This window comes from Trachurus trachurus, assembly GCF_905171665.1.
Source record: "Trachurus trachurus genome assembly, chromosome: 23".
In the NCBI taxonomy this organism is placed as follows: Eukaryota; Metazoa; Chordata; class Actinopteri; order Carangiformes; family Carangidae; genus Trachurus; species Trachurus trachurus.
This window is the reverse complement of record NC_139912.1, coordinates 8,905,834-9,445,670: the sequence shown is the minus strand read 5'-3', so window position 1 is coordinate 9,445,670 and position 539,837 is coordinate 8,905,834. Positions and strand designations below refer to the sequence as shown.

Here is a 539,837-nt window from a genome sequence, read left to right as displayed (position 1 = left end):
ATATTAATGCCTGGTCAAAGTGCACAGCATTACTTCTGACAAACACAATTCAATTCCCAAAACCCCAATCAATCTAACATAAAGAACAACGTAGACCATGATGCATTCACCTGCAAGTACAAGTAGCCGACACCAGTTAGTACATTATTTATACAGCCTCACAACAGCTGGCTGAATGGCTGATGAAACTCAAGAGATGATTTAATTCCAGTGATCCCTTTTATCATTTTTATAACTTACTTTTTAAAAAAAAGCAATTCTTTAAATATAATTCATTTCTGCAACATAAAATTAGTAGGATTTAAAAAAAAATCTTCAACAAATACCGACTGCAAACAGCTGGAGTTCCCACAGCCTTCAGTCTACTCCCATTTAGACACTTGATATCTCCGATGAACTGATAAGTCATTGTTCATAAACTAGTGCAAAACCAGTCTCATGTAAAGCCCATTTCCTTCAGCAAATAGACAAATATCTCAAAACGCTTCATCAGTCAGATAACCGACCCAGTGCTATGGCAGATAAAACAACTTTCAGCATAACTACAAATAAAAAAAACTACTGTAGCCCCCTGGTTATTTTAAAAAAATTTGGAGAGGGCACAGCTGTACAATAATGCTGCAGCAACGTTATCTATATTTAGGAACAGCCACACGTCATTATAAATCTATACGTACAACAGAGAAAAGTAGATTATAAGTGAGTCTCTGTGCCAGTTTTTAAAGCATGCTCAATTATAAGGCCAGCATGTATCATCAGAGCTCCGATGTGCATTAAATCTCATTCTTTAGTGTAAGCGCTGTACCATCGCAGACTGGCTGTGTGAAGTGCACCTTGGAAGTCGATTAAAAACCCAGTCTGTGAATTTGTGTGTTTCAGAAGGTGCTGGAAAAATGCTGGAGGAAAACCACAGGGTGGTGTTTTTCAAACTCTTTGAGCAACCTCCTCTTCTCCTTGACAGACATGCTCTTGCTGGAGGAAATGTCATGAAGAAGCTGTTTGAGACTCTCCAGGGTGGTGGCCTCGCGCTGGTCCTCGTACTCCTGTGGTGTCACCTGCTGGCAGAAGGTGAACGCTGCAAAACACAGTGGAGAGGGTGACTGACTGGAGCAGAATAAACATGGAGATTAGGTTTTTAGCATAGAGCAACACTGCCTCCATGTGGACAAAACACTTAAATATCATTACTTCATGTCTAGTATCTAGTTATAAATACACAGGACTGTGGGTGAATCCCAATTCCCATCTTAACCCTCAATCTTAACCCTCAGTCTCAAAATGCGCACTCCCACGAAGTGCTAGTGCTGCCCCGATTCTCAGGATGTTAAGTTGAAGGCGAAGTATAAGGGCTGTATAGTCCTCAATATTGAGATTCTCCGACACAACCCTAGGGAGCAAGGGCTACCCAGAATGCAGTATTTTCTTTGTTAATAGAGATATAAATATTACAAAAAACATTGTATTATCTTAGTTTAGGCCCATTTTATGGATTATTTACCTCATTGTTGCATTACGTTTATTTCTTATTTCACGACCTTTTGTCAATAGCTGGCGTGGACAAGCTATGTTGCTATCGTTTTGTTACAAAATGCTAATTTTTCTCGGTGGTAATGTAGTTGTTAAGTTGTTTTATCAAGATTACATCCAGCCTACGTAAAATGTTTGCGCCGATAATGTTGACCAGGCTAATGTCATCTCTCGTAGCCGAAGAGTTATCTAACGATACTTACAGCTGGTGTTTACCTTTCAATAAGCCGTGGTATGTGGTGACTTTCAGCTGAATATGCCCGTGGTTGTGGTATTTATACAGATTATTTGTTTGAATATCAATTTATAACTAACTCAACTAACTTATAGGCTACAAAAAAATAATAATAACCGTAGTAATAACTGACAGATAGTCCACAGCAATTTCGAAAACATGGACCTGATGGACCTGTCGATGATAGCTGCGTTTGTGGTTTATGATTAAACTGGCAGTGTTAACAGTGCAATTGTAAAAAAAAATTAAATAAAAATAAACTAATGCCAAACCCCCCACAGTCTGAAGACATATCTGCATTTAAGGGGTGTCCCATTTCTATGTCACAAAATAGCCCTTAACACTTGGTTTTGAGAGTATAGATGTATAACTCCTGAGTTGTTAGGTCATGTGACAGTGCAACATGTAATGTCAGTCAAGAGTGTGTACTATTCAGTTGTGGCTGTATTTGACTTACTGGCAATTGAATCTGGGTCTTTTCCCTGCTGCATCGTCCTCAGGGTTTTCCTTACGGCTTCAATAAGAGAGGTAGGCGTCTGTGTTCATTACAGGAAGTGAGAGAAAGAGAGGAATTTTTAAAAAGCTGAACCCAAACTTATGAAGAATGAAACTGATCTAGCCCCACCACAACTGAAAGAGCTTGAGATAACATATATTGTAATGCATGATAGAATGACAAATACAAGTTCCCCATTGTGTTTATCAATGCATGTTTGTGACAACAAAAGTTTCCAACAATATACATGTATAAAAAAAGCAGAAGTGTACCTTGAAGAGCTCAGTGTGATTGTCCATGAGAAACAGTACCAGGGTTTCACTCTGAGGCCGAGTCAGCTCGTGATTCTGAACAACCGCTCTCTGAAAAGTACGGCCGACCACGGCCCTGTTATCAGTCTGAAAGGAGAAAAAAACATACCAGGAAATCAACAATAGATCCCAAAACATTAACTGCTTATTCACATCCTACAAAATAGAGATACACTCTAATAATTCAGTAAATTTTAAACTTGTTATTATGTTAAAGCTGTATGCTGACTTGTTTCTGCAGACGACAGGCATCTGGGTGGGCTGCCGTGGCCATGAGGGCCAGCAGTCTCCGCAGCTCATCTCTCACACTCGTCTCCAGTAACCGCAAGCACAACTGAGATGCTCTGGTGGCGTCCTGCACCTTCCCTTCATCTGAGAAGAAACAAGACAAACGGGTAAGATTCTCACAGGGAGAGGGGAAACAATGACATTGGTGGTGAGTTACTAAAAACAAAACTGCCAGAAACATGAACTCTCACCCAGTAGTTTCAGGATTGCCACATGTATATCTAGGTAGCGTCCTGAGAGAAGTGGGGCCTTTTCCTGACCGCTGTAGTACTTGGAAATAGTGTCAAAGAGCAGTCTCTTGTGGTTTGCCATCTGCTCGGCGTTGCCCTCCTCAACCGGAGCGTGTTGTTGTCTGAGCTGTTCCCCTGCAACCACAATCAGCTGGTCGGGGAACAGCTCCAGGCAGTCTGCTGCGGCGGACAACCAGCCATCCAACCTGAGATGAAACCACGATGAAAGAGAGCAAAGGCAGCGGGCGTAGGGCGTACATAATATACCGGTATACACATTTATTATCTGAACTGTGGAGCAAACTCTAATTTAATATTCTCTTTGAATGCATGCCATCAGGATCAGATCATGTCCAAATTGCAAAAAGCCTTTTAAGTATTTATCAGAGCACTAACTGGGGCAAGTTGAGCGTGTCAGGCAGCTCTCTCTCCAGACACGTGTTGGAGATAACCAGGTCCTGGGCGGTCAGAGAAGCTCTGCAGGCCAGAGGCTGAACCCTGGCAGGAGAAGTCAGGATGCAGTCCAGCATGGGCAGCTCCACGATCTGCAGCAGCTGCAGGAGAGTCTGCTGCTTCCAAACCTCATCCACCACTGTCAAAGAAACAACAGAGTTCAAATCAACCATGTGGATTTATATCCTTATTAGGAAACCAACTCTTTTTAGCTCCGTCTTACCAGCCTTGGACAGAAAGGCAGAAGAAGTCTGGGTTGTGTTTAAAGCCGGGGACATGGAGGGTCGCAGGTTGATGGTCTTCAGTAGTCTCTCAACCCTCCGATCTGACGGTCCAACAGCAAGAGGATTGGAAATTGTCCTCAGTTCGTTCAACCTGCAGAGAGAATCATTAATAAAGACTTTAAAATTATAATATATTAAATATTAAAATATTAAATTAAATATAATTCTTTTATGCTTCCATGACACTGTAAATCTGTATATTTCCCTGGTCTGCTTCATTTAGTTTTTTTTGTAAAAGGTTACAAAGGGTGTCTGAAACATCATTTAATTTCTGCTCTGTAAATTTAACTGCTCTGGCATAAATCAAGGAAGAAATGACAAGACACACACTTTCTTTGTGTAATCTTCTTAAAACTCTTTCTTTGTTTGTCTTTGTCTTTTATTATTATCATTTATATATTTCTGATTGTTAATTTGTATGTTCTGTTTTCTTCTTTGTATGACATTATATTTCATTGTTAACTAAAGGTGGAGGCATCTAATAAGCTCTTTGAGTTTTCGCCTCTTCCAGCACTGTGAATTACCAAATTGTTCCTTTTACTTGTGTATTTTTAACTGTGCAAAATAAATAAATAAATAAGGTGAAACATTAAAAACCAACCTGGAGCTCTTCTTCCTCTTCAATCCAGACTCTCTTGGTGGCGTGTTTTCTGTGTCGCTCCCGCACTCCTTCATGGAGACGCCGGGTAACACTTTGTATTCCAGAAAACGATAAAGGCTGCAGCTGCTGTCTTCGAAGGCCACGTCCTTGTCTCTGCGAAACAGCTTCGTCCCCACCGATTCAAACACCTTCGCCTCCATCAGAGCCTGGCAGAGTCGAGCGGCCTTGAGGCGAGACACTTCGCTTGTGCAGAACACCACATTCTGCATCAGATAACTGAGGACGGCGTCCACGGCGTCTGAGCCCGTGAAGCAATCTGCATGGATGCGTAGATGCCTCCTGCAGCGGCGCACCTCCACCTGGGTCTGCAGGGCCTGGATGATGTTGTGCCACAGCTGAGTGGCACCAAAGGGCCCAGAGAAACCTATTAGAAGATACAAGGTAAGATGACTTAACTCAGGGCATCAGACTGACCCTCAATGTGGCATTTCTGCAAGTGAATTGTTCATTACTTATACTTTGCACATGTGCAACCAGAAAATTCACTTTGTTTGGTTATTTTTAACACTGTTGAAGGGGGCCGACTCAAAGAATCTGGTATCTGTTATTACAGGTGGCAGGCAAAAGTGTGTAAAGATCAAGATTGAAAAGTAAATGTGAATATTGCTTTGCAACTAGTCGATTTAAAGTGTGTGTCCCTAAATTTTCCGCCTATTAGGAGCCACTGTGCTCCTCGTAAAAGAAAAGTTATTCTAAAGATTAGTCATAAACGTGTCTAGTCCTGAATTAATGATGATCTTGAATGACAAATTAGACCTCCAACAACAACTTTTAAGATCAAATAAAGACAAAAAGTATTTCAGACTTACGGTAATCTGTTTTATTACATTTATCTGACTGTTATTATTATTATTTTTCAATTATGAAATCAGTAGTAAAATGCTGCTTACACATTAGTGATAATAATTCAATAATGTTGTATATGTAGTGGTGTAAAACTCACAGGGGGTATGTCTCTATTACTTTTACTTTTAATAGTAATAACATGCCCCTGGATCACTTTTACTTGTATCCACATGTTATTTTTTTTGCGCTCCATCATTCAATACTTCCTCCATAACTTTTGGAGATTATATTCTGGCTCATAAAACAAAGTCTTTAGATGTTAGTGTCCAGAAAAAACACTTAATACACGAAAAAATATACGAAAAAACCAAAAACAACGACGTTTCTCCCAAGATCAACAGTGTCAACACGACGACGTGGCTCACGTACGAGAGGTCGTTTAAATATTCACAGTGCAACTTGTGTTCGTCTCGTAATGTCAAGATAAAGGGCATTAATACTGCGTGATACTTGTTTAGCGATAACTTACCGGGTTGTATATTTTCTCTAAAACTTCTTGTTTGACTGTTCAGTCTCCGAAACCGAGGAGTCAAATCAACCGCCATCACGACTTCTCCTTCTGACGTCAACGCGTCGCCTTCTTCTTCCGTAGCACGTAGTACGTCGGCTGACAAGTCACGTGTGTTACCGCCACCTACAGGCAGAATATTATATATCATAAAAAACACTACAAACTCAATCACTTTACGTCAGCTCTACTGTTTTACAATAGATACATTATTTTATTGATCATAAATTGATGTTCATGCTGTAGTTTATTTTGAACCCTCTTCAATTTTCATTTGTTAGGCATGAATTTTGTTCACTCAGTACAAATAGTGAACGACCCATCTCAGAGCAGCTTTGCAGAATGTAGAGTTTATGAAAGAAGAAGACAGTAAATGACAGGATTTGCAGTCAACACTTTACTGTATTACAGTATTTGTAAGTAAAAATCACTTAGAGATAAGAGAAAAAAATCAGCATTTACAGAAGCTGTCATTCACTATTGTCAAATATACTACAAAAAGAAAAAGGAGCAGAAGAAGTTATTGTTACTGACAATCACTTCTTTTTGTTTTGTTTTTTTCAAAAGCAATTAAACAAAATACAGGTCATAAATGTGTTTGAGTCTACAATGGCCTTTAGGTTTGGCTTTGAACATGAGGTTTTCTGTTTTGACAAACAGTGTGAAAGCAATTGAAAATTTACCAGTTACTGTAACTGTTTTGGTCTTAGTTCAGCTTGTGTGTAGAAGTTTTTTTTTGTTTTTTTTTCAATTTTAAATGTGTTAATTGTATGTATTTGTGTCAAAAGAACCATACATTTGTTACAGTAATTAGCCCACACAGGCTGATGTTGTGGTAACTGTATGAAGAGTTTTGGAAAAAGTGTTACCTGTATTGAAAATGGGTCATAGCGATCGTAAAAAACAAAAACTGTAGAGGATGTGGTTTAGCTGCCTGATAGAAGCAAATCTGTGAGAACTGTTGTTTGGAAACATCTGCCTTTTTTGAGTTTTCCAGTAAATTCTCCAGATTTTTAACCAGAGATTTTTTTATGTGTCATCCTGAGGTCTGGTACTATCAGTCTTAAGTGGAATGGTTGAGTAATAACGGGTAGTTTATAAAAAAAAAAAAAAAAGAATCCTACTGTACATAGAGGCCAGTCAAATTTAAAGCTTCAATGGGCTTTTATTCTGAAATTCCACATCAGATTGACCTGGTTTTTTCTGAGTGTCATCCTGGGGTCTAGTACTATCAGTCTGAAGTGGAACGGTGGAGTAATAACGAGTAGTTTTTAAGAAATATGAATCTTAATGTAGACAGAATACAGTCAAATATGAAAGTTCATAGGGCTTTTATTCTGAAATTCCACATCAGATTGACCTGGTTTTTTTCTGAGTGTCATCCTGAGGTCAAGTACTATCAGTCTGAAGTGGAATGGTCAAGTAATAACGGGTCGTTTTTAAGAAATATACTAGTATGGTGGACCAAAAGGGCTCAACTTATCCAGCTAGGTTGCTCAGTGGGTAAGTACACTGATTTTGGATTGAGAGCTTGAAGTTTGAATCCCACACTCAGACCTAATATTTTGCTGTTTGATCAATGAGATATGTGGGAAAGGAGCTTATTGTGTAATGAATACATGTTAAAAGTATTTGCTGCAATCACTATGTATTGCATATTGTGTCACTATCACTACCAGGAAGTGTAATAAGATTATATAATAGTATGGTGAAGCTGAGGATACAACACATCCAGCTGGATATCTCAGTGGGTAATGCCTACCTAGATGCTTTAGGGTCTCAGGGACCCCACAGTATGAAATTAATGAGCGACCTTTGGACAAACACGGTGCCAACAGACAAACCTTTTTCGTGACCCCAGTCAGGGGTCATATAACCTCAAATCTGGCACATTTCACATGTGCTATATTTCGTGTAATTGCTCATAGGCTATTGCAAGAATTGCTCTCTCTTCCCAGCACTTCCTCCCCCCACCACTTTTATTCTGTAGAAAACAACTGCATCATAGGCTATATGGCAGTTCAAGTGTTTTGTTTCCTGACAATGTATTGTGTTTAAATTGGCCTATGTGCTGTCACGTGAAGACTTCCTCTGTTGTTCCTGGTACTGACAGCCACTGGGGTTCTGTTTTTTTTTTTTTATAAGGACAAAAAGAGAGAGGAAGGACTGGAGAAGGGCAGCTGGATAAACGGGTAGTAGTATAATTTGCGTAAGACGGTCCAGCCCACAGGGAGTCGTTTTCGGGAAGAGGTTACTGTAAACTGTATCAGTCTGATGTCAAGAGGCCAAGTTCAGTCTTGTTCACTCCCCACCATGTGACTGTCGGTGTTAGACTTCACAGACCACAGACTATTTAGTACCCGTCGCATTGTTACCGTGCAGTCTCTTGTTGTATGGATCTGTGCGCTCAGTTTGATCGGTGCGACGGCGATTTCTGCTGCAAGTTCCGCGTCCAACCTCTGCTGAGATGTGGTGGTTCACGCAGGGACTGTGCTTTCTGCCGGCTTTCCTGGTCGTCTGGTCGGCCAGCACCTTCATCACCTCCTACCTGATCGCGATCTTCAGAAAAGATGTCGATTTGATCTTTCCATACATAAGGTAAGATTTGCGCACACAAGTCTAAAATAAGAAACTAATGAAAGTCTCACTTTTATCTCAAATAGGCTACAGGTCCGATTTTTATTAACAAACGCTAGATTCTTGTTTTGTTTTTGCTGTTTTTTGGTTGTGAAGTGATTTTTAGAGTTGGGTCGAAGTACCAAAGTTTAGTTTCGTTTTCCTCCTCCGCGGAAACGGAGCTGGTACCTAATCTGCAGCTGCACTAACACAGCTGCTGACACAGGAGACCTCAAGCTGCTTTTCACTTCTGCCTTTCAAAATACTTTCATATTTATAACTGTGAGAAGTTTTTACACATAGGCCTATTTACCGTGGTGGCCAAAATGATTATTATATTATAACACTTTGCCTATTTAAAAAGTTAGTTGTTTTTGTTGAGCTGGCCATAAATCATAATTATGCTGCATAATAGAGCAATCGTGAGAAGATTCAGGTCATTTTCCTTACAAAACACAAGCTAGGCCTTTTTTACTGTAAATGTCACACGATCATATTCCTTGGGGCGAGTTTGAAATATAACCTGGACAGATCTATTATACAGTCAAAGGAAAACCTTTGGCATGAATAGAAGAAGGCAAGAGGGGATAACATTATTGAAGCTCTCCAGAGAAATGTGCTGCTGTAACTGCTGCAAAAGATGGACTCATGGGCTACCAAATATTAAACTTAGAAGTGGATAAAAACAGGAGGACTCACTTCATCTGACTGTGCTCAGAGCAACCATCTGCATATTTCATGCACATTATGAAACAAAATCATGTTTTGGAGGCAAAAAAGTCAGCTCGGTCAGCTGTTCTATATTGTAGTGGCCACTTGTCCTCAATGTCAATTATCAAAAAACTCAAAAATATCAAAACCTACAGTATAATCATATATCGTATATCATTGATAAATATTCAAATTAACTCAAACAAATCTAAATATTATAAGCAAAGTAAAGGTGTATTCCTCAAACTAAACAACAAAAAATAACAAAATAAATATGACAAAGATAACAAATAGCTCCAACATATATAATAGCCTATAATAATAATAATGTTTCTTCTTTCTTCTCAGTGATACAGGTGCAAACCCCCCAGAGAGCTGCATATTTGGTCTGATGACATTCGTCTCTGCATGTGCAGGTATTTCCCTCCACCACAAACACCAACACCACCACCACCGCCCCTCCCCTTCCCTTTACAGTTTCAACTTTATCCACTTCTTGAGCAATGCTTGGGTTTTTTCTCCTGGGAGGAACCAAAGGCACCAGAGATGTTTGTCACACTTCCGCTTTTCAAGAAAATGAAAGCGGAATTTATGGCTCGGGATGCAATGAGGGATCTTTTATTTAAAAAAACATATACTGTATATAATTATATATAATTTTGACCTCTGCACAGGAATCTACACCATATATGCCCGGTACAAGTTTGTGGACAAGCTGAGCCCCGAGAGAAGCGTGTGTCTGAATAAGGTCGCTCTGGTTCTGGGGCTGCTCTCCTGTTTCAGCATGTGCATTGTTGCAACTTTCCAGGTTCGTCTTGAATATAGGCTACATCTTCTATCTTATGATGAATATGACATGATTGCAGTGTTTTAACAGCAAATGTTTCTGCTCTGCTCTGTGTTTACAGGAGACCACCGTCGTGCAAGTTCATGATCTAGGAGCTCTGCTGTTCTTCATATCCGGCGTCTTGTACATAATCCTCCAGTCTGTGCTATCCTATCACACCTATCCCTTCGCATCCTCCTTGTGCCTGTGTCGAGTACGAACAGCCATCTCCGTCCTCGCTGCGTTGGCGTTATTCCCCTGTATCCTTTCACCCCGGACATTTTTTTTACACAGCTGTGGAAATTCAAAAACAAAAAGTCAATACGCCCTTTGTTTCCATGTGTGCATAATGCTTTTACAACCAGGAACTTGTAATTCATGCTTTATGATTGCAACATGATCATTAGTTTCATTTCATAAAAAAGACATGTGATACATCACCTCTAACATGTTTTAAAGTGTTGAAACAACATTTTCCTTAGTGGATAATTCAGCTGTCATCTGTGCGGGTTTTGTGAAACAAACTGAACTGCACAGAGACAGTGGAGACCAGGTAAGAGCACTGTCTATTTAGTTTCGTTCCCTTTGCTGTGAGAGTTAAAGGATGAAACTGAATGTTTTATGGTTCTTGACTGATATGTTAGTTAGACGTCATCTTTGGCTGTAGGATAATTATGATGGAGATTGCTTTTAATATATAATTTTGTGTGTTTTATACTGTTTTATTGCTGTTTTTAATTGTATTTCACTCTCATTTTATGATTTTCTAAGTGTAAAGTGTCTTTGAGCATTTGTAAAAGCGCTTACAAATAAAATTTATCATCATTATTATTATTATTAATCTAGAAAATACTGTTAAATCATGATGATATTGATACTGACTCTCCCTATAATTATCTCTTACAGGACTATCCCTTCCATCTAGCCAGCGCTGTCTGTGAGTGGGTTGTTGCCTTCAGCTTCGTCTTATTCTTCCTCACTTACATCGATGATTTCAAAGTGAGTATCATCATATCAGACCATTAAACTGAGGATTTGCTCTTTTTGTTTGTATTGTTGCCGGTAGATGTTTCTTATCTCTCTTCTTTTTTTATGTCCTGCAGATGTTCACCATACAAGTGACCACAGAGCTTGAGGTCTCGCCTTTGATCGCCCACTAGTAGGACTTTGAGTGAACCAGTATTGTTGGAGTTAGATTTGTTTCTGTGAGGCGTTTCAACTCCTTTTTTTATTGCCGTCCTGTATTATGTGTCACCTGACTGAATGTCTTTTGTGGGTACTTTTTATATTGCTATTTATACATTTTATACAACAGGCTGTTATAGACGTAGTGTTATGAAAAAAAAAAAGGAAACTGACCACTCCCTGTATCTTTTATACTTTTTAAACATTCACAAATCATTATACAAGTGTCCTTATCGCCACCTGTGTGTCGTCAAACTTCACTTTGCACTTTGCACCCACACCACCAGCGTGACACATCCTGTCAGACCTGTGACTGCTAATAAGAGAAGTTCATCACACAGTGACCACATGATTTCTAAAGCATGTGCCTCCAACTGAAAATCAGTCAAACTAAAGACTAGTTTCCTTCCCTGCTGTGGAGGGAATGTGGTCAGTACTGTATCAAAGTGCTTATTTTATCCATATTGCTTCACATGGGATTATTATTTAAATGCTGCCGGTTGATTAACAGAAGATGTTTTGTATTATTTTAAAGCTTTTTCCTGCATCTCTGTAGCTATACTCTTTCCACGGATGCTCCATGTCAGAGGTTTGGTTGTGGTAGTTTATTAACCGTGCACCCCTCATGTTAAATGGAATCAGGTGGTACTGCTATAAGGTACTACACTGCATCTATGGACGTCTTTGTCTCAGCTCGGTCCGTGGGAAGCAGGCTACTCAGTTGTAGGGAATTAGTTTACTTAGATAATTAGTTTTCTCAGTACAGTTACAGTAGTTGACGAGGTTATAGCTTCCTGTGCTTGGCCTTAGCTTTGCTGCTTTTCTTTCCTCTTTTTTTTTTACCACCAAATGTACTGTATCTCTTCCTCTCTGCACACATTAATGGAGACGAGTCTTAGGCAGCTCAATCATAAACTGAATTTTTTTTAATCTTACCCTGCTTCGTTTGGCAATTATCCATTGTTTGTACGTCTAAAATGCACTAATCTGAGATAAATGCAGCTATTTCTATGTATTATGAAGCATTACTTTAGTAACCACTGTCAGCACTGTTGCAAATTTGCACTGACATTTTGTATGACTAGGAGCTTTAAAAAAAAAAAAATTAAAAATTAAAAAGGTACAAGGACTGAAGCCAAAACTGTGATTATGGGATTAATAATTGAAATTGATATGAAATGACTGGAAGTAAAGAAAGTCAAGCTAGTGTGATCAGAAGCGTTGGCTCTTGTATTGACTGGGATATTAAACTGAGTATTGGCTGCTGGATCCTTGTTTAGATGCTTTCTAGACTGTAAGTGCTGCAAAGAAAGACGCTGTGCTCTAAAGTATAAGTGGACTGACTGGAGGTCACATGAAAACCGGCGAATTTTGTCACTACAGATGCTGTATTTACAAGGGAAATGTGTGTTTTTTGTTTTGATTTGTTTTTATTACTCAATCACTTTGCATTTTTGCTTGTGATATAATGAGCTGCACAGATTATAACTGCTGAGCTGAATAATAAAGATGCACTTTAAAAAAAAAAAAGTAAATCATATGAATGTTTATTACAGGCAAACTCACACATCCAACAAGTCTTGCTGTCGCCAACAAAGTGCTTTTCCAGACTTCTCCACTCTCACTTCTTCACAATCACTATGGTGTAATGTTCATTCATAGAAATCTTTCCGAAGACGATAAATCTAGTTTGTGCTCAAGCGTTCGTAGCACCATTTCTCTACTTGACTACTTGACATTTTCAGGAATGTTCCCACAAACTTTTTTTTTTCTTTTTAACAAATTGGTGTTTATCACTCTCACAGAGATTATTGTGCAATGAACTGATTCTCTTGGCATTAAAACTACACGATTAAGATGCATGACAATGAAAAAAATGTTCAGTATGGGAGTACCCAAAGAAGAGCTCAGCTAGAGATTAGTATTGATTAATTATTGACTAAAACAAAACACACTTAAAGCTGCTTCAGAAAGTATTCAGATTTCATTTGGGGATTTTCTTCTTCTTTTTTTACATTTCTACTTGTGGTTGTGTGTAGATTAATGAGTAAAAGATACAAGTAATCCATTTAACTTTAAATTAATGGTACAATAAAGTGCAAATACTGGTCTGAATCTGAATCTGAATACTTTCCAAAGTTGCCAACTGTGTCACATGAACAGTAGATCTACTGTAGTCGTCTCTCCTCCAACAGGTCACTTGAATAAGACAAAGAAAAACAGGAAAACACATTTTATCCTGTAATATGTGGCTGTTTAAAACAGAGAAACTGATCATTCAAGCATCCAGATTGGCAGCTAAAAATGCTAATGAGATTTCCTGTTACTTTTCAGCCTGTTTTGATTGATGCCAACCAGGCTGTTAGAGTCACTAAGCAGGTTTGTGATAAATAGAACAAGATCATTGTCGTGTTTTTCTCCCACTTTATCTGGAAATACAACTTCCAAATGATGATGTAATGTAGTGTCGACTACAGAACACCTTTGTAGAGAAACAACCTGCTCTGACATAACAGGGGAAATTATTCCCTGCTTTTTGTAAAAGAATAATCAATAATGTCCATCATCTAAACTCAAAGAGGTCTGACTGACCAACAAGAGAAGCATTTCAGCTCATTCAGACTGAAACTACAATCGCTCTTAGGTACAGTAGGTTTTCTGTGTCAGGCACCAACACGTGCACCTTCTTGCACTGGCACGTCTTCACAGGCACACTGCCAACGTGTCCCCCTCCCAGAAAAAAGGCCAAAAGGAGCTCCGATAACTTCTGCTACTGATGGAGGGCCTCTGCAGGAAGCTTTGTGTTGAGGAGGAGGACGTCAGTCACTGAAAGACGATTCGCTGTCGGAGCTGGTGGCCGCAACATCTGGATCATCTGCGCTTCCCGTCACTCCGTCGGGAACTGGGGCGTCCGGTGTGCTGTGATCAGCGATGAGGGGAAGAAGTTAATAAATTAGTTTTGTTGCTTTGTTTCAAATCAAACGCAGAAACATTCATTTATGTTACTTTAACTCACTCAAGCAGATTGGGGTCCAGACCCTCCAGGACCATTTTATTCCTTATGGCCATAACTGGAACTCCCTGTTACAGAATAATGGTTATTAAAGGGATAGTTCAACATTTTTGGCAAATTGGCCCATTGCCATAATCCCTATAGTTTCAGGAGTAGGTTCGTTACCTTTAATTGTCAGTGCGAGTAATTTTTAAACGGCTGAGCTGCTCAGAGCTACAGTACGCTACGGAGGCATGGGATTTCTTGGAATTTCTTGTTAATAACGTTCCAGGCAAATGCATGCATGTTGAGTTTGATGAGGGAAACCAAGAAATTAGCCCATTAGCCTCCGTAGCGTAGCTCTGAGCAGCTCACGGCTCTGCTCCACCATTCTAAAAATAGCTTGCACCGACAATTAAAGGTAACAAACCTACTCCTAAAACTATAGGGATTATGGCAATGGGCCAATTTGCCAAAATGTTGAACTATCCCTTTAAGATAAACACATTGCTTTGCATACTCACAATACCTATGCAGGTGTTATTGTAAACTCACCACTTGAACCATCTTCAGATATCTGGCGTATCGCGGGTCCTTGGCCACTGTCATGACGTTCTCTGCAGCTTCTTCTGCTTTCTGCATCGGTGCAGCTTCCGGTGTCGCCCGAGTCGTCTGCAGGATGAAACGTTCAAATTATTGACGCGGTGGGAAGTAACACGTGGTTTACATGGTATTAGATGTCAGATGTGGTGCTGTGCTCAGCATTTCACAGTGTTTTTACTTTGATGTTGCAGTGAACAGTATCACTATCAATGTATCTACCGTTCACTGTAATTGTGTTTTTTTCCTATTTTCATAAAACTATTTTAAGTCTGACTTTTTTGTGCCAATTATGAGACTACACATACGAGCTGATTAGCCTCACTTATATAGCATATAAGTTGGATAAGGGCAGTCTAGTTCATTTAAAATGCTCAAAAATGCATCTATAGAGTCCCTAGTAATAACAGACTATCTTGTTGTATCTTGTTTATTTTTTCTGCAAACATTAGGAAAAAAAAACCACAAGTTGTGGTTTTGTCTAGAGTTATGTTTTGAAAGCATTTCCCACGGGTGCAGTGACTTACTGTACCATGGGGATATAAATGTGTTAGTCTGTGAGCTTCTGGCTAATTGAGCTGTTTCCAGTCTTATATGCAAAGCTAAAATAATCACCTACTGGCTCAAGCTTCAGACATTAGAGTGGCAATTATTTTATTTCCTACAAGACTTTTGAACTAAAAAATGTCTAATTTTTAAAAACCCATTGTGGCTTTTGGCAGTTCCACAGTTGAGCAACATTATATGTTTGTATAGATACGTACTGTTTATATTTTTATATTTCAATGAATCATGTTAATTGCAACTGTACAGATTATATATATATTTTTTTACAATTCAAAGAATCATGTCCAACCCTCCTGTAACTATGTAAATGTACTTATTCTGTTATCTACTGGTCCTCTGTCTTTATGGACTTTTTATGTTAATTGTTGTATTGTTTTGGGGACTACGGATGTAATTTAGCACATGTGCTAAATCCGGTGTATTTACAGTGGGTACTCTTGCACTCACTGTCTATTAATATGCATTTTCCCGACTAAATAAACAAAAATTAGTTTTCCATGAATGTTGGTGCATTTACCTCTGGTGGAGGCAGAGTCGCTGCTGCTGCTGCTGCTGCTGGTGGTGGTGCTGGTCCACCTGTTTGGCTCTCAGCGGCTGCAGTGGGTCCATTCGCCTGCGCAGGTTGCTGCTGATTAATTCCATCTATTGTGACGTCTTCCAGCCCAGGGATGGACGACAGCTGCTCAGAGCACAACAATATTAAAGATAAGGAGGAGAGTGAGGACATAACATGCAGATTAAGCCATACACTCATGTGTTTATAGGCTCAACAACTCACCTTGGCTTCCAAAATGCACAGAGTGGTTTCAATCTGCTGTATGCGCAAAGATATGTTGGCAAGTTTCTGTGGGAAAGAAGTGTGACAAAAAATCGTTGGTGGTGTGACTGACATGTGAAGGAGGAATTAAGGAAGTAAAGGTGGACAGCACAAACCTCTTCGCAGACTGTGGAGAAGCGGTTGAGAAACCGAACTGTGTGCACAACGAATTGATTGAGATAGGCAACTATTCTTCTCTGCTGAATGGCAGGAACCTGCAGGAGACACAACGAGAGTTATTCTAGTCACAGGAAGAGCAGGAAATGAAGCAATTCACACCATCTCAATCATGCAATGACTCTCACCACTCCCACTACACCTACTACGATATCCTGACTTATCAAATACTATGAAGACATAACATGCACTGAATTGTTAACATTAAACTATGGTTGGAATAATATGTTAAACTCGATTGAGAGGGATAAGTAACAATATTTTCAGTCACTTTTCAGACAATGTTCAAGAAAATGAGGATCTGCTTTTCATGGTCAGATAAACATCTTGTCATTTAGGTTATTTGAAGAAGTCGCTTTATTTATCTATAGCTCTAGAGTAAAATAGACATGTGATCTTTCATGAAAGTGTCCACTGTGTTCACAGACAGCTATAATAAGGAAATGAATTTGCAAGTGACACATTTATTAGGAAAATTCAAGAGAAACATCTCTGTCGTGCTGTCAGCTGATCAAAGTTTCTCCAGGGTTGAAATGTGCGAGTGTTAATCAACCGACCGACTGCTGCTTTCATTACAGCCATGTGGTTTTTGCAGACACATTATAATCATGACAATTGTCTGTCTTGCAGCTTTGCTATAACCCGTTTTTATTCTTATTTCCTCAACAGGTAAAGTATCGTTGCTGTGAGCTAACAGCTAAAACACAAACCTTGGTCAGGTCAACTCCAGAGCCCACGATTGGCAGCCCGTCCTCGTCCATGTTGAGTTTTTTTTTTTAACGTTAAACTCACAGTTTCACTTCCACAAGCGAGAGTTTTCAACAACAAAAACGACAAAAACCGGTAGCCTACAATAAAAGAATAACATTTGCTATGTGAGACGATTCATGTGACTCTGGGCTGTGGGGGGTTACGTCATGACGTCACCTCCGCTTCCGCAAGCAGTCGAAACTTTTATTTTGAAGTCTGGAAAACAACAACATCCGGTATAAAGTTTTGGACGGGTTTGTGTTGACTGCTTTATTTTTGTAATTTTGTAATTTATTTATCTAGAAGTCAGGACAATGCACATTAATAAAACATGTACCGTAGTACCTGTAAATGTGCCAGATTGTAGCCCGTGGGCTAATTTCCATCTGGAGTCCTCCAGGCAGGTTGGTGTTACAATACAGTACAAAAGGTTAGAATACATTTTAAGTAGGAAATAGCATAAACACATACAATATTACAACACATTACTAGTACTAATATATGTTAAGACAGATCAGTACATTAGAAGCATGCAGTTAGGACATTAAAGGTGATTACACGTTTGGTTGGCTCTTTAGATTTTAATGAACAAACTCCCATAAGTTCTGCAAACACGTTTGGTTGGCTCTTTAGATTTTAATTATTGCATTTAATGAAGAAAGATAAAGGTCACGTAAACAAAACAAAAAAAAACAGACAGCTAGACACATGCAACAGTAAAGTGGAACTAAATGTTCTTTATATCGTGTTTAATGGGCTAACTTTGCTGTTTTCTGTGTCCGTAGTACGCTATTATAAAGGGTGATGTGAAAGTTCATACTTTCTAGATTATATATATTTATACAATTTTAAATGTCGTGTATGGGAACCAAACATAAATTTTACGTTTTCATCATAGCACAGTGCAGTTCCCAGACTTTTATTTTGAAAAGAGGAAACGCAGTCGCAGACTTGAGGAAGCGGGTGTTTGCGTGCTAACAGCGCATGCTAGCCGCTAAATCCAACATTTGTCATTTAATGTTTCTTCTGCAAGACTAAGGGAGTCGTATTTCACCAATGGAGGTCCCTGGGTCAACAGAGAAGTTGAACGGTTTGTATTTTTATGTTTTGGTTTAGCTTCAAGTTGAATAAGACTAAGTTTATGGTGGTGGGACAGTTAGCGGGGCCCGTCTATTTAAAGGAAACGTGAAACATGTCAGCTGTCAGACTAGGGCCAGTGCTTTAGAAATCAACTTGAAACCATCGGACCTCTTTTTTGTCATAGTCAGGTATGATATCCCTTTGTTAGTTGATTAAATGCATAGTTTCAGATGCTGTGTCAAGTTGAAAAATTAAAACTCAAAATAATTATATTCCAGTAATTAGACGGGTTCTTAGGTATGAGATTTGTACTTTACACATAGGGAACAGAATATAGATTTGTCAGGTGGCCGACATTTGTTTGTTTTCATAAAATATTGCATCTGCTATAAATTTAATGTGAAAAATCTAATTTAAATACAGTTTTTAAATGGTTCAAATTAAATATCTGTTGCTGTGTTTATTTCTGAAGTTTGCTCTCTGTCTGAATTAAAAGCTCACTGCTTCCCTCTGTTGTCCATCTCTGAAATCACACATGTTACTGTACTGTATGTTTCAGACCCAGGCCTGCCTCTGTCGTCTCTTCGCCTCCTGGTGCCTCCGCTGCAGCTGCTGTCTGCTGCTGTGTGGCAGCTGGCGAAGCAGAAAGATGTGATGAACTATGAGAAGATCCAGGAGTTTGTGCTCATGGTCACAGAGGCCGTCCCGGGACTGATCAACCACAGACAGAGAGCACAGCTTATTCTGGGTCTAAGAGGAAGGGTGAGAAGGACCCCTGCTATCTATCACAATAAAATATGTTACTTTTGCAGTTATTAACTAACTAATTAATTATGTTCATATTGCAGTTGATCCTGGAGCTGTGTAAAGGCTCGGCCCGAGGTTCTGTTGATACTCAAGTGATCCAGAGCTATTTGGACAAACTCCCTATAAGTTCTGCAAACACAGATGTAAGTACATTGAAAATACACCATTCCTCCAAACTAAATCATGATGCAATCTGGCCTCTTTTAATGATATAAAACGAATCTGTGTCAGTACAGGGATGCAGAGGTGAAAGCGACAGAATCCACATTCATTGCACTTGTTCAGAGCCTGCTGAAAGATCCGATTGAGAGAGCGTACTTCTTCCAGGTCAGACACATTTTAATTATTAATTTCTTAGCTCTACTATATGCTAAAATAAACTGATTTAATTTTCTATTATAGGAAGTATTCCCAATGGAATATGGGCAACAATATGATGCTGCTCTGAATGTGTTATTGTGGGAGTTGCTCTCAAAACTGGAGAAGCTGCTGCCAGTTCCAGATCTTAAACAGGTATTCAGTCAGTACTACATACAAATATTTCAGGTTATTTTACCTTCTAGAAAAACATGTGAACAGCTGTGCTTTGATTACAGACATCAGCCTGGCTCAGCACAGCCCCATCTGTTCTGGAGGAATGTGTCCAGCCTGAAGAGCTGAACTTGATCTTTGAGCACTACAAGAGTTCAGGACTCCTGAAAACGCCTTGTAAGTAGAGCTGAACCGTTGAACAACCGAAAATAAACTTGGGTTCATAACATTCAATTTATGTCAGTTAACTAGTGATTAATTACAGCCCTGTGCTCAAAGATTTTGACAAATTGGCCAATTGCCATAATCCCTATAGTTTTAGGAGTCGGTTCGTTACCTCTAATTGTCGGTGCAAGCTATTTTTAGAACAAACCAAAATGCTCTGGTGGACAAGTTGTGACCTGCACATTCACCACGCTATGAGATAATAACGTTCCTGGCAAATGCAGAGACTGCTTGCCGAAAAACTGCCCCGACAGGAAAGCGCATCAGTGGTTTTGCATGAATTTACCTTGAAAACAACTCAGTCTCGTAACGTTATGTTATTATCTCATAGCGTGATGAATGTGCAGGTCACAACTTGTCCATGAGAGCTTTTTGCAGTTGTTGGATTGATGAGTTTGATGAGGGAAACCAAGAAATCCCATTAGCCTCCATAGCGTAGCTCTGAGCAGCTCACGGCTCTGCTCCGCTGTTAGTTAAAGTAGCTTGCACCGACAATTAAAGGTAACGAACCTACTGCTAAAACTATAGGGATTATGACAATGGGCCAATTTGCCAAAATGTTGAACTATCCCATTAACGGTCTGAAGGTGTTGAGTCATCCTTCCTTAGGTCTTGCCAGCTTCAGTGACTCCTTGTGTTTTTACAGGTGGACCCTCATCCACGATTGGCAGCTGCATCATGTCTGCGTTATCCATTCCTCCCTCGCAAAAGACAAACATCTCCGTTGGACTGGAAGCGATCCACAACTATGCCAACGTCTTAAACCCTGTGACTTTTGTCGGCGCGGACCAGTACAGTGTCGTGGCTGTTTACACTGAGGTGGAGGTCGGAGTATCTGAAGTGAACGAGGAGGTGATCGAGTCGGCCGAAGTTCAGGTTCACACGGATTTCTACGAGGAGGAGATTGTGGCTGTGAGTGCAGAAAGTGTCGACGGCGAGGAGACCGGCAGCTTGAGAGCAGAGGAAACGAGTGAAACTGTGGATGTGGCTAAAGCTCTGGAGACCCTGACGAAAACCTTTGCGCTGAGGAAGGAGAGCCTCGGTCAGGACGTGGTGACGGGAAAGAGCCCCGATTCTTCCCTAAACGATGAGTGTGCATCAGGACATGGCGATGATGATGGAAAAACAAATGAAACGCACGAAACAAGCGACCAAACTGATGACAGAGGAGAAACCACTGAAGAGGTGACGGACAAAGCTGCAGGCACAGAAAACAGTAACAGCTCCTCGTGTACAGAACAGAGGGACGACCACGAATCCCTCTCTGGCCACGAAGAGATGACGGATGTCTCCAGTGAAGCTCCCGTTCCTGAAACACAACAGCCCGCCTGCACGGCGAACACCCGCAGATCCTCTCGTCTACAGATGAAGACTCCACATAACTGGCAGGAAATCCATAAATTCAAGAGATCATTAAAGGAAACGACAGAGGAACCAAAAACGTACGAAAAACCATTTACACTATAGCTACTCATCCAGTCCAATCCAATCCGATCCACTTTATTTATATAGCACATTTTCAAAACACAAAAGGTTACCAAGGTCCTGCACAGTGATTTACATAAAAGACATAGAGCCCAAAATGGTAAGAAAACATAATGAGGATTAAAAAATCAAGATAAAAAGATAATAATTTAAAAAGAATAAAAAGGAATGAATAAATGTAAAAATAAGAATAAAAAGGAATAAAATAAGCAAAACAGATTAAAAATACAATAAAATGATAATAAAAAGACAAACAAGAACTCTCATGCTGAGTTAAAAGCCAAGGAATAAAAGTAAGTTTTAAGACATGATTTAAAAGTAGGTAGGGTCAGGGGACGTCTTTATTTCTAATGGTAGCTCATTCAACAGTTTAGGAGCCGCCACAAAAAATGTCTACTCTTTGGGACGAGGAGGGAAGCTTTAGGAAGTCAGAAATGTATTGTGGAGCTGATCCGTTTAAAGCTTTAAAAACAAACAATAACATAAACATTTAAAATTAATTCTAAAATTAAGAATAAAAAGAATATTTGCTGCTTCTTCTGTTGATGTCCTCTTGTTAATCAATATAATTTCCAACTGTGTTTTTATTTCCCCAGGAGCAAAGCTGAAGAGTCAGTTGCCTCCTCTGTGATCGCAGTCAAAGGTAATATGTTGACATAAAGAGGAGACACATTTCTTTTAGTGACATCCACATGTTTTACTCACACCCCTGTCTTTTTTTGTTTGTTTGCAGGTGGTCCTAATGACACAACCTCCATCATCTTCACCTGCTCACAGTGTCCCTTCCACATCTCCGATGAAAACAGCCCTTCTCACTTCCACATGCAGAGCATTCAAACTGAAGTGTACAGGACTCTCTCAAAAGACAAGTTTACGCCTTCTCCCTGCAGCACCGATGAAATATTTACATCCATTAAGCTCCTCCCTCAGGGGAACGCAGAGCAGAGCAAAGAAGAATCACCCGACGACGATCAAAGCAAAGTCGGTGCTCAGTCTCAGTCGCACGGCAAACAGAAGGTCCCCACGTGTGAAACGTGCGGTAAGACCTTCACGCGGACGTCGGACGTCAGGAGGCACCAGCTCACGCACACCGGGGAGAGACCGTTTCACTGCTCGCAGTGCGACCGAACCTTCCAGCACTCGTGGGATCTGGCCAAGCACGAGAGCAAGCACCGCGGCGTGGCCATCGCCTTCCCCTGCCAGCTGTGCAAATGCTCCTTCACCAACCTCCGCTCGTTGACCGTCCACCACAAGAGGTCTCACTCGAAGGAGTCGGGGCCGCCGCAGCTCTGCTCCATCTGCACCCGGAGCTTCGCCACTTCCTCCGAGCTGCTCGAGCACAAGAAGTCCCACGTCTCCGCCAAACGCTACATCTGCCAGAAGTGCGGCGAAGGCTTCGACTCCCTGCTCGCGCGCTCCCAGCACCGGCAGATCCACCGAGGGAAGCCTCAGTTCAAGTGCCCGCAGTGCGAGAAGACGTTCACGCGAAGGTCTGACGTGAAGAGGCACCTGTCCACTCACACGGGGGAGCGTCCGCATCAGTGCAACCAGTGCAACAGGAAGTTCTCGCTCCACTTCATGCTCATGAAACACCTCCGCGTGCACACGGGCGAGCGGCCGTTCCAGTGCTCCCACTGCCCAAAGAGGTTCACGCTGGTGCCGGTACTGGCCAGGCATGAACGGATGCACACCGGGGAGAAACCGTTCCTCTGCTCCCAGTGCGGGAAGGGTTTCCTGTCTCAGGGAGAGCTGTCGAAACACCACACGTCACACGTGGACGACAGGCCCTACTCCTGCCCGCAGTGCGACAAGCGTTTCAAGAGCAAGAAAACCCAGCAGGAGCACATCGTCACCCACATGGGCGCGCGGCCGTACCCCTGCACCTACTGCGGGAAGGGCTTCGCCAAACCGCACGCGCTGACCAGACACAACCTCATCCACACAGGAGAGAGGCCGTTCCCCTGCGGACACTGCGAGAAGTCGTTCCTCACGCTCACCGAGGCCCAGCAGCACCGGAGGATCCACACGGGGGAGAGGCCGTACGTCTGCAACGTCTGCCAACTCAAGTTTAGGAGCTCGTCGGAGCTGGCGCGACACAAACGCAGCCACTCGGGGCAGAAGTTGCGCAGGCCGTGCTGCGAGCAGTGCATGAAGACGTTCACATCCAAGGCCAAGCTGCAGGAACACATGGAGACGCACAGGGAGGAGGGAGGAGCTGCACAGTCGGAGGACTCCACACAGCCTATTGAAACAAATACCTGAACATCAACAGAGACAAATTCTGTGGCTAAATTAGAAGAATTATAAAAAAATAACAGACATTATTTCTGAATCTTTTAAGTTTTGATGTTTACCTTTATCAGATTTAACAAGTTCTGATTAGAAGATAATATATTTTATTAAGATGAGGAGAGAAACGTTGATCCACAGTGAGTGGACAAGGGGAGTTTGTTGCTGTTGAATCCTTCAACCTTCAAGATAATGTTCAACACTAATGACTTTTGACATATCAAAGTTTATATGTCAGCTCTACTGTCTCAGTTCCACTTTGCTTTAAAGTTGCAACTCAGAAATTAAATTATGTTTACGATAGTTTGCTTTAACTGGAAACCACTAGTGAAAAAAGAATTCATTAAATAGATTTTCACTTTACATACTGACTGTTTCTTTCTATATGTTGTCACTGTGATGTGTCAACGTACACAGACAATTTCAATTGAATCACTTATGAGATTTGAGACGCACCACTTTAAAATACAAAGATAAAACAAATTTTTTATCATGGCTGAAGTCTTTGCTGAGGCCAGTGTTTCCATAGGAATTTCTCTAAGGCAGCGTTTCCCAATATGACAGTCACATGAGCGTTCATAAGGCGATAAACAAGCACTTGAAACCAGAAAAAAAAACGCTTTTAAATGTTGCTTTTATCCGAGTCGACCACTGTTTCTGTACAAAAACAGAAAAGTGGTTTCCACACACCTCCACTGCTTTACACTTCTGTTTCTACTGGAGCTGTGTCTCAGGTGTCTTTGAATTATGTATTCCCTTCATTTCTGTCCAGAGAGCACATAAAAACCAAACGACTCTGAGCCGACAGTTACAGAGCAAAAGATTAACTATAAACATCATAAACATAAACTCATTTCCTCCGCAGACCTCCTGGCGACTGTGGTCGTCATCATCCTGCTCGCTGTTGTTGTCAATCAGATACATTTTCTGCACTTCAAACAAATAGAAACAGATTTTAAGCTGCAGGATGAGACAGCAGTGGCAGCTCTGCACAGTCTTTCTTCCTCTTCCCACACCATCAACATGTTTCTGGGTATTCCCCTCGCTGTTATTATGTCACTGTTATAGCTGTCCATATAAAAGAAGCGCCATTTGTGTGTGGTTAATTAACCAAGAGGCCTTTAATTAGCTCCGATTGGGCAGAGGGGTTGATGGGAGGGAAGCCGGCAGCGAGCAGGAATCACCAGGATAAAACTGGCTGCATTGTTCCACACAGGGGACACACACACAGAGTGCCGTCTAATGGGGCTTTTCACGGGTTTCAAATTGGTTTTCTATTTTTGGCATCGCTTATGTTTCTCAATATTTTCAACTGTTAGTTAAAAAAAAAGTGCAGTTCTAGAGGCAACCTAAAATATGGTGAATAAAATGTGGCCAAATCCATGTTAAATGAGTAAACATTATAGAAATACTAACAAACACTGACTGTAAATGTGAGTCCTTATGAAGAATTTGTAATAACTAACTTTATTTATGGTTAATACGCCAGCCAGACAATTTTGTGTTGCCAGGTTGTGCTTGACAAATTGTATTTCCTTTGTCTGCTGTAAATTCTTTGTGTCGTGTATTTATAAATGTTAATAATTCATCAAGAAAAGTTCATAATTTATTATGTCTGAAGATTTTAATACATAGTTTATACATCTTATGTATGAAAATAAATAAAAGGGCTGTGAATTTATCAATTGATTCTAGTCCAAATTCTCCACAGATCCTTTTCAGAAGTGCTCAAATAATCCATATCAGAACAATTTCCGGGTTATCTATCAATAAGAAACATAATGTCCTGCAGTTGGACGTATAAAGATGACGCAAAAGTACTTTTATAGCCTGGCAACCCAAAAGTAATCATTGTAACTGACAGCTACAAAAAAAAATGCAGTCTTTCTTTTTTTAATTTGTATTAATATCATAAATTGTAAAGGCAGAAAAATGTTTTTTGGGCCAAAGTTGAACACAGACGGAAGTCCCCTCCACGCCGAGAGAGGGTGTGCATGGAGTGACTCACACTCCATCCCACCGTCTTCACCTCTCGCCTTGACCAGAGCGAGGGGCGGCAGCAAGCGAGCGAGCAAGCAGATGTCGGGATGTGACTATCAGCGAAGGGATTCTGAGAGCCGGTGACCATGCAGGTGGAAAGAACCCCCAAAATAAACAGAGAAATAGGGTGGAAACAAGGGGGCTGTGGATGCAGATAACGGCACGGAGCAATACCCATCAGCAAGATTTACAGTCCAGTCGCCGTTGGTCGTGTTGGTGGTGGATTAATAACCAGTCATAAAGAGGTGGGAGGGAGACTGTGTGTTGCAGGAGGAAGAGAGTGAAGGCAGTTATAGAGGAAAGAAAAGAGAGGGGGAGTGGGTAAAAGAGAGAGAGAGTGGGGGGAGTAGATAAAGCAGAAGCCGGGACGATGAGCTCCCCACTGCCCTACGACTCGTTGTCAGCTCGACCGAGTCCCAGCAGACGAGCGTTGGACTGGGAGCGAGAGCAGCTAGCCGTGCGAAGACTGTCCTCTCCGCGGGGTCTGGACCTGCTCTCTCCCCCGCCTCTTCCTCGACGACCCTCCGCCATCCCCGGCTACCTGCTGTCGCCGTACCAGGAGCAGGAGGAGCAGCTCCACCTCCAGCACCAGCGACTGTCCCTGTCCGTCGGCTCAGAGGCCTCCCTGGCGCCCCCTGCCCCTCCACCTGTGGGTGTCATTGCCCCACCTTGCTGCCGCCCGGTGGGAGTCATGCACCTCCTGCGCCTGGGGCTCCTGGCTTTCAGCTGCCTCTTCTGGGCAGCCGGCTTGGCCCTCTTCACCCTGGGCGTGTGGGCTCAGATCTCGCTGGCGGACTACATGCTGTTGTCCGCCAATCGTTACCCCAATGCCCCACTCATCCTGCTGTCCACGGGCGCCGCCGTCACTGCCTGGGGCTTCCTGGGTTGTCTCGGGGTGGCTGCAAACCTGCCATGCGTGCTAAGAGCTTATGGGTTCTTTCAACTTGCCGCACTCATAGCCGGTTTGGCAGCGGGACTCTCCGGCCTCTTCTATCGTGAAGATATCGCCGGAGGGTTTCGCAGTGGTTTACAGCGAGCGGTGGCAGGCTACACAGAAGACGAAGGCCGTGCCGATGCCCTAGACAGCTTGCAGAGGGCCCTGGAGTGTTGTGGAGCTGAGGGCTGGCGTGACTGGCTCTCTTCAGATTGGGCAATCCAACACATGACCTTCTTTCCCTCCGAGAACGGTACTTCGGTGTCCCTGCCCGACAGCTGCTGCGTCAGGCGCAAGGGTTGCAAGAATCGGCCTCTTCTGTCCGACGATAACGAAGGGGTAACTGCCGCGGGGATCCATCCACACGGCTGCTTCCGCAAAGTCTTCAGTTTGGTCAACGACAACGTCTTCCACATCGCTGCCACCGTGTTGGGATTAGCCTTCACCCAGATCGGAGGCATTGCCTTGGCTTGTCTGTTGGCCAACAAACTAGCGCCAAGACAACGTCGCCGCGTAGTGGCACATTAATGGTCAACTCCGAACCAATGGGTTGACCAGTTTGTAGATGGTTAAGATTGGTGATGAACAATGCCCTGAATTAGCAAATCGATAAGAGTTGCAGAGTTTGGGAAGGTTTTGGTGCTACAAGTTGAAGTCCCATTTATTGTCCAACAGTTAAGTCATCTGTTAGTGCACTCCCAAATATTGGATGGTACATAAAAACTAGTTAAATTATCAACACAACAACCACTTCAAAAAACCATCAACTGTTTGTTGATGGTAACTCAAAGGTAAATAGCCAATGAACATACAAAATTGAGGATGGATTGAGGATTCCTGTCTGCAAAAGGCACAGAATTGGCTTTATTTCTGATTTACACCTTAACTGCCTATCCACAGCAATGGCAGCTCCTTTGTTTCTATACTGAGGAACTTCAAGGATATCATTGATATAAAAGGGAATTCAACCAGAAACTCCTCACACTTTGCAATTCTTTGACACTCACTGTTTGCCTGACTCTTTTCTACCCAATTTAAATGTATATATACCTATATGTATACTATGTTTGGGTAGAAGAGGTGCAATTTAGTTTTCTGTCTGTTTCGATTCCAAACAAGAGAACGTGTTAGATCATATGTGGGGTTAGATTGGATAGACTGTCTAATATGGTAGCAGAGAATGATCGATGCTTTCCTTTATTTTCTTTTTTGCTGTATAATTTCCAGAAATATATAAACAATGGCATGATTTGATGAACTTCACTGTGTAGAATGTGATTAATTATTTACAGTCTATCAGCTTTTGTATTGGATTTTTCCGCGAGTTACCTCATGTCATAAATTTCACCACTGAATGCACAGGAATGTTCACCAGCAGGTTTCCACTTTTGTTTTAGTCTGGCTGTGTTCAACAGATGTTCATATCAACGTTATTTTTCCATGACAAAGACTACACTGTGTTAGAATGGTGCTTTAGGAAATGGCTCAATACTGTCACCCAACAAGCTGCAACTCTGTTGCTAGAGTTTGTATGTTCTGAAGCACAAATTTATCTTACAGCACTAAATTTTATGATTAGCACTACAACTAAGCTATGCTTCTACAATGCTTGGTTGCATTGGCTTGACCGCAGCAGACATTGTGCAACCAGCAGCATGAAACAGTTGGTAGAAGCCTCGACCAGATATTAGCAATTTCTTTTTAGTATCTTAGCATTCGACAAGTCTATGCATATTCTCATTCATCCAGGCCATGTTTATCTCTGGGCAACAAATTGAATGGAAGGCAATTGGACTTGTATTTTTTTCTAAGAAGACATTTAGCCTCTAATCCAAGGGGCTTCATCAGTTCGCAACGCATCGGTCATACTAGTTCAGTGAGGACTAGTAAGGCTGATGCCTTCAATTCAATTTGTTGCCCAAATCGAGCATTCAACATCAAACTTAAACTTAATCAAAAAAAAAAAAAGGGTTCAACATTTCTAGAATATGTTTGGTATTAAGTTGGAGCAAGGAGGAGCTAGCAATCAGTTAGTTTAGGTTAGGTTGGCAAATATGCAGGAAGTGGAGGGTTCTTTCTTTCTTTCTTTCTTTCTTTCTTTCTTTCTTTCTTTCTTTCTTTCTTTTAATCCTTGTCATGCTTAGCTGTTTTTATTTGTTTCCAGTGTTATGCTTTAAGCTAACAGTCTAGTGGCTGTAGTTTTAAATTTTACTTCGAAACAAGAGATCTGTTCATCTACCTCTTGTGGGGGGAAAAAAGAAAATAAGTGTACATACCAAATGGTCACTGTTACAAACTGTTACTTTGATAAATGTGAAATGTGTTGTTTTGTTTTGTTTTGTGTGTGTGAGCTTGTTATCTGTGTTTTGAGATTACTAGCCTAGCATTGACCTCCCTTCTAGCTTCAGCATCTCACCTTTCCTATTCTGGATAGGCATTTTTATTGCTCCTGTAATTACAATGTATGACATATTGCACATTCAATAATGTATAATCCATTCTAATAATAACCAACAGCGGACACAAGCATGACTGAACCTGTAAGCTATATCTGTCAACAATAAACTAAAAATCGTTGCCTGATCACAGGATATGATATTGATTCCACACTGGGAATGGCCATGTGAAGGTCGCTGGCCTTGAATATATTAAATATGTAGCTATAAATGGCAACATCATCCTTATGTAATGGTAATCTAATGGTGATGTAGTGTAATTGGTTCAAACAACATGCAGCACAGCGAGGTGAAGGCATATCTATAATAAATGTGTGACTCAGAGATCTTGTGAAGAGAATTTTTTTGATGCAAGGTTTTTTTTTCTCTCTTTTCTGTAGAAATAATGTGACAGATGCCAGGCGTATGAAGCCGCCACTTGCATTTTAAACACCATAGAAGTGTGTCAGGGGTTTTAATTTTATGAGAAAGGCCGTGGACGTGTGCCAGAGTGGTAAATTCTCAGCGCTGGGAGTGGTCGATCCTCGTATAAGACCTCTGGCCTGGCAGGTCTGAATTACAGCTATCTGAATGACATCTCATTTCTGCCACCACCTGAGACAACGGTGATTACATCTGCCCTTGAAGGGGCGACAACAGATACAGCCACACTGCTGTGCATGATGAACCACAACAGCATGACACAGCATTGATTAGTTTATGGAGCAGAAAATCATGAACTATATCCTTTGCTTGAACCGGATAGCTAACATGAAGTGTTTGTTTTTTTTAAACATTTATCACAACGTTTGCCTTAAAACCTACATACATCGATGCTGTGATGATCAGTGCTTTGGGCTGTGGCCTCTAAACAATTTTCATGACCTAATTATGGTATTGATTAGCCTACATTATACTCCGACAAGGCTTGCGGATGCTGTCTGATTACATGTCCTTGTTTAACCCATTTTGCTTCACGTTTCCACATCCACAGTGCTTTCACTTCTTTCGCCGACAGAAGCTGACTGTGATCTGAGAAACATGCAAGCAACACCTTAAACACAAGGAAACCACAACGAGCATTTATCTCACAATTGTACTGAAAAACATCTTTGGTGTTGCTGATTAGCTGTGTGATAAGGGGAGAGAAAAAATATCACCAGAAATAACAGATCTTTGGCACTTGGATATCAGTAGGTTACACATGTAGGCTATATAAAGACCAAAAAGTGAGAAGACTGTGCATCAACTTGATTAGACATGTTGCAACTTTAATTTTCAGTACATCACCCAGTCAAATATTTGTTGCCACACTACAAAGACACTTTATCCATAAAATATATAATTCAGTGTGTAAAATAACTTAAAATTCTTACAATAATGAGTTTAAAGACAACATAACTTCACTGTTATGTTTCCACTGAACAGAATAAACAGAATAAATCCAGAGTTGGTTGAGAATAGGTATTTAAAAAAAATGCTGTAGGCCTATATCATGTAGCCACTGCCCCTCCACGTTTCTGATTTTGAAGCTGCTGATTAAAAATGGCTTTAAGCTTTGAACCCACTAATGGGTGTGTCCCTGAACCCTCAGCGAGCCTCCTGAATCTGATAACAGCACGGATACCATTCATTTGCCTTTTGGTTTTTTGGCTTTGAGCACTTTGAGGAATTCAGAAATCCAGCCCCTAGGCGACTGTCTGAATAAATGTCTCAAATGTTAGAAATGGAGCTTGGATAAATGGAGATTACGCCTGAATGCTACGTTTTTGTTGTATTCAAAGTGACTTATTCGTGTTATTGGAGGATTAAAGATAAAGAAAAAGGTTTAAAATATGAGTAAAGTCGGACTGTTCATTGTTGAGGACCGTGTGGGACTCCAGGCTTTATCTCTACTCTCCGCCTCTTTAAGTCTGCCCTACATCTGACTCATTTAGGTCCTTTGCCGTTTGCACAGCAGTCTGCGCTCTGCCCCATATTTTATTTGGCAATTCTCGCCGCCACCGCCGCCGCTGCTCCTGCTGCTGCTGCTGCGTAAAAAAGTCCTCGCTCTGCGCTTTGGAAATGTAGTTCTTTTTGCGCACGACGAGGTCTCCGAAATGGACCTGAAATCCGAACTGCTCAAGTCCATCTGGTACGCGTTCACATCGCTGGACGTGGAGAAGTGTGGGAAAGTCTCCAAATCGCAGTTAAAGGTAAGATGGGGAGTGACTGGGAGTTGTTTTGAGTTCAGGAAACCGAGCCGAGGGGTCGACTCCTGGGCAGCACAGACACACACTTTACACACAGTTTTCTGCGACTTTTTGCTTGGAATATACCAGAGCTCAACTCGTTCTGTATTTCTCTGTATGACATGCTATATTATATATGAGTTAAAGATGCAACGTGGGTAACACAGAGGCTCTACAAGCTCTCAGAGAAGACCAAATATTTGCTGAAGCTTCCAGTTTTCTCCTAACAAACATGCTCAGATTGGAGGTATAAGGTGTGAACCTGTGTTCTGGCTTCACAGCTCAAAGTCCAGCTTTTCCCAGTGGGCCATGCTCTTTATGAGAAACACAAAACCACCGCTATCAGGGCCTTTAAAAAAAAAAATCAAACTATAACACAAGACACAACAAAGAAGCTGTATTTTGACCTTATTTTTTGCTATCTGTGACACCACGGTGAGTGTTATTTGTGTCTGTCATGTTGCTTTTCTGTCCAGTTCCTACTTGCCTGCCTGAGCCCCCACAGCTGAGAAGAATCCAGGGAACTGGCAGAAAGCTGTCCTGACATGCATTAGTCCCCGAGGACCAGCTGTCTGTACTTGTGTGTGTGTGTGTGTTTGTAGTAGATATATGAAGAAATATGGAGGAGCACACAGAAGACTCACAGACTTATATGTGCTGCTGACTTTTGTGCATTTTGAGTGAGGTCATATAGAGCTTCTATATTCAATTCAATTCTCCTTCAGGTGCTTTCCCACAACCTGTACACCGTGCTGCACATCCCACACGACCCCGTGGCTCTGGAGGAGCACTTTCAGGACGACGATGACGGGCCGGTGTCCAATCATGGCTACATGCCTTACCTCAACAAATATATACTGGATAAGGTACGGTATGCACTTTTATTTCTAACAGCAGACATCTTGATGGCACTGTTTTAACAGCTTTATACGAGTTGTGAATTATTGGCAGGAAATGGCACTTTAACAACTATGTGACAAATTTAAAACTACATAGCTGCTCGAAGAGAGTTGCTCAAAATTCACAAAACCTACAGACTTACTGAGAATAAATAGATTGTTGAATTAGCCAAAAGGCGGCGGAAAAAGGCCATAAAAACACAACTGAATCAACAAAGGGAAGAAGGACAGAAGAAGCCAACAACTACAAACTGTGTGTTTGAAAGTTTATCTGGGATTAACCAAACCGTACATAGCTCCACATGCTTACTCAGGCTGGATGGTGAATTTTTTAAAATTTATTTCAGGCAGCAGTGAAGTTTGGTCAACACAGCCAACAATTAAAACAACATGAATCATTCTTTATTTCTAAAAAAAAAAAAATTACAAACCTCGAGTTGAAATAAGGCCACGGAGGCTCTGGTGACGAATCTTCAGCCTCATGTTTTTCCAACGTCGCCATTGTTAAAGTACTGCTAAGTTGAAACAGACAGTGTATGGCCTATTATAGTTCACAAAATAAAAGAAAATTGAGTCAAAAGCACAATATTTGTCTTTCTAAGTGTCTTCAGTGACTCAAAGTCGATTCGTATTTGCAGATAGTGGGAAAATATCCTTCAGTGCAGCTCTCAAATAAATGAACTGTTCCCCTCTGCTGACAGTTCATCTTTATCTTTGTCCTTGTTGCTCTCACCAGGTATGAGGAAATTTAGTTCAGAAGCCGAGCGACATATAGAGGTGGAGATAAAGTCAAGGGTTAAAGTGGGCGGAGCAACTTCCCATTAACCTGGATTGTGTTTTTGTTTGTTGATATAATATTTTCCACGGTTATTAAAGGCACTGAAGTCGTCGCCGTGTTTTTTTTTTGTCTTCTCAGGTTAAAGAGGGGATGTTCGATAAGGAGAAGTTCGACGACCTGTGCTGGATGATGACGATGAAGAAGAACTTCAAGGGGCCGCCACAGGGGGCGCTGCTATCGGAGAGGGACTGTTTCAAGCTCTTCTGTTTATTCAACCTCCTGTCTGAGGATCGCTACCCGCTGGTGATGATAGCAGAGGAGGTAAACGATGACGGAGGAGATAATTAGCGTATCAAAAACAGGAAATTGGGGTCAATAGTGAACATTTAGTGTTGTAACTGAAGGATTTGATTGAGACTTGATTGATTAGGGGTTGGCTGAGAATCATGACAATCGAGATAAAACTAGGGTCACAAATATATATACACATAACATTCGATAAGTGCAAACATGTCTTCAATAACGAATGAAGATTTAATCAGCGATAAGTCTCACCACCACAGCTTTTAACGCAGCTGCGAGCTGAGCCACTTTCACTGTGACCGGTTTATTGCTAGAAAGAAATATTAGGCTCCATAAAACCCCAGCTTGTGTCCCCAACAAAGTCCGACCATTTTACATTTTTTCACAGCAGTGCAAGTTAGTAAGTTAATGAGGCTCTTCCTTCCTGCACTTCCTCCATAATGCGTTTGGTTTCCTGTCGACAGAGACCAAAATAAACTGCCTTTGTACCGGCAGCACAGCTAGCCTTCCTCTGTAAACGTATATCACTGAATCATACTGATACAAGATGTCAATGCCTGTATCGGCTGATCCTGTATAAATGCGGTAACACTTTACTTGAATAGGTAGTCATAAGATTGACATAACACGGTCATAACCATGACATAACAGCTGTCATAAACATCAGTGAATACTTATGACAGCTGTCGTTAAGTGCCATTCGGTAAGTTATGTCACTTTTAATGCAAAGTTGACATTGTTTGAGATGTTTTTGTTCTGACAACTTGACATAAAGACAATTTAAACTGTCATAGCAGACCAGAATTGCCAAACTTTAAAAATGATGTCAAGTTCTCATAACAAGGACATCTCAAATAATGTCAACTTTGCATCAAAAGTGCTGTTATGTCATGGTTATGACAGTTTTATGTCAATCTTATGAATACCTATTCAAGTAAAGTGTTACCATAAATGCTAATATGTAAAAGTATCTGGCTGTTGTTTTTTTATTTTTTTTTAAGGTGGAGTATCTGCTCAAGAAAATCTCCACAGCTGTGAATGAGGAGTGGGATGGGAAGCTCTTGGAGGACTTGATATCCCAGGATGCCACGTTCCAGGAGGAAGGGATGTCCGTGTGGTCGTTCCTGGAGCACATGGGTGCGGGTCAGCTGCTGAGGGTCACCAGCGGCGAGGCCTTCAGCCTGGCGCTGGACGAGGTCTTCCTGGAGATGTACCACAACGTCCTGAAGAGGGTGAGCATTTCTATCAACCTTTTATTCTTTTATTTTATTAATTTATTAGTCAAATCATCTGCTTCTTCTGTCGTCTTCATCCTGAACGCTGTTTTCCAGGGTTACATGTGGAAAAAGGGCCACGTGCGTAGGAACTGGACCGAGCGCTGGTTCGTGCTGAAGCCGCTCTCCGTGTCCTACTACGTCAGCGAGGACCTGAAAGACAAGAAAGGAGAAATCCAGCTGGATAAAAGCTGCGTGATAGAGGTTGGTGTGGAAACATTAGTCCAAACGAGTTCACCACCCCCTCACCTTCTTCAACCAACTATTAAACTAACTCGCTGACTGTTTCTTCCCCGCGCCGCAGCCTCTTCCAGACAGGGACGGGAAGCGCTGCCTGTTCTGTGTGAAAACTCACAATAAAACCTACGAGATGAGTGCGTCTGACCAGAAGCAGAAGGTGGAGTGGACTCAAGGTGTGTTGGTGTGTACAAGTGGAAACACAAGGAAACAATCACAAATTAACACCACCGATTTATAAATAACATCTTTGGACTTCTGCTCATCTGCTAAACACCAAAACTCCTGAACTTTTTTTTATTTAATTTGAACCCATTTGGTGATGAGTTCAACAGGTTCACACAGAGATGTCAAATATTTGTTGCTTCCTGCTCCGCAAATATGAGAATCTGGAGCTTTGTTTGAATTATGCATGATGGTAAATCTTTTTTTTTCTTTTTCTTTTGGGGTGTTACTTGGATAAAACAAGCGATTCAAGGTCATGAGTTTTGGAAATTGTGAATGTTTCCTGCTGCTTTCTGTTGTTCACAAACTAAACAAGTGGGCAATTTATTAATCATCAGATAAACTGGTGATGAAAATTATCATTATGTGCAGCTCTAACCATCTTATGTGTATATGTTTATTAAAGGGATAGTTCATAATAGTATGGCAAATTGGCCCATTGCCATAATAATTGTCGGTGCAAGCTATTTTTAGAACGGCGGAGCAGAGCCGCAAGCTGCTCAGAGCTACGCTACTGAGGCTAATGGGATTTCTTGGTCCAACAACTCCAAAACGCTCTCATGGACAAGACCTGCACATTCACCACGCTATGAGATAATAACCAAAAACTCTGAGACGGAGTTGTTTTTGAGGTAAATTCATGCAAAACCACTTATGCGTGTTCCGGTCAGGGGCAGTTTTTCAATAAGCAGTCTCTGCATTTGCCTCTAAAACAACTCAGTCTGGTAACTTTCCGTTATTATCTCATAGCGTGGTGAATGTGCAGGTCACAACTTGTCCACCAGAGCGTTTTGGAGTTGTTGGATTGTGTATTTGATGAGTTTGATGAGGGAAACCAAGAAATCCCATTAGCCTCCATAGCGTAGCTCTGAGCAGCTCGTGGCTCTGCTTCGCCATTCTAAAAATAGCTTGCACTGACAATTAAAGGTAACAAACCTACTCCTCAAACTAAAGGGATTATGGCAATGGGCCAATTTGCCAAAATGTTGAACTATCCCTTTAACGTTAGAGCAGGGAGAAGATGTCACAAGACACACAACAAGCAGAGGAGAGAGAAAGGAGCAGTAGGAATCTGGAGGAGTCGTGTTTTTGTTTTGTTGAATGTGACATTGACATTCCAGCTCATTTTCAACAACGTTGTCATGTGACACTGAGAAATTTCAAAGTTGCATAATTTTTCTTATCGTGTTTATTTTAAAGGCCGTGAATTATTTCATTATTTCATTATGCACATCCCAGCTAAATCAACCACAACCACAGCGACAACTGTTAACACTGTTCATTTACAGTAGGATATCCATGTTTGTGTGTGTGTGTGTGTGTGTGTGTGTCACCTCTCCAGCCCTGCAGACAGCCCTCCGTCTCCAGAGCGAAGGCAAGTCTTCCTTTCACCAAGAACTCAAACTGAAGAGGCGGGTCCAGCGGGAACACAGCCAACGGGAGCGCAGCCGGAGCGCCCGCAGCAGCTGCAGCAGCCAATCGGACGACTCGAACATCCAGGAGACGGAGAAGATGGAGAAAGAGAAAGACAGACAGGACCTGGAGATCGAAAGCATCATCCAGGTAAAAGAGGGAGGAGGACGGGGGATCAGAGGAGGGATGAATCTGTGTCTGTATGACGAGCTTATATGTGTGTGTTGGTGTTTTGCAGCACGCACGGGAGTTGGAAACTAGACGAAGGGAAGCGGAGGAGAGAGAAAGGAGGAAACAGAGGGAGGTGCAGATGGAGCTGGAGAGGCAGTTGAAAGAAGCTGAGATGGTGAGGAAAAAAGTTGATGAGAAGCCAGATGAGAAGATTTATTTACAGTTCCTCTGAAACGGGAGTTGACGTCCGTCCCGTTGGGTCTGATGATCTGTGGAAACAGCACCAACACATTGGCATTATAAAAGTCAGATTTAACCTTTAGTGATGATGTGGAGAAACGGTTACGACATTCGTGGAAAAGGTGATTCAGGAATAGGTCAGTTTTTTCCACTTAACTGGTGCTGTTTGTGTGTGTGTGCGTGTGTATGCATGTGTGTGTGTGTGTGTGTGTGTAGTTGAGAGACAGCATGCAGGCAGAGATGCAGGAGAAGGCGAAGGAGGCCGAGCAGCAGAAGAAGAGGATCCAGGAGCTGGAGCTGACGCAGCGGAAACTGGAGTCGGCGCTCAACATGGAGATCCAGGCTCGACTGGAGGAGGAGCGGGCCGGGCAGGAACTGCAGAGGTGACACACACACACACACACACACACACATACACATACACACATCCCTCTGGGCTCTAAACCAGGGATAACACAATGTCGGACACTGTGAGCTTCCTCTCGGGCAAAACTGAGAGAAGTGAGCTCAAGAATATTAAAGCAGACCCTGTTATCATTTGGATAACTCCTATTGGGGCCTATTAGGTTGTGGGGTCGCCTGAAATGTCCAGTAATTGATAAAAAATATTTTTTAAACTAATTATTATTCTTTAAAAAAAAATATGATTAAAACACCACACACAATCCTAAACAACTGTATTCTACACTTTCACTTTTTCGAATTTAAAGCTAGTTAAAATAAAATGCAGCATATAAAAATGTCTGAGCTGGCACATCTTGATTGTGATGTCAAAATGGGGTCATGAGCCAGAAAAGGTTGGGAACCACTGAATTAGGGGCTAATAATGCTCTGAGATATAGAGCTATAAATTCCCACAATGCTCAGGGGGATATAAATCAGATATTTAATGCTGTTTTATAATCCTATATTAGTTTACAGGCGACTGTCAGCGTTTTAGCCCGACACTGAACAGAGCAGTGTCTTCTCAGAGGATCTGTGGATGTTTATTTACAATGAGAAACTAGTTCAAGATAAGGACTTCCACGGAAATCCGAGTTGCACTGAAATATGTGTGTCATGTCGATGTGTTTGAAGTAGATTGCGTCAATCGCGTGCTGATGGTTTCATAATTGCTTCCATTAACTCTGTGTGTCAAAGCTGCTGTTGGTAATTGGGTCAAACCAAACCAAACCAAACCAAACCAGCTCCTCAACTTCTTCTGCTCTTTCTTCTTTTTTTTTCTCTCCAGGTTGCTGCAGGCTGAGGAGGAGAAGAAGAAGCAGTTCCAGCTCCTGCAGGAGCAGCAGAGGGCCCTGGAGAACCTCTGCACCATGATGCAGGACGAAGACGGCAGCGCCGAGGTGGACACGCCCTCGGCCCTCCACTCGGCCTCGCAGGAGCTGCAGGACCTGAGGGCGTCGCGCCAGAGGAGCCACCAGCGCCTGGAGGTGAGGAGAGGGAGAGAGGAGGAGGAGTGCTGCGATTAGCTCTGTGTGTGTTTAAAATCAATAAAACAAAAACACTGACGAGCAGATGTGACTTTCCTGCTCTGGCCTCAGGAGGTGCAGGAGAAGCTGAGGAACGCCAGTCAACATGTGCGTCACTGGAACGTCCAGCTGAACCGCCTGATGACGCCCATCACTCCTGGAGGTGCAGCGTCTCTACCTACTACATGTCATCATGATATTAATTATATTATTACCTTCATTTAAAGGGATAGTTCAACATTTTGGCAAATTGGCCCATTGCCATAATCCCTATAGTCATAGCAGTAGGTTTGTTACCTTTAATTGTCGGCGCATGTTGTTTTAACAACAGCGGAGCAGAGCCGCGAGCTGCTCAGAGCTACGCTACAGAGGCTAATGGGATTTCTTTGTTTCCCTCATCAAACTCATCAAATACACAATCCAACAACTCCAAAACACTCTCGTGGACAAGTTGTGACCTGCACATTCACCACGCTATGAGATAATAACAGAACGTTACGAGACAAAGTTGTTTTCGAGGTAAATTCATGTAAAACCGCTGATGCGCGTTCCTGTCGAGGGCAGTGTTTCAGCAAACAGCCTCTGCATTTGCCTCTGAGCAGCTTGCAGCTCTGCTCCACCGTTCCTAAAAAATAGCTTACACCAACATATAAAGGTAACGAACCTACTCCTAAAACTATAGGGATTATGGCAATGGGCCAATTTGCCAAAATGTTGAACTATCCCTTTAAATTAATTATTATTATTATTTAATTAATTATTAAAAATTATTAAAAAACCCAACACAGATTAGAACATTGAAACTATGAGGAGGTTCTGTTATCACAACTTTTCATTTGAAAGTATCAAAGTATCTTTTCTCATGGAGAAAAAATCCAATCAGATGTAATTTAACCTTTATGTAGCGGCTACTCATCCTCAAACAAACAAAAAAAAACATAGGCCCACACAGGTGCATGCTGGTCATAAACTGGTTGACCTACATGAATGACCTAATGTACTTATAGCATTATCCGTAAAATAAACACAATTGTTAGATAAGCAAACAATATAAAGAAACTAATAGAAGAAAAATAAAACAAATTAATTGAAGTAATCCATCTCAAAACAAATATAAATAATAGAAAAATCATCACTAGTTCAGCATTTTGCACAGTGGGACGATGCAGTTGAGTTTGCACTTTGTCCTTGAAGGGGAGAGAGATGATGAGACATTATCTGGGTTCTTGAATAAATTCTACAGCAGCACATGGGAACAAAGCAAAATAAGAATAATAAAAAGGATATCTGTAAAAATTCCTGGGTTTGGACCTGCTCCAGAAACTAATAACTTCTGTCTTGAACTCTGACCTAACTCCTTAAAATAGGACGTTAACATAAACTCATTGGGGGACATAGTTAAGTGGCGGTTTTGAGGCCTTACTTGGAGTCAACTGGATGTTTTTTTCTTTCTTCTCTTCAGAGCGTTTGGAACATAGCCTATCATCCCAAAAAAAGTGTCCCAAAAAGGAAGGCGCCCTGGCGAGTAACGAGTTCATCTCCAAATTCAAGATCCGAGCCGAGCAGAACAGCAGGAGGAATCCGGAGGACGAGCAGAGGCTGGAGGAGCAGCTGGAGGCCGCCCACCTCTCAGACAAATCGGACCAATCGCAGGGAAAACCCAACGGGCAGATGTGATGAACCACAAGGGAACAAGTTCTCTAATGTACGAGTTTAAAAGTGATGAGAGAAAGTCTTCGTCGTGTGTGTCGAGAGAGTGAGAGTGGAAGGAGGAAGGAGAGACGTTATTTAGAGCGATGCAGAGAAAACATGCTAAAAAGCTTTGTATTATATTTATACTCAGAGTTGCACACACTAACATGGAGAATGATTCAGGAATAAATGAAAACACATTTGTCTAAGATCAACAGAAATTTACAGTTTTTGTACAAATAAAGTTTCTCGGTGAATAATAAAATTCACTAAAACCTCTCTGAACAACGGCCTCAGTTCATCTCAGACTCGGCTGCTCCTCTCTCGCTCGTATCTGATGATGACGGTGGAAACCACAGGAAGTCGAGTGCAGACAAGAAAAGGGTTGAAAAAAAGTGCAGGTGAATACATCATTGCACAGGAGCCAGAGGTTTCAACACTCTTACCTTTAGCGGTTTGCAAAACAAAACAAAATACTGAGCAGCTGCTGAACCCAACACGTGAACGAGCTGGTAAATATACCGCCCGAGGCTCTCATTACAGATATATTATCAGCATATGGAGCAGATAAGTGATCAGAAATTGCACAACAGGAATATTTAAGTGACAATGACTCGTCATATTTACTTTATTTTTCAGATGCTCAGTTCATGTCCTGCTCATAAATCCTTCACTGTGAAATGTAAAGAATCCCGAGGAAAGTTGTTTGTTTGTGGTTCATATTTATACTACAATAAAGATAAAACTGATACCATGAGGGGAAATTCACAAAATATAATATTAGCTGATATATTATTTCTATCACCATGATGATTATATTTAAAAAATCTCAATTATTTATATCAGTACCAGCCTTAAAAAGCATTACATCATCATAACAATTTAAAGGTTGGGACTAGGAAACAAAATTATCATAAAGTAAATTAAAAAGTCAAGGCTTTTCTATTCGTTTTCTCCACAAACCTTACTCATTTGAAATCATTTGCAATAGTATAAATAAATGCATTTATAAGTGAAGTGGGAGTGGTGCCATTTCATTTGCAACAATAGTTTATAGCCAAAATAATAACAAGGTTAATAATATCTTAAGCCTTTTTTCCAAGTTGTCCATTTACATTATTTTACACAGCGTAAAATGACATTTCTCTTCTTTCTTTTTTTGAATACTTTATTTTAAAGTTTACAATTATGCAAGAAGAGTAGCCTACAACTCATTCCCACTTAAGGACTGAGGTAAAAGAATAACAACAGTAACTAATCAGACAAAGTATAAATAATAAAAAAAAAATCATGATAAATACATAAAGATGAGAATAAAAAAAATCAATTATTACGATACATGTGTACCTAGACGTTAACAGCTGTTAATGGTAATGTTTCTATATATTCAATAGAAGGTTTCAAGAATAAACAACTTCATCAAAGAAAGAAAGAAAGAAAGAAAGAAAGAAAGAAAGAAAGAAAGAAAGAAATACCTCAAGGTGGCGCTGCAGCAGAGAAGAGCATGACCCGGAAGGAAAACAGAGTCAGTCAACCAGCTTTACAGTCTGCTTCAAACATCATGGCAGCGCCCTGCACCGTGTCATGCAGGTTGTAGAGAGTCTGTTTTTTATTTAACCGCAGTTTATCCGGACAGATGATGAGTTTGTTTTGACCCGGTCGGTGAGACATCGTTAGGTTTCGGACTCACTGCACCATGTTGTCGGTGGTTGTTGTCAGAGGGAAGTTCCGGGGGGCTCTGGTGTCTCTGGGCCGCCGGACCCTCTCCTCCAGCGGTCCCACTCCCCCTCCTCCTCCGCCGCCGCAGACCTCCGCTCCTCTCCCGGTCCCGGGCAGCGAGGGGCCGGAGGAGGAGGAGGAGGCGCGGAGCTGGAGGCGCTGGAAGGACCCGGGCGACCGCTCCGTGTTCCTGTTCCCCGGGCAGGGCAGCCAGTTCGTGGGCATGTGCAGGGGGCTGTTGAAGTACCCCAACGTGAAGGAGATGTTCACCGTGGCCCGGAGGATCCTCGGCTACGACCTGCTGGCGCTGTGCCTGGACGGGCCCGAGGAGGAGCTGCTGAAGACGGTGCACTGCCAGCCCGCCGTGTTCATCACCTCGCTGGCCGCGGTGGAGAGGCTCAACCGGGAGAACCCCAAGGTGAGCCACCGACCCACAACCTGTCGGATGGATGGATGGATGCTTTATTAATCCCGAAGGAAATTCACAAGATATGATGATTAATCGATTAATCTGTAATCTATGGACAGGATATGATCCAGCAACTACAGTGTTAATGTGTTTTTAACTCAATGTCTTGTCTGATGAGATCATCTAATAATCAAACGATTTGTTTCATTATCACTTGATTATTTTTCAGTTTTGTCTATAACGTGTTAGAAAAAAAATAAAATATTCCTGTCGTGGCATCTCCAAGTATATTTTTTACTTTTTAAATGTCTTAAATAATTACTCAATAATTACCAATTCTGCCCACCAATGAATTGACTAATAATAGGCTAGCTAAGGAGTAGGCTACACTATAATATTGTTCAGTTGGTCAATATTTTCACTTTTTGCTGAAGTTGAACATTGTCTATTAAAATGAAAACAGGATATTGATTTGTAACTTAAAAAGTAATATGATACTCAGTGCTGAAATATAAAAAGATACTTGCAATTAAAAACCTTGCATTATATAAAAGTGCATAAGGATCAGGACAGGAGCAAAATGTATAAGTACCAAAAGTTGAAAGAAGATGAATGTAGAAGAATGACATGATTCAACTTTTTTTTGCAATTAAAATGTCCAATCTATGAAGTTAGAAAATATTTTATCTTGTTATGTCTGATAAACCGATTAAACATTCAATTTATACTGATACAAAACAAAGAAGAATGCTGGAATCTGATAAAATTATATATTTTCTGTCATTAAGATATTAATTGTGTCTGCATTAACCCATTATATTATTATTATTACTGAGGTGTTATATTCTTTATCTCTTCACATCTGTCCTCAGGCCGTTGAGTCGTGTGTTGCTGCTGCAGGTTTCAGTGTCGGAGAATTTGCTGCTCTGGTCTTTTCTGGTGCCATGAACTTCGCAGAAGGTAAATAAACATGCAGGACATACTGATGGAGCTCAGTGAAAAACTCAGTGCCCCATTAACCCCAGATGTGTCGTCTACCTATCCAGCTCTGTACGTGGTGAAAGTGCGAGCCGAGGCCATGCAGAAGGCGTCGGAGCTGGTTCCCAGTGGGATGCTGTCGGTCGTCGGCCGACCTCAGGCTCAGTATAAATACGCCTGTTTGCAAGCGAAGGAGCACTGTAGGAGTCTGAAGGTCGAAGATCCTGTGTGCTCTGTGGCCAACTACCTGTTCCCTGACGGCAGAGTCATCGCAGGACACCAACAGGTGGGACACATCTGTTTCATCAGAGCTGTGTTGTATATTCACCCAATATAGTTTTTTTTTCTTTTTTCTCAGCTGTTTAGGTCATATCCTGCTCCAGAGCCAGATGTTTGTTCATGGTTCATAGTTTATATCAAAACAGATCAAACTTTACTGATACCCAAAGGAAAAATCCACAACAAAATAAAAATAGCTGATATATCATGATGATCACCATTATTATGTTTGAAAATGTCCATTAATCTCAATTATAAATACCAGTAACTGTAATGAAAAGCTCTGAAAGCATAAAATTCTCTTTTGAAATTGGAACCAGGAAATGTTTGGCAATTTGTTTTTATGCAAACTATGTTGATATATCAAAATAGTTGCCAGTTAAATGTTTCTGTTAATCATAGTGGTGTCGTCCTCGCAGGCTCTGGATTTCCTCCAGCAGAACTCCAGGCGTCTGGGCTTCATGAGGACCAAACGTCTCCCGGTCAGCGGAGCTTTTCACACGGAGCTGATGGCGTCGGCCACCGAACCTCTGAGGGAGGTGCTCAGGAAGGTGGAGGTCAGTCGTGGTGTTTTCTACTGTAGCCAACAGCCATCACCCATCATGTTAATTATTATGTAGCACCTCTCCCATTTTGCATGAAAGGGATAGTTCAACATTTTGGCGAATTCGCCTATTGCCATATTCCCTATAGTCATAGAAGGTTCATTACCTTTAACTATCGGTCCATGTTGTTTTGAGATCCACAGGGCAGAGAAGTAGTTCAGAGTATTTGCTTCATGTGTCGTAATGTTACATAATTATACATGTTTATCTCATAGCATGGTGAATATGCAGGTCACAACTTGTCCACCAGAGCATTTTGGAGTTGTTGGATTGTGTATTTGATGAGTTTTTGAGGGACAGGGGACCGGTACCGTTCACCTCCATTGTGTTCGCTGAGCAGCTCACGTCTCTGCCCCGCTGATCTCAAAACAACATGCACCGATAATTAAAGATAATGAACCTACTCCTGCTATGACTATAGGGATTATGGCCAAAAATGTCGAACTATCCCTTTAATCACACGACGACTCCTCCTGCAGGTGCGGCGTCCCGAGATCAACGTGTACTCCAACGTGGACGGCAAGCGCTACATGAACGAGAGCCACGTGCGCAGGCAGCTGGTGAAGCAGCTGGTGTCGCCCGTGAAGTGGGAGCAAACGCTGCACGAGATCTACGAGCGGACGCAGGGCGAGCGCTTCCCTCACACCTACGAGGTCGGCCCGGGGAAGCAGCTGGGCGCCACGCTGCAGATGTGCAACAGGAAGGCCTACAAAACATACACGCAGGTGCCCGTCACCACTTACGAAGACTGATAATGCAGAGGTGTGGACTCTTAGACCTTGCAAGCTCCTGTGGTTGCTTCCTTGGGTCTTGTTTGTGTGTGTGTAATTAAATAAATTTGTCTTTTTTTTATTATTATTATTATTAACGAGACAGAAACAGTTTGTCATTATGAATTTTATTTGCATCACGTGAAAAGCAGTTTCAAGTCTGCAACAGAAAGTCCAGCTCCCTTCATTTTCCATTAAACCAGGCTATATATCATCTGTTTAAAAAAAAAAATTCTGTGTTGGCCTCTTAAACCAGTAAGAAACAAATCAGGATACAAAAGACTGCAGGCCAGCAACAGTCCAGTCAGTCATGGTGACATGCTTTTTGACAACTGTGAACCAACACGTCACTGCTACAATACGCTGGCCAACTCCTTACAACTCATTTAAACTACATATCCACACGGCCCTGATCGGTTTAAGTTTTACTTAATATTATTTTTTTGTCGCTTGCCCAATAAGTTGTTCACAGTCTTTTAAGTGTCAGCCTCAATACCGCTCATTAAAATAGTATAAAAAAAGAGAAGTCAAAGTAAACAGCAGGAACAAATCAGTTAGCAGTAATTGATAATTGTCACTCGTTTGCAAATGTTTTTTTTGTTTTTTTTTTCCTTTTTTTCTTTTTTCTGTCAAACGTATAATGGCCCTAAAGGACCTGCTGCTCATGGCGCCTCAGGCTTTCCACTCCATCCACAGCGCTCCGAACACGGCCACTGCAGCCACCAGTGCCACAGTCACCGCGGCTCCTCTGGTCCAGCCAGCGCAGGTCATCGGTTTGTAACTGGACACCTGGAAAATGATTGAACTGAATTGGTTTTCATGTTCATGTAAGCAAAAATAAGGTACAGGTTTGTTTTTAAAAGACATAAGTAAGTTATAGAACAAAAATTGAATACAAAAACATAGAAAACAAAAGCATAATCATTACATTCTTTATACATATTCAAAAAGGAGTGAGAATCAGCTATGTTTATTTTATCCCACTCCTTAATAAATAATAAGTAAGTCATTTACCCAGCTTCCTTAATTTTCTAGTGTTTCATTGTTTACAATAGAAGAAAACGAAAAACAGAAAAATTAAGTGTAGTGGGGTCAAACTTGATGTGCATTTGTGTCTCAGTGCTGAGCAATAGGACATTTTTTCATCCTGTCTGGTTGTAGATGAGCGTTTTGGATCCCTTCACAAGCAGGAACAGGGTGCATTTCTTAATTTTAAACCAATTTGGAGCGACAGAATTTCATCTTATACCTTGACTTAATTTGGTTTAAAAGTTAAACCTCATTGGTGCAGCCTTAGCTAAAGAAATGACTAAAGAGTGTTTATCTGCTCTACTATAACCCACTAATAATAGAAGGAAGAGAATGGGCATTTTTATAGGAGATGCTAATAAGAATCAGAATAACTTCATACAGTATGGTCAGAAAGAAAGAAAAGGGAAAAGAAAACAGTACAAATCATATTAAAAAACAAACAAACAGGGTCAATTGAAACATGTGTAGTGCCAAGTGTTACCCAGGCTGTCCAGGCCTCGGCTCTGAAGACCCCCTGCCCCGGCCCAGTGTTCACCATCCAGGCCTTCACAGCAGCACAGAGACCCTGGAAGCTCCACATCTGGCTGTGGATATCACTGCAACGGGACGAGAGCATGTCACAGCCGGTCAGATGAGTGAAACAACATGAAAAAAAAAAGGCTCAGTCGGACTTCTCACCGATAGATGGTCCTGGTCAGCGCCTGAGTCGGCCTCAGCATGTGCAGAGGAGTCGGAAGCCAGTTTGGCCCTCGGCCGGTCCACTCCCGGTCCAGCTGGTCTCCGATCGCGGCCAGTTGGCGAGCAACAGCACGTGCACTCCTGTCACTGACCCTGCAGCAGGAGATTTTTTTACTCAGTGTTTGTTTTATTTAGTTAAACTGATCCCACACAGTCTGTTGCGTGAGGGTCATTCTGTCTGAACTGTGTGGTGTTGTTGTTGTTATTACGTAACAGTCAAGGGCCTTTGTTTGTTGTACCTGAGGTTCACGTCGAACATGATGGCCCCTGCTGCGTCCACCTCGCCAGGTCCAGCCTGGAGGGAGACGACACGACTCGGCTGTCTTGTTTGCTCCACCATCTTTGTTTTCTGGGACACCAACAACCAGCAAATATGCAAATGAGTCATCGTGGTACATGCACTATATAAAACCAGGGGCTTCATTAGCCATGCAGAGTAGATAATGGCACAGTGGTTTGACAGTGTCTATCTGTGTGTGTGTGTGTGTGTGTGTGTGTGTGTTATCCCTGCTTGACTCCCAACGGTCATAAACAGGCTGTGTAAATAGAGGGTCAGGTTACCAGGATAGGTGGTGGCCTTGTTACTGGGGAGAGACGCCAGGTAGATAAAACAGGCTCTCCTTGGTTTGATGAGATGACATCACCTGTTGGATTTAGTCCAACGGTTGTAGGCCGCGTAGCTACTACTTACTCTTACTAAGTACTAGGCTAACAAATGTGGGTGAGGTTAAGGATGACTTTATTACACTACTGCACATCTGATCTACTTTTCTCTTAATACACGTATGACTTTTTATTCTCTGTTTACACTCAGGCCTTCATGTGTTTGTTGTAGCCTCCTACGTGCACCTGTCCGGGAGCCAGTTTCTGTTGTGCTGCTGCAATCATGTGCCTGAATGCAAATGCCTCAATTTCCATAACTCAAATCAACCAAACTGCCTTTTTTACCCTTGCCAAGAAGGAAAAAAAACCATAATTTGTTCCACAGAATGTCTCTATATGTGTTTAATGTTTGTATATTTATACATCCTGAAGCATAATAATGGAAAACTTTTCTTTTTAAACCAATTAAAAGACAAATACATGAAAATATGGACATAAATGTGTGAATTTTAATAATATGATCACACACAAGGCAGCAAAAATAATCCTCAGGACAGTTCTTGAGTGTAATTCGTGTAATAGTCTGTAGTAGTTTGGCCTATTGTCATAACAAAGAGATGAAATCATCCCTTTCACCCAAAGCAAACAAAGGTCGTTTTGAAGATCACACATACTTGGTAACACTTTAAATCCACATAGGTTGATTAATTTGAAAATAACAAACTATGTTTATTAATAACTCAATCAATCATATTGTATTATGTTATAATAATATCGTGTTATATAGCCTACTAATAGGATATGAACGTCCTACCGCCCTGACAGTCAACAGGTGCATAGACAATAAAAAGAGAGTAAAACCTACCTTTTGTGTAGATTAAAATGGACGCCGCCCTGTAATAAATACATAGATACATTATAATCATAGTATTTTGAAAATTATATAAATGAAGTAAAGAAATCATCGTAAGGTGTTTTCCTGTACTTACAGCAGCGTCCTTTAATCTTGTTGCTCTCAGGTAACTGCCACAAATATGATTGGCCACGCCTTTTACCTGCTGCTGCCGACAGTGGCCACTAGGAGGCGACAGTGGTTCTGCTTTAGAAAATTGATTTAGGCCTATCGTTTCTGGATAAAATAAAGTTTTCCTTGTTTCTTTGTCTTCTGGGGGGCATAAAACCTTACATCACTTCTGATGTAAGGTTTTATGCATTTCAAACCAACAATGTGCACACTTTCTGAGTGTCAAAACGAGTCTCAAATCTAAAGTGCCAACAAATTGCAAGAAATTATGTGTTATTAAGTGATTTGAGTGTTTTGCCAAATATGCATGCACGTTTTGTTTCTGTTTGCTTGTTTTATGATACAAAGTTGATGTAAAAAAGTCTTTTGGTTTATAGTTTGCTCATACATTTACATAATTGAGAATAAGGTCCCCAAAAAATCATATAATGAATGCACTTTATTTTTATATTTGACTTTATACTTTTTCATATGGCTGCTAATTGTGACTGATTGATTTATTATGTAAACTTTGTATGTAAATGATTAAATGGGTTACAGCCATAGGGTTACTGCAGATGTTATGAAATGTTTTCTTTCTTTCTTTCTTTCTTTCTTTCTTTCTTTCTTTCTTTCTTTCTTTCTTTCTTTCTTTCTTTCTTTCTTTCTTTATATAAATGTTTTTATGCAAGCCAAAGACAAATTTCTGCCTTTGCATCATAGCTTTGCATGCACTTGTGCAAATGTCAGTGACTGTCCAACACCGACCCCTGCTGGTCCACTGTGGTAATTAACCCCTGCGATGACGTCACCGCGTCCTCCGTTGCTAGGTAATTTCCCCCGGAAAAGCCAACCTCACAGCGGTACCGTTTAATGTTTTTGATACATTTTAATGTATTTTCCACTTAAATTCTAACTGTATTCACATTATGTGGTTATTATATATCTAGATACATGTAATTAATAACAAAGACTTTTATTGTGAAGAGCAGTTTTGGCCGCGGTGGGCTTGTCGTCACTGTCCAGCTTCACGACGCCTCCTGAAGATCAATAAATGTAGCTTGTTAGCAATAAGGTAAGGGATGCTAACATGGGAGAAACGGTGTGATAAGTTGACGGTGATGCTAACAAACCTAGCCCCGCCGCTGCTGCGCTCGGCTCGGCTCGGCTCGGCTGTGTGAGCTCAGCTAAACGACAAGTCTGGTGAGATTGCATCAGTGACTGGGTGATGTCCGCCGCCCAGCCTCTGCAGCAGCAGCAGCAGCAGCCCGGGGAGGATCCAGCAGCAGCCTGCTAACAACTCAGCCCAGCCCGGCTAGCTGATGCTGATGACTGGCTGTTTTCCTGACATTGATTTGCAGGTGGGTGACTTGGTATAATATACCCCAAAAATGCTCCTTTGCACAGAAACCACCATGCATTGTATTGCCATTGTTATTATTATTCCCCTCCCCTGCAGTTTTCTATCCGTAGTGCTGTCAAGCTTGTTTTATCTGCTTGTACCTGTTGTATTTGTGCTCCACCCTAGTGGGAGGCACCATGGCCGGTAAGGTGAAGTGGGTGACAGATATTGAAAAATCAGTGCTCATCAACAACTTTGAGAAAAGGGAATGGATCCAAGTCACAGAAAACGAGGACTGGAATTTCTACTGGTAGGTTTTTCAATGCACATGCACATTACACCTTGGACACTAGTTCATGCAAGCATCATGTACATGTGCATCTTATATCAATATGTTGTAGGCAGTGGTGACTGAAATATTCAGTTTTATCATTAAAGTTCTGCATAAAGGTGCTGGATGCATTCAAAATCATTTTAAAAATCACAAAAATTAAGCATCAAAATGAAAAGACCTTGTTCTTTAGCAAAGTTGCACTTATTATACATTATTAACATCTTATACTGCACTAGTTGATGCTAGATGAGAGAATACCAGTTAATCCTACTACTACTACTACTAACTATAGTATGTTATTAGGCCATTTAATCTGATAGTTCCCAAACAAGAATTCAGGCCACTCCCAAAGGGTTACAAGTTAAATCTGACAGAAAAAGAGAAGCGATAGGGAGGGGGAGGAGAAGAAATAACATTTGGTTTGCTCCACATGTGCTTTCATTTTTCTACCCTTTCCTGTATCTTATCTTTTTTTGGTCTCACAGCTCATAACACATCTGAAATGTGACAAGGGGCTTTGGCACATTGCTGCTTTTTCTGTATGAAGGCAGCGGTCAGAAAGGTCACAGGCCATTGGTTTAATCTTCTTAACCTTTTCTGTCAAATATGAATTAGAAAAGTGCCTTGCAACAACTGCAGTAAAACTGAAATGCAGCGAAGGAGAAGTATAAAGTAACTATTTTAGTGAATAGAGTACTTAAGTCAGAGTATTGATCTAACTTTCCACCACTGTTAAAATAGTGCACAATGATCCTGTCCATTTAATGCAGGATGAGCATCCAGACCATCAGGAACGTGTTCAGTGTGGACACTGGCTACCGCCTGTCCGATGAACAGATGGTTAACCACTTCCCCAACCACTACGAGCTGACCAGGAAGGACCTGATGATCAAGAACATCAAACGCTACCGCAAGGAGCTGGAGAAGGAAAGCAGCCCGCTGGCAGAGAAGGATGAGAACGGCAAATACATTTTTCTAGGTATCTGTTTGGGAGGGATGAGTGTAGAAATGCTTCTTCATCTTCATCTGCCTCTCTTTGCGTTTTCATCACAGGCACATGTGACTAACTTTGTTGCTTTACTTTTAGATTTTGTCCCTGTGACGTTCATGCTTCCGGCCGATTATAATTTATTTGTGGAGGAGTTTCGTAAGAATCCGTCCAGCACCTGGATCATGAAACCCTGTGGTAAGGCCCAGGGTAAAGGCATCTTCCTCATCAACAAACTGTCCCAGATCAAAAAGTGGTCCAGAGACAGCCGCACCTCCACGTGAGTTCACCGCAGCCTCTGACACCTGACTGCGTGGTTGCACTGTCGGTCTATTTTATTTATTTCCTCTTTTTCATTTCTGTTTCTTAAAACAAGCCGAAAGACACCTGTTGTTGCTCTGTTCTCTTCTTCTGTAGTCCCATCTTGATAGTCCCACTTCTCAATACATGGACTGATGAGCAGAAAGCTAAATATTAAAAAGTTATATGCACACAAAACCTGTATAATCTTCTCTTAAAGTATCTACTCTCCATCTCAAACTGATGTTTGGTTTGTTGCCTCTCCTCCCCCCAGGTTTGTAGCAGCCTCTAGTGGTAAGGAAGCATATGTCATCTCCCTGTACATTGACAATCCTCTGCTGATAGGAGGGAAGAAGTTTGACCTGCGTCTTTACGTCTTGGTGACGACCTATCGACCTCTGAAATGCTACATGTAAGCCCTGATTCAATTCATGTCTGCACGTATCTCAGCTATTACCAAAAACTTTTATTCACAAGGGGAAGATTTTGCTAATGAATTAGTGACAGTAGTGTTATAGGGTTAGGTTTAGTTAGGGTTGATGGTAATGAAGTTGTTCATTGATCTCTCTCTGGTGTTCGACTCTCAGGTACAAGCTGGGCTTCTGCCGGTTCTGCACAGTCAAGTACACACCTAGTACCAGTGAACTGGACAACATGTTTGTTCATCTCACTAATGTGGCCATCCAAAAACATGGGGTAAGTCCGTATTGTTGTATTTTAATATAATGTTGTGAATCAGTGTTTAGTGGCAGTAAATGGGTTGTATTTGATGTTAAAGGGCCATTCCACCAGTTGAATATTGTAGTTTCATATGGTTTTCCAAGCAGATGCATCATTATGTGGAATTGGTCGTCAAAATGTGAGGCTAAATATTCAGTTTCACTAAATACACTGTACATATGGTAATGTAATTTGTGCTGATCCAAAGACTCACTGATGCATTTCAGGTAACTTTTAATGTTTCTCTTAAAGGGATCGTTCAACATTTTGGCAAATTGGCCCATTGCCATAATCCCTATAGTTTTAGGAGTAGGTTCGTTACCTTTAATTGTCGGTGCAAGCTTTTTTTAGAACGGCGGAGCCGAGCCGTGAGCTGCTCAGAGCTACGTTACAGAGGCTCATGGGATTTCTTGGTTTCCCTCATCAAACTCATCAAATACACAATCCAACAACTCCAAAACGCTCTGGTGGACAAGTGGTGACCTGCACATTCACCACGCTATGAGATAATAACAGAACGTTACGAGACAGAGTTGTTTTTGAGGCAAATGCAGAGAAAAACGCTGAAAAACCGCCTCCGACAGGAACGTGCATCATCTGTTTTGCATGAATTTACCTTGAAACAACTCCGTCTCGTAACGTTTCGTTATTATCTCATAGCGTGGTGAATGTGCAGGTCACAGCTTGTCCACCAGAGAGTTTTGGAGTTGTTGGATTGTGTATTGAATGAGTTTGATGAGGGAAACCAAGAAATCCCATGAGCCTCCGTATTCTGAAAATAGCTTGCACTGATAATTAAAGGTAATGAACCTACTGCTATGACTATAGGGATTATGGCAATGGACCAATTTGCCAAAATGTTGAACTATCCCTTTAAAAGTTAATACAAAAAACAAACAACTCCAATACCTAGTTAGAGTGTGTGCCTTTAACGCAGGATGACTACAACCACGTTCATGGAGGCAAGTGGACGGTCAGTAACCTCCGTTTGTACCTAGAGAGCACCAGAGGAAAGGAGGTGACCAGTCGACTGTTTGACCAGATCCACTGGATCGTGGTGCAGTCCCTGAAAGCTGTGGCTGTGAGTAGACATGAAGTCACTGTTGCACCTGTCACCAACATTAATTTGTCTCTTTATGTCTCCCATCCTGTCACGAACAACAACACGTATATTATGGATATGTTCAATGTTAGTTAGTCATGTGTAAAACATCAGCTTGAAACAGTGTCATTCATTTGAAATTTTAATTTTTTTTTCTGCATAATTTATTCTTGTGTATTTTTACCTTGCTCATTCATACAAGCCTACTTTTACTTGTTTTTCATGACCACCCACACTGTGCAATATCTCTGACCAAACAACATAGTATATAGTTTTTTTCTCTATTTAATTTAATATATTTTTATACATGGTAAATTCTTTATATTTCTATTCCTTTCTTCTTTGCGTATCCTGTTCTCTTTGCTACTGTTACAAGTGAATTTCCCATATGTGGGATCAATAAAAAGTCTTATGTCTATACATTAAACACAGTGTTTTTCCAGGTACAATACTGTTGTGGTGTGGGGCGTTTAAAGACTACACAGCTGTAAAACAACCTCAGTGTGTTGTGGTTGTTGATGCTCTTTTGTTTTTAGAACAACACTCCACTCAACTTAAATGTGCACTTCCCTTTTCCACTTAGCGATCTGCTCCACTTCCCCTCTTGAGGCCTCGACGCACCGGCTGCTGGGTGCTAATAGTTATGTCCACTGGAATATTTTTTTTTATTTCTTAACTGTGCTATTTGCGAACATCCTTCCCACCTCAATCACTCTGTGATACATTAAAAAGTTCCCAGTGTTATCACGATGAACTAATCAGTTGACTCCTCTTCCTTATGTCTCCCAGCCCGTGATGAACAACGACAAGCATTGTTTTGAGTGTTACGGGTATGACATCATTATTGATGACAAGCTGAAGCCGTGGCTTATTGAGGTGAGTGATGTGATTTAACGGGAAAATAGTGTTTTACTGACGGAAATTAAAACCAAGATGTGTTAATAAACATGTTTTTCTTCGGCCTACTCCCTGAGGACAGCTGTGAGGTGTTCAACCAAGCCGTGACACACGTTACATGCCTGTGCAGTGACTCCACGCACTTTTCCTTTGATTGTTGAGCAACTTTTAAATGCCCCTGAGGTCGATCTTTTACGTGTGCATATTTGGACTTGAGCCTTTCTGTGTTCAAATGTGTGCTAAAGGCGTTTTGTTAACTCATTCACTGAAACTGAGTCACACAGGCTGAAACATGCTTTTTTTCTTTACCTTAAAATAGGACGCCTGCCTTTGTTACTGTTGTATCTGCAATCTGAATATTGTTCTTTTGATGCAGCTGTCATCCTTTGCTGTGCTCCTTTTTGACAGCCCAACAGTGAATTGCTGGGTTTCCAGGCTAGGTCTCAACTATTTCTGTTCCCAGACACCAATCTGATCTATTTTGGTTGGTCGGTTGTAGGACATCAATGCTCCTCGGTGACAGAGCAATAAAACCTGTGCCACAAACCTTTTTATTCATTATTCATCGGTACCTACTTTTGTTTCGTTTTGCTCTGACTTCACATCATCAGTTATGAAAGTATGTATGAGCGTATCCATAAAAGGTAATGCCTGACAATAGAAGTCTTTGTTTAATTATTTAAGGGTGTGTTTGTGATATCGCAGTAATTGCTTCATCTCTCTTTGAGCACCCATGTACGTTTTCCGGTGTGTATCTGCTGTTGTTCTTTGAACGTGTGTTTATGGGCACAGCTGTTAAAGCGCATTAGCAACTACATTTCCTGTTGAGTGAGAGCTTCTGTGGGGGGCAGGGGGGGGAGGAAATTAAACAATGTACTCAAGCCTATTCGAATCCCACAGTACTTAAAAAAAAAAAAGTCTGTCCAGTTTCTGTGAAGCTAATCACTCATTGTTCTAAATACCTTCTTTTTCTTATGTAAATGTTAAGTTCTGTATCTCTGTGCTCCTCAGGTCAATGCCTCCCCCTCTCTGACATCCAGCACGGCCAACGACCGCATCCTGAAGTACAACCTTATCAACGACACGCTCAACATCGTCACACCCAATGGGGACATCCCAGACTGCCGCTGGAATCGCAGCCCGCCCCGAGAGGCCCTGGGCAACTACCAAGTTCTGTGAGTTGATCCACCGGACGTCTCACACACACACACACACACACACACACACACACACACACACACACACTTTTCTTGGTGCCAAGAAAGCTCGGAGCTAAAAATAACTCTGAAAAGTGAAAGTTTTGCCAGTCACGGTGACTAAGCTCTGGGTGTCACATATCCATGGTGATCCTTGCTTCCTTCGATAGCTCAGTTGGTAGAGCGGAGGACTGTAGAGGAAATGACAGACATCCTTAGGTCGCTTGTTCAAATCCGGCTCGAAGGAGTGACTTTTGAAGTGTGTCTGCTGCAGACGGCCTGCGGCTGTACAGGTGTGTGCTGAACTGTAACTCATTAACCAGGACAGGGAGTGGGTGACTGACATGGGTCACTGGGTTTCCTTTAAAGGGAAACTATGCAAGTCTGGTCGCTTTTCCTCTGTTTTGCCAAACCTCCGCCTGGCCATGTGCATTTGTTTACTATGAAGCCGGTGAAAAATCAATCCATGTAGCGATGGATAATGTTATATAACATACTACATGTGTATATTTGTGTAGTCTTAACAAAAGGTTGCCACGTGGAAGAGCCCCTCTCGTAACTAGTTACAAGTCATGTAGTTGACTATCACAATTACTCTGGAGCTTTTTAATTAAGGTAAAGATAACCATGCATAACCATGGGAATAATCAGTGCTCACACTACGCCAACAACAACTGTCCAGATGTTGCGGGATAGTGTGAGTTGTATGAGTGGCAGACATGTGAACCTTCGATAGCTCAGTTGGTAGAGCGGAGGACTGTAGTGGACACATCAGGGATCCTCAGAAAGGACGTTTCAGATCTGATCACTTTTTGCAGATATGTTGGCGGCATTTGAAGAAGCTACAACTTTTTCCCGTCAGGTTTTCCCCTTTTGAACCAAAAATATTTCACGACTTCAAATGGATAAAACTTTATTTCATTGTAAGACCTGGCATTTTAAAGCCAGAGGTGAGCTGACCACCAATGGGATCAGACAAAAATAGATTGTAATACATTAATCACATATAAATTTTGCAGCGTGTCCAAATCTGACATGAAGGAGAGTTGGCTTACCCACCTGTAACCAGGTAATTACAGTGTTGTTGTGACCTTCGATAGCTCAGTTGGTAGAGCGGAGGACTGTAGTGGACACACCAGGCATCCTTAGGTCGCTGGTTCAAATCCGGCTCGAAGGAGGGACTTTTAAGTGTAGAAGCCCCCCAAAAAAACTAGACTCTCAGGATTTGTGACGTTTATGAGCTGATCATATGTGGACAGCTCTAAGTCCAGATGTAAACACAGTAAGGACACATACAGGCTGCATTGGTCACTTGTTGCAGATATGTTGTGGCAGCATTTGAAGGAGCCTCTACTCACTACCCCGACTTTTTCCCGTCAGGTTTTCCCCTTATGAACCAAAAATATTTTACAATCAATGGGATCACTGAAGACGCGTGTTTATGCCAGATTATAACATGACAACAGATGCTGATTGAAATCAGGTAAATACAATATGAGTTTATTTTTCAAAACAAAGATAGATGTAAGTGTGACCCATGTGTAACCATGTAATTACAGTGATATAGCAACCTTCGATAGCTCAGTTGGTAGAGCGGAGGACTGTAGTGGACAAACCAGGCATCCTTAGGTCGCTGGTTCAAATCCGGCTCGAAGGAGTGACTTTTAAATGTGTAAACCCCCCCAAAAAAACTAGTTTGTGAAGCCTCTAAACTAGGACCAGTGTGTGGGCTGCTCATATGTGGACAGCTGTAAGTCCAAGTGTAAACACAGCAAGTTTCAGAGTTTCAGATCTGATCCCTTGTTGCAGATATGTTGTGGCGGCATTTGAAGAAGCTACAACTTCTTCCCGTCACATTTTCCTTATTTACTTGGCCGCTTGTCCAAATCTGACATGAAGGAGAGTTGGCTTAGCTGCTTGGCTCCAGAGAGAGCACTGTGCATCCACTATTGTGGTCAAACGTGGGTGTGAGTGTGACCCACGTGTAACCAGGTAATTACAGTGTTATTACAACCTTCGATAGCTCAGTTGGTAGAGCGGAGGACTGTAGTGGGAGTACCAGGCATCCTTAGGTCGCTGGTTTAAATCCGGCTCGAAGGAGTGACTTTTAAATGTGTAAACCCCCCCCCCAAAAAAAGTAGTTTGTGAAGCCTCTTAACTAGGACCAGTGTGTGGGCTGCTCATATGTGGACAGCTCTAAGTCCAGGTGTAAACACAGTAAGGACATATACAGGTTGCGTTTCACATCTGATCACTTGTTGCAGATATGTTTTGGCAGCATTTGAAGAAGCTACAACTTTTTCCCGACAGGTTTTTCCCTTTTGAACGACTTCAAATGGATAAAACTTTATTTCATTGTAAGGGGTGAACTGACCACCAATGGGATCAGACACAAATAGATTGTAATACATTAATCACATATAAATTTGGCAGCTTGTCCAAATCTGACATGAAGGAGAGTTGGCTTACCCACCTGTAACCAGGTAATTACAGTGTTATTGCAACCTTCGATAGCTCAGTTGGTAGAGCGGAGGACTGTAGTGGACAAACCAGGCATCCTTAGGTCGCTGGTTCAAATCCGGCTCGAAGGAGTGACTTTTAAATGTAGAAGCCCCCCAAAAAACTATACTCTCAGGGTTTGTGAAGCCTCTTAACTAGGATCAGTGTGTGAGCTGATTATGTGGACAGCTCTAAGTCCAGGTGTAAACACAGAAAGGACATATACCGGCTGATTTTCAGATCTCATCACTTGTTGCAGATATGTTGGCGGCATTTGAAGAAGCTACAACTCACTACCCTGACTTTTTCCCGTCAGGTTTTCCCCTTTTGAACCAAAAATATTTTACAACTTCAAATGGATAAAACTTTATTTAAGTAAGACCTGGCATTTTACAGCCAGCTGACCACCAATGGGATCAGATTTCTACAATATGAGTTTATTTTGCTAAACAGAAATAGATTGTTATACATTAATCACATGTGAATTAGGCCGCTTGTCCAAATCTGACATGAAGGAGAGTTGTAACTGGGTTATTGTGTTCCAGAGAGAGCACTGTACCTCCACTATTGTGGTCAATATGGGTGTGAGTGTGACCCACCTGTAACCAGGTAATTACAGTGTTATTACAACCTTCGATAGCTCAGTTGGTAGAGCGGAGGACTGTAGTGGACACACCAGGCATCCTTAGGTCGCTGGTTCAAATCCGGCTCGAAGGAGTGACTTTTAAGTGTAGAAGCCCCCCAAAAAAACTAGACTCTCAGGATTTGTGACGTTTATGAGCTGATCATATGTGGACAGCTCTAAGTCCAGATGTAAACACAGTAAGGACACATACAGGCTGCATTGGTCACTTGTTGCAGATATGTTGTGGCAGCATTTGAAGGAGCCTCTACTCACTACCCCGACTTTTTCCCGTCAGGTTTTCCCCTTATGAACCAAAAATATTTTACAATCAATGGGATCACTGAAGACGCGTGTTTATGCCAGATTATAACATGACAACAGATGCTGATTGAAATCAGGTAAATACAATATGAGTTTATTTTTCAAAACAAAGATAGATGTAAGTGTGACCCATGTGTAACCATGTAATTACAGTGATATAGCAACCTTCGATAGCTCAGTTGGTAGAGCGGAGGACTGTAGTGGACAAACCAGGCATCCTTAGGTCGCTGGTTCAAATCCGGCTCGAAGGAGTGACTTTTAAATGTGTAAACCCCCCCAAAAAAACTAGTTTGTGAAGCCTCTAAACTAGGACCAGTGTGTGGGCTGCTCATATGTGGACAGCTGTAAGTCCAAGTGTAAACACAGCAAGTTTCAGAGTTTCAGATCTGATCCCTTGTTGCAGATATGTTGTGGCGGCATTTGAAGAAGCTACAACTTCTTCCCGTCACATTTTCCTTATTTACTTGGCCGCTTGTCCAAATCTGACATGAAGGAGAGTTGGCTTAGCTGCTTGGCTCCAGAGAGAGCACTGTGCATCCACTATTGTGGTCAAACGTGGGTGTGAGTGTGACCCACGTGTAACCAGGTAATTACAGTGTTATTACAACCTTCGATAGCTCAGTTGGTAGAGCGGAGGACTGTAGTGGGAGTACCAGGCATCCTTAGGTCGCTGGTTTAAATCCGGCTCGAAGGAGTGACTTTTAAATGTGTAAACCCCCCCCCCAAAAAAAGTAGTTTGTGAAGCCTCTTAACTAGGACCAGTGTGTGGGCTGCTCATATGTGGACAGCTCTAAGTCCAGGTGTAAACACAGTAAGGACATATACAGGTTGCGTTTCACATCTGATCACTTGTTGCAGATATGTTTTGGCAGCATTTGAAGAAGCTACAACTTTTTCCCGACAGGTTTTTCCCTTTTGAACGACTTCAAATGGATAAAACTTTATTTCATTGTAAGGGGTGAACTGACCACCAATGGGATCAGACACAAATAGATTGTAATACATTAATCACATATAAATTTGGCAGCTTGTCCAAATCTGACATGAAGGAGAGTTGGCTTACCCACCTGTAACCAGGTAATTACAGTGTTATTGCAACCTTCGATAGCTCAGTTGGTAGAGCGGAGGACTGTAGTGGACAAACCAGGCATCCTTAGGTCGCTGGTTCAAATCCGGCTCGAAGGAGTGACTTTTAAATGTAGAAGCCCCCCAAAAAACTATACTCTCAGGGTTTGTGAAGCCTCTTAACTAGGATCAGTGTGTGAGCTGATTATGTGGACAGCTCTAAGTCCAGGTGTAAACACAGAAAGGACATATACCGGCTGATTTTCAGATCTCATCACTTGTTGCAGATATGTTGGCGGCATTTGAAGAAGCTACAACTCACTACCCTGACTTTTTCCCGTCAGGTTTTCCCCTTTTGAACCAAAAATATTTTACAACTTCAAATGGATAAAACTTTATTTAAGTAAGACCTGGCATTTTACAGCCAGCTGACCACCAATGGGATCAGATTTCTACAATATGAGTTTATTTTGCTAAACAGAAATAGATTGTTATACATTAATCACATGTGAATTAGGCCGCTTGTCCAAATCTGACATGAAGGAGAGTTGTAACTGGGTTATTGTGTTCCAGAGAGAGCACTGTACCTCCACTATTGTGGTCAATATGGGTGTGAGTGTGACCCACCTGTAACCAGGTAATTACAGTGTTATTACAACCTTCGATAGCTCAGTTGGTAGAGCGGAGGACTGTAGTGGACACACCAGGCATCCTTAGGTCGCTGGTTCAAATCCGGCTCGAAGGAGTGACTTTTAAATGTGTAAACCCCCCAAAAAAACTAGTTTGTGAAGCCTCTTAACTAGGACCAGTGTGTGGGCTGCTCATATGTGGACAGCTCTAAGTCCAAGTGTAAACACAGCAAGTTTCAGAGTTTCAGGTCTGATTCCTTGTTCCAGATATGTTGTGGCAGCATTTGAAGAAGCTACTACTTTTTACAGTCACATTTCCCTTATTTCCTTGGCCGCTTGTCCAAATCTGACATCCACTATTGTGGTCAATATGGGTGTGAGTGTGACCCACCTGTAACCAGGTAATTACAGTGTTGTTGCAACCTTCGATAGCTCAGTTGGTAGAGCGGAGGACTGTAGTGGACACACCAGGTATCCTTAGGTCGCTGGTTCAAATCCGGCTCGAAGGAGTGACTTTTAAGTGTAGAAACCCTCCAAAAAAACTAGACTCTCAGGATTTGTGACGTTTATGAGCTGATCATATGTGGACAGCTCTAAGTCCAGATGTAAACACACTGGGTCTCATTCATGAAACGTGAGTAAATCTGTGTGTAGATTTGCACATAAAAGCTCACTCTACTAAAACTCTACTCCGGATTCATGAACGGTGCGGGAAACTCAGATTTGATCGTAAACACGTGTGTAACTTCATGAATGCCAACCCATCGTAAACTAACAACACGCCCCCGGTGATCAGCAATTAGCATAGATCTCCATACATGAATAGCCATATAAGGAGATCCTGCCACCATATTAGGAGGTAGGTGCATCCTGCTCACCTGCGGCCATGACGCAAACGAGGAAAGAGGGAGAGAGAGAAAAAAGAGAGATCAAGGATCGAAGTCATTTTGGGTGAAGTGGAGTCCAGAAAAAATATTTAATTATCTTCTGTTGGTAGTGGTGTGACTGGGACAGGTCAAAGGCGTGGAGGGAAGAAACAGATTTAGTGAATTAAGTAGGCCTATCCTTGGTTGATTAAAGAACTGTTTAAGAAGTAAAGCCAGAATAGTTTGATATGAAACATGAAAAAAAATAAAAATAAAAATAAAAATACACACAACTACAGAAGTGACGGGAGGAGGAGGCTCTTCACAGCCTCAGCTGTAGAGGAGCATGGTTGTATCAACACATGAAGTTATATAGGCAGGTTATATTGTTACAGAAGCACCAGCCGTCTGTCACAGCTCCATCCAAACCGGTGCCGACTGCACTACTGCGCAGGGTGAAGTGTGCGTCCACCAAGCGTGTAGCAACACAAAAAAGTTTTTTCCGGTTTTATATCACATTATTATCATCATTAGATGGAGCCTTGACGTGTTTTTGCGTGTCCGATCCCTAAAACGTCTCTCTCTCCAAATATTTCTAATTGTTTGTCATGTTTAAATTACGTGTTTCAAAGGCGTCGGCGTATTTTGAACATGAGACAGAGTAATACGGATTAAAATTGTAATTTTCAACAGTGACAAGCAGTATTTATGTGCATTTCTACATTTACACAAGCGCTACACACAGTCCGGAGCAGGTGTAGATTTTGTGAGTAGCTACGAAAAAATCAGCGCTACTAAAAGATTGATGAATGCGGAAATCCACGTAAATTTGCGCTGCTCAGGGTTTACACACAAATCCGTGCTGCTCACGTTTCATGAATGAGACCCAGTAAGAACACATACAGGCTGCATTGGTCACTTGTTGCAGATATGTTGTGGCAGCATTTGAAGAAGCCTCTACTCACTACCCCGACTTTTTCCCGTCAGGTTTTCCCCTTATGAACCAAAAATATTTTACAATCAATGGGATCACTGAAGACGCATGTTTATGCCAGATTATAACATGACAACAGATGCTGATTGAAATCAGGTAAATACAATATGAGTTTATTTTTCAAAACAAAGATAGATGTAAGTGTGACCCATGTGTAACCAGGTAATTACAGTGTTGTTGCAACCTTCGATAGCTCAGTTGGTAGAGCGGAGGACTGTAGTGGACAAACCAGGCATCCTTAGGTCGCTGGTTCAAATCCGGCTCGAAGGAGTGACTTTTAAATGTGTAAACCCCCCCAAAAAAACTAGTTTGTGAAGCCTCTAAACTAGGACCAGTGTGTGGGCTGCTCATATGTGGACAGCTGTAAGTCCAAGTGTAAACACAGCAAGTTTCAGAGTTTCAGATCTGATCCCTTGTTGCAGATATGTTGTGGCGGCATTTGAAGAAGCTACAACTTCTTCCCGTCACATTTTCCTTATTTACTTGGCCGCTTGTCCAAATCTGACATGAAGGAGAGTTGGCTTAGCTGCGTGGCTCCAGAGAGAGCACTGTGCATCCACTATTGTGGTCAAACGTGGGTGTGAGTGTGACCCACGTGTAACCAGGTAATTACAGTGTTATTACAACCTTCGATAGCTCAGTTGGTAGAGCGGAGGACTGTAGTGGGAGTACCAGGCATCCTTAGGTCGCTGGTTTAAATCCGGCTCGAAGGAGTGACTTTTAAATGTGTAAACCCCCCCCCCAAAAAAAGTAGTTTGTGAAGCCTCTTAACTAGGACCAGTGTGTGGGCTGCTCATATGTGGACAGCTCTAAGTCCAGGTGTAAACACAGTAAGGACATATACAGGTTGCGTTTCACATCTGATCACTTGTTGCAGATATGTTTTGGCAGCATTTGAAGAAGCTACAACTTTTTCCCGACAGGTTTTTCCCTTTTGAACGACTTCAAATGGATAAAACTTTATTTCATTGTAAGGGGTGAACTGACCACCAATGGGATCAGACACAAATAGATTGTAATACATTAATCACATATAAATTTGGCAGCTTGTCCAAATCTGACATGAAGGAGAGTTGGCTTACCCACCTGTAACCAGGTAATTACAGTGTTATTGCAACCTTCGATAGCTCAGTTGGTAGAGCGGAGGACTGTAGTGGACAAACCAGGCATCCTTAGGTCGCTGGTTCAAATCCGGCTCGAAGGAGTGACTTTTAAATGTAGAAGCCCCCCCAAAAAACTATACTCTCAGGGTTTGTGAAGCCTCTTAACTAGGATCAGTGTGTGAGCTGATTATGTGGACAGCTCTAAGTCCAGGTGTAAACACAGAAAGGACATATACCGGCTGATTTTCAGATCTCATCACTTGTTGCAGATATGTTGGCGGCATTTGAAGAAGCTACAACTCACTACCCTGACTTTTTCCCGTCAGGTTTTCCCCTTTTGAACCAAAAATATTTTACAACTTCAAATGGATAAAACTTTATTTAAGTAAGACCTGGCATTTTACAGCCAGCTGACCACCAATGGGATCAGATTTCTACAATATGAGTTTATTTTGCTAAACAGAAATAGATTGTTATACATTAATCACATGTGAATTAGGCCGCTTGTCCAAATCTGACATGAAGGAGAGTTGTAACTGGGTTATTGTGTTCCAGAGAGAGCACTGTACATCCACTATTGTGGTCAATATGGGTGTGAGTGTGACCCACCTGTAACCAAATAATTACAGTGTTATTACAACCTTCGATAGCTCAGTTGGTAGAGCGGAGGACTGTAGTGGACAAACCAGGCATCCTTAGGTCGCTGGTTCAAATCCGGCTCGAAGGAGTGACTTTTAAATGTGTAAACCCCCCAAAAAAACTAGTTTGTGAAGCCTCTTAACTAGGACCAGTGTGTGAGCTGCTCATATGTGGACAGCTGTAAGTCCAAGTGTAAACACAGCAAGTTTCAGAGTTTCAGATCTGATCCCTTGTTGCAGATATGTTGTGGCGGCATTTGAAGAAGCTACAACTTCTTCCCGTCACATTTTCCTTATTTACTTGGCCGCTTGTCCAAATCTGACATGAAGGAGAGTTGGCTTAGCTGTGTGGCTCCAGAGAGAGCACTGTGCATCCACTATTGTGGTCAAACGTGGGTGTGAGTGTGACCCACGTGTAACCAGGTAATTACAAAGTTATTACAACCTTCGATAGCTCAGTTGGTAGAGCGGAGGACTGTAGTGGACACACCAGGCATCCTTAGGTCGCTGGTTCAAATCCGGCTCGAAGGAGTGACTTTTAAATGTGGAAACCCCCCAAAAAAACTAGTTTGTGAAGCCTCTTAACTAGGACCAGTGTGTGGGTTGCTCATATGTGGACAACTGTAAGTCCAAGTGTAAACACAGCAAGTTTCAGAGTTTCAGAGCTGATTCCTTGTTCCAGATATGTTGTGGCAGCATTTGAAGAAGCTACTACTTTTTACAGTCACATTTCCCTCATTTCCTTGGCCGCTTGTCCAAATCTGACATCCACTATTGTGGTCAATATGGGTGTGAGTGTGACCCACCTGTAACCAGGTAATTACGGTGTTGTTGCAACCTTCGATAGCTCAGTTGGTAGAGCGGAGGACTGTAGTGGACACACCAGGTATCCTTAGGTCGCTGGTTCAAATCCGGCTCGAAGGAGTGACTTTTAAGTGTAGAAGCCCCCCAAAAACTAGACTCTCAGGGTTTGTGACGTTTGTGAGCTGATCATATGTGGACAGCTCTAAGTCCAGCTGTAAACACAGTAAGGACACATACAGGCTGCATTGGTCACTTGTTGCAGATATGTTCTGGCAGCATTTAAGGAAGCCTCTACTCACTACCCCGACTTTTTCCTGTCAGGTTTTCCCCTTATGAACCAAAAATATTTTACAATCAATGGGATCACTGAAGACGCATGTTTATGCCAGATCATAACATGACAACAGATGCTGATTGAAATCAGGTAAATACAATATGAGTTTATTTTTCAAAACAAAGATAGATGTAAGTGTGACCCATGTGTAACCATGTAATTTCAGTATAGCAACCTTCGATAGCTCAGTTGGTAGAGCGGAGGACTGTAGTGGACAAACCAGGCATCCTTAGGTCGCTGGTTCAAATCCGGCTCGAAGGAGTGACTTTTAAATGTGTAAACCCCCCCAAAAAACTAGTTTGTGAAGCCTCTTAACTAGGACCAGTGTGTGAGCTGCTCATATGTGGACAGCTCTAAGTCCAAGTGTAAACACAGCAAGTTTCAGAGTTTCAGATCTGATTCCTTGTTCCAGATATGTTGTGGCAGCATTTGAAGAAGCTACTACTTTTTACAGTCACATTTCCCTTATTTACTTGGCCGCTTGTCCAAATCTGACATGAAGGAGAGTTGGCTTAGCTGTGTGGTTCCAGAGAGAGCACTGTGCATCCACTATTGTGGTCAAACGTGGGTGTGAGTGTGACCCACGTGTAACCAGGTAATTACAGTGTTGTTGCAACCTTCGATAGCTCAGTTGGTAGAGCGGAGGACTGTAGTGGGAGTACCAGGCATCCTTAGGTCGCTGGTTCAAATCCGGCTCGAAGGAGGGACTTTTAAATGTAGAAACTCCCCAAAAAAACTATACTCTCAGGGTTTGTGAAGCCTCTTAACTAGGACCAGTGTGTAAGCTGATTATGTGGACAGCTCTAAGTCCAGGTGTAAACACAGAAAGGACATATACAGGCTGATTTTCAGATCTCATCACTTGTTGCAGATATGTTGGCGGCATTTGAAGAAGCTACAACTCATTACCCCAACTTTTTCCCGTCAGGTTTTCCCCTTTTGAACCAAAAATATTTTACAACTTCAAATGGATAAAACTTTATTTCAGGAAGACCTGGTATTTTAAAGCCAGGGGTGAGCTGACCACCAATGGGATCAGATTTCTACAATATGAGTTTATTTTGCTAAACAGAAATAGATTGTTATTAATCACATGTGAATTAGGCCGCTTGTCCAAATCTGACATGAAGGAGAGTTGTAACTGGGTTATTGTGTTCCAGATAGAGCACTGTACCTCCACTATTGTGGTCAATATGGGTGTGAGTGTGACCCACCTGTAACCAGGTAACGTTGTTGCAACCTTCGATAGCTCAGTTGGTAGAGCGGAGGACTGTAGTGGACACACCAGGCATCCTTAGGTCGCTGGTTCAAATCCGGCTCGAAGGAGTGACTTTTAAATGTAGAAGCTCCCCAAAAAACTATACTCTCAGGGTTTGTGAAGCCTCTTAACTAGGATCAGTGTGTGAGCTGATCATATGTGGACAGCTCTAAGTCCAGGTGTAAACACAGTAAGGACGTTTCAGATCTGATCACTTTTTGTAGATATGTTGGCGGCATTTGAAGAAGCTACAACTTTTTTTTGAACCAAAAATATTTCACGACTTCAAATGGATAAAACTTTATTTCATTGTAAGACCTGGCATTTTAAAGCCAGAGGTGAGCTGACCACCAATGGGATCAGACAAAAATAGATTGTAATACATTAATCACATATAAATTTTGCAGCTTGTCCAAATCTGACATGAAGGAGAGTTGGCTTACCCACCTGTAACCAGGTAATTACAGTGATGTTGCAACCTTCGATAGCTCAGTTGGTAGAGCGGAGGACTGTAGTGGACACACCAGGCATCCTTAGGTCGCTGGTTCAAATCCGGCTCGAAGGAGTGACTTTTAAATGTGGAAACCCCCCAAAAAAACTAGTTTGTGAAGCCTCTTAACTAGGACCAGTGTGTGGGTTGCTCATATGTGGACAACTGTAAGTCCAAGTGTAAACACAGCAAGTTTCAGAGTTTCAGAGCTGATTCCTTGTTCCAGATATGTTGTGGCAGCATTTGAAGAAGCTACTACTTTTTACAGTCACATTTCCCTCATTTCCTTGGCCGCTTGTCCAAATCTGACATCCACTATTGTGGTCAATATGGGTGTGAGTGTGACCCACCTGTAACCAGGTAATTACGGTGTTGTTGCAACCTTCGATAGCTCAGTTGGTAGAGCGGAGGACTGTAGTGGACACACCAGGTATCCTTAGGTCGCTGGTTCAAATCCGGCTCGAAGGAGTGACTTTTAAGTGTAGAAGCCCCCCAAAAACTAGACTCTCAGGGTTTGTGACGTTTGTGAGCTGATCATATGTGGACAGCTCTAAGTCCAGCTGTAAACACAGTAAGGACACATACAGGCTGCATTGGTCACTTGTTGCAGATATGTTCTGGCAGCATTTAAGGAAGCCTCTACTCACTACCCCGACTTTTTCCTGTCAGGTTTTCCCCTTATGAACCAAAAATATTTTACAATCAATGGGATCACTGAAGACGCATGTTTATGCCAGATCATAACATGACAACAGATGCTGATTGAAATCAGGTAAATACAATATGAGTTTATTTTTCAAAACAAAGATAGATGTAAGTGTGACCCATGTGTAACCATGTAATTTCAGTATAGCAACCTTCGATAGCTCAGTTGGTAGAGCGGAGGACTGTAGTGGACAAACCAGGCATCCTTAGGTCGCTGGTTCAAATCCGGCTCGAAGGAGTGACTTTTAAATGTGTAAACCCCCCAAAAAACTAGTTTGTGAAGCCTCTTAACTAGGACCAGTGTGTGAGCTGATCATATGTGGACAGCTCTAAGTCCAGGTGTAAACACAGTAAGGACGTTTCAGATCTGATCACTTTTTGTAGATATGTTGGCGGCATTTGAAGAAGCTACAACTTTTTTTTGAACCAAAAATATTTCACGACTTCAAATGGATAAAACTTTATTTCATTGTAAGACCTGGCATTTTAAAGCCAGAGGTGAGCTGACCACCAATGGGATCAGACAAAAATAGATTGTAATACATTAATCACATATAAATTTTGCAGCTTGTCCAAATCTGACATGAAGGAGAGTTGGCTTACCCACCTGTAACCAGGTAATTACAGTGATGTTGCAACCTTCGATAGCTCAGTTGGTAGAGCGGAGGACTGTAGTGGACACACCAGGCATCCTTAGGTCGCTGGTTCAAATCCGGCTCGAAGGAGGGACTTTTAAATGTAGAAACTCACCAAAAAAACTTTCAGGGTTTGTGAAGCCTCTTAACTAGGACCAGTGTGTGAGCTGATCATATGTGGACAGCTCTAAGTCCAGGTGTAAACACAATAAGGACATTTACACGCTGAGTTTCACATCTGATCACTTTTTCCCGTCAGGTTTTCCCCTTTTGAACCAAAAATATTTTACAACTTCAAATGGATAAAAATTTATTTCATTGTAAGTCCTAGCATTTTAAAGCCAGAGGTGAGCTGACCACCAATGGGATCAGATTTCTACAATATGAGTTTATTTTGCTGAAAAAATAGATCGTAATACATTAATCACATACAAATTGGGCAACTTGTCTAAATCTGACATGAAGGAGAGTTGTAACTGGGTTATTGAGTTCCAGAGAGAGCACTGTACCTCCACTATGGTGGTCAACATGGGTGTGAGTGTGACCCACCTGTAACCAGGTAATTACAGTGATATAGCAACCTTCGATAGCTCAGTTGGTAGAGCGGAGGACTGTAGTGGACAAACCAGGCATCCTTAGGTGGCTGGTTCAAATCCGGCTCGAAGGAGTGACTTTTAAATGTGTAAAACCCCCCAAAAAACTAGTTTGTGAAGCCTCTTAACTAGGACCAGTGTGTGAGCTGCTCATATGTGGACAGCTCTAAGTCCAGGTGTAAACACAGTAAGGACATAGGCTGCGTTTCACATCTGATCACTTGTTGCAGATATGTTGTGGCGGCATTTGAAGAAGCTACTACTTTTTACAGTCACATTTTCCTTATTTCCTTGGCCACTTGTCCAAATCTGACATGAAGGAGAGTTGGCTTAGCTGTGTGGCTCCAGAGAGAGCACTGTACCTCCACTATTGTGGTCAACATGGGTGTGAGTGTGACCCACCTGTAACCAGGTAATTACAGTGTTGTTGCGACCTTCGATAGCTCAGTTGGTAGAGCGGAGGACTGTAGTGGACACACCAGGCATCCTTAGGTCGCTGGTTCAAATCCGGCTCGAAGGAGTGACTTTTAAATGTAGAAACCCCCCCAAAAAAACTAGACTCTCCGGGTTTGTGAAGCCTCTTAACTAGGATCAGTGTGTGAGCTGATCATATGTGGACAGCTCTAAGTCCAGGTGTAAACACGGTAAGGACATTTACTGGCTGCGTTTCAGACCTGATCACTTGTTGCAGATATCTTGGCAGCATTTGAAGGAGCCTCTACTCACTACCCCGACTTTTTCCCGTCAGGTTTTCCCCTTTTGAACCAAAAATATTTTATGACTTCAAATGGATAAAACTTTATTTCATTGTAAGACCTGGCATTTTAAAGCCAGGGATGAGCTGACCGCCAATGTGATCAGATTTCTACAATATGAGTTTATTTTGCTAAACAAAAATAGATTGTAATACATTAATCACATATAAATTGGGCAGCTTGTCCAAATCTGACATGAAGGAGAGTTGTAACTGGGTTATTGTGTTCCAGAGAGAGCACTGTACCTCCACTATTGTGGTCAACATGGGTGTGAGTGTGACCCACCTGTAACCAGGTAATTACAGTGTTGTTGTGACCTTCGATAGCTCAGTTGGTAGAGCGGAGGACTGTAGTGGACACACCAGGTATCCTTAGGTCGCTGGTTCAAATCCGGCTCGAAGGAGGGACTTTTAAATGTAGAAACTCCCCCCAAAAAACTATACTCTCAGGGTTTGTGAAGCCTCTTAACTAGGATCAGTGTGTGAGCTGATCATATGTGGACAGCTCTAAGTCCAGGTGTAAACACAGAAAGGACGTATCAGATCTGATCACTTTTTGCAGATGTGTTGGCGGCATTTGAAGAAGCTACAACTTTTTCCCGTCAAGTTTTTCCCTTTTGAACGACTTCAAATGGATAAAACTTTATTTCATTGTAAGGGGTGAGCTGACCACCAATGGGATCAGACACAAATAGATTGTAATACATTAATCACATATATATTTGGCAGCTTGTCCAAATCTGACATGAAGGAGAGTTGGCTTACCCACCTGTAACCAGGTAATTACAGTGTTATTGCAACCTTCGATAGCTCAGTTGGTAGAGCGGAGGACTGTAGTGGACAAGTCAGGCATCCTTGGTTCAAATCCGGCTCGAAGGAGTGACTTTTAAATGTGGAAACCCCCCCAAAAAAACTAGACTCTCCAGGTTTGTGAAGCCTCTTAACTAGGACCAGTGTGTGAGCTGCTCATATGTGGACAGCTCTAAGTCCAGGTATAAACACAGTAAGGACATATACAGGCTGCGTTTCACATCTGATCACTTGTTGCAGATATGTTGTGGCAGCATTTGAAGAAGCTACTACTTTTTACAGTCACATTTTCCTTATTTCCTTGGCTGCTTGTCCAAATTTGACATGAAGGAGAGTTGGCTTAGCTGTGTGGCTCCAGAGAGAGCACTGAGCATCCGCTATTGTGGTCAAACGTGGGTGTGAATGTGACCCACCTGTAACCAGGTAATTACAGTGTTGTTGTGACCTTCGATAGCTCAGTTGGTAGAGCGGAGGACTGTAGTGGACACACCAGGCATCCTTAGGTCGCTGGTTCAAATCCGGCTCGAAGGAGTGACTTTTAAATGTAGAAACCCTCCAAAAAAACTAGACTCTCCGGGTTTGTGAAGCCTCTTAACTAGGACCAGTGTGTGAGCTGATCATATGTGGACAGCTCTAAGTCCAGGTGTAAACACAGAAAGGACATTTACTGGCTGCGTTTCAGACCTGATCACTTGTTGCAGATATGTTGGCAGCATTTGAAGGAGCCTCTACTCACTACCCCGACTTTTTCCCATCAGGTTTTCCCCTTTTTAACCAAAAATATTTTATGACTTCAAATGGATAAAACGTTATGTCATTGTAAGACCTGGCATTTTAAAGCCAGGGATGAGCTGACCGCCAATGTGATCAGACAAAAATAGATTGTAATACATTAATCACATATAAATTGTGCAGCTTGTCCAAATCTGACATGAAGGAGAGTTGGCCTAGCAGTGTGGCTCCAGAGAGAGCACTGTACCTCCACTATTGTGGTCAACATGGGTGTGAGTGTGACCCACCTGTAACCAGGTAATTACAGTGTTGTTGCAACCTTCGATAGCTCAGTTGGTAGAGCGGAGGACTGTAGTGGACACACCAGGTATCCTTAGGTCGCTGGTTCAAATCCGGCTCGAAGGAGTGACTTTTAAATGTAGAAACCCCCCCAAAAAAACTAGACTTTCATCATTTGTGACGTTTGTGAGCTGCTCATAAGTGGACAGCTCTAAGTCCAGGTGTAAACACAGTAAGGACACAAACAGGCTGCCTTTTAGATCTTTCATTGTAAGACCTGGCAGGGGTGAGCTGACAATCAATGGGATCACTGAAGACGCATGTTTTTGCCAGATTACATAAATTACATGACAGCAGATGCTGATGGAAATTATTTATTTTTCTAAACAAAAATAGATTGTTATACATTAATCACATGTAAATTAGGTTGCTTGTCCAATAATAATAATTAAAATACGAGTACATCCACTATTGTGGTCAACATGGGTGTGACCCACCTGTAACCAGGTAATTACAGTGTTGTTGCAACCTTCGATAGCTCAGTTGGTAGAGCGGAGGACTGTAGTGGACACACCAGGTATCCTTAGGTCGCTGGTTCAAATCCGGCTCGAAGGAGTGACTTTTAAATGTAGAAACCCCCCCCCCACACAAACGAGACTTTCAGGGTTTATGAAACTTCTCTCACTGAGAGTCATGAACATTATGAGTCATTGTGATAAACTCACAGTTGTCGGTATGTACTTTGATTTTGCAACACTTAGTTTTCAGTTTAGCCTAGTAATTGTCTTGGTATGTTACCTGTCTTATTGCACTACAGCAGATGCTCATGGAAATCAGGCAGATACAATATGTTACATGTGTGTCAGCAGTGGGAGTCCAGGGAGGGAGACATCAGACAGACCAACACTTTTGTGGATTAGCCTAATTCAGAAAAGGTTAGGGTCAGTTAGCCACCTGAATCCAGGTTGTTATCACAGTATTAATGCAACCTTCGATAGCTCAGTTGGTAGAGTGGAGGACTGTAGTGGACACACCAGGTATCCTTAGGTCGCTGGTTCAAATCCGGCGCGAAGGAGAGACTTTTAACTGTGTCTCTTCACAGTTATAACACTTGTAATAACACTGTAATTACCAGGTTACAGAGTTTCTAAAAAAAAAAAAACCTTTGTAACTTTGTCTTGTCATAATTGTTCAACCATTCTTCATTGTGTTATACTTTACCATAGTGGCTTTTCTAAGCCTGTTAGTTATAACTTGTTGCATTCCCCTGAGTTTGAGTGTGAGTGTGACCCTCTTGTGGCTCAGTTATCCCTGTGTCATCACCCCCTTCGATAGCTCAGTTGGTAGAGCGGAGGACTGTAGTGGACATACCAGAGATCCTTAGGTCGCTGGTTCAAATCCGGCTCGAAGGAGTGACTTTTAACTGACCGGATATATACTGGGGTTTGCCGTACGTTTGTTGGTATACTATCTGCTGTAGATGATGAAAAGTGAATACATAAAGCCGGTGACCTAGTAACAGATACATAGAGTGAATGTGTTCTGACTGAGTGTGAGCTATTAGCTGCTGAGGATTGAAAACATGTTGGTTATGTTTGGCTCAGCTGAGGCAAAGATGAGGTCTGTTGTGGCAGTGGCTCAGATCCATGACTGGCCGGCACATAAATCCAGTTTGGAAAAGCAGCATCTGTTAAAACAAACTGTTCAACATCTGTTCAGCACAAGGGGGATCAGCCCTTCTCTCTCTTCTCTAAGCAACCGGTGCCTGTTTGGTCAGCAAACCTCTGTGAATTCATGTTGAAGAAGTCGGTTTTCTCATAAAATATTTAAAAGGAAAAGATTTTATACAGTTTTACTAATGAAAAAGTTTCATTTAACACATTCTCCTCTGCATCTGTGTTGAGATGTTAGTCAAGTCTACTCATGCTGTCGCTATTTCACCACGTAAAATATTTGCATGTCTGTGGAGGAAGCTGCCTCTTCTTGTTTGTAGACGCTGTAACATGAGTGTAGATTAAAAAAAAGAAAAAAAAGTCACTCCTTCGAGCCGGATTTGAACCAGCGACCTAAGGATATCTGGTATTTCCACTACAGTCCTCCGCTCTACCAACTGAGCTATCGAAGGGAGGTGGGTGCTTGCAACACCACTCTGCTGCCGGTGCCTCACTCACACTTTAACCCCTCGGTGAACACAATGGTGTGGAGGCGGGGTTGTAGCGTCACTGAAGCACTGAACAAAGCACGCTGGGGCCGTCTGACAACATGTGCTCAGCGCTCAGCAGGGGGGTTATTGAGGAGTTAATCCCCCTTTGTTGCTCCATGTGAAGGCAGCAGGAACTTTCCTCATAGGGTTGTCACCATTACTGATTTTCTTGGTGAATTTTGTTAGAGAAATAAAACTTTATTGTAATAAATTGTTTCAGTTTATTTTATTTTTCTTACATGATTTGGTTGAAAGTGTCATGTACATTGTTTTATGGCCAGCCCACATGGGCTTATAAAACACTAAGCATTAAGTACATACATTCAGGAATGTCTACTGTGTCATCTAAAAGAAAAGAAAGGAGAAAGAAACAAAACAAAACAAAAAACAGACAAGCTTCCATGATATACAAAATAATAAACAGTAATTTATGGTTTTATGTGGGATATAATGTTTTCTTTCCCTCTGTCCAGGCTTTATCAATGAATCTAGCCACGACATAGATCTCTTCCTTACAACATATCATGCTCAGACATCCAAAATAAGTCTAGATTCTTCGTCTGGGTTTTCTCAAACAAATGACCTGCAAACTTTATAATTTCTACCAGTTCAGCGTTACGTTAAATGGTAAATTGACATTAATGTTATTTAACTCAGTTACTGTGCGTTTTTTATTGCTACTTTTTTGCAGCAGTGTTTTTACAGGCTTTGTTTGGAGGGAATAAGTCTTCCTCTGCCAAACTTTACCACTCGGGCACGTCTCTGTTCTGCAACTCACATTGAACGAAAACGTTACACAAGCGGTAACACACAGTTGTTGTGTAACTTTGCCGATATGGTTCCAGCATATTCTTTTTTTGGAAAGTGACGGTATTTAGAATTTTTACCATTAATTAATTAATTGTGGCGTTTAATACCGCGATTTATTGTGAAAACAAGTAATCGTGACCTCCCTACTCCCTCATATGTTTTTTTTTCTTTCCTCCACTGACTCTTAACTTCCTGTCTGTGTCACCAGCTACGACGAGGAGCAGGCGCTGAGCGAGAACGCCGAGCGCGACCTGCGAAGCCGCTCAGGTCAGTCGCTGGGGTCAAAGGGCTCCAAGGGGAGCGCAGGCGTTCGCCCCGTCGCTGCCACCTGGAAGTGAGGTGATATTACTAACTCTTTAATGACTTCCTGTATAATATTACAGGGTCCAACCAGTGGGGCACATGGGACATGGGGGGATAAAAAAAGGACCACCAAGACTTTTTTTTAGCCCAACTCTCCAACGTGGGGACTGCTCTCTCTCTTTCTCTCTATATCTGTCTTTCTCTCTCTACACATTTCACTGACTGGAGCACAGGGGGCAATGACCCTGCTGCCGAAGGGGAGAGACCTCAACAGTACCGGGGTCATATGTATTTGGAGAGTTTAAAGGCCGGAGTTTTGTGGCTGTTTGTATGAATGTGTAACCTGAAGTGTGGAAATTATGTTGGTATGAGGGCGAAGTCAAGTCAAATCAAGTTTCCTCAGTGTCACTTTACAGTCTCTCAACTGGAACACAGCCCAAAACCTACACAAGGGGAAATGATCCAAATAAGAAAAAACAAAACAAGGGGGAGCACAAATAAGGAAAAAGGTAGTTATACAAAAACAAAAAAAATATTGCAAATATTTAATATAAAATTGAAGAAAAAAAAATCAAAGGTTAGAAAGATGGATGATCGTCCTGAACTATGCATGATTACTGAGTACTGATATTTTAACTTGACCCACCACACAGGAGCGCTGTGTGATGAACTGTATGGAGACAAAGATAAAAAAGCGAACACCAGATATTAAACAAACACAAAAGGTATAAAGATGTGATGTATTCATAGGTAATCAATAGATGGATTGGATTTAATAGGACTACATGTATAAAGGCCCTTCAATTGAATTTAATAATGTTTTTTTTTTATACGTTCATTATCAGTATGTTTATGTGTGGGGGGGTTTCATTAAGATTGATTGTATTCAGTACTGAACCCTGTTGCACTTTATCTCTTTATTGACTTGACTGTTTTTTTTCCCATGTTGCATTTTGAGTTGGACTGCTGATGTCACATAATCCTGCAACTCGCAACCTGCACCTGCTGAAATACGTAATAACCACTGATGACGGATTAACATCCACCTTTTTAAACTCACTAATGTGGGGGCTGAACAGTATTGGGGTAAAAAAATCATTGTGGTGTTTTACTTTGGTCCGTGTGAAATGCAGTATTTTGAGTTGCATACTCATAAATAATATTTAACTTTTGTATAATCTATATCTATAACAGTGATTAGAGGAGGATTAAGGGTTAAGACAGTTGTTCAAATGTCAGTTTTTGCTTTCATTTGACGCTGTTTTATCCAGTATTAAGTTTTTGCTCATTTTGATTCATAAGTCCTAAGTTTGCTCTGATAGAAGAAGAAGAAGCTGATTCTGTGAACTCATAAGAAGAAAACAAAATACTTTAAACAAATTATTAATGATATGGGCTATACTATTTTTCTTTAATATTAGTATCAAAAATTAGAAATGGGTACATTTTTATTTCTTGTCCAGCGGTAAAATGATTTATATCATGTTTTTTTTCTTATTTGAATATTACAAATACATACAGCATATTCTGATATGTAAACTCATTTGTCGAATTAAATTATACCTTTGTATGACTATATTTGTTGATTTTGCTTTGGAATAACACAGAGAAGGAACATTTTCCACTGATTTATGTAACAGGCCTCTTCATTTGCTCTATAGTGGAGTTTGGGTTTTTCATTTCTTGTCACCTCGCTGCAGTCAGAGGCCCTACAGCCTTTGATGAATGTAATCTGTCTGGAGTCTAGATTAATCAGAGGTCAATCCTTCACAAGCTAAACGACCTCTGCTCCTATGTTCCTCGCTGTTGCTACGGCGGTGAAGTCGGTCTCTGCATGGCACCGCTCCTTGACCTTGAAAGTTTTGACACAGTCTCACCACCTCCTCCTCCTCCTCCTCCTCCACCTCCTCCACCTCCATCTTGTTCCTGCAGCTGGTTTACTACACGTGGAACAAGCAGCTGAACGAGGCAGCAAACACAAGTCCTACACATGTTTTGTGTCCTGTGATCTCCGACCTAATTACACCCCCCAACTGTCTCATCTGTGTGAGTCTTTGTTGGACAGTGAGACGCACACATCCTCCTCCGCTGCTCGCGAGCTAAAGTGTGAGGCAGCGTATCTAACACGGACTTGGGTTGACACGAGGCTGGTGGTTTTCTATTTGTTGTGGTGGTTATAAACTGTGCCGCTTACATTGTATACATGACATGAAGCTTCCCTGGGGTAATAACATTTCAATTTCTCGTTTAAATTGATTTTTATTTTCGATCCTCCATATTGGTGCTGCTTTGACAAATGTTTATATTTCAAAATCAGAGAAAACCTGTGTGAACGGGTTCTTTAAAATACTTGCAGATGTTAATTTATTTACATTTTTGAAGTATTTAAGTCTCATTTACAGGAAAGAACCTTTTTCTAAGTTGTGGACAAGTTCTCACGTCCTCTCAGACTGCAAGTGATTAAAAATAAAGCGATTTAAATATACTCCTGCACACCTATGAGTAAGCGTTGCACAACTCTGCATCAAATATATCTGTTCTGATTACAGAATTAGTTCATGGCTTCTGCATGAGTGAAGAAAGTGTCTATATTTGCAGTAGCGAGAGAAACAAGACAGTTGAGGCATTTCTTTTTTTCTTTGTTTGTTGTTGATCTTTATTAATCTCTCAGATATTACATTTATTTGCAGGCTGTCATCATACATTTGTGCATGGGGGAACACGCTATCTTACATCAGTTTAGTTTGCTCCTAAACCTGTGCCACAATTGTTATGTTTTATATGACCTGTGACATAAATAAACTCTGAACTTGATTGATTTTAAATATATTTTGTTCCAACATGGTGCATATTCTTATTTAGATCTCAATAAAAAAAATACATGTGGCAAACACTCGGATGTGGGTTTTTGATTTTCATGAAACTTTTAAAGAGTTAGAGAGAAATTAAACTAAACCTTGTTTTACTGATGGCCCCCTAGAAGTCTCTTTAGGGCCCCTCGGAGTCCTCAGAACCCCTGTTGGGCACCATGCACCACTGAATACAGTGACCAAAAAAAGTTTTGATAAGGGATGTGACGTCAGACAGGCGCGCCTCCTCATAGTTTGCATAAAGCTCATCGGTCTTAAATAGCTCAAGGTCGTAAATGTGGTAATGTCAAAATAAAAGCATTGCAACTTCAGAGTGGAGGCTATACTACATTTTAATGTGTGTAGCACTAATTCTGCTCATCCAATGTGAGTACCTAACTGTATGCTAATCAATAATTGAGTCATTCACCCTGTAGAGATTTAATCTGCACATAAGGCAGAACATTTATAAAATAATCTCATAATTTGAATGAAATGTTTTAAGAAAAACATGATTAAACCTCTCATGTGTAGTGGAGCATTAGTGGTGCTTATATTACGATGTTGGTTGTTGGTATGACAACAAAATGATAGTTCTCTTGACATATAATAATACTAATAATAATATCATATTTTAAGTGCGCGTGTGTGTACTAATTCTGATTAGATTTTTTTATTATTATTATTTCATTTCCACACTTACGTTTAAAATAAAACCGTCAGTTTGAATAGCTTGTCTGCATGATTACCATGCAGTTGACAGACATTGTTGATATTGGCATTGGTATCAGTTAACAAGGTCTGATTATGAATGTCAGTGGGACGGCTGCCCTACTCACTGTACCTTAGCTGCCACCTTGGTGACCAGTAATCTTCCTGGGGCCCATAAAGTACATAAAATATAACATAAATGATAACATCCAGGACATAAAATAAATACATACACTCATACATTCCTAGCATTACTGCACTTATAATAATAACACATACATGTACACCATAGACTGTAAAAAATACACACACACACATCAATTATGTATGCATAATATCACAATATATTAATAACACTATAATTATACTTTTCAGTCACTACTATCACTACTTCTTCTCTGGAGGAGGGTCTGGCGAGCGAGACTACTACTATCATAATAATAATTCTACTAATTTAAATATCAATAATAAATTCCCAGTCATTCCCAGTGAACCTATTTGAAAATCTTACTGTTGAATAACAAGGTACGTTTATACAAGGCACTAGGCCCAGTTTGATATAAACACAATTTAATACAATATATGAAGAGTTTGTTTGCAAAAGCAGATAAGTGCCATTTTGGAAAAAAATGAGCTGATGCTTTTGCTTTTTTTGAGTTAGCCTACATCTGTTTTTGTACATCTCATCTCCTTGGTCAAAGCCACTCAACTTTGATTTAACTGATATCACCTGGTGTAAATAATAATTAAAAATGTTCAACTTTTTTTTTTTAACGGAGTTATCTGCTTTTGCAAATGAACTCTTCATATATTAGTAGGGGGTCCCTGCTCCATCTCTCCATCAGTTTGGGGGTCCTTTGCCGAAAAAAAGAAAGAAAAAAACAAAACATTGAAGAACCCTGTGACACTAGTTTTGTCTTATTTTGAAAATCCCAACCGGATGCGTGGTGGCTGCTAACTGCCGCTAACTGACGTGACGTTACGTCGGTGTCAGTCAGTGGAGTCGATCGATCGATGGTGCCGCTGCTGAGCAGAAAAGGGGACGAAAAGATTTGTAAATAGGCACCGAGAGGAAGGATTAATTCTCCACAGTTACACAGAAACTCTCAGGAGGAATAAAAAGAAAAGAAAAGAAAAAAAACAGTTTCAGGTAAGTTCACACGGAAACGTTTGGCTTTTATACATTTAAACTTTTTCTTTCTTTCTTTCTTTTTTTGAAACTTGTGGCTAATTGGCTAACATTAGAGCTAGTGAGCTAACGTTAAAGTTTAGTTACTTCCCGGTGGGAGGAGGTTGATACTGTGGCTGTTTATCAAAACTTAAAACGGTTTAACTACGTGTAAGATACGTTAATGATGATGTATGGTTTATTTCACAGGCGTAAAAGTTGAATTAGTTCACTATTAACTTCACTATCTGCAACACGGTAGGTAGTAACTTGGGTATTTCAGGGTATTAGTTCAGTCCTCAAGACTTTAAGCTGGCACAGTTAAGGTCGTAGTTTTACTGAATACCGCTGTAATTAATGTCGGACTTTAGATTGTTATTGCTACGAGCCTGTACCTGAGGTAGCTTAATGTTAAATTCCTTAAGACATTTTAACCCAGCTGTTTAGCTTTTTCGCCGGGGAGTCTTTCTTTCATTTGCCTGTGTGGAGAGTGATGAAGGGCGGGGCAGGTTTCGCAAGTAAAAGATAAACCCTCCCTAGTAGTCCCCATGTCATATCATCATAATCATATCATCCTGCATGCAGAGGCTCACAGTGTTTATTATACAGCTTTTTCATTTTCCTCACATAGGAAGAAAGGGCAGAGCAGAGAAGAGTAGATCCAGTTTCTGCTGCAATGTCGCAGCTGTCTCGGCTCGGCTCGGTCCAGTTTGCGCAGTGCCAGCAGGCTGCCAAGTTCACCCCTAACTCCTGTGCTGTCATTTAACCCACCTTACATCTGTAGAACAAAAAAAACAAACATCAAGCTGCTGTGTTGGAAGATGTCATGATATTTCCTTATCTTACACCCAGATAGCCATGTGATTAATCACAGAAAACAGGACCTGCCCTGTTCCCCTGCACATGACTGAAGAGCCAATACTCATGATGATGATTATGATGATGATGAATGAACAAAGTGGAAGTTATCAGTCATCACAGTGATGCTTCCTGTCCTGACGCGGACGGACATCTACATATGTGGGGTTTTGTTGTGTGTGTGTTTGTAGGAGGAGGAGGAGGAGTGTTGTGTTGTCACTAGGATAAAAGCAGTAGTGAAAGCTCTGTGAAAAAGCTGCTGGTTCCTCTTTGCAGGGAGAAAAGATCAGGCATGTGAAATGAAATGATTGCTTCAGCAGCAGCAGCACACAGATCAGGGTTAAACTTAGAGTGGGGTAGGTCCAATTTAAGACCAAAGTGAAGGCACTGCCCTCCAGCTGCTGGTGGGATCTTTATTTGTGTATTCTCCAAGAGCACCGGCGGAGGAGTTAAAATGGTCAGGAGCTATTTCCAGCAGAATTAATCATGTAGTTCCTGTAGCCTTGGTGAGTGCTGTTGGTATAAAATGAAGATTAATTGTTCCCAGCAAAGGCAGATATCTGGCTCCTCAAAGTAGCTAAAAGTACAGTCAGTGCTGGAACATGTAGTTGATTTATTGAGCAGTTTGTCAATGAAAAAATATAACAGGAAATGTTTGAATTGTACAAAAAAAAAAGCAAATAGAGAGTGTTTTCCATATCTGCAGTGTGATTATTTGCATTTTTCAGTCTCCAATGACGATAAACTGAACATCTTTGCTATGGAAATAAGTTTTTGTTGCTTCCCTCGTTCATAGGTCTCTTCTTGGTTATTGTAAATACTGTAAAAAAGAAGAGTTTTAAATGCTTAAATCACAGTTGACATTCCTCTTTGATTTCTGCCGTCTGTGAGAGATTTACCAGTTTGAATGGAGCCAAGGTTTAAAGGTCAAAGGTTGAGCTGATGCGCTGCATTCACGGCACTTTCCTGAAAAGTCTGCAGCTCGGCCACATCACATGAGACTCACTCCGCTCTGTGTGTGCTGTGCTGTGCTGTGAACACTGTGCAGGACTGCGGCTTCCACAGGAAAACACTGCAGAATTGCCCTGACGGTGACATAAGGATCTCCCCCTTCCCCGTCATGTAATACTGAATTTCCCTCCATTATGTTCCTCTCTATGCTGCTGGCGTGTCCAGTGGAAAATGCCTGAAAGTGTGGAACAAACGCTATTGTTTTTCCCTGGCCGAGGGTTTTCTGAGCAGGCGGACTGGTCAGTTGTGCCGTGGCTACAGTCGACCCGGCGTTGATGGACCCACGGTCTCATTGTCTTGTGTTTTTGGAGCCTTGTTGTAACTTTAGTATGAGGCTCTGACGCCACTTTTTTTACAAAAAGGGCCCAGTTCCTGTGAGATCTTGTGCAGCTGTTGAGCTCACATGAGGAAGGAGGGCAGAGGTGATTGACTGACAGGGAAATAAAATTAAGCTCATGGCCATGGAAACTTCTGACCTTCAAGCTTGTGTACAGCAAGAGGAGAAAGAGGCAAAGGCATGATTGTATTTTTTGCTCTGGTAGCCCAGTCGGGATTTAGCGATGTCCTGCTGTGAAACTGCAATATTGAAGGGATAGATCAGCTCAGCTGCAACTCCCCGCCTGGGAGATATTGCAGGCGTTTATGCAACAAGAGAAGGAAATGGAAACAAAAAAAAAAGAAAAGAAAATCACCTGTTGTCACATAAGAAGTTTTCATGTGGTCAAGACTTTTGCAAAGTAGATTGCTAACGTAGAACAGCTTGCTTCACACTGTCTTCCTGTAATCTCCAATAGTAAGCATTTATACTGATGACTGAATTTCAAGAAACAACAATTATTTATTCTAACTATGGATTATGGATTGACTCAATTTGATAATGTCAGAAAGAACTGAAAAACACCCTTTTAACTTGCTTATTTTGTCCATCCCACACTCTAAAAGCAGAAAAACATTCCTGTTAAAGCTGCAAAAATGACTGTATTTGCTGATAAATGGAATTACAAAGATCAGTCAGCTCAGCAGCTATTTTAATAATTGGTTAATTGTCTAATCTTGTTTGCATGAAATTGTGAGGTTTCAGCTCCTCCAACATGAAGAAAAATTAATATATTTGGGTTTTAGACAAATGGTCGGACAGAAGAAAACATCTGATGACTCTGACAACAACTGTTACTGGTATTATCCACTACTTTCTGACATTTATCGCTCATTAAATTAATAAACAGATTAAATGATGATGAATAAGACAACATAACACAACAACTCCTCATATTTTAGAAACAGAAGCACGTAAATGTGTTTGCCATATAATTTGCAGATTTATCTTCTGGTCTTTGGACTAATGGGATTAAATGGCCTAAAGAGCTCTTTCTGGTCAGGAGACAGTAGCTCATCCATTACGACCTATAGTTTCTTTCCTGAACCATTTAAACAGCCAGAAAGAAAGACAGTGACGTGTATTTAAAAAAACCTTGCAAAGGAAGTCATGTTTTCATTTTAAGCTGTGGGTTTTTGCTCATAACACTGACGCTCGGTCAGGTGGACGAGACTGGGAGGTTTCAGTATTGGCGAGGAAACACAATGTGACAAACAGCGGTCTGTGTGTGCACTCAGGTTGGTCTCCTTGCTCTCTGCTTATGTTTTTCACCCAACAACCAACGTAAACACACAGATACACACACACACACACACTCACACAGCTTACGGGCAGACATGCATGTGCCTGTCAGCTGTGTTATGTGCTCATCTCTCTGCTCTGTGTTTCCTGTTGTTTCCTGCCTCCTCTCGGCTCCATTCATGACAGTTTCTGTGTGACAACCCCCAGAGCACTTTGAGAAACATAAACACAGGGAGGAGGGGAGAACAGACAGACAGTTTGCTGCAGAATAACACCGTACGCTCTCGAACGCACCATCATCTGTCCAGCGTTTTGCAGAGCCCCCGACCCCGTCGTGTGTGTCTTTCTTTAGTCTCGTCTACACTTCTTCTATCTGGACTCTTAAAGGTCACTTGGATCTCATGTCTGCTGCTGCTTAGACATGACTCAGGTTCAGCCTCCATGTGCTTTTAATAACACAACACACACACACACACACACACACACATACATCATCGTCATCTTACTTCTTTTGCTGTCTCACCCTCTGCGTGCCCGCCCTTCTCCATTTTAGCTGCTCCCAACTATTAACCCTCCCCTCTAACTAACTTCTAGGATACACTGTGTGTGTGTGTTTGTGTTAAAAAAAAGTGGGTTAGATGAGAAATGTCAGTGTGGGAACTTGCTCAACTTGCCAAGCTTCAGTTTAGGCATGGTAGCGCCGAGGAATGCATTTGTTCACTTCTATCTTGAGTTGTTGTCAGCAGCCAAATTCCAGCATGCTCAGTACATTTCGTTATCAGCCGTTGAGTGGTATCATTGTTACGTTACGTCCTCTCTTTCTCTCTCTGAGCTTGTGATCTAAGAATCATTGTCCAAACCAAGGCTCTTGATGAAATCATGCATTCATAATATAGCTAGTACTGCATCTTTGCGTCACTTCATATTTAGATAACAATAACACACTCCAAAATAGTAGTAGTATCACTTTCACATTGTCGACTCATCACGTGTTTGTTGCTCGTGCATCGTCGCCTTGAATTGTCCGGCGTTCTCCTCCTCCTGCAGAGTGACGGATTGAGCGGACTTCAGACCTCGGGCTTAGTCAACAGCATTGTTTACAGTTCTGGGTCAAGCCGCGTTCAATTGTTCAACGCGATGTCCCACGGAGCCAAGGGTGTGCAGACATTTGTTCCTGTTTGCCGCTGATTACATAAGACCTGCGAAAGAGCTTTTATGATGAAGGAATTCCCAACACATTGTCGTGCCCGTACAAGGTCATTTTCCATTCATGACATGTGTGTACTTGTTTTTGATTTAATTTCCAGTCATTAGATTAGAAAACCTACCTTGAAGCAGACTAGGCCCGTTCCTGTATCAACATATCACTCTGGTATCAGTGTATGAGGCAAGAAACCATTTGTAATTTCACATTTTAATTGGCCGTGTAAGTAAGTTCCCAGCATCACATGATGGTAAATATCTGTGTATGTGTGTAATGTTCTCTGAAATCACCAATAACCATCAATACAGCATGACTAGTGTGTCAAGGTATTTGGACCCATGTGTTGTGTTTTTTCAGAAGAGGAACATGACATTACTTAAAGGATAATTCCGGTCATTTTCTAAGTAACGCTCTACAGCTCTAGGTCCCCGAGTGCAACCGTAGGCCAATGGGGGCAGTTCTTCTAACCGTGACTTTGGCCTCTATATAATGCTCAAAATATCACTACAAATGCTTTGCAACATCCACCAGTTCCTTACCACACAACACTGAGTGTGAATAACTCTGTTAATATGAGAGAGCAGTGTTAACTGTGTGTTTTTATCACGTACCTCTGTTTACTCTAGATTCCTGGGTAGACCTTACTAGTCGACTGTCGAGCTCGGAACTGTTTCCATATCAAGACAAAAACGCGAGGAAAACATGGATTTAAGAGGGGGGAAAAAAGATTTTGGATGGGGAAAAAAGCAGTTACGTTCATATTGATGCTTTTTTTCCTCCTAAATCCATTTTTTCCTCGCATTTTTGTCTTTGTTGATATGGAAACAGTCCCGAGCTCGACAGTCTACTAGTAAGGTCTACCCAGGAATCTAGAGTAAACAGAGGTACGTGATAAAAACACACAGTTAACACTGCTCTCTCATATTAACAGAATCATTCACACTCAGTGTTGTGTGGTAAGGAACTGGTGGATGTTGCAAAGCATTTGTAGTGATATTTTGAGCATCATATAGAGGCCAAAGTCGCGGTTAACTGCCCCCATTACTTTGCTGTTTAACTGCAGTGTAGTGCAGCTAGCAGGAGGAGAGCTAAGTCCGGGCTGCACATATTTGGCTCAGATTTTTTTGTCATATGGTCGCACTCGGGGACCTAGAGCTGTGGAGCGTTACTTTGAAAATTACCGGAATTCTCCTTTAAGTTTTCAATGGCGCACAGACACACGCACGGTTTTGTGCTGCTGTGGTCAGTTTCCCAGCAGCAGCAGCAGCAGCAGCAGTGTTTTGTCGCCATGTTTAGAGCAGATATTTGTGGCCTGGTCCATGTGTTGTTGCAGCAGCGGCTGGTGATTGAAGAATATCAACAGCTGTTAGGGGGAAAAAGCAGTAGAGGCCAAGATGAAAACACCTGTCTTCATTCTCAGATATGAACTGTGTTTTTTATTTTATTTTATCGTGGACACGCCACTTTTTCTCTGGTAAAATCAAACCCAGTGTTATGAGTGATCTCTGTCGCTGCTTGTCTCTTAAAGCGTTAGGTAATAATCCATCCACACCTGATTCAAATGAATGTTTTTGTGAGGGCTTGAGGCAACAATAAATCAAGGTCTGGGCTCTTAACCCTGGGCACATTAACAACACAGGTCTTGACTAGAACTTGAAGATAGTAGAAAATTATACATTATTACAGTAATTGAAATGGTAAAATTATATATATTTATATAATTATTATTGTAACATTTTATTGCATCTTGGATTTTGGTAACAAAACAATGACAGGACCTAAACTAAACAATAACCTTTTTCATCATATAGTTTTTAAATCAATATAATATAATGTATAATACTTTTAGTCTGTAAAATTAGTGATCAAATTACAATGAAGTGATAAAATATCATAATTATTTTTCTCAGATATCATCTCATTCATCTCTGGTGTCAATTTGATATTTGATTTATAGCACCAGTTGTCATCGAAGCAGCCGTATTTGATGAACACATGATGCTCTACTGTACACACACATTTGTGTCTCTTGTATAAAGGCTGCGATTCAATGGGGAAGCTGGGTAAAAATTAAACATGAGGTTTTCTTGTGAAATGGTGACAGACAGACCACATCTGTTTGTGCAGCTCTTGTTGTGCGAGTTGCGTGTGTTTGATTGTTGCGACTGACCTGATTGTAAACTCCAAATACACAATTAAAGAGAGGATTGTTCATTTGCCTCCTCAGCTTGTGGTGGCCACAATACTTCCCTCTGTGCAAGTCCTGGCCTGCAGGGCACGGGCCACTGACCATTGACCAACACACACATACTCAGAAACACACTCACACACACACACACCAACACACACACACACACACACACACACACACACACACACACACACACACACACACACACACACACACACACACACACACACACACACACACACACACACACACACACACACAGTAACAACCCTCATCCTCTTGCTGTCTCAGTAAACTGAAAGAGGCCCTGTTCACATTTGGCACTAAAATGTATCTTGTGTGATCTGATCACAAGAACAGCTCCGACATAGAAACAGGAATTTTATCAGACCACAAGTAGCAACGACTCTATCAGACCCACAATAGAACAGAGATGAAAGAGACATGGAGACATTTTGTAGCTTCATTTTGTCCTGATTTCACTGAGATCATTAGTAAAAAAAAAATCCCCTGAAAATCTAGGCAAGGCATCTTTATAGCGCATTTCATAAACAATAACAAAGAATAATAGCAAAGAAGAATAAAAAAAATAGAATAGATAAAGAAATAGAAGAAAATAGATGAAGTTTAAAGTTCTTTAAAAGAGCTCAGCCATAAGCACATGAAAAGAGAAATGTGTTTAACCTCATTTAGACTCTAATCTAAATCCTCTCCATTCAAATTCAAGTTTATTTGTCACATAATTACAAGTAATTACAGTGAAATTCTTATGCACCATTTGGTCATTGTATAAAAGTACAAAAATAGTTATATAAATAAAATATTTAAAAGAATGGAGGTAATAAAATATATATTTATTATTGATGTGATGATCATGTGCAATGGCAGCGAGTTAAAATATACATCACCATAATGTATCAGTCATTTTTCAAGCTGAGTAATATTGATAAATGTGCATCACTGTGCAGTAGTTGCTGTCACTGATTCATTTTCTCCTTACTGACTAATTAATTGTTTTACTTTCATTGAACTCTAATGTTTTTCGATCGTCTTGTAGCGACTGCACTTTTTCAGAGGGACGCGATCGAATGTGAGCTGGGAAGTAAAATCCGATCTGGAGCGATTGGTGGTCACTTGAGATTGAAGCATTTAGCTTCAGCTCCGATGCGAGGTGTCAGCTGCAGTCCGCAACCGCAATCTGAATATATTTGGTTCGAGAGAGGAGAGGAGAGGAGAGAGAGGAGAGGAGAGGAAGCTCCAGGCTGAAGGGGAAGGGAGGAGAGGAATAAAGGGTTGAATAAAGAGAGGCTGTTCTGGGGTCTGTTGAGTTTGAAATGATGGATGTGGGGACAGAAGAGGGGGAGAGGAGACGAACAGAGGACTGTCTGTCGGAGCAGTCGGAGGGAAACGGAAGCTGCCCAGTGTGCGCTTCGACACAAGTTTCTTTTTCTTCCTTGATTTCAAAATGACACACACACTGACACACACAGTTCAGCTGAGTGAGACCCCCATGTGCTGTGCCAGAAACCACAGTGGTTTGAGAGATTGCGGTGATGTTGCGGGTGGCGAGGTTTGAAGAAATGAATGAAAACACCCACCTGCTGCCGAGATTATCAAACCAGATCACACACACAAACCGTCGTCACTCCCTCTTCCATTTGTATCGCTCCCCTGAACTGTTTCTTTTTTTAGCGTTCAGCCTCTTCTCAGCGATCTGCAGCTGTAGTCTCTGAGGAATGCTGTTGTGACAGCGAGGGTCCTCGAGGTTGTTGTTTTTAGATTTGAGTTTCACTGTACAGCGTGTGGTGTTGGACAGCGTGTGTGTGTAGTGGATCGATGAAAAGACGTTTCCCTTCCTCTTTGCTGTACGTGTGGAGTTCCTCAACTTTCTTGAAAGTCGACTTTTTTCTCACTGTGAACTTGAGCAGATAAAGTGAAATTCAATACAATCATTACAGTATCAATGTTTATTATGCACACAGGGTTTGTAACATAAGTCAATTTTGATCCATTTTTTAGTTCATTTCTTGTCATTTCTTTAACATTTGCAATAGAAAGTGACTTTTTTTTCCATTTTCAAGCAACTTAAATATTATACAGATTTACAACCATGTTAATGTTCCAACTACAACTGATTTTTAATAGAAGTTTTCTTCTTTTTTAATTAATTAATGATTCCTTTAAGTATTACCGGTACATAGGACTTTCCTTTTTCAATGTTTTTCAACAATTTGAAATGGAGAAAAAACATTATGCAGCATTTTGTAGAGCATTTTGCAGTGCAGCTAATTTTACTGGACACAAAAAATGTAGAAATAGATAATCAACATTATTAATATTGATTGTACGTATACGTTTTCTCTGCAGGTGTTGCATTTCCCAACCGCTTCTTCTGCACATTTTTCTCAATAAATGATTGGCTGTCGTTGCAGATATTTTATTTTATTATGTGTTTTTGTTTGAGGAACAGCTTGTGTTTTCAGATTCAGTTATTTTGTGTGTTGACAATTTTCCTTTTTATGTGTTTTATTCCAGGCCCTGCACACTGAGTGTAACTTAGGGCAGCAGCGATGTCGGGCTCCTACGATGACTCCATGATCGATGTCTCCAGTGACAGTTTCTGGGAGGTGAGACTCATAAAGACTCTTTGCTTTGCACTTCCCCGTCTTTTTTTTTTTTAACGTGCTTTTCTCACCCGACCGTCTCTTTCGCCTGTTCTCAGGTTGGTAACTACAAGCGCACAGTGAAGCGGGTTGACGATGGCAATCGGCTCTGTAACGACCTGATGAACTGTCTCCATGAGCGGGCACGGATTGAAAAGGCGTACGCACAGCAGCTCACAGAATGGGGAAAGCGCTGGCGGCAACTCATAGAAAAAGGTACAAAAACACTCTCTCTATAGCAGAATCACTACTTTTATAATAGTAAAAAGTTCCAGAAATTGTGCCCTTTGCTCTCTTAGAAAAAACAGCGCTGGTGTAAAGTATTAAGAATATTATTAATGCATTAACTCTGGCCTCAGGTCCTCAGTATGGTACACTGGAGCGGGCGTGGTCTGCCCTGTGCACGGAGGCGGAGAAGGTGAGCGAGCTGCACATGGAGGTGAAGTCGGCGCTGATGGGAGAAGACTACGAGAAGCTAAAGAACTGGCAGAGAGACGCCTACCACAAACAGATGATCGGCGGCTTCAAAGAGACTAAGGAGGCCGAGGACGGTTTCCGCAAAGCTCAGAAACCATGGGGCAAGAAACTCAAAGAGGTGTGTGAATCTGCAGTCTAGTAACACGGAGGAAGTTCGTTTTACATCAGCTGTGTCCCCAACTGTAAAGCACATGTTTATTTTTAGAAGTAGTTAACACAAGCAAATCCATCTTCAGCTCAGTGACGACCATGAACATCAATTTTATCCTTCATATCACATCACTGACTCACCACTGTTGCTCTTCGCTCCATGACTACCTGCTCACTTGACAACTAAAGGGCACAGGGACAACTGTAAACTATTTACTGCTCATTTAAATGAGCAGCTATTGCCAAACATCAGTCACAGGTGGCAACCAGTTATCCCAGACTTGATTTGATTTGTCAGTAGAAGGGAAGGAAACAGCGAGGGCCACGCAGAGGGAACTGGCACCACGTAGTTCAAAGTAAGGTCAGTGTATTTCCTACAGCAGCCTGTTTACTTGGCAGCGCTCCCGTTCCTGCTCTTAGATGCATGTACATGCAAATATTTGTGTGTTCAAAGCAACTGAGTGTTTTTTTTTTTTTGCAACCTTCAGGCTGCTTTCCCCTATTTCCTGTGTGTGTGATGTCACCAGAGGGTGGAGTAGTGGTGGTGGTGGTGGTGACATCCTGGCCTTGTCACCGCACAGGGACAGAACAATACAGTTTTGTAGCCATAGTGATTTATTGATTGACTAGACGGACGAGGGCGAGCCGCGGAGGGCAGAGAGGAAATGAGGCTAATTAACTGGTCTAGAAAATGAGTAGCTGACATTGGCGATGTCGGCAAACGTCAATAATAAACTCACAGGCTGCAACAGGACGAGGCGTTTGATGTCCGCGGGGCCTGAGCGCACTGACGTTTTGTCTGACGCTCACTTGAATAGAGACTTTGGTAACTGCCTGTTATAGCAAATTAACATGAAGGACGGGCTGTGCTGTTGTGTTGTCCTCCTATTCTAAGTGTCCTCTTTATGTCACATTGTTTGTTCAATGAGAACATGGCTGCTCTGGCCTTGGCCCAAGTTACACTGGGCACTGCCCAAGACTCGCTCCACACAAATAGATCCAGGTTGCAGCGGTCCGCTTCCGCAGTTCTTATCTGTCGCAGTTTAAATATAAACAAAGTGGAACAGGAGTGGCTCATTCCTCTTCATAAATGACATCAAGTGTTCAGGTTGTTCATTTATTCCAACATCCATGTGTCTGCAGCCTCAAATTAGGAAATGTGTCACAGTAGGAAATTCATTGTAATGATCCTAGAAATAAAAAATAAAAAAAATGACATAAAAGTCACGCTTCCGGGCACATGAGTCAACGTGTGCTGTCAGCTGTCTTAACAAAGAGAAAATAACACTCACACACGTCCTGCAGAGTTCAAAAGATAAAGCACAGATACAGCTGCCAAGTTTTTGTAGTCATATTTAGATGCAAATTAGTACAAATGTTTTACCGATGAAGAGCTGGTGGTGCTGTTTCCTGCTGCTTTTTTCAACAAGTGTGTTTATTAAAATTAGAAAATTAGCACTACAACAAATAACACCGGGGCAAAACAGAACTATCACAGTAAGGCTCATCTTCAATAAGCAAAATATGACAGAGCAACAGAATGGGATATTGTGAAGTGAAGTGTCACTGGTGGTCCAGTAGTTATCTCAGTTATCCAGAAGACAAAAAACTCTTGTTTCCTGCATCAACTGATGATGATGATGATAATTTGAATCCGCAGATGGAGACGATGAAGAAATCGTATCACTCTGCCTGCAAAGAGGAGAAGCTGGCGGCCAGCAGGGAGACCAACAGCAAATTAGAGAGCAACAACAACCCCGAAGCCCAGAAGAAGCTCCAGGAGAAGGTGGAGAAGTGTCAGCAGGAGGTGCAGAAGGTAACGAAGGGGCGGTTTCTATCACAATAAGTCATCAAAATGTTCTATTTCTATTTTATTTAAATGTCATCTTCCTCTCCTTCCAGACTAAGGAACGCTATGAGAAGTCCCTTGAAGAGCTCGACAAGTTGACCCCTCAGTACATGGAGAACATGGAGCAGGTGTTTGAGCAGTGGCAGCTGTTTGAAGACAAACGCATCACCTTTTTCAGAGAGCTGCTTCTGGAGGTTAAACAGCACCTGGACCTCTCGACCAATCACAAGTCAGATAATATGACTCTCTCCTTATAAATAAAGAAAAGCAAAAGATTTTAATCAGTTACTTATATGTTTAACCGTATCATCTGGTCTCGTTCCCTTCAGGTTCCAGACGGTCTATCACACGCTGGAGGACACGGTCTCTGCTACTGACGCTGAAGAGGACCTGAAGTGGTTCCGGTCCAATCACGGCCCAGGAATGCCAATGAACTGGCCTCAGTTTGAGGTAGCGAATCCTAAGATTTATACGAAAGAAAGAGTCTAGCGAAGGCTTAAGATGTGAAGGGGAAGAATGAGGGAGGATCATCCAGACGGGCTCTCAGTAGCTCCAAAAATAAACCCATAAATAACAAACATTAGGTCATGATCCCTCAGTAGCCTTTACTGCAGGAACTCCTAAGGGAGGGTTGTTGCTGCCGAATTTATAGGATGAATACCAGTCATGATAGTCCTATATATTATTTTGGAAGATACTTATGAGTAAATTCAAGTATTTGTTTATGTAAAGATGCCGTGGTATGTCTTCATCAGGACCAACGGCGCCCTGAGGGGCCCGGTTAGGAGGACAAGATTAATGGAGACATATGTAATACTGAAAAAAATACACGAGGGGGAAAAAGTTGAAGGGCAGCACTGATGTAGCTTTTTTTTTTTTTTTTTGCCACGTACATTAAGTTGAAGCAGGAGTTATAGTCTGGTGATAATATTTGTCGTTGAAGTGTGCTGTTTGGCAGCAGGGGTGGAGGTAAATCTGTCCTCGGCCGTCAGTCCGACAGGGAGAGGAGTGTAGTTTATGTTCATCTTCTGAGCAGGAGGTAAAATAAGAGAAAGGGAAGGAAAGAGCAAAGAGACGCTGCATGTGCTCGCTGTGCTGCAATTTATAGCGCTATTGAATGCTTTAGCAGGCCGTTCCAGTGGGGGATCTTCTTCCACTTGAAGTCATTTTCGGCCGTTTTTCTTCCTCAGAGCTGCCTGGTTTTTGGAAGACTTTTTTTATAGAGAGGATTAAAGTTACTCTGTGACAAGAGACACACAGACTCAACTTGTCAGAAGGTGTTAATAGTCGAGATGACTTCAGCAAACTAACAGCCTGGATCTCAAAAAAACAACATTGCATGCCCACGTCTTCATTACTTCTGCTCAAGCTCCTGGCTCTTTTGTGCAGGTAGCTATTTTAAAGAAGCTGAAGTAATCCACCCTGAGATCATTTCTGCTGGTTTATGTCATTGCCTCAGCCACAAACTAACCCTTACAGTGTGCATGCTGCAGTTTTCAGGATTAGATTTTTTTCTTTTATTCCCATTAACCCTGCTTCCCTTTCCCCATGTCTGACAGAATTTGGACTGGTCCCGTCCTCGCACCTTTAAGAGAAGGTCCTTTGTAGTGAGTTATGCATGCGAAGGCTGTTCTCTCACAGCAGCCGTTGGGGGGAGATCCTTTTTTATTTTATTTTTTTAAACTGATAACACTCCTTACTTGCTTCCATTTGTGTGTGTTTGAGGTGGTTATGTTTGGATCTTATCTACGAACTATAATATATCGAAGAAACACTCCCCCTGCTCTGTCCTCGGGGATGTTCACGTAGCTTTTTCCTTGTAGATATCAGAAATCCTCTCTACACCACCGCAGCTCTGACCCTCTGTTCTTTCACTCCTCTTTGACCTCTGACCCCTCTGTGGCCCCTCCTCAGTCAGCGGTGCTCTCCGTGTGAACCCTGCGCTACGTCACGTGATGCTACCACCACCAGCACCACCACAGCTCAGCAATGTCACAGTTTCACAGAGGTCATCAGCCAGAGTGGAGCACCTTTAATCTTTAAATGTTTGAGAGGCCTGATAGATCAGAGGGGTCAGATAAACACTCAGGAAAGCTTAGTATTGTGTGTGTAATTTAAGAGGGAGATAACAACCGCCTGTCCGACCGGTCCGACAATCTAAAGATAGACCTAAGTGACTAATTCTGATTAATCATTGTGGACGTAGGGTTAGTCGACCAATTTAAGAATACAGTATTATGTGACTATGACCATATGCATGAACAATAAAAATGGCTTACTTGCTGTCACACACACATACAGTGGCATGCAAAAGTTTGGGCACCCCTGGTCAAAATTTCTGATAATGTGTTAAGAGTTCAGCAAGTGGAAGATGAAATGATCTGCAAAAAGATGACACATAGTATACATCTCTTTACATTTTAAACAATATATTTTTTTCCATCTTAAAAGGAGACATACTATGCCCCCTTTTCCACAAATTAAAATAGTTCCCAGGTATCCTAAAGACATGTCTGTGACATGCTTTGGTCAAAATACCCCAAGGGTCAAACATCACAGCTCTTTTCATACTCTCAGAACAGCCCTGTTCAGAACGGCTGGTTTCAGTGCCTGTCCCTTTAAATGCAATTGAACCACTGCTTGCCCCGCCCCACCCCTTCTACTACAAGACAAACACCCAAATATATGTTAAAGAGCCTTCAAAAAGTGATATTTTCATAATATGTTTTCATAAAACCTTTTTAAAATGACAGAAAAGGACTTGCAGCAACGGTTTGGCCACCCTGCATAGTTAGTACCTAGTAGCCCCCACTTTGAAAACCATCACAGCGTGTGAATTGTAAATAACTTGTCTGATACCTTTGTCAAAGTTATCTGAGAGCTCAAGTCTCCTGGGTTTCACGTTCTTTTGCAGGCTGCTGCTTTGTTTCCCTTTTTTACTCTAAAAGTGTAGAAAACAAAAATAATTCACTGATGATGATGCTTAAAATGTTGCAAAAGAATGTTTCATGTTTGACGTTACGCCTCCTGGAGATCATTTCATCTTCCACTTGCTTAACTGTTCACATTAACGGAAATTTTGACCAGGGATGTCCAAACTTTTGCATGCCACTGTACACACACACACACGTCTGGTGGAGGGGAGCTCCTTCTTTCAGCAGGTGATGGATGCTGTTCTTGGTCGTATCTCTCATTTTTCCAGGCGTACGCTGTACTGTATGTTATGTAACTCTGCACATACATACGTGTGTGTACAGTTTCAAAAATCCAGTCAGTGTCGACTCGCAGCCTGAGAAATGATTCACTTGGTTGTTGGACTGTGTTGAAGTGTGTGTGTGTGTATTTTGCAGTGCACATCCCCCCGTCTGTCAAACACTCTTCCACTGTTCTCTGCGAAGGCATGTTTGGACCTCAAACCACAAACCACACAGTCACAGGTGAAACATCTGGTAACGTGTATCTCTATGTGTGTGTGTCTGTGTGTGTGTGTGTTGATCAGGATTGGTCCATAGACCTGAACCGAACACTCAGCAGACGAGAGAAGAAGAAGCCGTCGGAGGGCGTCACACTGACCGGCATCAGTCAGACCAGCTCGGACCAGCCCGTCCAGCCCCCCAAGACCAGCAGCAGGTAGATATCTGACCACTCGCTGCCTCACTTCTCTTAACACACACACACACACACACACAGGAAACTGGGCCTCTGTTGTCAAGACACACACTCACACAAACTTCCTTCATCTCTACGCCGCATCTTCCTCTTAAGGAATCCTTGTAAAACATTGCGTAAGGAAAAGCTCCGGGAGTGACGTGTATTTGTGCGGCCGTTCCCGCGGCAACGGTAAACATTTTACAGTGTGTTGGTTGAGAGAGCAGACAGTCATCCCAGAGAAAAAGACTGGACAGAGTAGACAGACTGCTGGTACGTAACGGAGAGGGTGCCAGGAAGAGCAATGTGGAAATATTACTCACACACACTGAGATGTTCAGTGTGTTAATGTTCGTACTGGAAAGTTCAAAGGAAACTGGATTAGTTGCTACTGAAGTCGAAAACACAAGCGCTTGGTTTCATCTAGTCCTGAGTTACAGAAAAACATATTTTTTAATAATTAGAAAAGAAGTACCGTAATTATCTGTACTTCACCACCTCCTCTGAGATTAAAGCTAAACATTATCAACAAAAGCTCGCTTGTATTCACGTGTTATCTCGAAGGCGGGATTTATGATGATTGATTTAACCCTCTAATTGATCTAATTATATACAGTATAATGCCGTCGAATGTTTACACAAGGTTTTAGAGCCGCTTGATGGTCGATGGGCTGTTTTTTAATAACTTGATGTAATCTATATAAGCTGAGATAAGATAAGAAGTTGTTTGCCCCTGAAGGGAAATCCCTCTTTGGTGTTGTGGCAACAGCACCAAGGACACAACAGTGGACTGGGTTCATTGGAAACGGAAACAAACAGCTGATTAACATAAAAATACCTTTTCATAAAGCTTTCATGGTTGTAAAAAAAGAGAAGACTTTGGAGCGAGCCCCTGTGTGTTTTATTTATTGTGTTACACTCCTCAGGAATTAAGCACACTTGGCTGTGAGTTCCCGAGTGAACAAACACTTGGCCTCTTTTAAACTCCTTCACATTCCTTTGTGGCTCGGTAATAAGGTTTTCCTTAATTTAACGTCCAAACACCTGCTGGCGGTCGGTCTGCTCTTATCCATGCATCAGCAGGAAGTGGCGCGTATGCGATGAAATCATGAGAGAGGAGTCAACGCAGGGAATGTCAGGCATGGAAAGCATCTGACCTCTGAACTTGGAAAAAGTTGAATGTTGTGCTGCTTCCCCCCCCCCTCTCCCGTCTTAACCAGCGTTTACACAGAGTGTTGCTTTCCTGTCATTTCCTACATCAGCGTGTGTGTAAGTGCAGGGTGTGTGAAGGGTAAATATGACGCAATTCAGATTCCCATGCCTGTTTGTCGACAGCCACAGAGCTCTGAGTTAAGGTCAGATATAATGACAGTATAATGGCTTCTTATTCTAGTTTCAGCTGTTTGTTGTTCAGCTTTTCTATTTTTTTTTTTATATCAACCTTTCAACACCTCTTCGGATTTTCCCTCATTTGAGGTGTGAAGCTTGAACGAACACGGTTGAAACACCCACAGGATCAAATATTAATAGAACTGTTTTGATCATTTGTTTCTTAGTTTATAAGGTCAAGTTTTGTTTGTTGACTAGAAACCATCCACGGTTACATTGTGCCCGGCCGCCTAGCGGAGCGGTGTTTGGTGTAATAACTCCCCAGGCTCAGGCTCACAGAGCATGGCATGACTGTTCAAACAAAGGTGTTCACATTTCTCTGCTTCGCGCTCTCGAGGGCCGACTGATAACTACCGCTGCTCGCGCTCCAGTAACTCTGTAAACAGGGAGTTGAAACCCTCTGTTTCCTTTTGATACAGCTCTAGCGCAAATGTTGCTCCTTGATGTGGAAAGTCGAACTGGTAGGAGGCGAAACGGCCCTAATGACTTTTTCAGAAACAGTTTGTCAGAGCGAATACGTGTCAGTCAGACTCAGGAAGTGTCTTCTCAGTGTTTTTTTTCTTACTTTGTATTAATTATGAGGTTTGTGTGAGAGCTGCAAGTTTTCGCACATTCAAGTTGAGAGTGTCATCTTTTCTGTCTGTGTGTTTAGGCTGAAACTGTTGTTTTGTTCACTGATGGTAATACCATGTTGGTGCCACTCATTGTAATCATCACAGAGGAGAACAATAATTACCGGCTCATCCATCACCACATTTAACCTCACCAAGTCCCGCCCCATTTTATTTACTGTTGCCGCACCTGTCAGACTTTTTTTTTGTTGTTGTTCTTGTATAGCTCATATCCGTGTTTTCCACTGACAGTGTTGGGACAAACCAGGGCTGTCATTTCTAATAAGGGAGACCATTTATGCAAACTTTTTGCTTTATTTATAGCCTTTTTTCAGGTTACAGAACAAAAAACACTAATTTAGTAAATAAAAAAGAAAAGAACAATAGAATAGAAGAGCAATATATATCTATCTACATATAGATGTACACTCACATATAGTATAATATATGTACTTACAACCTAAAGGAGAAAACATATTTCTACACCTGCAGACTCTATGTGCTAACTATGTGGATGCACTCATACCCACGCCCATACATGTGCACACACGCACACATCACATATCCATACTTATACACATACATTTACATTCCTTTATGCATACCGGCAAGCACACATGCATCCACCCAACAGGAAAAAAACAAACACCTAGCACATGCAGGCTCGATTTATGCAGCTTTAAACAGCCAACTCCTGTTTTATCAACTATGGTAGGAAACAAATTAAACTTAAATTAGCTTCATTATTAACTTGAAAACCTTTTTTCATGTTGAACTCTGTAACAGGGTTTTTAATATGTACTTACTATTGTACCATAACACTGCTGCTAATACTAAAGTCCCAGGTAAAAAACCAACATCCAATCTGTGTTGAAGACACTGGTTACTGGATATACATACTATATACTGTATGTACTGTATACATGCAAGACATAAAGTCAAAACTGCCACCTTAGGATACAAACAGTAACGACTTTGCATGGCCTGCTGTTTGCAGCTATATTTAAACAATTGCAAGTACAGTTGCGCAACTGCTTTGTGTTTTTGAGATGTTAATGGTCAATGCCAGCTCACATGGTGCGTCAACATCTGTATGCATCTGTTGCATCATTGTGTATGTCTGTTAAATAACAGTCAGGTGGGAAACGGAGCTTCACTTTGTCCTCAGGTCATGTTTGTCAACAGTGTGTCTGTACATGTGTTCATGTCAACAACCCATCTTTCAATGTGTCCCATGTCGTCAGCCTGACTGTGCCCACTAAAACTGCACCAGCGGGTTCGAACCCCTTCGACGACGACGAGGATGAGGATGAGGAAGAGGAAACGGCCGAAACGGAGCAGCAGACCACAGTCAACCACATCAGTGTGGAGAAAGAGGAAATAAAAACGTTGGTGAACAAGGAGAAAACTTCACTCCACCCAGCCGCAAAAACCTTCTCGCCTCTTCCTCTTCTGTCTTTTTGCTACGTCGTCGTGGATGTTCGTTCATTCATTCATTCATTCATTCATTCCCCCCCGTCTCCCGTTGTTACTTTGTCTCAGTCTCTTTGCTCTCTCTTCCTCCTCACATCCCTCTCTCCTCCTTCAGGTGGCAGGTTGTTGTGTTGCTCTGCATGGTCTCTGGAACGGCATTGCGCGCAAAAGCCATTGTGTGTCTGATCTTGAAGCCTAACAGTGCCAGGACTTGCAGAACATCACACGTGATGCGCATGGGGGCGCATGTTGTGTGAACTCCAACATGTTTCTGTCTTTTACAGTCAGATCTGAATATTGAAACGCTCACACGTCTGTTGATATACAAGTTTCATCCAGTATAACACTACAAAAGAAACACATCCACAAATACCAATTCATAACACAATTATTTAAGCTTTAAAACAGTGAGCAGATCTGACTGTAAATCATTTACAGCGGGGAAAATAAGTATTGAACGCGTCAACATTTTTCTCAGAAAATATATTTCTAATAGAGCTATTGACATGAAATTTTCACCAGATGTTGGCATCAACCCAAGTAATGCACACATACAAAGAAATCCGAACATTAATGTCCATAAATTAAGTTATGTGTAATAAAGTGAAATGACACAGGGAATAAGTATTGAACACATGAAGAAAAGGAGGGGCAAAAAGGTATGGAAAGCCAAGAAAGCAGCTGGAGTTTGTCAGTATTTAGAATGTAATCCTGTCTCCTATCAGTGCAAAGTAATATCTGCTGGTTTAGTCCTGATTGATGCCTTTTAAAAAGGTTTCTCACCACCAAGGTGTCAGACAATAAGTATTGCATGGTGGGCAATGGCAAAGGGCTGTCTAAGAGCTGTCTAAAGACCTACACAACCTTACTATTGCAAAACAGGAGTCAAAACAATAATCAGAAGGGTTCCCTAACAGTCCAGGACACTGGTGGAGAGCTTCAGACAGACCTGGGATCAGCAGGTACAGTTGTTTCATAGAAAACAATAAGTAATGCACTCAACCATCATGGCCTCCAGGCACACACACCATGCAAGCCATGGCAGTTGAGATTCCAGATCTTTCTGAAGCTCTCCACCAGTGTCCTGGACTGTTAGGGAACCCTTCTGATTATTGTTTTGACTCTTCTGTCTGAAATCTTTGGTTGCGTAGGTCTTTAGACAGCTCTTAGACAGCTCTTTGCCATTGCCCACCATGCAATTCTTATTGTCTGACACCTTGGTGGTGAGAAACCTTTTTAAAAGGCATCAATCAGGACTAAACCAGCAGATATTACTTTGTACTGATAGGAGACAGGATTACATTCTAAATACTGACAAACTCCAGCTGTTTTCTTGGCTTTCCATACCTTTTTGCCCCTCCTTTTCTTCATGTGTTCAATACTTATTCCCTGTGTCATTTCACTTTATTACACATAACTTAATTTATGGACATTAATGTTCGGATTTCTTTGTATGTGTGCATTACTTGGGTTGATGCCGACATCTGGTGAAAATTTCATGTCATTAGCTCTATTAGAAATATATTTTCTGAGAAAAATGTTGACGTGTTCAATACTTATTTTCCCCGCTGTATGTGTGTGCTGATGTGCATTTAGCGTTTCTCAATGTGTGCATCTGTCAAAGCCGAGTTCTCTCTGGTGTTCAAGTGGCTCCCCCTGCTGGATACTCAGGCTAAACCTCAATCATGCATTTTACAAAATATGATTTTGTCTTTGCTTGTTATTCATGTTTCTTTTTGATATGTCGTCTTGTGGTTTTGTTTTTTGTTTTGCATCGCACGACCTCGGCATCGTGCCACTTCCAGCTCTTGATCTTAAAGTGGCATCGAAAGCAACTTTTAAATCATCTTTGTCATGTTGCCTGAAAACAGCTGCCTGCCTTGTAGCATTGATGTCATACACACGCATGTCCTCCACTTATTTAGTAAGTTGTTTTTCAGGATAGAAATCACAAAGCTGTCTGTGGATCTGAGGAAGCATTTTTTTTTTTGGCTTTGTTTTCTTTGTACTGTTTTATACTTCACTTGGTGTTGTGTTTATTTTTCTCTCTCGCTTTTCTAACATTGAACTTTTGTTCCTGCTTCTGCCTGGCATGCTGGATTGTCCTTGTCGGTTTATGACGTCCTGAGATACACATGAAAATGCAACTTCTAAGTGGCTGTTTTTTTGTTTTTTTTACCTGACTATAAAGCGTGAGCAGTACAGAGAAGACTCCCGACTGGTCGGATGAAGACACGAGTGGGAACCCGTTCTCCGCCAACGGCGATGGGAATCCATTCGAGGAGGAGCCGGCTTCTCCGGTCGTCTCTGTCGCGGTCAGAGCGCTGTACGACTACGAAGGCCAGGAACAGGATGAGCTGAGCTTCAAAGCAGGTAAATTTAGACGAAAAACAACTAAAACGGCAAAATTTCTTTCAATCCTGTAAAAGTATTTAGTGTTTTTTTTTTTTTTTAAACAATATATTTATTAACATTTTCTTACAGACACACATACACTTGTATTTATATACATGTAGTTATATCAGAGACAGGGCTTTGGTTATATCAAATATGACCTGTATATGACCTGTTCCTCATTAACAAAGGTACCTGCTACGGTACAACTGTTGTAAACAGGAACAAAACTTAATTTACTTGTAACTAAATTACAAACAAACAATACACATATAGATCATTTGTCAGCTATAAAACATTTTGTGCATAATTTAATGAATTAATATAATTGCGGGTATTTGAACTCATTAATCCTGTTATAAGGTTTACGTAACTGACTATTTATTCCTCTTCATTGTCATTTGCTAGGTCAGTACCATTAACAAACACATGAAACAGTTCCCATATATTTTCAAACATATCCTGCCTTCCTTTTCGCATGTACGTCACTCTCTCCAAAGGAAAAGTTGTCAGCATTTGCCTCACCCAATACGCAACATTCGGGCCAAAAGCACTTAGTGTTTATCTGTTTCTTTCTACTTCTTGCAGGGGATGAATTTACCAAAATCGGCGAGGAAGATGATCAGGGTTGGTGCAGAGGCCGGCTCAAGGAAGGAGAGACCGGCCTTTATCCCGCTAACTATGTGGAACCCATCCAGTAATTAATTATCACAGATTAAACAAATGTGAAAGAAAGAAAGAAGAAAGTGGTTTATTGAGAAATGACAGTGTGGCTGGGAAAAAAGAGGAGGCTCAGCCTTGTTTTCAACCCTTTTTCTCCCTGTTGGGACCTGGAGCGGGAGATTGGCCAGAGAGGAGAGGTGACAGATCATTAATGGACCACCCGAGATATTGTTGCTTTGACCCTCGTAGTAACGAAGGTGGGAAATAACCACAAGTTCCCAGATGATTCCAGGCAAGGAAGATCACAGAAAAAAAAAATGCTGTCAGTGTAAAATATGTTACTTAGAATCCCATTTATGCTGTTACAAAAAATAATAGGTATTCAAATATATATATTAGATAAGACTCAATGAACGTTATGTGTGAATTTATATGTTGTTCAAACAAAACACTGGGATGACAGTCATGACAAATCGTCTTGCAATGTTAGCCATGCAGCCTTAATGTAATATGCAAGCCACTTTGAATTCATTTTTATAACCACAATTAATCATTTCTACCTGTTAGAGTCCAGTCCATAAATGTTTAATAAACGTTTGATCATGTGGACAAGAGAAAAAGAAGAAAAAAAAGCCCTTATATCGAGATTATTGTGTCAGGTTCAACTTGACATGTCGGGTGTAAACTAGTGCTCTGTCGTTCCTTTCAGGGTTTTTCGTTTTTCCATTCAGTTCATAAGCTGTTCTGAGTGTTTTTACAAGGAATGATAAAGACCATTAGAGCCTTATCCTGACATGGTCGCCATTTAGCTCACAGTGGGTATAGGTTTCCTCTAGTCACTGCAATTGAATGTATAATTCACTGATTTTATTTCGTCACCTGTTATATTGTTCACTTTTGCTGATGCTGGGTTTTCACAACCATCGACCCATTCACGCCTTGAACAACTGTCCTGAAGCCTCGCTCCCTTCTGCTGCAGATTATACTCTGTTTTCACTTTTCCATGCGACACTGAAAGATAATTCTCACAAACGTTTATCTCACTTGAACCTCCCATGTTTTAGTTCTCTCGCTTCTTCTTGTCAAATTCAAAGTAATGGGAGAAAATTTTAGTGTTTTTTTGAAATTATATATTACAAATTATAGCAATAAAACCACAGCCAAGTATGGTATTGCGTAAATGCATGTAAATAGCTTGGATTAAACATATTAGAACAAATTAAGCATCAAGATCAGATGATATGTAGTTGGAAATTGATTGTTAATTTATGATGCCACAAGTGCTTTTGTTCTTCTCTTTTCAGAATGCTGTGACTGAAAATCACTTTGTACATTAATTGAATGTCAAATGCAAAAATATCCCTTGAATCTCTTATTTTGTTATATTTGTAAATATGATTCATTTTCCCCTTCATAAAGGGCCACACTTCATTGAGTTAATCGACAAATACTGTGTGAATAATTGTTGATTATCTCGTAGGAGCTATGACGTGAATAAATACACCTGATTTCATAACCTTAACACTTGTTTTGATCATTGAGTATTTTATCGGGCTGCATTTTTTTGCAGAGCTGGACTGCAGGCTCTCCGCTTGTGCAAGCTCTAAATTTATTACCTAGTGAATGTATTGATGAAATCACTGAAACAAATGCTATTTGATGCCTTCAACTGCAGCAGAAGAGGAAGATAATTGTTGTTGTTTTTTAACAATGATGAAAAAAGAGATGTTCTGCCATGTTTTCAGGGCATGCTGTCATCAACTTGCACAGTAAGGTTTGTAAATGTTGTCCCACAACATAATAAATGAATTTATTGGGAAAACAAGGATATTGTATTTTCTTGATTACCAATACACCCTGTGTCTCATTTTCACTTTTGTTGATGAAGATAATTATGCACATTTGTGCGTGTGTGAAGCTGCAATGTGGCATTTACAGCACATGTTAAAGTTGTGATGCAATGGATATATTTTTAAATCAAATTTTAAAGAGGAATGATAATATTTTCCTGAGCAACTTGTTGTTTTTACGCACTAATATTATGAGTGATGTGATATAATTTAGATGTAATACAACATACTTGAAAAAAAAAAAAAGTATTATACTTTATTAATATGTGTGGGGGAAATAAGTTTGTCCCAGCAGCACACAAAGAAAAAAGCAAACAATCCAGCAACCAGTCGCTGCTTGGACTCATACTCTCATACTCATGCATATTTCTAGAGAATTTGGACTGCCATTAAGTTTGTAAATATATTGTATAAAAAATGCGCCTCACAAAAAATACTTGTGTTAAAAAAATCTACAAACTTTACATTATATTATAGTTTTTATTCTATTTATTCTCTTATATCTCTGACTTGTGTATGTGACAAATAAAGTATCCATAGGAGTAAACTACATTACCCACAATCCCTTGCTACAATAACATAACCATGGGGCATTTTCATCCAATCAGAGGCCGACCATGATGTTCCCCCTCCTCTTCCACGAACTGACGTGTCGCATTCAGTTATTATTGAGGAAAAACACAGAGCTAACGCTTCTCTCCTCCTCCTGTCACCACCAGACTTCACCCACAGGCATCACGGAACCATGTCCGAGCCCGGCAAACAGGACATTTCTGCCATTTTCAAGCGGCTGCGCTCGGTTGCCACCAACAAGGTGAGTGAGGGTTTTTTTTGTTGTCATGAAGACGGTTTGTGCTCTTTAACGAGGAAGTCGTGTAGAAACTAGAAACCTGACACGTCGCACTTTGGGAAACGTCGAGGCAGGGCTAGCTTAAAACTTACCAGCAGCTCATTTATACATAAATAAACGTCAAGTTAAAAGAAAAAGGGTGTTTTTTTGTGTTAATAATGTCTCCAGTTGTATCCTAGTAACGTGTTAAAGGCCCCATGCTGTGCACTTTTCTCTGGGTTTATTTCCCTGCTGATATCCCTAACAAGATGTATCATTGGTTTTGAGTACCTGTGATCTGCTTAATATCGTTTCTACTGCCCCTTTCTGTTGCCTCTTTCTGGAGCTCTAGCAGGCACAGGTCATTTGGCCAATCAGAAGAGAGAATGAGAACCTCTCCTCTGATTGGCTCACTGTTTTTGAGTGGCATGTGGTCGGGCCAATCACAGGCAAGTAACTGAAACCTAAGCTGCATTCATATAAATTGAAAAAAAACAACTTGTCGCAGTGGGCGGAGTTACCTTGTGTGTGACATCACAGAAAGGAGGAAGTGCTATCTGCTCGTCTTAAAGAGACAGTTCCTAAAAATGGGCGGTGTGTGTTTCTCCGTTTATGACCAGTTTGATGCATGGGGCAGTAGATACGTGGCCCAGAGACCTCCCCAAGCACGAAAAAATAACCAAAATCACATTTTTCATGCCATGGGGCCTTTAAAGAATAAAACTGTGAGAAAACTTGACTGCTGTAACCAGACGTAGCATAACGTAGCATAACGTAACTGAACGTAACGCTGAACGTCTTGACAGTTGACGTTAGCTCGTTTTTGTTCAGTGGGATCAACTTTCCTTTGGTCCACGTGTAAAAACCAAACAAACACATAAAAAAATGCAAGACAGCAGTGCAGAAATGTCCAGTGTCATCCTCAAAGATACTCTGCTAGTTGTTGCATCAGTAACAGTTGTATTTATTGCGCAATTGACCCTGTTTCATGAACAGCTGTTAGGATCAGTGGCTGACTTATGGTAACCTGCACCCACCTGTCACAGGGGAACTAAGCAAAATGTTATTTTAGGTCCCTCTATTCCTGCCAATTATACAGATTACTGATTATGTACACACACCTACTATGAATTTATTTCATTTTTCTAATCTGTCATTATTCACCATTAAGCCTCGCTTGTTTTTTTGTTACGATGGTTTTTAATCTGAAATGGTACCAAATTCTGCTAAATGTGCAGCCTGGGGTTGATCTACACTTAAAGCAGATATCAGTGGAATGTTTTTGTTAATATAAGTCCTAAATAGTCCTATTTTCCGTCAGCAATCACTTACATGAAGTATTTCAGCCTAAACACGAGTCTCTCCGTCACTCTGCTCTGCTGTAACCCGAGGAGAAAATTTTCCTTGTGGGATACAAGTGTTATCCAATGAGGAGAGAGAACGGCATGAAGGGCTGTGTGTGCAGCCAAGGGATGCGCGTGAATGTGGTGACGTAGCACGAGGACCAATTGATGCCTGACAAGGGCGGGGGCTGCTAACTCATGGTGCGTTCAAAGAAACTCGTACTTTGTGTTTTTCCTTCCTGTGAAGTCATACCAGTTCGATCTGGTACGAGTTCACGGGTCGGAAGTTACGAGTGGCCGTTATAGGGAACTTTCACAGACAACAGGATGGTAAAAACACGAGCTACGGGTTACCTGGAACGCTACCAAGTCGTAGTTGTGACTTGAAGCTGTAACTTACGGTTTCAAAAGCCTGCCTTGAACGCAGCATTAGCCGAAACGGCCGTGAAGCTGATATCTGCTTTAATAGTCAAAGTGGTATAGTACTGAATGGGAATAGGATACTAAATGTCACCTAGGCCTAGTTAAAAGTCACACAATACACCATCTGCTTTTTTTTTTATTTTTGGTTTTAAATAAACTGCAACAACAATGGGAAGTCCAACAGCAACAATTAAAGACTTTTTGCAACTACGTTAAAGTTAATTGCACGTCTGTGGTCTTGACTGGCCCTGAGAAAATATCCAGAGTCCAGCTTGACCGAGACAAGTCCAAGACCTTGAAAATGTGGTCTCAAAAAGCTGGTTTGGGAGTTCTTGCAGCTTGTTCTTGACACATCACCTGGACAGAACTTTTTTCTTGTATGGTGTCCATCAACTACTGTGTGATTGGTCAGAAATTTGAAGTTCTGCACTTGAGTTTCCTGTGAAGTATGAAATGTCCAGGGTCAGAAGACTTTGTTCTTTTTCTTGCCACCTCGAGAAAACGAACAAACTTCTCTGTTTGAGTATGAACAGGCCTAAAGTTTGCTTCCACGTCTCGTTTATCGATTTTTAAACTGAGGATAATGGATTGACCTAGAACACACAACATTGAAATGTCAATTTCCTGGTTCTAAAAAATGAGACAAATTATAACCTTCAATCTTTCTCCTAGGTTTGCTTTGACTGTTCAGCCAAAAACCCCAGTTGGGCCAGCATCACCTATGGTGTGTTCCTATGTATAGACTGCTCAGGGACTCACAGGTCTCTGGGGGTACATCTGAGTTTCATCAGGTAAGGCAGGACTTATTAATTGATCAATTTCAAAACAAAACTTCACATTTAAAGTATCAACCATGCAGAATATGAATGAACACACAAGCATAGAGACAGAATTAGAAGAGAAAGGCAACACATCTGTTAAGAAAAGCAACACAATAGGAGTCTTGAGTTGGATTAATCCATATTGAAAACTTTAAAAAACTATTACACTATTCTAAAGTTGAGATTTAAACACAACAATTGCATGAGTTACTTTATTGCCGTCCAAACTCTTACTGAACCCAAGAAACCTTTAGTCACAATCTGGCAGTATTTTGAACCACCTCCACCAACGGCATGCATGGATATAAATCTAGCTGTAAAGACATAAAAGCAAGATTACTATATCAGCAAATTTGCTAATTGTCAATAATTCACAGGAAGTCACAATCAGATTCTTTAAACTCTAACGTTGCTGTGTTGCACAGGTCTACTGAGCTGGATTTTAATTGGTCTTGGTTCCAGCTAAGATGTATGCAAGTGGGAGGCAATGCCAGTGCTGTGAGTACTTGAGCATAAAACATCAGCACGTTAGAGACAGGTTGTACTTCCAGCTTTGTGTTTGTGTTTGACGCGTGTTTGCTTTTTGTATCTCACTTGACCTTCCTATGGCAGATTGCCTTTTTCAATCAGCACGGCTGCACATCCAGTGCTGCCAACACCAAGTACAACAGCCGAGCTGCTCAGCTCTACAGGGAGAAGATAAAAAGTTTAGCCACGCAAGCGACCAGGCGCCACGGCACAGAGGTGAAAGATAAATTGTCTTCCTGTGTATAACATCGTTGCTCAACACACTTCCTTAGAAGAGTGTGTTGGAGTGCACAGATCAGTTAAATCAGTTTAACTCTTCCTCTACATAGTTGTGGCTTGACAGCCAGGCTCCTCTTTCACCGACGTCACCAGAGGACAAGCAGGTGGATTTCTTCAGTCTCCATTCGCAGGTAAAACAGTGTGCTCATCCTTAAAGGGATAGTTCAACATTTTGGCGAATTGGCCCATTGCCATAAAGTTTTAAGAGTAGGTTTGTTACCTTTAATTGTCGGTGCAAGCTATTTTTAGAATGGCAGAGCAGAGCCGCGAGCTGCTCAGAGCTACGCTACAGAGGCCCATGGGGTTTCTTGGTTTCCCTCATCAAACTCATCAAATACACAATCCAACAACTCCAAAATGCTCTGGTGGACAAGTTGTGACCTGCACATTCACCACGCTATGAGATATTAACGGCACGTTACGAGACAGAGTTGTTTTAGAGGTAAATTCATGCAAAATCGCTGATGCGCGTTCCCGTCAGGGGGCAGTTTTTCAGCAAGCAGTCTCTGCATTCGCCTTGATAACAACTCCGCCGTTCTAAAAATAGCTTGCACCGACAATTAAAGGTAACGAACCTACTCCAAAAATTATAGGGATTCTGGCAATGGGCCAATTTGCCAAAATGTTGAACTATCCCTTTAAATCTACATATCTGCTTTTGGGATGCACAGCTACTTTAATATCTGTGTCTGCTTCGTGCTCAGGTTGTTCCTGAAAATTTGAACATGGCCAAAATGAGTCTCAGTGCCTCCACATCAGAGAAGAGTTCAACCCTAGAAAAAGACGAAGACAAAAATGGTATTCACCGTTTCTCCTGAATAATGCAATACACAGAACAAACACAAAACTGCATCTAGTTGTGTTTATCCCAACAACCTGTCTGTGGTTCCTCATATCCATTCAACCTCAGGTAATCAAGAGGAGGGTCCAAGTGTTGACATGCTGAGTGTTTCTCCAAAAGCAAACCTGGGTTGGTTTTATATTCTTCATATTTGTGTTTTTCCTTTTTCCTTTCCTAGTTACTGTGAAATTTTAAAGATATAATGTAACTTTACTCTCCTCCGATCTTTCCAGAGCCGTCCTCTCTTCTCAAGAAGAAGCCAGCCGCCACCAAGAAAACAGTATGTACAAAGTATATAATCTTGTGAGAGCGGACTTTGTTGTATCGCTGCATATTTGTGATCTGTTTAAAATGTGCCTTCTTGCTCGCAGTTGGCCTCTAAAAAGGGCGGCCTCGGTGCTCAGAAGGTGAGCAGCCAGAGCTTCTCAGAGCTGGAGAAGAAGGCGCAAGCTGCCGACAAAATGAGAGAGAAAGACGAGACCACTGCGAACACCAAGAAGAATACACAACCTGAGGAGTCTATGTACGTGCGTCTTTACTTTTATGTGTTTTTAGTCTCACTTTTCATCTGCTTATCCAAAAGGAGTGTTTTTTTTTCACCCTCCTTGGAGAGATCAGAGGTTTCAGTTTACCTCCCTCAAAACTGTTCACCTCTGCAGAAACTACAGTCCTTAAATGACCCAGCTGCTACTTTTGGATGGACCTGTTTCTTTTTGTTCCTTTGCTCCCCTTCTGTTTCTTTTATTTATTTATTATTTTTCTTTTTTAACTCATCTGTGTCCCTCCTCCTCCTCCCCGCTCTCAGCGCTCCATCCCTGCGACTGTCCTACAAAGATCTTGAGCAGCAGAGGAAAAAAGAGGAGCAGAAGTTTAAGGGATTAGAGGGGAAGAAGAAGGAGCAAGCTGAGAGACTGGGCATGGGTATGGGTATGAGGAGGTACGATGACGACGACAATGATGATGATGCAAATATTATAATAGATCCTGTATCTGATCCTGTGTGTGTTGACTCCCGCTCTGCTCTTCTTCTCTGTAGTGGAGTTTCTCACTCCGTGACGTCGGACATGCACATCATCCAGCAGGAGACTCCGCTGGTGGCAAAGGCCAAAAAAGGGCGGCGGTACACCGAGGACGATGAGGATGAAGGATCCTTCACCTCTAGGTCAGGCGAAGATTTGAAAACTGAATGTTTACCCGTTTTCTCCAGCAGCTGATGGTTTTCCAGCTGTGACATTAATCAGAACTCGTTCTCCCTTTAGGGTCCTGTCCCGGTTTGACGAACAAACAGAAGTGTCTGATAGTTTCTCCTCGCATTGGGGCAGTGTAAGCGATGGAGACGGCTGGATGAGGGAGAGCAAGAAGCCAGAGCCAGACTTCTACCTGTCCTCCACTATGTCTTCACTTGATGACAGGTGGGACAGTGTCTCATGGTTCATATAAATCCAGCTCTTGTTACTTACAGTATATTGTGTTTATCATACAATGTTGTTACATTCACCACAAAGGAATTTAAATTTGTAATTGATCCGTTGTGTAATCACACAATCATTTTGTTTTTCTAAATTCTATAATGATTTCATAACTGCAGTGCTGTGAAAAAGTGTTTGTCCCCTTCTGGATTTCTTACTCTTTTGCATATTTGTTTAAAGGGACAACGAGGAGTTTCTATTTGGTTATAAAAAAGTCTCACGTTAATATGGATGAATCTACGCTACCCACACTTGTTAATGGGTCCTTTTTCGATAAATATATTGTTTTGTCTCTATCGTTAATTTGTTATTATTAGTGGTGGTGGAAATGCTGGGCGAGCCGACCAGCGTTTCCTTACTTTTGGTTTCGTGGCGAGTCATGGCAATAACGCAGCCGATCGCCGTTTATGGTCGGAACTACGACGGTATGTGATCGTCTTCGAACCTCTGACTTTAATTCTTGATGAATGAAAACATGAGTCTGTCTTGCGCCGGTCAAAGAACTTTACGGTGCGCGGCGGAGGCTCATAAATGTAGTGTGAAAACGCTTCGCCTTTCCAAAACTCCTCGTTGTCCCTTTAAGATCATCAAACAAATTTAAATATTAGACAAAGATAACCCAAGTAAACATAAAATGCAGTTTTTAAATGATGATTTCTTTTTTTTAAGGGGAAAAAGCTATCCAAACTAACCCGGCCCTATGTGAAAAAAGTAATTGTTAAATCATGAACTAACTGTGATAAGCAGAGCTGTACATTTTGATTTCAGTGTCATATTGAGACATGAGACATGAAAAAAACTCTCACCATGTTAAGGCTTGTGTTTGAATCTCAGCTGAAACACAGAATAGAGGTAATGAAATATTTAGATCTCTCATACTCTGTGTTACTGTAGCCTACTGCGCTGTTGAGTAATGTTTTGAAATGTCATTCAGTTTATAATGTGTTTATATTGATTCCATCACTTAGGCCCACAGCCAGGAGGAAACCAGAACCACTCCCAGTAACCGACTCTGGAGACGCTCGGAAAAAGTTTGGAGATGTCAAAGCCATCTCCTCTGACATGTACTTTGGAAAACAAGACAACTCAGAGGTACAGAACAACACAGTCCCATATTATATGTATTGTAAAGTACATTATTAATATTGTAGATTTGCATCATGCATGTTTAACTATAAACCGATAATCCAGGTGTGTCTGACCATTGTTGAGGTCAGACACACCTGGATTAGTCAGTTTATCCAATAATGTAAGACAGGAAATAAAGGAGCTGGCTAAAGTTCAGGAAGTAGTGGAGCTGTGCATAAAGCCAATTTTTCATCATAGAATTTCACATTTAATTTTTCAGATACCTCACTGATATCTAAAATTGTTTTCTATGAAGTATACACTCATTTACTTATATTAGACTGAGAATAACTTTACGGCACGGCTCCCTTTAGTTGGTGTTATGTGTATGAGCCAAGCGCAAAAATGTATAACATCCTCTGTGTTTCTGTTCCTTAGTACGAGGCCAAAACACGACTGGAACGACTGTCCGGGAATGCCTCTATAAGTTCAGCAGACCTTTTTGATGATCCAAAGAAACAGACGGGTAAGAGGCCGCTGCTGCACCAAAACTTCCTTTTTTACTCACTGTTTACTGTACTTTTTTTTTTTTTTTTGCAATTTTTGAATTCAACATCGACAAATCTGTGGATGTCTTTCGTTATCTTGTGCGCGCAGGGAGTTCGTACCGCCTGACCGACGTGCTGCCCAACGCCCCCGACATGTCGCAGCTCAAGATGGGAGTGCGCTCGGTGGCAGGAAAACTCTCCGTCATGGCCAGTGGAGTAGTCAACTCAATTCAGGTCGGCTCTTGAATCACGATCATACCAACATCTTAAAGGGATAGTTCACCCAAAATTCAAATTGCACTCATTATCTACTCACCCTCATGTCGACTAAGGGCTGGGAGAAGTTTCAGAGTCCTCCGTGGCTTCTCTGAGTTACAGGGGGTCTCGGCGTAGCAGTGCATGTCCATATAAGGGTTGCAAATGGATACCAACTGTCTTCGTAACAAAAAGACACACCAAAAAACATCCAAATACCTCCATGCTGCTCATATGTAATGTCTGTCTTGTATTGAAGCCCCAAAATGCAAAATTGTTCCGAAAAAAATTAAATAAGTCTATATTTCAAGCTTGTTTGTAGCGGAAGCTCCTCTTCCTGGTTCGTCAAATTTGGACGAAGTTAGTTTTTTGGTGTGTCTTTTTGTTAACTTCTCCCAGCCCTTTGTCGACATGAGGGTGAGTAGATAATGAGTGCAATTTGAATTTTGGATGAACTATCCCTTTAATGGACATAAACATATAACATATAACATAAAGTCAGCTTCTAATTATGTATACTTTTGTGTTTTTTTTTCAGGATCATTACAGTTCCTGAGCGATGCTGCGGCTCCTCTTAGAGTCTCGTCGTCCTCTGATCACCAGGGTTTGATGATCATTCGCCCAGTGAGTGGTGGTTCCTTATCTGGGAGAGAGAAGAAGAAAGATCAATCAATCAGTGCTCTGTGACACATCAGGATTTATCCTGTATACATCTACATCTAGTTTTTTATTAGACAATGTGTATATATATATATATATATACCACAGTGGTTAGAAGATGACAAGATAACTGAAGCACATTTGTTTCACTGCGGGCATCTCGAAGGGAGTTTCTGTGTATACCACAGTTATGAAGGATATTCAGTTTGCAGTTCATTTAGTTTGCTTTGCGGTCTTGGGATTTAAATATTTAGAAAAGCTGTATGTAGCAGTCTGAGGAGATTTCTATTGTTGTAAAGATTTTTCTTTCTAATTCTTTGGTTAATGAGGTCAGAACCTAAGCAGCAGTGGTGACAAGTTAATTGCAAGCACTTAATTGGTTAACTCACACTTGCTCATCACACGCAGTTTGTCGTGTCGTCCTGTTTTGTTTTGTTTTTTAAAGTCTTGCACATTGCCACAGATTTAAAAGTGTCCTTTCCGTCCCCAAAGTGCACTTAGATTTGCTCTTCCACAGACAGGACCAAAAGCTGACAATGAGGCCTTAGGGGACCAGATATATTTCTTCACTAAATACAATATCCGTTATGTAAATTGATATCGGCCTCATTCACGCATAAGCTCAATTATCTTGTTTTTTGTAGGTCATCATGCATCTGTAGTCCAAAAGGAGGAGATGACATAGAGCCTTAAGCAGCTATAAAAGTTGAAAGATATTTTTTTGATGTTTGCACTCATTTGATTTCTCAGCGAAAAAAGTACACAAGAAGATTCATACCACTCTTGTATTTGTGCATTTTAAATAATGAGCTGGAGAGGTTTTGTTGTTAGATTGAGTTTATTACCTGTGGACTGAGCCAGGTTAGCTGTGTCCACACTATTTACAGTCTTTATTGCTAAGCTAAGCTAACTGGCTGCAGCTTGTAGCTTCATATTAAATGAACAGATATGAGCGTGATATCAATCTTCACATTTAACTCTCGTCAGGAAACTGTTCCTTTATGTAAATGTATTGAATTTAGAGGGTTGATGGGTCGATAATGAAGGTTGTAATGTCCCGATGGAGTGGGATGTTTTTGTACAGCAGCACAAGTCCACTTAGGAAAAAAAAAACAAGTTCATGTTAAGTTGCTGTATCATACTGCCAAGGTCCAAGAGATGTATTTAATTATGTTAAACATAAGACAGGCAGTGATCACAGATAGCGCCACAGGTGGTGTTATCGTGTGGTTTAGGATTTGATTTGTAAAAGCAATAGAAAAGAAGCTTATCCATGATTTTGATATTGGAAAAAAAAACTACAGCTTGCGCTTTAGCATTTACTTAAGTTTACGTACGAGTTGAGTCACTAGTACTTTTGAATCCCAGATTGGGAACAGAATGATTATTTTACTGAGCAATTTCTGTACTGTTCATGCGTCTCAGGAGTTTGTTTTGTCATGTTAAATATTAAAACACTATGAAGGAGTTATACATCTCTCAATGACCAAATATTTTTAACTCCATCTCCATACGCCTTAGTCCAAAGATCTCATAACCATGCATCATGAAACATTGTGGAGTCATCTGGTTACCTGTTTTTTTTTTTGCACATAATTTGTTAGAAATTGCACGTGGCAGCTTTTGCTTGAATGTACTGTATTGCTGTTGAACTTTTGCCTCTAAGTTGACAATGCGTCCGTATAACGCTTCAGTTTTGTTTATCTTTGTAATATTGTTTGTGTCTTATGCTGTTGTTGAATATTGTTAAGTGTTAACATAAAAGAACAGCAGCTTGTGTAATGTGCATGGCCCTTGAAGTTATTAGAAAACCCAGACAAACAGCCTGTATACAACATAGCAGATGGTTTCTACGACCCATTCATGTAAACAATAAATGGAATAACAGAATCACTCAATAATAACTGTATAGTAGGCTTGGGACTGCTACATACAATCTTGTATAGGGCTTTGAATTGCCATTTATAGGAAGCTATTGATAATCAGATTTTGACAATTTTTGACACTCAAGATGTAAGTAAGCTTTTTTGAAAACATGCCAAATAAATGGCTTGTGCCTAAAATCCTCTGTCTTTGTCTAAATATCAAGGCTGCATGTGCTATGTAACATCCCAGAAATGTGTTTTTGGATTAATTGGTTAATTAAACAAACAAGAAAAACGTACAGTAAGTGTATGATTTGTTTACAAAAACCCCAAAGATCACAATTACAATTGTACAAAACAGAGAGAAGCAATACATCTTATTATTTGATTAAAGAAAATGTCTGCAGGTTAATTTTCTATTCATCGTTTAATTGATAAATCGATTAATTGTTTAGCTACTGTCAAACGTCATAAAATAAGGGCCCATTCAGGACAAATGCTGGCAGTCGCTTACGTGGCTAGCTGAGGCGTTTAAGGTGCTTCCTGTTATGTCGGAAAATCCAAAACATCACAGATGCTCATCTGAACCAGCAAGTTGTATATAGACTTTCTTTGGTTGAAAATTTGTAATAGTGTTTCAAACATGATTGTCGCTTAAAATGCCTGTCCACTAGACATACATGTTACAATTATCGGTTTCTAAATAATTTGTTTTTGCCGGCTAGTTTGAGTGTGTACGAGTTTTCAGACAGCCCGTGAACGCACCATTTTTTTTCCATGGAGCAGGGTAAGCTAGATGGCCGTTAATCGCGTTTAAACATATAAACAAAGCTGTTATTTGTACATTTCCCCACTTTAATGTCTTAAATTATGAACCTTTCTGTTAAACAGCTGTCGTATTTTACTTTACAACGCCACGAATAACCGTGAGACGTGTTTTTTGGGGGCTCGGCTCGTTGAATTCCTTCATAGTAAAAGTCGCTAACAGTGGTTAAAAATGCCCAGTGAACTAAAACAGAGGAAAAAGACTCAAAAACAAAGCGATGAAGTTGCTGAAACATCGACTTCAAATGGTAAAGATGAGGCGCGAAAAGTTAAAACAGAGTCTGGAGCAAATAAAACGTCTTCGTGCCTGGATATTAGAAGTATATTGTGCTTATTGTCGCTGGCAGCCTGTGGAGCGATGAGCTGGTAAGTTAACAATTTAATTGTTTAGAAATTGTCTTTTACAAATGTGCATCATCATGTCACTGATAAAGTGTTTTCTGTCCGGGTTTTCAGGGTTGTGCTGCAACAGAATGAGAGGTTTTCCCAAATCGAGGAAAAGTACAAATCTCTACACGGGAAGACTTCAAGTCTGTTCGACATGGAGGAAGAAGTCCTCAAAGTCTCCAAAAAGGTGCGTTTGAGTTATTCACAACAGGAAACTACTGCAGGGATGGAGGCTTAAAGGGTCAGTTCATCCAAAATTACAAAAACACACATTGTTTTTATTTTATTTTCTTGTGAAATTCTGAATATTTTTACCTTTTAAGTCCCACTAAACGTTTTCCAATTGAACAATATGGGTTGCAGAAAACATATACTATATATTTTATGTGCAAACCCTCTGCATGCCTAAAGAAATAATTATTGAGCACAAATTATCTTTGCTTGCATCCTTGCGTCTTTTGGTACATAAACGTGTCTTTCACAGGACCCTGTCTAAGACATAAGATACAAGACTGTTTATTAATCCCATTCCCACATATAGGAAATTTGGTTGTTACAGTAGCATTTGTAACATACAAGGTAAAAAAGTAAAAGAATATGCAAATATTATAACGATGTAAGACAAACATATGTTTCAGGAAGGAATATATACAGTTATTTTCAAGAATAGCATAAAATTATACACAGTGTTAGTTCTAAGGCACAATAAAGTATTGCACAGATGAAGGGTGTATGGACGTGCAAGGTGCGCAGTTTGTGCACAAATATGGACATAAATAATTAATAAATAAATGAATTACAACTGTAAACTGTGTAAATACAGCCTAAATAGTGGAATATATGCTATATATATGCATGAGCTTTATTTCCTGCTGTACAAATTGTACATTTATATAAATACTGAGGACCATAGAGCTCCCACAGAAACAGCCCTCCTGTTTTGTGTTGCGGCTGCAGCTGGCCGCCTCCGAGGATGACCTACAGGAGGCTCTCTCCACCGTCTCCTTGGCGACAAGGCTGCAACGGGACATCGCCACCCTCCACGCAGCCGTCACGGCGATGCAGGCCGAGGAGAACTCCGCCTCCCGCGACCTGCAGACGGTCAACGCCCGCTTCCTCAACGTGACCGAGACGTGGCAGGAGCGCCTGGCGGCCGTCACCTCCGACCTCGCCGCCCTCAAGGCCGAGTCGAGGGAGGCGCACGCCGGGGCCACGGAGCGGGTGAACGAGGCCGAGCGGAGGGCCCGGGCGCTGGCGGAGAGGCTGGAGGAGCTGGAGGACAGCACCAAGAGGAACGCCCGAGCCATGGAGCGCACGGAGGGGGACGACACCAAGCGGGCGCAGGATCAGCTGGACTGGAACACGAAGCAGATCCACAAGCTGGAGGAGCAGATCGGCGGCCTGAGCAGGAGCGAGGCCGAGCTCGGCTCCCAGCTGCAGGAGCACATCCCCAGGGCGCGGGAGTGCGAGGAGCGGCTGCCGCAGGTGGAGGAGGCCGTGCGCTCCATCCTGAAGCTGGGCGGCGACCTGAGCGGGGCGGAGAAGAGGCTGGAGGAGGTGACCCTGCAGGTGTTCGGGACCGAGGACAGCATGCTGAAGGCGCTGAACGAAATCCTGCAGATCAGACAGGAGCTGGACACGCTGCACGCCCAGAACAGCATCATGAAGATGAAGAACGAGCTGTCCGTGGTCAAAGAGGCGGTCCGTGAACTCACCATGGTGCTGAGGGAAAACACGGTGGACAACCAGAATATCTTAGACGCCCTGGGAGAGGAACAAGAAGAGGAAGTAGAAGAAGATGAAGAATGGAAAGAAGACGAGGAGTGGGAGGAATTTGAACAGGATGAGACAGAGCAGCCGCTTCATGATGACCTCAATGAATGATATCATTGTTTTCATTTGGGCTGCGTTATATGTTTATAAAAGTAATGTTTTCTAAAAATGCGCACCTCAGTTTAATGTGTGTGAAGGCACAGATGCACTGTAATACACAGAGGTACAAACCAGGGATGTATTTTAGTGGTTCGTTTATATGGAGTGACACTTTTAGGCTTCCGTAGTCGCTTAAAATATGTCTCTTTATTTCTAAATCACACATTTGCACTGATACGATACATTACAACACCTGTGCCAGTCTTTTTGGATGTAACTATACTGAACCTGAATCAGTTGATCATCAAAAAAATAACTTATGACAATCAGTGAATACTTTTGTAAGAACAATTGTGAATTAAAATTATTTTTTTTTACCTTTATCTTAAAATAAACTGAATATTTTTAGGATTTAAGAAAAACAAGAATCACCATCATGACATGTATGTGTATGTTTGGAAATGTTGATGGACATTAATGAACTATATTATTCATTAATAAGCCAAGAAAATAATACATATGAATCACAATGAATTTGTTCTCTGTAAGTTTCAGAAATATATTTTATACATAAACCTTCATATTTATATTGAATGTTACATTTTAGTTTCACCGTTGGAAAGCTGTTTGTCACTTGACTTATTTAATAAAATGTTGTTAACCTCTTTGTGTAAATTTGTGCAAAGTTTCAGTACTTCTCAATGTCGATAATGAATGATAATGTACAGTTATGTGTGACTCCTCCACTTGTCCTTGAATCTACACCGGTCACTCCATCATGTGCTGTCCTGTGCTGTTTCAGTGTGAGAGCGTCCAGCTGATGCTGGAGGGTCTCGGGGGTCAGCGCGGGGCTCTGAGGCCTCAGCTGGAGAGTCTGGAGCAGGACGTCGGCCGACTGAAGGAGTGGGCGTCCGGGCTGACGGAGACACGAGCTCAGCTGCAGACCAGCCTGAGCACGCTGAGAGACGCTGTGGGACAGATCGAAGAGCGCACCTCGGCCATCAGCACGGACTTTGCCAACAAGGTAGATCACATTTAAAGCAGATATCAGCTTCGCGGCCGTTTCGGCTAATGCTGCGTTTAAGGCAGGCTTTTGAAACCGTAAGTTACAGCTTCAAGTCACAACTACGACTTGGTAGCGTTCCAGGTAACCCGTAGCTCGTGTTTTTACCATCCTGTTGTCTGTGAAAGTTCCCTATAACGGCCACTCGTAACTTCCGACCCGTGAACTCGTACCAGATCGAACTGGTATGACTTCACAGGAAGGAAAAACACAAAGTACGAGTTTCTTTGAACGCACCATGAGTTAGCAGCCCCCGCCCTTGTCAGGCATCAATTGGTCCTCGTGCTACGTCACCACATTCACGCGCATCCCTTGGCTGCACACACAGCCCTTCATGCCGTTCTCTCTCCTCATTGGATGACACTTGTATCCCACAAGGAAAATTTTCTCCTCGGGTTACAGCAGAGCAGAGTGACGGAGAGACTCGTGTTCCGGTCGAAACACTCTATGTAAGTGATTGCTGACGGAAAATATGACTAATTAGGACTTATATTAACAAAAACATTTCACTGATATCTCCTTTAAGTCTTTTCAGCTTCATCGTGTATAGTTTATTATGTTTAGAGATCACAGAAGAGATCCTACTTAACGCCAGGGCCCAGTTGTTCAAAAGGTGTAGGATTTTGAAATCCCTTTTTTTTTGCCATCCAGGATCACGTAATCCGTCTTAATTTTATCCCAGGTGTTCAAAGCAAAGTTGGATTGGATCAGTCTGATCCTGACAAAACTTTTCAAGATTACCAAATCCAGATAATTAGTTCTCTAAATGTTCCCACATATCACACTGAAAGCTACTAGGTATGCAAACAAGCAAACAAAACAAAACAAAAAAACAGGCAGAATAGCCAGCATGAGGTCACTCAAGTGTTTTTATTTGAGAATGGGGTGTATGTATTGTTTTCTGTGCTGTTTCATTTCAGCCAGACCAGTTGAAATAATAAATCAAACATACAGTACATTACAGTCAAATACATGGTGAATATTTTTCCAAGTGTTTCAAATTCAAAATTCAGATTTCAAAATTCAAACTTCAGACTTCATTTTATTATCCAGTGGTTGGGGAAAAGTTCGTGGAATAATCAAAAGTTAATTTTTTTACTTTATCACTGTAATGGTTTAAAAATCATCAAGTGCAAAATATAAATGTATATATGTACTACATTATAAATGTTGTTTATTTGAATTTAAATCACATTTTGCTCCTGAAATCCACCCTGAATCAACCCGACCACTGGGATCAGAATAATCCAGATATTTTGATTCTGAGTTATTTCGATCCCACAAAAAAGTTTTGAACACAAATTGAGGATTTAATCCAGATTAAAACCAAGATGGATGATCTAATCCGATCTAAAAATCAATTTTTAGTTTTGAACAACCCATTTTCAAAATATGATCCAATCTGTCATTCAAAATCCAGTCAGATAACCTTTGAACAACTGGGAGGAAACAACTTTTCAAATGGATTTCCTGCATCCTCCCTCTAGGTGGCGTCGGTGAGGACAGATGTGCGCAGGATGGACGGCCTGAAGTCTGAGCTGCAGTCCCTGCTCGCTCAGGTGGAAGAACTGGAGGACAAGACCAACCAGGTGGAGCGCAGCATGGTCAAGCGCATCGGGGACGTCCTGGCCAACAGCGTCGACCGAGTCACCAATCTCCGAGCCGCGTCCCAACGCAACACTCAGTCCATAGAGCAGCTCCGCAAACGCATCCCCGAGCTGGCCACCGCCGACCATCAGATCTCCGAGCGTTTGAGGGAGCTGGAGAGCGGCCGAGCTCGCATGATAAGAACACTGACCTTCGCCAGCGACCTCAAACCGAAGGTGGCGACCATCAGGAGGGACTTTGGGGCGTTTGAGCCTCAGCTGTCAGATCTGATTGTGCGGATAGGAAGACTGGCAGAGGATCTCACCAAGAGAGAGCAGGAGATTGCTGAGCTTAGACAGACATTATCTAATCTCACTGCAGTGGAGGGAGATTTAAGTGACACACAGAAACAGGTTAGTGACATAGCTGATATCAGAGAGATGCCCCGCCCAGCGTGAGCGCCACACGCTCTCAACCGCACACATGTGGACACTGATTGGCTGCTTTTTTGTTCTTTCTTTCTTTCTTTTTTTTGGCTTTGCCTCAGCTTCACATTTGTCACTACTGCTGTCTAAATGTTTACTGAAATAAACATGAAACTGTTGTTTACCAGACTGACACAATCTGAGCTGCCCTCAAGCATGAAACTGTAAACAGGAAAGTCCAAACCCATGAAGAGGTTATGAATGTGAACAAGTCTGTCAGCATTGGCTCGCAGTTTTGAAACGTCTTGAGTTCATGACAAAGATTGTTTGTTGTCTTTGTTCAGCTGCATTGCTCTTCACGGGCGTAGTGTAAACTGATCCTAATGTGACATACAGCAGCAAATATTTTATTTTCATGGGCTCTGCTTGTGATTCAGAGGCTTTAAAATGTGAAGGGAATGCAGAGAAATAAAATATTTTGGTCAGTTTTAAAGGTTTCGGGTTCAGAATGAGCATGAAATTATGGTTTATGGGAATAGTTTGGCATTCTGGGATGTAGGCTTATGCTGGAAGTTATAGATATCACCTTAAAGGGATAAAGGGTTCAACATTTTGGTAAATTGACCCATTGCCATAATCCCTATAGTCTTAGCAGTAGGTTCGTCACCTTTAATTGTCGGTGCAAGCTATGTTTAGAACGGCGGAGCAGAGCTGCGAGCTGCTCAGAGCTACGCTACAGAGGCTAATGGGATTTCTTGGTTTGCCTCATCAAACTCATCAAATACACAATCCAACAACTCCAAAACACTGTGGTGGACAAGTTGTGACCTGCACATTCACCACGCTATGAGATAATAACAGTTTAATTGTCAGCTTGCACCGACAATTAAAGGTAACAAAACTACTGCTATGACTATAGGGATTATGGCAATGGGCCAATTTGCCAAAATATTGAACTATCCCTTTAATGTTCAAGATGAAACTACAGTAGGGAGTGGGAAACAGATACAGTACCATACCTGTTATTAGGTTATAGCAACAATGACTGGTCCTAGTCCAGCCAGGATTACTCTTTATGCTTTATACTAAGTCTGTCTTATCTGATGGAGAGCACAAGCCAAATGCATTTGTTTTACGACCACACAAGTGTTATTCAAGCTTTTGACTTTAAGAATATCTCAGTGCATTTGAAAGTAGAGGAGAAAATATCAGTCACCCAGGTCTCAAAATAGTCAGATCAGCTGAAAATGTCATTAAGGCTTCACAAAGTCATTCCAGTTTTTCCACCCTGGACAAAACCTCCTCATCTTGACCAGAAATTCCAGTTTGTTACCTGAACTATACTGTACTTCGACTAATTCTACATCACTGTAAGGGTTTATTATCGTCCTCACGCCCCCTAGTAAAGCACAGCATGACTTTGAAGTGGTCAAACGGCAGCAGCCTTTGCTCTTAACACAAGCTGAGTCACATTTCTGCAGAACACCTGGAAGAAAGTCAAAACTCAACACCCACAGAGAAAATGACCCGTTACTGGTCGCTGTTTTTCGGATGAAAGAGTGGACCGTGTGGCACTCAGTCATTACGAAGAGGAGGATCATCTGCTTGACTCCACACGAGGAATATCAAATAATGTGGTGCTGGTTTATTAATTTCTGATTGATTTGCTTTCATAAAAATGTAATTGAGATTCTTTTTTTTTTTCTCTTTTAATGTGATTTTAGGAGGCCTATCAATAAGTATAACTGTCCTTCCCACCCACATCACCCATGATGCAACAGTAAGAAATAATTTCTCAGATTTGGTTTGACAAGAGGTTTTATTCTTGTAAAAAAAAAAAAAAAAGACAAAGAAAAAGAAACAACACGTTGTGAGTAAACAAAGAGCTCAACAGGAGCTTATTATTGCATTTGAAGGTTAAAAAAAACAGTCTTGTCATGAAAAAGTTGAATTCTATCAAAACAATTGAAAACACTAGAAAATAAAACTACAGTGCAGAAGGGGTGTGGATTTGAATTCACAGATCAGCAGTCCAGTTCAGCTCCTCCAACCTGATTTTCCTCACTTCGTCTCTAAAGTTTGCACCATCAAGTTTTGAATGATAATTCTTCATGAAAGTGAGTCGTGGTCACCTGTGTGGATTGAGTATTGTCCCTGCTGTTGGAAGCTGTGGTTTCCTGATAGGAGCGGTGGAGCTCTACTTTTTCTTGCTTGTTGCTTTGGATAAACTGGTGAGAGTCTTTGTGGTCTCCTGCAGAGCTTCCTGAAGAGCAGCGATGGCCTGGTCGTGGCCTTCTAGCTTGGCTGCTTTGTCCTCCAGTCCGGCCACCACGCTGCGTAAGCTCTCCAGCTGCTCTGGCATCACGTTGCTCTTACTGCTGCTGCTACTACTGCTGCTGTCTTCCTCCAGAGCAGCCATCCTCTTCTCCAGATCCTCCACCTGCTGCTGATCCTTGGACGCCGCCTCAGTTTGGGCGTCACCCAGAGCTGCCAGGTTGGACTGCAGCTCCTCCACGCTGCTTTTAAACGCCTCCAGCTCCTGCTCCAGGCCGGATTTGACCTTCTCCGCCTCCTCCCCCTGAGCAGCCAGAGCGCTCTCATGTGAGTCGGACTTGGCGAACAGTGATTCCACCTTGGAGGTCATTTCTGACACCGATGCCGACAGCGAATCTCCACTCTCCTCTGATGCTCTCACCCTGGCTTCAAGATCTTCTGACCTTTTCTGGGCCTGAGCGACCGCAGCGTCCACCTGCTTCTCCACGCCGCGCACGGCCTCGACCGCCTGCTCCAACCCGCTCTCCACCGTCCCCGTTTTGTCGCTCAGAGCCTGAACTCCTGCCTCTGCCTCGGACAGCGCCTGCCTCAGACCGCCCACGGCGTCCTGCACCACCGACCTCACCGTCTCCACCTCCTGAGACAGCGAAGCCACCTCCTGGTTGCGCGTCTGGAGCTCTCCCCTCACGGCGCCGATCTGCTGGCTGAGCGAACTGGCCGAAGAGTCGGCCTCCTCCTTGGAGGTTTTGATTTCGGCCACGGCTTCGACGATGGCGGAGAGCTCCTGTTTGATGAGCGCCGGGTCCTCCATGTCGCCCAGACGGGCTTTGAGATCAGCCAGCTGGGTCTGCGCCTCGCCCTGCGCCTCGGTGAACTCAGCCATGTTGGCCTTGATGGACTGACTCACCTCGGCCAGACGTTCCTCCACAGTCTTCTCCAGGGAGGAGAAATCCCTCTCGCGGGCCTCCTTCACCTCCTTGATGCCCTCCGAGAGGTCCCTGAGTAGATCGTTCTGGAGGTTTTGAAGCGCCTCCTCCACCCTCCTCGTCTCCACTTCGCCCCTCTTCATCCGGCTGATGGCGCCCTCCATCTCCACCCGTGTGATGCCCAGCGACGACTCCAGCCCGTCCACAACGCTCCTCAGGGACTCCACCTGTGCAACGAAGCATCCACTAATATTAGAGTTCATTTTACAGAAGTGCATCCAAACTTTTGTTTTGCACATTGACTTAAGGGGATAGTTCACCCAAAATTCTAATTTCACTCATTATCTACTCACCCTCATGTCGACTAAGAGCTGTGGGGGGGGGGGTCCGCGCAGCAGTATTTGTCCATATAATGGTTGTCAATGGATACCAACTTTCTTCGTCCAAAAAGACACACCAAAAAACATCCAAATACCTCCATACTGCTTGTTTGTATGTCCCTCTTGTATTGAAGCCCCAACATGAGAAATTGTTCCGCCGGTGATTTGCACTGACACAAGAAGAGCGACACTGGGAGCTTCCGCTACCAACAAGCTTAAAATATAGACTTATTTAATTTTTTTCAGGACAATTTCTCACGTCGGGGCTTCAATACAAGAGGGACATTACAGACGAGCAGTATGGAGGTATTTGGATGTTTTTGGTGTGTCTTTTTGGACGAAGAAAGTTGGTATCCATTGACAACAATTATATGGACAAATACAGCTCTTAGTTGACATGAGGGTGAGTAGGCTAATAAGTGAAATTTGAATTTTGGGTGAACTATCCCTTTAATATTTTTCAACTCAAATTCCACTTACTCGCCCTTTCCTGGGCTTTTATTGACATCTTGGCCTTCACAAGACAAAAGAAGGTCAACCTGTAAATTGAGTTCTCCTCAGTTGTGATGGAGTTTGCTCAGTGTAGCTACTAAGAAACACCTATTTACTGGTGAAGGCCACACTAACTGGATAAAAGCTCTGGAAAATGTTAGAAAGTGAAGCTTGAGTTTATGTTTTAATTCATGAAACTTCTGTTCACGAATCTGCTTGATTAGGCACACAATGCCATTAAATTCCTACAGAAAAGGATGGTGCAGGAAATGGGTAATAATGTGATTTTTTATGACTTTGGTTTGAGTTTATGTTTTAATTCATGAAGCTTCTCCTCCTGAATCTGCTTCATTAGGCAGCCATTAAGTTCTTACAGAAAAAGTTGGTGCAGGAAATGGGTAATAATGTGATTTTTTATGACTTTTGGTTAATGTTCACTTTTGTGGTTTAATTATAAAAGAAAGGAGTTCCTACCTTAAGTAAACACAGGAGAGATGTTAAACCAGACATTTGCATGAATAGAGTTGAGTCATGGCAGAAAATGCTGTTATGCTACTGTACATCCTGAATGTCGACCCTTGACAGTGTCAGCTAGCTCTTATCTACCCCTCCCAGCTTGACAGTCACTCACCTAAATCTGTTATACATCTTCAAACAAAAAAGAAAATATTGGAGAATGTATATATTTTAATCAAAACTTCAGCTTTTAATTTGACTTATTGGAGTTTTTCACAGTGAAAACAAGTCAACTGTATCCAACACTGCAGTAGAACCTATACCTGCTGCATGTAGGCTACACCCCCACCCCCAGCTGTACATGAAGTCCAAGTTTATGAACAGTTATGTAATCTCACACAAACTAAGGTGTAAAAACAGTAGCACCCACTTTATATCTGTTTGTATTGAGTTAAAAACCCCTGAAAAATGATTTGTGTTCATGAGAATTGATTTTTAGTGTCAGGGCCCATTGATTGAGTCCCATCTTTCTCCACCAACCTGTTGGACGACACTCTCCATTTTGGTGACCAGTCCTGCGCTCTGCTGTGCGCTTTCCTCCTGCCTGGCGTTGCTCTGTTTCATTTCTTCCACAACTTGCTGTAGGTAAAAGGCAGCAAACCCCGCAGCTCCTATCAACCCAACGTAAAACACTGTGGAGACAATGAGTCCGAGGCAGCTCCGTGACCGTGGCCCCTGCTGGGCTCCGGAGCCACTCACTCCGTTGGAAGAAGGAGAAGAGGATAAAGATGATGAAGTAGTAGTAGTAGTCGTGATCTTCTGGCTTTTCTTCGATGCATCCTCCTGGCTGGGTGCAGCAGCGCTCTTCTCGCCGGAGCTGCCTTTGTTTCTGTTTTTAGCTGTCATGGTCAATAGGGGATCGCAGAGATGTGTATGAGTGTGAGTGTGTGATGTGTTGTGAGCGCTGCCTCTTTTTGCAGTCGTGGATGGAGAGTGTTTTCAGTCCAGGCCCACTAACAAGAGCAGCAGCGTATCAGTGAGCGCGTCGTGTCTTTCCATGGGGCTTTATGAGTTGAGGTATGCGGATGGGGGCTGTCCCATGTTAGACTCCCAGCCTCTGCATAGGTCTAGTCTAATGACACATAACACCAGGAAACAATGAATGGTCTCTAATTCTCTTACAATTTGGTAATTATGTCGTATTTTACTCCAGGAACTACATCATCTTTAATCATTTAATCAGACATCTAAAGACGAGTTTGTACAGATGCCTCTCTCTGGTGCATCGACAGGGGGTTGTTTCCACTGAAAGTTCTGGCTTCTTCAGTGAGTTTTTTTCACAGGTTCATATCAAATGTAAATATCTATTTTACCGGTAACTTAAAGGTAGAACAGATAAGTAAAATATTGTGAAGGAAAAAAGATAAGCCATTTTGGTGCAAAACATATGGTGACAAGTCTGTAAACTCTATCAATCTCCGTGTAATAGATTTCAAAATAATCTAATATACATGTTATAAGTGCTGCAAAGGTTCATAAATATGACTAAAACACTGCAGACTGATGCAAACTTTGTGCAAGCGCTCCTCTGTGCAGCAGGGCAGAGCAGGGAGGGGTTCAGTCAGTACTTCTTCCCCCAACAAGTTTCGCTCCTCCTTTCAAAGCCTACGTGGCAGCTGCAGTCTCTGCTGCAGGCTGCTGTTACCTCCTATGAACACAACTCCATGCCATGCAAGTCTCTACAGAGGACTACATCAGATAAAATTACGATTTATTAGTCCACAGACATAGAAGTAAAAAGTAAAAAGTCTCTCCTGTGCCAAATAAGTTAAATGGGTCATATATTATGATCCTCGGTGCAAATTAATTAGTTTTCCCGAGCTGGCAAGTATTTCAATGAAAAGACACTTCTGGAAGAATATGCCAGTGAAGTTCACTTTGTTGTTCTCTTTATCAGGCCTACAGAGCATCTCCCTTACCTATGCCACTATATGCTTTCGCCAAATTCTAATGTCCAGCCTAGCTATATGCAAGATTCTCACTTATTATATTTCTAGGGGGGAAACTTCACAATTAAGTCTTTATACAGTGCTGTTTATATAGTGTGTGACAGAAAAGGCGAGATAAACATGGAAACGACCAGTGCACCAGTTTAAACACTAGATGTCACTAAATGATCGTTTTATTGTGAGCGCATTGCCACAGTTTGTGCAAGGTAGTACATGCACACTAATAAAATACAATTAAACAATAATCAATATAAAATAAATTAAAACAGAAATTAGTCACAGAAGATCGTTTTTCACAGCTTTGAAGTTCATGCATTATTTCAATGTGCCCAAGTAGAAGTTTAGGTTTTTATTTTTGCTAATTCTTTGGATTATTTGGAGAAAGATTACTGAAATATCTTCTTGGTAGACATTTAATTCCTTTGGGGATTAACAAAGTAATTCGTATTCATATTTAGATAGCAGATGCTGCAATTTCACTTTCACTTTGGGTGCTTAAATATTTCTATCTAAAAAGTCAAATGACGTCAGTGTGTTTAAGGCCCTATCGAAATGTAGGTTATGACTAAACGTAGGTAGTGATAGTGAACAATAAATGTTTTAAACAATATCTCAACTTATACTCATTTGATCAAACTCTCATCGGGGTTGATAGTCATGTTTTTACAGGTACACAAATGATTCAAGCGAGTTCTCTGTAAAATATAGGCTCAACATCTTTTAGTGTAGGATTTTCCCCAGCAGACAGTGAACGCAGCATGACGCTCCTCCCTCGCGGACGGACGCCGTGACAACGCAACAGACGCGTCGCCGTGGTGACGTCGTCCCGTCCAGGTGTTCGCTCGGTCGGTGAGCGATATCTCGGAGCTCCGGAGCGTTTCTACCACAGTTTATCTGCATGAAACGGCCTAACGCGGCGGTGATATGCTTTGTCCCGTATAGCCCACCGGGGGTTGTCTGTCAGTCACCACTCGGACGTCTGAAATGGGCGTCTTCCCGCCCCCTACCACCACCACAACCACCAGCAGCAGCACTGCCTCCTCATTCACCTCCCGTTGAGTGAAGTCGGAGCTGCCGTTAACATGAAGACAGGCGCCGCACGCGGGGATCAGAATTCGAGCTGACTGTTTATACCTCGCGAGGGAGCAGCTAACGGTTAGGCTAGCCGGCTAACCGGCTAACCTGACGGCTCAGACACCCGGAGGAGGCGGCGGCGGCTCGGATATCGGATTTGCGCGGCCATGGCTGGGCTCATCAAGAAGCAGATCCTGAAGCATCTGTCCAGGTCAGTGATTAATGGTTAATGGTAACGGGCGGGGAGTGGGGAGAAAAGGACGACGGTGACGGTTGGTTGTTGTTAGTGGTGGTGGAGGGGGCTCAGCTCGTTAGCCACCTAGCTACCTACAAAACCTTTAGTTTAACCTTAAAACAAGTGGAAAAACAAGTGTATATCCAACAGGGCGTGGTGGAAGTGTATTTTCCCTTTAGGTTTAGTAAGTTAGTCAACACTCCCGTCTGTCTGTGAGACTGTCAGTTGCCCTGTCAGTGGATGTTGAATGTTTAACCCCCACCGATATGAGACGTGGCTACTCCGCTAACCCCGCTAGCATCCTCTGGGTTAGCTGAGCGTCATGATCAGTTTAATCCACCACGAAGCTTGTGGTGTGTTTGCCTCGGCAGGTTGAACCAGTCGTCGTGTGGTTCGGTCAGATTGTTTTCAAAAAGCAGAAAAAAATCTCAGGCTTCTCCCCCCCAAAGGCAAAAGTATCCATCAGACTTCGACAGCTCATAAACACACACACCATCTGCAGCAGTATAAATCATGATAGCTGGCTGCACTTAATGTGACATCGGATGATAGTGATAACGACAAGTTGGGAAATCAGGAGAGGGGGTTTGCGCAAGGGCGTGCGGGTTTGTTTACATGGGTTTTGAACCCTGCATATCTGGCCTTGGCCTCAGCATTAGAGACCATGGACACTTCACACACAAACCATGAGCAGTCTCACAGGGAAATCTCTAAATCTGTCTCCTAAATAAAACTAATTTGTCATCATTTTATGTCACTGTCTGACAAGCACCCATGAGCTGTGTAATGGCACTGCCACTTGCTGTGTAAGGCTCCATTTATTCTTTTAAATGTCCTGCTGTATGTGCAGCATTCAGCTGTGTCTGCCTCACATGCATTATTTATTCTTTTCCACTGTCCCTCAAGGGACTTTCAATGGACTACTTTCTTGTTTTTAATCCAAGGGGAGAGCTTGAGGCACACCGCACCTATTCCCATCCACATATTAAATAGTTAATAACCAATTACAGAGCACATAATTACACCTGTGATCAAACACAAGAGTGTATTGAGGAGTAATGATAGTGCTATGTCATGAAACTCACTGCTGATGATGTAAGAAAAGAGTGTCACATCTAAATAGCAGGTCACAGATGACTTGGTCTTTAAAAAGCTCATCAGTATGCAGGTGGACTGGTTTGTGTTCTTGAAAGGAGAAAGCGCAGATGTGATTGGTGAGAACAGTCTTTGTGGTTGTGACTAATGTGACACTCTCTGGTCAGTACATTAATTACCGTGTTGTCGATTGCTTTGTTCCTCATACTCTCACACAGCGTCACTGGCGAGATTTGCTCTGCCTGCCACACACAGCCTATGGGTCGTATGTCCTTCATTGTCCTAGTACTCAAGGTTGTGTCTTGTCTCTGTGTGTGTGTGTCGAGGCAATGCATAAGTGTTTCTGCACATGACTCTGCACGGCTTTAGTAGCATTAGCATCAACGCTGACAGGAAATGACCGGAGGAGTAGTGATGTCATCTGTCTTTGGGCTTTGCCATCTGATCTGCTTTGTTCTGGCCTGTTTGGTCTGGCACCGAGGAGTGGAAGCTGACCCGTCTGACGATCGGCCAATCCTGTGCCAGTTTGGTGTAGTGATGTCACCGTAAAAAAAACAAAAAAGTGCCAGTGTCGACAGCAGCAGCACTGTCCCCTGACCACAACCTTTTACCCTAGTCTCAACTATGATTATTAAGCACGTTTGAAACATATTGGCCAGAGATTTTTTTTGGCTGCTCAGCTGCTGCTTCATCAGAATCAGCCCAGGAATAACTTTGTACCTCCAGCGAGCTTATTCATCCACACTGTAGGTGTGCGCACTGCTTACACAGCCACAGGTTATGTTGTGGGTGTCAACATTGCAGCTCGGCCGGCCTCCGCATGCTTTTTCCCCCCGCTGCAGAGGACACACGTCCGTCTGATACTGTCTGTGACCGGGACGAGCTCGTCCCAGTGAAGCGGCACCACATCTTCACAGTTCATTGACTCAGAAGTCTGCGCCATGGCTGTTCCTCCTCCAGCCAAGACGAGCGCACTGAGGCATGCATGACATATTAAACTAGTTGAGAGGGCCTTTTTTTTGTGCAAGGTGAACTCGTAGAAACCTTGTGTGTGTGTGTGTGTGTGTGTGACCTTTCATGTGCGAGGGCGAGTTTATGAATATTAAGGGACATGGCTGAGTTGTTGGCATACACACGTTGTTTCTTTTTTCCGATGTCGGAGGAGTTTATTGGCGAACAGTTAACTGAGGGTCGAAGTCAGGGAGCCCCTTGGGGAGAGTTGATAACAGTGTGTGTGTTTGTCTGCGCTATACACAGGTTACGGTTATCGACAAGACCTCGGCCCGGTGCCAGGCAAAGCAATATCCTATTACGCATGCTGACACACTCCAAATACAGATGGATGGAGAAACGGCTAAACACAGTTAGACATGCCCAGTCAGACTCTGTTCACGTCGCTCTGCTCTTCCCACAGGGGAAATTTTCTTATGTTTCTACAGGGAGGGAAAGGTCGGGCTCCACTACAGAGCTGGTAGATATTCTGACACAGGAGCTTAAAGGTGTACAGAAAAGAAAATTGAATTTGAGCCCACTTTGGGTCATAAAATTAATGTGATAACTCATCTTTCAGACGTTGTAGGCCAAACTTTGTGCAAAATTCTATTTTTGAGTAAATCCGGGATGAAAGTGTGTATTTTTTTTTTCGCATTGGATAATGCAGGCGCACGGATTATACGTCAGCCTGTACACGATTCACCAGCCACTGATATTGGATCCGTCATCCGTCATTCAAACGTCTGAGACACGCACACACACACGGAGCTCGGGCTCGCCCCAAGCTTTGAATATCCCGCCCGCTCGATAACGACCAATCAAATTCGTTTTCCTCACTCGGGTAAACTCGTGTTGCAGCTCGTGACAACTCGGCGCGACAAACAGGACAAACGGCCATTTCTGTACACCTTTAAGGACAAGTGATTTATACTTGAATGATCCCTCGCTTTTTTCATTCTTGTTTCTATCTCGGCTTTTGTTGATTTACTTACTTATCATCACCTTATCGTGATTCATTTTGATCCTTTCCTTCCCTTTCCTCTCTTGTCATCATTCTTTATTTAAAATTATGCACATGAAAACAACACAATGCAATACACTTAAGACAAAACACAACAACCAAGGAACAATTAGTGTCTCAGCAAACACACAAACCCAATTCAAGATCTACTTCACAAATGGACATCCCACAAATCAAAGCTCCAAACAGGGGGGAGAAAATACACCTGACAGGCGTCAGCAAAAACAGACACAACTTCTCATGACAAGCTGTTACAACTTTATCTGTCTGGCCATTCAAAGTGGGGACCCACAAAACCAAAAAAAAAGTCAATTTTTTTACAAGTTTTACAGTTATATTTTGCATTAAATAAACTTTCTTTAGTCTCTCTTGCTGTTGTTAAAGGGTGGGAGGTACAGTAGGGTTATGAGCCAGGACAGGGATATCATTTTCCTCGCCACAAGTAGGAGAATCTGTAATAGCTAGACTTTAGACTTTCCTCTTCTCTATATCTTCCCCCGGAGTCAAACCCAGTATATAATGTGTTCAAGTGGTAATTTAATTTTCAAAATGTTGGCATCATGATTACAGAGAAAGTTGCTTGTTAATGTCACAAGACCGCAACTAATGGCAGGCAGCGTAATTCTCATCCGGAGTCACAGGGGAATGTGGAAGAAAGTTTGAACAGAGGAGGGAGATTTTACTTTATGTGTGTTAGAACAAAGCTGAAAGAAAGAAAAAAGATTATCACTTCACTTCACCCTCTAATGGAAGGAGTTCATGACCTGGAGGATTAGGCTCATACTGCAGCTGCTATGCGAGGAGCATTTTGGGGTTAAGTCAGGACGTTATCGGAGACTTGACACGACGGCTCCAAGTGTGAGGCGTAGTCCCCGTTAACTCCTCCGCTTAATTCAATTCTCAGTTTTCATCCCTGTCAGTGTTGCTTTAAGCATTTTCTATGATTTAATTAAGATGACGCGTTGGTTATTGGAAACCGTCCGACCGCCAGCTGAGGCTGATCCCACAAGAATTTTTTTTTTTACCCCTTAAATTTTCCTTCGGTGTCAGCTAACGCGCCATGATGCAGCATGTGCACGTATATAAGTCTAATGAATGGGCCTCTTGTTTTCTTTTCCTTCGGTAGAGATTCAGAGATTCGTTGCAGTGTGAGAGTCGGTGAGAGATGCGTTCATTTCTGCTGTTGTGTTTGTCATCACGACGACGAGCCTGACTCCCTCCATCCTGCAGTGGCGGCATGATGATGCACTACGGTGATGAACTCCACTATTCTCAGTGTTACTGCTCGCTGGCTAGCTGGCTGCTGGTGGGAAGGCAATTACGCCATGAGTCATGACTGAGTGCCTTGCTGTGGGTGTCTCATCGGTGTGCAGTTGTGTGAAATACTTGTGTGTGTGTGTGTGTGTTGGGTGAGCGCAACATTTAGATAGAGTCCCTCCAGGATTTAGCATCATCTGCTGCTGCTGCTGTGGAAGTGGGATTGGTCTAGGGTTGTTTTCTCCTTCACACTAACCTTCTCGCCGTCTCCGCAGGGTCGGAGTTATTCTCAGGCCTCCGCTGCCAATACCAACTCACCTCACTTTGACAGGATGCCGGCGTGTCTTTGAATTGTTTTCCCCCGTTGACGTGTGTGTGTGTGTGTGTGTGTGTGTGTGTGTGTGTGTGGAGGTGTTCCTGTTCCTGGAGTTTGTGTAATGTAGGGTAGAAAGTAAGTCAAGCGATCCCTCCTGATGATAACATAGAGGTGGAGCAGTCTTTTAATAACTGCGCTGTATTTTTGTCCTCATCTCAACATATATTTTCACAACAAACACTTTCTATCTGCTGTTGCTATTGCCAGAAATGTTTTTAATTCGAAACGAAAGACTCTTTTCGTAAATATGTAACGGAGTGCTATAGCTACTATGATCACAGTTGCTTAATTTTAGGGCTAAAAACTTAACAAGAGCTAAAAAGGCTGTCCATATTTTCCCTAAACTCAAGGTCATGTGCTCAGATTGCTTCACAAACAGTAGAAAAGCCAATAATATTCAATTTGCTACCAACAGACCAAGAAATATAAAACTAAGAAGCCGGAAACATTGTATTTTTGTAATTTTCGCTGTAAAGAAATTGTTGCAAATTCATTTTCTGTCAGTCAAACTTCAGTATCACATGTTCACAGTTGCAGGGGCCATCTAACAATGAAAAGAGGAAGATGTAGTACTCATACTGACACCTCTATTGTGTTTATTCACCATATTAACATACAAAACCGGTCGTTAGAGACACTTAAATGCATCAGAACAAAACTTCTCCTTCTCTAATATTGTAAAAGCATCATGTGAGCCATCTAAAACCAACCTTGGTTTAACAGAGCAGGCTTTTTAATGACTGCTGGATTCCTTCAGATGATATTACCATATAAATATTAAAAGATAATTGAACTGATCATTTAGAAAAGGTTGGTGGACGTCGTGGGCACGTGTTTGGCTATTTTTATGTTCGGTTTTGTTTCCATGTTTCCATTTGATTTGCCAACACGTCGCCCACACTGCAGGCAGCACAGCCTCCAAACACCGCAGTGCTACTGTCCTCTACTAGGAGTGCAGTGGATAGATAACATATCATCTCTGACCGGCCAATAAAAATATAGTGGAGTCAGCAGTGTTCGATCACATTTGATGAACTTGCGTCATATAAAACACAAGAAGCTTTTCCAGCACAGTGATAAAAAAGCAAGTTGAGTTTTTTATTTTACAACTTTTATAAACACTTGAACAGTTGTGTTTGTTGCTGCTGGTATCCTGTGAGCTTCAGCGGCTGTTTCTTTTGGATTTGCCTGCTGGTTTCTAACTGAATTAAGGATCCCTCACGTCACGTCCATTCAGGAATACTAACTTTATTGGTAGCAGTTGTCCAACTCATTACAGTGTGTTGTTCACACTGAATGGGCTACTGAAGGATTTAGAGGCCCATTTTAAATGTCACATTCTCCGTTTTCTGTTGTCGAGCCAAGTGCTGCCTGGACAAATGAGCACTGGCAGGAAAGAATGTGGTAACATCCCAGATCTGTGGGATTTTCCGGGAATTTTCCTGGAAAACCACATTCCTAATTCCCAGGAGAGCCCCTCAGGGATGATTACTCTCTGTCTTCTTCTGTTCTTTTTGGTTTTCCTCCTTTCCTCTGTCTATTTCCTCTGTATTTCTTTCCGCCTTTATGTTGTCAGTAATCAGGAATCGCAGTTGCTAAAAACAAGCCGGTCTGTCTGAGTCACTCTGGCCATCTTCCCTCACAGGCTCCTCTCTTTCTGGCACTGATGTCATCAGGCTGCGCCACGAACGCACTGTCAGAGGAGCAGGAAAAAGAGCTGGGAGAGCTTTAACTTTCCATTTACAGACATCAGCGTAAAGCACGGCGGCAGATCTCAAGTCTGCTCTTACAGGACTGTGGTGAAGGGGGAAAAAGCTGCAAGATCAGCCTTACTGTGGCTGGCAGACACACACACACACGCATCATCTTGTGTTTTTTTTAAAAACAGCTTGAGCAGCTTTAAAGGGATACTTCGCCCAAATTCGATAATACTAAATTAACCCCTCATGCCCACATTCCTCTCTGTAAAAAGTGAGTTTGAGCCTGTTTGAATGCACTGTCTTTGTATGAGGAGAAGTTAAATGGATTACTATTGATTATCCGGCAGATAACAGCGCAGGCTTTTAAAGGGATACTTCCCCCAAAATCGATAATTCACCAATTTTCTACTCACCATCATGCCAAGGACGGGTTTGTAGAACTTTCGGAGTCATCAAAATGCCTCTGGAGTTCCAGGGGGGGTCTGTCTGGCAATGGATTTTCATATAATGGCGGCGGATAGAGTTCACTTTTGAATCGTCCAAAACACACTCTATGAAACATCCAGATACCTCCATACTGCTCGTCTGTTCTGACCCAAGTGTCCTGAAGCCGCCACATGAAAAAGTTGATCGGAAAAAATTAATTTGATCTCTGTTTTTAGCCTTGTTGTAGTAGTAGCAGCTCCCAGTGGCTGCGCAAGATTTGCTCCGAGATGTTCATTCGTTGTTGTAAACCATTGCATATGATGTATGAACACGGAAGAAGGCGAGCAGTATGGAGGTATTTGGGTGTTTCATAGTGTGTGTTTTGGATGATTCAAAAAGCCGAACCCCCCCTGGAACTCCAAAAGTGTTTTGAGGACTAAGAAAGTTCTCTGAACCCTTCCTTGGCATGATGGTGAGTAGAAAATTGGTGAATTATCGATTTTGGGTGAAGTATCCCTTTAAAAGCCTGCGCTGTTATCTGCTGGATAATCAATAGTAATCCGTTAACTCCTCCTCACACAAAGACAGTGTATTCAAACAGGTTCAAACTCACTTTTTACAGAGGAATGTGGAGGTTAATTTAGTGTTTGACAGGCAGGCAGGCAGACCACCCTCCTCTCCAGACAGTAGCTATTCCTAATCTCTTTATGGGCCTGGATTTGGTCCGGTGAGCTCGGCCTTGCTGACTGGAATAACGGCCGAAGTCTAGAGAGGAGAGATGAAAGGGAAAGATGACAGCGTGTGAACTTAATACCCTCTGCCTCCTGCTAGTTGTTCTCAGTAATGAGCAGGTTTCCTCTCTCTTTCTATCTGTAGCTTAGCGTTAGCAGCCTCGATCGAGAAATGATTTGATCACAGTATTGGTTTATTTATGACTTTGGAAGAGGAGGAGAGGAAGCGAGAGGTGGGCCGGCCCGAGAAGCCGAGATAAGGAGCGAGAGAGTGAGTGAAGTTAGCTGGCTGGCTGGTTGATACTTGATCAGCAGCAGGGATGAATATTTCACTGGTCACAAGGCTCAGACTCTTCAGCAACAACAGCCGTCTCTGAGAAGAAGCCAACGGGGGTGGCTGTCTCCGATTGTACGCCCATGGGACCACATGTGCACATAATGTTGTTAGTGTTTTGTTTTTTATGTGTCAGTGTGAGTGTGCGTCCTGTCCTGTGTCCCCCGCTCCATGTCCCACTGTGCTGTGTTGCGCTGCTGGGCCTCTTGTGTTTGTAGTGAGCTGCTGCTGCTGCTGCCGCTGAATAATTCACAGGGATGGTGAATTAGAGAAGAATCAAACGCTGCCAGGAGGAGGAGAAGGTGTTGGGTGGAAAGACGCAGGAATTTGACAGGGTGAATAATTTAAAATGTGGGCAGCTGAAGAATCACCAAGCTTTTCCTCAATTGACGAAGTTTCTCGTACCCGATGACGTGCAACTTACAATGTCTCTCCAGTGATGCCCTCGCCTCAAGTGAAGAGCGTGGAAAGTCTCCATAAGGACTTCCAGTTGTTGAGAGGCGCTATAATAATAATAAACCACCACTTTTTGCATAGATATTAATGCAAATGGTCTTTTTGTTGCACCTGTGACTGAGTGGTTCTGGTGCCAGTGCTCACCTTCTTTGACCTATCAGATATCAACCGTAATGAAGTCACGGTGTGCCAGCTCAGGTTTTATGGCCACAGCAATACCTGGGTTTATGAAGCTGTTTAATTTATATCGATAAGTAAGAAAGGGGTAGGGATCATATAAGTTTTACTTCTACCTGTAGTACATGTAGTTAATTCCACACACTAATGTTTTAAATGTGGAGAAATAAGATGCATCTATAATTGATACCCCACAAAATGTCAGATATCAAGTCTTACATTGGTGGTAGGAGGGCTCTGTTTTCACTGTATCCTATTTTGTTTTTCTTATTTAGGCTTAGCAGCTGGTAGGTAATGAAATTCACCCAATATAAACATGCAAATCTGTCGGATATTTAAAGATGGCATCATCACCTGCTTTGTCAGATTCTCCGTCTCTCGGCTCCCAGCTGGCAGCTTTTTGTGTAAACCTCAAAAAGGGAACCGGTGAGTTTCCTGTCCCAGAAACAGAGACAGAGATCAGATCACTCAGACTCTGTCAGGTTGTGTGTGTGGTTACTTACTCCGTGCAGTCGAACCTGCTCGCTGGCAGGTTTTCTTCAACAAGGAGACCGAGTTTCTCTCCATTTCCTACAGATGCTGAACAAGCTGTTGACACGCTGTCGCTGCATGTCCTCATTCACACCAGTCCATACCAACATGTAGATATCTGAGCGCATTTACTGAATTTTACACTGGGAGAAGATCATACATATTTTATTTGTTGTATTTATTTTGTGTTTTATTTTGCATTACATATTTCTTTCTAGTTTTCTCTTATTCTTTCCCCTATATTACTTACTCTTTTTTTTTTACTTCTACACTTGAGCTGCTGTTGTAAATTTCCTCATTGAGGGAAAAATAAAGTCCTATCTTATCCTATCTTTTCAAAATCCGGTTGAATAAAGGTTAATGCCGTGCCTGCTTTCACTGATTTTACTATGTCCTCATATTTAAATATTACATATTATGGGTTTGTCCTGTCTGTCCGGTTGTTCACTTCCCCTGCACTGATGTGTTCACTACACATATTTAGATTGTTTCTGTGATTGGTGGTTGGTTGGTTGGTTGGTTGGTTACACTAATGCTGATGGTATCGTCTCCTATTATCTTGTATTTCTGAGAGCGGATGAAAAGACTGATTGAGCCAAATATAGTGTATCACTATATGAAAACCTGCTATTGTTCTGTCATGAGCACAGTTACAACCATTCATCACAGTGAGTCTCTACACAGATCTGAGTTAGTAGGTCAGTAAAAAAAAAGGAAAAGAAAAGACTCCATCCTGTCGTCGATGTTACAGCCGTGATAATCAGGTCAGGAATGTGTGTTAGTTGTGAAACTGAGCTTTGATCTGGATCCATTTGGTGTTGGAGAGATTAGCCAGGTAACAAGATTAGGCCTACAGTACGTGTGGTGTGTGTGTGTTACTGTGTTTGTGTGTGTTTTTACACAGCGAGTCTGAGTTTTAGATTAAAAAATCAACTCCAAAACTTGCACGATCATCAGATATAATGACTTAACTGCATTGTTGGATAAAAACCAAATCACTGAAAGCTCTGGGTGTGTTAGTGGAGTTCAAACACAGTCGGTGCTCTTGACCTCTGTACGTCACATGGTTGGGGCTGTGCGGTTCTTGACGGGCGGAGAATGTGAGATCGATACCGTCCATGTTTTAAGAGATTTCACTATGCTGCTCTGTGGAGACGCACAGGTCAATAAACCGTTTAGTATGTGGCCACTCTGCTAAAGATTAACCAATAATCAAACGGTGAATGGGTGCAGAAAACACTTTGGTCATGGACACTCGGTCTATGTGTTCAAGTTGATTAACTTTAAGCTAAATAGCAAATAGACTTAACACACAGAATCACCGCATTGTATTCACAGCACACAGCCTGTCCACATACAGGACGTTTCTTCAAGATATTAAAATGACAAATAGCAGTAAGTGCTTTTATATTTAATTAAAGACAAGTTTCACGACTTTAGTTTCAGTTTCTCTTTGGCGTATACGCTTCGTCATACTTAAACAATACTCTGTCCAGCCTGAATCTCACAAACGCTAATTATCCAGACGTGTCATTGTGTAGTGGTATATAGTGTCAGATCAAGGCCTTAACCTAATCTCCTACTGTACAACCCTGTCTGTTCTTTCTTTGTGCCTTTTAAATCCTCCATAGTGCAGCATGGGAGGTGTTTTTTCTTTATTAAATTCAAACACTCTGTACCTTGATCCTCTCTCCTCCATCTGTCATTATCAGATTAAGTGGTGAAGCAAACAAGTCGAGTTAATGAAGCCTGAGCGAACAGAAAAACACATTTTTCTGAGTTCTGCTTTCAGTTTAATGGATTATTTGTTCCAGTTATTGGGCCTGTAATACGACTTCAGCAGCAATATGCAACCCCAAATTAAGGTCTTATTTTTGAAGGTATCATTAAAAAGAAGTAGTTTGTCCTCAACTATATTTTACTTAGTAGAGAAAACTATTTTTAAAAGCATGTCTTTGAAAACATGGTATGTTTTTCCTCTTTCCTCCTCTTCCAATGCACCAAAAGCCAAACAGTTGGGGTTTTGTTTGGTCGCCCTGCTGCTTTGCCAAGAACCTGCTTCTATAAATATATTCTCTGTGTGCTCAAAGCTGCGCTTCTCGTCGTCCGTGTCTTGTAGGTTTGCTAAGAACCTGTCGCCGGACAAGATCAACCTCAGCACGCTGAAGGGGGAGGGCCAGCTCACCAACCTGGAGCTGGATGAGGAGGTTCTCCAGAGCCTGCTGGACCTGCCCACCTGGCTGGCCATCAACCGTGTGGAGTGCAACAAGGCCGCCATCCGGGTGAGGAACACAGTCTCTTTCTTTTTTCTTCCCAATTCTCTTTTTATTATGATTTTCAATGGTTCACATGTTTAGTCACATAATAATTCACCATTCTCATCCATTCATATGTAAATTACAACTGAATCACACAGCGATCCTACCAGTACAGATAGAGATGATTGTTTTCCCTCAACAATACAAAATATTAAATTTATAAAATACAAAATTAAGAACTAAACTCCCTAGAACAGGAATGCTGGGGTGCACATTTCTGATACTAAAAAAAAAAAAAACACAGATTCAAAAGAAAAAAGGGGGAAATGGATATAAGACATGGCATTAGACAAGCGATGGTCAAACCAGTGTGACATACCTAAGTGATCTTTCCCATTTTTTCAAAAACAGACCCCGCTGTAGTCTAATGGCAAAAGTAATTCTTTCCATCTTAAAAATATCCTAAATGATGTCAATCGACTCGTCCACTGTAGGGTTTTCTAGTTTTAGCCACTTCCTTGTTATGGCTTTTCTACAAGCAGCACTTAAAATCTGGATGAACACAGTCTTATATTAATCAGTGCGTTTAAAAGGAGTAGTTTAACCACTAGGGAAAAAGACTTAAGACGGATAATTGATGAAACTCTTTTCTGTTAATATAAAGCTTTGGATACCTTGGTCTAAAACCCTGAAACAAGGTTAAATAACAAGGTATATCTTGTTTGTTCAATCCAAACAAAAACTAAAGCCCAGTTGAGCCACTTCCTGGAGTTTCTCCTGGTTTCCTCTCGACTGCTCAGAGCCAAAAAAACATTGCATACTGTAACCCCTTGTGATAAGTGTTGTTTTTACACAGATTAGCGATCGCATATTGATTAGTGAATTAAAGACGCACTAATCGGTGGATGTTGTTACCTTCACACAGAGCAAACAAAAAGTTAACAGACATTTTTTGCTGTGACTTTTTTATTTAACAGTCACACCGGTATCAGAGTGGTATTAATCTACTCGTTTAACTCATCTGACTTCGCCAGAAAACAAATAAGCGGTGAACTTTTGTTTACAGCTTTATTGCTTGAAGGTGCAAAGTCACCAGATCCTCCTCCTTATTGCCTTTAAAACCCGAATACAGGGGATAACAAGTATATTGTGGGTGACTCACATTTTAAAATTGCACACAGGCCCAAAGCAAATGAAACTTGGAATATAATTATATATAATTGTCCTCTGCTTAGTCGCAGACAGGAACATTAATCACAGGACGTAGCGCAGGAGCAAGTAAACACACTTGAACAATCATGTTGTACCCTACCACCAACACCCACTGAGTCTCTGCACCACACACACACACACACACACACACACACACACACACACACACACACACACACACACACACACACACACACACACACACACACACACACACACACACACACACACACACACACACACACTCTGCTGGAGCTGGCCGATGCCCTAATGTGGACATGGTCGTCAGCCAAGTGCCATGTGTAAGAGCAGACTCTGACACACCCTGGAAACAGTGAATGGAGCTGCGACATTTTCATCATGACTGGACTTTCTGTTCAGACCAAGGTCCACTCTTCCACCTCTTTGTTTCCTCCCTCAAGTCATTACTCTCTCTCTCTCTGCAGCTCATTCCTCAGCTATAAAACTAATTCGTCAACCCATCTGCCTTCACACACCCCATATAATAATAAAAATAACCACTACCGCCTTTTTTTTTTTTTTACCAGACTGTTATTCGTTTCGTTGGCTTATTTGCTGCGTCATTGCCAGTGTGTGTAATACTAATGCAGTATTTCAGCTATAATACTGACATCAATTGAAGTGAGTGTGTGTGTGCATGGAGCATCAGATTTCTCAGTGAATAGTGGAGCTGGTGAATTGAAACCTGTGGTGCCGCCTCTCTCCAGCTTTGTGTTGTTTTTTCAGTTCACTCGTTAAAAAAAACAAAAAAAAAAAGAGAACAGAGATGTGTATCTCACTTCCTCACTTGTTCGAACCCTGTATCATCCTGTGTCTTCCTGTTGCAGAGGAGTTAAACCAGACAGCCTCACCTTTTCCATTTCAAACGACTGGCACAAACAAGTTAAACAGTAAATTAAAGCTGCTTAATTGACCAGCTTCGGTGAATAAACTTGACAAAATCAACTCTAATTGCAGCAGGTGATGCTTCCCCAGTCATAGACACAGTCATGAATGATTACAGTGATGTGAACTGTTTCTGCTGTGAAGTGACGATGTGATGTGAGCTAACGCCCCCTGCTGGCACCTGGTAGTATTTTCATGACAAGAGGCAAATAAATGAAACATGTTTAATGTAATTAGAGGCGCAAATTCAAAGCACTTCCTCACTTTTTTGATTTGTGACATCTCAAAGAGTCGCTCCATGGAGGGGGAGAAAAAAAAAACTGCAAGTGAACACGAGCATTTAATCTCATTTTCTATATAATTTGACACCGTCACTTGAATCACGAGCTTGTGGAGGATTAATGGGGCTCTGGAGCTGAATGGAAGAAACTGCCTGCCAGTCTAGACCCATTGATTTCTCTTTTTCTCTCTCCCTCTCTAAGTAACCTTTCCTGCTGTTTTGACTTGATTTAATTTTGTGCAGTTCAGTTGCGTTTGATTTGATTTGCGTCTCCCATTGCCCTGTGATTTAGTTTTAACATTTTTGGGAGGACCCAATGGCCAAAACCTCACTGTAGGAATCAGATCATTGTACAAAGCTGAAAAACTGAGCCCCTGCTGTCTTTTCATTCACAGATACCATGGACGAAGCTGAAGACTCACCCAATCTCCCTGGTAAGAATCACAAACCACACCTGTTAAATTGCCAAATTTATTGTAATATAAGTCATTGAATCTCTGAGAACTAATTAATCTAATAATCATATTGATTTGTGTATAACAGTGTAACCACCTTACTCCTGTATAATCATCTATTACATGTTACATGTAGTTGATCACAAAGTGAAGAGCAGAAAACCACTAAAGGTGTTGTAGCGGCCGTCGTCATCGTACAGCGCCCGGTTCGCGTTCAGCTTCACAAACACACTGTCTCCGGCCTCCAGCTGCACCACGGCTGCGTTGGTGGCGCTGTCGTTGTTGTCGCCACTCGCCGTGTCCCAGGTCGACACTATCATCTGACTGTTCCTCATCAGCGCCACCACTGAGTTGGCCACTCCAGCGTTGTTGTGCATGGTGTATCTGAAGTAGTACAGCCCCTGGGTCCTGGCGGTGAAGATGCCGGTGGCCGGATTGTAGCTGTTGCCGATGTTGGAGATGATTTGTTGGTATTTCACCGGTGTGTCTTGTTGAAACGGACCCACTGATTTTCCCAAAAAGGCGGTGAAAGCCACTTTTGTGGAGCTGTTTGCGGATAAGATGGCATTCAGCTGCTTGTCCTGAGCCTGGTTTGCCTTCCAGAGCTCCTCAGCCTGGCTTTTGTAGGATTGCATGTTGGCTTCGAGGGCAGCCATTTTCTGCATCGTTGCAATGAGGTGTTGCTCTAGAACGCTTTGTGCCTTCGTCAAGACTTCCAGCTTCTCCCTCGTGGCTGCCACCTCGCTGAGCAGGGTGCAGGTGTCAGGTTGACAGGCGGCCAGGCTGGTCTCGGTCCCGGTCCCCAGGTTACTGTTGTCATCCCCAGCACACAAACTGCTGGAAACCAACAGCAGCAGAAGGAACACGCGCTGCATCTTCACACAAATGTCTCCGCAAAAGAATCTGTTTGTGATCCTCAACCCCAGTCCTTATATATGCTTCCAGTTCCTGGTGTTATATAACACTTTGGCATGCTGTTTTGATTGATATATTATATAAGTCATCACAACCAAATATCACACAAACTAAATTATCAATCCACTAGTTACTTATTAAACACCTTTTTTGATTATCACGATCATATTACATATATTATCAAACCACTACCTACTTATCAAACACTTTTTGTGATTATCCGTATCACATTTCACTGGAGCATCGCCTTAGGAGATAGCAAATTAGCACAATCTGTTAAAGCTTGGCATGGCATCACACTTTCATCAATAGCAAGGTTTTGAAAATACTATACAACAAAAAAGGAAAGGGAGAGGGCACATGATAAAACAGCACGTAATCGCAAGGAGAGGCCCTTCCATGAAGGTGGGACAATTGTGATAAAAGATTAATTTCGTCAAGACTTTAATTATTAACGGTATGATTGTGCAATAGGGAACAGTACTGAATAGGCAGCGTCCACATCCGTCTAACTTACCGTTTCTCGCTGTTTCAGTGGCAAAGTGAGTGACGCACGAGCTGCAAGAACCTTCCTCCATTTGCGTCGACCGCTGCAAATGTCAAGCTCACAAAATTGCTCTATTTGCAGTCAGTCATTGTAATTGACTGTCAGACACTTAAATTGCAGAGAAAAACACAAGAATAAAGTGCCAAGCAGTGGGACATCAGTCAGTTGTTGGAAATTACCTCAGCAGCCTGACTGCATTATATAAACCGTAAATATGTCGGCTGCCAACAGAAGAGAATATTTTCTTTTTCTTCATTGTTTCAGACCCTGGATAAAGTGGTGATGGAGATGAGTACGTGTGATGAGCCCCGTCCTCCTAATGGCCCGTCTCCCATAGCAACAGCATCAGGACAAAGGTGATTGTCAACTGTTTTGTTTTTGTATTTCCTGTAACTTAATTTTTTTTTTTTTTTTTTTGCCTGGGTAGAAATATTTTTTATACAAACTTGACTTTGATGCAGTAAAAATGACAGAAACTCAAAAAGTGCTTTTAATGTAATTGAAGTTTAGCAAATGTAACGTTATTTGCGACTACTCTCGCTAAGCCGGTGCATATTCTCATTTGTCCAGGTCATAGTATTTCAAAGGAGGTTAAATCGAAAGCAACTGGACTTAGTTATTTGTCTAGGAAATAACTAAGTCCAGTTGCTTTCGATTTAACCTCCTTTGAAATACTCTCGCTAAGCATTTGACTTTTAATAACAGAAACAAAGAGAAGAAAATGGAAAACATAGATTAATCGAAAAGCAAAAAGATGACAACAATTATTGAATTACGGATAGAGATATTGATAAACAATCATAGAAGTAATAGAGCAACACTTAAACATAGATACATCCATGTCCGTATGTAAACAAATAAAGGTACAACATCTAAACAAGTTTTTAAGTTCTTCAGATCCACGAGGCAGGGTGGAGTATTTGGGAGAAGAAATTAAAAAAAAAGAAAAATAAATATAAGATCAAAAAGTATGACTATACCAAGGATCTGAAAAATAAACAAGACAAAAAAAATCTCTATAGACACATAAAAATAGACGAAAGGAAACAACAGCAACCTCCGAGCTACAGCAACCCAATCCAAGCTCACTGCACAGATTAGCAATCATGTATCACACCCACCTGTTGCTAAGCAATTCTTATCGCTGTGTTTACATTACTCTCTCTCTCTCCACCTGTGTCCACCTGTCTGTCCTCTCATACAGCGAATATGGCTTTGCTGAAAAGGTGGTGGAGGGGATGTCCCTGTCCATCAACTCCATAGTGATCAGGATCAGTGCCAAGGCCTTCAACGCCTCCTTTGAGCTCTCCCAGCTGCAGGTCTACAGTGTCAACACCAGCTGGAGCATCGGTGACCTGCGTTTCACCCGCATCCAGGACCCTCAGCGGGGAGAGGTCAGTCTGTTTGTCTGTCTCTGGATCTGTGTTGTCATGCTTGGTGTCAGGGTTCCCATGCGTCCTGGAAAACCTGGAAAACCTGGAAACTGGTTGACCAATTTTCTTGTCATGGAAAACACATGGAAAATGAGAAAAAAAAAGTCAAATGTCCGGGAATCAGCAACCAGAGCTCTATTTGACTTTTTCAGACCCCACCTAGGATTTCTTTTCTAAAGAAATGCCTAGCAACAAAAGTATTTTTTCCAATATTGGACTGCAAGCATGAGGGTTTTCTTTCTCGCAGCAGCAGTCTCCTCTGCTGAGTGGCAGATAGAGGAGCAGCAGAGAGCTGTTGTAGGTGTGGTTTAGAAACAAAAACATGTTTGTGTTGTTTTATGATAAATTTGTCATAATTTCTAAGCATGCAAGAGATTATTTCATGGATAAATTAATCTTTAAATCAGACTTCTGGGGTTGACAGAAGAATAAACATAGAAACAAACTGGTTAAATGTACAAAATAAGGTACAACTGTGGAAAAAGAGCACTTCTCCAAAGCATGAATGGGACGGTGGATGTATTAGTGTACGGCGTAGTAACATGTCTGTCAGACTGTAGCAGCTGAAAAAGTCCTGTAAAATGATTTCAAGAAAAGAGTGAGGACCCTGTGTTGTGTTGTGTTTTCTCCTTCTCCACCTCACTCTCCTTCCCATTTGGTCCAGATCCTGACGTTTAAGGAGATAAGCTGGCAGATGATCCGCATCGAGGCCGACGCCATCCAGAGCGCCGAGCACGAGATGCTGAGCGCCCCCATCCGCCTCATCACCAACCAGTCCAAGATACGAGTCACTCTCAAGAGACGGGTCAGAAACAAACACTAACACACACAAACACACACACACACACACAGATCCTCTGAACACATTCACACATCTGAAATCTGATAGATCAGAGTTGGAAACGCAAACTGCTCTGAGCAACATCCCCCTTCGTCTGCTGTGAACAATAATCCCTCTGTTTGGCCTCACAGCAGCAGCCATTCATCATACAGCTGCTGTTTATTCAACCAAAAATGACGACTAATGTCTGGATTAAATATTTAATATAATGCAGTATCAGGTGCACAGAAGGATTTTTGTGTGTGGTCTGTGAAATTAATTGCCCTGGTTTATTTCTTTAAGGTTTTTTTTTTTTTTTTAAAGATGCTGCTGAATAAAGTATTTTATTATTTATTGGACAAAAATGCTGTTGGTGCAGTGGCGTTTTACCAAAGAGAACTTTTAAGTGTTGGTTTATTCCTATTCAGTACCAGTTCCAGTAAATATACTTCACACCTACTGCTTATAAAAAAAGACTTAAAAGAGATTCCCCCACAAGTTTTATCTGATATTGACGGAAGCTGCTGAGATGCCTCCACTTGCATAATGCAACCACCTATACCAACGGTTCTGCCCGACACAGATTAAGGACTGTAACGTGGTGGCCTCCAAGCTGATTCTGATCCTGGATGATCTGCTGTGGGTGCTGACCGACTCCCAGCTCAAAGCCATGGTGCAGTATGCCAAGTCCCTCAGCGAAGCCATGGAGAAGTCGGCCCAGCAGAGGAAGAGCATGGCCACAGAGGACCAGGTACACACACACACACAGATGGGACAAAAAGAAGGATTCACACAGATATCCAATCCAATCAGATCTAATCCACTTTATTTATATAGCACATTTTCAAAAAATATAAGTTTACAAAATACAAAAGTTTACCAAATCAAATCAAATAGCCTTTATTGTCTTTTCAACAAACATGCAACGAGATTTGCGATGACACGTCTATACCAGGGCTAAGAGGACATCATCAGAGACACACATACATGCATACTCACAAAGAAAATAAATTACTACAATCATACAAATAGTAAAAAGTAGAAGCCTATAATATAAAAGCCCATATGCTGCACAGTGATTAACATACAGGACATAGAGCACAAAATGGTTAAGAAAACACATAATGTGAATAAAAAAAAAAGAAAAGAAATAAGTAAGAGCCATAAACAGACAGATTAAAAATACAATAAAATGAGAATAAAAAAGACACACAAGAACAGAGGTCACGCAACTCTCATGCTGGGTTAAAAGCCAAATAATAAAAATATGTTTTAAAGATATTTTAAGATCTACAAAAATACTGGCTGCTTTCACACATTTCACATTTTTAAAACTTTTTTCTTACTCTCTCTCTTCTATCGCCCCCCCCACCCAAATTTTACCTTTACCGTCTCCCTCCCTCTGTTCATGTCCTAACTCGACCCTCTGTGGTTGAGCAACGTCATGGTCTGACAGTCTGCCCCAGTGTCCATGAAAATCATGTCTGCCCCTCTCTGTATCACTCCCCTGATGCCATATGGCGTCTATCTGCCCACACCTTCTTCGTCTCTCGCTGCTCCCGTCACCGCCTTCCAGTCTGTGTCCTATTTTCTTGCCATACGAACACATACATACATTCATCGCCTACACAAATTCACACATTCATGTCCCAGCTGAGTTCACCATTCAGCACTCAGTGGGTTTTCTGTAGTTTGGCCTGGCGCACCACCTGCTGGACTGATTGTGTACTGCACGAGTCGTCTGTTTATTCTTACCTGACATCTTCTCTGATGGGCTGTGAGCTCTGTAAAATAAAAATCAGCAGCAATTTACAAAACCAAATATAGCAACATGAAAATCACAAAACCAATATTAAAACTAATAAACTAATAACAGTCTCTGCACTTTCCTTGTGTCTGTGAATCTGTGGTCACCAGGTGTTGTCGGCGCCGCCCTCGACTCAACAGGTGCGCACACAGCAAGCGTCCACAGCCGCTGACCAGAGTGCATCGATGGCCAAGCTGTTCAGCGCCTACGATGTATGTGAGACGTCACACCACCTGCAGATCACACATCTGGACCTGCACATCTGTGACGACATCCATGCTAAGGACAAAGGTAACATGTGCCCAGATTTACATGTGCATATACATAATAGGACAAATCCACACACTGCTGAAGCTCAGTAAAAAAGCTTTTCCTTGACTTGTTTTGGTCTTTCCTTCCTCTGTGCAGTGATCAACAAGAGAATAACAGGAGGAGCTATGCAGCTTTCCTTCAGCTCCATCACTCTGGACTACTACCCTTTACACAGAGCAGGTATGAATCTGTCAATTAGGGCCAGTGCCACCTCTGCATGAAGTCACAGCACCCTGTCTCCAGTCATTTCTGTTGTGTCACATTTTTAAAAGAGCAGCTGAATTGGATTTGCATATTTTCCACTCTTCCAACTTCAAGGGAATTAAAGAGGAACTATGCAGCATTTGTAGCTTAACTATGCTGCATTTTTACCTTGATTATGCAGCTTTGGAGTAATTGTGATGGTTTAATAAATGACTTAACTTGTTACGAGGCAGAATGGAGGCTCTCTGCCTTCCACATGCGTGTCACTTATTGCATCTCTTGGCTGAAATCCAATTTTGCAAGATCGAGGCCGCAACCCCGGTGTCCCAGCTCTCGACTCTGCAACACCGTGACACAAAAGCTCCCTGTAACCCATCATTTCTTGTATATGACAGATCAAACTACACAAATATACATGTCGTAACATCGTATATGATGTATATCTTTATCTACCTCTCTTTTGATTAATTTCTCGCCGGCTTAGTTGTAAACAAATGCACATGGCCAGGACGAGGGTTAGCACAACAGTGGAAAAGCGACCAGATTTACATAGTTCCTCTTTTAAATGACACAGTGAGGTGTTGACTTCTCCCTCTCATCAATCCCATTGATGCCAAACTGCCTGTTCCCTTGTTCCTCAGGTGAAAGTTGTGACCACTGGATGCACTACAGCGAAGCCACCAAGACCAGGGAGGGCTGGGCACGCAACCTCCTCGATGAGTTCAAGTCCAACGTGGAGATGTTAAGAGGCGCAATCCGGGACCAGCAGGGCCCGGCCCCTGCTCACGGCTCCCCGCAGCATGGTAAACAAACACACAAAACTCATTGTGGCCGTATGTGTGGTGTGTGTGTGTGTTTTTGTTACATCTCCTGACGCAAATGCAGCACCACACCAGCATTTACGTCATTCCCTGTGGGTTTTCTGTCCTCCAGCGTCCCTTAGGGACGAAGTGTATGGGCCTCTAGGAAGTCAGGAGAGAGCAGCAGGTGGAGTAGGGCTTAGGGAGGCAGATGGAGGACTCGTAGAGTGGAGCCCACACACACATCCCCCAGCCCAGTGCTGCTGGTGCCTAGAGCCAGGTACCGCGCTGTGTGTGCGTGCGCACGGCTGGGTGCGGTGATACACACCTTTTTTAACGGCACAGAGGTTTGACACTTTGACAACTGAGTGGTCACTTGTGTTTGTGTCCTTCTTTGTTGTTCTTTCATTTTTATACCTCTCTCTTTCTTCCCTTCCATTGCTTTCTTTCTTTCTTTCTTTTTACCCTTCCATTGCTTGCTTTCTTTCTTTCTTTCTTTCTTTCTTTCTTTCTTTCTTTCTTTCTTTCTTTCTTTCTACTCGTCCATTGATTTCTTTCTTTCCATTGCTTTCTTTCTTTCTTTCTTTCTTTCTTCCCTTCCATTTCTTTCTTTCTTTCTTTCTTTCTTTCTTTCTTTCTTTCTTTCTTTCTTTCTTTCTTTCTTTCTACCCTTCCATTGCTTTCTTTCTCTCTAGGTAAGATCAGCACCTCCTCCAGCAGTTCCTTCAGTCCTCCTCCCCCTGAGACCCCAAAGACGCAGCTCATGTCCAGCTCCTTTGTTCTCAGGATGGCCGACTTCAGCATCTACCAGGTCAATGACACAGCTGACAAAGCCTCACATTAACAATAACACACACTTTAATATCCATCTAAGTTACTAAATGTGAGAGCTGTTTTTTGTTTTCCTTGCAGGTGTCGACAGCAGACCAGCGTCGCTCCAGCCCCAAAACCATGATCTCCTGTAATAAGAAGTCCTTGTACCTTCCCCCAGAGATGCCAGCCATCCACATGGAGTTCACAGAGTACTACTTCCCTGACGGAAAAGACTACCCCAGTATGACTTTCTTTGGTGCTTTAACACTTCAACAGCTACTGTAAAATTAACGAGGCAATATCTCATTTTAGAAATATCGATCCTTATCAGCAGAGCATGAGCTGCACAAGTAGCTGCTTTTCTAAACTGCCCACTGTTTTGGCAGTGACTCTTTCCCTCACACCCCTTTTGGATCCATTGAGCCCATTCATTCAGCTGTGGGGAAGTAAATGGGTGCTGTGTGGCTGAGAGACCATTGATTTCCTGAATTACACCCAGTGCTCTGAATGAGGGATCACCCAATTAATTCATATTATGGATTTCCCAGAAATTCAGTCCATTAGGAAACATTATTCGAACATTTAGAGGCTTTGTGCTCTAACTGATGAATCTGTCAAGAACAGAATTTTTCACTAATTTAAAACAACAACACTGGCAGGGAAGCAGTAAAAATGTTAATCTTCTCTGTGGTTTCTTCGGTATCTTTTCCCCCTCTGTAGCTAAAAAAGAATCAGTAATACCATATCTCTTCCATCTTCCTCCTGCTCCTCCAGTCCCGTGTCCCAACCTCTACGTCCAGCTGAACGCCCTGCAGCTGGTCCTGGATCCTCGCAGCCTGGTCTGGATCAACCTTTTCGCCCTCGACCTCAGGCAGAGTCTGGAGCAGTTCATGGAGATCTACAAGCTCAACGACTCCCAGAAACCAGACGAGCACGTCGACATCAAGGTGGACGGCCTCATGCTCAAGGTAAAGTCGATCGATACGTTACAAGAAACGATACCGGACCTCGATCCGCTCCAATTGCTAGGTATTGAGCTCATGTAAACTAATGTGCCACGCGTCTTTCTCCGGTCGGTTTTCATGGAAACATGATGCTCTGCTAGTAGTGCGGCATTTGGACCATAGTACGTCCATGATGGTTTGGCTCAGAGAAAAACAAACGTACTGTATAGAAATGCGAAACATATGAGCTGAAAAATGAAACAATGAATGCAGCCTAAAAGTGAACTACTTGAAGGATAAGAGTAATGTAAGTAACATTACTTTCTGTTTCTGTTGAGCCATATTTACCATGTTAACTCTGTTCTTACTTCATATTTCTGCTGCTCTTTAAATTCTGTGCAGTGTGAGAAGTTTTTGAAACAAAGTGGAGAAAGTTTGATCCCAAACAGTTTTTTTTAATAAGTAGCCTAATGAATATAGAAATAGATGGGTTCTGTTTTTTTATTTTTTATTGTGGTATCGAATAAGTATCCAGAATCGTGGAAATTAACAGGTATTGGTATCAAATACTGAAATTCTGGTATTGTGACAATCCTATTGTAAAGTGTGGAATCTATTTAATCGTATTTACATCTATTTCTTTGTTTCTTCTTTCCATCAGCTGGTGATTCCCACTGACCGAGAGGCCTCCTGTCCTCCCGATCTGCCTCGCTCCATCTCAGTACAGACCTCGGAGATGGTGGCCACCAACACCCGGCACCCGGCCAACTGCACACGCTCGCACCTGGAGGCCCTGCTGCAGGCCTTCGAAGAGGAGCCTTTCTTCTCTTCCACTTTCTCCTCGTTCCCTCGCTCCTCCTCCTCCTTACCGCTCCTCCATCCCGTCTTCCAGCGCCACGCTCACGAACAAGACACCAGGCTCCACGACATCTACCGGGGCCTGGTCGTGCCCACGATGGGCACCAACGCCCTCAAGATGCCGGCCGCCACCGACTTCTGGGCGCTGCACTTCGCCCAGTTCTGGGTGGACTACGAAGGCACCCGCGGAGGCAAAGGGCGGCCGCAGCCCTTCGTGGACTCCTTCCCTCTCACCGTGTGGGCGTGTCAGCCTGCAAAGGTCATCCAGCACCAGGAGAGGCTGAAAGACGCTGCTGGGTCGGGGATGTCCAGAAGCACGTCAGGAGAGGCCGTCGCACGGCTGCAGAGGAAACGCTTGCTAAAGGAGTATTACAGCACCGACGGCGCATCATCTCAAGGCAGCGACGCCGCACCGCCTCCTAGTAACGGACTGCATAAACCCCTCTCATTGGACAGTCTGCCTTCCGCCGCCTCTCTGTCATCATCAAGTCAAAATGCAGATGCGCATGTGTTGGTGCATGTGCAGAAGCATTTAAGTGCTCAGGTATGTTTGCCATTCTGTCATTGTGGGAATCCCATTCGAACACATGGTCATTAGGGATGGCACGATTATAGATTTTCCTGGTCAGATAAATAATCATGGTATTATGATTATCTCGATTTCTATTCACTATGAATGTATAAAATCAAATATAGTCATAATGGCCCTCATTTATGAAACTTGCGTACACCAAAAAAATGGGTGTACACCAAATTCACCGCAAGGATCGGCATTTATTAATCTGAGCGTGAGCGTACGGTACGCACAAATCTCACGCCAGCTCTGACCAGGTGTACGCACATTTGGAACCAGCGTAGAACATGCAGGAAGGAGTGCTGCTGTGTCAAAATGATTATTAAACCATAGTCTAATAACGCAGCGATGTGGACCACATGTTGTTGTTGTTTATATTGATAAAAAGATTTTAAAAAAGTAGCCCAAAAAAATGATACCACCGGTCCGTGTTGAAAATTTAACTCGACTTTTATTTTGAGCAACTGAGATGAATTAAAAACCATGATGTGACAGATGCTCGTTAATCAGCTGTGTGAACAGAAACAGTCAATGACAGACAGACCTGTTATTGTAGATCACACACACAAACTTCCAACATCTCCTGCACCAGAGCATGACCGGACGGCTCAGTCTCTCTCTCTGCCGGACACCGGAGCCGGCGGGGGGGGGGGGGGGCTCCGCTACCTGTCCAGGTGCAGCTGATCTCCGCGGCGGAGTGTTTTTTTTTTTCCCCCGTCACCGGGACCTGTCAGCGGGACATCGGGCCGGTGTTTCACATCCCTCCATCAGCCGAACCATATCATCGGTGCTGATGGTCATAAAGTCGCGTTCGCAGCAGTAATATGATATGATTCCTCCTCAATCACTTGTGTTTAGTAAACTGCAGGAGCGTTTCATGAGATCGCTGGGTTTCCTGACGTGGTCGGTGACACGTGCGTCTGCAGCCTCTATCCACCGGGATGTCGCTTATCAATCACAAAATCTATCAATCTATCAATGTCCAGATATTTAATGTTGCCGCCCTCTCCCTGTTCAACGCGGTAATGTCAGTAAAGTCTCTTCTTGGCCGTCTTCCGTGTCTCCATGTCGTAAAAGGGGCAGGGCGACGCCTCTAAAGCAGGAATATATCGGGGCGTGACATTTAAATTACGCTCGTTTTCAGCCGCCGGATTTATCACCACCACGCCGGTTCTACGCCGAAATCAGCAGCGTACACACTTTTAGTGAATCACACGTGACACTTGGCGTACACTGATATTTACACCAGAATCTACACCAGATCCTGCGCAAGTTTGATAAATGAGGGCCACTATAATTAGGTTACTAATTATATACACAAAATATTTGAAGGATCTATTAATATAGGACCAATAATTAAACCTCAAGGGGAAATGTTTGAAATGTTCAAGTCATTAATTGTCATCTACAACAAATGTTTAAGTTTATTTTAATGTTTTTTTGTTTGTTTTTTTAATTACAAATGACACACTTACATTTAAATTCCTGCCAATTCAGTGTTACATTAGGTAAATTGACATTAACTTAATTTAACCCAGTATCTGTGCATTTACCTTGACTTTGGCGCACAAAGAAGGGTGGGTATCCTCCTGCAGGTGGTGATACATTGTTAAGCGTATTTCCTCCTTGAGCTGCAACTTTTTTGCGCAATCTTTTTTGGGAAGTGACGGTATTTAGGAACCTTTACCATGAATTAATTAATTGTGACGTTTAATACCGCGATTCATTAAAACAAGTCATCGTGACATGCTTAATGGTGATTAGTCTAAAACAGGGCTCATACAGTTTGTTCTTGCCTTATTTTAAGAAATAAGAAGCTTGATTCGCCACAGATTACTCATTATGGCATTGTGTGTGCGTGTGTGTGTGTGTGTGTGTGTGCAGGTGAGCCACAGGCAGTATGTGTTTCTGATGCAGCTTCAGCGCAGCATCAAAGCTCTGCAGCAGACACTGCAGCAGGACTTGGAGGAGATGGGCTCCAAAAGGGAACGTAAGGACTTTTCCCAGTGTCCCAGAGACCACCAGGCCTTCACCGTCTGCCTGGGGCTGCTGCTGAAAAGTGCTGAAGTGTCTCTGCTCCTGAAGCCCGTAGCCCAGCCCGGCTCAAGATCTCCTCTAGACTCTGAGCTCTCGCCATCAGAGAGCCGAGCCACTCTGGAGCCCGGGAACGACGCAGGAGAAGGATCAGAGAAAGGGGAGAAAGGGAACGAAGTGTCAGAAGGAGGAGCAGCGGCTAAAGGGTCATGCACTGTCGACCAGCTGTTGTGTGGCGACGTCTCGGAGAGCGGGGCCCTGCAGGCTCCGGTCCAACTCGTCCCCACCTCCACCTTAAATCACAAAGCCTCGCTGGAAGAGAGCACTTCGGCTAAAAACGCCGGGAGGTGGAGCTCTGATGACGGCGGAGACGCGGTGCTGGACGGGGTGGCTGTGGGTGAGGGGATGGGAGGAGGAGGAGGACCGGACTCTAAAACCCAGACAAACGACGCTCTGTCTGACCCACTCAGCGACAAAGACAAAGCTGCAGCTGCTAAGATGCCTCAGTCGATGTCCAGGTATTCAGCTCGTCACACAAACACATCATCAGTTTACAACAGTGTCCTCACCACGGAGTAACGTGTTACTGTTGCACTGAATCACCAAAGAAATCTTCAACAAATTTTACATTGGTTACATTATTAAAATAGTTAAATCTTTACCTTGTCGTATTGATTCAGAAACGGCTTTGTATAATGAATGAATTAGGTGCTACACAGAAAATAAATGTACAATATAGAGCATAGATAAAGTATTTTTTAAGGCTAAATGCTAAATATTTGCTATATTCAGCTGCTTAAAGCAGAAGTAAGCGATCCGGTCGTTTTCGCTAATGCTGCATTCCAGGCAGGATTTTGAAATCGTAAATTACAGCTTCAAGTCACAACTTACGACTTTGTAGCGTTCCAGGCAACCCACTCGTGTTTTTCCGACCTGTTTTACCTGTGAAAGTCACTATAACGGCCACTCGTAACTTCCGACCCGTGAACTCGTACCAGATCGAACTGGTACGACTTCACAGGTCGGAAAAACAGGAGTAACGAGTATCCTTGAACGCACCATAACAGTCCTCGTCCCGACGTCACCACATTCACGGCGTCCCTTGGCTGCACACACAGCCCTGCATGCCGTTCTCTCTCCTCATTGGATAAAAACTGTAGGATACGATAAATGTTTTCTCCTCGGCTCAGAGCAGAGCAGAGTGACTGACAGACCCGTGTTTCAGTCCAAACACTCTATGTAAGTGATTGCTGTCGGAAGATATAACTATTTAAGACTTATATTAACACAAATATATCACTTACTTCTGCTTTAAATGAAAAAGAATATTAGAACCATCACAAGTTTTAAGCGCCTCATTTACAAATAATAAAGAAATTAAAAGAAAAATATAATAGAAAACAAATAAAAGCATCAAATCCTCCTGTTTAGAAAGGGGGATGTGCAAATATATACTGTTTTTGCTCTAGTAAGGGCTGAAACTATTAAATATTGTTGCTGTTTACCTTTTCTTTTGATTAAAAATCAGTTAATCGACTGGTTATCTAACCCCATCTGGTATTTTTTCATTGAGACATGTTATAGTCTCAACAATTAATCAGTTTCTTCAACAAAACAACAGAGAACAATAGATCACATTTCATCCATTTAATCGTGTGTTACAGTTTTTTATATATATCTTTAAGTGTTCCTCATCAGACTCACTGTGGTTATTCTCCAGAGTCTCTACTTAATGAACGAGTCTCTCGTCTTGATCCGTTCCTGAACACAAGAGCTGTGTGTCGACCCCCCTCATGTCCGTACGAGTGTTCAGCCTCAGCCCTCTCACATCACTTACGTCTGCCATGTCTTCCTGTTTGTCTTCTCATCTTGTCTGCCTGTCAGCACTTTTACATATTTTGTCATTTCCTAACTCACTCGCCTCCTTTTCTGCCTCTTGACCCTTTGCTTCGATCCATGAGCGGGTTGTGTGTATGTGTGTGTGTTGTTTTCTCTCTACCAAGGAAAGGAAGTTTGTCTTTGGTATCTGATCTCCTCAGCTCCTCAAACTCCAGCAGATCCACCTCCCTTTATTCCATGTCCAACATGTAAGGCACTGGATCTGTGACTAATGACTGTGTGTACGAGTGCAACATGTTCCCTCTGTGTATGTGTATGTGTGTCCTTGTTCTCGTGATCCCCTGGTTGAATACAAATCAGTGCAAACGTGTCAGTGTGAATTCCCTTCGGGCATGCGTTTGCATGTGAGCATGACACGCTGGTATATGTCTGTGTGTTCTGTCTGTATCTATTAAATGAGTCCTTTATTTCTGTTTGGTGTCTGTCTACCTGATGAGTCGTGGTGCAGGAAGAGACGAGACCTGAAGCTCTTTGTGTGTCAGTTTTTCTTTCTTTTTTTTCGGCCTTGTGTTCTCAGTCTTTCGGGAGCCACTTTGATTTTGTCCGTTGTGATTTTTTTTTTTTTAACTTGAGATCGTGTCTGTCGCTTTGGGAGGGATAGCACACTTTAATTCTTACATGACCTTTAACAACACCACACAAAGGAGAGAAGTGATATTTAATTCATGACTTGTTGAGTCAGCGCAGTCGTACGGCGGCCCTGAGTTTGAGAGCCCAACAACCCACTGTGGCTTCTGAAGAAACACGCAAATACACGAAGGTGCTATAAAATCAGAAAACATCTTCATTGATTTGACAACACATGAGCGCGCAAATCGACAAATTTGGTGAGTGTAATGGTACCATGAAGGCAAAATCCTAAAGGAAAGAGTGATCCCAGCCAGGTTCACCACTTGGTTTGGTGAATTTTAAGGGCCTGTGTTGTCAAATTGATGAAGACGTTTTCTGAATTTGCACTTGTGTCTTATGTGGCATTGTGTTGAGCCCTCAGGGCCACCGTACAGTCAACTCTGTGAGGAGCCGTGGTCTTGGCTCATGGTGGTGACATAAAAGTAGCAGATCTATTGTCTTTTAGTCAATCTGCTCTGTGTCAGTCATTTTAAAATCAGTGTCATGCATGGACAGTTTCTCAAACAGATGTGGAAGTAAAGTAAAATTCAGAAAATATTTTTTACTTAGGTTACTCCTTCTAGCACACACACATTTCCTCCTGTGACTCCATGCTTGTGTGTGTGTGTGTGTGTGTTGTAGTGGTCGTCTGATGCGGGATCGCTCCCAGTCCAGTTTCTCAGTGTCCTATAAGAACATGAAGAAGAGCCCGTCCCTTCAGTCCCTGGACAACATCTCCATCGACAGCTACCTGATGGAGGACGGAGACACGTACAGCCTGTTGGAAAGAGGTGAGGAAAACAAACGCACACATTCTCACACACAAAGACATATTTATTTATTTACCCAGGGTTCACTGAGTGAGTCTGTATCAGACTTGCAGACAGCAGCTCTCACCAGCAGGTGGCAGCATTGAGCTACTAGTACTCTCAAAGCCTGTATTGATAAATCAAGGGAACAGAAGACACTTGTGTGAGATGTGTATTTCTTATGCTTTACAACTACCAACATGTTATTTTATTCTTGTTAATACCTGTATATATTCCTGAAACATTTTGGTCCATAACTATATGTTTGTCTTGTCTCTGTATTTGCATATTCTTCTACTGTTTTGCCTTGTATGTTACAAATGTTACTGTAACAACCAAATTTCCCATGTGTGGGGGATTAACAAACAGTCTTATGTCTCTTATGTCTTAGATGATGTGTCCATCTCGGGCTTCAAGGACGCCATCAGTGAACAGAGCGCCACAGAAAGCGCCACGGAGGCTCCGACTGGTCCGGAGCAGGAGGGAGGCGTGTCCCCCGACACCGTCAGCGCCACGTCCCAGAGCATCGACGAGCCCACTAAAGATATAGTACGACCTGTGACGCAGCGTTAAAATAACCTGAGAGATCCACTGCAGAGATTTTTATCATATATCAAATATCTGATGATGTGACTTTAATTTTGTGTGTCTCCTCCAGGTGTCGGTGCTGGTGTTGAAGGTGCAGTCGGTGTGCGTGGGCATGGAGGCGGTGGGCGAGAGCGCGGCCGTGGCTCTGGAGGTCGGCCAGGTCACGCCCAGCCAGCTGGGCAACGTCAGCCTCAGACAGTACCTCAGCAACCGCAGCCTGGGTAAGAAAGACGTCTCCTCCTAACACTCACTGTGACTCTGGGAGCATGACACATAGAGCTTTTTAATTTATTTATTTATATTTTGTTTTTACTTTGGCTCTGATTTGCAGCACAGTTATGAAATCTTCACTTTTTTTGGCACGGCTGCTGGAACTCACATTTTTAATGAGTGTTTTTATACCGTGTGCTGTATGTGTAGCGTTGGAGCATCAAACAGTCATTACCACTGATTTGAGAAGGTGCTGTAATTATTGTAAACACACAAAAGGTAAAAAATGAAAGAAAAGAAAAAAAAAGCCAGAGAGTTTCTTGTAACAATAGATGATGAATGAGAAAGAAGCGAAAGCTAAAGCAGCGACACCTCCACCACCATGAAGACCGACTCCTCTGTGGCACATGTGTGAAACGTCACACATGTGCACTTACTTACTAAACTGCTGATATATTCAAATATTTTTTTGGTATTTTTTTCTAATCATAAACAGACAAAATATTGGAGTCAGGAACAAGCTGGTATTGTTTTAAATTGTTCTCCTGCTGCTGACTGCGTAAAATAAAGCAGCTAAAAGCAGACGTGTGTGGAAACCGACTGTAGGTTCAGAATAATGGCAAAGATGAAAGTGGAGGGGTGAAGATATAGAGTCGGCCTCGATCAGCAGGGGTGTGTGGACTTAGCATAAATCCAGCGACATTGTTGAAGTTTATTTTTAGTTGATGTGTTTTTTGACAGTAGAGGAAGAGAGGAAGGACATGTGGTAGAGGACGAGAGGAGGCACGTTGAACAGACAACCCCCCCACCCCCTCTCCTGTCGCTGTGTCTTGCATGTTCACGTTTTTAACACAAGACAGACAAACCGGTCAGCAACACGAGAACGTCCCACGAAAACAGCAACACCAACAGAAAACATGTCGCACACCGAGAAGACAAAGAAGAAAACATTTGGTCTGAATCACAAATGAATTGAGTCTCGTGCAAAAAAGCAAGAAAGGTTTTTAAAATTAAAGAGGTTTAGGACATATTTCATATTTTATAGACCAAATCATTAGCAATTAATTGACATAATTAAAATAATTTGGTTTCATCCGCAGTCTGAATCCCTTAATGTCCTAGAGACCAGGCTCTCCATTACTCCCTGTGCACCCCAACACACACACACATGCGTATTTTTACACACTAACGCAGCCACCCCCTCCTCCTTTTTATTTACCCTGCCATGACTCCCCACAGGTATGGTGTGTTCAGTACCAATACCTGCTCAAAGCAGCCAAGGTAACTGCTGTGTGTTAATTCACCATCTGTAACTTCACATGCATGCTTGGCTCAGCAGCGTGTCTGTTTCCACTTTGTATGTGCGTGTGTTTGAGTCTGAGTGTGTATGAGTGAGTGTATGAGTGTATGACTGTGTGTGTGTGTGTGTGTGTTTACTTCCACTTCGTCTCCTGTCAGATCTCATTTCCAGACTCGGGACCTTTGCTCGTCAGCATGCCGCCCCGCAGTAGCACATAGATCCAGTGTGTTGCAATGCAAGTGACTGCATGAAGTGTGTGTTTGTCTCATCTTCAGCAGCAGCAGCAGCAGGTGTTAATGTGACATTGAGATCTTCCCCCCTCTCCCCCCCCTCTCTATCTCTCTCTTTCTCTGTGTGTGTGGGAGGGGGGTAAATTTTACAGTAATGGAGTAAGTGCTCCCATTATTTGCAACATTAAGCCCACAACCTTTAAGTGTGTGTGAGAGAGAGAGAGAGAGTGTGTATGAGCCAGATTCAAATTAACTCCACCTATTTGCACCGACTATTTTAACCCTTAATCTTTCTAGTTTGCCCCCCCCCCCCCCCACTCCTGTACTGCCCCCCCCTCCCCACCTCCCTCATCTATCCACTGCAGCAGACTTTGCAGTTTCAGTCCAGTGATTCAGGCAATGAGAGAAACGCCAGCTTTTACTCCCCTACCCTCCCCTTCCTTTCCTCCTCCTCCTCCTCCTCCTCCAATCTCACAAGAGCACCCCCCCCTCTCCTCCTCCTCCTCATCTCCCTTTTCTTCTTTCTCTTTTCCTCCACCTTTCCACCTCACTCTTCCCTCCAGCTCCTACTCCATCTTCCCTACTAATCCTCTGTCATTTAACTCCCTCCCTCCGTCCCTCCCTCCCTCTCCACCTTTCCTCCTCCTCCCTTCATCTCTCTCCCTCTCTAGGCCATCTTCACTCCCTCTCTCTCTCTCCCTCCTGTCTTATCACAGTCACTCAGTCCTCGGCTGCTGGCTCCCTTCCTCTCCCTCTCCTCTCCTCCTCTCACCTCACCCACTCTCATCTCTTGTTTTTCCTTCCCCCCCCTCCTCTCTCTTTCTCTCTCTCTCTTTCTCTCCATTTGCCTCACCCCCAGCTGCCCAGGACTGAGTGAGAATATGTCATATTATCTGAGAACAGCTGACAGGATTGTGTGTGTGTGTGTGTGAATGTTTTTCCTCTATGGTATTAACCCTCTCCTGACTTCTCCCTCAGAGAGTGCACTATAGCAACACGTGATGCACTTCTCTGTCATATTGAAAAGAGCCGTCGTTTATTTCTTTTTTTTATTTTGAAGTGGCCATTTTCATGCCTCGCTGTGTGTTTTTTATCGCAGCTCAGCTCGCGTCGTCGTCTCTCATCTGTTTTAAAACCTGTGTCCGTGTCTGTGCCTGCCAGCTGAATAACCATATGTGTGTACAATATATGAACTGGTGAATATGTTATTATTAATCACCTTCCTCTCAGGCTAACATCCCTCTTCCTCGACTCTCAGCTCTTCATCACTTTCCACACTTTTCCACCATGTCTTCCTCTTTTCATTATAAACAGGAATCCCATCATCACATTCACACTCTCAAGTCAAATTCGGGGCATTCAGGGGTGAAACACTTCTCCCATTGTCATGCCTTTCACTATTTCTAGCGCCTCAGAGCTTATTTTTGCGGAGTGTCTTAATTCATAAAAGGAAGGAAGAAAAAGAAAAAAAAAAACAAATTCAGTGGTTAAATCTTCACATTGAATCCTCGATTCTTAGGTGGGGGTTTCCACCAAACCCTCTAATCCCTAGTTCTCGGAAATAATTAAACATCACTGCAGAGAAAAACCCGTGGGATTGTGCAAAAAATCTCTGCCTCCTTCCCTCTAGCTCACTTTGCTTTCCCTCGGTTTCTAACTTTGTGTCTCCCACTCTGCTCTCTGATCTCCTGCCTCCTGTCGTCTCTTCCTCTTCATCCCACCTCTTACTTCAGCCTTGTTTAAAACCTGGCCTTAACATGCACCCTTTTTTATAACGGTGAGGGAATTTGCATAAAGCCAAGCTGTAAATTCACTCAGTATGTGCTGATGATGAGCTATACCACATTTGTCTTTTTGATACCTTTTTAATGCTTCTCTCTGTTTGGTTAGAAATTCGTGTTAAAGTCACAGTGACGAGGCAACTTCCTCTGTAATGTGACGTACATCAGGTGAAACCGGGTCAAATAGTTAGAATTTGATTTGAATGCTTTCAAATCTTTGATCTTTGTTTGTGGCTTCACAAGTGTGGAGCTGTAGATGACTCATACATCCCATACTGTTAAAACATAATGCTACTGTTCTGTCAGGTGGTTTTTATATGATCAGCACCAAAAAACACATACAGGTGCATCTCAATGAATTAAAATATCATGGAAAGGTTTATTTATGTCACTAATTTAATTCAAAAAGTGAAACTAACACATTATATAGATCCATCACACACATAATTAAACATTTCAAGTCTTTAATTGTAATGATTATAGCTTACATTTAATGAAAAGGCAAGGCAAGGCAATTTTATTTGTATAGCCCGTTTTTACAAACAGTTTGTCTCAAAGGGCTTTACATGGCAATGGAAAAGACCAATTAAAAAAAAAGAAAAGAAGCATTTTTAATATGGAAATGTTCTGTTGGCCCTCTGAAAAGTATACATCTATATGCATTTGTTTGACTTGAACTACTGGAAATTGACTTTTCCATGATATTCTAATTTATTGAGATGCACCTGTACATGTTCACGTTATCAATTTAAATACGTCACCGTGGAGCTAGTTACCCTGTAAAGAGCCCGGAGATAATATGTGTTGTGATTTGGCATCAAAGAATTCATGAACTTTTTTCACATAAATATTTTCTAACAACAAATACACAGATGGTTTATCAGCAGCAATGTTGGCTGATGTACAGTGTATCTGCCTGGCACGGCGCTATACCACCGATAGTAAACACAGATTAACTTGGAAAATAGATTTTAATTTCTTTTTATACATTTCCAATCAACAAGCAGATTCGAAAAGATCACACTGTAGATACATTGTAAATATGGGGTGTATTTTAACGCCAGCTGACTCATCTCTACATGAACTCCACAGACGCCACGCTGCAGATAAAACCACCGCTAACTCTAACGCCGGCCTCTGTCTGTCTATCTCCCCTTCGCAGCCGGTGGCGACTTGAGCTCCGCGTCCTTCAAGGGTTCGCACGGCCCGGAGGTGCGGGCGCGGCTGGAGAGCGGGCCCTGCGCCGCCGCTCACTCGCCGCTGGCCGAGCGCAACGGCTTCCTGCAGCTGCGTCTCCACGGATACCAGGCGAGCTTCCTGATGTCCACGCTGCGGAACCTGGCTCACTTCCTGGAGGACGACTCGGCGCCGCAGGTGCTGCCCATGGAGATCAGCATCAAGAAGACACATGTAAACCTGAAGGTGAGGATCCACGACGCCGATCCGTGTTCTCACAGTTTAGGAGTTGTTCCTCCGTCGAGGGATGTCACGATTATTGATTTTCTCTGAGCGATTACACAATGACACAATGACTCTGTAAAATCTTATATAGTCAAAATCTAATTACATTACTTATTATATACACAAAATATTTGAATGGGACTACGAGGACTTTTGGAAAGCAAAGTGTTTTCACACTACATTTCCCATGAGCCTCCGCGCACGGTGAAATTCTTGGACCGGCACAAGACGGACGAAAGTGAAAACATTTGCGAACAATGTTTTCATTGATCAAAAACGAAAGTCGGAGGTTTGAAGACGAAAACCGAAACTAGTGTCCATGAAACCGAAACTAGGAAATGCTGGGCGAGTGGACCACTAAATAATATCAAAATAACTATAAAGACAAAACAATATATTTATCGAAAATGTACCCATTAACAAGTGTGGGTAACATAGATTCAGTCACATTAATATGAGACTCTTTTATAACCAAAAGCAAACTCCTCCAGGTCTCTTTAAGTATTTATTAATATATATGACCAATTATTAATCCTCCAGGGGAAATGTTTGAAATATTCAAGTCATTAATTGTCATCTACCAAATATTGAAGTTTATTTTAATCATTTTATTTTATTGCTAATTACACACTAACATTTAAATTCCTACCAATCTAGTTAGGTAATTTGACATTAACGTCATTTAACCCAGTTACTGTGCATTTACCTTTATTTTGGCATACAAAGCCGGGTGGGTATCCTGCACATGGTGATACGTATTAGACATATTTCCTCCTTTGATCGCTACTTTTTTTGTGGCATGTTTCACTGGCTGGCGAGCCGTCATCGACTTAATACATTCGTTTGGAGAGAGCAAGTCTTAACACATTTTGTAAAAAGTTGCAATATGTTACAACTTATTACAAAATGTGGCAAAGTTTATTACATATTGCATTCAAGAATTTTATTACAAAATGTGTCATATTTTACAAAATGCGGCGTTATTACATCATGTGATGAAAATGTATTACATTATTACATAATGTGGCGCTGCAGGATAATAATTGTGCCAATTAATACCACGATTAATTGTGAAAACAAGTAATTGTGACATTCTGACTCCCGTCTGAAGGTTGTCGATGCCGAACGCCACCTGCAACATTTCAGGAGGATATTTGTCCTAATTCTTTTCAGTCACGTTTCAGTAATAGAAGCTGTAACTCGCCGCCTTACAGCGCAGCAGCTTCTATAACCGAGTCAAACGGTTTGAACCGTGGCCTAATTGTAATTTGGATTTGAACTGAATGTTTAATGACAGAGAAAGGCCTCCGTGGCCTCTCCCTTGGGTTCCTTCATGGGTGAGTAGATCTGCTGTGGAGCTGATGTGGAAACCTGGATGTGGCTCGTTTCTTTCTCTCCCTCTCTCTCGCGTTTCTCTCTCTTTCTCTTCACACACGGCGAGACTTCAACATTTTCTTCATACCTTTCAGGATGACGGCCCACGAGACAATCCCTCCGACCCCGAGCCCTCGCCCATCACCTTACATGTGGACAGTCTCATCATACACAGAAGAGACGACGGCTCTTTCTCTATAGGAGGTGACGAACACGCTCACACATTCTTACTGTATCTAGAGATATTTCCACCTCCACTTCAGCGCTGATTCACAGTTATATAATTCGTCCTTTTTAACGTGCGCTTTCAAGTCCACGCTCGGTACATCCACACCTCCAAATTCTCCCTCTGTTGTCTCTTCCTCCTCTCAGTGGACGGAGCAGCAGAGGCCAAACCCAGGAATGAGGGCGCGTTGATCGACAGCTCCCTGAGCACCGTCGCCGAGGTCGTCGCCGTACCGAAGGCCACGCAGACGCAAGCCCCGCCCACCAGCCCTCCTCCATCCGCCAGAGAAAAGGTGAGACGCAGAACGATGGTACATGGGAGTGGAAAGCACAAAATGTCACCCACTAGGTTTTAGTCAAACACGCTCCTGCTTTTATTTTCTTCTCTTCTTTTTCTTCTCCTCCTACAAAAAATGACAAGAAAGAGTTTTTTTTTGTGTGTGTGTGTGAGCGATCGTTCTGGAGGCTGATATATAAAAACACTGCGGTGCCAAATGTTAGTTTTGCCAGGCTATTCCAGTTTGTTGTTTGGCTTTCAGTTCATTTACAGTGGGAGTGATATTCATCAATTTATGCAAAATACATTCTACATTTTTCAGATGAAACACTAAACAATGTTACTTTAAACAAAATGTTAAAACTTCCAATGGGAAATTGGGAAATGTTCAGTGTTACTAATTGACACCAATGCTACTGTAAAAACAATTGGTTAATTACTTGACAGAAATTAACACTATTGTCTTGGCTACATTACAGTTTCAATGTATCTGTTGTTTCAGATCATTAGTTAAGAAAATTGGTCTAATATTCTCTTGTTTTAACCACAGAAAAGTGATGATTTCCTGTTTTTTTTTTGTCATGGCAATCTTATATACATACATCTGATAATTTGATATGTTAAGGTTTGGGACTGTTGAGTAAAACCCAAACAAAACAAACTACATAACATCACTCCTGCTTTTCCCCCCATTTTACTTTTCATAATTTCAAAGATGGTTGATCAAAAATAATAACGACAGTACAGTAGATGTTCATATCAGCCCCAATATGCAAACCATACAATGTACATATCATTCATAACGCATACAAATATCTATCCAGCATTTATTAGTTATTTTCATAGCACTACCTCATTGTCTATTTGCACTACATGCGACTGTACAACACAACCTAGCCACTTTGCTTTATTTATCTTGTTTTATGTAACTATTTTCTGTACTATTCTTATTCATCTTTAACTTATTGTTCAGTTGTTGTTGTTGTACGTCTTTTATGAGCAAGTCAGAGAGCTAAACAAACCGGCGTCAAGGTCCTTGTATGTTTGCAACGTACTTGGCCAATAAATCTGATTCTGGTTCTGATAAACACAAACTCAGCTGCCGTCTCATGAGCTTAAAGCTTCACTCTTAACCTTCAGCTTGAGCTCTCAGCTGTGTGTACTTCAGGGAGTGTCCGTACATCTCAACATCAGAGCAGCAGGTCCAGCCGGGCAGACGATCTTTTATTTATGTTGAATTCAAACGCAAACAGAAACAGAAACACACCCCGATACGACCCCCTCCTCACTGTGTCTCCTCCTCTCCTCCTCTCCCATCGCTTCCAGATGCTGACGGAGGAGAACGAATGTCTGAAGGTGGAGCTGTCCCGAGCCAAGATGGCGCTGGCCGAGGCTCAGATGGAGAAGGACTCGCTGCTTCACCGCATGAAGAACCTCAAAGTGAACACCAGCTAGGCTCCGGCGCCGTCGCAACACACACCAGCCAGTCGATCAGGGCTAATAGGACCGACTCCGACGGGCGGCGGCGAGACCCAGGGTCGGCAAACATCAACAAAAAAAAAGAGGGATTTATACATAAGTGGCTCCTTTTCCGCGCTTACTTGTCGACCGAGCCGCCACGTGACTTTTAGACTTCTAAATAATTCCTTCATCAAGCAAATGCAGAGTCTGTGCAAAGACTCAAATACACGATTTTACACGCTTGTCGTCTGTTTTATGTTCTCCACTTTAGACTGTGGAGGCTCGATGCATTTAGAGGGAGTTGAAAAGGGTAGAATCACATTTAGCGGGACTGTGTGTGTGTGTGTGTGTCTGTGTTTGTGTGTGTGTTTGTGTGAGTGAAAGAAAGAGGATGATGATGCATATCCGTGGTCGTGCCTACAGAAAATCCCTCCCACACTTGACACTCTTGTGTAAGTTAAAACACTCACACACACACACACACAGTTAATCTTAGATGAGCTCCATTCAAACCTGTAGGTATGAAGGAACACTGAATGTCGTCTCTTCATGAGGAATGTCTCAACAAAACAAAACTAAAACAAAAACAACAAAAAAAAAGGACTTTATTTTGCACTGCGTTTGAAATTAAACTTGTAATTATCGCTTTCATATTCAGCGGGGAACGAGGGAGAATCACGCTCTCGCTCGTCCTCGGAGCGTGTACAGTGTATATTGTATAAGAATGTGAACACATAACTATTTTTTACAAAACTTTGAATGGTTATGCAGTGTTTCAGTTGAATGTGCGTGTGTTTATGTGTGTCAGTGTGCGTGTGCGTGTGTGTGTCTCAGCCAGAACAAGCATTTCATTACAAGTAGGGGAGATGAGTTTCTATCTTGTCAGTTTCACGGCTTTGTCAGCAGAAAGCCCCCCCCACACTAGTCTATAATACAACCATGCCGACCCAACCAACCCCCCCTCCCTCCTATTTTTCTATATGTAAATAGCTACTTAACATGTGCAGCACTTTTAAAACAGGAGGCACTGTAAATACAACACAACTGTGAGAGAACAAGAGTCGAACGACGAGTGGAGAGAGCGACTCGTGCGTCCTGGGGAAAACAAAAAAGAAAAATACAAAGGAGGAGGAGGAGGAAGCGGCAATAAAGGCACATTGAAGCTGCCTCACTACATGTGTGCGCGTGCGTGTGTGCGTGTTAGTCGTCATGTAAACTTTCTAATGTTTCATGTGTAGTTTTTTCACAGACAAGCGTCATTATGACCATATCTGCTGCTGTTTTCATGCTTCAGGCCTACAGTACGTGACGACGACTTCAGGGTCAAACCCCCCCCCCTCTGAGTAGTATACGTGTTCAAAAAGTGACGTTTTTTTTTCTAACAGCACACGCTTTGGCGCAGCACAACAGACTGACATGAACGAGAGGGACGGACGCTCTCATCATCCTCCCATCGCTCCTGGTTTTTGTTCCATTTTGACTTTTTTTTTTGGTTTTCAAAAGTTGCTCTGGTTCCTTATATAAAAAAAAGACGATGAAACACGACTAGTTCTCTGCACAAACGTGGTATTAAGACTTGAAAATGTCTGGAGGGAGGATTTTAACACGATTGTATGTGAAGACTTTTTTTTGTTTGATGGAGAGAGGGGAAAATGTGTTTTTTGTTTGAGGTTTTTTTTTGGATAACCTTTTTGTTTTTCCTCCGCTCATCACAGCCTCCACTCCCCCTCCCCTCTCTCCCTCTCCCCTCTGAAAACCTGTGGAGGAAGAAAAAGACACAAGAAGTAATAAGTTGTATTTTGTCTGTCAAAAGCTGCTGAAATACTGAAAATAAAAGAGTATCCAATTCAAACAATTCAGTTTCAGATGAAATGTTGGTTGGATTTTTTTTCCACTTTTATCAAATACAAACACTTCCTGTGTATTAAGACAAATTGACCAATCAGAACGTTGCTACAAATCCATTAATCCACACAATATGTAGCTGCATACCGACCAATTGCAACAAGGCTACAAATCAATCAAGGCCACAAAACGACCAATTGGGATGTAGCTGCAAATCAACCAATCAGCAGCTGGCTACAAATTGACCAATGAGAATGTGGTTAATTGGTTTGTCATCCTAATTGGTTGGTTTATATTGCGCACACACACAATGGTAAAATGGTTAATTTCATATTATTGTAGGTTAATTGATGGTTAAACAGTTGTAGATAAACAGGATGTAACTTGAAACTGTTCCAGAGTTATACAACAACTTCTATTTAAAAAGATGCATATATGTATTTATCTCTAATACACAATTTTGAAATTTTATTTTGGAAAAGCTTTTGATTGTGACACTTTTGGATGTTTAAATCACTGCTTACTCACATGACAACAGGCTTTGTAAGAAAAAATGTCTGCAGTCTCAGTGTGATATCAATAAAACGTATAATATTAATGTAAATATTAGTAATAATAGCATGGAAACATTAATTGGGGAACTCAGTCCTACTGCATCAGATCTATGTAACTATGACAAAAACCTTTGAGGATGATCCAGATGTGTCAAACCGCCCCTGGTTTGACACATCTGGATCATCCTCAAAGGATAGATTTTGATTTGACAAGTCAGAGTTGGTCCAAAGCAGCAAAATAAAACTACAACAATAAAATATATAATGTAGATAACGACATGTGGTAAAGTTGGAGACTCACTCGAGAATAAACAGACGCTTGTTTTGATGTTTTTTTTTATTTTATACCCAGACAGGAAATCCCCCCGGGGGGAGAAGAGTTTGGGTAAACACTGACATTTTCATGTGCAGTTTAAGAGAGTGACATCTTTTCCCTCTAACCACACGGATGGAAACGGTGCCTGAGAAAAATCCACCTTTAGAAAACAAACTGTTAAAGATATAAAAGTCGTGATTTTCATGAATTTTCCATTGCGTTTATATTTGTTTGCTGCTATTAAAAAAAAAAAGTGCAGAGTTTCAGTTCTCACAGGGAAATTAAAGTAAAAACTTCCTTATACTTTGTTTAAAAACCGTATCATTTAACACAGCTTTTCTTAATGAATAAGAAACAATGTTTTAAGTTTCTCTCCTGCGTTTTAAAGTGGAGATCAGAGACTCTTTGAATGTGAGCGCAGCCTCTTTGTGGCTCTAATGGGCTCCGCTGAACCACTGCAGGACAGGGTTTGGACTTTGTGCACATAAATGGTCATGACATTTTACGGCTGGAGTAGTGCAGTGAGTCATAGAAGGGCATTAAGTGTTCAAGTGTGTGTGTGTGTGTGTGTGTGTGTGTGTGAGGGAGAGAGAAGTAGTGCTGTGCTGCTGTTAATATGAAAGTGTTTACATACTGAAGCTTAATGTTTCTGCGATGACGGCTGTGTCACAGTGCAGGAGCGTTTATGTAAGCAAAGCATGTACACATTCATTTATATACTGTGCTGTGAGTGGTTACTGTGTGTGTGTGTGTGTGTGTGTGTGTGTGTGTGTGTGTGTGTGTGTGTGTGTGTGTGTGTGTGTGTGTGTGTGTGTGCGCGTAGGGCAGGGTAGTCGAGGGAATATGGGAGGGTATTTTATTCCAGCAGCATGCACAGTTGGATTGTGGGAAATGTGATGAGAGGTTGTGGTGTTGGCCCAGTACAGAGAACAGAGTCAACATCCAGAAGAGCTGACAACATTATCATTATTTGATTTTTTTAGTTAGAAGATAATAATAATAATAAGCTGTTTTTACTTTTGTTTGACTTAGTTTTTCTTGTCATGGAGGACTCTGTAGCCTCAAACACTGTCTGCTATAAATTAAAGGTACTTTATTTGTTACATATACAGCTAGTACAGTGAAGACAAAGAGATAGATAGATAGATAGATAGATAGATAGATAGATAGATAGATAGATAGATAGATAGAAAGATAGAAAGATAGATAGATAGATAGATAGATAGATAGATAGATAGATAGAAAACCACTTTGCCACCAGTAAAAACACATAGCCTACATCCACTTAACAAACAATACAAACATACCATTTCACAAAAACAGCTGTATCGACATGATTAGGACAGAGTAGCCTACTCAAAAACAATGAAAGATAAATAAGTATATAAGTATACAATTGAATGTATTATCATCATCAATAATCGCATCCCTGCATCATTAAATAGTGATTAATGAAATGGTGACTATATCATGTAGTCCACATGTTTTTAAAATAACATATCTTCTGGTTTCGTCTTTTCAAATCCCCTGCTTTGAATCGACATATATGGAAAATCATCACACAACCCCATCATTTGCTTAAGTTTTATTGACTAAATAATGGATTAATTGAAGATAAATAAAAAAAATGTTTTCTTTTTCTTTTTTTTCTGTCCTGAAATCGCTTGAATCAGCTACAGGTCCTCAGCAGAATCAGACACAGCAGCTGCAGGTGGTGCACTTGAAGGCATCACTCCTTCACGTGCCCCATGGGGCCATCAGGCAGGTCCCAGCATGCACCTGTATCAACAGGGTGGGGGCGCAGTGGAGGAGGAGGAGGAGGGGGGGGGGGGGGAGGTGGTGGGGATGGGGGCTGGTTGTCAGTCAGTGCAGTGGACAGACCGGAGCAAACATTTCTCCATTCACACAAACCCGCTCTGACATGACAGGAGGAGGGAGTGGTGTTTTTATTTTGGGATCTCACCTGTTTCCAGATTCATTCAGCTGCATCAGTGGGGGACACGCCCCCCCCCAGGACCGAGGAGCACGCGCCTGCCTGATGGAGCAAGTTTGCGGTGTGACGGTGGGAAACAGCTGGAACAGCTGCCGAGCTACCGGCGTGACTTTTCTTTCTTTCTTTTTTTAAAGATCCCTAACAAAGGCATCGCCTCCTGTTTAGTGTCGTAGCATCGTCCTCCCTCTCCACGCCCATAGTGTAGCTACAGTAACTCTGTACGTCAAGTCAGACATAAGCACACAGGAAGTCGAGCGGCTGTGCTTTCAAAATAAAAGCATCCAAGAAGAGGCCTCACTGGATATCAGACTTCTCAGATATCATACTATGTCTCAACTACATATCTGTGTCTACTTTCACTATCACAACAGCATTATGTGTTGTTAGTTGTTATCTTGGTCAGCTTATATCTACATTTCATAGTCAAGTTTAGTGGCATAAGAGGACCAGAAATCAAGGTTCAAGGTTCATGGTTTCTTTATTAGTACCAAACGGTAAATTTGTTGTGCAAACAATATAACATAACAGCCATGCAACAGACATCAGACAAATCACACATAGATACAATTAGGCCTATCCCAAAATATATATGATCATAGAAAAATCAGTGCTGATGGACCCCCATCTTCTCCAGCTGCAGATTACAAACTCAGTGTGTGACCTGATAACAATGTGTTTTGGCTTGTTTCATTATTAATAGGTATTCGTTTATCAGTAGGCCTAAGTGTAATGTAAGAATAGTATGGTGGCCCTGAGGGCTCAACACTGGATAGATCAGTGCATGGGTAAATGCTGCTGACTTCGAATTTCGAGGCTGTGGTTTGAATCACAGTCATATCTTTGTAGCTATTTAGCTGGTATGTTGCCTACAGGTCAACAGAAGGAGAGTTTATTCTATTGTTTTTAGGTTTGGATGGCTGGATCTTTGGGTTTGAAGATTTTATGAAAACATCTATCTATCTATCTATCTATCTATCTATCTATCTATCTATCTATCTATCTATCTATCTATCTATCTATCTATCTATCTATCTATCTATCTATCTATCTATCTATCTATCTATCTATCTATCTATCTATCTATCTATCTATCATGTCTTTGTCTTCAGCATCAATTTGTAACATATCCGGAAAGAGGTGCTTTTATTTTAAAAGCTGTGACCGGAAGTCCTCTGTGTAATCTGTGCTAACTGGACACTTGAGTCTCAGGCGACACAGATAAGGCACCGGGCAGTGCGGTAGGTTCGGCGGAGAGAGGCGGAGAGTGCAGCCGAACTGGAGAGCTTCTGGTCGGGGTAGACAGGCTTCCACCTCCCGCTAGTTTTATCCAGCCGGAGCTCCGGACCTGAGACTTCACTCGGACAAAGAAGGAGTTTGTGTTTTTGTTTAGGCTATGTTTTTCTTTCTTTTCTTTTTTTTTAAGCCGGGTTTTATTTGTTTGTTTGTTTCTTAATCTTCACTTCACACTTGGCGTCCAGCAGCAGGGAGTCCGTCGCTCCGGTTCAACCCCCCCGTTGCGCCTGTTTGCACTGAGGTTACACCGGGGAGCAGCGCGCGTCAGCGGGGCGAGTAGTAGCCTAGAGGAGATTACGGAGCCGTTGCGTGTGAATGGACTGAGGTTACAAAGCACCAGGGGAGCCGTGCACGTCAGCCCTGCTTTGCAGCATCAATAACACCTATATCACCGTGCAGCAGCAGCTCAGCTCAGCAGCAGCAGCAGCGGCAGCAGCATGCAGAGAGAGCAGGGATCCTTCCTGATGCCTCCCCACGCCAGACAGTGAGGGGAAGGGGTCGGAGGGGAGGAAGAGGAGAGCAGCAGGGAGGATTTATGGGAGATCTGCTGGATTCACATCATCATCACCCCGTCGTTGCAAACTTGTGGTGTCCGGGATGGGGAAGGAGCAGGAGCTGCTGGAAGCCGCCCGGACTGGGAATGTCGCCCTGGTGGAGAAACTGTTGAGTGGGAAGAAGGGGATACTGGGGTCAGGCTCGGGCTCCATCCCTCTGCCCAACCTGCTGAGGTAAGAAATACATAAGAAACCTGCTTTGACTATTATAGGCTGTATATGCTTCCCTGCTATGACCGCTACAGTGTCCAGGGGAGGGGAGGGGAGGGGGGCTGCCTGGTGCTGGAGGGGGATCCCTGATGGGAGGGAGAGGGAGAGGGGTTCCCATGCTGCAAAATGAGGCATAATTTAGCTTCATCATAGATCAATGCACCAGAAATGAGCCTCAGCTCCAATCACTGCTTCACTCTCCTCAACCTGCAGGAGCCTATAGATTCTATACAGCAGAGTGTGTGTTGAGTGTCTGCACATATGTGATAGGCTTCTTCAATGTGTGTGTGTGTGTGTGTGTGTGAAGAGCTCAATGCTTCGGTTGCAACATGCTGCATGACACAGGAGAGGAAGAGAAGGGAAAGGAAGTGTGTTATGCAAAGTCAGTCAACACGAGAGAGTGTGTTTGTGTGTGTGTGTGTGTGTGTGTGTGTGTGTGTGTGTGTGTGTGTGTGTGTGTGTGTGTGTTCAGGTCGACAGACAGAAACGCTGCAGGCTACAGGCCAAAATATCTCAGACAGACTCTGTGTCCTAATGGGACGGTGGAAAGGTCAGTCCTCCTCCCCTGTCCCGTCCCGTTCTGTCCCGTCCTGTCCTGTCGAGATGCCAGGTTCGGTTTGAGGCGTCGCAGCAGACGTCACAATGTTGATGTTTTTTGGACGTGAGCATGAAAACATTGTGATGCTGAGATGATGGAAGCTCCTGAAACAAGTCCAAATCTGTCTTTTTCACTTATGCATTATTCTATTTTATCCCAAAAAATCCATGTTTTTCTTTTCTTTAGCTCTATAATGTGAACTTGTGGCTCCTCTCTGTCCTTTATTGTAACCACAGCATCAGTTTGACCCTATAGGGACATAACTGTGGTGTTTGTAAAGCTCACTCTGCTCTCATGATGCTCTGAAGGCCGGGATGCCCAAGTTTGGAGTTGAGCAGCTCTGCATGCATGAATGAGCTTTTTTTTTAGTCATAAAGGTAAACAAACAGGTGATGCTGCTCCGGCTCAGGCTGGAAACGTGAACTTGTATCATTGTTTCTGGTTTATTTCCGGTGTAGTTAGTTAGTTGGTTTCTCTTGTGGTCAGGTCAACAGGTGGCAGAGCGCTCATGCAGTGACCTCATCACCTTGAACCCTCGTCCATGAAACCAGATATCCTCCTTTTCTTTCTTTGAAGAGCAGCAAACATCAGAAGTAGTTACATGTTCATGGTGGAGTTGACTCCTTTTTATTTTCCCCGAGAGCCTCAGAGCCTCTGCTGAAGGTGTTATTGTCCCGGCTCCTCCCGGCCCTGCAGCCTCTCCCTCCCTCTCTCCCTCTCTCTCTGACCGAGGCCGAGCCGGGTCATTAGGAGATCAAAGGCGAGAGATGAGGAGGAGGAGGAGGAGGAGGAGGAGAAGCCGCCTCGGGCCCTCGAGCAAAAACGTCTCATGACCGGACCGAGGTCGCACCCTGGCAACGTGAACGATGCCAACCACTCGCACAAGCACAGCTCTTAGCCTGGGGTGGGGTCTCCTGCAGGGGCCGTTAAAAGGGGCAAGAGAGAGCTGAACTTGTTTAAGTTGTCCTTCTGGGTCAAATTCAACCAATCTGTTCCCTTCCTCCATCCTTCCTTCTTTCTACAATCCTTCCTTCCCTTAGTCTTTACTTCTTCCTTCCTCTTTTGATCCAGTTGACCTGATCTGTTCCCTATCCCTCCATCTTTCTTTCCCTCCCTTTCCCCTCTCTTTCTTCCTTCTTCTTCCTTCAACCAATCTGTTCCCTCCCTCCATCTTTCTTTCCTTTTCCCTTCCTTCTTTCCACAATCCTTTTCCCCTCCCTTCCTTCTTCCTTCTTTCCTTCCCTTCGTCCTTACTTCTTCCTTCCTCTTTTGATCCAATTGACCCAATCTGTCCCCTCCCTCCTTCTATCTTTCCTTGCTTTTTCCCTTCCTTCTTTCCTCCCATCTTTCCCTTTGTCCTTCCTTCCTTCTTTCCCTTCGTCCTTCCTCCCTTCCTTTCTTCCTTGACCCAGGAGGACAATAGGAGGGTTAAACAAAGATGCTTTGATTTGAACTCTGAGAGGAAATTTCCAGTTTCTGATCAGGAGCTTATTTCTAGGCGACGGGACGGGAGCGACTGCAGCGTCTCCACTTCACCTGCAGCAGCGACGGTGACAAATCCAGCGTGTTGTCTTGTCTTGTCTTGTCTGGCTACAGGAGCTGCTGATGCAAATTGTTCTACTTCTTCCTCGGTTAAGGCAGTGCAGGGCAGATACTTCTTGTCCCACGAGCCGCTGGCTTGTTGTTGTTCCCTCTGTTTTCTACACGTTGTTGATGATTTCCTCTCTGTGTCTCTTGTTGGTTCCCACATAGCGAAGCTGTTAACTGAAGCAGAAGTTGGCTCATCTGCATAATGGATGTTTCCCAATTTCAAACCATAGACCTGTATGTGCTCACATTTTGCTATGTGAAATTATCTCAGCCGCCGCTGCTGCAGACGGTCGTGGTTCACAGAGGTCATGAGATGTTTTTAAGTGAAATGCTTCAGCAACTATTGGATGAATTGCTTTGAGATTTGGCACCGAAGTTCATTCTTGCCTCAGGATGAATTATTATCATTTTGATGATGCTCTGAATTTTCTTCTTGTGCAGGATCTCCCAAACTTTTCCATTCTCAGGCCTCCGAATAGCATTAACCTCGGGCCGGGGATCCCTTTTGTAAACCTCCTTAACAAAGCTACAACAAGTATAAGAATAAAAACAACTTCTTTTTATGTTTTTTAATTTTAATTGATACAATAATAATCACTTTTGCAACAGTTCAGTCTTTCCCTTGTGTCCCTTTTTGTAGCTCTAGCAAACAAGCTAATTCAGTAACAGAACAGCTCAGTGGCACAAGGCGAACGTTATTTTGTGGCATGACATTGTATATAATATTAAATATATTTTATAATTTGCTTCGGACCCATTAAGGGCCCCGGCCCCCCCTTTTCTGGAAACAACTGCTCTAGCTACATCACTGGGTCAATTTTTTTTTTATTTGCCATGTGAAACTATAATGACGCAGCTGCTTTAAATAGCTGTGAAACTTTCTCGAGCTTTCAGCCACATCTCACAGGAGGAGGTGTCGGGACTCGTGTCTGTGGCTCAGTTACTTTAACAGTAGCTACCAGGAAGTATAGGGACGACTGTTGTTGTGAGCCCCTCGTTTTGTCACTTTCCAGTGTGAACACATGACTTAACATAACTTAGCACCTGATTAAAACGAGTGTGTGTGTGTGTGTGGTACAGACCAGATGTGGGTGTTTGTTTGTCCTTCACGCTGCAAATTTGTGTCGATTAAAAAAAAAAAAAGGACTTAACCAAAAATAACACACCCGGCTTGTTATAGTACTGTACGTACGGTATCTCATCTCCCACGTCCTGCAAATGTAAACACAGTCGCATGTCGTGTTTTGCTTTAGGATTAAGGATTTAAATTTAATTTATAGGAGGACAGTGATTATTTACAGAACATTGGATTAATGTGGGAGGTATAAGTGCAGCGTCGGGGTCGATAGTCTGAAGTTCAACAGACAAACGACAGCGGCTGAGAAACAAAAACACAACAACCAGACAGACACACAGAGAGTGAAGCTGAGGTTAAAGCAGATGCATTATGGGTGGAAATATCCCTGTTGGTTTTTGGCACCGAGTTGTTGTCGGTGAGTTATGTCTACTGTGTTACACACACAGACACACACAGACACACACACTTGGGTCAAAGCAGCACTGGCCTGAGGAGATGTCTGTAAAACACTGGGTGGGCTGAACACGCAAATCTGTCCATCTGTGTGTGTGTGTGAGTGTGTGAGTGTGAATGACCACTTGTGTGACACACCTCCTAATACAGAGCTGTTTGACCTCTCTAGTGTTGACTCACTCATCTGCTAAAAGGACAGAGTGTGTGTTTGTGTGTGTGTGTGCAGCCTAATGTTATGGGAATGATCTCCGGGAATCAATGCATAGTTTCCCATCTTAAGGCCTCTGAGCCATTCATAGCATTCCTAAGTCATGAGGTTCCTCTTTTCTCTGAAAGAATCACACTAAACCGCCAAGTGGGACACGAGCGTGGAGCCGTGGACACACACACACACACATACACATATGCGTAAGTGCAGCATGTAGAGAGGACGATCCTCCTGGCTGTAGCAGCAGCGGCAGCCCCTGTGGTTATGGAGCATTTTGCACATGAACACACGTGCACAGTGGAAAATCAATACTGGATGATCTCATTGCTGTTTAATGGGTCATCTTGTTTCCTGTAGACGACGACCTGCGTGTCTCTGTGTGTGTGTATGTTAGTACTGTACATGGTTGGTGACTGGATGTTTGTCGGTATCGGGAAGGCGATCACACACCCTCGACGTCCAGCTGTTAGTCTGACGATGCCACATCATCATCATCGCAGGGATTTTATCTCGTAGCTTTAATCTCGTTGTAAACAAACAGACATTTTTCCTGTAACATCCATATGACGTCACCGTAAATGTGAAATGTTTGCATCAATCTGCCCATTAGTGTTCGTCATCCAAACATCATCCGATAAGATGCGAGTGGCTTCACAAACAGCAGCTTTAATGGACCAGAATGCATTGCAACCCAAATGCAAGCTTCAATTTGACTAATTAGCTGCAGTTTATTCCTACTGCTTCACCTTTAGCCTCCATTCCTATATAAGTTGAGTTGAGTGAGTTTATTCCGGTCTAATGTAGAGTCAAGCACACACATCAATAAACAACATTATATACACATATGATTTCTTCTTTTAGTATAAATCTAAAACAAAACAAAACAAATGAAAGTCTTTTATTTTGGAGGATTTCTGCCAGCTCCACTATCCTCATGTTATCTGCTGATACAGAGAACTTGTAATCCAGCACCAGCGCTTTCTCCTTTTCTCACATTTAAAACCTCACTGTGGTTATTTTAACACTCGCTGCTGTGCTGTGACTCTCTGTAACTTTTTTTAAAAAGAAATAAAATGTTCTAAAACCCCAATCAGGAAGCAACTCTATTTAATAGGGATCGGACACATCTGGCTGGTAACCGATCTGCTTAATCAGATCAGTGCGCTGCTGACACCCAACACGATGAGTCAGCATTCACCACATCCTCTCTTTGTTCATTTGCCCACCTCATCTGCACTAGAGACGACTCATGTTTTTAATATTTCATCGTTCAAGACTCATCTCTGTTGTTTAAATCAGGTTTTCTTTTTCTTTTTTTGCATATTAAAATAAAACTGCACCTATAAAGTCAGGCTGATGTGTACGTTTATTCTGTGAAGATGCAGAGGCGCTTTATTTTGAAGGCATTAGATTAAAATGACCAGAAAGATGAAGAGTCGGTCGTATTCATGCAGCTGGTTTCTGTGTTGGAGAGGATAACAACGTTTTTTTTAAGCAGCTTTACACTCCAACTGATATTAACAGTGAAGATGAGTTTGTGATGACGACAGGTTGTTGTCGTCTCGTCTCACAGAGGAAACAAAGATGTATGGTTGTTGTGTTGCAACCGGTCTTCGTCTTTTTCTTCTTGTTCAATAATGTGCAGGAGAAAGTCTCTCTTGTCTTTGTTTCTGTGTGTGTGTGTGTGTGTGTGTGTGTGTGTGTGTGCAGCTAGGTGTGTTTACCTCCCTCCTCCTCAACAAACACACAACCATCAGTGGAAGGAAGTGACTCCCAGAGGAGGCGCACACTCGAGCTGCAACACACACTCCTGTTTGGACTCGGTGTTTTAATTGGCATCCTCACAGGCGGTCTATCTCTCCTTCTCTCTCTCTCTCCTTCTATTTTCTGAAGTCTTCCCCTGCTTGTGTTGGAGGACTCAAGTGGCGCTGGATCTTTGTAGCTCTCAGCATGGGGGCTGTGTCTGTGTGCCTATCTGTGTATCTGTGTGTGTGTGTGACTGGTTTCCGTGGCGTCCAATGAGGATGAGCTCTGATGAGAGAGGAACCCGCAGAACTGTTTATTTTTCTCGTGTTGTTTCTAGAGCTGCAACAATTAACCGATTAATTGCACAATAATCGATTATTGAATTAATTGTCAACTATTTTGATAATCGAATAATCGGTTTGGGTAGTTTTTCAAAGAAAAAAAGTCAAAATTCTCAGATTTCAGCTTCTTAAATGTGAATATTTCTGGTTTATTTGTTCCTTTATGACAATAAACTGAGTCTCTCTTTTGGTTTGTGGACAAAACAAGACATTTGACGACGTCATGTTGTGGTTTGGGAAACACTGACTGACATATTTCAACATTTTTTAGCATTTTATTGACCAAACAACTAATCAATTAATCGTTTAAATAATCAACAGATTAATCGATAATGAAAATAATCGATAGTTGCAGCACCTAGTTGTTTCACGACGGCAAACTGAAGCTGGCGAGCATGTGTGTGTGTGACATAATCCACTGTCCTTGCATAACCACTTCTACCATTCCTGGTTGTGTGTGTGTGTGTGTGTGTGATGATGGGCGGCAGTTTGGGAGGAACGAGAGGCCGCTGGTGCCACATGTAGGACAGGACGGCTAAAGTGGGTCAAAAGTCAACGGTGGAGATTGTCAGTCACACTATGGTCTGGATTAAGAGGAACACACACACATGCACACACATGCACACACACACAACGGTATCAGTGTGTCACCTATTTCTGTGCGTGTGGGATTTACTGTGACCTGCAGCGCTCACTGTGCTGCGACAGAGTTTGGGCTTAATTTTAAACCTGGATTCACTCTTTTTAACCCACATTTATAATAAAACACTCAACACACAACTCTCTTCCATCTTTAACACCTGTTGTGTCCTCATGTCGTCATGGGTGTGTGCTCTGTTGTAACCATAACAACACCCAAAAGTGATGTCTTGAGGTCATTACACCGAGGTGAGAGGTTAAACTATAAAACTTTAGATGTTATTTATGTTATATCAATGAATTAAGAAGAGAGAGAAAAAAAAGACTTGCGACACTGTAACTGCTCCCAATAAAAGAAATACTATCTAATACTATCATAATATAAAGCGGACAGCGTTTTGATGAAACCCATGGGTGTGGTCAACACCTCAATGATATTAAAGCAGTACTAAAGAACTTTCAGTTTTGGTTGAGTTTGGCGGTGCCTGTGGACCAAAGCGGTAGTGTTTTGCCTGAAGGAAGACTCCATTTCCCATGAACACTAGCGTGAAGCCCTGTAAATATCCTGCATTAAAATTAACAGAAGACATCAAAACTAAGTTTCTGTTTCCAGTGGATCATTTCAAAGTGAAAACACAAACATAATCCATTGCTAAAGTGCTGTTTTGCCTGTTCCCTCCTTGTTGTGACTCCCAAAAGTGAAAGTGAAAGTAAAGTGAGAGCAGGGTTCCTACCATGCTCCTCAAAGCTGCTTAGTGCCAGAGAAAGAGATACAGACCCCCTCAGACCACGACAGAGGTGTCATTCAACTTGTTGTAAGTCGATGTATCATCACAAAAGTTATGAAAATATTTTATGAAGGTTGAAAAGTTCCTTAGTGTTGGTTTAAATAAATAAATTATTGAGGTGTTAACCACACCTATGGGTGACTGAAACGTTGTCCGCTTTTATATTATGATAGAATAAAGTCTTTTTTTTTATTGGGATCAGTAACAGCAGTGGTTCCCAACCTTTTTAGCTTGTGACCCCATTTTAACATCACAAATGGCGAGACCTGGCGACCCCGTGATCATGTGCAGTCACGTGATCGCGGCCGTCAATCAAGATGCGCCAGCTCAGGTATTTTTATATGTTGCATTTTATCTGAACTCAATTTAGATTCGAGAAAGTCAAAGTAAAAGAACACAGTTGTCTAAGATTATGTGTGGTGTTTTTCCTTCATAATTTTCAAAAGAATAATAATTAGTTTGAAAAAATATTTTTATCAGTAATTTCTTATTTCAATTAGACATTCCAGGCGACCCCATGTGGGGTCCCGACCCCAAGGTTGAAAAACACTAAGTTACAGTGTGTTGCAATTATTTTTCTCTCTTCTTTCTCACATTCTTTGGACTCAGCACCTGGTAACTTGGATGTGTGTGTGTGTGTGTCTACCTTCCTATATCAATGAATTACCCAGCTCCTCGGTCTGCTTTTATTTCTATTCAATATCTTTTTTTTTTAGAGGAGGAGAACATTGTTGTTTTCTTTTGCACAAATTTTAATGTCACAACTGTGTTTATTCTAGAAAGTATATTTTTACATCTTCTGTTGTATTTTTTCTACTTGAGATCAGATTTTGTTGAAAGGTGTTTTTGTGGAGGTGTATGTGTGTGTGTGTGATGTGCAGCTCATGATTCATTCAGTGAAACTTCTCCCTGCTTTAGTTTGGGTTTAACGGCGGCGTCAGAGCATTGAGTTTGTCTGGAGCCAGGCTGATCAGGACGGGATGAGAAGTGTGAAAGTGTGTGTGTGTGTTTCGGTGTGTGTGTCAAATCAAACTCAGAGACTTCTTACATCTCCATTAGGGTCCGGGCCAAGCTCTGCTTCACCTTCTTGCCAAGATACTGAGACCTCCATACTCGCCAACACACACACACACACACACACACACACACACACACACACTGCTCCCTCTCTCTCCCTCTCTAAGCCTCTGTCTCTCTTTGTTCCTCCCTCAATCTAAATCTTTGTTTTTTTTTGTCTGAGTCTCAAATCTCTTTTTCTTTTCCTCTCAGTCTCCGTCCATCTGGTGCCCTGGATTCTCCGTCAATTCCTCCCTCTCTGTCTCCTTCTCCATCACTCACTCCTCCTCCTCTCTTCCTCCTCTTCCTCCTCCTCCTCCACTTTAAGAGACGAACGATCCAGGCTCCCTACTGTCGCCCCTTTTATCGTTTTCTCCTCCCTCCCTCTCTCTATCTCTCTTCGTCAGTCTCTCTGTCTCACATCTCATGGCGCACTACGTGTCTGTTATCGCCGTGTGGGAGCATCTTTTACCCATCATGCCTCTCGGCGCGACACCGGTGTTAGTCGACAGTGGCAAATGGGGAATTCGGGGAATCCGCAGCTTCTTCTCTTCTGAGAACCTCAACCTGAGATTTATTAGCGATGCTCAGGTCGTATATTCTGCTTGAGGAGGAGGGAGGAGGAATATAACGCTGACGATGTCCCAGCAAAGGAGAGGAAGTGATGCATTGGTAACAAGAAAAAGTGGCAAAGCGAAGACCTGCAGGTTGTGACTGTTAAATGCACAAAAAAAAAGGAAAAAAAGTTCTAGAAAGTTCTTTGTAATGTGGAGTTAAGGCTAAAATAAAAACGTTCAGAGCAAACTAACTGGCACCAGCTTCGGTTGCCAGGTTTGTGTTTGGCAGCTCAGACTTTGGACTGGTACCGGCAGAGATTATAAGAGCCGGAGCCAACTCTGAGTGCCGGTATCACTGCCTGTGAAGTTTTGGTATGTTATTAATCTGGCGTGAGTGTTTGTGCTTTGGTGACAGGGTGTTCTTGATTTAGGTTGTTTTGGTGCTGTGCTTCTGGCTGCCTGGGAGATGTGTTGTTTGCCACATGCAGTTATTTATAGACGGTGCATTTAATCAAGATTTAAGCGGGTGGACAAAGAGGATTTAAGAGGCCTCATCATCTTTCCCTGTATAACCAAACTTGACCCTACAGTCTTTTGTCTCTCATGCAAAGTCATCACAACACTCAGGATAATCCATAAAAGTTTAAAATCACATGGGCCACACTGTTATAGCACTGCACATGTTATTGATCAACCTGGCATGAGCTTGAACACTTTTATGTGTATATGACAGTTTTGCTGGCTTTTATTTTGAAGTGTTGATCCATAAGAAGATATATCTGTGGGTTTAAGAACCAAAAAACCTCTTAGTGGTACTTTTACTCTTGGTTTTTCTCTGGCGCTCTAGCAACAACTAGTCAGTGTCAGCCAATCAGAAGAGAGGAGGCTCTGAACTTCACTTCTGATTGGCTGACTTTTAAAAATATAGCAGCAGATTACAGAAAAACACTCAGAGATACCAAATTCTGCAAGATTTGGATGGTGGATGGTCCAGGTGGGCCATGTTGGAGTTATGGCTGAGGTCAGTGACTATATAGTTGTGACATCACAAAGTTCAGGAAGTCCCGACTGCCTGTTTTTAAGGCTCAGTTTCTGAACACAGTCTGTGTGAGTTTCTCTGTGGACTGAGGGTTTGATACGTTCACAAAAACCTAGACCTGCTTTATAATAAGAAAAGACATAGAAATCTCGCTTTCTCACCAATATGGCGCTTTAAATAAAAAAGATTGCTGCTGATTGTAAATGTGTAAATATAGAGACACTTGAAATTGATTCATGTAACAGTTTTAGAGCAACTCAGAAAGTTATAGTTGTGATTGTTGATCACACATGTCTCGGTGGCTCGTTCATAAAAACCATAATGAAAGACGTAACTCATGCACTAACTAAACCCATTACCAGGAGAGTGCATGGCATGCTGCTTAGAACAACGTGTTAATTCAATTGTCTCGTGCCACCATAAGTAGATTTCACATTTTAACTTCCTGTTCTGCTGCTGTCACGTCTGGTGTTGAGGAAGGCAAAACATGTTGATACTGAGTGGAGGAGGCACGGAGGCAACGTGCAGCCGGCCACAGGATGGAGGAGAGGTGTGACGTCCAGTCTGTCACACTAATCTGAAAGTCTGTGACCCCACATAACACTGCGAGTGTTGTCGACACATACACACACACACACACATGCACATTCCAGCGGGCTCCCTGCTCTCTGATAGATGGCTGTAGTTAATGAAGCGCTGCTTTTGAAGTAGATAAGATGTGGAGAGAAGAGGGCTAGAAATGCTAATGTCATTATGTGGTTGGGGCAAGAGCTACGCTGGAAGCCAGTGGAGGGAAGTTATGCATGCAAGTGTGAGTGTATGTGAGTGTGTGTGTGTGTGTGTGTGTTTTGGCGGTTTGGACGCTTTTGAAGTCCAATCCATGATAGTTTTTTGGAAAGAAACTGACAGGACTGTGTTTTAGTGCCTGTAGTCAGTCACTCCCAGTTACGCAAATTCTTTCTTCCTGTTATTTCGGCCATAAATTCATTGACTACACCGCTGCTTCGCTGCAAAACAAATTCACACAGAGTTTATTTCTTCGTTTTATTTCCTGTAGGTATCTTAAATGGTTTAACTGTGGAGACACATCGGCTGCACTATATTCGATAAGACATCTCATGCACTCTGGCTTTACAGAGCAATAAAATGTAAAACATAATAAAGAGTAAAGATTTGCAATAAAAGAGTAAAGACAAAAGATATAACATCTCAAATGTATTACTAAATGATTTAAATTCCCACCACTAGAAGCAGCATTAGTCTGAGCAGCTCAAGCGAATCAGATAGGAACAGTAAAATAAAATCACAGGTCCATTGTAAACAATTACATTTGGCAGCGCTGCTTCTTGGTTTATTATCCTTTCATGACTCAATAGATTCAATATTCAAAGGTTTGGGTATAAACCTCCTGTGGCATCTGATGAACTGTAAACAACAGGCAAATTCGACCGATAAAGGGGGGAAACGGTTTGTCTCATGAAGGTAGAAACATGGCTCGATTTGTAACTTTAGATCTTCTCTCTCCTCCCTGTCCTGGGAAAAAGATGTGCAAAGTATTTTGTCAATACTAATAAACGGTGTGAAAGCTTTCTTTTGGATTTGACACAACAACACAAAGTCATCATATTGTTGTTTATAATACACCTTCAGAAAGTGTGTGATTGAACTGAATGGATGTTTGAAAGGAGGCATTTAGAGGCGAAAATAAAAATGAGAAAGGCAGAAAGGGCTGATGCGCGTCTATAAAATAGAGATGATCTGTGGCGCATTTTCTGTCTGGTTTACTTTTAAGATGCTTTTTTCTTTAGATATCAATATTACAAGAAACTGACCTTCCTAAGTTTTTTTTTTTTAAAGAATGAAATTGATGTTTTTCTTCAGTCTTTTCTTTTCAGTCCCAGGAGCCGTTACTGAAAGCAAGAAGATGTACAATCCCACATCTGTCGCATATACATATAAGACACGAGGACTTCCTCCTCTTGTGTTTGGGCTTGACTTGAGTTAAGTGACAATGTTTCGGTGTCCAAGCACTTACGTCAAGTCAGGTCATCATCTTCCCCTCTCAGTATCTCCTCTTGACTTGCCACGCTGCCGTGACGAATGCGTGTAGAAAGCTTAAAGAGACATTGCACGCACAAACACACGCTGAACCACACACATAAAATATACATGGGAAGTAACAGAGAAAAGCAGAGAGAAAGGGAGACACACACATTATGGTCTGTGAGCAGGGAGGGAGCAGTTTCAACCATATTGCACTGCAGTTTAACACGTTCATTGATGAAAAAGATCCAGAAACTCTTTCATCTTTTACTCTGTGCAAATAGGGAGTTTTCCCAATTATGCAGCACGCCCTCAGTCCCTGGGTGAGACACACACACACACACACAAATACGCACACATACACACAAACTAATCACCTCAGATTAGTGTGTGACTCCGCAACTCGTCACAAAGAGACTCCATATGAATATTAAACAGAAATTCAGAACCAATGTGTGGCCTCTCCTGACATATGGCAGCTTACATGTGTCTTATGTAATTTTTCACCAGGTGTGTGGATAACAACGGCCTTTACACTGCAAAAACAAGAATATTTGTCTTATTTCTTGTCAAAATGTCTCATTCCTAGTCAAAACTAAACTCTTTTCACTTAAAATAAGAATCATCACCTAAAAATGAACTTGTTTTTAGATAATTTTCATTAATTTCAAACAAATTTTCACTTGAAATAAGTAGAAAAATCTGCCAGTGAAAGCAGGTTTTTTTGTGATTGTAATAAGAAAGAAAAACTTGATCCACTATCAGATTTTTCAACTTATTTCAAGTAAAAATATGCTTGAAAGAAGTAAAAAAGTGTCTAAAAACAAGCTACCTTTTATGTGATGAGTCTTATTTTAAGTATAATGTGACTATAAATTACATTTTTGACTAGAAATAGGACAAATATTCTTGGTAAGATTTAGATTTATTTTGCAGTGTACCTGTATGACTGACGGCACTGAGGGCTGAGTTTACTCTGTGTGTGTGTGATGGCCTCTGTAATTCCCTTCATGATTGATTCCCCACTTGTCTCCTCCTCCTCCTCCTCCTTCTCCTCCTCCTCCTCCTCCTCGCCGCTGACAGCGAGGGAGCGCGTGCAGAGCCACCAGGAAGTGAATTACCTTGAGCTGACAGCCTCCCACGGGATACACATTTCCCAGCAGGCTTTGCCGATCGCCAGCCGAGCCGATTGCCTCTTGTCTCTCTCTTTCACCATCTCCTCCGTCTCGTGCTCGTGCGATACACTCTGTGTCTATGATACTGTGTGCTGCTGCAGGCCTCTCGATGCAGCATCATGATGTATGGATATAATGTATTCAGAGAGTTGTATACTCTGCATGTCCGCCCACACTGAGCTCGCACAACTCATACATACATATATGATTTAAGAGAGCCGGCAGCTACTCAGGCGTCGCTATTTACACTTCAGTCATGTTGTCTCTCCTCTGCAGAGCCTCATTGGTGCAGATCAATACAATAAAACAATGATTATGTAGCCAAATCACTCTGCTTTCACCTAAAATCTACAGGAGGCAGATACACAGATGTTTAAATAATGATGACAATCTACCAACCTGCTCTTTTTAAGTAGCTCATAATTGATTTTATCTGAATATAACAAGCGGTTGTCGGGGCGGCTGGGGGGTCTCACGGTTGCTATAGAGACCATATTTGCACAGCAGCCATATCCTGCTGATGTCATGTCCAGGGTATAAGCTCAAAAAGACAATGTCATACTGTTGTCATTTAACCCCGTCGTGATCGGCACAGAGGCATAAAAAACCTTCAAATATCAACACTGTGGTGAAACTAAAGGGAAACTCTCCAACTCAGTACAGTTCAACATCTAGAGACTGTGAATATCTGGACTGAATTTCATTTCTTTCTTTCTTTTAAAGTCTGAAACAAAGTGATGGTTCGACAGAGAAGAGATGCTGACGTTAGTTGCTCACGTTCAGGTTCAACTTCCTTTATTTGCATCCTTGGGTAGATTTGATTTGCAGCTGAAGGTAGAAAAAAAGTAGTACAGCACAAACACCATGTGAAGCTTACAGGATTAGATATGATAAGAAATAGATAAAAGAATAAAAATGCTTCAGTGCTAATCAAAATGTTAGATAAGAGCTAAATAACAATAAAAGCATTAAAGGGGACATATTATGGAAATATCGCCTTTTGGAGGCTCTTTGGATGTTTGTCTTGGCTTCCAGCCCCCAAAACATGAGAATTGACAAAAAACATCTGTAATGTGCAGGTTGAAATCTACACAGTTTAATGAGCTATTCCCTCAGTTGTCTTCCAGGGATGTAACTAGTTTTCTAATTTGCATAATACCACCCCTACCTGGTGCCAGTGGAAGGGGCGGGGCGAGCAGTGGTTCATTTGCATTTAAAGGGACAGGCACTGAAACCAGCTGTTCTGAACAGGGCTGTTTTGAGAGGACGAAAAGAGCTGTGATGTTTGATCCTTGGGGTATTTTGACCGAAGCATGTCACAGACATGTCTTTAAGACACCTGGGAACTATTTTAATTTGTGGGAAAAGGGGCACAATATGTCTCCTTTAAAATTACATAACCAACCCCTGAAATAAAACTATGTGAGAAATGTGAATCATAGATATTAATTAATACAGGCTCCAAAGAGCTTGTTTACCAGCATGATGGCAGCTGGAGTAAAAGCCTGTTGTGTTACTCCAAATGTTTTTGTGGTGCTTTGTTTTGTTAAAGACATTAATTGTAGATGAGGACGGAGCCAGGAAACGCTTTTTTTTTTTTTTCTGGATGTAGAAATTGTTGTGAAAGTTTTTGGAGTTGTAAACGTAAACACAGCCTGTTTCAGACTCGAGGAAGATGTTATTTGTGTAACACGGTATTGCATTGCATTCATCCTCCTCTTCAGTCTATTGAAGATGCCGATGTGCAAATTCAAAAAGTTGTATTAGTTTCTGGATTGGAGGAAATAAAAAACAAAAAACTTTAAAGTTCAGTGACTCAGGCTACTCTGAATGCAGATGGAGCCTCATCCAGCGCTGCAATCCTCCTCCGCCCGTACGTTTCTAACTCCATCACCAGCGTGCTCCGTCTTCCTGATAATCAGCCTCAATAACTGGACGCCCTCCATGAGTCTGTCTCGCCGTGACCTCACCCTTCGCCCCCCCCCCCCCAGTTAATGTGAACTATACGTGATGAATGAGTCTTTTTTCTTTCTTTTTTTTTAAAAGAAAAGATATCAAATATTCATCTGCCCCCAAACTCCTGAATGAAAAATTGAGAATATATCATTCGCAGAGTGCTCGTTTTTACGTTCCCCCCTCCTCCCCAATTCAGAAGTCACTTATCTTCAACAAGCAGCGAGGCTCAGCGGCGAGCAGCCGGCTCTGAGCCATCCTACAGATTGTTTTATGCACCATGGTTAAGAGAGAGATTCCTGTGACTGATGAGAAGGAGAATCGGTATCCAAAAAGGCCTTTTTGTCGTGATTAGACTTGCCTGTGGTGCATTACTTTGGGCTTATATTAAGATTGCAGAGAGAGAAAGTAGAGGGCGTGGTTTTTTATTTATTTATTTTCGCTTTATTCCCTTTTCCCCCACAGTCCTTTGAACTCTTTGTTCCAGACTGTTTTCCAAAGAGGGAGTGGTAGGTACTGGTAGTTTTCCCTTCTGTGGAAGAAAGAAAGAATAAATAAAAGAATAGGGTGGAAGCTGAAGGGAAAAAAAAAGACGATCAGGGGAAAACACTTAAGGAGGAATAAAGAGTGTGTTTATGTGTGTGTTGGGGGAGTAGGAGGAGTGATGGAAAGGTCTGAAGGTGAGTACGAGGGTGTTGTGTGTCTGTGGCTTTGGGCTGTGATGTTGATGCTCGTTCTCACACCTGACAACCCTGAGGGACAGGTCCGCAAATTAGAAATCTAACCTCCACACAACCTCCTCCCTCCGTTTCCTCTTCCTCCTTTCCCTTTTTCTTTCCTTCATCAACACATTTTTGAAAAACACTTTATACAGTTGCCTCATATCAGCCCATGATTTTAGTTCTCCATCCATTGCACAGACCTGAAAATCAGGATTCAGCTGCACTAAGACTTTTTAGACAAATTAAAAACTCAAAAATTATGAATTAAAATATAATATGAATGATACATTTTAAAAAGGGATGAAAGGAAGCAGGACTTTCTGTTGGATATTTTCCAAAAACACAATTAAAAATCTCATCTGTGTTACGTTGCCAGGATTCCTGTGTAAATCAATGATAATAAATGATAGGAATTACTCAGAATAAATTAATAAATTGAACATATTACTGTTCGCATCAAGTGTTCATAATAAAACCCTCTGTTTTCTCCTCCCTATCTCCTTCTGGTTCATCAGGCCGATTAGATCCAAAGCTCTGAAACTACTCTGTATCATCTAAAATATAGTTTATAGTTTGCTTGAAATGTATTAAGGCAGCATTGTTTATACCTGTTTATACCTCTTCTGTCTCTCACCAACAAATCTCTGTCCTTGCTGGTTTTGCTTGTTGAGTGAATAACAGCCCACTCTTTTCATCTGTTTGCAATGAACGAGGTGGAAAGTAGGAGCTGCATGAAAAATAAGAATAATAAGAACGAATTACTAGTTCCTCTGATCCTGCCTCTCACTTCTTTTGCCGACTCGGCGTTGCTGCATGAAGTGGGTGTGGTGCCTTTTTGTCGGAAAAGTTTAAAAAATTTGGGTCTAACCCTGTTGAAAAAAAAAAGGTGTGGGAGGAGGAGCTTTACGATGCTGCGAGACGACGAACTAACTAACAAGCTCTTTCTTTGAAGCACGCTGAGGCCCCAGAGCCTCATGGGAAAGAAAGGCTTCACATCAGAAAACACAAGAAGCTTTAGATTCCCCCCAAAGCAGCAGGTACTGTACTTAGCAAAACAGGTTAGTTACAGTATATACTCTTAACAACATGTGGTGGAGGAGGTGGAGCTGATGCATCAAAGTCCAGCTGCTGTCACCTCTGGATAAAGTGAACTCTGGTTTGTTTTTCTTTTTTCTTTTTTTTTTATATATATGTTTTTATTTCCAATAAATTAACAAAAAGGATACAACAACAAAAATATCCATCCTGAAACAATATCGATGATGGGGTGACTCGTACAGTTTCTTTCTTTCTTCTTTTTTTTGTTTAACCCATGTATATATAGCTACAAGAAAACAAAATACAAACAGAACAAACAAACAAAAACAAACCAAAAAATAAACAAATATCTAAATCTGGTTTGTTTTTCTAATTATTTTATCTCTTTATTAATCCGACGGTCAGTCACACACGCTCTCGTCTCTCCTCTGTCTGTGACTCACTCTCAGTATAACGGTCGGGGGAGACACTGGAGCTCTGCTGAGTAAGCATCATCGAGTCTGGATCTAGTGAACGCAGCAGCAGACCCCCTGCAGACTTCGACCTACGCACCAACCCTTTGTCCGTACGATTATCTCTGTGTCTCTCGAAGCCTGCCCGTCTTTCCTCATGCAGTGTGACCCCTTCTTTCTTTCATTCTTCTTCTTCTTCTTCTTTTTCTTTTGTTTCCCCCTCCTCATCTGTCTGCTTCCTTCGCTTGTATTCCTTTATTCTTGCTTCCTCTTTGTCTGAATCTGGCAGCCTGTGCATGTGTGTGTGTCTGTCTGCTCCCTGCCTGTCTGTCTGTCTCTCTGGCATCCCCACACAGCCAAAATGATTTTTTATAGCTTCTCCCCTCCTGCATCTCCACCCCCACACCCCCTTGTTTTTCTGTCTCTCTCTCTCTCCCCTTTTTTTTTTTTTTTTGAAGTGCATGAGTAAATGAATCTCTTTGTCTTGCACTGTAGTGTGTAACCCGATAATCAGGCCATTCACTGATTATGCGCTTCACGCTAATCATGCATCATGAGTGTGTGCGTGCATGTATGCGTGTGTCTGGCTGTGTATGCACGTGTGGTGTCTTTGTGATGTACATGTTCGTGCACGTGTCATTGTGTCATAACAGTGAGGGGCAAGAACATGTTCTTAATTGATTTCGCCTGGTTAAATAAAGGTTAAATAAAAAAATAAAAAAAATAAATTTGATGACACCGAGCGTTCAAATTTGGAAAATGATATAGTTCCTACTGCACTTTTTGTTACCTGTCTTTGTCTGGGGATGTAAGTGTGTATGTGTATGTGTGTGTGTGTGTGCAGGGAGAAAGGGAGATAGTGGTAGTAGGCGTGATAGGAGGGATGAGGAGGAGGAGGAAGAGGAGGATGGATGCTAGAGGGGTGGAGGGCATGTGGGGGAAACCAATTATCGTCCAGATAACAGGCAGGCTATGGATTTTTCTACCAGGCCACTTCTGCAGCTTTTTCATTCTGTTTCTTTCCCTCTCTGTCTATTTCTGTCTCTCCGTCCCTGTACCAAATTTAAATTCCAATTCAGGGGTGTTTTATTGACACGATAGAAAGCCCCATGGTATAGATTCTGTAGTAATATGTTGTGTCGTTTCTCGGTTCAGTGTGTGTGTGTGTTTGTGTGTGCATGCGTGCGTGTGTGTGTGTGTGGTCTGATTAACTACAGAAAATGGCCTGTTGAAACGTGTCAGACAACAGAGACTGACATTTTGTCAATATGACCCCTGCCTCTCTCTCTATGTGTGTGTGTGTGTTTGTGTGTGAGTCACTGTGACCGGCAGGCAGTCACATTATCTAATCTGCGTTGTCATGTTGCCCTTCTGCATTAAGGGGTTTTGTGTCCTTGACAGCATGAATTGCAGTTTACAGCCTTTCCACTTCAGAGCAGTAGGCCTATTGAAGAAGATTGTCAGACTCGATCAATTTCTGTCAAATTATATCAATCAGAAATGTTGCCGTCTGTTTTTATACTGTAAGTCAGTAGCCGACAAAACTGTTGATGTGTCCTAGCACTTTCCACAAGTTATCGACTAGGCTAATGCTAAGTAGGCTAATCCCTGTTGTATTGGCTACTAAATGTGGTTAGTCTGCAAAGAAAGTCAAATATTATCAATCATAAATGTCAAATATGTTTCTATAACCCAAGTGCTTGGAAAACAAGTCTCAGCACTGTTACAAGTAGCACTGTTTACAAGTAGGCTATACTCCCTGTATCAGCTACTGTGCACCTTGGGCTACAGATTAATATCTGTGTATTCTGTAGTAGCCTACTCTTTTATATTTATATATATATGATAAAATCTAAGTTTGACATTGGAAAACAGACTTCCTGTGTTCAAAGTGCTTTAAATTGCTCCTTTAATTGTTCCAGGAAAGGGCTAAATTTGAGCTCAGAGTTCAAAATAGTCTTTTCAAGCTGCATATTTAATAAAGTAGATGAATGAGTAGCACAAATGTGTCTTAACCAGTCTGAAGCAGTTTAATTTATTAGTTGGACATAATTATCTCGGTGGACTCAAAAGTAATTTTCCAGCAGCCAGTGAAATAGTGAATATGTAGTCGTTAATTGAGCCTATTTATGAAAACAATTGAAGTATAATTTTTGATTAGCATGGACGTGCTGTCACTGATGTGACATTTGCTTTCGAATGAGGCTAGCGATGTGTTACGCTAATTTTATTTGAAAGCATCTCGGCAGTCACACAACATCTGGAGCAAGCAGGACGGCACAGTGTTTGACATTTATGAATGCAAAACCTGTCAGACGAGCAGAGAGGAGATAGTACCCGAACTGAATACTGGCACTTTAATGAGCATGTACAAGAAATCAAATTGTTATTCCGTGTTTCCCACAGCAAGACGTGCTCATTTAAAACTATATCAGTGAAATTAAAGCGGTGTCGATGTATGTAGGCTAAGTAGTTTTGGTTTAGCTATATGCTAAGTAGAGCTAACATAATAGCTACAACTGACTAAAATTAATTTATTATCTTTGCTACACATTTTAGAAAAGAAAAGAAAGAAAATTCTCTTTATATGAACACTGTTGACTTGCTTTTTTTATATATCATTTTAATTTCTGTGAACAATACAAACAAAATTGGAGCGGGCATCATAAATATCAAAGGCCCCTTTCTATGCAATTAAAATACAGCACCACAAATTAAGACCTGTGTAAGGACAGTGACTATTTCAAAACTGTTTCAACAAAAACTGAACTTTATAGGCCTAGATGAAGGTTTTGAATTTATTTTATTTCACCCTATCTAAAGGAATTTATCACAAGACTTCTTTATTCGACTGCAGACACAATGTAATTGTTGGAACCAACTTCTTAGGGGAATCATTTATCCTCCTGTATAGTGCTGCTACATTATAATTTATAGATAAATCACGGATCCTCTTCAGTGGTTGCACAGTATGCAGAGTAAGGTAAAGTGGCAGAACTGAAATAATAATAATAAAGTGTGTTTTGATGTTTTTGCAGTTGTGGCATTATAGTTTAAGGGTGGATATACTGTATTTGAATGTGTGTTGAAGGGTTTTACCTCAGATTTATGACAGGCTGAACAGTGACTCATCATCCTCACTAGTGCTTGTCTCATTAGTGTTAATCTTTTCTCCTCCATTATACTTATTCTCCACCTCCTCCTGTCTTTCTTGGCTCAACTCTACTCATCCCTCTATCGGTCCATCTTTGCAGCTGAGTCACTGTCCTCTTTCTATCTTTCTCTCTCTTATCCTGCATGTCTCTCACTCCATCTGTCCCTTGGGTCGTCTGTTTTTAGACTTTCATAAACTCTTCTCAAATGTTCACTTAACCTCAATGTTCCCTGAAAGTCTATCCCTGGTTTCGATGCACACATCTTTTTGGGCACACACACTCACACACACTCACACACACACATACACACACATTTGACTCAGCTGTGTTTACACACTTCATTTGAAGCGGCCAATAATGCGGAAGCGATAGTTAAATGTATCAGGGTGAATGTCAGTGAGATTTCAGACTCTTGAGCGCACAAAGAAGCTGAGAGAGAGTGAGAAAGATCTGTCGCCCCCCTCTCATCTGTTGGAAAATGTTATCGCACTGCTCTTCGTACCTTCATCTAACCGTCTGTCTGTCATCTCACTCCGTATAATAAACAAATACCAAGTCATGTGGCAGTGGAGTTTTCCATCTTGCAGTGAAACAGATTCAATATTTTAGGTTGTAGACAGGTAACATGCAATGTTTTTGTTTGTCATGTGCAGACAGACAAGGAAATAAACGATAATCATATAATTACAGGCCGCTAATTACGTGATAATGTCAAAAGAAATAGCCAAGAAATACAAAATTGTGTCATAATGTCTAGAAATAGCCTAGAAAAAACAGTCAGTGTCATAGTAATGTTGAGAAATATAGCAAAGAAATAACAATGGTGTAGAAAAACCCTGTCAATTGCAGTGTTGGGTTACTTTGTAACGCGTTACCCACAACACTGGTCAATTGCAAGGACTTGGTGTAGAAAAATTCTGGCCTTTCCTAAAGAATTCAAAGCATGAAAAGCATGTGTAATCTTTTGCCTTTATGAAAAACATGACATTACTATGAAATTCATCGTTATTTCCAGGCTATTTCCTGACATTACTATGCAATTACCTGTTATTTGTTGGCTATTTCTGGACATTATCACGTAATTATCAAGTAATTAGCAGCCTGTAAATTAAAGGGTTACCAAATAAACCTTCTTTTATTATGGTTTACAACTTTTACCTATAAAAGTACGAGAAAAAAGTTATTTCTTTTGGGGGGGGGTAAGGTGGGGGGAGTTTATGGGATATAACCTCCTACTATACTGTACAGAAGCCGCTCGTCCGTCGGCCTGCTCGATTCATCCCCACCCCCAGAAATTCAGTTTCCGGTCGTTCTTCATCGCCTCATATACTGTTACACACACTTGAACTGTCCATGTCACATGTGATTGTGGCACACACACTCGTCACCACCACAGCGTGTCCCACTGTTGACAACTTGCCTTTGCTCTGTAATTATAGTTGTACACTAACAGGGAATGACAGAGGCCCCTGACACATGCCAATCAAACTGCACCTTGGGAGCACAACTGCCAGTTTCATGAATCATCAGTGGAAGTGGTTTCCACATTAAGAGTTTAAACTATTTTTAGGAGAGGGGGTGGCATGACTTGGCGAAGCTTCATTTTGATTGCCTCTGCACTGTGAACACTATAAAAACTATAAAACAGTACTAGTTTTGATAATTGTATGCAATTGGGACACATTTGGCTTTTTCTATCTTTGGGGGTTGGGATACCCACAATACATGGCATCATGATTTTGCAATTCATGCCATTTGAAACACACACCAATGCCTTAAAGTAGAAGAAAGTCTTCTCTTACTGTGCATGTATTTCACTGAAAGAAGGATACTCCTGTTGAAGCACTGGTGTGTGTGTTTTCTTTAGGGTCAAGGAGAGAGGTGTTTTTTTCTGATATTAATGTTTTTATTTCTGTACAGTTTCGATGCTCGAGGAGATGTTTTTGAGCTTGTGTGTTACTCCAGACAGTCCCCAGTGTTTGACTGGGCTGTAAATAGCCATGGGAAAGCCAGAGAGGAAAATACACACACACACATACAAGCATACACACACACACACACACTCTTTTTGGATGTTTTCTTTTCAGCATCCAGAGATTTGGCTTCAGAGTAAAGTTCTCTTTCTCCTCATCCCTTTATCCTCTGCCATACCAGGTCTTTTCTCCTCTCTCTACAATCCTCCTCTTCATTCTCTCCCTCTTTCTCTCTGTTGCTCCCTCGTCCTCTCCCTGGTCGTGGACTAGCTCGGCTTTCACTGTGTCTGATGAGGTTTTGATGCAAATCCAAAAATCACACAGTGATTTGGTCCCTAACAGGGGTGGTGGGGTAATAGATTGAGCTTTTTTAATGGAAAACTGCACATTGTGTGTTCTTCTGGATTGCTTTTCTTGTGAGTGTGTTTCTGCTGACTTTGTGATACTATGAATTTTCACTGTTATGAAATATTTTTATTGATCGCGTGTACATGGGCACTCGTGCTTCGGCTGCCAACGTGGGGCTGCAGCATTTTGGTGCACCTCCATTATTTACTGTGCATTTCAACAATGTTTGAAATATTAATGGACATTGCAAATGCAAATGCAAAAAAAAATAATCAAAAAACAAGATGTGCCATTTAAATAAACCTTTTTAAACATGTATTTTTCCCCCAACATATCAAAAATGCAATATAAAACTAAGAGCATTCAAATCAGTGTTTTAAAAGTCCTGCAGTACAGACACCCTGCTGCTAAAGCTGCTAACACGACAGCCATAGAAATTAGCTTAGAGACACAAAAAGGCTCAGTCAGCTGCAGAGCTAATGATGCTGGAGAGTTGGCAGCAAGAAGGAGGAGAGTTAAAAGCTCCCTAATAATATCAAACGCTTGTGGATCAATTTCTTCTTCTTGTACCTCTTCGACTCGACTCGACCCACCTGCCAGCCTTTTGCATTAAGAACAACTGTCAAACGTTGCCTTTACAGAGTCATGTATTAGCTGCAGCCTCAAACAAGTAAAGTCTGGTTCTTACATGGTGAGTCTGACCCGCTTGTGTCCACTTTAACTTCACTTAATCCTAAAATGTTCGAGAATCATAGTGAGCGTCTCGAGATTCAGCCGAGTAAGCTCTCTGCATATCACAAAAAGAAAAACACTTCTCACTGGCAAATTCTTTCAATAAGTTGATGTGAAATGGAAACAGTTGAACTTATCTCAGCCCCACTGGGAGTTTAAGACTCAATAAGAGATGAAATGAGTTGTTAGGATGATTTTTTTTGTGTGTGTGTGTGTGTGCTGCTGCAGAAACAACTGATACTCACAGATGAGGGCGAGGAGGAACAGTGTGTATGTAGAGGAGATGTGTGGTTACTGATAGATTGAGGGAGCAATGACAGAATCATTATGGTAATGCTCTCTCAGTTGCTCTTTCTTTCCCTCATTCTTGAACTATACAATCTGAGCTGCAGATTGCCGTTTCCCAGGCTGCTCAGAGTCAGACAGCCGTCGCAGACACGCTGATAGTGACTGGCATCCCGGCCATTTTCACAAATGAATGGAGCTTTCACAAATGATCTGTCACTCCTTCTCCTTCTCCTCTCCCACTCTCTCTCTCTGCTGTGCTCGTCTTGGTACGATAACATGTCTCTCTCTTTCTTTCTCTCTCTCTGCACCAGAACTTGTACACAAACGCACAGTAACAGTAACTACACACGTTCCAACTGTCATCTGCCACCTCCCAGCAGTCGACTCAGATCTCCGTGCTCTGCTTCCTGAGGTGTGTTACAGTAGCTGGATAGGGTGGGGTGGGGTTAGAGATGCACCGATCCGATACCCGGACTGGATATCGGCTCCGATATTGACTAATTAGCTGGATCGGATATCAGATGAATGAGGCCGATCCAGCATTCCCATCCAGTCATTTCTTTTTTATTAATATCATACACAGCGATAGATACAGTTACAGCGATCTAGTGTTATTTATTTCTTTTGTACACTTTGTTATTTGTGAAAGGGACAACGAGAAGTTTCTCCATCGGCAGAACAAAAAATCCTGCGACAATAAAAAAGTCTCATATTAATGTGGATGAATCTACGCTACCCACACTTGTTAATGGGCCCATTTACGATAAATATATCGTTTTGTCTGTTATTTTGTTGTTATTATTATTAGTGGTGGTGGAAATGCTGGGCGACGCTGCCCGGCGAGTCATGAGAATAACGCCGCAGAATTTCCATTTATGGTCGGGACTACGACGGTATCTGATCGTCTTCCAACCTCTGACTTTAATTCTTGATGAATGAAAACATGAGTCCGTCTTGCGCTGGTCAAAGAATTTCACGTCGCACGCGGAGGCTCATAAATGTAGTGTGAAAACACTTTGCTTTTCCAAAACTCCTCGTTGTCCCTTTAATAAATAATATTAAGTACATTTACATCTGTGTTAATTTGTTACCTTTTTTTTTTAAACAAGGCTAATTGTTTATGTCAAACCTGATGTTTTCACTCACATGGCATGGTATACGGTTCATTCATTCAACAGTAGTATCGGATCGGTATCAGGCATCGGTCGATATGTCAGCCCAGGTATCGGTATCAGATGGGATCGGAATTAAAGCAGAAGTAAGCGATCCGGTCGTTTTGGCTAACTTCCTGTCAGCCAATGGAGTTAGCAGTCCCCGCCCTCGTCCCTACGTCACCACATTCACGCGCATCCCTTGGCTGCACACACAGAGAGAGGACCGTCCCTTTATGCCGCTCTCTCTCCTCATTGGATAAAACTTGTAGGATACAAGGAAAGTTTTCTCCTCGGCTTACAGCAGAGCAGAGTGACTGACAGACCCGTGCTTCAGACCAAACACTCTATATAAGTGATTGCTGTCGGAAAATATAACTATTTAAGACTTATATTAACACAAATATTCCGCTTACTTCTGCTTTAACTGGATCGGTGCATCTCTAACAGTAACACACGTTCCAACTGTCATCTGCCACCTCCTCTCGGCGGGAGCAGTCGACTCAGATCTGCTCTGCTTCCTGAGGTGTGTTACTGTAGCTGGATAGGGTGAGGTGGGGTGTGTAGGGGAGGGGTTGGGGCATTTGACCGTCTGTTGCTGGCATGCAGGGCGCCGGCCGGTCCCTGCGGGCGTCGCCCTGCCTGCCCCTGAGCAGAGACTCACCGCGGGGTTGCTCACGTGCCGCATACAGGCCAGTGTGGCGGTTACAGTTGACCACATGCCCACAGTGCTGCATGTCCTTTTTTTTACATAATGTAGGGCGGCCAACGCTACTGGTAGCCTGATGATGCCAGCGACACAGACAGGCAGATTTTTATGGTTGTGCTTGTTTTCCTTAATGAGTTTTTGCACATTCTGTTTGTTGGTGATGTCTCTTTTTCATCCACTCCTGTTAATATTAATTAACTGCAGATATACAACCAATATACAATGTTTCATGACTTTTAATGTCATTTTTGTAGCATATAAGCTACAAAAGAACGTCCTCTGAAAACCTTTGAGGTGATTTTATATCTAATTTGGCATCATTAATATTTTTTATAGACATGGGAACAACTTATTAGAGCCAGTTGGGGTCACTAATGCAGTGCCAGATCTTAAAAGGCTTGCCCCAGCTTGGTTTTATTGACTTTTCTGTAACAATCTTTATGAATTGGCTTTGACCTCCCTCTATTAAAGGTTTTGTTTCACACCGCTTTTCATCTCATCACTCTTCTAAATTTCTTTTTGTCCTACTTAATGCACCGTGGGTACAGGAGAAGCGAAATTAAAGCCCCTATACAAATAACTTTTAACTGGCTTTGCAAAAGTCTCTTGTTTCTGCTGATGTCTTGTTTGACCTACAACCACAGACTGTATATTACAAAGCCTGCAACAGCAAATGAGGCCGTCAGTGTGAAGTTAAGCTATTTCTAAATGGTGTAACTCTAAGCAACAGGAGGACGGATCCCTCGCCCAGGACGGGCAGACGTGCGATAACCCAGATGTTGTATTCAAACAAGAAAACAGTTTACAACACGGAGTATGAGAAACATTGTAAATAAACAGGGGCTTTAACAACTGTTTATTTACCAGTTTTGTCAACAGCTAAAGCCGTTGTTGTGTTTCAATGACATGATGGGATGGTTAGCCTGAAGAAGCTGATGTTGGTGGTTGCAGGCTCAGTCTTAAAGCCCCAGTATTATGTAACTTATTTGGCTTTTTATTAGCAAAAATCAAATATTGCTTTCATAAATACGTATTTCACTGAAGTCGAAATCACACCTGCATACAAATGAAAGCTTTCTTGTACCTTAGAATGAGTTGTTACAAATATACTCGTGCTGGCGGACCACTTGTTTACATAGACGCTTGTTTATCCTGTTACATGCAGCGTCTGTTGTCTGTCTGATGTCTGCCCAATTTCACGTGAATGCAACATCAAGAATACAGTACGTTCAGATATGCAACCGCACCGCTAGATTGGAGTAATTCCTACTAGGGATGTCACAATTACTTAATTAATCGCGGTATTTAACGCCACAATTAATCGATCGTAGGGGTGGGCGATATGGCGATATTAGATCGTGAAGGATTAGAGTGTGTAGACGATCTGCCAAAGTGCAGAGATCGTAGGATCGTCTGGGGCTCATTCTATAAATTGCAGTTCTATGCTGCAAAGCGCAAACAAAGGACATTTGCAAAGTTTGCTAAAAGAGATAACAACAGTTACTTTATTTGACCCTTTTCAATCAGCTATTTAGTGTTTTGATACACTTAAAATCCTGTTAAAATGACTGTGTTGAATAAAACAAACAGTAATGTCTTCATTGATATTTTACTTTCATGTTTATTGAAAGCTACCTTTTATGTTCAAGAGTGCACTTTATCAGAGTGTTGTTGTTTACCTTTTAGTATGTTTACGTTGTTTGCACATGTTGGCAAAACTGCAACTATTTAGATTAAAATCTGTTCAGAAAGGTTCTTTGGCCTAAATTGTCTATTTTTCCTTTTTTCGATTTAAGATCGTGATGAAATCGAAATCGTGACTTCAGTTTTAAAAAATCGTGATATGATATTTTTGCCATATCGCCCACCCCTAATCGATCGCAAAGATTCCTAAATACCGTCACTTTCCAAAAAAAGATTATGTATGAACCATGTCAGCAGATGTGCGCCAAAGTAAAGTTAAATGCACAGATACTGGTCCATTTATCTAACATAACATTGAATTAGTAGGAATTTAAATGCTAGAGTGTCATTTGTAATAAAAAAAAGATTAAAATTAACTTAAACATTTGGTATCGATGACAATTAATGACTTTAATTAAACACTTCCCCTGGTTGATTAATAATTGGTCATATTTTAATAGATATTCAAAATATTTTATAATTAGTAATGTATATTTGAACTATATTTGATTTTACACATTAATAGCATTGTGAAATTAATTAATGCATAATAATCGTGATAATCATAACACCGTGATTATTTCTCTGACAATAATCGTACCAAAAAAATCTATTATCGTGACATCCCTAATTCCTACATATTATACCTTTAAGGCTACTTTCTTATCCTGGTGGTGGGGATGTACAGTATGTGTGTGTGTTGGGGTGAGGTGGGGAGTGGGCGCAGGGATGTCATCATAACCTACGCCATCACAATATGTTACATAATATTTGACATCACCAGCGAGGGCCACTGAGTGACAACCAACGAGAAGCGCCTCAATGGTTTGGACAAGGAGGCCGAGCCCAGGCTCATCATCACTGACACCCAAGCTCTCATTGGCCGTCACATGTGGCCCTCACTGGTGATGTCAAAGATTGTGATGGGTTATTATGGGCAGAGACATTTGTTATGGGTGACAGGTTATGATGACATCACCCCCCACCATCTGCCCGACCAAAGTCAGCATGCTAAAAACCACAAGCCAGTAATTGTGCAGAGAGACACATGGGGAGACTTTCAGCATCAGATTTTTGAAGCCTTGCTCGAAGGGAAAATTGGCTCGGAGAACACTGAGCAAGAAAAATGTTGTTATATGGAATCTGTCTGACTGCGTTCGCTGAATCCAAGATTTTTATGTTTAACACTGCGAAACGCTGTGATACAGCAAATCTGAATGCCAACAATCCTTCACAGTTCTTCTCCCACAATCCAAAGGGCTCTCCCTCTCCTCCCTCTCCTCCTCCTCCTCTTCCTCCTGTGGCGAAGGCCATGTGGGAGCTAAGTCACTGTGCAGCCCAGGATTTTATTGATCCATTATGGAGGAGTCCTCTGGCTGCTTCCCTCGTTGCCTATGAATCATCTAGGTAACTGTGTGGTGGTGCATCGCCCTGCATCACACCGTCATACGTGAAGAAATTTGATATCCAGGAAAGAGCGTTAACGTTATGTGGACTTAACCTCCTGCAGCTTCTCTGCTTCTTTCCTATTTTTAAGGCCTCGCTGTAATACTGAGCGTGAATAATCGCTGTGCTGACTGGCATGATAGCAACTTAACACTCTCATTAATTTGAGTGACAAAAGCATTGATTACAACTCTAATTTCCCCTTTCACGCCTGCAATATTTTACTATGTGGAACAGTTGAACAGGCAATTCAGACAGAACGACTAAAGCCTTGAATGAATTAGTATTTGACTTATTACACAAAAAGGAAGAACAAGTGTGAAACAAAGGGAGATTTCAGAGAGGAGACAGTAAGGAAGAGAGTTTTGTAAAGGGATTTGTTTTTACATTAGTGATGGTGGAGTGAAGAGAGCGCTAAAAAAACTTGCTTTGTTCCTCTCATTCCCCCACGCGCTCTATTAGTGGTTGCCGTTAGCAGATTTTCACTCCTTACATGAGATCATCTGGAGCCGTGCTCATCAAAGTCCAATTTTATGCTGTGGAGCAGAAAATGTGGCATCATCTGGAAGCCTATGTGCAGCTTGGTCGGTTGCATACTGTCTAATATGGAAAAGTCTGCCAATATTTGCAGCTAATGCAGCTCTAATAAATACATATATCAGCTGATATATATAATTCCATACTTATATACATATACTGTATATATACAGGTATATAGCTGATCTATGTGGTAGAATATTTGCATTTGTAATGAATATTGATCCACTTTATCTAATGAAAATGGTGGACACGATGTGATAAAGTGTGATCTATGAATGCATGTTAAAAATTGTATCTCTTTAACCTATAAAACGTATTCAAAACTATGATATGAGTGGGTTTAAATGACTGTTTTTAGTCATTTTAACCCACTTATGATGGCTTATCAAATAAAATAATCTTTGACATTTGATCTTTTTATATGTCTCATAGAAGGGTGACGGGTCAAAGGTCTCTCAAGTAATTAGAGGAAATGAGCCAGTGATACAGTTTAACAGTGTCTCATCTCCTTTGTTTGTACCTGTTCTGTTTTTTAATGAGTGGCTAATGAACAGGAACCTACTGCTAATTATTTTATGGATTCGTTTCGTATAAGTCAATAAAAATATCAGCAAATAGTGAATATATAGACCCAAACAGGTTCCCTTCGGCCTCATTTAAAATCAAGTAAACTAGAGAGAAGCAGCAAGTCTTCACATGTGAGAAGCTGGAGCCAGTTTGCTTCTTGAATTATTTAAACGATCCATCAATTATCAAAATTGATGTTGAGTTTTTTTTTTTTTTCACATTTTACAACTAATTCAAGTCACGTCAAGAATTAAAAATACATTTGTGTTTGAAAAATGCTCAGATACTAAACATGCCTTTGCAATAAGACAAATCTACAGGTACACAGGTGAGCATCAGACCTGCATGCAGCCCATCGGTCCAGGCAGAAGGAATTCAAATCTGTTTCCTCTCTCTCTCTCTCTCTCTCTCTCTGTCTCTCGGCTCGTTGCTCTGTGCTGCATTACACTCCATCTCTCCCGCCTTCTCGCTGCCTGTCACTTTGTCATCCGTGGCCCTCACACATCTGCCTGGTTGTGATAATAGCTACCCCTGTCAACAAGAAGCAGGGGAGGGCAGCAGAACGCCAAAGGGCCTACACTGCTCACAAACACACACACCGACACACACACACACCGACACACACACACAAACACAGCACAAGCCACACAGCCTCAATTAAATTACAAAACGTGTTCCACCGGCCCGATGATTGCAGGATCGGTAAATGTTTGCCTGCTCAATGAACGCTTGGTTGCTGCCCGAAGCCGGCGAGTTAGTTAGCATGCAGGGTGTTCATGGAAGGCTGAACAGGCAAGTGGGGAAAAAGAAAAGGATGAGGAGGACGAGAGGAGAACAGACAGAGTATAGAGAGAAAGAAAGAGAGAGAGAGAGAGAGATGTTGTAGAGTGAGCCACCAGTCTGTGGATTCACAGCCAACCTTCACCGACTGTCCTCAATGTTTTTTTTTTCCCTCTTCTCTTTTATTTCCAGCACAGAGAGGGTTTGTTTAAAACAAAAGCACTGATGAGTCTCCAAACAAACCTACTGATGGCAGGAGCTGCTGGAGCCACAGGACTATTTTTTTTTCTTTTTTAGGTACTTAAACTGCAGACCACTTCAACTTTAATCAGAGTAAAAGCCAATTCATGAATTCTGTGTTTGTGCCGAGTTAAACTAAAAACCGAACTTCCCATGTTGCACCACTTTAATGTCAGAATTTCAATAACTCCAGTGTTTTGGTTTTTTGTCCAAATCCTTGAAAAACAAACGATATCCCCGTATATCTGGTGCTAATTAGCAAATATTAGCATTTTAAAGGGATAGTTCAACATTTTGGCAAATTGGACCATTGCCATAATCCCTATAGTTATAGGAGTGAGATAATAACGGGACGTTACGAGACGGGGTTGTTTTCGAGGCAAATGCAGAGACTGCTTTCCGAAAAACTACTCCCGATGGGAACGCGCATCCGCAGTTTTGCATGAATTTGCCTTGAAAACAACTCTGTCTCCTAACGTTCTGTTATTATCTCATAGCGTGGTGAATGTGCAGGTCACAGCTTGTCCACAAGAGCGTTTTGGAGTTGTTGGATTGTGTATTTGATGAGTTTGATGAGGGAAACCAAGAAATCCCATTAGCCTCCGTAGCGTAGCTCTGAGCAGCTCATGGCTCTGCTCCGCTGTTCCAAAATAGCTTGCACCGACAATTAAAGGTAACGAACCTACTCCTAAAACTATAGGGATTATGGCAATGGGCCAATCTGCCAAAATGTTGAACTATACCTTTAACACTCTAAACAAAAATGGAAAATGATAGACCTGTGTTGTCAATGCAAGTCCATGCACTGTTATGCCGAAGTAGCAACCAGGAATTTTCTAGAAAGTTCAACACTAAATGGTCCCAGAAACATGACATTGTAGATAAGTTGATTTTAAACTGTAATGGATCTAATCTCATCTGCAGATCAGGTCTCATGGTCATATTTACGTAGGGAGCGAGGAAACAGAGTCTCAGGAAACATAGATGTTGATTTATCACTAAAGAGATTTGACCTTTTGAAGAGACAGATTTAATTTGCTTATCTAAGACCAAAGCTAAAGGCTTCACATTAGCTTCAGCTGAACTGGAGAAAGTTGTTTTTGCACAGGCAGCAGGACACATGAGGACTGTGGGTTTTGATCTCCACTTGTTACAGTAGTGTAGTTACAAAGACATTGCTTCGTCTTCTTCTAGATAGAAGAGTGTCCCCGGTAACATCTGAGTTTTGTTTAAAAAAAAATCCACATCTGTCCTTTCAGAAAAAATTCAAGAGTCTGTGTCAAATCGAACCCTTCAGGACAGATCGCTTTCGCAGTGTGCAAAATGTGTAAGTGATACCATCCATCTCCAGCGCGCTCTGCCCCTGTGGGTCCTGCTGAGTCACATATTCCAGGGCATCAGAGAGTGTGTGTGTGTGTGCATGAGTCTCTGTGTGTGTGTGTGTTTTTGTGTGAGAAAGAGAGAGAGAGAGTTTGAGTGCATGTGAATGAGCAGGCATTCCTACCTTTGTGGTTGTGTGTGTGCATCTGTTAGTGTGTATCTCATTCTTCTTAGTTGAAAGGTCTTTGGCATCAGCTGCCACTTCCTGGCCTGTTTCTAAACCGGGCGAACTAGACAGGCTGTTCTGTCTCTTCTGCGTCTCCCAGACAACCGCTGGGGGGTGAAACTGGGGAGTCAAAGGGACAGAGAGAGAGTGTATGTGTGTGTGTGTGTGTGTGTACTAGCCGTCCCGGGGATGTTTTGCTGCTGATTCAGAGGCTTGATATAGAACAGAACACCCAATGCTTTTTGAATGCGTTTGCTGCATGTGTGGTGCGTTTGTGCTCAGTTTTTTTTCGAGTCGAATGCAAAAAACTTGAAGACGTTCGCGGTCCCCAGAGGATGAATCCTTAATGACTTCGGAGACCCCCTTTATGTTTCTATCTAGTGCTATAAAGTGCATATATAAAGCTGCACAATAAACTTAAGTCTTCCTCATATAGTGATGCGGGGTTATTAGCAAAGTTGTGCCTCCCATTTTTCACCCGTCCCACAATTTAGTTTCCTGCCATGTAATCAACTTTACAGGCACACAGACCTCCCTGTGCTGCTGTAGAGGTTTAGCTTTGTTCTGTGCCGACAAACCAAGGGGAGATTAAGTTTGGAGATCCCACACTCACCGCTGAAAAATGTCTATAAAACAAATGAGCCAAAGGTACCGAGAGAGACAGATGGTGGTTTTAGGAGAAAATTACAAACTGCCTAAACTCGGTTACTGAGAAATTTGATAAAATGAGGTGAAATAAGATAACTGAGAAATGTGATGAGTGTTTTCCTCTGTGCGTTTGAGCTCATGGGTGTGCATGGTTTTTACTGCAGCCAGGTGTTGAATTATATGAGATGGTGACACAGCATTTTTCCTCTATGTGTGTATGTATGTGTGTGTCCTCTGGTCACAGTATGTCGCCGAAAGCTGTAAAGCTGAGCCGTGCAAAAACCTTTTCTCTTTCACTAACACGCAGTGACGTTTTTCCTCAGTCATCCCTGCACCCACTCTCACTCTTAGTGCAGCACATTCCTCCTTTCTGTCCCGTCTCACACTTCATACTTGAAGCTCAGAAGGAGCTCAGAAGGAGGAGGAGGAAAGCATATCGTATGATATCAAGAATGCTTTCCTACCACGCAGACCTTCCCCTCTGCATGACACACTGATGTGGGTTTGTCTAGGTCAGAGCCAAAACTGTACCGAGCCTTTAATGCACTCACTCAGGTCGAAGCTGTTTACACAGTGTCTGCAAATTTTGACTCAGCATGTGTCTCAGGTCCCAGAACGGCCGTGTTCATGTCGTCAGGAGTGGATGTACTGTTATAGCTGCTGCACCGCTTGTTCTCCAATCCTCTAAAAACAATTACACGCTGACTCAACGTTTGATCTTGCAGGCCCGCCGTCCAAATGCTTAAGAAACACTCGCTCTATTTACTATAATTGAGATTTAAGATGCTATAAAATTAGATTATTATGTGCTGATGAGTCTGCTCCTGGCTGTGTCTGTCAAACACACTCAGCCAGTGGGGAAACAGCTGGAAATCGGATGATAAGAATAAATAATGCAAAAAAATTCAGGTGCAAATAAGATTATATAAACCACCTCCTGCGGCTCAAAATATACTGTGGTTCCAATTTTTAATTATTAATGACTTTAAAGAAAGTCATCAGTCATTGTTTTCTCTACATTTTTTTGTCTATTTCTGGAAGCTGTCAGCTGCCGTTTCTATGAGAGAAGCCTGTTTACTGTAACCGGCTGTGATATGTGTGTCCTCCTGCGGCAACACCACGACATTGTGATACATGAAAGAAATTCATACTACTGCAACTTTATATTGATAGGAGTGTTTGAAATTCCTGCAGACTGAGGATATAGGGGAAGATTGTGATCACGGCAAATAAACTAAATCCCATTAGGTCGGTGGTTCCCAACCTTTTTTGACCCCATTGTGACATCACAAATTTCTGGCGACCCCACCGTCATCAAGAAACACCAGCTCAGATATTTTTATATGCTGCATTTTACAATACAATACAATACAATACAATACAACAAATATTTATTGTCCACCATGTTGGAAAACTGCCTTTGTCATTTGCCATTGCCATTTTATTTGAACTCGATTTATATTTGAGAAAGTGAAAGTATAAAAATGCAGTTGTTTATAAGATTGTGTGTGGTGTTTTTAATCATAATTTTAAAAAGAATAATAATTAGTTTAAAAGAATATTTTCACCAGTAATGTTTTTTTTTATTATCAATTACCAGACATTTCAGGCGACCCCATTTAACCCCATTTGTCTAGACATAGTTGCAAGAAGAGTACAAAGTGTTTATGTAACACGCTAACCATTTCTTGCTTGTGGTTTAGCATTTAAAGAAGAGACATACTGTAAGATAACCGTCTTCCTCTCATCTTCGCAGAATTTTGAACTTTTCCTTTAAGTTTTGGCAACAGAGAGATTGTGAAGGCCATGAAAGCCTGACACTCTTCACACCCACCCACCCCATTGACCTGTTCATCTTGCTGCATACATTTTTTACATTAGTAACCATAATGTGCTGCTTGGTCTAATATGATCTTTAAAAACTGTGAAAACCACTACTCTGTTCTGGGATACTGAGGTTGTCATAAATAAAAAGGTGTGATCTTGAAGTGTGTTTAGTTCCTGTTTTTAGCTCATTCTCGTAGCTTTCCAGCTCCTCACACACACAGTGTTGCTGCATCACGCTGCAGAAACAGAGACGTGGGCTGCAGGTTGCCTTTCAGTTATTCTATCATCTAATAATTTAAAGCTCTGCTGTGGAAAGTCTGACCCTCGCTGTTAACCCGAGAGTGACCTCAGACGCCGGAGAGCAAACTGAGACAGTAAAACCCAGAATAACCACTCAGCAGACCTTGTATTAAACAAGGGTGTCGGAGCGAGGATGTGTGAGAGTGAGATGATCTGCAGCCGAGACTGTGATTGATTATGTTTGTTGCTAAGGTGTGTTTGGCTTAACGTACCCACATCAATCACTAATATGGATCCTTATGGACTTCAGATATGCAAGCAGCTCCTCTGAAGTCGCACATCTCCACTTGCAACCCACAGTTTACGCATTTCTCTTCACTATGAAGCTCAGTCCACTGCAGAAGTTCAATCTTTTCCACCCCGGTTTGCTCCTATGCTGCATATATGAAGTAGGTCATGCTGTATGTACGCTGGAAAATATAGTACGGAGATTTCCATGTGTGCATGTATTTTTCATGAGCCTCACCGTGTGTGTGTGTGTGTGTGTGTGTTGGGAGGTTTGTGTGTCTCTGTCTTTGAGCTGAGCAAGGACGTCTTCCCTGGAAATCTCTCTCCGAGTTTCTGTTCCTGTGTCGTTAATTAGAAAAGGCCGATGCCGGCGAGGGGAAGAGAGTGAATGGTGGAGGAGCGGTGGAGAAGCCTGTAGGGCGGTACAGTACAGTAAACCCAGAGAAGGAGGATGATGATGATGATGATGGTGGGAGTTAAAAGAGAAGGGGAAGTGAGACGAGAGGTGGGTGATGAGCTGGAGGTGGAGAGAGAGGGAGGATCAGAGGGAGAGAGAGAGAGAGAGAAAGAAAGGGAGGGAGGGAAATCCCCATGCCAAGAGGATACACACAGAAACACACACACACACCGCTTGATGAAGAGGAGAATCACAATGAGACGACCTGTGTGGCCTCGAGTCTTTAAGACGAACGGAAGACGTGTATTTTAATCCACAGCTCTGCGCTCGCTGCTGCTCAACATCCACACCTGTCACAAGAAGATAAAACAAACAATACTTACTAACTGAATCGTACCCTGTCGGGAATTGAGATTCTCAACGTGAAAAGATTTTCAAAAAAAAGCTAAGTCTGACAAATTAGCATGAGATGAAACTTTAATGATTCCTGTGGGCAAACTCATATCTCTGTGTCATTCAAAGCCGGAGCAGAGCAGAAGATGACAAAGAGATATGAGCAGAATTTATAACTATTGTTGGGGGGGGGGGGGGGTTGGGGGGTGATAAATAATGAAAGCGCAAATTGTGAGTGTTTCAGCCGAGAGTGAACTAATGAGCATGATATAGATTAGAGTAATGCATTATAGATGTGTAAATACAGAGATCAATCATGCACCATAACAAGCTTCTATCCGCAGGTGCACAGCTGTTTGGATGTGTAGCTAAAAACCTTCCAGTGCAGAGTGAAGACAGCAGTTTGCTTGAAATTAATTACGATGATGAGATCCCTTCAACAACAGTTCAATAAAGCCGAAGGTTTCTAAAACGATCAATAATGAGAATAGAGTGATAGTGGAAAAACATACAAATAGTTGCACAACATATTTGACAAACTGTGTCAGTAGTGGTTTGTAGTATTTAAATCACATGACGTTCATCATTCTCGATCTTTTTGGAGCATTCAGTCGTGTACCACATGATTTGCCTCAAAAAGCAGAACGAAAGACTCCTTGACCGGGTCACAACAGCTATTTGTAGCCCCATCACTGTAAGTGAATGTGTGGTTTCCTGTGTTAACTTCTAGGAACCAACCAGAATGTTTCATTTACAGTTGACAACATTATAGATATTAAAGGAATCGTTCACCCAAAAAAATGAAATTCAGTCATTATTGACTCACCCTCATGCTGATGAACACTCTGGAGTAGTTTTTTATTCCTCAAAGTGCATCTGGAGACTCGAGAGGGGGGTTCGTAGTCCAACAAAATCATTATATGAGAAAAATAGCGCCCGACCCAAAAAGGTTGATAAAATTACACAAAAATCTTGTAATCTTCCTCCATACTGCTCGTCCGCTGCAATCCAAGTGTCCTGAAGGGATGTAGTCAAGAGTTTACTCGAAACGACGTAATTTAGGACATTTTTCCAGCCTAAACAGTTCTGTATTGCGCTCTAACGTTCATGCGCCCCAGGCAGATTCAATACAGGACTGTTTAGGCTGTAAAAATGTCCTAAATTACGTCGTTTAGAGTAAACTCTGGACTATATCCCTTCAGGACACTTGGATTGCAGTGGACGAGCAGTGTGGAGGAATATTTAAAGGTTTTTGTGTAGTTTTCTGGACCTTTTTGTGTTGGGTGCTATTGACTCTCATATAAAGATGTCGTTGGACTACGAAACCCCCATCTTGGGTCTCTAGATGCACTTTGAGGAATAAAAAACTACTCCAGAGTATTCATCAACATGAGGGTGAGAGTCAATAATGACTGAATTTCATTTTTTGGTGAACTATTCCTTTAAACAACATTTCATGTGTCTTTTTCTCTTCTCTTGTCGAATGTGTCTTGTATTATCACGTCAGCAGCGTGAGGTCATGCAGGTGGTGGTGGCGGAGTTACACCTGGCAGCATGAGCAGGTGTAAATGCTGAGTGACGGCTAATCCCCACATAAAGAAAAGTGTGGTGCTTCCTGTGATCTAATTTAGTGATTCGCAAATCTCTACTTAGTAATCACATTTGCTGTAAGTATAGGACCGAGTCTGAGTGTGAACAGCTGGTGCAGTCGGCTCCAGTGAACAGCTACAGTACAGCTACTACACTCTAAAAAAAAAAAAAAAAAAAGACCTTGTGTGGTTTTGAATATTTTCTCAACTGCTGTTTGCAAGGTCAAGAGGGAAACCGTGAGAGGAGGTAAAGCGGTAGAGCTACAGCTGCAGAAATGCGTGATGTGAAATGTAGTGTCAGTGTTTACAGTTAAAGTTAGTTGTCAAAACAGATTCTGTAACTTACAGTCATGAAACTTTAGACCACGTGTTTTACCCCAGGGTGGAGAGAGGGGTCAGAGGAAGAGAGAAGGAGGGAGGAGAGTGGGGAAAGAGGGGAGTGGGGTTAACTCAAATGGATCTTTTGTCTGTGGGCATATTTAGGCTAATTTTAGCTTGTTTATGTGATTTGTAGCATTCCTACAGGCATAAACACAACCGCATGACGGGGCCGAGGGTCTCAGTGCAGCGATGTGAGGCGAGACTAATCAGAGCAACTGCGAGAAAACCTTCTGCAGATTTCATGATGCATTGTGAGCTTCGTTCAGTATCAGATCTGAGGCGACTCTGTGTGAAGCAGAACAAACTGATGGCTGTAAATGTTCACATTATCCTCCTGTGGTAGATTACAATACATAACTGTGACAGGAAACGAGACAGATATTAAGACGTTCAATACTGAGAGCAACTATTTCCATCTGATACCAGTGAGTAAAGCTTGTGTCACACTGTCGTCAGTGATATTCTGGTATTTTACGTCACTAAATCATAATCTAGGGGCCCATTTCACCAGATTTGTGGCATGAGATCATTTCCTCTTGCTCACTTTGACATGTTTCAGTTGTGATGACAAAGAGCTGTAGTTGAATTTTTTCGTTTTTACTCAGCATGGACTCATGAGAACCAGCATGACCTTTCTACACGAGCCTCAGTGCTCATTTGAAATAACAAGGTAACGTTATAATACCATAACATTTTGTATTTACATTATTTATTTTATGTTCACGTAATTTCTCAAATGATCCTTTATCTTACTTGAGTCTTTATATTCATTTTGCATACACACTAATCCAATGGACACTTTTATTAGGTGCTTAACTCTTTGTGTCACAGATTGAACAACAAGGTCCATATTAACATGGTGGCGTCACACAGCTGCTGCAGATCTCAGGCGCTCTACTAGATTGAGATCTGGTGACAGTAGAGGCTTTTTGAAATCCAGTGAACTCACTGTCATGTTCAAGATGATCTGAGCGTTGTGATTTGGAAGGAGCCATCAGAAGATGGTTCGCTGTGGTCATGAAGGTGTGGACATGCAACAACACTCAGGTCTGCTGTGGTCTTTACACGACGCTCAGTTGGTAGGATGCTACTAAGGCTACCAAAGTGATTCCAAAAATAACCCTTACACTATTACATATAGTGGCATGCAAAAGTTTTGGCACCCCTGGTCAAAATTTTTGTTACTGTGATGATCTCCAAAAGGCATAAAGCGACAGATTTATTTATACATTTTAAACAATCAACTTTTTTTTCTTTATTGATCTTTTACATGTTCACAATGACAGAAAAGGAAACGGGCCCACAGCAAAGGTTTGGGCATCCTGCATAGTTAGTACCTAGTACGTAGTCCCCCCCCCCTTGGAAAATATCACAACATGTACATGTAGTAAATATATTGTCCGATACCTTGGTCAAAGTTATCTGAGAGCTCAAGTCTCCTGGGTTTCCCGTTCTTTTGCAGGATGCTGCTTTGTTTCCCTTTTCACTCTAAAATTGTAGAAAACAAAAACAATACACTGATATTGCAAGAGTGTTTCATCTTTAACTTTATGTCTTTTGGAGATCATTTCATTCTTCACTTGCTTAACTGTTCACACATTTTTAACCAAGTGCCAAGGGCCACTGACTTTTGCACTAACTTTTGCATGCCACTGTAATCATCAACTTAAATCTTTTAGACAGGGCATGGACCAGGCAACATTTTTCTCATCTTCTCTTTTGTCCGATTTTGGTGAAAAAGTGCAAATCGTAGCCTTTATTTTATATTCAAACTCACTGAAATCACATTTCACCCCCGTCACGATGCTTGGTTTGACCTCAGTAGATCATCGTGACCATGTCTACAGTTGCTGCCCTGTGATTGGTCTATTAGATATTTGCACTAACAAGTTGTTCAACAGAAAAAAAAGTGGCTGGTGAGTGTATCACTGCTAATTTATATACCATGGATTGCAGAGAGGCTGAACATACTTGGTTTTGCACTCATTGACACATGCATGTTAAGGTGTCAGGGGGCTCAGTCATCTGGGTTTCATCATATATTGTCAGGAAATTGAAAAGATAAAGAAGAGGAAGTTCCCACACATCAGACAGATGGCAGGGGAGTTGTTTAGTGGTAAACATGTGAAGTGTCAGGAAGCTTGATTGTGGGGGATAAAGACTTTTTTCAAGAATGGAAACATGAGAAGAGGAAGTGACACAGTCAGTGATATCTGTTCTTGTACGTGTACGTGTACAACTGCTCAGTGTAGAGATCAGTGTCTTACAACTTGTTGTCATCGCTGTAAAAGTAAAAGTACATTATTTCAGATGAGTATCAATGTGGGAGTTTCCCACGCTGCCCTACGTCTTCCTACCCTCCTCTAACCCGAGCCAAGTGGGCATTTCCCACAACGTGGTCGCGTCTGAGTTTGTGCATGAGAGATATTTAAAATTAAAAAAAAGAGAAGAGAGAGAGAGAGTAGAAAGCAATGCATGCAAATTGGCAAAACAAAAAGTGTGTTTAATTCCCAAAAGTGAGTTAAAAGTTTCTTTGGGGTTTTCTCTCCACACATGGTTGAGTTTCACTGTTTGAGCCTGTGTTTGGCTTCCACACAGTCTCCTTAGGAGAGTTTAGAAGTCTCTTAACCACAAGAGCACATTAAACACAGCAACAGCCCCGCTCTCTTTGATTCAGAGTGCTTCGTAAATACCTTTTAGGCCTGTACACCTCTCCTCTTACCAGGATTTACTGAAGCATGGGAACTGATAATGGTTTAATTCATCGAGTAATATGACCCTCCTCCTTGCTTTCTCTTCTTTGTCTCCACTTCTTTCTTATGTAACTGGCGTCTGCTGCCTCCACGCAGTCTCTATAGAGTCCTGTGTTGTGCTTGAGTTATTCAGTCAACCGGTGCTTTGGTTTTTATGCACACTGCTGTAAACACTCAATCTCGCTGTGCCCTTAATAACCGGAGAAATGGCCCAGTTATACTGCAGGTGGTGGAATCTGTTGTTTACGAGCTCTGGGGTGATCAGTGTTTTCACAGGTTACGTCTCCATGCCTCTACAGTTGCCTTTATACGGCCCGGCCCCAAACTGTGTATTTATAGTATGTGTAAAAGCTGCATTGCTGTTTGCATATATAATAACACAGCGTGCTCAACACTGTCTCCACTCTGCCTCGATGTGGCTGCCCATAGATTTATATGCTGCCTCTGTAATTGGCCCTTGTTTGTCTGTTTTTTTTTTTTCGGAGGCGTCTTTCTCACTGCAAGTGAGGGGATTTGTAATGATGGATCAGTCAGGCTGTGCGTTGTGTGTGTGTGTATACGTGTGTGTGTGTGTGTTAATGGTAGTGTGTGTGTGCGAGGCTGCAGAAGTGATCATTATGACTGGGCTGTGTCCTTGTTTTTCTCTTTAAACGACCCTGCGCTCTCTAAATTACACCGCGCTCTGCTCCACCATTGTGCCTGTGAGAGCAGGCTGTGGGGATTACAAGTAGCACTGTGTGAATCGGGCCATAGCCATTTGTTTCCACTGTGCACACCGTGTCATACGTTTTTTTTTGTGTGTTTTTTTCCCGCAGGTGTGTCGGAGCTATGCAATGCGCAGCTCTATGAAACAGGCAGAAAACCACTTATTAAAGTCATTCAGTCACAAAATACATGTCCCACAGCACACCTGTGGCTCCTCCTCATTCACTGCATCTCACCTATTCTTCTTCTTCTTCCACCTGGCACGACTCACACGATTCACCTGAGCTTCATAGAGCAATAAACTGTAATCACTTGTGCTGCACTGTTAATAATAATAATAATAATAATAATTTGACTCATATACTGTAGCACCAAAACAAACGGTAGGACAGCGGAGGTGATGAGGGACACAATGGAGCCGTGTCAGTGCAGCAAAGTCTTGATCCACTTCTGCCTTGTTATATATCTCTCTCCTACGGTGGCCCTAAGGGCTCAATTCATAGCAGCTAAAGAAAAACACATACAAAATCAAAAATGTGCAACAAGTTCAGAAAATAACTTCATCAATTTGACAATACATGTGCTGTTAGAACTCACAAAACAACAGAGGCTCAAAAAATATGCAGCACATATGTGTAATAATATCTGGCTGTGATATTTGTGTGTGATATTGCTGCATTTCCTGTAGTCTAGTTGCAAACACTTATGTTCTTTGTGTATTTCCAGTGTTGTAAGTTTGCATTTGTGTCTTTGCAAACATGTTTTCTTAAGTTGCAGTGCACTGATCCCTCAGGGCCACCGTACTCTCTTCATGTTTACTGCATGTATGTCAATATTAACACACGTCAAGTTAAAGGGTACATTCAAACTTTACCTGTTTGGTTCAGGTTTATTGAACTTGCTTTATAGTCTATTTATATGGCTGATATGGGTATTTATTTACAGCTTTGTGATTATTTGTGTATAAAGAGGCATTTGGTGTGGGCAGGAGTGTAGCTTGAACACTTTGCCTCTGTCTATTACAGAGCAGGCAAACAACCTCACACACTCACATTCACCGTGACCTATGGGCAAATTACGGTTGTGAGTGAACTTAATGTGTGCGTCTTTCAACTGTGGGAGGAAGCCAGAGAGCCACTGCTTAATAGTTTATAATATGATAAACTGGGATGTAACAATCATGAGGTCATAAATCTTGTTTATTTCTTGTTTCATGATGAACTTGGGGTTTTTTTGCCCGGAAAAATGTTTGTTTATATAATATTTTAGTGAGAATAATGATGAGTATCAGAATAATCTGTGTGTGAATCCATAAATAACTGGTTATTGTTTTTAATTTCAGCCTTAAAAGACACAATCGCTGTTATACTGCGGTGGTCAGCTTGTTGTGTGTGAGGACTGATTGTCCTCTCAGCTCTGCTTATCACCTGGGAAATGTCCTGAGGTGCTGTGGACATTCAAAGATGAATCTCCCTTTGTCTGTGTATGTTTTCAAGGACAAAGTGGAGCGAGCAGCACTTTCGATCAAATAGGTGCAAAAGGAAAAAAAAGAAAAAGTAAATCTCAGTAAACTTCCATCATGTTCCTGTATATGTTAAATGATGCAGCAGTAAAGAGTTGCTTTACAGATGATTTGTTTGAGCAGCTAACTACAAACAGCCTCTGAGCTGCAGAGGATGAAAGCTGGAGTCCTGAAAGGCGCTGGATGTTTGTTTCTGTAGGCATAATTGGGGTAAATTAATTGCCTCTCTCATGCAATAACCTTCTAGATTGAATGAGCTTCTTGCTTTCCAATACTGCTGGGAACTCTGATTTAGAAAGCAGCTTTTAATGCAACCAGTGCAGATGATTAAAGGATTTGAAGGGTTTTATATTCCCCCCTTATTTTAGGGACATGTTACTTCAAAAAAAGATCTAAACTGATCATAAAATAGTCATTACGTTTGATCTGATTTGACCTTTTGCAATTTTTAAGTACTCTTAAGAGGTGCATTTACGTGCCAGACTTGAATTTCTGTGTACATTAAAGTGAAATGCACTGGAAAAAGTGTGTATATTTCAGCCTTAGTGTGTGTGTATGTGTGTTTATATGACTTGAATGATATAAAACAAGTGCAGCCTGCACGTTTGCAGCTGGAGGTGCGACTTAGACGCCAACATTTTAGAAAATCCAGGACAGACAGAGGCGATGAGAAGAGGAAGATTTATGTAGATGACACAGGAAACAAGTTTTTTCCCTCTTTTTTCCGTTTTTGAGGGAGCGTTCAACCCTCTGGTGCAGCGGGATGCCACTTGCTGCATGTATGTACACTACACACACACACACACACACACACATACACACACTTGGCAGGTTCATAGACATTCATGGACGAGCTATTTTGATTGAGCTGATAAATAGCACGGGCCAGAGAGTCTCATGGTCTAAATACCTTCTTGTGGCGGGTAATTGCATGCAGCTGTGTGTGAATACAACTTGGCAGCGCATGTATGTAAGTGTGTACTCTTTTTTGGGGTGTGTGTGTGTGTGTGTCTGTGTGTGTGAAATTGGCAAGAGGGAGAAGAATAGCAACTGAGCTGGAAAAAAAAAGAAGAAAACTTGTGAAAGAGAATGTATAATTTTGTTTAAAGTTAGAGAGCAACAGATGGAGAGAGTGAGAAAGTGAGTGAGATGGAAGTGGACAGATAATGAAAGATGCATTAAACAGCACAGGTACAGACACACACACATAGGTATTTACGTGGAAACGAGGTTCAAGTAATGAAATGTCGCAATCGGTGAAGTTGCCCGAGTGATGGATGTGGGCTCAACTATAACCTGAATATGTCGCTACCTCCTCTGTCGGACGTTATAAATGGCATGAGCACAAACCGATGAGTCATCATACAGTATTTTCAGACTGCAAGAATATGAATCTCTGTATTGTGTCCCAAGACAAATAAAGCAAGTCCACATGTAGCGAGTTTTAGTGTGTAGTAGTGCAATGCAGTGTTTATTTCTCCAGCCTGAGGGGTTGTTATGGTTTGTTGAAGCATTTAACTTTAGCATTTAGCCACTGCTTCTTGATCATATTCCCCAAAGCAAGAGAGAAAAATAGTTCAACTGTTTTTTTTTTTTGTTGTTGTTAAAGGGATAGTTCAACATTTTGGCAAATTGGCCCATTGCCATAATCCCTATAGTTTAAGAGTAGGTCCGTTACCTTTAATTGTCGTTGCAAGCTATTTTTAGAATGGCGGAGCAGAGCCGCGAGCTGCTCAGAGCTACGCTACGGAGGGATTTCTTGGTTTCCCTCATCAAACTCATCAAATACACAATCCAACAACTCCAAAACGCTGTGTGACCTGCACATTCACCACGCTATGAGATACAGTAATAACAGGAAGTTACAAGACGGAGTTGTTTTTGAGGCAAATACAGAGACTGCTTGCCCCCGACAGGATCAGCGGTTTTGCATGAATTTACCTTGAAGACAAGTCTGTCTTATAACATTATTATCTCATAGCGTGGTGAATGTGCAGGTCACAACTTGTCCACCAGAGCGTTTTGGAGTTGTTGGATTGTGTATTTGATGAGTTTAATGAGGGAAACCAAGAAATCCCATTAGCCTCCATAGCGTATAGTTCTGAGCATCTCGCTGCTCTGCTCCGCCGTTCTAAAAATAGCTTGCACCGACAATTAAAGGTAACAAACCTACTGCTAAGACTATAGGGATTATGGCAATGGGCCAATTTGCCAAAAATGTTGAACTATCCCTTTAAGATTTATTTGAAAATATTTACTGTAGTTATCTTATCATAGCATGAAGAGTGGAAACAAGGGGGAATAGCCACATTAGCTCTGTCAAAACTTGGCAAACATCAAAAACTCACTATGCTTGTGTCATGTGAAGGCCTACACCAAAAGAGTTTTTTAATGCAATGTTTTATGGATTTCCCACCATGACATAGAGCCAGGCTAACTGAGCTTTATAGAACAGTCATTTCCTTAAAAGTTACTCTATAGTTTTATTGAAAAACACTGGCATCTTGTGTGTGTGATGTGTGTAGAAGGCATATTGATGACCCACTGACCTATAGATAGCCATGCAATGACACTCTGCTATTGATCCTCCGGTTTCCCCTTGGGCATCATCTGAGTTTCATTTCACCTCATTACAGGGCATCAGTGGCAAAGAACATTTTTAATGCTAAAATTCAATAGCTCTGTTTTTGTGCCCTTTCACATTTAAAAAAAAAAGAAAAAACACTACTTCAAAAACAAAGACAGCAATGGCCGATGCCAAGCGGTTTCTTGTTAAGCTGCATACGGTTTTTATTCTCCAGTGGCAAAGAGAAAACACATTCTGCCCTGTATTTAGAGGGTGTAAATGGGTTTGTTGATCAATAACAATGAGTCAGCAATGAATCAATAGTAATGTCGCCATGTAATGAGTTTTTTCCTTTTTAAAGTTCAGTTTCTGGCTCTGAATCTGCTCCCTTGTGCACATTTTCTTTACTATTTCAAAGAATAGCATGACATTTACTGTAGGAGCATTTATTGTTTTATTTTTTTTATTTTTATATTTTTTGATACCACTCTTATATCTGTGACTGAACAGGGAGCTGTAGCCAAGATAAACAGCCCACCTGGACCCGTTTAAATTACCCCTTGTAAAACCACATTGTGTTCTTTAGATTGTGAGCTGTGAGCACAAACTTTTTATTTATTTATTTATTTTTTTACTGCTGCTGCAATTTCTCTGTTGTTGATAGACGTTGATAAAGAGCCACAAGTTCAGGTTGATGCCCCTTCAAAGCTCTTTGCTCTGGAGCATTTCTAACAAAGGAGGGATTATTTTTCATGTTTCTTGGGAGAAAGTCAAAACAATATCCATCCTGGCAAATGGGGCCCAACACTTCAAACAGTTTTCTATAAACTCACATCACAATAGTGGGATCAGCGCCCGGTGTTATCTGAGGAGCTGCCCAGTTACCGTGCCAGAGACTTTCTCTCTGTCCATACACTCGCGCCTGTTAAGAAACACATTTTTATTTTTAGATTATTTGTATGTTTTTAGCACCAACAGCAACACAAACGCTCATTAAGAATGTGTCAGGAAGTGCTAGTTTAAAATTTACAAAAATACAATACAGACAGTTAAATATAAATTGTCTTATAAATTGTTCTACACTGAAAATATGTGCCAGAAGTAGATTAACCTGAAAATAGCCAAGGAAATCTATTCATTTATATTGACGATATTCATTTTCCAAATATAAAGGATGCATATTTGCCTATATTGTGCTTTTGTCAACATTTGATGGTGTGATTTCTGGGAATACTTGCTTATTTACACCCTCTGAAATTAATGTTGAATGTATTTTTAACATGTCATTGGTGTGAAAGTTTTCTGAGCCAGTGAAAGCATCTTTTAATCCTGCAGTTTATCCAAAGAGCAACACATGGGCTGTGATGATATAGGTATCATGCAATAAAGCCGCCCGCCCTGAGGGTGGGAACAAATGCCCAGGATATTCTGACAAATCTGCTGTGACCTCGGCATGGCTGGTGTGCAATTCGGTGTCTGCTTGAATTGTGTTTACCTGCGTTCTCCTGCAGCAGCGGCAGCAGATGTGCGATTCTGCGGTCTGAGCAGTTAAATGGGATGCGGCAGTCCTGCTGACAGGCCCATTACACTCTCAGAGGGGGGAAGAGTACTGGCATGCCATGAGGAGACACAGCTGTCCGGCGCTCAATTTGTCAGACGTAAAAAAAATCTCGTAAAAATACTAAAAAACTTTGTAAAAAAAGAAGAAAAAAAAACCTAAACAGGTCAGCTGTTTAAGTACCGAACATGCACGGCTCTCTGTAGCAGCTGTCATGAATTCATCCCAGGACAGTTGTATGGCAGATGCCAGTTGCCATGGTGAAACACACTGTGGACAGATGTGTAGATGCGGTGGTCGTGTGAATCCATTCAGGTATATGGATGTTTTATTTATATATATATATATATTACATAAAGGCATGAAGAGCAGAGGAAGTGCTAGTGTTTCCCATCTTTTCTGTAATTTACTCCAGTGCTGAAGTCTGAGTCTAGATAAATCTTACTCATCCTCAGTGAGTTCGACTGGAGGTTTCCCCCAACGTGATGTAACTGATTTCTGTGTCTCGTGCGTGTGAGCTCGACGAAGGCGGTCGCTGCTGATTGTTTAGAAATTTGGAGAAGCGAGCGAGAGACAGAAACATAGTCGGAGAGGTCTCTGAATAAACCAAAGCCTTCTGTCAGACCGTATATGGCCATAGCTCCCTGCTACTGCCATGATGCTGTACACACACACACACACACATAGGCAAACACACCAGCTTCACAGGATAGATGCTTTGTCACACAGCAGAGCTCTAATCAGCACAGACACAGTTTAGAAATGTTTGTAAGTTTAACGCGGACGCTGAGCAGTAACGTAAATGTTTAGTTTGCGAACCAAGCGGAGCCGTTTCTGTGCTTGCACCTCTGAGAGCTGAGCAGAATTAAACACTTTACTTTCAGTTGCCTTTCCCTACTTTTCATCATAATGACTCTCACACACTGATATCGTTTTATCATGATCTCAATTGTGCCTGCATGGCTAATTTCCTCGTGGCAGAGTGGATAATGAAGATGGACTCGGTGTGGCTGGAACCAACCTGATGAGTTGCCAGATGATATTTAGCCTGAACTGACTCCAATCACAATCACTGCACTCCCATGTTGTTGTGGTTTTGAAAGAAAAACCCAGCTTGGCGTAAAATGCACATTTGCCAAAGTTGGACTGACCTCAGAGCTTCATCTGAGTTTTATCGTGAGCGGAGGAGGAGAGAATATCTCACACAGTGAACAGATGCAGACACCTGGCCTCACAGATTTCAGATTAATTGTTGTTACTTAACTTTCAAAGCAAGTGTCTGGACGAGGAAATGAAGATGAAGCAGCTGTGATGAAGGTTGCTGGTTCAAACCCTCGGGCTGCTCTGGGACAAGGGACATATCTGATAATAAGAACAAGCAACGATGATGCTCTATTGATGCCGTTCAGCAGCCGTCACATGAGACACGGCTGCCCTTTGTAAAACAACTGAGGCGATTTAGTTGATTGCAAGAAAGGTATTTTAAATATTGATTAATCATTTCAGTAATAAATGCCAGTCATTATCTGTTCTGGCTTCTTAGCTGTAAAGACACGCTGCTTTTCTTCGCTATCAAGCTGAATGTACTTGTTTTTGGACGAGGTCGGATAAACCAAATGATTTTCAAAAAACATATTGGATTCTTCATTTCCATAGTTGACTGAATAACTGAGCAATGTTGGTGAGTAATTTCACAACAGGTTTTTCAGCTATTTCTTAGACTACAAGGTGACAAATTGTTCATTTTGTGTTCTGTATTCAGCATTACCTCATGACAGATAGGAAAACAGCAACGTATTCGCATTTGCGAGGCTGCAAACAGCAAATATATGGCCTCATACTCGACTCGAATAGTTTATTTGTAGTTTATTTATCTTGTATTTCATGCAGCGTGGCTCTCGAAAGTGGCTTCTTCAGTTTGCCAATGTATCAGCCTCACTCCTATGAAAGAAAATATGAAGTTTTATTTCCCTGTCACAAGGGTCAAGACAGTGCATGGATCTGAAGACCTTCACTGGAGTTCCTCTCACTCGATCTACAGTATAAATGCATCGACTCCCACGGTCCACTCTATAGATTAGTTATCCCATTTAGATAGAGACCTGGAGCTGACATTTCCCATCCCCGGTGCTACAGATCTGGGCTGAATCGATGCCGGGCCAGATGGATTTGTGGCTGGGCTGTTGTTAAGTGGAGATCTAAAGCTTTCTGTCACTTACTTACTGTGAGGAGAATTGCCTTAGGAAGACACACATGCAGCTTATACACACACTTAAACGGATTGTTTGCAGCTCCACAGATTGGGACTGATTGGAAAGGCTGCAGTGGAAATCAATAGCAGCAGCGGTGAAGCAGACCACGGCCATTTCTCCACCTCCGCGTCGCAATGTTTGATTAAAGAGAGGCAGGAGGAAATGTCGTCCAACTCCTTCACTATCTTCCCGTCTCTCTTGTTGTGTCCACCGCAGTTTGCCCTGCCCTGTGTTTTGAAGTGAGCATGTTCTGTTTGCTGACCTTCATGCTTGTCTCTCTCGCTGTCTTTATCTTTATTAATAAAAAATGGTAGGGATAAACGATTCGGCCAATCTTCCAATCATGATTTTAAATTGCAATTATTTTCTGCAGATTAAACCTCGGGCCTGTACTGCTCGTCTACATTGCATCATGATAAGTTTGTACCAAGCATAATTAGGCTACAAATTCCTATCTTACATCTCTTTGCATGAAAACAGTCAGATAAATTACTCATGAATTACTTATGGTGTCTTTCCTCCAAGGATTCAGCTGTAACTAGCATTTAATAGACTGATTTACATCAGCAGTACTTGACTTAGCTTAGTTAGTTAAAAAATAATGATGATATTTAACAGTGGCAATTTTCTTAATTTGTCTATTTATGCTAATAATTGACGAGATTATTTAACTCATCTTTAAAAGCTGTGACACTTGAACTAGCTCCGGCTGTGCACATTAGCTGCTAATGTTACTGTAGCGAACCAGCTGCTTCACAGTCCCAAATCCTGTAAGCCCTGAGTCATAGCTTTTTAGAACCTGTTAAAGGGATATTTCAACATTTTTGGCAAATTGGCCCATTGCCATAATCTCTATAGTTTTAGGAGTAGGTTTGTTACCTTTAATTGTCGGTGCAAGCTGTTTTTAGAACGGCGGAGCAGAGCCGTGAGCTGCTCAGAGCTACACTACGGAGGCTCATGGGATTTCTTGGTTTCCCTCATCAAACTCACATACAACTCACAACTCAATACACAATCCAACAACTCCGCATTTTGCCAAAATGTTGAACTATCCCTTTAAGCCCAAAACAATGATATGATTAGTTGAAAGGAAGATTTGAAAACGGTGAAATATACATCAGTTGTCAGACATCTAGTAGATGCAGTGAGCTAGCTAACCTCCTGACGTGACATGGTGCTATCAGCAAGTCTGTTTTATCTTCAGGCTGACTCGCTCTCATACACAATATCTTTAGACATTGAAGGAAACCACATTTAACTAAGTGTTCATTTCTCAGACCAAGGAAAGTACAGAGAATATTAACCATGCACAAGGTCAAAAGGTTTTATTCTGAGTCACAGAATCGGTTGCACCGATGCAACCTTTATTTCCTATAAACCCCTCAAAGAAACTTATATATTTTTTGGAGATCCCTTAAAGTTTTTTGTTTTTTTTAATATCTGTCAGCCCAAAGTAGCTACGGTATATGTTTTTCGTTGTAAGACTATTAGGCTACTTTCATCCACTGCATGTGTCAAGGGAAAGGTTGTCATTTGTGATAAAGTGACTCAGCAGACATTTAGCAAAGGTAACCAACTTTGACAATAAAAGCAACCAGTTCCCATGGTGATTTGCAGAGATGGCAGTTTTTATTCGAGTGGAAGAAAAAGAAATTTCAGCTTTAGCAGTTATTCACATGAGAGCGCTCATATCTGGAGTCCCTTTTACAGTGTTTCATCATAAGTTGACTTTGGTAAAAGGTTGAAAATTAAGTAGGACTCTCGGGTCTCAGCACGTTTTTTTTTTTTTTTAATATAGTCGTCGAACCATGCTCCTGTTTGAAAGAAATCTAATTCTAGAGAGGTCACCGGGGTGTTTTTCATACGAAATCCCTGCGAAACTTTGTGCTGCTTGAGAGAGAAACCTGCCAGTTTGATGTGGAGTCTCTATCCGACAGGCTTGTGCTGAGTATGAGGAGTCAGTTCAGGACACAGCAGGGATGTTTCCATCTCTATTTAAGGAGGTGTGCTGGGAGACAAACTGCCAGATTGTTTAAGACTTGGAAATAGACAAACTGTTCTGATGAAGCTTTGTGTGCCTAAGTGGAAACTGTATTCAGCTGCTTTCACAATGTTGGTGTCATCCGGTTGTCTGTCTATACCCTGTAACTTTATCTTTTCTTTTCTTTTTTTTAGCATTTTGTTTTTTCCTCTTTCTTTGATGTGCTGCGTGATAAGAATTTTGTGGCTTTTGATTTATTTTCTCTTGCTGCCTCTCGTCTTTCCCTCCCCTCCGCCCAACGCCCTTTCATCCTGATCGAGTGACATGTCAGCTCATGAGTGAGGGCAAAGGTCAGGGGCGTTTGGGTCTTTGCATACAGTGTTTCCCACAGCGATAGTGGACACTTGAGTTCTGTAATATGGCAGTCTTTTGCTCTTAGAGAGTGATTTATTATTTGAGACACTCCAGCCTGATCATCCTGACCTTGATACAGCCCCAACATTTTCACAACCCCGCCCTTTGTACATCCTCTCCTGTATCTGACTCAGTTTGTTTTATACTTCCCGAGGGTCTCTCTCTCTCTCTCTAATGTGGAGTAACTAGCCCCCGGGACAACCAAATGATCAATGATCAAACTTCATCAATAGACTCCCTAAATCCCGGCGGGGGAGTTCTGCAGCTATCGATTACATGTGTCTTGTTTTAATTATTGGCGAGTATGTCTGGAAGAGAGTGGGGTCAGCCTCACTTCCAAACGCTATACATGTGTGCGTGTTTAACCCGCTGCCCCCCCACAGACAGACCCCCATGTACTGTCGTGCACCAGAGGTCAGTTTGACCCGAAGATTAATTACTTCCTGTGATGAGAGTAGTGGCCTCTTCACCTATTGAACGTGTCAGCTGATGTTTGTTCCTTTGAGGGCATTTGTCACCGACTGACCGGCCTTCCTGCATATTCATTCATTTACACGCTGCATATTTACCTTCATGCTTTTATACAGTCAGGATCCTCTCTGCATTTTGAAACTTTTTTTTTGATACTATGACTTTCAACTTGGTCTTATAAAGTGGTGTTTCCTAAATTTCGTAAGACTCTTGTCATGTCACAACTCTTCCAACAAAAAATGACACTGCAGTTATGTGTGAAAAAAAACAACAACTATTTTTAACATTTCAACATTGTCATCATAGTGTAGTTTAAGTAAAAAATATTATGGCAGCAGGGGGATAACAAAAAACTGAAGTGAAAAATGCTTAATTGCTCTATGATGGCGAATTAATGAGCAGGCTAAACGACTTTCTCAACAGTCAATAGCTCGTTAGCTTAGCTCACCACAAAGACCTTTAAGTTAAATCAACAGTAGCTGCATGTGCTGCATCTATTCTCTACAGATCATGTATTTTTGCATATTTAACAGATTTTAACAAGAGCGAGTTTGATTTTTTTTTGTGTGTGTAATGACTGTAAAGCAGTGTAGATAATAATATAAATTAACAAATCTTGTAGCACCCTTAGTTTGTCCTTTTTCATTTTTTGTCCTTTTAAAAACCATTGTTTCAGAGTAACACCTGTTTTTGGTTTGTTCAGACTTGTGCCACTGACATGTCTCCATGAAGGCCTCTGCAGTTCCCTTCAATCCAGTGCAGCCTTTTCCAGATTTTCCACTTTAAAAGTCCAACACCGTTTGCCAACAGGATCTTTCACTGGGAGCAGAAACTGTATTTTGAGGATTGTTAGCTGGAATGAACACTGACCTAATGGAGTCATCCAGAAAGGAAAACTCTGCTTATTCAATGTGTTAGTTATGCTTTTCAGCAGCAATAGACCTGATTTGCATGTTGGACCGAGTCCCATGCTGGAGGATACCACCACGGCACGGCGTATTCAAATGAACAAAACTGCTAACGAGGGGTTTTGTCGAAGACGAGCTGCTATTTTGCCAAAGATGTAAAAACATATGAAGCAATTTTACAAGGATGGTTTCAGCAAATTAGAGACGAGGAAGCTGATGAGAAGGGCGAGATCACAGAAAAGCTGTGATTCAATCCTGTCTAAGGCTGAATTGATTTCATATGTGTTGTAAAATTTAAGAAAAAACAATCTGTAGTTCGACATTATAGTGAAAGATTTACGTCTTGTAAATTCAAGTGTGGTAATGTTATATGTATATAACAGCTGTTTAATGGTTGCAAACTCAATAATAGACAATTTATTCTGACAAACTGAGACTTGAGTTGATATTTTCTTCCTGAATCAAACATACTGTGGATTTACTCGTCACTATAATTGGTGCAGAAATGGAGCAGTAGAGAGTGACAGATCTGCGAGGGAAGTGAGAGGGGGAGTGAGGGAAACACCTCGCTCTGTGAATGCAGCACAAGATTGCTTGTTGAACTGTGTGGGTGTGAATGGGATTTTCTTCATGATGTCATGGGAATAAGAAGTGAAAATGAGATTGCTGTCTACGTGCTTGTTAAATAGACTGAGTAATGCATTGATAAAGTTGATGCAATCAGATGATATTGGCTTATTACAGGTGCACAGTATAAATATATGCATGTTTGACCTCATCATTTCTTAATTCGACTCAATATATTTGCATTTTTAAATATATTAATATTTTATTGTATGTATATTTTATTAATTCTTATGTATCTTTTATTTATTTATTTTTCCTTATGCATTGAACATTTTTACAGCTGATTTTGAATTTGAAACCTATGTTGTTTACGTTCGTATTTGCCAACTTCTTCTGTGTTTTTTTTGTGGATTCCTTCATTTATTGGCTCATTACTGCCACCAACTGTTAGTTACTGGAATGGCACGACACAACCAATAGGAAATAGTGAAAACATTTGTCCGTGGCGCTACTAATGGGCCACCTTCACGTAACTACATCTAAGTTGTCTTCTCCAAAATAGTTAGATCATGTTGCTGCGCTTATGTAAAAACAAACACATCAAATGCAATTTTTCAAACAAATTATGGTATCGACAAATCCACTAATTTCCAGCCTCTGCTTGGACCACACTGGTGTGTATATGCAGGGAAAAGTCAAGTGTGTATGTGTTTGCGTGTACGCCAAAGGCACATTTATAGTTGGAGCATCGCTTTGAAGTTCCTGTTTTGTCATTCATGAACACACAAACTCAGTTGTTCCCCTCCACCTCCCTGCCCCTCTGTGTATGCAAATATAATTGTTATATTCCGTCCTTATTGTGATTATTGTAGAAGCTGAGAGAGAGAGAGAGAAAAAAGACGGAGAAAGCAAATAACTGAAAGAAAGAGAGCCGTAGAGGAAGAGAAGGAAAGATGATTCACATCTCTCTGTGCAGAAATTTAATTGGTCTTTTGAGAGTTTCCACACACCTTGCTCTGTAATTGTCTCTGTGGTTGAGCCTGATCTCACCTATGACACCAAACACACACACACACACACACACACACACACACACACACACACACACACACACACACACACACACACACACACACACACACACACACACACACACACACACACACACACACACACACACAAATGCATAAACCTTATCCATACCTGTGCACCTGCTCAAGACATTAGAATGCAGAGCCGAGTATTCGTGCCCTAAAGCATCATAGGGGATGGACTGTCTCCATGTGAGTCGGCTTTAAACATCAAAGGCCGGCTCTGTGTGTGCATGTGCGTGTGTGTGTATGTGTTCTCGTCATCCTATAGTATAGGTCATATCAGTGTGTGCTCTTGCAGCGCTACTCTTCATCAGGAGGAATCTTCTTTTCTGGTTCTTGCTCAGAACAGTTATGAAGCAAGTGCACTTCCTGTCTGATATTATCTGCTCTGATAGTGAATACACCTCAACTCACATTGGGTCTCTTTTTGATTTCCTGTTGTGTTTTTTTGTCTGTCGTTGTGAGCCCTCCGTTTTTGATGAAAAAAACAAAAAACAGCCTTTGATTTTTGTGATTAGATATTAGGAATTTCAACAGGATGTTGAACCCAGTTGACTTCACTTCCCTTGCTTTAAAAAAGAAAAACGTTCCCCTTTAAAAAAAAAAAAAAAAAGAGTCCAGGACTACAAAGGTTTTTCCCTGTTCCTTTCGTTCCTGTTCCTTTGAAGACAATACTCTGCTTTGATGTGGCCCGAACTTTGCTGCAACTTAACGCCAGCCTTAATATCCATGGTGAGAACAAGCAAATGAAGGCTTTCATTCTGAAATGCTGAATGAAGAGTCTGCATCCAAAATGAGATTCCTTTTATTTCCTGACTACCTGAAAGACATTTTAGCTCCTCTTCTGAAATTATGAGAAAAAAAGGTGACAGCACTGAAGAGTTAGGGACTAATTTTAGCTCTTGTTTAATGCACAACAACATTTTTTAAATTGCTTGAGGTGATGTTTTTGCAAATGGGATACGTAGAACATTGGTTTCAAGCTTTCATCGCCTGCTTTTTTTGTCAAACATAAATCTTATCTTCAGCTCGTTAATTGTCAGTGAAAACATAAATTAGCTGTTTGTAGATTCAGAGAGTTTTTGCCTTGTTAAGAAATGATCCATTATCTTTTACATACACTTCAATTCATTATTTCTTAGCAAGTGATAAAAGGCTGCAACAGACCCCTTGCTGTTAGATACAACCACCACATTATGTTGTTCCTTTTTGGTACTTCACTTGATCATGTCAGTGTGTACTCTTCCGTGTGCTGTGATAGTAAAGTGAGGTAAAGGCAAGGAGAAACGGCCAGACTGTAACTGTAGAGGAGTTCAAACAGAGGGCAGCGCTGCTCTGCCTGCTGGGAGGCCTTTCATGACGTTTGACCCCTTTACTTTTCAGTGCTTAAATAATAAAAAAAAGAGTGTTTTGACCTCAACAAGGGGAAAGCAGAGTCGGACACAGAGAGGGAGAGAAAGATACGAGCCTTTCAAGATTGAGTCAGACATCTCTAATGCAAAATAAGACTCGATTGTTGTTGTTTGGCGCCCAGAAAAAAAGGCAAAGTCAACGAACGACCCAGAAAAACACACATTACATTTTGATGTATATGTGAGGAATAGTGGCAGTAGTTGCACTCACACACATAAAGTACAAGACAGCTTTTCTAACCATAGCTTTCCTTCACGTTGCTGCAGCTCCTGAGGTTAATTAGGTAGGACGTTGTCTGCATATTTGACTAATCCAGCAAGAGTCTGCATTCCTGCAGCAGCACCTCTTCTCCATTATCTAATCTCAAGTCGCCTACTAATTCTATTTAAACTCTGCTGGCTGGCTTCATGCTCTAAGCGAGAGCACAGAAAACAATAGAGATGCGATACGGCATCAAGCTGAGTCTGAGAATTTATAGGTGGAACATTTGTAGAGCAGGACAGGACACTGTGATAGGAAAACAGGTCCTGGTAGGAGATCCACCGAGTTCAAGCTGTTACTATCTGTGAGTGGCATGTCCTGTTTTTTGTTTTTTTGTTTGGTTTGTTTCAGCAGGTTCAGTCTCAAAACATAAAAAAACAGTTGAAAAAGGGAATTGGACACAAACTGTCAATGGACACAATTAATTTTACTTGTCACAGTGACTAAGCAGCATCCGTCTCTAGGGTGATATTAAAGGACAACATTGGGAATATCTCCAAAATAATAGAAAGGAAAATACCTGCCATGATTAAACCATATACCACAGAGAAATTGTTAGTGAGCTAAGACGAATATGATGAAGTCTTCTCTTGCTCCTGTGGTCTTCACTGGCTGAATGCTAACTGCTAACTTTGTCTAGCATTCACGACTTAGGGCTACTTTTGCAGGCTATACAGCAAATATATAAAGTACAGTGACAATAAAAACGGATTCTGATAAAGGAAAGTAAAAGAAATCATGTTAATTAAACAGTCGGGTCTTTTTTTCTTTCTTTTCAATAGTGTGCATATTTTTGTAGCCACATGCTAGAAAACAAGCTATTTCAGAAGCAACGCTAGTTTATGACCTGAATAATGATGTTTTGAGGGCAGGCAATAGAAAGATGAGATGGCAAATAAGTTATGATATGATATATTAATTCACCTAAAGCAATAATTATTTTATTCTTTTAATTGCATTTTTCCTCATCTTGCTGAGTAGCCTATACAATGGAAGCTCAAACTTTGCAAACCACTGAGCTTCAGGACTATAAAAAGCAGCTACGTAGATGTAGGTCTGTGATTCTCTGTCTCACCCACTAATGCTGTTGCTACAAACACATATGTAAGCGTGTAGCTACTCTATGACATGGAGGGGTGATGTAAACACAACACCTTGTTAAACTCTGGCCTTGGAGGCTCACGCACACTGAGAACAGCGTTTACACAGTCCCTCACACACAAAGTCACCACATGGATTTGTTTGTGCAGGCTGCTCTGAAGGTTACGTGACTGAAGGGTCTGACTGCTGCGGCTGTGCGTTAACACGGCGCGTTTGTGGATGTGTGGGAGAGGCGGATTGTGTTTGTGGCTGTACGGCGCTCTGCTGACATGAAAGACGCTTTGTACGGCAGGTTTTTATTGAATTGGTGTGCAGATGTTTGAAGGTAACAGCACTGGTGCATATAGTAGGTGTGTGCGTGTAAATGTGTGTTCAAGCGTGGGTTTGTTCAGTAAACAGCTATTAGATAACAGCTTAGGGGAGCGTATGGAACAAGCTGTGTAGTTTTATGAGATTAATTAGGTATTTAATTAGAAACACTCCAAAGAAATGGAACATTTTGATAAATCTCACTTAAATTATTACAACGGTAGGTTTATTGCTTGTTTCAAGGTGGGGATGTTTACTGTGTGTATTAAAAAGAAATGTGAGAAAATGAGATAACAAATTGCAACTGGATGTGGCTGATTGATAACATGGTATGTAAAAGCTACACCAAGTATGGGAGAACAAAAACAATATTACATTTCTTAGTTTTGGTATATAGCACTATATTCTTTCCATAATGAATGTTTGTGAATTAAACCCATCCACATTTGCTGGAGTAGAAACTCCATCATGTTATCCTGCAGTTTGCTTTCTCTCCCTCTGCCCTCATCCTCTGTGAGTCGGCTCTTCCTAACAACACATCCCACTGGCTGGTATAGGTCAGCGCTGAAAGGGGTCAGCGGGCCAGTGCAATCGATACAGACACACATACACAAATTCTGAGTGTGCGGAGATCATGTGACTCAATAGAAACAAGCTTGTGCTGGGTCTGTCTGTCTGTCTGTGGTCTCCTGACCTCTGACTTCAGTCTGCTGCAGACTGTATGTGTGTGTGTTTTTTTCAGCCTCGTTGCTCATTCGATGTTGATGTGAGTGAGCTGTAGATTTGAGATGGTTGCTTATCCCATAATGCTTGTGCTTGTTAATGTGGACACTCTTTTCAATCTTGAATTGATTTAGGAGTTGTTGTTTTTTCGGCAGTCATCATTTATTTCAACAAAATAAAATGTTTTTCATTTGTTGCCTTGGTAGATGTGTGTGTGTCTATTGATTAGTGTACACTAAATTCAGGCTTCCACAACACTAAGCCATTTGCCGCAGCGGCTGCATCACCAGTTTTTCCAAGGCAAAAGATCACCTTAAGACACTGAATTAATTCTGTTGAAGGGGAAAATAGAATTTAAATTGAAATGCATTAATAATTAAGTAAAAATAATTCTCAAAAATGGATTTTGTTTGAGGAAACACTTATTACTGATGTTTAAGTATTCATTTCCCAGATGCTTCCATTCCAAAATCAATATAAGGGAGCGCCTGGGTGAGGGTTGTGACTAGACACATATTTTTTGGCAATTAAATTGATTCTGGTGCAATTTTAAAGCTTCATCGCATAAAATGTAAAAATGCAATAACCAATGTGAAATGAAAAACTCTTGCTTCATATCAGCAAATATAGTGTATATAGCATATGTGTTTCAGTAACGGAAAGAGTAAGTGAGTTTTTGTCAAAAGCTACTGTATTTTGCCGTCTCTAAGCAAAAAGGTAACTCGTGGCTCGTAGAAGTTATGTGATTCAGCTTTTCAGCCTAGAGCTGCTCAGACTGGAATTCAGCTAATTAGTACTTCTCTCTGACGCGCTCGGAGGATTTCATGTGAAAAAGAGAGGTCATATAATTATAGCCCTGGAAAAACCCTGGGCTGTATGTGTGTGCAATATGTATGAGTGTGTATACATGAGTGTGTTTTAATGTGTCTTGTTACGCCCACAGGTTGTGCCTATCTGGCGATCCTTATGAGATTCTGTTTTGTGTGGTTTTATTTGCATGCTCAGCCTTTTGTGAGTACAAGGGGCTGACCTCACTCACTTTCTCTATTTGCCAATGTGATGAAATAAGACTTAAACTCTTGTGGGCGAAAGCTTCAAATGAGAAATTATACTTCTTGCCTCAGGACCCAATTACAACGCAGTAACATTTTCTGTGTGAAGAAACCACTTAATTGGCTAAATGTAGTTTGTCATTTTTCCTGGTTTTAAAACCGAGCAGGTGTAGAAAACAGGAGAAGTACTGTAACAATTCAAAGAAACTGATAAAGTAAAATGTAGAATATATTTGTAAAGGAGGCATGGTGTGTGACGCTGTATCAAAAACACCTCACAAACACTTAAACATTACCATACAGTAAACCTGGAAACAAGCACCAGAGTATCAATCAACACATTACCAAACACCAGGCACATGTGATGTACTGTATAAGTTTCAGTGTGTGTATCTGACTCTGACTTCTGGTGTATGTGTTTCTTCACAGCATGTGGAAAGGCCTGAATGTCAACTGCACAGACAGCTCAGGATACACGCCTTTACATCATGCTTCACTCAATGGACACAGGTAAGACTACACCCCACTGACGTGATATATATGATTAAAGATGTATTATTATCTTCAGTGTTGATACATACAACGATTTCGATTGAGAAACAACTTATTAAGACACAAATAGGTGGGTTACTGGTATCTCTTGTAAATAAACCTCTTGGAGTAATGATACCATTGACCACTAGGGGGCAGTATACGGTAACTGAACACAATTTGGCGACGACGAAAAAAAAAAGGTTGGTTAACCACATTTTAAGCAGATATTGAACATTTTAAATTCTTTTGAGTCTTGTTTCCGTCCGTTTGATGAATGTAAGCTCAATATCCACTCCTCTTTAAGTTATAAACCGGTGTTGAAGACTAACTGGCGGTCATTTATCTTTACTTACCACTTCCTATGGTCCAAATGTCGTCATCGTGGGTCTACATGTGAACACCTAGCCAAAGTAAACTTAATCATCATAACATAGAGATATCAACTGCACTGTTCAGTACTGCATTATTTGTTGCTCTAAATAAGCTAGACAGATTTGCAGGAATAAAACCCGGCTTGTTTTAAACCAAGGTAGTAGTGAGCTAACGTTAGCTATCCTGACCCCAAGCTAGCAGACAAGCTAGTTACAACCTTCTGCCATGGCAACGCAGCAGCTATCAAGTTTCCATGGTAGCGCTCAACCTGTGGGACTTTCCGAGGAACAGCGGGAGGAAAACGTGACGTCGTATGTAATTTGTGGTTTTCTAACACTGTTAAGAGATAAAATAGGTTTTAGAAAGTGAAAAGAACGGTGTAAAATGTATAATTTGTGAACGTCTGGTGAGCTAGCTGTCCTGTAGCCTTATCTTTTTTGCTTTATAGCACCAGCAGCGACATTGTGTTTCTAACACACTTGTTGAATCGTTGCCGAGCAGCAGTGGTGGCACCAAACAACTAAGGAAAACCTTGTGTAACGTAACGTTATAATTTGCGGGTTTTCTAATGATGTCAAGAAAGTAAATAGTTTTTTTTTCTCTTCGTAGAGGTACTAAACCCTGCTACTAGGAGGTCACAGCAGCTCTGCTACAGGACTGTATTTTATGCCAATGCTACTTTTGTGTTGCTAACGTTAACGTTACCTTCTTGCTAATTTTCCCAGAAAAATGTCCTAGAAGCTAAATATTATCTGTTGGCATGAAGGGCAACAGTTTATAAGTCTTATGTAAATGTGCCAAAGAAATCCTGCTCAAGATTGTCAAGCAATTTATGACCATGACATACGGTATTTAGTCTGACAATTAATTTGATGCATTTCCCAAGATGAAAGGTTCATCACTATGAGCAGCATCATTTACATTGCCATATGTAGTAAACCTTCTTTAAATTAAGATTTGAAAAGAAAGAAAGGGCTCAAAGATGTCTGCTCTCCTGGCGGGAATATACTTTTCTTGAGTCAGGCAGCACAGATTTTTGCATTAATCTAATGAGCTGTGACCACATTTGATTAGATGGAGACTCATAGAATTAAGAAATAATGTGATCTTCAAATTAAGTTAAATTGATTTTCATATAACCACTTTAAAAATAGCTGGCACTGTTTCTGAGTCATGACAGTTTTTTGTACATCTTGGTATCAAAACTAAGTGTCATCATGGATCCTCAAAAATGCAAAAAAAACTAAGTGTTTTTGCAATTGATTGAATATCTCTTAAGTGTCTGCATCTGTATGGGACTGCAGTGCAGCTTGCTTCCTTCACATGGACCTGCTGAGAAATCCGTTACACAGTGTGGATTAGCTGCAAGCCTGACTGCTATCACAGTTTGACGGAACTGAAGGATTAGTACTGTGTTTTGGGGGCAATTATGTGGATTTCCTCCTTCAGATCAACTGGAGAGAAGAGGAGGGAGGGAGAGAAAAATGCAACCTCAGAGTGAAAATTAGGCCGCCAACAAAAAAAAAAAAAAACTGCAGAGGAGTAATTTAATATTTAGGTGGAAAAGTAAAAAAGAAATGGCAATTAAGATGAAGACAGAAAAACCTTGGCAACAGGCAGTTCTGTGTTCAGAGATTTGTTACTGGGGAATTGCTTTTGAGATCATTTCAATACTTTTTTTGCCACATTAAAATCATTGTGGCAATGCATGCATGCTGAATCCAATCACCAAGAAGTTGATTATTCTCATGTTTGACCCTGAGATTGCCCCAGTGTGATTCTGCTGCTGAACTGACACTAATACCTGAGTGAATTCGATGAAAAATATAATAGATTATTGAAATTAACAAAGCAGTTCATTAATGATCCTCAGTGGTGCTCTCACCCCTTGCTCCTGGGAGAGGTTTTGCCCTTCTCTCTCCTCTGTTTCTCCCACTGACATTTTGAATGCAAATGAAGCACTTCACCTTTTCTCTTCAGACAGAGGTGACAACTTCAGCTGAAGGCTTTGCTAATATGAAACAGTATCACTGACACTGACATTACTAACTGAGCAGCAGCTAAATGGCACAAACCCACAGCTCTGTGATTTGTCACTTTATCTATTTGAGTAATGTGGATTACTTTATTAGAGGGAAGGTATTCTACATTTTCCCTTCGGGATTAATTAAGCACTGTGTTCGTCTATCTGTCTACCTGCCTGCCTGTCTGCCTATCTATAAATAACATTGAGCCAGTTGCATTCTGCCAATCCTTGATTATTTCCAATTGAACTCATTATTTCCTCTTGGCCTGAGGGGTTTTCTGATCACTTACTCACAGGCTACTGTGATTCCCTCAATAACCAATTAATACCTATTTTAACCAGTATCTCAGAGGAGGAGGCAACCTGTTGCTTCAATAAGGTCATATGACACCAAAAGAAAAAGCCAGACAATCATCGCAACAGTCACCTATCAAGCTCAAGGGAACATTAACTATGTATGACAGCAAAAACAAGCAGACACTAGTGCACTGATAATGAAAGAAAGACAAGCAATTTAATTTTACAAGATATCAACACGTTAGCAAGGTATGAGGCTGTCAGAACAAAGGTGTGTGCATTATGTATTTTGATTTCAGTTCCCTCCGTGTGAATCAAACAATTATTAAATAAAGTTATTACCTTTGGGGATAGTTGGGTTGTCATCAGGGTTAGACATTTTTAATTTTTTATATACCCAATGAAAGTGTGACTGTATTCTGCAATATCAGAGTTCAGATCTTGTGTGAGCTCATCTCTGCTTCCCTCTTCATCCCTCCAGTCCTCACTCAATCCATTGATCTATTGATGTGTATATGTCTGCATTTACCTCCCTCCTTATCTCTCTCTCTCTCTCTCTCTCTCTCTCTCAGGGATGTGGTGCTGAAGCTGCTTCAGTTTGAGGCGTCCACAAACGTGGCAGACAGCAAAGGTTGCTTCCCGCTGCACCTGGCTGCCTGGAGGGGAGATGTGGACATTGTCCGTATCCTCATCCATCACGGACCCTCGCACTGCCGGGTCAACCAACAGGTAAACATCCCAGTGTCATCATCATCATCATCCTCCCTAATAGCCTTCAACATCTCTAACACCACCTTAAAGAGCACACTATCTCTCCTACTTAATTCCCGTTCTGAAATCTTCTTTGCTACGAAATACTGTAGACATGCGAGGATGCCGGGAGGCTGGGGAAGTGGTTAAGGAGGCTTTCAGTCGGCTGCTTAACCTGAGTTCATGCCAAATATTGTTGAAATCCACAGAGACTTCCCCCGTGTTTTATAACTGTACCAGGACAAGAAAGGTCTTATCCACTAAATTAAAGTTGAATTCCTCCTTGTCTTTCTCGGGGCATGTAAACCAGCGCTGCCACAGGTCATCCTTTTCTGGCTTTTATCCAACACAGCCGATCCTTTATAGTTTCCACTGATCTCTCTCTGTGATAGACGTGTGATAGGCGTCTCAGCTCTGGGAACATCGAGCCTGCCAATGCTGTCGTTCCTCATTAGCAAAAATGACCCTTTTCTCCTCCCTCGCTCTTTCTCCGTCCATCTCTGCTTGCAGCATATTGATGATGTCACGGCTCACTGACGCGCTGCTTTTTAAGACGAACATGAGGTGTTTAATCAGAAGTGTTGGCTAAAATGTTAATGACTTAAGATGTCTTTTTTAATAATCCTCCTCCTGATGGCGGTGAAGTAATGGACCCCCCAGGTTATTGGAGCGTTATTTACTCTGCCTAATAAGCGCATTTTCCTCTGTCACCATTAGCCAAATCATTTCCCTCGGAGAGTTGTTAGGACCTAATTGTTTGCCATGATAAACGGTGTCCCTTGCCCTTGAAATGAAGAGGTTTGTCAGCAAGTGAACACGAGTAATTTCCGTTTTTTTTTTTTTTACCCTTTCAATGATTTGTAGAGCTGATCGGGCTGCTGTGCAGGCTTAGTGAACACACACGCAGTGGAAGCTGCTGATTGAGAAGATGTTGTACATAGATGCTGACTTCAGAGAAGTCGCTGTGTGTGTGTAGTGTGCGTGTGTCATTGAAGCCCATTTGAAAATCCCCTGTCGCAGGCTTTTAGACTTTATCAGTTTATCACTTTGTGCAAAACATTCAGTCGGCGTTTTCTGGATATTTTATTTAATGATTTGTTACATGTCCTGGAATTGCTTCAGCGAACCCAGGAGAAACAGCTTCTCCCTGCTGCCTGTGTGTAGGAGGTGAGACTTGTTAAATATAGGGAATAATTTCCCAATCAAAGAAAGTCTAGTGCTGTTTTCTCAGTATTTTTTGGTGTTTTGTACAAATAAGAACCCATCAGAGACAATGTTGTTTTTTTGTTGTTGTTTTTTTTACATTTCTACCAACATCTACAAAGCTGCAGCCTGTGGTGCCATCACAGTTTGGTCTTTTGTGAAAAATACTTTCTTGATCAGTGGATTTTCTGATACTGTGGAGTTCAACATGAAAAAAGAGTGGTTTTACAAAGATGTTGTTGTTGTTTTCCAGGAAGATGATGTTGTAATGTCAGGCTGGCAGATGTTTTGTTTGGGCTAATGTGTTTTACTGGTAAACAGAAGGTTAGGGTTCGTAGTTTGTGTTTGCACTGTCCTTATCACAGCTCAATCTTCTTTTTTCTTTTAAAACTAGGGACAAGAATTTTGTTTAAATTTTAAAATAGAGTGAACAAAAGACAGAACTTTATATCAATTTTATCTTACTAATAATGTTCTACATTGTGCTCCTTTGCCTTTGCAACTAAAGTTTCTGTAAAGAAAAAAAAACTGTGGATCTGTAACAGAGGTCCATATTTACTTATTTACTGTATTCATTAATTACAGTGAAATCTGCATCCAATAATTAACCCCTTGGAAGCAGTAAATGCCTTTTAGAGATTAATTGATTCTTCTAACTTGTAAATTGAATGAATATGGATGTAAAGATAAAAGGATTTAAGGTCTGGTAACACTTGAAAGACTTCATATTCATGTAAATCTGTGAAATGAAAGTGAACAACGACTTATGTAAAACACAATTTTTGAACAGTGTAATTATACTGATCACCTTTCTTGTATCTCTCTTTGTGTCCTCTGTCTCTCTTTGAGCCTTGTTTATCATCAAGCTGCAGATTACAGGTTTTATCTCATGTGTCATCAACGGTTTCCATTTTCCCTACTGCACAATTAACACTGGGGAAAATGGTACAGTATGCTACAGGGCTCACATTAGGAAGCCTTGGTTGTCTGTCACAGACGCGGCTCCAGCCAGCTTGCTGTGACATCCTTAAAGGTGCAGTGTTTGTTTTCCTTTAAGCACTGACATTTGCAAAACATTGGCTAAGCATAATTTTTGAAATTATGGTACCTACTTATTTTTCTGTTGCTGAATATTTGTACAGTCGTCTTTGTGAGTATGTTACAGTACGTGTTGTCAGTGTGAGGGCTCAGTTGCTCTCAGGTTGCGGGCATAAAATCGGAGAGGAAGATTTATGGCGTGTTTGTGTGTTTATGATGCCTAAGCTCCATATTTTTCCACTGTCTTGTCTGCAGTAGAAAGCAGCGCCTGCATACATTAGTCAGCGTGATATACTGAGTCTCACATATGCTCACACCCATCATCAAGACTTACAGCAGCAAGCTATTGGCTGCACATTACCCCCTTCTCAATGATATTACTCTACCCACGCACACCATTACTCGTGTCAGAGGTTGAGTATGTGTGTGCACATCTGTGAATGTGTGTATGAGTGTGCAGCTCTGTTTTATTGGGTGACTACAGTGGAGCACAGTCTTTGTCTTTATAACTGCTCCTTTACACACTTATTTAATTATTACATACAAGTATGCTCCGTTATTTATTTATTTTGAATTGTGTATTGTTTCTTTTTTCACCCGATTATGTCCTTGAGGGCTAAAAAAGTAAGAAAACATCAGAGTTGGTAGACGGTAGATGTTTGTATTTTAATTCTGATACAGATGTGATGTGATTTGACATTGGTTTCTGGTCTAATGTGCCTTACAGTACCTACTAATAAAAATATATATATAACAATAAATAAATAACTGCTCCTTTCCCAGACGAAAACAAAGAGCAAAGCACAACATTTGTCCTCTTGTTTTGTGCACGAGGTGCTGAAAAGTGACACGACGACGAGAGCACGGAAAGGACGCAGGAGCGGGCAGTAATGAGTGTGAAAGGTCGTGAGAGTGTTGAAAAGAAAAAAGCGGAGGCAATCGACAGAGAGAGGTAGTGAAAGTGTGTAGGTGGGCCAGTTTCACGCTGCAGCCAATAGAGTATTACTGGATGTTATTAGTTGGCGGTAAACCAGTTCCAGCCCACTGTTTACTGCCTAATTGGTCCCAGTAGTTTGCATTCACAGCTGTTTTTGTTTATTGTGGGAGCATGCGAGTGAGGCGGAGGCTGTCTGAGCAGAGAGGATGATTATAGATACTGCGTGCGCAAGTGTTTATGTGAGTGTTTGTATGTGTGAGAGACAGCGAGACAGTGATTGATAGAAAGAGATTGCTTGTTTACTCAAGGCTCGCACTCTGCTTTGCAAGGCCAAATGCATGTTTTGACGACCGACTGAGGCGCTGTTTGTTGTGATCGCTCTTTCTCCCACTCAGACTGACTGATAAACTGATGGTTCACTTTTAAACCTAAAGATAGCAGATTTAGAAAAAATGTAAAGAGCTTTTAAAATAAATGAAATCAATTTAAAGTCCACAGTATCTTCAACTGTAACACTTTCAGCCTTCAAAACAGAGGAGATGGAAATAGACTTAAGTCATCTCTCAGATACAAAGGACAAGTTTTTCCCTTGACCTATTTTTGTAGACAGCTGGGATCATCACATCACGCGTTAAAGGATGATGGAGTCCCTCGCTGTTTGTTACCTGCGCGCAGCTGAAATGAGCTGGAAATGATAAAGAGCGATTTGAGTGACTAAGCCTTCCTCCAGGTTGGGTTGTAAAAGCCCAGACAGTTTTCCATCCTTAAAACAATAAATCAAAATTGAGTAAACTGTCTAGGGGACAGTGAGAGCAACAACAGGTGCTACGCTGTTGAAAGTCATTATTCCTACCATGGCGCAGAGCAAAAGTTACTGGCAGGTCCCACTTACCTTTTGAATGAGTTTTCCTCTCCCCACGGTGGTACATTCAAGGATGCTCTAATTTTTTGAAAGCACTTTGGTTGAAGCAGCCTGTTAAACATATAAAAAAAACACCTGCAGAGTCTTTTTTATTCATTTTATTTTATTTTTAAGAAAGAACAGAGCTGGATTTAATAAGTTGTCTGACTGCAGCAGCCTAGTGAGGGACAGTTGCATCATATGCAGCCTGTTGGTCCTGCTGACGTAGAGCAGATGTGGTATGTGTGTGGGAACCAACATATAACCTCTGGGTTTCATCTGCATGGGGCCTCTGGACTTTTTTAAGGGTTATTCAGTGTGTACTGTCTGTGTGTGTGTGTGGGTGACTGACGAGGTCACGTATGTCCCCCTGTGCTGCAGATACATCCCAGGAATGTTTTCTTTTCCACCAACAGAAGGACGGAGGGTTACACTAGTCCTTTCTCTAGCTCCCCCTCTTGTCCTCCTCCCTCTTTAACTCCCCCTTTGTTCTCCCAAAGGAGATGAAAGAGGATCAGCAGCACAAAATCAACAGAGGTAGAAAAGATAATGCACAGTATCTCTGCTTTAACAGTGTCATATTTATATTTGCAGACACATGCACGTGTTAAATACCTCCTACAGGCCTCGGCCCAGGTGCAACAATGTTCTGGGAACCTGTAAAACTGTGTGAATGAAGGCAAAGGCCAAAGGTCAGGAGTTTTGCTCTTGCCCGTCTGGTTTGTGTGTTTCACAAATGTTCTGCAAGTGTGCATTTATCATCTCACATTGGTGGTTCCATGTGTACATGTCGCTACCACCACTTGAAAATGAAACCACATGTTTTCCTGATGATCAACATGTGAACACGGCCTCTCTCTCTGAGAAAGTCCTCGCTCAAACATCGCCCACCCGGCCGCTGTGCCTGCTGCGGCCAAAACACACACGGTCACGCTGAGCTGTAAGATATAAGTTGCTAACGTACATGGAGGTCAGACTGTAAATTTCCTGCGTACAGTGGCAGCCCTGGAGCTGTGAGGAGACTTGCCTGTCTTGCGTAAGGACACTGCAGCAATAGGAATACTTCTCAAGATTATAGGACTATGTCATCCAGATCGTCTCTTTTTACCCACAAAATCAAACTCTTCCCCCTTCAAAGTGCATTAGATTACCGGTAGGTAAAATGAGAAGTTTGATCCTCATACCTGTGTTTTAGATATTAAGCTAGCAGCTGCTTATCTTACCCCGCCTCTGATCAAAGTTAAAGGACAATTCCAGGCAAATTCAACCTGGGGCTATACTGTAGTTTCCTAATATTTTAGGTCTAAAAGAACGAATCTGAAGTTTTTCTTTTTAACTTTTTAAGACTTTGTATCACAGCTACGTTTACAAACATGTCTGCTTTCTTCAAGTAAACAAACCCCTCGGTGTATGTTTGAATAGTCATCTGACGTTGTCTGTGAAAAGAAATTGTGGTTTTGTGGGATGTAAACAGCCTAACATCCGTCTGCTCCCATTATACGCTGCTGTGGCTATGCAGGAACAGACAGAACAACTGCATAACCGGAGCAATCAAAAAGAAACCTTCAGATTCACTCTTTTAGACCTGAAATATTAGGAAACCTGAATTTGCCTGGAATTGTCCTTTAGTCAAAATCAAAGTACAGTATCTTTATTGTCCCAAAACAGGGAAAATGGGTTTGCAGCCAGGAAGATGCACACAGAGACATTCAAACACAATACACAGATGTACAACAACAGATAACATGTAACATATCATGAGCAGATCAAAATAACCTATCGTTAGGATAAAATATGATTAAAAAGTACCAATAATATATAAATAAATGTGCAGCATGGAAGCATAAAGTGCAAATGCAAGGTGTCAAGAAGGTTTCAACAGCCTGTACAATCTGTACAACACTGTAACACTAACCAACCAACACCTCCAAAGCTCAATGAATAACATGTAATATCTGGTTTTATGCTGATCCTCTCCTCTTACTCACATTAAAAAACAGACAAGCATAATTATTTCTAAAAATGTGAAACAATTGAAATTCTGATTCCTTTATGTATCACACTCTATATCCTACTTTACATATGAAAATGGTGAGTTAAATTCACATGTATAATAGCGCACAAGAGCAAGAAGCAGGGGGAAAACAAGCTTTCACCTTGTGCGTCTTCTCTTTTCATTCTCTATTTATTTACGCAGCTCTCCCCAGGCGGCCAGCTGAGCTGCTGGGATTATGAGATGCTGTAACATAGACGGAGCTCATCCTGCATATCAGTCCATCAGCATTAACACAGTGTATGTTCAAATAAATGCCTCTGTGCTTCAGCCGCTCCGGTTTCATTTCAGCCCCGGCCCCCTGTCTGATAAGACCGGCTTATTTGCATTGGGTCTAGTTGTTTGTTTGGTCTCATGCAGATAAACTGAGGCAGCACTGATAGCATTTACCATGGGAAATGAGTGTGTGCAGGTGCATGTATTGCAGGTACTACAATCTTGAGTAGATGGTTGGTGTGTGTGTGTGTGTATTTCACTTAAAAAACATAATGAAGGAGATGCTCCTCTTATAACAAAGATATATCATGAAGAGTGATAGTGGATTCCTCCTGAACAATAATCAACCCGTGCAGGTGTCTTGATAAAAAGAGCAAGGACAAGCCGATACTTTTCATTACTCAGCCTCTTTATATTTGTGACCATTAACTCCACATCACCGTCATATGCTGCTGAAAGAAAGCACTGACATCCATTTGTATGGGCATGTCAATAATGTGCTGCCATGCCTGTTGATGTGGCATTAGTAGATGGGCTCTTGCTCAGAGCGCAATCAGCAACAATACATTGAGTGCTAGATGATATCGGAAAGCTGTCAGAGCAAGCGTAATGGAAATATATAGCCCACTCCGAGAACATGGACGGAGGATTTTCTCTCCTTCTTCCGCTCTGCCTCTCCTTGTCCTGTCTGTCACTCTGTGTCTCTCCGCTCACCTCTTTGTCACTCGTCTCTCTCTCTGTCAGGGAATTGCGTTTTCCCTATCTCAAGCAGCGCGTGTGAGGTGCTGCGGATTGAACTGACAAAGCTTTATTGTTCATTTAAGGCTGCGGAGACTGACTGGATCAGCAGCTGCCTCCAACAATAGCAGCAATCTTTGTCCCGCTGGTTATCATATCCATGTGGATTTATGTCTGTGTGCGCGCCTGCGTGCTATTTGTTTGCTTTGTGACTTTGCGTGCTTGCTTTGTGTCGAATCTGAAAATGTAGTCGTTATCATTCTGTTGTTTTAATGTCTGTTGCATAATCAGTGATGAATGTAAATGATCAAATGTCGACAAAACAGACTCATCATGACCTTCTTGACTAAATGGAGTCGCACAGTTTCTTGGACTTTTAGATTTCCAAATTTTCCGTCACTTGCTTTTGACCTTGGTAACAGCAGTTTACAGCTTTTCTGGATTTGTTTCATTTGGATCCCCATTAGCTGATGCAGTATACATGATTATTTTGCCTGGAGTCCACTTAATAGGAATTGGACGACTTCATGAAGAGCCAACTCGAGAAAACACATAAAAATAATGAGATGGGGAAAAGGTGGCTCGCTCGATTCATTTCCAGTAAACACGAAGTAACACTGATGTCAGATGCTGGCCGGCCTAACAATGCAGCGTAACCAAAACAAAATGAGCCGCAGAAGTACATAGGGAGATGTTGGTCCAGTAGATTTGTCTTGTAAAGTCCGTTATTCCATTTGCAGTGTGAAACCAAAACCAACAGGACCAAACAATGTAACAGAACATGGACCTTGGGATGGGAAAAAAACATGTTCTTCCATGTACTAAACAACCCAAACCAGTCAGTGCCAGAGGGTTTGATGCATTTAGGTTCAAAGTAAAGTTTAGTTGAAAATTGGCTGCAAACCCTCACACACTACCCTGTTAGATCAGGGCAGTGTGAGCGCCGTGGCTTTCACATCTTTCTGGAAGCATGCACTATCCACATATTATTGAACATTTGTGCTTTGCATGAAAGCCCTGAAGGAGAGAAAACATTTCTAATATGGGAGTGCAAATGGGCGCTATAAGTATCTATTATTCATCTGTAGCTCTGACTCCTAAATAACCACAATCAATGTAATCATTTGTGATTGGCTGGTGGGCGTTAGGTTTGGGAATTGTACAAATAGTTTGGGTCAAAGGTCTAACCGCTGTCTCAAATGAGTGGATTATTTATGACATACAATATCTGATGGAAACTATGGCAACCAGACTTCGTATAAAAAGATCACATTTTAACCTCCTATATTATATATTTATTTCTGTTCATGTATATGGTAGTAGATGTGTGCTAATAATCTAAAATCCCTTCAAATATAATAGGCGCTGTGGTGTAAAAAGCCACTGTTTCTTGTCACACTGTTTACAGAAATAATTGAAATTGATGTGGGTGAAATATGTTACAGGGTGGGTCTTTAACTTATCTTTTCCCAGGCTCTGTTGCATTTAACCTTGATAACCTTGATGATAGCTGAATGAACGGCCTATTCCCCAGACTCTGCTTTGCTATTCCACACTAAATACTGTCAGAAGCAAATGAAGACTGATTGCTCTGCATCTCTAGTGGCTCGGGAACCAGGCATGAGTGTATTACTCTGATGAAGACAGTATATATGTACATTAGATTGGAGGAGATGAAACTTAAACGATCTCACGGGGAAACTGAACCAGTGCAGTGGAAAATAGAAATATAGTAGAGTATCCACACAGGAACAGAGCAAATGGGAGTTTATTAAATATAATGCGACCAACAATTACACCAGTAAACTGTGAATTATAGTGTGTGTGTGAGTGTGTGATTATTGTGCTTACAGTACGTTGGACTTGCAATCAGACCTGCTGTGGACGGTTCCACTACGCTGTGAATGAAAGGGGTGTGAAGTCCACGGGGGGAAAACAGATGGATCTCATTGGTCGAGACGGAGGAGAGAGCTCTCGAGCACGTTGTGAAGCTTTTGCAACTCGGTCACGTGTGTTTGTGTGTGTGTGCGTGTGTTTGTGCATGCGTACGTCTGTGTGTGTGTGTGTGTGTGTGTGTCTTCATATAGGGGCTCCTTCTGTTATTCGCGCATAAAGTATCTCTTCATCTCTCTGGCTCGCTGCTTTAAGGGGTAAATGAAAGTAAGGACAGGAGTGAGATGTGGAAAGAAGGAGGGAGTGGAGTGGAGGGGAGAGGAGGGGGGTTTGTGGCTCTGGGGAAGAGGAGAGTAAGAAAAGGCACAAGATGAGATATGAGCAGTGGAGTGTGGTCATGGCGTATTAGAGTTTTATCATGGAAGTTTGAGAGGTGCATTGAAGGCAGGAAATGTGAGGGAATTCGATAAAGGGGCGGAGGGAGAAGAAGAAATATCAAATTCTACAAATAGGTCACTCTATGATAATATATCTGTAGTCTGAAGCGTAAAAAAATATATTTTCAAATATTGATGACATGAAAAGACGAGCAGCTCTTTTACTGTTAAGACGCAGTATAGGGAATTATTGTGTTTACTGCAACAATAAATTGAACAATAATCGATTATTAAATAAATCGGCTAAAAAAAGTCCAAATTCTCAGATTTCTGCTTCTTAAATGTAAATATTTCTGGTTTCTTTGTTCCTTTATGACAATAAACTGAATATCTCTTTGGTTTGTGTACAAAACAAGAGATTTGAGGACGTCATCTTGTGGTTTGGGAAACACTGATTGACATCTTTCAACATTTTATTGACCAAACAACTAATCGATTAATCTTTGAAATAAACGGCAGATTAATCAATAATGAAAATAATCGTTAGTTGCAGCCCTATTAAGTGTTTACCCTCATCAGACATGGGCCTGTCTCTGCTCTCCTACTGTCTATACTCCTGCTTTTCTTCATCCTCTCCCACCAGTATTCCTCTCACTGTTATATAACCTACTGTTAAATTACATCCCCTGATTTAAAAATGTAGGTTTTGCTGTTGCACAACTGCCAGCAACAGCACAGACACACACGCACACACACACATTCATAGCGTCCTCCCCTTTGATTATATTCACACAAGCCTACAATATATAGTTGTGAGATTATCCTTTTATCAAGTGAGGACATACACAGATTTAATCCCTGTAGCTCCTCTCTCTATCCTCTCTCTCTTCTTCCCTGTATATGGATATTCATCACATCTCTCTCTCTCTTCGTGTGTTTCCCTCTGCCCAGTTTTCTTGCCATTACCGGGATGTTTTCACCCAGAGCTGCTGCAGGTCCTCAGGGACAATCTTGTCCTGACAGGGGCCCCCGGAGGAGAGACAGAAAATGGCCACAGTTGCTTTGTACTGTACACGGGAGCCTCCTAGGTTTCAAAATAACCTTTAAAAACGCACAGACATGTCAGGCCAAAAGTGTGGCGGGGATATTATATAGTGTAGATTGAACTGCACCTTGTATTGTTGTCGAGGTCTGGCTGACTTTGATAAAATATGTTGTAGGGTTGCACGGTATACCGGTACTAGAGTGGTACCGGGGTACTAACGCATTTAAAACGGTACCATACTGCGCTTAGATGGGACCGGTACTTTCATTCTGCGCCGCCAGCAGCGGTGACGTCGCCGCGTGAAGTCGCCGCATTGTAATTTGAGCCGCGAGGAGCGAGAGAGCGAGTCACAAACGAAGCAAGGTGCTTTTTATCATTACCGTTACAGCGCCACCTGTCCATGTGCCTGTGTTTGTGTGTGTGTCTGTGTGTGTGCGCCGCGCGCGCGAGAGAGACGGCCGCCACAGCCTCGTTAATAAGTTTTGTTTTTACCGCGGATCACCACTGGCTGCATGCTCTCTCTGTCTCTCTCTCTCTCTCTGTCTCTCTCTCTCTCTGTGTCTCTCTCTCTCTGTGAGTGAGTGAGCACGGCGAAGCAGCGCTACGCAGAGAGGAATTAACGGAACGATATTGCGTTGATGGGGGTGGGGGGAACAGAATCAATTTGGTCTACATATGGGAAACAATAGGTGTATGTTTGAGTAACATGAACATTTGTGTTTCATTCTATAAACTACTGATAACAATTTCTCCCAAAAATTACAACTGGTCAAAATAACAAAAAAAGATGCAGTGTTTTCAGACCTCAAATAATGCAAAGAAAACAAGTTGATGTTCATTTTTAAACAGACATTTTTTAATTTAGGAAGAGTTCAGATTAATATAGATGGAATGTTAATCCTGCAGCAGCAGTAACTGTTTACTGATTTCCTGTTTTATGGTCCAAAATTTTTCTATTAAAATAAAGCCATTAATGACATTTTTTGTGTTCTCTTTTTATGTGGAAAAGTACCGAAAAGTATCGAAAAGTATCGAAAAACATGTTGGTACCGATACCGGTACCAAAATGTTGGTATCGTGACAACACTAATATGTTGTGGTTGTGAACGTTATTTCAAAGCGCCACTCAAATCTAGAAAAGTCTAAATGGAAAATATGTCCAAAGAAAACCTGTACCTTTTTTAATATCTTATTAGTCAATATTAGTAACCCCTTCCATCTATTTATTGATCCTTGATTCCACTATATTTCTTGGCTTTTTATTCTACTTGTATTCTACTTTATCTTTTGTATTGTGTGCACTCGTGCCTCTGTATGTTAGTATGCAAGCTGTTCAAACCAATTGCCCCTGGTGGGATTAATAAAGCTGTCTGTCTGTCTGAACCATGAGCTCATATTTCAAATATTATATAGTTACAGCTGCGTTTCTGAAAATGCCAATTGTGCCGTTGACTTGGATCTGACGTGCGCAGTCGGTTAGTGTGTTGGACCAAAAGGCCCCGGAGAGTTTGAGAAACACATTCTGGTTTCAGACAGTGCTTCTGCAACACAGACGATGAGTCCAGTCTACTGTATAGCTTTCAGCTGACAGCTGTCACAAACCTGACGCTTTTGGAATATATACTGGTACAATCAGATGCTGAGCGCGAAGAAGTGCACTTCATACAGTACAGTATGTGCAGCACAAAGGTTTGAACAGTAGCTTTCCACCTTCTGTCAGTGCTCTAATAAATAAACTAACAGCTTTTTCTTCCTCCTTCTTCTTATTTTTCCCATATATTTTCTCTGCTTTTGAATCACCACATTCTTACGTCTCATTTCCATCCTTCTTCCTCCATCACCTATTTTTCAATCCTTCCCCTCCTGCCCCTCTAATCCCACCACCTGTCTTTCCTTACTTACTTCTGACCTGCTTCGCTGCCTCCATACGTCCCTCCATCCTTCTTCTGTCATTTTTTCCCCCTCTTACGCTCTTCACTTCATGTCTTCCTGCCCACACTTCATCATTCCTATCATACGTACATCCACTCCTACCACCTCACTCATCCCTCTTTCTTTCTCCTCCTTTCTCCATTCCACTGTCAATCCTTTTTTTTTCTCTCCTTTCACTCTTCCACAGAACCATGAGAGGGAAACGGCGCTCCACTGTGCTGCTCAGTACGGACACTCTGAGGTGGCTTCAGTGCTGCTACAGGAGCTGACGGACCCCACGATGAGAAACAGCCGACAGGAGACGCCCCTGGACCTGGCGGCGCTTTATGGACGCCTGCAGGTCAGTAGCCGGGTTTCCATTACAGGTTTTCACAAAATAAAAGCCATATTTCTAAAATGTCAAAAAAGTACAAGGTGAAAGGTATTTTGCGAATGAGCTGTAATTCTCGTAAAGCCTATAGTCTCGCAACTGTAACAGAAGGAACTGTTGTTTTGACATGTTATTGTGCGACACCGCCTGAGTTACTGTATCAGTTGAATGATTGTACCTCACACGCCTTAGTTTTATTAAATTAACCCGGTTGGGTGGAAACGGTACAAAGTGTTTACTCTTCTTGTGAATGAAGAACAGACTTTTAACAGCGACATCCCAAATTTCTCATGAAATCACGACCCGTGAGACTCAATTTTAAGGAAGACGAACGTTCAAAACATTTTGCATTTAGTGATTTAGCAACTATGGTGATGTGACGGGAGGACTCAACACAGACGATATAGAGGGAGAACGAAAGGAAACGGAAGAAAACACCAACGGGATTCGATCTTATCAGACCTGGAGTGACGTGTAAATGCGAAAAAAGTGTTTCAATTACACTTTTGCGATACACTTTGATATCGACACGTCTGAAAAACCACCTCATGAGAGCGTAAAAATGTTTTGGAGATATTTGAGAGGTTTTTCAAAATGTTTCCATGACCGGTATTTCATTGCGATATTAAGGTTTGCATTTCTAGCGGTAATGGAAACACCACCAGTGACACTGTGGACATATATTAGTTTTGAGAAAAGAATAATGAACTGAAGGTGTATATTTTAAACCCGGAACGACTAAGGTTTGAGGGCTGTTGTGAGTTGAATATCCCCATGTGGCTCATGAACATGTAACAGTTTGATAACAAGAGAGATAAAGGAACGTGTGACCCTGTTAAACTTGACCTTTTGCTATGTTCAGAGGCAAGGAGCTTAAATCTCCATATAGTGGATGGAAAACGACGTTAACTGAATGATTCAAAGCCTTTGAAATTAATGAGAATGCCATGGTCAGTGCAAGGGCAGTGCACCCCGATAATGTTTCATTTGCAATGAAAATTAAATTGTGGCAAAATTAATGAAAAAGTCACAGCTAGACATAAAAAAAACTTGTTACAAGTCACTCACTCAGCTCCATCAAAACAAACTGGCTGTGTTTAGAGATGGGGAGCCAGGAGCGGGGTCATTTTTTTTGTTGTTGCAGCAGTTACTTATACTGGGGAGGGCAGGATCGAGGAGGAGGGGGTGAGAGGACGTCTGCATAGTACATGCAATATCCCGGTGAAGCTCCTTGCTGGCAGGCGAAAAGAAGCAGCTGGTGACTCCATCTGCATTTTCCCCAGGACAACAGTGGGTGTTTGCAGTGACAAGGACCACAGTGCATGGCAATCAGTTGTTTTTTCCTTTTTTTTTTTTTTGTGAATGTTTTATTATGAATGTGGTGAAAATATGATGAAATGAAAAACTTCCTCAAATACTAACTGTGCAAAGACGTGCAGACATGGTTAGCCTGCACATTTTTAGAATTGCAACTTCACTTCTTTTTTTGTCAAAAAATGTGTCAAAAGCAACACACTCGCAGATACACACTCGCACTGAGAGGGATATGCGTCTAATGCCTGCTGATGTTCAGAAGCAATCACACATTTTCTCTGCTCAGGTAGTGAGTAATTGCAGTCAAGCCATACAGGTTTGTCTGAGTGTGAATGAATAATTTATAAAGGCAGCACAGTATTTCTCCCTCTCTCACTCTGCATAGTAATGAAGGGAAATCCCTATGGTGGAGAACACTGCTGCATGGAGATGTAACTAACACAGGGCAAAAGTTTAGTATACACACACGCATCCAACACACACACACACAGAGACACACATTAAAGGAGGAAGCTTTCGAGAAAACTGCTTCTTGTTGAGACGAGTTATTAAAAGCATCATCCATGATCAAACAAAAGTGGTTGTTCCAGCACCACCACTACTCAGAAAAACCCTCCACTGACACTCGGTTTGATTGACAGGTCTTTCAATACAAAGCAAGTAATTTACCCGTCCCCCCCACCCCACTTTATTTTCGTTTATGATAGAACGTGGAAAAAAAACGCTGATTTTCTTTTAATTTTCAACTGACCTTTAGCTGTGTGCCGCCAGCCACCATAGTAACTGTTGCTATGCTTTTCAAGCTATTCGTACTCGACCTTCACATTTGTTTACAATAATAATAGAGGCTGATTTGCTATGAAAACAATAGTTTACAGTTTTCACACCAAAGTAAATAAAAGCAGCTTCTCCTGCCTAATAATCAATCAATTTTGTTTGTTGAAAAGGAAACTGTCATTAAGAGATTTATCAGCTGTTGACTTTTATATGTTTTTAGTGGACTGTTTTTTTTTTTACACTAACAACAGTGTAAGTCTGGCGAGAATATGCACATGCAGGATTACAGTTATTTCAATAGAAGTATAATTAAGATGTTGTTTGTACAGAGCCTTATTATGTTATATGAAAATGGAAATTGACTGAGGTCTTTGATGAATGTAATATTAGGAAAGCTTAGCTGGACCTTGATTGCAGTGTAATTTTCTAAAAACCCAATAAAAAGCAGGTTTATCCACTTCTTCTACTTCTACTTCTGTGTTTTGGGATTTTTGAAACAGCAAAACCCCAAAATAAAACACCAGCCTGAACCCAAATCCATCCATTTCCAGGACTAGCCTCCTCTGATATGATTGCTAAACTGTGATTTGACAAGATAGTCCATCAAACAGTCAATTATCTGCCACAGTGCATTTGGTCAAACTTTCATGTGTCCTTGACAATGACATGAGCACAAAAACAATGGTACATATTTTCTGCTGCAAAACCTCCATAAATGAGTTCTCTGAATGGGATTATATAACATTGCTGCAAAATTAAAGAAGCCTTTTCTCTTTGTTTCTGATAATCTGACAACAGCATTGTCTCTTTTCTGTGGAATAGAAGATCAAACCTGAAGTTTACACTCATTTAACTTTCATGGGTACAAAAAAAAAAGTGACCAAGGTCCCAGTTTCCTCTAAGTTTGCTGTCTTTGTCATTGACATGTCGCCGTGCTTTTCTCATGCGCAGGTGGTGTGCATGCTGGTGAGCGCTCACCCCAACCTCATGACCAGCCACACTCGCCGACACACTCCGCTTCACCTGGCTGCGCGTAATGGACACCACAGCACCGTCCAGACCCTGCTCGAGGCCGGCATGGACGTCAACTGTGTGGTAAGAAAAAGATCATTAGCTGTTTTTAGCCGTTTGTGTCCTCTACCGTTCATCCAAGGACAGATTTCTGGCACAAATTATAGTGGCCTGTTATGGACAAAGATGGTAATAGAATAATAAGAATTTCGCTTTTTGTTTACTTTTGGCAAAATTGCATTTGAGCCAGACTAACACCCGAACTGACACGGTTACTCAAGCTGATCCAAACCCCCTCTAATTTCTTTTTATGGAGATAGACAGCTAGAGCTTTGTGGTTTTTGGATTGTCACCAATAACCTTGTCAATTTAGAGCAGAAAGAAATTAGCTTTTGTTGCTTTGACAACCATAAATCAATTATTAATGTTTGTGCTGTGGAAAGCAAATATTTCCAACCTGAATGACACAACGATTTCACTCCACTCAGAGAGGAGAATTACTGTACAATGTTGTGTTTGTGTGGGGGTTTTGTCGCATTTTGTACACATTTACTGTACAGATACATAGGGCTAGTGGGTGCCAGGTCTGAGGCAGGATTGAGAAATAAAGAGGGACTTGACTTTGACACTTTCTGTGAATTATCTGATGTAGCTGCGAGTGGAGAAGGTGACTAGAAAGATATCTCTTTGTTCTTTTTGTCTGACTAAATCTTTCAACATCGCTGTGACTTTGAATCTCCTTCCCTCTTCCTTCTCGTCCCTGCTCCGTGTGAATATTTTCATGGCTTCTGCCTTGTGTTTTAAATGAAAGAGGGCTGCCAGCTTTGTGTTTTGTGTATATAATCCACCACAGGCATAAATGTTTGGCAGATTCCCCTTTTTGAAAGTGTGCGTGTGTGTGTCTATGTGTATCAGAGAGCATGTATATGTGGTGTATGCCTCCCATGGTGTGGTGGTGGAGAGGGATGAATAATTGATTTGGAGAAAAGACTGAGAGTGCAGGAGGAGGAGGATGAAGAAGAAGAAGAAGAAGAAGAAGAGGAGGAGGAGGAGGAGGAAGAGGACAGGGTGTTCCTGAGAGGTCCTGAGAGTTCACCGTGTCTTTTATGCCTTTACATATGCTACATCATCAGTCAGGAGAACAGAAATGCAGAGTCACGTACACTATGTGGTGTCTATTACCGCTCAGTTTCTGTCTCGCTGTTTCGACTGCTCTTCTCTTCATCCATTTACATTTTATCTTATTGTGTATTCTGAGTTGTCTGGACGATTTAAACACAGCTTTGTCCTGACCCTTTCTGGGCCATTTGTTTTTCTGAAGCCCTGTCAAAACACAGCCACGCTTCGCTGTGTTCTTTCTCTTGAGACGATTGCCTTTGACAAACTAAAATATTTGACTCCTTCACTTGTCTTAAATGTGTAGAAAACCAACCATTTGCTGTGCTAATCAGTCTCTTGAGACTATTTCAATTGAATCTTTTTCTGATTGTGTGATCAGAATAACTGCTGTTCACACCACAAGACTTTTAAAAAATCTTTTAAAGACTTGTAAGGATGCACAAGCAAGAAGCAAGAGAACTTAAACAAGGCGGCGTACTGATTTAGAGACCTTATTCCCACTCTCTCATCCTTTGTACTTTCATTTCATACATAGTCTGATTAACTTAAAGGGATAGTTCAACATTTTGGCAAATTGGCCCATTGCCATAATCCCTCTGTCTCGTAACGTTATGTTATTATCTCATAGCGTGGTGAATGTGCAGGTCACAACTTGTCCACCAGAGCGTTTTGGAGTTGTTGGATTGTGTATTTGATGAGTTTGATGAGGAAGAAATCCCATGAGCCTCCGTAGCGTAGCTCTGAGCAGCTCGCGGCTCTGCTCCGCCGTTCTAAAAATAGTTTGCACCGACAATTAAAGGTAACAAACCAACTCCTGAAACTATAGGGGTTATGGCAATGGGCCATTTTGCCAAAATGTTGAACTATCCCTTTAAACCTTGCACTTGTTTCCACCTTGATGTTTGCACTGAGGCCTTGCGTCATGCTTGGATTCATGTTTTTTGTAGATTTTTTCTTTGTGGAGCATTTTGTCGCTGTTGACAGTGACAATAGAGAGAGAGACACGCAGGAAAAGCAGGGGAGACAGAGTTGACGATGTGCAGGAAAGGACCTGGACTGGATTCGAACTCGAATTTGAGATTATAAAGGATCGAAGGTAAAAACCAGCTTCAAGGGTTTTCAGAGCTCAGTTAGTCTCAAAGCCTTGGAAAAGCTGCTCGGTCTGAATCAAGAAACAAGACAGTTGAGATGCTGAGGAGCCACAGAGTCAGGGGATAATCAATATCAGGGTTTGCCCAACAAACACGAGAATAAACAAATCCCACAAAGCCTTTATTACCTCCCCTAGCACTGAGAGGTTGATGCTGACAGTTTTATTACTGCACAGTCTGAGATAAATTAAACGAATCCAAGACTATAGATTCAATTCAACTGTTGCCAAATTATGAGCTGACCTGATTTTAATTTGCTACAGTAACATATGGCATTACAGATGCTATATCTAAACACGTAAATCAAATCAAATTGTTTTTTTTTTTAGTACAGTTCAATTCCGAGGAGGGTCTTTGGCTGCAAGAAAACAAATCTGTTGAGGAAAAGACTTTGTCACATGCTGCCCCCGCCCTCCACAATACAGTATGCTCAAATCTGTCACAAACATATTGCAACTGCATTTCTGGCGGATACGGACGTCATGTGTGTGGATTTAATCTCTGGAAAAGACAGAAACAACTTGACCTGTTGGATACGGGACTCGATCTGGTGCTCGCACACCGAGGAGATGCATGACTCAGCGGCATTTTGCCCATCCTCTCTGCCTTCTGTGCTGGTTGCAGTGTGTGTGTGTGTGTATATGTGTGTGTGTTCATGTGCATTTGTGCTCTGATCTGAAGAGGAGGACTGTGTTTCTCTGCAGGGATTTGGCCCCGGGCTCCATGTGTCTAGTGAAGATGAACACTACATGCCTTTGATTTGCCTCATCTTCTGCACCATACACGCTGCTGCAAATCTCTCTCTATCTCTTTCTCTTTCCATCTCTCTGTCTCTCCCTCTCTCTACCAAGTGTTGATGAGCATTGCAAGCCTTTCCTACCTCAAATTATCTCTGCAATTTCCACCTTCATTCTTTTTTTTTTTTTTTGCCCTGTCTCTTTGTGGCTAAGAGATACCAGACCATCTTTCTCTTTTCCTGTGTTATCTCTAATACTGACACGGTAACAAAGACACAGTAACATGATGATTTGACAGAAACACCTGGTGAAGGAGCTGCACTCTTGGTGGGATAAACTGTCTGGTCAATTTGAGTTTAGTGAGCAGCCGTTTGTGTTAGAATACAGTAGTATCGTCATTTAATCCATTCATTCATTTAATTCAAGTAATTAAATTAGCACACACTACTAACTCAGTAATGATCCACTTTCAGTCATGTGTAATACATGCGCTGATCATATTCTGGTTTCAGGTAACAAGATAAAACCTCTAAAGTTCCAGTGTGTAATATTTGGCAAGGTTTATTGGCAAAATCTGATGAATATATTTGTACTAGTAAATAATCACTATAAGACAGAATTTGTTTGGTTTTCGTAGCCTTATAATTATTCTACATATAGCAGGGGTCTTGCTTTAGAGAGTGTTGCCATCTTGTGCCGCCATTTTTGTTTGTACGGCAGCCCAAACAGAAAATCCAGCCAGGTTGAGAGCACGTTTTGCAAGTTTCGCGTTCATAAGTAAACCAACGAAGAAGAAGGCGGAAGGAAAGAAGGAGGAGGGAAACAGCAGACATATCGTAAAATGGTTTAGATCTTCATCTCATCGCTCCATGCTCCTGAAATACTCCTAGTCGTGGAATACAAGTTTTTTTGTCCTCGGAGGCCACTGTCACTTTGCCAACGGGCGCAGCGAGCACGAGCGAGCGCTGCATACTAGAATCTGAATGCTAGATGTCACGGTTTCCCCCCGATTTTACACAATGGACCTTTAAATGACAACTTCAAACACCCCCATGTGCACAGTGAACAAACAGCTGTATAACATCAGCTGCAATATACTGTAGGTAAAATATAGATAAGGATTTCCCTGAAGAAAAAAGGCTTGGTCCAAAACTACAATAGTCTCATAAGTCCATGTGTGCCAGGTTGTTGTCTGTGATAAATTACAATGCTACTCGACTTGACAGGATGATTCTGATAAAAAGTGGAATAGTGTGACTTTATTCAGGTGCAGCTATTTTCGGTCTGTCCCGAAATATATGATGCGAGGTCATTTATCATGTTCTACATCCTGAAACAACATTGTCCTGACAGTCAAGAGGACGAGTTGATCCACTGCTCTTTGGTTAATGATCTAGCAGTGTTACGACTACATCACTAACTTGTTACAGCATATAATGTGTCATATAAAAAGACTTAACTCTCTCTTGTCATATTTCAGTTGATCAACACACCTGGGGCACCTGCTTTCTGTCTTGTTCTTAGATTTGTCCTTGTTTTCCCACCTCCCTCTCTCTGTCCTCTCCTCTTGTATTTTCCCTCCTTCGCTTCCTCTTTGTATAATATTTTCTGCAAGGCCACGGCATCAGAGTTGTACAGCTGAACGTACAGAGTGGATGGTGTGGGCGGCTCGCAGATGGCCACCTTGTAAATTGTCACTAGTTGAAAGCAGTTGTGTGTATGTACGTGTGTGTGTATGTGTGTGTGAGAGAGAGTGAGAACGATAGTACAGGTCAGTAATTGGAGTCAAGCCATATAGGTCTGTCTGAGTGTGAATGAATAATTTATAGAAACGGTACAGTCACTCTCTCTCTATGAATCTCTCTTTTTCCTTTCCTCACTGAGGGGAAATCCCTATGGAGGACGCTGTTGGTAGATGGGCAGGTAGCCAGCCAGCACAAGTCAAAAAAGTATAAACACACACGTAAACACACCAGAAAGGGCCTTTTAGATGTGGACTTGATGATGAATTACATCCCATCCCATCATCAAGAACGTTTCAGCCAGCAGCTCTGAAACAGAAAGTCATCTGCCTTTCAATTCCCGGAAACTCTTAGAGAGTGAGAATCGCCTTCCTCGTTTCCTTGTGACATCACCCCATAACCGCCATGGGAAAAAGGACGGGAAGTGGTATAGAGAGGGAAGGTGAAGAGGGCAACAGTGTGTGTATGTGTGTGTGTCTAAGTGTGTGTGTGTGTGTGTGTGTGAGGAAAAGGGGGTGGCTCATTTCCTGCGCTCCCACCTCCTCTGACTTGTGTGCATGTGGGTAAAGATTGGCTCCACAGGCTGCACATCCACGGCTCTATACGGTCATTTATGCTGCAAATGCGACCACTCGCAGTCGCTTTATTTTTTTAAACCTTGGATTTACACCTGAAATAAACTCTTCAACTAACCGGACCATTGACCTTTGACCGTTCAAGGGCGTAGCTGCATGCGGCGTATCGCCATCAGCCCCCTTCGCTGTGGCGATGACACTTTTGTTGTAGAGGAAACAGGACGACCAAAGTAAGTTCCCCTGCAGTAGGTGTTGATCTGGTGCAGTCAGTGTGTTGTGTTGACTTGATTTTCCCAGCCATGTGTGTAACGGCAGATCTGGCTGTCGTCCAAATAATTTGTCTTCATTAAAGCCTGGGAGTTTTGGGGTCAGTACAGATTTTCATCTGTGAAGGATACAACTGTTTCAGCATATTATTTATGTTGCTGCATGTGTGTGTTTTTCTTTTTCTTTTTTCTTTCTTTTTTACCATGGCTGCGTGAATGCAGCTTCAGGTTCTAGTTAGTAGTTAAAATAAAAAGACATGCAGAGGCAAATCACACTGCTGCATTGACATCTGTTCTTTTTACAACCAAAAACTTATGATGCCATTAAATGTATGTAGAAGATGCTGCAGAGATATAAAACAATCTCCACCCTGAGGACACAAAAAGATATAAAATCACCGCCTCCACCTGTGGCTCCTGAGTGTGGCTCTGTTAAAAGTGGGGCCTTGTCACAGTAATTGTCTCTTTCATCACTGCTGATCCAAGATGAGCCACTTAGCAGAGCCCCCTACCCCCTTTTGTAGTTTCAATGCGTTGCATCATATCTGTATTATCCCCAATGATTGGTAACGCTGGAGGCTGACAACTGGCCAGTGAGGAGAAACTGGGATGTGTAATGGTTTGAATCGTTGTGACCTTGTGCTTCCTGCTTTCTGAAACTCTTGAGTTTAAATAGAAATGTTGTCTTCTTCTCCCCTTTAATTCCCATCCCTGCTCCCGGTCCGTGTGGGTTTCTGTCTGATGTCTATTTTTGTACGTTTTCTGTTGTTGAAATGATTGAATATTAACACGCACTCTCTCTCTCTCTCAGACAGAGAATGGCAGTGCCCTCCACGAGGCGGCTTTATTTGGAAAGATGGATGTAGTTCGCCTCCTGCTCGACTCAGGTAGGTCTATAAATGTATCCCAGCAAAACAAAAACTCTCAAAAACTTGTGTGTGTGTGTGTGTGTGTGTTGTCTTGTTTCCCCTTCCTATTTTAACCTGCGGCTAGAAGCTCAACATGCTTTTTTTTTTAAGGGGTTGTGGGTTGAAAATGCCCTCAGGTGAACTACATCTGTCTGCTACAGTACATTCTTTGACACTGTTAGAAAATCCTGGACTTTTAGTTTTATTATTGTTTTTGGCCATTTTTTCCCCCCCTTTAGTCCAATCAGCTTGATATTTATCTGGTGTCAACACATGAAATCGTGCAGGTGCAGGTGCAAGTACAGGTCAAGAGCCTCAGTTAATGTTGACACCACACATCAGATTTCCTCCTGCAAATTTTCACTCTGTTTCTAGAGTTTATTCAGAATGGAGATGGAGCCAAAAACAATAAAACGTCCACTCGCTGGCGGCTCTGTGGACAGAAAGGCCTTGTTGACTAGAGGGGTCAGAGGAGAACGGTCAGACTGGTTGGTACCAGCAGAGCAGCTACAGGAACTCAGATAATCACTCTTTACAACGGAGTTAAGGAGAAAAGCATGGCAGACCACGTGGAAGCTTGAGCTGGATGGACCATGTCAGGCTCCACTCCTCTCTGTGGAAATAATGAGTCCACAGTGGGCACTGCCGCACAAAAACTAGACAATTTAAGACTGGGAAAAACAAAGTCTGGTCTTATGGATCTGGATTTCTGCTGAGGCGGCAGATGGTAGTGGCAGAATTGGACTTTAACAGCATGAATCCATGATCATTCCCAACCTGCCTTGTGCCAACAGTCCAGGCTGCTGATGGTGGTGTAATGGTACGAGGAATGTTTACTTGGCACACTTTGGGCCCCTTAATACGAATCAATCACGGTTTGAATGCCACAGCTTATCTTGAGTATTGTTGCTGACCATTGAATCCCTTTATGGGAACAATTGACCCATCTACTAATGCAGCAGCGGTACTCAATCAATACTCAAAGAGTTCCTGATCGGCAGAAATGTCTTTTAGCAAATGACGACAAAAAAGAAAGTAGGGATAATATACATTTTATTAATGTAAACTCCCTCCACTCAAATCTGGCGCTGTTGTCCTTTGATGCTGCCACGACCCTCCACCCACTTTCCTTCAGCACTTCCTGTTTCCTGCAGGACTTCCTCTGGGTGGCCATGTTCTTTTGGCCTTGATTTTATTAACTTCCTGGAGCAACACAGTCTTGTGTTGGCCTGAACTTTAACCCACGAGACTGTGTGTATCTGTGCATAATGAGGAGGGGGAGGAGGGGGGTTATTGTAGGCATGCAGAAGGGCAAGCCTGCCTTTTATTGTAGATCATGGACTGGACCGCAGAGGGAAGTGGTCAAAGAGGATGCTGAAATAAACATTCAGTGCGCCAAAAATATCTCCATGTCATGTTTTAAATTTAGTCATGAGAACCTGTATCTTTTTTTTTCTTTAGTTATTTTAATTAATGCATTAAGTAAGCATAAATCTTGACTTTGGAAACTGTACTGTTGTAACCCAAATCTCTAAAAATGAAACTTGAACCAGCAGAGAGTTAGTTTAACTCAGCATTAAGATTAAAAACAGAACCCAGCTGCAACATAAAAGGTGAAAAAACTGAACACTCAACACTTTCTAAATGCACTGCAGTGCAGGAAAACCTCTGAATAGTAAACACTGACTTCAAAAATTCTCATTGTATCTATTCAGCTTGTTTGTGAGTTTGTGATTCTCCATGAGTCAAAGTGTGTATCTGTGTCAGAGTGCGGTTTCTGAGTTTGTGTGTGTGTGAGTCTCATCTTTGTCTGTCTCCATGTTTCGTGCATTCTTGAATGTGTCACTGTCTGGGATTGTAAATTAACATCAAGTATGAGAGCGAGTGTGTTAATCCTCTGTCCCCCTCAAACTAAATGAAAAGCATGTAAGCTGTCACTTATTCATAAAATCATGCTCATCCTCTGGGAACTGGCAGCTCGTTCTGCAACTGAACAGGTGTGTCAACAGCTCTTGTCTCGTGTTGAAATGTGTGTGTGTGTGTGTTTCCATGTGTGTAGTTCATGTGTTTGTGGTGGTGTTGTGATGATACCTTTACCCTGTGTAAATGTGTGTATGTGTGTGTATGTTTCAGGGATTGAGACCAATCTGAGAGATAGTCAGGGGAGAACAGCTCTGGAGATTTTGAGGGAACATCCTGCGCCGAAATCCCAGCAGATCACTGCTCTTATCCAAGGTAAGATGCACACACTCACACACACATTCATACACACACACAAACACGTGCACATAGTTACTTTTAGATTTAGCTGAATTTCACTGGAGAAATTGGGCCATTGCAGAACTTAGGAGCAGAGTAAATGTAGTTCGACCCAATGTACAGATATTCTATATTATTACATAGACTCAGTTGTTGACGATTGGGTGTTGCAAACCTTTCAGAGTGACCTTGAGAATGAATCTCGCAGCCATGTTGATGCACAGTTTACAGGCTGTACAGTACTCGTGTGCGTTGCTGGCTGGCCGTCTTCATTTTCGGATGTTGTTGCGTTGAGCGGATGTGATCCTGTCGAGAAATGCTGTTTTTCGGGAAGTTTATTTCTTTCAATGGGAAACAATGGAAGCTGTTGAATGTGTTTACTTGCTAAAGTTGGGAGAGTTCATAGTTACACATCTCAAGCTCTGTTGATACGCACAATGCAGGGTTGTGTCAAATCTGCCTTGCCATTGTCTTATCAGCTGAGCTGAGTCCAAATCAATTATCTCCTGGACTATGTTACAGATGAATAGATTGCTTTGAGATCAGATGATTTGCATGTTCTGTGCTTTGAATTGTTTAGACACAATGCAGTTTGCTTTCTTTCCTTAACACACCCATAATATACAGTAGTACTAGTATATAATTAATACATTCAAATCACGCCCCATGTAATTTTAAATGTCAGCTTAAAGTTTATAACCATGGTTTATGAGTGGTGTACAGCAGCGTATTTACATCCAATTAAAAACACAGTCTATTCAAATATGGATTAACTAGGTTGCATTATACAGACTGTAGTTGTGCAGTAGTTGTGATATTTATCCAGCATACAGTAGGGTTATTATTAGATGGCAGACTGGTGCATTGTATGGATGTATGTGAATTGTATGAATTTGAAAAGCGGGTTCAAAAGAGCTGCAAAATCAACATTGATGGGAAAATGCCACGGTATCTTATGAAGGACGAACATATGGTTGTGCTTTTAAACAGGGCTGGAGCTGACTGATTGTTTTTTTAGTTTTTTTTTATCACAGAAGCTAAAAGTTTTTTTCCTACTTTACTGAGAAATTATGACAGGAAAAGACAGCAATCCTAAATTTTCCGATGCTGAAATTTGAATAATAAAAAAAAAAGTTTAAAAAAAGCACAGCTGCTAAGATTAATGAAAACAGTCAAAAATGTTGCCAGTATGGTCATAATTTTATAAAAACAGGCTCTCACCACATACCAATTTAGGAAATAAGTATTATTTTGACATTTTTGTTTTCTTCCCTCAGTTTTCCTCATCTTAGTTTTTCACCTGCCATGTTTACAGCAGTGTGTTTTGTGGGTGACCAGTGATTGTTAGTGTGAGACGGCTCTTCAGTCCCCGGGGACCTAAATATTCTCCGCATGGTACCTTTTAAAGAGAGTGTTGTCCTGATGTGATTATGAGGCTCAGCGTGAACGCTGTAATCTGTGGCTTGGAGCCCTTCACTATCTGTCCTTGTGTAATCTGTGGGTGTGTGTAAGGCACATAGTTACAGATGATTTAAGGAGCATGAGATAAAGGCAGACGTAAATGGAGGGAGAGACGGCTTTGCCACACTTACGAAAAAACCAAAGGAACGGTCTGGACAGCAACCCTGCTCTTAGCATCTCTCACCGAGGGAATTTTGAATGTGTACATTCAGCAACTGAGACTACTCCTGCCCCAGTTCCCATGTAGCCCTGTACTACTTTAGCAAGTTATGCGTAATATCTTCCAGTCTGAAACAATAACAAGCGGCACGTTGGCGGGCTGAGAATCCCAGCTGCGCGATTGACTGTCAGACGTTGCCAAACTGCTCCGATCAGGATCCTCGGCTCGGGATGACAGGAAGCAAGCGGGAAGTGTGGGGATGGGCAAACTCTCTTCCAGCAGCTGGAAGCAATCATGCACAGGGGACCACACATCCTACATGGCATTGACTGTGGCCGTAACAGTTACTGTAACAAATTAGCCACAACTAGAAAAATAACAGACATGAAGCTGAAGCTGTGAAACCAGGGAAAACCCAGTGATGCAACAGGCAGAGGAATTTCGCCGTTATCGTAATGGTGGTGATTCCGGTTTCCTGTTTCATGTTTAGCGCTGAAAGCATCTGGTATGCTTTAGTAAAAAAGAGAGAAAGAGGAAAACCCCTCTTAATGTATGCACACCATGTTTAATTGCAATGTCACTTGAACTTATAGTTTCATTTTGATTCTGCTGCTCAGATCCTGTGCTGTGCAAATTAAATCTTATACTGAAAAATATTCAGTCAGCGCTGTACTTATGTAACTTAAAGGACTTTAAGACATTCAGAATCACTGAAAACATCTTTAATGACTTAAATAGCTTTTTTAATGTTTTTTTTTAAATGTCATAAACCCTGTGATAGTAGATAATTGGCCAGGGACAGCAGTCATCAAAGTCTCATCTCAGTAAACCAGAGCTGGAAACAGAGATTTGGACTTCAGTATAGACAGGGGACTGAAAGTGTGTGTGTGTGTCTGTATGAGAGACAGATAGAAAAAGAGGATGAGAGAGGCAGGGGGAGAAAAAGGACACAGCTGTGACTTGGTGAAAAGATCAGCTGCATGCCATTTCCTGTTGGAGGGGAGATGGAAAAGGACAAACCCACACACACAGTCACACACATACACGCGTGCGCACACACACACAACACACACACACACACACACAAGGAGCAAAAGACCTGTCATTTACTCAATTGTACCAGCCGAGGGGCTCTGTGGCTGCCACAGGCACCTCGTTATGAATAGATTCTCATTTGATTTACGGCGAATGATTCATCCCACTGTTAGAATTCATTAAGAGTTCAACTTTTTACTGCCCAGCAGCAGCAGCAGCAACTGGTTACGTTACCACAGAGCTGTGCAGCAGTTTAAAGCTGTAATACTCAGACATCAGCAGACTCTTCATAAACGGAGCACAGTCTGATTGGTGTCTAAGTGCCGTCGCTCTAATCCTTCCTCTTCGAGTCTTGATACACATCATTCCCATACTCGGTGTAAGTGTATGCAAATGTGTATCATAATTACTCAGCTGAATACCTGGATACATAGTGGTAGAAATACACTCACTTCCCTAATTCAATCAAGTTTGATGATGTTGTTCACATACAGAGACAGTGATTTGTTTTATTTTAAAGCACAATGTCAAGATTTATGTTTTGTTTTTGAGAAATTACCATTAAGAAGGCTTTAGGCCTTTTCCTTTTCTTTGTGTGCTCAGACTCTGAGGAAGCTGCTGTATTGTGGAAATGCATTTAAATGATATTTTCTTTTTTATTTTATGTAAATAAAAAGTTATTGTATTTATCTAACTATTTATGTGCACACCACTAATTAACAGGGTCCTCATTAAGTCTGCAGGGACTGTTACATCGATTTCACTGTGTAAGCAGCAGTGTGTTTGTGTTTTCAGCTCCTAATGTCTTACTTAAGCAGGTTTATTAGCCAATCTTGGTGCCCCCCACCCCACCTCACTCCCACCCAGACCCAGACCTTGTTTCTCTCTTCCTCCCTCCCCTTCCTCCTCCCTCTCTCTCTTTCTTTCTTTTCCTACATGGTTCTCCTCCTTTGCCTTTATGAACAGCAGAGTGCTCTATTAGCAGAAGCTGTGAAATGAATTTGTGTTGCGTTGAAAAGTGGGAATTGAATGCAGAGCAATCTGTTCACCATGCTGATGGTTGTGCTATTATATTGATCCAGTAAAATGCCTCTGAAATGCTTTTTCCTTCTCTCCCCCTCCCCTTCCTCCTCCCCCTCCCCCTCCCCCTCCTCTCATTGCCACCATTTCCTTCCAAACTTTTCTTTCTTCTGGCCTGTGGCTCTCTCTCTCCACTTTCTTCCTGTTTTCCCAACACATTTCCGACTGCTCTTCCTCATCTTTCATCACATCTCACCCCATCCTCGTCTCCCCCGTGTCTCCGTGTCTCTGTAGAGTACATGATGGATGAGATGGAGAGGAGGAGCATCGTGGACGAGCCTGTTCGCAAGTGTCCCATCCCAGCACCTCGAACCTCTGTCCCCTCGCCTTCTGCTTCCCCCTCCCTCAGACATAAGAGTGAGTACACACACACACACTTACACACACACACTCACACTCACACATAGACACAATGCAATCAAATGGCTCAACACTGAAGATTTAAGGTCGTGTTCTGACCAGAGAGGCTCCAATCAAAAAAAAAGGAGGAAGAGGTGCAAATGAGATTTTGGGACAGAAAGCAGCAGGAGATGTGAAATAACAACCTCTACAGGGGGAAAAAAATACATTTTGCATGAGGTTCAGAATACGCTTTAAAAAATTCCTCAACATCTCGGAAAGAATCAGCATCAAAAATTAATCCACATAAGTAAGTAAAGCTAAACCCGGCAGCCTTAGAGGAGGACGTTATCTTTCAAGCAGAATATATTTCAGGTTGATGTTTGTGCATTTTTGTGTCTTCTTAAAAAAATAAAACCTCAAAACCTGATTTAAGCTCTTTCCTTTTCTTGCAACACGGATAAAAACATTGCAATATAAATGCAGTCATGGCGAGCAGCTCCTTCAGTGGAGAAAAACCATCACTGCCTTTTCCAAAACAGCCGTAGCATTTCCCTCTGTCCAGCGCTGCCATCTGTGTTTCGAACGCGGCATTGCAACAAGCGGATCTGATCTCCACTCCCATTGACTGTCAGCAGATACCATAATTACCTTGATTACCTTGGAGACTTGGAGGGAGACGAGAGAAAGTGATTAGCACAGTTTGCTCCTCAGACTGCGCCTGGATGCGACTTTGAATGCATTAGTGATGCAGAGGGGGAGACGGGGGAAGTGTGTTTTGCAGCCATTAGTTCTGTCACTGCTTTCTGCCTAAGGTTGATTGTAGCATTAAATCAGGGGAATAGGATAGAGGAATCTAATGTGTTTTAATCCTCTTTGAACTGTACAGTGTGTTTTGTTAGTTTAGAAATCAAAGTGGGGTAGTTGTGTAAGTTTATGTTAATTGTTTTTATTTTAGCAGTAATAGGAACTGGCTTCATTCATAAAACTGATGCTGCAAGGAACTATAGAAGGTTTATATACTGTATCATCCTTCTTTGTTCTTCTCTCTACCACAGATGATGCTGTGACAAGTGAGCTGTCCAAACTGCTCCACGAGATCAAAAAGTGCCGGGACAGGGACTACTCCTTCGAGGAGCTCTGCCACACCATCTCCTCCCACTCCATGGACAGCTTTGGTAGCGGGCGCCTCTCTGACGAGGAGCGCCCAGATCGACCCAATGGCACCCTGACTCGAGGCAGCAAGGTACAGTACGGCAGCAAGTTAGAAAGTTGGCTGGGGCGTTAGAGAGTGTTTGATGTTTGATTTTCTTGAGGAATGTCTTTGGAGGCTCCTCAGCGAGACATATTTTCAATTTTATTTTTTTTCCACAATATGTTTTATTGAGCATCAACATTCAAGTAAAAGACATAAAATAATGCTTATTTTTTTTGGTTTGTTTGTTGAAAGAGACCCATCCCTCCCCAACATTGCACCCTCCTAACCCTCCAGTTTCTGGTCAAATATGTGTCTCTTTAAAATGTATGCCAAATAACAAAATAAACCCAACAACAACATCTCACCTCTCTAAACTCAGCACAGTTGTTTGAAGATGTGCCAAAATGAGTGGTTGAGAAAAAATGATCCACTGAGGTCATCAATCAAATAAAAAAAATTTAATTAAAACTTTGGGAACTTTAAAATCAAATTTACTCATCCAGCTTCTCATATGCAAAACATTTTCTGATTTATTTCTCTGTTATATAACATAACAGTATACATCCTTTGCATTGCAGACCATTGATTTGAGGAAACAAGCAGCAATCCGAAGATCCAAGGAAACTGTTTCATATCAACATTTATATAGAGAGATTATTGGACTATAAAGACAATAAAGTTTTAACTTTAGTTCAAACTTTGTTAATTTAGTAGCTGCACAAAAAAAAAAAAACCTTAGACGAACACAAATAATCTGTTTGTTCTATGTGAGTTGCTTGTAAGCAGGTTTTTAGCTGTTTCTCTCCTCAGAATATAAACATCAGCATCTTTTTAATACATTCATTATTTATACGCAAGTTATCTCATTACAGTGAGTCCAAATTAGTTACAGTACTGCATGTGTGTGGGGGAAGAGTCTTTGCCTTTAAAATGCTTGTACTTTATTCATGTTGACAACAGAGGGCAGTGTCAGACAGACCGATGCCACTGTGCCGACTTGTCCAATTCAGTATTCTCGTGATGTTGCTGGAGCACAACGGCTGCTGAGTGTTGTGTGCGAGGATATGTTTAGAATTATAATTATTATTTGTGCTCAGCCCTTCGCAGCCTGCAGATATGTTTTTTTCTTGACCTTGTTTCTACCTCTCTTTGAAATACAGTTAGTGGTGTCTGCTTCACTTGATCACACGCTGACTCTCTCTTCTCCCTCAATCACACAGAAAGAGAGAAAGAGAGAGAGAGAGGGAGGAAGTGATCAGGATGTATTTTTTGAAGTCCATCTTGTTAGAAATAGGCGACTTTTATCAGTATTAGCCGACCAGAGAATCACAGCCAGCACAGCGTGCGACTCCGAGGCTCTGGGCTTTTTTTCCCCCACCGTGCAGGAAGTCAGATGCTTCACAGCACACAGAGGTCATCTATCACACTGACCTCCCACCTGAGCCTTTAGACCACACATGCTCAGACACACACACACACACACACATACATACATACAAGCATCCAAAGAAAAATGCGATTTAGCGCGCTCGTCGCTGGCTTGTTTCGCCATGTCTGTTTCTGTTTTCCCTTCCATTTCTCTCCCCCTCGCTCGCCAGCGGCACTGCACAATCACAAATACCTCACCGAACAATATTGTGACACTGATCAATAGCTCATTATCTTTTCCATTTCTATAATAAGCTCAATATGAAAGCGAGCTGAGCTATGTTGTGTGTGTGTGTGTGTGTGTGTGTATGTTGTGCACACACACACCTACCTTTGCTCGCTTAAGGTGTAATTATCTCAATCCATCTTGTGTCCCTCTCTCTGTCTTGTAAGTACCAATTTGTATTCTATTACTGACATTCACAGTGTCTGTGCATGTGGCCGGAGCCATTAGTCTGTGATTCAATGTGTCTATTACACATGAATAAAACATGCTAAAAACCCGGGACAGCACACACTCACAGAGGCACACAGGCAGGCTTCTCACATCACCTTGGTGCCCACTGTGTGTAAACTAAGCATTAATGGAAATGCATGTTTATGTGCGTGTCCCGTATTCAAATCAGTGAATACCATATGTGTACTGATGAATGAGTGTGTTTCTGAATGCCAATGCTCCTGCTTTACTGACACTGGTGACGATTTCTATTGTTACATGAAATTGAATGTAGCCTAATCATTCTCCAAAGATTATTTTCATTATCAATTAATGTGTTGGTTTGCTTTTAATGTAATTTAGCACTTGTTTTTGTCTGAAAAATGTCAGGAAATACACAGTGAAATTTCCCAGAACACCATGAGCTTGTTCTGTTTGACAAACAGTCCCTGTCCCGAGGACATTTGTTTATAGCAACACATAAAAGAGGAAGGTGGAGAATGTGGAAGCAGTGAATGTTTGTCATATTTGCTTATCTGTTAATATTGTGGGAACCAGCTTGGAAACATTCAGTTTCCATTGAATTCAAACTGTAACTGCAGTGTTAAAAGTCCCTGATGCCGCATTTGGACTGAAAAACCAATTTCCAGATTCATGTAGAACTCATTATTTTCAGTGAAATTGAATTTTATTGTGTATGTTTGTTGTTTCAAATGTTAACACATGAAACAAAAATGAAGTTAGCTGAAGAACTGCAGCTGTTCTCAGATGTGATAATTAGACATAACTTTAGTCTGGGCTGTATGCTAACAGGGACAAGGTAAACAGGTATCACTTATGTATATGCATATATATCACTTATGTGCTAATTTGCACCAAACTAAAATTCTGTTTAACTCTTGTCAAGATATTTCATGCTTTATAAAAAGAAATGTAAACCTTCAGGATGTGGTTCATCCTCTGGCAGCAGCAAAGCCTCTAAATGTCTGGGGGCATTAAACCGACTAAAGATAAGTTTAAATGGATTTGCTTTAAAAATAAAGGTATTTTTCTGCCAAAATCAGTTAAATCTGAGATAACAAGCTTCAGATTGCAGTTATGTCTCTTCAGGTTACAGAACTGATCAAATTTTCGGTCTCCTACCTCAAATTGAAGAATCCAACTTGTTAACAAGCCCTGAGAAGGCGCACAAGTCATAAAACAGTATCATAATGTAGTTAAGGAAAACATATTCCCAAAGAGGTAATCCATCCCTTTAAGGGTTTCCCCATAGACGGCTAATGTAATATTGATCAGTTATGCGGGTCTCAACCATGAATAATTAATAAAGTGTTCTTTCTATTGAACAAAGGCTGATGTCTGATTTTGACTGCAATAAACCGATGTATGTATCTATTGTTCATGCATACTGTGCAGCATGTGATGTGTACGTGAAGACTGCAGTCCGTTTTACATCGATCAATATTCCAGTGTGGCAGATGCCCCTTTGCAATCTGGAACAATTGGTGACCTTTTGCTTTCAGCCTCATTTTGTGCCTCTATCTCCAGCTTCTCTGCTGCTCTCTTGCTCTTCCTGTCTGTCCTTTCCTCTCTCTCTAAAACATCTCCACAGCTCCGTATCTTAGTTTCCCTCCTGTCTAAGCCCTTTCTCTGAGCATGTCCTCCTGTCTTTAACATGTCCTCTGAATTCCTCCCTGCCTTAATCCTCTCCCTCTTTACATTAGACCTCCCTCGGCTCCCTGGCAGCTCCCTCGCCACCACGGTGTCTCTATTCCTCTCCCCTATTGCTACATATCAGACACTGCAGTGATACCGGCTCTGTCTATGTAATCTGCTGTGACCTGTGTCCTCCGCTGCATCACATGGGTCGCTGAGCTATCAGGTGGGCTGTGTCTGCCCCCTGACATTCATGGCACAGAGCTCATTCACACACCTGCCCCCTGGGAGCCCAAGTGCCCCAGGAAAAGGACACAGTGTGCGTGTCTGTGTGTGCAAGTTGTTTTGCTGTTTCTGCACCTTTTTTCTCTCAGTTTAACCCTTTGCACTGTGGGCCTCAGAGCTGTAATAATGTGGAGTTATTAACATTTATCTGTATTAAATGGTCAGGGATTTTCTATTAATTAATTTTTTTGACTGTTGATTTCTCACATTTTCACTTTTCTTTTCTTCTTCTTTTTTATTTTTATTAATAGTGCAGCGTAAGTGAAAAACAACACGTGTGTGATTGTGATCAACCAAACAACAACAAACACAGACGGCAGCAACAACAAACTACAAACAAACACACTAAGCGAGCAATTGGAGAGACAAAACAAAACCAAACAAAACACAGATTTGGGCAACGGTTTATTCTTGTGGGTGTGCAGGGGACGAGGAACGGCGGGTGACAGAGATCAGTGATGGGGATCAGTATAAACTAGGTAAGGAGTGAGAGCGATAGAGAAGAAGAGGGAAGAAAGAAGAATAATGTAAAATAGAATAAACAGAAATTTAACTCTTAAATTGTTGAGCTGAAATCTGCTAAAAATCTCTGTAAAGTTACCTGGTGTTGGGTCGCAGTTCCCCGTGGGTCCTGTTAAATCTCTTCTCAGTCTAAACTTTGGACTTTGCTGCTTCATTATAAAAGCACAGGCTGATACTGTGTGTCCTCTAACCCTTGACCTTCTCACTGTTGATCGATTGTCATGATGGAGTTCTGGGAATTGATTTTTGTTTTCTGAATTTGATCTATCTCACAGCGGCCGACACCGCCTCTTCCTCCAGCACTGGAAGAAGACGAGGCAGACAGAAGCTGTGGCTCCACTGGATTCTGGGAGGCCCTGACGCCTTGCAATGGCTGCCGCAACCTCGGCTTCTCCAGCCTCTCACAGGTACAAAAGTGAACTTACACACATGCATACAGAGTCTGAATTAATCCATTGTGGCTGGGCAAGTATCACTTAAATCATATAGAATATTTTTAATGCATTATAATGTACTTTTAGTGTTCAATTTTCCCTAATCAGTCCACACTCGATACCCTGTGATGACAAATTGACACTTGAAATCTGTCTCAGAAGCCTATTGATTTCTCTTGATCATCTTTGAGGTCCACCCTGATTGGAGTCCTGCTGTGGTAAATGCACTTGATTGGATGTAATTTAGATAGGCAAGTACCAGACTATATACAGTGTATTGAGACGAGGGCTGTGTGGAGGTGCAGAGACTGGTCAGAGCTGAGAGGAAAGCACAGAGATATTCTTAATGAGAAGCGGGTCCAGAGGGCTGAGGACCTCAGACCGGCCCGAAGGTTCAGCTTTCAAAAGGATAATGACCCGAGACACAAGGCAAAGGCAACACCAGCCAAATCCCTTGACATGAACCCAATCGAACATCCTGGAAAAGACCTGAAGTGGCCCCTGACGGTCCCCATCCAACCTGACAGAGCACGAGACAATCTGCAGAGAGAAATGACAGAAAATCCCCTAAATCCAGGTGTGCAAAGCTCCTTGTGTTAGACCCAAAAGACTTGAGGCTGTAAGCGCTGCCAGAGGAGCTGCAATTACTGACTGAAGGGTCAGAATACTATATTATTTCAGTTTTTTGTTTCCTTTTAATACTATTTCTGAAACTTTCTTTTGGCATCATGGGGTACTGAGTGAACACTGATGAGGAAAAAATGTATGTAAAGGATTTAAGCTGCAAAATAACAAACTAGGTTCAGGATGCACAGTAAGTTTATCACATGGAGTAGAGAGCAATGCAGCATACATACATGCACACACTTATCCACTACACTGAAATTACAGGCTAGTGATATTGCCATTGTTCTGAGTGAATACTTTTGCTGGTTACCGTGGGAACGCAGCGAATGAGCCGTCACTAGAGAGACTGGCTCTCCTGGCCGCTCTACATACTGTGAATCTGTTCAGTATCTGTCTCTCTCTCTCTCTCTCTCTCTCTCTCTGGTTTGACCACCATCATATCTCATGGAGAACCAGGACCAGCATCGATCGATCGATCTGTCAGGAAAACCCATGTGATACAGTTGCATGCACGAACATGAAACCTGGTATCTGATCTCTGATCTCAGCAATTCATGGGAGCACTTTGTATTCCTCGCAGCACTTACACGTCTGCAGCACTGACAGAGCTTTTGACAGCTTAAATAGACAAGTTAATTACAACGGGTGTATGAGTGCAGGCTGTCTTCATCTCGATATGACTGTAGATGTTGCTGTGTCTTGTATATGCACATTATCCAATAATTACAAAGTAATTTAAAACTAGAGAAATAAATACAAATGATTCAAACAAAGCTAGTGTAGCAGACGAGACGACGGTGTGGATTACTTTACAGTATTAAAAGGGTTAACAAAAATAACTGGCAATAAACTGTGCAAAAATGTATAGCCTTAACCATATTATGAGCTTGCTGCCTACAAGCACAAATTGCATTTAAAAGGATACAATCTCCCCATTTTATGAACCTAAATCAAATTTAGGCTGCAACATGAGTGTCCCAGGCCCATTCCTCTGAGCTCCATTCACTTGATTTCTTTGTCCAAATGAAAAATGTGTGTATGCTCATTTATCCACCCACAGGAATAGATTTAGGTCCTCTTACACACTGCTTCTATAGCAATATGTCAGGCACTCCTACATCTGTTGTTTTTTCATTCTATCATTTAGAATACAACTATTTCTGCAGCCTTTATTAGTCATTAATGTACAGTAAATGTTTGAAATAAAACGGTGATAAAGTTCTTTAAATTGGTTAAAGTCTGTCTGTTATTAAAGAATATATTATTCTTAATAAATCAATGGGACTGAGCCAATGTTATAACCACTAACCCACACAGGAGAATGAAGGGCATTTAAACTGACCCACATATATTATTACAGTATGTGGACATATAGTTTCCTATACAAATATTCTCAAATAGAAAGCCATGCAAAAGAGGGATTGAACATTAGCTAAATTATGTATGAATTAAAGAGGAACTATGCAGGATTTGTATCTAAACTATGTTACATTTATAACTTAACAGCTTTGGTTTAATAAATGACCTGTAACTTGTTACGGGGAGAATGGAGGCTCTCTGTCCACCTAGCAACACAAACACACCCCATAACCCGCAATCTCTCGTTCATGACAGATGAGACTATACAAATATACACGCTGTAACATTGTTTATGATATATAACGTTATGTACCGCTCTATTGATTGATGTCTCGCTGGCTTTGTTGTAAACAAATGCACATGGCCAGGAGGAGGGTTAGCAAAACAGCGGAAAAGCGACCAGACTTTCACAGTTCCCCTTTAACCAAAAGGCAGAAATGTCTTTCTCCTTGTGGCAGAGACTTCCTGGATCAGTAAATCTGACCTTGTAGCTTCCTGATGTCATGTTGTCTCGACACTGATGTGGGCCAGTTCATTTGTGTGAGTAGAAATCCTCACCTCTCACGTCTCACTGCCAGATGTGTCAAGTTTCCTGTTGCATTTTTAGCCCAAATCCCTAGAAAAACAAGCAGAATCCAAACTCTGCCCTACTTCCTAGCATCAATACTCAATCTTTCCTTCTTCCTTCCTGCCCCGCCACCCCTCCCAGCCCTCCGTGCTGTGTATGTAAGTGTGGTTAAATGTCTGCAGACGACTCTTTAACGGCGAGATGCGTGTTGGCTCAAACAGCAGGACATCTGACATTTACTACACAACAGACCCTCTGTCTTGTATACTGGCAGCCTGCCTGCCTGACTGGCACTCTGCCTGGAGAGGTTTGCACCTGGATGTGTGAGTGTGTGTGTTTGTGTGTATACTAAGTTGTTGATGCATAGAAGAAAAAAAAAAACAATTGTGTGTTTTAAATGTTTGAGTATGCCTGTGTGAGCTTGTTGGTATATACAGCGTAGTTGGTGGCAGGAGGTTTTGTGTGTTTCCGTACAAATGTGTGTCTGAATTTGGCGTGTCATCTTGAGTTAGTGTGGGTGGGTTTGTGTGTGTGTGTTTGTTTTATAGAAGAGGATATGAGGAAGGAAGGAAAAGAATGAGGGAGGAAAGAGAAATTGTTATTACATAATTAAGTTAGCACCATGCTAATTTGTTTTCTGTAATTGTGATACATTTAGACAGACGCCTCTTCTCTGAGGATGAATGGACCAAGAGGAACGTTTCTGTCGTTCACTTCACGTCCATCTTTTCTTCTCATCATCCCGCAAGAGATCTGTCGACTGACTCTTTGTCCTATGTTCATCTTTCTCTCTCTCTGGCTTTTTTTTCTTTCACTTTATATTTCTGCAGAGGAGTGTGTTAACCTTTGTATCGATTGTCTGAATGCCGAGTTTGTTCAGCTGTCACTCAAGACTCTCAGTCGAGGAACTGCAGTGACTAAATCAGAGAGAGGGAAGAATCATCAGGTTTGACTTAAGGTTCCTCCATAAATACAGAATTTGTATTGTTTCATTGTAAAATGAAAACAATGAGGTGAAAGATGCTGACAACCTCAGGGGAGCTGACAGTACAGTAGCTGCAGACAGATAAATCTTTGTATCCACCGCTTCACGCAAACAAATAGTGATCTAACCCTTCGTCACTGTAAAAAATATTGATATATTGATTATAGCGTCTTTAAGTTTTGAAACTTCTTGGGCACTTTAACAAGCTGTAGTGTTTGTTAAAGCTCAGGCTGACGAAACTTCTGTATTTGTTTTGTGTGTGTCAGTGTGAGTGTGCACATGGCTGAGCAGGTGCATGTGATTATTAATGACGTTACACAGCGCACGCGATCGAGACGGTAGATTTTATTATATAATCCAGAAAAACCAAAGTGGTGCTCTCTGTTTCAAGCTAATGAATTTAGCATGTCACATGTTTATATATATATATGCGTGTGTGTGTGGCCATACAGCTCATGTCTGCATTAGGAAGCTTCCCCCATGTTGCGAATTTCCGTCACCAGCCACGGGTTTCCTCCCACCATTGCCATGTGAACACCGACTGACGCTGAGTTGCGTGTGGAGGAGGAGGAGGTTTCCTCTGCGATGTCGGCTTTTAAAAAAAAAAAAAAGAAAGAAGTTTTTCAAGTCAAGGTTTCACTTGTGGAATCCATGAAAGTGAAAAAGAGCAGAAGAAAAGAGGGAGAAAGCTAAAAGCAAGAAAGAAAAAAGATGCAGACGAAGAGAGAGGTCGACACAGGGTTGCCAGGCAACACAGAAATTCATGAGATGTCAGGCGTGGGATGTCCACCATTGACAAATCTCAGTCACAATCAACACAGGTGCGTCACACAGATTCGCACACGTCAGCATTTCTTGACTGAATCTCCGAGCTTCTCCTCATTTCACCACCTCTCCATCTTCCTCCTTGTTGTTCAACCACCTCTCTCCCTCCCTCCCTCTCTCTCTCTCTCTCTCTCTCTCTCTCTCTCTCTCTCTCTCTCTCTCTCTCTCCTCCCACTCTCACTCAGACTTACCTATTAGTCTCCTCTCTTTCTCCTGCTGTTTTCCTCTCTGCAGTAAGAGGCTGCTGACCTTTAATGGTCTCAGCCCTGGCAGTCTAAAGGTGTTCAGAGGGAGAGCGCGTCCGTGTCGTGCTGCCACAGGTTAAGATCAGAAACCCACGAGGGCTCTTGCAGATGTTAAGCAACATCAAAGAGCGGGTGTGTCTGAGAGGGCAGGGATTTGGTGGAGAGCTTTATAAGCCTGCAAATGAAGGAGTGAACGTGCTCTGTGGGAGAATGGGTGAGGTGTTTGATTTTATACAGTGAGGTTCACAAGTCTAAGACCTTTGGACTCCACTATATATTAAATAGTTTGGGTTTCATTATAGGTTTTCTAGTTATGTAAAAGTTTTGTTGGCTATAGATAATATTTAATAGTTCTATATTGTAAAGACCTGGGCTGTGAAAAGGTCATGATATATTTAAATGATAGTTTCAATAGCTGTTTTAACCTGCATCTGTACCTTTAAAAGGGAAAGTCAGTTTTTGTAAAGAAAACTAGCGAATCAACTTTTCCAGATACCAACTGTACTACTGTGTGACTACTGTAAGGCCAGAATCATTGTTCATTGACTATTTGTTAATGGCATTGAGTGTTTAATTTCAATCATTGTTCACACAAAGATGCACAACACTCACACTTCCAGCTTTTCATGAGAATTTCAATCATTTTATTTTATATTGTAGTCAATTGAATATATTTGGATTGATGGTTGCACAAAAGCAAGCAATTTCGACAATGGGCTTTATTATATATGGGTTATAATTATATTTAAGTACAGTATTCATTTCATTTGCTTAAAAAAATATACAATAGAAATGTCCTGTAGATTTTTATTGGTTAAGACTGCAGTTACAGAGCCTGTAGCCCCAACACACCATGAACTATCCACAAAACAAAGTCTGTGAAAAACAAGGGCAGATCCGCTGTCATGCTGTGCTATAGCTGTGTCAGTAAGGTGTGTGTGTTCAAGGTTGATGTGGATGCAATGGGACTTGTAAGCATCCTCTAAAACTATTCCCTGTTTCATGATTGAGATATAAAAAGCTGAGTACCCATAAACGTAACAAATGGGAAGTCATTTTTAGCACCGTGAGCCACCAGTAAATGTTCTGCCAGGTACACAAAGAACAAGGAAACTCATGGGTGAGTCAGTCACTGAGTCCAATTTTATTTTAATGTATTATATATATTTTTTTACTATTCTTTTTAGGGAAACAAGTGAAAATATAAAAAATAAATTGCATAGTATAAATATTCTGTAGTTGCTTGGAATTTACGACGACGGATGCATACAGAGGATGTATAAATTGTACAAGTCAATACAGTATACTATGAATTGATATAAGACATAATAGTTATAAGCTCCATTAATGTATAATGCTAAAAAAAAAAAGGATTTTGAACTGGATGCAGTAAAATTTCTCATCATGACATTAATGTGACAGAGAGTGAAAGGCTTCCTCATTGTCTCAGAGCGCTCATGTCATCTTAACCTGTTTGTCAAAGGATTTATTGTATTTATTAAATACAAACAACATCTCCTTCAAACAGCCAGTTGAACGCGGTAAAAGGTTTGGTCACACAGCAGCCGACTCTCCGTCAGCAGCCTCCTGCTCCGGCTGGTTTGCCGTGTCAGTGGGATTAAGCGTGGAGCCGAGGGAAGCCACAGTTTGAGCTTTTGCTCAATGCAGCAGCCATCACGGGGGAATGTGGAGGGTGTCGGTGTCCCCTGGGTGGCTCAGCTAGCTGATTTCTGTGGGATTAGCCAGTCATGGATTCTGCAAGGCAGTCCCTGCTATGACCAGCCTGAACCTCTCTCACTATCTCTTTTTCTCTCTCTCTGTCTCTCTTTTTTTTCTCAACCACTGTTATTTTTTATCTTTTTCATTCTCTAACAGTTAAAGGAATTTGGGAAACACATATTTGCTTTCTTGCAATCAAGTGTAGGAAACTGTTAGCTCGGCTCTGTCTTAAGCAAAAATAAACACTTAAGACGACTAAATACACAAACAGAAATATAAAGATGATGCTTTGTGCTTTTAGGGGAGGATTAAATTCAACAATTTCCTGGCAAACAAAAGCCAACAGCATAGAAGCTGTGCACAGCATCCTGAAGACTTGTTGTAATAGAGAGATAGGACAGATTACATGAATCTGTACCTGTGTGAAAACAAACCTGTGATCACTAACCAAATCTTCCAAACTACAATAATAAAGCATTGAGGTGCCGGGCAAACTGGCATCAGTACATAACACCACCACCACTATGCCTAAATATAGCCTCACAGCCCAAATGGCCCGGCCGCAAACTCTTCACCCTGCTGCCAGCCTGAAGGCTAAAACAGGCTAATTAGCACATGCCACGAGATTGCTATCATTCTTGAAGAGTGTGGCCTTTGATTTTCTTTTCTTTCTTGATTTGTCCATCTCTTGTTTCTTGTTCAGTATATCTCTCTCTCTCTCTTTCTCTCTACTGTCCCCTCATGACTGCACCTCCCTCCATCTCTCCCCTCAATGAGGCCCTGAGAGGCTCCATTGTCCTCTCTGGTGTCCAGCCCTCCTCCCCTTTTCTCTCTAATCAAATAGCCTCCATGAGGAAATACCAGCAAATTATAGCCTCTATTCATATCTGATGGCCTATGAACTCGGTGTACAGTGTATGGACTGGGTTGTGACTTTTACAGTACGGAGCTAAACAGACAAGAGACAGAGGAAGAGAGAGAGTCATGCGATTAAAATAGAAGTTCCTTGGACGTGACCAGAGCAATAACACTTCCGATTTGTGTTATCAGCTATGCACACACACACAAGCTCACACACACACAGAGTATAAAACTTTACCAGACTCAGTTATGCGCACATATCGAGGAGGAAGCAGGCGCATGCAGTAAGCTCTCACATGAGCTCACATGTTAACTGCATCAAACGGACACCACGCTGCGTTAACTTATTACACAGATAAAATCACACACCATTACATACAGTGCAATCCCTCCGTCATGTGTGGTGCCGTGCGCTGCCCTTGCACACGCACACATACACACACTCAAAACTTTTTAATCTGGCATCTGCAGTTGGAGGAGCGCTGCGTACGACCTGCTAATTAGTGGCCAGAGGAGGCCTCTGTTTGTCGGCTCTCTTCCTGTTCAGCTCAGACACAAGTTTCTCTGTGTCCTATCTCTGCCCCAGAAGATAGAGAGGGGAAAGGAGGGTGGAGGGGCAGAGGGGAGGGAAATGAATGAAGACTGAGTGTGTTTGTTTGTTGGAGGGGACTTGCTGCTCATATCGCGGTTGCGTGAAGCCTCTTCTGACAGTTTTTAAAGCCTCCTGACCTCTTCGGGGCTGAGAAGAACGGAGCGGCTGGGGGATACCGTCAAAAGATCAGGTAGCTAAAACCTGTTGTCACGCTGCTGCTGGATTAATTTCAACTCCACATTCGGGTCCTCCCAGGCTTCACTGTGGATTTGTGAGTGTGGAGTGTGAGGGATTTTTTTTCTTGCAGCCACTGTCCTGGTTTGAGAGCGAGGGAATTGCTAAAATTTTCAGCTCGTTTTCAGCTCACTTCGATGCGGCTGAATTGGCCATTTTCCTGTCCTGTTCCATCGCCGTCCTCTCTGTCAGAAATAGAGCTTGTTGCCTGTACTTTGTGAGTCTTTTCCTATTTTGTGTGTGTGAGGAAATCTCTGCTCTAAACTGCCCTGCACTCCCACTTCCTCTGCTTCCCTTCCTCAGCTCCAACTCATTTTCCTCTTTCCCGCTCTGTCTGTCTGTCTGTCTCGTGCTCGCCTCCTTGGGATTCGCTGACACAAGCCCCAAAGTAAGTGTTGAGTTGAATCCTGCATCCTTTCATCTACCTGTGTTTTCCTCTCCCTCCCTTTCTCTCTCCCTCCCTCTCTCTCTGCCTCTGTCTTTATGCCAGCCGATGGTTTTTGCTACGCCTGTCAGCTTTGGCCTCACTCTTTCCCTCTTTCTGTTTCTTCCTATAAGCTGTTTGGGTGGAAGCTACAGATTTCGACTAACAGGAATAATTTGAGATGACGTAGAAGTGACGAAGATGAGATAAAAGGTAGAAGTAGTGATAAAGGGCAGGGAAAAAATAGCAAGAGCACAAAAGGCAGAGCGAGAAATTAATTGAAAGTACAGGCTATTCTCTGTCTCCTTGTTCTTTTGAAGACAATTTCAGGCACATTTACTGAATCATTTCCTTCTTTTTATCCATTTTCTCTCGCTCCTATTATTCTATCTTTCCCCTCACTCCCTGTAGACATTACAGAGGAATCTCTTTCCTGAGTGCATTTTCTTTTCACTGAGCTTCCCTCATGTTATTAATGAGGCTACTCTACCTGTGGCACTTTAAAAACTTCTGATTTCATTGTTAATTCATGATGACATCTTGGTAATTACTGTAAACACTTGGGACCGTGGTTGAGAAGATTGGTGGCCCCACTTTCACATATTTCTTTCATCCAGCATGATAACGCTGAGGCTTTATTGCCAATCTGGACTGTATTTCCCATTAACCTTGTCACTTCCTCTTGCAAAGACAATGGTTCCACTTGTTTCTGTTTCCATTTCAACACACTTTGACTTCTAGGAACTGCCTTCACTTGGAAAGCTTTATCTCCAGTTTTCTTTTTTCCTCTTTTTCTGAAGAACTGCACCCTCTTCCAGCTGCGTGCCATGGAGCCATTTCCTGGTAACACACACTGTGATTGGGCTTACACATGAAACTGGGTCTCTCAGGGGAGATCTGGTCCTGCAGTGACCTGGTTACTGTAAATCCATGTATACGTGCAGAAGGTCCACAGATGAATCTCTCCTACCTACTGACCTTATTTTTAAAGCATAGATTATTTCCTTTAACTGCAGTACTAATAAAACAGACTATGTACTGTAGTATACAAATAATAAAAGTGGAAATCAATCTTGACTTCTGCAGGCTCCATCTCACTTAGCGTCTCTTTTAAAGCAGTGCTGTCAAGCAAAAAGACATCTCTTACCTACAAATTTGCAAACTCGGCAACCAGTCTCTGCATTTGCTTGGAAAACAACTCTGTCTCGTAACGTTCTGTTTTTATTTCATATCGTGGTGAATGTGCAGGTCACAACTTGTCCATGAGAGCGTTTTGGAGTTGTTGGATTGTGTATTTGATGAGTTTGATGAGGGGAACAAAGAAATCCCATTAGCCTCCGTAGTGTAGCTCTGAGCAGCTCGCGACTCTGCTCCGCCGTTCTAAAAATAGCTTGCACCGACAATTAAAGGTAACGAACCTACTGCTAAAACTATAGGGATTATATCATTGGGCCAATTTGCCAAAATGTTGAACTATCCCTTTAAGGCTCTTTGTCCCTCTAAGTGACCATAAGAATGACATAGGATGTTTAGTATATTTACATTTAGCCAAAACCGCAATTACTGACTAATCATAGCAAAGAAAAGACATAACCACAGAAAAGACCCCAGCCTCTGTTGTTACAAGTCTCTGTACTCTATGACATACTGTAGATGTCTGATCAGAATTTAATGGCAACCGAGTATTAGTAGTAGTAGTAGTTTAGATGTTTCCATTTGTACTGACCAATCGACTAACATGCATTACTCAAAGTATTATTAAAACTGATTGTTACAAACCCAGTTACACATATAAATGTCCTTCTAGACGAGTACCAGGTGGAGATATCGGGTCTTGTTTATCCACTCCAACCCAGGGTCCTGATTTCCACGACATTTAAGAAATCAGTGATGTTAAGTGACTCGATGGGACGACCAGCTTTTCCAGCGGTCTCGCTTTTTTAGGCTGAAGTCACAAAATTAATGTGAAGATGATTCATTGCGTTTTTAATCGGAGCTGTCAGATGAGTTAATAATTTGGAGCAGAGTTTTTATGACCCTGAAAAGCAGCAGTGAACTACAGTAGCAGCAGCTCTTTATGACTCCATCAGAGAGCTCCCGGCCTTTCCTTCAGCCCTATGAGTGAAATCTGCAGCTAACCAGGCTGTCACGTTAAATCAGTGTCAGTCGAAGCCCGGCCACCTGCAGAGTGAAGACTGACTGGATCTCCATTAGTTTGTAATGGAAGTCTAATTGAGTGCTGATGGGAGGGGGGGGGCGGGGCAGCGAGGGTTTTTTAGTTTGTAGGCCTTTAATAAAGTGTGGTGCAAGTGAGAGGAATCATCAAGAGACTGATTGCTCCATCAGCCAGAATGATTAATCTATTTTGAGTGTGCACAGTGTGTGATTGATGGCCCGGTGCAGTCTGGGTAATGTAGTAGCAGATGATGACAGCAAGAGTAATGGCCGTTGAATTGAGCATAGGGGATTGGCGGCAGAGGGCGGGTGAAAGATATAGGCAGAGGGTTGAGAAAATATATTTGGAGTTGAGGTTGAGAGCGGGCATATGTACACCCACAACTCATCGCCATGGTGACAAGTTTACCACTGATCCCATTAGGAAGGGTACGACCAGGGGCCGGTTGCCAAGTGACACTTCAGAAATGATGATAGAGTGTTGCGTTGTGGGAAAAAGGAAAAAAAAGGCAGACATCCAAAGGCCGCGTCGCTGGAAAGAAATGTTTTGTCTCTTTGGCTGAAATGAGGCTCAACCCTGTAACCTTTTCCCCCTGCTTCACATCACTCACTCTTGTTTTTCATTCTTTCTGGGTACACATCTGCCTCGGAGATAAGGGGACCTTTTGGTCCTCGGCTCACTCTTCCAGCCCTTCGGGGCTCAACCTTTTCACCGATGCTGTTGTAATAAAATAAAGCGCAAACTGAAATTCTCCCCAAATGCCCAGAGAGAGAGAGAGAGAGAAACCTCTGTTATAAAGGCTCCAAAGAAACATTTCATTACATGTTACTCTGTATTAATTGTCGTCAAATAGAGATGCTTTGAGTCCCTTGTTGGTGAAAATCGTTGATGCATTTCATTTCGTATGCAAATTGCAATTTAGGGGCATCTGGCAGACTCGCTATTAAGAGTGACTTTACAATAAGCTACACAAACAAAAAGTGCAACAGCATTGATTAGGAAAAGTGAATGAAGAGCAGCCTTCCCATTAACAGTCTAATAACATATTATCAAGAATAACAAAAGCCCCTTCCCACGTGTATGTGTAATGGGATTTGTCACCTTTATTGTTGTGATAGCTAGAGATTGATGGAGGAGTGGCGGGCCCCACCTGCATCATAAAGTGGATCAATGATTAAAGATGATTAACCACTTACTCTTCTGGGGATTATGTAAGATTAGATTTCCATTTTGACAGAGAGACAGAAAGTGAAAGAAACACCGATCGGGAGCTGCAGCGATCGAGTCTCAGACGAGCTTCGACCTGCAGCTGTTAAAAAAAACAAACTTCTTAACGAGGCAGCTGTGTCTGATCCCGCAGAGTTTATGGAGAGTGAATCTGCTGCATCAAGTTGTGACTCCTGTGTGAACCGCACAGTTGGTTGTTGAGGATCACGCTGAGATTATCGGTGGAGACAAATATCCCCAGGAGAAATGCACCTGTTTTCCTCTCCTGTAGTTTACAAAAAACCCACATTTAGCTCGAACTCAGCAAAGTAAGTGTGTATTAGTATTTGACACTGATATAAATGAGCTATGACGTGTGCCACAGTAACTTAACCTCAACTCCCAGCTTTTGGACAGTTGCGTTTTGTTTGAATCATGACACTTGCAATGCTCTAATGTTAAACAAAAAGAAGAATGATTTCTCTTAGTTTTGTAAAACCTCAGCTGTGGATATTTTGGGAATGAAATGTTTTAGGTTGCCAGAGACAAAACAAACGCTGTCCTTCCTTACAGAACATTTATCAGGTCTCTCATATCTGTTGCTGTTGTTCGGAGGGGATTTTGTGCCCTGTTTCCCAGCAGCTCTTTTTGCTCTTTGCTCTAAAATTCATTCACATCATGTGATGAGACCCTGCAGCAATTACACTGTCAAATGATAGATTTAAACAGCAGCCACCTCTTCCATCAGTTAATAAATTAAAGTAAAGCCTTTGTATCAGAAAAAAATATCACAGGGTTTTCGCAGTGTAGATGATTTCAAGTGCATTGTTCCCATAAACCCTATAAACCTACAGCTGATGGACTTTTTTTCCCCCTACAAATTGCACCAATTCCACTGCAATTTACTGTTCATTGTAGATAATTTACTTGCAAATCAATGTAAGATTGCCTGTGACTTATATCTAATCTTTACTAGTCCCAACAATTTTCGCACAAGTAAATGTCGAAAACTGCTCCTTTTTTTTTTTCTTTTAAGAAAAGCTCCGGCAAAACCTCGGTGATCACAGTGATCACAGAGAACAAAACCAAGGAGTCCTGAAGGGGCCGTTAAGAGACTCTACAATAAATTCTCCTGGATTGAAAAGAAGAAAGAAAACTTTTTCCCTTTCCCTTGGTTTGTAGTGTTTGCTTTGAACCTTGGCCTAAATTTTTCATGATAACTGAACTGTGTGAACGTGGTCGGACTTGAATCCTAGCCTTGAGCTCAAGTGAGATATTACTGAACTGATCTGTTGTGGTTGTTTTCTTTTGGTTTCCTATCTTGCACCTCAGGCGAACAGGTGAACAAAAAGATGGACACTGCGGCTCCTGGATACACACATATAAAAACCCACAACAAATGCCTTTTTTTCCTGTCTCTTTTTTTTGTGCTGTATTTTATATTGCTCTGCTTCTCTGTTGAAGGTCATGAAATCAAAATAACACTCTGGTCCACCATTGTGCATCTGCACTCAGCAAGAAGCCTCTTCACTTTGTTTTCCAAACACGTTTTATTATCATAATACATCACATATGGGTCATTTAAAGGGATAATTGAGCCGTTTTGCTGCAAAATACGATTAATAATACAGTCAGTGGTGTGTGTTTGCGTTTAGCTGATTGAAAACTTCCTGCAGGAGTCATTCAAACTAAATGTGTGTTTACGCATTGGGAAACCAAACTTCCAATCCTGTGACATCTGTTAGTGGACGATGAGCCTCATGTGTCTCTCTCTTGTCTGTTTTCTCTCTCTCTCCCAGGACTCAAAGCGTTCAGCTGAGATCGTCACATCACCGTCTCTGGATGTCTTCCTTCCAGAGGACGAAGACAACCCGTACGAGTCTGTGACCACCGCTGTCACGCGCAAACCCTGCTCCCTCGATATCAACCACCGGCTCAATGCAAGTCCCCGCAATGGTAAGGCGCAAATATCAAACTCAGCTGCAGGCATGCACATGATTAACCGTTTAACCGTTAACTGATAACAAGAACTTTGACCGATTAATACTATCGGTTAATTTTTTTTATTAGCTCCTTATGTCTTCAACTCATGGGGGCGTGTCGACACGTGCAGACCTCCACGTGCCTTCAGTCATATTTCGCAGCAAAAAGTTACACACTAGTACGTGCCACAAGTATGTGCCAGTTCTGCAGAAGATAGGCTGCAAAAAAAAAAAAAAGACGGCCCTGCGCTCTCCAGCCAGTTCACCTGTCAGAGGAGCTCTGCTGTTCCTCTCTCTTCAGTCTAGTGTTTGGCTGCATTTTGTAGCTATAAAAACAGTTCAACATGTGAAGATCATCTGAGCGCGATCAGCTGAGATGTGGCGCTGCTCAGTTGTTGCAGCGCATGTGGGTCTGTGTTTTATAGCGGCAAATAGCAACAACAACAAAAAAACATTGTCGATCGTCCTTTCAGTCGACGATAGAGGATCGGGTAAATCTTATCTATGTACAGCACTTTGTTTTCTGGTACGGTTGTTTTAAAGTGCTATATAAATAAAGTTGAGTTAAGTTATCAGTTAAAGGTTAATAATCGGTTAATGAGCATTGGTTATCGGTCAGAAAAATAATTCAGAATGTGCATCCCTACTCAGGTGCTACCTCGACCTGACCTCGAAAACACAGATGAAACACACACTCATCTGTTCTTAAAGGGTTAGCACCCTGGCACCAAGTTATTCTCCTCAAGGACCGAGTGCCGTCCACACAGTGTCTTCACATTTACTCCTGGTCTTGGATCTGGTGTGAGTGAATCCTGCAGCCTCAGACCTCTGAGCTCGGATTTCTGTTTGCTCATCACTTGTTTGGTCTGTAGCGTTACATACTTCCACTCCCACGACAACAAACACCCACGATGTTGTTCTTCCCTTTTCACTCAGCTCCCATAGCGATGCTACACACCGCAGGTTGTCACGGCAACTGCATCACCAGCTGGTGAGTCACCTGTAGGTTGCCATGGGAACTGCCTTGCTAGTGACACCCTCTCTCCTTCCCCATCAAACCCCCTCTCTCCTCCCCTCTCCCTCCCCGGCCAACAGGAGCTGCGTGCGGCTACTGTAGAGACTTGTTTTCTGTGTGTGTGTGTGTGTGTGTGTGTGTGTTCAAGCGTGTCTCTTCCCACGTTTGACTGTTACATCTCCTCTGTGATTGGCTTCAGGATAAAGGAGAGGTGAACTGTCGATATACAGTAGACTGTGTTTGTGTGTGTGTGTGTGTGTGTGTGGAGCTGGGAGGTTAGCTGCTCTGTGTCAAAGTGTCTTTTGGTAGAAAATTGCTCCACTGACGTAAGTGAACAGTGTGGGTGTCGTCGTGTGTTTGTTCCCAGCTCGCTGAGCAGTGTTACCTGGCCAAATGAGAGAGAGAGAGAGGATGGAAATTAGATTGAGTGAGTGAGACATCACCAGATAATGAAGGAGCAGAAGAGACAAGAAAAAAAAGAAAAGCCAAAATCAGACAAGAGAAAGGAAATGAGGAGGAACTCCATACATTTCCATGTCGTGGGGTAAAATGACTACAAATGTGTTATGCCTCACTGGCTCCAGTCAGATACCGTCTTGTTGCAGAGCGGCAGACGTTAACGAAAGGTGAGAGGGAGTCTCTGATGTTGAGACGGCAGATTAAGCATTCAGCCGATGAAGTTGGAGCAGGGTCGTCTCAGGCTAAGCCAGCTACACCAGTGAGAATCTGTGACGCAGAAACAGGGAAAATCCTGGATTCCTGCTCAAAGTCCGGTCACATGTCGGGCTAATTGGACATGGGTGTGAGTCAGGCTCTCTTCATCTGACTCCGAGGGGAAGGCAACGATGATGAAGAGACGCAGCGAAAGAAGAGGGCTGAGATGAGAGGGAAGAGAAGAGACTGAAAGGGAAGAGCTTGAAGAGAGACTTGGTGCATTACACTGCAAAAAAAAAAGATACTCATCTGGTCTGCTATTGAATCTTTAAATCTCTCGTGGTTAACATTTACAGTGTGCCAATTGGATGAGACAGATTTCATCGTTTTATATCCAAATACATAGATCAGATATTGCTAGTTGGAGTTGATTTAGATGAGTTAGCTACAATAAAGTGCTGCAGGAACAATATACAGTGAGGGAAAACTTTAAATATACCAAAAAGAAAAAACACAGTATATAATAGTAACAGAATTTATGTTTGGACCTATAATCCAAGTGTGTCGAGAACATTTCAAGTAAAAACAGAGGTTTAATACGACTATTAATGACAGTCTGATGAGTTCATGCAAAGTAATAATATATTAAACATGCCTCTCTTTGTAGCTGTAACAGAGGGAGAGCTGTGAATGCTCTCAAGACCCGTTTCTGCGGCTAGCATCCTCACTACTGTGTTTGAAATAAAAAATAAAACAAAACCATATATTTTGGCCTGAATTTGATGAGACGTTCGGGGGCAGACGTCTGTCAGTCTTTGGTTTTAGAGGGATTTATAGCACTTGTTGGAAAGCTTTCAGTGCACTTAACATAACAAGCTGTCAACCTCTCTCTCCTCTGCTCTGCTGTGTGTGGATGGGTGATGACACATGCACACACACAAACGGTGAAAAAGGAAAACAGAGGAGATAGAGTGTACGTGACAGCAAAATGCAGTATGGAATTAGGTAAATCAGACCAATAAACTGTTTTTCATGTTTATTTTTCCTACAGCTGCAGTGCTGTATGAACTGTACAGCAGTCTTGTGAAGGGATTTAAGTCGATACTTAAAGACAGCTACTTGAGATCAAAAGATGTGCATATAGGACTGTAGGTCTTGGTGGATGTATACGCTCTGAGTACAACTCTAGTTTTACTTTCCTTCTTTCCCTTCTGTCTTCCTCCAGCTGCTGGTCTTTGTCACAACCTGTTAAAAGCATCATCCCACTTCTGTCGCTGCTGTTTTCCATGAGAGATCACATGGGGATGTTTTGCACGCCATCCCATCGCACCACATGTCCTTGTGCACACAGTCCGTCACCTTAATGAGTCCTGAGGCATTTTCGTCCTTTTTGCACATCGCCTCAGGGTTACGCTCGTTGCAGAAGACGAATTCCCTTTTTGGATGGAATTTAATTTGCTTTAAATGAGGGGATCCATTTCTTCCAGCACTCGCTGCAGATTTAGATTCAGTTCAAACTTAATTTCTCTCCCTTGCTCTGTATTTGATGATTGCTGCTTTAACCAGGGGATATTTCAAATTTGCTATACCAAAAGCAAACTCCTCAATTAGGCTTGTCACGAAACCAGAATTTCAGTAATAGATACCAACACCAGTGAATTTCCATGATTCTCCATACTTATTCGATACCATGAAAAAAAAAAGACAGAATCCATGTGCTTCTAAATTCACTATGCCTGCTTTATTCATTTATTTATTTATTTAAACTGTTTCACATCAAACTTTCGGTAACACTTTATGATAAGTACACACTATTACCAAGTACCAAGTGTCCTTGTATTTAAGCTCCACAGTGATTCAACAACTTCTCAAACTGCACAGAATTTAAAGAGCAGCAGCAACATGAAGTTAAAAAGAAGTTTGTTTTCACTCTGGTCCAAGCGCCGCACCACTTGCAGAGCTTCATGTTTCCATGATGACTGACCAGAAAAAGACACATGGCATTTCATGTTTACATGAGCTCAAACTTGTGGGGCACACCTGGCAGTTGAGCAGATCGAGATCGCAATCACAAAACATATGGACCACAAGCTCGACTGTAGCTGCACCTCCATCAGCCCCAACAGGAATTGACACAATCCGCCGAGGGCAAAGATGTATATCCGGTACAGTAGCGAAATAAAGCAGGTATCGACATATTTTCTGCGTGTTGGCATCGACTTGGTACCGAAATATCAATTAATAACTGAGGTAAACGGTCAGCTCTTATAGTCAGTCAAATAGGTTTGAACCACAGGATCGTGATGCTGACAGCCAAATTCACAAAAACATAAAAACATCGCAAGTGAGGTGTGATGGTGGTGGTGGAGACGGGGAGACAGGCAGCGAGCGGCGAGGAGGGACCTGCGGGCGCAGCCTCCCAGCCTCCTGTCACGTATGGAGCAGACAGAGAGCGGGGAGCGTTGCCAAGTGGTTAGAGCTGAAGTGCTTCTTTTCTGCTATCAGACGGACTCCTCCCGAGATAAACACACACTTGTCTTCAGCTGGTAAACAAGCTGCTGCTGACGTGTGCAACATGAAAGTGCACATCCGTGTCTGTGTGTGTTTGTGTGTCCTCTAAAACACCTCAAAAGTTCTTCACATTGTCTCAGGTATCTCTGAGAACTTTCTTTTGACAAGCTACAACAACAACACAACAGGAGATCTTGATTTTCTACAACAACAACTGGTCTTCTTCTTACTTTTCCAAACTTACTGACTCTATGTCGGTTGTTTTTTTTTCTTCTTTTCGCTGGTTTGCAGAGTGAAGGAATTTGTGATTCTTAATACTGAATCACAACCACAATCCATCCTCAGCTCTCTCTAGCGGATAAAGCAGTGATGTTGCCATGTCTCGCCCCATTTATCCCACTTATGGTTGATGCTGGAGGCTGAGAGAGGCTAATGGCAGCGAGTGGTAACCCCAGGGCTTTGCCATTAAAAGGATCGAGGACCATTGACTTGTTGTAAGAGAGGCAATGGTGTGTCTTCCCCTTTGACAGCCAGAGGGAATCAGTGTTGTACGGTTTGCACATGCAGACACTTGTAGCCATCTTTAGTCTTTTTTTTCTCCATTCATAGCTCCTCCATTTCCAGGTTTACTTTGTTAGCTTCCAGTGCACTTATTGGCTTCAGTTTTATTGTTTTGTTTTCATTGTCTGCATTCTGGAGTTGTCCTATATGTCATTTCATTCCATTTCATTTTATCAACAAAGCCCGCAAACAAACAAGCAACAATGTGTATGTCTGTATGAACACATCTTGCTGCTCAGGAGCCATCTATAGAAATATCAGTTATTGTGGGCTAACAGCAAGGCAAGGTCCTTATCCAAGTGAATAAGAAAGAGCCATAACTGCACTTGGCTTTCCGCCGATCTGATCGATATTTTGCATTTATGCAGTTTGTGAGATCGGCCGTAATGTCTTAATTCACTAATCGGATCAATGACGTCATTGTCGTAGATTGCCGATGGCTTGTGTTTTATCTGTCTCATTAACTCCGAGGAATTTCCACGGCACCGACATGTTTGTTTGCTAGTGTTGATTTTGCTAGCTATGATTCAAGATTCAAAACACTTTTTATGTCCGTCACATAGTGATAGGGCTCCAAACATAAAGACACATAAACACGTCTCATTGTTGATACTCAGTAGAAGGTACACAAGTTTATACAGTAAATAAACAAGTTATTTAAATAGACATATTGCTCCCACATGTGATTGAATATCATTTTTTTTTAAAAACTCACTAATCAATGATGGGTGATCGGCCGCAAAAATCCTGATTGTGTAAAGCCTAAATTGCACCTTTAGTGGCTACCTGGTAGCTATTACACTTCCATTACATTTACTCATTGTGCAAGTGCTTTCATCCAGTGCCAGCATTAAAGCTTCAGTGCAGTAGGAGACCTTGGTGTGAGCACAAGCAGCATATATTCAGTAACTGCAAGGAGATCAGGAAAAGAATTGCACGCATATTGCATAGTGAGGGTGCTAGTAAAATTTAAAGCTAAAGGTTTCACTTGTGTTACTCCAACAGCACAATTGGCTTGATGTCGCCTGTTTGGATGTTATAAAGCCAACAATTGGCTTAGAGGGGGGGAGGGAGTATGTCTCTTCTAACGTCTCTGCTCTGTCTTTGGCCCTCACCCAAAGCCCATTTGTTTCTGCTGACGGTGTAAATCTGTAAAAACAGGTCAGGAATAAGTGCTTACACTTTTTTTTTTTTAAGTTAACAAATCAAAAGATGTTCAGATTTAATGAATTTGATCAGTGAAGCTGATCTCTGAACTCTACCTGGTACAGTTTTAAACCTGTTTCCTTTTCTCATCTTTGCATTTTCTCAGTATTTGATCAAATTTGAGTGATCCTGTCAAAAGCTCAGATGTATAATTTACTGCCCTGACACAGAAGAGAACATGTGAGAGGAGCAGCGCGCACACACACACACACACACACACACACACACACACACACACACACACACACACACACACACACACACACACACACACACACACACACACACACACACACACACACACACACACACACACACACACACACTGATACATTAGACATACTGTATGAAATGCTTCTTGTCAGAGTAGCATAGAGGCAGAACTGACAGGCTGAAGCACACGCCTGAAAATTGACAGTTTTCGTCTTGTTAGGAGAGAAGGTAGGGGATCGCTGATTTGAACACTTGCTTGCACCAAGCTTCACTTAAACACACTCACTGCTGCACGCACACTGCTGCATGCCCGCAGTAACAAGCCCTGGATCTACAGTACAGAGATCTGTTTGTGAGGCTCCATGCCTTTGCGTCGACACACTCGTACTGTACTCTGCCCGCTTGGCATGCGGAGACGATCTGAATCATGTGAAACTTGTTAAAAGTGTTTTCCCAGACATGATTTTTCACCGTCTCACACACACATGACTCTGAGCATGTGGATGTAAACAGGTGTAATACCTCACCCTACAGTAATCACTTCTATATGATCCTGCATGTGTTATATTATGTATATGCTCCTAAATGTGTGCACTCCAACACAAGAACATATTCCCTTTGGCAATGCGGATTGGAAGTGTTTCCCAGGAGTGAGCCTGAGGCGGATCCAAAGGAAGCACAGTGACACACACACAACTCACATCCATCATCAAAGCCGCAGTGTTGACAGGCTTATTTACTCAAAAGGACAAAACCCCAATCTCTATCTATATATATCCCTCTGTTCCATCCTTCTTTTCTTCTCTCTTTCTCTCAATTTTCCAGTTTTTTATTTTATCTATTTACGCCCACATTTAATCATTGATTCAGCTCCAGGCAGCTCCTTTATGATGTGCGCCGTCTATTTGTGTGCGTCTGTCTGTCTGCAGCCTTGTTGCACTTGCACAACCTTAAGCAATGTCTGGTGAGGACCTCTCTCGCTCTGTATTTGCACACACGCTTGAGGACGCACACATGCGTTGACAGATGTGAGAGCACGCTCGTGTGTCTGTGTCGCTTTTCCCTGAAGGAATAACGTGTGTGTGATCATGTGTCTCCACATCTGCAGCCAGACTGTTGAAATTCAGAATAGATACTGTATGTGATGGAGGATGGAAATTCTGAAGCTGGTGCAGAAACAGTTTTCATTTTCAGTTTTACAGCAGCTTTGTGGTTTTCGTTTTCAGTTTTAGTTTCCTGAAGGAAATACGGGTGAATGCTGAAAGCTGAACGCCATTGCTGAAGCAATGCTTGTTCGGACTTTTTAAATTCTTAGCCCTCCGAAAGGGCTTGACAGAAGCACATGAAGGAATAACTCGTGCTTTCCCTTGATCTTCTTTATTTTGTATTACAAATGATCACGGGTGACCACACAGGTAACCACACAGGTCGTAACACAGGTCATAAACCTGAAAGGAATAACCAAAAATACCAGGTTACATAGTAGTATTCATGAAATTATAACCTTTAAATAGTTATTTTTACTTTTTTACATTCTTTTTACTTTAAACAGAACATTGACCTTTTTAATATGAATTAACACAATGAACTGTAATAAACACAGCGGACAAAATGATTAAATCTGTGTCAGTACCAGCCAGCTAAACACCAACCCAGAATGCTAACAACGCTAGCATAACAAGCTAATCGGGAGCTAGCGGAAATGCTAATGCTAGCTAGCGGAAATGCTAACGCTAACTAGCGGCGCTAATCGCGAGCGCTAAATAACACTCTCATTCTTCCAAGACTGCTTACCAACGAAACAAGCATCAACACATTATATTCTTATTGCTACTCATTGTTAGCAGGCTATTTCTTAGCTACAGCTCACCAATGGGCCATGTGCCTCCGTCAGAATCCCGGACACAACTGCCGTGATCAGCAACACCGGAAGTCATGCTGACTTTTCAAAATAAAATGCAGAGGTTCAAAACTCTTAAATAAAATACTCAGAGCTACAAATAATGATAGAATAATGAAAGTCTTAACAATGCTGAATGAACTGAAGAAATTGTTGATTTTGTGGAAAAAATGTAGAAATCCTACTTGTTTTAAGTGCACCAGTTGAAGATCATGAAGAGTTGAAATCTGCAGCTATCCTGAAAGTAAAGGAAGCTGATGAACCATTGCTACTGTAACATAGGTGTTGTTGAAGCAATAGCTGGGAATACATTAAAAACACCGAACTTGTAAGAAGGAGGCTGAATTTGTATGAAATGGTTGAAAATGAGTTGAATTGTCGAAGATTAGTATGACTGACAGCTCAAAAACATCGTTACTACAGTAATACAGATGAAACAGTATCTGAAGAGTAAAAGTAGAACTGAATGACATGACATGTTAGAAAAATTCCTGAATTGTTTTAGATGAATGTAAAAATCTGTTAAAGGTCTAAAAGCAGTAGAAATGTTGAAAAGGCAGAGGAATATGGTGGAAAATCCTGCATTACTAAGTCTAACAATTCTGAAGCTAGTGCAGAAACAGTTTTCATTTTCAGTTTTACAGCAGCTGCGTGATTTTTGTTTTCCGTTTTAACAATAGTGCAAAGTGCAGGAGGAGTTTTAGTGATTAAATTATGTTTGGAGACATTTTGTTGTGTCTTTAAATGTGACACACACCTGGGTAAACTTTGGTCTTTTTTCTTTCTTACTGCTTGTTTTTTCCTCAAGGTTATGATTGTATCTCCAATAACTTCCTGTAACATATGGGAAGCACCTTTGCTGTAACTGTGCTGTTTCTGAATAAATTAGTTTTTATTTTAATTCAATATCCGGAATATCAAAATAAATGCAACTTTATATTTAACAACTTGTCTAAACAGTTCTGACCAGAGAGCAAAGTAATTTCAGTCCTGCTTCATTTCATTCTGCCTTTCTTTTGTCTTTGTGTTTCAAAGGAGACGAGGCTTCAACTACACGAGCAAAGATTAAATCAAGCATCAGAGCGGTTTATGAGCAGTTCTTTTAATTTTCAGCTCATCGCCTTAGCCATTCAGATGTAATGATCCACCTGCAACAAATGAGCAGATGATCAAAAAAAAGTCATTAAAAGAGTTCGAAGAGGTGTCGCATCATCTTAAGCATGGATAGATTGAGAAGTGCGTTTACTTGAAATTGGATGCCAACAAATTCAATCATGTCACATCTGCAGCTATCCAGCGCCCACTGAGGTCACCGCCAACATGTCCTCCATACTCAGATATTTCTATTTCTAAATTCCTATTTTGCTAATGAGGTTCTGAGGGAGCGAGAATGCCTCCTTATGAATTACTGACAGGAACAATGCCACCATCAGAAATCAAACACAAAGGCGAGTGGGATTAATCAAGAGAAAAGTTCGGCCAATCAGGCACAGATGTGTTCACTCTATTAGAAACTGAAAATGGAAAAGGGGAGGACGCAATAAACCTCTCCTCTGCTGCTCTCTGCCACTTATTTTGTTGTTTTAATGAGATGATGATTAAAAAAATCCTCCTCAGCAGCATCTTAAACATCCCGGCAGATTTACTGTTTCATCACTGCCCGTAGCATCATCGTTTGTTTTCCTCTGTGGTTTTGTTCTCTCTGAATACGTGAGCAGCGTTTGTGGGAGTTGTGAAAAGTCGCACCTTCCATCGCATTCAAAGCTGAAATAATGAGAAATACTGTTTGATCCGAAATGTGATAATTGATCGGTGGTGTTGCATCTTCAAGCAACAAATCCACTCAAGCAAATACATGACTCTGCTATTGCTGATGTCATTGGGTATGTGTGTGTGTGTGTCCTGGCTGTGTCTCACACCATAATTGGATCATATTCTGGCGTCTGATAAGATCTATGTAGGCAGGTGGCAGCTGACAGAAAGCTACTGGTGTGTGTATGTGTGTTTCTATGTGTGTGCGCACGTGTCAGCACCCCTGACAGCAGTATTTTGGGAGAGGTGTTTGTGTCTCCCTCAGCTGATTAAGACAGATGCTTTCTCCCTCTGAAATTTAATTCAGGCTACTTCAGCACTTCCTCCTCCTTTCTTCCCTTCCTCCTCTTCTTGTGTTTTCCTTTTTTCCTCCTCTGTGTTAAATGATCATTCGCTGGGGAAATTAGCAAACTGAGTCAGACATCAAACCTGAGGCTGGGCTGCCGTCAGATTTTCCTGTTGGCGAAGACTGTCCATTTACAAAATACTCTCCTCACCTCTGTCTCACACTGACACATCTGTCTGATTTCCTATGCAATTTAAAGGGATAGTTCAACATTAATTGGCCCATTGCCATAATCCCTATAGTTTTAGGAGTACGTTCGTTACCTTTAATTATCGGTGCAAGCTATTTTTGAACAGCAGAACAGAGCCGCAAGCTGTAACGAACCTATAAGGATTATGGCAATGGGCCAATTTGCCAAAATGTTGAACTATCGCTTTAAGGTAGAATTTGTGTGTGTGTCACATTAGGTGTTGAGCTGATCCTTCTTTATCATTTCCAAGGAGTCATTTTTTTATGCCCATGTAGCACAAAAGTTGGTCAGCTGGAGCAGCTCCGTGGTAGCCCTCCTGTTAATCCCCATAAAGTTTTGATAAAGTCTCAAGAAAGATAATGGTGGAGTGGATGCTAAACTGGCATTACTGTATTACCGTATATGCTGCACAAGCTTTCTGGAGTGATATTGCACCAACTTATGGGTATTTGTGTAAGCCTGTGTGTGTTTTTCGGAGCTAAAAATAAGACATGCAGACAACATTGAAGGTAACCGAGTGTAGGTGATATTGATGAAGAAAACCTCCAATGATTTCATTGACATAAGGTAGAGTAGGTGATGGCAGTTTAGATCAAAAAATAATCCAATAGCTTTAAAAAGGTATATTTTCCCCTTTGTAGACAAAGAAACTTGTGATTTGCAATTTATCTCTTGAATTAGCCATGTTGGCAATGAAGCAATTCATTGTTGATTGGTCAGTCCATTCATTTAGTTAACCCTGAAATATCACAACAATTATTGAATAGGATTTCCATGAATATAGTTTAGAGATTCATGTTTCCCTGACAATTTTCCCTGACAAGTGCTTGCTCTCTGCTTTGTCACAGTGAGAAAGTAAGATCTTGACCTTATCCTGTAACGTGCTTTGAAATGATTATAATTTAGTGCTTTACAAATGCACTTGAATGGAATTAATAACTTTGTTGATCCCCTAACTTTACATTTTGTGTCATTATCAGGTCAAATCTATTATATTTTGCTCATAGTTAAAGCAGATATCAGCTTCACGGCCGTTTCGGCTAATGCTGCGTTCAAGGCAGGCTTTTGAAACCGTAAGTTACAGCTTCAAGTCACAACTACGACTTGGTAGCGTTCCAGGTAACCCGTAGCTCGTGTTTTTACCATCCTGTTGTCTGTGAAAGTTCCCTATAACGGCCACTCGTAACTTCCGACCCGTGAACTCGTACCAGATCGAACTGGTATGACTTCACAGGAAGGAAAAACACAAAGTACGAGTTTCTTTGAACGCACCATGAGTTAGCAGCCCCCGCCCTTGTCAGGCATCAATTGGTCCTCGTGCTACGTCACCACATTCACGCGCATCCCTTGGCTGCACACACAGCCCTTCATGCCGTTCTCTCTCCTCATTGGATAACACTTGTATCCCACAAGGAAAATTTTCTCCTCGGGTTACAGCAGAGCAGAGTGACGGAGAGACTCGTGTTTAGGCTGAAATACTTCATGTAAGTGATTGCTGACGGAAAATAGGACTATTTAGGACTTATATTAACAAAAACATTCCACTGATATCTGCTTTAACAGCTAATGACCTTCCTTTTAGTGTTAGCTGTACCCTCTCTTAGGTACAGGATAAAGAAAGAGGATGAACATGGGAAACAACCACTCAAAGTAAATGTTGGAGAGTGTCACTGGTTTAAGAAGCTTTTGTAATCAGTGGATAAAACCCTTGAACAATGTTTTAAAAGCCTCTGAACAACTGAGGCCGAGGCAGATGTACCTGAGCGGTCACCTTTCTCCCTGGTTGTGAAAACTGGTTTGAAAGAAAACCAACTGGACCAACTTCACTCTTAGATGTAATTGGACGACAACAATACTGTGTGGAAGACACCGACCTCCCAACTCTCTCTCTCTTTACAAGGTCACCTGTCCCATGTAACGGCGAGCGAGGGGGAGCACAGTAACCATGGCAACTGCTCAACGGGCCCCACTCCAGACTGCTCGCCCCCCTCCCCTGACACGGCCCTGAAGAACATAGAGAGAGTCATCCGCCCACAGGTGAGCACACACACACACACACACACACACACACACACACACACACACACACACACACACACACACACACACACACACACACACACACACACACACACACACACACACACACACACACACACAGATTCACACACACTAATGAACGTGTTGCAGAGGCACCTGATGCATTATTGAACATCACAGTATCCACCCACAAGTAGCTGAAACTGAAACACCTGCACCCACCCACCCACACACTCACACACACACAGAGACAATGGTAAACATCACTGTTTCTCTGCCCGTGACTGTTTTTCTCCGCCACCCTCCTCTCTCTCTCGGTTTCTGCTGCTTTGTCACTCACGGTTTTGATGAAATTCGGGATATGGTGTTTATATGAACTTCAGTATCCCCGTATACATGATAGATACCAGGATCCCAGCTTCTGATTACTGCGTCTTATGTGCGCATGCGTGTTTCATGTTCATTGTTTACAATAGGAAGCGCAACAAATTGGAAATCTGTACAAATCAGAAAATTTACAATTTAAATATGCTGCCATGTTATATAACTTAATAAAATAAAATAAGATTTAATGCAGACTGATCGGTTCATTGTAAAACATTTATTTATGGATGTAAATGTGGTGATTTCTGTACGAGGCTACAGAGCCCCGAGGCAGCGCTGCTCTTCTGTCCAAAACACATATGAACCTTCACTTTTCATTCAAACAAACTAATGCAACTGCCACAATTGTTAGATTTCATCAATGAGACCAGCATTGATCTCCTAAAAAGAATTTAAGCAGCTGTTGGTAAACCTCTAAAAACCTGCGGGTAAGTTAGTTAGCAATCGTTTTCTCCCCCGGGGTGACGACGCAGGTTGACCGGCCGAGCACCTCAGGTGACGGGGCTGCTGCCTCTGTGATTTCCTGGTCGCTGCTCACACAGGTGGAGCTTCACTTCATAAGGGCTTATCCCAATTTCTGAAATTGGGAAATAGTATTTACATGCTCAAACACAAAAACGGGATACTTAAAAACCCCGAAGAAAACCGGGCTACTGAAGTCCACGTAAACGCAGTCACTCACTCAGTGTTTCAGTGAGTCGTTATGTTGGTGCAGCTGAACTACGCCTGGTTACAGAAACCCAGAGCTGCAAATATCCTGGGCTTTCAGAGACTCTTACTGTGAAAGAAGCTGTAATCCTGCGGGGACACAAACAGGCAGCCACTTGAGCAGCGCCTGCTCACAGGGACGGAAATCAGTTCGGTCTGATTGCAGCTGGATTCTTGATCCACTAAACCTGCTGCTACATTTTGTTTCTTTCTGTGTGTGTGTGTGTATTTTTCTTCTTCTTCAAAATTCAAATTGTATTTTTGGCCGAATCAAAGCTGCGTCATGCACGGCTCTCCACAGTCTCTCCGAGCCAAACCTTTCGCAACTGCATAATTTTAACTTTGAAAATGTTGTGGTCTGCAGTCGCCTCAACTGCACGCTTGTTAAAGACCGGGTTTGTGTGTCTGCGTTGAATCCAAGTCCATCACTTCCTTTTCCATCCCTTCCAAAAAAAACAACAACAGCAGCAGCAGCCAACGTAATTTTCGAGAGGAATGAGAAAACAAGTCGAGTAAAACGACACGTGCTATAGGCTCCAGCAGTGAGACGTTACATTCAGCTTTTCTCACTTTAGACAACTTGTCGTAAATTCATCCACAGCACCCGCTGAAGTGTTTAAGAGCGAGTGCAACTCTTGAAAACACGAGCGTACGAGTATCTTCACATAAATTCCTGCAGACACCGTGCACGCACACACACACACACACAGATGCCGCAGGGACCATGCTGAGGCCTGACACTATGACTCATTGCAGCGAAGCCCATTTATGACGAATTATCGCACTTCGAAGTAAAAACTGCTTATTTGTCAATATTTCAAGTTGAGTTAGCTTTAACTCTTGGTCCCAGTGTTCGTGTTCAATATTCTGCCTGGAAATGGAAATGTAGTGTATTTGGCAAGGAGGAAAGTAATGTTATTAGCCCACAGGAAGTCAATTCTTTTTGATTTTATGAATTGATTCAGTATCAGAGCAACTCAGATCTTATTTCTCAAATGAATCGATGTTTCTCCTCCCACCTAAAGTGGGCCACATTTTTAACACAAGTCACACGGGAATCAGAGCGTCATCTAAACCTTTTAATCGATCGCTTGACTGTCAAAGTGCATGTAAAGGATATAAGGTGATGCAGAGGGAGAGGCCGAATCCAGCAGACTGTGAAAATGCAGTGTCCAGGCAGCCTGGAGCTGAGGTGGGTTCATCATCTACTGCTGATACAGAAATGACTCATGCATATTTGTGTGGAAGGTAATAAAAATACTGCATTAGGATTATTTCAGGGAGAGAGTCTCCTGGGCAACCAGTGTAGTGTTAAAGAAATATGCAATAAAGATGTATCACTGTAATCATAACAGAGCTAGACAGCATGTGTTTCATTCCACACCCTGCTACGGTACACAGCCTCACAATTTTGTACGACAGCAACAGAACAGATTCATAATGTGTCTCTGATCAAGAACAATAATAACATATAACATTCAGAAATTCAAAGTCGACATCATTAGTTGACTTGAGATTAATTTAGTCGTCTCACTGTCACGGAGTAGATAGTATCAGGCGCTCCGGCGCTGCACGAACGCTTCGCACCCCGATAATTAAAGGCAGTTGTTTTCTCAGGCAGCAGATGATGTGTGACATAACACTGAAAAACATCCATCTCACCTGCTTATTTGGTGTCATGATGAGTTATAAAATATTAGTTTTCTGAATCACTGAAGGAGTAAAAGTGAATTATAGATATTCTTTATTTATGTAATCTTTTTTTATTACACTTTTCTTTCATGAAATTTCTTTGAGATTTACTTACCTAAATATTCACAAGTCTGGTGATATCAGAAAATATCAAAAATTTATCTTGAATCAAATGTTTCTTCCTTGATTGACACCTGTTTCCTCTTAATAAGAGAGTTGAAGAAGCGTCCAACGAGGAGTAGCTTTTTCTTTTTTAAAGCCGCCATCTACACCTTCTCTTAACTTTCAGATGTCCTTTACCACAGTGGTCCCCAACCACCGGGCCGCGGACCGGTACCGGTCCGTGGATCATTTGGTACCGGGCCGCAGAAAGATGAAATGAAAGATGAAATGAAAAAAAGTTTTATTTTGAAAATGTTGCCACTTCCGTTTGTGCATCGTTCCAGCGCTGCGCAATTGACAGGCAGGCACAAACGTAAAAGAGTGAAAAACACACGTCGCCGGGCCGGGAAAAACTCAATAATGAGACGACAGAAGACCCGACGCTTTCCAACAAGAAGAAAGCTGTTCTAAAAGAAAAAGCACGAGTCCTGTATAAATTACTGGTTCATTGCAACAGGTGATTCACATGCTCCAAGCTCCGCAATGTGTGTGCGGGACCCGGCCGGCTCTCTGCCGCTTCATCACTTCACAGAAAACTTCTCTCCCTGCGTTCTGGATTTAAGCAGAATATCCTGAGATCACCACAAAAGCACGGAAAACCTGCTTCCATTACAAACATATTATGTTTGTGAAACGGAGTTTTCTGCAGCTTCAGCAGCAAAACGAAATGACAGAGTAGACAGGAACCGAGATGACAGACGGAGCATCACCCCCGGATGACTGACATTATTATTGTGATACTATATTATGGTGAGTTGTAACAAAGAACGTAAACGTAAGAGAAAACTAAGCTATGTGAACATGTAGTCCTGTTTATACAGTAGACCTACATGTAATGTAAACAGGAGAACGTACGCTACCCCCCCGAAGAGAACGACCCCCGCCCCCGCCCGCCACCCCCGGTCCGCGGTAAGATTTTCCACCGGTGACCGGTCCGCGGAGATAAAAAGGTTGGGGACCGCTGCTTTACCAGACAAGACGTTTTATCTTCCACTTTATTTCCTGACTTCACCTCCTCCCCTCGTCGTTGCACCTATCTTTGGCATGTTAACCAATGTGTGTAGAGGGATCACATGTGGTGCCCAGCGGGCCTCCTCTCAGCTTGAAGCACACATAATCAAGCAGCGTCAGAGTTCAATTTTACAGCACCTAATTAATTCTCCAGATTTCATTTCATTTCATTTTCATTTTATTGCTCCCGCTGGCTGTTTCATCAGTGCATCAGTCTACGGCAAACACATGCCCACAAACACATACATAACTGTTGCAGCATGTGCACGAGACTCTGGTGTGGCTCCGTATTCCTTCCTGTTAAAATATTAATGTGGTGCTTTCAGGCGTTGAGGGGTTTTCAGCAAAAGTAGGGATTAAATTTCACTGTTGTTTGTAAACACGATGATGCTGTGTAAAGACAATTTGATCAGATGATTCTCCGCCATCTCGCAAACCGTTACATAATTCTGTGCGAGCAATAAAAGTTATTCTGACAGGTCTCTCTGGACAAAATTATCCATCTTCAGGGACCTTCATTTTAAATTTCAAGGAGCTACTGTGATGCATACACTTATACATAAACTGAACTGTGGAATTAATTAATTACTCCTTCTGTTGTTATTCTTCTAGTTATACCAGCTTATCCTCTATTACTGTATTTCACAAAGTAATAGCAGATTACTGGACTAAATTGGAGATTATGTTGGTAGTTAACACTGAATCCTGCTTGTTTTATGATATGACTTCCAAACACTCTCATAAACAGCATATTAGCATTTAAGCTGAATCGAATTGAAAATGAACATTGATGTTGATACTGTAACACTGATTATTATTATCTAATACAACATTTACTCAAAAAGTGGAAACAAATCAGTCGCAATGTTTTAAAATGTTGTTTAAAAAGTAATTCAGTTAAACTTTTTCCATTGCAAATCAAGAGGAATTTTTGATTTGAAGTAAATCTGCACTGGAACGAAGTCGGGTTTATCTCAGAGGCGAAGTTACAAACGGAGACTGTTATGAGACTCAGTCACTTTCTACCATGGATGTGTGTTTTTTTTTTTTTTGCAGAGTGTAGCCCTCCCTTCCCCAGTGACAAGGCTCCCTAAGGCTGTAGCTGTAAATAAAAACGTGTTCTTCTGAGTAATTTTGCTCCTTAAATCTGGGTTTAAAAGAAATTATTCCGCTCATGTGCTGCTAATGCTGCTGCTGCCGCTGCAGTATTTACCATAAGCTAGTTTTTGGAAGAAGAAGAAGAAGAAGGAAAAAAAAACACATGCAATCACTTTGTAAAAGCGTTAAGAGATCACACAGGCTGTGTTGACTGAAATCCGTGGGTTTAATGTTTTGGGTCGTTTTTTATTTCTTTATCCTTTGCTTCTTGTGCAAACTGTCTGCCCGAACATGTTAGATCTCCACAAGCTCTTGATCACTGAGCAGATGGGACGTGAAGGAGTAATCACTTGGATGTAAAGATGGAGAAAGAGCGAAAGCAGGGAGGACGGAGATGCACACATACTACACTACATCACAGGGGTTATCGGTTTTATATCCACTGGCTGAGTGTCCTACTTTACTGCAGCTTGTGTGTGTGTTTATATATATATATATCTTAACAGTATGGTTTTATAGCCATTACTTGCCTACTAGAGATTCCTGGTATCAGCAAACACATGATAGAGCTTGTGTTTGTTCCCACAGAGGCTTCAGCTGCTATCTCAGACGATCACATGATCACATAAGGCGAAATAAAACGCTCTCACATCTTCACACCATCTCTCCCCTCTTCTGTCTCTGTGAGGACCAGTGTGTGTCTGTGTCTGTGTGCGTGTGTGCATGTGCTTCACATCTAAAAGAACGAGGGGTCCTCCAGGGTTAAGGCAGTGTTCGAATCAACATTATTACACACCATATCAGAAAGTGGCCTCTTCATTCTTTGTGCCTCTCACATATTATCATTATATTTGAGTCATAGAACTGAGCATCTGTTTTTTTCTGAAGGATGAGTCCCTGGTGATTCAAAACACTCAGGACCACTTGAATATTTTTTTTCCAGAAAACTCAAGGACCCTTTTAACACAAAATTTGTGTCAGCTTTATATTGAAACAAGAATTTTTCAGTCCATTTCCTTCAGGGGATAGCTGGAAATTAAATATGTGCTTGCTTGTTTTGTGCAACGCAAATCAAGACTGAAAAGTTTCCGTGTTTCTATACGTTTTGCATTTGTTTATGTTTTCCTACACTATACTTTCTTTTTGTCATATTGTATTAAATGTGCGAGACAGAGAAGTGGACGTTTAGCTTTACGAGTGTGATGATAACACACGAGAGGCACAAACTGAGCCGGTACAATGTATAACGCTCGCAGAGACTTGTCATCTTAAAAAAAGGAAACGTTTTTTACCGTTATCAGGCAACAGCTCTGTATATCATTGTGGCAATTCAACCTTTTTCCTTTTTGCGATCATCAAGATGCAGGAGAAAATGCTCTTGTACAGTAATACATATCCAGTGCTGTACGAGCCTGACGAATGTTTATATGGCTGTGCCGCATCAGATAAGCCTTCAAAGCCCGGGGCGTGTTATTGAAAACAGACTTTCTGGTTCATATTTTATTTTCTCACCTGTACTTGTAGCAACACTGCCAAATTACCTATTATGTTAGCTTGTGTTTTATGTTTGTTTAACGCTGTTTTTTTTAAATCCGTGTACCGTTGTAAAAGTTACATTCAAGACTAATCGTCTAGTTGTGACTGTCAAAGTTAGATAAGTCAGTTTTATTTATTTTGTTTAAAAGGCTTTGCAATCTGTACGACATAATACACCATGTGTCCTTTGACCTTTGCTTCAGATTAGGAAAAAACCTCTAAAAAAATTCACCTCAGCCAGAGGAACAGAGGGAGGAGGAGGAAGGAGTAGGCAGAGATGACAAACAGAGTGGCATTATAAAGCAGATAGATTGCCTGCAGGTAAAAGTCCACATGAATAGAAGTAGAAATATGAGTTTCTGACTGGGGAAGAGCAACGGAGAACAGCTTCCATTTGTTGCTGCTTCTCAAGTGTGACTCGGGGTGTGATACCAGCGAGCACACACATATGCATGCATGAGGTGCTGCATATAGCATAGTATGAAATACACACAGTCGTATCTTCTGTCACACGTGAACACGTTACATATGTATGAGCAGATACGACAACGCACACAATGAGAGCGTGATAGAGCATATAGCTTTCCTGACCACAGACACGCATTCAAAGTGGAGTGCAGATAACGGCAGACTAACTGGTGGCTGAGGCTTTACGGAGGCGTGAAGATAATAGATATTTTTTCCACATACTGAGGTTGAGAGGATGCAGAGACACACAAAGCGCTTGATGTAGCAAATGTAGCATAATATGACACAGCTGTCACCGACTGTAGGAGGAGGCAGCGGCGGTGGTGGCTGTGTAAGAGAGGAGGAAGGCTGGTAGCCTGATGGATTGATCATCGTCCATCGAGAGGAACTCCTGGAGGAAGCCGAGTGTCTCACACTCTCAAAGCCTCAGTTGAGTGCCGTCAAAATGCTCTTGAGCAGCAGAGCTCGACGAAGAGCATTGTCCTCAATCGACGTGACCTCGAAGGTCGGGGAGAAAAAAAAAAACGGTTATCGATTTTAGTGCGTATCATGAAATAAAGAGGGTTTGTTTTGTCCAGCACCGATCGGATAACCTTAAAGATGATACGTGTAATTTTAACATCATAGGAGAGTAATTTGGAGATGACAGCTTAATTGTAGTCAATCTACAATACCACAAGATCACAACAACAAGAACAACGACTTGACAGGCTCTACCAGTGCAGAGAGAATCCGAGGGGGTGTGGTTGTGTAATTATTTCACACCAAGACCACATATATGATGTAATGATGATGCCCCGATCATGGTATTGCAAGATGTTACATCAAAGAAGGAAAAAGGCATGATCCAGATTCTTGCAAGAACCTAAAAATAATCAATTCGTAGTTCTTTACTGTAGCTGGAGCTAAAGTTTTCACATTGTTGTGTGTGGAAATGTAAAAAACACATTTTAAAACATCTACAGATTAATTATTACGTGCAATAGTTGTTAGTTGTCGCCTGATATCAAGGCATGTTGCTGTTTTGTTTCCATTTGTTGAGTTTGTTTCATGTTAAACTTGCTTTTGAACATTCGTGTCAATATATTTATCCGTTTGTGGAGCTGTAGGATGTTTTTTTTTTTTTTTTTCTTCCCCACCGGAAAATCTCCAGATTCTTTTATCAGACTCATCGCTAATCACTTTGGCATTTGGAGCTCATTAATCTGTTCACACACATCAATCACCTCGCCGCCGTGGCCCCGCGTTTGTGCTGAGTAAAGACACACAGAGTCACTTGATGATCCCTCTCTGAGCCCGTTGCTCCAGTCAGTTAATCTTCTAGCAAATTTCCTCAGATCTGTGTAATAATTGCAGCCCATGTGTGCACCCTGCAGTTCTGGGAACATGAGTCATGCAGACACACAAACACACGCACAGAATCGATGAAACAATCATTGCAGTTGTGCAGAGAGAGAGAGGGAAAAATGATCCATTTACTCTCACTTACATTGGTCAACTCACTCCTCTCATCTTATACCTGCTGGCTTATTTACGTCCACCTGAACATGGACAACCAGGAGACCTTTCAAAGACATTCTCAAAAACAGATTTACAGTTCACACCCTGGCTAACGCTCTGCAGAGGGTTCATGGTTGCAGTTTCACATCTGAGCTACTTCCTGGCAATTTTCACCTGTATTAAAAGAAAGAATTCGTCTGAAGCATTACAGTATGATGATTTTCAACAAGTCGTGTTGTTCTTTCACCTCATTAGTAATGAGTCAAGTGGACCTGCTAGCCTCCGCTGGCCTCTGCGCTGCATGTTAAATTGTTTTTGCCAGTAGAGATGTGGCAGGTAAACTGCTTGATTGCTCTGAAGCCGACACAAGGTTGAATCACTTCCAGCTCAGAGTGAGCAGCTACAGTAAAGCTTCCTGCCTTTCTCACAGTTTCAGATGGTGGATAATGACGGAGCCTGTGGAGTGATAGCACATAATGAGAGGAAAGACTTCAAGTAGAAAGACTCTTATTGCTTCTGGAAACAGTAGCTCAAAAGAACAAGTACAGTATGACTCTAATGATGATCCGACCTGCTTGAACTTTATGATTAGCTAACAAGCTTCTTTGTTTTGTATCTTAAAAATGCTTGATTTCTGCAGCCTGACAGTCTATTACTATTACTACTATTAACAGTAAGAAAAGTAAAACATGCTCTGGTAGCAAAGATCCCTCACAATCAGGACGGTGGCACTCTAAAAGGATAGTTCAACATTTTGGCAAATTGGCCAAAATTAGGTAGGTTCGTTACCTTTAATTGTCAGTGCAAGCTGTTTTTAGAACGGCGGAGCAGAGCCGCGAGCTGCTCAGAGCTACGATACGGAGGCTAATGGGATTCTTGGTTTCCCTCATCAAACTCATCAAATACACAATACATCAACTTTTCGAGGCAAATGCAGAGACTGCTTGCTAGAAAACTGTCCCCAACAGGAACGTGCATCAGTGGTTTTGCATGAATTTATCTCAAAAACACTTTGTCTCATAACGTCCTGTTATTATCTCATAGTGTGGTGAATGTGCAGGTCACAACTTGTCCACCAGAGCGTTTTGGATTGTGTATGAGTTTGATGAGGGAAACCAAGAAATCCCATTAGCCTCCGTAGCTTAGCGCTGAGCAGCTCACTCCTCTGCTCCGCCGTTCTAAAAAATAGCTTGCACGGACAATTAAAGGTAACAAACCTACTCCTAAAACTATAGGGATTATGGCAATGGGCCAATTTGACTGACACCTGACACCTCCTTGGAAAATATTGAGACCAAGTTTTGGGTTAATTCTTTTAGTCTAAGAAACATAGAATAGATGAGTTGGACCCAAATGCACATGACTCCAACCAGATGGAAATGTAAAGAACTGAAATGAAGGTTTAAAACCTTTTAGCAGTGGTCATTGCTTGTTTTATTTAACAAATCACACTCTGGCCAATTGTTAAGGGTGACCTCATATGAGTGCTCCTCTTACTGCGTTTATCTTGACTCACTGAGAAGCACTTTGGATTGTACAGTAAGCATTTTATATCTCCTTACAGTCCAAAGGGAAGGGGGGAAAAAAGAGGATTTTTATTCATGTCAGCACTTCTTATGGAAGAACAAGAGATTTTTTTCCTGATTAAAGTGGAGGGATGAGAGGACACAGACTGACTGTGCTGCAGTGATTGTGGATGGAGCACAGGGAGTGTGTGAACCATGTTTGAGCCTTTAGAGGTGGCTCTGTTTATGCTAATGTGATCTGGGATTGTCTCAAAGTGTGTCATCAGCTGAGAGCCTCGTCTGAGTGGAAACTTTCTAAAATACAGAGAATAAAAAAGGAAAAAAAAAGTAGCTTAATCATCACAAGAAAAAGAGGGAAGAGATGAGCGGCAGAAAGTGGAGATGCAGCGTCTGAGAGCTGAATAATAGAATAATAGTTGGAGTTGCATAATTTGTTCTGGATGTGGGAGGAAAAGGGTTTGGATGTTTACTCCTTTTTATTTTCTATTCTCTTGTTCCTCTCCCCCCCCCTTCTGCATGCTGATGGGCCGTCTGCTTCTTCGCTCTTCTGAGCTTTTTGTGTGAGTTTGTGTGTTTACATCTTTGCGTGGACGTCTGAAGCAGCTGAAATAAAGACCAAGAATAAGAATAAAAAACAAAGAGCAAGCGCGGAAAGAAAGGGAACAAACAAAAACCCACAATATGAAAAAAAAAAAAAGACGTGTGCATCGCTCCGTATTCAGCATCATTAACTGTAAGTGACTGTTAACAGGAGGGGAGTTGCTCTAACAACTGAAAATATCAATTATGATTATGATAATTACTTTTCAGTCCCCTGCTAGTGATGAATTATTATTAAATAATTAAATTGCTGAGTTAGTTAGCCGGCAAGGAGACTTAATGGAAACAGCAAAAGATTTGGGAATAATTACCATACGACATACAGTTTGCACAGATAGTTTTCCCTCTGTTCAAGTTTCATTCATCAACACGTTTGTTTCCCAACTCCTTAACTCTACGGTGCCTGATCTGGTGATCAATGATCATTTTTATGATAACTGATTATCACATTATTCATAAATTAGCACACGGTCCCTCAGCTTCACACGGAAACAAACAAAACCTCACACTGCAAAAGCACATCTCACCTCGTCGTAGGTGAGCAATTAGATTTTTTAGCTAATGGGTATGTCATTTATTAGCACCTAAACACATTAGTGAAGTGTTAAACAGAATGTTTTCCCTCGGGGGGAGGAGGATGTTTGGTTTTTGCTAGAGTTTATTCAGGCACGGAGGACCCGGCTTCATGTGTATGTGCATGTGCATGTGTGTACGTCCTTGTGTACATCTGTGTGCCTGTGCTCATTAATCCCCTTCCAATCGGGCATGACATGTTCATTAGCCTGCCGCCCGTCTGCATTGTTAACGCTAAGCCTCAACCAGAACTACAGTTTGTGTGTGCATGTGTGTGTACGCTTAGCTAATGTGTCATTGTGTGTGTGTGTGTGAGAGAGAGAGCTCTTAAAGGGATAGTTCAACATTTTGGCAAATTGGCCCATTGCCATAATCGCTATAGTCATAGCAGTAGGTTCGTTACCTTTATTTGTCGGTGTAAGCTATTTTTAGAACGGAGGAGCGGAGCGGCAGGCTGTTCAGAGCTACACTATGGAGGCTAATGGAATTTCTTGGTTTCCCTCATCAAACTCATCAAATACAAAATCCCAAAACTCCAAAACGCTTTCGTGGACAAGTTGTGACCTGCACAATCACCACGCTATGAGATAATAATGGAACGTTACGAAACGGAGCCGTTTTCGAGGTAAATACAGAGTCTGCTTGCTGAAAAACTGTCCCTGAACGCAACGCGCATCAGCGGTTTTGCATGAATTTACCTCTAAAACAACTCTGTCTCGTAACGTTCTATTATTATCTCATAGCGTGGTGATTGTGCAGCTCACAACTTGTCCACGAAAGCGTTTTGGAGTTTGGGGATTTTGTATTTGATGAGTTTGATGAGGGAAACCAAGAAATTCCATTAGCCTCCATAGTGTAGCTCTGAACAGCCTGCCGCTCCGCTCCTCCGTTCTAAAAATAGCTTACACCGACAAATAAAGGTAACAAACCTACTGCTATGACTATAGGGATTATGGCAATGGGCCAATTTGCCAAAATGTTGAACTATCCCTTTAATAAGCACGAGTCCAGAGAGAAGACGCCTTTTTAGTTGTTAGGAACAAGCAGAATCAAAACACACAGAGACAAGGCGGCGATAAGCAGAAGAATAAAGAGATGCTTAGAGGATGAATAGGAGACGTTGAAGTTGGCATTAAACTCATTAAACATGAGACGCTTCGCAAAAGACTCGGACACATACGCAGCCTCAGCCTCCCGCTTTGAAACGCCACAGAGTCACATCACTGCAGCTGCATCGTTCTCATTTATTTTCTGTCCCTTTAAATTGGTTGTTAAGCCCGTGGCACAGTGCACACACTACATTTGATCAATCTGCATTGCTTTTTGTGAAGTTAGTAAAAATAAAAAAAAACAAAAGCACATGACATGACTCTGTGTAGTGTCGTTCCCTTTGCCAAGCCTGTTTGATTCCCTGTTGGGCTCATACATCATTGTCTTTCCTTCCTTTTGGCTTTTTTTCTGTGCTGCTGTGATCTTGTCTGGTTGATGCATTGCTCCTTTAATTCCCCCGCGGTCTCTGTGGGATGTCGCTGCTGTGGTGTTATTCCCCGCTGACCAACTCTCCACTAGGAAAGGAAAAAAAAAGGACGATCTCACTGCTGCGGCCACGTCGCATTCACATCCATGGAGGCCTCTTTGGTTTGGGACATTAGTGCAGGATCTGTGCTTCCTCTATGTTAGAGTCACGCATGTGGAAAAACCCCTGTCTGTTATCGACCGGTGCTACAATGTGTGTGTAAAAATATCTTGATGTGACCTTTGTTCATTTGCTTATTCGCAGAGAACAAGGTGACTTTAAAAGTTTGGTGCAGTAGCTAAAGTTTTAGTGTTTGGGGATGATGATGAATTTTATTGAAGCTAGAAGTCAGATGAGAAGATCAGTGTTTCCTAACTTTATGCAAAGCTAACATGTCTTTAATGATATCAATGCTCTTATAATACCTCTCTTTTTAATAATAACACATCTATTTTATATTTTAGTGGAGTTATTTCCCTCTTTAGATTTTTCCTCCCTCTCGCTCCTTTCTCCTTTATCTTGTCTTCCCTTCTTCCTTCCATCCCTTCTCTCATGATAAATTCAGATGCTCATCTCCGTTTCTTTATCATCACTATGTCCCTCAGTCCTTTATGATGCCATTGTCCCCGTCTCCTTCCTTTCTTCTTTCTTTCCTCCACAGCTTCACTCCTTCCTCTCCAAATCCCTCCTGTCCTGTTTAAAATTCTCACCACTACTTACCTCTTCCCATAATTTCTTTTTTTCTCCCCTCCTCTACCATTTTCTTTCTTCTACACTGCCTTTTTCACTCGCTGCCTCCTTTCATCTTCAGTTTTTCATTTCTCCCTGTCCTGTCCTCTTTTCATTTTTCATGCTGTAGCCTTGTTCAGCCTAATTCTTTGTTCCTGTTTTTTTTTGCTTTTGTTTTCATCTCACTTTAGCGCAGTTGATCTGAAGATGGATCAAAACCCAATTTGAGTGCACCCTGCACAGAAAGAAAGCGCCCTCTCCCTCGGCTTTCATTCTCTTTCCATCTCCTCCTCACTTCTTCTCTTTCTCAATGCTTCTCACTCTTTTAAAGGGATAGTTCAACATTTTGGCGAATGGGCCCATTGCCATTATCCCTATAGTCATCATAGCAGTAGGTTTGTTACCTTCAATTGTCGGTGCAAGCTATTTTTTAGAACCGCCGAGATTTTAAGATAAGGGAATGTTACGAGACAGAGTTGTTTTTGAGGCAAATTCATGCAAAACTGCTGATGCGCGTTGCCTTCAGGGGCAGTTTTTCGGCAAGCAGTCTCTGCATTTGCCTCTAAAACAACTCATAACGTTCTGTTATTATCTCATAGCGTGGTGAATGTGCAGGTCACAGCTTGTCCACCAGAGCGTTTTGGAGTTGTTGGATTGTGTATTTGATGAGTTTGATGAGAAACCAAGAAATCCCATTAGCCTCCGTAGCGTAGCTCTGAGCAGCTCGCAGCTCTGCTCCGCCGTTCTAAAAATAGCTTGCACCGACAAATAAAGGTAACAAACCTACTGCTATGACTATAGGGATTATGGCAATGGGCCAATTTGCCAAATTATTGAACTATCCCTTTAAAGTTCAGGTTTTGTATCTTGTGTCACACACGTGCAGCAGCAAAGGCCTCGTAAGGATCGTCACTGTCATGTGTCGGTCTCTCGCGGTATTTCTGGATGTTAGTTCACCTTTATGTTCCACTGTATTTATTCACTTTTCCTACATCCTCTCTCTCTCTGTCTCTCTCACACACACACGCACGCACGCACGCACGCACGCACGCACGCACGCACGCACGCACGCACGCACGCACGCACGCACGCACGCACGCACACACACGCACACACACACACACACGCACACACACACACACACCAGCAGGGTTTCGACTGCCTGAGCTGTTTGCGAAGCGTAGCAGCAGGTTGTTGAGAGCTGCAAATGCCTCATTATGTAAGATGTGTTTACCAGATGCCAGTCTACAGTTTGAGTTGTTCTCTGCTTCACTTTCTCACTCTCTCACTTGGCTGCAAGCAATCATTATGTCTCTCCCTCTCTTTCTTTTTTTGTCCATTTCTTTCTCTCTCTTTCTCTTGTCTCTGTTGCCTCTCCATACAGTATTTGCCTCCATCCCTCTCTTCATGTTACATAAACCACATTGGCATATGTGTGTTTTATTACATCACAACATATTCAGGTGTTGGAACTAATGAGTCTAAAATTGTGACTCGAGTACAAAGCTGCAGACACTCACACATGCTTTGGTAATTTAGGGAAGATACTGCACTGACTTACAAACATCCCCTGTAGACTGAAATCAGATGATTGCTGGTTATAGAGCCTCAAATTGTCAAATTACCTCGACTGCATGACTTCCATAACATTAATGTGTGAAGCACCACACAGCGGCATACCACACTTTCTAACATTGAAACACTTTAGCTGGGATATTTTAGATTTTGAGTCAAAATTTTGAGCCTATTTTTAATTTTAAATAAACTGAAACATTTACTTTTAAGTTAAAAGTCACATAAAAAGAAGAAAGAACACATTTATTATAGTATATTGTATAGTTATGTGTATAAAAACTATTATTTCTCTAACCTTTATACTCTTCTCCTTCTTCTTTTGCATGCAGCCCAAGCAGCGCACCTCTCTGTCCTCATCCCTGGACGTCCAGAGGCCGGTCAACCACAGCTGTGAGCCCAGTGAGGTGAGCTCGTCGCTGGGCTACGCCAGCTTCAGCACGAGCCCCCCCGCCAGCCCGCCCCTCAGCCCCAACCAGGAAGACTCTGCGGGCTCCAACGACGACTGCCAGCTCAACGGTAAGTCCCGTGAAACGGACGTGACGTGGCGGGAGATCAATTAGTGTTAAAGGTCGTCTCGTTGTCGCCTCAAGGGGATTATCACAATATGAAAACTCGTCTAATCGGGTCTCTTTGTCTTTGTCTGATCATAAATCCTTTGTGTTTATGTATTGTTGTCATTCAAAACAGATATATTAGCATTTAAAGTGTTACAGTCTTACATCTAGCACAGTAACAGTGGGCAATTTCTCTTGGGCAGGGACTAGTGATGAATGGAAATGACTTAATCCAATGTGGAAAATGAGTTTAATATACTTAAAATATCCCATCCATCATGTATATTAGCCATCTGCTGACCTCGTGAGTGGCTGGCTTATTTTAGCCCTGTTCAGTTAATGGCATCAGGAATGCATGAAACACACATTTACTCAGCAAGTTGAGTATGTCAGTGTTCGGTGCGTCTTTTTTCCTCGTGCATTCAGCCAGAGTGTGTGTGTGTGTGTGTCGATGCATCCACTCTTCACTCCATCTGTCTCACTTCAGAGTAGTTTAAATTCTTCGAGCCTTGAAACCAAGTGAAACTTAAATCCTTTTGCCCTGGGTCCCAGGAAATTGAAATCTTTCTGCTCCTGTCGTACTGTTGCCCAGAGCCGGGAGGCAAACACCTGACAGGGTCAGAGAGAGAGGAGGGGCGGGCACGTCACACCTGACAGCTGGGAGATTGTCTGTGTGAGAGAAAATCGTGGATAGGATCAACAATAAATACATAATATATAAAGTTAGTGTTATTTCCAGAAAAAACATCAACATCATATTATATTACATTTTTGTTTAAACTGTACAGTACCTTGCTTCCCTTCATTTTATTTTACCATCGTTCTTAAAACCTTGAAAAATACTTAAAGGTAAAGTATGCAAGGATGAATGCTGAAATGGAAAGTAGGTTGAACTGTGTGGCAGGTTTGTAACACTGTTATCTTTGTGAGCTAGATCAAATATGTCAAGTCAGATACTGTCAGTTTGTGGTTGCAGCTGATCTCACAGTGAAATAGTCTTTGCAAATATTTTTGTTTTTTATTTCTACCTCCCGAGGAGTCAGACAGGGAAGTTCCTCACATATCATATAGTAGCATCGAGTTGAATTGCTGGTTTTAGACCAGCAGGCCAGACTTGTGAGTGAGTTGCACCTGGAATTGAAGGATGCTCCAACGAGCACTAAGAATTATCCTACAGAACGTTTTGACCTGTTGTGTGGGTTTGAAAACCGCACGAGTGCACATCATGCTTTATTAATAGGGGACCTACTGCTGCGTCTGCCAGGGGTGAAGAGGAGCAGGTCACGAGGAGCTTTTGTGCTGCTCGGTTAAAACATGTCAAACCATAGTTGCCTCTTGTTCAGAGCAGGTCACACTCCAGCTCAGGAGGTTAAATAAAAGTTACATATAAGTTCACCAAACTTGACTATTTCTATTGCACAGATTTCCGCTGCCTATGTAAGAGAATCCACCACTTGGCAGTAATTGTGTTGAAATTATTGTCTTTAAATGCCAAATGCAGTTGCCAATCAGATTCCTCTTTGAACATTTGTAAAGTTTTTTTTAGTGAAAACTATTCTCAGCTTGTGTGTTAGTTTCAAGTCAAGTTTGAAAGGAAAATTAAGATGAAAACAAGCTCCTTCTGGGGGAAAACCGCACCGGATATCCTGCAAACTAGTCTCCAAGACATCAGTAGATGATGCTGTGTTATTCCTATGGGGAAGTCCCTTTTAGTGTCAGACCAGATGAAACAGTGTTAGCTTCATCTAACGACGCCCCCCCTACTGAGTTAAAAAAGTTGTTCTTGCAAAAGGAATATTCCATGAAACGAGAGGTATTTCGTCAGAGCAATGTCATAATGAGGGCGGTTTAGTCTTACATCTGCACATGCACACACACATTTCAGTACTTTCATTTTGTTCACATACAGTAATGAAAAAAAAGGAACATAAATACTAAATAATGCAAAACGTGTTTACTATCCAGATGCATTATTGATGTGATTGACAAAAGTTCCTATATCGTGAAACCTAGAATAACTAATAACCAGCAGATGATACGCTATTAAGATTTCATACAACTGAACTGTTTACATGGTATTTGCACAAATAATGATCATAGTGATGACAGTATTTTATTTTCTGAAGTTATCTTAAAGGGATAGTTCAACATTTTGGCAAATTGGTTACGAGACAGAGTTGTTTTCGAGGTAAATTCATGCAAAACCGCTGATGCACGTTCCTGTCAAGTGCAGTTTTTCGGCAAGCAGTCTCTGAATTTACCTCGAAAACAACTCTGTCTCGTAACGTTGCATTATTATCTCATAGCGTGGTGAATGTGCAGGTCACAACTTGTCCACCAGAGCGTTTTGGAGTTGATGGATTGTGTATTTGATGAGTTTGATGAGGGAAACCAAGAAATCCCATTAGCGTAGCTCTGAGCAGCTCGCGGCTCTGCTCCGCCGTTCTAAAAATAGCTTGCACCGACAAATAAAGGTAACAAACCTACTCCTAAAACTATAGGGATTATGGCAATGGGCCAATTTGCCAAAATGTTGAACTATCCCTTTAAACTTTATTGAAAAAACAAACAAAATCGCTGTATCACTGCAGAAGAGGAACTTGGAGTTTGGATTTACTCCCGACCCGTACAGTATTTCCTTTGTGACATTTCCTAGTCGCAATTTTTGTGTTACCATAGCGATGAGATTCCCCGTTGTCATGGCGAAGCGGCGGCCTTGGTGGTGAGAGTCAGCTGCTGAGGCGCTTGTGAATACTTCCTCTCTCTCGCTCTCTCACCTGGGTTTCAGTCCAACCCGTCTCTCCTCACACTCCCGCCGCCGCTATCAGGCGCCAGCAGAAGAGGCAGAGCCGGACTTTCATCCAGGAGCAGTTCAGAGCCCCAGTGTTACACTTTGATCCGTGTAGTGCCTCAAATGAAAAACACATTCATTACCAATCCACAGGTGCACACACACACACACACACACACACACACACACACACACACACACACACACACACACACACACACACACACACACACACACACACACACACAGTCCCGTTGAAGCACGAGTCTGGTGTTTATGTAACAAGAGTCCTTTCATTTCCTACTTGAACCGACGTAACAAGCCTTGGCTTCTGATGTCGTCTCAGCACAAGGACCGCAGAGCAATTATTGACCACAGTTGTTTTTTTTTTCTTTTCTTTGAACGCATCATGAGCTTCTCTATTTAGAAACACTAGGAACGGAGTATTAGACTCAAAAAACCCAAACCTGAACCCGTATGAAGTCGAAGTCTTAACTCGCGGCCCCGTCTTTTTGCCCATTTTTGTACCAGCCGGGGAGTTCAGTAAAGAGTCAGATACTGAAAAGATCCTGAGGTAGATCTGCTCTTCACAAACCCATGGATGACGTCATGGAGGCCAAGACAAGTCCATCCTTTGAAAAGTTTCCCAAAACATTGCTGGAGGAAAATGTGTCTGTGGATGCAAAGACGCAAGGAGAGAGTGTTCTCTCTGGTGCTGCGTCGCGTGTAAATGGATGAAGTACATTTAGATTAAAACAACCACACTTACAGAAACATATTATACTTTTAAAAAAATGTTCTTAATACTTTTTTGTTGTGCAAGTTGGGTGATTAACTCATTGAGTGCCAACCACGTAATTTCTCGTTTTTCGTTCCCATGCGTTGAGTGCCAAAAACGTAATTTTACGTTTTTTGCTTTTTTTTTAAATTATGAAAATAGACACTTTAATACACATTATATGTAAATTTGGGGACTCTACGACGAGGAGAACTGAAATAGATGACGATCAAAGTCACATGACAGCTCATGATCTGGAAGTTTTTATCATAACTCGGCTTCTGCAAACGAGTTCTGCATGCAGATGCAGCAGCTGCTCTGCTCTCACACGCGCTGCTGCTCCAGCTGCTCCAGCTGCTCGGAGCTGAACCAGGAAGCTCTCAGCCGACTGTCCGCCCGGTCTTCATCTGGAGCAACACCGTGTCCTCCCCAAAGTCCTCCCGCGGTAAAATCTGATGGTCTCTGGGCCAAAGCAGACCGGCATCACCGACCCGTACCACAGAAGGACCGCGACCACCGGCGGGACCGGTATTCCCGAGCCGCGGTGGCCGACAGACCCTCACGTTCCGCGGGGAGAAGCTGTGACACGGCACGGTGCTTCTGTGTTATTGTTGTTTAGTGGCGCCCCCCCCGCCCCCGATGGTGGTTTTGTGAATAGAACAACAAGTGTTGTATATATTTATCTTATACGAGCCCTTTGATCCAGAAATGCGAGTGTGAGAAGAGCGACAGACACAAACAGCGCACCTTTCATAAAAGACGCTCTATCTCCTTTTCTAGAAAAAAAGGAGGGATTTTGGTGAAACCCAGCCATGTTTAGCTTGACTTTTCTCAGGAACGGAGGCACGTAGAAACAAACGGTTTGTGGCCACTTGAAGCATTAAGTTAAACCTTTCAATATGAGCCACAGTATGTGTTGGTGGCAATAATATAGAATACACTGTGGCTCTACAAAAATCGTCAAAAATGGTCTAAATTGCCGGTACACTTGACTAAAACTTTGGAAAGGAGCGCGGCACTCAATGAGTTAACAAACAACACATATGACACAGTAGAAATAAGACAATATATAAGACAACATGGACAGAACCAAACAAATAAACCAATAATAAATGAAAATAATAATAGAAACATATTATACAAGCGTTCACTGCATATTACAGATGCAACTTATAATGCATTCAGAATAAGTCTACCTCTATGTGTTTCACTCTCTCTCTCTATGTATGTCTCTTCCTCGCTCTCCCAACACCAGGAATAGATTGGCACCCATTTATTTTTCCATTTATTTTTTTCTCTATCCCGCCCCTCCCTCACTCCCTTCCTCCCTCTCCCTCCTCCCTCTGTCTTCTTTTGCTCATCCCTCCTGCTCTCTCCACTTATTAGCTTTATAAGGCCCATTGTGGGGTTGCCATGGTAACAAGTGGCTTACAGAGACAGAGAGAGAGAGAATGAGAGAAAGAGGGAGCATATATGTATGTGGGTACAGAAGGCAAGGAGTCACAGAATTCAAAGGATGCCAGTGAAAAAAGCGAGTGGGAGAGAGAGAATGAGAGTCTGATGTTGTTGGGAGGCGGCAGCAGCGGCGGCGACGGCGGCGGCAACTAGGAGGAGAGGAGAGGAGAGGAGGAGGGGGGGTCAGAAAAAATGGAGAGAATGGAATGTGAGATTTCACTGGGTTGGATTGAGAAATGAGGACAAGAAAGTGATGGAAGCATTTTTTCCCCCGCTCTGCACACCATAAAAGGTCTTTCCTTCCTTCTTCCTTTTTTCCTTCCTTCCTTCCCCTTCACATCTGTCTCTTTTCTTCTTATCTCTTTCATTTTCTTCTTAAAAAACTCTGAACTTGTTCTTCAACACAACCCCAGCATTTATACAATAAATCTCCGGCCCCGCAGCAAAGTATGCAGGTGTCAGCAACCTGCGTGGGCGGTTGGATAAAAAGGAGGCCTATTAATAACCCAGTCCATCACTGGTAGCTGCTGTTGATGCTACACAGAAGTGAACTACCAGTTTATGTAATTTTGGACATCACTGTGAAGAAGATATTCCCTCAGTGCCCTCGGTTACAGAGTGCCAAGTGCCGTGCAGTCGGTGTTATGCAAAAAGCAGCGCAACTCTTGACGCAGCTGTCCTCCATGAATTATGCAGTGCCCCCTGCGACAAGTCGGAAACAAAACAAATCTGCAGGTCTGTGTTTATTCATGTGGAAGCTGCTGAAACACTTCACAGCTTCTTATGCACCCAGTAATGTCCATGCAAGCAAATTTGTGTGCACAGATTATATTAGACATTACATAATGCATGTTGGTTATTTTTGAATGTAATTTACTTCATGTTACTCTGGTGTTGCCCCTTAGTTTTTTTTTATCCTTTTATCTTTCAGTTCATAGTTTTGGATCATGACTTTGGGTTGTGACAGTCTAACTGACCTATGGCTTTCACATCATTACCAGCCACAGTCTCCAGCTGTTTTCCACAAAAAAGCTCTAATAAACCCACTGTGCATGACCTTTCCAGCACCAAACAGCAGTTTACAAACTACCTGATGGACATGGAGGGACATGTAACTGCTTACATGTAAGAGACAACACTATTTGTGAATATTTGACCTAAGTTCATCAGGTGGTCATGGGCACAACACTAAAATAAAATGGATGCTGCTGTTGCATTATCTTTTTGGATATGTAAATCTGTCAACTGATATTGAAGAGGAACAATGCAAGATGTTTACCTTAACTATGCTACATTTTTACCTTAATTAAACAGCTTTGGAGTGATTGTGATGGTGAACTTGTTACAAGGGAGAATGGAGACTCGCTTCCTTCCACATAGCGTCTCTTGGCCTAAAACCAACCTTGCCGCCGACCTGGTGTCCCAGCTCTTGTCTCAGTGCTGTGCAACACGAACACACCCCGTAATCTTCGTAACGTCCCCGTAACGTTATCCACTGCTCCATGGATTCCTGTCTCGCTGGCTTCGTTAAAAACAAATGCACATGGCCGGGAGGAGGGTTTGCAAAACAGCGGAAAAGCAGACTTGTATAGCTCCCCTTTAAAGCCATAAAGCAGAAAGTCATCTTACTGTACCTACATATATGAAATATAGTGTTTCCCAACAAAGCAACATATAAACTGAATTATGTAGACTCTTGCTTCTACATCACCATAAGGAAATGTAATTATCTGGAGTCCTCTTTGTCAGTTGCCTGCAAAACACAACTTCATAGTTTCTCCACAAAGGGCCACAGAGCGGCTGAGTGATCGATGAGCTCCAACAGTTAATGAGCCACAAATGGCAAAGTGATCAACTGCTCTGAGTGCGTGTGTTTGTGTGACGTCGACTGTGTGTTAAGAGTTAAACTCATTAGACCTCTGTTGCTTAATTCAGTTCCCTCTTTTGTTCTCAAATGCCACACACTTCACTTGTGGCTTGACATCAACTCACAACTACAATATGAGCACACACACACACACTTCCCTACACACAAACGCACAATGGATCCATCAACCTGCTGCGCCTAATCCTCGAGTCGGCTCCGAAAGTCGGCAGTGCATCTGTTTGCAGCATTAATTTAATACTCAAGCACACTCATGCATAGACACACACATGCTCATGGTTTTTCTTGGGCTTCCCTCCAGCTGATAACTCAGCTCCGTCCTCTGGTTTTGTTATAATACACTGTTACATTCGAAGCCACATTCATTTATGTATCTGAACCAGCAGAGCATGATAGTTAATGAAATAAACCCCTCAATTAATGGCCACTGGTATAATTGTCAATTAACATATTTAATTATAATCCTAGTTTAACAGAAACTGAGCATGCGTGTGGGATTCGGCTTTTCCTTTTTTTTTTTCTTTCTCCACCACACTTTAAAGTGAAGCGGTGCTGTCTGCAGACGTGCGCTCCACTTATATAAAATGACAGGAATTTTCCCTCTTGTTCTTCCCAGGTTGAATGTGCTGAATGTGTAGACCCCCTCCCCCAATCCCTCCCTCCCTCCCTCCCGTTGTGTGGCAGGTGGCAGATGTGATGAAATTATAGCTTTCCTCTCGCTACTTTTTCACCCCTGGGTGAGAGCGGATCAATCAAAGATAAAAGCCGAAGTCGAGTTTGATCGGTGAAAGGAGGAGAGAGGTTGAAAACACATCACTGTTTTCTCATGTGTGTGCAGTTTAGTTTCTGTGTGTGCACATAAGTTTATTATTACATCTGTACAATCTAATGCAATCCAGCGCAGAGACTTGCAATATATATCCTCCTATCATTGTGAATCTAATAAATATTCAATTATTGTTGCTAGAGAGGTGCTGATTCTGATTTTAACTCTAGGTTCATTTTAAGGCCATTCCCCTCTGCTGGTATTTCTACGTTGTATCTCATATTCTTTCCTTGTGTGTGTGTGTGTGTCAACAGCTCTCTGATGCAGAGCAGGTTCACAGTTTGTAGTAAAGTGTCGTCTCCAAACTGTCCCACCTCCAGAGACGTACTGTAGCTTTAATTAACTTCTCGGTTTCATTAATGAGTGGGATGGTTTCGATCACATACACACACGCTCACACACACTTGTTTCATTTAGATTTAACCTCAGGCAGTTGCGCTAACGAGTCAGGTCGGAGATATTTGTCTGAGTGCCGTGTGTTTAATGGCATTTAGCCAGACTAGTGGCGTCGATCCAGGGAAGACACTTGTTACTGTAGCAGTGTTGGGCCCGTTACTTTGAAAAAGTAATTGGTTATAGTTACTAGTTACTTACTACATGACAAAAGGAAAGTAACTATTGCTCAAATGTGTCAAATTTCTTGGACTTCCTTCCCTAATCTCCATTTATATAACTACTTACACTAACACTAACTAACGCACTCTGTATTCCTCCACAAAGACTGACTCTGCAACGCGCTGTATCACTCCACCAATCAGCTGTTTAGATCAGCAGCGTGTGGAAGGCGGAGTGATACAGCGTGTTGTGGAGTCAGTGTGTGTGTTGGTTGGTTCCAGATAAACGTCTTTTTCTGAAAAAATGTAAATAATGTGTATATAACCTACACTTAAACGGGTTTATTATTTTCCGATGGGACTTCTTGAGTCAAGTAACGGCCTAACGGCGCATTTTATTGTCAGTAACGGTAACAGCGTTGTACTGTATCAGGGGAAACAGTAACTTAACTGTACTGAAAAAAGTAGCGCTGTTAGTAACGCCATTATTTTATAACGCCGTTATTCCCTTCACTACTTGTTAGTCAAGACCACAATATCTTAAAACATCTACTTGACACAGATGTTTTAAATGTTGTTTTTCCTTGGCGGTCACCTGAGTTTCACTATGTCCCTCTTCCAGGATCTCACTCTCGATTCCCAAGTGTCCCAGTGAATTCCCACATATGCTCCTGCTGCCTGCCGTTTGCTTCACACTCAGTGTTACACAACAAAGCGCGCTGTGTGTATCCTTGAGGAAACCTGGGTTGACGCATGCTTCGCAGGCTTTGCAGTCGTCTTCTTCTTCTTCTCCTTCTCCTCCTCTTGCATTGCGGCGCCTTCTCTCGGTTCGTCACCACCACCACCTGTCAAGACGTGAAACACTGTGTATCATGTCATCTGGGTTGTCATACGGGCGCATCCTTGTGTGTGTGTGTACACAAAATACAAACAAAACAAGGTCCATCGGGAACACACAGCTCCACAGTTGCACCAGTGGGACAGACACATTTTTAATAGATTGTTTAAACATAATACCTCAAATAATTTCATACAACAACTCTTTCTGATGTGATACTGCAGAGGCGGCGAGGTTATCTTTCTACCTTGTTTGCTTCTTTTAAAAAATACCGTCTCCTTTTTTGATTTAGTTGAAAAAGTTTAATCCTCACTTTCCAATATTCTTTGGCTGCGGGCTGTAAATACACCAGAGACCATAATGGAAATACGTTCAGGCCTTTTATTGTTGCATCCCTGAAACACCCAATGTGTTGTATTTCATAAATATATTTCATGTTGTCAATAATCCAAAATCGCATTACATGCTCCGCACATTTTTTTTTTTTTTTGCACACACGTGGAATTTCAATGAAGCTAGTGAGAAACTGTTGTCACTGTCAACTGCAGGAGTAATAGGTTGCTGCCGAAGACGAGCCGGTTTCTGTGGCAATATACTGTGTGCACTCGAATCGGGAATGAAAGTGTGAATTCAATATCTGCAGACTGGCCCCTGTCTCTGCCTTAAGGCTGAGTTTTAGATACGAACAGGCTATCAGACGTGAAGAAATGCTCTCAACAGGGAGTCGGTCCTATCTCTGTCTGATAGGAGGGGGATGGTGGCGGGGGTTAGACTGACCTGTTTGCACCTGGTAGTGCAACACTATCTCTGCTCTCACATACCTGAGGTATTTCAGCCCGACAGTCAGTAATGAACTGAAAACAAACCAAAAAAAAAGGAAAGATAGGAGAAATTCCTCATCAGTTTAATCTTGGACCGTGATGATCTGGAGAAATGTCTGCTCAGCATTTAAATAGATTAGCAGTAAATACAGGGCGGACAGCAGATACAGGGATTATCATGCATTCATAGTGGTTAGACCTCCTCAAAGTTTTCAAATTATAAGGCGCTTCTTCATATTTTTTCTTTGCAGCATTATTCTAAAAAAGGTCTGAAAATCGATCTGATCATTCATATAACATGTTCTATGAATATAACATGCGGATAGCTCAGTTTTCATGCAGATACAACTGAGTCTGCATTAATGTACAGTACATGTATGTATACGGATAGTATAGCCTACATATATACTGTATTATAAACTGTATATATTATTTCTCTCAGCGAGAGGGTGTAGTTGGGAAAAATCTACCATAGACTCATAACCAAGTATTGATAAAAGGTGAAGATATGTGGAGTGTATTTACAGTAAAAAAGTAAATCTTAATCCAAAGTATGTTTTCATTTTATTATTTTATCTTTATAAATAAGCAAAAAGTGAACTCATATTGTATGAGGTTAATCCTCAAACCCTCAGGCTGGAATACGCCTCACTACTGCTGGGACCGATCACATCTCAGGCTAATTGAAAGTCTCCCACCCATCGCTATTCAGGATTACTCGTGTGCATTTAGCTAATGATTGTGACATTTCCAACAGCACTTGAAGGGAGCATTTCTACAGCCTGTTGAATTTTCCCATTTGCCCTTAACACTTTGGGAAATCAGCAATCCAGACTTGAAATCATTTCCTGTCATCATCGTTCCCAGCAGCAGCAGCAGCAGCAGCAGCGATGGTGGCGGCGGCCTCACCGGAGTCCTGCTGCAGCACCACTATCTTGATGTGGGTTTGTTAGCATAGCCTGGCTAGCGCTAACCAAGTGTTAGTGCCTGAGGCTCAGGGAGCTGATAATGATTTATCCAGACCTGTGGCGCTTAGGAAATAGGGCTTAGTCTTTAATCTCAGGGATGACTGACAGCTCCGATATTACTCTGTAGTTTTTAATAACAGTCGGTGCCGTGCCGTGAGAGACGGAGCGATGAACACAGCGCTATCAGATGTTTGGATCATCTCCCAGCCCTTCATGCTATGTGGTGCACACACACACACACACACACACTGAAGCACCCTGCTGCATGAGAGCCACCTTAGGTTGTATTTGTAGTATTTGTGTGTCTCTATGTGTGTACACTCACCAATTGACCACAAAGATGAGGCCCGAGGCAAAGATGCACTGACACAAGTTTGTTTTTAAATGCAGTCGTGAAATATTTAGTAGCTACGGATTAAATTTTAATGGGAATTTAAACGATTTCTTGACCCTCAGTCTGTGTGAAAATCAACAATGGATGTTGGTTTCATTCGGTTTTTGATACAGTTCTTCTGAGTCTTTATTGTAAACCCAGCCTCCAGTGGACTGACTGACAGATCAAGCCTCGCTCTTCGTCTCCCCAGTGTCCCCTCCCTTCGGTTTTGAAATAAAAACTCCAGCTCAGTGTCCCCACTCTTTCATTTCTCTACCTCTGGCCCCAGTCTGTCATTCAGTCCTTCATTCTGTCACTCCTTTATTTCTCTTGCCACTGTCACAAGAGTGCTCAAACGCTTCGCCGTCTCTCTCTCTCTCTCTCTCTATCTTTCTGCCAGTCATTCACTGTATCTGCGCCTCGCACGCCCCCTCACTTCACCTCCACCTGGCTGCCGTTCGTCAGCCATTCTTCCCGACTTTTGCAGCCCGGCCGCTTTTCCACAGTTTGCGTAACTCATTTGCCCTTCCACCTCGACTCTGCTTTCTATTCACTCAGATAGCCCTGCTTTTTTTCCCTCCCTCGCTCTGTATGGTAACGTTTACCTTTCCACCCTGAAGACCACTCCTCCCTCTCTCCATCTTAGCTTCCTCCCCGACCCGAATGACTGGACCACGTATGGCAACTATTCATTAAGGAGCAATTAAACACACTTTTATACCGTATCTCGTAGCAACACAGTAAATGGATTTATCCCTCTCTTATGAGGAAGTATATAGTTTTCTCTTTGCTGATGCAAACTCCCTCCGCACCTTTTGTTAATTTATTTATTTTTCCTTCCACCCATTTAATCTATTTCTGAATATAGATACTGTACTGTATGGTATGCTTCATTTAGACTAGAGATTCACTATTCACCAGCAGGAATTAAGTCTCTTACTGCTGTGAAGTGAAGCTGGCAAGAGGATAAAAATACTTGTTGGAAGAACATTTCCTTCACACGCCAGTATGAGCTGGTATAAACCCAAAACATATGACATACAAGCTCCATGCAGGATTGTTAATAAGCTCCATAATTAAGCATAGTCTAAATAGTCAGTATGCCCGCTTTAAATTTGGTGAGTTGTTTTGATTAAAACGTTTTTCAGAGAATACAGTGCACAAAGGAAATGAAGGAGCTGATCACAGGTAGCTACGCAACATTTCAACAAATTGCCAACGGTAGCGAAACAGCTTCAAGGGGTCGTATAAAGTTTATTTGTATAGCGTATTTCAGCAACAAGGGAGTTCAAAGCGCTTTGCATAAACCATAAAAAATGGTAATGTCTCCTCCTGCAGGCTCGAGCACAAAAACCTTGTTAACGACATCTTGTTTTGTCTTTTGTAAAGTTCAACAAGCGGAGCTTTTCTCCAGTCGTAGCCGGTCTTGACATTTGTACTTGTATCTTTTCCTCGACACCCTGACGTGTCGCAGCAGGACGAGCACAGGTGTAACTGATAATGTTAATCATGTCTGCGTTCCTTTTACTGCATGTGAACAAGTTCCAGGACTTTAATACTGTGCTTGTTCGCTCGCTGTCACGGCGTGTTGGAGACCCCGAACTGGAGAGCGCCGTCGTTAATGTCATTAGTTACACCTGAGCTCTTCTTTTCTAATAACAAGTAAAAAAAAAAGTCTGCTGCAAAATAACTTAACTGCAATAACATCATTTTCCTGAATATACAGTATATGTGCACTGTAAAATAAATTGTACATGTAACAGAAAATCTAGAGATGTAGAAATTAAATTCAGTGTGTCGAGTTGAACCTTTGCATTTTGATTTTCTGGCATTAACTTTGTTTTAGACGGGACAGTGTGAGTTGTATAACAGTTTTTTAGTTTAAAAAGCACTTTTTTATATAATTAATTTGTTATCAGATTTTCCCTGTAGCTGTCTCATTACCTGCAATGAAAGCATTAAATGTTTTCCACTGTACTAAGTGGCTCACTCATTTCCTTTGTGTTGTATTATGCAACAGTAATGTACTGAGTGATCTTACTGTAAATCATTTATTCACTACACCACACACACAGTCATACCTGCTGAGAATCATTGCCATGTGGCCGCTGTGTCTCGTGTCGCTGCATCACCGTCAAACCTCCCAAAAACGATGAATTTCATGTATTTTTCCGTAAATAGATGCAGTGTTTAGGTACATAAAATAAAAGCTGCGCTCCAGATCTGCTTCCCTCCCGCCCACTCTCTTCTTCTCTGCCTATTTTCTGCCGTTAAGTGGGTGGTAGATGGATGTACACAACTGAAGGTTGTGCCTCTCACAGTTGATCAACATGCGGAAATGATGACCTCACACATCACTGCATCAGTCAGCTCAGATAAATCGATGAACTAGTCTTTATTGTCAGGCATGTTAGCGTAAATGATGATGAACAAATCAATCCTGAAGTGATACAGAGGTGATTCCCGCACCTGTGAGTAATGTATATAAACCTGGAAAATGGTTGATCAGTTTTTCATGGAAGTAAAAGTTGTCCTGGAAAATTATTTATCACATCATGATCAGCTACCAGAGCTCTATTTGACTTTTTCAGACCCCACTAACGATTTCTTTTCCAAAAAGGTTTCTAGTGAGAAAACTAGAGACTTTAAGTTTATAGTGTTTCCAGTATTGGACCTATTGTCTCCTCTGCTGAGTGAGAGATGGAGGAGCAGCAGAGAGCTGTAGTGGGCGTGGTGTAAACACAAAAACCACATGTTTGCGTTGTTCTATGATAAATTTGTCATATTTTCTATTTCTATTATTCAATTTTAGGTATGTAAGAGATTATTTCATAGATAAGATAGAGCCATATACTGCACATCTTTAACTCAGACTTCTGGGGATGAGAGGGGAATAAACATAGAAACAAACTGGTTAAATGTACACAATAAGGTATAAGAGCACTTCTCCAAAGTATGAATGGGACGGGGGATGTATTTGTGTATGGTGTAGTAACATGTCTGTTAGACTGTAGCAGCTGAAAATGTCCTGGAAAAGTCCTGATTTCAAGAAAAAATGAATAGTTTTTATGGTTTAGGGTCTCAATCATTACTGCGGTTGTTTGTCTTAAAGTGAACATAACTTATCTAAATACCAATCAGTTTCCAAGGTGACCTGCTTCGTGCTGAAACCTGTAGATTCTCAATAAAAATGCAGGTATGCAGAATGATGCAGCCGCCGTCTCGCTATCTGATTCTCAGACGTTTCGGCAGAAAAGGGAGTGGTGAGTTACTGTAACATGTGCAGCACATACGCAGCGTGATCTTGTACTGTATCTTTCTTTTGAGCTTTTGATATTTGGATTCCCAGGTAAGAGACACAGCAGCAGCAGCAGCAGCAACACACAGGGGACAGAGCTGCAGTTTGTTTTTAAGGTCAGGAATGGATAAGTAATGAGGGTTGAAACAACAGAGGGGAAGACCATCGATTGTTTACAGGGGGAGAAGCCTGAGGTGAGCTGAATTACATTCCTGCTGAGTTATCACCCTCCAACGTGTTGTCAGGACGTCAATCAGCTCGACTGATGTTACTTTTATTTCTCCGTCTTCACTTGAAATATATCATTCTCAGAAAGTATTTTTGAGTCTTGGATGTAACTTTCCCTCCAACTCTCTCCTTGAACCTTTTACTTCTGCAGATTTCTCAGCTCTACCTGCTGATATTTTTTCCTCCTGTCTAGACAAACACACACACACACACACACTCCGGCACATACATACACACACATACCTGCTGATTTGATTGCTGTGTTTATCAGCTGTACACTTTTTTCCTCTCTCTCTCTCTCTCTCTCTCCCTCTCTCGAAGGCCGAAGACGCTCAGTCGCCTGAAAAAAAAAACACAAAAAAAAAACAGGAGAGATGCTGGCGCTGGGGCTCTCTGTTGCCATAGCGACTAACGGGCTCACCTGTTGCCAACAGTTCTCGTCTTTAAAAAGAGGAGATGCATGGAGAGGGTGATAAAGGATCGCAAAAAAAAAGAAAGAAAAGAAATACACAGCGGGGCAGAGAGAGGCAACATACAGAGTTAGCGATGTGTGCATTAGAAATAAAGTGTGACTTAATGATGCCTTCAAGGTGCAGTCAAAATGTAGGACTTTTATGTAAATCTAACCACCCATTGTTATATTGCTTGGACCACCTCCAGGATCGCTCGCTGTGTCATTTATCTAACCAGAAAGATTTACAATGTAAAGACTGGTGTCATTGTACGAGGTAACAATGGTCTGGTCTTTATGTAATCATTCACAAAACTGACACATTATCAATGGCCAGTGCTTCAGATACTGATTACGGTAAGAAATCGTAACAATCACCTAGAAGACAATGGAGGCAAAAAAAAAAAAAAACAGATGTTAAGGACCGGGAACAAAGGTCGACATGTTCAGTCGTGTTTATCCTTTAAAATGTTGCAGATTAGTCATAACTAAAGAGCTTTCAGCTTCTGTAGGAAATTATGACAATTTCGGTCCATGTTAACACTTGAGGATGAATCATGTTTTCAAGCCTCATTACCTGCAGACTCTTAATGGGTGTGTGTGTATGTGTGTGTGTGTGCTCTGTACTCTGAAACACACAGACAACGCGGCACAGTCAAGGTACAGTTACGTTCACCTTTCGAATCGTATGAAATGGCTCTCCAGTGGAGGACTGACGATAATATTGTTCCACTTCCTCCCATTGTTATTCTTTCACAGTATGAAAAACACCTGTTTTAATCATTATGATCCAGTTTATCAATTTCTTTTTCTCAGAAAAAGCAGACGTGTTTCTTCTCAGACCTTCACTTTTTCTTATTATCAACGCCTGTTGCTTCCTGGCTTTTCTCTCTGTGTTGTCATTATGTAATGGTTGTTATATGAAAATGTGTGTGGATGTGATGAGGACGGTCAGCAGGTGCGAGTTAAAAACCTGTCCGACACCAGAGAGAGACTGATTGTTTGGGTGGTGAGGAGGCGACCGGCAGCATGAGTGTGTGGTCAAATGACAACATTGGAAATGCAGTGTGTGTGTGTGTGTGTGTGTGTGAGTGTGGGGCAGCGACTGAGCGAGCGGGGGGCACACGCAATTATCCAACTGACAGTTTTGATTACACCACTGTGGAGTTTGCATTTATACGAATGTGGACAAGGCACCGCTTGTATTTGTTCTATATACTGACTGTGTTGTGAGGCTATGGAAAGGGTGTGTGTGTGTGTGTGTTTGTGTGATGCTTATCAGTGGTGAGATTGTTTACATGGCCTAGTACACAATCTTAACACACAATGACAAGAACCAGAAAAGAGATCTCTACGTGCCACCAAACACACACACACACACATACACACTTATATTTTCTATCCAATGCAGCTCACTGTTGTGTGTGTGTGTCTGTGTGTGTGTGTGTGTGTGTTTGTTGTTTTGGCAGATCAGCCATGACATTACAGGATCACACCAGGGGTTCTGCATCATCTAGCACAAATCACAGTAGTCACGTTAAATGACTGCTAGCCATGTTGTTGTGTTTATTAAAGATGTATGAATGTAATATTTACACTTATCCGCCCTTTAATCTGCTCCCATTCATTCCCATGTAATATGTAAGTCCATTAACAGACTTATAAAAGTTGCACGAGTTGCGTCAAAATGCTACTACGTGATAAAACGCAGTGGAAATGAATGGAAACGTGTCAAAAATATTAATAACTGCTTCACTATTTGCTTCAATAATTGATTTTTTTGGCCACTTGGGAGAAACATGTCAAGATGTGAACACTGTACCACACAGACGCCACCCAACGATAAACTTATAGGTTATTATGTCTCAGCAGACATGGAGCCACATCAATATTTATTTGTGTTTTTGTTTACAACTCCAGAGAGAAATATCCCGCTGCTTCTCTTCTCTACCTTCACTAACTTTGTCTCCCGTCTGTTGCCAGACAGGTAGCTCATTGTTGGTTTATTGGAGCTTTTGTTTTGACAAGAACAGCCGCAACTGGGAAACAAAGCTAACGAGAGTTGTGTGACTGAGCAAAAAAACATTGAATTTCATTTAAATTTTACAATCCTCAAACTTCATCCACATCTATCTTTGTTTCATCCTTGAGCTCACATACCTTTCTCACTCTCTTGCTCAGTTTACACCTCCACTAATCAATCAAACTCAATAAAGTTAACATTTAGGTTCAGTCACACTCTGTCAGAGACTCTGTGAGGCTAAAAATAACCAAGAGCATAAGAGCTGTTCCCTCAGGAGCAGAGTACAACCTGAACCTCAGTACAGTTCTTTGCCACAGTCTCTCTTGAAATGTGTGAGAACGACACTGATCTAGTCAAGTGTAATGATATATATACAGTAATAAATAAATAATCAGAGTAGATGAAGAATAAATAATGCACCTTCTATTTATCTGTGCATCGTATGATGAGGAGCTCAGCTTTTTTCAACATGTGAGACAATTGCTGTGACCTCAGGTGTAACGTGTTTTCAGATGTGAACATAAGCATGCATAATCTGACAAGCAAGGACGCACACACACATACACACACACACACACACACACACACACACACACACACACACACACACACACACACACACACACACACACACACACACACACACACACACACACACACACACACACACACACAAACACACACAGAGACACGCATCTATAATTACACAAATACAGAGAATCAAAAGAAGCTTTCAGCGGCTTCTTTCACCCCACTGCACACAGACAGTGAGCAGGCCCCTGAAAGCATCCCTTCAAAAAGGAAAATAAATAAATATATAAACAAAACAAAAAAAAAGATAGTCAATGTAGGGTAAGGACGCCTGCCCCAATGAGATCATGCAAACATGAATAAGTTCAGACACTCACGCACACTTTTGGACCCAGACAGTGGCGGAGCAGAGGTTTAAAATCCCAGCCAGGAGTTTTTGAACAAACAAACAGCTTTTCTACGGCGGAGCAGAAGATGCATTACCTCGTTCTTATCTTCCTATTTGCAGCTTTGGTTGTTTTGCACTGTTTGTTTTTTAGTTTTGTTAACCTCATTGCTTCTCTCTTTTTCTTTTTTGTTGTTTACTGGGCATTTAGATATTATATGCACAGGGAAATTGTACATTTCTTGTAGATTCAATAGTGGTATCATTGTTTTGACGGCCATTTTATGCAAATTTAAGATTTAATCCTAATCAATTTGCGTTTTTTTTTTTGTGTGTGTGTGTCCTACTTGCAGACGACGGGCCGTACCAGCGAGACCCTCCTCCCCCACCTCCTCTCTGTTCTTCCTCCACATCAAACGCTCTGTCGGAGGATCGCAGGAAGAGCCACATCCCAGAGGAGTTTGCGGGCCTCCTCCATGGATCCTCCCCGGCCTGCGAGACCCCCGACACGCCTTTCCACCTCTACAGCCCTAAACCTCGCAAGTACGCCGCCGCACACACAGACGTCGTCCAGAGCAGTTTGCTGCAAACCCCAGAATACAACATCGTGATCGGAGGAGGACCCACTCAGGTCTTCCCCAGGTCAGGCGGCGGCGAGTTGTCGTCGTCGTCGTCATCGTCGCAGCAGCAGAGGATCGCCAACGACCCCCAGAAGCCGCAGGTGGTGTACCGGACTATCTTCCACACCCGGGTCAACCAGGACCAGGCCGGCGGTCGAGCCAAGAACTGTGATCAGGTGGATCCGCCTCGGGCGTGGGCCACGCTAGACCGTCCGCCGTCCTACTCCTCCGGGCAGAACAGGGAACTTGCAGGAGGCGCGGCCAAGGACGGTTCGTCGGGGGCCGGCTACGAAGAGAGGGCGTGCACCCTGGGGAGGATGAGGTCGATGCCCCGCAGTGTGTTGGACCTGCAGCTGTCCAAGTCTCTGTCCAAGTCTGACTCCAACCTGGTCGCTGTGTCTCCCATTCAGGTGGGTGACGTCACTGTTGGGGGTTTTCTAAAACGACCACTTCTATTAACAGTCACAGCTGGGGATGTCACGATTATTTGTTTTCATTATAAACCGCGGTATGAAACGCCACAATTAATTAATCGTCATGATTCCTAAATACCGTCACTTTCTAAAAAAGATTATGTTGGAACCATATTGGCAAATATGTGCCAAAATAAAGGTTAATGCACAAATACTGGTTTAAATTATGTTAATGTGAATTTACCTAATGTAACATTAAAGCAGAAGTAAGCGATCCGGTCGTTTTGGCTAATGCTGCGTTCCAGGCAGGCTTTTGAAACCGTAAATTACAGCCTCAAGTCACAACTTACGACTTTGTAGCGTTCCAGGCAACCCACTCGTGTTTTTCCGACCTGTTTTACCTGTGAAAGTCACTATAACGGCCACTCGTAACTTCCGACCTGTGAAGTCGTACCAGATCGAACTGGTACGACTTCACAGGTCGGAAAAACACGAGTTACGGGCTGCCTTGAACGCACCATAACAGTCTTCGTCCCTACGTCACCACATTCACGCGCATTCCTTGGCTGCACACACAGCCCTGCATGCCATTCTCTCTCCTCATTGGATAAAACTTGTAGGATACGAGAAATGTTTTCTCCTCGGCTCAGAGCTGAGCAGAGTGACTGAGAGACCCGTGTTTCAGACCAAACACTCTATATAAGTGATTGCTGTCGGAAGATATAACTATTTAAGACTTATATTAACAAAAAATATCGCTTACTTCTGCTTTAAATTGGTAGGAATTTAAATGTTAGTGTATCATTTGTAATAAAAAAAAACTATTAAAATAAACTTAAATATTTGGTATAGATGAGAATTAATGACTTGATTATTCACTAAATTATTTGTGTGAATAATAAGTAATAGAATTATATGTTGACAACATTTCATAGTGTTGTGAATTTAATTAATGCATAATAATCGTGATAATCGTGATTATTTCTCAGATAGTAATCGTACCAAGAATATCTATAATCATGACAACCCTGGTCACAGCATTAAACTGTACCATGACTTGTAATGGAGTGCAGCATTTGTGTTGCATTATGAAGGTTAAACTTTTACACCATCTTTTTACTGCTTCGTTCTTCTGAGACAAGGATAAGAGGCCAAGCATAACATGAAAGCCGCCTTTAAAGTAAAAAAAAAAAAAAAAAAGTTTATCTTTATAAAACTTTAGGTCAGCACCAAGTTAGCAATTAAAGTAAATCCATTTTACCGTAAATATTCAGTTGTATAAATTATGCAGTCGTGGAGGTCGTTTTGCATCTTGCTGTATCATGCAGTGTGACTTCAGAAACAGCAGAGAAACCGGCCCAACCAATGAGATTACTCACTAATCTGGGCCACAGTGCTCCCTGCTGTGCAGCACATTTCACGAGATGACTTCTTTAATTCACAGTAAATAAATCATTAGTTAAATACATAGTCTGTTTGATGAAAAAAGCGTCATTATAACCAAAACTTTGAAGCGCTGTAAAAGGACTTGGTTACACTCTAAACTGTTTTCAGAGCTTAGTTGTTCATTCTTTGGAGGTTAAAATATCTGGCAGCCTTTGTACTTTACTGCGCGTAGGTTAATGCTTGAAAACAAAATGATTTTCATCCGGTCCAGGAGGAGCACAGCTGGGGGTCCGGATCTCGGGGCCAGGGGCCTGGAAGTCCGAGCCCAGGAGAAGGTGCCAGTCCGGGGGGACGACTGGAGAGAACTCCGTCCTTTACCGCAGAGTGGGAAGAGGTAAGAGGACACATTTTTTGGAAAGGGGATGTGCGGCGTTTTCCCGGATGATCAATAAAGAGATGTTTGAAGGGAAAAGAGTGGCATGTGACACTACATGTGTTTCTGGAGTGAAATTGATTGAACTCGTCGTGTCTTTCAAAGTGAACTGCCTCTGCAGGGGACAGTGGACAACTCTGCACCCAGAGCTGTGAGCTGCCTCAGTTTTTTCTCTTTGAAATCCACACAGTTAACAACAGTGCAGAAGGAAGCCCCAGTGCTAATTTAACATGCTCCCACATTGATTTTCCTCTGCAACCAAGCACCGGAGCTGCAGGGAAGAGCAGATATCAGAGAGAGAGAGAGAGAGACGTTTCTATTATGGAGGGTAAAGAGCGGAGGTTGAGGGTGTGCTGGTGCCTTTCTTGGTGTGTTTGCGCCTCGAGCTTCTTTGATTCGTTATATTTTGCCTTTTTATAAAGACTCAGGGTCACAGACGCATTGGCCTCTGCTCTTTGACTGTCGTTCACCACAGAAAATGTACAAAAAACTAATGTTTCTGCCTATTTAAACCTTGAAAAACTAAATTTCACACATTTCTTACACCACCACCACTTTGGGAGGAAATCGTAGGTGATAATGAGAGGACTTTATTAGTCGCTCTACTTTTAAACGAATGCTAATGCATTTAAGTGCATGTGCATGCCTGTACACATCTGTACTTCATATGTTCATTAGCTCCTCAACACAGCTCATAACTTGCTGATGGTGATGAATTACCATATGGAATTTGCCATAATTCTCAGCAATTAAGGTGACCTTTCCTGTTTAATTGCATGCTACGGGAGGATGAGATAACATGGCTTCAGGGAAATTGCAGAGTGATTTATGGGGATTTCAGAGGGGGAAAGAAAAAACAAAAGTTGCTCAATTTGCAGCACATGCCCGAGAAAGAGTTGCGTTATTTGCAGAACAGATGAATCACGAGGGATGTCCCACACAACAGTCAGTGATCTGAAGATATCCATACTCATTAGCGCTGCAGGCTAGAGGAGGAAGATCAATGCATGTTACAAATGTGTGCTTTAATCCGGCATTACCTTGGCAATTTGCTGAGGTGTTGAGATTATTTGTGGTTTATCTGGCTGGTAATTATTAGCTGTGTAGTGAAATACCAGATTCAGACAGACCTTTTCCATCACATTTAAGTGTTTTATCTAGAAAACGGGAGCCTCGGTTCTTCTCTTTTTGTAGTTATGCCCATTTTTTCCAATCAGTAATTAAGTTAATTGCTGAGTTGTTCACTGCAAAACAGTGGGCAAACACTAAAATGAGGAACCACAGAGTGTTGGCCTCCATAAACAGCCCTTTTCACATTACTCATAGTGATCCGATCAGCTGCCGGTGCCATAAACACACTGGTTAATGCAGCTTTAAATCACTTTTTTGTATTTTTACATGTAAAGTGACTGTGTAACCCAGGGGTGTCAAGTGTGCGGCTCACAGAATGAATTTGCCAATAGAAGACAGAAGAGGCATCATATTGTTGAAATTGCATATAATTTTAATGTTTTGTAAGAGGATAGTTCATTGACTGTGAACATCTTAATTATATACTTGTTCTCCTTTATACTAAAGCAAAGTGAACAATTTTGGGTAACCCTTTAATTTACAGGCCGCTAATTACATGATAATGTCAAGAAATAGCCAAGAAATAACAAGTAATTGTGTCATAATGTCTAGAAATATCTCAATTTCATAGTAATGTCGAGAAATATAGCCAAGAAGTAACGATTAATTGCCTAGAAATAGCGCATAGAAATAGCGCAGAAATAACGGTCAGTTGCAAGGTCTAAAAAGTCAAAGCATGAAAAGCATGTGTAATCTTTTGACTTTATGAAAAACATGACGTTACTACTGTATGAAATGGACCGTTATTTCTATGCTATTTCTTGACATTACTATGCAATAACTTGTTATTCCTTGGCAGTTTTTTTGACAATATTACATAATTATCACATAATTAGCGGCCTGTAAATTAAAGGGTTACCAAATTTTGAGTTCTCGTTATTTATACGTTATTACTATGCTATTATTTTACTGGTCTGGCCCACTTGAGATCAAATTGCGCTTTACTGTATGTGGCCCCTGAACTAAAATGAGTCGGTGTAACCTCTAGGTTACATATAACAAGCGGTTACACCAGTTTGTCGTGCTCCAAATCTGAGGACAACTTCATGGTCTGGCAGCTTGTAAACACTTGTTTGTCTTTGTGAGACCTCGCTCTCACAGCTCTGGAGCTGGACCAGTGGCGGCGAAGCCAGGTGTCTCTGGGTCAGCGGTCGTGACGGGTGGATGGATGCGATGTGCAGGTCACATAGATCAGTGGTTAGCTGCTGGTCCGGGGTCAGGGATGAGCAGTCGACAGCAGCCAGACACTAATGAAGCCGCAGCAGTTCTCTCCAGTTCAGTCTCTCTCTTCCTTCATCTCTGAGTTTCCTGCGAACACACCTCCCCCCCTCCTTCCCTCCTTCCCTCTTGCTCCTCCATTGCCTTTTCCAGTTCACAGAGGGAATGATTGACATTCACTGTGCTGGATGGCGTAATGATCATGTTATGTGACACTTGAATCCAGAAATAGGGGGTTATCCTTATTACTGAGAAATGACTTTTGTCCCCTCTGTACGTTGCTATACATCTCTCTAATTCTGGTTCTCCCTCTTCTCTCTCTCTCTGTCCGTTTGTCCAGATCGACAAGATCATGAGCTCTATTGGGGCGGGAATAGGCAGCGGGTTGGACATCAAGGAGAGCACCTCAGGTAAAACAACACACAAGTCTGTATGTATGTATGTACGTATGAGTGAGTGACTGTAACTGAAAGGATGAGTCTGCTTCACTGCAAACTGGGCTTTATTATGGTATTTCATCACTATTGGTTATAATTGATCCGCCCTCACCAGATTTATAATGAATTCATTTCTGATCTGAGAACAGTGACGTCAAAATAACAAAGTCTATCAGGGCAGTAAATCACTTTATTTGTCAGCATAAGAAGTGGCAAGTATGATAGGTCAAAGTAAGGGCACGTTTTTTTTTTTTCTTCTTGTGCATCACTGGACATCGTTATGTCTGAAGGGCTTTATATTAACAATGAATGGTCACTGAACTAAACTGTGGACAAATGCTTAGTTGCTTAGACATTATAGACATTTTTAAAGAGGAACTATGCAGATGATTTTTACCTTGACTATGCCAGAGACGTTCTATATTGTATTAACTTTGACTAACTTTGACTATGCTACATTTTTACCTTGATTAAACAGCTTCAGCGTAATTGCGATGGTTAAATACTGTAAATGACTTGTAACTTGTTACAGGGAGAATGGGGGCTCTCTGCCTTCCACATAGCGTCTCTTGGCCGAAAACCAACCTTGCAAGAACCCCTAATCTCTTGTTTATGACAAATAAAACTACACAAATATACGTACATTGCAACGCGTATATGATAAATAACGTTGTCCACCGTTGTATTGATCGCTTTCTCGCCGGCTTTGTTGTAAACAAACGCACATGGCCAGGAGGAGGGTTATAACGCAAAACAGCAGGAAAACGACTGGACTTGCATAGTTGCTCTTTAAGTGTCACAAGTACAAAAGGTTTGAAAGGGTGGAGGGTGGTGAAGTGGCATTAAGTGGGCTTTTGCACTAGTGAAATGACACAAGTGAGGAAATGTGAGTGTTTGTTTTCATAGATGAAGAACAGACTCAGGTGAATTCACAGGAGCCCTTCTTGAAACGATGGTGTTCGACTGATAATTGTCTCTTGTGCTAAAAGCAGCTTTGATATAACTGATCAGAAAGATTACCAATCAGGAGGCGTGTGTGCGACTCTGTGTGTTTGTGTGCGACTGTTTATGTGTGTGTGGTTGGACGTTTGTGGGTGTTTCAATCTTTTCTGACTCTTGAATGAAGTAAAAAAAAAATGTGTGTGGATCAAATCCCTGTCTGTGTGTCAGCCTCTTCACCTGCGCACCTTCCAAAATCCTCCGCTGCTCATCTCTATTTACTGCGTCCCCCCACCCCCCCCACCCTCTCCCTGTGTTAACTCCCCCATCCTCCACCTCCTTACTCTCTCCCTCCCCTCTTCCTCTTCCTCTCTCTCTTTTCATCTGTGAATGCAAAGCCTCTGCTAACCATGGTTACCACAGGGAGAAATCCTGTTTGTGCCAAACCAGCGCAGCGCAACCCCCTCCCTCCCTCCCTCCCTCCCAACCACCCCCACACACACACACAGACACAAACACATACACCACACAACACATGCATATAGACGCAACTGCATACATACATATACTCAGCGTGGTTTGTGTGTGTGTGTGTGTGTGTGTGTGTGTGAGTGGGAGGGCGATTGGCTTCTTGCAGACAAAGAAGCTGGAGCTGGTTGTGATGGCTGTTATCAGCAGAGCGAGCCAGATATATGTAGAGCGTCAGGGCAACGAGAGAGAGAGCAGGGCAACGATCGACACCTCCAGAGGAGATAGAGACAGAAGGTAGACGGAAGAAAGTGAGGGAGAGAGAGAGAGAGAGCAGGAGAGAGAGAGGGACGAGGGAGGAAAGCAGCGCTCAGAGAGGAGAGAGAGAGAGAGAGAGGAGGCTGCAGAAGCATACAGATGAGAGTGGGAGTACTTGATAAAGAGAAATCTACAGCGCAGGCAGCTCTCGCTCTTTCTCTCTCTCTCTCTCTTACACACACACACACACGTACACTTTCGCATACACACGCTCAGGGGAGCAGCCGAGCGAGCGAGCGAGCGCAACAGCTGAAAAAAGAAAGCGGGTGCCGTGTGTGTGTGTGTATGTGTATGTGTGTGTGTGCGCGACAAACACACAGGCAGCAGCGCTTCTCTCTCTTTTTGCTTTTTGCGGATCTGTAACAACTCCTCTCCTCATCCCTCGTTACGCTCGTCTCGTCCCAACATCTGGCAGGATTTTACCCCCCAGGACGGACGGACGGACGGACGGACAAAGCTCTTTTTTCTGGATACAACTTCAGTATCTTCTTCTTTTTCTTCTTCCCTTCCTTTCCTTTCCTTTCCTTCTCCTCTCTTCCTTCTTTCCTCTGGCTGGATTCAGAGAAAGCAGCATCTGGACGCGTTTAACCCTTTACCTGCTTGCACCCCCTGCATGCTGACCCCATCCATCCTCACCATGCCTCAAGCCTAGCGACTCCTTCCCCCTCCTCCTCCTCCTCTTCCTTCTTCTTTCTTCACCCCCACCCCACCCCCACCCCCTTCTACCTGCCTCCCTTCTCTCCTCCTCCTCCTCCTGCTGCTGCTGCTGCCTTGCCAAAAGACTCCTCAGAAGAAGCATGGCGGGCTCGTTCGACAGCCACTTTGCCCGCCATAACATGATGTGGCAGTGCCAGCTGTCTCAGCCGGACTGCCGCTGCTACCGCGTGGACGGCTACTCCCTACTGAAGCGTTTGCCCCTCCACCCCCTCATAGGTCCCCGCTGCCCGCTGCAGTCCGTCGGCCAGTGGCTCGACTCCATCGGCCTCGTCCAGTATGAGAACCACCTGCTGGCCAACGGCTTTGACAACGTCCAGTTCATGGTGAGTCGCTTTTCTCAAGTGTTTTTTAGCAGGCACTAGAGATTTTTAATGCTGTGAGTTCAAGATGGTTTTGATCATCATATATTTCTCCTCCTTTCTTATTCTGTTTTTAAAAAATATATATTTATATCTTTGGTTTTAAATGCAACCTCCGCTCTGTGTTTGTCCCACCTCCACCTCAGCTCTCAGCTCCGCCAGGTGTACCTCTCTCATCTCGCATCATTATCTTTTATCTTTATTTTTGCAGTGATTAGCGAGACTTGTTTTTTCTTCTTTCACTCTGCATTCCTTCATTTCTGGATTTCCTCCTTTTTGTATCATCTTCTCTCTCTCTCCCTCTCCCTCTCATTCTTGCTTTCCCATCATCACTGCCTCTCCCTGCTGATGCCATGTGAGGTCCTCCTACGCACAGAAATCCTACGCCACATCTCCACCACCACAGCAGAAATCCAGCCCCAGCATTAAGCTGCACACACACACACATACACACACGCAGAGCCACACTGCACTTAAGATGCATGTAGAAACCCTGCGTCTCTACCATGGTGTTTTTCTGCATCTGCATACACATACACATGCACATACACACAGAAACACTGCAGGTACGACCACCTGTAGCCTTCGGATGCAGCCTGGTCCTGTTAGAACCGACGGTTTGTTCATCTCCAGTGACGTAGGAGGAGAAACTCGCATTCAGAAACACTTTTGATGTGGGTTTGCATGTGTGTGTGTGTACGTGTCTGTGTGTGTGTCTCTCACAGGATGAGAGGGCAAATGAACGATAAAGTAGGAAATAATGAGAACATGGAAAAGCAGAAGAGCTCAGATTGAGAGGAATGGCATCAAAGGCAGAGAGACGAGGGACGAAGCCGAGCGACGCTGACTGGATGAGTTTATCTGGAGTCACTAAAACCTTCGTAGATCCAAAATGGCAACTTCTCAGCACTAAATAAGAAAACATGTTGTGGGGTTTATCTCGGGGATTATCTCAAGGATTTTAGAACCACCAGTTCTGGTTTTTGGTATTTTTAACAACGAGCCGAGGAGAAGTTAATCTCTCATGTTTTTGGTTGCAGCTGATTGGTTGAAATTATTATTTCACAAGCTGTTTAACTTACAAGGTTTTAACATGGCGGCTTTATGCTTTGACATGACCACAACTCATGGTGTACACGAAGGCATCCGTGCATTTATATACTGTATGTATGTAAATGTGTGTGCGTGTCCTCCACTCGGTGTGACCTGCATCTGTTGCTTTGGTTACCCTGGCAACAGGAGGAAATCACAGAATCTCTCTGTCTCTCTGTGTGTCTCTCTCCCACACGTGGTCAGTGTGGATCTGTGTTTCTGATTCTGCTCACAAGTGTCTCTCAAGCATTTTATATGAATTATTAGCTGATTAGTACCAGGGCTGATTGGGAGGTGTGTGTAGCCTGTGTGTGTGTTTGTGTGTGTGTGTTAAACAGGACACACTTGCCCCTCTCTCTGTATAAGACAAGGTATTCATACAAAACTACACCTATTTTCACCTTATCAGAAAGGATAAGGTTCATATTAGAAGCTGTTATTGGATATTGTTCATTTAGTCGGTGACATCCCAGTCTCTTTTTTATTTTATTTTATTTTTTTGTTTGGAAAAGGCATTTTCCATCAGAATCAACAGTACAAAAATACAAAATTGGTGTTTACCATAGTCCTTTTCCTGTTTATGCAACCATTTACAGGTGAGCAACAAGAGTCAACGAAGGACACAGTTTGTATGGTAAAGGACCTCCTGATCCTTCATGAGCATCCTTTGTCACTTTCCTGAGAACATGTCCTTGTATATTCCACTAAATATAAAAGGTTTAGCACTTTACACACATTAAACTCTCTCTTCAACCCACATGCTTACAACCTGCATAGTTGCGGTTTATGCATCAACGTATTATCAATCTTAAAAAGACAACTATATACATTAAGGTGAGGGAACTTGCTTATTGTTATTTCCATCAGGGACATCCCAGTCTCATTAACACATTGATTGATTGGAACTTCAGGTTTCAATTTGGCACAAACATTGACTCAATGATGAAAGAGTGGTTCGATTTTGGAGGTCAAATGTCAAAAGCCATGGGTGTGGTGGCGATCTCAAAAGTGTGTCTAAGCAAATTTCCGTCGGTAAAATTTCATGATATAGTTACAGTAGAATAGTACATAATGAATGGCCCCATTACTAAATATTGTATCATGTAGGAATGGGCATTTCGAGTCATTTTCTAACCAAGTAACCTAACCTGGTCTTTCTCGAGTAACCGATTACAGTACTTTTATAAAAATAGAATGACTCATAAATGTGCTCTGTCCATCAGACTGTTTGTAGACTGAAAGCCTATTATCTAACAGACCTATTGTCTCCCTCCCTACGGCTCACCCCGAGGGAACCACCACAGATTCTTGTAAAAGGTTTGAAAGTTCAAGGCTCGATCCAAAACTGCTTTTACACAGCAAAAAAATCATATTGTTTGAGCCGAAACTGTTTAACACTACGGAAAACCCATTTTTTTTTAACCGGGTAATAATTCATAACCAATTAGTAGATTGCCTACTAGGGTACTAATAAAGGTTGAACTTAATTCATACAAACTGTCACAACGTTACTATTTATTACTATTTATCATACTGATGGAAATTTGCTTTGGACACACTTTAGTTTTGGCCTCATGAATCCCTAGATCTCCTGAAGGGTTGGATTTTGATGATCAAAAGTCAACATCCAGTCTGACAAACCTCAATTCTAATTCTTGTGTAACCCAATCTTTAAGAAAACCTTATACATTCAACGCATATAGTACATTAAACATATCTGTCTGTTTAGCTGCTAAATGATCCACTGCAGCACCACCAGCCTGTCACTGACATCGTCTGTTTGTTGTTTGGTGCTGGGCGGACAGCTGCCTGCAACAGGTGGAAACTGCACTGCTGAGGGCAGTGAGGCTGAAACTGGAACAACTAATGATGTGAAAGAGCTAAACCTTCACACACAGCTGAGAGAAATCACAATGTTACTCCATACATCTCATTTTTGCAAATTTAGATTCATTTTTCTGTCAAATACCTCCAATTTACTTCTGATTTTGAGTTGAAGTCAATTTATTAGCAGAGCTCACTCCCCTCAGACGTTGGCTCATTAGTTCATTGGCTGTTTACTTGCATTGACTCACACTGTCTTTCTGTAGGGTTAAACTAGTGGAGTCACTGTTGCAGCTGTGAGGTGTTGAGGCATCAGTTCACATCTCATACAACCTGTTTACAGAAGCTGCGTTTTATTTTTTGCTCAAAGTGTCTTTTCTTCATTAGTAAAGTCCCCAGGTGAAGCCTTCATTCATTAACTTCCTCTGGTGCACACACACAAACACACAAACAAACACACACTATCATATCACTGTGCCAACATATTTTGCTCTCATTTGCACCTAGTTTGTAGTCTCTAACAGTTTTTGGCAGTACTTGTGAGAGACTTGGGGATTTTCTGCTCCCGTGGCCTCGCCCCTCTTGTCTAAAAATGTTTCCTCAATAGCTCCGTTGCCTCCTCTGAAACGCCTTTAGATACAATTAATATTGAAAAGAGCCGAGATGAAACACTAAGTTGCAAACATCACGGTGACTTCAAAGTCCTTTCTTTGTGAGTGGGCTCTTCTCGGTGTCTCTCGATGTGTTGAGTCGTTTTAGTGTCCCACTTGCTGGACGGAGTTTCGCCCTCTTTGTTGTTCATGATATAACAGGAGGCGGTTAATGTTTTTCAACCTTGGGAAAACTCAGTAGTTACCACAAATTGATATTAATGCAGCTGAGGCACAGGGCACTGGGATTACTTTGATGGATATTTGAAGCAATGCTTTTTTTTCTTTTCTTTTTATTCTTAAAGTGGCTGTAGATCCTTCAAGGAGAAGTGTGGGTCAAATTAATTTCAGCACCACTCCTCTGTGTGAGAAGAAACAACGTCAACTGGCAAATACAGACTCAAAGAAGTCGCGGCATTGGAAAATCAAAGCAATTTTTTTTTTTCATTTCGATATCAGTTCAAGTTCATCTGTGGATTTAAGTGGTTTGCAAATTAATTTGACCTTGGATCAGATCCGTATCAGTGTGTGACGGCAAAAAAGGCGCAGAAATGTATGCAGATGTGCACACATAATACATAAACATTGCAGTTTCCCCCATCCGCATATTACCATTTAGCATTAATGGGGGGCACTAGAGTGGGCGTGTCTGGTCACCTTTACCAGCCAGTAGAGGACACGTTCTGCTTGACTGATGGACAAATAGCAGAGGGGTGTAGCGGTTGTTATGGAGACGGCAGGATTGGAAATGAAGGACGCGGGATGAAGACCAAATTACAGCCAATTTTAATGACTGTACATAAATGTATATGTCAGTCAGGAAACGCAGATTGTGTGTGTGTTCAGATGTGATGCAGACGATAAAAGCAGCCACGACACAAATTAGTTTTCTGTCTCATGTCGGTTTAGATGCAAACAAAGCCACATGCCATGTCTGTTCACCTTGGTTTGCTTAACAACCCAAACATCTACCAGGGAAAATTGCCTGCTCGTGTCAGTTTGATATCCAGGCTGAGAATTAGCTGTGGTACAACCTTGAAGGCTACTCATTTTATACTTTGGTAATGAAAAAAATGATGCTTTAATTGATTTATTTGTGGCTTTATGGGCGCAGCACAACAAGCTGTAAACATCAAGGTTCATACAATGAATTTGCAAATCAGAAGTCTCTTATTTACACTTCGAGCATCATGGATTTGCAGTTAAATTGCTGGTTTATTTGGCAAATGGAAGCAAAATATTCACTCATTGTAGCGGAGGGACTTTGTTTTTGCTCTGCTGTATTCACTGGCTAATCACTAACTTTGTTTGTCAGCTATTTGGTGCCGGGCAGGTTGTGTGCAGTGGGTTTATTAAACATGTTTTCTCTTCCTAGCTATTCGCTGAGTCTGAAAACAGTGAGACCGAATTGAACTGTTCAAAGTCACGGCTGTAAAACCAAAACAAAGAGCTGAAAGATGCTAAAATGCTGCATTAGAGCTAAGGAAACAAGGAACAGCTTCCTCAGCAAACCCTTTCATCCTTCTGTCTCTGTCTTTTTGCCCTTCACTCTTATGTTACATATTAATAGATAACAGGGATGTTTAATTGTGTTATCTGCTGGACTTTAAATATGAAGCAGTTCACAGCACATTGCAAGGTTTTAAAGTAATTGAATCAAAGAGGAACGGCCCGCAGCAATGTGTCAGCTTCATACATGTTCACACCCACTTAGCGGTGCCATCTTTATGGGACTAGTCTGCCCCAAAGAGCTCATTCACCTTCACTAGTCCTCTGATTGCAGCAACACTGTCCCTGTTAACACCCGTTACTGCCATAAAACGTACACGCTAAACCTGGCACACCAGCACAGAGACACTCAACTATGTGACCAGAATATGTGAGTGACAGCAGAGGAGATAAGGAGGTGGAGAAAGGAAAAAGCCTGATTTACTGCAGATCGCTTTTAATACTAGGGAAAGAGGAAAACACACAAATACCGAGGTTAAAGTAGAATAAATCCACATAAAACCTCTTTTTCATTGTTGTTTTCTATTTTCATGCAGCACAATGAACTGATAGAAAGAGAAAAACCAGTTGATGGAGACAAAGGTTGAGCAGAGTTAGGATTGTAGATGGAATTACAAAAATGGACGGTGTTAGATAGATAGCAGAAATGAATAGATAAACCACAGTGTCATGCAGTGTGCGTTGATAAGAGCAGCCGCCGGGCTACTGAGATTAATATGACCCAACTGCTCTACAGAGGAGCGCAATGAAACAATCGTATTAAAAAATGAATTTTTGTCGATATTAATACTCAGAAGCAGTGGTACCACTAATCCTCCTCGTGAAGGAGTTTATTATTCTGGAAGAGAAACTCTTCTGAATAACAAACTGTCACCGAGCGGGGAACTTTAGCTTTAAGAGAAACTTAAGTCACTGCCTCTTCACAAAAAGCACAAGAAGATATCTAACACCTACAAAAGTCTCTAAAGAAACCAAAAAAAAAAAAAATGAACAGGGAGAAGGTCTGAATAGCAAGTAAGAGAGAGGCAACAAAATAATGAGAAAAAAGCGCACAGCTGCTTTGATATCAAAGGAGCGAAGCCTGGCAATGAAATGAGACAGAGGGAAGGCGAGGGATGAACAGAGGCATGAAAAGAGCAGAGGAGAGAAAGAGCACGAGATACAGTAGGCCGAGCACGATTTGTAGTATCACCTAAGCTCGTTGGTGCTGATAATGGCGTTCGCTACCATGGCTGAATATCAATTTTTTTTTCCTGCTCTACCAGTAGCTTTGCCTCTCTCCCCTGCAGTTGTACATGATTTTTAATTTCTGTGTTCAGAGAGTGTGTGACCCACCGCGGCGCCGTCATTAAACAGCGTGGTCAAAGGATCGGCAACAAACCACAGGCCGGGACGATTGTTTCAACACTGAGGACGCTGAACCCCAGTAAAATGGATAGTTAGTGCTCATACCAGAGCTGCACACCATGTGTTTAGCAATTTATCAAACACAATAACTGTTCGCTCCCGGAATAAAAAATAAACAATGTCGGCTTTCAGAGATAAAGCAGAGCCTGGCTTCTGTTGCTGCTGCTGCTGCTGCTGCTCTCTCTGTTATGCTAATTCCAGTTGTATTGATGTATTCATGTGATATTTATCCCATGATCCATCATGTGCGCTCGGAAACTGGCAGATGTGGGGCAACCATAATGTTAAGATAGAATATGACACGGGACAAAATAGGTTTAGAGAAAGAGGAAGAACAAACATTAAGGAACTCCATCTTGCTCTATCAGGAGCCCAAGCGGGAGCAATTAGTCATGCCTTTGAACCCCCCCGCTCCACAAAGATCTACTCTGTGACTCATTACTCTGCTGTGAAGTTGTAGCATGGCCAGTCCGACGTCGGCTCTGCTCTGCGCTCTATTAATCAGCCTGGGAGCTGATCTATGAACTTCACTTCTTCTCACAGAGGCACAGGTTGGCGAGGAGGATGTGGAGGGAATGAGAAGTCCACGGCCGCTGGAAGAGTCCGGCGAGCCGAGGGGACGGACTAATGGGGCCCCGGAGACAAGTCCCACTAATAAGCCTCCTCCTGCTGCTGCTGCTACATCACACAGTTTTAAAGCAGGACCCCTTTTCTGTCCAACGTGTGTCGTTGTTTAAAACTTTTGATCTGTCAAAGTGAAGTGTAGAGAACATGCTGGATGATCATATGGCACATGGATTTAAGAGCATGTGTTTGGTTTAGAGATTTGTACACAGGGACACATGATGCAGAGGACAGATATTCATGAGAATAGAAAGACTTCCAATAAACATAATAATTAAAGAGGAACTATGCTACATTTTTTACCTTAATTAAACAGCTTTAGAGTTATTGTGATGGTTAAATAAATGTCAGGGAGAATGGAGGCTTTCTGCCTTCCAACTAGCGTCTCTTGGCCAAAAACCAACCTTGCAAGATCCGAGCCTCCGACCTGGTGTCCCAGCTCTCCTCTCGGCAGCATTGCGACACAAACGCGCCCTGTAACCCGTAATCTCTTGTTTATGACAGATAAGACAAACCCGTACACAAATTTACACATTGTAACATCGTATATGATATAGAACGTTATCCACCGCTCAATGGATTGCTTTCTCTCCGGCTTCGTTAAAAACAAATACACACAGTGGAAAAGCGGCCAGACTTACATAGCTCCCCTTGGTGGTGGATGTAAAGTATACGGAGTGTATTGTTTTAAGGCAGTACAGTTATTTTCTGTTTCTCTTCAGCAAATTAAAGCACAGATTGATAAGCAGTCAGATACTGAACCATATGCCAGATATCATGTTCCCAGCACGCTGCGCATATGAGGCTGTCGATCAGCCACTTAGAGCAGCGTGAAAGAAACTGTGTAAGCTCAAGTTTGACTGATACTGTAGAATAAAACATCAGTGATGCTGAGGAACAGGCCAGATAAAGAGTTACAGATGTAACTTTGCTTTAGTTGTCAAAAAAGGAGATTGGACAGTGGATAACAAACTCTCAGTCTGTGGTTTTCTGTGAGCTTGTCTAATTTATCAGCTTTTATTTTGAAAGCCGGATGTCTTGATTTTAAAACCTCTCCTCTAAACTGTGAAGTGTTCAGCTATTAAAGTCTTAAATTCATAAGAATATCTAAACTGAATGCACTTGGATATTAATGTCAGTATTTTCTCTGCGTCATGACCGCTGGCAGTTCTGTCGTTGTCTCCCTCCGTTACTTATTGTCGTCATGTTTTGTTCTCCGGTTCTGCTTTTATTGAAATTCAAACAAACATCATTCTGCACATTCACACCTTAGAAAATGTCAAACAAACAACCCGAGTGGCTCAGATGCTTTGCTGAGGGGCTCCTCAACAGTAAAAGCTGTCAGTGCAGCTATTTATTGACTTTCCCCACTGTCATTTTTGTCAGAGGATTCAAGACTTTAAAAAAAAGAAGAAAAATCCTGGCTGCAAACATCCGTCTTTGTTATTCAAATTCCTGCTCTGCTCCCATTTTTATTGTATAACTTGACATTTCCTCCCCTGTTTGAGGTTGTCAGGTCTTGACCATTTTGTAGACTAGAGCCATTTAAAGCCTTTTATGTGAACTTAAATTGTTTAAATATGTGGTGATCTACTGCAGCATCATAATATATTTCAATATTTATTCCACTTCAGCGCCCAAAGAAGCCCTGCTGCAGCACTTTCTGCACACTACGCTGTATTTATAACACTTAAAACATACTGTGGAGAACATTACCATCTTTCTATTAATAGAAAGTCCGAGCAGATTCAGCACAGACTCGACGACAGGAAGTCCTGCGTCGATATGTATGTGCATTCAGAAAAGAACTCAAAACACAAGAAGAAACCCAGTTCAATATGATACTGTTGTGGGTGAAATTATGAGTCATTTTTTTTTTACAACACTCAATTTAGGAAATGCGACAAAACCATTATCTTCAGCGGCGTCTGACAATTGCAGCAGATCTGTCGCTCAAAATGTCACAGAAGTAAAACCGAGACAAGTTTCTCCGGAGAATGTTCTTCGGCGCTGGCGGGGTTCGGACGGGAGCTGAACGATATCTCCTTATCTGAAAATTAAAATGTCACAGCCTCGGAGTTGGCGGGGGGGGGTGAGCGGGGTGGGGGACAGTGATCTCTGCAGTCAACCTCCGGACCAAGAAGTGAAATAGAGGGAGGAAGAAGCAGATATCTGGTTGCTATACCTGCTCTCTTTCTCTCTTTCTCTGCTCGGCTCCTGGATGTTTATCACTTTTATTAGTTTAGCAGGAGGAAGACGTAGAGGGACTGACAAGTGTAATTCTCCCGTCTTATATCAGTGTGGTGCTGTGTGGGTGGATGGTCATGAGACCGCCCCTGGGCTGGTCACACAGTTTCCTCCTACGCTTTTTTTTTCTTTCGGTGATTACTTTGCTTCACTTTTCATGTCACAAACTATGTTCCTGATGGTATTTTTGGCTGAGCTGGCCTTTTTCTCCCCGTGCTGCAGCTGTCTACCTGCACACCACGTCTCCTCCCATGATCCCTCCCTGCGCTCCTTGTTTCCTCTAATTATCTGTCTGAATGAAGACTTCCTCTCTGTCTCTCAGGAGGGGGGATGACTGATAGGTCTCTTCAGGTTTTACCACTGCTTTAATTAAAGCATTAAAGCACTGAAACTCTCTACAACACCCTTATAAGCTGCTGTGTGTGAGACTTCAAGTAGTGTCGTTACTATCCTGTCTTTTCTCAGTCATGGTCTCTTTGATACTTTTACCGACACACTGTTATTTCTAAAGTGAACCAGATATGTTATACTAAGGCCTGTGTGGTTGTGGCTCTGCTAAATTATGAACAGAGCATTTTAAACTCCTATGAACTCAAACAGAGACCTTTACTTCTCAGTAAATATATAAATATATACATACATAATATATATATAGTCACTGGTGTGAGTTCAGGGGTCGAGGACGTCTCTGTAATATTTAAAGTAAACACGAGGAGGTTGCATTAGCAACCTGCACATATATAGATGGAAAAGCACCAGCCCGTCGTTGATATCACATTCCCAAATCATCTTTAATTCTAGCTGACAATGTTTCAACCAGCCGAGGGTGATGTTGTCGTGTCAAATTAGAAGAATTGAGAACAAGATAACCGTGTGTTTTTTAGAATAATGAATATTACAATGACAATTTTCCAGTTTGACTAATGCATTTGCCCCCGTGGTATAGTCACATTCAGTCGACAAACAAATACCTGAAGTTGAGAGTTGGAATTTGATAAAATAAAATAGTTTTATTGCTGTGCAAAAATGTAATTTGAAAGGTGTGTTTACTTTAAATGAAATCACACTCACATATACTTTACATTTCACCTAAACAGTGGAGGGAAATCAAATCGTGTGTGTTGTGTAATCATCACACGTTTCTTAACAAACTACATTATCATTATCAGCTGGTGCGGTGCAGGTATTTCAAATCAATCTGCAATTTATCTGCATTTTACCACACAACAATAATTAAACTTTGAAAAACTTAATTGACACTCGATGTTAACAGATGGATTACAAACAGTCGGTGGAGCCTGTGAATAGATTTTTTTTTTGTTCTCTACTTTAATTAACGGAACAAAAACAACACCCACCAGGAACAGCAGGGAAAACACATCCAAACATCTAAAAGTGAACACAAGCATTAAAAAACAGTAACAATGACAAAGTCTTTTTAGGATCATGTGTGATTTAAGGATTTTCTGTGCACAGTAACACATCAGCTGCTGGACCTGGACCTGCTGTGGTTTTTGTTTTACTTCCCAACGGAGACGTGCGTGACACTGTCAAATTGTTATTTTGCCAGAGAACTGTCACCGAAAGTGATGTCATGTGGAGCCGAGCGTTGTCCGCCCCGGGTGCAGACGTACTAACCTTGGCTCTTGTTTTATTTGCTCCGCAGGGCAGTAATGTGGTGGAGGACCAGGACCTGCTGGAGATCGGGATCCTCAACTCGGCCCACAGACAACGCCTCCTGCAGGCCATACGGCTGCTACCCAGGGTCAGTGCTTCAGCTCGTCACACACTCCCCAACACGAACAGTTTCGACAGCTCATAGACGGACACGAGGAGCAGCTGAGCTTTCTAATCTGGGCTTATTGTTTGTGCTGGTGTCGTAATGCAAGATTCATAAATTCGTTATCAATCTCAGGAGAGAAATATGAAAATATTCAAGCTGAAATTTCTATTTTTTTTATTTCTAAGTTAAAGGGATAGTTCAACATTTTGGCTAATCCCTATAGTCTTAGCAGTAGGTTCGTTACCTTTAATTGTCGGTGCAAGCTATTTGTAGAATGGCAGAGCAGAGCCGCGAGCTGCTCATACAGTAGCTACGCTACGGAGGCTAATGGGATTTCTTGGTTTCCCTCATCAAACTCATCAAATACACAATCCAACAACTCCAAAACGCTCTGGTGGACAAGTTGTGACCTGCACATTCACCACGCTATGAGATAATAACAGAACGTTATGAGACAGAGTTGGTTTCGAGGCAAATTCATGCAAAAACATTTACCTAGGAAACAACTCTGTCTCGTAACGTTCTGTTATTATCTCATAGCGTGGTGAATGTGCAGGTCACAACTTGTCCACCAGAGCATTTTGGAGTTGTTGGATTGTGTATTTGATGAGTTTGATGAGGGAAACCAAGAAATCCCATGAGCCTCCGTAGCGTACGTAGCTCTGAGCAGCTCGCTCTGCTCCGCCGTTCTTAAAATAGTTTGCGCCGATAATTAAAGTTAATGAACTTCTGCTATCACTATAGGGATTATGGCAATGGGCCAATTTGCCAAAATGTTGAACTATCCCTTTAGAAAAGAAAGAAAGAAAAGAGCTCATCTTCTCTTTCAGCTCCTCCAACCACAGTCAGTTTTGTTTAGTACAAAATTCAGCAAATCTGCTCCATCTGTAATTCTCTGTAATATCTCTCTCTCTCTCCGTGGGTGGCTGGGTTTCACCCTGCACCTTTTGCTCAGCACTTGAAACCTCCTACAGAGGTGAGAGAGTAGGGGGGCTCAGCAAAATATGCACAAAGCTGCATTTTACTACAGATCACAGCCTCTGAAGGATATTAAATCAAACGATGAAACTGCTCCTGCTTAGTTCATTAGTGGAAATAACTTGAAAAATAATCAATATTACAGTGTTTTAAAAAAAAAATCTGAGTCATAGGAAAAAGTATAGTGAAGGATGCTGCTGTGTTTAAGGAGGGTCAAATGCCTTCATATGTGTGTGTGACTGTGAGAAGAGACTGAAAGTAAGATCAAAGGTGTGTGAGTGTTGGAATAAGAGCAGAAGAAAAAGAGAGAAAGACTCTGAGCTCAGAGATAAGCAGGTTTCATACAGACAGAGAGAAACTTTGATCTCCAGTCAGCACTTTCCTCCTCTCATGCCCACTAAACTTTTCAAAACACTGTAAAAAATTAAACCTTTTTACTTTTGTGTCTGCCCTCACTCACACACACACACACAGAGGCACAGATACATGTAGGCAAACACGCTCAACTTAAAGGTGAAGGATGTGGGATGCTGGTTTGATGCAGAATCTGTCTGAAGCTGCTCTGACTGTCAAAATAAAAGTGAATGAGTTATGAGCTGCTTCACACATGAGGTGTCTCACTCTGAGCCATCACCTCCTCCTCCTCCTGCTGCTGCTGGTGGCCTACTCTGCTCTACTCTCCTCTACTCTGCTCAAAAGTTTGGCTGCACATACAAACCCAGGTGTTGTAATAGATGTTTAATGATCCCATGTAAGAACGAGCAACATCTGGAAAAGGCACAGTCGGTAAAAAGGTCAGGAAATCAAGTATAATGTAAACAGCACTTAAAACAGCTGTCATGTTGTATTTAGGCCGTATTGCAGTTTGCATTTGTACAGAGTGTATCTTTAAATAACAGCTGGTTAATGCTGTAAAAGCTCCAGGTCAGTTACTGCAGCGTATGTGCAGAGAAACAGCAAAACACATCCAGGGTTTGGTATCACTACATTTATGAGAACAAGAAAAAGAAATGAATATCCCATCGCTTCCTCAGAAGTGAAGGTGCACAGGTTCAGATATATTTAACAGTCCAGGATCTCTGTCAGTCTTGTGAAAAACTGCAAAAAAAATTTAAAAGTTAAAAATAAAGTGCTCTCCTCTCTGCGCTGCAGGTGCGGCCCGTCGGTTATGACGGCAACAACCCCACGTCGGTGGCGGAGTGGCTGGAGTCGCTGGAGCTCGGCGACTACACCAAGTCGTTCCTCATTAACGGTTACACCTCCATGGAGCTGGTGAAGAAGATCTGGGAGATCGAACTCATCAATGTGAGTCTCACAACTTTTTGTATGTAAAATATACTGTATATCTATATATCTTAAATGAAAAGGCTGCCAATAATGTATATTTTTCTGGATGGCATCAAATGCAAAGCAAACGCTGAAGCTGAAACATTATACAGCTTGTCTGGGACATTTTGTACAAAAAAGAAAGTGAGAGTGACATGTTCCTTCATAACAGCGAACATAAGCATTGTAGTTTATTTTTGAGTCGATCCCACATGCACTGTCCCGCTGCCAGAAATATTTCCTACAGCTCAGTATGTTTATTAATCTGAGGCTGAAAACACTCTCCAGCAAATACTCTGTTCACTCCAGTAGCATTTGCTAAATATAAAGTGCCAAGCTGCTTTTATGAGCCCTACATATTTGTGTCCTGTTTTAAAAAAAGTTAAAGGCTGGGTTTAAACTTTTTGTGAATAAAAAGAAAAATTATCAAATAGAGACAGTTTTTACATTAAAAATGGTATTTAAATAGGTAAGAAATCTGCAAAAAGAACAGATTTCACTTGTCTCGAACAGGAGATGCTTCTAAAATGCAGAGGCAGGTATTTCCTCCACCTGTACTCAGTAGGAAACAGATTTGTATCTTAAATGATGGGCTCTAGCAGATCTTCCTCCTCTGTAATACAGGACAGTTTTGTCTCTGCAGGGGCTTCGTGTGGTTGCTGGTTATAGCGTCCTCATCTTTCACCTCTGTGACACAGTGAATTTGTGTCTTCTCTGCAGCATATTGCACTTGAGACGCGTGCATCCACTCACACGCACCAGCTTCGTCCTTTTGGCTTTTTTTAAACTTTATTTTTATCTGAAACGAGGATGAAGTCGATGTGAAAGTTCCCACAGTTGGGAAGGATGCCGAGGCCATAGTGTGCAAAATGCCCATCAGGCACTTCTTCTCATTACTGCGCTACGCGTGCTGAGAATACAAACAGGAAGGAGGTGCTTTCTTTTTTTTGCAGTTATATCATAACCCTGCTGCATCATTTTTCTTCCTTTTTCCCCCAATTTCCCTCTTGTCATAACAGCTCCTCATCTCTCTCTACGCCGGTATTCAGTTTGAAATATTCGCAGGGGATAAAGAGCGAGTCGTTTGCAACTGCTTCCCCCCCTTTTGATTGACTCTCTCCTTCTCTAAATATCAGTAATAGTGGATGATGACGAGATTTGGCATCCGAGCTCCTGTGTTGTCACAAGTGCTGCAGGTTTATGATTCAATTTTAACCGACATGAAATCTTCAGCAGAGACGGGAGATTTTTTACTGCAGCCTGATCTCATCTGAACGACGTGCTCCTTTGATGCTCCGAGTGAAACAAAATCATTCTTGATTGCAGAGGGCGCCTGTCTGGCTGATTTCAATGAGAGAGCGAGAGAGAGAGAGGAAAAGGAGAGAAGGAGGGAGAGATAGAGTGAGAGAGGAGGGGTGTTTTTCCTTCCCAGTGGAGGATAAAGTGATAAAGTGATGAGTGATCAGCTGGAGGAGGTGGAGAGGGAGTTATATAAGCATGTGGGATGCAAGATGTTTCAGAGCGCTGGGGATACCACCCACATGCTGTGCTGCTGCTGCTGCGTGTGTGTGTATGTGTGTGTTTCTGGGTCCATATGATACATAGAAAGTGTTAATACGTGTCTGTGCGTTTATGGATGTGTTTAAATGTTTGACTCTTATCAACACAAGCCAAACCATCATGTAAATCTCCCCTCCTCTGTTTTTGTTTTATTTTTTTGGCACTCCAGGAGCGCTGTGGTCTAAATGTTCTTCAGATTATCTTCTATACGTTATGTTCCCATGAAGTTTCTCGATTTAAAAACGCATGTATGTACATCCTGTAAAACACAGCGGCTTATACTAGTAAATGAGTGTTTCTTCTGTGTGGTGAAGAAACAGCTGTAATTGCAGAGTAAAGACACAAGAGGCTGCACAAGCACAGTGTATGAACATGAAGTATGTGCACATACTATATTTGTCAGTTTGTCATGATCAGGATTCGACTCTTTGTCCAAATTATGACAAACTTTAAAGCCACCGTGACGTTTTAGATGATCTGATGATGAAAACATGGCAAAGTCTTTATGCAGAAAACCAGCTTGGTTTATTTCACAGCTTTGAATATCTTTTTATTTCCTCAAATAAAAAGTTTTTAACCTTCATTTTATAGTTTCACAGGAAATATTACTGAATATAAAACAATTGATGATTAGAGTCGACTTAGAAATCGTCGTTCAAAGCCACAACACATGCAGGTAGAGTAATGTTCACATACCTTGGCCAAGTACAGTAGTGTATCTGTTTGAAGCACAGTCTTATTGATCGGCTGTGTGTGTGTGTGTGTGTGTTGTACAGGCTGGTCTGTAATGCCTGCGCACCACTGCAGCAGTTCACTGAAGTAGTCTCTGGGGTGATGGAGAGGTCACTTCCGTACCTGACAGAGAGAGGTGTGTGTGTGTATGTGTGTAGAGGTGGTGGAGTGATGCGGAGAAGACACACACACACACACACACAGATGTTAGAGAAAGGAGGATGGGATGGAGTAGAAAGAGAAGAGGTCTTTAGAAATAGACTTTGGTCACCGTTTTCATGTAATGACCAGATAATCGCTACGGCAACAGATGCTGTGTTGTCTGGAGGCAAGGGGACGAGTGTTGAGCATTGTTAGAGCATGTATGTGTGTACAAGTGTGTGTGTACATGTGTGTGTGTCTGTGTCCTTTTGATGGGGCACATATGTGCTGCCCTGCTGCTGTGGGATTAGAGGAGCTTCTCAAAACACCTTTTAATCCTACCTGTCCACACACACAGACACACACACGCACTATACTGCAGACAGAGCAGCTGCACTTGTCTCTGCAGTATCTGTGTGTCTGTGTGTGTGTGTTTGTGTGTGTGTGTGTGTGTCTCTTTGGGTTTTTGTCAGCAGAATAAGTTGCAGTCACACCTGGTCCAGGTTAACTGTGGTGTTTAGTCCCCAGGAAGAAAATGATTATGAACGGTTAAATCTGGTTCATTACAACTTGAGTCTTGTTTTTGTGGCTTTAACTAACCACAGATTCATTTCCATCGTTATAACAAAACAGAATATTGAGGCAGGAAGCATATGAATTTATTTAAAGATTAAAAAAAACCTGTAAATGTAAAGCAACATCACACTTCTGCTGTACTGTAAGACTGGAAATGAGTCATCATCACAGTGGACAGTTTGCCAATACTTTCTCATTGTTCGACCATTAGCGTGCTTTATTTTTTATTTTAGACTCGTTTTTCGTGATGCTGCAGTATTTCCTGATCTCAGCATGTGACTCGTTGCTTATACAGTATTGTTGTAGTAATCCTTTTAAATGTAGTATACAGTTCATAAACAGTAGTCTCTTTACGTACTGAGTGCAGAATTGCGCATGGGGCAGTTAAAAAAAAAAGAAAAAGCCTTGGACAGTGAAGAGGGAATTGAAACTCTTAGGACCTGAAATTAAAACTAATTAAACTTGACTTAATTTTAAATTATGAAATTGATATTAATAATTTAGCATAATGAATCATTAAAAATGATCGTATGTGCGCACACTGCGTTATCAGTGGAGGGTTGAGATTCAACTATCACAGTCCACTGAGCGCACTAAGCTAAGTTTCATGTTTACACACAGTGTTGTGTGGATTTAGTAGATTGACAGCAAATGACAGATTAATATTCATGTAGTTTATCAAGTACAAACATGAGATATTTGGTGATTTTTGAGCCTATTAACTGAAGATTTTCTTCTCATGTCAGTGGACAGTTGTGTTTGAGAGAGCGGTGGCGGTGGCGGCTCCGTCTTTAGGGAGCCTCCATTTAAGCTGCTTTGTCCCGTTCATTTTCCCCCTAGCCCAAACTAATGTAGCGGGCTGTGTCAGGTACTTGAGGACGCAGTAATGGAAGGACATCACGACTCTATCAGCCCGCTTTTAATATCACAAGTCTCCTGGTAAAAATCTGTCGGCTGTCTCAGGAATAATTTACTGTCATAACCTTCAACACTGGTGATGAAACACACTTGTTTGGGAACATTAGGACACTGAAAAGCTTAATTTGTGAGACACACATTAAATAAACCAGTAATAATGTTGGGCTGATTGGGCTCAATTACATCAGTTTCTGGCTGGATGAAAAGTCTTAATTTAAACTTTGTCTAAACAGTTGGTATTTTTTCCCCCATTCATAATTATAACAGTAAAACATTGTGTAAGTGTGACTCTTTTAAATCTACAGGTGCTATCTCAATGAATTAAAATATCATGGAAAAGTTTATTTATGTCAGTAATTCAATTCAAAAACACATTATATACTGTAGATCCATTACACACAGAATGAAACATTTCATGTCTTTATTTATTTAATTCCTTTTAATTGTAATGATTATAGCTTACATTTAATGAAGACCTAAAATTCAGTATCTCAAAAAATGTGAATATTACAAAAGACCAATTTAAAAAAGCATTTTTAATACGGAAATGCTCTGTTGGCCTTCTGAAAAGTACGTCCATCTAAATGCAATACTTGGTTGGAAAAGCACTTTTCCATGAGATGCACCAGTATAAACAAACCTAAAGCGAGACAATAACTTTGATTGATCTATAGGAGGGACCGGTGCTACAGATAAACATGGATGGTGAAAATCCAGATATGTGTCATGCTAAAAAGCTGGATGGATGGCTGGACCTCTGATTTACATATTCATTTCCCTGCAGTGCAGCGAGACACATGCTGTAAAAATCCACACGGTGGCGCTGCTGCCTCTCGCTTCAAGTCGGACCTTGTCGTCTTGAGGAGAGGTAGGAAAGTAGGAAGGTATAAAACAACTGCGTCAAGGCTGCAAATTGCTCTCGTTTTGTAGTCGAGTCCTCCGAGAGCCCAGAGCGAAGCAATTAGAAATGGATTTCATTTTGGAAAGTCACGTTTGTGACTGAGTGGAGTGCAGATAGTTTCTGCTCCTCGAGGAGTAACTCCCCTAATGTTTTCTAGATGAGTGGACCCCGAATATCACAGGAGGCTCTGTGTGTGTGTGTGTGTGTGTGTCACTGTGTGTCCTTGGTTACCTGTGTGTGGTGTGTTTGACTGAAGGTCAGAGAGGATAGAAAGTTGAAAGGATAGAAAGTTGAGTGTTTTTTCGTGTAGCTACAGTACTTTCAAGGATATTTAATATTATATATGAATTATTATATGTTTCTATAGTGATATACGTCAGAGAATAGTTAGGAGCGTGTGTATTTTTGGGCCAGTCCTATCAGTTGTAGTAAATATTTGACAAATAGAAGGTACTTTATCACGTCACGTTGTAGTTTCTATACTTACAAACCATCCCAAAGATAAATTTCACTGCATTATAAATTGTTCCGTTCTAATGACCATATAGTTTGTATGTAAAATCTTAACCTGTGATGTGATGAGAGCTGAAATCCAACAGGGTAGAAACATGAAGCGGCATAAAACGGAAACACTTGTGCTTTGAGTTTAGCACTCGACCAAAATGAAACTTTATTTCCTCTCGTATGAATCGTCTCACAACGTCGTCCTGACCTAAAGCAACTAAACCTGAGCTGTTAGAGACAGAGGATCATCATATTCCAGCTTCACGTTGGTCTGCTGCATGTGGAAACCTGCTGGTGTGTGTGTTCACATTGTGTAGGGGTGTGTGTGTGTGTGGGTGTAAGTGTGTGTGTGTGTGTTTCCCCTACAGGGCCTGACTTGTCTATGCATTCCCCTCTGTGATTACAACATGCCAATTCTGGAGGTTCACACACACTCAAAAAACTGAGCGTTCAAATTGTGTAGAGGTGTGTGTCTGTGTGTGTGTGTGTGTGTGTTCAACTGTATGATGGGTCCAAAATAAATTGAGGACAGTCATGAGAGTTCAGCCTTTTCTTCTACCGCTTGTACTCGGTTGCCATGGCGGCTACTAGTTACCATAGAGACAAGAGATATGTGCGCTTGGTATAAATGAATTGGAATGTGTTTATGTGTATGTGTGTGTGCTGGATTGCCTTTCTCTGACACTATTCCAAGCCGTCTGTGTGTATATGTGCGCGTGTGTGTGTGTGTGTGTGTGTGTGTGTGTGTGTGTGTGTGTGTGTGTGTGTGTGTGTGTATCTCTGTGTGTGTGTCTGTTGTGTGTGATGTTCCTGTGCTTGTCACCTTCTTTGTCACGTCTCCAAATGGACAGATTGTCTCACATCCCAACACCAAATGGTTCCTGCCTTCGTTAGACACTGCAGGATTTAACCCTATATCACTCAACAGTACTGTACCTACACACACAGACACACACACACCTCGCTCTCTCCCTGTGTAAGTTTCACCTTTTCACACATGCACCAGTTTTCGCACCAGAAAGACGTCAACATGTGTGTGCATGCGGTCGTAGGTCTTCATACAGATCTGACGTATTCCAGGATACAGTACGTCGTTCACCTACAGTATTGGTGGGAAAAGGGAGCAGTGAGTGAGTGCGTGTGTGTGTAGTGGCTGGTGTTAATTTTTTGTGTGGGTGGATTTGCCTCAGGACTGCAGTGTACTTCACCGTCCCTGCCTGCTGATCGCTCTCCTGCAGCCTTATTTGGCGTTTTGCACTTCCTGTTGTAGCGCTCGCTCGCTGGTTAGAGAGAGTGTGGGAGGTGTCAGGAGACGATGTGTGTGACCCCCCGAGCGCACACCCTCAACCTGTGGCTGCTGAGGCTGCTGCTGCTGCTGCCTCACACGTTCATACGGAGGGATTAATCCCCAACTCTGACGGTGTTCGCTCAGAAACGACTCAGACCTCCTCTCCCCTCATCTCTAACTCTCAAGTTCATGTAGTCTCCAGTTGGCCTGCACGATATCAGCAAAATGTCCGATGTACGATGACGTTATTCAATATCGTGAAGATGATAATATGACTTGCGATAAGTAAGCAAATATTCAGGTGTGCATTTTAGAGGGATAATTCACCCAGAATTGATAATTCACCAATTTTCTACTCTCCGTCATGCCAAGGAAGGGTTTGGAGAACTTTCTTTTTTGGAGTCATCAAAACGCCTTTGGAGTTCCAGGGGGGGTCCGGCTGGCAACGGATTTTCATATAATGGCGGTGGATAGAGTTCACCAAAACACACACTATGAAACATCCAGATACCTCCATACTGCTCGTCTGTACTGACCCAAGTGTCCTGAAGCCGCCACATGAAAAAGTTGTTTGGAAAAAATTAATTTGATCTCTGTTTTTAGCCTTGTTGTAGCAGAAGCTCCCAGTGGCTCTGTTGATGAAACCATTGGATGTATGATGTAAACACGGAAGCTTGCAGCAAATTTCACGCATCTCGTGCAGCCACTGGGAGCTACTACTACAACAAGGCCAAAAACAGAGATCAAATGAATTGTTTCCGAACAACTTCTTCATGTGGCGGCTTCAGGACACTTGGGTCAGTACGGACGAGCAGTATGGAGGTATCTGGATGTTTCATAGTGTGTGTTTTGGACGATTCAAAAGTGAGCACAATCCACCGACATTATATGAAAATATAATGGCGTTTTGATAACCCACGTTGAGTCTGAGTCGAGTCTCAAGTCTTTTATTTTTTGTCTTGTCAAGTCACAAGTCATCAAAACAGCAACTCGAGTTCCCATCTCTGCCATTTAGTATTCACTCCAGAGCTTTCTATCACGTAACATCATCATCATCATCATCTGCTGTTCCCAGAGTTTAAGGATGAACTTTTATGCTCAATTCCTGAGGCAACCTGGAAGAAATGTTCTTAAGTGCACAGAAGTAAAACTGGTGCTGTTTATGACGACCCAGTAAATCCTAATGTCCATCATCTGATGTGGATAAAAGCTTTAGTCGTCGCATTTAATGGGCTTCAAGGTGAAATTGTTTTGTCATGTTCCAAAATCTCATCTCTCAATGTCATAATAATAAATCTAAGTTCTCTGAAATGGTAGAAAATGGATAAATATAAAAATAATGCATGAAGCATTAATGGCATCCTTTAATTTTTTTCTTAATTTAAAAAAAAAAAGATTTTCAAAGACTTCTGGGCATTTCTGCCTAAAAGAAAAATTCTGGGCAGTTAGAATAATGGATCAAATGGTTTTTCTGACATTTTTCTATGAATTTTAAAGAGGACATATTACTGTACGTCTCTCTGAATTTCCCCTTCCCTATACTGTGTAATACTGTATAACTTTTTTTGTGCATGTGAAGGTATTTTCATCTGTCGGATTCATGTGGTTTAAGTTGTTTAAAATGTAGAGGGGAGACAATAAGGAGGGGGCCGTGCACTATCTTTGGTTCCTCCTGCTGGATCACACGAGTAGACCCTCGTAAAGACAGAAATAGGTCGAATGATGTCGAGCTTTGTGGGTTGGATTTCACTTATGTGACACTTGACCTCACACACCTGCAGATACAGCACACGCTCTCATACATAAACACACACACATGCTTAATATAAAGTACCACACACGTACAGTACAGTACAGTACAGTACACACACACAAACACTTAGTGGTGTCCTCCAGTCGACTCACAGATAAGCCAAGTATGCGCCTGAGTCAGATCTCAAACATGTTTAATTTTTTTCCTCCCCTGATAAGGATTTATGGGAGTTGCGGTTCGGTGATGACGTTTCTCTGAGCTACATTAGGTCGAGAGGAACATTGCTCCAGAGCCGTCGCAGTCAGATAAATGGGGATTTTTCTCTCCAACGAGCCATTTCCTGCCAAATGTCTAAACTTGTCTGTGTCTGAACAGAAAAATGTGACGCGTTAAACACTAATAACATAGTTGCAAAGTGGAAAAGCTGTATGTTGGACATCTGTAAGAGCTCCAGGAGTTTAAAAAAAAAGTCCCATTTATTTTCCCACAAAGACACTGTAAGGTGACTTACACTTGGAGCGTTGCCAAGACTTGGATCAGCATCAAGCTCTCCTGGTTGAGGGGGTTATGGCACCGACCGAGAACCTCGATGGCCTTGGTTCGGATCCAGCTCAGGGTGTTTCTTTCATGTCATTCACCATCTCTCTCTCTTTGCTTATTTTAATCTTTCCACTGCTGCCTAAACTAACAAAAGGCTAAATAAACACCCCTACATGCAAAAGATAACCAACCGCATTTAGACAAAACATCAAAGGTTTGTGTTTATAAAACGCGCGGAGGGAAGTTGAACATATTTCTGGATGAATTCAGTATCTCTGTTGAGGGTTTTTGGTCGAGTTGCGAGTTTCCTATAACTCTGATTCACACCTCTGACTGGATTCTCTATAGCAACAACAAGTGAGGCACATGGGTGTTGTTTTAGAGCTTTTTTGTCATACTGAACTGACTCACACTTCTCAGAAACAAGCTGAAAATAGTTTATGCTGGTAGTCGTAACACAAACCTGTAGCTGTGGCGAATTATCAAGACACTCGTCTGGCTCTATAGGTTGAGAATAACAACAAAGGAATCAATTAAAGGAACAGTTTGACATTCGTGGAAATACATTTATTCACTTTCTTGCCAAGAGAAGAAGTTTTATCAGCTAGACTCGTCACAAAATATCACAAAGCCTCATGTCGTGTTTAGTTTAGTTTCTTCAATCTGAAAAAAGCAAGTGTGAAAACAACAATCTGTGGTTTTTATGGTGATTTGTGTGCTGGACTTATTTTTGGCGTAACTCCCGGTTGCCCGGTAACCAAACAGGACTGTTAACCTGGATTGACCATTAAAGGGGAACTATGCAAGTCCGGTCCCTTTTCCGCTGTTTTGCTAACACTCATCTCAGCCATGTGCGCTACGGAGGCTCATGGGATTTCTTGGTTTCCCTCATCAGACTCATCAAATACACAATCCAACAACTCTAAAACGCTCTGGTGGACAAGTTGTGACCTGCACATTCACCACGCTATGAGATAATAACCGAACGTCACGAGACAGAGTTGTTTTCGAGGTAAATTCATGCAAAACCGCTGATGCGCGTTCCCGTCGGAGGCAGTTACGACAAGCAGTCTCTGCATTTGCTCTGAGCAGCTCGCGGCTCTGCTCCGCCGTTCTAAAACCAAATGCAACGACAATTAAAGGTAACGAACCTACTCCTATAAGACTATAGGGATTATGACAATGGGCCAATGTTGAACTATCCGTTAAAGGTAAAAATGTAGCATAGTTAAGATGAAAATCCTGCATAGTTCTTAGTACTTTAATGCTAAAATAAGCTAAGCTACAAGCAGCAGCAGCGTCGAATCGCTCACACAGACACAAGAGAGGTGTCGAAATGATGATGAACTACTTCTTTTAAGACAAAACTGAGACGGAGGGTGGGAGATGGGGGTACTTCAGGCACCAGTGGCTCCCCCAGGTGGCATTTTCTTTAAATTTACACTGATGTCATACTATGATGACAATAGTGCTGCTGTTCAACTCTCTCAAGTCATGCAGCAGCAGCAGCAGCAGCAGCACACAAATACACATTCACACTCCTTGTGAGCCAGCACGAGCTTGTCTCCGTGCGAGCCCAGCGTCTCCATAGTGACGAGATGGAGAGGATGAGGAGGAGGAGGAGGAGGAGGGGGGAATGTAAACTGGGTAAAGAGAGAGAGAGAGAGCACAGAGAGAGAGGGAGTGTGTGTAGAGGGAGAGAGGGAGAGAGCGCTCAGGCAGAGACATGTAGGAGATGTAGTCTGGCTGCCGCAAGCTGAAGAAAGAGGAGGAGTTGGTGAGCGCTGGAAATCTGCAGACAGAGTGTGAGAGGAAGAGAGAGACAAAAGCTGGTGGTGGGTGAGGAGCCGAGGTGTGGAGCGAGAAAAGTGTGGATAAGAGAGAGTGGAGAGAAAGAGATAGAGGGAAAGACAGAGGCAGGAGGAAAGAGAAAAGACTTGTCTTGGACGGCAACGAGAGCAACAGTGAAGAGCAGGAGAAGAGAAGAGTGTAGAAGAGAGGAGAAGAGAAGGCACCGCAGGAGAAGAAGGAGACCAAACTGAAGACGACTCTCAACCTTTTCATTTGGAATAAGTCCCGTCTTGGAGAGAGAGGTAAGCCAACCGGGAGGAGGAGGAGAAGAGAGAAAGAGAGAGACGGGGATGTAAAACATAAGAGAGATAAAAGAGAAGAAATGAGCATTGATCCTTTTTGTTCCTAGCTTGCTGTTTTATTAATGCATCTTTCATCTGGATGCACCGCCAGGCTGAGGTGATTATATTTCCGTAGCGCTCAATCAACACTGCTGACTCGGCTAAATTACTGCTCTATGACTTTCTCCGTGTGTGTGTGTGTGTGTGTGTGTGCGGTATTTGGAGATAAGTGTTTTTTTTTTTTTTTGTGCATTTACTGTAGTGTGTAGGAGTCTGATCTTGAGCCACCTGAGAGAATGAGCTCAGTGTTGAAGCGTCGATCGAGCTTTTAGAACATGAGTTTGCTGCAAAGTGTCTTTATTCCAGGAGTAGAGTAACAGAGAAGGCATGACATCTCCTCTTTTTTTGTGTTTTCTAAATCTCTTCCTGGAGAAAATTCGATGAAATGACTTTTCTCAGTTGCATAATAAGCTGCTCTGATGGTGAGGAATTCACTGTACGTGTGTGTGTGTGTGTGTGTGTGTCTTCAACATCTACTCCATCTATGTCACCGTCCAGCAGCGACTGGACCAAGTTGTCAGGTCTGTACATGTCACAAGACTTTCAGGAAGGCGTCAAGTCAGATCTCAAAAAGAGACACAACCAACTACAGTCTCTATTACAAGGCTGAGTCAAGTGAAGTGAGAGAAAAAATAGAAGATGCTGTATTACTACGGCAGTTAAATCCACTCAAATCCAATTGCTGCCCTAATTTACGTCCAATCCTCATTTGCATGCACTAACGTACTCGCAGAAGATGGCAGGAGAACAGAAATCTGGGACAAGACAGAAAAAACATAGTACCTTAAGAAAAAAAAGCATGTTACAAGGCTCCTCTAAGTGTGTTTGGAGGTTTGTGGCAAGTTAATGTTAATGATAAACATGGTGATCACCACTTAAATATACAGTACAGAATGAGAGAAAATGTAAACAGTCATTACATAAGGCTACTCATATAATGACTGTTTACAGGTTTTTAATCTAAGCTCTTTAAGTCATTAGACTTGTGAGGTAATAGTTTTTAAATCACTGAGGAAGTAGAAGTGATCATTTTAATTTTGCTTTAGTTGAATGTCTTTTAAATTAATGTCGATATTATCTCCACTTCTACACAGATTTGGTCAGATCTTAATGCAAGTTCAAACAATAAACACACACAATGTACTTAAACTAATAATATACAACACATACAGTAGGAGGCATCAGTCAAACACTCATTGTGTACTGTAGACAAGAGGCATGCCTCACAATACAGATTTCATAAGAGTCATCTGTAAGAGTTTATTTATAGTCATCAGTCCAAGGTTGGACGATGCACAATGATGAGTAACACGACATTGAACCTTTGAGTAGCAGCTAAAGGCTTAAAGGAATCAGCTGGTAAACGTCTCTGTTCATGCTCAAACTAACCACAAACTGGTTTGCTGCAGTGATTTAAAAAAAGAAAAAGAAAAAACTGACTGAGGTTTGCCAGCGATTTACTTTTACGACGACAACATGTTTGGGCAAATGTTTTGTTCGCTGTGCACCGATAAGCAAAATCCCAAAGGTTGCAGGAAAGAAGGTGCAGGAAGCATCGTGGGATTTATGGACTTTGTGCTTGAACAGTTTTCCAGTATCAACGGGAAAATGAATTCCCAAGTTTATCAATGTGGATCTACAGTAGCAGGATAATGTTCCCCTGCTGGGACTTGGTGCAAGTCGATGGTGCAGCAGGACAATGAGCCTGAACATCAGAGTCCACGTCTACACCTTCAGTATAGATGCTGTTTAATGACCTGAAGAGAGAAAATTCCTCCTGAAGATTGTGCAGGTCTGTTCTGCAGCTGCTGAGTTTAGTTTCTTGTTCTTTGAAAACCAGGATTCAAATACTTTATTTCTTGCTGCTGTACAGTAAATATGGTGGAAACAATGAGACAGGTCACAGCAGGAAGAAGAAGAAGGAGTGTTTGTGTTTGTTTTCTCTCGGCTGCTGAGGAAACAAACCGGACAGACCTTAAAGATTGAGTTGGAAATCCTGCCATATGCTGTTTACCTCAGACGCCGGGTCTATCAATCATAATCCAGCCCCTCTGTTCATCGAATCGCCACCACCACCGCGGCGGGCGAGTCATTGCGATAGATTCGTCTTCAGTGACCGGCATTAGTCAGAAGGCAGCCCACAGAAACCACAGCATGATGGATGAGCCTGTGGAAGACAGTCTGTGGGACAAAGGCTTTTTAAACGCACGGGAGCTGGAGTATTGATGCAGAGGCTTTGAATTTAAAACGAATCATCTTGTTTTTGCTCCCAGCATCTTCACAAACACATCTGGTTTTATGTTGTTTGGTTAATTCTGCTGTTTTTTAAAGGAAATCCTAAAATAAAAACACTTGTATCTCACACCATCAAGTCATTACATGAGGGAGGGGAGAGTTTACTTTCAAATTGCTGATTTCACAAATTATTTTGGGACTGAACTGGGTCACAAAACGTTTGCAGACACCTATGTTACGACACAGATCTTCTTTTTTTTTCTTATGCAAGGTATTTGTCCTCAGTGGAAGAAGGTTGTCGAGGTGCAGAGGTCTGGAAACTGCTGTGTATATTTGCATAAACTTATGAGTGACATTTCGAATACCCTTGAAATAGGAAGGACGTGGTATCTCGCCTTAGGTTTTTGGTTGCTCTATCTTTAGCCACAGAGCTTTGATCTCACTTTCTACTTGTAATATTCAGATACATCTGCATTGCTGCTTTGGTTGTTACAGCTCCACCAACAATTAGTTCTTTATTATTACTAGATATTTAGACCCAATTACATCTCAGTTCTTGCTTAAATCTTACCCACTGCAAAAAAAGACAGATAGTTTTATAATAATGTAAACTGGGATTTGACGCTACAGTGCAAAGAAATAACAAAACACCCCAAATTAGAAAATGATAGACTAATAATATTATCCTAAATTGATTAGCTGGAGCAACAATAGCACAATTATTCAGCCTTTTCTCTTCTCGTTTTTAAGTTTTCCCACCACTCTGAGGACACAGGTGGGTTTCCGTCCGAATCTGTCCCTCAGCAGAGTTCAAAGACGCACATATGGCTGCTACAAGCGTCCTATTGACCTGATCCTGTATCTGCAGCCCCTTTACTGTACCGTGTACCATACTGTACTGTACGTACGCTCCACTGACTCTGACCAGGAGCAGCTGTCGTCTGAGGCTCCGCTGAACCTTACCAAGCACCAGATAACAAACAACAACAACATACACATCCGTCAGCATCAGGGCTCTCTCTGTTGCCATGTCAACCATAACCGTGGTATGTCATGTATTATATGGTCGTGCACATCATACAGGCAGCACAGGTCACACACAGGTCTTATTACACACACATGATCAATCAGGCTTCATGGCACGATGATAATCTCAGTTTTATTTATTAATCTGCAGCTCTGCATATTCAAAATGTAAATAGATGTATCCGTCACCTCTGATGTAACTCTCTAGTTATTGTTTATGCAATGAAATATAAATCTCCCTCTGCATTTTTAGTATACCACATGTGGATAAACTCTTAGAAACACACACTTACACTTACACAAACATGGTCACACACACACACACACACCCCGCTGCCTTCAGAGAGCTTCTGCTGCGCTGCCGTGTGGAAATCAGTTGCAACTTGAGCCTTTGAAGTATTTATTAATCCTGAAAAACCATCACCTATTTCCTCTCTCGTCTTATTGGGAATTCAATTCATGAGCGCCTGTGTGTGTGTGTGTTTAAGAGTGTGAGAGCGTGTGTGTCCAAGTGTGTGTGTGTGATAGACGAGCTTTGAGAGATCTGGTTTCAGCCATGCAGTATTTCAGTGTTTGCACACACACACGCACACACACACACTCGGAGCCTGTGCTTCCAGTCATAGTTACAGTTCTCATGCTATTAATGGAGATATATCTGTCTCCATGTGGGCGGGCTTATTAACGGCCCGCGCTCCCATTGGCTGCCTGTCTTCTTTAGCGCTGAAGCAAGTCGTCCTATTGGTCCCTGTTGGACATCTTTTCTTTTTCTTTTTTTTTTTAACACATCACCCATAGCTAGCAACTCCCCCTCCGCTCTCCGGTTGCTAGGCAACCAGTGGTCTCTGGTTTGCCTCCAGTTTCCCCCAACCAACCCCCCAACATAGTGTGTGTTCGTGTATGTGTATGTATAGTATATAAGTGTATATGTGTAGGAGAAGCTGTAACAGGATGATGAAGCTTGAAGCCTGGACATCACAGTCATGAACCCAGCTGAGCGTCCAGTGTGTGTGTGTGCGTGTGCGTGTGCGTGTGCGTGTGTGTGTGTAATCTATTGAGAGCCCAGGAAAATCAATACTTATCATTCCACACACACCAAGTGAGGGATGGATGGAGGGATGAGAGAACAAGGAAAAGGAAAGGAAGGTGGCTGGCTGCGCTTGAGGATTCAGGGTTAGAAAAACATCAATAATCAGGGTGAAAAATGAGCCGAGCGTTGTTGCTGTAAATGTCTACGCCTTCACACACACACACACACACACACACACACACACACACACACACACACTGTGCACGTTACTCATGTTACATCAATGCTGTTTTATAACAAGCATTGATTTGCAAAGATGGAAGGCTGGTTTTTTGACTTTTGTCTACATTTACATCCGGTATCAGTCGACAGATTTTTGTGCTGCGAGTTTGGCATCGTGTGCGTCGGCCGACATCAACTCCCAGATTTTTAATTTCTTGCACAAGCCATTTAATATGATTATAGTCATTATGCTACTCAACCAGGCTGTTTCCAGGACTTCAAAAATACTCAAGGCACGAGTCCAAATTTCCTCAGCAATACTCCGCCCATTTAAAAACCCTTTGACTCGCCACTGACCGACTTCAATACAGTTTTCTGTGTAATAAATGAATCGTTTGGAAAGGGTTTATTCCCAAAAGCTTCTGATGAATATTTGTCTTTACGTTTTGTTTTTTGTTCTCATTGAACAAACAAGATTTTAAGTATTTATTAGCGAGCTTTTGAGATGCATTTTGTTTCCCTTGGACAGAGCTGTTCTCCCCCGTTTCTGTTTATTGATGAGATATCGAGTCACATAAAACAAAGTGACTCATCCGTCACCCATGACCATGAGGACATGACCTTGGAGTTTACAATGAGCTCAGTTACTGCACCGACCTGAGGGACCTTTGACTTGACTTTTACCGGTTTCTTTTCCCCAAAGAAACTTTTTGTCAATATTTTAAAGATATTTTGTCCAGAAATGACCTGAACCAGCTTTGTAATCATAGAAAAACCCCTCCGTGTGTCATTAAAACCACCAAATAGACATGAAATATCCCAGAGGACGTGACTGTGATGTTCTCAATGGTTGATCGCTATGGCCCCGTAGTCAACCTCCAAGATGGTGATATGTGCCGATCAATATTACCATTCAATTGGCCCTGTAATGCATTCTGGCCCAGGCAATTTAAGTAACCTTACACCAGTGATTCTTTGATCTGGAGAGTTCGATTCAGGATTCTTCAAACTCCTATATTGCTCCATTAGCGAGACGACGCCTGAAGGGCTGCAGAGGTCTGTTGGTATCACAGAGGTCGCGGCCCTGATAGTCTACGAGGGAGGGAGAGGTGATCGGTCATATTGACACGAGCCTGGAGAAAGTAGATACAGATACAGATACAGCGTGACCTAAGAAACAAAGAAAGACGGACCAATCACGTGCGGTTGCTGAGCAGAAGAAGGTCGTCTTTTATTAGGGCTGAATCACTAACTAACACTCAGACTATTTATTCTCTCTCTGACTGGTGTTTCTCTTTTAGCCGCTCCCTTCCTTGTGTCATCTGGATACAGCAAGAGGGGAGCAGAGTGGAAATAAGGACAAAGTGGGAAGAGACGGGAGAGGTAATTTGAGTTCAAGTGAGAAAAGAGGGAGGGGGGGGTAAGGTAAGGAAAAGGGATAGAAGGTTAATAAAAGGGATATTTAGGCGAGTCAATTTAGATTAAACAGGAGCAGAGACACTAATGAAAGAGTTTTCACTCCGTTCCTCCTCCATCATTAAAACTATGTGCTAGCTTGAGCACAGACAGTGACTGGACTGTTGGTCCCTCGCTGGGTTTCATGCTCCACTGAGCCGACCAGCTTCTAACCTCCCCTCCAGTAGGAAACACAGAAAAGGCTTTTTGTCTCCAGTGTCCTGAATGAGAGAGGTCGTTGTTAACGTCCCCCCAATCGCTGTCACTTTCCATTTGACCCTCATTGTCGACGCCACCGGTTTTTCTTTGAAAAAAAATATGTCATTGTGTCACAGGCGTCGTCGTCTTTTATTCTGTTGTGGTTCAACAATGAAAAGGATTTGTTTTTCGGTGTCAAATGAAATCATCATCTCAGTGATATTTAGGAGATGTTTTGCTTTTGTATGTTTTATGGCTCAAATGCTACATTAAATATCTTGAAGGTGGTGAACAGTTGACGCTAATTAAGTGATAATGTCAAGAAATAGCCAAGAAATAACAAGTTGTTGCGTCATAATGTCTAGAAATAATGGTCAGTTTCATAGTAATGTCGATTGATCTAGCCAAGAGATAACGATTACGAAATTCTGGCCTTTCACAAAGCATGTGTAATCTTTTGCCTTTATGAAAAACATGACATTACTATGAAATTGACCATTATTTCTTGGCTATTTCTTGACATTACTTGTTATTTCTTGGCTATTTCTTCACATTACTATGCAATTATTTGTTATTTCTAGGCTATTTCTTCACATTACTTGTTATTTCTAGGCTATTTCTTGACACCATCACATAATTAATGGTCTGTAAATGAATGGCCATGAGTCAGGTTGTGATTTAATGTTTGAAGTGAAGTGAGAGCAGGCTGCAGAGAGATGGCTGAGAAAAAGCACGGCTCCGTTAACCGTATGTGTGGTGGCTAATCCGTTAATCAAGCCTGTTCAGTCTGGGCTAACGGGACTGTTAACAGGATTAGTGCATTGATCGGGAAACACACAGACACACATACACACAGAAGACACAAACACACACACAGAAGACACAAACACAGCAGCCCAGCCAGATACTGGAGGCAAACAGCGGCCCAAATCACTTCATACCACGCTAATAAAATCAAGACCAGAGGGTAAGTAACCCTCGTTGGACACTTTAGTCATATTACCAGACAGAGAGAGAGGATGTTTACATCCACTATCTTAAACCACATTATTATCAGCAATCAAAACAGAGCTCTTAATGGGATGAGTATGATTCATAGTTAGAAAAGCATGGTCAGTGAGGTTAAATAGATTTTGCTGCAGTGTTGAAATGATTCATTTTTTCTTATAAATTAATTTTTAAGAGTCTGAAATGAGATGAAAATGTTTATCTTGGATGTTTTTCAATTTATTTATGAAAACTTTTTGTCTCTTTTTTTTCCTATCATGTTGACAAACTCAAACATGATTGTCTCCCCATCCTAAAAGCAGTCAGATGGTCCTCGAAGTGTAATAAACCCTTAATTATCCATTAATATCCAATCATTATCCATCTTTATTGGACTTTTTTTTTTATTAATATCAATTAATGAAAAGACCAAAACCATCATTATACAGTTGATCAAAGTGTTGTCTGTCCTGCCACAGCCTGATGGACATTATTCCTCTGCACTACACAGCTACATAATCGTCCAAAAACTATTAAAAACAAACTGTTACACTTACTGTTTGGACTCGGTCCCACAAACACCACCGTGCTGCTGCTGCTGCTGTTGTAAACACTCTTGCACAGAACTAATCTGTGGCTGAAAACAGTTACCAACAAATACCCGGCCGTCTGCTAACACTGACAGAGCTCAGCTGTTTTGGGGGAGATTAAACCCCTTTCTAAAAAATTAAACCACGCATTTTGATCCATTTTTTAAACATTTACATTTCACCAGAGACCAATAAGCTTGGGGCTGAACGCCAGAGACCGGGTAGAGCGGTCGTCAAATATGAATCCAGTGTTAGTTTTGTTCTTTTCTGCACGGAGAGAGACGAGCTTCATGTCCGTTCAGCAGCTCCTTCTTTTATTTGCAGTAGTTGGTGTGTGAGTGCTGTTGACAGCAAACGTACAAGCGCTGTCTTATCAAGGTTATATCATCGGAGCTGAGCAGAGTGGAGCTTCAATGAAGGTGTCGTTAGTAGATGGAAAACGGAGGGAAAGGGGTTGCAAAGGAGTGTGTATGCTCGACAGCACACACACACACTGTTGTCAGTGTATATACCGCTGCTATGAATATCATTTAAATGCAAATTACTGAACCACAATGCTGCAGTCAAGCATCAGAGTGAAAATGTGTGAGTGTGTTTTAGCAATAATGGTCAGGTTGCATTCAAATCCTCATCCGCTCAGGGAAAAAAACCAAATAATCCTCATCCTCCAGATTCCTGAACAGCTGTTAATGCTGAATGTCAATGTAAATCTAAATGTATAGATCTGTGTGTATGATACAGTATGTGTCGTACCCATACACTGTTTGATTTATTTTTTATTTTTTTTGTTTTTTGGATGAGTGTATATGTGTGTGGGTGACTGCTGCTGCTGCGGCGGCTCTGTGTTGCCATGGTGACGGTTGAACTTCAGGCTGAGGTTGAGGCTTCTACTGTACTTGAAGTAGATGCTGTTGCATAAGGCAAAGTGTTACACACAGATACACAGTTAGTTACACACTGTGCAGAGCGATCACTGTGCACTTTTCTGGACTTTTTGTCTTTGTGTGTGATGATGAAACAGTGGTGGTGTCAGGACTGGTGCCATCCTCTTCCTGCCCCTCAGGAGACTGAATATTTCATAACTTTACTCTACATAAGCCCCCTAAAAAAAAATCCAGGTCATGTTTTATAGTAATGTCAAGTCAAAGTCACTGAATTTCATTTTTACTTCAAGTGGTTCAAATAAATGTCACTTGTTTTCTGTTTAGTCAGGTTTTTTATGTAGTCGTACAGTAATTTTATTTTTGCAAGGGAAAAACTGAAACTGAAACATTGAATCTTAAACTCCATCATTGAGTCTTTTGAATAGTCTGTAGTTACTTCCACTCTTGTTTGGTACAGAGGAACCTTTATATTTTGTAATTATTTTCAAGGAAATCCTCAAATCAAGTGCATTATTTCCTGTTGGAGCAGCAGATCACTTCCTCGTTTGATGCTACTGACGCTTGAAACGTGACATAGTCAGAAGCTCAGAGTGAGACATCATGGACCGAAGTCAGAGAGTCGGAGAGTCTCCTCTAGAGGAGAGAGACAGAGAGGCGGCGGTAGCACTCACACTGTAAGACGGTGGAGAAAGAGATGTGGAGGCTGTGGAAGCCAGAGAGAAGCAGAAGAGCAAAGATGAGTGAGTAGAGATTGGTGGAGGGAGCGCGGGGTGGCCATAATACGCCAATTAGTTCCACTACCCGCTAGTCCCAGCTCTGCTCTCCATTTCCCTTTGATCCGTCTAATTTTAACAATTAAATACACTGTTTCCATGCAGAGAGGAACAGTGTAGGATGTAGTTTAGTTTAACTCAATAGTGGCCACAGCCTTTTTTCCTTATTTACTGTATAACCAGTGTTGGGAAGATTGCTTTGGAAATGTAGTTGGTTACAATTACAAGTTGCCTTGTTGAAAATATAATAGTAGTGTAACTATTTCACAGAGAGAGCCAGAAGCATCTGTATCCAACTTGCGGTTTTTGAAGGAGGATGTTGACATGAAAAAACGATTTGATAAATCTGAGCTTTTGCAGAGATTTTTTCAGATGTAACTAAAATTGCAATCATGGAAATTTCCAAAAGTAACTGTAATTTAATTACACATTTTCCCCCAGTAATGTAAGTGATTACAAATATGTAAATTTTGTAATTAAACTAGTATCGCTGTTACTGTACATGTACAGTAGGCTAATTCGTTACTCCCCAACACTAGCTCCGTTTACATGCAGTGTTTTCCTCAATCTGATTGAAAACAATCGGATTCGTGATACATGCTTTCACGTCTGTGTCTCCAAACCAGAAACGTCTTTAACACTGGAAAAAGTCGTTAGATTGTTGCTAGTCGCTTTTGACAAAGCCAGATTGGCGACTTTTTCCTATTTTCCTATTTCCCGCGAACGTCAATACGTGACTCCTACGTACTAGGGCACGCATGTGCAGAATGAATAATCCACTCTATCAACCGAATCCACTCTATTCAACCGTTTATATGTGGCATCAAGCTGATTATCAATCGGCTAAGGTGTTTACATGAGACATTTTGAATCTGATTGACCTATTAATCTGATTATAAGTAGGATTTTTGGATTCATGTAAACGCTACTACTGTTTATAACAGGAGTCAGATTTTTATGAAACCTACAAAACAAGAGGACGTGTTTGACATTTTTCAGCTTCCCTCATACATTATAGCTGAGTTGTTTACATAAAATTTGCATACATACTCACTGCGTGACACATGGCCATGGTTTATTGATGTTCTGTTTGTGTATGTATGTAGGTTTTTATCTACACATACATAAAACCAAAGTGCGCTGTGCGTGTGTGCGTCCTACACCGCTGCTGCTGTTGCTGCTGCTGCTGCTGTTGTCGCTACAGTAGTTTGTATTTTTCTGTTTCTCTAGCAGATGTAGGGCAGTAATTGGTGCAGTAGATGATGATGAAGTGTGTGTGTTTGTGAGTGTGAGTGTGTGTGAGTTGCGCTGACTCGAAGCAAGACTGTTGGGAGAACCATTAGAGTCGCAGCGAGGACCTCACATCGAGGCTAATTACCACCTTTTGCCCCGAAGACACACACATCCACACGCACGCTCTCTGTCTCTCTCCCTCTCACGCACATGCACATACCTCTATAAAACCAGGCAGCAGTTTGTTGTGTAAGTGACGTATGGCCGACAGAAGGTGCAACACCACATCCCCGCTGCCTGCAGACTGCTGCCATGCCCCAGCTCGTCTCTGCAGAGCGGCACCGGTGGCTGGCAGCAGTCGGCGGACGCCTGGTGACCAGAGAGAGAGAGAGAGAGAGAGAGTGAATGCTTTCACTGGAGTCCAAGTGTGTGTGTGTGTGTGTGTGTGTGTTTTTGTCTGTGTTTGCGCCTCTGTAATGAGCTCCTGGGGAAAAATCAATAGACTGTTACAAATTTGCCACAATCTCATTTTGTTGAATTTGCATTTCATGGCTTTCGTTTGAGGGGTAAAAAGCAAAAAAAAAAAAAAAAACTCCTGGTAAACTCTCCTCAGCGTTTTATCAAATAATTACCGTGGCAAAAAAACCTGAAAACAGTGCAGGATTCGGTTTATTGTTGGGATTAAGGATTTTTATGACTCCCAGAGTTGTTTCATAGACATAGTTTGACATTTAAGCATCTTGATGAGACTTGGATGACATCTCACGTCCGTACACAACCCGACCTCCAAGCCTCCAGACTCTCTCTCTCTCCCTCTGACCGGAGCTTAACCTGTATTTATCTACATTAAACAAATGAAGTGTGTACTGTATTAAATCACAGTGTTAGAGGTGGATGTCTGAACCGTGGAGCCACAGACTAGACAATGTTTTCCTCCTTACATCTGGCCTCAGGCAAAAGTTTGCATAAAGACATGAGCGTGCGATGACTCATTGTCATCTAACTCCCAACAATAAAGGCAGTAAGCAGCATATTCCTCTGTAACACACTGTTGTAGTAATGAGACCTGACCCCTTCAGTGCTGAGCAGCTGGAAAATGTTCTGACTCTGCAGTATCGTATTTACTGTTTTTAGTCTCAAATCTCACAGCAAATCAAAACAAAGTCCTGATTCTTAAATCTGAACTTTGATTAACCCAGATTAAATTCTGATTAATCTATTCTAGATACTTAATCCATTGATTTCTTGTTCATAGTAGCTTCAGTGTGTGTCAGGCGTGCTGTTCACTATATGATCATGTTCATGTAATCAACTATTAACCAACCCGCAGCTTTGAACACAGTCGTCGGTTATGTAATAATAACAATAATGTCATAATGTATGCAAGTGCTCGGGGGCTTTTTACCTCATTATGCGCTCATTAGAAGTTCCCAGAGTGCACTGCAGTGGCTCTCTGGTGTTTTTCCCTGTGAAACTGCCGTCTGGATAGCAGATTATCCTCCATTTAAGGCAGCGCATGATGATGATGATGATGATGATGATGATGATCTGTTACCTTTATGCAGTTTTTTTCTTGCAGATGTAATCTTGTCATTATCCCGTCTTAAAGTCTTTGAACTCTTAACTCGCTATAGAAACTGTTTTAAATTATGTAAATGAGTATGAGTCGTCATTTTTTCCAGCTTTTGTCCAAAGTGTTTCTTGTGTTCTTGCCGAGAGCACAAAAAAAGCAGCATCTTAACTCACTCATGTTTGTATTTAATGACGGTAACTTGTTGTAGTCTTTAACAATGTTACATTTAAACTCACATAAAACAGAGAACTGCAGGAAAATCACGTTAGGTCACTTAAGTGCAGATCGACCAGTCTTTGCACGTTTCCCTACTCGTTGTTTAAATTTCATGTCTTTTTATCTGTTTGTTCATTCAGGTTTTGAAGATCAGTCTGATCGGACACAGAAAACGGATCTTGGCCTCGTTGGGAGACCGGCTACACGAAGACACCCCACAGAAACCTCCGCGGGCCATCTCCCTCAGGGTGAGTCACGACGTCATGACCCCCGAGCGAAACATCTAAACCAACGTGGATTCAAATTATTATGGACTCACCAGGCAGAGAGAAGCTACTGTAGAGTCTCTCCCCAGATGGCTGTGTGTGTTTCTCTTGAGGGGAAACGCAGCCTCCCCACTGCTGCTGTTACCACCCAACTGATTACCCAAATCTCTCAGACAGGCACAAAATGGCCGACCCACTGCAGTTTCCTCCCTGCCGGCTTGTCCTGGATACTAATCACAAGGAACTGGCTTTCCCTCTCCCAGTGGGGCTACGCTCTAATGTCCATATAATAGTCTCTTGCTCTTTGTGCTGTTGAGCCAAGGGAGGAACGTGTGTGTCTCCAGGTCCTAACAGCCAAAAACTGTCCACTGTGTCTCAACGTGTCCACCTGAGACATGCAGTTCTGTACTGAGCCTCAAAATAAGGAAAGAATCTTTCGTTTCTAGTTGGAGCAAGTGATATAACATTAATAAAGCTGTACATTTTCACTTTTCATGGTTTTTTCATCGATTGGATGCCATGATTAATTGCTTAGTCGATACGATGTGGCCCAGGATCAAAGAAAATCCCCCAAATGTACTGACTATTACAGATGTGAAACAGAAAAGGCAGTTTGATTTTCTCTTCATCAACTTTATTCTTTATTCGGATCCCCATTAGCTGCCGCTAAGGTGGTAGCTACTCTTCCTGGGGTCCGCATACTACAAAGTATTACAAAAACATGACATATTACATACAGTATAATAGATGATCAGTTACCTGCTCCAACAAGTCAAATTGCAAACATTTCCATAACAAAGTCCACTAAAAATCATTTATTAATCAGTCCCTTATAGTAAGTGCAGTTGCTCATTTAATTTAATTTATTAATATAATCGCTCTCAGTTTTCTAATACAGACCAAGTGGTTTCTGTTTCAGTGTAATGGTGTAATAAAGAAGAGACAGAGTCCTTAGCTTCACTGCTACTTTAGTACCAACGGTAAGTGACATACAAACATGATAACACAGCGCAAAGCAGGCTGGGAGGCTGTGTGGCTTTCCGTAAAGTGCAGTACCACTGAACAACCAGTAGGTGGTTCTATACTAACACCCATAACATCTCCCCTTTCTTTAAGTAACCCAACTCTTATGAACTATGACCTTAACCAACTACATAGCTCTGTCAACAATGTTCAGTAAATCACATTTCTGAAAAGATTCTACATTCAGCCTTAAATTCTCTACATCTGTAACATAACATAGTCACACAGTAAACATGACCCATGTAACACAAACAGTCCCCCCATGTCCTCCCTATCTTTTTTTTTTTTTTTTTTTTTTCACACCAAAGGGAGCGTGCACACCAACACTGTAGAACTCAGTTCACATTAACTTAAAGGTTCAGTCTGTCTGGCGGCCGTAACAGCCGGCCATAGCGGGAGCAAGCAGGGGAAGGGGAGGAGACAGCAGCAGTGCCTGAAGTCTCAGGTGGGCCAGAGGCATGCAGACCACCATGAAGCCCACTAGGAGCAGGCTGAGGAGAGGACCTGCCTGCTCCCTCACACTCAGTCTGTTCACTCGGTGCCTGAAATCCTCTGACTTCTGACATGGACGACTCTGACCCAGTCCTCGTGTCATGTGCTGACAGCGGCTCCGCCACACGTAGATCGACCCGATTTCGACGATAGAGTGAACCCTCGACCTCCACCAGATATGACCGTGGAGCCACCTTCTGCAGACACAGCCCTCGCCGCCAGATGCCTGTCCTGTCCCCTGGTAGTGGTTTCATCCGAACTGCATCTCCCCTGGCGAGCTCGGGCAAATCCTTAGCCGTTCTGTCATAGATGAGTTTGGAGACCTGCGTCCTGTGACGTAATTTGTTAACCACATCTGTAATGACTCGGGGCTCAAGGAGTGTAGACGCCACCGGCAAAGCTGATTTCAACCTCCGAGCCATCAGACGCTGGGCAGGACTGCTGTCCATTCCCTCTGTAGGGGTGTTTCTCCATTGCAATATTGCCTTCCATGCATCTTTACCATCTCTGAGTGCTTTCTTGCATAAATTCTTTGCAATTTTGACAGCTGCCTCCGCCTTTCCATTGGCCTTGGGATGCCTTGGTGAAGAAGTAATATGCTCAAACTCCCACTCCACTGAAAACTGGCGAAACTGAGCACAAGCAAACTGGGGCCCATTATCTGAGATGACCCTGTCGGGCTGCCCATAGCGGGCAAATTGAGCCTTGCAGCGTTTTATCGTTGTCTCTGCGCTGAGGTCCGGCAGAACATCAATCTCCCAGAAATCTGAGAAGTGATCAACTAACAACAGGAAATCTTTCCCATTGTGTTGAAACAGATCTAGGCTCACGATCTGCCATGGGCGTGTGGGCAGTTCATGGCTCAACATTGTCTCTTTTTGCTGCTTGGTGGCATACTCATTGCATGTTGTGCATTTACTGACAAAGTCCTTTATTTCACTCTGCATTCCAGGCCAGTATAAGGTCTCCCTCGCTTGTCTATAGCAGGCCTCACCACCAATGTGACTGCAGTGTACTCTGGCTAGCATTTCAGCGCGCAGCGACTTGGGGATCACCACTCTCTGTCCTCTAAACAACAGTCCATTTTGCACACTCAACTCCTCTTTAACAGGCCAGTAGTCTCTAACTGCCTGCTCAGTTTCCTCTTTGATGGCCGGCCAGCCTGCCAGGATAGTGGCCTTCACAGCTTGCAGCTGACAGTCCTTGTCTGTGTGTTGCCTTATCTGTATCAGTCTTTTGTCTGTGACATTAAGATAGTCAGCCATGTTTATGTGCTCAACAACCAGTTGCTCGTCCGCCATACTGCAGACTGTGTGCTCTGCCTGTCTTGCTCCGAGGTGTGTGTTTAAAGCAACAGCCCTGCTCAATGTATCACTCATGTACATTTCTGGTCCTGGTCTGTAGATCACTTGCAGGTTATAGTTCTGCAGGGCCAGCAGCATGCTCTGCAAACGCTTGGGAGCATTCAGAAGAGGCTTACTGAAGATCGCTATGAGAGGCTTGTGATCGGTTTCCGCTGTGATTGTATTTCGTCCATACAGGTAATGATGGAAGCGCTGGCAGGCAAACACTATGCTGAGGCATTCTTTCTCAATCTGTGCATAGTTCTGCTCTGTAGGGGTGAGAGCCCTCGAAGCGAATGCAATCGGCTGCCCCTCCTGCATCAGACAGCAGCCCAAGCCATGCTGGCTGGAGTCACTCTGCACAGTGACAGGTTTTGACACATCATAGTATCGCAGCACCGGCGTCATTGTCACGAGGCGTTTTATCTCCCGCACAGCCGCCTCGTGCTTCGGCAGCCAGTGCCACACTGCCTCCTTGTCCGTGAGCCTCCTCAGTGGCTCGCAAACTTCAGACAGCTGTGGAAGAAACTTTGCCAGATAAGTCACAAATCCAATAAGCCTCTGCACCCCCTTTACATCAGATGGAGCCGGCATGTCCAAAACAGCTCTGATTTTCTCTGGGTCAGCTTTCAGACCTGCAGCTGACAATATGTGTCCATGGAAACGCACCTCAGATACTTTAAACTGCAGTTTCTTGACACCGAGGCGCAACTTGACATGACGACAGCGGTCCAGAAGAGCTATCAGCTTTGCATCATGGTCTTTGACTGCCTCATCTGTACTGTCGCCACAGCCAACAACAAGGATGTCGTCTGCTATAGGCTCCACTCCCTGAAGCCCTGCCAACAACTCATGCTGCTTCCTTTGGTACACCTCTGGGGCCACTGACACTCCAAATGGCAGTTTCAACCATCTCTTCCGGCCCCAGGGTGTCCAAAAAGTGGTCATGAGACTGCTGGCTTCATCCAACTTACACTGCAGGAAAGCGTCCCTTGCGTCGACCAGTGTGAAAACTTTGGCTTTGGGCAGCTTGTAAAGCACATCCTCCAGAGTGGGCATGATGTAATGCGATCGCTTAAGTGCTCTGTTGAGATGGTGCGGCTGCAAGCATATGCGCAGCTTTTCTGGTCTTTTGACAACAACCATATTGCTGATCCAATCCGTGGGCTCACTGATTGATGTGATATGGCCCTCTGCTTCATATCTGTCCAGCTGAGCCTTCACAGCTTCCTTCATGGCCACAGGGACGTTGCGTGGCGCACACTGCACCGGCTGAACTTCTGGGTCCAGCTCAAAATGGACCTCTCCTGGAAGTGCCTCCACCGGAGCAGTGAAGACATCCTGGTATGATGTGATAACCGCATTTCTGGAGAGAGGCAAGGTAAGACTGTTGTCCACTGCATTGAGACGATCCACCCTGAGCTCTGTGGGGATGGTGAAGCGCATGAGTCCCATTTCCTCTGACATTGAGCCTGACAGCAGTGGCAGCTGTCGTGTGTTCACAACTTCAAACTCCAGTTTGTATGAGCAGTCCCGTACAACACAGTCTGTAGTGAAAACCCCTAGTGATGGCAGTCCCTGGTCTGAGTACATTTTCAGCATAGTGCTACTTGGTTTCAGTTTTCCCCTCGGGGCTAGTCTCTTCTTGTCCCTGAGACTCATGACGTTGCAAGTAGCCCCTGAGTCGAGCTGACACTTCTGTAATTTACCATTCAGCCGAAGATTAACAAACCATTTCTTGCCTTTTGACTCCACAGCACCAATGTTCTCTAAAGCATACACATCATTTGTTTCCATAGCAGTGTCTTCTATGTCAGTGTCCAGTCCCTCTACTGCGTGAAGTTTTCCACTTCTGTTCTTTGTTTTGTTGCAAACCCTTGCAAAGTGGTTGGCAGCACCACAAGCATTACAGGTTTTGCCATATGCCGGGCAGTGTTCTTTACCCCACCCATGAGATGTGCCACAGTACTTGCATACAACATGACCCTCTGCTTGTGATCGGGGATGCCGCCTCATTTTTTCTGTTGTGTTTGATGGTCTGCTGAATGTGTGTTTCACCATAGCGTTGACATTGTCCAAGTGAGATCTCTCCTGCTCCATGGATCTCAACTGCCATTCACTCAACTCGGCTGCACGACATGCCTCAATAGCCGTGGCTAGCGTCAAATCCTTTTCCCTCAGCAACCTTCTGCGCGTGCCCTCATTAGCGATGCCGATAACTATTTTATCTCTTATCAATTCGTCACGTAAGGCTCCATAATCACAATTAGCGGCTTTCTCCCTGAGTCTCGTCACAAAACAGTCAATTGTCTCACCTTCCTCCTGTTTGCAGCATCCGAAAATGTAGCGCTCATATATCACATTCTTTGACGGTTTAAAGTACTGTTCCAGTGAGTCCAAGATGACGGCCACGTCCGCCCGCTCATCCGCGCTCAGAGTTAAGTTGTGCTTGTAGACATGTCGACACTCTGCTCCCATAACACTCCTCAAAGTCGCCGCCTGAACCTCCTTGGACCTCGTCACCAAGCCCGTCGCTAAAGCATAATCCTCATATTCAGCTCTGAAGATTTCCCAATTTGCGCTCATGTTGCCGCTGAGCTTCATCGGAGTCGGCGGAGGAATGTTCGCGGCCATGGCTATTTCCTGGCGTTGCACCGGCGCTGCTTCAGACATTCTCGGTAACTGTTAGCGACTTGTACACCTCCGTCGTTGACTTTATATCTTCGTACACCGGATTAGCGAGACAAGATCCCAGTTCTGACACCATGTTTCAGTGTAATGGTGTAATAAAGAAGAGACAGAGTCCTTAGCTTCACTGCTACTTTAGTACCAACGGTAAGTGACATACAAACATGATAACACAGCGCAAAGCAGGCTGGGAGGCTGTGTGGCTTTCCGTAAAGTGCAGTACCACTGAACAACCAGTAGGTGGTTCTATACTAACACCCATAACAGTTTCAGCCATAACTTCATTCTCTCTCCGTCGCCGTCACGTCACTGAAGCTTCTTCGGTCTGACTGGTAACAACAGGGCGAGACGTTGTGTTAAAGCGTCTTCCCCGCCGACGTGTGAGCAGAGGGGCCGTGTTTACACAGTGATACAGTACAAACGTCAGACAGCCGAGTGCGTTAGAACAAACGGTTGAATGAACAGACTGCGCCTCAGGACGAGAGCTGAGAGTTTTAAGTTTTTAATGCTTCAGCTTCCACAGCTTTGGGAAAAAAAATTAAGGAGAAACCAGCGCTCTCTTCACATGTCGGCGAATAATCTCTCCAGAGAGATAATTGACCTTCTCCTATGTAAGACCATTACACCATTAAAACACATGAAAGTCCTGATTCCTCTGGGGATTTTCTGAGTCTCTGCTCGGCTTGAAAAACCTGTTAAATGAACAACTTTTTCCACTTTAAGGATCTAGTTGATTCTTCTTTGCCTTAAAGTGACTTAACACCGAGCAGGCGAGGCTGCAGCAGCGCTGTGCACAGAGACACTCAACCTGCTGAGACCTTCTGCTTACGCCACCGCGTCGTCGCCTCCGATTTCACAAAAGCAATTTTAGACACTCGTACACAGCAGCGTTGCAGCGCCGGCTGAAAAATAAAATGTGACAGTGCACAGTGAATGCAATTGCCCTACTTATTGTACTTGCAGCAGTGACACAGCACATTATGAAATGATGAATGAACCCTCTCTCTCTTTCTCTCTCTCTCTCTGTCGCTTCCTTCTCTTCCGCCCCCTCCAATCTCGCCACCCACCCTCCCTCCCTCCCTCGCTGCTTCCAGGAGCCAGGCGGGAACCACACTCCTCCCCAGCTCAGCCCGTCGGTGGGCCAGGCAGCGTACACGGCGGGGGTCCCGGGCGGATCTCTGGACGTGCAGCACCTCATCATGCAGGCGGACGCCCGGCGCAGGCAGCGCAGCAATGACAACTACTTCGAGGACGTGCCGCGATCCAAGCTGGAACGACAGATGGCTCAAGTCAGCATGGTGAGGAAGGAAGAGAGAGAGAGGATGGAGGGAGGGAGGGAGGGATGAATGGAGGCAGGGGAGGGGGAGAGATGGAGAGCCGCAAGGGGAGTACAGTATTATGAATGGTCAGGAGTCAGGAGATACTGTATTTATATTTTTTACTGTTAAAACATCTTATAAAAAATGAAACTAGAAGAGAAAACAAACAATAAGTGGATCCCACTCCTGTCTGACGCAGCTTTTCCCTCAGCGCCACAATAAGAAGCTCCATTACATCCAAAAACTCTTAAACACACACTGGGTGAAATGTTCCTTCATTACAATGAACATGAGCGCTGTAGTTTATTTTCAGTAACTGCACATACACCAACCTGCAGACAGCAATATTCACCGGTGCAGAAAATGTATGAATCAGTCCTGCTGTTTTAGGAAATACACAATATATAATATACTATATGTACTGTATATTTGAGCCATTTCTAAAATAATAGAAACTCCACGACCTGCTACGACTAAAATAACAAACTTTGCATGTATGTGTATCACTACAAATCAGATTTTAATAATAATCCTTCAATTGCAAATTCCAATGTACACCAGGAAGGTCTAGATCATCATCCTACATTATTACAAGTCGCACAATGTGTTTTCATATTGTGGCCTCCTTCGGCTCAACAGTAACAGTAACAGTAACAGTAACAGAAGACTTTATTAATCCCCGCAGGGCAATTCAGTTTCTACAATCCACCATACACATACAGTCAGTCACACACAGCCTAACACACATGTCAGAGGTAGCATGATGGAACATAGGAATGTACAAATGCAACTCATATCTAAAGTATAAATAAAGTATAAATAAAACTCGTAACACACGAGGCAATGACGGTCAAGTGCAAAAAGTAACAATGTTAAGAATAAGAATAAGAGGTAAAAAAAAATATATGTATATGTATTTCTATGAAGATAATATATATAAATATATATATGTATACATACATATAAATAAGAAGGATTCACATAGTCAACTCAGCATTTAACAGCACGACTGCTGAGGGAACAAATGACCTGCCATATCTATTGGTCTTTCTGGGAGGCAGCGCATAGCGCCGGCCTGACGGCATAAGTGCAAATTCATTTTTGAGAACATGATCATGATTCATAATGCTTTTTGCTCTTTGTAAGACACGTTTCTCCCAAAGAGAGTTCAAGTCACACAACCTAATGCCAATAATGTTAGAACACACTTTTACAATACTGTTCAAACATTTCCTATCTTTTACCGTTAGATTGTTAAACCAGCAAATGAAGGAAAAGGTGAGGAGGCTCTCGATAAATGATAAATATGCAGTGTGAAGAATAACTTTAGAGACTCCGAAGGAGTTAATCCTGCGCAACAAATAGATTCTCTGCTGGGCACGTTTGACCACCGTCTCAGTGTTGATGTCGAACCTCAGCTGAGAGTCGAACATCGTGCCCAGATATTTGTAAGAATTTACAACTTCTACATCCTCACTGTGAATCCTGCTTGCTTTGACAATTGGCCTGTTTCTCCTGAAGTCAATGATAAGTTCCTTTGTCTTAGAGACATTTAAATCCAGGAAACTATCATTGCACCACTTGGCAAACTCAGTGAGTACATGACCATGGTCAAACTCTGCATCTCGCAGAAGAGACAGTACAGCGGTGTCATCTGAAAATTTTACCAGAAAACTGTCCTCTTTTGTGGACCTGCAGCTGTCCGTGTATAAGATAAAAAGCAAAGGAGAGAGGACACAGCCTTGTGGAGACCCTGTACTGGACACCATGATATTAGATAAATTACTATTTACTAAAACCTGCTGTGTCCTGTTAGTTAAAAAATTTAAGAACAAAGTTAAAAGCTGATCCGGCAAGTTAAAATAGGCAGCCAGCCTCTCAATTAAAATGTATGGCTGCATCTTGTTAAAAGCTGATGAAAAGTCTGCAAATAGCAGTCTAGCATGAGTTTTGGGTTTCTCCAAGTGTTTAAAAATTTTGTCTAAGATAAATATTTTGGCATCGTCCACACCTTTGTTTGTTTGATATGCGAACTGAAGTGGGTCAAGTTTGCCCTCAACCAGAGTGAGGACTTCCTCTTTTATGATTTTCTCTAGGTTTTTTTGCCACCAGAGAGGTAAGCGCCACAGGTCTAAACTCCTTTAATTCTCTGGGTTTGCTGACCTTAGGAATGGGAATTATAAAAGAAGATTTCCAAATTGAAGGGAGCATACAGCTATCAATGCACAACTGGAAAAGGAGGGTGAAGATACCACTGAGTTGTTCGGCACAGTGGTGGAGTGTACGACCACAGATAGAATCAGGACCAGAGGCCTTTCTCTTTTTTGTTTTTTTAAATAAAACCTTGACTTGTTCATTGCATATCAAAATGTCGCTCCTAGGAGTCAAGGTGTTCTTTAACCTAGAGACTTCACTGTTAAGATCAGACCTTTCAAAACGAAGGAAGAATGTGTTAAAAGCATCAGGTAAACAGTCATCTTTAACACCATCAACACTGATTAACTGACTGGACTCAGTACCATACTGGTTGATTGCAGCCATAGATTTGATCCCGTTCCAGGCTGACCTAAGATCCCCATTTGTATATTGTTTTTCAATTCTTTCCCTGTACTTACTTTTGGCTTTGCCTATTTCAGCTCTAACTTCTCTGGATGCTGCTTTGATCTCATAAGGATCCCCCAGGAAGAAGGCCTTTTTTTTCTTATTAATAACGGACTTGAGGTCTTTTGTTACCCATGGCTTATTATTTGGGAAAACAACAACATTTTTCACTGGGATAACAGAGTCCACACAAAAAGTAACATAAGATGAGACCGTGTCAGCAAGTTCATCTCGTTCATTATTACACAATCTGCAGATTTTAGTAACACTTCAAAGCTGCACCCTGTAATTTATGTTTTTTTAGGCAGTATCATATTTCTTATCAGGGCAGTGCAGTGTAATTTAATAATAAATTAAAAACCTCAGTGATTAAATCCTCATCTCTAATAGATACAAAATGCCAACAAAAAGTGTTTTACTGTATCTGCCTGTTTGTTTATTGAAAATCCAGCATTAATAACCTGCTGCTGGAAGACAATCTGACACTGCTCTTTGGAGCTCAAATAAATTTAGTAAATAAGATGAAAGGACTTTAATGTTTCAAACTTTGTGCTATAAAATGATAAAATATGCAAACCAGACTTCAGGGGGTGAAGTGCAACAGTTTTTACAAATGGAATAAGGTATAATACTACTACTTCAGGAAATTAATGTTTATCTCCAGCAGTTCTGTGTCTAATGTCGTCGTAGGGAAAACAGTGTTTCAAACTTCTTAATCAAAAGATCTGACACTTCACAGCTCCGCATAAACAAGACACACACATTTACAAATACGTCTCAACTTTCCAGCCAATTTTTATTCTCGTCAAAATGCAAAATTAGAACTTTGACTTCCAATCAGCGACGGCGCAGTGACTCAGACTCGCACACATGTGAGGCAGCAGCTGTGTTTTCATTCATTATGATTAGAGGTTTTTTTGTGTGTCTGTGAATCGCAGAGCTTATCCAGCATAGATTATCACACACTTATGGTTAATATGCTGAATCCCCTAAGTGTTAGTGGTGTGTGTGTCAGTCACAGTGTTTCCCTCTGGTTTCCATCTTCACCAGAATAAAAGCAAAGTGTCAGAGGACAGAGGACAGATCTTCTCTCTCTGCTTCGTTACCTCTCTCCTCTGAGTGCCGCCACATTTCTATGATTGGTTACCTCACAAATGTTTCTTCACCTTCACCTTCTGTTCACTCCTGGTTTTGTTTTGTTTTTGCCCTCCAGAAAGAAAAAGAAAAAAAACAAAAAAACAAATTGCAGATTTCCAGCTGAGCCGCTCAGTGGGGTCAGAGTGTGTTTGGGAAAAACCAGTGTAATATTGTTAAGCCAGTGGAGTTTAGTGTGATTTGGCCGTAGCCTGCGGCTAAAGGCTTATCCCCAAGCTGTTTATCCAACTTGTGCATACAACTGTAACACCTCACCTCCAACTTTCTGATTTTGGGGAGGGATTATACACACAAGCAATCAGATATGGACAGACTCATAAACATGCAGCATGGCACAGGATGTGAGTGTAGCACGACCTCATGAACAAATCATCTGGTTTCATTTAGCAAAGAATGAAAGAAAGAGCGTATGAAACAAGATGGACTGTTAATCCACGGCCATCTGAGAAGTATACAGATAGGATTAAGGTATTTCCTTTGTTTAAAAAGGTGAAAGCTCACAGGGTGAATAAGCAGCGAGCAGCAATGGAGCTAAAGTATGGGAACATTCACAAGCCAAGCATAATTCATTCAAGTTTAATTTCCTCTTGGATGTTCTTCTCCGGAGCGAAGGCGTGTTCGTGTTCATGTTCGGTGCAGAGAGCTGTTACATTATGAACTCCAACTCCGGCCAACCAGCTGTGTCAACATGAGATATACACAGTACAAGCCTTGATGTCGTGTCCCGTCTTGTCTAATCTTGTGTGATCCACTTTTGCATCTTCCTGACGTGCGATTGATTTGGGTTTTTTTGTCGTTTCCAGGCCGGCGAGTGGTGCGAGCCGATCACGTTGCGTCCACCGAACGAGGCCACTTCGTCCACTCCGGTGCAGTACTGGCAGCATCATCCTGAGAAGCTCATCTTTCAGTCCTGTGACTACGAAGCCTACGTGAGTCCTGCTCTTCCTCGTTTCTAAAAAAAAACATGTGTGTGTTTATGTCTGTTCCCACTTCATTGCGCTCCAGCGGTTAATTGATCATCACAGTAGCGACCATCATGTTCTGCTGAGTGGTTTTGTCAAGGTGATAACATGAAGGATCAATGATCCTCAGCTTCACCTCTCAGTCGATAACTGCGCCTCAGATATTTTCCCTCTTACATAAAAGAACATTATACGTATATCCACGACGTTACCACGGATACAGCCTTGCAGCTTACATGCTCGGCGGCCAGACTGAACTGGGAAACAGGTAAAAAAACACTGCGGAAAAAGCAATTTGAGTCGCCATTGGCTCTCAAGACACACGGAGGGGGAATATAATTGGTGTCTGAGAAATGCTCACTCTGAGTGGTTTTGAGGCACTTTGATGAAGACGTGGAGCAGGTATGAGGCAGATTATTAAGTAAGAGAGAGTGGGAGGAGGAGGGAGGGAGAGAGAGAGAGAGAGATTGAAAATTCAAGTTTGAACAAATAGAACGGAGAGATGAAGAAATTCACCGTGATGCCGAAATCAAATATGAATGAAAACAAGAAAAGATGAGATAGAGGCAGTGAATAAGAGATAAATATCCCAGGAGCACGCCGTCTTCCCCTCTTCCCTCTGCTTAGAAGATTGATCGCGGCAGCGTGGACCACTAGGCTCCTGACAGATGTGTGTTTCAGGTAGGAAAAAAAAATATGTAGGTGCTTTTCACGGAGCCGTTTATGACAACAACACATCTCTAACGCTCACTAGTGTCCCAGGACAACGAGCTCCAGAAAGTGAGATAAATGAGCGGGAGCCACAACAGAGGGGGAGGCAGAGCGCTCAGTGTGAATATTGGCAAGCTAAAGGGGAGATGGTGAGTGAATAAGAATAAATGAGATGGATAAGTCACTGATGAGAGGACGAGAGAGTAAAGAGAGGAGTGTATTGTGTTTGTGTTAATGGGGGTGAGGGGTAAAGGAGGGGAGGGGGGGTAATAAGCCAAAAGGACAGAATATAATGGATGTATATCAGCGCTGTTCTCATTTTCATCTCTGGCTCCAAATAAACAAAAGCCTCTCCTCCTCCTCCTCCTCCTCCTCCTCCTCCTCCTCCTCCTCCTCCTCCTCCTCCTCCTCCCCTTTCAGCAGATGACACCCTAACTTTATTATGTCAGTTTTACAACTACAGCTTGAAAATATTAGCTCAAGTTATTACAAATCCGTCTCCAGTAAAAAACCCTGCAGTCATTCGAACATCATTACCACACTCACAGCATCATCAACAGCCAGCGTGATCTCAGCGTCAGGGTAATCTACTGTAGAGGCTTCTGTGGGCACAGCATACAAATATTCAGGTTTATTCCTTTGCGACTCGTGCAGATTATGTGTTTTCCAAACTATAAAAAATAAAGGTTTTTACCAGATTAGTCCATTTACAACATGGCTCCATTCAGAGTTCGTGCTTTTAGTCTCCATTCAGCACAAACGGTCACATATCTTAACTTTCTGCAATGCAAATAGGAGTAATTAAAGTATTTTAATCAGAAAGGATGATGCTCTGCTGCAGTTTCTATGGTAACAGGCAGTAACTCTGCCATAATAGTCATTTAACATTGTTAGCTTGAATCAAGACTAAAGTATTAACATGCCCAGACGACCTCCTCTCTGATCCACCACCGACCAGACGCTCTAACCGAGTCACTATCCGCGCTACATAAAAACTAATTCATCACGCAAGAGCAGTTTGCTGCCGTAATCAAATGTTCCACTAATCAAATACAAGATAAATCCTGTAAGGTCGATGTGTTTAATTCTGTGATTCTTAAATTTTTTGGAGTCGTTTGCTTTGGAGTCACACAAAGAGGTAAAATACGCTGTAAATATTTCTCCTCTAATTCACTAAAAGCCTTGTTAGGGTCCCACTTAAGGGAATAAGGCCCCGTTCCATAAGCTGGAAGGTCACGGCGAGGTGGTGAATGTCACACCCATTAAGTGCTCTAATGTCGACATAAACATCGTCCCTGTAAAACACCGTCGCCATTAGTGGCTTCGTTATTAAATCAGATGAGTACGTGTGCTGAATGTCTGACCGCAGAAGTCGCGTCCAGATGGAATAATCCGACAGACTCTGGTGTCCGTGTCCCACCAGGAGCCTCTCAAGGTTGATGTAATTACTCCTGTGTCTGTGTCCATTTAATGACGCCCTGTGTCAGAGCAGCTGAATGTTAACATGGTTTTTTAGTCATTACTCGCAGTATCAGATGTAATAGATATAATATTTATCACAGGAAGGGAGGGAAGTAGTGTACACTGGACTCCATGTTTATTTTTGGAAACATATTGGAATGAATAGGAAACGGGTGTCATCGTCTTCTTCGGGTGTTTGCACTGTGTTGTTGTTTGCACATACAGAGTAGTTGGCAGTATCCGGGGGTCTGTTGTGTTGTGTTGTGTTGTGCATGTCATTTACATACTCTCATACCCCAATCTGCCAACACCAGACACACGCACACAACAATGCTGGCAGTTTCCACACCTTTTATGCTTTTCCAGCTTTTTTCCGACTTATCAATAAGTTTAAAATGTTGGATACTTGCTTTTATTTAGAGGACTGCCGTATCATGCGGTAGGCGTGTGTTGATGTAATCCCCGGGGGCAGTTTCAGGAGCTCTGAGCTGCTGCAAACGCTCAAGTTGGGAGAGTTTTATCTAAAGTCTCTTTCTGTAACGTCACAACTTCGGCGGAAGTCCCTATATGGCAATGTACACCGACAGCTTGTATGCGATAAGTATGGAGTTTTTTATTGATCAAAACTTTCAATATCACATTAAAAGTCCCTGAAATGAGCAGAAGAGGTCTCCTTTAATCACTTGTTAAAGAATTAAGAAGCCAGAGACCACGACCATTGATTTTTTTCCTCCATTTTGTTAAAAAAAATAAAAAATAAAAAAAAATGCTGCTTCGTATAGGGAAGTTGTTGCGACTCAGTGTTCCTGTTTACGTTGGAACCGAGATGATCACGATTGGCTCTCTTCTGGCAGCTGCTCAGGCTGCGTCAGAGGATATTTACATAGAGTTGAGCCTTTCTCAGTCTTCTCCTCTGTTCAGAGTCTGTGGAGGCTGCAGAGCTGTGTCTCATTCACAACGAGTAACAGCAACCGTCTCTGTCCCGGCTTTTTGAATCCATGTGTGACAACGTTGAAGGGCTCCCACTTCATGTCCCCCTCATCATTGTTGGTGAGCTCTTCATCGCTGCCAGCTGCAACAACAGGACTGGTGTCGTTTTTTTACTTTGTGGGTATATGTAACTATATGTGTCATGACGACAACAACAACAACAAATGTGTTCCTGAAAACACAGACTGTCGCAGGAACAATGACAGATAATAAAATGAAAGATTGGAGAAGTGTCAAAGCCTCCACAAGTGTGCAGTTGAGACAGGACTGATTCCGATTCGAATCGATCGTTTTTTACATTTTGTTCACTGCACAAATGTTCACATTGATCGCAGTAAGTGTGATGATGATTATTTAAATTGACATGCCCGAAATAAACAAATTGATTGATTGATTGATTGATTGATTGTACTTGAATTATCACTCACGACTGTACTGAAGAGTTGCACTGTTTACTTCAGTAGGGGGTCATGTTAAATAAATGTGCATTAATGTTACTGTGTCTGGGTCAATTTTTAATTTTAAACATGAATATTTGTAATAATGAACCAAGTTGGAGCTTTTCATATTTGCACAATTTGAAGCATTAGTGAAAATCTCCTTCGTAAACAAGCAAAATAGGTATTAAAACTGAAATACGGTATCTCTAAATGAATCAACATCGAATCGGGTTGGATATCAAATTGAAACCTTGTGAATCGGAATTGGATAGATTCAATAAATCAGTAGCGATACCTAGCCCTAGTTGAAGTGGGTTCACTGGAGCCGATGGTTGCTGCGACTGCAGGACTGAACTGTCTCCAACAACACGTCCATTTTGAGTTAAAATTCTAACATTTTTATCCTCTAACAAATCACAACTCAGTTGCCCGAGCTTGTTGAGTGCTCTGACGTCTCTGGTTCTGACCAAACCTTGGTTTCTCCGCTGTAACTCCAGATTCATGGTCAGACCTGCCGCTGCAGCGTCAGGCAGAGATCAGGAGGTTTAATACAGATGAAATGTTTCGTACACACACTGTCAAACATCTGCGCTCCCTGTGTATTGACTGAACCTGTTTCTTTGTGTCTCGTCCTCAGTACCTGGGCTCCATGCTGGTGAAGGAGCTGAGAGGAACGGAGTCTACACAAGATGCTTGTGCCAAAATGAGGGTAAAGCAAAAAAACAGCCTTGAACACAAACTTCACTTCTTCCTCTTCATGATCGTCACTTCTGTTCATAACTTTGTTACAACCTGTGTCTTTGTAGCTTCAGCTCCATGATTTTAATGGCAGGTTTGCTGCTGAAATTTGGGATCTTGTCAAAAAAGAAGATGTTTATCAGGATTATTGTCCAAATCATGTTCCACAGATCAAACTCCAGCTGCTGTTGAATGACTCAACACTGCCTGTAGCTTCACTGTGTTAAAAAAAACAACCTTAGTGGACCTTTAAATCTGTGAGCGCCTCACAGTCTGTGTGCCCTCACACGCACTAGAACTTAAATAAATTGAACATATCATGACTGTGGATTAAGTTGTACTAGGGGATTTATTTCTAATCTCCATACCTGAGTGGCTTGATACCCCACAATCCCACTTTTGCCTTAAATCACCATATCTCTCTCGCTTTGCACCGTTCCACTGGCATTATCGCTCTCTCTCTCTCTCCTGGTGTTCATGTCTTTTCTTCCTGCTTCCTTCTTCATTTTCTCCATATTTTACTTGAACATTGACTCTCTCTCTTTCTCCTCTGGCCCTCAGTTCATCTCTCTCATTTTAATCCTGAGCTGCTGCTGCAGTGTGAAGACAAATTGTAATATTCATGAGTAGAGCTTTCTGTTCCTCTCCCCCTCCTCCCTCTCTTTTGCTCTGTCTTCATATTTATGTTTCCACATCAGAGGGCGTTTTTCTGTCTTTCACGTCCCTCCGTCCTCGGTCTGACACACCTTAGCTGCGCATCAAGGTTGTAATTAAGTGCAATGAGAAGCACATCATATCATTCTGGCTTTTATTTCCCTGTGAACGTGTCTTCCGCCTTCACCTGTTTGCCCCCGTTCCCAGCATCCCTCCTTTCATCTCTCCCTCCATCCCTGCGCTGTGGAGGTAGATGTGGATGTTTAAATCCCAACTTCACAGCCTCCAGCTGCCAGCGAAGCCCGGCAACACCGGCTTTGTCAGCTTTTCAGAACTACCTGATCCTGACAGGGCCGAACTGCGGCAGCAACAACACACCGTGGAGCAGGGAGGAAAAAGAAAAGAACAAAAGAAATGACACAGATAAGGGAAGGATAGCAGCGAGTGGAGTCGACAGGGGGAGAAAGAAAGGACGGCGTGTGATGGAAATATGGATAGAGAGAGAGAGAGGGAAGGAGATGACAGGCGAGGAAGTGGGAAAGAGGCTCATCTCACATCTATTTCTTTGAATATATTAAAGCTTTTGACAGGTAGAGTGACAGATAGGAGGGTGACGCCGACGTCGCTGTAAATCACACGAGTCTCCACGGCACCTCGCTGCTGCATAATGAGTTCAGATATAGGTAATTGAACCACATTAAAGTGCCAGTACACAATTAAAAGGAATGAATGGAGATATACTGTAGGCTGAAGGCCTGACATGGTTTATGAGCTGACAGATTTATCGGATTTACAGCCTCGAATTTGATTGGATTTAGAAATTTAATCCAGAAGCAGTTGTTTTTTTATTTTATTTATGAGGCAGCAAACAACCTCTGACCTTTGGAGATGATTTGAATTTACTTTGGTAATTAAGTCAATGTTCAATTAGCTTGTTTACCTCACACTTGTATTATTCATTCATGCAGAGTGTTTTTCCTCACATGCTTCCTGACCCGAGGCAGCTTCACAGACATGGATTACGTCTTGTAGAAAACTAAAAGGTTATTAAATTCATGGATATCTCGGCCAACTGAATCTCATTAATCTGGGACTAATTTGAATTTTCACACACAGTCAGGTCTTCAATGTTCAGTACTGTCACAGATTCCTGTTTTTTTTTCTTCTTTTTTTTGTAATTTAAGCCTCGAAAGTCACCACTGCCTCTTTCTCTCCTCTTTGTTTCCATCTCTCTTTTTTTGTGCACTCCAAGAAGTCGACAGAACAGATGAAGAAGGTGCCGACTATCGTACTGTCTGTGTCCTACAAAGGAGTGAAGTTCATCGACGCCACCAATAAGGTAACACTCATGGCCTCGCTCCGTGTGACGCCTGCTAAATAACACGTTTAAAGGTCAGGCTTTTTGAACATGAGCATCAGTGACATTCAGAGGTGTCAGGTCTGGCGGGTGTCGCAGCACTGATGTCTGTCTGCTTCCTCTGTGGCGCCGGCCGCTTTAAAACTATACGGTGTAAGAATTAATAAGGTGTGAACAAAAGGACAACACAAGCAGGCAATCGTCTGTATGGGATAGATACGTTTAAATGTGAAGGAAAATCAATAGGATCCTACTGCAAGTCCACTAAACCCTTACTGCAGTGTTTAAAAAGCACATAAACAACTTTTATGGTTTTATTGTTGTTTAAAAAAAACAATTACACAGTTTATTATCACTTCAGTCTTCCTCTATGGAGACTGACATCTGTGTGATGAGTGTCCAGTGTGTTTATCATCATTTATAAAACACTACATCTCAATTGTTAACACAATATAAAAACAATCAAGTGCAACTAAAAGCGCATTTTATTCATTGTGTGTTATGTAGTGAGGATCTGCCACCGATCAACAAACAGATCCCCTGTAGTTACATATGTTTGATTTGTAAGACGTTGGAGTTATTGTATGATTATGTAGACAGGAAGCAGGACAGCTGTTGTTACTGTGTATCGGGAAAATGTTCTTAGTATTTTCTTCATTTAGCTCAAAGCAACTCGTGTTTTCTCGATGTGAGACTTCACTAAAACTTTCTTTGGGAGCTTTGATGTTTTATAATTCAGAGCAACAGAGATGTTCTTTAATTAACACAACACAAAGTCTGAGTGATGTTACCACAGGACAAATTCCAACCCAGTGACTCCAGAAAACCGTCAAAGTGAAATTGTGCCACAGTGATTATGGCTTTGCCATGTGTGAAATGAGATGAAGAATAAATCAGATTTGTTTTCCTGCAAAGTGGATCAATGGAGATAATCAACACTCTCTCTCTCTGTCTCCATACCAGCTGTATCTGTCTTTTCCAGTTTTTCTCCGTCTTCATTTTCTCTCTCTCTGTGTCTTTCTGCAGAACATCATAGCAGAGCATGAGATCCGTAACATCTCATGTGCGGCTCAGGATCCAGAGGATCTGTCTACGTTTGCTTACATCACCAAAGACCTCAAGTCCAGTCACCACTACTGCCACGTTTTCACTGCGTTTGACGTGGTCAGTTCTGACACTGAAGCTGTATCATAATCACTGACCTTGTGCTTGTTCTTGTGCGTTTTTCTCAATCTCATGATCTCTTTGTCAGAACCTGGCGTATGAGATCATCCTAACGCTGGGCCAGGCCTTCGAGGTGGCCTACCAGCTGGCTCTGCAGGCCAGGAAGAGCGGCCACGGCTCGTCCACGCTGCCCGAGAGCTTCGACAGCAAGCCCAGCAAACCTGTCCCCAAACCTCGCGTCAACATCCGCAAATCTGTAAGCACCGCTGCCGCCGCCGCCCCGCAGCCACACTACTACTGTTGAAAAAGAAAATCCATCCTGACTTGAAATTCACATCAGCAAGTCCAGGTGGCTTTTAAAAGCTCATCTCGCAGAAAAGATGATATCATTTCTTTGAACTGGATATCTGGTGGAGTTTGATGATTATCTTTGGTGCTCTAAAGGTAATTTAATTTAGTAGAGAAGGAGAAGAATATTTGTCTTTGTGATGGATTTTCACCTCGACCTCTCGTGTCACTACTCATCTCTAAACTCTTCAACACAACTCTAACTTTCCCTTTATCTGCTTCTAACCATCATCCCATCTGCACTGGAATCTCTCCACGACTTTCATCCCTCTGCTCCGAGGCGTCTCCGTCTCTCGTCCCGGCTCATTTACATTATTTTCAACTTTATCTCACCAGGATTTTTTTCTAGGAAGGCTCTGGTGTGTTTTGTATGCGTGTGAGCCTCGGCTGTGGCAGAGGTGTAGGTGGATCCTCTTCTCTGTTAAACGTCCTCTTGGTCCTGCTTGTCCCCCACAGTCTCTTACACACTGGGCTGATTGATGAGGCCTGTTTGCATATGGCTCCGGGGAGACGATGCTCAGCCCGACACACTCTGCGTTTGTCTGTAAGAAGATAAAGATTCCTTATGTGCAAGACTCCTGCGCACTGCAGCCTGGTCCGGAAAATCAATTTCGCTGTCGTTTCAGTCCATCAGACCCTCATCAAAAATACAACAGTGCATCAGTGTCTCTGGGTTTGGTTTGGTTTGGTTCTGTGTCTGAGCAAAAACCCAAACTGCAATGGGTGCATAACATACAGGCTAGTTTATGGTGATTTCAGTGTATTTGTTGTTAGTTTATTAGCAGGGCTTCGTCAATTATTCGATTTTCCCCATTGCATGTAAACTTGGACAAGGACAGAGGTCCAATGAGAGGCTCAAATCGTGTGTCAGCGGTCTCTGTGACTTTAGTAACTTTAGTCTTTAAGTTGAAATGTGACTTGAGTTTGGAGAAATCTGAACATATTTCTTAACTTATTATACAGCAGCAGGTTGTTCCATGATCTCACTGACGACGGGGTCAATAATGGCGCTTGCTGCCTGTAACAGTTGTCTCGTTTCAGTTGGTAGCGATGAAGTATCACCATATCAGATATCAGCTACTTGTGTCCCACCTTCTATATTGGATTTGTTTGTAAATGTGCAGACATGTGTGGCCTTTCTTCACGCCTCCTCCTCCTCCTCCTCCATTACAGCGTCACCAAGTCTATCTGTAAACCTGTCAACCTCCCATTAACCCCTGACAGCTTTAAAATAGTCCCGCTAACCCACTCTGCACTTCTCTCCTCCGCTGACACGCATCGGCTGGCACAGACGCAGCAGCAGCAGCAGCAGTGCATGTGTCTAAAAGGACCTGGTGTAGAGTTACAGCGGCTGCTATATCAGAGCGGCGGCACCAGATTTAAACCCGTTTTTACATACTGTGAGTCATGGGAGGAAGACATGGTGATGGAGGAATGGGCTGGCTCACTAAAGTTAGAGCAAGACGTGAGACAGCGATGAAAGACGGAGTGAGAGATGGAGGAGGACAAAACATAGAGAAAGAGGACATGCAGTGTGTGTGAGTGTGTGGTCCAGTGTCTATGGAGATGATGAACGATGGCATGTGTACACACAATCTGCTGACTCTGCAACCGTTACATTAACCATTAATTGCCTTTTTTCCTCTCTGTATGTGTGTGTGTGTGTGTTAGTCAGTGGCTTGTGATGTGCAGCAGGGCACTTAACTTAATATTCCTGCCACCTGCCAGCCATAATCTCCATCCTGCAGCACCTCTGAAGCCCCCCGTGCTATAAAATACTGTTTTGTTTCTCTGCCCACAAGTATCGGTTTCCCCTCACACCCTCTCATTATCATTTTTATGTTGTGTATGTGTGTGTGTGTGTGTGTGTGTGTGTGTCATCTAAACACATCTGCTTGTAAATCTCCCTCAACATCCACTCAACTTACCCTTATGAGCGTGAGCGTGTCTGATACGACTCTGTTGTCTTTGATCAGCGTCGGCATGTTAGTGTGATCTGAACGAAGCTTCACAGTCCTGACTGGATGAGATTGACTTTGTGTTTTTTTTATTAACGCGAGTGAGAAAAAAAACTGCCAGTGGTGTGAAAATACCTTGTTTCTAAGAAGCTGATTCATTGTTTGTGATCAACGTAGTAGCCGATGTAAACCTTACTGTATATTAACAGGTTAGAAGCCACAAGCTATCTCACCTCACTGGCAGAAATGTTTCTCATGACTTTGGTTTCAAGTTGAAGTTTGAACGTGAGTCTGGCTTGTGAAGAAGCTTTTTGCAGAGTGATGTTTTGTAAAGTTGCCATGACACCTTCATCTTAAAGGGATACTTCACCAAAAATCAATAATTCACCAATCATCTACTCACCGTCATGCCAAGGAAGGGTTTGGAGAACGTTCAGAGTCATCAAAACGCTTTTGGAGTTCCAGGTACATCTCTCAGGTACATCCAAATACCTCCATACTGCTCGTCATACTGACCCAAGTGTCCTGAAGACGCGGCATGAAAAAGTTGTTCGGACGAGCAGTATGGAGGTATTTGGATGTTTCATAGTGTGTGTTTTGGACGATTCAAAAGTGAGCTCTATCCGTCGCCATTATATGAAAATCCGTTGCCAGCCGGACCCCCCCTGGAACTCCAAAAGCGTTTTGATAACAAAAGTTCTCCAAACCCTTCCTTGGCATGACGGTGAATAGAAAATTGGTGAATTATTGATTTTGGGTGAAGTATTCCTCTAATACTGGGCGTGCTGGCCTATAACTCATGTGTTTGAGTTTTTTGCTGTATTGCAGTAAAGGCTGCTGTTCCATTCTGTTGCCAGGGCGATGACTTTGCTGCCATGTTGTTGCCATGGTTTTTGGAATGTTGTTTCCTCTTCCTCGTTGCAGTGCGGTGCGGCTACTCTTCTCTTCTCGTCATCGTTACGTTTCTTGCCGTTGCTGCTGTGTTGTGTTTGGTGTTTGGCCCACCTTGACCTCTACGTGACCTCTGACCCCCCCTCCTCCCCCTGTAGGTCATCATGTCCCCGTCCAGCCGCTGGTCACTGGGCCACATTTACACCCCTCACCGGCCTCCTCTCCACCCTTCTCCTCCTCCTCCTCCCCCTCGACTCTTCCATCTTCCTCACAAAGCTCAGTCACAGGTCCTTCACGCTTTTCCTTCTCTTTATCCTTTTATTTTCCATATGACTTTTCTTTCTTTTAGTCCAAGGAGAGAGAGAGCGACGTCTGTAAGTGCCTCCATTTTATTTTATTCTGTCGCTTTTTTTTTTTCCAACTCACCCTGCATCCCTCCCTCGTGTGTCCTGTTTGCAGTGAGTATTTGTGTCTCACTCTTCAGTTACTACCTCTATCTCCATATCAACAGTAAAAAAAAAAAAGGAAAAAAAAGACAAATGTGACTCTACAGCCGGTCGAACAGAAACAGTCCTCCTCATTTCTTTATGGCTAACACAGCAGACCTCCATTTTAGTGCCTCAGTGAGTTTTTATGGGCCCGACTGCACTGAATCAAGCCCTGACTGGATGTACTGCCTCTTCAGAGGGTTAGGGTTGGAGATGTTATTCTGGAGCATTTTTTTTTTTGCTAAATTGTTTGAAATCCTCTTCACACTCCGATTGCAACTAATTAATCAAATGCTTTTTCACAAAAATGAAAAAAGTCAGTCACCTGTGGGACAGACATTCCTGTAAAAACGCGACGATTAGATCGTGATGTGTCAATCAAGCTGCCGTCTCTGTCCCTCCGTCCCTCCTCTGCGCATACCACTCTTTGTCAAGTCTTCAGCGAGTTACAACCACGAAAAAGACGACGCCAGTGGTACAATGTACCACACTGAAGTCCGGTAGGTGGTGATGTAGCTCTGAGCTGGATGCTGGGTAGTTTATTATGATGTCAGGTGTTTTCTTTCACGTGAATGAGCCACGAGAAAAAGCTGGCGGACACTAGTTAGTGATGCTGCACAGTGACACGCAATGATATCGTGGAAAGCCATGTCGCTGCTCACATGGGGATTACATTGGGTCGCACCGTGATAGCGACACTTTCGCGGCTTCACCTTGATGTGAACCCAACGCTGAACAAGTTGCATGTTCCTGCGCTCTGGAGGCGTGGCTTCAGAGAGAAGTCTCTCCTGGAACTCCAACCCGACCTTTAAAGATGTACATTTGGATAAAATGAGTCCAAACCTGGATAAATGTTTATAAAAAAACATCTCTATCCATTAAATTTCCTAATTGACTGTTCGACCACATCTTCATCTCACAACTGCACCGTTTGGATCTCAATGTGCAATAAACAGCCGTTGCATTGCATTGTGTGCATCGATGTCTCTGCAACATTTGCTCCAAGTCCGAAAAACTTGTGTTTTAAAGCTTTGTGCAGGAAATCAAGAGAGGGGTGTTTTAGTTGGTGTGGAGGTTGTTTTGAAGACAGACATGTTTCTGTCAGTGGCTTCATCATGTGTGGGTGATGATGAATCTGAGCCTGGTTTTGCTCTGACAGAGTTCTTCACTGAGCATGAGGAGGATGATGTTGTTGTGGTGCTGTGGCATCGAAAGTGTGTCTCTGCAACTGTGTCTGCCCTTAATCCTGCAACCCCATAACAAGATTATAAGGTCGTTGTCCGAGAGTGTGTATTTGTGTGTGTGTGTGTGAGAGAGAGAACTGGATTAATGCTATAGGTAGTTTCCGTATTGTTGCTGTGGCAGTGTGTCGAGAGGCGATAAGAGAAAACCTTGTACTGCAGAACTGTGTTTACTCCGGTAACACTCACACACCCGTCTCTTTACTGCATCTTTTGCTTTGTGCAGAATATTTACACTTTATTTTGACGCATTTCATGTTCTCTTCCTATGTATGAGGGGCTGTCATGATAAAAATATGATTATTGATCTTGTGATGGTAGATGTTTTGTGGATCTTCTCCTCATCAGTTCTTCTGGTTTTCTTGTCACTAGCCATGAAGTGTAATTGTTATTTTTGTATAATTATGATCACAGCCTCTCATTTTATCTCCTGAACACTCATATTCAAGTCCAATTCATGGGAGATGAAACACAATATCAAGGTTACACAATTAAGATTTGAGTGCAAGGACATTTTTTTCTTCTGCTGTCAAAACTGCAGCTCTCACAGTCAAGTCTCCCCTTCCCCCATTCATCTGAAAATAAACCAATAGATTGGAGGAATTGCGCCCTCGGCAACAAAAACCCAGCCGCTTGATTGGCTGCTGCCCTGGGCTTCTTTCTGAAAGCGATGTAGATTGTTTGGTTTGTTTCTTACAGTGGCTTTGAAGCCACAATAGCTTCACTGTGGCAGCAACAGACAGTCGCCTGTTCTGAATGTGCAGTGACAGTCGTACAGGACCAGTGGGATCTGAGATTTGGTTCATGTTCTCAGCTCTGCCTCCTCATCTGTATCTCATCTCCTCTTTATATTCCTCTGTAAGCATCACATCCTCCGCTCGCTGCATCACTGACTTTATGAGCATGAAACTCTATCAGAAAATTGGCCACTGAGGTGTGCAAAGTGTCCATTTCCCCCCCAAAAAAACAGAAAACAGCCGCTGGCGTTCAAAATATGTCATGAATTGTTTGGTGTGAAAAAGTGCAGAACCAATGCAATAATAAGTAGACTTTTCTAAGTATTAATATTCTGGTCACTGAAAATAATGTGTCTCACAGTCCCACCTCTCTCTCTCTCTCTCTCTCTCTCTCTCTCTGTTTTCCCTCCTTCGCCGTCTCTTCCTGTGACAGATGGAGCAACCATCCATGGACCAGAAGGGCCACGCCAACGTGCCGTGGATTGTGGAGCCGGGTCAGGAGGCCAAGAGAGGAGTCAACACCAAGTACGAGACCACTATTTTCTAACATACACCCGCCTTGTCCACTCCTGTGTGTGTGTGTGCCTTTCAGAGGTTTCCCTGTACCGGGGCCCCGCCCCGGAGTTGGGCTCAAGCGACGCACGCCGCCGCGTCACCTCACCGGCTGAAAAATAAAAAACAAAACATCCCGCCCCGCCCCCGTTAGCCGAGCCTGTCCACTGCATGATGACATTTGGCGCTGCGCTGTCTCTCTTCTCTCTCCTTGTCTCTTCTCTTTTTTTTCGTTTCTGCCCCCCTCCCCTCGTCTCTCTGGCCCGGGCCCCATCCTGCCTGCTGGGCCGGCCGGCGCATGGCCTTTGAACCCAGGTCTGTGGTGCATTTCTGTCTCCACCTGTAGGGGGAATGGTCAGCTTTTTTTTCTTTCTACTTCCTGTCTGTCGGTCAGTTTAGCGGTCAACCAGTTTGGTTGTTCTGCTTTTTTTTGTTTCCTGGTGATGGGTGCAACCGTTTGGCTTCGTCTCTCTCTCCTTCTTTTTATCCTCCACCTGCCTCCGTCCCTCGCTTCGCTCTACATTTCAGCCCCTCTGTCCAGCTTGTCCCCCTGACAACTTGAATGAGATTTTAAAAACCAGAGCACTGCTAAGAGCCGTAACAGTGTTTTAGCTGTCTGCTGAGCCCAGTGTGGGAGCTGACGATGCTGAGGGCTGTTGTCCAATCACGACAACCGGAGGAAAGGAGTTCAGACTTTTTAAACATTTTTTAATCAAAGAGGAGAGGTGATGTAGCACAGTCGAACTTTGACTCAAACTGGTTCATCCAGCAGGCTACTAGAATGTATTTCAACTTTTTGATTCTTTATATATCAGATTATTTTTTTGAAAGTACTAAAAAAACAACAACTTGTGAATTTCTTTGACAAATAACTTTAAACTTGACCTGTGACACAGGAAGAAGTAGGTGATTTTTTTCAGCACGTGTGTGTATATGTTCCGAGTTATTTTAAGTAACAACATGGAGTTTTTTCTGGCCATAAACCTGATTTTATTTTGGGGGAAGAACAACTTGTATGTAAAAGGTTTTTTAGCATGTGGCTTGTGAGACGCATGGTGGCCATTTTGGATTTGCTGAGCAGGGGGGCCGGTGGAGAGGCGGGGTGTGAGGGCTCTCTCGATAAGTGATGTCATCTCATTGCAGGGCAATGCCGGACGCTCATGTCTATTACTGTGGAATGCAAAGAATGTAGCCAGCCCTAAACACGGACCTTGTCACACATGCAAAACAATGCAAAAAGGACTACAAAGGACTACAAACATGGATGCCACTCCACAGTGTTTAAGGTTGACTACAAAAAAAAAAATTAACACCATTCATCCACATGATGCTTGACACAGTAAACATTGGACCAACACACACAAACACACACACACACATACACACTAACAGGACTGCATCTTGACAGACGACGGTCTGCTCTGAATGTACTTTGTTTGAAAGCAGCCTCAACTTTCTGCAACTACAGCAGGATCTGTTTTATGCAGCCAGATGGGAGGTTACAGGGCATCTAACGGTTAACAGACAATGGGCTCGCTAAAAAGGCACCACTGGGCATGTGTCAGTGTTGGAAATGGGCAATGGGTTCGAGGACGTCTGGCTGGCTCTTTTTGGTCTTTTTTTTTTTAATTTTCTTTCTTTGAAGTCAGAAAATAATACAGAGATATATGCACAAGCGTGTGACATGTGATTGGACTAGCTGTAACACGCTTTAGCTGCAACAGGTGTGTCCTATTGACTCCTGATGTGTGTCATGACGGATGATGAACCTATGTGAACAAAAAAAAAAACTGCATCTGATGTTTAAAAAAAAAAAAAAAAAAAAGAAGTATTCTATTCGTATTGCCCGACATTTTAATGTTTAATATGAGAGTATTATATTACCATGATGATTATGATTATTCTTGTGCAATTCTTGTCTACTGTTGTCTTAATGTTACATTATTTTTCTATGACATGCTGAGATGAAAACCTTGGGCTTTGAGAATGATGGCCATCCTTTAAAAAAAAATATCTCAAACTAGATGATGATCATACTTACACACAGAGAGAGTGTGAATGTTGCAGGTGGCTCGCTAACTCTTGTCAGGTCAACCCTCCATCATTTCTCATGGGGCTCTACTCTTATCTAGCAGATGTACTATTTTAAACGCAGTATTACTGTATTATTTGGATGAGACATTATCCAATTATAAAATGTACATAGATATTTTGCCAACTCATTGTTCATACATGTAATGTAAAAGAGAAAAGAATAAAGGATTTGCAGTACGTGGCACTGGAAACAAGGTACCAAAATAAAAGTTGGACATTTAAAAGAAATAAAAGATAAATAACAAGTGGTAGAGTGTAGAGATTGTATTTTGAGTGAAAACTGAAATGGGTTATTTGGTGACATCACTGCTGACCAACTAATGTACATAGGCTTGGGCTTCCAGCACACTGATTTTTGTAATTTTGGCCATTATTTATATCCTTGTAAAGCACATGGAATAAAATATGACTTGTACAACCATTATTTATCCTTGAATTAAAGCTGTCATAAGTTATTTTCTTTTTCTCAGCCACTACATCACACTACAGTTATTTAGGGAATCTAAGCAACCTTGAATGGATCATTAGTTTGTAATAACTTGTCTTGTTTTTGTACTTTTCTCCGTCATGTTGTACTTGCTTAAGTAATTGCAGGAGTCTGGGAACATGTCAACTCCAAAGAAAGGAAGGCAGTCAACTGCAACAATAATTATCTGAGCTAATTATTTTGTCAATTTATTATCATTATATTATTATAAAACATTTCCCACTCAGTCTGACAACAGAAAATGTCCTCAATATGTCTGATGACTGTTTTGTAATGGTCAAATTCACTTTATGCACAGCTCCACTACTTCCTGAAATAAGCCAGCTCGTTTAATTCCTGTCTTACATTATTGGACAAACTGATTAATCCAGGTGTGTCTGACCACTGTGACTACTCAGACACACCTGGATTAATCAGTTGGTCCAATAATGTAAGACAGGAATTAAACGAGCTGGCTTATTTCAGGAAGTAGTGGAGCTGTGCATAAAGTGAATTGTATCTAGCTTAGTCTGCCAGATAGTATCATGTTTTTAGTTACTGTCTCTGTCTTAAACCACTGTATTGAACTAACGCATATAGATAACTCTACAAAATCTGAGGTCAACTACGAAGCTAAAGGTAATGATGTCAAACTAACAGTGTATGTAAAGTTGTAGTGAGTGTCACACACCTGGCTGCGACGGCTGTGACTCCAGAGCTGCCCTCCTTTCACTGACAGACCGACCCATCTCCTTGGACGTCACCTTAACATCAAGACAGACACAAGAAGGTAGTTAAAGAATCTAACATTGAAGAATTATTTGTGTACGAAGTGATAAAATAAACGGTAAACTCTTGAAGCTAAGAATTTCTTCCTGGACTCTAGAGATAAACACTCGGCTTCATCCTGGTTAATAAATCTGCAGGGCGTTGAGCTCAGCTTCTTCCCCTCTCACTCTCCTTCCCTTGAAGTTGTTTCTTCGCTCTCATCAGACCCCTGGGTGCGATTCACACCCTCAGGTTGTGAGAGTTATTGAGGTCACAGGGCAATCACGTCAAAGTCATTAGTGACACACAAATGGAAGTGAAAATTGTTGTGAAACCACTGGAGAGAAGCTGTGGAGATGATGGGAATCAGAAGTTGTGAGGACTGAAAGGACAATTCCAGGCAAATTCAACCTGGGGCTCTAGTTTCCTAATATTTTAGGTCTAAAAGAATGAATCTGAAGATTTTCTTTTTACTGTTTCCTGTTATGCAGTAGTTCTGTCTGTCTGTCCTGAATTTGTAAGTGAGGCTCCCACCTCCACTCTGGTTAGGTGACATCATTTCAACCTGTTAACTCTTCTCCTATGTTCTCAGGCCATAAATGATAACTACTGCTACCGTTTCTCATTTTCCCAGATGAGTTTTCTAAAGTAAAATGACGGTCATTTAAATAATAATACAGCAATCTACACAATGTAAAATCAAACGACTTAGAACTGACCACAAGTACGCTAGTCGATCAGACCAGAGGGGAAACCTGTTTAGGACTAACACACAGGAAGTCCGACTTGGACGTAACAGCCCAGAGCTCAGAGCGCATCGACCAGGACGGAGCGAGGTCTCCACTGGGTCAGCAGTTCGCTGCCTTCCCATTTGGTCAATCACCGACCTCCCTCTGGCCTTCACACAAAATCCACTGACACTTTTTTTCCCGCACTCATCGTAAGTAATGACAAACCGGGCTGTGGTCTCGCTAGTTTCCATGGTGACCAAATCAAATCCCTGCACAGTTTGACCCCATCAGCCTCTATATGATGTTTGTAGGGAGAGAAAAAAAGCACAAACATACATTGACACTGCCACGGTAAAGAGAGCAAATACACAACCGCCCATTTATTGACTGAAGGGATTTTACTAGTGTGTCTGGATATCCACAAACCTCTGCCAACGGGACGCATAAATTAAAGTAACTAAAGCGACAACAACAACACTGTGAGTTAACTTCTCAGCTGGTTGAGCATGTTCCAGTTCTCCAGGCGCTTTAGTTCAGATGCAGAGTTGAGCTTTGTGCTTGATTCCTAACCGATTCTGAACCTCAAAAAAATAAAAGACTGTTATTTATTTCTTATCATTTGACATTACATCTCTTTCTCAAACATGACCGAAAGGTGCAGCACAAGTTAACGCTCACACGAATGTACGGATGAAATATTGAAGGAGTTTAAACTTTAGATGAGAGCTCATTATGAACATTTAATCAGTCATTAACAAACATGAGCCAAGTGAATAGAAGTGTTTGTGCAATGAAAAAACTATCAAACAAAGCTTAGAGGCGATGTAGGGTTTGATGAAGCAAACATGAGGAGGAGGCTGGCAGCGTTTTAGGGGCTGGAGCCCCTCTGGCTGCTCCCACCACATGGCCCGCCCGGGTTTGACTGACAGAACCTCCAGCCAGGAAGTAAACACAACCGTGTTCGCTGTTTCAGTTTTAAAAGGATCTACAGCAGCAATGTATCAGTTCAACAGGGGTTGCTACAGTAATTTTATATATCATATCAAGTTGTCAGAACTGTATTTATGATGTAAACTTAAGAGGCAGAGTGGAGTTGTGATCGGAAGCGGTTCAGTGTGAGTCATGTTTCTGTTTAGGAAAAATCTGATCAGATACACATTTACTGTAAAACCCAGAGGCATTCAGTTCAACACAACTTTAAAACGACGGGAAAACAGAAAAATCTGATTCCTGAGGAGCTGAAACCATCAAATGTAATCAACGTACAGATTTATCAACTAAACCTTGCAGCTCTAAACTTTACTTTTATGAAGACCACACACAGTAGCTGGATTTTCTAATTCAACAAGACCGAGAAACAGGCCTGATCAAGTCACTTAAATTCAACATGATCCCCCTGTTAATCTGTATCTTTACACCGATATTTATAAATTTACCAATCTAACAGTTTAGCATAAGGACCTTCACTAATTGGAGCTTGTAAAAAACAAGGTAGAAAAGCAGCAACGACTTATTATTTCATTGTGTCAGATAAATATTTAATCAACATTTCATTTCTTGGCTGCTGCTCTGCTTTCTCTGTCAACAAAAGGTTAATTATCTAAATATCTGAGTTTCTAAGTTATTTACAACTGACAGTTTTACCAGCTAAACTTAATTAGATCAATGGACTCAGAGCTGTTTGATAAAATTGTTAGGCCGACATTAAATCAACATCCATGATGATGTCAGTGTAAGTAAAGTAGAAGATGCTCCAGGTTCAGACAGGTTAGTCTCTAATGTTACTGCAGGATTTACAACCCTGGCAGTGCTTTTTACACGCCGTCTTTCACCAAGCCTTATAAAAATGTATTTAAAAAAAATCTAATGTGTGGCAGTAAGGATGAGCGCCTGTGGTTGAGTGTCTATTAAACTACAGTGGAGTGACATTTACACTGAGCATTGGAAAGGCTGAACAAGCATTTGTCATGAGCCATAAACCACTGAATGAAAAGGCTCTGAATCCGTTTGCAGGTCGGACAGTTACAATCTGCAGCCGGCGGAAACGAAACCACCACTGTTTTCACTGATGGGAGGAGAAAAGGCTGCGGTGGCGACAGAAAATTTTATTGTTTGGAAAGAGCCAAGCGCTGCAGGAGAGCGAGAGTGGGAGGTAATTCAAGACATTATTTGTAGGAGATTAAGACCACAAGTGAGGAGTGGTCCGGTTGCTGCTGTATTTAGGCTTCCCAAAGCTCCAACAGCCCGGTTTTTATTTCTAGCGCTGGCAGAGGTGGAGGCGCAAGGACTTAACAAAGCACAGAGAGGGGGAGAGAATAATGTTGGACAACAAGAATACACAAGAGGGGCCACTGCAGATTTTTTTTCTGCAACATGAAAAAGAAAATAAACTGATAATGGCCAGATGATAGTTTGTTAACAGACACTAATTAGATTTGTAGTGGAAGACGGTGAAGAGAACATGCTTTTTGTTTCACCGTCTGTGTCTGTGATGGTGGGAGCAGGAGGGAGGAGAGGGCCGCAACTTCCAGATGGCGTGGACTGCCCACGGCTACCGGCTAAATGAGACGACGATGTGGGGAAAAGAAAAAAAAAAAGCTCATGTAACAGTAATAATGATATCTGGCACTCGTTCAATAGGGGCAGTGACAACCAGAGAGCAGCGAGCTCATGATCTCATTTGGGTCTGTGATCACATTTAGATTCAGATGCACTGTTTATCCTGTGTACACAGCTAAATCCACAATTAAACGCTCTAATACACATCCCCGGCCAAGAAATGTGGAGGGGGGCACTGAAAAACAGATTTACATAAAGACAATTTGCTGCGTTTGGTAAATATCTGGCTGAGCAAAAACATGTTTTTATTTTGCACCTGGCAGATGTTGTGCAACAGCAACTTATATATTATCTTATATTACCATAATAATGCTGTGAAAGAGTCCAACGTGGAAAACAGACTGGAAAGTGGGTGATAGAGGAATAAACTGCACTGCCTCTGCAAAAGACTGGAACAAAAAGGTAAAGTACACCCCCACCCACCCACACACATACACACACACACACACACACACACCCTGCTGGTCTTGGCTCACGATGTGCAACCTGATAAAGCTGGACACAGAGAGGTGAGTTGGCCAAAATATAAAGACTCTCTCCCTCTTTCTCTCTCTGTTATGGACACAAGCACTTGAGCAAACACATTCACAGTTAACTGGCTGATTTTTATCTCTGTCAGGTATAAAAAAGGAAAAGTGCTCGGACAAAACAACCCTGCACTTTCCTCTAAACTAAAAGGAAACACACTCTCAGATTGTTACTGCCTGTTTCGAGGGCTGTGGGAAATACAACAAAGACGGAAACGACACCTCAAAATAGCTTCATCACCTGAAGCATCTCTGTGTAATAAAGCACTCGCACTTCAACAGCTACTCGTCACCAACTCTTGCAACAAATTGCACCATCATGGCGTTATTACGTTAAGCACCTGAAAACGGCTGATGATTTTCACTGACACAAATCAACCAGATTCAGACACAGAGAGGAATACAGATTATATTTTTTCTTGTATAATTAGGCCTTATCCACACGAAAACGGAGCTTCACCATAAAACGATCTCTGTCTTGTTCGTTTAGAAAGAAATCTCCGTAAACACGGTATCGTTTCAAGAAATATCTCCACTGAAACAGACTCAAAACGCTGTAGTTCATACTCCAGGCCTGTGTGGAGTAACGCTGCCACACATTAACACCAAAATCAGAGAAGACAGAAATCTCCCCCACTCTATTCACACTCCAAACATTATAAGTCGATTAAATGTTGACTGGGAGTCGTGTCAGTGCGAATGTGACGATCGATGATGATTTAGGAAACCTGACAGTAGTCGGCTGCTGCTGCTGTTGTTGTTAGGTTACATCCATAGACTGTACTTTAGTTTATTTAGTGAAATAGATATCGACACAATCGTTAAAAGATCCTGAATCTACTTATGGGGGTTTGTGTTTATTTTAATTTGCATAGATACTGTATACATTGACAGCCAGCAACCTTGGATTGAATGACGGTTTACGTAACAACCAGCACAAGGAGAATCAGTCCAAATAGAGTCTGAGGTCGGTGACGGTGGAAACTGCTGATCAGCTAAGATGTGCGTCAAGTTTGTACATATTCACTGAATTTGGGCGTTAGTACAGAAAGCCGGCATCACATAGCATTGAAACCTGTGTTTGTTTGTTTGCTTGGTTTGTGCTCGGGGAGCTGAGCGGGCAGAGGATAATGATGCTGGTTAAAGTGCTACGGCAGAATGAGATCTGACAGAGCTGCGAAAGGCCTCAGAGGACGTCTTTTACATAATGACAATTTGCTACATTTTGTGCGTCTGAATGCAGAGTGGAGATGGTTTTTCATGTGAGGTAGGTGGTGTTAAAAAGCATGTGGGGGAGCTGCGTGTTGATTTTACCCCGGAGAACACAAAAAAAATACAACTGGCATGACGGCGATAAGAGCTGACTGGCTCTGGCTGGCCGGCACATCTGAGCTGAGCTTGACGTCTGCTCCCAGAGCAGCTAAAGCTGGGGCGACGCGACGCTGCAGGCTCATCGCAAGTCGTCTTCCAGCAGTCAACGGAGATGACATGAAGCCGAGCCGCCGCACAAAAAGCTGCTTATGTCACCTTTGCAAACAGTACACAAGAATCAGTAACGCAGAGAGAGATCACAAACTCATCTTTTACACACCGGAGAATTAAGAAAACCAGGATACAAAGTCTTAATACTGAGGGAAGAAGAGTAAAACTTAAGCCACATTAGAACAGATGTTTGAATATATAAATATTTTAAAACCACTCATCTTTGAAGTCTCAATTAAAAAGCAAAACTGCAGCAGACTTTACACTTTACTTAACACACATCTTCCTATATAACTGCTCCCTTTTTATCCTTTTTGGGAAATACATGGTGAGCACTTTCTTTCTCCTGTGTTTGCATGTTCAGTGCAGAGCTGGAGCCAAAGTCTGAACCAACCAACGCCTTTCAAACTAATCAATCATCGTGTTCTCTTCAACTGTGCACAAGCAGAAACAATTGTGGTTTTATGGGAAGTTTCATGCTCCGTCCTTATTACAGTAAAGGTGGGTGTGGTGGTTTTCAGTGTGAGAACGAAACTCAATCTAAACCTACAGATTGTACAAACCTGATAAACACAAACAAGACATGACATGTTGGTTGATAGAGAACGGTACAACAACTTTATGCCAGAGGCCAGGTTTTAAAAAACTTTCTCAACAAAATTATGAACTATTCCTTTACAGCAAAAAGGTCCCAACATCAGTGGCAGCTATTGATTCAGACTGAATGGGCATAGACGGTTGTTTCAGAACAGAGCCATCCAACCATCTTCACTCTCTATGACATCACCCACTTTCCACTCATATCAATCCTCCCAAGTCCGAGTTTTTTGTCTTTCTGCTACAGATGAATGAACAAATGTAAAAAAAAAAAAAAAAAAAAAAAGCACATGAAAGATAAGCGGATAAAGTGCAGACACAGACACAGCAGCTTCCTGAGGCTACGCAGGCTACAAGCCCACACAGCTCATCGGCCAGCTGCAGTCGCTCTGCTCCAGATCTGTCTGCCTTCATTTGAGCTCAGGAGCAGCAGCACTAATTGTTTGGGACAACTAACGTTTAAAGCTAAATGGTGCAAGAGCTCTGGCACAAGTTGATACAATAATGGCTTGTAAAAAAAAAAAAAGAGAGAAAGAAACATGTTTAAAATGCTCCAATCTAGGGATGTCACGATTATAAATTACTGTCAGAGAAATAATCACGGTATTACGATTATCACGATTATTATGCATTAATTAATTCCACAACACTATAAATGTGTAAAATCAAATACAGCCAAAATATAATTACATTACTAATTATTTTCCACAAAATATTTTAAGAATCTATTAATATAGGACCAATTATTAACCCCCCAGGGGAAATGTTTGAAATATTCAAGTCATTAATTGTCATCTACACCAAATGTTTAAGTGTATTGTTCTTTTAATTACAAATGACACGCTAACATTCCTACAAATTTAATGTTACGTTAGGTAAATGGACCAGTATCTGTGCATTTAGCTTTACTTTGGTGCAACATCTGCCGATATGGGTCTGACATAAACTTTTTTTATGGAAAGTAACGGTATTTTGGAATCTTTATGGTTAATTAATTGTGGCGTTTAATACCATGATTAAGTAAGTAAGTAACTAATTTTCTTTAAATTTAGCTTGTTTTTGAAATTTGGTATGTTACGTGTAAGATTGGTCTGTAAAATGGTTATGTTACCTTAAAAATAAGGCACTAAGAAAGTATTGTTGTGGTGTCAGTGCTAAAACTCAGGTACTGCATCAGTATTAATATTAATATGTGTGAAATACACAAATACCTTCCACTTTCTGACATGGGCTGATATACAGTATGTTATAAAATACATACAGTACTGTAAAGAATCTCTAAACACAACTCAGCAGCACCATAAACAGCTTGCACTGTATGCAGTGTAGTGAGGTGCACAGAGACTCTGTAGGCCAGCAACAATATGACATAAAACTCAAGAAGCCTGGAGTGTAAATCTGCCCTGAACAAAACAACCTCAGACAGCAGCGCCCCTAAAGCTCCATAAACAAGACTCTGGTCTGCAACAACACCCACAGACACGACGAGCAGCTCCACCGAGAGAGACCGGGAAGTTTCACCTTCCAGAAGTCAAGTAAAGAGATTTCAGTATGAACTACAATGTGTGTCACTGCTGCATTCATCAGAAACAATGCTGAAAGCTGCCACTGTGCCCACAGTGAGTGGAGTCGCTCCAATGAGAGTCTCTTATGGCTCCATGAGCAGAAGCTTGGCTCCACCGACTCTGGCCTTCTGAATAAGATGAATTAAATGTCCCACGACCATATGAGATTGACTCCAGACTGAAAAACCCAACATTTATACAGGCAAAGACCAATTTAAAAAAGCATTTTCAAAATGGAAATGTTGGCCTTCTGAAAAGTATTGGGGCTATCTGACTTGAACTACTGCAAATTGACTTTTCCATGATGTTCAAATTTATTGAGATGTACCTGTACACAGTGTAAGACGTATTACCATGAAAGATTTTATATTGAGAGGATATTTGGGGAAAAGATTTTCTTTCAATAATAACACTAGTATGTTCGGTCTGTAACAGATGTTTGAAGACAATGGGGACGTAGGAAAGACAACAACAACATCCAGCTCAAGGTTAAGCTTCATTTGGATTTTTTAGACTTAATTTATTTTACTTAATCGTGCATGGAGAGCATTTTGTTCATATGTTGTATTTCGAGTGAGTCCTAATTCAAGCCAACTCTAGCTCACACTTCAATTTCTCCTAATAATGACTTCAGAGACTCAGGAATAAGATGTTTTTATCCGTCCCACTCAGAGCTCTTTATATAACTATGACGAAGAGCTTAAAAAACTAGGATTTTATATTAAAATGCAGTTTTGTTCGGCTTTTCCCTAAGACGACACACATGCTGTAAAACATTAGGAAAAGCATCATGGGACCTTATAATCTGATCAGTACACAATATGCATATTCCAGTCATAATGCTGGTAAGATAAAACTGACTGTCGCTCCACTGAGCCTTAAGAGGCTTTTAAAAAACTGCTGCTGAACTTTTGGTGGCCTGCACTTTTGATGTTTTCGATGAATCTTGTTCATAGGTGCAAAACTAGCTTCAAGCATAAAGCTTTGTCTGAATTAGTCTTAAGTGTGTGCGTGTGTGTGTTTGGTGTTGATCCGTGGGGAGCTGCATGAAAGTTTGGATGATTTCAGACTCATAATTCTTCAGCATACAGTATCTGAGCTGAAGTACATTTGGTGGCATATTGTGGCTGGATGAGTGACAGTCAAGTGTGTGATTAAAGAGGCAGCAGCGATACAATGGGGACAAATGAGTTGTCAAGCGAGACAGTTTGATTGTCTGCTTCAAAAACATGTCACTATGTGATTACAGGGTGGTCAACTGGCTGGAGAGACTGTTTTGGGAGGCAGAAGTTCCTGCAAATGTCTCTCCACTGCTGCTTTCATATCACAACACCTCATCCAACATTCACAGCCAACAACAGGTTTTAATGGGACTGAACAAACAAGTGAATTAATTTACACCGACACGACAGACGATCTGGGACGTTGCTCTCACTGCAGTATATTTGTCTTAGCGAGGCAGTTATTCCTCCGAAAGCAGGAGATTTTATTTGTATTATTTTATAGTCTCAATATATTTTGTAAAAACGCTTCAGTGCCCAACAGTTGTTTTGTTTTTCTCCGGTCTGTATTGCCAGGTTTTTGCTTGTAATCCTGCAGTAGGTATTTTATGATCAAAATAAAACTTCATCTGCCATGAGACGCTCCTGGTCTCATATCAATAAATCTGCAAAATAGTTTCTAGATTAATCTGTAAATCAATCAATGCCACAATGTTCTTAAGTTATAAAGTCGGTTTTGGTCAAATCAATACTCAAAAGCCTCAAAACAATAAGGTTAAAAATAAACCAATAATCAAAATAGATGAGATCCTGTTTTTTATTCAATTAACTGAGTAAGCTGTAGGTCTGAATTTACATTATATTCCTAATTATGTTATGAACATAATCTATTTCATTCACTGACGTCGTCCAGCTGGACGGATGAAGAGAAGGTAGGCCACCTCTTCCTCTCCCCCCTGTTTCCCGTGGTGTGTCTGCGTGGGTGCTGCTGGCCAGACCGGGTGAGCGACAGGACGAGGTGAGACAACGGGTGACCACAGCATCTGCTCTTGCATTTCAGTTTCCACTTCACTTCTCAATCTCACGTCCTAACTAGTTCACTTCACACACAGCATTAATTAGAGGTTGTTGATTTTTTTTGCCATTTCTCAGTCCTATAACTCTGTGTGATGTGACGTAGCAGCCACAGTTGTTTTTTCTACCACATCAGTCCAAACCATCTGGGCAGGTGGGTGAGGGAAGGTGAAACGATGAAGGAGAAATGGGAAACGGACCAACGCGGAACGAGTTCTGGCTCTGGGCCTTCTGGCTCGAAGAGGGAAAGCAATAAAGGTGGCGCGCAGCTGAGCCAACAGCTGACAGGAACAGGAACCAATGTTTGGCCAAGGTCAGGAGAAACAGCACACACACCGACACACAAACACACAGAGAGACACATCCACATGGGGTGAGGATGTAACAGTAAAACACGGCCAAAAGACACAGGGGAATGATGCTACTGCGACCCAGCAGACGAGGGGGGTGTCAGAGATCTAATGGTCAAAGAGCAGAGGGACGACACTCTGGTGTGTGTCGAGTTGGGTATGAGGGCTGGCACAGAGAGACCTGTAATCAGTGTGGCTGCTATTGTTGGCAGCCGTCACCACCAGACCTGAGAGCAGGTAGACACACTCACGCAGCAACACATCAACACAAGGTGGACGATGGAGGACTTTTTGAGTTTTTCTGCAGCCTGGTCCATTTAGCTTCCTCTCTTCTCAAACTTACAGTAGCAACTTTAAAAAGATTTTAGAAATAAATCTGCCATGGCTAATATTAAGGAGGGGTACCTTTCAGACCGGTATACAATAGTACCTGTTTTCAGTACCTTTTGTGTGTATGTGTGCGGTAAGTTATTTTGTATGTTAAAAAAAAGGAAAAACTTCTAAATGTTTTATATTTAGTGTATTCATAATGTTGCACTTTTTTATGAAGAAAATTTAACAATTTGGTGCATTACGTCACAAATTATTACACATTGCGTTCAAGAATTTTATTTGAAAATGTAGCAGATTATTACAAAATGTGGCGTTATTACATCTTGAGGTGAAAATATATTACATTATTACATAATGCGACGTTATTACACAATGTGGCGCTACAGACCTGTATTGTGTTCAGTGGGCTGCTCGCCAAAGAGTGGGGTCGGGAGGTCAGAAATTGTTCAAGGCTCTGGACAAATACATTATATGTTTTGGTTTGTTATGTGATTTGTTGACACTAAGAAAAAAAAAAACTAGCACAGACTGCAGCTTCATTAATTCATTGAAAAACTAATCAAAAGTCAGTTATTATTTGCAGCCATATTGCAGCGCAGATATTAATTTCCATCTCCTCCATGCTGCACTCCATCACACACACTCCCACCCTCCAAACACAAGGTGCCTCTCACACACACACAATGAACAACTGTGACTGCATTCAGGCTGTTTTTCAGAGTGTGCATGTGTGTGTCTCAAAGTGTTACTTGAAAATCTGCATGCACAATTGCAATATTGCATTGCCACCAGCATGAAACTCAGTAAAGTGAAAAATAAATGAGAAGAAAGAAGGAGGAGGAGGACCAGGGAAAAAGAGCAGAGAGAGAATGAAAACAAAATGAAAGTCTTAGACAGCAGACAGAAAGCCAGAGGGGAGCTTAGTTCTTTTGAAACAGAACCTTTTCTAATCTCCCAGGAGGCCACGTGCAACTGGGAACCTCTGACTGAGAAACTATAAAGGTTTAAATGTCAGCCTCGCATTAGCCTACACTTCCAGACAGACACTGCTGCTAAATCAGGCTAATTAGGATTATAGGCCCCTGAACTTTACATCTTAGATAACTTTTTAAAGCAGATACTGCTACCCAGGGTGCATTTTGCAATCTGAATATCGTAAATATATTCATAATAATTCATGGAAATCATCAGACTTATATTCAAGAAATGTAAACACTGTGATTTCTGCAGCGTACATTTTGGTTCTCCACCTCTACCCAGGCACTGGCCCCCTGCTTAAACACATGTATTTCCGGTCAGTCAATCTATGTGTTTTGCATGTGAACGGGCAACTCTGGACAATGTCTGAAGAATCTGATCTGGATACAGTATGCTGCTGTGAAAAAACTGCTTATCATGACACAAATCAAGGCCTGCGAGAGGGAACTCCTGGAGCCAAGGGTGGAAGAAGGTGGTGTCAGTGGTGTGTAGACACTCAGACAGCCAGATAGCTGTAATTACTTCAGCAGCAGGCAAAGATTAATTAAGCAGCGGAGTCGAATTAATGAGGTTAGCGCACACCTCAACCAAGACTTTAAAAACTTCACACCGTTCCTGTGGAGACCGCAAGCCGTGTAAATTCACATGCCGATGGAAAAATAACAAGAAAAAAGTTGTGGAATTGAAAATTTCTCTGTTTTTTTCATTTGTAAAAAGCCACATGAGGGATGTTGTTACGCAAAGATGCCTGGTGAATTGGCTGCTCCAAACCAAACCAGATACTGGAAACTAATCCCACCTTAAAGGGCTGAAAGGATCAGATGTGTTTAACTGTCACTTGAAGGCAAAAGGATCATAGCTAATTATCTGAACTTGGCAAGGCCGTCTGCACAGGTGGGAATGTGTAAAAGATGAGATCAGCAACAATTTAAGATGCTCATGCTTTCCTCGCTTAGGCCCGTGGCGAACTACAGTACGCAGTAAAAAAAAAAGACAGCTAAGCTTTCTTTGCGCTTATGCAAATGTGTGTAATCGCAGCTGGAACATGACTAAAACCTGCAGCAGACATCCAATCCGCCACCTATGAAAGACAACACCCTAAATTTGACACAATCACTTTTTTTCTCTTTCCGTTTCAAATCCTGAAAACATCCAGTTCAGGCCCAGCTGAGAGTATACAACCTGGTAAATAGGCTTATGCAGCAGGGAGCGAAGCAGGCTGCCTTTACATCAGCCACTAAACAAGTGTATAAATAGCAAGTACTGAAGTCTGTTAGACAGCTGGCAACATTGCATTAGTATGTCATATGGCTGCTCAAGTCTTGCACCATGCACCATGATTGGACCGGTTCCCAAATCTGACTGGCAGCCATGGTGCTCTGCAGCGCCCAGAAATGTCTAAAGACCCCGAGACAAATGGTTTCAAGTTTACTGTCAGAGGATAAGTAGTTAATGTCGTCCTGTTTTGGCCAGATAACACAGGCCTGTTGTTGTGCGAGCCGGAGCACACACCATTATTCTAAATTTACACAAAGGACAGATTTACGGCGAGTATTCAGAGCTGGTCCTCGAGATGAAAACCATGCGATGAGGTCATAGCAGCTATATTTTACCCAGGGAAGATCTCAGTAAAGGTTGAATGTTTTTGGAAGCTTTATTCTGCACCATCAGGGTACAGAGCAACAGAGACGCGTTTGATTGGTTCAACACCATTGTCAAATGATGCTGAGGTTTGCTTATTGGCTTATGGACGCTGCGCTCATCTATACCTCAGATTCAATGAAGGTCAGATCACATTTAAATGCAGAAAAGCAGGTGATGCCAAAGGGTTCACATACTTTCACTTGCCACTGACAGCACCTTCACTCTGGATGTTTTCTCATATTTCTTGTTTTCTAGGAGCAGTGTTTTCTCACAGGAGGGATTCAATTATGTAAGACACACGTCTGAAAGCTAGGAGCAGGAGGAGACACCGAGCTGTTAAAGAGCTCAACAAAATTTAAGATGTGAGTTATACTTGAGACGTCTGAAACTGCAGTTGAGGTCATTTCCCATGACAGCAAATCATTTTATCAAAGAAGGTTGTTTGCCGAGTACTTTCCTGCCCACTGCTACACGGTTTTTGTAGATGTTGCAATGCCAGAGAGGGCAAATTTCAAATCGTAAGAGCTCTGTATTAAAACTTACAAAACCTTCACAGACGTTAGCAAGTGACTTGTTTGTGAAACCTATACAGTACTTTAGTACAACTTCATGAAATGCTCCACGGCCCTCATTTTAACAACTTTCCTTCTCTAAAACAACAGGTTAAAATATTATGACTTTTTCTTGTAAAATTATGACTTTTTTCTCGTAATATTGACTTTTTCCTTCTAAAATTATGACATTTGTCTCATACAACTCTTACTTTATTCTCGAAGTCTTGGACGTCTTTTTGGAAGTCTTTTTACTCAATGTGGCCTAATACTCAGTCGTAGTAGCTAATTCTGGGAATTAACAACTAGAAATGCAAAATTTATAACTAAAATTACAGCCAGCCCAAGCTCATAAACACAAGCTCTGATACATGCTGCAGTAGGAGATGGTAAGGACTGACAGTCATGGTTACATCCCTGTTAGCCCTCCACACCTGTCTGTCATCACATGGAAATCTAATTAATTAAGCACTGATGAATCCCACTACAGCTTTATTATCAGTCATTGCTTTTACACATGACTAGGCTAGGAGAATTGGACCCCGGCATTCAAGTTTCCTCAAAGTCAGACAGATGGATGTGACATGTGTTACAGATACATTAGCTACGTTGCCTCAGTGCCTGTGAACATCTCGTGTCATCACTGCAGCACAGACTGTACCCAAAACTAAACGCATGTGTAAATTAGTGGCGTGATGTCATTATGCAGCATATAGGATATATATTTCATGCACACACACGTATGGGATATGATCTGCACCTGTTGTGTCTAATTTCAAGAGGGAAGTCATATATTCTGTCAGCACCAGTGACATCTCCTGGATCTTTTGACAGCCATGACTTAGTTATTACAACATCAAATTACATATAGTAAGTGTAGAGCAAAAATATCTGTTCATCAAGATATGATATGCCGCTGTTACTAACATGAAACTGAACATTTTTACTGATTACAAATGTTCCTTAAAATGGAAAACAGGGTGACTGACAAAAACACAGATCTATGTTCCCAAACTTGCTTTCAACTAGTGTAAGCATGAGTTTGAGGAAATTTTATCAGCAACTGTCTTTGATCAATCAATTATCAATCATTTCCCTAATAAGAGGGGCAGATATGTACTTGTTTTGGCATCTCCGATGTTGTTTACTTTGTTTTATATAACTGCACACAGTCTATCTTTACAGACACACACAGAAATAAACAGGCGTCTAGTGTCCATTTCTTCTCTGCATTGCGTTTGTTTTAAGCAACAACGGATAAACAAATCAGAGGCCAAAGAGGCCTGGTGGGATCTAACCTCTCAATCCTGGCACCCTATAAAGAATTCATACAGTTTGCCAACAAAACCACACAAATATCAGATGTCTAGTGTATACACAGCCTACGTCTATTAATATTAGGTATTTGTGCTGCATACAGGCAATGCCTCAGCCATAAACACCTGCATCAATACAGGATTTAATTAGTCCAATAATTAAAGTCAGCTGCAGAAAAACATCAGTAGAGGCACAGCAACTCAATCACTCGCCCTGCTGGTGTCTTTCTCTGGTAATTTACCAGAAAAAAATGACACATTTATCAAAACTGGACCAGGGTATAATAATAACACTGCAAGTCCTGCCAGTCTGTTTGTGTTATCTTAGCGTTAAACCAGCAATAAATATTGATTAGTACCAGGGTTGCCAACTTTTGGTCCTGGGCTGGAGTGAGATTCTGTATAATAATAATAATAATAATAATAGTTATGTTTATTGTAGTTTTTCTCTCTCTCTCTCACTCACACACACACACACACACATTATACCTGCAAACTGAGTAGGCTAGAGGTGTAATAGGTGACAAAATACGTATATATCCCTCTAGGGGGGTCTGGGGGCACCCCCCCAGGAAAAAAAATGTGATTTTAACATGTATTTGAAGCATTCTGGTGTACTCTGAGAAGAAAATAAAGGGAAAACACAACATTTGCTTCAGATAAGAGGGAAAAAAGCAGATCTGTGGTTCCTATCATTGTCTGGCTGGAGTGTATGAAACTGGTCTAGTGGGGAGCTCTGGTTTTTGGCCTGGACCAGCCTATTGAGCCTATTAATATATGAAAGGACAGAACAGACACGTCCTGTGATTTTCAGTCTTATATTACAGCCTGATGATACAAGTCAGGTCCTGAAATGTGTGTTTCTCTTCTGTAATAAACATTCTACATACCCATTCGGAGTTTGCAGGTATGGCCCACGTGCATGCATGCGCAGTTGCGCACACACGTAGTACACACAGACGTACACACACACACACACACACACACACACACACACACACACACACACACACACACACACCTGCTGCTGCGCTGTCTCTCTCTCCTCTGCTCTCTGGACTGAGCTGCCTGGCTGTACTTTTGGGCTACCCAGTCTGCATCCTGATTTTATAGTTTTCAACGGACTGGCCCAACCAGCCCGACCGCAGGCGTCAGTTCGAGCCGCGTTCAGTCCGAAAACATAACTCGGTCAGGTCAGGTTGTGTCTCGGGCTTCGCTCTCTCCCTCTTTTTTTTGGCCATCGGATTCGGACCAAGTCGGGTCCAGGCTTCAGCACCGTGCCGCTGTTGGGGGAGGGGAGGGGAGGGGGGGTCGCGGATCGACAACTCCCCGTCCTACTGTGCTGTGATCACAGGCTTGAGCAGCCGTCCAATTGACACGCGGATAAGCATCACGCACACCAATCAGAGAGCCTATTGATGAGTGCCAAAGCTTGCTTTAATTTTTTTTTTTTTTTTTTTGCCAAATCGCTTGATTTTGGCGTGAGAATTGTTTGAGTGGCGTGAGAGCGTGAGACAGGACCTAAAAGCGTGTGACACACGCCAGATGCGTGAGAGTTGGCAACCCTGTTAGTACAGCAAGCAGTCCTACCTTTAAAACAGGTGTTTGTTTTTTTCTTGTCCCTCTTCTGTGCAGAAACGTCCACCATTGTCCAAATCCCCAGATGTACAATAAAAGGTATCACTCCTCTCGGTGTGTGTTGGTTTTGAGATTATTCATTGTAGTTTATCAAAGTAACTTTAGTGCAAACAGCTGAGCGCCAATGAGCTAGTGTCGCTTTAAATAGCAGTAACGTTAGCTAACCTTAATTTCTCCGCCTTCGAGTTGTCCTAAAACGATGTGCTTTCACTTTCTTCTTTAGTTTGTTGTCTCTTGTGTCAGCTCTTCATACGTCGCTTGAATTTTTCCATACAGTCTATGAATTTTTCCTAAAAGTGGGACAGTTTCTTCAGCCGGCTAGGTAACGTTAGCTACTAGCCAGAGCTGCTACTAGCCTGAAGCTGGCGCCATAGTAACCGTGTCTTAGCAACAGTGCCGCGCAGTGTTCGGGGGAGGAAAAGCAGGAGGAAGCTGTTTATCCGCCATTTTTCTTTTTATAAGCCTACAAACCTTCCGTTTCCTTTCAGATAAATTCACCCTCTACACAATGTTTCTTTTATTAGGACAATAATTAAATTAAGATGAAAACAAAAAGTACTAGGAGTTTTATCTTGTTAATTTTTGCAGCCATTGAACTGTGACCAATATTATATCCAATCACAATACAATAACATGGTATTTCTTACATTTGCATTTCTCTACTTAAAATGTCAGTGCAGCTGTTCTGAAAATAATTTATGCTCAATGTGAATGTGGGGGGAAAAACTGTTTTTATTCTGATCAATAGGTTATTGAACCTGGACCACAGTCTGCAGTCACTTCACTGCAGGTGTGAGCAAGTGCTTTCAGTCACTGGGTGACATTTGGGGCAAAACCTGGAGGTGATGCAGGACAGAAACAGCACACAAAACAATACATCATAGTCATATGTAATTTAATCAATTACACACATTGCACCACACCGTAAACAGTATCAATACATCCTGAGCAGACAATTAAGTTTCGACAGATACCTCCACACAGGAAGAAAGTCGGGCAAAAGCACCTATGAGGAAGAGCACAGTGTGAAAATGTAAACAGCATTGTTCAGAAATATCCTCATGTGCTTTATTACTCCTACTGGAACTAGAGACTATATCAACCCTGCAGTGAATAGGTGTGATAGATTACAGCACAAGGAGGGGGGAAAGTCTCTGTATCTATATTGTCCAATCCAAGTAAAATCAATTTTTTAATTTTCTAAACAAAGCCACATTTGCAAAAGCTTCATGAAAGATTGTAACTCCGGCTTCAAAGTGCTCTGAATAGAAAAAGGCTCAGTAGTCTGCCATTGTGCAGATAAAATATGTAGAAAGTGGTACAATTAAAAAAAACTGATACAAAAAAGAAAAATGAAGCAATTAGTGAAGCACAAAAGGTGCCTTTTAACATGAGCAAGTAGAAATCCGATTATAAATAATAAATCACATGGTGTGATTTTTGTCTTTTTAATAGAAAATATTTACCTTTGATCTAGGTTCAAAAGTACAAATAGTTTGGATATATTAAAAAAAGACTCACAGGCTTTCAAAAGATTTTGGACTCAATTTTAAACGCGTACTGATTAAAACTTAATCATGCTATCAATTTTTAATGCTCATCAAAGTGCACCAGACGTTCCATCTATGCTGGTGGACTGGAAAAGCATAACCCATTTACAGAAAACATACACAGCCCCCTATGACAACCACAGTACTGTATCTCCATTCAGGCTAAAGGCCACAGCGAAAATAAAAAGGCTCAGATCAGTTTGTACCAACAATGGTTCAAATCAGACATTGATGAATTACACACAAAGAAAAGTACGGAAAGGTGAATGTTCAAGAAACATCACAGCACAGATGAGTCGAATGCACTTCCCGTCTCCAAACAGATGGGTGGACGTGCATGGCAGCTCATATCGATTACAAAACAGTGGAGCGGAAAACCTCTCACGTCACATGCAATAATGTTCAACCCTAATGCAATATGGATTTATTACTAACATTTATTATTTATTCACATCTGACTTAATGCAAAGATCACACAGTCCATTGGTATTTACCTCTTCATACAGTTCGAGTGTTTTAAAGATCTACTTGAGAAGACCTGATTAATACGATTGTTGGCTCCTTTTACAAATAGACAAGTTGCTTTTATAATGCAAAGTGCATGTATTTGCATCGACTGTCTTCGTACACAGTTTCAACCTAGTTTCACATTTCATCTACACTCCCAACAGTTGATCGTCACTGAAGCAGTTTCCATTTAAAGCTGGTATGAAGTGGTAAAGTTGAGTTAGGGGAGTCACTTGACCTCACAGAAATGTAAATGCTCTGATATAATAACGCTGTCAGCTAGTGTTAGCCTCGAATGTAGAGAGAGTGCACTGTGGGAAAAAAAAAGAAGCTGCACATCTCAGTGTGTGTGTGTGTGAGTCCCCGGGATGCTGCAGCTTTACAGTTAAACCGTCTAACGTAACATGTCCTTAACATGTCCAGTTTTAGTGACACTGTAGTTTAGAAAAAGTAGTGTCTGGTTGGATTGTGTTGCTTTGTGGTCTTTGGACTCCTGTCGTGGCCGTGTCGTGATCACACCACCCTCTGGAGGATGTACAGGATGCCGATGCTGTCGATGGTGACGAAGGTGGAGAAGTCGGAGGACACGTGGATTTTCTTCAAAGTGCTGCCCGTTGGGTAGAAGGTCTGCAGGGCCTCGCCTTTCTCCACGTCCCACCACTGCATATGGAAAAAAGACAGAGAGACTGTTTTAAGATCTAAAACTTCTCTTTATGTAACACTTTCTTTTGTTTAATTTTGACAAAAGGCAAAAGTTAAAGACGGTTAATACCACTCTCAGGTCTGTATTTTTAGCTTAGCTTAGCATAAAGACTGAAAACAGAGGGAAACAACTAGCTTGTTTTTGTTAAAGAGAAACAAAATCTGCCACCTTGGCCTGTTAATCACTCACTAATTAATATTTAACATCTTGTTTGACTTTGACAAAATCAAGCAGGTCACCATTTGCATGCGTGCGCCTGGTTTCCTGTTGCACTTTCACTGGATTTGTTTGGTTAAGACAAATTAACATAGTTTGTCTGTGACAGCTTATAATGAGGTCACTGAGAGTAAATGAGACGGCAACTCGAGGGGTTTTGAGTCTCAGATCTTAAAAAATATTTTTTTGTAAGAGGTAAAATGATGGCAAAAGTCAAGTGGTGCGTGCAAGGCTTCATGTGAATCAGACACTGAGACAAACAAAGTAAACGAGACACAGAGAGCTTTATATTAGCTGCCAAGAAGACCATGATGAATTCAATTGTATAATGTTATCACACTCGAACTCACACACACCCACAGGCTCTGTCAAACACACAACAACACACACACACACACACACACCCCTCCCTGCAGCTTTTCTGAGTGATTCCGTTTAATCTCGGTTTAAAGTTGACATTTTCCACTGAAGCTCCATCTCACTGGGATGATTCATCAAAGGCACATCAAGTCAATCATTTATAGCCTGACAACAGTGTGTGCGTGTGTTTGTGTGTTTGTGTGTGTGCACCTTCAACTTCGACAGTGTAAAATGATGAAATAAAAAAAAAGACGACATGAGTCAAATTAATAGGCTGAAGCTTTAGTGGTGTGTGTGTGTTTGTGTGTTTGTGTGTGTGTGTGGAAAGAAAAGCAGGCCAACTGCACAGTCTCTCGACAGACAGGCAGACAGACACACTGTGGCAGAAAGGGTGGTGGCAACAGATGTCAAGCTTATAGAACAATCCCAACACACACACATACACACACTCACACAGTTCATTAATCACACAAACCTTTCAACAGCATTAAGAGCAGCTAATTTGCATATTGCATGAAAACACAATACATAACTTCACTTTTCTTCTTTTTTTCCCCCAGGTTGCTCTACTGTGGTGTGTGTGTGTGTGTGTATGTGTGCACTGAAAATGGCCGACTATATATTTCTGTTGCTGCAGGGGGTGTTGGCCATACTACCATACTTCTGCTAGTTGGACCCCATCCACTGCAGCCATCATAACATATATACTGTACACACGCACACACACACTTGCTCATAAATACACACACATACAGTTTCTCAGAAGAAAAGCGTTGCAGAGACTTGGCCGGCCTTGTCACAACACATAATAAATGTTACTAGGAAATGCTATTAAATCTTGGGGGTCCAAGAATTTAGCTTGGAAAAGTTTATGTGGTGCAGAACCGGTGACATTTTAGACTCAAATAACCTTACCTCCTTATTTTTTCTTCTTTTTAAACCTGTTTCCTGGTTTAAAAACTAGGTTATGTATATATAAGTAGATTAAAGATGGTTCTTCCTGCAAGGACAGTGTGACCAGGCTCTGACAGCCAACCTGTGCTTCAGTGGTTCGATTCGAGTCTTAATTTTACAGTCTAACAGTCCCATTAACTTGTTTCTTTACTTTCTGCTTCTAAAAATAAGTCTCCCATTATTGTCACTCCATTTGCTTCTATCCCTCACTGCTGCTAATCAACAGTGAGCTCACATTGATTTACCGCCCTCTGCTCAGTTCAGCTCAGGTCACTGCCATTGTCCTGCGTCCAGGTAGGTACATACACACATGTAGTATGACACATTACATGGCGTTATCATCTTTTTCCTGCTCTGACATCTTAACCCTGAATAAATGTTTTTTTTTTTTTTAAAAGACCTCAGAGTCAGACGCCTGCTAACCTGTGCTTGTTAATAATTCACTATGTAAAGATAAATCACAGCTTCTCTCCTCAAACACGTCTCCTCCTCCGGCCTTTCACCAAGGAAGACAGAAGACAGAGAGGTCACAGCCTGTTTTGGTTGTTTTTGAATACTTCTAATTTTACCTTTATATAGAAAAATATTCACCTATGCCCGTGTTTGGTATCTTCTTCTTTTTTTCCAGCACAACTTAACCTATATGATCTGACAATTATTTTTTCACTTTAAAGAGACCCCGAGGAGTTTGCTTTTGGTTATAAAAGAGTCCCATATCTATGTGGATGAATCTACGTTACCCACACTTGTTAATGGGTCCAATTTCGCTAAATACAGTATATCGCAGTGTTTCCCACACATGCATTTATTCATGGAAAATTACAAATAGATTTTCCGGCTTTTGGCTTGACCAACACAATATCGTTCCATTCATTCATCTCCGCATAGCGCTGTTTCTCTGTTACACACACACAACCACACATGCATGACAGTAGTGTGCGGCAAAAGCGAAACTCGTATGGTCCGATCCACCCCCAAGAATCACAGAGAGTAGTATCAGCTGATTCAACCACTATTTTCTGTTTTATAAAATGACAAAAAAAAGACAAATATATTGAGAGAGAAAAAACGGCTGCCCATCTCATCCAAATTTTAGTCTATAAATATTTTTGTAATATCAAATTAACATCATATCTCCGGTTTTACATGTTCCACCAACGTCAAACAAAAATGAGAGAGTTTCAAATCTGCGCTTTCCAGTGAAGTTGACAGCTGCGCTCCAGATCTAGATTTTTTTGTTACAGTGTTTGAAAACGTCACATGATCTGATCGCGCCGGTGTGATCATAGACCCTGGAGAGTTAAAGAAAACACTAAATAAATGAAACTAATGTAAAAAGCTGCTTTACATAATGTCATTTGGTGTGGACCCGGCATCATGATGAATCAGTGCAATGTTAATTTGCCGCTGCCCTCGAGGCCAAATGTGACCAGAGCGTGAAGATGACATTTAACCAAACAAATAGATTCAGTGTCTCTGTACAGGATGTAAATGTAAACATATAGAAACTGAACAAGAGGTTACATTATGCATAAATCATTGTTTGGTGTATTATAACATTGTCCCATGGAGATAACTGGACTTTATGGGGATTTTTTTTTTTTTTTTGCTTCATGCATAATGAGAAACAGATGCAAAACAGCTGCATAGTAAAAATTCATGTTGACAATTTAGTTTCAGCAGCTCACAAACACACATAAATACACACATATGAATGTATTTAGCATATAAGAGTTTCACTAATCATGATCAGAGCTTCCCTGATGTGATCGCGGCTACTGATGAAACAAGTCCAGCTGGAAGTTCAATCTAACTTCAGCTGCATGCTGACTGTGTTGAATAAAACACAGTATGTCTAACTGGTGATTACGAGTCTAACCTCAGCCTGCAGTCGGTCCAGCAGTGTTTTGTTTTCCCCACACACACACCACCAGCAGCACCTGATTGTGACTGATTGGACCGCTCCGTCTCGACTTTCACCAACTTTTTTTCTTTTCTTTTTTTTCCTGCCAAATTGCAACATGCTGTTATCAATCAATCACCTGCTGAGCTGAAGCACAAAGATCCTGACACGTCTCATCTGCCGCGACTCAGCTCTTCATCCATTTAGATACAAGATGATCGTTTAAAAAAAAACAAAAAAGGCGACTCGGCCCTTAAAATATCTTTGCTGTGTATTACAGTGACACAGCTCGTTTTCCCTGAAGCATTAAAAATGTAATAACTGCTTAGCCGAGGCAATTAGGTGGAAAATATGGCGGCCATAAAATAAAGAATTACCAGATTTTAGATCTGATGATCTGAAAAAAAAGGGAAATGTAGCAGAGCAAAGAACGTTTCAAGGTCACACGGCGAAACCTTCACCACTGTTTCGTCCAGGAGTGAAGAGAGAAAGAGAGATGTGGGGCAGGATGAAGGGAGATAGACAAGATAAAGGTGGGATCGATAGAGAGGTGGAGGCATGAAACGAGGATACAGCACACAGAGCAGATATCAGAGGAGAGAATGAGACACTTGGTTAATGTGTAATTGCATCTGGATGGAAAGAAAGATGGCTGCCGGCTGCCAAAGCGATGACAGCTCACACAAGGAAATAATACTCAGATGCTTGCACACACACACACATTTATGTATAAATACAGAAATAAAGGAGCCAAACAGACGAGGGAGAGAACAAGTAGAGTCAAAGAACCAACATGGCTGAATCCCACGACAAACAAGGGCGGCAGACGAATGATGAAACTCCGTGACGAAACGGAAAATAAAAGGGGGGGAAAAACACTCTATAATACCAACTGGTTATAAAAAATAAAAGGATTAGGAATGCAATGCACAGAGAAAAGAGAGATGGTGCAAACTAAATGTTTAAAAAAAGAGTCTGCTGCCTGCGTGGACAGAAAGTGTGAAAACGCTGTTAGCTCCAGAGTGAAGCCTGGGTTTTCTACGTAAAAAAAAAGGGCCAGAAAATCACTATGTTGAATCATTTAGACCAAGAGGACGGTGACGAGACCAGACGGGGTGGCATGCATATTCATGGGAGAGGGGAGACAGAAATAAGGAGACACTGAAATGTAGAAAAAAGTGAGATGAGGAAGACATAGGAGGGAGCTGAAGGGACGAGGAGACGCAGATATGAGCACTAGACAAAGCGACAAATGCAGATTAATGATGCTGTAAATGGTAAAAACACATTGCACATTTGTCAAAACAACAGCTCCACAGAAGCTGAGTCTGTTTCCATGAGGGTTTGTGTCTCTGGTGGGAATACGTAGAGGCGTTTTGTGTGTTTGTGTGTGTGTGTGAGTTGCCTGCATCCTCAGAGCAGATGGCTGATGCGCTGATACGAACGCCATCACTGTGGGACCATTGATTTATGGGAGAGCTGGTGATGCACATAGACGCTAAATGACTATACACTACAGTATATGTGTATTTCTGAGCTGTCGGTGGGGGGAACTATACCCCTGGGCGTGTTTACAGTGTACTGTCTTGGGTTTTCACGCCGTTGGACGGAAATATTTCCAAACGTGCAGCACGGCGCGGCGTCCTCGCTTCCCTCTGTGCTGAGGCTGCGGAAAATTAACTTGAAGAATCGTTGCTACTATGTTAGCTGCACATTACATGAATAATAATGCAAGGAGCAGATACAAGTGTGGGGGGGGGGGGGGGTATATGGAGATATATGTATTTAAAGGGATAGTTCAACATTTTGGCAAACTGCCCCATTGCCATAATCCCTATAGTCTTAGCAGTAGGTTCGTTACCTTTAATTGTCAGTGCAAGCTATTTTTAGAACGGCAGAGCAGAGCCGCGAGCTGCTCAGAGCTACGCTACGGAGGCTAATGGGATTTCTTGGTTTCACTCATCAAACTCATCAAATATACAATCCAACAACTCCAAAACGCTCTGGTGGACAAGTTGTGACCTGCACATTCACCACGCTACGAGATAATAACGAAATGTTACGAGACAGAGTTCTTTTAGAGGTAAATTCATGCAAAACCGTCAGGGGCAGTTTTTCGACAAGCAGTGTCTGCATTTGCCAAATCAGAAATCCCAGTGTCATAATAACTGGTTTTGCCATAACCAAGCCATAACATTGTGCTTTCTACTGTACCTTTTTCTACTATTGAGATGCCGATTGTTTTGTAAAAATGTCCTAATAAAATAGGAGACATCAAAGAGGTAGCTACAATGGTATAAACAAAATAAATCTGTCACAGGGAGAGGGATATACTGTTTTTTATATCATGCTGTTTTGTTCATATCCCCATAGTTACTACGACACAGAAAAACAATTGAGATGGAGTCTGGTATCCAGTCATTGTATTTTAACAACACCGATGACCTGACCTCGAGGATGGAGAGTATTCACGTAGCCTATTGTATGACATCTGCTGTGACAAAAAACTTGATGATACACAAAAACAAGGGCCACTGAGTCCACACAGTATCTACACAGCAACACACCACTCTGCATGTTCAGATAAAACTCGCCCTCAGCATCGTACATCTGGGGGAAGCCGGGCTAGCTGCCGCGTGTTGGTGAGTTACCCTAATTCATGTCGTCCAACAGCAGAGGAGCTCCAAATCTGCTCTGACAGGCGCCTCACCGTTAGTCGTGGTGAGGGCTAAATAGGTCCGCTTATTCAGGCTACCTGATGGAGAGTCAGCACCGATTACATAAGGGAAATACCTGTGCTCGCGTAGCTGGGAGTGAACGCACAGTTGCGTCTTTCAAGAGAGGTAGAGGGGGGAGTGGGGGGGCGAGGGGAAGTAAGTAATTCATCTTCCTTTCACATAAATAGCTCAGTCACAGGGTCCAGGGGGAGTAGGTTCGGTTTCTACATGCACACACACACACACACACACAAAAAGAAATGATAAAGCCAGAAGGACCCACACAATGGATGGAGGCAGGATGGGAGGGGGATTAAAGAAAGAGGGGATACCAGCTGGAGTAGATTCAGGCGATTTTGTAAGGCCACCTCCATCTCAGAGCGAAAAAGCCAGGGATTTACTGTGTGTGTGTGTGTGTGTGTGTGTGTGTGTGTGTGTGTGTGTGTGTGTGTGTGTGTGTGTGTGTGTGTGTGTGTGTGTGTGTGTGTGTGTGTGTGTGTGTGTGTGTGTGTGTGTGTGTGTGTGTGAGAGAGTGACCAGGCCAAGAGTCTTGCGGAGAGGGAAACAGTGTGACACCGAGGTTGAATTATTCATCCAAGGTTCTGTCCACTGAAATATTGATGCTCAGACAATCCTCCACACTTCCACCACCCCCCACCTCATTTTCTCTCACCCTCATTTCCTTTCATTTTCTACTGGCAAACTATTTGTTTATCACAATGGTGACCATGAGAAGAAAGAAAGAAAGAAAGAGGAGGGGGGAAAAAAAGCAAAAAAAGCAGGGAAACAGAAATGAATATGGATTGTACGGAGCAGGAAACAAAGATATTATGTCCTTGGGCTGGATAGATCGCTCCTCTTCCTCCATTTGTCGCTCTCTCTCTCTCTCTCTCACACACACACCTCTTCTTCAGCGTGAAAGAAAGAAAGAAAGAAAGAAAGAAAGAAAAGCAAGCAATGGAAGGGTAGAAAGAGGGACAGAAAGAAAGAAAGCAATGTTAGGGTAGAAAGAGGGAAAGAAAGGAAGAAAGGAAGAAAGAAAGAAAGAAAGAAAGAAAGAAAGAAAGAAAGAAAGAAAGAAAGAAAGAAAGAAAGAAAGAAAGGGAAGGGTAGAAAGAAAGAAAGAAAGAAAGCAATGGAAGGGTAGAAAGAGGGATAGAAAGAAAGAAAGAAAGAAAGAAAGAAAGAAAGAAAGAAAGAAAGAAAGAAAGAAAGAAAGAAATGGAAGGGTAGAAAGAAAGAAAGAAAGAAAGAAAGAAAGAAAGAAAGAAAGAAAGAAAGAAAGAAAGAAAGAAAGAAAGAAATGGAAGGGTAGAAAGAAAGAAAGAAAGCAATGGAAGGGTAGAAAGAGGGAGAGAAAGAAAGAAAGAAAGAAAGAAAGAAAGAAAGAAAGAAATGGAAGGGTAGAAAGAAAGCAATGGAAGGGTAGAAAGAGGGAAAGAATGAAAGAAAGAAAGAACGAACAAACGAACGAACGAACGAACGAACGAAAGAAAGAAAGAAAGAAAGAAAGAAAGAAAGAAAGAAAGAAAGCGACAGATCCATGGAAAGAAAATCATTTGAGAGCAAAACCAAAAGATGGCGATAATAAAGAGATATCAAAAGTGGAGGTGAGAGAGAAAAGAAAATGAGCTGGTGGAGAAAAGAGGAGCTGGGGACGTACAGTAAATCTAAAAAGAGGAGAGAAATGAAAAATGTGAGAAACAGGAGAAAGTGACAATGAGAAGGAGGATGGCGAAGTCCTGGAGTGAAGAACGCAGTGTGAAATCTGGTGAAATGAACTCTTTCTCACTCAAAACCCAGATGCAGATTAAAAGCAGAACAGAGCTGATCTCAGACCAGCGAACCAGGTGGTCCAGCAGCAGTCTGATCTCTGAAGACCGACATGACGTTACATCACAGAGACAAAAACAGGAGAGATAACGTTTATCTTATCGGCACTGTGCTGCTAAACCGTATGTTCATTATATATTTACTGTTACGCTCGACAGGTGGTTTCCTTCCCTCCACAGTTTTTTTAGTCTGTAGTAGTCATCAATTTCTCCTGAGCACATCAAAATGCTGATTAAAAATGCTGAGAAAAAAAAATGAGGTTTGCCTCACCGAATGCTATTTGTTAAAATAGCTTTGACATTTTGGAAAATACAACTTTGCTCTCAGGGCAATAGTTACATAAGGAAATCAATAGCACTCTATTACCATGTGCTCTTGGCTTAGCCTAGCATCAAGACTGTATTTCAGCTTCCTTTGTCCACCTGTTTCCAAAGAACAGAACCCCTCAAGCTTATTCACTGCCATGTTATATCATATGTTGTATAGCAAAACATAAATGTATAGTATAACGTGTAGTACTTAATACTTGACGGTGAGATTTTGATGATTTTGAGTTATGGCATCTTTTTCTGGAGCATATTTTACTGTATTGGTTGAAATCCTCTTCACACATCCTCTCCGAACCAATTAATAAATTGCTTTTTCACAACAACTGAAAAATGTCAGTCACCTGTGGAACGGACAATCCTGTCAAGACGCCATCCAATTATTTTGATCACTACGAACAAATTCATTGGCTTCAGGATGCGTCGATCAAACTGCTATCTGCCCCTCCCTCACCTCTCTTCTTGCACTAACCACATACGTACATGCTCAGAGTCTTCAACAAATTACGATACGGAAAAGACGACACCAGAGCCAGAGTTTGTGCTGGCTTGCTAAATTCAACGAGACAGTTGTAGCAACGTTGTGACAGAAAAGAACAAGCATTGTGCGTTTCTTCAGAGAAAAGTCTGAAAAAAGGGGCTTGAACTTTTGAATTGTGTATTTTCTAAATGCGGCCTGCTCGAACTGTTTTTCCAGGATCTCCTTCTCTACCTTTAACAGATCACAGACTGTGTGATGATAGAAGGAGGATGAAGGAGGAGATTCAGATGAATGAACCCAGTCTGAAAACGTCCTCCGAGATGGGAAAAGGGTAAAAATGAAGTTAAAAAAACTAGTAAAATATAAGAGTTTATGATAAATCCTACTGTAAAAGAGATAAGACAAAGAGCATGATGTGTGTACAGTACAACCAGGTGTTTTATCTTCCTCCATCTCCGCTCTTCCTCATTCTGTCTCCGTGTGATTCGCCTCTCCAGCCAGAAAGAGAGACAATTAACCCCGGCTTAATGAGCAGCGCAGGGGAAACAACTGCCTCCCAGAGACAGATAAATATTTCACCAGCCCGTGTTTATACCCCGAGCCTGACAACAAGAGCACAGAAACCAGGCCACGCTCGTTCCACGCTCAACTCTCTCAAAGATCTTCACTCGCACGCTTCGTCTCGTGCATGTGTGAGAAAGAGAAAGCACAGATTGAAGGACACGTAGAAACTATATCTACTCTAGCTGCATTTTGAACACATGAAAAAGAACATGTGCTTGGAAAGATGAACATTTTTTTAATAATTGCAGGAGAAGGAAAAAGAGAAATTGGTGGAAAACAGAACAATGGATCATGAAAAACGATACGTGCACTTTCAAGGAGCTGTTTTGCATCTTATAAGTGTGTGAAGTTATTTTTGGAGGTGGGTCTGCTGATATGTTGGAGCAGCACTGCGGGGTACTTACTTCTGAAGCAGCACAAAGAAAGAAGAAAAAGAAAAAGCAAAGCGCTCAATGAAATCAAAAGTGTGAACGCCGCCTGAACTGACGCGGTGGCCTGTTACAAGGACGGAGTTATTTCAATCTCTGGACGACGTTTGGAGAAAGTAGTAGTGAGGGAGGACAGGGATGAAAGGTAAAAGCAAAAAAAGGGTGCATTGTCGACTTTTAACCAACATAAAGCTGCAGTAATATCAAAGAGGGGGAGATCGATGTCCAGGAAAGTGCTTCAAGGAGATTAAATTAAAGGTTAACGAAGCCCACAAGGAAAATCAGTCCAGACTGTTGCAGAAACTTTTCCTCAAATTACATTAAAAGTACAAAAGGAGAAAAACAAGGGAAAAGATACACTGTTAATGAAGTGGTTGCACAATGTGTTTATAAATAATGAAATAAAATAAAGGATGAACTGGACAGATGTGTGTCAAATGCCACAAACACGTGCACACAAACACACATGTATGTCAGGACCAACACTGTAGAAATGTGACACAGCAGTGGAAGCTGGACTGTGTGAGTCTCAGGCTCAGTCAGACAATGTGACAGTTTTACAGGAAAGCTGTCATGAACACTTCAGTCTGAGTCTACAGAGCGCAGATGGATTTTTTAACATTTAAGTCAGTGTGGTCATTGAAAAATAGATTTTTTTTATTCTGGGGCAAGAATCTATGTTCTGGATGAATGAATACATAGCAGGCGCAGCTGTAAAGATAAATCAATTACTTAATCAATCAAATGGTTGGTCGAAGCCTATTTTAAGAATCTAATTTCATTTCATTCATTTTTTTTTCTCTCAATTATGAGGATTCAGTTTCATCTTTGTCATAAGTGATAGTAATTTCAATATCCATAGGTTAGTTTGGATCAGTAGGTAGACAGGACAATCCATGGACTTCACTTCACCTTAGCCTGCTCGACTAATCAATGAAATTATCTGTAAACCTCTGTAGCTCTGCAACTGCAAAGAGAACATGACAACTATGTAACTTTGAATTTTTACACATTTTAGCTGCTGTTTCTATGGTTAAACATTTAAACAACCGATCACAACTATTGGCCAATAGATTGATTTATAATTTTAGTATTATCAACAAATTTGGGAGTAGATTCTGTCCTAATTTTTTAAGATGCAACTCACATGAAACCCCCCAAAGGTAAAATGACAATAACAGTTTGAATCTCGTCACTTGTCATCGGCTCACAGGTCATTAGCTCTGTTTCTAATTTTAACTTTTTCCTCAAACATAAACTGTCACATTTAAAAATAAATCTGTCAATTAAAACAAACTGCATTTCCTGATCTTTGTTGTGTTGTCTTCTTCTTTTTCTTCTTTCTCTCTGACACTGCACCACAAAACTAAACTACTTGGTTTCTAAAACGGAAAATGTTTTTTTCGCACACATAACCTGCTTTTGTTGTTATTTCCAACCAACAGAGGCTGCATATGCAAAAAAAAAAAAGTTATATTTATGACTTCACAAACAAAAACAGACCTCAGGCGGAGACACCTACAGTCAACTTGGACTGACGGATGAGAGAAGGCGCTGAGGGAACATGGAGACACATTTACTTATGGCTTAGTCAGTGTCATTATACAAGAGTCTTGACTCCTTGTTACCCCCATCCATCCCTCAGAGAGGTAATTGCATTTCCTCTCCCCTCTGCTCCCTGCTAACCAACTGTTTCTTAATCTTTGACGGATTCGCCGTCCATCAAACGTCCCTCGAGGAGAAGGTCAGCGCAACCTTCACTCCTCATTTCCTCACGTCACGCTCCACTTTGAGCCTCGCTTTTCAGAGCGATGACGGCCTCTAATAGTTCACTGGCCGCCGCCGAGGTCTTGTTAAAGATATAGTACGCTTAACAATGACGGCTCTCGGGCTGAAAGAAGCAAGAAGGAGGGAGGCGATGGAGGCGGCAGCAGCGTGACTGAAGGGTGAAAGCAATCTCAAGTGATCCGAGAGAGCTTTAGGCTGACCTACTGTACAAAAGTAAACATCAAAAAAGAAAAAAGAAGTAAAACATAGAGAACCACAGTGCACAGGGTCGTGAGTGTGGAAATAGGAAGAGAAAAAAAAGATTATGAGAGAGAGAGTGAGCTCCAACCATGAGGTCACCAAACTGGACCGACAGGTGAAGGAAACGACAGCAGAAAGATGAAAAAACACGTGTGAAACAGAGAGATAACAGTGGAGGAAAACCCAGGAAGAGGAGGTCTGATGGGAACTCGGAGGCAGAGGAACGAGGGAGGAGGAGGAGAAGGAGGAGGAGTGTAAGAAGAAGGTGCGATAAGGTGAAATTGTGTTTCTCTCTTTCTCCTCCATCACAAGCTCGGCTGATAAGTGATGTCTGACAACACTGGTGGCAGGAGAGAACTGTCATCTGAAACACTCCCATCCGTCTGGGGGGAAGGGAGGAAAGGGAGGGAGGAGTGCACTGTTCGGAGGAGAGTGTGTGTTTGTGTGTGAACATGTGGTGTGTAATGTGTGTGCAGGAGCGTTGATGAGTCAAAATAAAACAAAACAATGAAATAAAAGAGAGGAAGAAACTTACTGCTGGTAGGTGATATGGCTGCTGCAGTGTGAACGAGTGCAAAATTCAAATCGTAGCCTATAGTACAGATCATATTATCCATCATACATAAAGAAAACTGTTTGTTTGGTTTTTATAAGTGAAGATAAAAAGGCAATAAACAACCTGTCCAACTGAAATCATATACAGTATCACATACTGTATCATGGTATCTGTCAAAAATAATCTAAATATGATTTTCCTAACTTAAAGGAGCATTTCAGGTTTTCAAACTGACTCCTCTATATAAATTGTATTATTATTACTGTCCTGCCTCAGGCTTTGAGTTGATTTTTGATCGTATTTGATTATGTTTGTGAGTTTGTGAACTTATATACTTTGTATGCGCTAAAATACAACGTAGGTTGTTGGAAGAATTGTTAAAGGGATAGTTCAACATTTTGGCAAATTGATTGCCATAATCTCTATATAGGCTTAAGAGTTGTTTTTGAGGAAAATACAGAGGCTGCTTGCCGAAAAACTGCCCCCGACGGGAACGCGCATCAGCGGTTTTGCGTGAAATTACCTCAAAAAACAACTCCGTCTTGTAACGTTCTGTTATTATCTCATAGCGTGGTGAATGTGCAGGTCACAACTTGTCCACCAGAGCGTTTGGAGTTGTTAGATTGTGTATTTGATGAGTTTGATGAGGGAAACGAGCACAACTAAGATGATTCCTGATTCCTGCACTTATTGAAAAGAGTTTATCTTGCTGCTTTCCACATGATGAGAACAGTATAATTAATTACTAGTGATTGTATCCTGTTGGGTTATATATCAATGAGCTGGTCCGGCTGCTCTTCTAACACACACATGAGGACGCACCCATAGGATACTGCAGAATAAATGTATTTGCTGCAGGATCATGCTATATGACATCATTTGGTTTTATTCTATTACAGCCCGGTCACATAAATTCAATTTAACGACCTGCATGGATTTACTCTGCTGCCCCTGCACAACAACCAACCGACCGATCCATTGTTCATGGTAATTCAGTCAAAATTAATTAAATTTGCCATAAATGTTTCCTGTTTTAAATGCTACTGTGCACCCAATGAAATTAGTTTTCCCATTTCGTATCATGCATGCTCCGTCTAGTGTACTGCTGTTTTGTTTTGTTTTTTTACTCTAAATAAAGACTTGCATCCTCAGATAAAGCGCCGTTATATCCACGCAACCTCTGTGTCTTCTGGATTGAGACTCTACTGTGTAATCTACTGTTGAGTGGTTGATCAGCCTGTCAGGTCGCCGTCGTCCCGACTGACAATACAAACACAAATACAGGAGACTGAAAACAGAGCCGGCAACACATTTGACGCTTTTTGTGTTTTTTTTTTTATGCTTTGAAATGAAGCACGACTCTCTCTCCCCCTCGGGGGGTTTGAGGGCATAAAGAAGTGATGTGGAAATCAGTTGCTGCATATTTTCCACCAGAGTAAATATATATTTTCTCTACCATATGACCCCTGGGCTGCTCAGTAGAGTGGTATCACATCACACGTTATTTTGCAGCAAAATAAACAGAATAAACAAACAAAAAAAAACTACATGTTACACAAATCACACAGTTACACCTCAGCCAAATCCAGATTTACACCTGAGAGCTGCATATTGGTAGCCTGGCTACCACCGGTCCTCATCTCAATGTAGATTGAGATTCGGTCTTGGAACAACCTGTTAATTTTTTCTTATTTGAGGCGTGGTTAACGAAAGCCCAGAGCTGTTTATTGGGCGCTACGAATGTCTATCAAACGCGTCTGTACGTAGCTTATAGCCAATCGTATCAATCGTACCCGATGACGTATGTACAGCGACAGAAATCCACTCTTTTTTCAAAATAAACTTGCGGTCTAAACTACTTAAAACACTTTCTAACACTGCCTCGAAAGGTAAAGCGCCTGCCGCCATGTTGGATCTAATACATCCATGTGTTGGATCGACAAGATATCAACAAAGTCGCAAAGTCGTCATCGTCTTGCTGCCCCCCTCCCCGTTCTGTGATTGGCTCCCTCAACAAAATTGGGTCCATGGTTTCCAGGCTGACTTGAATGAAAGGCAGCATGGGTATACTCAGGCTAGCTTATTAGTAACCAAGCAGGAAAAGTGTGTGTTCAAGGTTAACCAATGACACCAGTGGTCTGTATTCAGTGGGTTTACATTTTCTCATCCATCTCTTTGATTGTTAATTTGTGGAAACTCACTGGTAATGCCCTTTTTTAAAACATTCAGCAGCAGATCCCACTGAAAAAAGGAGGATTAACAGATCTGAGCCGTCCCTGCTGTGCTGACGAGATGCCACCTCAGTCTGACAGCTGGTTTAGTGAAACAGACCTGAGGAGATATCGATTACGGTTAAATGAGTAGAAGAGTCTCCTGTGTGCGTCGTTTGGGTTTTTGAATGAGGCGGATCGGCTTCAGTGTTAATGGAGAGGAATTTCTTTCTGAGCTTTTTTTTGTGTTTTTTTTTTTTTTAACGACAGCTTGGTGTGAATTATTCTGGGGCTGCTGGGCATGTGTGTGTTCCTGCAGTCAGGATGAGCCTTTTCACACCTGCCGCCTCCCCCCTCGGATCGTGGCGCTGTGACAGATCGACTCACTGCCGTCTGATGAGTGTGTCCTCGAGTGTGTGCGCGTGTGTGTGTGTGTTTTAGTGTGTGTGAGTCAGTCGAGGGCCAGGTGTGAGACAGGTACAGCGTTTCCTGGCAGGACCCAGAACAGAGGGAAAGGAGGACTGATGGGAATCAGTGTAGGATGTAACAGCTTCTTTCAGAGGGGCCGGACGGCACCACTTCATCACACCGCCGCAACACACACACACATAAAACACACAAACACACACATTTATCTGCTCACATGCTTACCTAACCTACCTAACGCAGCAATACGAGCACTTATGCTATGTTTTTATTATGTAAAGTGAAACACGGGTGATAAGAAGCGTAAAGAAATGTTTAATTAAACGCTCTACACAGGTAACTACACACACACACACACCAGGGGATTGGACAAGCACATATACCCCCACACAATAGCCTGCTGCTTTTAATTACACTCACACCCATTCACCCGACCATGCAGAGGGAGGGAGGGAGTGATAAAAGAGAGGCGGAGAGAAAGGGAGAGGAGCCTGAGAGATGATTAAGGCAGAAGTACTGACAGAGACGAGTAAAAAGAACAAAAAAAAAACACAACGACAACCCACTGGGACGAACGTGAACGCATCACCAAAGAGACAAATAGAAATAGGCAAAACAATAAGGAGTCCTCACGCTACGAGCTTCACGCTGCATCATATCAACTGAGAACCATGGGAGATATCACCCTCTGTCACTTCTCCTGCTCTTATCCAACCCAGTAACAACATCATCCTGTTTAGCAGCTGCAACACAACACAACAGCAACACACACACACACACACACACTGAGTCATTGTGCACAACAAGGGGGCTTCTGATGTTCAGAGCGGCTCTCGGAGAGAAGATCTGACTGAGAGCTGAAAAACTCTCCGGTGAATCACATCATGATAAGAAAAAGAAAAGAAAAAAAAAAACATGCTTTCTGCTTCATTTTTATTTATTTTTTCCCCCCCAGAAATCCTCCTCCAGGAGTCCCTACCGTCAAAGCTGCTTTAACATACACTACACTACACTACTCTTTTTGTTTTGTCTTTGTTACGTAACAGTAGTCTGCTGTAAAAGAGAAGCACCTCTTCTGAATCAGGACAGATCTGCAGTGGATCTAGAGCGCAATCACCGAAATCATCATCCTAATAATAACACAATCCCTTAAAGAGGCTGTGTTTACGTTAACGCACAATAATCCGTATTAATATCATCTTGCTGTATTTACAAATAGCCCCTCGAATGGATTTGCGACAGCCTTCGGATTCTGTTTGTTCTCCTGTACATGAGAAAACAATTTACTGGAGCTTAGGACTGCAGATTGTTGTTTATTTGTTCTGCCTAATAAAGGTTGGCAGCACCAAATCCTGCATCGCACTGTACTAAAGGACATAAACGCAATAACAGTAACACAACATTTCAAAGCAAAGACATAGCACCTTGAAAAGTTATGAGCAACGTCTCTGCGGACAGAGAAGTGTTAGATTTAATTTCACAGCACCGACGACAACCCGCGAGGGAAATATCCAACTCTTTAGCCACTAAATGCCACATACAGTAGTTTTTTTAACTGTTCGAGTCGATGCTGGTCAGTTTCACTGTTGTACATCTAGAGACTAGATGTTCAGTGTTGGTTCTTTTATACAGAATCAGATAAACCCAGTTTTCCAGACTATGAATGTCTTGGAAGAAGATGCACAGCTATTTCAGGCCATGTGAGTTTGACCAGTTACTAGTCTGTGTGAGGTTTTATGCTGAAGTTGTGACATGAATATCAGCGGGTGCATGGCGTATAAAATAAATTAGCTACACTTTTGTTTATAGGGGTGTAAACAAATATTGATACACTGAAATATACAGTGATTCCACAAAACTGAATAAATACCACACATATCACCACAAAACTGCTTTGTTTATTGCTCGTGCACACAGAAATAGTAAAGTTTCTTCATTATTTTCAGATTTGTCTAAACGGTGATAGTGGCGTGGTTACGTGCTGGTTTTCTACAAGGCAATTTGTTCTATAGTATCGCAGTATATCACAATATATCGCATCGTTGTTGCCCTTGCATCATGATATCGTTTTTCTAGCATCATTTTACCAAGTGTACATATATTTCTAACTTCTTTAATTAAAAAAAAAAAAGAAAAAAGTTTGCACCACACATTCACAGATTCACAGATTTCATGGTTTTGCAGCCAAACTTCAATATCAGTCAGTCTACGTCTATGATTCAAAGGCACATTTGACACAATCCCACTGATCCTCCATAATGAAATCTCTCCCTTACACCAGCTGAGGATAAATACAAACCAAATACCCTCATGAGGACGTTCAGATGATTGCCAAGCCTTTTTTTTTCTTTCTTTTTTTTGCCCAAGACTGACAGGAAAATAATTACAGCATTTCATTTTCATTCAGCTTTTATTCCTTTTCTTTCTATTTATTTGCCCATGCTGCTCCTCCTGGTTCATATTTGTATGGAAATGCCACTTCCTTCTCATTGTCATATCTTACGGCTCAGAGATATGAGAGAAGATGCCAAAGTGTTTACGAACAGAACAGGTGTGTGTGTGAGTTTTATTTTTCTTTTACCTTTATTTTGTTAACTGTACAGTAAAAGCATGGCAACATGCCCTGGCAGTGGCAATAATCATTAAAACAGATAGACAGCTAGATTATTATCTTGCTTCCTCACTCTGCAGGCCGTATTATCTGTCATAAGTGGTACACACTCTGTCATGGTAATTACTGTGACGGACAGGATGGCCTCTCGTATCTGTCCGGCCGACACACAGTGCGATTAATCAATCAAAGCTCCCGACTCCTGGGGTTCATCCCTTAAGACAGGCATAATAATCCATCACTGCTCCTCACATGCACGTGCTGATCCATCAAGTCAACATCGCTTTGCTGAGCGACAGAGTGAGGGGAAGAAAGTCTACGAAACGAAGTAATGGAGCGATCTAGAAGCTGATTCCCACAATAATTATGACTGTCATGGTAATGTAATGGAGAGACGGAGGCTGATGAGCGCGACACCAGCGAGAGCAGGCGTAAATATAAAGCTTATTAAAAATAAAAACAAGCAAACAGAAGACTCTATTAGAGGACTTCAAAAGCTGTTAGCAGATTGCTTCCCAATTTGGGCACAGTTTAAAAAGGCTACAACAAATAAAAATCAAATTAACAAACACATAAATTAAAAATTGCACAGAAATGGAAGCAAATAGGAAAAAGAAGTATTTATAATTTTATGTAAAACAGTGAATGAAGAACTTGTACTGTATCTACATAACTAAAAACCTCACAGCAGCAGAGGTAGTTCGCATAAAAGTTATACTGACAAGAGTTAAATGTTTTGTTTATTTTCCAATTGAACATATTTAAATATTTTAAATGTAAAACTGGAAGTCCATAGAGATATTTTTCGTTTTCTAACGTTTATAAACTTCTGCTACAGTGTGATTAAAGTAATAATTTGACATTAAATTTGTCGCTGGAGCAACTGTATCATGCTGGGAGTGACATGAAGTTCAAAGTGATTAGCTTAGCTTAGCACTTATACTGTAAATGACGTCACTGTGCCCACACAAGAAATACTCACAGCTCATAATAACAAGAAACCTCATGTTAATGAGGTAAATTACTGGTAAATTAGACAGAACCAGGGCAGAAACCATGATAAATGTGTTAGAAATGTTCCTTTCGGCTTCAGGGAATCATATATCTCAGCAGAAATATTGTGATATAATGTCATGTATATACAAATAGTTTTTCCAGCCCTATTAACAGATGATATAATGCAGCCAAAAGTGCATGTTACTCCCTGCATCATCGTTAGCTTGTAAAAAAAAACTGTGAATTCAGACTTCAGGCCTATATTCTCATATATGATGTCTGGTGATCTTTCAAGCACCTCGTCTTTCTGTTTAAGAGCTTTCTGAGAGCTTTTACTCTGCCCTTTACACCGCAGAAGAAGGAGAAAAAAATAACGTGATGAGTCTGACAGCTGAGAGTTTACATCTTCAGAACATCATCTTCTATTATGAAATATTATAAAAAGAGACGGTGTTACATAAAAAAAATAAAAGAACAGAAAAGAAGACGCACATTTTGAGGTTTCATTACCTTTGAGCTCATTTACAGGCTTTATGATCTTGTCAATAGTGATTCTGCTGTGGATGAGATTACAGTATGATGCGTTCATGTCCATCTCTCTATAAAAACAGCCTGAACAGCAGCATCCATCCATCCATCCATCCATCCATCTCAACAGTAACCGACCCACACAGGCAGGTATAAACAAAGACACACACATGCACATATTCATGCACACTAGCGCACAACCCCACACACACAGTATCAGGAGTAATCTGAGATATAAAGCCTCATCGATCAGAACTGCTCTCTCTCTCTCTCTCTCTGGAGGATTACATCATTGCCCAGCAAATAGCCAATCATAGGCCGGCTGAGACTGTCCGCTCTGTGACCCCATCTCCTGTAAAACTAAAGGCAATAAAAGGTGTACACACACACACACACACACACACACACACACACACACACACACACACACACACACACACATACACACACACACTATTCCAGTCACGTCACAAGGAGGCATTGATATCATTCTCCAGGGTATTGAGTGTTTTTATGTAAACCTGAGCCACTGCGACAGCAACACTGGTGTATGTTGGTTTTTCTTTTCTTTTGTATTGTTTCCACTGTAACACAAACATCTCTCAATCGATAACACAAACACATCAGATATTGATTAAGATAAAAGAAAGGTAGTAATTATGCTATTATGCTAAAGTGTATAATGAGAATATGAATGGGCAGGAGACGGGATATAGTAATGTATTATACAGTTATATATCAACAAGTCACTTTCAAACTAGATTGCACCTTGGGAAGTGAATAAATCACAATATTTAACATATATTTTGCCATTTAACATAGGACAAATTGCTAAATAGAAAACCAAATTAGGTAATAACAAGTAATTGCGTCATAATGTCTAGAAATAGCCGGTCAATTTCATAGTAATGTCGAGAAATATAGCCAAGAAATAACGATAGATTGCGTAGAAATAGCCCAGAAATAATGAAAAAGGATGAAAAGAATGCGTAAACTTTGAAATTGAGCGTTATTTCTTGGCTATTTCTTGACGTTATCACGTAATTATCACGCGGCCTGTAAATTAAAGGTTACCCAAAATTATTCTAGATTCATGTTTCCTCTTATATAAATGCTGCTGCAGAAAGTTTGACATGTTTTCTTGGAACATATTAACTTCATTTGTGCCTCTTGAACTGTGTTTCTACTCTAATTCCTAATCATCAACCAATACGATCCATGTTTGTTACCGTACCTTGATGTAGCCACCAGTAGAAACCAGGAGCGAGTTGTCCGGGGAGAAGTGCATGTCGGTGACCCAGCCTCCGTGGAGCGAGTCCATGCCATCTTTACCGTCCCGCGAGCAAATCTTCAGCAAAGCTCCGTCCTTGACGCTCCAGAGCTGAGACGGACAGAAAAAAAAACATCATAAAACAACTAATCAAGTAAAAGCCACAATATATAATAGAGACAAATGACAAATGGTGAAATCAAATCAAATAATAAAAAAAAACTTCCTGTCACCAATTTCACTAACTTGGTAAATTTTTCAGTTGCCACAGAAACAGTGTGATAACAGGTGGTCACATATTATGAAGGACGGTCTCCTTCTCTATCAGATGCGACTAAAATGCTCATGTCATGTGACAAAAACGTAACACTCGTCAGAAATGAAACTTTTTGCGGTCGATAGAAAATGAATTTACACAAATCTGCGCAAGAAAGTACCCATAATGCACCAATTATGTAACGAAATGTCAGGGAACGCTGACACCGGTGCATCACATCACATCAACACATCATCACCATGTCGATTTTGCAGCTGTTACGCAACTGTTCACATGCCACGCTGCCTTGACAATGACACATCACACACACACACATGCAGCTATATTTAACACTTGGCGTGCTTTTTTTGTGCCGAATGACTCAGATTTGTTTCCATAGAAACAAGGGGTGAGATTTCAGAGTGGTTTTATGTAATTGGATGTGATGGATTGGGCCATTTCTTTGGATAATGGAGCGGGTTCGGTGGCTCGGAGGCCACCAGAGGGCATTAACCCTTCGCCGACTGATGATGATGCTGATGCTGCACAAGCACCATGCGTCGCTGCAGGCTGAACAACGGCGGGTGACTTCTCCTCATCTTCCTCTAACGCTGTCTAACTTTTTATTCACTGTGTGTTTATGTATGTGTGTGTGTGTGTGTGTGTGTGTGTGTGTGTGTGTGTGTGTGTGTGTGTGTGTGTGTGTGTGTGTGTGTGTGTGTAGATGAATGGTGCCCAATCCCAAAGCCTTGGGGATCCAATTTGGCAGCCTCGAGTCCTCTCCTTCACCTCCCACTGTCAGACATCTCCTCCTCCTTCCTGCTCCCTTCATCCCAACTTGTCACACAACCTGCACCCCCCCCTCACCCACCCCCTCTCTTCCTTTCATCCCCACCCCCCCCACCCCCCCCTCCTCTGTACACTGCAGCAGCAATCATGCTGTATTAGTAAGCACTTTATCTAAATGAGCGATAAGGTGTAATTATGTGGTGATGTCTTGGAATAAATGGTGACTGCTGTAATTGCATCTTTTTTTTTGTGCGCGTGTGTGTTGCACAACAAATTAGATGGTTTAAGGCCTTGTCATACCTCTCCTACTAGCAGCATAATATAATTTGGTGTGGTTGATATTGAGGAGGGAGGATGAGTCAGTCTTTCCTCACCTGCGCCATCATTTATTACTGATTACCTCCATCAGTCCCTCCACTCTTCTCTTCGCTGCTTCAATTTCTCCATAATTCCTTAAAAACCCTCTCTCCACTCAACATTCATGCATTTTGGCAGCACTTAACTGCCAAAATGCTTTTTTCCAACAGTAAAAAAAAAAGCCTAATGAGCCTAAATTCCTAGATCTGCAACTAATGGTTACAAATGAAAAGTTGAACAGTTGAATTGCCTTTTAAGTTAACACTCACCCGGATCTCTCCGTTGTCGTCTCCGGTCGCGAGGCGTCGGCTGTCCCAGGAGAATCGGCAGCTTCGGACGCAATCCTGGTGTCCGACCAGTGTGTGGACGCACTGCCAGGACTCGCAGCGCCACAACTAAGAGTAGAAAATAAAATAAAATAAAATACAGACATAAAGACAGGAAAGAAATCAGTACGTATATTATGTATGATGTACAAAAATCTGCATGTACTGCATAAAACTGAGCTTTATGTCTCTAATCTGTGTGATTTATTGTAGATGGAATATGAAATCAACATTGCCGTGTTTACCTGGGAGTAATAATAGAAGAAGGATAAAGTAAGTTTTATTTGGTCATGACCTGTGTACGGGTGCTGTGTATTATGTATTTGTGTATATTAAGTGAATTCCATCTGTTGAGAAGGGGGGGAGATAAAATGCAAATCGAATAAACTGAACTGAACTGAAAAAAAAGAACTGAACTATGAGGATAAATTCGGGGCTAGTGTTATTACAGCACTGCATAAGAATGATGCAACTGTTAGTTAGCGCGCTCCCACTCTGCTCTTGTCTTTCCCTCACTTCTCTTTTTTGGATTTCCCTTTTTATCTTCCCTCCAATCTCTGTCGCGCGCTCGTTGGTCTCTATCCCAGTCTTCCCTCCTTACCCCCGGTTGCATCCTGTTCTGCACAGAAAATAACACAGCTCATAATTAGACACTTCATTTGGCAGCCCCCCCTAACTACGTCTGTGCAACAAAGTCCCATTCATCTGAAGGTCAGCAGAGAAAGAAGGAAAAAGAGAATAGAAAAAAAGAGGGGGACGGAGGGAAAGAGAGAGATGGAGGAAAGTGGAGAATGAGAGGAATAGAAAAATACAAAAACCTTCCCTCAACAAAGACGCTCATGGCTGAGCCTTTCGGTTTGACCTTAGATAGATGGAGACCAGGGACTCTGGTGTCGTGTGTGTGTGTGTGTGTTTTGAGCGACCAAAGACCCAGCTCGGTCTGGAGAGCAAAGACTATGAGGCTGGCTGCTAACCAGCCTCACAACACACACACATTCATACACACACACATTCACGCACACACACCTCAATTATCATCTTTGCCAAATCCATAAAACACACATTCTCTCTCTGACAGAAGCCAGGTTGGCTGGCGACCCAGTGGCTGTTCTCTACAGTAAAGTGTCGACCAAATCCAAATTCCCGTGTGAAACTTGGTGGCAGTGGCGCTCGATCAACTGCTTTAACTAACGGCCGAGAGACGGAGAGAGAGAGAGAGAGAGAGAGAGAGAGAGAGAGACTTTGCATGGATGCTCGGGTGAATATTAGATGGAGGAGTATAACCCTAAAACTGAACCCACAATCAATTATGATCCAATAAAAATGAGTGGCAGCGGAAGCAAGTCCGTGTTGAGGAGTGTGTGTACAGTTTAGCTTGTACCGTTAAAGGGATAGTTCAACATTTTGGCAAATTGGCCCATTGCCATAATCCCTATAGTCATAGCAGTAGGTTCGTTACCTTTAATTGTCGGTGCAAGTTATTTTTAGAACGGCGGAGCAGAGCCGCAAGCTGCTCAGAGCTACGCTACGGAGGCTCATGGGATTTCTTGGTTTCCCTCATCAAACTCATCAAATACACAATCCAACAACTCCAAAACGCTCTGGTAGACAAGTTGTCACCTGCACATTCACCACGCTATGAGATAATAACAGAACGTTACGAGACAGAGTTGTTTTCGATTTCTGATGAGTGTTCCTGTCGAGGGCAGTTTTCCATCAAGCAATCTCTGCATTTACCTCTAAAACGACTCTGTCTCGTAAGGTTGCATTATGATCTCATAGCGTGGTGAATGCGCAGGTCACAACTTGTCCACCAGAGCGTCTTGGAGTTGTTGGATTGTGTATTTGATGAGTTTGATGAGGGAAACCAAGAAATCCCATTAGCCTCCGTAGCGTAGCTCTGAGCAGCTCACGGCTCTGCTCCGCCGTTCTAAAAATAGCTTGCACCGACAATTGAAGGTAACGAACCTACTGCTAAAACTATAGGGATTATGGCAATGGACCAATTTGCCAAAATGTTGAACTATCCCTTAGAGGGCGCAGACGACGTAGAAGGAAAAGTGGTGATTTAAGAGCTTGCTTGTGGAAAAAACGCCCTCCTGAGTCAGGCAAAGTCAGGCCAAAGTCGAGCGCAGTGGTGTTGGTAAACTGCGTCCTGGCAAAAACTACATCCAGACAGAGAAGGCGGGTTTCTGGTCGCGAGCGAGTCTGCACGCCAGACTTTTGGTTCAGCAGGTCCAATCGTGCTGCCATTTTATTTTAATCAGACTAAAATGTTCAAGGAACGTGGACGTGGGCGACGTAGGGACGAGGACGGGCTGACCTGGAGCTACCTCACCAGGCCTGGGGCCAGCAGCTGCACGCTAATCTCCGAGGTCCAGCCGCCACCTCCCTTATGGGTAAACTCTTCGCCTGAGATATCACCCGCGGCAACACATCCATGTGTGTGTGTGTGTGTGTGTGTGTGTGTGTGTGTGTGTGTGTGTGTGTGTGTGTGTGCTGTAAGTAATAAGTTTGGAAGGAGGTTGGAGGAAAAGATGCCAATGTGTAATAGGTCAAGTTGTTACTGGCAGCTCAAACAGATATGTCTCATCCCATGAGTGTGACTGAGTGTGTGTGTGTGTGTGTGTGTGTGTGTGTGTGTGTGTGTGTGTGTGTGTGTGTGTGTGTGTGTGTGTGTGTGTGTGTGTGTGTGTGTGTGTGTGTGTGTGTGTGTGTGTGTGTGTGTGTTGAACCTTGGCGGTCTTGTCAGCAGAGGTAGTCGCGAAGAAGCATCCGTCTGGTGAGACATGACAGGACAGAATGGCTCCCTGATGAGCCTCGATGTCTTGCATCTTCTCTCCACTTTCCATGTCCCATACCTTATGGCGAGCAGAGAGGGAGGGAGGAAGGAGGGAGGGGGGAGAGAGATTGTTCAATATTTGATTTCACGTCACTGTCAAATGTGTTTTTCACTCTCTGTGTGTGTGTGTGTGTGTGTTTGGGCTTCACCTTGACGGTGCCGTCGAAGGACCAGGACAGCAGTTTCGTGTCGGCCGGCGAGTTGGAGAGCTGAGAGAAGCGTCTGACCTGCTCTTTGTGACCCTGAAGCACTCGACACTCCCCAGACTGCCACCGCCACACCTACAGGGAGCAAAGAGACGAAGAGGGACGGAGAATATTTTAGCCATTTATGCTTTTCAGTCATAACTAGTCCAAATAAATCAAATCGGAAAGAGCTTTTTTTCTATTATTAGTTTCATAAACATACAGTGAAGCATTTAGCATTTGGGAGGGAAATTTCCCATCATTTATAGCATCCTAACGGGAGCCCTAGGGGTCCTTGAGAGGGTTCAAGGGGGTCTTCAACACATTTTTTTCCAGACATTTTTCCAAAATGCATTAAATTGGCAGTAATTTGAACGTACATTGACTAAAACAAGTAACATTATTCAGTCTTAGAGCAGATATTTGTGTATTTCTGGTGTTTTCTTTTCAAAATTTGGTCCAATGGGGGGGTCCGTGGTCTGATCTATGTCAGTTTAGGGGTCCTTGATGTAAAAAAGTTTGAGAAAAACAGCTCTAGATCACATGTAACATCTGTGCTGCCCATTCCTCGTGTCTGTGCCTCCACCTTCAGTCGCTCACTTACAGTACATACAGTATTATGGGTGTGACATCAGCTAAAGACAGAGTTTAGTGTGTGGGCTTCGCTGTTCATTCAGTAATAGAGGATCACCATCACTGTTTCCCTGTTTTAAGTTTGAGAAGAAGAAAAATCTCCAGGTTTAGGATCAAAAAAAAAAAATCTACTTTGTGAGGGGAGATGAAATTTAGGCATTCCCTTCTCAACCTTTGCCCTCGTTACCTGCGTCACAGATTCTTCTGTAGCTCAAATTTCAACTTGTTTCTCAAATCTCTACAAAAGCTGAGGTGATGTGACACAGTATGAACAAAATAATAAAAAAAAAAACATAAGATACCAGAACTTTACTTTAAGTGCCACCTATAACTATTGTGGATAAATCAGAACATAAAATGAGCAGCAAAAATTTGGATTAGAAACAGAAACATCCTGGAAATAAAGGCCTTTTCTTTTGCACAGGATTGTAGCAGCGTGTTGCATCAACTCATCACCTGACAGGGAGCAACGGATGCTGCAGTGCAGCTGCCGAATGTAATATTTCATCTGAGTGAGTGACACCGCTAAAAAGGTGCAGCAGATCACAGTATTACATGTTTCTCTTTTCACTTTTTCAGCTTTTTCCATCTGAGTTTATGCTGATGCACCTGTGAAATTGAACTCCGGACCCGTGCAGCCGCCTACATCGTGCTTGTTTTATGCCAGAGTGCAGGCCGGTAAGTGAGTGGAGAGAGGTGGAGTTCAACTGAGCTCAAACAGTGCAGCAGCAGCAGCAGCAGCAGCAGCAGCACAGACACAATCATCCAGATCATCTTATCGTGCCTTTGTGTGCAGCGTTGCACCTTTTTTCTTCTTCCTCTGAATGGATTCTGTCTTGAGTGCAAAGGTTAGAATCCATCACCGGCGAACATCAATGCCATTACATTTCTTTAAATTCACTCTCTGCACTTGCATTAACATCTAAATACACTCCTCCTCCTCTTGCCGAGCACATGTCAAACAGAGTGCGTTTTGAAAAGCTTCTGAATAAGCAGTGGACGGTCGGAGGAAAAAGTGATGGTGTAGGCAGCCGCAGCATGAATACGGAACGAGGTGCTGCGCTGTCGGAGAGTGGAGGAAGTGCTGCAGTGGACAGGGCTGTCGGCGAAAGAAAGAGATGAAGAAGGAGGAGGAGGAGGAGGAGGAGGAGGAGGAGGAGGAGGAGGAGGAGGAGGAGGAGGAGATGAGAGGGGAGGAGAGGAGAGGAAAGGGGAAATGAGCAACAGAGCATGAACGGTGGGGTTGACGGAGCGTAACGGCCTGAAATACACACACACGCAACATGCACACACAAACACAGACAGTAGCACACGGTCAACACAAGAGCAGGAGGGAGATAAAGAGCTATCGAAAGTAGAGGAAGAAGGAAGGAGAGAAGAAAGAGGTGGAGGCAGAAAGAGAAGCTGGTAGAGTGTAACAGGTAGGGGAAGGTGAAAACACCAGAGACCTGAAACACTGTGAGGATGAATAATCCAGCTGAGCAGGCAGTTTTACTCAAGGTGAGAAATGGAGGGATGGAGGAGAAGAATAATTGATGGTGCCGAAGAAAAATGGGAAGCAGGTTGGCGGAGGAGGTGGAAGAACATGCCATGAATTAGTCAAGGGAGAAAAAAAAGGGGGGAGGAGGAAGAGGAGGATGGAGGAGGAGGAAGTGATGAATGGGAGCAGGAAAACTGAGCAGAAATAAACAAAAAGCAAGAACAGGAAGAGGAACAGGAAGAGAAGAAGGGCGGAGCTGCACGCACCCTGATGGTGGTGTCCTCCGAGGACGTGATGAGCGTTTGGCCGTCCTGGCAGAACTGGCAGTGCAGCACGGTCTTGGTGTGTCCCAGCAGAGTGGCCAGCAGCTTCCCAGACGGGACCTCCAGCACCTGGAAGGAGGAAACAGAGAAACATGAGCTACAGAGTGAAATACGTCTCGCTTGGGTGCAAGGTTATTTATTATTCACTAGTTTTTATTTTTATTTAGTTTTTCTGTTTGATTTTTTAATTTCAGTTTTAGTTTAGTTTTTATTTTTGAGGAATTGGCTACCGTAGTTTTACTTAGTCTTAGTTTTAGTTTTTCAGGTATTAAAAGAAAAAGACCTCTGAAGATGAACTTCCTAATTTTTGTGGGATTTCTCTCTTTTAGTTGCATTGCATCCCATAAATGTTCCCTCAGGCCTCATCACGTTACATTACGTTCACTCTTATCTACCTGTGGGTCGTACTCAAAGTCGTCCCACATTGAGCTGTGGCAACTTTAACCATCTCCAAGAAAACTAAAACCAAGCTAATGTTATCTGAAATTCAGTTTAGTTTTGGTTAGTTTTGCATCGTTCATTGTAGCTTTTCTTTAGTTTTGTTTTTGGAAAAATTGACTTTTTTCACTTCTAGTTTTAATTTTAGTCTAAGTTTTAGTTAAAGCAGAAGTGAGTGATATATTTGTGTTAATATAAGTCTTAAATAGTTATATCTTCCGACAGCAATCACTTACATAGAGTGTTTGGACTGAAACACGGGTCTCTCAGTCCCTCTGCTCTGCTCTGAGCCGAAGAGAAAACATTTATCGTATCCTACAGTTTTTATCCAATGAGGAGAGAGAACGGCATGCAGGGCTGTGTGTGCAGCCAAGGAACGCCGTGAATGTGGTGACGTAGGGACGAGGACTGTTATGGTGCGTTCAAGGAAACTCGTATTTTTCCGACCGTGAAGTGGTACCAGTTCGATCTGGTACGAGTTCACCGGTCGGAAGTTACGAGTGGCCGTTATAGTGACTTTCACCGGTAAAACAGGTCGGAAAAACACGAGTGGGTTGCCTGGAACGCTACAAAGTCGTAAGTTGTGACTTGAAGCTGTAATTTACGATTTCAAAAGCCTGCCTGGAACGCAGCATTAGCGAAAACGACCGGACCACTTACTTCTGCTTTAAACCATCTCCAAGAAAACTAAAACCAAGCTGATGTTATCTGCAATTCAGTTTAGTTTTAGTTAGTTTTGCATTGTTCATTGTAGCTTTTCTTTAGTTTTGTTTTTGGAAAAATTTACTAGTTTTAGTTTTAGTCTAAGTCTTAATTAACTATAATAAACCTGCTTGGGTGCAGTCACAAGAAGAGAAAAGCCGGCATTTCCACTCCACTGTGAGTCACATAAGGTCCATCCTCCTCGGTGTCTAGACCATCCATACAAAACCTCAAACAATAGGTGAGTTTTCTCAGATATAATCAGGGAGGAAACTGTCCCAGAAAGTCTCTCCCAAAAAAAGAAAAAAAAAAGGATAAAAAAAGTCACATTTTGAGGGAGCACTAGAGGAGGAGAGAGGTGAGGTGCCGCTGCTGGCGTGATGGTGATAAGCACATCAAAAAAGTAAAGTTGGGGAGTTGAGGGCGAGCGTTCAGTCCGGTCCAGACAACAGAGGGTTACCGGGGATCTGACAGCCCTGCAGACGGCACTGAGGGGGGAGTCAGAGAACAAAACAGCTTTGATGCTCAAAAGATCCAGGAAAAGGAAAAAAAATGTCATCATATGTTCTCACTTGGGACTGCTGCTTCTGCATAAAAACCCTGCTATAAAAAGCCCTTGAGACGAAACTTTCACAGGCCGTTTAAAGCTGGTTTTTCGGAGGGATGGAGGATTTTGTGACATCCTGAAAAAGAGAAATGGTACGACACCCAGCAGACTTCTAGACATGGACGTCCTACATGAAGACTCCAGGGAGATTTTAGCCAAAAGACTTTGTCCAACACTGCAGTCTAGATCAAAAAATAAATTAAATCCTGACAATTATTCACCTGTATTTTTGAAAAGACATTAAAAAAAAAAGATGATGGTCCCTGGAGGATGATTTCCTGATGACTTGAAGACTTTTCCTCTGGCACCACTTTGTAGTGAAATATGTTTATTCATTCTTTTATATCTCGCTCAGGATAAACTGCAATAATATTGGTTAATCTAGCACCAAAATGTTGTCTTGTACCACATTTTATGACCAAAATCCCCTCTAAAGTAATGATACAGTACTTCAATAAGTTTGCTGTGTATTTAGCGCTAATTAGCAACCGAGCAGACTGACCTCTGAGGGGAAACGTAGTAAGATGATATTTGCTCTTCATCAGCAATTTCCCTTTGTTATTATCAGTATCATTGTTTTCATCTGCTGATATTAACCTGAGTTGTTACCATGGCTGTAAACTATCAGTGCTGTTCATATATTTAATGAAATACTAAACTGGGAAAATCAGCTGAACTGATGATCTTCTTTACTCTACAAGAATCACAGTTTAATACAATGTCTTTCTAGTTAAAAAATGTGTCTTTGTGTGGAGTTGAACAACAGGAGTTTGTTTTTATCACCAGAATCAGCTCATTTTAGTTTTCAAAGATAAAGACAAATAAGGCTAATTAAAGTATTATGAGGGTGAAACATGCTCAGCTGCAATTATAAAAAGCTACAGTGGCAAAAGCTCTGTTCTTCATTAACCTTCTGACAGATTTATCTAGCGATTACAAAAAAAAGAGAAAAACCCTCAAATGTTGCTTTGCTTCTGCTCCGTTGGTTCTGCAACTTTACAAACGTCATAAACAAGAAATCACTGAAAATCATAACAGCAGAGAACAAATCAAATCCAATTCACAACAAGAAGGGACAAATAAAACCGACAATTACAGGAGCAAACATTATCATCAGTCCAGCAAAAGCACCTGCGGTTGTTGAGAGACAGGCCTGTGTGACACTTGGGGATTTTACCAGGCGCTAAAATATTTACATCTCAGAGGGGCCGGGTTGAAATGTCTGAGCAGAACAAGCCTTGGGGGCACGCCATCCATGTTTGCCAAGCTCTAAGCACTGAGACGCAAGTTTTAAAGCCTACGAGAGAACACTTTGGCAAGCTTTGCACATCCGGCTCAAGGATTTCTGGGATGGCGCGGCGAGGGAAAAAGCCAGAGGGTATTAGGTATATAAAAAAATAAAAAATAAACTAATACAAAGCTCATGTTCAGAGGAAAGTCTTAAGCATTTACCGGCAAAGTGGTAAAGATGCCACCACGCACTGCGGTGAGTTAGAGAAACCTGGTCAATGTTGAGGTTGTCGCTTTATTCTGTTATTATTAGTATCAAGATGCCCATACACAGTCAAAATAACACACACATCATCACATCACACATCACTTAGTGACTCTTGAAAGACCGAGCACATGCACCCAGTCGTCACACTTTCCCTGTCGTACCTGCACGCTGCCTGTGCTTAGCCCTACGGCCAGAACCAGAACCAACCCCCTGTGGGAGGTCAGCAGTCGTCGAATCCTGCAGCCGAGTGTCCTCAGTATCTGACTAGCTGTCGGCCCTGCTGCCTGGCACGAGACACACACACACAAACATGCACACAAACACACACACTCACAATTGCATACTTTCACAATTATAGAGCAACAACAGTGACTTTCTGTTCTGTTCTGTCATAGAGACGTCAGCAGCGCTCACATCGACAGAACAAAGCTGGTGTTTCAGACGCACACACACATACACACACTGGCACTGGGAGCTGCGATGGGTCCTGCTGCACTAATTTTCCCTCCAGTTAACTGGTTTGTAAATGAGACCAGATGAGGGAAGAGTAAATGAATGCTTTCCACTGCAGCAATCAGCAGCAGCAGCAGCAGGAGAAACTCCAGCTGCAGCAGGGTGCCCTCTGGTGTCCGCTCTGGGGAATCAAACCACTTCAATTTGCTGTTGGGGGGGGGACTGGTAAATTACAGTATAAAACATATCATGTTTAATAAGAAATCTGAAGGACTTCTCAACTGCTCTATATGTGACAAAGATTAGAAACACAGATGGTATTTAATGGGATGTTAATAATGGCAAAGCTGGTCCTGCAATCTTTGTATTTAAACAATAAAATGCAAGAACAGTGTTGGTTTAAATTTAACAAAATGGGGCAAGACAACGACAGAATGGAAGCAGTTAGAGACAAGTACTTACTTTTTATTTTATTTACCTCTAACTTTCTTTTTTTCCCTAACAAAATGTAATGAAGGGCAATTAAGGAAGTGGGACAAGTAATTTATTATTATTTGTGGAAAAGGGATGGGATTCAATAAGCACAGCTTCTTCTCACTCCTTTTTGAATACGTATGATTATGCTTTTGTGTTCTTGCTTCCAATTTTTGTTCTTCAACTTCGTTATGTTATTTACGGACGAAGGAACAAACTGAAATTGTGCCTTATTTTGTTTTACATTTTCAGACCATTACCATTGAGTAAAGTTATTTTCTCAATCCAGTCGCTTTTCTTCTGTTTTGCTAACACTCCTCCTGGCCATATGCATTTGTTTACAACGAAGCCGGCGAGAAATCAATCATTAGAGTGGATAACGTTATATATATGATGTTAGGAAGTTTATATTTGTGTAGTTTAATCTGTCATAAACAAGAGATTACGGGTTACAGGGCATGTTTGTGTTGCGGTGCGCAGAGACGAGAGCTGGGACACCGGGGGCAGCGGCACTGATCTTGCAAAGTTATTTTTCAGAGCCTCCATTCTCCCTCGTAACAAGTTAAGCCATTTATTAAACCATCACAATTACTCCTAAGCTGTTTAATTAAGGTAAAAATGTAGCATAGTTAAGCTACTAATCCTGCATAGTTCCTCTTTAAGTTTCAGGAAGTATCACGTTACTTTTTCATTCACTAAAAGAAGCACAAATTGTCAAATATTGTCTTGATTGTGTCTCTATGTTCAAATTGTTACATTTATCTCCTATAGAAATAGACAAATAGACACATGTCAGTCGCACTAGTCGCCTGATTTTGAGTAGACAACATGGCCGCAACACTTTGGCAGAAAAAGCTGTAACTCACTCGACTGCAAGTATCTCAGGTTACGTTTCATTTTCTTCTGGACTCACGAACCCAGTCCACTAATTATCTGCCCTCCTTAAAATCCTTGTGTGCAGTAACAATCCCTTCTCAAAAAACCTCTGCATCCAGGAGGCAGATGAAAGGCCAGAGATGAGCTGTAATTATAACCATTAAAACCTGTATTCATTAAGACTGCAGGACCTTTTAATTAATTAAGTGCTGCTCTCTGCTGTAGGTTTCTGGCCCCGGCCACGGTGACGGCACAGATGTGTCAGGGGACCGGGAGTTGAGTAAGTGTTTGTGTTTCAATATAGGACAGGAGGAACTTTCAGGGCTGTCCTCTACCATCTCTGGATGTGCATAATATGCAAGAGACACATACATCCACGAGTACACAGCTGCCACAAAGCGGATCAGGGCCGTATACTCTGCCTGCAGACGACAATTTATCATCAAGACAAAGAGCAGTGGAGCAGAGAGAGCAGGGGGACGGACAGACGAAGAGGAGGAGGAAGAAGAAAGACAAACAAAACAAAGGAGAGAATTAATAAAAGAGTGGCGATAGAGATATAAAAATAGAGAACAGGAGTGGAGAGTGTTGAGAATACAAAAAGAAAAGTGGGCAGGGAGAGAAAGAGAGGGAGGGAGGGAGATGAAAGAGGAGTGTGGAGTTGACCTGATGTACAGCTGACAGGACGGATAAAACAGGGTGATGTCAGATCTCATGACTCCACATGTCCTACGGCTGCACGGACCGGAGATTTACACCGACATAAACGCACACCTGCTGTCACTCTCTCTCACACACGCAACAAAGCCCAAGACTTTGCAACCTTGTTTTTTTTTTAGAAATGTGGTTGTTTACTTAATATTGAATTTCATTTCATCACTGTGGAATGGATGGTAGGTTTGTTTTCTGAAGTTGAAGGAAGTTTTTGCAGCTAAGATGTGAAATTTCATGGTCAGAATAAAAACACACAAAAAAAAACATGGGAATAAGAAACAACTTGTAAGATTTAGATTTGTGTTTTCACTTTCTCTCTTTGTTCAGATTAAAAAAACAAGATATAACATGTTAATTCGTATTTTAAGAAGTGCCGGTGGGGAAATTCATGCCAAGCAACTCGTCTCCAGGCGGTTTTATATTGTAATGATAATATGAGAATTATGGCATTACACTTTTCTCATCAATTATGCTCATTGGAAAGTGACCGGCATATTTCAAATTATTCCTTAACGCAAATAAATCCCACATACTTGTATCTTTATCCTGCTCAGTGATAAAAATCTGACAACTGAATGAATTACTGTAGGGCTGCAACTAAAGATTATTAGTTTAGTCTGCCCTAATTGTCTGTCATTTTTTTCCCCAGACAACTGTGTGAACTATGTGACCGATAAAAAACAGCACAAAAAATGTTAAATTCGTGATTAGAATTTCAGTTTCCAGAAGCTGGAGAAGCATTTTTCCCCAATTCAATTTCTCCTCTTTTCATTGACAAATCCTTTCAGTGCTGGAATAAGATGTGTTTACTGCCCCATCACAGACAGAAGGGACTGGACACTCATATTGTGTACTTCATCGTGTGTTTTCTACCTGTACTGTGCCGTCCTCTTGGCCCAGAGCCACTGCAGGAGGCTGCCTGCTCAGACAGGTACACCGAATCCTGGACGGATTCTCTTCTGACTGGAACAGCACTGATCCGGTCCTGCCGTCACGCACCTGACACACAAACACACACACAAACACACTATTTTTGGCAATCTGATTCAGGCCTAATACAGTAATACTTGTCTGTACTTGATCTCACACTCAAAGAAACATCCCTGCTTCAACTAGTTTATGAATTCAAACGCTTCCCCTGCAGCTCACCTGCAGTCTGTTGCAGTTGTCTGCAGCCGACACAATGATTTCTGCATCGCTGAAGACAACGTCCGAGTCTCTCTTCAGGCAGACGGCTGAGGAGGTGTGAACCTTCTTAGTCTCCCACAACTGAAAAACAAGAAAACACAAGGACGTGTGAACATCACGTCCAAAAAAAAAAATCTGCACTGCTTCACACATTCATCACGTTATTCCTTTTATGCAATGTCTGTGTGACCTGAATCTTAAGAGGAGTTGACCTTCGTTTTGCTAAATTAGTTAAAATAATGACTCCAGAGACAGACTGAGAGCAGGCCATAAATAAGTCATCATATATATCAGTCTCATGAATTACTTAGAGCTCAGATACAGTGCAGAATAATGGTAATTTACCTTTTATCTTGGACAGGCAGGGCCTCTCTCGGTGGTTGTTACTACTGTTCTTTGCTGGTTTATTACTGGTTTATAACTAGGTCAATATAACCCAACCTGTCCCCAATTTACACTTAGTTGCTCTGCTTCTCTCTAATCTACAGTGTTTGTGCACAGAATCTTCTATCACAGCTCTATGTTTTTGTTTGCATTGTTAAGACCAGTGTGATATTAAAACAATAAATGCAAAGGCCATAAAATCCGTTGTAATAGGCTAAACTGTTTCACTGTTTTTCTGTAATTTTAGATGACCGTGTTTTCAGGCTGTTTATGGTACATATTGTTTTGTTTAAGGGAGCGAAGAGTCAGGACAAATCAATAAACAATTTCTTGTGTTCATATAACCACAATTATTAATTATTAAAAGAGCCTGAAGCGAGTCAACTCTTGTTTCCCTGCCTCTTTTTCATAACACGCCATACATACTGTACAGTAGCTTTGTGTTCTTTACTTACAGTACACTGTGGCCTAATTCGTTATTCATCACTCATATGAAATCAAGTTCAGACAAAAATGTTCTGAGCACGCATCACTAGGGTGAGGGCAAACCTCAACAGCTGGCAGAGGAAGTGTAATTAGTCAACTTGTGATGTGATGTGATGTTCAGCGTTTTGCACGACTTTGATTTTACTGTCACCAGAGGTAATTAAAACAACAGACAGACTCACCCTGACGGTCTGGTCGTCAGAGCAGGAGAGCAGCTGCGAGCCGTCAGGAGAGAACTGAACACGATGGACCCAGCTCAGGTGTCCGCTGCAGTCAGCCATCTTTTTGTTCGACTCCAGGTCCCACAGCTGGAAGACAGACGTACACATTTATATAAGCCATCACACTCTGATTTACAAACTATGCAAAAGTGTTTAGATTTTAGCCTTTATAAAAGCACTACATGCAGAGTGACTGTGTTTGTGTTAGAGGAGCGTGTCGTACCTCCACAGTGTAGTTTGAGAACGCAATGGCCAGCAGATTACTGGTGGGACAGGCGTGGCAGTACTGCACCGTGCTCAGGCGATTCGTTCTGATCTCCAGCAACATTTCCGACGTCTCCACATCGAATACCTGAGAAACACACAGATAAGCACACACACAGTGTTCACTCAGCGTCCTCACACTTGGTTGTGATGTATTTAAAGAGGAAGTATGTAAGTACGGTCGCTTTTTTCGCTGTTTTGCTAACCTTCCTCCCAGCCATGTGCATTTGTTTACTACGAAGCCGGCGAGAAATCAATCAATAGAGCTGTACATAACGTTATATATCATATATAATGTTACGGCGGATTTGTGTAGTTTAATCTGTGAGATTCTGTGAGAGAATCTGTGAGAGATTACGGTTCACGGGGCACGTTTGTGTCGCGGTGCGCAGAGACGAGAGCTGGGACACCGATCTTGCAAAGTTGGTTTTCAGCTGAGAGATGCAATAAGTGACAGGCACATGGAAGGCAGAGAGTCTCCATTCTGCCTATACTTAAGGTAAAAAGGTAAAAATGTAGAATAATTAAGATACAAATCCTGCATAGTTTGTCTTTAAAAAGCTCTGGACAAGATATAAATCAACTTGTCAGTGGAAAAAAACAACAACTATGAATTCTCATATTCTAATTCCAATAATAACATCTGGCATATCAATGTCAATAACATGGATGGTCGGTGTTTATACCTATGTAAATTAATCATGTCTCTGCAGCTTGTGTTGGATTTTTAAAAAGCATCATGTACCTGAGCACTAAAACCTGCTGCAGTGCACACTTTGATCAGCGAGTCTCATCTTAGTCTCTTTAAAAAGCCTGAGAAACAAACTCAGACATCTCCAGTGTTTGGGTTGTTTCCCAGAAAAGTGAGATGAACGACGATGTAGAGGACACTAGACAGACAGACTGATTACAGGACAAGACTGACTGATTTTGGAGAGCTCGGGGAGAGGAGGGGCTGCTCACATTGACAACCAGGACACACACTCTTTAGACTCCAGAAGACAGACTGACAAACAGCCTGTCGCTCCGGTCTCCTTCAAAGAAGTGGTGCAACCGGCAACAAGGACGAAATGAACCAAGTGGAGCCAGATTTTGATCTCCACAGCTGTCGTCATCATCATACTACAGCAAAAGGCTGCAATGCATCTCTACTCATTGAAACATGAATCCACCCTTTCAAAAAGTAAAACATTCACGCCCCTTAAACTCTCACCAAAGCGGCGTTCCTGGCAGCACATATGATGCGTTTTCCGTCGGCGGTCCAGGTGCTGCACTTGACGAGGACCTCTTCGTCGCCCTCGGCCAACATGCTGCTCACATCGATCGTCTTCCACTCGTTGGCAGACGACACTTGAAACAGCTGCAGGCACAGAGGTTCGAGAGTGTCAGGCCACAGAATGAGACCTAAAGGTGTTGGAGCTTCAAAGCAGCTGGAGGCGACAGCTTCATGTTTAGAAATAGAGTTTATTTTTGAACAGTTTCGAGTTTAGAGAAGTGATTCTACTGGTTGCAAAATACTTTACCAACAACCACAAACCAAACACACCTCAGTGAGTTATCAAACTATAGAGTACAATTCAGTCAGATGTACAATAGAAATAGTAACTCTTTCTATCTATATGGAAAGACCACTCTGGATTGGTTTGGGGTCACTAGGTCACATGACTGGTTCCTAAAAATATTCATATAAAATAGAATAAACACCAGGGACTACAGGCGGAAATTAGCAATTGTTGCTATAACCTGGCTCAAAGCATCTCTTCTTGTTTTACAAGATTAATGTTTTTTGTGCATTGTCCCTGTCTGTTTTAAATAAATAAATTCATTCATTCATTCATAAAATACCATACGTGGTGCGTCTTATTCATCTAGAATAGTTAGACCATTCTGCATTGGTTTGGGGTCACTAGGTCACATGACTTGGAAGTTATTGAAAAAAAGACAACTATTTTTTCTTTCAAAATATTCATATAAAATATAACAAGCACAAACATACCATAAAAGTGGTGCGTCTTATTTATCTAGAGTAGTTACTGCATTGGTTTGGGGTCACTAGGTCACATGACTTGGAAGCTATTGAAAAAACAAAGCAATCTTCTCCTAAAAATATTCATATAAAATAGAATAAGTACTAAAATACCATACAAAGTTGTGTCTTAATATTATTTTTTGCTTTTCTTCATTTTGAGTTGTTTCCTGGGGCAGAATGTGAATAGTTTGTGCAACTTTGTGTAGAATAGAAATGTAAGGACCTTGTCAAATAATAGAAAACAGCTGGACTGTAATAATATGACACAATGTCATCCAAGTCTTAAAAGGCGAGTGCAGTTGAAAGGGGGCAGGTTAAAAGCATCTAGTTCAATGACTTTCACCTTAACAGTGCCGTCGCTGGAGGAGGTGGACAGGTAGGTGTCGTCGGGGGAGAAACAACAATGGTTGACGGGCTCAAAGTGTCCAAACATGGTGTTCTGGCAGCTCGGCTTGTTCAGGTTCCACACCTAAAGAAACAAGAGACGAAGGTATGAAAACAATTCACCAGAAACACAAGATGAAGCAATGAAGCAAGACACTTATGTACCAGTATGTATAGTATATGTATGTACAGTAAAAACAGGCTCACACACCTTCACGTTCATGACTTTGTCGTTGGAGCAGGTAGCCAGGAGGAGTCTTCGCCTCGTGTTTGTAAACTGACAGTGGTTGACCTGCTCTTCGTGCTCCTCATCAAACACCCTCAGCAGCTTGGCTCGCTCCACGTTCCACACCTTCCAGACACAATTTCAATATTTGTTCCTTTTTGTTTTAATTTATCGTAACATCTGTAGGCTATTTACTCTCCTGTTTGTTGCTCTAAGTTCAGTCAAGTTGATTATGGTGGACAGTTGGACCTTTATCATCTGCTCACCTTTACTTTCCTGTCACTAGAGCAGGTTGCTAGTAGATGGTCGTCGGGGGAGAAAGCACAGCAGAGCACCTCGTCGTCGTGGGCCTGGATCTCTGTGAGTTTCTCTCCAGAGGTGCTTTTAAACACCTGGAGACACATGTATGACCACAGGAATTAAATGACAACACATATAAGCAGTGCTGGATTACTCAAAGAGGACTATAACTTTACTTTAGATGGCAATTATACCAGGATAATAACGTTTTTGTCAACACTTTTGTATTATTTTCAGATCCCTTAAGCTTTGCAAAAAGCATTCTGATAACAAAGCTGCTTCTGGCCTTTGCTCCCTCTTCTTTCAGGCATCACACACACACACACACACACACACACACACACACACAAACACACACACACACACACACACACACACACACACAACACTTGTCTGCTCTGATACCTTCAGTGTCTTGCTGGTTCCACATGTGGCGATCTTGGCTCCGTCGTGGGAGAAGCAGGCAGAGTAGATGGAGCCCTGGTGGGGGTGGATCACCAGACGGGACAGACTCTCCACACTGCTTTTGTTCCTGAAATAAATAAATGAATACATACAGTACATAAATACAATAATACAAACACACACAAAGACAACTCCACCCTATTGGCAGCTCTCTTGCTTGTTCGGGTTGCTAGAGGAATATTGCAGTAGGTGTATTAAATCCACAATTATAAGATGGATTTCAATGCATCTGTCCCTCAAGTCACTTAACATCTGTGGCATGATGCTACTGGTTTTTAGTCCCAAGCTGTAGAACAAAACGTTACAAAAACAGGTTCGTTCCAGCTGCAAATCACACTGGTAAACAAGCTGTAGTTGCACAAAACTGCACAAGTCACTTTGGAGCATGTATCTCATTCTTTATTTATAGACTGATGTTTTATCTCATTGTTTTCTTTCCTTCTTTATTTTTAACCTACATCTGTAGGAAATTTAATAATTAGTTTTTATTTCATGGATTGCAGCACTTTCTGTTGATTCTAATTTGTTTCTTGTTTTATGTCTTGTTTTTGATTGTTCGAATTGTGTTGGTTGTTTCGACTCTTGACTACGAAACTAGTTTACCCTTGAGTATCAATAAAATAACCTGAACCTGGATTATTTCATATTAGATGTACTGACAGATCAGTAACGTTTCACACATTAACTGTGAAGAAAACTATGCATTCATCAATGCAATGCGGTTATTCACACATCAAACACCATACTAAATGGTTTGCCTGCTTGCGTACAGCCAGTCAAAGTAGAGTTTCCCTCTGCTGGTCCGCTCCTGCGCCTGCTGCAGAGCCTGTCTGTAGACCTCGGAGGTTTGCGGTTGAGACAGAGCGAGCTGCACCACGTCGGGGAAGGGACGCTGCTCCAGCTGGTGGCCGTTCAGAGACAGAAACTCCTGGAACTGGCTGCGCACGTCACTGTTCTGGGGGCGAGAGGAGGGGCAGGAAAAAGCAAGCACACGTCAGTCCACTAAAGGCTGACTTGATTTCCACTAATAATATAATATAATTCAGTGTAATGCTGATCTCTGTTGCCATTTCCATGCTCACCTCTTTATCCAGAATTGGTCCGTACTCCATATAGTCATTGATGAGTTGAGCTGGTCCCAGTATCTTGGCCTTGATGCTGACCCAGTCCAGAGAAAACATGAGGGAGTAGAGCTCCTGGACAGAAAGAACAAGCAAACACCGTCTGTTTGTAAATAACTACAACACACTGTATGTGAACAGTTCATATCTAAACATAAATATGAATTATTTTCCAACGAATATTTACAATACACAAATACATCACGAAATGGAAAGTACAGGCAAAAATCTCTGTATATCTAAAACAATACCCTTTTACAGGAAATGTACTTTCCTTCAAAGTAATAGAAGCTATTTGCATGAACGTGTTTTTTTTTTTTTTAATTAGGAATTATATTTTGCAGTATTCACACCTATGAGTGTGTGTGAGTGTGTTACCTGGGAAAGGTTTGCTTTGGCCATGTGGTACGTCAAAAATCGGATCCAATAAAGACACTCTTCATCTCCTGAAAGCGGAGGACCGTCTTTGTAGTGCTGCTGATACTGACGCACCACTTTAGTGTGAAGGCACTGGAATTGATGAAAGCGTCTGTTATATATACAGACATATACAACACCAGCCTACTGACACTCTTCTTCTTGCCTAAATGACAAACAACTGGCCACTTAACAAAAAGATTGGGGGACTCACCTCGAGCTGGGTGCGGTTCTGCTCCACCAGGAAGTCCAGCTGCAGGTCATGGAGGTAGTACAGGTAGGGTTTATTGTTATTGTCCACAAAAAGCAGAGACTTGTTGACAAACTCCTCGAGAATGTCCTCCACCTCCTCTGGCTCCAGATCCCACAGAATGGACAACACCTGAGAGAAGCAATAACAATGAGGTGCTTTAACTTTATTATATATTTTTTATTTATTTTGTATTCTATTTTATTATATTTTGTGTATTTATTTATTTATTTATTATTATTTTATTTTAGTTGTTTATTTATGTGTATCTGTATATATGCATAATGTATGTGAATATACATCTTGTGCCTGTTTTTTTCTCTTTCTTCTTCTTCTCTATTTCTATCTCTATTTCTCTTTAAAATAAAATTAAAATTTGATCACAAAAAAACCAGTGAGGTCTCTTCTAAAGTCAATAGAGTCTGTTGTATCACTTTTTTTCTGTTGAAGACAAGCCTGGGACATTGTCCAAGAAGGATGTTTTTTCCCAAGTATTTCTGAAAGGTTAAGTCCTTAACAAGAGGCAGCATGAAACGTGTTTGGTTTTCTAATGCAAGACCACAGAGAGACAATTCTGAAAGCATTTGTGCTGTTGTAATGCTTCAAATTATAGAAACAAAGAGCCAACAGTCATGTCAAACTGTGTTGTTGTGCAGCCAAACCTTTGCAGGGATTTTAATGTCCTGCTCTATCACAGTGAGGTCCTTGTAGAGCTCTCTGTGTTCCTCGGGCAGGACCTCGATGCTGGCGGCCATGGCCTGGTCCAGGGCCTCGTAGTCGTAGGACGACGACTTCCGTATACGCTTGATCTGCTTCTGCTGCAGCTGGCGGAGGTAGTAACCCCAACGGTTGGGTTTCTCTTTGAGCAGAGCACCAATCAAGGACACCACCAGAGGGGAGCCTGAGTGTGGTGACAGAGAAGCATAACAATGGACAGAAATATGTAAGTTTACAAGACGAATGTTGCGTCATTTTCTTTCATACTCTTATGAGAAACAAATCTTTATGCCAAATTGTATAAGTACAAATATCTGTGATTTACACTGCATACAAAATTACAGATTGCATGCACAGGATGTTCCACTTCACAGACCTTTACATTCTCTGACGATGCTGCGAGCCTCTTCAGGAAGTCCCTGTGGTTTAGTGTTAGTGTAAAGAGCCAGGATCTCCAGTCCTTTGTTTTCACCCAGACCACTCTCCACTTCCACCTCATACTTAGCACCTACAAAATAAGAGCAATAAGCGCTACAATGCAAACATTTTCTATGTATATAATATATTCCTGATGAAACAAAAATCAAAGAAAGCTTCAATCATTCAATTTTATAAGTACAACTACATACCACTAACTGAATCAGTAAGGCTCCTATTTCTGGTGGTCAGAAGTATCCGACAGTGGATGTCAAACACCTTCAGCACCATACTGTCCCAGACGTCATCTAGGATCAACAGAGCTCTAAAAACCAGACGGGAAAAAAAAGAATCGTTTAGCACAGTATCTAATAAGTGTAATCAGCAGAATACACAATGAACACACCAGCTTTTAAATAAAATCTTCAAAATCAAACTGTATCCCTTTTTACACCCTTATGCATAACATTTTGTCTTGATACATTTCATTGTTGATATATTTAAAATCTACATTTTATTTTATTTTATTTATTATTTATGTGTAACCTATTGCTTTTTGTTGTGGTTTCTGCAGAAAATCCTGACCAATAATTATACATTATATCATTATGTAGTGAATTTGAGTATGTATTGCCGTAAAAATGTTGGAGTGTAATGAAACCAGTACTGTGGAGTTATTCCATGTTCAAATTACCAAGCCAGATTTAATGAAATGGAAATTAGCATCTGGAATTTGCACCATATATAAAAGGTCAATGCTGATATTTCTCTAGCTGAAAAGACCGTCAGTATTATCCATGTGTGTGGCAACCTCGGGTATCTGCGCAGCATGAGGAAGCGCAGCCGCTCCTTGGCTTCATCCAGAGAGTTGGGAGGCCGCTGAAGGCACTGGGAGTCGAGGCTCTGCTCCAGCCGGAAACACAATGACTGGACCTTCACCAGCAGGTCTGGTTTGTCCAGCTGGCCGATGGACAGCCAGTGAATGCCTCCAGGAAAGCAATCTGAAGACACAGGCAAAGGGGGGAGGGGAGAAGGCAGAGAGACAAGAGGTGAGGCGTCTCGAACTAATGTATGATGGTTTAGTGTAGGCAGTGTCCATAGATATACGGTATATACTGACTAGATGCCGCCTTCTGCTTCTCAGCGTACGTCAATAGCGCCGCCATCTTGGTCCGGGGTTTCTGACCATAGACATATATACGTCTGACAAGCAGTCAGACCCTTGTAAAACAAATTTCATCGTATTTATGCATGTGGGTGTGTGTCTGAGTATGTAAGTATATGTTTAATACATAAAAAATAAATTATAAAAAATGTTAATATGTCTTGACATTTATAATAAACCAAACGGCTTGAAAATCAGTTAAATATTCAGTGAGTGTAGAGGACTGGGAGAAGGCATGTCTTCTGGCTCAAACTCAAACTATAAACACAAGATGCAAACTCCTACAGTATAAATGGTTGCTTAGAACTTATATCACACCTGTTAAATTGCACCGCTTTGATCCCAATATTCCTGACTACTGCACCAAATGTATGGAAGAAGTTGGTACCCTGCTACATTGTATGTGGAGCTGTCAAAAACTGCAAATATTCTGGAAAGAGTTTCTTGACTTAATTTCTAAACTCACAGAAGAGATTGTTCCAGTTGAAGCTAAGATATGTTTGTTGCACATATATCCTGAGAATTTCCCAGTGACTGTGAAAAAACGTAAACTAATTAATTTCTGTCTGTTGCAAGCTAAACGTGTGATTGCCTTAAAATGGAAGGAGATTCAGGGACCTACCGTGGGCCAATGGATTACAGAGTTGTCATCTAACTTGGCACTGGAAAAACTGACGTACATGGCAAGAGGAAAAGTTGAGGACTTTAACAAGATGTGGTCGTCTTTCCTAACCTTCATGAATAATCTGAATGTGCAACCTAGAACTGGACAAGATCTGTTGCCACCACCTTTATGATCTTAAAATGGCTCAATAATGGTTCCATGGCTGGAGTATTACATACATACATTTTGATACTGTTATCAAAACTTTATTTACCGCAGATCTTATTGTGGGTGGGAGGAGGGTGGGTTAGAAGGGTTTTTGTTTCTGTTTTTTTTATGTGTTATATTGTTGTTGTTATGTGTATGAACGGTTGTTCATTAAAATGAAAAATCAATAAAGAAATTGTGAAAAAAAAAAAAAATTCAGTGAGTTATGGCGATTTTAATCGTTGATAGACCTCTGCCTCTGTTGACTAATGCAGTAAGTAGACACGGCTTCCCTGGACCAAGTTGGCGGCCGCGTTGACGTATTCCACTCAATAGAACTGCCTGAGAACGTGGCATCTAGTCTGTATATATATATACAGTATCTATGGCCAGTGTTGGACAAAAATTATTACCTTCGATGACCCCGTGGTGTCTGACAGCCTCTGCGGCCAGGACAGATTTGCCTGAGCCGGCCATCCCGAAGACGGTGACCCAACCAGAGTCCTTCTGCAGCCGATAGAGTTTCTCTCTGACCCGGTTCAGAAGCTCCGGTCGGCTGACGAACACCACCGGCCTCTGCGGTACGCCACCTTCGCTTAGAAGTGTTGTGACTGTAACACAAAGAGGGAGGGGAAATTATCTTTGAATGTGTAACTGCAAAGGACCTTCAGACATCCAGGAAACAAACATGAAATAATATTTATGTGTCTGCAAGCAAGCAAGCAGGAAAATGTAGCTCTTGTGTTCATCTAACCTGTCTAACAAAAGCAACACAGTCCTGCAACACTTTTATGTTTTTCTCCAACACTCATAGACTCCCACACACCGACTCCAAACCTTTCAAACCGCCACTCTCGCCACCCACAACTCCCCCCGTCCTCACCGTAAGATGTTACGCCATCAGAGTTGCCCTTTTGTGCATTTGATGATATCTGCGGAAGGTCGCGGTGAAGTAGATTGGCCAAATCATCATACGCCTCCTTGACCAGGGCATTGTAGAAGGAGATGTAAGCACAGTTGTCCTTCCTCAGCAGCAGCTCCAGCAGGGCCGAGGCCTGGTCCTTCCTGGTGGACTGGTGAGAGAGAAATAGAAGAGACAAGGTGTAAATATTACATGCATGCATAACAAAAATAGTGTTAATAAACATAGAGTTTCATAATATAAATGATTTTTCTTTGGTATCCATCACCTGAGTCCTGATCTTCTCCTCCTCATTCACACTGATCACACCATCACTGATCATGTGGTCCATCAGGTACGGGGGCTTGATGTCTTCCTCCAGTCTGTGGCGAAAGCGCAGCAAACTGCTTCGGGCTCCTTCCTCCATCGTCATCTCTGCACAACACACCAACCATGCAGGGTGGTGGTGCACTGCAAATTAAAACAGGAAAATGGTTTAAATGTTGCAAGAATGGGTTATTGAAACCTGTGAGGGAGCTGAGCTATATTACTAAAGGTTGCCAAACATTTGGCCTTTGTTGCATGCCACCTGTCACAAAACACTTAAAGAAAGTATGTTTTCCTTTCTTTAGGGCATCCTGTTTGTCTGAAAGCCTAAAATGCTGATCTTGTAGGTGAAATGTCCTGGACTCAGATCGAAATCTTTTATGTGTCATATATCTCATCTATCCATTTCCTCTACTGTCAACTGCTTAGGCAAAATATGATTTAATCCAATAGAAATAAAGGGGTTAAGGCTTACCGTGGAAATAGAGCAAAAATAATTGGCTGATGAAAATAAATACATAATTAATAAAAAAGCAGAAAAGAAATCCAAAACTATTCTAATGAATTCATTATTTGAGGGGAAAATATATTTACAAGGTAAATGAATAAAATGAGAAGGCAATTGCAAGACGAAAAAAGATCATAAAGATAGCAGCCCTGCATGAAAAACTAAAAATAACTGCTGCATGCAAGGCATATGTAAAAATGTCTGTCTGGTCTTCTAACTATGTGTTAGAAATACAAAGAAAAAGAGGAACACGACAGACCACAAAGTGAAAGAAGAGTTGAGTTCCTTATCAACTATTGACACACAGACCTGACCGACGTGAAACAAACTTTATAATGCAGAAGCTTATTGTGTGTATTGTGCTTTATGGTTAATATCACATGTATTCAGTCGTTTCTTCTAAAACAATGTCTTGTTACCGACAAAGTCGAGTGGTTAGAGCTCATTCAATGTGAAACTTGACAGCGGTTACGGTTGACAGCGACCTTCCGGCGCCCTATCAGTTTCTATGTTGGACTAACACACACTCAGCTCATTTTTTCCAATACTTGTCTCGACAAGTTCACACTCATCCTGACATACTGAAACAAAGACAGAAACTAGATACTTACGAGTATCTTTTCTTGCTTCTTTTTCTTGAAGGTGCTTGCTGAGTAGCGTCGTGTCGTTCAAAGTTGAAATCTCGGTCAACACGATAAAAAAAAAAAGCTATTTGTCTTCTCTTGTTGATATTAAACTACACGCCCAATTTTAAAAGGTAGTAGCTTCCTGATTCACAACAAAAACAACTGCCCCGGCGGCTGTCAGCCAATGGCGTGGCGAGATTTAAACCACGTGACAGATGATGTCATAAATTTGACGAATCTGTAACCAGGCAAACTGGTGTTCCCTTCACGACACTCGTTCATATAAATTATCCCACATTTAAACATTTTTTGGCATGTATTAAAAATAAATATCTGCTCCATAAAGGCATCAGTTATATTCATATACACATTTCCACATTTTTCCAGTTTTAAAATTAAGTAGTTCAGGCGTAATGTTTGATTTTGAAGCGGAACAGGAAGTGCACATCGATATATTTCATCATCTAATTAATATAACGATTTTTTGTACGCTACCTTTGCTTCAAATACTTATTATCTGCTAAATGTTATATCTCTGGTAATTTCTCTATCAAAAAATCTAATACCAAAATCCCTTGTCCACTCCGTGTAGTGCATGCAACCCAGAAATTTGCAGATTTCCGGATTGTACCTGAAGGCAACAGTGCTGCCTGGTGACAGCAAGCGATGAGAGCATGTTTACTTCGCAGCAAAGTGATGCACTGATAATGCGGCTATAAGTAGCCATAAACAGATTAACTGCATAATGCTGTGAACAAATGACCTTGTGCTCAGATGCAATGGAATGCAATATAATATACAAATAGTAAAAAAGAAAAGAAAATGTATATTTCTATGAGGAGAAAAGTAGCAAAATGTACATCTCAAATGCCTTTGTTAGGTTTTTAGTCATAACTTCTTTCCTTATTTCAACAGCATTATATAAATCTGATATAATGTATGTAAATGATAATATATCTGTATTAATAGCATGTATTTTGGTTAAACATAATGTTCCTAGACATACCTCACTTATACATATTTTTGTACCCACGTGACGTTGCTATTGAATAATTTCAAAGATATTACGGTAAGTGGAACCATATTTGTATTCATTTTTTAAATCCAATGCATAGATCCAGTGCAATTAATTTTTTTTAGTTTGTCTTTATATTTCTGACAAAACAGATCATTCTTGAAAACACATTTTTCTCATATACTGTACTGTAGAGATATCAGTGACATATCGTATTATATCAAACTGATGAGCCACATTACAGTGTCAATTAAAACACAGACTTGTTCTAAGTTTGTTTTTTAATTGCACTTGAGTTTTGTCCTCTCTAACAAATAAAGACATGCTGCAATTTGTTCTTTTTGATTTTATTATATTAACTGTGGTACAGAGGAAGTTAACAACAACAACGTCCCACATTTTCTGTAAACTTTAAAGTACATAACTGCTTTCCTTTTGTGCATATTTCGGTCCGCTGGCAATTCTGGACGCAACATCACTGAATTCAGCCACTCTCATTCCCCAACAGGTTTCAACAACCAATTTAACAATACTGTAACGACTACAGCACCTCAAAATGTAACAAACATAGCAACTAAACCAATATAACAGGTATTTCACTAACAGAATGTAAGTAAAAGTATAGAACAAACAACATATGACAAATACTCCAACAAAGTACTCAAGAATCAACTAAAAGGACACATTTCCAACACAAAGCTACTCATGCAGACACTCGTATTTTATTATCTGATAAATTGGTATCCAAAACCTGCCTACATCTATATATATATTTTTTTTGCTGTTGAATAACATCAGTGGATTACAAAGAGAACATATATTTACCTGGCTGACAATATACTTAAAGGGAGAAATGGGCTGTATTAGCAGTGGTCATAGATAAATGCTACTCTGCTAATATATTGGCTTGATATATATATTCCTCTTTGCTTCATAAAGCTCATCATATATATTTAACATACTAAGGTTTCACCCTTGTTTTCCTATGGATTCCCTCAAAAAATGGGAGTTTAACAATGTAAAGTTACAATTAGGTTCAAATATGAATCGTTGCAACACTGGTTTCCTGGTTTTTGAAGCTGTGAATGTTCGTAGTAGAGCATGTCGAAGAATCAGAAAGGGTGCGGGCGGGTCACGTTAAATGTTGCCCGCGTGGTGCCTTCGCTGCTGCATGCAGTGCACATCTATAGCACACTGAAGGTGACACCAACTACTGAAGTACACAAAGCAGAAGTACTGCCTAGCTACTGTAGTACCCCCTTAGGTTCAGCTATTATCTAGTGACAGAGAGACTCCTGAGACTGCAAGAGCCCACGTTTCCGTTTAATTGGAGGCGACGGAGTCCTGAGCTGCGGTCTGAGGAGGGTCTGCTGCTGCTGGCGGGGCGCTGCCGAACATCAGCTTCTTGATGATGTCCGCATAGAAAGGTCCATAGACACGCCTGTTATAGTTGACCAGGCCGATGAACTTGGCGCCCATTAGCGCAAGTTCAGGCTTGATTGCGGTCAAGCCGGCTGGTACTTGTTCAAGTTTGGCCTGGGGTTTAGGGTCACAGATGAGCGCCATGAAGTACTGCTGCACACGGTCCTCTGCACAGACATGAAAGAGGATGACAAGGTTAGAAAATCCCGACTGGATTAATTTGTTCTTTGTTTTTTAAATCAATACACCCTGTCTTACCAACTAATGTTCGAATGGGGTTGTCTTTCTGAGTGATGCTGCAGATCTGGCCTGTGAGGGTGGCCTGCAGCGCCGGGGACAGAGCGGGGTAGTTCCTCTCTGTCAAAGACTTGTTAAGCTCACAGCAGATCTGTGCACTGACGCCCTCTAGTGCGTCTTTCAGGTTAAAGCCCCTAAAAAGATGGAAAACACAGGAGTTCTGGTTTGAGCTCAATTTTGATGTGAAGCAAACAGAAGATAATCATCAGATGTGTGTTTGAAAACAAAGGAGAGTGAACTGACGGTCTGTGCATCCCATCCAACAGCACGCTAGTCATCCTCTTCAGGCGGTCCGACAAGGAGGGCAGACCCTGGATAGGCCCACCGATGGTGCTGAAGACAATGAGCAGCACCTCATTCACTGCCTGACACTGCTGAAGTTTCAGCTGGATCTCTTGCAGACGGATCTCATCTGTAATCCACGTCTAAAGATGAACCAAAAAAAAAAGAAAGATAAAATCTTGAAAAACAGCTTCACATTTTGGGAAAAACACTTTTTTTGTCTTAAGCTAAGAAAGCTGCGTGTTGTGTGATAACATTCTCTTGTTGGTGTGTAAATATCGAGCCACAGCTTAGATGTATCTTAGCACAGAAGCGGATGCTGTGTATGTTAATTTAGTCACAGGATGTTTTCAGTTTGCCCTGTGAAAGTTGATATCTCACAAGTTTTCTATGAGGAAATGAAATGTTACTCTCTCGCTCTTACACAAATTCAACACCCTCTTACCTCAGGCAGTGGACTCTTACTGTAGTCCCACGTGAGGATACGGAGGAAGGCGGTTTGTAGGATCTGGAAAGGCCCAGGCACAGGCTGCTGTCCCTTCCCCTGGGTCTTCTTATCCGTTGGGACAGTGTTTGACATCAGCTCCTCCTGGGCCGATTTAATCCAGGCAGTGGTGTGGTTCAAAGCATCTGTACCAAATATTGACATGAGGTCGTTTCTGGAAAAGCTGCTGGTTACAAATGTTTAACCATCTGGCAACCGAATTGGTAACATAAAATAATATACAGTATACACACAATACTTTCTTCTTGTTCACTTACTGGGCGTTTTTTCTATGATGCTCTGGAAGTTTGCCCTCTCATATTCAACACTCTGTCTCTGCAGCACAGGCCGCAGATTATCAATTTTGAAGTTGGCCATATCCATCTTCATCAGGTCCAGCACACGGAAGATCTCCCTAATGTGAGAGAACAACCCAGCTGCTGTGATTGGATTGTATTTATATAATGTAGCTAAATAAGAAATCTCACACCTTTCATGCTTTCTCAATTGATTAAAATGTTTTATGTGCTCACCTGAACAGTGCCACTATGTTGTCTGTGCTTTCCCGTAGCTTCTTAACGTCCTCATCCCTCACCGGTGCACACATCTTGCCCATAGTGGTGATGATGAAAGAGGCAAGGCCCTGGATGTCTACAGCGTCGTTGTCAGCCTGCTGACGAATCAGGTCCATGTCCAGCACCTCCATGATCTGGGTCCTCATGCGATTGGCACCAGGATTAAGGAATGACAGTAAGATCTGACAAAGGACGAAGATTATGGTCAATTCTACGTTATTTCATCATATAACTAATCAGTTATGTTACTCAAAAGAAGTGATGGGAACAAAGAGAAGCAGATGAGTTACAAAAATACTTAAAATTAAGAAGGCTGTTGTACGGGTCAAGCAAAATGCAATTTAAAAAAAACATCAAGAAAACGCCAGTCGGTCATTTCTATAGATCTAGTAAAGCTGTGTGCTGACCTCTCTGATCTCCTCCAATAGTTTGATGGCTTGCCCATACTCAGCCGGGTCATCGTTCAGCTCCGACTCCAGGATGTCCCAGAAGGCCTTGTGGAGATTATCTCTAACTACCTTCCATAAACTAAAACGATAAATGGGAGATGTTGCTTAGTTAGTAAAACCAAATAAACTGTGACATGTATCACATTTGAAAAATAATGTTGTGTAATTGCTGCCAGTAATCCTACTGTATGTAGCCTGAAAATTACTGTTGTGTACTCTGCTCTGTCTCATCTGCTGCTGTCCCTCTCTTCACACTTCCACTAAATAAATTATTTTCTTCTCTTCTTTATCTTTGCCTCATCATCTTGTCTTTTCTCTGTCCTCTTCGCTCTCTTGTTCAGTTCACACTGTGCTAAAGATAAACCGAGACAGAGAGATGGTCAGTGGCAAAGGCCTCTACACTGTGACTGAAAACCAATCAAAGTCAATCCAGAACATAAAGAGGTGTTTGTTTGAATATTGTTTATAATATGATGCCTCATAGTATTAGAGGGATATGAACTAAATCCGTCAGATGTGGAAAATTAAATTATCTCTGTCCCACTCAATCAGCTAATAGACAAAGCATACAGTAACTACAGTTAACAGCTTTATCTTGTCACTAAATCATAATTGTCCAACACTTTGACAAATGAAATGTGTATGTTGATGGTTCAAATATGGAGGATGAACTGGTGTAGTTTTATATCTTTGTAAAACCTGACAAATTTGGATAAAGTTTCACTACGAAGCTGCAAATTATGATCAAAAGGTGAAACGCAATTGAAACACGACATCTTCACAAGCTGCAGCTGGTGTACCTGTTCTGAGGTAGTCTGTCTGGCTCTAGACGAAAGTCGCGGTTTACAATGATCTCGTGGGCAAGGCTGAGATTGGAGACGTCTACAGCAGACTCCATGACTTCATCCAGAGTTAAGGTTTTGGGTGGGCTCGCTGTGGGGTCCAAATAACAACAATAACGTTATAAACAAACAAATTGTGAGTGTTAAAGCTGCATGATAAGCAGTGGTGCTGGAAAAAAAACATGAACAATGAATAAAAACTGATAAAACAGAGGTCAGGTGGTGCGAACTCACAGGAGGGCGAGCAGTTCTTGCTGGAGCAGTCGCTGGTGAAGCTTTCCCGGGAGCAGTCCAGGTCGCTGGTCGACGTCATGCTGTCGCAGCGCTCGGACGACGACTCCACGTCGCTGCCTTGGTCCTCACTGCTGGAAGTGGAGGTGGGTCGCTCGTCGTTTAGAGGCATCTTGGATTACAGCTGCACGAGAGAAGCAGTTAGTAATAATTCTTAGTTTTTTTCACTGTAACTTCAGCAGATTGCCAGTTCAGAAAGTCACATGTCACAAGGCGTTTTATCACTTTTTTTTAGACATTTGTAAAGAAAGTTAATCATTGCTTATTTTATTTGGAAGCTATTGCAAATAAACCTTTGGGTCTTGGTCATACATAACTGGAATCGTAAAAGCAGTAAAACATGTATTAAAAACAAGAAATCCAATGGTTTTTGCTCCCACTATTGCAGTCCAGCAAGTTATCTTTAGTTTAACCTGTGCTTTTGTTAGAAGAAGAAAGTGAGTGTGACTGTCAGTGAGGGTGGCAGTGTGAATTTTTCATTGTACCAATAGTTGCTGCTGTTGCCAAGGCAGTGAACAGAGTATAACAAAAACACCAGTCACACTCAATAAAACAGCTGGCAAGCCCGTCGCCATGGAAACAGAGGCCTTTTTTCTTTTCTTTTTTTTCCACAGTTCTGAGTTTTAACATTAACATTTTATTCGACTTTGCACTGACGGTGGTGCATGAAGTAATTTAGTGGTTAAAAAAAACAAAAAACGTTTCAGTGTGTGTTTACTGCCACAGGGGTTTGGTTGACATTACAACAACACGAACCCAAAGTCAGGACACACACAGCGTATATTTCCACAACCAGGTGTAAACAAAAGCCTGTGTTCCTTCCTTCAGGGTAAAAAAAAACAAAATAACAACAACATGAGTGTTCCCGGGCCTATCTGAGATCAATTGTGTCTCCAGGGCAACATGGGACAACATAGGGCTTCTCAACGGTAGAGGCGATCCTGTTACACCTGTTCCTTTGTTGTCTGTCACCCACACAAACAGGAATGAGAATAAGGAAAAAGGGACCAACATTAAAAAGCTAACATCATATATGGCTAAATAAAAACACAAAAAACTGTATCATTATTGCTATAACCTTTTACAATTAGGCAGGGTTCTTCTATTCTGCCTCTCTAACATTATCTAAGTGCTGACAGAGTGACCCCTTGGGTGTTCCTGTCTTCGGTCACAGTTATCTGCTGCCAAAAATGAATGCACACTCCCTCGTTGATCTTTCGGTTTAAAGATAGCTCGAGGGGTGAGCGAGGAGGACGGGTGCGAGTGGCGTGTGACATCCGTCGTGTACCTTCTGCTGTGCTGTGCCTGTGCTGCTGTGCTAGAAGCTCATTCATTACATCATCTGCAAGACTTGTCAGCTAGGTCACACAACCAACACAGCAGCAGCAGCAGCAGGCCAATTTTCAGAGATTATCTACATCGATGGAAGCAGAGCAGTCCAGAAAACTGACAGCAGATTAGGTGTACTCTGCTTCATCTGCTGCTTCATTATGTGAAATCCTCTTTAAGTAGTCTGAATGTTGGGCAGGATGAAGTGTATTATGCTGTAAGAGTCACATTACACAAACACATGAAGATGGGAGATAAAACACTCGACGTGGAAAAGGAGAATGTGCAATAAATCTGCACTGCTGCATCGCTGCAGGCTACAATAAATCAGAAACAAAGACAAAAAAGTCTTCTTGGATCCAGATTTGACTGCAGCATAATGTAAACAAAGCAGAGGGTCGAGGGGGCTGGGCTAGACACACGAAGGCTTTCCTCATTGGCTGTGGGTCCCTGTCTCTCATCCCTACATGGAAAATCTTTGGTGACATAGCTGTGCACATGGATAAAAAAATATCCACACACGCGTAAGAAGTGGGTACACGTGATCCGAGCTCCAGTCCAAAACAACAACTCCATGCACATTTTAAATAACAGTACATAGCCTACATTTCACTGCGAAGGACAGCGTCGGATGCAAACAAAAAAGTACAGTAGCAGGAAAATGCTACGGACATTTGTCGATAACTGTCAAACTCCTCGCTGTTGTTTTTGTTATTTGCTTCTTAATTACTTACCCACACGCTGTGGATAAAATAGCCGAATATAAACCATGAATTTGGCTTATTCTTCACAATAGCTTTACTTTGACATTTAGCATCGACGTGCGAGTTGTTGTTCGAAGTGCTCGACGACTGTAGCCTACTACCTAAGTTTCCGTTTCGCAACAAAGCGAAAATATTACACACAATAGTTACAAAACAGAGCCAGCCGAAAGGATCCATGAATGTAAACAGAGTTGAAAAGTCTCAACAAAACAGATATTTACCTCATTCAAGTCTCCAAAAGGGGAGACTTATGCCAAAAATAGCTCAACTCTGAAATAGAGATTCGCCGTCGTCTTGTTCTGTTCGCTTCTCCGTTTAAAGGTCCTTCGTCCTCCCCCGAGCCTGTTCCGAGGACAAACGGGCGATACCATGTCACATACAGGGGTGCTCGACCTCAAAAACGGCAAATAAAAAGGTTTACGACGGATGAACCAGCTATTTTATTCTTAATGTATGTTTTGACTTTTCACACAGGAATCTTAAGCGCATTTTCGGTTGACGGAAAGCAATGTAAGACAATATTCATAATTGTACCACACTTCGTTAAAATGGTGCGCTCCGCCCTGCTTCACGTGTGGAGTCTGTTTTGTTTACGGATGTGACCTCAGTGTGTTCACAGCACTGTTGTGTGTGTGTGTGTGTGTGTGTGTGTGTGTGTGTGTGTGTGTGTGTGTGTGTGTGTGTGTGTGTGTGTGTGTGTGTGTGTGTGTGTGTGTGTGTGTGTGTGTGTGTGTGTGTGTGTGTGTATTTAACCACAATATGGGGACAAATTAAGTCTCCACTGAATTTGTTTGGACAGCAAATGCTCCCTATAGACGAAATGAATATCACTAATAATAATAATAATCGTAAGAAGAAGAAATGAATAATTTTAAAGTATAATAAACATTTCCTCAATAAGTACATTAAAATGGATGGTTAATAAGGACATTCAATTTGATTTAATTTATTTAAATCAAATTAAAGATAGGACAAAATATGAAAGTAAGTATAAGGTTTGAAAAAAATCTGCCTCAATATTGCATTTACAGTGTGTTTACAGTCTGTTTTAGACGATGAAACTACAAATGGTAAAGCTAAAGCCTATGTTTTTCAAAGCTGACTGATTAGTAACATGTAAGAATAGGTCTATTTCATTTTTGTGTGGTGGTACTCATGGCAGTGTTAAAGTGAGCCAACATGCGCAACCAAAACAAGTCAGTCGTCATTTGTTTTAATATGTATTATGGCTGATTTTTTTAGTGTGCTTTTTCTATTGTAAGATGTAGAAATGGCCACTAGATGGTGGCAAAGTCTCCCAGATCAACAAGGGACGCACTAGCCTACGAGGTGCCTCTTTGTAGAGACAAACATGGTTCTCAGATAGAAGTTTGTTTTTACATGTAGGCTATTCATCTGTGGAACTGGAACTGGAATTAGAAATGTTTGTTTTTAGAAGCCAGTTATCTTCATATAATTGGCAACACAATATAAATAAATAGGCATTAGCTCTTTTTTGATGTAAAAAATGATTTAAAAAATACAGTGCTTCTGATTTATAAAGATAAAGGATAAGAAAACACCATTACTGTAACTTTTGGAATAAACTACTTGTAAGAGTAGTTTTAATGCAGCATACTTTTTTATTTTTACTTGAGTATATTCGTTTTGCCACATGGAACGTACATTTGCCCATAGTGTGCATGCAACCACATGTTAAGCGGCCAAGCAGGCAGGGATATTTATAAGCATTTTTTGGGGGACATACTTGTGCCATTGCCTTCACACAACACCTTTTCTCCAAAACGAGAAAATAATATAATGTTCATAGTTTGCAAAATCTACTGAATGTTAGAGTTCCTGGAAGGAACTATGTCTTGACAGAAGTAAGAGTGCATAGCAACAGTTTTAAATAAAAACTGCTGCCAGTCTCATCTAGGTCTAATCCAAAAAAGTGTCCCTATGTCAAATCATAAATGCGGAAGCCGAAACTCAGCAAGTAAAACAAAACAAAACACATCCCTTACCAAGCTTCCTGTTACGACAAACACCTGCAAAGTGTCAGACCCATAACCTACAAGGAGACTACTGTAGATGACTCACCTGACTCTGCTGCCCAAAGGCCCTGCGTCACCACACGGCTGCCACCTTGCCTCAGTCAGCTCTCTCCCTCCGAGCATTATGCCCATGGTGCATGTTCTACTAAAAGAACCAGAACTTGCTCAGTTCTTGACAGATTTTCAAGCAGTTTGGTTTGTTATGAACACCAGAAATACAGTTATGCTACTTAAAATAAAATAAAATAATTTTAATCATGTACTTTTCTAACATTATGCAAATTAGTACAATATGTATGACACAAACAATATGCAAAAAATGAATAGCTATATAAGGACCTTTTTCTTTTTCTTTTTTTTAAAGTGCAGACTGCAGCCAGAGTCTACGAAGAAGTATTAGGGCCAGCCCCCCCCCCCCCAAAAAGCCAGAAAAAAAAGGGAAAGGGGAAAAAAAGCAGGGTGCTATCATGGAGCCGTTTTTTTGGAGCCTGTTTGTGTTTGGACAGTCTATGGTTTGGAGCCTGGGTTTTTTTTTCTTTCTTGTGCCGTATTTTTTTTTTCTTTTTTTGCCTGACCTTTTCTTTGTCTTGTGTCGATTTTCTTTTTTTTTGCCTGACCTTTTCTTTTCTTGTGCCGGCAGGAATTTTGTTTCTTTTTTCTTGTGCCTGCTGGAATTTTTTTTTTCTTTCTTTCTTTTTCTTGTGCCGGATTTTTGTGAGCAAGTTGACTGACCCAATATGGCCACCTGACCCGCCCCCTTGGTGACACCTGTGGAGGACCAGGAAAGACCGTGGCCGCACCTGGAGCACCGCCTGCAGGTGGCGGGACAGACCGAGTGAGCGGTGCAAGGCCAAGGGAGGAGGTGTGCTTGCTAGCAGCTTACCTACACTCATGCCAGCAAATGTTGTTCGCTCGCTCCCTCGTCAACAAAACGATTCACATCAGACTGTGGAGTGGAGGCGCTTCTCGGCGTAGCGCGAGGAACTGCCGTGGTCACGTTCTCGTGGAAACCTGCTGAACCAGAGCACCACGTGCGCTGCTGCGGTCCTAGCTGGAGGAGCTAATGCTACATCACTGAGCCGGTAAGCTACGGGGAAGCTGTGTACATCACCACCTGCATTAGTGTAGGATGCAAAGACGGTTTAGAAGCATACGTGTCTTTGGTGTTTGTGTGACTGCCAGACACGCGTGGAAGTGCTGGTAGTGTTTTTGTAATTACGTAGAATTCCTCTAGGGGTCGACACAATTATGTCACAGCTGTTTTTGGTCCATCAAGGTGTTGTATTATGAAGTGGATGATCCGAGTTATCTACCATCTTTAGTGTAGCCTACATTTCTCCACCACATCGCCCAGTTAATTCTTTAGGGAAACCATGATTATAGTCTCCTGATTTTCTTAAAAGTGAATAAAAAAAAGTCCACTTTCTGATATAGTCTAATAAATTAGGGACTATAACCTAGATTAAAGTTTCATTTTGTAGTACTACATGGTTAAAAAACAACAGGCAAAAAGCTGAAGTTAATTAATCTGTCTGTTTATCAATCTATATTCTGTTACCATACAGTGGTGTGCTGTCTACCCATAGACTGTATAGGCTACATGTATTTTGGATTTTAATCGAGCAATTGAACTCCTAAAGAGGATAATTATAATAGGCTAATGCAAGTGAAAATTAAGTGCAGTATAAAAGTGCAAAAAACGAAACATTAGGGGATTGGAATACAAAGCAAAACAAAACCAAATACTAACAGATAAGGTGCGAAAAATACACTATACTGTAGTAGGCCTTTTAAAGCAACATAACATGGAGCAGCGAAATAATAAATAATACAAATAAATAAATAAATAAAAAGTTATAGATTAGAATAGCAGAAGATCGGCTTAATAACGGGCTTAATTTCTTGGTTTGCTCTATTCTTTTAAGAGACAAAATAACAAACTTAAAGTTGTTAAGAAAACCAGGGAATGCTTGCAGTTCCTCTATTTTGCACAATGGATATTATATTTACCCTGTATACCTGAGGAACCACTGTTTAGGCCTATACATTTATTTTAATTGATGTAATTATTTCGTTTTTGGAATGGCATGCCATAGTGGGCTAATGGTGACTGACAATAGGCTATATACTTACTGTTTCATAGAGGCCTTTCAAAACCAGCTGCAGATGAAAACTGTGGGATACACTTATGACCACAAGAGGTCAGTGTGTTCCCATCGTTTTCCACTGTGTTAAATCTACTTTCCTTAAACAACACACACTGTTCTTGTGTTCGAAAAGGACTTTGTGACTTAAACTGAGGAGAAGGGCTTGAATTTACTTTTAACATACGGGAGTCTTACCATATCACTCTTTGATAATTGTGAGTTGTGTTAAGCAGCATAGAGTGTGGCTATTTATAACCATGGTCATTTGTTTCCTGTCTTTGCTGATGGACACAGTTGTCCCTTGCCACCAGCAGCCGAGGGTGCCTTGATTATACTGGAGCCACCTGCTGTCCTCATGTTGTGCACAGGCATGTTTTAGTGGTGCTCAGTCCACTCTGGGATGAGACAGGCACCGGGCATTCTCACAGGCTTTAAGACTTGTTTTGTGGCCCTCTAAGGCCACAATTACCCCCCCACTCAGTCTGAGCCTCCCAGAAGATTTATAATAAGACTGCAATATAACCCCCTGGAGACAATGTGTTACAGCAGAATACGTACAAATGTTGTTCCTTAGGAGGTGCTTGCTTGTTCTCTGATGCTACATAGCACCTGTCGGTCCTTGTCACTTACTTCATCATCTGAACATTGCACTTGTCCTTTTCCACCAATAAGTCAAAATGTGGTAACATAAGTTCTCGATGTCAGTATTTAGATGTTGCCCCGTGGGGGCAATTACACTTTAATCCACTCAGAGCTGAAAGCGGAAAGCCTCCAATAGCAAGAATGTTTTCATCACATACCAAAGTGGAGACGAGGCCGGACCAGTAAATCTCGTCTTGCACGTCATTGTTCTTATTGACGCTCTTTCATGGCGCCTGTCTTTTTAGTGTTGCTTGTCTACACAGGCAAAACTCTTAATGACTGTTGATGGATGGGTATACAGTTCAGCATTTTACACTATCAAATTTACACTTGGTTACTTTTTTGAACTCAAACAATATACGTTTGTTGGCACTTTATTACTGTGGACGAGGGATATTCAAGGTATTAACTGAACTAGGAGAGTGTGACAGCTGTAACTTCCCACCATTAAAATGCTCTCAGGCTCTGACGTACTTAAGAGATTGCAATTTGCTTTGCTAATGCAAGTTCTTAAACATACGTGCTTTTCACCAGTGGTTTATAGCATCATGATGGATTAGCAAGTTTCTAAATTGCAGTCATATTTGGATGATACATAATCTGGCATGGAAGTCACTGACGTGGTCGTTTTCACCCTCTTTATTTATCCTTTATATTTCTGCCTCCACATTTCTATCTCTTGTCGTTGCAGGTGGGCCGTTAAAGCTTGGATGTTATTTGTTGTGGATGATAGTACGTGTGTTGCTTTGTGGGACTGGAAAGCACAAGTGTGTGCGTGCATCTGTTGTGAATCTGAAATAGTCTCTCATCTTGTCCTTACAAAGGAATGAGGAGCACTGCAGGGTCAGTAGACAGCAAGGGGGGTCTTATGGGGATAAGTGGGGGTGTGTATGTGACTGACAAGACTTGGTGAAGGAGAAAATAGACTATTCCATCTGTCTCAAAATCCGCCCTGCCGCTGACCCACACTCTGGAGACTCTGGTCGGCCTACGGTCACATGGTAAAGGCAAACCTATAAAAACCCCCAGAGCTCCACGCCCAAGGCCCCAGTCATCTCTGTTGTGCGAGACACCAGCTGGTCTTGGTGTTCATCCCCGCTTTCTCTTCCCCGGGCAGCCTCCGCAGTAACATCATGTCAGACAACGAGGAAATTGTGGAGGAATATGAGGAGGAGGAAGAAGAGGAAGAGGTAAATGAGGAAGAAGAAGTTGTCGAGGAAGAAGAGGAGCACAAGGACACTGAGGCAGAGAAGAAAGAGGAGCATCCTGAGGAGCCCGAGGAAGAGTCCAAGCGACGACACAAGACAACTTATGTTCCAAACATCGCTCCCCCAAAGCTCCCCGACGGCGAGAAGGTGGATTTCGATGACCTCCACCGCAAGAGGGTAGAGAAGGATTTCAACGACCTCCAGTCGCTGATCGAGCTGCATTTCACCAACCGTCAGAAGGAGGAGGAGGAGCTGGTGGCGCTGCGGAGCCGCATCGAGCGCCGCCGCTCCGACAGATCCGAGCAGCAACGCGTCCGCACGGAGCAGGATCGCGAGCGCCAAGCGCGGCTGAACGAGGAGAGGGCGAGGCGCGAGGAGGAGGCGGCCAAGCTGCGCGCCGACGAGGAAGCCAAGAAGAAGAAGATCTTCACCAACAAGTCCTACGGCGGTTACCTCCAGAAGGTGGACCAGAAGAAGGGCAAGAAGCTGACGGCGCGCGAGGAGAAGAAGAAGGCCTTGATGGAGCGCAAGAAGCCGCTCAACATCGACCACCTCAACCAGGAGAAGCTGGCGGAGAAGGCCCAGGACCTGTGGCAGTGGCTGCACCAGCTGCACGCCGAGAAGTTCGATCTGGCGGAGAGGCTCAAGAGGCAGAAGTACGACATCTACGTGCTCCGAAACCGAGTCAGCGACCACCAGAGGGGCTCCAAGGCGTCCAAGACCTCGCGCAGCGCCAAGGGCAAGTCTGGCTCCTGGAAGTGAGGGGGGCAGTTTCTGGACTATTTGGCTCCTGTTTAAATCTTGTATCTTGAGGGGAACCAACACTCTGAATAACATCTGTGACATTTCTATTGAGAGAAAACGATTAATCTTATTTACCGATTCAGTTTACCAAATTTGAATGTTTAGTTTATCGCCCCACCAGGGTATGTTCTAATCTGTGTTTAATTTCACTTTTGCATACCTGCAGTGTTTTCATGATTAGTTTTATGTGCCCATAATTTTTTCCTTGCTCAAAGTCTTCAAATAAGGTGCCAAAATTGCAATTGTTTCCAATAAATTTCAAGTATCACGCTGCTTATTCTGCAATTACTGCTTCACTGATAAGAAACCTGTTGTAACATGATGTGACTGACAAAGGCAGCTCTGTAACGAGGCAAAACTGTTTTCTTAATACCAGGACTTATCTGAACTGATGATGAGGTTTAGAGCAGCGTGGGTGGGGTAACTGGGGTTTGTGTTAAATGCCTGAAAGGCCTAACAGGTGTCGCACAGCTGAGCCTTTATGAAGCTAATTTAGTCTCTGAAGCTCAGGACGAGCAGCGTTGAGCCCCCCAACCTAAGAATGGAAGAAGCTTCACAGATGGGTGTTTGATATCCTGAAGGTATACCGCAATGAAATTATTAAGGCTTTTTAGTGTTTGATATCCTGCAACTTTTTATTGGACTAATTTTTCAAATTATTGAAAGTGCAGCAACTTATCAGATAGTATCAATGACCATTAGAACTAAACTCACCATTAGTTGGAGAAATATACTGAAATACTAATGGCCAAAGTGGCATATTGAACTCAATCTGGTTGTTTTACAACACAGAGAAAAATAGTACTAAGAAAAATAGGGTTAGGGTTTGGAAAAAATCCTTTTTCAGTCACTCTCTGATTTCAGATAAGAGCCGATGTGTAGCACAATTGATAGCCACATGAAAGACTAATGAACCGAGTTCAAAAGGAAAGCAGTTATTTTCATTCATAATTAATAATCAAATAAAATATTGGCAGCGTTTCCCACAACTGACACTAACTTCTCACAGTTCTCTCGTTATGTGATGTTAATAAAGCTTGGATTCATTTTAAATCCTGCTTAACATGGCCCCTATTTTTGTGCTCAAAACAAAATAAAACATCAAATTCTTGACTTTTCTTGTGTTGAAAAACAACATTAAGGGGCATCGTGTAGCAAAGTGGGTAGGAACCCCATGTACAGCGGCAAACGTCCTCACTGCAGCAGCTCTGGTTCGATTCCACTGGTGGCCCCTTTGCTGCATGTCATTCCCCCTCTCTCTGTCCCCCCAATTCCTGTCTCTCTACTGTCCTATACATTAAAGGCCTGAAAAGCCTAAAAATATACTTAAAAAGTAAAAAAAACTTTTTGAGATTTTACTTACCAGATGAAATTCAAACATAAGTGATACAAATATATATGTGTACGTTCTGGTAGTCACTCTTTACTCTGAAGGGAAGTAAACCATGAAATAGAAGATTTGTCTGGAAAAAAGTCATTTAAATCCAAATTGTCCACTGTTATCTGAAAATATGGCCCCCTGGTGCGTAGTAAAACTAAATGTCCTCTAGGTGGCACTAGAACACCAGTTTGTAGCAATGAAATTAAGACAAACACACATCTGGAAAAGGTGCAGCAGCAGCACACAGCTTAATCTGAATATGTTTGTGTGTAGCGTGTGATATTTTGTGAGTGTGAAACTATGCAATTAATTCAGTTTCTATAAAGCCAGTCATTTAGTTTTAAACTAAAGTGGGGACACCTTTTTCCTCCACAAGGTTAAACTCTATTTGAACTAAATAAAAGCCAGAAATTAGTAGGTACAGGCTCCTTGTCTTTGAGTGTGCATACCAATTACCCCTTTAAGTACTCTGAGACAGACTTGTTCGGTGCACAGCAGAAAAAAAAAAAACGCCCCTTTTTCTACACCAACAGCAAACTGCAGCAGAGAAACCTGCGTCTCTCTCTCCCCTGTGGTTTCTCGATTGTCAGTCAAGTTTCCAGTGTTGATGCCTTCACCGCTGCTTCGCTCCCATGGCCGTGACAAGCCATTAAAACCTTCCAGACACGACAGTATGTCAACAGGTTACCATAGAGACAGGGAGAGGCTGTCTATGCAATCAGGTCTCCGACACACACACACACACACACCCCTACAGCCTCAACACGCCCACTTGCACAAACACGGCGCTATACCTCAGCTCAAAGGTGTGTGTATGTGTATGTGGGGTCGTCTGTATTGATGGTGTTGTGAAAAATGCCTGACTTGGCAGCAGCGTGGAGACATACCAGTGCATCAATTGAACTACCCGTGTTGCGCCGGTGGGAACAAGGTGTTCCCAGAACTCTGCAGCTGAAGTTGAAACAGATAACAAGTTGTTCTTTCGGTTTTATATACATCTCGCTCCTGCTGCGTTGTGATGGATCCCATTTAGGTTTGAAAAGAAGCTCGCCACATCAGTCCGATTTCACATGGAGTTGAAACGTGGCTGCTCATATCAAAAAGGTTGTGTGTGTATGTGTGTGTGTACCAGGAATAGCAACTACAGGGTCTTCAGGGGGGTGTTGGCTGCTCATTAATACCCAGCAGAGACTAGAGAGTAATGTAAACTCTGTGAGTGACAGTTCCTGTGCCACACTTTGAACTCTGACCAGGAACTTATTATCTGGTTCGGTCGTCCACAGAAGATGTGTATTTTAATTAGAGTGATGCAGATCTGTAGCTGTAGTCACTGCTTTGCATTGCATATAGGGATGCTTTTTTTTGACTTGTTGGTTTTCTTTTCTTTCTTGTCTTCCTTTAACTTTAACAAAATCTAAATTGATTTGAGAAAAATAAGGTGCCAAAGTTGCTTCTTGTTAGTCCAAATTTCTGTCAGATGGTAGGTATTTATGAACAGGTCTGCCAGCAGCTGTTTTGCACATTATGTGATAGCATTTAGCGATACTTCAAGCAGACACAACTCCATTTTCCACTAACGAGTAGATCTTTACGTCAGCAAGAGTTTGGCTGCAGTAAAAGTAGAACTTGTGCATGAGTGGATGACTTGTGGCATGTACAGTACATCTTGCTGTGGTGCTAAACTGACAGACAGCTCAACCGTTAATTGACATGGACACACACAGTTAGAGTGACAGTAAGGTGGACAAAAATGTCAAATTTCAGTATCTATACATTTGTTCTTTTGTATTTTGTTGACGATAAACTACTATAATGCAATATATTTATATAGATAACATTGTCTGGTAATTATACAATGACAACTTGTTAGATTCTCATTATCTCCTTATTTTTTTTTCCATCTGTTGTTCAGTTGGTTCTCTCCCGGTGGAGGCGTCATGACTGAAATAGTTCATGTAAATATCTGAACACTCTAAAGTCCACTTTCCCATTCTGGCAACGTGGTCTCTGACTTTTAGACCCCCACTGTATAACACTAAACAGCAGCTGGTGGAACGGGCTCTCGGCATGTAAATATAGCCACCGAGGAGCCGAGCAGTTGAAGGGATGTGTATGTGCCTTGATTCATTGATCCTAATTTCCCCGTACGTCTGTCTGTGCACTTCAGTGTGTATTTATATTAACGACCACAGAATCCTACACAATGGCTGCCATGAGTCTTTGTGATAAAGTTGCTTGTGGTTCCTATTAATTATTTGATTATTAAATGGGCGCAGTGAGAGATGAAAACACATTTTCAGACTCTTAACCCTAGGTTTTACATGTTTATTAAAATTGTTTGGTTTGTTTTGCAGAGTGCAGTGGCAGTGAAGAAAATTTGTCTTTATGATTGGACCAACATTGTAACAATAATAGTTAGTCATATTATCCCACCCTTTGTGTCTCCATAGCAGGCAGGCAGTGGTTTTATTCTGAAATACATCACTCGTCAGTGTTTGTATCAACTTATTGTGACGACAATAAAGTGCGAGAGCCTGTTTTCCTGGCGGCAAACTGCAAATTATGACATTAAAGTTGCCCAAGGAGGAGAAGTATTATATGTTTTCAGCATGCAGTCTGTTAGAAATGCTCAAACCTTTGACATATGGGATTAGTGGTTGAAGTAGTACACTTACAAAGATTTAGAAGAAGCATACAATTCTGAGGTACTCGTACATTACTTACTTTTGGCGCTACTTTCCGCAGCTGCTGCTGTGAAGAGATTAAGTAATTATTTTGGGGGATTTTATTACATGCAACACTGAATGACCAGTGTTTAAAGGTATGCAGGATACCATTCTGTCCAAGTTGGTGAATAAATTTGCCAAAAGTTGACACAGTGTTTCTGCTGCAAGGAATTGGGGACCAGGATTATTTTCCTTTCCTTCCTTTGCTGTGCTCGGCTGTTGGTCTAGTAGTGTACCCTGTGCTGAAGGAGATAAGAGACTGAAGCACCTTTTCTTAGCATTTACAGACTCGGAGCTGCTATCATGGCTGCCACTTAGATAATTGTGGGTCATTTGGCTAAGTTGGGAACCTTCCTGAGCAAAAAATGATTTGTCAGCCACCTCCCTGCAGCTCTCAGTGCTAAAACCTTGAAATAAATGAGCATTTTTGCACTTGAGGGTCCCACCTGTTATTAATTAGGCAGAGAATTGGGCACTTTGGCACTAATCATGATTTAACCCAAGAGGTGATTTAAATTCACAGGTTACATTATAAAAATCATAACACATGAGGTTCTTTTCTGTGTGTTTTTCCATGACTTCAATGTCTTATCCTATTATGGACATAAACATGCACGCAGAATGCCAGTAGGGAAACCAGCTCGGAGAGATGCGTACAGTATGTATGCTCCCAGCTCTCTGGATGCCTCTAGCCTGTGGATAAATTAGTCTGCCCTGGAGACGGTGCCGTTTGGGCTTATCTCCAACCTCCTCCAAATTGAGGTGGGAGTTGGTAGCGGCCAGAGGTATAAAGAAGATTTAGCTTATCCGACAGGGCATTAATCTCTGCTCCTCCTCAGCATCCTGCAAGTTTCCGAGCCCCGGATCCCTTCGGCCGTATAAAGATGTGAAGTCGCCGTGCATCCTATCAGCACCTCATTGCAGCCCATTGACAGAGAGTTCATGAGTATGTCGCTTTTCATATCTGGAATGAAGCCATCAGTCTCCTACATTGTCATGGTGAGAATAGTAACAGTGAAGCCTTAATTGGTGTGATGCTTAAGCCCTCTTCAATTGAGACCCAGGAGGTACAGTCTGACCCGTACTCCCTGCTACAGTGAAAGCTTTAATTAAAAATATTTGTTTTTCCTGTTTTATAACAAAGTCCATGATTACTGTACTTCTCTGTGGGGCTCTACAGACTGTATTTTACTTGTTGCAGGTTGTTCCATAAAAATATACTTGATGAGGTCCCTATAATGAAAAAGCTTTTTCAAAATAACTCTGTTCATAAATTACGACTGTAGTGTCCTCAAGAGACTCTGGCCTATTAAATTAGAAAGATTTATTCGATAAATCATATAAATAGTAGTATACAACACATGTCAGGATAACCCAACAACAGAGCAACCATCAAGACCTTAAGGAAGAAAAATGAATGCCAAATGAATTTTCATTAGTGGAAGTGGTACAAGTTTTTTGTTTTTTTTGTTTTTTATTCTGTGTTCCCTTCAAGACTGAGAGAATGACTCATTTTCTCTTTACTGACCATAATGTACCTGGCTTTGTTTGTAGCACCTGTTGCTCAAAGACAATATTACAATGGATTACATTGTTCACTTTCGTCACACTTAACTAACCACACAATTTGTTTTAGCAGTGTTTCTGCTTTTGTTTTGCACATTTCAAATCCTACACCAAGAAAGACAGCATTCATTATATGAAAGACTTACAATTAAGCAAAAACGTTCCCATTTAAAAACAATCTCTGGTGGTTCAACAATATTTTACAAGAAAAAACAAATCAAAAGTTTTTAGAAAAGTTAATCATCTTCATTGCTTTTTCTCACCTTTATCAAAAAGTTGACCAAATAGCGTAATGCACGTCCACTTCAAGGCTAGACAAGAAAGCCATAATACCATTGAAGAAAGTAAAAGCTTGATAGTGTTCTTGTGAGTGAGTCATGTTGTGTGTGTGTGTTTTGTCGTCATGTGTCCCAAGCATACACTATTTATATAAACTGATGCAGTTACCTAACAGTTTCCTGGCGGCGGCGCCCACAGACACATTGTAAGTACACAGGTCCAAAATATGACTCACCGTTGAAGTGTAGGAGCTCAGGCTGTTCATTCATGGAAACAACAATACAAACATCTGCTGACTGCTGTTTGCAGGGGCTTCAGACGGAGACTGTGAAATACTGTGTGGGGTATGACGTGTTTTCAGGATGTGGTGCGTGCTGAAACGAACACGGTGACGACGTTTTCATCAAGCTTTAACAGAGTCTAGACCAGAACATACAAATACAATACTAATTGGCTGACTCAAAGTGTAAATCACACTATAACAGTCTCTCTCTGTGTTAAAGGTGCAGATTTAACACCTGTTTACCCGCCAGTCTAAAGGAAAATTTACAACTTAAATCCTTTACTCACCAAAAGTATCTCCATCTGTGAAAAGCAACCCCATTGTTTTGCTTCTTCCTCTACAGAATCACTTCTTTTTGTATGGCTGGTTTGGCTAAACTATCTATCTCCATCATTTTTTAGATAAGATAATCCTTTATTTGTCCCCCAATAGGGAAATTTACAGGGTTGCAACAGCAGACAACGACAAAGAAATGTATAGGACAGATAATACAATTTGTAAAGTATGATTAAGACAAATCATAAATAAGAAGAAATATAAATATATACACATTTGAATTATATTTAGTGCTGAGAGAAGCTCTTGTTGTGGAGTCTGACAGCTTTTTTCCTTATTCGATATTTAAATTTTCCGGTACTAGCATCCAGTCTGCAGTGAAGAAGTAGTGCAGAGCAGATGTTGTAGGCCTATTACGTCTTGTCTTCTAACCAAAACTATATCTGAAGCTCTTTGGAAACACAATGTTCAGTGCTAACAGTACATTGGCTATATACAGTAGCAATAGGAAACAAAGCTGTCCAATTGTGGAGCTGATATCACTCAGTTGTGGGAATTTCTATCATATGGATCTCTCGCTCCAGTGATTTATCAATACAGTAATCTCTCACCACTCAAGTTTTTCCAGCAGCATGAGTCTATCGATAACAAATATCTGTTTGTTTCTCTGTCCCCCACTTTGGTGCAATGTTACATATCTAGACAACTATTGGCTTCTCACAAAATGTGGTACGTTAACATGTTCCCACCTGGATGACTTTTAATAACTGTGTTGATTCCCTGCACCAACATCCAGGCCAACTAATCCACATTTTAGTCTGTCATTGCAGAATTAATGACATTCCCAACAGCCTTAGGTACTGTATGTAGCTATCGGTGCAAATGAGAGGCTCTTCAATTGTTAGCATAACACTTACATTGAGAACATGGTAAGTAAGACTTTTTTTTGTTTTGTCTTGTTTTGTTTTATCATGCATTTCAATCATGATTAATGAGGTTAAAAAAACAAACTTTAGATCTCAACAGTTCATCTTAAGAAGTTATTTTCAATTTCTACATCATCACTGAGCTGCTAGCATTGACGCAGTCTTGTTTAAATTTAAATAATCTTTATTTTTGTGTTGTGATTGTGATAACAAATAGTCCAGCACTGTGAGTGAGGCGATGGGCTGTAAATGTCATCAGAAGCGGACCACTGGCTGAGGATGCAGAACTCCCAGAGACAATATTTGCCTGTATGCACTGGCTGTTTGTCTAGAAGGAGGCAGCTAGAGCTCTGATGTCTTTATCTGTATTCATGCATTTTTTTGGCAAAATGTTTCCCTGTGTTTGCCGGCCCGCCTGTTTCATCTGGTACATTGGATGTGTCCCCGGTTATGAATCGCTGTACTGGGCGGTTGAGTCGTAGCTACCTGTGACGGAACGAGTGGTATCTGATAAACGGCTGTGTTTAGATTCAAGCTCACGTCCCCACCGGTGTCTTCTCTGTCTCCTGGGTGATTCATTTCGACTCCTCCACCTCTGCTTGCCATGTAAATCAGCAGAGCAGCTGGAGTGGCCTGATCGCGCAGAAACCTTCGCCTCCCAACCTGTTATTACCTTGTCTTCCCACCACTGTGACGGCACTGATGATGGTGCCGCTGCTCACACCTGTTGAACCCACAGTGAAAGCCTTTGTTTCCCATCTCTGTGGCGCTCACGTTGGCTTAATTACAATTCCCAGACTCATTTGGAAACAGGACTCTTGATGTGCGTCTGAGTCACAGGATATCAAAGGCAAACGCAGCAGCAGGGATGATCTCACAAAAGAAGATCTTTAAGAGGCCTTAAAAGGCTCTATCTCTGGCAATGTGAGTGTGGTGACCACACAAAATCATGTGGATGTTGAAGCAAAGACATTTACATTTTATGACACAACAGTGTCCTCATACAGTAGATATTCTTTAGTTGTTTGCCGATTGAGCGGCTCTTAAATGGTTTCATTTGGAACAGTGATTATCCAGGAGAGAGCAAACATATCTACAACATAACTCTTTAATGGTTATAATAAAGGTAACTGCATTATATTTGGCTAGTACATTTGTAATGGTGTACAACACAACACTGTATAATGACAGTAGTTTGTGTGTAAATACTAAACTGTTTCTGGCGGTGAGTTGAAATGAAAAAGGGCTAATTACTCTATCAAAGGAGAACCAATATTAAAGGGGACATATTATGGAAATATCACTTTTTGAAGGCTCTTTAACGTGTTTGGCTTGCCTTCTGGCCCCCAAAATGTGAGAATTAACAAAAAAAAATCTGTAATTTGCAGGCTCCAGAGGTTGAAATCCATGTGTCAAATTTGCTTAATACCACTCCTACCTGTGAGTGCCGTTACCATAGGGACAGGCACTGAAATGAGCCGTGGTATCTTGACCGAAGCATGTCATGTCAATGTCTTTCAGACACCTGGGAACTATTTTAATTTGTGGGAAAGGAACATAATATGTCTCCTTTAACATTTAGCTCTGCCCCATTCTCTCTTGTTAGACCTTGTTCTCTGTGTTTTCTCCAGACATAACCTCAGGGAAGCAACATTGGAGGAGAAGTTAACCGTGACATGAAGGCGCAGTCACTGTGTGTAAAATTCGATCACATGCAATTTTGGATTGGATGAATTTCCGATTAATTAAGCAACTGTTGCACATTGTTTTGTTGCCAACTGCTGATTTTCTTACTTTTCTTACTGCCTCGTTTTCCTCAGGAGGTGGTGGCTGAGGCTCATGGGTATTGAAGTATTCCGACTAAAACCAGCATTGAAATAATTAAAACTGAAAGTCATTATATCAGCCTCCTCCTCTACATGTCAGTCCGTCTCTGTCTCTAATTCATAGTTCTCACTCGTGCTTCAGGGTCATCCTGAATGCCGCCACAATTAAAATATTCACACTTGTAGGTTCAAAAGTTCCACGGCTGGATTTAAATATGAATCCACGTCATGGTTATTCATTAGCTGGACGTTGCTGTCAGGACAAATCACTTCGAAGGAGGCAGAGTAATGAGAGAGGATTCCTGTGCTTTTCCCCCCGTGGGGTAAAACATCTATTTATAGCCACCTCACTCACATCAATACGTTTTCCCTCCTGTGTCGCCTCCATCTAATGCTTCATAAAGCGAGCGTGGCAACCTTTCATCTCCCCTCTGCTGGTAACGGTGATGGTCGGTTCTAGCCGTGCACCGAACGGCTTCTGACGCTCTCAGTTTTGTTCTTTTGACATTTGACATCCTGTAACAGGTTCGTTGAAATTAATCTTAAACATAGTTGGATGCTTTTATTTTCAAGATTACATAATGCAACTAGACTTTTTTTTCCCCCATCGGCCAACAGAGACAAGCACCGAAAGCAAGGGATGAACATCTGACCTCGCATTCTTCATTCAACCACAACGATACATCATTAAACACCTTAAAGCAGAAGTAAGCGATCCGGTCGTTTTGGCTAATGCTGCGTTTCAGGAAGGCTTTTGAAACCGTAAATTACAGCTTCAAGTCACAACTTACGACTTTGTAGCGTTCCAGGCAACCCACTCGTGTTTTTCCGACCTGTTTTACCTGTGAAAGTCACTATAACGGCCACTCGTAACTTCCGACCGGTGAACTCGTACCAGATCGAACTGGTACGACTTCACGGTCGGAAAAACACGAGTTACGAGTTTCCTTGAACGCACCATAACAGTCCTCGTCCCTACGTCACCACATTCACGGCGTTCCTTGGCTGCACACACAGCCCTGCATGCCGTTCTCTCTCCTCATTGGATAAAAACTGTAGGATACGATAAATGTTTTCTCTTCGGCTCAGAGCAGAGCAGAGTGACTGACAGACCCGTGTTTCAGTCCAAACACTCTATGTAAGTGATTGCTGTCGGAAGATATAACTATTTAAGACTTATATTAACACAAATATATCGCTTACTTCTGCTTTAATACAACAAATTTTATTTAGTCTTGGAGACCTCCAGGCCAAACCAAGCCTCTCAGCCCAGGTATTACTCACCCTCCAAACCAAGGCAGGAGAAGACTGTTAATGTCAGGTCAGTGCCGAGATGTAGACGAGCTCTTGATAGTTTGCCAGACAGAGAAATCATTAAGAAACCACAAGGCTGCGTGTGTCTGGCTCTGAACAGATGTTCCAGCGTGGGGGTTTACATTCGCTTCATGAAGATGACCTATCAAGATAGAAATACAGAGCGTTTTGTATCTTTTGGGCATTGAATTGATAACGAGCATGTGTCTGTGTGTTGTGTCCATCCCTCCCTGCGTCTATGGTGGAATAATTTTTATTACTGTAATAATATACAATTTGTATATAAGCTGGAAGTGTTGCACACACCATCAATTTGACATCTGAGTTATGTAACCCAGCTCCAACCTGATGCACTCTCAGCACGACCACATACAGCCATGATCTTTCTCTTTTTTTCCCCTTTCTTTCTTCTTTTTTTTTATAATAGAGACACCGAAGGCCATAAAAACTACCGTTGGGCTGTAATGGGCGGTGGCGTTACATAACTGTCTGTCCACTTACCCCTTAAACTGTAATTGTTCCCAGAATAGAAGCAGCCCCTGCTTCCTCGCCATTAATGAGTTGACCGCCGACCCTCTGTATCCAATGAGCCGGGGCAAATCCAGCTATATATAAGCAAATCCGTGCGTGCACAGCAATACCTTGAGCTGTGAAACGGCAAAATGTGGTAATGTGGTAAATAGAAGCATTGTAATACCAGTAGTGTGTGACATAACATGATTTGCTCTTGATATTTAAGCACAGGATTTGATATGGAAAGTGTTGAATATTTTTGATTAAATAAGAGAAAGGAAATGGAGTTTTTAATCATACTGGCATTACTGCGGCTCTTTGATAAGCCAGTAATGGCGTTAATTAATTAAAGATTCCACGGTGCCATTATTTAAAACAGGGTATCTCTTCAAAGAGTGGACGTTGAAAAGAAACTCTCATCTTCATGTTGCATCTTTCGTGTTGACAATTTTGAAACTGGCATGGGTAATTGCTCCCCAAATCATGACTAATCCTGCAGGTGCATTGTTGACGGCGGCCACGAGGCCAGTCCAACCCCACCCCCACCCCCCCCCCAAGTCTTCATACAGCAGTGGTGTTATAATCCAGCACGAATAAGCATTCAGGAAATGACAAAGCGTTAATTACATGCATCACCACATGGAGCTATTAGCCCCTCGCTAACTAAAGATACAACTCCACTCTAAATATGGGTTTAGTGTTCAGAGAGTGGGCAGCTTTCATTGCCAAGGAAACTAATGCAACAAGCCCCCATGCCCCTCTTGTTTTTTTTTTTTCATCTGTTTTCTATCCAATATCGTGGATCAAAAGGAAGTTGTGCTGTGTGTCACGCTTCAGGAGAGATCAAAATGTTCTCTTCATGTTTAACCATCAAACGGATGCAGGATGCGAAAGAGAGAGAAGAGAAGAGAAGCTTTTCATTCTGTCTTAAAGGTTTTTTACAAGCACGACAGCACAAACTCAGGGTCTTACGTTTTGTTAGTGGAGTGGTTATGTAACGCTTATTATTTGCTGAGTGTGAAGAATGGTGTAAGAAGGCAGCTTTTTTTCAGCCCAACCTCAGATACAAACGAGTATTATCCCACTTATAAAAAACAACAATTTGTAGCGGCTGGGGGAAAAGTGGAAATAAAAAATTGCTCTACATTTGTGGGAAAACACAACCTTGAAATATACTGTGTCATGTCAAGCTGCTCCGAAAGAGTCAAAGCCACATCGGTCTGAATAATGATTTCATTTTAAATTGAGGCAACACTTCTTGTTCTCGTGTCTGGGGAGGAAAAAAAAGAGAAAAGAAACGTATTCTTATTCTCTTGACAGCAAAGTTGAGACACCACTCACAATAGGCTGCATTACACAACACTTGAAGAAAGGAGCAGCACAAGAGAGCCCCAGTGTGTGTGTGTGTGTGACAGACCCATAATTAAACTGACTGTGTATTGATTGATAATGTCTGTCCTGTAATGTACGAGCCAGGTGTGAAGAGCTCTGTCTGTGTCTGGCGGCTCGTTGTTATCACTCGCAGATGTGAAATGAATTTTCGCCTCGCTTTTATTTGTCCAATTTTGAGCAGCGGGGTGTTTGTGTAGTCTGTGTGTTTTCACCACAGAGAGCCAATGTAGCAGCAGCTCAGACGTGACACACTGATCCTGTATTTGTGTGTGTGTGCGTGTGTTTGCTCCAGCTTGGACCATTTTCCCAGCTTTGCAGACACTTATTTCTCTTCTGGACTCTTTTTTCTTTTTTATCAAGCTCTTGGAGAAGAGCTGCAAGGCTTTTCAGATAATAAATGTTGTAACATTTCCAACTTGCACTGTCTCAATTTGACAAACTTGTGTCTTCTGCAGAGACGTGATGAAATGCCGACCAGAAAGTGCAGGTTGATTGATAACATCCATGAGTTTTAAGCACTGCAGCTGCACAGTGAGTTATTAAACAGTAAGAGAGAGTGACAGCTTTTACAACTCTTGAAACTTATCCATGCTGCAGAATATTAACCGAGTCACAGTGATGCAGTGTTTAGCACCGTCACTCCACAGCAAGAAGATTGATAGTTGATAGATGGGGGTGACTCTAAATTGCAAGTACCTGTGAATGTGAGTGTGTGAAGTTGTTTGTTCCTATGATAGACTGGTGACCTGCCCTCGCCCTATGTCAGAGGAATGGACGGATGACATGATAACTATATTATAGTTACCTGCACTTTCTGGTCGGCAACTATATTATAGTTATCATGTCATCCGTCCATTCATCTGACATAGGGCGAGGGCAGGTCACCAGTCTATCATAGGAACAAACAACTTCACACAAACATTCACAGCTACTTGCAATTTAGAGTCACCCCCATCTATCAACTATCAATCTTATGTATCATATAGAACAAGGTTCAGCTTCATCGTGTGTCTTTTGCTAGGACCCCCGACTCTAAATTAACTCATTGAGGAGAGGGTGAAGGGGCAGCAACTGCAAGAGGAGAAGTAGGAGAGCAGGCATCACTCTGCAGAGTAGGACTCCTACTTGTTGTATTTTAGTTTTTTTTTTTTTTAATTGTAAAATGAAAAAACATGTGAAATGAAATTTTCAGATGTCTTAGATGTTTTTGAAGCCAAAATTAAAACGGATTAATCACTGTTTTTCTTGAGAGACTCTCTTTCACAAATATGCATTTTTCTCAGCTTTCTAGAAAAAAAGTGGTCTTTTTGGTGCAACCAGGCTCTATTCAACTTAAGATAAATCAAGAATGGAACAAAGTACAATCAAATGTTTTTTTCCCTAATTAAATAGAGAGTCTCCTCTTTCCTTTGAGCTATTTGGTGTTTTCAGAGTCATAGTACAAAATATTCTGTGGGTCTTGAAATATTACTCAAAATGCCCCGAAACGCTGGCACATGGCACTGACCATTTTATAAAAGGGCTGGCACTCAATGAGTTAAAAATAATAACCTTTTCAAAATATGTAAATTCCTTGACAAAGACAGGCTCACTCAGACTCTTTGTTTTTTGTTTTTTATTTTGTTAAAATACATATGAAACAGATACAATAAATTATATCCCAAATATTTACTTTGAATCGTTACAAAAGTTATCACAAACTGTACACATCATGACAGTAGTTGCAGTTGTTCTTGCTCAATATAGATTCAACCAATATGCAAACGATTACAGCTCAAAGCTCTAAACTCCTAAACATGGAATAACTTGATAAGGTAGAGTTGGCTTCACTTGGTTTCCAGTTTGACTAATTGTTCACAACTATTACAGAACGTGTATAAATTTCACTCGAGTACAAGTCTGAGCTGTTCAAATTATCACCAAACAATAGAAATACATTGTGATGTCTCTATTTTCTGTAAGTGTACAACAACTTTTTTAAATTTCACTTTTCAATATATATATAAACAGTGCCAGTGACAAGTGTATATATATTTATATATATACAAATGTAAACACAAAGATTGAAATTTGAAATACTAACTTATCCATTGCTTACATTTTCCCTCAGTTAAGTGTGTTTTTAAGTGGTGACACAACATGCTACAAGTAAAAATATTTAATATTAAGGGCAGCACAGGGCAAAAAGCATCATTATATATGCATGTGCAAGTAAGATAACAGTACATAGCCTTTTTTTCTATTTGCTATGTTGGTTTCTTATTAGGCTACTCACAAAGAAGGAGAAGCTGAGTCAGTGTTCTGAGTTTAGATGCACTGAACTTAATTTCATATGGCTTCATGTTAAAAAAAAAAAATATTTGCAAATGTTTGAGTGTGTTTGTAGCTTCTTCTCTCGTGGATAATAATTCCCTGAATTTGTAGCAGGAGATGAAAAGTTGTACAATTGCCATGATTTCTTATTGAGATTTCATTAGTATCTGTAGCCTATTACTGCTTTTGTTGTTGCTGTTGTTCTTGATTGACTATTCAGGTCCATGATTGGTCCTTTAACAAAATCAGGCTTCTCATATTTAACTGGGAAGTGTTGATTTTGTTGGCAGATTTCATATATCAACTTCAGCTAACTAATTAAGCTTCAAGTTGGTTAAAAAAGGCTGTTTGTTTCTTTTAATCATTTCCAGCTGACTGTATTTAAAATTACAACATTGTAAGGGTACGCAAATATGCACTTGCTGCAAACATGATAGAATGCGAAAGACTGAGGCTAAAGCACCATCATCAGCAAAATGTCAAACCCCTTAAAAACTGAATATCCATGTAGAAAAGTGTACTCTTTTTTTTTCTTCTTAATTTATCTTAACACAAACCCGTGAACCTGCTTCAATAACCAGTTTTATTTTTTTGTATTTCCAAACTGTATGTTTCCCTTTCAATCTTGGACATGAAAATGATTTGATCAATGTTCCTAGTGAAAGTACAGTAATGCCGTCTTGAATAATAATGAGTCGGGCTGTGGTTGTTTGAGTCAAATCCAATACAGCAGGACAGACACTTGAATTTACTGTATTAATTTAAGGACCAGAATGCACTGCGGTTTGTCTCTGCCTTAAAAATAAGGCTTGGTTTGGTTTCTACTGCAGGATGTAAGCTAGTTAGCTGGGTATGCTAACACTCTGATAACATACACAAACGCACAGTTTAATCCTTCTCTTACACTTTTGGTCTTTTTATTTTCACTTTGGAGCCAAAGCCTGAAACACTTTGTGTTCCTGTCACTGTTTGGAGGAGTTTTTTTTATTCATTTATTTTTTTCCTTTTAGTCAAAACTCAATTTGGACTGAAGGCTGGAAGTGCTCGTTAATTAGGCTACTAGTACCACTAGTGACCCATAAATTTAGATTAGGCTAATTAATGTATTGCTTTCCCAATAAAGTCAATTTACCTTTTTATGCATATTTTTTAGTCGACTTTGGAGCTAAAATATCAACCAACAATTTGCTTCAGTTTCAACATGAGGGACATGTGCAGTGTAAACAACAATATAATAATGTTTGGTTGGAAAAATAAGTTGATGGATGGGTAACTATATGCTGCTTTTTTGGGTCGCAATTATCTGCTGAAATTGATCTGTGGTAGAAAATATCTAAAGTTGGGTTCATTTTTAAACTCTTGCCAGGTTTTGGGGAACAAATTCATTGAAAACTACTTTTATTTTTGTGTTTTTCTTCATCTCTCTTTACGTACGTTTGCTACATGTATTTGCTACAGTTTCTCTAAATCTGAGAGACCTGTTGAGTTTTCTCATAAATGCAGGTGACAATGGCTGGTTAATGGCCACGGTTTCACACATCTGTGACATTTGTGACTGGTGATTTTTTCTAAGAAATTTATCCAGCCCTTTTTATTTGACGCTCAATTACCTGCGTTCTTCAGCCAAAAGAGCTGGAATCACGACTCGCTGGATTTATTGACTGATTCTTTTTTTCTTCTTGTCCTTCTTTCTGTCTTTAAAGTAAATGTTTCATGGCACTGAGCAGCATAGCCCTTTTACCTTTGTGCCATTTCAAAGTAAAATGCTAACTTCACTGAAGAGCTCTCGGGCCAGAAAAAGATTGAAAAGGTTGCAAGTGAATCACTGAGGACTTCTCACAGCGACGTCTACCATTCATGTGGTCTATATGTAAATGTTTTGGCGAATAAAAGCCTTTCTGAAAATTTCCAAAGCAGATGTATGAAAAACAAACTCTTGAATGAAATGACAGTTTACTGCTGTGCATAGCCAGCTCTGTAGAGCACGAGTTTGAATGAATGAATGAATAAAAGCAATTTCAATACAACATTGTTTTCATAAACACAGAGAGAAACATGTTGGAATGAATTCAGTTTTTCGTACAACATGCTCACACGAGACTGATTGGCAACACGACTCGTCAGCGACTCTAAACGAACATCTGCTTTCTTACAGAGGCGGTGTCGTCACTCTACCTGTAGATCGTCACGGCGTCTGTGGAGGTTTAGGCGAAGGACATGAACCTTGACTCTCAAAGCTTGCCGCTCTTCCAGGCCACTGCAAGGTAAGATGTCACACCAAAAACACAGCTTAATAGAGGTCGCCCTTTTTTCTCTTTTTTTTTTGGAAAAGCTAAGCAGGTATGTATTTCTCACAGTCCTGAGAATGCACTGTGATCATGGGCAAATTGGTCATTTGAGCCCAGCGGCGATCTAGCGTGGTCATTTACAAGCAAAGCATTTACTTTGTCTGGTATAGAGCTGCCTGTGCTGACCGTGGCGCCTCCAAATAATTATATATTCTCTAATATGTAACTAAATCAGTCTCAAGACCTAACATGGGATCCTAACAAGCAAGTGTGTGCACTGGTGGTGTTCTCATTAGAGGACGGGGCGACTGCTGCTCTCAGACGGTTCACCTGGAGGGTCATACCGTTGCTCTGCAACAGCACAAAGCATCTCAATGAGTAGATCCAAAAATATAGTAATAATAATAATAATAATAAGCTATGTCGGACAACTACATTAAATTGTTCGACAGCAGCTACACAGGATAGGCACTCTTTTTTTGCCTATGATCACAGTTTTACCAAAGCATGAAGTAGTTTTACCACTGAAAATGGGTAATCACCTGTATCTTCCTATGCGTCAGGTGGGAAGTGGATGTGGCAAAAGAGGAAAAAACATTGATAACATGTAAAATATAATAAACATTAACCGGAGTGAAGCAATTGGCCTCTAAAAGATGAAATTGTCTTATTCAAACATGGTATTTCATCAGCTATAAAATGAGTTTCTCCTCAAGTACAGGACGTCGGAGATACTTGGGTCCAGTAACTCCTGTTAGCATGTTTGCTGCTCATCGAACCTCTACTGTATATGTCGTCTTCTTTCTCTGCATGCTAAATACATACATGCAACGTGTAGGTAAGACAGTGTTGGGGGTTGTTGGAGAGTGACTTTTGCATCCGGTTTCCGTGCTTTGTGTTTAACACACAGAGATTCTCATCCGACTCTTCTCTGAATATTCCTTCAGCCCAATTTTTGAATAGGTGGACTGAATTAAATCCATCAGAACAAATGCAATAAATGGGAACGTTTAATGCAATTGTTCTTGCAGTCAGTGGAGAAGTGAGGAGGTGAGAATATGTTTTCAGAAACAGTGAATGAATCAGAAAATGAGTTGCATGTTATTCTGCAGGTCAAAAATTTAAGAATATAAATGCCAACAATGTTTGCACTGTATACTGAGCTGAGTTTTTTTTTACTGTTTGCTTTTCATTTCAATAATTACATTATATGCATTTGTGCATTCTGTCATCCCATTTTTAAGTGTTTTTCAATATTCACGAACAAACACAGGCACATTGATGGATTTTATTCTTATAATAGGAAAAACCAAAGGACCATGTAACTTAACGTGTAATATGCATGTAATGCGATGTCCATGAAGGAAATGAGAGCTGAGATAACATTCACACTCAGATATGTTGTTTCCTAACACTGGGTAGTGGTCACTGGTCACTGTCACATTCAAGAGCTTGTAGGGAACTCTGTAAATGTGAGTTCTTTAAGACTGGGGGGACAACACAGTGAGGGATAGAAGAAGACAACATATCTGTACCTCTCCCAGAGCATGCCAGTGTGTGATGGGCTTCCGCGGATAAGCCAACATTTCATTCCAGTGATCCCGTCCAAGGCCCTCAGCATCTGGCCCGGCATGACATACACCAATCACCTCATTGTGTCCAACCCTGTTAGCAGCACAACACACACATTGACATAGATTTTGATGCACATAGTAATGCTCCTAGTAGCCTGGGTGCAGACATTTAAAAATTATGAATATATATACTGATAAATAAAAGGATATTTCCCCAGATTTGGATGAAAAGATGTTATGAAAAGACTCTGGATAAAGCTAACTAAAGCTAACTGGCTTTAATTATACCACTTATAAAAAAAAATTGAGAAAAGAAGAAGCTCCAATTAGTTATTGTGTGTTCAAGAGCTCTTGTTGAGCAAAATATAACTTGCTCATCTTGTTATCGTGTACCCAAATCCTACAAATGCTCCTTGTAGATAATTTATGACATAAAGAAAACAGAGACGCATACAGAGGCAAGCTGGATGAGTGAGGAGAGTCTTTTATAAGAGAGATATTCACATTTATAAGATGGGGACAGCAGATGACAGTGGAAAAACAAGCTCAAAAAAAGAAAGAAAGAAAAAGAATTCAACCAGGAACAAAACAGATTATCCAACACTCGAGGTACATGTGGGGAAACAAGCAGACAACTTAAATAGACGAGGAGGGTGGGGGTAAAACAGACAGTATACAGACAATATACAGACAGTGACTCACCGATCATAATCCATCACCATGATGGACAAACTGACTTGTTCGACGTTCTCCGGGGGGATGTCGAAGATGATGGCCTCGTTGTACACCGGATTAAGTGTGCTTTTCTTGGTTGTTGTTTTTCGCTTCTTCAACCTCCGCCCGTCGCAGATCAGGTAAACCTTCACATACGGGTCTGAGAGACATGCTCACTGTCATTTGAAAGGTTTGTACACATGTATGTTGTCAATGTAGAAGAAATGATAATGGCAAAAGGGCTGGTGAATGTGTAACACCTAACCTGGGTTACAGAAGTTTAACACAGTTTATAGTAAAGCTCGTACCAGTGTTGGCTAATGGGATAGTTCAACATTTTGGCAAATTGGCCCATTGCCATAAGGCATAGTTGCTTTAATTGTCGGTGCAAGCTATTTTTAGAACGGTGGAGCAGAGCCACGAGTTGCTCAGAGCTACGCTATGGAGGCGAGATAGAGTTGTTTTCGAGGCAAATGCAGAGACTGCTTGCTGAAAAACTGTAGTTTTGCAGTTTTGCATGAATTTACCTCTGAAACAACTCTGTCTGGTAATGTTCTGTTATTATCTCATAGCGTGGTGAATGTGCAGGTCACAACTTGTCCACCAGAGCATTTTGGAGTTGTTGGATTGTGTGTTGGATTGTGTATTTGATCAGTTTGATGAGGGAAACCAAGAAATCCCATGAGCCTCCGTAGCGTAGCTCTCAGCAGCTCACGGCTCTGCTCCGCCATTCTAAAAATAGCTTGCACCTATAATTAAAGGTAATGAACCTACTTCTAAAACTATAGGGATTATGGTAATGGGCCAATTTGCAAAAATTGTGAACTATCCTTTTAAATAATATGTTCCCACTGGCCTCAATACGTCTCTTTCCCTTTTCCATTCTGTGAGGCCACCTGCTGCATATTTTCAGCTAAGTTTGATTTATGGCCCAGTTTGAGCTTTTGATGTGCGCTAGTCTTATTTTGCTGCCGGGGGTTACCTGAAGAGCCTGTGATGTCCATGGCTTTGAGGTTTCTGCATTTGATGACTGTGAGGGTCATTCTCCCTGCTGTGGGGAGGTAGCACAACGAGTACATGATCTCTCCCAGGTCAACACTCTCCTGAAGGACGGAGAAAAGAAACAGAATGAATGTCATCCATTTTACATGTGTCCACCACATTTTGTGAATCAGAAGGTTAAAAAGCAAAAGAGTAAAGAATTATGTAAATGAGAGAAAAAATTGTATTTTTGTCAACCGGTGCTAAACAAGCATGGCAGGTTGTCTTTTTCAATGCAATACAGGCATGAACATTTAACTGTCAGTTAACACAACTGAACTTGTTTTTAGCTTTGTGTTTTAGATATTTTGCCAATTACCAAAGTCATTTTAGCATTTCTATACTATAGCTGTTAAAACTAGAAGGTGCACCAGTAGACAAGACAAAGAAGAGTTTATAGCCAGGTCGATAAAGGCCTAAAGCCCTCACTGGTATCTGAACGCAACACTGGTTAATTTTCTGAGTTCATCTGAGTTCAGTTCTGTGCAATTTATGTGTATTTTAAGTCAAAACAGTTTTGGATTTACCAACTTCTACTCTAAAAACCTTTGGACTCTATAACGACTCTCTCGTACAGTGATGATTCATCAAACAGTTTCACTCCAACTATTAAATCCACAAAGTAACTGAAGCTGCCCTCAGGTGTTTCCACATGGGAGTGGGCACCTTCAAGTTAATCTGGGGCCTGCAGTTAGAGGAAGTAAATGACACCGTCACACTAGACCACACAACCAAAGCTAAAGTGATATTCTGTTGAGTCAGATAAGCTAAAAACACAATTTAACACATTTTAGTACACCAGTATTGAGGGTACATACTGTAAACTTTTCAGAGTTTTGCTCTTTAAGCAGCAAAACTAACCACAGGAACAGTTCACAACAGTAAAATATCAGTACTAAAGAGTAGCATTAATCAGATAAAATCATCAATCTGCAAATTCTGCATTGGTCTCCATTATTCAAAGATGCAGGATATAGGACATCATGATGTGTTTGCTGACCCAACTCTGGAGATAAAATGGATCTAGAAACTATGGTATGATGTTTGGGTTATTATCCTCCTGATAACTTATTAACAAGACTATTATTGATGGGGTTAATAATGTGGACCATTAGACACTCATAGTATGTTCATAGTTTAAACTCTGGCTCTCTTGTGTGCCTGTGTTAATAATATACTGGAGCAGGGGCTTGGTTGTCACCTTGCCTTCCATTATTATCTCTTTCCAACCCACCTAATGGGATAAACATACAAAAAATCATGGAGGCAGTCAACAATAGTGGCAATCTGTTGTGTTATTCTACTCTTATTCTGGTACTGAATAGAATAGCACATGAACTTTGACAATCTAGATTTCAAGTGGCTTTTAAATGAACAACCTAGTATGAAAACAAAGCCTTTTGTCAGCGAAAACCAATAAATAAACCACAGCCATGTAATGTTCACTTGAGGTTATAGAGATTCATATCTGGTCAGTTTGTGTTTGCATGCAAAAACCGAATATACTGTAGTTGTTCTGTTGCTATTAATAAAGTTTACAGAAGCCAGTGTGAACCTGAAAACAATGGCTCAATGTTTATCACACTGAAAACACTCATAAATAAAGCAGGGGCTCTTGAGGAAACTGTGGTGAGTGTTAATGTAGGAGTGAAATACATTCTGGCCTACTGTATATTATGACAAGTTCTTATAGTTCTCGTGAGGACGTACGACTGTACATGCCTGGTGTTAAAACTGTATAACCTGTTTGTTTAGCGACATTATAAGTTATAGCGTATGTATTTAATGACAGGATAATTTTACTCCCTGTTGCTATATTTACGTCTGTAAAATACCCAGCAGTTTCTGGAAAGCGCGTGTGGGTGGTTTGGCTGATGAGATGCATTTCCCAAAGCATTTGAATTATGCAATGTGTTCCACCTGCCACTTTTATGGATGAGTGTTGATGAATTCTCTCAGGCTCTCTGAAGTGACTCAGTGCAACACTTGTGTTTGTTTAGACCTTTCCCAAAAAGAAAATAATAAAAAACAAAAAACAAAAGTAGTTCCCATTCCCTGTGTGTTTTCTCTTCGGTGTCAAGACAAGAAGTTTGGTGCAACATCTCTAACTTATAGCGACAGTGAGCGTTGGCGTTGGTTGGTGGTTGGTGTGAACTCACAGTAGTTGCTGCGTGGATATCCTTCCACACCACCGCCTCCCTGGAAAGATCAGAGAGTTCAAAGAGGTTGTCCACCACCACCTCGCCAATCATATCGTGGCTGGTGAAGCGGTCGAAGTCGTAGACGCTGAAGTGCAGCTTGCGGTTGCAGATCTCGTCGTACACCACCGGGAAACGGAAGGTCTCGTCGAACATGGGGTTCAGGTTCTTGCGGTGGACGCGCGTCTGGTACTTCTTCTTCCTCTCCGGCAGCAGGTAGATCTTCACGTACGGGTCGGAGGTGCCCGTGAAGTCCTTGGCGGGCAGGTCCAAGGCCTTGAGGATCCGCACCACCAGAGCCTGCTCCTCGTAGTCGTAACGCAGCGAGAAGCTCAGCTTTCCGCACGTCTCCACGGGCTCTTTGGGCTCGCCCTCCGAGTCCACAGACTTCTGCTTGTAGAGTTCGGGTTTTATTCTGCCGATGCTCGCCGTGGAGGACTGGCGGAGAGGCACTGTGTCCATGCTGAAGTCGACGCTGGTGACATTCATCTGACGAGGCAGGTGGCGCCGGAAAGAATTGTGCCTGTTGGAAAGGGTAGAGGGCATCTGGTAAATGTCTCGAGTGTCAGTGTCATGCATGAGCGGCTTTGTGACGGTGCGGGGCCTAATGGTTTGTCAGGAGAGGGTACGTTTAAGAAGAAGCATGATGCATAATAATGTGCAGCGCATGGAACTCGCTTTGCATATTACACTGTGTCTTTGATGTTTTATGGAAGAAAAGCAAAATGTAATACAGAGAAACCACCTCATGTTCACCTAATATAGACGAGAGCCGGATAACCAGAGGCCTCGAGTGGCCGTAGCTCCCAATGCGGCTCAGTTTCAAGACAGCACTTAGCAGGAACGACTCTTTAGGGCATATCGTACCGCCTGCTTAATGCATGTTGACAAGCAATAGTTTGAAATGCTAAAAAACGACTGAGCCAATCACATGATGCACATAAATTGCCAATGTGACTCTGCCAAAGTGGATGTAATTGCCCTAAGATTGACAAGCTGAAAGATTTCCTTCATTCGTGTGTCCCCACTGACCAAGATCTCCAGCATTCAAATTTGAGCTTTTATTAAAAAAAAGAATTACCTGAAGGCTGGTTGACATCTTTTGAGAAACACCACGTTTTTTCCCCCCCCCTCCTGACTTGCCAATCTTGTCACCTAGCAACTGGCCCTCCTCCTTTCTTACAATAAGACAATCACAGCAATCTGACAGCCACGGCACAAATGATATAGCACAGGAAGCACGGCTGAAAATTAAATAGTACGCTCTAGTATTGTCGTAAACGGCAGCACAGAGATCAAGAGGGAAAAAAAGAAAATTTCCCTCGAATACAAAACATAAGAACCATTACTATATACAGACAGGTGGCAAATTAAAGGTTCATGGTGTCAGTGTATGTGTGTGTCTAGTGTGTCTAACATTCCTGTGCACAGGGTGAGATGAGGTTGGACAAAATGTTCATCTTACTGTAATTGTGCAAACTTTGTGTTGCAGCAACATATAGGAAGTCAACATTCCTGATTTGGATGGTGCTTGTAGGAATGCGGCACTTTTCATTGTTTAATTTGATGAAATAATAATTGTCGGAAGCAGAAATCGCAATCAAAAATAAAAATTTGATTAATTGCCCACTTCATCACTGAGAACAGCTTTGTACTGTGTTATGCCCCTCCCCCCCTTATAGTGTAACAGCCACTGGATATTCCTCAGTGTTGGGGTCAAACATTCACTCCCAGCCTCACCTCCCCCCACTCAGTTATTTCTATGTCTGTGGTTTTTGCATCACTGGACTCTCATATGTGCCTTCGTCTTTGTAATGAGAGGATTATCCTCTATGTAATTCTTCTATGTAATTATGGACAGACTCTTGTTTCTAGTCACATCCTGTATTGACTGATTCTCAGTCACTTGAGGAAATGCTGCTCCTCTGTTTTTCCATACGCACTCCTGCTTTAAATTATGACCCTATACTTGCCAATGCGTCTCCCATAGATCTAAATGCATATAAGTCACATTGTTTCTATTGACACATGAGGCCAGTTGAACAGTGTTTGGGACTGAAGCTCCTGCTGTCAGTGCCTCCAGTAATTATCTCCCTCTTCCCATCTTGATACGAAATCAGAATAAACTGCACCTGCTCAGCTCAGACCTTTAAAAGGTCACATGTGTTTACATGGCTTTTACTGGTTGGATGCTACTTGCCTAACTCTACCATGCAGTGCACGTGTGGAAGAATCTGTATTTGTTATCTTTCTCCATTCGTTTTATCCGTTTTTTCCACATACATACAGAGAGTGGGTACTTGAGCTCCCAAAACAACTTAATAGCATTATAAATGTGCCATTTTTTATAATTGGTGACCAGATTTGTTGGTAGTATAGCCCACTGATGTAAGGTGGTTTCACTTTGGGCTGTTTTCTTCACTATTTTCTGACATTCAACATTCACTGCACCAGATGATTGATCTATCATCAAAATAATCTCTGGTTTACCTGGCCAGTCAGTAAACACAACTAAAAAGGAGAAACAATAGAGGTATAATTCACTTGAGAATATGAACTTCTCTTTGTTGTTGTAGTTTCCTTAAGCTCAGGGGTGCTGAGACTAAGGTGTTTGTTTTTGTTCAAAAAGAAAGAAAAAATAATCGATGAAAAAGTGTAGGCGGAAAGGATTGAGAAAGTAGACTTTGAAATCTATAACTTGGCCTGGTGGGTGTGTAATTCATGGAGATGTTGGACTGGATATAATTTAATTAAAGGCTCTTAACGACAAAAACCAAAGCGGGGCCCGTCAATAAGGTTATCCTTGTGAGAAGCCGAGCGCAGCTGCCTGGTGCGTCTCACCAGAAACCACCCCTTCCACCGTGACAGCTCCCACCCCACAGCGCTGCTAATTATGGACGTTCTAGTTTAAACACAGCGCTGGAAAACAAAGGGGAGCACGAGCTGATTGTTTAATTACTGTGGATGCTTCCCGCCGTTACCATAGCAGCTTCACTCACACGTACAAGTGATCATAGGGTTCGAGCTGTACTGTAAGCAGGGAGGTTTGCCTCTGCAGGATGAGTCTTATTCACCCTCGAGTTAAGACACAGAGAGAGAGAGAGAAAGGGAGACTATTCAACATGTACAACTGCTTTTCAAGGTCACCAGCCAGTCCCTGATGCCAAACCACCTCGAGGACAGTGTCCATGATGTCACGAGCTGTCTGCAGTTTCAGGATTGTGTGTTTCCTACTTTTCATGTGAGGGGAAAAACAGATGAAAGTGGGTTGAAAATGCAGAAAATGACTTGTCTGTGGGTGCTAAAGCAGGAAAGGGGGTTGACATGTGGGAGTAGCTACCTGGAGGAGGAGGTTGGTTCTGTGGTCTGCCTCTGGATCTTAGCCTGCTGGCTGAGCTTCTCCCTCAGGGCCGTTTGCACCTCTGCGGGGATGTCCGGAGACGTCTGGCTGATCTTCATGGCGGCCTCCAGGAGCTTCACGGAGCTCCGGCCGTTCACCTTCACTTCCGGCGGCGGGTAGTACTTCTTCTCCACCTCCGCCGCTTTGCTGTCTGTGACCGGCGGCGGGGAGGAGCCGGGTGGCGGAGGAGGAGGCGCCTCGGGGAAACCCACGTGGAGGACATTCTCGGCGTGGGCCGACAGAGCCTTGCTCCTCCAAATGGGCCAGCACAGCTTCCAAAAGACAAAGAGAGAGACTACCAACAGGGCGAGGCCACAGAAACCCACGACCACAGCTAGGAGACTAATAGAGATGTCTACGTGTAACCATGGAGAAGACCAGTAGAGGAGGACAGAAGGAGACACATAAAAAGGAAAAAAAAAAGGAAGGAACCAAGCGAGGGACAAAATATGACGGACAAACATGCAAGGGAGAAAGAGAAAAAAGGAGAGAGAGCAAGCTGTAAGAAAGAGGGGGCAGCATACGCGCCTGTTTGATAAAGCAGGACAATTTAAAGTCATATATAAAACCACAGCATCAAGAGAAACACACGTTTAATGACTGGAGAGAGAAAAAGAAACATTTAGTGCTCCTGACATTTCATGCCCTCACTGATATTTAAAGGTAAAGTTTGGTTTTCACAGATTAATCAAACTGACTCTTTAAATTCTCCCTATTTGCAAAGTGGGAGAAAAAAGAAGGAAGGAAAGAGGAGAGAAAGAAAGAGAGAGAGAGGGAAATCATTTCTTCAGTCAGTCTATTGTCCACCTGTTGCTGCTGTGCTGAGCTGCAGCAAGATGCGTAACAGACGGAGAAACACTGTGGTAACAGTTCAACACGTAGAAACACAGAGCGCTAAGCGAGTGGAATAAAGTTTTAACAGGAGAGAGATGAAGTGCAGGTTCACTTTTTTTTCTTTTCTTTTCTCTCTTTTTTTTATTTTATAATCCAAACGCTGCAGCAACTCAAGTGTCTTCATTTCAAGAGGAACAGGGGGAAGTGATCGATTGGAGGAGATAGGGGCAATAAAATAATGACTTTATTCTATTTACCTGCGTTTCCTTTACCTGGTATGTTGCTCTCCAGTGGAAATATATCCGAACATTTCTCCCGGTCGACGTGTCCCGTGAGACAAAGTTCCGTGACGATCTGGAGAGCCCTTTGGCACAAGGTGATGCTGTCCTCCGTCCGGACACTCATGTCTCTCCTGTTAAGCCATTGCACGCCGGAGGAGCCGGGAGGGCGGCGGTTCATTTGGGCACCTGTTGTCTGTTTTTTTTTCTTTCTTTCTCACTACGCGCCGCAGAGCGCAGCCGGTCCGCGGGAGACAGCAGGGAGGCGCGCTGCGTCCTGATCCTGATCCATGTCCAGAGCGCAGCGAGGAGCGACTGGCCAGACGCGCTGCCTGCGTTTGAATACCAGGAGTCCAACCCTCGCTGCGTCCAATAGCTATGCGCATCAGTCTGAGAGTGAGTCCTGCAGTAATCGGATTACTTTTCTCTCTCTCTCTCTCTTTTTTTTTCTAGTAACAACTACAGCCCCCCCCCCCCCCCCCCCCCCCCCCCCGTGCACGCAGGGGACTGGCGACCTGTCGGTGTCCCCGCCCTCTGTCTAACACATAGTACTGGCTGATAACACTCCTCCCATGACCCCCAACGGGGTTTTTACCTCCTGTGACCGTCGGTATAATAATTAATCAGAATAAGAGTCATTACCTCCCTTCATTTTTCTCAGTGTGATTGAACACAAGGTACTCAAAGTACTTTGGATGGAGTCACGTGGCTGCACTTGCTCCATGTTCTTTTCATAGTGGCAGGGAAAGTAACAGGTTGTTCTGCATTTGAAGGAATGAAGTAGAAAATTGAAGCCTGCATACAGTATGGTATGTATATTATCTGGATGGACCATTGCATAGTATAGGTATTATCCATACCTGCTTTTACATAATACATAGCCTGCAGCTACCTGTCACTATACACCACTATTACTTCATATTATGTAGATTTATTTTTGCACCAATTATGTAAATAGCTTAATTTTATCAAATTGGTGTGTTTTCCAGTTTACCCAGTTTTTTATAAAGCCATAATCACTTGATTTTGAAATAACATTTGTTGCAGTATAAGTGTGACCTGCAACTTTAGCATTTTATGTACATTTTTTTTTCTTTTTTGACTGAAACACATGACTACATGTATATTTGTAGAGAAGAAAAATGACTAATTAGCTCCCAAAGGAACAATACCACCAATATATCAATAGAAAATCAATACTTTGATCTGCATTTGCCTGTTGAAGATGCTGCCAATCAATCTAATTTCATTTTCAACTGCAAATTTAAACACCAGGAGAAAAAAAAACTGCATGTGAACAAAAATTTGAGAAACCTGAACACAAAAGTCAAAAAGTTCAGGGATCTTTTTTGTCACTGTTGTAACAAAAGGGGCGACACTGCTGTCGGAGCTCAGTCCTCACCTCACCCAGCTGCTTTTCACTGGGTTATTTCTATTATTCACACTCCATGCCAGTGGGGGGGCACGGAACCGTAGCCAAGGGAAACTGGAAATTGCATTGGAAAAGGAGAGAACAACAACAACAGCAGTGAAAGTGTGAGAAATACAGCTGACGGACGGCGATTCAGAAATTTTTGGAGCCATGGTTACTACACAGCACCTGTCCTGGAGGAAGGTCGTCAACAATGGAGGCGGATCAGAGGATGAGAGAAAAACTCTGGCTCACCGTCCAAACACAGCTGTGTGACGATCAGGAAATTCAACTAGCTTCTCTACTTTTTTTTTTTTTTTTTTTTTTACACTATTTCCACATATCCGTACTCATTTATTTGTCAAAAATGTATCTCGTCCACTGAAATATATCAAATAAGAAACAAATAAGATGTTGATGTTTCCTCGACAACTAGTTGATGCCTTTTTAGTGCACATAATTCTGGTCTTTATTCATTTCCACCCCTGGAATCAGAGATATAACAAATTATTATTTCCATTATCAAATATTCAGCTGCTTGTTATAAAGTTTTGGAATAAATCACACTTTTCTTTTAAAAATGACTGTGCTCATTATCAAAGTTTTCTCTGCTTTTCCTTCTGATCTATTTATCATATAATGACACTTTAAGCTCTCAGGTCAAAACTATTATCCATTATTTAATCAACTTTTTTTAAAGACATATTTATCAGTTTAATGAGCACTACAGCCTCACAGATCAGCTGTAGTTGTCTGTATCTGCAGCTCCACAGTGGAGCATGTAGAGTCATCAGTCCTTCCCACTCTAACTTGTATATGCATGTACTGTACAACTGAAAAGCTTCCCACTTTCCCATTATGAAAGATGTATCACATATTTTTGTTTGAGTAGCATGGCCAACGCCGTCTTCAGCCGTGGAGCCAAAACCAGAAAGCTGTTTGGCAGACCTCCAGGACGGGGAATTAAGAAAGCAGAAGGGCAGAGATAATCAACTGCTATAGTGAATTTGAGTTGAGCTATAAGCGAACTCAATCCACTGGTGCATAGGCTACAGTACGTTTGCAGCCGCGGTGCAGCCAGTGGTTTTGGCTTGTGTGGATTAGAATAAAATCATTTAATTAGACACTGCTCTTTCCAGGATGGAGGACAATTAAAAACATGCTCATCTGCTCGGAAGCCTCCTGTGGCATTTTGCAATCACGAATAGCTCTAGTATCAATACCAAGCCCCTGTACCAAGTATTGTATGAACCTTTTTTTTGCTGCTTTTGTGCGTCCAACACAACTGTTGCCTCTCTTGCTCCCAGAGTGTTTTATTTCCCCAGGCAGTTTGTTCCCCTGGCTTCAAATCAGGGACGTGCCGTGAGGGACGTGAATCCAGAAGGGGGCTGTCTCCCGGACAGCGGTGCATGCTGCATATTGTCAGCGTGTAACCTGTCTTGGAGATTGCCTCTAAGTTAATGTCCCTCATGTTTGTCTCTGGAGAAGCATTGTGGAGAGAGAAATGAAATGTTGTCCCGATTCCTGTACAACCAACTCTGCTTTAAAATGCAGCGTAATGGCCGTTATAGGTTACTAATTGGTACTCTGAAAAGGAGGGAGCGCTGGATGATGAAAGGTTAGTGTGTGATTATGTTAATGCTAACGTGCAAAGATGCCACATAATGACTGGCCATGTTTGTCTGTATAGTGCCTCTAAAGACAAACCAACTGCACCTCTTAGCAAAGCGATGTGTGCAGTTATCCCATCAGGACTGACTTCCATCATAATCATGTCTGCATTTGTGTAATTTGGTGAAAAAAAAGTACTCTGGTCTTTGTTTTTTTTTATTTTTAGAAAGTGCTTTTTGTTTATTCACATATTAGGACACAAACAGCAGCAATAAATTGTCCCTAAACTTGTACTTGTACCTGAGGATAACGACTGTGAATGTCTTCTGATCAGGCACGTCTCTGGTTAATAGAGTTTGTGCAACTTCAGCCACCTATTTTAGGTCAAGGAAAGTCTATGATTATGGTTTAATCAAACAAATGTTGATTGATTTCAGAAGACAGATTGTTTGGTGGGTTACATTTGCAGGAGTTAACTCAATTCCACTTCGTAAATCTGTATCATTTTGGTAAATTGCAAGGTTTACAGTACCTGGATGACCCACCTGAATTTGAAGGTTTGCATTTCAATGTGAAAATGCAAACTTGCTGAATATACTGATTATCAGTGTATTCTTATTTCAGTTCGCTTCTACTGTATCACACTGACATCGCTCCGTGAACTTCAACCCAACCCTGGTTCTTTCCTGAACACCACCTCGAGTCGTTTCTGTCCCTGAACCGAACCAAACCTTAAAGGAGCTGTACAGTACGAAATGTACGGCAAGTAATCATAAAATCACCCAATATGTCACCAGAGACTAAGAATCATTTTAATTTTGAAATACTGTTCTCACTAACAACAGTACAGCCAGAATAGTCACATTTAAAAAAATAAAAAGTTTATTTGCAGCCCGCAAATCATGTTAATGTTTTGATTTTATACTTCGGCCTGTTGTGCCACCCACTGTAGCATTTCAGCATCCAGGTTGCCAGTTACCACTGAGCTGCAGCTACAAGTGTTTACTAACATTAAAAGACCTCGCTATGACTCTGAAAAACGTTGATCAAAACCAGGATCTGCATAGGAGATGCATTTGAAAGATGGAGACAGCTGAAAGTGGAGAAGCATTTGAGGACAGATGCCAGGGTGGGTTATTTTCTCCCGGACACACAGCCAGCTTTTTGCACAATGATCCGTTTTCCCAGTGCACGGGGGTACTTTGACTCTGACTGCAGCAACAGCTTTGGCCTCAGTCTTACATATAGCTCCTTTAACTGTAGCTGTGTCGGATCAGAGAACAGGTGTTTTTTCTTCCATCTGAGCTTTCGAAGGCGCTGGGAAATGTTGGCCTCGTGCCAACGGTGGCGTGTGGCCACAGAAATGTCTCTCTCTGGAGGGGAATGAGATATCTTGCCGTTTGATTCGGAGGAAAACAAGATGTGAACACCATCTGAGACCAAAGGCTTTTTTTTTTAAAGCTTTTAGAAACATCTTAGGTCTGTCTGTGTTAATTTGAGCACAGTATCTCTATAGAGGTTAACATAACCTCCAGGGATGTTTAGGATTTTACTGCAATCAAAAATGGCTTTGTTGTTAAAGTCATATCTGGGCGTATATGCGATGTCTCGTTGATTATTCCTTCGCTAAATCCTCCGTCTCTTGTATCATTTACCACTGACACGTTGAAGCCTTTATCCTTTTGAAGCCAGTTTACTAATTAGATAAAAGTACTTTGACAATTTCGGTCCCCAGGAGAATGAATTATCTCTCCACAGATGTTCACAGAGATGATATCAATCCACTGAGATTTTTATTCTTATTAAATCATGGGAGAGATGATTGACTGTTGCACTCTCGGTAAAACAATTATCGCTTTATCTTAAAGCTTTGGTCTTATTGTTTTCAAATTTCTTCCCTTTTCAGTCTCAATATTCTTACATGACATTGTTTTGTTTGGTGAAATCTGACACTGACACCAGTTGATGCACATCAGAAAATAACAGGGTGGAAAATGAGTGTGACAGGTGAACCAAACACACGCACTTAAGGTTTAGGAACAAAAAAACAAGACAAGATCTCCCGCAGCGATGCTGCCCGTAGATAAAACTGTTACAAGCAGAGGTTGTATCTGTATTTCTAAACTTTTTAGGTGCATTTCTTTCTTTAGGGGTTGTGGGAAAAGACGTAGACTAAGAATGTCAAATGTCACGGTAAATGTCAGTGGCGGAGTGGCCACCGAGGCAGCCGTTTGAAGGTGTTCATATCTCCGACACAGGGTACAAAATGTTCTGTTTCTGCTACTTACACAAGAGGGTAAACAGCAGCAACAGCAGCAGCGGTGGGGATATATCAAGCAGAGCAAATATAAGGCGAGACGCTGTTCGGCTTCGAACTGTTATAACATCAGCAGGAGGTTTTTTTTTGGCATCAACAAGCAAAACTTGCATTGAATTAAAAAAAGAAAGCTGTTTATCATCTTCTCTGCGTCGCGATGCTGTTGTCATGAAGTGTCTGCGGGAGCAGGAGGAGGCAGAGGAGCCGTATGGAGACAAGACAGACACGCTTTAAGGACAAGGGCTGTTACATTGGCTGACATTAAGGGAGCCCGGGAGTGAGAAAACGATTTAATCATTAACATTCATGAGCGGGAACATGGGTGGCTTCCAGCACACTGCGCCGCTGCCTGAAACAAAAACACGGCCAGCACAAACACCGAAATTACAGCCGTAATTGATTATTTTGGAGACAGTGAGAACCTCATCAGAAATCTGAATGCATCAGCACAACTTCGGGAACAGAGCCAGTCCACTCTGAATGTCAACCGCAAAACGAATTCACAACAACAACAATAACAAAAAAACACTTAGGTTACACAACGTTTCGTAGACTGGACTCTCGTGGCGGATATTTAGTGATATTGTGAGACTGGATCAGTCTGTTACTAAACAGTTTGATGACACCCCGGCCGCCCTCGTCGCCCACTACTCAAAAGACTGTTGCTGTGTGTTAATTATCCTCACAACGCTAACACTCGAAAAAGAAAAAAGCCGCTGAAGTTGGGATTTGTCGCCCGTGAGTGCCATTTGGCAGATTTAAAAGCTGACGGGTCGACATGACTGGGATTATTTTCTTATGTTTACACACACTCTGGAGAGTGGTGGCTCTTTGCTCAGTATGTTTTTGAAATGAGAAAGACATTGAGCTGTTGAAACACAAAAAAGAAAAAAGCTGCGGGAAAGTGAAGCTCTTAATTCTCAACCAACAGCGGGAGTCAATGAAAATGAGAATAGATTTTGACTTTGTAATGTAAAGTGAACCACTTTATACCCTTAAGTCTCAGGTTTGTTGAAAACGTATTATTATAGGTGTTATATTGCAAGTTTGAAGTGAAGTGTAGATTGATGTGAGGAGTCATTCGATTATCTTGTAATCATGATGAAAGTTTGGATTCGCACATCTCACAGGAGTTTCATACGGTACTCTGCATAAAGTGCATAACAAAATTGCAGAGTGCTTCGTAGTAAATAAGGAGATGGAGAAATTAGACTTAGGGCGAGAGGCAGGATATACCATCGACAGGTCGCCAGTCAATCACAGAACCAACATACAGTATACAGACAGACAACCATTCACACCTACAGACAATTTAGAGTTGCCAATTAAAGGAGAACTATGCAAGTCCAGTCGCTTTTTTGCTGTTTTAGTTGCTTTTTTTCCTCTCTGGAGCTCCCCCTCCAGTTTCAGAGTGCATATTTTCACTGTCGCAAAAACTCACCGCTAACCCTCCTCCTTTCCCCCTGGTCATGTGCATTTTGTTTTCAATCCATAGAGCGATGTCTACTGAGGTGGGTAATGTTAACAAGAGTTTACCTCACCAGCGTGTTTGTGTTGTAGTGCCGTAAAGCAGTCAAAATTCAATTCCAAGGTAAATTCATGCAAAACCGCTGATGCGCGTTCCCGTCGGGCAGTTTTTCGGCAAGCAGTCTCTGCATTTGCCTAGAAAACAACTCTGTCTCGTAACGTAACAAAGAAATCCCATTAGCCTCCGTAGCGTAGCTCTGAGCAGTTCGTGGCTCTGCTCCGCCGTTCTAAAAATAGCTTGCACCGTCAATTAAAGGTAACGAACCTACTGCTAAAACTATAGGGATAATGGCAATGGGCCAATTTGCCAAAATGTTGAACTATCCCTTTATGGGGCAAATCTTGCATAGTTCCTCTTTAACCTATCCTGCATGTGTTTGGTCTGTGGGAGGAAGCTGGTGTACCTAGAGAACTCACACTTGCACTGGGAGAACATGCAAACTCCACACAGAGGGGCCTCAGACCACCTGATGGATTCAAACCCAGAGCGACAGTGCTACAGTAACACCTGAAATGAGCTCACACACAAAAAATCACACAAGATCTGGTATAATCTTTTAATTTCACTGTGCACAACAAAAAATCTGAGGTTGCGGTTTCACACACAGCAGCTCAGACCTGCACATGAGCCAACAACACACAGATTCTCCAAAGCTGTTGCAAATGAGAAAGAAATACATTTAATAGCCTCCTGTTAAAGAGCGGAAAGGAAAAAAAAAGAGTCTTATTTGCAGTTAACCTGTTAAAAAGGCATCTTTCATTCCCCTCATGGTGCAGCTCTTGATTTAATCACAGATTTCCTAATGGCTCTGTGGTTTAATTAGGCCATTTAAAGGTTAACTGCCAGGTCTGCGCCCACATCCACAACGTTCAGACATCTTTCACCGGCGTGCAGCTCTCCTCCACTCTGCACTGCTGCTGCTGCGGCTCCGCCTCCTCTCAGCTCCACCTGTGCCTATGGAAACCAGACTCGGTTACCTTGCATCCTTCACTTGTATTCTTTTCATATAAATATGAAAGAGTTGCCCAGCATGCGTTGGCTCCAAGTTGATGCTCGCAGACTCGTTTGTCACAGCAGGTCTCTGTAGAGATACCTCCTTATTGTTCACTACATCTAACACAGGATGCAATTAAACTACTTTAACTGGAACCATAAATCTTATCTTTACAGTCAGGCTAACCTATTTCCTTTTTATTCCATCATTGATTGATAAGACATTTCAAGCAGCTTTGCATTAGTGATAATAGTTTACACTCGATGTGATGTTTTCTACACTCTGCATACATTTTCTGTTGCTTTTCATCTTCTAAATGTTTAAATAAGCCTGTCTGTGGTTCCTATAGCATGTTTCTGAGTAATGGGTCAGTGGTTAAACTGAGGAACGACTGTGTCGGAGATCTTTACCACAGTTTTATTTACAATGAAAAGTGTCAGGCGCTGTGGTGCATGATTGTGCCTGAGTGCCGTCGTTAATATGTGTATTTTTATTGTCCTGTGCAAGACTCTTGACATCTGGAGAGTAGCATTAAATGAATATAGCATATGCATTGGAAATAAATCTCTGTAATTGATGAGTTATGAGACAGTTAATTTTATTATTGACCATTTTTAAAGGTTTTTTTTCCAGATGATCCACGTACCTCACAAACATGGCAAAAAAACCCAAATGCATCTCCATATGGTGCCAGGAATACAAAGCCTGTAAATTAGAGCTAAACTTTATGGAGCCTGAGCTCATGATAAACCCCGGTATGAATTAATAAGGAGCCAATCTTTGCCGCTCTTCATCTCTGTTTCACACCGGCGAGCACACATACTCTCAGCACGGACGCACTCGGGTAAGCGGTGACTGATCACGCTGAGAGCGCCTCACTGGGATGTTCGGAACAATTACCTCTGCCTCGCTGCCACTCAGGACCCCTCAGGTGAAGTCATTATCTTAACCAGAAGCTGCTCACTACAGTCACAATTAATTCACATTAACAGTGGAGCTCGGGCCACCAGGGCCATCTGGATGCATGGCTCTAATTATACCCATTACTGGACAAGGCAAGGTCCTCGAAATTTGGACTTTTTTTTCTTTTTTTTTAATATTCCTGTTGCTCAGAAGCTGCAGATCAAAAGGGTTAGCGCTTTTGTGAGGCTGCTTTACAAAAAGGAAAGGTAATGACTGCTGAAGTTTAATGGTAGGTGTGAACTAGAACTCAGAAAAGTAATTTGCATCATTTGCTTTCTCAAACCCTCTTAATACGGGAAATGACCACAGTGTGCGGGGCTTTGGAGAAAGTTTAGAGAGGATTATTTTCACCTCTAATGAGAACATATATATTGTGTTGCATTCAGCTCTGACCCAAACCACTGACTTTTTTCAACACTGCGGTCGTTCATTTCCACATGTTCAATTATTTAGCAGCTGCAGAGGAGGTCTGGCACTGATGGGCTCTGTTTCCCCTCTCAGGACGATGCACCTCAGACAGCGAATCGTAGACAGGTCATGGTGGCATTCGAACAGGTGAAGCGATCTTTAATTTAAACTTTCTTATAACTCCAAAATGTGTAAGTCTGACTCCCACTGAAACATTTTACTTATTATTTATTCTGAATAACAGATAGGAATAGGAATAGGAATTTATTTATTTAAAACAGGGACAATGCCCAAAAACATTAATCTCGTGAGACAAGAGAAGACGCCTTGAGCCAGGTTGTGGCAACATTTGCTAATTTCCACTGGTAGTACCTCGGCAGGCAAGAACAGATAAGGAGATAATAATATTAAGATCGTAGAAATATGACAGATACAAGTGATATGATGACCATAATATTTTAAAAATAGACAAAATAAACTAGTAAAAAACAGGGAACAAAAGCACCAAATCATGAAATGCACAATAGAGCTTGAATCAACAGCACATCACACATTCGAACACAAGCACATATATAGACAACAGTCCAACTATCTCCATCCCCGTCCTCACCCTCCTCTAATAACCACACTCATACACATATTAATAACCACACACATGTAACTCAGCAATGTGTGCAAGCTTAACCAGTGCTTCGATGAGCATGAGAATGTGTGGGGATTTGTACATAAGATAAATTCTGTGGGAAGGACATACCACTGACTCATGGCCACACATGAGAAAGAAGAGCTGCCAAACTGAGTTCTACGTTGTGGGATGCTACACTCACTTACTCGCGCTGTGTTTTCAGACCAGAGTGTAACAAACTTTTTCAGAGGGGAAGCATCTGGCATGAATCTTGAGGCTACTTTTATACAAGTGGTTTTGTAACTGTTTTAACATGTCTGATGTGTAGCAATATGTGTTAGTTGTGATTTAGAAAATACAACTTATCTCAGTCAAGCTGCTCTATTAGTTTGTAATGTGCTTGGATCTACATGCTAACATGTAGCATTTTTGATGTGTTTAAAGGTGCAATATGTAAGAATGTGGCCAAAAACGGTTACTGCAGTCAAATTCAAAACACAGCGATCTCATTTTTTCTCCCAGTCGTAGCGGCAGCTTAGTGGACCAGACCGGAGGCTGAAACGCCACTGACGCCGCCGTGACTGGGAGAGAGGGCTACGTGGCGCAACATGTAAACACGTAAATTCAAAACATAAACATGATTTGCAGTCTGCAAAAAAAAGATTTTTAATGCAAATACTCTCTGGCTGTGCTATTGTTGTTGGTGAGTTCATCATGTTATATGAACATTATTCCTGAGTCTCTGTGACATATTAGGAGGATTATACGGCCAGTTGCTTTAGATTTCTTACATACTGTACCTTTAATATTCACTATCTTAGCTTGTCCGCATGATAACATTTGCTAATTTGCAGTAAACAAAGCAGAACTGAAGCTGATTATAAACATCGTAGCAAGATCATTGAAGATCTACACATTCATCCTGATTGGGGTTGTGAGCATGTGTGCACCACATTTAACGGCAATCCATCCAATAACCGGTTTAGATACGCCGGCCAGCGTCCGTGCCAATTGTGGACTGACAGACATTTCCATCCCTAGAGCCACGCCGTTAGCATGAGTATGTTTTTTTTTTTTACTGTTTTAAAATTTACATAAAGAAAATTGTCAAGCTACACCTGAAGCAAAATGTCATCCTTCTCCATATATTAATTATTTTTCAGACAATCCTCACTCGGCAAATCATTTTCTAGTGGAGCTATCAGGACGTTCTGGTGCAGCTATGGAGGCACCTCATGTTGTCACGCTGTAGAGAATCTGTGCAGGTTCTGCAAGAAGTGCAAGGTACATTTAATTTTTTGCCTCAGCTTGCTTTGCATTGAATTCATATATTATGTTCTTTTACATGAAGGACAGATCCTTTAGTTAGATGGAGGATAATTGCTCCTGTTGCCTGGGAATATCTGTTTTAAGCGTTGTGACATGTCAGGGACTTGGCATGTGATCTCTAGTGTGTGTGTGTGTGTGTGTGTTGGTAGAAATACACTCCTATACTTTATTAGCCTTGTCCTGGAGAGACCTTTAACACCAGCTATGGCTTCTGAATGCAGCGGCTTCTGAATGCAGCGGAATAATTGTGATGCGGTGTCTTTGTGTTGTTGATTTTCATATTTCAGAGCATCACAAGTTCATACTAAGTGCACAAGGCAGTATTACAGCCTTACTTTGCCTTGAACTGTCCTTTACTTGTCCTGAATTGGGACGGATTATCCTTTTTTTTACTGTACTGTTCGGTCTGTAATAGCAAGTCTGACCTTCGGACGCTGGAATCATGATAATCAATGTGCCGTCTGCAGTCACGTCTCTCTGATTAAAGGCACAGCGGCGAAGCTCAGCTGAAGTTTGCAGGAGCTACAGTATCTGAGCGTGGACTGCTAGAACAAAGAGCCTTGTGTTTGCGGCTGCTTCCTGCGCACTGTATCTACTCCAGCATCCACCTGTTGCATCAGTACATCTGACAAGAAGATATTAATTCAATAACCGTTTCCAAACTAATAAGAACCGTAGCCTACAGTACATGGTCCTTATTCCCACAGCCAAACAAATGTGTGTGTGCTTTGCATGTAATGTATTCTCTTTCTTATTAACTAATCAATAACTCTGTGCCTTCGCTCCTGCCAGGAGATGGAAATGAAACACGACACTATATAATACATGACATTTGATTTTCTTCTCACCTCTCATAAATCAACACTCTCTCCAGATATTAGTCCAGAGACGACAAGATCCACATTTGAATATTATACAGCAGACACAGACACAGTTTTATTTGTTCTGTCTGATTGACAAACATCTCTGATCTGGTAATCTCCAGGCCTCTGCACAGTGGGGTTTAAGTCTGGGCTTTTTTTTATTTTTTATTATGTATTTGTTTATTTAGATTGGGGACAGTGCATATTAATGGACATTGTACTAAATATACCAGATTATAGCCATGGCTAATTTCTGTCTGTAGTCCCCAGGCAAGTTGTTGTAATAGTAATAAAGACACATGAGAAATACATAGAGGAACCACAGAAGACCAATACAAGGAATAACACCAAGAGGGACAGAATACTGACTTAAAGCAGAAGTAAGTGATATATTTGTGTTAATATAAGTCTTAAATAGTTATATCTTCCGACAGCAATCACTTACATAGAGTGTTTGGACCGAAACACGGGTCTGTCAGTCCCTCTGCTCTGCTCTGAGCCGAGGAGAAAACATTTATCGTATCCTACAGTTTTTATCCAATGAGGAGAGAGAGCGGCATGCAGGGCTGTGTGTGCAGCCAAGGGACGCCGTGAATGTGGTGACGTAGGGACGAGGACTGTTATGGTGCGTTCAAGGAAACTCGTAACTCGTGTTTTTCCGACCTGTGAAGTCGTACCAGTTCGATCTGGTACGAGTTCACGGGTCGGAAGTTACGAGTGGCCGTTATAGTGACTTTCACAGGTAAAACAGGTCGGAAAAACACGAGTGGGTTGCCTGAAACGCTACAAAGTCGTAAGTTGTGACTTGAAGCTGTAATTTACGGTTTCAAAAGCCTGCCTGGAACGCAGCATTAGCCAAAACAACCGGATCGCTTACTTCTGCTTTAACGAACATACATACACACGCAAGTACAATAAAACGGAACAAAGTACATATCAAAATCAGCAGTGACCATAACAAGAAAAGAAAAAAAGAAAAACTGTTCTCATAAAGTTGCACTAGACTTTTGTTTCCCACCCTCAAACAGAGGGTCAGAGATTTGTCCTGTAGCCCGTTGCCACGACTCTGTACCAGGTTTAAAAACAGCCTACTATGTTTAGCTGAAATCAAGCTGAACAGTCTCCCTGGTCCTTGACACCGACATGAGAGCGGACATTGTGTTTGAAGTTTCTGCCCTCAGGGTCATGATGATGGTCAGATCAGACAACAGACTCTTTCTCCTTGTGAGTCCTTTAAATGTCATCGGGCAACCTCGAAGCAGGCCGTCACATGCCTTTCACTCCTAAGTGTCCTCCATCTGGTCGTTCTGCCATAAGAGCCTGATTGATCAAGTGTTGCTGAGATGGTTCTTCATCCCTCTACAGTACAAAGGAGTGATGAAGCTCTAGTGGAGTCACCGCTGGGTTCTCGGTCACCTCGCTGACCGAGGCCGTTCTTGGTCGGGTTCACACGCAAAGCTTTAGAAATAGTTTAATACCTATGACTCCCTTGGCTTCCCTTGAATTTACCTGTTTGTTTGTTTTTTTAATCAAACTACTGTAAACTACCTCTAGTTAATTTGATTTGTTTGTTTTTGCTGTAGATCAGAGCTGGGTAACCATGTCTTTTTTTGTTTTTCTGGTGAATCTCAAATGGGCTCAGAGTAAATCTTTGGATAAGCTGCAAAACCCAGTTAAACATCGTTTAGAAATCAAATACTGCAATTAAATTTTATTGCAATGGGCTAATACAGAAGGGTCTAAGGAAACTGGACAAAGTGCTACTATCAGTATTTCAGAGGTCCCATTTATTTTTCATTTTTCAACTTGCATATGCTTGTCTCCCCAGATAGGACACATCTACACATTATTATAAATATAGAAATATGGACTAATGCTATGTTTACATATTAGTACATCGGCTTTATTTTGTCAAACTATGGTTAGGGTCATTTGTCATTTTCTGAGACTGTACAGGTCTGCTATTACCAACCAAGCAAAGTATAAACAAAGCAGATCTCATGCCTGAAAAGGTTGCTCGCCTCTGATGAAGATGGACTCAGAGTTTTCCGGGCCTGTTTTCAAATTTGACATGTTTTTACCATGTCATTATGGGATATTAAGGTATTTTTTATCCAATTAAAACACAATCGAGTGCTGCAGAAGTGAAAGGACCTTGTGAAGCACCTCTACTGTATGTATCATCTTCATATATATAAGATAATAATATAAAAAGAACAGAAGGTGATACTTTGATTCTAAGACCAATATATCACCTTCTGTTCTTGCATAATATATGCACTGATTAGGCGGGGGGAGACCACACATATGGTCGATTCCACTTCTCTGCCCAGTGCAGGCACCCACCACAATTCAGTGTTGGTTCTTTGATTGAGGTGTTGTCATGGTTACCTGGATGTTCGATAGATACCGGGTGCCGGACCGGAGAGAGAGAGAGAGAGAGAGAGACGCTCCCCACTTCTCCCACCAGAGCTATAATTAAACTCAATTTAAAGCAAACGGCAGCGTTAATCCCTCCGAGTGGCGGCGGTGGGAGCGGTCGGGGTTTATTGCAGCAGGGATGTGTCGGCTACAGTGAGCATCAGTCAACTCCACAAACTCTCACGGTCCTCTGGAGAATGGGTTGATGGCGTGCTGAGATGAATGGCATGATTACCTCAGAAGCGTGGCATTTATTGTTACCCTTTCAAAAAAAAAAAAATCAACATTAAATGTTGCGATAGTTGGGGTTTGGTTTGTTTTGTGCAAATCAAAGTCTGATAAGTGATGAATATTGAATAAGACTTGATCAGCTTGGTTGAATGCTGCAGGCAGATTTAAATAACACGGCAAGGAAACACAGATGTCATGAGTAAGACCTTTTTTCTTTTCAATTATGATGTTAGACAAAGTGTAAAACCTCTCATAATATAAACAACTTGTCCCGATTGTCAGAAAATAAGAGAGAGACGACAATGTAAGTCGTTCATTTGTCTGAGGCGACCGCGTGCTCTTTCACTGAAAAGCTTCAAAATGAATCTCATGAGGCGGAGAGAGCAGATGAGACCGGGAACACATAATCCCCCCTCGAAAAAGTCACAAGGCCTGGGCGACTTTATTAGAATCCGGAGGTACATTTGACAGAAATCAACAGCTCAGACACCAAAACAAACAAACTAGCGCGAGCAGAGCTCAGCGCCGCAGCTATTTGGACTTCATCTTCTATCTACACTGACAACCCCCGACGAGCACCGGGTGACCTATACTTAAGCCCTCGCCCACGTGTAAACTACAGCCCATGAATGAGTGAATGAAGCTCCCTGTGAAGGGCTCTTCATCTCCACCAGCAATATGAGTTTGTTTTGTTCCCCCCCCCCCCAAAGGTTATTGAAGGAGATAGTGAAGGACGACGCTGGCTAATGAAAGGTAAGGCGAGGTGGACCGTGGTGGTTACATAAGAGCGGATGACATAACACCTGTTGTGAAGCACCTGCTGTGATGGACACATCTTTTCACTCAGAAACACCCAACGCTGAGTCCTGGTTGACGGGCTGAAGCTTTTTTTTTTTTCTTTCCGTTTCCCACCTCTTATATCTGAAGTCTGGAGTCAGTGTCGAGCCATTTAATAGACTGAACAACTCTCAAAGCTTCACATGTCGGTTGTTTTAAATTGATTTAAAATGATTGGATTGCAATCCGTTGATTAATGTGTCTATCATAGATATAAAATTCATTAATAAATTCTGCAAGTTGGCCATGTGTGCGGGAACTCTTCTTTTTCTATCATTGATATAAAAATAAGCAGGTATGACAACAAACACAAAAACTGCTCTGAACTGAGTTCACCAGCTTATTATTTATAATCTACGTAATTGGTTATGATGGAGTTTGAGTAAAAAACACAAAGAAACCAACAACAACATAATCATTTCAAGCAATCGAGCTGTTATTGCTCTATACTGTATGTAATTATGCAAATCTCTGCATTGCGACCTCATCTACAAACATACAATTTTCCTTATGTTAGATGTATTGCAATATAGAGTAACTGATAATAAACTTTTGTACACTAACTAATAAACTTTTGTACAGTATCTGTTTACATGCTCAAACTCCACCTCCCTACATTTATATGTGGGTGCAATTCATTTACAAAAAAGGTGATAAAACACACATTAATAAAGTTGAAGTTTAGTTTTTTTTTTTTTTTTTTTTTTTACATCTTCTTATTGGGACAATATTAACTCTTGACATAGGTCACAGAGCCACTAGCCAATCTGAGAGTATTCCTGTCTGTCAGTGACACTGCACCAACATACTGCAGCAGAGAGCTAAGGCAGCCTGTTTGTAGTCTGTCAGGCAAAACCCAGGACAATATAAAACCCATTCTGCATCGCTACCTACGGATCGATACAGCTTGCTTAACTGGAATTGACTCAGAGGAGCATATCAACATTTCATATCAACTCAGATCTTCTCCTGTGCGGATTGCGGTACAGCTGGACAGTGAAAAGAACAGTGTTTAGAGAAATGTCAGTGAGAAAATCAACTGATCGATCAGTGTGTGTGGTGGAAGTTACACCGTAGCTACGCTACGGAGGCTAATGGGATTTCTTGGTTTCCCTCATCAAACTCATCAAATACACAATCCAACAACTCCAAAATGCTCTGGTGGACAAGTTGTGACCTGCACATTCACCACGCTATGAGATAATAACAGGACGTTACGAGACAGAGTTGTTTTTGAGGTAAATTCAGAGACTGCTTGCTGAAAAACTTCCCCCGACGGGAATGCGCATCAGGGGTTTTGCATGAATTTACCTCTAAAACAACTCTGTCTCGTAACGTTCTGTTATTATCTCATAGCGTGGTGAATGTCCAGGTCACAACTTGTCCACCAGAGCGTTTTGGAGTGCTTGGATTGTGTATTTGATGAGTTTGATGAGGGAAACCAAGAAATCCCATTAGCCTCCGTAGCGTAGCTCTGAGCATCTTGCGGCTCTGCTCCGCTGTTCTAAAAATAGCTTGCACTGACAATTAAAGGTAACGAACCTACTCCTAAAACTATAGGGATTATAGCAATGGGCCAATTTGCCAAAATGTTGAACTATTCCTTTAAAGTCAGGGCGAGATTATTGTAAGAAAATCATAATTTTTTCAGGCAGGACATAGACGCTCCAAAATGTGCATTAATCTCCATAAACTCCAGACTCTGTCCATATGTGTGTCACTTGTTGATTCTTCCTTTGCCTCACAATGACTGTGACTGTGTGAAAGAAGCTGACAAAGGACAGAGATGAAACCAGCAGCCGTCTTCTTGCCTGTGGCTCAGGCCGCTCGCAGGCGATGATGCTATCGGGCTGTCTGCGCCCTGTGTATGGGTGAGCCGGAGAGATAGCGTGCCTATGGGGAGAAGCAGCTCATCAGCACATCACCTGGGACAAAAGGCCAAAGCAGGAGGATGGGATAACACTGTTGTGTAATCACAGCTAACAGAGACGCCCGCTCAGTTTGGCCCTATCTCCGTTTTATCTAGACTAGATTATCAGACTGGAGGGTAAATGGTTTTAGCGGGGAATGGACGAGGCAGGGATGTAAAGAGCCGGCAATCTGGGTTGTCAGGGTCTTCTTTATTTCACTCTCAGGCTTTTGGGATGCAGAGATTTGTCAAGTGGAGAAACAGAAATAGCAAAGGACAGGAAGGAAGAGAACCAACGCTGCGAAAGAAACAGCTTGTCCATGGATGATTTTTTTTTAAAACTCTTATTTCAGGAGATAAAATGATGCTAGCGGTGGTGCAGTATGATTTAACAACCCTATAGATATCTGTATGCACATATGGGTGTATTCAGACCTGGCTCATTTGGAGCAATTGTTCGGAAACAGGGAGCGTTAAACCCAAAAGAACGGTTTGTTTGGTTCACATATGAACACAGCAATCACACTCGGGTATAAAGGATAAATCAAGCTTCCATTCGAGCCTTGTAGCGGTTTGTTTTGCAGTGAGAACGTAATCGACTCAGCAACTGACACAACTGACTCAAAAAACAAACAAACAAGCCAATCACGCTGCTGATACTCCATGGTTTTTCGTTTTCCCAGGTAAACTCGTCCTCCTCCTTCCAGGTAAGATTTCTGACCAATGAGGGAACAGTTGGTTCCCACATTGCATTTGCTTACAACTTTGGACCGCTTGGGACTATTACCTTGTTAACACAAGTGAACCAAAAGAAAAATGCAACCATTATATATAGGAAGACTATCTCTTTAAGCATGCCTCCAAGCCTCTTCCCAGTTTTCCCACTATCCTCTCGCTCTGCCCTTTCTTCACCTAATTCATCCAATCACAGTCTGCCATCCTCTCTCTTCTACCAATCCGTCATTAGCTGTCAAATTTAAAAGCACTTTCCTTCGCTGCTGTCATTTCAGCAAAACTCTCAGCCCACCTCCACTCCTTCATCTTCATTGGCCTCATGCTTCCTACCACCACCACCAGTGTCTAGACCTGGGGGGAATATCTTGTTCAGATGCCAGCTTCTCATCCAGATCAGTTCACTTAGCTGGTCTACTCCCCGGCGTCAAAGCGCCAAAGTTTATTTTCTTGCACAATAAATGTAATTTCATCTTCAAACCTGTCTCTCTTTACAGTATCCTTATGTGAAGATCACTGAGCACCTCCACAGTTGGTGCATAGTCCACCTGTGAAATCTCAGTTTAAGTGCAACTTGATACTCCCAAGTGCAATCACCATGTGAGAGCTGCTACCTTTGAGAGCAGCTCTAACTCCTCTTTAATGTGAACAGTGATGATTCCCTCGGCCGTCGGCATAGATAAAAAGATAAAAAGGTCCATCAACACTTTGAACAAACACTTTCTACTGTAACTGTGGACGTGACGACGAGGAGCCACTTGGCAGTCCTCTCCTCGTTTCACCGACGGATTAACGACAGTTACGGCTCCTCTGAGCCTCCCGTCGAGAGGCCGAGCACTTGAAAGATTTTCTATTACAGTAGGGTGAGGAGAGGAGAGGATGCTCAGACTGAACGTGGCTGCGTCCGCCCTGCGTCCCCGGGAGACTTTTGATTTGTTGCTCCCTTGAATCAGAATAAACCACTAGAAATGTAGTGAACAGAGCCAGACACTAAAGTCTATTGACAGCTGTAGTGATAGCCTGATTTGTATAATTGTATTCCTCTTGCTATGAAATGTGATGAAATGCAGCTCCAATTTTTTTGTAACACAGTGTGGTTATAAATCAGATTTCTGCATCCTGTGGGCTCATCTTTATGCTCTCTGGGACTGCTGTGGTGCTGCTTTTTTTCCTTCCTCTGTTAAAGTAAAAAATTAAATTGACTTGAAGATCAAAAGGTTTTTCTTGAATATACGCATCCTGACTGTCTGGGTCTGAATACAGCTGTCAGACTGCAACTCCGTCTGAATGCTGTCTTTGAATTTGCCTCAATTCAGCAAAGTGCTCTTCATCCAGACCCTCTGAAGTCACACGCACACACATACACACACACATCTCTCTCTCAGTGGTATTAACAAAGTGATGGATTCAAAATGGTCTTTCTGATTGCTTTTCTGGGTAACGCTCGCAGTTTTACACGCTGCTACACACAGTATGCCGAGGAAAAAATGGAGATAGGGTGGGGGAAAAAAAGAGTGGAGAAAGTGCCGTTTGAGGCCGAGCGCCAACCGACTTGTCAGGTGTGCAGAGCTCATCCATCTGATATCTCATTAGATATTTTAATGTGTCTTTATAGGCGGAGATCAAGACATTTCCTCCCATCATTAACCCCTCACAACGACAATGTCTTTGCTTTCTGGGCTCCACAGTTGGACCCAGATATCATAGAAATAGCATTACTGTGATGTAAAGTGCACGCTATAGACAGATTATAGACTATTGATGTGACAGCTCTCTTCACTCACCCAGACTTAGAGAAGTTGTACCATCTGAAGGAGGCAATTTACTACACTGAAAAACATTTTCACTTTCATTTTTAAGGATCTTCTTATTCTGACCTTGATAAATTGATAAATTTAATTAAACTACGCCTCCACACACAGGTGGGTTATTACAGACTTGTACCTGACTGATGATCTTGGCCGTCCGCCTTCCCCTTCCCCTTCCCTCCTGGACGCTGATCCAGTTCAACGTGAGCTCCGAGGCTCGCCGCGCTGGCAGCAACAACAAAGTTTCACTTCATCCACTGGAAATCTTAAGGTCGTTTTGGACTTTGTGTATAAAGCTGTTTTGTGTGAAGTGTGAATATGCTCTGAAAGACTCGTCTTTCTCTTTTGTCCGTGATGGAAAAAAGGCTCTTTTTTGCCTCATTTGTGTGGGGGTGTTTGTTGTGTTGACACACTCTCTGCTACATGCTGACATGTTTGGCTTCAGCTTTTCCTGAATGGCCCTGAATCACACGCCCACAGTCTCTTATAGCGGCTGTCAGCCATGTATGCACTTGTATAAATCAATATATGAGCTTGTTTATGGTTTGATTGTATGTTGTTTTTTTCCCCCCACTGTTTATGATGTAGGCCTGTCAATTAGCAGAGTCTGGCTGAGAAGTTATTGCCATGTTATGGCTTTGTATTGTGCGCACCAGCTGTTAATTGGCTGCTGTTCTCTGGGGCAGACCTGTAAATAAAGGAAACTGCTAAACTCCACATCTGCTTCAGTTTCAGGTTTTAGGGCTTTGTCGGTGAAAGTGTGGGCTGAGCAGTGGGATGAGATCTGGAAAAGAAACCCACAACACACACAATTTAAATACCCCAAACACAATAAAAACCCAACATGCATATATGCATGAAAGTATCCTTTAAATACTGTTTGGAAACCCACTGTTGCTTCATTACTATATATGAATATACTCAAGAGATCCTGTGCCAAATGTTCTGCTTTTGAGACTGATAGTTTTGCTCAACTCATCTCTCCCACTGCACTTAAGCTTTTTGAGGAACACAGCCAAGGTCAAGTCTCTAGTTTCTGCCACAGACTTTGAGAAATTTATCTTTTTTTCTTTTATTTCATCCCACCTTGACTACTGCAACTCTCTCAACAACTACCGCTGTTAAAAATCAATCCACCTCCTACACATGGTTCAGGACGCTGCAGCTCGTCCACTAACCCCCGGTCCAAAACACCCCTTGTTTTTTTTTTTTTTGCATCTCTACTGTGGCCGTCTGTTTATTTTCAGATTGACTTTTAACACCAGTTTACTGCTGTTATCCCCTTTTATGAGCCAGGCTGCAGTCTGAGATCCTCTGGTAGCTCGTTGCTTCTCTTTCCAAGGTCCCTCCTCGTTTTATTGCACTTCTTAAGACACAGTTTTTCATTAATGAGCTTTTCATTGTTTGATGTAGTTTTGATCTTATTCTCGACTGTGCATGTGGTTTGTTTTGATGTGTGTATTTGATTCATGTGAAGCACCTTTTTGTACTGAAGAGTGCTATTCAAATAAGCTATTATTATCATTAGTGTTATTGCTATTGTCCACTTGTAGGATAAAAGCGTCGAGCAGATTAGTAAATGTAATGCAATGCAACACTACCCCTCTGATGACCTCTTTTATTGTAGTATTGACCTCTCACTCTGCTGCAAAATTGCTCATTTCAACTACCATTGATTTTTTAAAATGTAAACACAGAGCCAATGTTGCTACACTACTTCTTTTTTTCTTTTCTTTTTTTTGTAGCTGTCTCTTTTTTACCTCATGTGAACCCTGTGAGATTTTAAGGAGTCACATGAGGTGACAAATTTCCATCCTCCTCCCTCCCTCCCTCCCTCTCCGTGCAGGGTTTCCTCCAGGAAATTAGTTGGCCGAGGTGGTGGGAGCTAACAGATCCTGACATATCTCATCTCATTATCAATGCACTTACTAAATGACGGTTTTGAAATAACGCCTGAGTCACAAAATATGTGGCCTTTTGCTGTGTGATGTAGCGCCACGGTTTGTTTTTCCCCGCGGCGCAACAAGCTTAATTTCCTCTGACGTTTTGTGGTGGCGATCTTGGTTTTGGGGGCAACGCAGACACATGGGAGGTGAAGTCAGGGTTAGTGTCAGGGGGTCAGGGTCCATGTGATTGTGAATGACTTTTTTTTTTTTATTAGACAATCATTAGACAATCATTGTCCTATAATGTATCACTCTAAAATTCATCACCATCTCTTTGGTTACTGCTGTAAGTTTATAGTCAAAACCAATAATGCAGCATCACCTACAAAATTTCAAGAAATGGAAAAGTGAAAGGACGCGACCCGGGAAATCTCAGATTTTCCACCACTCCCAACATGACCGGTGATAATCCATGCAAACACATTGGTGATATTTAACAGTAATTTACATGTTTATGTTCCCTGGATATCTCCTCCTCCCTCTTCTCTCCTCTCCCCCTGTTCCTCTGTTGTTGCATATGTCTGTGCTTCATTACCGCACACATCTCCCCCTAACCTTTAAATACAGATGCGGTCGCCCCTCCCGGCTATCTGGGTGGGTTCTCCTGCTGCCTTAAAGGTTAATAGATTTCCTGCCCCCCTTGTGCAGCGAAGTGCGACGGGATGACAGTCACGGTCATATCGTGTGTGTAGCATCCCCGGCTAAATGATGGTCGGACTCTCAAACTGATGGTTCACAATGTTTTATTCCTTGGACCGTATTCAATGCAAACACACCGTAAGAGCTATGAAAAGAAGAAAACAAAATACAGTTACCTTTACTCTTACTTGAAATTACCTTTAACTGCCTTTATCACAATCATGTAAGTTGACCTTTTATCTAATAAACTTATTGTAGACTCACAGGTTTTACTCCATGAATTTAAATATATATATTTTAACTGCTACAATTGATATTACAGTCATGAGGGAAAATTCACATTTTAACTGAAAGACAACCTCACATAGAGTGCAATATAAAACAGTATTTAACATGAAATTAGCATTTTTAACCGTTCGTTTTTAACCCAATAAACAGTTTTTAACCTTAGCAGACCGCATATAAAACAGACAAAATACGTCCTGTTGCATTACCAAAACAACCTACGAGTTAGCTTACAGCTTCATCTCACTTCAATACAGACCGACACGGCAGCTCGCCGATGCTAATAGTAGCTACCACTAACCACAATACGCTTTATGCATGAAAATATCCACGGCAACCAAACTCGAGCCGGACATAAATATAGCATGAAATGGTAACAAAACAAACCTTGTGCCCCTTATTAGCCAGGTGCTAGGGCGTTTCATGTGGGTTAGACACACTTTGCTTGCTTTTAGCATTGAAGACACTCTTTTATCCTTGCAGACAGACTTTTCCTTCTGCCGGTAAACTCCGAAGCACCGGATGTGTACGAGGTCTCAGCGAGACGCTTTCAAAATAAAAGCACTGAATATCCGTCTGCTTAATGTATAAAAAATAAAAGCCTGGCTTTAAAGAATGTTACTAAGTAAACATAAAAACACATTTATAAAAATACTATGCTCATATTAAAGGTCATTTACACTCCCACCAAATCATTACTGGTTTTTCATCCCCTTATTAGATGTAAAGCATGAATGATTTCTAAACCATGTGACCTTTAACCTTTAGTGCTTGAGTCAAAAATGTCCATAAACTCTTCATACTGTAAAGGATAGGTTGTGGAGTGAAGGGGGTGATTAAACAGTCTCTAGGAGCAGGATCAGCTTCTGCACTGGACGTTCAACGATGGATGGCTTGCCAGAACGCTGTCCCTCCTTTCCCATCTTCTGGTCTCCAACACGAATCTTCACTCTCCTCACTAGTCCATCTTTATCAGTCACTGTCTCTACAACTTTAGCCAATTTCCACTCGTTGCGAGGCTGATCTTCTGTCTTTTCCATCACAATGTCACCGACTTTGAGGTTTCTCCTTGGAGTATGCCAGCGTTGTCTGGTGGCGATATTGTACACATACTCTCTTCTCCACCGGCCCCAGAACTGCTCTGCAAGGTACTGAACACGGCGCCACCTCTTCCGAGCATACATGTCCTCTCTGATGAATCTGCCAGGAGGTGGTAAGGCTGCAGTGGGTTTCATGGTGAGTAGGTGATTGGGCGTTAGCGGCTCTGGACTATCTGGATCATTTAAGTTGTCAACAGTGAGTGGACGACTGTTCACAATAGCTGCTGCCTCATAAAAGAATGTCCGTAGAGAGGCATCGTCCAGCCTGCCTGATGAGGGTGAAAGAGTTGAACGAAGAACATTCCTCACCGTTCGGATCTGTCTCTCCCATACGCCTCCAGCGTGGCTTGCATGCGGAGCGTTCATGCTGAAGTCACACTGTTTCTCAGCCAAAAACGTAGTCAGACGATCAGCATCTAATTGCTTGAGAGCTTCATTCAGTTCATTTTTAGCTCCAACGAAGTTCGTTCCTTGGTCACATTTTATGTCACATACTGCTCCTCTTATTGCAATGAAACAACGAAGTCCATTTATGAAAGCATCTGTCGACATGTCGTCTAACATTTCAATGTGGATAGCTCGACAGCAAAGGCAGGTGAAAAGCAGTCCGTATCTCTTTTGTACCTTGCGTCCTTGTTTGGTGAAAAACGGACCGAAACAGTCCATTCCACAATAGGTGAAAGGTGGTGATGGATCCACACGCTCAGACGGCAAATCTGCCATTCGCTGCTCCTCTGTGAATCTTCTGAGTTTTCGACATGTAACACATTGATGCAGATGCGTTGCCACAGCTCTGTTGATTCCTGGAATCCAGAATCCATTTGATCTGATCTCATTAATAGTCAAGCCTTTTCCTTGATGTTGGACTTTCTCGTGACAGTGAGCAATTATTGCCTTGGTGATGGGATGACTCTTTGGTATGATCACTGGATGCTTCAGTGAGGTAGGGAGTGATGCATTTTTCAGTCTTCCTCCCACCTTGAGGAGTCCATCCTGATCAAGAAAAGCATCCATCTGAAACAGTTTACTCTGAGAGGGAAGTTGAGTTACCTTACTGAGCAACTTTAACTCCTCTGGATACGCATGTCTCTGTAAGTCTCTTATGATGATTTCATCCATAAACTTCACATAATGTTCTTTGTACTTGTCATCCTTCGCCAGCTTTCTTTTAAGGTGACTGAGCCGTACCATCGCCAGTTGTTTGTTGTCAGGGAGATAGGGTCTCTCTTTAAAGGGGAGTGGCATCTCGTAATGTCCCTGAATGTTCCTCTTGATCCCTTCCTTTAACACATCCAGGAAGCGGATGTCATCCTGAGACACAGTCTTTCCGTCCTTATTGGCATCTTTAAAGTCAGACTCGAGAACCCTGAGTGCCTCAGCTGGGGTCACTGGAGGAAGCTCTCTGACTGAAACTCTGTGACACATGTTGGTGATGCTTGGTGAGTTGTGGTGAGGTGAACAGCCTACGACACTCCACCCCAAATCCGTCTGAACTGCATATGGTTCGCTATCTCCTCCAAGGATTACCTGCCGTGGTGCCAGTGCCCTTGAGCAATTGTAGCCGATCAGCAGACCGACTTCACATTCCAGCTGTGGTGGGATTTCATCTGCTATTTTGATGAGATGATTCCAGTTCCGTGCCGTGTCACAGGTAGGAATGTGTGTTCGATTCACTGGTATACAGTCCTTGGTGTAAGCAGGGGGGAGATCAATGTGGATAGCAGAGCAGTAACCTCTCACTCTCAAACCTGACACTCTTTGACTATGCATTAATGCATCCTTTCCTGTCATGGTTGTTAGTTTCAGTCTTACAGGATGAGTTTCAGTCTGTAAACTATTGCTGACTTCTTGGTCAATGAAGACTGTATCGCTTTGGGTATCAAGCAGCGCATAAACAAGTCTTTCCGTACCTGGATTGCTGACAGAAGAAACCCACACTGGCACTATCATTGAAGTGTTGGTAGATGGCTCCTTAGTTGCCACACTGAGAGCCAATGTGGTTGCTGTTTCCTCTGTGTTACTTTGATTTGAGACTGACGTGGGCTTGGCCTTGGTGTAGGTGTCATCATGGAGAAGCGTAGGATGTCTTGCTTTACATTTGTCGCATGAATGTCTATTGCGGCAGTCCTTGGCGTTATGGCCT

General features: G+C 41.9%; 19 protein-coding genes across 31 annotated transcripts; 12 read left to right on the top strand and 7 right to left on the bottom strand.

Moving 5' to 3' along the window:
• Positions 1-875: 875 nt before the first annotated feature.
• Positions 876-5,876, bottom strand: depdc4 (DEP domain containing 4; the record flags this gene model as incomplete). The annotated part of the gene is made up of 9 exons (XM_083999462.1): positions 876-1,075; positions 2,220-2,298; positions 2,531-2,656; positions 2,799-2,941; positions 3,049-3,293; positions 3,484-3,679; positions 3,764-3,915; positions 4,426-4,849; positions 5,801-5,876. The coding sequence occupies 9 exons, from the start codon at positions 5,874-5,876 to the stop codon at positions 876-878; spliced, it is 1,641 nt and encodes a 546-aa protein (XP_083855588.1).
• A 2,218-nt stretch (positions 5,877-8,094) lies between these two features.
• Positions 8,095-12,296, top strand: dram1 (DNA-damage regulated autophagy modulator 1). The gene is made up of 7 exons (XM_083999115.1): positions 8,095-8,437; positions 9,515-9,582; positions 9,841-9,974; positions 10,075-10,252; positions 10,487-10,545; positions 10,899-10,991; positions 11,096-12,296. The coding sequence occupies exons 1-7, from the start codon at positions 8,307-8,309 to the stop codon at positions 11,150-11,152; spliced, it is 720 nt and encodes a 239-aa protein (XP_083855241.1). The 5' UTR covers positions 8,095-8,306; the 3' UTR covers positions 11,153-12,296.
• Positions 12,297-12,572: 276 nt separating this feature from the next.
• washc3 (WASH complex subunit 3) lies at positions 12,573-17,236 on the bottom strand. Its single transcript, XM_083999116.1, has 7 exons — positions 17,041-17,236; positions 16,270-16,368; positions 16,115-16,180; positions 15,854-16,015; positions 14,725-14,841; positions 14,194-14,258; positions 12,573-14,096 (listed from the first exon to the last, which is right to left on the bottom strand). The coding sequence occupies exons 1-7, from the start codon at positions 17,089-17,091 to the stop codon at positions 13,997-13,999; spliced, it is 660 nt and encodes a 219-aa protein (XP_083855242.1). The 5' UTR covers positions 17,092-17,236; the 3' UTR covers positions 12,573-13,996.
• An 802-nt stretch (positions 17,237-18,038) lies between these two features.
• Positions 18,039-23,470, top strand: LOC311006540 (uncharacterized protein; the record flags this gene model as incomplete). Its single annotated transcript, XM_083999386.1, has 9 exons — positions 18,039-18,170; positions 18,720-18,922; positions 19,009-19,110; positions 19,199-19,294; positions 19,370-19,480; positions 19,564-19,675; positions 20,370-21,165; positions 21,805-21,851; positions 21,942-23,470. The coding sequence occupies exons 1-9, from the start codon at positions 18,137-18,139 to the stop codon at positions 23,468-23,470; spliced, it is 3,030 nt and encodes a 1,009-aa protein (XP_083855512.1). The 5' UTR covers positions 18,039-18,136.
• A 2,437-nt stretch (positions 23,471-25,907) lies between these two features.
• LOC311006874 (tetraspanin-7-like) lies at positions 25,908-26,999 on the top strand (the record flags this gene model as incomplete). The annotated part of the gene is made up of 1 exon (XM_083999877.1): positions 25,908-26,999. The coding sequence occupies one exon, from the start codon at positions 25,908-25,910 to the stop codon at positions 26,997-26,999; it is 1,092 nt and encodes a 363-aa protein (XP_083856003.1).
• A 3,896-nt stretch (positions 27,000-30,895) lies between these two features.
• def6c (DEF6 guanine nucleotide exchange factor c) lies at positions 30,896-40,087 on the top strand. Its single transcript, XM_083999151.1, has 12 exons — positions 30,896-31,101; positions 31,863-32,003; positions 32,953-33,135; positions 34,119-34,349; positions 34,449-34,595; positions 34,696-34,804; positions 36,196-36,416; positions 36,505-36,612; positions 36,894-37,060; positions 37,909-38,107; positions 38,219-38,309; positions 39,609-40,087. Exons 1-12 carry the CDS (start codon positions 31,006-31,008, stop codon positions 39,821-39,823), a joined length of 1,908 nt encoding a protein of 635 aa, XP_083855277.1. The 5' UTR covers positions 30,896-31,005; the 3' UTR covers positions 39,824-40,087.
• A 1,206-nt stretch (positions 40,088-41,293) lies between these two features.
• Positions 41,294-44,635, top strand: mcat (malonyl CoA:ACP acyltransferase (mitochondrial)). Its single transcript, XM_083999799.1, has 5 exons — positions 41,294-41,975; positions 42,839-42,926; positions 43,013-43,230; positions 43,643-43,780; positions 44,308-44,635. The coding sequence occupies exons 1-5, from the start codon at positions 41,535-41,537 to the stop codon at positions 44,578-44,580; spliced, it is 1,158 nt and encodes a 385-aa protein (XP_083855925.1). The 5' UTR covers positions 41,294-41,534; the 3' UTR covers positions 44,581-44,635.
• Positions 44,636-44,745: 110 nt separating this feature from the next.
• bik (BCL2 interacting killer) lies at positions 44,746-47,996 on the bottom strand. Of its 2 annotated transcripts, XM_083999266.1 has the most exons (6): positions 47,961-47,996; positions 47,837-47,865; positions 46,608-46,717; positions 46,309-46,461; positions 46,112-46,226; positions 44,746-45,387 (listed from the first exon to the last, which is right to left on the bottom strand). In XM_083999266.1, exons 3-6 carry the CDS (start codon positions 46,706-46,708, stop codon positions 45,271-45,273), a joined length of 486 nt encoding a protein of 161 aa, XP_083855392.1. In that variant the 5' UTR covers positions 46,709-46,717; positions 47,837-47,865; positions 47,961-47,996; the 3' UTR covers positions 44,746-45,270. The 2 variants fall into 2 exon arrangements, with proteins under 2 accessions (XP_083855392.1, XP_083855391.1); XM_083999265.1 differs by lacking the exons at positions 47,837-47,865; positions 47,961-47,996 and having other exon boundaries at positions 46,608-47,107.
• A 1,137-nt stretch (positions 47,997-49,133) lies between these two features.
• ttll1 (tubulin tyrosine ligase-like family, member 1) lies at positions 49,134-75,674 on the top strand. The gene is made up of 10 exons (XM_083999476.1): positions 49,134-49,335; positions 49,503-49,626; positions 50,421-50,629; positions 50,738-50,918; positions 51,213-51,350; positions 51,526-51,634; positions 52,596-52,739; positions 53,550-53,636; positions 54,669-54,832; positions 74,209-75,674. Exons 2-10 carry the CDS (start codon positions 49,514-49,516, stop codon positions 74,336-74,338), a joined length of 1,275 nt encoding a protein of 424 aa, XP_083855602.1. The 5' UTR covers positions 49,134-49,335; positions 49,503-49,513; the 3' UTR covers positions 74,339-75,674.
• A 3,190-nt stretch (positions 75,675-78,864) lies between these two features.
• Positions 78,865-101,509, top strand: pacsin2 (protein kinase C and casein kinase substrate in neurons 2). 4 transcript variants are annotated; one of them, XM_083999795.1, is made up of 12 exons: positions 78,865-79,013; positions 88,449-88,540; positions 88,636-88,792; positions 88,936-89,171; positions 90,864-91,019; positions 91,106-91,281; positions 91,382-91,502; positions 92,612-92,659; positions 94,552-94,682; positions 97,945-98,088; positions 100,365-100,546; positions 101,156-101,509. In XM_083999795.1, exons 2-12 carry the CDS (start codon positions 88,484-88,486, stop codon positions 101,266-101,268), a joined length of 1,521 nt encoding a protein of 506 aa, XP_083855921.1. In that variant the 5' UTR covers positions 78,865-79,013; positions 88,449-88,483; the 3' UTR covers positions 101,269-101,509. The 4 variants fall into 4 exon arrangements, with proteins under 4 accessions (XP_083855921.1, XP_083855922.1, XP_083855923.1 ...); XM_083999796.1 differs by lacking the exon at positions 92,612-92,659; XM_083999797.1 differs by lacking the exon at positions 97,945-98,088.
• Positions 101,510-103,750: 2,241 nt separating this feature from the next.
• arfgap3 (ADP-ribosylation factor GTPase activating protein 3) lies at positions 103,751-115,087 on the top strand. The gene is made up of 16 exons (XM_083999863.1): positions 103,751-103,894; positions 106,348-106,466; positions 106,922-106,994; positions 107,109-107,240; positions 107,354-107,434; positions 108,008-108,101; positions 108,214-108,273; positions 108,378-108,424; positions 108,516-108,667; positions 108,950-109,081; positions 109,181-109,306; positions 109,404-109,556; positions 110,582-110,705; positions 111,120-111,207; positions 111,339-111,463; positions 112,023-115,087. The coding sequence occupies exons 1-16, from the start codon at positions 103,826-103,828 to the stop codon at positions 112,038-112,040; spliced, it is 1,593 nt and encodes a 530-aa protein (XP_083855989.1). The 5' UTR covers positions 103,751-103,825; the 3' UTR covers positions 112,041-115,087.
• On the top strand, positions 115,053-120,284 carry ikbip (IKBKB interacting protein; the record flags this gene model as incomplete). Its single annotated transcript, XM_083999385.1, has 5 exons — positions 115,053-115,082; positions 115,226-115,408; positions 116,179-117,099; positions 117,896-118,117; positions 119,644-120,284. 5 exons carry the CDS (start codon positions 115,053-115,055, stop codon positions 120,199-120,201), a joined length of 1,914 nt encoding a protein of 637 aa, XP_083855511.1. The 3' UTR covers positions 120,202-120,284.
• Positions 120,285-122,043: 1,759 nt separating this feature from the next.
• Positions 122,044-125,636, bottom strand: ckap4 (cytoskeleton associated protein 4). Its single transcript, XM_083999862.1, has 2 exons — positions 125,237-125,636; positions 122,044-123,595 (listed from the first exon to the last, which is right to left on the bottom strand). The coding sequence occupies exons 1-2, from the start codon at positions 125,600-125,602 to the stop codon at positions 122,366-122,368; spliced, it is 1,596 nt and encodes a 531-aa protein (XP_083855988.1). The 5' UTR covers positions 125,603-125,636; the 3' UTR covers positions 122,044-122,365.
• A 184-nt stretch (positions 125,637-125,820) lies between these two features.
• bltp3b (bridge-like lipid transfer protein family member 3B) lies at positions 125,821-167,631 on the top strand. Of its 5 annotated transcripts, XM_083999858.1 has the most exons (25): positions 125,821-127,990; positions 139,231-139,393; positions 142,163-142,201; positions 143,949-144,040; positions 144,889-145,078; positions 145,782-145,922; positions 146,521-146,688; positions 147,855-148,035; positions 148,153-148,236; positions 148,902-149,063; positions 149,194-149,340; positions 149,756-149,871; positions 149,973-150,114; positions 150,648-150,841; positions 151,479-152,219; positions 154,134-154,801; positions 156,287-156,370; positions 157,434-157,582; positions 157,992-158,149; positions 158,259-158,409; positions 159,638-159,679; positions 162,872-163,131; positions 164,640-164,748; positions 164,917-165,062; positions 166,373-167,631. In XM_083999858.1, the coding sequence occupies exons 1-25, from the start codon at positions 127,947-127,949 to the stop codon at positions 166,499-166,501; spliced, it is 4,500 nt and encodes a 1,499-aa protein (XP_083855984.1). In that variant the 5' UTR covers positions 125,821-127,946; the 3' UTR covers positions 166,502-167,631. The 5 variants fall into 5 exon arrangements, with proteins under 5 accessions (XP_083855984.1, XP_083855985.1, XP_083855986.1 ...); XM_083999859.1 differs by lacking the exon at positions 149,194-149,340; XM_083999860.1 differs by lacking the exon at positions 159,638-159,679.
• Positions 167,632-172,470: 4,839 nt separating this feature from the next.
• On the top strand, positions 172,471-405,424 carry anks1b (ankyrin repeat and sterile alpha motif domain containing 1B). 3 transcript variants are annotated; one of them, XM_083999607.1, is made up of 28 exons: positions 172,471-173,236; positions 233,749-233,829; positions 237,121-237,277; positions 249,819-249,971; positions 253,044-253,187; positions 259,505-259,580; positions 261,735-261,836; positions 265,831-265,953; positions 266,994-267,181; positions 271,736-271,867; positions 285,515-285,671; positions 298,006-298,142; positions 313,553-313,739; positions 332,336-333,012; positions 334,673-334,795; positions 337,524-337,593; positions 340,279-340,385; positions 351,441-351,539; positions 353,688-353,840; positions 377,529-377,636; positions 384,295-384,498; positions 389,079-389,204; positions 393,477-393,548; positions 395,487-395,570; positions 396,615-396,752; positions 396,841-397,008; positions 402,849-402,940; positions 404,111-405,424. In XM_083999607.1, exons 1-28 carry the CDS (start codon positions 173,106-173,108, stop codon positions 404,157-404,159), a joined length of 4,038 nt encoding a protein of 1,345 aa, XP_083855733.1. In that variant the 5' UTR covers positions 172,471-173,105; the 3' UTR covers positions 404,160-405,424. The 3 variants fall into 3 exon arrangements, with proteins under 3 accessions (XP_083855733.1, XP_083855732.1, XP_083855734.1); XM_083999606.1 differs by having other exon boundaries at positions 395,484-395,570; XM_083999608.1 differs by lacking the exons at positions 172,471-173,236; positions 233,749-233,829; positions 237,121-237,277; positions 249,819-249,971; positions 253,044-253,187 and adding an exon at positions 258,453-258,657 and having other exon boundaries at positions 395,484-395,570.
• Positions 405,425-425,184: 19,760 nt separating this feature from the next.
• On the bottom strand, positions 425,185-472,155 carry apaf1 (apoptotic peptidase activating factor 1). The gene is made up of 27 exons (XM_083999070.1): positions 472,014-472,155; positions 470,857-471,038; positions 470,550-470,739; positions 470,080-470,277; positions 468,502-468,691; positions 467,903-468,015; positions 467,650-467,781; positions 467,219-467,457; positions 466,521-466,688; positions 466,268-466,399; positions 465,851-465,964; positions 465,539-465,723; positions 464,709-464,835; positions 464,270-464,395; positions 463,989-464,129; positions 463,737-463,862; positions 462,578-462,724; positions 461,324-461,452; positions 461,062-461,187; positions 459,971-460,090; positions 459,695-459,820; positions 453,003-453,128; positions 450,588-450,719; positions 450,332-450,457; positions 447,540-447,665; positions 445,833-445,979; positions 425,185-425,418 (listed from the first exon to the last, which is right to left on the bottom strand). The coding sequence occupies exons 2-27, from the start codon at positions 470,998-471,000 to the stop codon at positions 425,272-425,274; spliced, it is 3,777 nt and encodes a 1,258-aa protein (XP_083855196.1). The 5' UTR covers positions 471,001-471,038; positions 472,014-472,155; the 3' UTR covers positions 425,185-425,271.
• A 1,225-nt stretch (positions 472,156-473,380) lies between these two features.
• On the bottom strand, positions 473,381-480,134 carry tcp11l2 (t-complex 11, testis-specific-like 2). The gene is made up of 10 exons (XM_083999613.1): positions 480,000-480,134; positions 477,629-477,809; positions 477,353-477,485; positions 476,511-476,631; positions 476,062-476,285; positions 475,807-475,943; positions 475,490-475,674; positions 475,006-475,187; positions 474,724-474,896; positions 473,381-474,632 (listed from the first exon to the last, which is right to left on the bottom strand). The coding sequence occupies exons 2-10, from the start codon at positions 477,795-477,797 to the stop codon at positions 474,367-474,369; spliced, it is 1,590 nt and encodes a 529-aa protein (XP_083855739.1). The 5' UTR covers positions 477,798-477,809; positions 480,000-480,134; the 3' UTR covers positions 473,381-474,366.
• Positions 480,135-485,666: 5,532 nt separating this feature from the next.
• On the top strand, positions 485,667-486,573 carry tnnt2c (troponin T2c, cardiac; the record flags this gene model as incomplete). Its single annotated transcript, XM_083999614.1, has 1 exon — positions 485,667-486,573. Exon 1 carries the CDS (start codon positions 485,737-485,739, stop codon positions 486,571-486,573), a length of 837 nt encoding a protein of 278 aa, XP_083855740.1. The 5' UTR covers positions 485,667-485,736.
• Positions 486,574-501,946: 15,373 nt separating this feature from the next.
• syt10 (synaptotagmin X) lies at positions 501,947-514,134 on the bottom strand. 3 transcript variants are annotated; one of them, XM_083999610.1, is made up of 7 exons: positions 513,717-514,134; positions 512,566-512,980; positions 509,187-509,748; positions 506,969-507,089; positions 505,975-506,146; positions 505,234-505,363; positions 501,947-503,667 (listed from the first exon to the last, which is right to left on the bottom strand). In XM_083999610.1, the coding sequence occupies exons 1-7, from the start codon at positions 513,916-513,918 to the stop codon at positions 503,596-503,598; spliced, it is 1,674 nt and encodes a 557-aa protein (XP_083855736.1). In that variant the 5' UTR covers positions 513,919-514,134; the 3' UTR covers positions 501,947-503,595. The 3 variants fall into 3 exon arrangements, with proteins under 3 accessions (XP_083855736.1, XP_083855737.1, XP_083855735.1); XM_083999611.1 differs by having other exon boundaries at positions 513,732-514,134; XM_083999609.1 differs by lacking the exon at positions 513,717-514,134 and having other exon boundaries at positions 512,566-513,708.
• Positions 514,135-539,837: the final 25,703 nt, after the last annotated feature.

Coding starts and splice junctions, on each gene's coding strand:
- apaf1 (XM_083999070.1), bottom strand. CDS start 471,000: ATGACGATGGAGGAAGGAGCCCGAAGCAGTTTGCTGCGCTTTCGCCAC. Junction 460,091..461,061: donor CTGACGACCAGACCGTCAGG/GTGAGTCTGTCT, acceptor CTTGTTTTTCAG/TTGTGGGAGACTAAGAAGGT. Junction 450,720..453,002: donor CGGAGGACACCACCATCAGG/GTGCGTGCAGCT, acceptor TGCTCCCTGTAG/GTGTGGCGGTGGCAGTCTGG.
- bik (XM_083999265.1), bottom strand. CDS start 46,792: ATGAAGCCCCTGGTTTTATATAGTGCATGTACCACGATGACTCATTTG. Junction 46,227..46,308: donor CTGACCAGGACCATCTATCG/GTGAGAAGTCCG, acceptor GTCCCGTTGCAG/TGATATCCACAGCCAGATGT. Junction 45,388..46,111: donor CCGAGGCCTGGACAGCCTGG/GTAACACTTGGC, acceptor ATCATTTTCCAG/GTGTCCAGTTACAAACCGAT.
- mcat (XM_083999799.1), top strand. CDS start 41,535: ATGTTGTCGGTGGTTGTTGTCAGAGGGAAGTTCCGGGGGGCTCTGGTG. Junction 41,976..42,838: donor TCAACCGGGAGAACCCCAAG/GTGAGCCACCGA, acceptor ATCTGTCCTCAG/GCCGTTGAGTCGTGTGTTGC. Junction 43,781..44,307: donor AGGTGCTCAGGAAGGTGGAG/GTCAGTCGTGGT, acceptor CTCCTCCTGCAG/GTGCGGCGTCCCGAGATCAA.
- def6c (XM_083999151.1), top strand. CDS start 31,006: ATGGACCTGAAATCCGAACTGCTCAAGTCCATCTGGTACGCGTTCACA. Junction 34,350..34,448: donor ACCACAACGTCCTGAAGAGG/GTGAGCATTTCT, acceptor GCTGTTTTCCAG/GGTTACATGTGGAAAAAGGG. Junction 36,613..36,893: donor AGTTGAAAGAAGCTGAGATG/GTGAGGAAAAAA, acceptor GTGTGTGTGTAG/TTGAGAGACAGCATGCAGGC.
- bltp3b (XM_083999858.1), top strand. CDS start 127,947: ATGGCTGGGCTCATCAAGAAGCAGATCCTGAAGCATCTGTCCAG. Junction 149,872..149,972: donor CCGACTTCAGCATCTACCAG/GTCAATGACACA, acceptor TTTTCCTTGCAG/GTGTCGACAGCAGACCAGCG. Junction 159,680..162,871: donor ACCTGCTCAAAGCAGCCAAG/GTAACTGCTGTG, acceptor TCCCCTTCGCAG/CCGGTGGCGACTTGAGCTCC.
- tcp11l2 (XM_083999613.1), bottom strand. CDS start 477,797: ATGCCTCTAAACGACGAGCGACCCACCTCCACTTCCAGCAGTGAGGAC. Junction 477,486..477,628: donor CAAGAACTGCTCGCCCTCCT/GTGAGTTCGCAC, acceptor TGGACCCCACAG/CGAGCCCACCCAAAACCTTA. Junction 475,188..475,489: donor GTAAGAGTCCACTGCCTGAG/GTAAGAGGGTGT, acceptor GTTCATCTTTAG/ACGTGGATTACAGATGAGAT.
- anks1b (XM_083999606.1), top strand. CDS start 173,106: ATGGGGAAGGAGCAGGAGCTGCTGGAAGCCGCCCGGACTGGGAATGTC. Junction 313,740..332,335: donor CGACGACTGCCAGCTCAACG/GTAAGTCCCGTG, acceptor TCCTACTTGCAG/ACGACGGGCCGTACCAGCGA. Junction 353,841..377,528: donor GGGAGATCGAACTCATCAAT/GTGAGTCTCACA, acceptor TTGTTCATTCAG/GTTTTGAAGATCAGTCTGAT.
- ckap4 (XM_083999862.1), bottom strand. CDS start 125,602: ATGACAGCTAAAAACAGAAACAAAGGCAGCTCCGGCGAGAAGAGCGCT. Junction 123,596..125,236: donor TGGAGAGTGTCGTCCAACAG/GTTGGTGGAGAA, acceptor TTCGTTGCACAG/GTGGAGTCCCTGAGGAGCGT.
- syt10 (XM_083999609.1), bottom strand. CDS start 513,185: ATGACTTTAAATTGTCCTGCTTTATCAAACAGGCGCGTATGCTGCCCC. Junction 509,749..512,565: donor GAACCAACCTCCTCCTCCAG/GTAGCTACTCCC, acceptor CCTTTCCAACAG/GCACAATTCTTTCCGGCGCC. Junction 505,364..505,974: donor ATGGTGATGGATTATGATCG/GTGAGTCACTGT, acceptor TGCTGCTAACAG/GGTTGGACACAATGAGGTGA.
- washc3 (XM_083999116.1), bottom strand. CDS start 17,091: ATGGACGAGGACGGGCTGCCAATCGTGGGCTCTGGAGTTGACCTGACC. Junction 16,369..17,040: donor CTGGAGTTGACCTGACCAAG/GTTTGTGTTTTA, acceptor TGTCTCCTGCAG/GTTCCTGCCATTCAGCAGAG. Junction 14,097..14,193: donor CTGGACCCCAATCTGCTTGA/GTGAGTTAAAGT, acceptor CGCTGATCACAG/CACACCGGACGCCCCAGTTC.
- arfgap3 (XM_083999863.1), top strand. CDS start 103,826: ATGTCCGAGCCCGGCAAACAGGACATTTCTGCCATTTTCAAGCGGCTG. Junction 106,995..107,108: donor TGGGAGGCAATGCCAGTGCT/GTGAGTACTTGA, acceptor TTCCTATGGCAG/ATTGCCTTTTTCAATCAGCA. Junction 107,241..107,353: donor CCAGGCGCCACGGCACAGAG/GTGAAAGATAAA, acceptor TCCTCTACATAG/TTGTGGCTTGACAGCCAGGC.
- ttll1 (XM_083999476.1), top strand. CDS start 49,514: ATGGCCGGTAAGGTGAAGTGGGTGACAGATATTGAAAAATCAGTGCTC. Junction 50,919..51,212: donor AGAGACAGCCGCACCTCCAC/GTGAGTTCACCG, acceptor TCCTCCCCCCAG/GTTTGTAGCAGCCTCTAGTG. Junction 51,351..51,525: donor CGACCTCTGAAATGCTACAT/GTAAGCCCTGAT, acceptor TTCGACTCTCAG/GTACAAGCTGGGCTTCTGCC.
- dram1 (XM_083999115.1), top strand. CDS start 8,307: ATGTGGTGGTTCACGCAGGGACTGTGCTTTCTGCCGGCTTTCCTGGTC. Junction 8,438..9,514: donor TTGATCTTTCCATACATAAG/GTAAGATTTGCG, acceptor CTTTCTTCTCAG/TGATACAGGTGCAAACCCCC. Junction 10,546..10,898: donor ACAGAGACAGTGGAGACCAG/GTAAGAGCACTG, acceptor TATCTCTTACAG/GACTATCCCTTCCATCTAGC.
- pacsin2 (XM_083999795.1), top strand. CDS start 88,484: ATGTCGGGCTCCTACGATGACTCCATGATCGATGTCTCCAGTGACAGT. Junction 89,172..90,863: donor GGGGCAAGAAACTCAAAGAG/GTGTGTGAATCT, acceptor TTGAATCCGCAG/ATGGAGACGATGAAGAAATC. Junction 94,683..97,944: donor CCCCCCAAGACCAGCAGCAG/GTAGATATCTGA, acceptor CCATGTCGTCAG/CCTGACTGTGCCCACTAAAA.